Source organism: Dermacentor variabilis, chromosome 2, assembly GCF_050947875.1.
Source record: "Dermacentor variabilis isolate Ectoservices chromosome 2, ASM5094787v1, whole genome shotgun sequence".
In the NCBI taxonomy this organism is placed as follows: domain Eukaryota; kingdom Metazoa; phylum Arthropoda; class Arachnida; order Ixodida; family Ixodidae; genus Dermacentor; species Dermacentor variabilis.
This window is the reverse complement of record NC_134569.1, coordinates 80,901,701-81,478,416: the sequence shown is the minus strand read 5'-3', so window position 1 is coordinate 81,478,416 and position 576,716 is coordinate 80,901,701. Positions and strand designations below refer to the sequence as shown.

General features: G+C 45.2%; 5 protein-coding genes and 16 non-coding genes across 33 annotated transcripts in view; 19 read left to right on the top strand and 2 right to left on the bottom strand.

Moving 5' to 3' along the window:
* The first annotated feature begins 66,446 nt into the window (after positions 1-66,446).
* LOC142573417 (U2 spliceosomal RNA) lies at positions 66,447-66,637 on the top strand. Its single transcript, XR_012826313.1, has one exon. It is a non-coding gene; the product is annotated as a U2 spliceosomal RNA (small nuclear RNA).
* A 79,327-nt stretch (positions 66,638-145,964) lies between these two features.
* LOC142572159 (pregnancy zone protein-like) lies at positions 145,965-300,323 on the top strand. 12 transcript variants are annotated; one of them, XM_075681074.1, is made up of 36 exons: positions 145,965-146,187; positions 216,585-216,648; positions 245,579-245,669; positions 247,391-247,554; positions 256,635-256,814; positions 257,405-257,460; positions 257,650-257,719; positions 258,447-258,560; positions 258,871-258,955; positions 264,846-264,951; positions 265,723-265,953; positions 267,090-267,293; positions 267,884-268,099; positions 269,632-269,919; positions 270,450-270,599; positions 271,178-271,259; positions 272,080-272,171; positions 272,393-272,492; positions 272,723-272,761; positions 274,375-274,422; positions 275,295-275,324; positions 277,520-277,655; positions 278,843-279,071; positions 280,671-280,907; positions 284,645-284,696; positions 285,684-285,776; positions 289,111-289,287; positions 289,964-290,202; positions 291,602-291,833; positions 292,369-292,556; positions 293,674-293,886; positions 294,593-294,708; positions 294,895-294,982; positions 298,455-298,529; positions 298,996-299,098; positions 299,686-300,323. In XM_075681074.1, exons 3-36 carry the CDS (start codon positions 245,611-245,613, stop codon positions 299,727-299,729), a joined length of 4,536 nt encoding a protein of 1,511 aa, XP_075537189.1. In that variant the 5' UTR covers positions 145,965-146,187; positions 216,585-216,648; positions 245,579-245,610; the 3' UTR covers positions 299,730-300,323. The 12 variants fall into 12 exon arrangements, with proteins under 12 accessions (XP_075537189.1, XP_075537186.1, XP_075537187.1 ...); XM_075681071.1 differs by having other exon boundaries at positions 277,442-277,655; XM_075681072.1 differs by lacking the exon at positions 272,723-272,761 and having other exon boundaries at positions 277,442-277,655.
* Positions 300,324-300,518: 195 nt separating this feature from the next.
* LOC142572161 (uncharacterized) lies at positions 300,519-318,812 on the bottom strand. Its single transcript, XM_075681083.1, has 7 exons — positions 318,734-318,812; positions 309,400-309,576; positions 308,420-308,656; positions 307,799-307,984; positions 306,250-306,386; positions 303,941-304,096; positions 300,519-301,474 (listed from the first exon to the last, which is right to left on the bottom strand). Exons 1-7 carry the CDS (start codon positions 318,755-318,757, stop codon positions 301,372-301,374), a joined length of 1,020 nt encoding a protein of 339 aa, XP_075537198.1. The 5' UTR covers positions 318,758-318,812; the 3' UTR covers positions 300,519-301,371.
* Positions 316,447-385,624, top strand: MnM (myomesin and myosin binding protein). 2 transcript variants are annotated; one of them, XM_075681069.1, is made up of 21 exons: positions 316,447-316,540; positions 330,736-330,966; positions 332,056-332,364; positions 340,596-340,762; positions 341,444-341,594; positions 350,110-350,264; positions 352,081-352,243; positions 353,874-354,161; positions 356,874-356,991; positions 357,681-357,853; positions 358,390-358,686; positions 359,342-359,472; positions 359,585-361,663; positions 362,136-362,259; positions 368,356-368,482; positions 370,160-370,341; positions 371,740-371,808; positions 377,734-377,821; positions 380,534-380,616; positions 381,163-381,367; positions 385,200-385,624. In XM_075681069.1, the coding sequence occupies exons 2-21, from the start codon at positions 330,816-330,818 to the stop codon at positions 385,297-385,299; spliced, it is 5,160 nt and encodes a 1,719-aa protein (XP_075537184.1). In that variant the 5' UTR covers positions 316,447-316,540; positions 330,736-330,815; the 3' UTR covers positions 385,300-385,624. The 2 variants fall into 2 exon arrangements, with proteins under 2 accessions (XP_075537184.1, XP_075537185.1); XM_075681070.1 differs by lacking the exons at positions 316,447-316,540; positions 330,736-330,966; positions 332,056-332,364; positions 341,444-341,594 and having other exon boundaries at positions 340,602-340,762.
* Positions 385,625-393,011: 7,387 nt separating this feature from the next.
* Positions 393,012-412,209, top strand: LOC142572157 (uncharacterized). Its single transcript, XM_075681068.1, has 3 exons — positions 393,012-393,248; positions 408,175-408,447; positions 409,308-412,209. The coding sequence occupies exons 2-3, from the start codon at positions 408,182-408,184 to the stop codon at positions 410,554-410,556; spliced, it is 1,515 nt and encodes a 504-aa protein (XP_075537183.1). The 5' UTR covers positions 393,012-393,248; positions 408,175-408,181; the 3' UTR covers positions 410,557-412,209.
* Positions 412,210-424,499: 12,290 nt separating this feature from the next.
* Positions 424,500-424,571, top strand: TRNAP-UGG (transfer RNA proline (anticodon UGG)). Its single transcript has one exon. It is a non-coding gene; the product is annotated as a tRNA-Pro (tRNA).
* Positions 424,572-425,556: 985 nt separating this feature from the next.
* Positions 425,557-425,628, top strand: TRNAP-UGG (transfer RNA proline (anticodon UGG)). The gene has a single exon. It is a non-coding gene; the product is annotated as a tRNA-Pro (tRNA).
* Positions 425,629-432,891: 7,263 nt separating this feature from the next.
* Positions 432,892-432,963, top strand: TRNAP-UGG (transfer RNA proline (anticodon UGG)). The gene has a single exon. It is a non-coding gene; the product is annotated as a tRNA-Pro (tRNA).
* A 2,460-nt stretch (positions 432,964-435,423) lies between these two features.
* On the top strand, positions 435,424-435,495 carry TRNAP-UGG (transfer RNA proline (anticodon UGG)). Its single transcript has one exon. It is a non-coding gene; the product is annotated as a tRNA-Pro (tRNA).
* Positions 435,496-443,210: 7,715 nt separating this feature from the next.
* Positions 443,211-443,282, top strand: TRNAP-UGG (transfer RNA proline (anticodon UGG)). Its single transcript has one exon. It is a non-coding gene; the product is annotated as a tRNA-Pro (tRNA).
* A 6,016-nt stretch (positions 443,283-449,298) lies between these two features.
* On the top strand, positions 449,299-449,370 carry TRNAP-UGG (transfer RNA proline (anticodon UGG)). The gene has a single exon. It is a non-coding gene; the product is annotated as a tRNA-Pro (tRNA).
* Positions 449,371-451,790: 2,420 nt separating this feature from the next.
* TRNAP-UGG (transfer RNA proline (anticodon UGG)) lies at positions 451,791-451,862 on the top strand. The gene has a single exon. It is a non-coding gene; the product is annotated as a tRNA-Pro (tRNA).
* An 8,430-nt stretch (positions 451,863-460,292) lies between these two features.
* Positions 460,293-460,364, top strand: TRNAP-UGG (transfer RNA proline (anticodon UGG)). The gene has a single exon. It is a non-coding gene; the product is annotated as a tRNA-Pro (tRNA).
* Positions 460,365-464,006: 3,642 nt separating this feature from the next.
* Positions 464,007-464,078, top strand: TRNAP-UGG (transfer RNA proline (anticodon UGG)). The gene has a single exon. It is a non-coding gene; the product is annotated as a tRNA-Pro (tRNA).
* A 6,465-nt stretch (positions 464,079-470,543) lies between these two features.
* TRNAP-UGG (transfer RNA proline (anticodon UGG)) lies at positions 470,544-470,615 on the top strand. The gene has a single exon. It is a non-coding gene; the product is annotated as a tRNA-Pro (tRNA).
* Positions 470,616-487,308: 16,693 nt separating this feature from the next.
* Positions 487,309-487,380, top strand: TRNAP-UGG (transfer RNA proline (anticodon UGG)). The gene has a single exon. It is a non-coding gene; the product is annotated as a tRNA-Pro (tRNA).
* Positions 487,381-492,479: 5,099 nt separating this feature from the next.
* Positions 492,480-492,551, top strand: TRNAP-UGG (transfer RNA proline (anticodon UGG)). The gene has a single exon. It is a non-coding gene; the product is annotated as a tRNA-Pro (tRNA).
* Positions 492,552-498,226: 5,675 nt separating this feature from the next.
* On the top strand, positions 498,227-498,298 carry TRNAP-UGG (transfer RNA proline (anticodon UGG)). The gene has a single exon. It is a non-coding gene; the product is annotated as a tRNA-Pro (tRNA).
* A 3,647-nt stretch (positions 498,299-501,945) lies between these two features.
* On the bottom strand, positions 501,946-502,017 carry TRNAP-UGG (transfer RNA proline (anticodon UGG)). Its single transcript has one exon. It is a non-coding gene; the product is annotated as a tRNA-Pro (tRNA).
* Positions 502,018-504,374: 2,357 nt separating this feature from the next.
* TRNAP-UGG (transfer RNA proline (anticodon UGG)) lies at positions 504,375-504,446 on the top strand. Its single transcript has one exon. It is a non-coding gene; the product is annotated as a tRNA-Pro (tRNA).
* Positions 504,447-547,614: 43,168 nt separating this feature from the next.
* LOC142572156 (neuronal acetylcholine receptor subunit alpha-10-like) overlaps positions 547,615-576,716 on the top strand; it is a 185,071-nt gene continuing 155,969 nt past the window's right edge. Inside the window, exon 1 of the mRNA XM_075681067.1 lies at positions 547,615-548,732. Coding sequence (XP_075537182.1) covers positions 548,654-548,732 — 79 coding nt within the window. The 5' untranslated portion in view covers positions 547,615-548,653. The remainder of the gene's footprint in view (positions 548,733-576,716) is intronic.

Here is a 576,716-nt window from a genome sequence, read left to right as displayed (position 1 = left end):
CCACCTGCGATGCGAGTGCGTGCGGCGAAAACACGTGCCATTATTTCGTCGTCTTTTCCTCCAATACGCCGTTGTCGTGTTGAAGGGGCGCATGAACCTGCGCGCGTTGTTTAAATGTTTCTGCCTTGTATCAATATCGATGATCGCGATTTGTATGCAAATTTATATATAAATGTGTGTCAGGAATAGCAGGGGAGAGCTATTGGTAGAGTTTGCAGAACGGAATAATTGGCGGATAATGAATACATTCTTCCGCAAGCGGGATAACCGAAAGTGGACGTGGAGGAGCCCGAATGGCGAGACTAGGAGCCCTATAACGTAAAACTATTGCAATATGTTTCTATTCCAATCTCCTGACGTCAAATTTGCGTAACCACCAACGCAAGCACCGGGCGGTCACCCGCAGTGTTGTCGAACAGACCTATCAAACGCTCTCCTCGTTCATAGGAGATAACTTTTGTTTGCTTGAAAAACGAATAACATTGCCTACACTGAGCGGCTTGTCGTATCTAATTGGCTGACATGAGGCGAGGAGAACGCTCAAGTGGAGAGGGATTCGATGGGGCCGAGCCACTGCACTGAAAGTCGATAACTGAATGAAGAGGGTGGTGCCGGCGTCTACGATTGGTCGGCTTTGCCTTACTTAGCTTGCGGTGGCTGGTCGAAAATCACCGCGGCATGCAACGGAACTTCAAGAATGACGCTAAAACTGACCCTCAGCAAAGAAGAGTTGGCAGAATGAGGGGGTAAACGTGCCGAAAGTGCTCGAAAACGTTACACGGCCACGCAAGAAGTTTTATTATTCGCAAATACACCCATGCTCTCCGGCAGGTGCGAGTAGCCAGGGTCTGAGCGATCGGTGGTAGCCATCTTCTATTCCTTTCGGAACGGGGCATCCTGCGGCTATTCCGAAGAAAATTCAGTTTTGTTCGGCATATTAATGCATCTTTATCGCGTACACGTCACTTTGACGCGGTGAGTTCTTGCGGTTTTGTGACGTCGCGTGACAGGCAGGTGAAGTGGGTGCAGCCCGAAAACTTTTTACCAATAGCCGAGGGCTAATGGCGAGAAGGGGTCGAATCAGAAATAACTGTTTTTCTTTTTTTCTGTGAAATCATGCATAATCAGTGTGTACACATCATATCAGATGGGGAGGTATCGCGGTTTTCGTGACGTCGCGTGACAGACATGTGAAGGGGGGGTGGTTGAAAAAAGTTTTTGACCAATCGTGGAGGGCTTATAGCAGAATTGGAATAGAAAAGTTTGGAATAGTTTTACGTTATAGCGCCCTAGAAATGAAATAGACTTCATACTCTGCGCTGACCCTGGCATCATACAAGATGTGGACGTGCTTGGCAAGGTGCGTTGCAGTGGCCATAGGATGGTAAGATCTCGAATTAGCCTAGGCTTGAGGAGGGAATGGAAGAAACTGGTGCATAAGAAGCCGGTGTATGAGTTACCGGTAAGAGGGAAAATAGAGGAATTCCTGTCAAGCTACAGAACAGGTATTCGGCTTTAACTCAGGAAGAGGACCTTAGTGTTGGATCAATGAACGACAATCTTATGGGCATCATTAAGAAGTGTGCAATAGAAGTCGGTGGTAACTTTGTTAGAAAGGATACCGGTAAGCTATCGCAGGATACGACAGATCCGATCAAGAAACGCCAATGTATGAAAGCCTTTAACCCTACAGCTAGAATAGAACTGGCAGAACTTTCCAAATTAATCAACAAGCGTAAGGTAGCTGACATAAGGAAGTATAATATGGATAGAATTGAACATGCTCTCAGGAACGGAGGAAGCCTAAAAGCAGTTAAGAAGAAACTAGGAATAGGCAAGAATCAGGCGTATGCGTTAAGAGATAAAGCCGTTAATATTATTACAAATATGGACAAGATAGTTCAAGTGGCTGAGGAGTTCTACAGACATATATATAGTACCAGTGGCACCAACGACGATAACGGAAGAGGGAATAGTCTAGAGGAATTTGACATCCCACAAGTAACGCCGGAAGAAGTAAAGAAAGCCTTTGGAGCTATGCAAATGGGGAAGGCAGCTGGGGAGGATCAGGTAACAGCAGATTTGTTGAAGGATGGTGGGCAGATTGTTCGAGAAAAACTGGCCCCCCTGTATACGACGTGCCTCGTGATTTCGAGCGTACCGGAATCTTGAAAAAACGCCAACATAATCTTAATCCATAAGAAATGGGATGCCAAAGACTTGAAAAATTATAGACCGATCAGCTTCTGTCAACAAAAGGACCATACAGGATTTCGTAAAGGCTACTCTACAATAGACCATATTCACGCTCTCAATCAGGGGATAGAGAAATGTGCGGAATATAACCAACCCTTATATACAGCTTTCATTGATTACGAGAAAGCGTTTGATTTAGTCGAAACCTCAGCAGTCATGTAGGCATTACGGAATCATGGTGTAGACGAGCCGTATCTAAAAGTACTGAAAGATATCTATAGCGGCTCCACAGCCACCGTAGTCCTCCATAAAGAAAGCAACAAAATCCCAATAAAGAAAGGCGTCAGGCAGGGAGATACGATCTCTCCAATGCTATTCACTGCGTGTTTACAGGAGGTATTCAGAGACCTGGATTGGGAAGAATTGGGGATAAATGTTAATGGAGAATGCCTTAGTAACTTGCGATTCGCTGATTATATTGCCTTGCTTAGTAACTCAGGGTACCAATTGCAATGCATGCTCACTGACCTGGACCGGCAAAGCAGAAAGGTGGGTCTAAAAATTAATCTGCAGAAAACTAAAGTAATGTTTAACAGTCTCGGAAAGAGAACAGCAGTTTACGATGGGTAGCGAGGCACTGGAAGTTGTAAGCGAATACATGTACTTAAGGCAGGTAGTGATCGCGCATCCGTATCATGAGACTGAAATAATCAGATGAATAAGAATGGGCTGGGGTGCGTTTGGCAGGCATTCTCAGATGATGAACATCAGGTTGCCACTACGCCTCAAGAGAAAAATGTATAACAGCTGTGCCTTACCAGTACTCACCTACGGGGCAGAAACCTGGAGGCTTGCGAAAAGGGCTCTACTTAAATTGAGCACGACGCAACGAGCCATGGAAAGAAGAATGATGGGTGTAACGTTAAGGGACAAGAAGAGAGCAGATTGGGTGAGGGAACAAACGCGAGTTAATGACATCTTAGTTGAAATCAAGAAAAAACAAAATGGGCATGGGCAGGGTTACGGACTGGATTCCAAGAGAAGGGGAGCGTAGCAGGGGGCAGCAGAAAGTTAGGTAGACGGATGAGGTGAAGAAGTTTGCAGGGACAACATGGCCACAATTATAACATGACCGGGGTAGTTGGAGAAGTATGGGAGAGGCCTTTGCCCTGCAGTGGGCTTAGCCAGGCTGATGATTATGAGGAAGTGTGTCGCGAGTAGGTTCTCTGTGAGAATGGCTTGCCTCCGAGATTCACGTGCCATACAACACTAAGTTCTGATTACTAAAGCTTTGCGCGTATATTCGCATATCCTGGCGCTCATGCAGCGTTGACTGGTTGCAGATAACGCACTGTAATAAAAAGACGCAGTAGCTTTCGCGACACCGCATGACATATTATGACAGGCACGGGAAGATTACCTATGACAGACCAGTTACAATGGCTGCTGCAAGGTCCAGCGCACCAATAGAGAGAACTATCTGTTGTCATGGAGGTAAACAGAAGTATAGCTCTCCCTCAAGACTGCAATTGTAATGAAACATTTTAATGGTGTCCCAGTGCTGTATAATCATAGAACAAAGGACGATAGGGAGGTCTTTCAGAAACGATATTCCTTCCTCTTATTGCTCTCTCCTCGCCCTTTAGTCTACCCGCCACCCCTTTTATTTCTTCTCCTCCGCAGTAAATAATAAATATGTATATATAGCTCCAATAATTTCTCGGGAGACAGTGCTTTGGTGCGGAAGTAACAATGTTATAATAAAACACTGTTTAACAGATGACTGCGCCCTGTAAATCATTACCGAGAAGTGTCAAGAGGCATTTTAACGAGGTTTTTAGAAGATTCCGTGATGCCGCACAGTAAAGCACCTGTTATAGGAGAGTAGTCCGTTCCCTATTTTCCGTATACAGAGAACTCTACCAATATCGGCTCCTAAAACCCTTACACTCGCTTGATATAATTGCCCTAAGAAATGCTCCAAAGCTTCAAGCTGGAACTGTGTCTCCATTGCGGAGACTTCTTGGCGAGGCCTTTATATTTGTTTCTTCAAATAGCCGGCAAGGACAGGGCCTTTATTCAGGATAAGCTCTTACACTAGATATGTTCGTAAGAGCATATTTCAGGCAATCTTGATAAAATTTCAGGCAACCTTGATGCTGGACATATGATTGCTAAAGGAGGCCAACCAATGAAAAAGTTTACCTAAGAACGAAAAGCTTTGTAAACTCCACCCCGGTCTGTACCACAGCTTAATTGCGTTGTGGTACTGTGGCACTGCTATTTACCCGGATTCCTCTATTATAAGTGTACTTCGTCGAAGGCATTTTCTGTGAAGAGTGGAAGTGTGTAAGTACAAGAGATCGGGCGGCAAATCACACGCATGCGAATGAATCCACTTTATCCTGTTAATCGCATTTTTCATACCGCCTCGTGCACCAATTCAATACTTGGCTAAGTCATCCGTGAGCCGACAGTAGACTGTGGTAGGAACTGTAACTTTCAAGTGCTGGAGAACGCATCTGCGAAGCACATCTTCGCCCTGGATGCTGTCCATCCTTGAACGTACCAGTATATTCAACCGAATGCTGATTAGCCTTGGCTGCACCATTATATATGTATGTATATATCTACAGCTCCAGGGATCGTATTAAAGCGAGGATTTTTTAGCATTGCCCACCCCGGTTTCGCTCCCCTTTTTCAATTGGCATCACGGGGGATATATAAATATCCTGAGAGAAACTATTTGTACAGATGTGCTGCAAACATTTATGTCCATATATTTGTGTAAACGTTATATGTAAACGATAGCCAGAATGTGGCTATCGTAAAAAAATTGTATATTATATTTACTCTCCCCCCTCACACAATGCCTCTAGGGGCCTGTAAGGTATATTTAAATAAATAAATAAATAATGAAAATCGAAGAGTTCTAAGTACGGCCCCAGCACATTTGTCTAAACATCGAGTGCGTTCCGTGTCCTGCAGAGTAATGACAGTGTATACATAGCGCAGTTGATGAGTTAACATCGCCTGAGGATAAAATAGATTCGCCAAAGTACATCTTGACCTATACGTGCATCCTCTGTCATAGCTGTTTGTAGCACGGAAGGGGTGCGCCTTGGTGCGAGTACACGCGCTTGACCGGAGGCACGACTGCTTCGACAGCAACTTTGTTTCTTAGCCGCGTTGCCTGACTGGCAACCCACTGTTACGCGCATTTTTCGCCTCAGAGATCACCACCAGAGCGCTGAAAAACTGGTCATACATTAAGCTGCTTGGTAATAGGGAAGCGTTACTATGTGCGTATAGGATTGGCGATGACATAAGCTGGAGTTACTCAAAACAATCAAAAGCAAGAAGCACGTGTAGCGGTCACCTGTAGCTTGCCTTTGCATGCTGAGAAATGGTAAACAGTACCGTTAGACGGCGCAGCACCTTACCGCATTGCGGTACTCCCGTGTTCTATACGCCTCCCGCAAAGGGAATGTAGTACAACCACTGGAAATATGTAGGTTTATTGGAACGTTTTGAGCATGGCCACATGTCGGTTGCCTGCAACGCACCGAGCATGGACTCTGCGCAAGTGACCTGGAACTGTTCAGGTAGTACGTGCTTGTATTTCACTGCGACCCTCATTCTTGGCCCGCGATGTTGGTTTGCGAAGCACGATGCGCATAGCAGTCCACTAAATGAATGCCCTCCGCTATTTGTGAAAACCAATATATATATATATATATATATATATATATATATATATATATATATATATATATGTGTGTGTGTGTGTGTGTGTGTGTGTGTGTGTGTGTGTGTGTGTGTGTGTGTGTGTGTGTGTGTGTGTGCGTGCGTGCGTGCGTGTGTGTGTGTGTGTGTGTGTGTGTGTGCAGGGTGTCCCAGCTGACTTCAGTCAGAATTTCAAAATGTGCCGATACACTCTAAGCCGATGCGCACACTATATTTCGTGTTCTGCTCAATTACATAATTACTCAAGATTAATTAAGCAACGAGGTTAGGCAAAAAATTCCAGCGAGAAAGTGGTCTATCGCTTTGTAAAACGTACAATTAAACAATCTAACCCGCCGTGGTTGCTCAGTGGCTATGGTGTTGAGCTGCTGAGCACGAGGTCGCGAGATCGAATCCCGGCCACGGCGGCCACATATCGATGGGGGCGAAATGCGAAAACACCCGTGGTACCTAGATTTAGGCGCACGTTAAAGAACCCCAGGTGGTCGAAATTTCCGGAGTCCTCCACTACGGCATGCCTCATAAAAAGAAAGTGGTTTTCGCACGTAAAACCCCATAATTTAAACGATTTATAACTTTCTGTCAATTAGGTATCCGTACTTTTCCGCTTATTGCAGATGCCCACGAAATACAAGAGGATACCACGTGACATGCCCGCTTGCGCGTCGTGCTTTCAGCGCTCTGAAGCGTTTCTCGTACTAACGAACATAGCATCTAGCAGGGTGTGCTACCGCTTAAAAGGCTACAGGGCAGTGACGCAAGCGTTGGCTGTGCGATTTACGCCATCGATGTGCTTCCCTCGCGGCGGTTTATGGAAGTGATAAGCAGTCGCAGCGGCAGCACGCCCGGCCAAATGCTATGTTCGTTTGTACGCGGAGCGTTTGGCAGCGCTGCAATCACGGTGCGCAAGCGGACATGTCACGTGCAACTTTTTTTTTTGTATTTAGCGGTCATCTGCAGTATGCGTGAAAACACTAATGAGTAATAGATAGAAAGTTAGAAAATGTTTAATCGGACGTTTTGCGAAGCACTCTGCAACTTTCTAATTGAATTGTCTTGCCTAATTTCGTTGCTACCGAAGTTCGTTAATTAATCTTGACTAACTATACAACTAAGCGGAATAAAAAAAATTGTGTGGCTTACTCCATAGAACAGTCAGCAACGCGCATTTGGTCGCGTCGTCTCAGAGTGTATCGGCATATCTTTAAGCTCTGGCTAAAGTCAGCTGGGACATCCTGTATATAGATGGCATAAACAAATGTTGCATAGTTAGTTAAGCCTCCCGGAATAAATCCCCCTTCTTCCAGTTCCACAGAGGGAGCCAGTGCCTTAAACTGCTGCCCACCGACTGATGTGATGAGGCTCCGTGAAGTCCGCACCACCACCAGACGGTGCACGAAAGGGGGCTTTGTGCGCGAGTGTGGCGAGGCTTTAAATAGCGCCTATTGAGACGATGTCACACCGCCGAATCGGGGCGCCGGGCAACGAAAGCCTTCCTTTTAGTTGCACGCCATTGGAGTCCAGATAGCGGCAACGCTTCGACGACGCCTTTCAGAGCGTTGAATCCACATCGCACTGCGCAACCCGGGGCATTGTATACCACGCTGTGTATACGAAGCACAAAGCGGCGTCGTCTTTATGCGCCATGCCCCGGCCTGTTGCGCTGCGAAAGTCAGCTCCTCCGGTGTCCTCCATTTCCTTTCTGCTTTCACACTCTGTGCTATGCTGGGAAGTTCTGAAGATTGAATCTCGCTGAGCTGAAAGCGCGCAGGCTATTTGTCTAGAGTTGGTCTTCACAGACAATATAACTCGCTCTTCTTGCCTTTGGTACAAGTGTTCCCTTTCTTCTCGCCTCCCCCCTGTACAGAATGCAGCACGAATACTTAGTGGCGCTTACCCGAATAATGTACATCTGCAGCGGATAACGAGCAACTGAAGGCGGATAAAGTTTCAAACTACGTTGGGATTAATGCTCTAGGCGTACTTGAGGGGAGCCAGCGTCACGTGTGTCCACGTGGGTGTGCGTATTGTTCCGCGTCTGCGCGGTCTTGCTTCATATTACAGCCATGAGCTCAAATATAGTATAGGACAAATATAGGGCAATGACCGTAACAGAAATCTCCCTCGTCCCGCCCCTTCTAGGCCAGTTTCGCCTCCACCCGAAGAGGCCCACTGCCTGGAAATGGTTGAGCAGGCACTAAATGTGACAAGTTGAAGCCACACCTCCACCATAGTAGGCTGCAGGTGTCTCGTGAATCGCCTTACGTTGCTGTTTTTAACAGGTCATTCAATTCGTCGCTGTTATGACTGGTGGTCGTCGTCCTCTGAGCAGTCGTGCAGTCCGTTTAACCATCGCTATTCTTCGTAGCGCTTGAGGCTTAGAAATACAGAAATGTGACCGCATTGGTAAGGATTTACGGCTTGGAAGTTAGGTTAGGTTAGGTTAGGTGTTGTAGATTAAGTACTTTTGCTTTCATTGCATCCGTGTTTGCGTTGTTCTGTGCCTAATTTTGCGAAGCATGAAAACTGTTCCTTTGAGAGGGTTTTCACTAAGAGGAACTTTATATCCACAGATATATTGTCTTTTTAGTGCAACGCTTATATTAGAACTGTCTCTTCGGAAGATCGACGCCACTTCGTGCTGAAAATTTTTCACCCAATTGCAGCGCTCCGCTTCACAGCATCGTCTTAACAGCACAACAGTAATCCTTGACTGGTTCGCTGTATTCCTAGATCAAAACAACGCATATCACAGGGAAAAACTGAAAAAAAAAACAAATGTGCAGCTCTTGAGCTTGTGAGTGAATATGAAATTTATGTCATGATAACTGCAAAAACAATTATGGTGTGTTTTTGCGCTCACGTGACGGTCGAATTAGCGATAGTCGACTGTGGTCTACTTGTAAAATCATGGTACTGGCCATACGTTACAATGCTTGCCTCATTAAACGAAACCCACGAGTGTAATACTGTACTCTCAACAAGCAATACGGCAAGCCTAAAATGTCTTAATGTGCGTTTTTGACATTGCAACCTTTTAATCTGGCAATCTTGCTACACTGCAACTTTCTCCGGCGTATCGAACTAGCCCTGCACTCCGTATGGCGCGACAGCGTTTAGAACCCCCAGGCCTGTATTTGGAAAAAAAAAGTACTCCGTTAGAACTTTTTTTAAGAGCGCATTCCATCCAATCGTAATGATAGACAGGACATTATAAAGAGCTGGCCAATGACAAACATGATTTTACGGACCAAAACCTTTGTGAACTCGGCTGGTGGAATTCGCAGAGCTTTTTATTTGTGCCGCCTTCACTAATACAATGAACTCTCATTTGAGTGAACTCCAAGGGACCCAAGGAAATAGTTCATTTAACTGAAAGATCACTAAAGCTGAATATTCACTAGAACATGGAACAGAATAGGGCACTAAAGACATCGAGTCAGAAGTGTGAAATGCAATTTATGGCGTTATTTACATCAATATATATGAAGTGTGTAACAGTTACGTTGCTGCCTATCTGATTTTGAAAAAAAAATAATAATTCTCAGATGCACTGGGGATCCTAAAGTGCAAGAAGTAACAAATCTGTCCAGATAGTCCATGTTTTTGTGCATTTCCTCTGGCACAGCTTGCTGCTCAGAAACGAAGTCTCGCAACTTTCCAAGGCATACTACAGCCTCGGCTAGAGTTACAGGCTTTGAATCTGCGTCTGACATTGCATCTTCCTCGTCGCATTCTTCTTCTTCGGGGCGAACACTGGAAACAAATTTCCAGAACGTATAGTTCAGCACAGGTAACGAACTCCCTGTCACATTGCACATAGCCGTAGCTGGAGGGGCTGTTTGGGGGCGGCGGGCATCGACTACCCCAGCGCTGCAGAGCGCGAAACTTCGTTGAATTGATTTCAAGAATGAGCCTGAGTCCACTGATCAAATTCGTTGTACTATCGCTATTCATAAATTCGTTCAACTGAAAGATTTTTGAATTGGATGCATAGGAAAACCACCGGGGATTTTCTAAAAGTTCATTATTCTGATATATTCGTTAAACCGACGTTCGTACAACTGAGAGTTTACTGTCATATTCCGTCATTACGATCTGCTTCAATTTACCCTCAGTATGAACAATTCTAACGGAACTAGTTCTTATTTATTTTTTAATGAGGTTTTAGGGGTCGATAATTCATTTTCGTTCGTATGTATACGAAGTTGCTTTGCAAGAGGTATTTTACAGCAACACACTCACGCTCAGCTGTGTCTTAGCAACTATGGTGTTGCGCTGCCAAGCACGAGGTCGCGAGTTCAATGTCAGCCGCGGCGACTGCATTTCGATGGGGGTGAAATGCAAAAACGTCCCCGTCCCGCGCTGTGGGGGCGCGCGAAAGATCCCCTGATGGTCAAAATTACCCCTGAGTCCCTCGCTATCGCAATAATAAAATAAAATAATATCGCGGTTTTGACACTTAAAACATCAGAATTTAAGCATCACGCTTAGCCGCAAGCTCTGCGGCCCTCAGATGTTGCCATATGGGATAGCTTGAATGTGACTCTACTTAGCATAGCCGAAATAACAATGGCACCTGTGCAGCTGGTAGACGAGACTAACCTATCAGTCTATAGATGTGAATGCGGTGCCCATATGTCTCACTCAGTAACAGCAGCTTTATCTGTTTAAACGGCATTTTGGGTGATCGACATTCTTCGTTGCAACCTGAATGTTTAGGCGTACCTGGGGTTGTTGGAGACAACACAAGGGAAATGAAGGTCTCGCTGCTGGTGTGTTTTCTGATGGAAGACAACAGTGATGGATGACGATAACCTCCGAAATGTGCCACGAGATTTCTGCGCTGGCGAGAGAGCCAAGTGGTGATCGGTGACGCGGTAAAGATAACGAATGTGCGCTCTGGGACGATCCAGAGTGACGTATGCCTGGATCGGATGAGTTGAGGTGGAGCACGATTGTTGCAGATGGTGACTCACAGCGAAGTCCTAAACACGCGTGCAATGCTTAACCCTGAAGCTGTCTAATGAGCGAACATATTTCGTGAATCTAAGGCAGCACTTCAGAGTTTGCATTTTACACTATATCACAGGACTCGTGAACAGCTGGCATATGGGATAAGAGAAGACCACCATCAAGCTCATGATAAAAGGCATGAAATTATCTTTCAGTGGCTGCCATGACACATCAGAATTCGTGGTAACGACCTCGCCAACGAGGCCGCGCGGTGCTCCCGGTATGTCCACGCAGGAGCCCGAAAAGTTCCGCTCGGCTTATCCAGAGCCAATGCTACGAGGAAATTGATTTTGTGGCTGAAGCTGTGACACAGAAATAATGGTTTTCTCCCAACCTCTCGAAATGTCATCTAGGTGCATGTGATCCGTCCCTGGAGCTCCAAGTATCATTAGAAGTTTCCCGCTCTGCGGCCACATTGTAGTGCCGCCTGTGTCTCAGGGTGGCACTTACAAAGTCTTATTCGTTACACATCCGAATGGGTGACGCCGCCATATGTGACTCTTGCGGAGGCTCTGAAAATATTGAACACATTTTGCGTCGTTGTCCGCAGCACGGGGTCGAGCGTGAACTTCTGCAAGCTGGTTGGTCCCAAGACCGTTTTCGGCAACGAAGATTTTCGGACCATGTCCGTTCAGGTCGATTGCACGGAAAGCAACGAGAGCTTCACTGCAGTATCTCAAGTCGACAGATCTCTCCGACCGTTTAAGAGCTAATCCGCACTTTTGAATGTGCGCGAAGCACTATACTCTCTTTCCTTCTCTATTTTCGACCTTATACATCCCCCTTCCTCAGTGCAGCGTCGTAAACCGGACGTGCATCTAGGTAACCTCCCTACCTTTCCTCTCTTCTATTTCTCGCTCTCTCCCTCTTCCTGTTTCGTTTGAAAGTGAATATCCGGTACTCACAAAAACTTCGTACGCCATAGAGAGAGAGAGAGAGAGAGAGAGAGAGAGAGAGAGAGAGAGAGAGAGAGAGCAAGAGGACGGGAAAGGCACGGAGGTCAACCAGACGAGCGCCCGGTTTGTTGCTACCCTACACTGTAGGTAGGCAGCTTAGACACCTGGCACGCAGTCTCACAGTGACCGAGTGGAACTCGCCAAACTTACGACTTACGCGACTGCATCGACTAAACCCCTCCCTGCAACTCCGACCTCCACTCGGACTTCCTCGACGTGAAGCTGCGCTTCTCTGCCGCCTTTGGTTAGGAGTGGCCTTCACAAAGGCATACTCTACATTAATTGGAATGACTGACAGCGCAGCATGCGAGGTCTGTGGCACCGAAGAAAACATTGACCACCTGCTGTGGCACTGTCCAAGATATGCCCCAGAGAGACAAGAACTTGTCAAAGCTTTTCAAAAACTGGACAATCGGCCACTTTCTGTGCAAGTGCTGCTGGAGCACCGCCCCCATCACCCGTCGGCCCATAAAGCGGTGAAGGCCCTTTTGTGTTTCTTAAGGACGACGGGTTTGTGCGACCATCTGTGGCTTTTAATGCAATTTCTGTAAGACCTCACGCGTCAGTGAACTCGCCGCAATTTCCTTCTTTCCTTCCCTCCTCTCTCTCCCTGTGATCTTTGTTCTTCCCTTTCCCATTCCCCCGGTGTAGGGTAGCCAACCGGACGTTATTCTGGTTAACGTCCCTGCCTTCTACTTTTCTCTTTCCTCCTACACTGTAGGTAAGAGAAAGGGGAATAGAAAGCGAAAAAGAGAGAGAGAGCAATGCGTGCACGTGGGAGGATGCACAGGGACACTATAAGCGGTCTCTTGAGCCGGTGCACTTTAAGTAAGCCATAGAACTTACTGTTTTATTCAGTGAGGGCGAAAATTCCTCATTTCGTTTTAGTAAAGAAAACATGTATCAAGCCTGCGTTCTTTAAGGTACTAAGCGTCTTGCAAAAAGAAAGTAGTGGCTGGTACTGTTCATGGCTTCCCCTGTTACTATGCCCCACTAACGCTTTCTTGTTTTCTTCTAAGAGGGTATTATTAACGAATGCGGCCGGTCCATTCCAATAATCACTTACCAACGAAAAGCTTTGCGAATTTGTCCGCATATTTTCTAAAATTTTTTTTAGGCCGGCGAGAGATCTTTAAGGTATTCCTGTACACTGAAGCAGCAGCGGCCTTAAGCCACGCTCACACGCGTGCTCGGGCAATTTCCCCTAGACGACGGGCAGGCGCGTTTCCGAAAGCAGGTCAGCTGTGCGTAACGCTACTGTCCATTTCAAGCCTTCGAGTGACGTGTTTTATTTATTTTTTTCATGCCTTCTCTGATTGCTTGCTTCGAAGTTCCCGAAGAACCAATACGGCTTTCTTGTCGTGCCATGGGTGGACTGGCTCGTCTTGACTCGGAGAAAGTACTTGAGAATCGTTGATTCGCTTCCGTGAGCGCCATCATTCCTGGATTTAAATCCGGGAAAGAAACCCATTCGCAAGCGCGAAGCTCGATGGCTCATGTCTCCAGTCGTCGCAGAATGACTAGTGAGCGTCGTTCACATTTCGAGCGCACGGAAATTTCTCCCAGGACAAGTGTACATCGTTTACGGGTCGTTACTCAGCGCGGAATCATAACGATCCAGCAACGTCGATTGTAACTTTGCAGGAAGAACTCAGCAGCGGATGCGACAATACAAGACAAGGGGATATTCCTTGACAGTCAACTTCGAAATATTTATATTCTTTATGAGCGATGAATCCCAGTGAAGACGTAAAGATGGCAGTTCATAAATGCTTGGCTGATTTAATGTGAAGATTCATTTCGCTCGATTCTTTTCCTTTACATGATTCCCCTCTTACGAAAGGCCCGTCCTGGTGGTGACGTAGGCTATGCCTCGCTCGGACCACTGAAGATCGGCGGAAAGTGAAGTAGCTGGAATATAATCGTTACATTGTCCTTGTCCTGGCTTCAGTCTTATCTAAGCAACAGTTTAGTTCTCAGTAGCGCTTTGACATTTCGCTTAAAATTTTAGATGTACAGCAATGTGGAATGAATGAATTAATGCGCTTCACACTAGACCACTTTAAGCATCCTGGCACAAAACAGTGGGAATTTGGGCAGTAGGAAAGAGGGGGGAGGGGGGGGGGTGAGGTGTCCTCTATAAGAAATTCTGTTCTTTACGGCAAGTACAATCAGAAAAAACAAACCATGCCTCATTTTACACTGTCTCACTTTCAATCTTCATTGGCACGCAACAATCATTTTCTGCACCGCAATATTGAAGGTTTACAAAACAACATTCTCAAAAATCCCGATCACCTAGTCACGTTAACGCACTTAGGCGTTAGCTAGCGGCCTGGCTGGCGCAATTTAGTCGATGTCTATTTTTCCTTCGTATCTCCCTTTTAAACCACCATCGGCCTCCCACCCTACGTCATCTAAACTAATTGATTGATTCATTCATTTCGTCCAGTTTACTAGAGGATAAACTTGTAAAAAAAGGATTTAGGAAAAAGGTGGCAATGTATGCTAGTGTGCCCCTCATTCTTAATCACTGTTTGCATTAAATGAAGAACTGTGGTACGAACTTCCTGCCCTCTTGTCTGCTGTGATGCCCGCAGCAGTGAGTTTCATATTTAGTGAAAGACAGGCCTAAGACATCGGGGCCAGTAAATGGAGAATAGGTCGCTAGTATGCTACCAACAATGACATCTAGCAATTCTGTAAGTGGCGGCGTAGTAAATGTTACCTCTTCGCCCTAAGCTTTTCCAGCTGTAGCACTTTCCCAGAGTAGTTTTCGTTTGTTTAACGTAGCTTGCTAATAATCATTCTGAATAAATATGGAAGATCCTTTCAGTTTCCTTATATTACTGAATATTTATTTTTTTTTCATTTAAATCATGCAGATAACGATTACAGGTGGTTTACCACACTGCCTACCGAGTCTAACTATGCGTCCTTTCAACGCACAGCTAACGCTCCGTGTATCTTTAAAAATACCAGAAACAACTCTTTCCTTTAGATCAGTTTCTGACGTGCTAACAAGATGTGCTTATATTGCTGTGAAATATATTTCTCATACAGCCCCTTTACAGCAAATGTGCCGAAAGCAAAACGCAACTCAGCATTCACTCGAGAATTAAATAACCGCTTCACAGGGATAAGTGAATCTTTGAAGAAGAAAATTTTCTCAAAAGAAAGCCTCTCGACTGCATCGTAAGGGCAGAATCTGCATATATCCCTGCGCGGTTACTGAAGACGGGACGCAGCGGTTTCCCGCTAAGTACTTCGTGCATTGGGGCAGGAGACACTTTCTGCGGTCGTTCACAAGCTATACCGTGGTGGAAGGGACGCTCTTCTTGAGAAACTGGCGGATGACTTCCCGCAACGCCTTGTGCTCCCAGAAGGATTCAAAAGCCCGCAAGGGGTTTCACACCTTCTTCACAGAAGCCTGGAAGGAAGCTTCACGCCTTCTTACATCTCTAACAGACTCTGATCTGTTCGGCAAGTGGTAAATACCCCAGTGACAGTAAAAGAGACGCCCAGGAGGAGCGATCACCGTCCCTGATCCTCAGGCTATACCCGCCTGCGTCTACAAGACACCGCCGCCGCCGCCGCCACCACCACTACAGCTCAGCAGCCGTGGTCGGGGAATGCCCCTGCAAGGGGTGATACATCGAGGCAGTCAATTATCTGGTTCACACACGAAGTACCACGAACACCATGGGGTGCATAAATCACGTTTTAATTATTTTCTTAAACCAGTCTTTGCTGCATGGATAACATCTTAAAAAGAGAGGCCAATGGGGGGTCTGACGTCGTACAGCTGCTCAAGCGTGACATAAACTTTTCGAAACGCGAAATACGACGCGAAATACGGTTGGTCACAGTGCAGGTGGTCAGCAGTAAACTCTGGACATCAAAAAATTTCTATTTGGTGAATGATTACTCAGTGAGCTGTAAGAATCTTCGTTTTTGAAGCGAATGATCCAAATACACTGGCGATAGCAGATGGGCACTGATGCTTCCGCTAACAACCGCGTTTTTGCCCAACCTCTACAATATGCGTTTACGTCATCTACAACGCTTTATAGCTATATTACGAGAGACTGCTCATTAAATGACATTCCCCCTGGCAAGTCTATCACTCTTATTCTTCATCAGGCAAGGAATCTCGCTGCACAAACAAAGAATTTGCCTTTCCAAAGCAGAGTGCAACATTTTAATTCTTGCAACGCCAGACTTAAAAGTTATCCGCTATGCATGCACAAAATGTAACGTTTCTGCGAAACCTCCTTTTCACTGTAACGTAAACAGTTGCCATGCTTACAACTCCTGGCTGTGGTCCTCATCGAAGCACGCGCAATCTTCAGTGTCTCATTGCTCTGACACATGTTCGTCAAGAAGCATAATTTTGCATCCCTACAGCGTAACAATCGCGATGCGGTCGTTCGAACACCTTGCTCGTTGTGATGTGTGTGGTGCGCGACATGGTGCGGTGGTCGGGACGGACAGAAGCAGACAAGGAGTGCGCGCGCCGAGGCGAATTCCGACGACGCGGAACGACGACGCGGAAGAGCGTCCGGCACGTGAACGCGCGGCGCAAGAAAAGGAACTAAAAGAAGAAAAGCCAACCAATTAGGAAAGACCACGGGGCGTCAGGCAGCCAATCGGAAAATCTAATCGGCCAGAGCGGAAGAAAAGGCGAGGCGCGCTGGCAGAAGGGGGGAGACGCAGGGGGAGACGCCGGGAGAGTTCCAGGAAGCGACGCCAGGAGAAGGTCGGCCACCGGACCGGGAGTTGAAGACGGGCCGTCGGGTTCCGGACCCGAGCCACCAGGACTTCGCCCGACCGGGGCCTCCTGCCAACCCGTTCTTGCGCGTCGCCAGTCTACACGAGCGTGCCGCCAGCTGCTCAAAGCCGGCGAGCTTCTGTGCCCGTGGGCAGGACGACAGCAGTCGGGCCACGGGCCCGAGTTCTACGCCAGCTGCCCGGCCAGAATGCCGCCCCCGTCTGTCGTGCCGCCTGCTGCCCGAGGCCGGCGTTCAAGCTTCTGTGCCCGTGGGCAGGACGAGAGCAGTCGGGCTACGGGCCCGAGCTCTACGCCCAGCTGCCCGTCCAGAACGCCGCCGCCGCCGTCTGCTCGTGCCGCCAAGCCGCCTGTCTTACCTCTCCAAGCCAGAGCTAGCGCGCTCCGGTCGCCCAGTCAACCATCCCATACTCCGACCTTTGGTGAGACCGGCGCGACTCCTTTCATCAACTTGTCGCCGCGTCTCCGCGTCTCCGCGTCGAGACTGCTATGCGTCCCTGACGTTTTATGTTTTCTATTTTCTTCTATTTATTTTAAGCCTCTTTTTTGTTCCATTAAATGTTTGTGTGTGTTTTCGAAACCAACGGCTTTGTCCTCAATTGGGTTCTCGGAGGCTCCGCCTAGGAGAACCGTCAGAACCTTTAAGTACACGAACCTTTGTCCCCAATTTGGCATCACACTCTTAAATGATTAAACATCAGTTAGAACCCCCTCTGGGGACAACATCTTTTTATAAAAATTCAAACTTGCAATGGCAAACCCCGAGGCAGGAACATCCATTGATGACCTGCATGATGGACAACGAAATTAAACAGTACTCGCAGATCCCGCACACTAATGTGGTATCGGTGTAAGCGATGCTTTGGTGAACCGACAAAACCACAAAGGAAGCACAGCGCACTTCGCCATTGTGCAATATACGGCACTATATATACGGGCGCCTCCCCCGTCATCCACTTGGACGAATAAGCGCGACACAGCTACACCACCGACCACGGCACGCTCGGGCAACCCAAAACACGTGCTTGTGGAAACTGGCGCGCGCTTGTGCTCTCGCGCGCACCTCTTGCGAGACGTTGCGCACGCTAGTCATCTCAAGTAGCTACAATCGGTGTTGACAATGGAGAAATATCAGTGCGGTGAATATCTTTGCTGATACCTTTGGAAAGAGGGCACTCGAACATTGTTTCTATACCAGTAGAAGGCACAGGGACCATACTATGTCACCTCGTAAGGGCCCTACACGACTCCGCGTTTTGTAGAAAACATGGATGCAGGCTCAAAACGTCGATGAAAGCGTGAGATCTCTATGCGAGAGAACTTCGTAAAACGTGTGGCGCAACTTTGGAGAAGTGTTTAGAACCAAATTTGAACCACCGCATTGGGTGACTACCCTTGAAGTACTGAAAGGCTTGAACGAGAAGAAATAGGATTATAACCGAGGCGTCCGATTTTTATTAATCATATAAGACGCCAACAAACAAGCACACCAAGGACACGTGCGATGCTCGCACATGTAATGCGAAGACGTGGTATCGTTCCCCACTTGGGACAAGTTGTTTTTTCATCCACTTTCATTGCCATTAATTTATTTCTTCTTGAATTCAATTAATAAGTACAAGTAATTTTCCCTATCTTGTCCTTGGTGTCCTTCTTTGTTGGCTTCTTGTGATATGAAAGGCTGGAAGAAATTCGAAACATGTTTGCACCAGAGCGCGAATGCATCACATGCGTAGCTCATGGAGGTTTTTTCAATGTAGGACGAGGCGATAAAAAAATGGTTGTGGCCTAGCGGTTAAAGCACCGGCTTTTGTGCAGGAAGACAAAGGCTCGATCTCCCCTTTGGACACGTATTTCATTTCGTGTGCGTGTGTGCGTGCATGTGCGCGTGTGCGTGCGTGTGTGCGTGCGCGTGTATGCGTGTGCGTGTGTGCATGCATGTGCGTGCATGCATGTGCATGTGCTTGTGTGTGCGCGCATGTGTGTGTGCGTGCGTGTGTGTGTGTGTGTGTGTGTGTGTGTGTGTGTGTGTGTGTGTGTGTGTGTGTGTGTGTGTGTGTGTGTGTGTGTGTGTGTGTGTGTCTGTGTCTGTGTGTGTGTGAGTGTGTGTGTGTTGTGCGTGTGTGTTCGCGCGTGTGTGCGCGTGTGTGCGCGCGTGTGTGCGCGCGCGTGTGTGTACGCATGTGCTTGCGCGTGTGATTGCGTGCCTGTGCGTGTGTGTGTGCGTGTATGTGTGGGCGTGTGCGTGCGTGTGCTTGCGTGTTTGTGCACGTGTGTGCGTGTGCGTGAGCTATTCAGCTTTAAAGCTTTGATTTAAATGCCAAGTGCAACAAAATTTGTCTCTAAATTAGCATTATATAATACTCAAGTAATCTTGGAAGAGCAGCAGGGTTGGCATTGGTATAGTTTTCTTATTAGCAGTATCTAAACAGCACCTAAGTAGACGATGCGTGCCGCAGGTGGTTAGCGACAATGAATCAAGTCGAAGTGCGTCGCCTTCGAGGTTTGCCTTCGCGTCACGTGTAGTAAGTTTCATGTGCCATTCAATCTCTAAGGTCACGTACATGAGCCGTGCGTCCTAGTTCATGCGTCACTTCAAGCGCATGGTAATGTCGGCGTATTTTTCAGTTTTGGTATCATAAACGACCATTCATGCGAGCTTTTTCGTCAAGCTTTCATTCGTATATTTCTAATGCAAAGGTCTTCACCGAGGCTTAAACTGGCCTTTTTTAAGTTTTGGTTGGCCTGTAAAGGATGTGGAGGTCTGCCTGCACAGCTACGTCGGCCTCGTTTCGTTCATTGATGGCAGCCTCTTTAATGCTTCCGCCCAGCGCCAATATTCGGAAGTCTTGTGCTCTCGATGCAAGCTTGCGCTAAAGAACCCAATCTTTGGCGTCCTCACTTCGCGCACCAGATGTCACTACTATAATTATACGGTTTATTTCTAAGGGCATTCTTTGATGTCCTTGCGCTGGCAGGTGGGCGACCAAGTTGAAAGCGTCATGTTCACGCGAGATCTACTCAGAAAGTCTGATATGTAGGCGTGCAAAGGTCCTTCTGCAGAAGGATGAAACAATAGTTAAAAAGTATAGTTGATCAAGGCAATTCGATATTTCATAGCTTAAGTGCTATCATTTTGTTAATATCGCTTGTGTTTAGTATTCACAAAAGTTATACACTCGTATTTTATTTCGGCTTCGTAATATGCTACCATTTATATTGTTATACCGGATGCATATTGTAGTGTCCAGTGATCTTGTCATATCGAAGACAATGTCAAGGAGATCATGAAACATACATTGTTGGTGCAATGAAAATAAAATAAAAAAAATACAGTTCCCTGCGCTTAGTGCTGGCGGTGACCCGAACTGTGTTTTCGCTATGTTATCGCTAGAATCCGCCAGTCGTGAGCGGAGTACGAACAGAAAAGGATAAAAGCGAGCAAAAAGGATTTTGAGAATTTACCGGCCCATATATTTCCCAAGTCAAATCGCTATGCCCACGTGCTTAAAGAGGACAAAAAAGACGCTAACAGAGCGCAGCGTATCGGCTTTTATGTCGACCCGGATGCTTCAGTGCTCGCGAATGCGTTTTCCCGTCGTATTCCATCAGCCTATAGGCGTGCAGCAAACTGCATCGCCATCCGGAAGCTTGCACGGTTATGTCTCGTTCGTTAAGATGTCCGTGCGCGCGCACGCGCGACTCGGCTCGGCTCGGTGTGTCTGCTTCGCGCACGAACCTTCCACGTCCACACGCACAAGCAGTCCCTGAGGTGTCCACCGGTGATCGATCGCTTAATGCGGCGGATAAGAAGGCTCGCAGCGAAGTCGAAAATATACAAGCAGAGAAATAGGGGGGAAAACATTAATAAGATAGCGACCTCGTCATCGGGGAAGAGGTAGAGGCACAGAAAGGAAAGGAAATCAAAAGGGGAAGAAAAGGGAGAGGGGAGAAAGAGAAAGAAAAAAACGGAAGGAGAAAAACGACATGCGCGACGGCGGAGCGCCAGGCTGTCGACTCGGGCGTTTAGTTGCTCCTAGATGCTTGGTACTTCTCTGTTTGTTATTGTTATCTTATTATTCCGTGTTTCTTCTCTCGCACCGCTGCGTCTCCTTGAGCCTGGCGATGCATCGCCAGAAGGCAGAGGCATGATCCATAGCTGAGAGGTCAGGCGTGCATTTGTCAGCCGCTGTGTCTCTTTCAGGTCGGTGTAGAGCCGAAAGCAAGAAGAAACGCGGAACTGAAGTGATGAACAGAAGGAGAGGGATGAAGAAGCAGAAAGAGGGGGTAAGAGAGAGGGAGAGGGAGTGACAGCGCGATTCGAGACGGCCTTTGTCACCTTCTAGCGCGGAAGAATGCAGTGCGCCGAAAATTGAGATTGGGGCCTTCAATAATTGAAAGAAAAAGAAACGGTAGCGTGGGTGCGAAAATTATGGTAAATAGAATGGCGGTAAATATGAGAATATATACGTATGTGTATGAAAGGTTTGAAAGCTAGGTACGTAAAAAATGTAGAAATGTTTTAAGAACTCCAAAGTGGATGACGTGGGAGAAGATTTTTGAGAACGCGAACGGAATGAATTGAATCACCGAAGCACGGTGCGGCAGTGACTTCGAGGATATATATATATATATATATATATATATATATATATATATATATATATATATATATATATCCTCGAAGCGTTCATGTCGGCTCACCGTTTAGGGAACGAAGGTCTTTGAACCCTTTGAAATCTTCAGTGACAGCAGTGCATGACAAAGTATGGCGGCGCAATTACTTCGTGAAAAAAATTATTATGAAACGCAGTACAGCTGGCGCTTTGTGAAATTTGAGTGCCGCTTTATGTAACTGTGGCTTAATGAAAATATTGCTTTCCCTACAAGCACGATAATCGAGGTGTAGTTACTGCTATTCTTGAAATCAACTAGTTCAGATGCATTAGATTTTAATTATGAAGGCGAAAGCCTTAAGTAGCTCATAGCTCTAAAAGTCGGTTTTCCGGGATTATCGAAGAAATTGACCATCCGGCGTGATGGCACCAAAATTCAATAGCACCAAAGTTAATGGTATCGCCCATGACCTTGGTAGGAGTCAAACTCATGACCTTTGATGTTAAGGCAATTTAATTACGGCACTCGAACTCACGAACTTTGCTGGGTGTCGAGCCCTCAACCTTTTGTGGCACCAAATTCTATAGCACCAAAACGGATGGTGTCACCATTGATGCTCGAAAGCACCACCTTCGGTGTTAATTAAGGCCAACTTAATTAAGGTACTCGGACCCTCGACCTTTCGTGGTAATAAAACCCAATAGCAGCAGAAGTAATGGTGCCACCATTGATTATCGAACCCACGACCGTTGGTTAATTAAGGTGAATTAAGACAGAATTGAAATATAGTTAATTAAGGAGCATGAACCCACATCTTTTCGTGGGAGAAAACAAGTGGTAGGAATTAACAATGCATTCGAATGCGAATGTAAAGCAATTCAATGAATGTCTCGTTAGCGCGCACGCTTTCGCCTTCAAACTCTTCAATGTATGCCAAAGTGACTGTCAACATCTTTTATGCAATTTCAGGTTAGTCCCTTGATTTGCGCTTTGACTTTCCCAATAGAGGAGGAGGAGGAGGAGGAGGAGGAGTAAATAAAGAGAGAAGGCAGGGATGTTAATCAGAAATGCACTTGGTTGGCTACCCTACCTTGGGGGACGGGAAAGAGGGAATAGAAAGATAAGATAGATGGTGTATATTGACCAAATGTAAACGATTGCATGCGAATAATGGGCTCGATCCACTAGCTCACGTATATCAAGTATCGGCAGGGGAGCCTCTTCAAATCGACGCTTTTATCTATTAGAAACTGCTCTAGTCTTCCGAAAACACTTGCCTTAACCGACCTTACACAACTGCACAAACTTTCAGCAAGCTGAACGCCTTAGACAGCGAATAGCATCTTCCCGAATTGTTGCCATTATTTCTTGGTTTGTTACTATTTTTTTTTTTAATTTGTAAAAGTCATCGCTAAAATTGTGGCCAGGACTGGGAACTGCGGCTTGGGCGCCTTTCTGCTCGGCCGTCTTCAGCGTAAAAGAGAAACGGAGTCGCATCTAGCGAATGCTGCACGATTCACGTCAAAGCTGAGAGGAGCTTCCGAAGACTTGCGCCACAGGTGCCGCACCGGAAGCATGTGAAGCGATGCGACAGCTCGCAATATTACTCTTCATGCTCCGTTATAAAGGTTGCGAGATTGTGCTCACTAGCGAAGAAAAGGCTAGATCAACCGCATAGTCCAGTGCTCAATCGTCATCCACACGGCTTACCCAGGCAATCACTACTCTTTTCATCCCCCCCCCCACCGTGCAGCGCGGTTGAGTTGTCCTCTATGAGAGACAGTTACTGCGCTGCACTTTACCCCACTTTCACCTCCTTCCTTTAAGAAACTCCTTTACCCAGGTTGAATTCACGGAAATGGTGACCTTATTTTTTCAGTATGATGGAACCGTGTCATTAGGGAGGTCCCTTCATTCTAAGAAAACTGGCAAATTCGCATACGCATTTGGTTTCCTGTAAAATGTATCTTCGAAAAAATAAATCATGAAATTTTACGTGCCGGAACCACGACCTGATTACGAGACACACCTTAGTGGAAAACTCCGGAACAATTTAAACTACCTGGGCTTCCTTAACGTGCGCCTAAATCTAAGTATATGAGCGGTTTAGGATTTATCCGCCGTGGTTTCTCAGTGACTATGGTGTTGGGCTGCTGAGAATGAAGTCGCGGAATCGAATCCCGGCCACGGCGGCCGCATTTCAATCGGGGCGAAATACGAAAACACCTGTGGTACTTAGATTTAGGGGCGCGTTAAAGAACCCCACGTAGTCGAAGTTTCCCTAGTTCTCCCCTACGGCGTGCCTCATAATCATAAAGTGGTTTTGGCACGTAAAACCCCATATTTCTTTTATTTCTTCGCCATTGAAATACGGCCGCTGTGGCCGCAATTCGATCCGATGCGCTCTTTCCCAGCATCCAAACGCCATAGCCACTAAGCAACTATGACAAGTAAAAAAAAAGGAAAGAACAAAATTATATAAGGAAGTGAGTGTGAGGCGAAGGCCTGTAACTGTCTCGATAACATAGGAAATGGCTATACCGTAGACGCCTGAGCTAGTCAGTGGCAGCAATGGCGTCACAAGCAATAATATTTTCCACCATGGTTTTGCGGCGCCACCACGCAGTGGGTGCGACCAATGCACTCGCAGAACGATCTTCTCAACTCATTCATCGAATAAGACCATGCTACGCGGTCACGTGACAGTTATGCACACACCTCATCCTCTGTGGGTCCGCGCTCCTCCTCACACCTTGACGTATTTATTTCTTTGCTTCCGTAGACCTCTCCATCTTTCCCAGTTTTGTTTTGTTTCTCTCTCTTTCGATGATATCTCACAAAACGGTGTTGTAGCACATGTAGAGAAAGGTAGACTGGGTTAAAGTAGTGGCGATGGTACAAAGTATAGATGGCCTATTTTTATTGCAGCTGCAATCATATATGGACACTGAAGGAGCTTCCACACCATCGGTGCCGCCGTCGTGGTGTTCTGGTATTGAAGGCGCTTGTGCGGCCCGCGTGTGAAGGGTTAAAAGGTTCCTCAGGACGCGTCGTACGCTTGGCGGCAAAAACGACGGAGCAAAGTGGATGTAACTCATGTACTCCACGTAAGGCTCCATGTAATCGGTTCCGCAGCGAAACCAGATCAGCGTCCTGGCTTCCGTTACTGGCACGAGCGTTGTACGCACACAAAATAGCGTATACCCACTGAAATGCTGTGTCCGCAGCACACCGCGATCCATGCACTCCTCCGAGCAGCGGAGAACAGCCACTAGACGCTCAGCCAAATCCATCTAGTCCGCTCATCGGGGCGCTGACAAATTAACAACGACGGTTCTCATTCGGCCGCCAATCGTGCACGATTGATATACGACGCCGGTAACGACGCTGCCGGTGTTCCTTACCGCGCCCCCACCGCGCCCCACCTGGTTTCTGCCGGGGCGATGTTCCTCCTGGACAGCGGCCGTCTTCTCGCGTGCCGCACCGCGCCATGTAAGCCCCGGGTATACCTTTAGAACATTCGTCTGACGAGCTCAAATGCAACGATATACCGTGACACTGTTGCTTTTTTCCCGCACCTAGCCTTCTGGTGAAACTGTCAATGTATCATGCCTTGATGAAACAATATCCGACGACAGCATCCCATGGTGTTATTTGAAGAGGTATTTCTTCCTTTTTCATCCTCGCAGCTCCCTCGTGAATTAGGTTTCTGTAACAAATGTCATGCATGCAAGACAATAGGCTGCTGCTCACAGTAAGTTCCTCTTCAGTCTTGCATCGTTGAAATGTTAAGTTGAGATCCACCCATGCAAGCCCGTTCACGGAAAATTCTAAAGCGCAGTTTATAGCCCGGAGCATTTTTATCGGCGGCGTGGGTAAAAAAGGAATCAAAAGAAAACGCGCCCAAACTAATCCTCGCTCACGTGCGCTGCGAGTTTGGGACCGCACGCACAAGAACCGCGCCATTTACTCATTGCAGACGCAGCGAGGCAGTTCCCCGCAGTGGAGAGCGGCACCAAAGTTTTCAATAAGGTGCCAAGTGATGATAGCCAGCGCATCGTCGTGTAATGAGATGACGTGGCACGACATTAAAGGCGGAAGCACAATGAATGTAGCCGAGCGGTGCAGCGTTTAGCATACAGGGGACGCTGCTGTTGCTGTTTGGGAGAACAGCGGGATGAAAGGCAAAGAACGAGTCGAGAAAGAAAGGATGTTGAGTGGACGGGGATTTGTGTGGCTGACGAAGGTGTGGGCGCGAGGAAGGACAGGTACTCAGGCTAATGGCGTTGGGTCCCCTTTGTGTATCTTGCCAGCGCTCGGAAAGGGAAAGAAATGGAGGTGAACAAGCAAAAAAGAAAGAAGAAAAAAAAAGAACCCGGGATGGAGAAATGCGGGATCTTCGGCCCAGAATGCTGATAATGACATTCGGCGCAAACACAAAGCACCGACTGATGATTAGGGACGGCCATCCATGTTCCCCACGCAGCGAAGCACGTATAGCTGCAAGCAGTCATGCCCTGAGCTCTGTCCGGAGAAAAGCCGAAAAAGGAAGAAGACGCATTGACGAGTAAAAAAATAAATAAGAGTGCATTAGGTAATAAAAAAAGGGAGAGCACGAAAGGCCTTTCAAATCACTAGTGCAACGTACAATTATCTGTCCTTCCTTTTTCTATTCGCGTGTTTAAAGCCAGTGCCTTTAGCGGATACACGAACTCGTTCTCCATCCCTTGATCACTTGAACGCTGTTATGGAATTTCGATGAAATAAGCCTGCCATATAGAAAGGCAACGATGAAAAAAAAATGCAGAGGCTTGAAATTATAGTAGGGTTGCATTGTATGTTTTTTTTTCTTTCTTATATTGTGATATGGGGGTATTAGTTCTCGTCGTCAAATCGAGACGACTCATTCCAGCGCTTTCGATAGGTGCACGGTGTGTTCAGTGAAACTTGAAGCTTTAGAGAGCCGCATCATTTCTCTTTTATCATCCCCGCCTTACTCGGCGAACGGTCGACGTGTTTTGGAAATTGTGCTCTCACTTAGGAACTTTTTCTTTTGCCGTTCTTTCTCCAGGATAAATGTTGGCGAGAAGAGCTTTTACGCCATAAAATTGTCCGTAAGAGCAAATCCCAGCCACTAGTAATGATGGACTAAAAAATGTGCTGGGGAATTCGGCCGCTGATTTTTGAACAATCAGCAACCACAGGTCAAATTTTCAGTGCCTTACCGTGCCACCAATTTAGAGCTTCACTATATTCGAGTTCAATAACAATAAATATTGATAATAGCAAGTTCTATTCATGCGCAAACAGACCATGGAATACCCTTCTATATCCATTTGGATACCATTTATCAGAAATAACCAGCCATATTGCTACCAAATTTAGAGAAATAATAAAGCCCTTATTACGGGTAGGCTAACGAGAAGATTTATTGTACGCCTTTTTACATTTGATTGACTGTTGTTGGAACGGCGTAATTAGTTCTTTATCTTCTTTTTTATTTTATTTTCATAATTGCCATTGTTATCGTACGGTTCAATACCTTGCTACCGTGTGACATGCTAAAACCTTGTTATTCATGGTAATCGATTTCGTAGGTAGGTTTGCCCCTTCTCTTTATTTGACTGTACTACTTTGCCACCCTGCTACTGTTGCCCTGCCTTGACTATCATAATATTTTTTACAGGAGGTGCTGATACAGACTTTGACTACAGCAGCTCCTTTTCAATACCACATACATCGTACTTTATTGATAGTCATAATAAAACCTTCATTGTATTATTATTCTTGTTATAGTTGTTGTTTTGTCAGACAGTGCCATTCAAACTGCGGTTGAGCAAGTGGCTGTAGCTTGTTTACAAGACGGTTCCCACCTTTAACCTACCATGCAGTTGCCGATACTGCCGACCAACTTATTGCCCAATGTGAATAACCCCTTGGTGAAGTTCGCTCGCTTAGGACACTCCGACGCTCGGCGTCGAAGACAAAACAAACAAACAAACCACTTGTGTCAATCGAAAAAGTCAGACGCTTGCCGCCAAAGCCGCTTTCCTGTCTGACCAATGAGCACTTTACTGCCCAAGCGCTGGCGACCAGAGAAGGCGATGGCCGTACTGTAGAGCTTAGGCGTGGAACAATCAAGACGCGCTCTCGGCCAGTCAATTAAGCACTGGACGACTAGGCTGTGTTCTGTGCTATTCGCCCTACTTCCTTCCTGTCTTCCCATTCTACCGCAGCTGCTGTGAATGGGGAAGGCGACTGCCGCGATGTGTCGCTGGAGCACGAGCGATCCGCGCGTCTGCTCGCCTGTGCCCGGTGGCCTCGCGAGAGCCTGTCGGCGACGCTCAATTAGGTGCTTGATTAATCCGAATGGAGTGCTTCTAGGCCTTCCCAAGCTTCCAGTTCTCACAGCTCTGAAGAGACGATGTCACCCGTTGCATGAATTTGCGTGAAATAAAGGGGGAACGCTTCCCGCAATTTTTTTTTTCTTTTTTTACGTTGCTGGATAGAAGTGCGCTCAAATGCCGCATTCCTTTTTTCCATAACACGCCTCAGTCTAGCAAGTTGGCTAACTGATGTTACACTGATAAAGGCTGCAGAAATAATCTTCTGCCATCTAGTAGATTACTCGCTAAACAAACCCAAGCAGAGAGAGCTCTTCCGCGAGCCATCTGAATCTCATTTTACAGAACCACCAGAACATGTAGTACAAGCTGGCCATTAACTATGTTCGAGCGTTAAGATAAGGTACAAGTAGAACTTTTTTTCCCGTTCTCTTTACGAAAACCCTTACAACCGATTGTTCGTGGTTTAGCAGGTCCGTTCCTTCTCTAATAGTTAACCGGTTGGGTGAAATCGATTCTCCATTAAGCCCAGAGTACATAGCGCTCATTCGATAGGGAAGACCATTACGATTACTGGGACGGAAAAAGAAAAGAACACATAGTTAATACAATACGTCGAGTTGAAAAATCTGCCGTGAGTATTCGCAATCTTCTTTAATTCTTGCGTCAGCAATTATTTCTGCGATGCCGAGAATGTGAAGGTGTACTTTACAAACCGAATTACGGGTCTGATTACAGCGAAAGGAAACCGTCCCGGGACCAAGTTACTGGGAAAAAAGAATACTAGTAGAAAGGGCGAGAAAAAAGAAACATCTTCTTTCTTGTAGGCATTTATACCGTTGTTTGGTGGTTTCAGAAGACGTTACGCTTTGTTGGAATCAGAGCTGTATTCTGAACGCAGAGCGTACTCGCTTCGTATGCTTGTTCATCTATATATACTTATGTGGTCCGACTTTGATGGCAGCTCTGTTTTGGATTATTTAAGAGTACCTACATAAAGCTTTAATGTTCTGACCATTCAAGGTTGCCGCTTACTGCGGCGAAACTTTATGAAGCAACACAATTTGATGACGTGGCAAAGTCATATCACTGGTAGACAGACGATGCATTTTTGTGTGCTTCGGAGTATAATTACAAAGTTATCATGCCACCAAGACTCCCTTTCATCGACTACGTTTGCATTTGGTTTAGATGCATTTCTTCTTGCACAGAATCAAGAAGAGGTCTTCCACTACTTGCATTCAATGTTAGATTCTGTGTGCACCTGTGTTGGGTCTGCTCATCAAGAACTCTACGCAGACGCTTGAACGTGTTGTATAGGCTACCGCTATCCAAAAGATATATCCGATAGCAGTGCTATCACCATCGTCTTAAAAGACTTGACTACCGAATTTCGGTTGCCTTTCGGCACTTCCATCATGCGTAGACCTGAGACGCGTCGGTGTAGCAACGCAGTGTCGGATGCCAATGGAATATCTCATGGCCCTATCAGCCCCGATATCTTTGAGTGGCACCCTCTCGCTTGTGACGTAAGAGGGGGGGCACCGCTGCCGCGCCGTGCGCACGCCCGCTACGTGAAGGCAACTTGGCGTTGTCGGCCGACCTGCTCTGCTCGAGTTTTTGAAATGGGAGTCCGCACGTTTGTAGAACAGCATGTATGGAATGTTACAAGACACTATTTTGTGCGAAATCGAGCGGACACGCTTAGTGTCGATTGCTCCTGGAGTCGTCCGCTATAATCATCAGTGTGTACACATGCGTGTACGACGTTGGTTACTCGTCATTGCTGTGCAGTTGTCGCGGCGCACTCATAATGACATGTAGGCCCTTTTTAGACGATGAACTGCAGCATTTGGGCTTCGGCTATGGCACCTGCGTTGTAACACTGCGCTTGTCTGTGCCAGCGCGTGCTGCGTGTTCGGTTGCATGCTCCGTTGGCAACACATTTCAATTTGCTTGCTGCCCAGCCCTTTAAGCAAATCATGAAAGATGTTTCGCACTATTCTATGAAAACGAGGTGTTCGCTGCGGTGCGTTAATGCAGGCACTCCTTTTAACTGCATTGACCAGAAATGTGCCTGGAACGTCTGATAGAAGGACGGACAAAATTAATAGGCAAAGCAAATTTACGTAGTCTTGTGCTGCTCTGCTGAAATTCGCAAGATAATTTTCAACTTAATTACTTCCGTCGTGACACAGCTCTCCTCTGCAAGTCAGTCTACTCAGCGTAACCCTTCCTTTCTTTGCTCCTGCCATGGGTAGAGAGAACATTTTCCCGGCGAGGTTTTACGTGCCAAAACCACCATCTGATTATCGGGAACGCCGTAATGGAGGACTCTGGGTTCATTTGACCACCTGTGGTTCTTTAACGTGCACCTAGGTTTAAGTATTTCACCCTCATCGAAATGCGGCCGCCGCGGCGGTGGTCTAATAGGCGACCTCGAGCTTAAGAGCGCAGCGCCATAGCCAGTGGGCTACCAACTGGAGTAGCTTGTGAGGCGAACAGCCACGCTAACATCTCCAGAATATCATTAAAGCGTGTACCTCTCTCTCTCTCTCTCGGGCGGAGATATAGCAGATACATTAACTGTACAACGTTTGTTGTCTTTCTAATGCTGTCATTTGTATAAATAAAACTAGGAAAAAAATACAAACAGTAAGTGGAGGGCGCCGTGCCACGCGAGACGCCGCCAGAGCGCGAGAAAACGCATGAAAAGTGACGCGATTCTGAAGCCGGAGCGTAGCGGACTGCGAAGGCGGGTCTCCCAACTGACGTCACCGGAGCACTGTTCGCAGCACCTCCATCGGTTGCGGACGAGCCTAATAAAGTCAAACTATTTCAATATATTTTATTCCAATCTCATTACGTAATCTTTACGCAATCACCGATGCCAGTATCCAGCGCTGGCCCGCAACGTTGTTTAATAGCCCAGTCAAACGCTCTTCTCGTTTATGGGATGTCAATTGTGTTCGAAGTCAAAGCGAACAGCATTCCCTACCCTGGCTGATTTTTCTTACCTAATCGGCTGACATGAGCCGAGGAGCACACAGAGGTGGAGAAGGATTCAGTGTGGCTGAGCTATTTAATGAAAGTGGATAACCGGAGGAGGAGGGTGACGCCGGCGTATGCCGACTCTTCCGCTTCCCCTTGCTTGTAGCTTGCAGTGGCTAGTCGAAAATAGCGACGCTCTGCAACGGAAAGTTAAAAATGGCGCTAAAACGAATCCTCAGCGAATGTGGCTTGCCATAGGGATGTCGTTTACGTGGCCGAAAGGACTCTGCAACATTATGCTGCTACGTGAAAATATTTATTATAGGCAAATAAATCCAATTCTCCCTGGTAGCTTCGAGTAGCCGTTGCCAGAGCAATCCACGGGTAGCCATCGTCTTTTCATTTCGAAAAGGTGCATTCTTCGGCTATTACAAAATAAAATGTTTTGTTCTGTATATTAATGCATCTTTAATGAGTGAGTATACGTCACTTTGACGTGGAGAGTTGTCGCGTTTTTGTGAGGTCGCGTGACCGCAAGGCGAAGTGGATGCTGCCGGAAAAAAGTTTGACCAGTTGCTGTGGGCTAATGGTGAACAAGGCGTAGAACTGGAAATTATTATTGTCTATTGTTAGGTATAAGCATGCATATTGAGTGTGGTCCCGTCGTATCAGGCGGGAAGTTTTAGCGGTTTTCGTAATTTCGAGTGAAAGACAGGTGAAGTAGGCATGGCCCTATAAACTTTTGGCCAAGTTAGAGCGTTGACTGCCGAAATAGAACAGAAGCACTTTGAAATAGTTTTCCGTCATAGTTTTCTGATCTTGACATGGTGCCATGTCAACGTAAAGTTGTTTTTTAGGTTGTGCCCCCGTACGTTAGGCTAAATCTTTTTCAAATCACGTGCATCCCGAGGCCCCGCTAAGTTATTTCATTTATAGTAATCATCATCATCATCATCGATTATGTTGTTCAGCCAAGCAATGCTTAACTTATTCTGCGTGCCCAGGGAAAAGAAAGAATAAGAAACAAGCAAAGAAAAACTGCCAGGGTATATAATTAGAAGAACACAACAAATAAAAAGAGTAATTGTAGAAAGAAGCGTTAACACACAAGAAATTGGAAGGTGAATAAGAAGCGCAGGAGAAAGACAGTTGAACAATGTGTGAAACTACAACATAACATAAAACATGATAGAACTAAGGAGTTCGTGAAGGAGTTTGAAAAGAAAGAGAAAGTATGCGCGATATGTTGGCAGCAAAGTAAAGTCGATGATAATAATCTTACAGTGCTTGAACAAGGTACAGCGTCTGTGGAAGCAAAATGGTGATGGTATATGCTCAAGAAATGTTTCTGGACCAGTTATACAGGGTTTCTCAGCTAACATTAGCCAGAGTTAAAAATATGCGAATGTCACATTGGACAGAACCAATTAAGGTAGTGTTGTTCGCCATCACTTGGAGATACTCAAATCAGTTTTTCATTGCGTCTAATTAGATAGTATAAATAATCAATGAACTTCTCAAAAATTAGAGATATATGAAAAGTATCAATGATAAAATTGTAGAGCGACATGAAAAACTCCCTATACAGCTTTCTGTTGCTCAATATGTGCTACATAAAAATGGCCGGAGGCTAACAATATAAAAGCCGATAAAAGTGAACGGCGGCCGCCTTGCTGCACAAAGATGACGCGCGCTGTACATGCTCAGCGAGGCGCAGTAGTCCCGACTGTCGATCAAAATGAAATATTCTGCTCTAGTGTCCCTAAGCATCGCTAAGTTCTGGACAAGCATCAGGAATGCGAAAAAAGTCGCAGTTTCGCACGAAAGGCAAAGGATCAATTGCGTTAGCAAATTTGTAGATAGCTATACGACGTAAGGGTAGCAGTTTTATCGGCCGTATAAACTTGTAAACATTCGCTTACTAATTAAATTAACAAGCACGGTGTAATGCGCGTATAGGTAAGCATGAACACAACCCGCTCGATGACTGCGGAAACTCGCTGTCAAAACGCTGGAGTTAGGAATCGCGGCAGCAGCAACGAGCGATCTGACCTTCGTGCATCTCTCGCTTCAACGAGAACGCAACGTCGAAAGCACAGCGTATACGAAGCTAGCGGCCCTACGTGCACTCTGCAACAATCGCAGATCGCTTTGAAATGAGGCCCGCGCGGGCGCGCACTTTGGACACGTCGCCGATTTATTTCAAGATACGGTGGTCGCACGGCCGCGCCGTAAGCAACAGCAGCCGCAGAACGCCTCCCCCCCCCCCCCCGCCTCGCCCCCTTGCCTAACCCGTGACAGAAGAGGGGGCCACTTTATTCTATGAGGACGCGCTTGCGCCGCGCCGTCCTCGCTCGCGCACGCGTGTTTGAGGGGCGTTCATCGGCTCACCCTCGCAAGATTTCACTCGCACATACAGCATACGACGCGCGGCGACAATTTTATCGCCCTTGGACTTCATACGGAACCTCACGGCGACTGCGACGCCGACGGTAGAAATGCGCCTGGGGTGTCCATCTAATAGCTATCCCAATAAAAACAGGGCTGGAAATCCAATGTTTCCCCAGCTGTCTGAGCTTGCTTTGTCCCTACTTGCGCCGCCTCTTTCGAAAGCCGCTGTCGAAAGCATGTTGTTCAACCAGGTTTCACTGCTAAAGAATGATCTGAGAAACCGTATGTCGAATGAGACACTGCTTTACGCTTGGTCTGGCAGAGAGTGGGGACTGCTGCAAAGGTTTTCAGCTACATTAACAGCTTCTGTGACGTTTCGACTCATCAGTTCTATATGGTCCATGTTGCAGTCGGAGTTAACTCAAATGGGGATAGATTGATTTTAATCAATTTCCGTGTATCCCCAGTGTGACAAGTATCAACTGGGTTCTACGCAATGTCTTTTTTTCGTTATTTGTTTTAATGAAGCAGCCTTTCAAGCAAAAGTTGCAAAAGTCGTGGTACTTTTCGACCGTTGCATATTATTACAATGATAAGCTCTATAGATATATGGAGAGGATGTTCGTCCACAGTGGAGATGGCACGGCAATTGCTCGCCAAAGGTCGCGGAGTGATAGACTTGCCAACGTCAGGATAACTCACGGATTTTCATGCAGTACTTCTGCGACAATTTATTTCCCTTTAAACTATGTGCATACGAGTAATTGCGATTATGGCTTACATACTATATGCAGGTACTTTATTACCATTGAAATTCCTCTTTGTTCGTCTTACCATTTATTGCATTGTACTTTTCTCACGCGTATTTTCGAGGTGTGAGAGAAAAAATAAACTTTCATTCTGAGCAAGCACAGTGTGTGCCCTAGGTCGGTGGCCTCCTTATTCCAGGTAGCCGCAGGCCATGGCCATCACCCGTACCCGTTCGATCAGGCTGCGCTGTTTCTTCGGGTCTGTGTTTGTTAGCTGGGCCTCCCACTGCTCCTCAGTTAGTTTGGATGTCTACTGTGCCATGTTTTCTCACACATCCCATACGACATAGGGTGTCTGGGACATCACAGTACTTGCAGGCGTATGAGTGCACAGATGGTGAAATTCGGTGCTATAAGATATATACCGTGGGTGTAGGCATTGGTTTGCAATTGCCTAAGTGTTAGTGCTTCTTCCCTAGTTAGGCTGGGGTGAGGTGGCGGGTAAGTTCTTCTGTCTAGCCTGTATTGTTGCAAAATATCGGTGTATTTTTTCGGGACTTCATCCTTCCTCTATTAAAGTTTGTCCAATCCAAATCCAAAATTCATCCTTCTTCCTTAGCGCGTCCTGTGAGAAAGACCAGTGAACGTGAGCTCGGGAGGCGTCGGCTGCCTCCTTCCCCAGCAGAGACTCGTGGCCCGGAGTACAAACGATGTATGTATCCGGTAGGTACTTATTTGCTTATGCCTTAAGGTAAGGCCATGTACAATCCACCGCTTCTTGAAGTGCATCCGGTTGAGTTCCTAGGGATCCGCCTGTCGTCCAGATGGTAATGTCTGCATAGAAGGCATGTCTTATCCCCTGTATGCCTTTCAATATATTTGGGAGTTTCAGCATGGCTATATTAAAAAGAAGAGGAGAGATGACAGGACCTTGCGGAGTTCCTCTTTTTTGCCATTTCAAACTTCTCCGATTTCAGGCTGCCCAGAGCAACTGTAGCTGTTCTGCTGGTGAGGAAATATTGCATGTGATGTATGTATGTATGTATGTATGTATGTATGTATGTATGTATGTATGTATGTATGTATGTATGTATGTATGTATGTATGTATGTATGTATGTATGTATGTATGTATGTATGTATGTATGTATGTATGTATTATGCAATGTATGTATGTATGTATGTATGTATGTATGTATGTATGTATGTATGTATGTATGTATGTATGTATGTATGTATGTATGTACGTGATGAAAAAAATCTACGTTACATATACATAATAGGTGTTTTACATACTGTTACGTCCATTTTTTATTGATTTTCCGCACATCGCAGTGGTGCTTGGGCAAAGAGTTCTCGCCATTTTGCAACGGTATGTATACTGTTCTACTAACTTCCTATTCTGACATATGATACTTGAATTTGTACTGTACTTCATGACAGCCGTGCGCAAACCATAAAATAGATTCTGTGTGTTCCCTAGTGGAATTAAATTTCTTTACCTTTTTTTCTAAAGTACACTCAAAGTAAGGTACACAGTCCCCCTCCGAAATTTGGCAACAGACGCATTCGTTCCTGCTTTCACAGAAACTTACGTTCACGTTTTCATATTGCACGACTCTTGCCAGCGAATCCCTGTTTGAATATTGCGCAGTTCAATTCTTTTCGATACTTATACCACTTGGATTACTGCCAACGCCGTAATCCAGGTGGCAAGTAAAACTATAAACTTCAATTCACCTCTTCATCATGGGCCAGCAGGTCGTTCTTTTTATTCCCACTCAAAGGCGAATTCCAGTCAAAACTGCCATTTCTTCGCACGAGGGAAATGCGAGAATGTATCAAGTTTTCCCCAAAGTCCAGTGTGCCTATAACTAAGCAGTATCATTTGCTAACTCAGCCTCGAGCTGCTTTCGAGTAAATTGAGAAAGAAAGAGAGAGATAGAGAGAGAGAGAGAGTGCGAGAGAAATAACGAGCCGTATAACATCAAAGTATTCCAATATGTTTTTATTCCAATCTCGCGACGTCAAATTTGGCTAATCGCAGACGCAAGCATCGGGCAGCCACCCGCGGCGTTGTCTGAACAAACCAATCAAATGCTGTCCTCGTTGATAGGAGGTCACTTTTGTTTGCTTGAAAAACGAATCACATTGCCTGCACTGAATGGCTTGTCTTATCTAATTGGCTCACAAGAGGCGAGGAGCATGCTCAAGTGGAGAGGAATTCGATGGGGCCGAGCCACTGCACTGAATAACGATAACCGGATGAAGAGGGTGGTGCCGGCGTCTGCGATTGGTCCGCTTTCTCTAACTTAGCTTGCAGTGGCTCGCCGACAGTTGTGGCGGCATGCAACGGAAGCTTAAAAATGACGCTAAAACGGATCCTCAGCAAAGAAGAGTTCGCAGAATTAGGTCGTAAACGTGCCGAAAGTTCTCGGAAACGTTACACGGCCACGCAAAGAAGCTTTATTACACGTAAATAAGCCCATGCTCTCCGGCAGGGGCGAATAGCCAGTGCTGGAGCGATCGGAGGCAGCCATCTTTTATTCCTTTCGGAACAGAGCAGCCTGCGGCTCTTCAGAAGAAACTTCAGTTTTGTTCAGCATATTATTGTATCTTTAACGTGTATGCTTGACTTTGACGCGGTAAGTTCTTTGCGGTTTTGTGACGTTGCATGACAGGCAGGTGAAGTGGGTGCAGCCCGAAAACTTTTGACCAATAGTCGAGGGCTAATGGCGAAGAGGCGTCGAATCAGAAATAACTATATTTCTTTTGTTCGCTCAAATCATGCATAATCTGTGTGTACGCGTTATATCAGATGGGAAGCTATCGCGGTTTTCGTGACGTCGCGTGACAGACAGGTCAAATGGGGGTAGTCCAAAAAAGTTTTTGACCACTCGCAGAGGGCTGATTGCAGATTTGGAATAGAAAAGTTTGGAATACTTTTTACGTTATAGCGCCCAACATGATGGTTTTGTAAATCAAGCGTATAGGAAAGGCATCCGTACTTTGATGCCTTGAGTTCGGGCCGCCTCTTGGGCACTTGGTCGTGACCAGCAGTATCTCATCCTCGAGGTTGGAGCTGGCAATATTATGCCCGACTCTTACAGAAAAATGCTTCGGTTAAACCGAGGCGTCAACTAAAGTTAGCTCAGAACATGTCTCAGTAAATGCAAATAACGTCATGGAAAAGAATCGACTATGTTTTTAGCTACTTTTCGCTCAAGGAAAATTTCGGTCCCGCTATTGTTGGGTTACATTTTGAGATCATTTGGCTATGTTTTGTTGGGACCCTCTGACAAACAAGCACGCACGCACACACACGCACGCACGCACACACACAGACGCACGCACGCACGCACGCACGCACGCACGCACTCATCAAAGACGGTAAAAATTCAGCTATTCTTCGTGTGACCTGAACAACGTCAACAAAATGCCGAACAATTTTATCAAACTGAAGTAATCCCTATAAACTCTTTTAGATTACGCTTAGGGGCTAGGTGAAAGAGTCTTCTTTGTGGATTGTTCAAAAAGCACCGAACGCAGTAATCGCGCGTTCTTTGACCACATTTGGTCGATATGCAAGGAATGCAGTAGCGTACATTGTTCCGGTCGGAGGCAGCTGTCAATAATATGTAGAATATAGTAAGGGCGATGCCAAAAATGCTTAAGAACAATGGTTTCAATAATAAGCTTATGACGACAGGAAGATATGGCGTTTTATGCTCGTCGCTTTTTCTGGGAATTAGGTGGTACTCGATAGTGTTTAAAAGAGAGCGAAAAAGTGAATTAACTGCGTTTTGCTTGTTGACCGAACAGTGCGCATAACTGCAATTTGCTGCTGAAGCAAGCTATGTCAACGCATGAACAAACGCTTAATGCACTGACACTTAGATATGGTAGCGGATTCTGTAGAGGACACAAGAGATGAGTCGACGTTTCCGTAAAACGTATTAAAAATGCGAGGTCCAAGTGAGGGCTGCTACGAAGCACATTATAGCATACTTGATTGAGAATATGTAAGGAATAAGGTTGCATGTGCGAGGAGAGCAGCCGGACGTGTGTATAAGGCTAACCGTTGGCCTAAATGCACTTCAACGGATTATGAAAACATATGAACTGCGTTTTTTATGTGTTTTTCATGCGATGGGGCTACCTACGAAGCAATGCATAGCGCTTGCACGGCCCAACTTGCAGGAAAGAGATTCATGTGAACAGTTAGTGGCTCGGGCTAAAAGAAGGATGTCATCAGCGTACAGAAAAATAGTGATTGGTGCCGTGGCTGAAAAGGTTATTAATATGCATGTTAAATAAATATGGGCTTAATATTCATCCTTACGGAACTCCAAACTTAATTTTCGAAAGGGCCTTTCGAAACTGTCCTAAAAAAACATATTGACATCTGTCTTTTAAGAAATCCTTGAGAAGGCGCAGGAAGGAACCACGGAATTCTAGCAAAGAAAGTTTGTCAAATATACTGTCAAATGCACTGTTAAATGCCTTGCGGGCATCGGAAGACAATGCACAGGCAACGATGTTGTGTACCAGAAGAGTTCAGGTGGAGGAGGGGGAGGAGGAGAAAAGAGAGGAAGGAAAGTCAGAGCGGTCAGCCAGACGCGCGTTGCGTTTACTACCCTACGCAGGGGAAAGAGCGGTTAATGGGTGAAAAGAAAGAACCGAGAGAGAGGAAGCAAAGTGATAGCAATGCCAATGTTTGCGGTTGTCCATCACGCCTGCAATCGCTCATTGAGGCCAGTCCAGCTCGTAAATCGTAACATACCGGCGTCGTTCTGTATGATGGCGACGCGCCGGGCCATAATCCAAAGTTCAGCTGAAAACGGTCTTTTATCTAGTCAATTTTAATTTAACAAGTCTCGTACGCTATTCTAAAATTGTCTGTTGAGCAAAAGTGATCCGTTTTAATTCGAAAGCATTATATGCCCCACTACGCGGAAATCCGTCGGCGAAGTTGGCGCAACCGAAAGATAGTACCAAAAAGTTGCTGACGGCACAAAGTAAAACACGTCATAAGAAGCTCGGACTGGCGTCAGGTTTCTCACAGAAGCTCCTGTAAACAACGTAAATAAATGGGTTTCAAAAGAAAATTGGTAATTTTCGGTCTGGGTGGGAAACGAACCCGGGCCTCTGGGGAGCGAGATGAGCACGCTTTCCCGACTCCGCGGTTATCGTCGACTAAAGGTGCGCCTTTTGCGTGCGTCATTGCATACGGGATGGCACAGGCAATGGGAAGGAGGTGGCGCCACGCCATGACTGTATGAAATGGTAGTATCAAGTGAAAAGCATTTGTGTCCAATTGAAAGGTGTGAGATGTCCTTCGAGTTTTGAACTCATCGCGGACAAGCGAGCGCCTTTTGATTTGTCGTTACCCAGGCGCACTTAGAACGTTGGCTTGCGCGGACAAGCAACGTGCGGAAAAGAACACATCACCAAAGGGACTATAATGCTTTTTTCACATTCGCACACGTAAGCAGTCGTAAGTGCCTCCGCCGAATTTTTTACCTGTTTTTCATTCTCCTTACAATAATAATTATATTACTGCCAAAACAGTTACATCAAAACATTTTATTTTAAATAGGCACGGAGGCTGTTGTGCTGTATGACGGAACTGTGCGATTCTGTAAGAGCGCCTCTTAACTAATGTCTTACTGTTTAATAATGTTCCATTTGTAGGCATCTATTATGAATAGTGTGTATATCTCAAATTTGCAACTTTTCGTAATTAAGGATACCTTGCTGAATTATTCTTATCTTAATAAATTCAGTGCATGAAGCTTGTAGATAATTACATTTTTCAATGCGTAGAGCCACTTGCGAAATCAAGTGTCGGAGGTGTGCATACGCTATCTTGAAATGTTTAGAAACCACGCAACTAAAAACGAAACGAAAATAAACCAGAAAGAAGGAATTTCCAATATGTTCTGCATAAGCTTAGAATAAGAATATATCAGCTTAAACAAGAACCCTTTTAATACAATGTATGTAAGGCGATGCTGCCGCATCCTAGAGACGCGGGATACTCCCGCTGTCTGACACGTGATGCGAAACAAAAAGAAACACACAGAAGAGAACGCTTTCATAAGTATAAAGCAATAGGAGCATGCATAAGCACTTATGGTACAGTTTGTGAGAAGAGTTCACGAGAGATGACGAAGCTATCCAGTCTGTAATAGGTTAGACGCAATACAGAAAAGAGAGAAAAATAAACGCAAGGAGGCCAACTAGACGCGTGTCTGGTTTGCTGCCCAAAGCGTTGAGATGGGGGTTAAGGACGAAAGGGAAGAAAAATTGTGCGTAAACTCAGCCACTGTCTTCATAAAGTGGTTCGCCTCGAGTTTGTGGGCCGATTGGTTAAACATTCTTTTGAGCTGCAGCGCAACATAAATACAAGACACACGAACACAAGAACACAAACAGCGGGAGCAATGGCGCCTGTGTTTTGGTGTTTTTCTGTTCTGCTGTCCGTTTGTCTTGCACTGCAGCCTGCAATAATATTCAGGAAACACGAACAAGGCTGGGATATTTAGCCCTGACATACATAACTGTGCCGAAGAATCAAAATAAAGAAACGAAGGAAAGACGGAAGGAGCCACGTGCGCTGAACAGCCTCGAAAGTTAGGCGCTTCATCTGAATATTCAACGAAACAGTATAACACACGCATGCACGCCCTCACGCAAACGAGCAACGCTAGCGAATAAGGACGCTTCGGATAGTAACACGCACAATGTGCCGCGAACGAAGTACTATAAGGAGAGTGAAAGTGCCTTGTTGCTTATTTTTATCATTGCGCTTTCGGCGCTTCTCACACGTAGTGCGTATTACAACCAAGTGCCGGCTTGCTAGAGCCTTTGCGTTGTAACTGCTCGCACGGGGTTCACCTTGGCGCGGGTCAGGGCGCCTCATCAGTCAACCAATAGCCTCCCACTCCCGGGGATTTATGGCCCACGCTGTACATCTCTTTTATCCCCTGCTTAAGATCCTCTGTCCTTCACCGTCAGGCATGTTTGCTTTTTTGAAGCTCGTAAATGGCGGCCGGTTTTCCTGGGGTATTGCACGTTTATCAGTTCCTACAACCTTTGCTCATTTGCGAATCCTCTTACCTTCCTTTGTTCGTTTTTTCTTCTTGGTTCTTTTCATTTCCCTTCATAATCACGCGCATCGCGTCAATCTTCCTTTGCAGGCCATGACGATTAGGCGCTAGCCGGACCCTTAAAGAGCAGAGTTTCTTCTAATGGTTTCCGAAAAAATGAAAGAAAAATATAATTTTGCTCTTGTTTTTGGCCGGCACGTTACAGCATTTCTTTGTCATAATGTTGGGAGTCCTAGTTTTCTGACTGAGTAATTTCATCTCTAATGACCCAGCTGGGAAACGCATTTTTTGCAAGCCAAGTGTTCTCAAATAAAGACGTGCCTTGGGCCTTCTGTCACTATTATTTTATTTTTTATTTTATTATTTTTTTTAGTTTGTTGCGTACCTTATGTACGCACTGTGATAATCCTTGCTAGAAAGCACAACTTTGTCACAATCTACGCAGGCTCTTCCGATTAAGACCGACCTTTTTCATCCCAGAGACGATATAACCAGGAGCATACAAACTGTGTGTATTGGTCCAATAAAACATTAAAATTGTTTGATATCTCCGGATTGATAGGTCTCGCTCTTTAATGGCATGTATACGCCTTAAGTGGCACGTGTCACTAGGTTAATTTTTCGAACAAGATTGAAATTCAGAGAAAGATGCAGGCTTGAAGTGGTCAACAGTGGTCGAACAAGGGACGTCGCTGGAGACAGCGTTTCGTTAAAGGGCAGCGACCGACGAATACAGGTTCCTTTATCGAAATGTTGGGTTTTTCGACCAATGTTGGGTTCTGTTATGCAGGCGTTGGTTGGTTGGTTGAAAAACTTTATTGGGGTCCTGCAAGGTTGCTGTGGAGAAACTTGATCACCACATAAGCATTTGTTTCTTCGCCGTATGGGTGTTCGCAAGAACGATAAAGAAGGAAGTCAGCGAAGTCCTTGTTTTAGGTTAAATTGGTAATTTCATGCAGTTTGTTGCGTACCTTATGTAAGGAAGTTACACCAGTTAGCAGTCATCACCGGCGTGACGGCATTCGAGATGTCACGTAATTTAAGTATACTAGCGCTTACTTTTTAGCATCACCTCCGTGCAGCAGTATCGCAGTTGATTCATACCTTATCTCATTATTCTGAAGAAATCTTTCCTACCACTTACCACCGATGTGCTTTTGCTGTTCTTTTAGGACATCTCTATTCTTTCCTGAGTGACTTGTGGGGACACCGTGTTTCTTCATTCTGTTCTTTCATTTGGTGGCACTGCTTATGGCAGAAAGCTACATCACCCTGGCAAACCACTTCTGCGACAGTCCGCCAGGTGAAGGAAGTTTCATAAAAGGGAAACAGGCCGCTGTAAGGTAGAAAGACGGGCGAGTTCAAACGCATGCATAGTTATTAATCAGCTCGAAAATAATGGAAGACACGGAGTTAGAAGACCACAAGACCAGCGATGTCTAACAATGTTTTTCTCAGCAGAGAAGCTTAACAGTTTAAAGGTCCTGGTCAGGGTATTGAATACGACACCAACGCCTTTCCATCGGGTCACTCCACCACGTGACTGGGGGTCAAAAGACTGCAGAGGGAAGCCGAACTAATGGACAACTCGACGCATGGGTGCACTGAGTGCGTCAAATCAGTTCTGTGGCGATACGCAAGGTGATGAAAGTTTCATAAAAGGAAAAATTGTCATTCACTCGAAAGATAGCAAGAAACTACAAAGAATACCCATACGGGTTTCCCTGAAAAGAAGCTACGTCATTGAAGAAAAATTTGGTCTGGTACAGATTCTCTGGCCAGGGCAAATTTTTGTTTCTGAGGAAACCGTATGGGTCTCTTTTGTCGCTTCGTGCTATTTACGGGTTGATGATAATGTTCCAGGTATTAAATTCGATACCCACGCCTTTCCATGGGGTCATCCCATGAGCTAACTAGGATGCTAAAAGACTGTAGAGGGAAGCGGAACTAATCGACAACTCGACGCACCGGTGCATTGAATATGTCAAATCAGTTCTGTGGGGATACGCAAGGTGATGACTGTTCATAAAATGAAAAATTATCACTCATTCGAAAGATAGCAAGAAGCTACAAAGAATACTCATACGGGTTTCTCAGAAAAGAAACTTCGCGATTGAAGAAAAATTTGGTCGGGTACGGATTCTCTGGCCAGGACAATCTTTTGTTTCTGAGGAAAGCGTGTGGGTCTCCTTTGTGGCTTCGTGCTATTTACGGGTTGATGATAATGTTCCCTTTCACCATATGAAACTGTTGCCGAAACCCATAAGCTCATGTATACGGACTTTCACCCATACGGGTTTCTGAGATTGGAAGCTTTGCCGTTGAAGAAAAGTTTGGCCTGGTATGGATTCTTTGGTCAGGATAAAATTTTCTTTCTGAGGAGACCGTGTGGGTCTCCTTTGCAGCTTCGTGCTATCGACGGGTTGATGATAATGCTCTCTTTCACCATATGAAACTGTTGCTGAAAGCCCGTATGCTCGTGCTTAAGATTTACTCGTCGTGTCTAAAGGAGATGAGCAATGAAGGCAGGGAATCACAGCTGTTTTTAAGCCCAAAACACACAAACAGATAGAACAAGGTGTGGAGTACAAAGTATGAAGTCAGACACATCTTTTCGATGGATGCAAAGACTCACTTACTTGAATGAATTTGCGCCAGTGCGCTGGCATCAAATATAAAGAAAACCCGATGAATGGAGATCACCTGCCCAACTTGGAGGAAAGCAAACAGGTTGTTGAGGTGGCATAGCAGCATATGGCTTAATTTTCGACAGCTAAATAAACCAAACGTATGTGTATTATGAGTTTCAGAGCCAATCAGACTTCGGTCAAGCTTCTAGTGCGATAGATACTCCACTTAACGTTCAGCACTGTTTGATTATTTTAGTTATATAGTTTCCCTCTACCACTATAATAAAAAGGTTCATAATCTTTTCCCGCGTCCAGGATCACAAACGGGCTGTTTCATAATGCCCATTAGTCGTGGAATGAGATCTTTGCGTACCTTTCCTCAACTTATTTTTGCGTTTTCTCCTCCTTTAAGGCACTCTCGACCTCTTACGGCCAGATATTTAAGTTGTAAAATGCCTGAAGGGTTCGACATCTCAAGTAGGCGTTTCAACACTTCTAAAGCTCTATGATCATTTCTGGGTAAGAATATAACTGATGAACGTAGGTCCCAGTGCCACATTTTAACATTTCTCAGTCTAAGACTCCAGTACTTCCGGGGTAATAACAGAATAATGGCTTGCCTTTTTTCTCACTAAGTTTAGTATAATATTTATCGCGGAGGAGCTTGAAAACATCTCCAGGTAGACGAAAATTTTGAGCAGGAAAATTTACTCCAAGTAGGAATAAGTTTCATAATACTCAGTTACACAGGGGATCATGTCTAGCGGCGCAATAAGATTTTGTGCATCCTTGATAAAGCGCAAGAGCTTTCCCACGAGCTTTTTTTGCGTCTCCTAGTAAATCACATTTTAAGGAAGCTAGACTATATAAAACATGCATGATGACTAGTCTCCGCACTTATTCTCTTAGCAAGACATAATGGCTGGTCTCTTGGCATCTTTGTTCATATAAGAAAGTTAAATCTGTGATGTTAAATTCGGTGAATCGTCAGCAGAGCTGGTCCTCCCTGTAGTTTTCTCGGGGTGATGGACCACGCTCTTACGATACCAGCAAATGGTGCGTCTGGTGTGAAGAAGTGTTTCGAGGCAGGTGCACGAAGCATCATTAAATGAAGGCCGACCAGTGAAAGGCAGGGTTGGAAGGGTGGCATGCAAGAAAAAAAAAAGTGAATGCTCGGAGCGCTGCACAGAATGGCAAAGAGGCGACAATGACGCTCTTTCTCAACTCTGTAAAGGAACCAGTGTCACAGCGTCGGGAAGTTGGTGAAGAAGAAAGAAGCGATTAAGAGGAGACAAAGTTGACGCAAAGAGAGTCAACTCTCCAAGGAATGCATGGTAATAGACTAGCTCCCCAGAACCGCGACCCCGTATGAATTTCTATGAGGCTTTGTAAGCACATTTTCTTCAGCTTTTATGAAAGTTAGAGTTTCTTTCAGGGAAATACCTTAGCCAGTGCTTAATACCCTTCGGTGCACATGCCATCTCAGTTCATAGGCTCTTTTATCTCTTAGGCCATAGATGAGGCAACGAACCAGCATTACCCTGAATTGCCTTTTGGACGATACAAGCCAAATCACTTCGTCTTCTGACTCGCCTTTTCACTCAATACGTGAAAGCTTTTAAATTGAAAGCATGAAAAAAAAGAAGCATGAAAATGATATAAATTTGTAGGGAATCTATTAGAAGGGGACCAACGTACGGGACCATCAAGCGGCATGCACAAGTTCCCCAGACCATTAGCTCGTGTCGAACCCTTCCGTACCTTCAATATCCAGTAAGCTCAGTGTAATGGGGTCAGCGCGAGCACGGCAATACGGCCGCAAATGCGACGGGCAAGATCACACCGCTGCTGGAGCCCCGACCTCGAAATCCGAGCCGATTCTATCAGGCGTGCTCTCTTTTTCCAAGGGTTATCTAGTCAACATTTGTTTGCTTGCAGTTTGTTTCAAAGAAGAGCGTATGATTGTGGCTGGCATGCGCCTTCACGGCGTCAGCGGCTTCGCTCCGCATGTAATGGGCCACCAGAGTTGTAACGATCAGACTTCGTACGTGCGCCTTCGTTTTGCTCGAAGACGCAAGCCGAAGATTTAGTCACGCATCATGCGCCCTCATGCCAATTAACTGATAAGAAAGATCGAGTACTGCTTCATTTTTTTTAGGAAAATGCCACTACTGTTGGGGTAAGTTGAGATACGCCACTGATGACATCGAAATATGTTCCCTTTGAGCCGCTGCATTTTGTACGTATCCTACTTTTCATTTCGTTCACTTTAATCAATGCCATATATTCAATGACCTGGAAAGTTATGTGCGGATTGGTACATTCCTTTTATTGCTATTTAATATATGCAAATTACGCTAGCGCCCCTCAGTAGAGAGGCCGGCTATTCGTCGGCTCCGACTTGTGATGGAAAGAAAAGAAACACTCATCGTAGAATAAAGAAAAAAAGCTAGGAGAATGAGTTCAAAGGAGCTCATTGGAGCACTCCATGAACCTTCGTGTTCCTGAGATCCTGCATTTTTGGCTCCGTATAACACAAGTTCAACGACTGTGGTAAAAGAAAAAATTAGATAAAGCAGCATAGAAGCATTAGGGCTTCATAAGGGGCCGTTTACCTTTGCGAATAGTAAGTAAAAGAATATGTAAGGAAGTAGGTACACTGTCGGTGCACCGCCAGGCCCACTCGCCTTGAGGCTGGTACTATGGAATTCCATCGCTTGCGAAGCGTTATTCGACAATGCCGATATATGACTGCCGCATGCGCATGAGGGCTCAGCTCGGTTTTATAATTATTTATTTTATTTAGTGATACTGCAATCCCAGGAAGGGATTTTCGCAGGGTGGGCGTACAGATACAAGCACTGGTCAAATATTTACAAAAGAAGCCAGAAAAAGAAAACAAAGTCCGCAAATGATTAGCGAACAAACAAAAAAGGATCAGCATTTGAGAGAACAAAGTTCGATGATCACATTGCGACATAGGAGTAAACATAGCAGCACTGTAAGGTTTATGGCATATCGTAATTACTCAGGAACATAATACTGTAGTACAAAATGTAAGGCGCATAAAGTTGATAACAATAATAAAGTGGTAACTATATGGGCAGCAAGGAATGAATACAACAGAAAATAAATGTTAATGGACACTGAGGCTTCCGGTGAATGACGTCAGAGATTGCTGTAGTACTTGATCGTTACTAAGTTGATTCCATTCCATTACTGTTCTTGGAAAAAATTAATATTTAAAGCAGTTATTACGCTGAAGAAAAGGGGTGATTGGGAGATTATCACGTTGTCTTGTAGTGTAATCTGAAGAGAAGGATACTAGTCCGTCAATATTAATCTTAAAATGGCCTTTGATTAATTGGTATAAGAACTTAAGTCGGGAAACGCGAAATCTTTCGGATACAGATATCAAACCAGCCCTATTTAACAGATCAGTTACTGATGTGCGTCCATAGTTGTTTTAAACAAAACTAACTGCTTTCGTTTGTACTTTTTTCAATTTTATTAATGTTCGTTTTACTCAATGGATCCCAAATTATCGCAGCATATATCTAACATTGGAAGGACAACCGATTTGTAAGCTAGGAGCCGGACTCTGGGTGTGGAGAGTTTTAGCGCTCGCCTAAGAAAAAAAAAAGTTTACGGTTAGCGTTGCTTATAACCTGATGAATGTGTTTAGTCCAGTCAAAGTCGTTAGTAATCCATAATCCTAAATATTTGTATTGTGCAACTTCGGAAAGGATATTGTTAGCAAAAGTATATTGGAATATGAGGGGATTTTTCTTGCGGGTTATTCTCATGTAAACGGTTTTTTGACAATTTATCGGCATCTGCCAAGCATCACACCATTTAGTAATATTTTGGAAGGCCTCGTTCAGTGTTGTTTGATCTTCTATGGTTTTAATTTCTGAGGAGAGCACACAATCATCAGCGTATAATCTTATATGAACTGGAATGTCTTTTATGATGTCGTTTATATAAACGATGAATAGAAGTGGCCCAAGCACCGAACCCTGAGGGACGCCAGAGTCAACAGAAAGAGACTGAGGTGAATGATCACGAAAAACGACATATTGTTGACGGTTACTCAAGTATGCTGAAATCCAATTAGTAATCATGTTATTTTCTATTGTGCTATTAATTCTGGAAAGCAGCTTCTTGTGAGAAACTTTATCAAATGCTTTTGCGAAATCCATAGATAAGGCATCTGTTTGGTTCCCATTATTAATAGAGTTAGCAAAGTCGTGTACAGTTTGGACTAATTGAGTGCAAGTAGAATAACCTTTCCGGAATCCGTGCTGAAAATTTGTAATAAAATCATGTTTTTCAAGAAAATTAGAGATGTGGGTATGTTTATGTGCTCCATAATTTAGCCAGCTACCCGCCGTGGTTGCTCAGTGGTTATGGTGTTGGGCTGCTGAGCACGAGGTCGCGGGATCGAATCCCGGCCACGGCGGCCGCATTCCGATGGGGGCAAAATGCGAAAACACCCGTGTGCTTAGATTTAGGTGCACGTTAAAGAATCCCCAGATGGTCAAAATTTCCAGACTCCTCCATTACGGCGTGCCTCATACTCAGAAAGTGGTTTTGGCACGTAATACCCCACAATTTATTTTTTTAATTTAGCAAGTTGGTCGATGTTAGTGAGATTGGTCTATAATTATTGATGCACTCTTTTTTACCGTTTTTATGTACTGGTTGAACTCTGGCCGTCCTCCAGTCATTCGGAACCTGTCCTTCATTTAGAGACCTCGAAAATAATATAAACAAGTGCTTGGCTACCCATTCTGCATACCTAGTTAGGAATGCATTTAATATGTAATCGGGCCCGGGGGACTTGGTATCGAGATTCAAAAGCATTTTAATAATACTTTGCTCGCTGATGACAAGATCCGGCATCGGAGGTAAACATGTTTCGGAAGCGGGCAGTATGCTATTATCATTAGTGAAAACAGATTTGAAGTATTCATTAAAAACAGTTGATATTTCTTTTTCGTCATGGGTTGGAGTTTTCTTAACTTCAAACGCATGAGAATCTCTGGATACCGGACAGATTGTGCGCCAGAATTTCTCTGGTGAAGTTGAAATGAAGTTAGGCAACAAGTTGCCAAAATAATTTTCTTTATCAAGTGCTATCTGACTTTTATATTGATCAATAATAACGGTATATTTTCTTGCAGACACCTAGGATGGTTAACTGCTTGCTTTCTCTTTTTTAATCGTTTTAATTTTCTGCGCATTTGTATTGAAGTACGAGAAATCCAGGGATTGTCACGTTTTACCTTTTTAATAATGCTTGGCACAAAACGTTCAACACACATCAATATGAGATCCTTGAAGGAAATCCACAAACTTTTTACATTTGCCGTTGACTTTGAAAAACTATCAAAATGAAAGGATAAGACATCGATTATCGATGTGTTATCTGCACGTGAGAAGTTAGCAAAACAAGAGTGTTTCGATTTCTGTCGATAGCAGTGTCAGATAAGGTAAGGAGTACGGCCTGGTGATCGAAGATTCCCTTGACAATTTCGCATTTTGATTTAGTACTAATAGATCCGCTCACGAAGAAAAGGTCTAGTATAGATTTAGAACTGTCGTGTATCCTAATGTACTCGCCAACAACTTGAGATAGATCAAAAGCAAATGCTATATCCAACATAGCATCACCTGTTTTGTCGTTACGGTTTACGAGGGACATTGTGGACCAGTCAATATTAGGTAGGTTGAAATCGCCAGCAAGAATTATCCGATCGCCAGGTTTTATATACGCGTTCATGTAAGCTTTTAAATCATCCAAAAGTGACAGGGAAGAGGAAGGGGGCCTGTACCTCACGGCTATGATGTACCTGATTCGATCACAAGTTTTACTAAAAATGCACTCAACATTTGATACATCAGGCATCCTGAAAACTCATGATTTTTTGTAGATAATACAGACGCCACCACCTCTACCAATGTGGTCTTTCCGGAGTGCATTGTACCCAGTAGGCAAGAATTTGCTGTCGAAAATTTCATCATGTGAGCAAGTTTCAGTCAGCGCAGCAATGTCAGCATTGTTAGAAAGAAGAAGCCCTTCAAGCTCGGTTGCCTTATTAATTACACTTCTGCAGTTAACGTTCAGGACTACCAAGGACGTAGTACCATATTGTTTCTGTCACTTATTTTTTCTTTTGGTCAATCTGATATGCTCTCTTTTTTTCTTTGTCCCAGGCATACAGAACACCATCTGTGCTTATTTTATCGAAGACCAGCTTTACCTTAGCGCCGTTTGCTTTTTCTTCCGTTGCATTGTCCCACAAAAGCTCACACACCTCACGAACGCGCTTTGAAAAGTCTTCGGACAATGACAACGACGAGCCTTTTAATCTGTGGGATGCATATAAAATCCACGTCTTTCCCGATAGTCAAGAAATTTTATCATAACTGGCCTAGATTTTCCATTAGATTTACGGCCAAGCCTATGAAGTTTTTCAATACCTGTAGGCGTTATACCTATCTTCTTTGTTATTAGGTCGTCCTTTATCTTCTTCTCAAGTTCCTCAAAGGTCCCATTTCCCGACTTTTCAAGTCCATAAACAATTAGGTTATTGCAACGGCTCCGGTTTTCTAATTCATCCACCATATTTGTGAGAAATGATAGTGGACTGTCAAACTCTGTATTTGTTTATTTTATTTCACTTACTTGTTTCGGCAGTGAGGCCAAACTGGATCATTTTTATTCAATATCATCTATTCTATTGCTTAATGTCGAGATTTGCACTTTGATTTCATTCTGTGTAACGACAATTCCTTCAATAGTTTCTTGGACCGAGTAGTTTTGATAGCAGCTCCTTTTCAGAAGATCCTGGGTTTGTCTCAATGTCGCCCGAAAGAAATAGGTTAGTAGGCAGTAACGCAATATTTGTCAAAATACATTTGATACACTGTGGGCAGGGCAGCAGCAACAGAAACCGGTCATCTCTACGGTAACAGTACATAATAATGTTTTTACTAACCTGTAGAGCAAAGCAGAAGCGATTGCTGAACATGTTGCCGATACTGCTGCTGGCCTGCCCACTGACGAAAGACGATGTTGCTCGGTCTTTTAAAGGCACTCGGCGAGCCACGAGATGTGACGTCACAGTTGTCGAGAAAGAGCAATACGCTCTTACTTGTGGAAAGTAGGGCACCATAAACACCGGACATCTGGCATGTGCCAGAGTTTCTGCAGTCCGTTCATTGAAAACATCCACGTCGATTGTCGTTGCTGCGCAGTCGCAGGGCCACCGATGATTCCCGTGATGCATAGGCTCGTAGGTCTGGTCCACGCACATAGCCGCTGAGTCGCATCCATGCAGTGGAAGCGGTCCGCTCAGAAGGGCCGCCAAAACCTTGCATGCTCATCGTACGAAGCACTCGCCCATGACGCAACCATTGACCAGCGCCCATTGACAGTATGTCAAGGAGAAATTGGTCGGACTTGGCGTGGGCGCAAAATTGGACCTTAAGACCACCAATTTTCACCAGAAGGCGCACCCCCGTGGCTGATGACCGCTGTGAGGCACGTTCAAAGCCGAAATTCGCTGCGCGTTTCTTATCGTGACGCTTCGCTGTGTCTTGCCGGCTCAAAAAGCTTCACTTTGACTAATTCCAAACACTGCGTGAGATTTGAATTTTTTTTGTGCTTTTTTACTCTGTTAGTTTGTTCGCGATAAAGACACGTGCTTTAGTCGGATTACGCGGCCTATGTCTAGTACCCATAAGCGAGGTGCACAGAAGAACCTTCTCGCCTCCTGTGCTTCGGCAACGCAAGTGATCAGGCATAATGTGTGTGACCAGCAAAGTGGACTCGCAATTATTCACAGAGGTTCGGCCACTTAGCTAAGAACTGCAAACGTCGTTGCAAGATATCCGTCAAAGACTATCACCCCAAGGATTGCAAACTGGTGGTACAGCGAAAATGTACTGACAGCAATGGGTTTCCTACTATCTCACACAGCAGCTTTATGAATATGGTCAAAGCAACGCATCAGCACGAAGGCATCCGCATAACGTAATCTTCAAGAGCATCCAGCACCATTAACCTGAGTGAAACACGAATGACGTATGCCCACCGCAGCTGACGACCATACGGGATAAAAGTGGACAATCTGAGTGAGCGAAAAGCTAGACGATGAGACCAACTATTACCTACGCGAACCTTACAAGAGGACAACGAAAACGTCACAGTAATGTGTCCAGGTTGCAGGTATTTACATTCTTTAGCAGTACCGTGATAATCGCCTTGAAAGTCGGTTCAAATTACTAACCGGTATGTTACGGACATGGAAAGTAATTGTTTTTAATTTTATATTTAACGACACTGTTAGATACCAGAAGCAGGAAATCCAAGTACGTGGACAAGGTAAGCATTTCCTCACGTTTGATATCGTAACAACTACTTGTACATGCATAATTAAAGAGATCAGAAAAGAACCGACATCTTGTGGTGGATTGCCATGTTTTCGCTGTATCCTGGATTGTTATGCCACTTGGTGGTGCTCGAAAAATACGCCATGGTTGGTTCTAGTCTTCTGCGACCACATCCCATCATCTCTTTTACATATACATATATATATATATATATATATATATATATATATATATATATATATATATATATATATATATATATATATATATATATATATATATATATATATATCTGCGACGACACACCAGTCAATGTCCAATTAATGACAATTTTCTCGAAAGCTGGTGACAAGAATATAACTGAACCACTTGCATATACTTCCGCAGACGTCTCACTTCTCGCTCGATATAAATATTTTCCTAATAAAATTAAGTTATTGGGTTTTACGTGCCAAAACTGCTTTCTGATTATGAGGCACGCTGTATTGGGGAACTCCCGAAATTTGGACCATCTGGGGTTCCTTAACGTGCACCTAAATCTAAGTATACGGTTGTTTTCGCATTTCGTCCCCATCGAAATGCGGCCGCCGTGGGCGGGGTTCATAGCATAGCAGTCCAACACCATAGTCACTAAAGAACCACGGCGGGTAAATATTTAACTATGAAGACGATTCAAATGAATGTGCACTATATTCTTGAATGGAAGGGATATGCGCGGTTAGCGCACATATGGACCACCAAGGGTCGCGCGCAGTTTAAACCCGTGTACATTACACTACACACCTTCAGGATAGCGCGAGGAAAACTTCATCACTGAGTCACGTGATAACTGCAGGAATACCGCAACGTCGTCATGCCACGTCGTCACATTTATCATGGACTTTCGCTTTGACTTCGATGGCAACGCGAAGTGCTCTCATTACGGTACTTATGCAAGTGCGCAAAAAACCGAACTCACACGCAAGGGCGCTAACTAAATGCGGTGCTAACAGTGGCGAATAACGCTGAATAGGTTTCCGAACCGTACAGCTCAAACACAGAAAATGTCCCTTGGTGACTACACGTCCCAAAGACTTTTGCCGCGTCAATAAACTTGATGTGCGTTTGGAACCATCTCAGTCGTTTCAAATGACTTTATATTGAGCACGTGCGATCACGACCTAATTTGAATGCACGAAGATATTGCGCCAATTCTGCTTTTCAATACATCCTATGGAAGGATAGCTAGTTTCACATAATTTCTATGTCGAATCTTTATGTCAGCCCTATGTATAAGTTTTTTTTTCTACGTTTCATCCAAGCAGCAGAATACCGTGAGAAAAATATTAATCACAGTGTCCAAAATACCAGCACTGGCTCCTGTGCCCTGATCGTACAGCACTCCTTAATTATTACAACCGTCTTCTTGTATTCTATGCTGTTTTATGCGGCGTTCTTGCAATTGCTGCAGCAAGTTCAGGATTCGTTCCATTCGTTTCTTTTAATGCGCTACTAGCGATAACACAGGGTAAAGCTAAGCGGCGTACGCAGATTTGTCATGGTAAAATATTTTAAACGGAATTCTAGACGTGATGAAGTATCCACAAGTTAAAAATTATCAAGTCGGAAAAAGTTGTAAAGAAAGGCAAGAACTGCCACTAACAATTTTTTTTTCGTTCGGGCTAATATTCCTCAGCGTTCCTTAATTTAGTCAGGTTTGCAATTTCCTATACATAGCCTGCGTAAGCGACATGTAATTTTTACACCGAGGTTTTATTAAAACAGTATTTTGTGATTTGCACGTAGTATAGGAAGCCGTGCAAGTAGGTGCCTTTGACTTCTTTAGTCGACTTATTCTGTAGCGCTCTATGTAATTCTCGCCGCCATTACTTTAAAGATTCAAGATCTAGTTAAAAACTCGGTTTAGAAGTTTCGCGTTTTCTTTTCCTTTATGATGATTGCATTCCCCACGTAATATTAAACCACTTGCGGTGCAGAAGCACCACTCAGTAAATTTTGCCCCGAAGCTTCCTGTAAGCACTGGCGAAGAGTATAAGAATGAGACTCGTAGAAGCTTTACCGGAACTTTAATTACGTCTGGCGTAGTTGGCGCATGTTGCAGACGATCGTCTAAAACCAGACTAACGAGCTTAACGCGTTTCACATCCTCATTCAAGCATTTAGGGAAGCGTTCACTGCCGCATTTGCTCTTATCGCCTCGCGAGCTTCTAATTTATTTAGTTTTTTTTTTAATTCTCACGAAACGGGCGACAACTTCATACTGAGGCACTATACACTGCAATGCTTGTGAGCCAAGTAATCATGTAAGAAGCTACTAGAGGCGGAAGGCCTCATAAGCTGTGATTTGAACAGTTTGTTCAGGGCCACTCCCTCCTCTTCGGCAGAACATACTGACTGCCTAACTTTATACACACAAATAACGACAATGCATATTCGACGCATGCGTTGGAATCTATGTGAAGCTAAGCCTTAGTAAAGCGGTTAATTGAGCGCTTTACAGCTAATGGTCATGTGTACGATCTTTTTTTTTTGCTTTCATCCTATGCTAAGTGTAATCTCATGGAATGCTTATTTTTATCCGCCATAAAGTCATAACCTAATTTTCATGCAAATTTTAGGTTTATGCGTTTCATCATTCACACACTATGCCGAATGCAAATCGGGCTTATGCACAGTGTGATTCGTATGCGCAGCGATGTCGCAAGGACGAGGACGATCGATGTGTGCTGCTTGCCGAGGGAATAAAAGTGAGGACAGGTCTACGGCACGGAAGAGTGCGACACGTATCAAGCAACATTTAGGGATTCTGTGCCTTTTGTGGGAAACACACCCATTCTTTAGGATTGCGCAAGAATGGGCCCATGCCTACACATACACTACACCACGGCACATACTAAATCACTAAATCAGAGTACATATAGAAAATCAAGGAGTCCTGGAAATGTAATTCATCGTTACATTAAAATATTTTATCCATTTTTATTTATTATTTATTTAGTACTGATAGCACAAGTTAGCCCCCAATTAAACCCCACTCCTGTAATTGCCCCCAGAGGGGCGATAACACGAGTGAGTTCAGTAAGAAAAAAATTTGGAGCACGCTTAAGCTTCGCCTTTAAGAGTGAAGCGTGATAGCATTCAAAGATTCCCGAGTGCCTTCTCACCCTTCCCGGCAACTGCAGCCTATATAACCCTAACGTTCGCCGGGAAACGCTGGCGGCGAACGCTATGCACCAAAACAAGCTTTGTGGTTCTTTTTTTCTTTTCTTTTTTTCTTTTTTTTGCTGGTTTGCAAGGAACCGAATGGGCAGCGCTGCTCCTGCTACAGACCGCAAACGGCAGCTGGAAAACGCTGTCGCCTTAAAAAGGTTTTGTGTTCGAGTTTCCGCGTAACCGAATTATGTTTTCTCGAATATTCAAATTTCAGTCCGATGCTATCATGTCTGTAGGTTCTGTGTAAGTCTTATTTTAAGATTTTTCTGCGTATTTCATCTTGAGAAATTCAGTTAGTTCAGTAATTTCCTTGCGCCACATGGAGGGCCTGCATCGTTGCGTATGCGTGGTTCCGCATTTTCTGCGACACGGAGTCCTTAACGCTATCGCGTTAAAACAAACAAAGAGAATAGCGATTGGCAGCAGCAAAAGCAACTTTGATGGAAGCAGCAGCAGAAGCAGCTATGCGTGATGTCAATTCAAACGTAAAAATCACCTGGGTGTGCCTTAGAGATAACTGTGAGGTTGCATTATATTGTCAACAATATATTCAGGTTCAATGTAGAGTAGTAGTGGGACATGCCGATTCTGAAGGATTGGCAATGAACAGGTGCACATATAGTGGCACGTACTCATTTTCTCAATGAAAAAAAAAATAAAGTAAATCAATGAACCTGCCAAATATATTTGAGCATTCTATTAACATATAGTTGTGCTATAGGAATGTCTGTGAGGCGACATTACATGTTTAGCTTTTATATAGGAAGATTATCTTTCTTACGTAGATTTGTGGGGTGCCTATCCGGCGAGCATACAAAGGTTATATAAGCTGCTTGGTGGGAACTTTCGTATAATATTTGCATATATATCCAACAATATACCCTTCGAGATAGCGGTCAATCCGACAGCAGCCGCGCAGCCACGCTAAACCTGCGAAAATAAGAAAAGAAAACTTCGCTTTTAAAAAAGGTATACAAAAATTAAAAAAATATTGCAGATCCTATGCGTATGGAGAGGTCGGTGTTGGGAGAGGCTTTCTTTGCTATTTACAAAATGTTAAGGAATCATAACGCTATTTCCAGAAATTTCCGTGTTTCTATACTGACATTCGCACTCGGCTGCTTCTGTTCCCCGCTTCAATTCTCAGTTGCCGACTTCACCTCTTGCATCCGGTTGCACCATGCCGCAAGATGGTGAAATCTGCGGCAGCATAGTAGCGCCATCTATGTTGCCCAAGCATCACATAGAGGCAAGACCGATGGGTACTTGGCATTGGCCTAGTGCGCAGTGTGGAAGTGTGTAGCAAGTAATGGGCATGTGCCTACTAAGTAGGACAACCGCCAACAGCAGCCAGAATGCACAAAGTGGGGTTTAGAGCCAAGGACAATTCGCTTTAGAAACCCGGTAGACTACAGCATTTCCTCCGGCTCGGAATCCAGTTACTGCGGCATCGTTAAACTTCCACAGCGGACACCGGCATCTTCTGAAAAATAGCTTCTTCTTTGCGATGCACAAAACGTCGTCTTCATACGTGGCAGTATTGCCTTCGGTGTCATACCCAAACAAACTTTTGCTTTCCTTTGCCACATGGTACATTCGACTTGTCGCTTTCCAGCGCTCAGGAGCGCTCTTGAGTTACCGTTTCCATTTCGGCTGGTTGAAATCGAGCACTCGGAATACATTCGCCTGGTCTGTTCAGAGTGCTATTCTATAGCGCAGAGCGTTCAGAGGTGCTCTCACTTTCAAGTCTGGGAGCGCGATGGTGATCGTGCAGAATCTCAATCACACTCCGATTGCTGTGGAGAGAGATGGACGTTCAGCTAGGTCAGGCTTTATCCGGTTTTATTCTCCGTAAGGATCCGCATCTCCGCAAACCGAGCTGGAGCGTCATAGGAACCAAGAGAGTGTGCCATTATACTTTCGAGTAGTTTGGACTAGTTGGCTGGACGTTGTTTGGATCGCACCGCTGGTACGATCGGTTGTTGGGAACTCGGCGCTGACGCCCGTGGTTGTACCTGGGTCGCAAGCCCCAAGGGTAGCGTTGGCCTGGCGGCCTGGGGTACAACTGGAAGCATCCGAAGGTCCCGGCAAAGCATGAGTCGACTGGTAACAACAAAACAACTTGTTTATTTTAACATCGCAAAGAGTTGGCGGTCAGGTTGACCGAAGTAGAGAGACGGGAGAGCACTTTACTCAACAGAAGAAATCGGAGCCCTCCTTTTGGCGTCCGGGGGCAGCTGTTTTTATACTCTCGCAGTTGAGGGCAAGAAGGAACCCCTCAATAGACGAGCACGTGAATGTACAATGGGCTAATGGTGACGCACACTGTCGTAGCGCTGCCGGTCGGGCACAATGACTGGAATGAGAGGGTGATCCCTGCTTTCGCATCGCCTGGTTCAGGCACAATGACTGGAATGAGAGGGTGATCCCTGCTTTCGCATCGCCTGGTTCAGGCACAATGGCACATACACTCACACACGCACATGAAGACACGTGGCATCGGAACATGCCTGGACACGCCTGGAAACACCTGGCGGGGAGCGTTGCGGCGACGACGAACGGGCCAAAATGTCTGCCGCCCCGCCGCAGTCGCGCCGGCAAAACCGCGTGTCGCAGGCGAAACGCAACAGACCGCCCCGCCGGGGGAAGGAGATCCCGATGGACAGGGGACTGCATCCGCTGTCCGGAGGGATGTCGCTCGATGATGCTCATAACCGAAGTCGGGCGTCCCTCGACGTTTCTTGAGCGCAGCGCACAGAGAAGGCCTCGTTCTCTCGTTCAGGTTCGCACGGGACACTGCAAAGTGACTTCGCGAGAGTTCACATTTTTGCTCTCGTTCCCGGCAAGCGTTAGAACTACGCTGAAACTCAACCGCTCAGTCAGCAAGCACGGCACAACCCTCACTAAGCCCTGCCAGGCTCTTTCCCCTTTTTATACCACTGCCTAGTTCCTTACAGTAGTCTAGCATCACTCAGAACGCGTCTACAAATTGAAAAATTGCACTAGAAAGCATATCATCACTTTGAAACACTAAACAAAAGCAATATGTAAAAAAAAAAAAATCCTGCCTCAGGAAGAAAAACATCAGTAACAAACAATTTTTAGGCTGATTCCTACGTTAGGGGCTTCGACTTAAGCCATCGGCGTTACCGTTGAGACTCCCCTTTTTGTAACGCACCTCGAAGGAATATTGTTGTAAAGCGAGGCTCCAGCGCAGGAGGCGGCCATTTTTGGGAGAGATGGTCTGCAGCCATTGGAGAGGGCAGTGATCCGTCTCAATGATAAACCTCGAGCCGGCTAGATAGCATGACAATTTCTGAACGGCCCACACGAGACACGCACACTCTTTCTCGGTGGCGCTATACGCCTGCTCACGACTGGTCAGCTTACGACTAGCATACAGGACGAGGTGTTCTACTTCTCCCTTTTCCCGTTGGCACAGTACAACGCCCATGCCTCGCTCACTAGCATCGCACTGAACAATGAACCCTTTTGTATAGTCTGGCGATCGTAGCACAGGCTGGTTTGTTAGGGCACTCTTTAGGGCGCTAAAAGCTCTTTCCTTTGTCTCGTCCCAGACGACTGTTTGAGGCTCTGTCTTTCTTAGAGCATCCGTCAGGGGAGCCGCGATATCAGAGTACCTAGGGATGTACCTCTGATAGTAGCCGGCGACACCCAAGAACGACCGAATATCGGTCTTGGTGCGCGGTTGCGGAAAGTCTCGCACAGCGGCCACTTTTATTTCAGAGGGGCGGCGACGACCCTGACCAATCACGTGACCGAGGTAGACAACCTCGGCCTGTGCTAACTGGCACTTAGGAGCCTTTACTGTCAAGCCCGCTTCGCGCAGGCGGGTTAGCACTGCCCGCAAGTGTGTCATATGCTCAGACCAGGATGCGGAGAATATCGCTACGTCGTCTAGATACGGTAAAGCGAATTCTTGCTGTCCCCGCAACACTTTATCCATGAGGCTTGAAAAACAGTATGGCGCGTTCTTCAAATCAAAACTCAACACTTTAGGACGGAATGTTCCCATTGGTGAAATGAACGCCGCATACCTACTAGCCTCTTCTGTAAGTGGAACCTGCCAATAACCCCTGACAAGATCTAGGGTGGAAATAAACTGAGCGCTACTAACTTTCTCAAGGCGCTCCTCGATGTTAGGGATCGGATAAATTTGATCCTTAGTGATGGAATTAAGCCTGCGGTAGTCGACGCAAGGACGAGGTTCCTTGCCCGGTACCTCAACTAAAATCAAAGGGGAGGTATAATCACTCTCACCTGCCTCAATAACACCGAGCTGTAGCATTTTCTTTACCTCAGCCTCCATAATATCGCTCTGGCGGGGTGACACCCGATACGCCTTGGATCGTACTGGCTCTGGGGAGGTAAGTTCTATATCATGAGTAAGTACAGAAGTCCTACCAGGCCTCTCAGAGAACAGACCTTGAAACTATTGTAATAGCTGGTGTAGTTCGGTTTTCTGCTCAGGCGACAGCGGTGCTTTACTGATAAGGTCACTAATGACTTGACCGGTGTCTTCCCTGTTCGTCACTGAGCCTAGTCCCGGAAGCTCGACCGGAAGCTCTTCAGGAACGTTTACCATCATGCACACCACTGCTTCCCTTTGTCTATAAGGTTTGAGCAGATTACAGTGGTAAACTTGCTGTGCTTTCCGCTTTCCTGGCAGACTTACCACGTAGTTAACGTCCGACAGTTTCTGAACAATTCGTGCTGGGCCCTCCCACTGCACGTCTAGTTTGTTGTTTAGCGATGTGCGCAATATCATGACCTCATCGCCCACCTCAAAACTACGGGCCCTGGCTGTCCGATCATAATAAACCTTGGCCCTCTGCTGGGCCTTTGTCATTGCTTCACCTGACAACTCCTGTGCCCTTCTTAAGCGTTCGAGGAGCTTAAGTACGTACTCCACCACGACTGGGTCGTCGCCCCTACCTTCCCACGATTCTCGAAGCATGCGAAGCGGAGATCGAAGCGAGCGACCGTACACCAGTTCAGCTGGCGAAAACCCCGTAGCCGCATGCGGCGCGGTTCTTAACGCAAACATCACCCCAGGCAGACACAGCTCCCAGTCAGTTTGATGTTCAAAACACAAGGCTCTCAACACGCGCTTCATGACGGAGTGGAGCTTCTCAACGGAATTCGACTGTGGGTGGCACACTGAGCTGTGTAGCAGCTTTACCCCACACCTTTCGAGAAAAGTTGTCGTCAAAGCGCTAGTAAACACTGTGCCCTGATCTGATTGGATTTCTGCAGGAAAACCAACTCGCGCAAATATGGACAGTAGTGCATTGACTATCTCAACTGAGCTGAGTTCTTTAAGCGGCACTGCTTCAGGGAACTTTGTCGCTGGGCAGATCACAGTCAAAATGTGTCTGTACCCCGTGGCTGTTACCGGCAGAGGTCCCACTGTATCAATAACGAGCCGTCTAAAAGGCTCCGTTATGATAGGTACCAATTTCAACGGCGCCCTTGATTTGTCCCCTGGTTTGCCCACCCGCTGACAAGTGTCACATGTCCTCACGAAATGGTCTGCGTCCCGAAAACACCCTGGCCAATAGTACTCTTGCAAGAGACGGTCCTTAGTTTTCTTAACTCCTAGGTGTCCGGACCACGAACCCCCGTGTGACAAGCGCAACAGATCCTGACGATAGCATTGAGGCACGATCAGCTGATCGAACTCCACTCTTCGGCGGTCTAGATACTTCCGGTACAGGACTCCACCTCTTTCCACAAAACGCGCAGTTTTCCTGGCGATACCTTCTTTGACATTGCAGCGTATGTTTTCTAGGCTACCATCCTTCTTTTGCTCGGCTATCAAAGCCGACCGGCTGACTTTTAGCAACCTATCCAGTCCGTCGGACGTAGGCGCGATGAGCAAATCAGTAGATAGCTCTTCTAAATTTCCCGTGTCGGGCGTTTCCTCTCCAGTATCTGGCGCCTTTAACGTTACAGACTCAAGTTTATTCAGTTCGGGCGTGCTCTGAATATCAGCTTGCTGCGCCTCTGACCCTTTTTCGTTGTTTGATAACGTCGGCCCCGCAACAACCGCCTTTGCAGCGAGCTCCCGAACCTTCGATCTGGTTAAGGCCTGAACACTAGCTTCACCAAACAAAAGCCCCTTCTCGCGCAGGAGGTGATCGGACCTGTTTGAAAATAGGTACGGGTACTGGGGTGGCAGCATAGATGACACTGCCGCCTCTGTCTCAAGCGCTCCGAAAGGTCCTTCAATAAGCACCTTTGCTACTGGCAGACACACGCTATGAGCTTCCACGGCTTGCTTGATCCACGCGCACTCGCCCGTGAACATATGGGGTTCTACATAAGACGGGTGAACTACATCCATCGTAGCTGCGGAATCGCGAAGCACTCGGCACTCTTTCCCGTTCACGAGGAGGTCTCGCATGTAAGGCTCGAGAAGCTTCATGTTCTCGTCAGTGCTGCCTATTGAAAAAAACACAACTTTTGGTGTTGTTTCCGGACACTGCGCCGAAAAGTGACCCGGCTTCTGGCACGTATAACAAACGCGCGCTCGCCTCATCTCGAACCGCTTTCTGCGTTTGGCTGCCGCCGTCTCCTTACGTTCTGTCGGACTGCTTTCACTCGCATCCGCACTACGCGTGTCCCCCTTTACTCTCATGGGTGTGAACTTCGGCCTCTCAAACTTCGAGCCAAATTCACCCTTTTGACCGTCCTTAGCTCCGCGAGCCCGACGCGTCACAAACTCCTCGGCTAGCTCAGCGGCTTTAGCCACCGTACAAACGTCTGGCCTATCCAAGACCCAGTATCGCACGTTCTCCGGTAACCGACTATAAAACTGTTCTAGCCCGAAGCACTGCAGAACTTTATCGTGGTCACCAAACGCTTTCTCTTCTTTGAGCCACTCCTGCATGTTCGACATAAGCCTATACGCAAACTCTGTATATGACTCACTTTTGCCTTTCTCATTTTCCCGAAACTTCCGACGGAACGCCTACGCAGACAGCCGGTACTTTTTTAGAAGACTCGATTTCACTGTGTCGAAATCCTATGCCTCCTCTCTATCCAAGCGAGCGACTACGTCGGCCGCCTCGCCGGGTAACAAAGTGAGCAAGCGCCGTGGCCACGTTTCCCGAGAGAACCCCTGCTTCTCGCACGTTCGCTCAAAGTTAACCAGGAACAAACCAATGTCCTCTCCAAGCTTAAACGGCCGCATCAGGTCAGTCATTTTGAACAATACGCGTTCTCCTGCACCGTGTGCCTCACTTCCATTACGAGCGCGTTCCATCTCTACCTCAAGACGCTTCATTTCCAAAGCGTGTTGACGGTCACGCTCTTGTTGCTCTCGCTCTTTCTGTTCTTTACGTTCACGCTCTTCTTTTTCTTTCTGTTCTTTACGTTCACGCTCTTCTTTTTCTTTCTGTTCTTTACGTTCACGCTCTTCTTTTTCTTTTTGCTCTTTAAGTTCGCGCTCCTGTCTTTTTGCAGTCTCCCTCTCCTCAATGGTCTCAAGGCATTCCGACAGCTCGTCATCCTCAGCCTCTAACTCAAGAATAGCCTTTAGCAGTTCAGGTTTTCTTAGTTTGTCTGAGACATCCAGACCCAACTCTCTTGCAAGCTCCAACAATTTCGGTTTGCGCAACGACTTCAAATCCATGGCTGCTCTGAATGCTGCTTTCTCTACTGCTTACTATTGTCTTGCCGCAAACTAACCCGGCAGCAACGACAACCACAATTACCAGCTCTGTTTCTGACACTAACAAAAGCCTGGCAAAGCTCAGAAGAAGAAAGTCCCGCACTCACCAAACCTCGCAGCCAAGAGTCCAGCGCAGTCGTTCCGCTGCAGGCAACCAGTCATCACACAGGGCTCGTTGCACTGCTCCCGGATCGTCGTTGAGCTGCTCAGCATACAGTCAACTGCATCTCTTCGCTGCTGGCCTCCGTTGTCGCGATCTCACCGCTGGCAGACAGTTGTTTGAAGTCGGAGGCGATCTCACCGCTGCCAACCACATGTTTGGATCGCACCGCTGGTACGATCGGTTGTTGGGAACTCGGCGCTGACGCCCGTGGTTGTACCTGGGTCGCAAGCCCCAAGGGTAGCGTTGGCCTGGCGGCCTGGGGTACAACTGGAAGCATCCGAAGGTCCCGGCAAAGCATGAGTCGACTGGTAACAACAAAACAACTTGTTTATTTTAACATCGCAAAGAGTTGGCGGTCAGGTTGACCGAAGTAGAGAGACGGGAGAGCACTTTACTCAACAGAAGAAATCGGAGCCCTCCTTTTGGCGTCCGGGGGCAGCTGTTTTTATACTCTCGCAGTTGAGGGCAAGAAGGAACCCCTCAATAGACGAGCACGTGAATGTACAATGGGCTAATGGTGACGCACACTGTCGTAGCGCTGCCGGTCGGGCACAATGACTGGAATGAGAGGGTGATCCCTGCTTTCGCATCGCCTGGTTCAGGCACAATGACTGGAATGAGAGGGTGATCCCTGCTTTCGCATCGCCTGGTTCAGGCACAATGGCACATACACTCACACACGCACATGAAGACACGTGGCATCGGAACATGCCTGGAAACGCCTGGAAACACCTGGCGGGGAGCGTTGCGGCGACGACGAACGGGCCAAAATGTCTGCCGCCCCGCCGCAGTCGCGCCGGCAAAACCGCGTGTCGCAGGCGAAACGCAACAACGTATTTAAGCAGGGTGAAAGGAATGACACGAGGGAAGAAAAGGGACGAACCACTTTCGTACCTTCTCTTTTCTGGTGTCCAAGTTTTACAGTCGCGCTCTTAGTATAGATATATTTTGAAACTTTTAGATTCTGTTGCTTAAAAATATGGTTTCTTCACTTACCTGCGCCATAATGTTGCGCATTATCCAGATTTTTTTTAAAACGCTTTCAGCAAGTATAAAAAATAAAAATTTGTGACTGTTCACGTAAGTGGCAGCGACCTTTTTCTTGTCCGTTGTTTAGTAATTCTATTGTCAGCGAAAAAAGAACTGCTTTATCCTATCATTTCTTCGGTGATACCCGCTCTCCTTAACATCCAAGCCCCTGATCTTTAAACTTTAGATACACCTCGGCTCGTTTCAAACGGAACAAGGAAAACTAATGAGCGGGCCGCTTATTGGCAGTGACTGAAATGCGTCACAGCTGTAAAACAGAAAATCATGTTAGACAAACGTCGCACGCTAGTGCCCTTTCTCTGGTAGCGGATATGAGAGTCAGACAGGACCGCTTAATAAGATTTTAGAATCATAACGAAAAGAGAAAAGAGCACGGAAGAATGAATTAAGGAGATTTGACAGTATCCCAGGCACGATCGAGGGCAGGGAAGACCAGGAGACGCAAAAAGAAAAGCAAACTCCGTAGAACAACCTATAATCATGGTACGACACGGAACTTGTTATACCTCTTTAGTATATAATTCGCGGAAGTGGGTCACACCGGAGGCAAAGCATTAAAACGCACGTCGCTGCTTACACTATAAGCGTTGTGAGCCTCCAATTTGCTCGAAGGCCCCGTTATACCCAGCCACGGCCGAAGTCGAACCTGAAGCCTTGTCACCGCCGCTCCGGGAGGGCCTTATTGGACGAAACTGTCACACAGCCCGTGCCCATCGCTTCGCTCGCGACGGTTTTGTTCGTCTTTCCCTCTGCCGCGTCCGTGCTATAGCTGGCATACTTCTCTGTACGAGCACCGCCTCACCACCCTTCGCCGTAGCACCGGCAGCCGTTCCTGCTTTCATTGTCTCGCTCCTGAAGGGCTCCTGGATTGCTGGCTGGCTTTGACGGTGGCAGGTATAGGATTTGCGCTAGAGCTTGAAGGGCCCACTGAGCCCCACTGTGCGATCGAGAGGTCACAGCCTGCATGGCTGCTTCGCTAACAAGAAGGTTCTGCCGCTTGATTGCTCTTCCTCCTTGCCGACAGTGCACCATCCCGGTCGCCTTCGTCCTCTCCATCCTCGGCCTATCGTGGCTCAAGCGCATTTTGCTCTGATGTCCGTGGCGGCTGCTTCTATACAGCGCCCGCTTCGAGTGCTCTCGCTCGTGCTGATGTCCACTTTCTGTCCACTAACCAGAAGAGGGCGACCCCTTCGAAATAAGTCAGCGCAGGTGCCGGCAATGAGCCAGCGCTGCTGATGAAGTCGCCGGTCCGTCATAGGGCTGCAGGTGATCTTGGTCTATATTGGTCGGCTTCGGCTTTAAGAATTGATTACGGCTGATTTTAATGAAAGTGCCGGCTTAACCCCTTTCATTTTCGTTTATGGATGATAAACTGTCATGCATGCAGCACATAAAGGGCTCCTGTTGCAATAACAGAAATGTACAGTACATGGATTCCCTACGGGGGCAAATTAGAAATTTTCGGAGCACGATAATTCCACTATTACTCGCGTTGCTAAATTGACAGACGTCTGTGATTGTGTGCAAAGGAACACTGTTACGTTCAATTATAATGATGCTGTCACCGTTTGGAAACTCATAAAGTTAACAGGCCATGGAAATTGTACGACGGCCACTCGAAAGCGTATTCCACACATTGGCAAGGTTTGAGAAATATTCTCTTATATTATGGCATGTGTTGCCCTGAGTACACGTGCGCAACATTGATGCCTTCAGGTAGCACGTGTGGGTTTATTGACCAGTTAGTTGCCTTCACCCAAAAAAAATCACGTACTCGTGACCCCTGCGGCAGAAAGGATGTTCCACATCCATCGCCAAGGTTTGTGAGTGGTGGCGCTGACTAACTCTCCCAGGGTTAGTTCTAGTAGTAACACATAAATACCCCGGAAAGCTGGTGGGAGGACGGCGCCGCGGTAGCTCAATCGGTAGAGCATCGCACGCGTAATGCGAAGTCGGGATCGTTCCCCACCTGCGGCAAGTTGTTTTTTCATCCACTTGGATTTTTATTAACTTATCATTTGTTTAATTCAATTAATAAGTACAAGTAATTTCACCTGTGTTGTCCTTGGTGTCTTTGTTTGCTGGCTTCTTATGCTATGATTAATAAATATCGGGCCCCTCGGTTAACCTCCTTTCTTTTCGTTCACAACACATACAGGCCCTACAAAATTGGTTCCCTACAAGCTCCCTCTGAATCCTGGCCGTCTCCCCGGTGATACGTTCCAAGTTTGCGGAATCGGAGCGGCATGGATGGCTCGCATTTCTTTCCGCCTCACGGTCCTGGCGGGCAGCACTCTTACGGGACCGCAACCACAGGAGAGCGGAAGGGAAGGAAAGGAGATTTGCGAGCGCTTGCAACAGCGACAAAGAGAGGACGGCGCGAAAGTACACATGACCGACGCGGGTCAACGCGTAGTGCCTGTTCTTATCAGTTACCTGATACCTGATACGGGTTGTATTTGGACCTATAGGATATTAAACTTATTTTTGCAAGTTTGTAGAGTGGGCTTAAAGCCTGCCTCACCACCGCCGCGGGTTGGCCCGGTATTGCACGTTCTTCGGGATCGGCCCACGTAGGGGGAGAAATTCTCGATCGACCCGGCTCTTGCTCACGGACACATTTTTCATAGGAACCTAGCCATATACAGCTTAGGTGTAAAAATTGTAGATTGAATCGTAGATGAACCTTGCTGAAGTTGGACGGGGACCGTTTGCGCAGATTCAACTAACTCAACTCGAGGTTCTTCAACTCGAGGCGTGTTTGTGAACCCGAAAGAAAGTTACCATAGCAATGAAAAGAAAATTAAAGCTGAAATGTGCATTCCAAGAAGAGAAGGTATGGGTACAACGAACGCAACTAAATAAATAAATAATCAATTTAGAAGCAGCTTGAAAAAGTATTAATTGAATACTTTCGGCAATGGCCATTTCCGAATCGGCGTTCGCATGACGTCGCACATAATCTAACCTTGAAAACCCTGAAAACTCTCCGGAACCGTGGCAGTTTGGGCGAGTTGGTATGCCATGACTTTTTAGACTTGTAGCGCAACCCAGAAAGAGCAAAAAGGAAGGTGGAAGGGGTAATGAAAGGGAACGGAAAACAGAGTGAGCGCTCACTCTGTTTTCTGTTCCCTTTCATTACCCCTTCCACCTTCCTTTAAGCTCTTTCTGAGCTGCGCTACAAGCCTAAAAAGTCTCCGGAACCCCCCTGCTCTGGTCAGAGAGAGAGGCTCGGTGCAGAACAAGAAAGAAAAGCACTGCTCTCATTGACGTTCGCCTTAAGAAGGTGTTTTTTCTGAATACTACATGTACATGAGAAGGCCCAACTCTTGGCTATAGATATGATTTGTTCACGGAAGAAAACCAAGCTACTTGATTAAGTATAGGGCGTGTAACGCCTTACTAGGGTAACGTAGCAAAACTGGATTCACGCAAAAGAATCACTGTATGCTGCGTGTACTGACAAATCATGCTTTGAAGAATGGAATATTTTGCCACAAAAGAGATATTAGACCACTGCGGACGTGAAATTCAGAAGTCTAGGCTACGCAATACACGGCTTCACCAACTCCTGTGACTATGCATACGTGCCTCGATCGAGACTTTCCTGTTTAATACGTTTGAACTGACAGATATATAGATTAAATTTTGTAGTTTAAACTTTCTAAGCAGCCTTATGCCAAGGCCATGCTTTCATCGATGCATTCTCACCTTCCTTTTCTATCAATTTTTCGATTTTGCCCGTTTTGAGATATTCATTTATTTATGCCTTATATGCCTTAGCGCATAATATGCTAAGGAGAATGACTAGCCATTGAGTTTGTTCTTCAAATACTGGTCCTTTCGCTTGTTATGCTGTGAACATGACATGTGTCACAGCTCTCTCTCTCTCTCTCTCTCTCTCTCTCTCTCTCTCTCTCTCTCTCTCTCTCTCTCTCTCTCTCTCTCTTTTCATGCCGTCTGCCTGCATCCTACACTTGCGTCTCAATCCGGCCAGCTACATAACTCCACCAGCACTGGCTTTCTATTTTAACGCCTGGGGCAATCCGGAAAGCAATTTGTTTCTCGGAAGCCGTATTTCTTTGACGTCGTTTCACAGAAGAATCATGCTTCTACACAAGGTTTGCATTGCAAAGCACGTTCATAAATCCACTCTGTAAGTATCGCGAGCGTCGTTTTTCTTTTTCTTGCGCTGTAACACGATACACTGTATATGCTTCCATTGAAACAGCGACGATATATTGGCCTTACAGTTTCGCTGTAGGTGGTGGTGTTGCCTCGGGCACATTTCTTGCTGTAGAGCAAGATTGACTCTTGTTCGTACTTCTTTTGTTTTCTTTCTTTCTTCGGGGTACAACCTAATTTGGTTTGTCACGTGACCTAAATATGTCTTCTTAAGCTTTGTGTGCCTAACCTTCGTCTGCTTAACTTTGCGTCTGGACATCGTCCGTTTCGAGCGCAGGGCAAAGCACACCCCGGTGGTAAAGGACCCTGTCGCCTTTCTTTTCCTTATTTACTTACACTATACGAGGGAGAGTTCTTGTGTGAACTGCTTCTGGTTTATCTCTCGTCTTGCATTGTTTTCTCCATTCACGAGGCTACGCTGCCCTCGCGATAGATGGGCGATACAGGCCTCAGGCGTCTTTCTTGGTCCTAACGTGATAAGGGGAAACGATCGGGGATCCACAATGGTCGCCGAAGCCGGCCCCGCCATACGAATAGCCAATGGGTGAGGCAGATCAGGCAGAAGCCATGCGGCACAACGACCCACACAGCGTAGCTATACTGGCGGCAATGCGGTGGGTGGCCATGTGGAAAGACTCGGCTCCCCTCTGCTGTCTTCTTGGCTTCCCTCCACATCGACACGGCATGGAAACGGACGTGCCTAGAGGGGGACTGTGAGGCGCGCCAGGGGGCTTATCGCGGCGCCGTCGTCAATGCATTGTGGGCGGCGAGCGCGTGGCATCTGTCTTGGAGATTACGGGGGGTTCCTTGCGATTATTTTTGCTTTCCTTTCTTCTTTTCACCGCCCTTCTTGATCCCCTGAATGCGCTTTTGTTCCCGTGGATATCTGTTTTGTCTCCCTGTTAACTATACGAAAGGAGGCAGAAGTAGCGGAAGCAAGTAAATGCCTAGATTTGCAAGCGGAAACTAATGTATTAACGTCCTGTAAAGCCTTGTATTTAAATGATATACCTGTAGTAGTGAATGCACAGCGCCTAGTGATGGTGTAGAGGCCGCATAACTAAATATTTCATAAAACGTATACAGTGATTCTGCAGCTACAAATATTAATTTACAAGAAACGCTTAAAAATACTTTCTACGAAAAGTGTAACGCCAGGAAACACAATATCTTCAGTGTACTAAAAACTTGAAAGAACTATTGAGCATGTTGGCTCTAAAGTCAATTCTGGAGTTTTATGGGCGAAAATCATTATTTGATTACGAGGCACGCCGTGTTGGGGGATTCCGAATTAATTTTGACCACCAGGCGATCTTTAACGTGCCCCCAATCCACGGGACACGAACATTTTTGTCTGTCGGCCCCATCGAAATGCGGCCTCTGTGGCCGGGATTTGATCCCGCGACGTCCCGCTTAGCAGCGCTATGCTGACTCTGGAAGATCCAATTATCTGTGAGGATAAAATGGAAATATCTCAGCGAGATGACATTTCCCAGTTCAGCAACGCTAAAAAGGACTTGCAAGAAATCACAACGCCTTAACCGGCAAAGGCTAATGGCAGGTTTCAGTAGTATTATGCAAAACACTAAGAGAGAGGAACAAGCTTCAATGATATAGCTAGAGACGTGTGCCTGGCTATTCGCCTGGCATGCTACTCCAGGCGCTGGGTGATGATTATGGTATATACAGTTAAAAACGCTTAACCACACATACAGTAACAAAAAACAGACACATGTATATACACTCTACATATATTTACAAGGTTTCGTTAAAGCTCGTAGCCCGCAAGAACGTCAGCAGCGCTGTCGCGGCGCGTAACGCACAGGTGGTGCTTTGCCATCTGCGGAGAATGTGTTGTATAGTGCCAAGCTCGAGTCCCGTTAAAGGTGCAGTGCCGCCTTCAAAGACTTTCTCTCTGACGCGTAGCGGCAGCGGTCGCACAGAACAGGTTGCAGACTAAGCTAATGTGTTATAGTATGCCAGATCAACAAGACTCCGTGCTAGGCATAGTGATCCTTATGAAGTTTTGGAAGAACCCATTTGTCTAAGACAAGTATACTTAGTCATTTGGGACACAGGTTATGAGACATAGATATCCGTGCACACGAATAAGAAAGGGTTGGAGTGCGCATACGGAATATATTAAAAGGTCCTGACCGGCGGCTTACCATTGTCGTTAAAAAGCGTAGAATCAATGCGTTCTCTGAAGACGCGTCCACACGAGTATATCCAGAAACTATTGACACGGAAAGCGATCTTCCGCATTGTAGCACCACGCGGAGCACAGTGAGCGACGACATTTCAAACTTCTACGATGACTCAAGAACTGACCTATATGGTACCATGCGTTGCCAATACCTCAACTGAACACATTAACGGCTAAAGACAAAAATATGCCGTCTAATAAGCCCTCTTATGAGCGTTTCATTTCCGTTCGTCGAAACCTTGCAGTAAGCTTTATAACGGAGCTATAAACAACACGGATCAGAAGGATAGGACAGGCGCCATAGAGTTTCCTAAAAAATTTGATTGCCACAGGTGACGTTTGCGCTGCGATGGCTCGAGCTACAATGGACAGTACAGATATTTGTCGAATGTTTCTGTTTGTAGCTTAAGACGTTTTTGCGTGTATAATTATTAGGCTTTATCTTTCTAAATTTCTATGCAATCGCACTTTCTTTTTCCACATGAAAGCATGAAACTTCAGCTGACTTGCATACTCATTGAGAACTGTTGCATGTAAAGGGCTATACTTTCTTTAAAATGACAAAATTTCAGCCGGACAGTCGTTTCAAGCGACAAGGACGAAGTTCGGGTAAGTCAATCCCGTCATTGCCGTGCTGGCTGAACCGCCATATGCCTGCTGCTCCCTTAGACACTACAGCGCTATTGTTCTCTCTAGTGATTTTAGTAGAAGGAGGAATAAACATTTATTGATTATGAAAAATAGAGGGGGGATGGAATGGTAGGAAACTCAGGTCGCTGAGACCACTCGGGCACAGCCTGAATATGTACGGCAGCTACAGTCAATAGGCGTATATCTATTACCTTGCTCGATCCGCTATGAAGGGGCAGCTGCGTTACTTAAAAGGCACTGGACTTGGTGACAAATTGTGACTGTATACACTATGTGGCGTAGGATTAGACGGTGATACTGCGTAACACTAGGAATGCCTTCGCAGACTGCGTGACAGTGTCCACATAAACCGTCCTGTATCGTGTGTATGTGTATGTGTGTGTATGGTCTTCTTTAAATTCTTTTTCTCTCTCTGACTTATAGCATTCCTTCGCCCCTCCCCCAGTACAGGGTAGCCAACTGGAGGTAATCTCTGGTTAACCTCCTTGTCTTTCCTTTGCTTTTTTCTCTCTCTCTCTCTAACTTTGCGTTGAACTATTTCTCTGCTTTGTGAAGACAGCAATTTCGAAAGAACATTGCAGGTTGTTTGGAGACATGTTGTTCCAAGTAGCTGGAAGCGCAGTCTCAGATGTTTCGACCGACACAAATATTTCTGCGTAAACAGTTTTTGTCAGCCAAGAAATACCTCCCAATATAAGCGTTTAAACGCTTTCCACGCGCTCGCGTATTTCAGACGGCGTACTCAATATGGAAAGAGCTTTGGATAAAAAAAGAAAGAAAGAAAATAAGCATCTGCATGTGTGGCTATACATGCAGAATCTATTTCCGCCGGTTATGTTTGAATGTCTCCTGCGACTAGTAATTCTACGAAAATGGCACTTTCTCAAGGTAACCGCGCCTGTTTCCAGGTTGCGGCCGCAATGTTTGCTGATGTCCCCAATTTTAGCACTTGCCCATATCATGTACGTGAGACTTTATAAACTCAACCTGACTTCTTGAACACTTCCCCATGAGCCTTAGGTTTTCGTTATTTTTTTGCACGTACATTCGTATCTCACGAGTTGTTATACTCATTTAGCTACAACGCCACTTTGCTTTCTTTTCAGAGCGATACACCGACAAAAAGAGTGGTTCAACAAGCCCGACAGCTTCTATTGCCGCCTAAACTGACAAATACAAGTTACCTACAACCGCCAGCTTCATCTAAAGCCATAGCACTCATATCGGTTCTTGTCTTTTATTGTTCTTTTTTTTTCTGCAGCTCTTGCATCAAAAAACTCAAGGCACGTCGGGAGAAACAATGTCGTCGAATCCGCACCCTCTCCGTTGCCTTCGATTTGTGCTGCCAATTTCCGGCTGAGAAAAACTTTCGATGTAAATAAATAAAATGAAGAACCATCCTGACGAGCAGTATTCACGCGATAACTACAAAGCCAACACAAAGGTAGTCGAAGTCAACTCATGATGGGAGAAGTCGATGTGTGCTGCCGCGAGAAACGAGACCAGTCAAGGTGGACAGACGGAAAGCAAACGTACCGGGTGCATTCAGGCACAGCACTGAAGGCACATGACATCTGCTTCGGTACACAAGGGGCACGAGTCGGGCCAGTAAGGTAAGCGCTGCCGTGCGATAGAACGAAAGAACCACACTCGAGGCATCAAACCGACCAGTGGCGAGGGAAAAGTGGTGATCCCACGTACGCACCTTATTCACATAGCTTTTTACCACTCTCCCGAACACCCTCTCTCTGTCTTTTTCTCTCTCTCTTTCTCCGCTGAAATTACCCTGGACAGGAAGCAATTCTTCTGCAGGTATAGCTGTGAAGGAAAATCGAAGTCGAAAGGAACCGGGCTTAGTATGTACCATAGTGCACGAAGTTCTCCCTGCGCGCTAGTAGTTCCCTTTTGCGCAGAAGTAAACAAATAAGCTTGCTCCGGAAGTCCAGCAACTGAAATCTTAGACAGGCTTGCTGGAGCTCCACAGAAGTAATCACAGAACGCAGAGATTTCGGGGATGCCGTGTTGCTAGGAATGATCCTCGGCGAGTTGCTATCCCCAAGGTACAGAGTCATATACAACTCCATATATTCGAACCGAGAAATGAAAACAGAGGTTTTCTTCTTTCTTTTTTTTTCTCTCTCTCTGTCTTTGAGTACAAGGGGCAGCTCGACCAAGCTCGATTTCGCAGTATAGATCAAAAGGACCGAGGGAACGCCGACATACTCTGTCCGGAAGGCAATCGGCATTTACAAATAAATGAGCAGTCGTGTAGCAGCGGGAGCTTATAGACAGCGATAAGGATAGCACAGAGAGGCTCACGAGTGTGTACGAACGAGTCTTCACATGAAATGTAATCTTTCAGACAAAGAAGAAACGACTTTACTTTGTAAATTTGGTTGAGTGGGCGGTGGCTACCAGGCAATACCTTACAGCTACCTCCGCAGCTCTTTCGACGCCTCGAAGTTAAACCTCCAGGCCCGGGCCCCGGAGTATTGCTTCCCACGCTTCAGGCGAGGGAACGACCAGGAGATCTGGTCGTTCCCTCGCCTGGTGGGGGGGGGGAGGGAATAGGGGGAGGGGTCTTCTCTGCAGTCCCAGAGAATATGATTTAAAGAGGCTATGGGCCCGCATAGTGAGCAATGTGGGTCTATCAAGTCAAGGTAAAAGTGCGTGCATATATGTGGGTTTGGAAAGCAGCCTTAGGGACGCTCAAATGGCAGTAAGTTAATGCGACGCCGCCTGTCGGAGACTAGCATGTTCAGTTTCCCTTTGGTACCTCTGAGCTAAGTGCAGCATATCACTGTGCTCTTCTTCTTCGTGTTGGTAGAGAACTGCGAGACGGAAGAGCACAGCCACCTCTGGAATGCTTTGGGCAACTTTTAAAGAGGTACAAATACATAAAGGAACACATTTAAAATGAATTTGTGTAAATGAATAAACGTGGTCATTGGCAATGAATTCTTATGCGCGCTGTAACATCTTCTGGCTAGTATGGTACGTACGTTTATTTGTCTGATGTTCCGTCTTCAGCACGCTCTCTGACGCTTACGAGTTAATCAGAAGGAGTAACATTCTCGCCTTGATTGAATCGGTTGCCTTGGGAAACTGCTGTTGCAGTGCAGGCTTGGCGATCAAGAGCGTCTCATGTTGCAAGGTATATTCTGGGCACGCCAAGAAAAGGCGTTCGATGCACCGTACCTCGTTGCATAAGGAGCAAAGTGATGGAACGGAACACCCCTTCTCAAGTAACCAGCTTGGTGTGTGTGAAGATCCACCCTTATTCGATGCAGTAACGAGGCTCTTTCTCGAAGCAAACGTTTGGTAACGCATGGCTTAGGTGACAGGACCAAAAGCGATCGAAAGTGGGTACGGATGTCTTTCTTCATAATTGCTATCTGTCACTTGGACATTGATTGCTGACACTTATTAAGCCGCTGGTGCTAGGAATCTAACCCGCACAACAACAGAACGGAGCAGAACTTCTGCGTGCTTCAAGTGCGCAGCACAAATTCGATTTTTCACGTACACCAACTAGCCCCGATACAACACCTCGATACAAGCATTTGGACGCTTCTTACCATTGATTGGCAGGCAATATTACGTCAAAATATATCCGTCGATGGCCTCTCCACGTTATGTTTCGCCTGAATAGAGCGCTGGTGGAGGGATAGTGTGTTGGGTGATGGCGAAGGAGGAAACAAATAAAGAAAATCTAAAAAAAGCACTGAGCTCTTGTTTGTTTCCCTGGCATTTCGTTGTACGCCGCTGGGTCAAAGAGGTCCTTTTTTCCTGCTCTCTTTAGGCTCATTTAAGCGCTAATCATACTCAAATAGCGAAGTTTATTTTTTCTGCGTCATTTTTCTTCGCATGTTTTATTACTGTGGAAATTGCCATGAGCTGGTAGAAAGCATTCACATAAAAATACCTCTACTGCATATTTCCCTCCAGCACTTCTGATTACCGAGAAATCCTCTAAGTTCCGTGTTTGCACTGCCAAATACAGCTCCTACATACAACCAAAAACGTTCGCTTCCATTGCTTGTGAGCGTGAACGGTCTTCTAGTTTGAAATTCACTTTGACATGAACAGGCTAAAAAAAAAATTATGAGCGCGCGCCTCTCATGCGAAACAGAACTGCATGAAAACTAGAGATACACAGGCAGGAACTGGGCTCGAATCGTAGCGCATACAACGGACCCACTACAGACAAGTTTGACGAGCGCGGATAGCATGTCGACCTCGGCGACAGCTCGAAGGCTGTCTCGAAAGCCGGTCTCTCTCTTCGCAAGTTCTGTGGAGCGACGTTGGTATGGGTCTCGACAAGTGCATGCGTCGGAAAGACGACGCTGAGTTAACGGCTCGATGTTTCGGAAGCGGGGGACGACAGCAGCGTTTGATTTATTTAGGTTTCAAGCGTCAAACACATTAGGAGAAACGCCGTCCGTTGGACTTACGCTTTAAAGGAGTCTGAAGGATTCCTCGCCATCTATTCAATTTATTGTTGATAACTCTCCCGCTCTGCAAGAATGCTGAATAAGACGGACGCTAGTCTGTTAACGTATTTGCAAAGCCGTCCATATTATACATTTATAGTAACCACGCTGCGGTAGCCATCTTCTGTTTTTAAAACGCATTTATGTGGCGGGGTCAGCATGGCAATGCCTTCTTGTTCGTATAGTTAGCGACTGAAAACTTTATTGAAGATGTCCGCTGATTTGGGCGGGGTGGCGCCATCAGCACCCCAGCCCACGTGACGGCCTCAAATCCTTGGACACGGGCGGCTACAAACAAACAAACAAACAAACAAACAAACAAACAAACAAACAAACATTTAAATGCGCTTTGCGACTAGCCGACCACGTTCACTAATGCGTTGAACATCACGATTCCCTGGCAGCTGCTATTACAGTGCTCATACTTGTCATGCTTTGTGCTAGAGATGGGGTTATGTTTTCTGTTATATATACATTGCATTAGATAGATTTACGTGTCATAGTGATGCCGCGCGAAACCTGGTGCTTAGAGGGTATGCGTTAGTGTGCTTCTAATGGTCTCTCAGCGAGTTTCAACAGCGCCAGTCAAGAACACAGAAACCGAAACGTTAAAACGTGTCATCATGTATGTTGTACGGCGATTTCTTCGCATTAACGTAGAGAGAGAGAGAGAATGAAGAGGAAAGGCAGGGAGGTTAACCAGATATGAGTCTCCGGTTTGCTACCCTACACTGGGGATGGGGGATAGGGGTTAGAAAGCTGACAGAGAGGAAAACGCAAAAAAAAATGAATAAACGCACGCGCACACATGGAGACACACGCACAAAAGGCGTTCCAGTTAAAGTCGTTCACACAGGCCGGTAGATCGCAAAAAGCGCAAAAGCACTTGCACGGCCTTCTTCTGTGACGGTAGGTCCTTTCGATGTTGCAGAATTCTTTTTTCGGATAGTGGTTGGTCGTCCAGTTGGTCAAGTTCGTGGCTAAGGCATGCCCTCTGTGGACTGTACTGCGGGCAGGCGCACAAAATATGGCCAATTGATTCTTCATGGCCGCAGTGGTCACAGGTTGGGGTGTCGGTCATCCCTATGCGGAAGGCATAGGCTTTAGTAAGGGCAACGCCCAACCAAAGTCGATATAAAAGTGTGGCGTCTCTACGGCGAAGCTGTGATGGCGCTCGAAGACTTAATGTTGGATCAAGTGAGTACAGTCGCGGATTTCTTAAATGTGGCTCATTCCATTGCGACGCGGTGCACTGCCGAGCAAGTAGGCGGAGCTTCCGTGCCGCGTCAGTTCTAGAAAGAGGAATTGGGACGTGGCGCTCCTCAACGTAGATTCTCACAACGGGTGGGATCTGCCAAATTTTTTTGTGAAAACTGTTATGGGCTACTTCGTGTAAGAATAAAATAATTTGTTGGTCACCTTTGTGTATTATATTATTTGAGCCGAGGTTAACTATCCATCTGGTATTCCCTGTTCGTGCCAGGTCACCGTTCTCAGCACGTGGCGCTCGCATCGCTCCAAGCGAGCTCTGGCAGTTCCCATGTCTTGAACCCAGTGACTGCTCAACACTACTGTGAGCAGTGCCGATGGCACCACGTCTGTAAAATCACAAAACAATTGCTGCACAGGGTCTAGTCTAACAGCACCTCGTAGGAGCTTGCCATGAGCAACCTGTGAAGGAGTTATCAGGTAACAAAGCAAATGAATGCGAAGCGAATAAAACATTTTAGCCTTTTAATTTTGCCCCTGAGATCTCCACTGTGAACGAACCGCTGTACCGATTGGGTAGAGAGACATTAGCTGTGATGTGGCTGCGAAACATGCGGTATTGTCAGGGGCAGTGTTAGTCTCGATATGAATGATAGCATAGGCCGCAATGAAAAGCGTTGGGGCTTGCAGGCGTCACAAAGTTTCATTAAACCGGCACGTTTGGTTCTCCACAACACTTAATCAACTTCGGCGACTTCAGGAATAATGGCTGACGGTGAAACCGAGAGCAAGAAACCTTGTCTAAAGGACAGCAAGTACCATGATACAACATCGAATTAAGAGTTAAGTGGTGGAGAAGAGATTGGTATGGTATGGTATGAATAACTTTATTTATAAGAAAAGATGAGCAGAAGGCATCCCGGTTGTCTTTCGCCAAACAAGCGAAGGTACTAGTTCTTGGCAAGCGAATCCAAACCGAGTGTCTGCCGAAATAGTTTTCGCTGCCAAAGAAAAAGTAGTCTTTCAGGACGACCAGAGATGGAAGTTTCAGTGTCAGCGCTGCTTCCTTAGCATCCGCAAAACGCCTTCCGATGCTCTCAAGTGTAGGTGGCCTAGAAGTCAAGTCCTTCATCCAAGAGTCATGCACGCCAAACATTGGGAAACCAAGACATGTGCCTCTGCAGTCTACAGACGAGCAACTCCTAGACTTCTTCAAAGATGCAGGAGTTATATCGGCACACAGAGAGATAAAGTATTACGGCCAGGAAGATGGAGCAGTAAAGTCGCATCCACTTCACACATTAATTCTGATTTTGAAGGATGATCGCCGTATTCCAGGAAGAACTTACTTAGGTTTCACCAGTCATATTGTCGCGGAATATCTAGGACCATCACTTCGCAGCTATAATTGCCAGCGATTTGGGGACATGCCGAAAAATTGCCGCAGCACACGTCGATAGAAAATCTGTCAAGGATATCATAACCCCAAGGAGTGCAAGTCACTCCTTCAGCCTAAATGTGTGAAGCGTGCGGGGAACCATGCCTCGTCCTACTCAGGCTGCCCTCAAAACAAGGCAACGGCACAAATTCGCCATCATGAACTTATCCATGAAAGACAACCGCGACGCAATCAATCCTCCGCAAACCTTGAGATAGTTCATCCAGTGCAAGGTCACCTACCTCAGCGGGCACTGAAAACATTACAGCCAAGAAAACAAACAAGTTATTTCTCCTCAAGAAAACAACCAAGAATGCAATCAAGAGACCATTCAGGAGGATCAGAGTCAAGCGCCCAGTCTTATGTGTCAATGCCACGGAAACTCACACGACAACAGGCAGGAAGTAATACCCCAGAAAGCTCCAATATTCGCACACATTATTCTCAGCGGCCTTATGCACCTCCTGCAGAAGTAACGCCAGCTAATAGCGAACATACCACCGCATCCGTGACACAACTGATTTTGCCAATGCTTTTCGCAGCTCTTAAGGCAATCCTATCTGCCCTACCGGAAGCAAACAACCTACCAGAAGCGAAAGCCTTGTTGCCTCCGGAAGCACTATTATGTCAACAATCCGGGCCAAGGGTGCTATAACGTAAAACTAGTCTAAACTTTTCTATTTCAATTCTGCAATCAGCCCTCCACGATTGAAAAAAAAAACTTTTTGGACCACCCCCACTTCACCTGTCTGTCACGCGACATCACGAAAATCACGATAGCTCCCCATCTGATATGACGTGTACACACTGATTAGGCATGATTTGACCGAACAAAAGAAAAATAGTTAGTTCTGATTCGACGCCGTTTCGCCGTTAGCCCTCGGCTATTGGTCAAATGTTTTCGGGCTGCACCCATTTCATTTGTCTGTCACTCGACATCACAATACCGCAAGAACTCACCCCATCAGACGCCGATCCGAAGGGTTCTACCGACGGAGCAGAAGTTTAGAAGCATAAAAAAACGCTCAGAAAATTCACAATGTATGCGCAAACGCATGGAAAATTTAGTCAAACGGCACTCGCACGATTTATTCGGCATGCTGTCTTCCCACATACCTATCCCGCGATTTTTTTCAAGTGATTCGTTCTTTAAGCGGACCTGTAACACAGAGCTTCTCATTTCGTGCTCTTGCTGTAACTATGGACACGTATAAAATAATAGTTGCAGATGAATTTGTCGAGCTTATTTCCAGACCTGCATTTTCATCACAATGTGCAGAATTTCATAATTCAGTAGTGTTAGCTAAGCAAAAAATTACTGCTTGCTATTGGGTACAACATTTTCAATTAGTTCTTGCTTTCACATTAAGCGAGCTTCAATGTGCAATTGGATTATGTCGCCAAAAGTCTGTTGCCCGGCCGGACGGCCTTACGTATACAGTATGCTAAGAAACCTCGGGCTGACCGGTACAAATGCTCTCTTAGACATCTATAATAATCTAGGGATAGAAAAAACTGTACCTGACTCTTGGAAGATCGATCGAATTATCCCAATTTTAAAACCGGGTAATACGCCCTTGTGCTTTGAATCCTTCCGCTCAGTTAATTCGACAAGTTGTTTATGCAAAGTAATGGAGAAAATGACTGACGTGCGACTTCAATGGTGGTGTAGTGAAACGGATGTATTGTCCAACTACTTAGCATGCTTTAGAAAAAAGATCCGCAATGGATCTAATACTGAATATAGTAACCTGTGTGGAACACGAACGTGCACGTACATTGAAACTTGACGATAGCGGTATTCCTAGACATCAAGAGAGCATTTGACACTGTTAGTCACGTTCATGTTCTGCTAAGTATGTTAGAACTCGGCATGTCTGGCAGGCCCTTGCGATGGATTTCTGAATTTCTATCAGGTCGCAAAATATTTGTTCAGACGGGTGAAGGAAATAGCGCTGAACTTGTTGTCAAACAGGGAGTACCACAGGGAAGCGTACTCAGCCTTTCTCTTTTTAACTGCGCCATGGCTGATTTAACAAGACCACTGCCATCACAGTTCAGATTTTCACTGTATGCAGATGATGTGTGTATTTGGACATATGGATCTAATGTTCAATTATTTCAGATGACATTGCAAGTTGGCACAAATACCATTAAACAATTTTTGAGATATAGAGGAATGGTTCTATCACACGCAGAGACAGCTGTATTGCCCTTCACTCAGAGGTAGTTAAAAAATTTCGCTCTTAATCTGGAAGGCCACCTTCCAATGATTGTCACACAGCATCGCTTTCTTGGCATAATACTTGATAGGCAGCTATCCTGGGCACCCCACATAAAAATCTCGAAAACGAGGTCAGTGCGATAGTGACTGCACTTCGCAGACTTGCAGGCACATCGTGGGGCGGATCAGTATCGTCCACGCTGACTCTTTACAATGCATTAATACGACAAAAGATTGCGTATTCCATGCCTATCTTACATGGACTTTCCCACACGCCAGAAGAGCGACTTCAAAGACTTTTAGCTAGAGGACTACGGATATGTCTAGGAGTTCCACGAGCGACTTCTGGCTGTCTTGTAATAGCTGAGGCTCGCCAATCACCATTTCTAGTTATGAGAACTACAGAAACATGCCGACATTATTTCCGTCTTCAAACACAGCATAAAAGCCACGCATTGGCTCTAAACGCAATGAAACGAGATATCAGTGATGTTCATAAAAAAGTTTGAGAAAAGTTTCATATATTGCCAAGAAATGAATTTTGAAATTTAGGCGCCAAATATCCTCCATGGCTGCTTACACTTCAGAAAATCTGATTGTCAGTAGACGGGGCATTCAGAAAAAGACACATGCTCCTTCAACGTGCTCAACAACTAGCACTTTACCAGGCATGTATGCAGTGTTCAGGATACAGACGCGTTTATACAGATCGCTTCAGTACAGTAACCTCTTCAACTTCAGCATTCATAATACCACACCTGAATAAACAAGAACCTTTTAAGTTATCTTGTGCGACTCCGTCCACAACGGCTGAACTATTTGCAATACTATGTGCCATAAAATTTAGAACTTCAGTTAGAGATGCGCAAAAATTGGTTATATTGAGTGATTCACAGGCTGCACTTACATCACTCTGCAGCATAAAATGAAAAGCAGTCAGTGATAGTATAATATACGGAACATTTAAAGACCTCACAAAGGCAAGCCAAGCGAAACATGAAATAGCATTCCAGTGGATACCAGGGCATTGTAACGTTCCTGGCAACATAGCAGCCCATGAAGCAGCACGACAAGCACACCTCAAAGATGATGTGGTTCCGCTCCAAATATCAAAGAGTGAGTTACGCTGCATTATGAGAACAAGATCTTTCAAAATGTGTAGAAATATGTGGTTTGACCAGAAGTCTAAGAGCTGGGACTTGTGTCATATTGATCCGTTTATTGAATTCAAATTTTCATTGTCATTAGACAGAAATATGGAAACACTTAGTCATCAATTAAGGCTAGGCAGTGCCTACACCAAACATTTCTTACATAAAATTGGCCGTGCGGAAACCCCCGACTGTGGTTGTGGATTTCTAGATGAAAATATACATCACCTCCTTCTAGACTGCCCACATCACTACACACCAAGACGGCGACTTAAATCAACCTTCATTACATTAGACCGCAAACCTCTCAGTTTAAAGATACTTTTGGGTCCTTGGCCAACAATGGCCTTGCAGAATAGCGCTTTGAAAGCATTAAAACTTTTCTCGTAGGCAGCGGCATTGTTAGCCATTAATAACGCTTTTAATATTCCTTTCACTTTAATGTTGCTGTTTATGTGTATGTGTTTGTGGATTCTGTTATGTTGACTGTTCTGTTGCGAATGTTATAATGCATTTACACGATGTATTACTAGAGACTGTATTATTATGCGACAGTATCGTTTGTATTTTTGAGACTTTCTTCTACAGAACTGTGGAGTCAGTCAACTTGCATATTGTATGTACCATGTATCGCTTAAGTCATAGTGTTACTGCAAAAACGTTGCTTGACAATTTCTGGTGTTCGTATGAAAAGGTTATCTGGTATGCCATCTTGAACCATGTATGTTGTAGGCCAGACCCATTCAAGAGCTAAGGAGTAGCCGGCGCCTTAAATTGTGCGTCAACATGTCCTTATACTGTATCAATAAAAAAAATATACAATGTAAATAAAAGGGAAATCAAAGACAGAATGACGATTCTAGCGCTGTATTTGAAGCACCTTGATCGCCTTCCACATCTTCTTTTATTTTGGAAGGCTGGTACTACTGCGTTATACATTTTTTTATCTTACTTACGATTGGCTGTCTACTTATATTTGTTTATCTTTTCATCCACGTAATGCCACCCCCTCCGTGGCACAGTGCATTTGCGTCATTTTTTGTGGGGAACACGACGCTATATAATCCCGCGATATAGGGCGCTATAACGTAAAACTATTCCAAAATTTTCTATTCCAATCTGTAATCAGCCCTCCGCGATTGGTCAAAAACTTTTCTGGACCACCCCCACTTCACCTGTCTGTCATGCGACGTCACGAAAACCGCGACAGCTCCCCACCTGATATGACGTGTACAGAATCATTATGCATGATTTCCCCGAAAAAAAGAAAAATAGTTATTTCTGATTCGATGCCTTTTCGCCATTAGCGCCCGGCTATTGGTCAAAAGTTTTCGGGCTGCAGTCACTTCACCTGCCTGTCACGTGACGTCACAAAACCGCAAGTACTCACCGCGTCAAAGTGACGTGTACGCATTAAAGATGCTATAATATTCCGAACAAAACTGAATTTTCTCCTGAATAGCTGCAGGCTGCCCCGTTCCGAAAGGAGTATAAGATGGCTGCCGCCGATCGCTCAGGCACTGGCTACTAGCACGAACCGGAGAGCATGGGTTTGTTGGCGCATAATAAATCTTTTTGCGTGGCCGTGTAACGTTTTCGAGCACTTTCGGCACGTTTACGACCTCATTCTGCCAACTCTTCTTTGCTGAGGATCCGTTTTAGCGTCATTCTTAAGCTTCCGTTGCATGCCGCCGCGATTTCCGACCTGCCACCGCAAGCTAAGTAAGGGAAAGCGGAGCAATCGCAGACGCCGGCACCACCTTCTTCATCCGGTTATTGACTTTCAGTGCAGTTACTCGGCCCCATCGAATCCCTCTCCCCTTGAGCGTGTCCCTCGCCTCTTGTCAGTGAATTAAATCAGACAAGCCGCTCACTGTAGACAATATCATTCGTTTTCCAAGCAAACAAAAGTGACCTCCTATGAACGAGGAGAGCGTTTGATTGGTCTGTTCAGACAACCCTGCAGGTGACTTCCCGGTGCTTGCGTCGGCGGTTGCGCAAATTTGACGTCACAAGATTGGAATAAAAACATATTGGAATAGCTTTACGTTATAGGGGACAGTGTATCTCCGCAGTGCCATGCACCAACGCTTTGTTTCCTGTCCAGCGGTTGTGATTCCTCAGAACACTGGAGTTTGGTAGAATGGACTGATCTTAAACGTATACTGTTCGTATCGCGCGGATCGCTTTTCTTCGCAGATGCGTAACAGCCCGGTTAATGTTCTCTATTGTTCTCGTTTTATGTGTGCCGCCTGCAGAAATTCCAATATTAATATATGAGCGGAAACTCTTAATGTACGCCTTCTCTAGCTTGAACTTGAACTACACCATATGGTGTCCTTGTTTTCCTTCGCCGCTATCAGGGCCACACACTCCATCTCCCTGCTTTTTTTTAATACTACTGTAAATCTGCATGATGGAACGGCATCTACAGTACAGGACGAGAGATAAAAACGAAGGACAGCCAATGATCGTTTTAAAAATGCGACAGTGAAGTGAAATCGACAAAAAAGACCGAAACATCCGCGATATACCGAAAACACCGAATTTCAGCGGCAATGGTGTAGTACGCAGTTAACCTTCACAGTCGCTTGCTGGCCACATCAGAAAGTGAAACCACGAGTCGTTTTTTTTACTTTTTTTAATAGGTGTTGGCGCGTTTTTACGGGACTGCACACAGACCATGCATTATTCCTCTCTCTCTCCCTTTTTGCCAGGTGCTGTCATAAGAGAGAGAGAGAGAGAAATAGAAATGAACTTGATAGCACAAACAGCTCATCATCCAAACTATCGTCACTGGTAACAAATAGAGCAGAGAGGCCGCACATTGTGTATATTGCTGCGCAGTTTGGTCCATACTTAGCTCTTCTGCTAACCCGACATGTTTTGTATAATTATTTCAGCCAACATATATTTCAAAGAGACGGGGGCTCACCGAGAGATAAGTTATGATCACGCAACCTTTCTATGCAGTGTAGAATTTTTCCAGATAATATGCAAAGAATATAAAACCTGCTCCATTTTCTTTTCTATTTCGATTTCCATTAGCAACTTGAAGGGTAATGTTAAACGCCGATATACCTAAGACAAAGAAAAAAGAAGATATGGTTTCTGTTCACCGGCCATTTTCACGTTCAATATCCCGCTCTCTTCGCCACCGCAGGCAGCCGACTGATCCTCTCCGTTTCGCAAGCATCGAAAAAAAGCTCAAGATGGTCCGGACAAACCCGTTGTTTCAGCGAACACAGCACTTTCAGGCATCCGAGGTGAACAAATTGAAGAGCTAACCCACAGACAGCCGGCGAAAGATGGGATGCTAAACGCTCAGAAAAATCTAAATACAATCTAGTGGCATTAAACAGCAACGGGCAAGGAGGGGGGCAATGCGGGGGAAGGTTGATGGGAAGGGCGCCGACCGCCGCGGTCCTCGTAAAATTGATAACCAAACCAGACCCAGATAGGCGCAATATAAATTCGCCAGCTTACGGGTATGTATCTAAGCGGGGCGGGATCGGAAAAGCGAAACCTCTCAAGTCGAGATACGCGTAAACGGTCCTCAAAGACAGGAAAGTGGGGCCAGCGCTATAGAAACTACAGGCATCCTATGCCGAAGTAGAAGAGAGGCAAACACAGAGGAAAAAAAGGGGCCTAACTGGAGCCATAAAGCCGAAGGAAACGGCGCCACATCGGAAACAGGGAAAAAAGCCATTATTTCGGCGCTCGACGAGGCAACCCAGGACTGCCTGAGGGAGACAAGAAAAGAAAAAAAAAAGAAAAAAAGACCGGGCCTGGCGCGCGCCTGAGTGCAAGGGCAACGGCGCGGAAGGCAAACCAAACGACGAGCCAACGGGAAAAAAATAAAAATTGCAGATGCTTTTGTCTATGGTCCCAATGGGGATATTGAAGGTGTTCCGAGCTAGAAGGATCCTTTCGGTAACCACATCTTAAACATTTCAACTGCAGCACGCTTTCTTTGGCACTTAATGCTCATGCAGATCTGAGCACGCCTCAAGGTCCTCGTGCCAAACGTCTGTAGAACTCAAATTTAAATATTTGACTGTCAGCCCGAGTCGAGGAAAATAAGGAGAAGCATGGGTATCGATTTTTTGTTGTACTTACAACCTCATGAAGCCAACAGACAAAGAAGGAATGAAAGCTTAAACGAAATTGACTGTTAGCTGTTAAGCAGTTACAAGTGTTTCATGAAAGTTGCGCGACCTTTCCTGGTGTTAGAGGTCACCAGGAATTATAAATCTTAAGAAGTCTGTGGCCACGGCTTCATTCAATTATCTTTACTTGGTATCGATATGGGTATAGGCCCCAGCAGAAATCCAGGAATTTAACGTGAAAAATCCCTGCCTCCCCCTCCCCTTTCCTACACAAGTCGTGCCTTCATCATCGTCCCTGCGGGTGTTCTCGTTATCCTCCATGTCACCGTGGCGCTGTCTACGTCGAGCCAACTAACGATACTATGGGTGGCATTGAAACGCGTTCCTCTTCCCTCTCAGCACCCAGCGTGTAAGTAACAAACCGGGTTTCCGGTTCTAGCTGCCCTATCTGCCTTTCTCTTTTTCTTTGCTCTCTTTTCCTCCGAAGTATACCTCTGCATTTCGTTTCCTTCGTTGATGAGGCCCAGCATTAACAATAAAAGAAGTCCCCAAGCACTAATAGTAACAGTCCGTGTGTCTCTCGGCGACTTTCTGAATAATATTTAAACAAGTGGACTCGCGATATAATTATGATTTTTACCGACAGATCTTCGCGGCATCAGCGGACATCGGAATTTTGGCGATTATCGCCATTGCCAATATTATTTCACAATATTTCACCAATCGAGTTTTTCAATAAGTTTTGGGTGTACGTTGTATTGTATGAAAATTTCCTAGAATCTCACTAGTTTCCAGAAATAAGCACTCAAGATGTGTAGCAAGATGCATTGCTTTTCTATTTATAATGTGTCACAACCTGGGCAAACGCATCACGAAGAAATGTTAAGTGGAACAGCAACGCATTTCAAGGCACTTTCTTTTTTTTCGAATTTCTCGAAACTGGTTTTTAAAAGAATAGCAAGTGTATCGAAAGGTTGCGCTCAAAACTAGCTGCTTTTAATTTTGCAGTAACAATTTCTCATTTTTCAATATATAGCATCCTAATCAGCAAGCTACTTCAATTGCAATTAATTAGTGGAAATTATGGAGAAGGTCGAAATGTTTTCCGTTGCCTTTTCAGTACAAAAGTAAATAAATAAATAAATAAATAAATAAATAAATAAATGAAGAATACTTTACCTGCAATCATGGTGATAATAAAGAGTCGTCGCAGGAGTACACGGTACGGAATTATTTAATTTTTAGGTTATGTCGCTCAGTGTAGCTACCGAAAGATGCGCCCTCACACAATTTATTCAGTGTATTTTGTGATGTCAGCAAGCGTACCTCGCGCTAATTATGGAAAGCAATGCCACGTGAACTGATTAAAACAGTACTGCGCAAGCAGACATTATTGCGTTCACGGCGTCCCTCGGGGTGCCGATCATGTCAGCCAGAAGAGATGGTGAAATATGATACGGGTGGGTCATAAGTTAGTGGCACAGAGTCACTACCACCTCACAAGAGCACTTTTATCGCTTGTGTTTTGTTTGCTACCGATTCGGGGAAATGCACCGCCTTTTTCCTGGTTTCATCGTGAGAAACCAGGATTAAATTGTTGTTTTTGTTGATACTGTTGTTGTTATTTGTTTTGAAAGCATACATGCAAATGAGAGGAAAGGAAGAGTGAGGAGCAGGCAGGCCAGTGCAGCCGGAAGGGGCACAAAGCCTGCCTACACTCTTCATAAAGAAGGAGGAGACAGAAACGTAGAAATGGAAGATGTGAAAAAGGAAAGGAAAGTTGACAGAAAAAAAAACAGGATGTGCCTCATGCAAGATGCACAAGCGCCAGGAAAAATGCATGCAGGAAAAAATTTTAATGGTCATTTCACCGATATATATATATATATATATATATATATATATATATATATATATATATATATATATATATTGTTAAACCGGGGGTCTTCATTCACTTTTTCTTGATATTAGAGGGATGAGTTGAATTGATAACCCATATTAGTAACTGTAGCTGAAACGAAGGCCGATGCTCCGTCCCGGCCGATACTTTTCCACGACTGCAATTATGAACACAAACTATTCAGAGAGAGAGGAGAGGCAGGGAGGTTAACGAGAGGCGAGTTTCAGGTTTGCTACCGTGCACTGGGGTGGGGGACAGGGGCGTAGCCAGTTGGGGGGGGGGGAGGCTTATGAGGCTACAGCCCCCCGCCCCCTCACCCGAAATTTTTTCGGGCAGTGATGCACCGTCAATCAAAACAACCTACGGCGCCGGAAATCATTCTGGATTTTCTTTACAATGCATTTTTGGCGCCCGAAAAGACATTTCGGCGCGAAGATTGTGAACTCCGGCTCGATTTCGTGGCGACGGCCATGCACCTGGAGTCACATAACGCTAAGATCCCCACCCGAGCACAAAGTTTCAAGGGCGCTTTGATGGCGAGCGGGCCCACCGCGGCATCTTGCAGAGGCCGCAGGATCTACGGAGCGCATGAATTTCAGTTAAGAAACTTTAGAGGTATAAAGATCACATAATGTTTCGATCCGAAAGGTGCATTGAGATTTCCAAAGTCGTGCTTTACATTTTCAATTCCGGATCTTTGTGGGTTTAATGTTCTTATTAACATTTGATGCCAAAGCTGCATTTACTTTTCTAAGGTCGTACATCGGACCATACAACGAAAGAAGCCAAATCAATACACTATCAGACAAATTGGCAAAGCACGCAGCGAGGTCCGATGAGACGAAGCGTTCTGATGGTTCATATTTGACATCATGTCACAGAAAACAATATCAACATCTTTTTCACCTGCGCCAAAGCATCCATGTCAAGTCACTAAAGCCAGCAAAGGTAACTGCGTTCTTATTTATTTTTTCTACTTCGAATTTTATTCGCGAGGACACATTAAGCCTCTCCAATTTTTTTTCTCGCTACCCGCAGGCTACCAGAGCCAGCCAGAGGTTATGCGTTTCATGTGTTGCCCTGACAACTGCGCGGCGCACTGCGGTGCGCGTTCGTTTTTCTCTGGCCGAGCGGATTTTGGCCTCGGAGAGTTTTGGACGCTTTCTGGCTAGTTGACGAGAAAAAGAAGCAATGGTCGCTCGCCGTCACCATTGTGGGGACTCGACAGATTGCAACGCGTTCGCTTGAGGGCATCACCATCGTTTCGATGTTATCGCAACGTTCACGGAAAGTCTTATCTCGCCAGTGTAGGATAACGAGCGGCATGCATATGCTTCTCTGTGGACCAAGCGTCTCACGTTTTCTTGGATATCAGCATGCGTATGCTTCTCTGTGGACCAAGCGTTTCACGTTTTCTTGGATATTCCTTAGGTAGCTATATTAGGTGCCCCAAGTAGGCATTCGAGTGTGGCCAAATTGCTTTCCTCTGCGTTTCTTTATTTCGCTGCCCCCCCCCCCCACGCACACACTAAAGACATTATTGCCGCGCAGCGAATTGTCGCATGCTGAAAGTTCGATTTTGTTACTACTTTTGCGAAAAGTTATGGGGCATAGCACACTTCACTTGCCGGATACCTTTACTATATTATAGCGATATATATTAGGTCTACACTCAAGGCGCATTCCTGCCGTCGTTGTCATGTTCCGTATGAAGTCCAAGGGCGATAACACCGTCAGCGCGCGCCGCATGCTGTATGTGCGAGTGAAAGCCTAGCGGGAGGGGGGGGGGGGGTGAAGGAGGAAGCCGACGATGGTGGGTCAGTCTTGTGTACGCCACTGAGAAAAGCGGGAAGGAAGCGCGCCGCCTTCCGTCGCGCGCGCTGCATCGGCGGAGAGGAGGGAGGGGGGATGCAGGCGTTAGGATTCCGTGGTCTGTGAATCTGTGATTGCGCAACATGTTTAATTGCCTTGTTTGACGCATTATAAAGGGTGTTTTAGCTAACTTTAGCCAGTTTAAAAATATGCCGATGCACTCTAAGACGATGCGACCAAATGCATGTATCTCACTTTTGTATGCACTGTGTAGCTATTTCTGTATTTTGTTTGACTAGAAAATGAGTCAAGATTGCTTACTAACTTCTGAAGCAACGAAGCTAGGAAAAAAATTACAGTCAGAAAGTTTCAGAGCTCTTTGCAAAGCGTTCGAATAAACAGTTTCTGTCTTTCTATCTATTAAATAGTGTTTTTCAGCTCACTGCGGATTCCCGCGAAATACACAAAACACAACGTGACATGCCCGTCGTGATTGCACTGCTCCCAAGCTTTCCGCGCACAAACAGCCATAGGTGCACTAGCTGCCACTTAAAAAGCGACAGGGCAGCGACTCAAGCGTTGTCTATTCGATTTAAGCTAGCAACCGTTATCTACTGTGCTGTGTACAGCAACTAATGGACGTGGTTGTAGTGGTAGGTGGTAATTCTAGACAGCGGTAAATAGACTATCGTGCATCGGCCACTAAAGCGCGAGCAATTTCATGATGTCTTTTTCCAACGAGGAAAAAGCAAACATGATCCTTGCCCTAGTAGCTGCAAGCAGACAAAGACGGCAGGCTGCAAGAATATTTCGAAGCTGGCACCCGAGTACGCGACTGAGCCCGATGACAATATTCAACACCTATGAGTTGCTGAAGCAAACCGGCAGCTTCACAAGAAAGAGGCAGACAGTTTCATTTATGAATAATGAGGTTCGCTCCAACGTTTTGTCTTTCACGGCGGCTAATCCACACGCTAGCACGCGTCGCGTGGAGCACATGCTCGGTGTGTCCAACTCAACTGCCTGGATGATTTTGAAAACAGCTGGACTGCACCCTTATCACCTGCAGTGGCATCAATGCCTGGAGTCAAGGGATCTTCAAAAGAGACTCAACTTTGAGAATTGGATTTTGATTCTGGAGGAGTTGGATTCTGACTTTCTCACCGAGGTATCCGGACTGACGAGATTAACTTTTCCTGAAATTGCCAAGTAAATATCCACAACACCCACTATAGAAGTGAGCAAAATGCCCACTGGCTAGGAATATCCCGCCACCAATATCAGTGGTCTTTTAACGTTTGGTGCGGAATATATGACAGCACAGTCATTGGCCCATTTTTTTTTAACAACACTCTGACCGGCAAGAGGCATGTCAGTTCCTCAAAGGGCAGGTTGAAGACTTCTGCTGCAACATGCCACTAGCCCAGCTTGACTCAATGTAGTGTCAGCACAGAACACCTATACAAACTTAGAGAAGGGAAACTGTACCTTCCACAGTGCTACGGAAATAAGCGTAGCGGTGGCGTCGTGAACTAAAGTATGTGACCACAAGTGGCGCTGTACAACAGGAAGCGGAAACGGGGTTTTGCACAGTATGGTCGCTTTATCTACTGGGTTCTGGCTGCTGCGCATCGATCGTGCTCCCGCCAGTTAGGTTGCTGTGTGGCAAACGTAGCGCCTACAGATGTATCTAGGCGCTACGTTTGCCACACAGCAACCAAACTGGCGCGAGCACGATCAAGGCGCAGCAGAATATATGTAGCGCTGAGTCATATCGAGTTAAGGCACACTCTCAACTGACTTTTAAGGGCATCCCGAGCGGTTTTTCGTTTATTACGCCGCCGTTACCCCGAGTTGTGCCGCCGCGCTCCAGCTGTTGCATTTCGTGTAGGGCTACTGACAGAATGCGGTTTCCAGGTGGCACGGTGGCCTCGACTGGAATAAACGCGCACGACACCAAAGATTGAGTAAGCTTGAAAATATTTTATTTGCATTTTACAAGTACAACAAAAAGCACACGTCTACGCATCCACACAAACGCGGTTATATATATAGTCAAGAACATAGTCAAGAAATGGCTCATTAAGGGTAGCACAAACGCACAAGAAAGAAGACCTAAGCTACAAAACGTACAGTCGGCTGCTAAACATAATAATTTCCCTGTCACCGCGTGTCACTTTTATACAGCATCTTTAGAGCACTACCAGGCCGGGTAATTTGGCGGAAAGAACGCAACAGCTTACGGCCTTCAGCTGCCTCTTCCTTAGGGGTGTCATAATTATCCTAATCTCCGCATCAACGTCGTGCAAGTCCGCATACAGGTATCGGTATCTGAACCATATGTGCCAGCTTAATACATGTGTAGTGAAATTATGATAACCACGGCGTCTTATCAAACGTATTGGTTTTGCAAATGCGTATTACAGCTGACGGAACGACATACTGTAAGTGAAGCACAAGAGAACAAGGACAAAAGGAGAATGCAACGCTTGAAGAAGAAGTGAAGAATTAGTAGGCGTACAGCAAACAAGCGATGACGGAGAACACACAACGATGCATCGGGTGTTCTGTGACATCGGTTTGCGTACTTACGGTGTTATGGAGATCAACGGCATAAAAACATACCTTCAAGCGTATTCCGTCAACATCCGCCGCATTCATTATGATAATCAACGCCTAAGCAAAATGAGGCACTATTTTTTGCCAAGAGTAGACCTCTTTACAGCAAGTCTGTGTAATGACTCGCAGACGAAACCAGCATGCTTTCGAAAATGTTTTACCGCCGTTGTATTCGAACGCCAACGGCCAGGAAACACATCGATACCAATAGGCTGTCGGTGGGTAATCAAGTACAAAAACCTTGAAGCTATGACTAAAAAGCAGCTTCAACAATCAAATTTTAAAAAAATATCAACTGCCTATTTGCCTGCGGTAAAAAACATCCTTAGACACCTCGATTGTTCATGTCAATGGTTTGTGTAAATTAAAAAGTTCAGCATGTTCAGCGCCCCTAGCAGAGAAAGCACAAATTAAAGTATTCGACCAAATTACAGTAGCTCCACTTGCGCGCTTACGCTGAAACGCGCCTCGGTTGATTTTTCGCCCTCTGTGGCCATTTGTTGAACTTGAGAGTGTGCGGGGCCTGGTGTCAGCACGACGGGGCCAGTCAAGCACGACAGTCAAGCTCGAGCAAGCCTTGATGTTACTTTTCCAGGGCAATTGATAGGGAGAAACGGGCCTGTGCTGTGGCTGGCAATGTCATCCGAACTCAACCCTCTTGACTTCTTCTCCTGGGGCTATATTAAGGATCACGTATACATGACGGAAACGACGACTCCAGAAGCCTTACAGGAGAAGATAATTGCAGTCTGCCACAGCATTTCACCGACGGTGCTCAAGGCAGCGACAGCAAGCGTTCTCAGAAGGTCCCAGTGTTGTATCGCTGCAGAAGGTAACCTCTTCGAGCGCTTGCTGTGCAAGCGCATAGAAAGTAAACGTAAATTCAGTGAAAGACTGCGTCTGGTCACTAATGATACTCTTATTCTACCATTCTCAGCCTTCTGAAAGCTTCGTCTGCTTTTTTATTTAAGGATGTTCAATTTGCTTACAGCTATCGCGAAATGACGGACCTGTTGCTTCCGGCAGCACAAGCGATAACCGCTGCGTCTGCTTATCGCTATAACGAACTTTCGCGAGGGGAGCACATCGCTGGCGTAAACGGCACAACCGATGCCTACGTGGTTGCCCTGTCGCCTTTTAAGTGGCAGCGCGCCTATCGCTGTTTGTGCGCGGAACGTTGGGGAGCAGTGCAATCACGACGCGCAGGCGGGCATTGCTAAGAACGGCCCAGCTGAGGTGCAAGTGTTGCCAGCCAGTTGCGACGACGGCGGCGTCAACTTTCAAGGAACGACACCGTTACGCTCTAGCCTCGTCGCCGTTGTGACTGAATGAGTTCGACGAAGCAGGCTTTGTGCCGCAACACGACACCGCCAACCGGGTCGGCCGCGCGCGGGGGAGTTGCCGCGGGAACGTCGTCGGGGGCCCCTTCCCACGCGCCGACCAAGACGCAGGACAATGGCTACCAGGGCGCGCCGCGAGGGTCAGCTCCGAAATCTACGAAATTCGTGTGATGTCGGTTTCGTACCGTGAACCTGTGTGTGTGTGGGTGTGTGTGTGTGTTAGCCGTCCCGGAGAGAGGGAGCGTGTTTACAATGACTGGACGAATGTTTCCGTCTCCTTGGAATCAAGGAGGGACCGAGTGTTTATAAACCGCTGTTGTGCGGATGCTCGACAGACTTTCTTAAGCAGTCATGTTAGACTGAGACACTCTCTCAAGCAGTCGTGTTAGACTGACGTACTTTCTCTCGCAGTCATGCTAGACTGATGAACTGCATGTAAATACTGTAAATAAATCCATATTCCTCGTTCTCGATGAGAAGCAGTCCTTCCCTTCATCGACGTCCTCAGCGAGGATAAGTTGGACGACGGCATCGGCCAGCTACCTTCGAATTCATGCCGGACTCCAATCTTGACAACGGGTTACGAGCGATGGGATTGAGCCCCCAATCATAACAGCATGTCACTAGTTTTGTAGTTCGCGGGCATCATCAGTAAGCTGAAATATACTAACACCTAATATATATATAGAAAGAGAGAAACTGTTTATTCGGACGCTTTGCAAACCGCCCTGCAATTTCCTAAATGGAATTTTTTTTCCTAACCTCGGTACTTCAGAAGTTGGTTTATTAATCTTGACTAAAAAGCTAATTAAGCAAAATACAAGATGTAGCGTGACACACTACGTACAAAAGTTAGAAACATGCACTCGGTCGCATCGTCTTAGAGTGCATCGGCATATTTTTAAACTCTGGCTAAAATTAGCTGAAACACCCTGTATAAAGTGACTTTTGCTTAGATACGTAGTTTTATTGATTACTTAAACGTATATTTAAATATCTTGTTGCGAGGTTTTGTGGATACATGGAATGAACTTTGTTTCCTGAGACACTTTCTTGCTTTTTATCAATATTTATCTTGGCATTTGTGTATTCCATTGTACTTCGAATTTCTAATGTATATTTTGCAAAACTGCTGCTACAGCTGCCCCTGCGCAGTACATTGGAATGAAGGACAGCGCCACTGAGATTTTTCCTTGGCCGTTGCATATGTACAAAAAAGTAAACAAGGCTGTCGAATGACAAAGTATAGTTAACATATTTGTCCTCAACTTGTTCATTTCATGGCCTTTACATTTATCATATCAGCGGCATGCACTCTTTTGCATGTTTCGCATTGATATAGTTCTAAAGTTCCTGTGATATTTTCTTTCTGAATAAATAGACAAACAACATGCATGGAAGCATTGAGATCAGTTATTTTTGGCACAATTTTTAGGACATAAGAGTGCAGTATTTTATGAAAAAATACATATTGTACTTGTCTTGACAGTGTGTAGCGTCCAAGAATTTGATTGCAGCATCTTTGGCAATTGCAATGCAGTTATTATTAAGTATTTGATCCCTCGACAAATTATGTGAGGTGGCCGAGCTCCAACGTGAGCCCCCCCCCCCCCCCCCCCCGCCCTCCCCGTACGAAATTTCTGGCTACGCCACTGGTGGGGGATATAGGGGTTGTAAAGACGACAAAGAGAAAGAAAAAATACAAGAAAAGGGAAAAAAGATAACAAAGAATATAGAAACAGGTAACAGAAAAGGCGCTCCAATCACAGGCGTTCACACAGGCTGGTCGATCTCAAGAAGCCCAGTAGTCCTTACACGGCCTTCTCATGCGATGTTAAGTCGCGTCAATGTTGCAAAATTCTTTTTACGAGAGAGGCTGGCCGTCGAACTTGGCTCAGCACGAATACGGAATTTATTGCTGTTTCATTTAATCTACTAAATGCTAGAACTACTACTACTGAGGAAGGCGAAAGCATTAACAACGACGGTGGCAGTAACGATGATGACGATGAGAAGGATGATGATGTCAGTGGCATTAATCTTCATGCAGACTACGCGTGTGGTCTCTGTGGCTAACAAGTACCAGAGTGTCCGTATACGCCAGAGCGCTTAAGGGAATAAACCTCTGAAATTTAACGATCCGTAGACTTCCGGTCGATTTCACAACTGAAAAAGAGATTTGAACACCCTTGGGAGAGTTCTTTCGTTTTACCAGCCGGCACACTGTACTGCGTCAGTGAACGAAAAAAATATACACGAATGCAAGCTGGCCTGCAAAGACATCGATTCGGTCCACGCCACCTGTGTAAATTCTTTCCGTTTCCTGTAAAGTTCGGCTAGTTTCCCTTTGTCTTCCCTTGAGTTTCTTCCTTTCTGAGAACAAAAAGCGCGGCTTCTATTTCTCTCTGCTTTATTTTTAATAGCTGCCCCTTCTGACAGTAAAAACTGAGGGCTGGGGCGAAAAGGAAGAAAGGCCCCGTATAACGTATTAGGGCGAATTGCCTTATCTCGGCGAATGTGTGGCGGGCTTCGATGACTATAAACGCCGATGCCTCGGTGGGCACAAGTCGGAGAACGACCGTAACGGGCCGGGAGACCTCAGTCGAACGAGCGAGGGCAAAAAAGAAAAGGGATAGAGGTAGGAGCGATGAAACAAATGTGCAAGACGAAACCTAATACCGGCTATCAAATGGACAAATATATATAACAATGGATAGCGCCGAGACGATAAAAGGGAAGAACGAAAGCAGGACACGGGACTGATCTGAGCTGCGGACAAACCTCCGCGCATTCTAGCCGACTAAAAGGAAGGGCCGCACTTCGCAGCCGATCGGAGCTCCGCCTGTATGAAGGGGGCGGCATTTGGCGGCAATGCCGAGCTCGACGATTGGAACGAAGGCTTTCTGTTCTCGTGCGCTTGCGTGAGAGTTGTCTCCGTTTTTCGCTTTGTTTCGGTTGTTGTCCGCGTTGATTGCGGCGAGGGGCCTGGTGGCTTTGACGTTCATGCGCCGTATACGAGCATTCTCTTGCCGCGCTGCGCTCTTATATATAGCTGCGCGATTGGCCGCAGGCAGGCGCTGCGCGCCCGCCAATTGGTTTTACGTTCCTGTCAGAACGAGGCGCGTTCTCGTCCATTTTCACTTTTGGCTGTAGGCTTAGCTTGCCTTTGCCCGGCTAGGACGACGTTCGTGCGGCGGGTTCTCGGAAGCTGTCGTGAGGCCGACAGACAACGCGACGGAGGCGGAGAACGTGGTGCTTGCCGCGGATGGCGACAGGCAGAGGGCCAAGATTAAACGAAGGAAGTAATCTTCTTTTAAATCACTATATATATATATATATATATATATATATATATATATATATATATATATATATATTCTAAATAATCCACTATTATTTGGCGTGCGCTTGGAGTTTTTTTACACGCTTGCTGATCACGCCTACCAGGAGTGATCAGCTCTGCACGCTCAGCAGGTGTGATAGGTGCCCCTGCTCACACGCTGATTATGGCGTGACCGTTATCCACGCTTACAGACGGCGCCCGAGGGGGGAAGGGGGATGGGGCGAGGAAATTCCCCAGCCCCGCCCTCGCCTCTGCTCTGCATGCAGGCAACGAAGAAGCACCAGATCTTGACGGCTTCGGTCGCTTTTCCGAATTAAGCGAGCTTTGCTCACCAAGCTCTTCGCGGTCCTCCTCTTTAAGTTCTGCTTCGCCGGCGCAGAGTGTGACGGACCAAGACACTATGGCAGTGGAAGCAGGCCGGCTAAGTAGCAGCTGAACATGCCGCAGAGAGATTGCGCAAGACGGTCCCGCCGGGGACACTGAAACTAATCCACTAAAAAGGGGCTTTAAGCCCTGGCATATTTCAACGACGCCAAGAAATGTAAAACGTAAACAAGCCCCACCGGTATCCTTGCACAAAACCGCGAATGCCGTTTCAACCGCGCTCTGAGGCGCCGCGCGTTAGAAGGTTGCGACCCCTGTGCGAGATAGGGACGTCAGGACAGCCTTCTCGTATTAAAATTTTCACGTTATTGCACTCTTTTTCCGTTTGTTGTCCCAAAATACCTGATCAAATTATTTCCGCTGGCTTCTTTCTCGAAGAAAGACGAATATACTAAGCAGCGAAGCAAATATGGCACATATTTCTTCCTGAGGTAAAACATTTATTCAGAGCATTAATTCCTAGAAGATGGGACACAATAATACGTTGATGTTTTAAAGTGAGTGAGATTTTTAAAGATGTTTAAAGTTGATGTTTAAAGTGATGTTTAAAGTGAGTCTGCAACAGGTAGAATATTCACGTTCATTAGACACAGTTACAGTTCCACTTTTTAAAGTCCAAAATGTAAAATATGCGAAGTTAGACATAGACATCGTAATTCAGAATGCAATTGAGATTGCAAATTAAGAAGCGCGTATGCTTGCAACCTCGCATGCAGCGCTTCTGAGATGCAGGTAACGGTCAGTCGACGAATGGCTGACAAAACGGTGAATTTTCGTTTTATCAGCAGTCGTATACTATGAGTGGCATACGTGACAACTTGACCGATCAGTGGACTCACAGGCAGCGGAGAGACGTCAGCGACGTGCAGCGGAGAACCACCTCACTCGTGCAACTTGCAGAAAATCCCCCACCGGCCAGCGTGTGGTTCGCCGGGAAGCTTGCAGTGTTTTTGTACCTTAATTTCCGCTAACGCGTTGTAATGCAGCCATCGGTATGTTTCTGTAAATTACGCTAAAACATTTATGGCCCCTCTTTGTAACGATTAATGACTTAGTGACTATTTAATTTCGCATAATTTTCTGTTGACCTCTCGTGGTTAACAACACACGATATTAGTTGTATCTGATGTCGCTTCTCGCGCCATATCTGCCCGAAGCCCACGTTCACCAGAGCAAGTACCAGACAGGATAGACCAGTAGTTATGAAGTTATTTAGTTCGATAAATAGCTTTTCTGACCAGCAATATGACTGCCATGCATATACGTACACCATGCGGAGCGCAAGCGATGTTGAGCATATATAGGCGCTAAATACTACCACAGTCACATCGGTACAACATACAAGACTTCGGTTCTCTCACTGACCAATGCATATGGTAATCATAAGTGTACGGAGAGAACGTAGGCCCTAAGAGTGTTTCTGACTGACGCGTGAAATAATCTTTATCGCTATCACTGGCTGTAAAACCACGGGAAAGTTTTTTTTGTTGTTGATTGTTAAGCCCGCGTACCGTATTTCCACGTAAATAACGCAACCACAAATATAATATGAAGGAGGACTGTTGAATTATGAGGAAAAAAATATATACTACGCTTATAACTCGAGCTTCTGCACCAGACAACAGGAAATGCGGATTAAAAGCGGATGCCCGCGGTGCTTCATTCGTCGTTGCTGCGAGCTATCGTCGCAAAATGAAGTGAAAGGACCAGAGCTGAGGCCTGTAGCTGTCACTGTCAGTGAGAATACTGCCAGACACCCAACAACATTATTGCGTAAACCTCATTCGGAAGGGTCCGCGGTGCAATAGAACGCGGCAAAGCCTTTCACGGATTGCGTGATGGTCCGCTCGCTTGCCGCGCCTGCACGACAGCGCCGATCATCTTGCTCAAAGTTGCGACTGATACGCAGTAACCACATCGATGTGCCAATAACAGCGTTCAAAGTCATGAGAAGAAACACGGTGCAAAATGCACAGTGGCAACTTCCAGCTCGACACCCTTGCCCAAGGCGAAGTGCTAACAGACACGGAGAAAACGGTGAGCTGGCAAATATTTAAAAAAAAGACGGATACGTTACATTGGCGTCACGGGCCAGAATATAACGCGAGGCGCGTCCCGATTTCACAAGCTTCTAAAATGACCCCGCCTTAAAATTGTGGGGATTTGGTACTTGGGCACAATAAACAGAACGACTCAAAGTAATTCAACAGCCCAACGCTAAAGTGTGTTAAAGTATCAGTAGGCTGACTACTTTTTATTTCGATCAAAGCTACTGCTCGCGTAGAAGGTTCTCGCTTTCCACTAAAATGCACCATTAAGGCAAATTTTGCGACATACATGCAGACACCGGAAATTATGACAGATATCCAGTTTGCCGCCCTTTAGTAAGAACGAATCATGACTTATGTTCTTGCCTATATATTTCAGTCGTCTATAAGTGGCAGGCGAGGGACCACAATGCATGCGCCATCCAAATGTAAATGCTGTTCCTGAGGCGTCAGAACTCGGTGGATATCCTCTAGTAAACTGGGCACAGTTGCACTCTCTATGCATGCACCATGCGCGTTGTAGGTAATGATTGTCTGTAGAATTGAACATGGCGATGCACACCAACTCAGACAATTAAACCGCGAGCTCTTTGCTACAATGAACGAACGCCGCGACTTTCTGCCAGAGAAACCACACCCAAAATGGCCGAGAGCAGTCTTCGAAACACCACAGTCTTCATCAGCTCTTCAAGTAAAGTTTCGAATTCTCCGCATGGTGGTGAGAAGGCGCAGAAAATTGTTCTCCCTCGCACACGCTCCGTGAAGATCATGTCATATATAACGGTTCCCCTGTCCAGATCTTTATAAGCGTGATTGACAGTTCCCGTGCGAGTGCTCTGCGGGATGTTAAGCGTGTGATTTGCGTTTCTTACGCGTACGCAGCCCGCTCACGCTCGCACAAGTCCGAGCCATGGCACGCAGACTTGTCCTCACGCTTACATGAAGGAATGTCACGCTTATTTTCGGTCACGCGGGGCTCGAAACGTCATCCACGCCTCATTTACATGCGCGTCACGCTCAATCTTATAGCTTAGCGTGAGATTAAGCAATAATTTTTTTAAAGTGTAGGGCCTCGGAGGAGCGATTACACCAGCGGCCGTCTTCCATTAGCGCCTTTCTTGCTTGTGTTTTGCCCCAGAGTGTACAACAGAATACTTTGCCTAAACGTTAACTGAAGCGCTTGCTTAGTCCTTCTCATGAAAGATCATTCGTCCACATTACAACGTCCGGCGTAGCAGAACATAGCCAGATGAGAAGTTTAGAGGTGCATGATATGATGAAACGCATTCTGGTATGTTCAAATCCCTGCTTACTGATACCAGTGGTTTTAGTTTGGCGCCATTCTGGCATTGAAAACGTCGTTGTAAATCTGTTTTTGCTCCAAGAGAGTGCTATAGCTGGAACTCTTCCTATGGTAGTACTCGAAATAGTCTCGAAAGTATAGGACACTTCAGAAAAGAGATGTACAAACAAGAGGAAACGACTCTTTTGAGATCGTCAGATAAGGTATACGGTGTTTTCTTCTTCTTTCGACCATCTGGAGGCAGAAATGGCGGCATATGGAAGTGATGCTCATCGCGGGTCCATATCGCTATTTGTTTCTAATTTGAAAAGCCTTTGTTTACTTCTGTAACCATCGCTTATCGGCGAGCGGAGACCCCCACGTATGAATTGTTGACACAATCCAAAGTAAACCTTCCAAAAGAAGTGTATATCAGTAAGCTATTGGCAAATATATGCTTTGCAGATGTAGGGGAGTGAGCAAAAGTTTGGACACGAATTGAGTCACCAAATTTTTTTTTTTCTCAGAGTGGGTATGCCGGCTAAAATAAAGGGTATATCATTGGAAATCAATTGTATACGCCTGTTCTACCAATACAGTGTATTCCTCATGGCATAGGGGCGTGAGGAACTCACAGTTTTTTGTTCGCATCATTAGATACGATGTGAAAAAAGAAAACGCTAATGTTTCGGCTACCTTACATCGCTCCTCCTCCAAGTTCAAGAGTCCAGACGACAGCGTGTTGCACAGCCGCTGTCGATTGGTCATAAATAACGGACGAATAACTCGTTTACTAAGAGCTCTCCTACATGCCTTCCAACAAGAATAACACCTGAAGTCCATGAAAGTGGCAACAGAGACACGTTTTCAATCAATCGCTGACTCTGTGGCATCGATGGATAGCCAAAACAGATCGCACGGTGCGCTGCAGCACGAAAGCGTCCGGCATAGACACGCAGTTTCGACACCATACAGACGTGCGCGAAAGCGTCAGCACCGATGCTGCGTACGCGTGCGTGTTTCGTGCAACAGCCTGAATCGGCAGAACTCGTAAAAGAAACATTCAGTTACAAATAGCCAGAAAGGAAGCTTTTTGGCCAGGCAGTGCGAGAGAACGGAAAGCGAAGAGGGAGAGACGACTTAACTTTCGCATTGTGTGCCAACGCGCTGCAGCATCCGGAGAAATAGGCAACGTGTCCAGAGCAGGTGACTGGCCTCATCGACTCACGCAGGACGCAACGGGTCATTCATGGGAGCCGAGAAGCCGCCAGCGCCACCACTGATGGCGCAAAGCGTGAGCGCATGCGGCGAATGTATTTGATCGAAAGGCCTCCCTTTGCCATCAACGGCGCGCTATTCAACGAGCGTTTCGTGTTCGAGCAACGTCTGTTACCTCGAGCGCGCTCCGGAGCGCTGTGCGTGCCGTCAGAGACGAAAGGCGGTCATTTCCAACACGTGCACGTGAATGTTTGCTCACACGCGTGGCGTGAGCCATTTGCGAGAAGCGGTTATGTTCTTGCAATGACGGCGTGGAAGCATAAAACGCTGTCACAACGGAAGTAATCGAGCAGGAACGAGCAGGGGAATTCTACTGCGCAAGAACTACAAGTTGAGGAACGTTTATTCGCTGAAAGAGATCCGCGCGAGCTCTGAAATCCCGCCTGATTGAAGTACATGCAATAAGTAATTAAGAATAACTAAAATAACAATAACTGCAATGCCTGTTAACCATAAAAGACGTTTGTAGAATTTTGCATGCCGTCTTTTTCTTCACTACAGAATATGATGAACTAAAGCAGAGTCGTCGGGCTGCCGAATGGTAAACACAGAGGATGTGGACAAGACTCGGTGTCTCTGTAAACTATTCCGACTTAGTTATGAGGTCATTATATTAGTATAGTTATCTGTCAGAACGGAAAGTGCAGTGGTGAATGAATGTATGCTTCGTGTTGGTGCGACCACGATGGGCAGCACGTTTATCGGCGTACCGATGATCGGCATGCCGCTATGCCACCTACTCTAAAGAGCAATGGTTTCACCATGCGCAGTTGACACATTTCGTACTGGACGGGCAGCAGCAGAGGAAACACAGCTCCTCTATTTCTGGTGTTCTAGCACAGAATATCGCAGGCCTTGGTCCAGTATATATATATTTTTTGGCGATATGTCCGCGAGTGACACGGGCACTCAACGCACAAGCGACTTCAGCCCAGAACTGCTGCCCAGCACCGAGAATTTAACCAAAACGTACAAGTCTTGCGCGCTGCCTACGTTAACCTTTATCAGTGTCGACGAGGTTGTGTCAGCATAGGCACTACTTGGTTTCAAGGCCCATCTGAGACCACGATCGAGCGCGCTGGACACCGAAAAAGATGAGAGATGTCACCTTCCCCGTAGAGCAATACATCGCGAACTCTAGCGCAGTCAACATCAGCGAGAAGATAGTTGACGTGATAGTGAGAATCTTGTACTACGGTTACATCAACAATGCCTATCGGCAATCCCTCAGCCAGCCATTTGAACAAATAGCTCAATGTTACACAGGACAGAGGACACCAATTGTGAAGAACCATTTCACTGCTCAGAAAATTCACCGAAAAAAAAAGGGGCAACATTAACCCACATAGTCTTTGAAACCGAGGCGGAATACGGGCCAACAAAGAATTGCATGATGAAAAAGCAGCGAATCGGACGAAGAGATTGAGATAGACAAAAGAAAGCAGGAAGGCAGGGAGATAAACCAGAACAAAAATATCCTGCTTGATACCCAATACCCTTAGGGGCGGGGGTGCCGAACGATAAGGAACAATAAGAGTACACACACATGATCACAGCCGTTCACAGCCCATAATAACAGTTAACACTAGCCAGATCTCAAGCCTCTTGTGTATAAGTGAGCTTGCTCAAGAATGTTATAACAACATTTATAGTCCTCTCTTGCGTCGGCTTGTGAGGTAATAATACTTTAATATTACTTATTCTGAAAATTTTCTGTCGGAAAACGACAACAAAGTAACTCGAACTTGCAAGACGATCGCGGATACCTGAGCTTACATGATTAACATTACAACACATGACGGTATTTCCGAGGAAATTGTGCTGGGCCTAACTGAGGATTACAGAAAAAAAATGTTAGCCGCTAAAAGGACCAAGCACAGCGAGCAACAAAAGCTTCTTTCAGAACGTGAATTCTTCAATCATGAACGCAGATTATCAGTGTCGTTGTTGCAGAAACATATATTGCATAGCGGCAGCCTTAGTAAGAGAGAGACAGTGAAAAGGAATAATGAAAACGCAGAGAGAAAGAGGGGAGAGAGAGAGAGAGAGAGAGAAAGAGAGCAGAGTTTCGCACATGTTTGGAGGTGCGCACTGGGCATATATAAACGGTCACCAGGGCCTGTCAATTTGAGATACAGCAATAACTCATTCATGGCTTTTTGTGCCATCGACGTATAGCGACCTATTTCTCTGTGTAGGCTGCACCGCACAGTTAAATATCCACTTGCTTTATTGAACGGTCACTAAAGGAAAATATTAAGTCAAGGTAGACTGTTAAATACCATTCCAGAAGCCGCGCAGCGCTTGTTTCGTGCAGGAATAGACTTAAGAGAAAATCGTGCCTGAAGGGTGCGGATGCCCTTAGCGCATTTCAACTCGCTCGCCCCCAAGCGGGAACGTGGTGAAGTTACATACGCTATTCCTGCCCTTTATATCCGTCTGTGAGTAAAACGGCGCCCGACAAACTACGCTACGGTTTTTTTTTTTTTTCGCAAAACAGGGAGAAGCCGAGCTTAGGCGGAGCGTTGGATTCGCCGCTGAAGCTGCTTTTGCTTAAGTGGCGTGGACCGTCTGGGGATCCCACATCACGTAAACGTGTAAATCTCTGCCACTTGCATTTTGTGTGAATTTCACGATCCAGCAGAACCAGCGCAGCACTAAGCTATAACAAAACTACTGAGACGCGAAGGAGCTGGTGGGGCAGAGTCGAGCGAAAGCAAAATCTTTCGACCGCCCACGTCGTTGTCAAGGGCAACGTCAATGAGTTCTTCTTTCTAAAAATCGAATAAAGCTGGACAAGTAGCATTTTCTTCCGTCTTATAATGCAATGTAATTATCTTTTTTTTATTATGAGAAGTTGAGTACTAGCGAAAGAAATAAAATGAGTGCCTTCGTCATCGTGCTAGTACTTCAATGCCCCTCGTGAGTCGCAAATCGTGACGTGCACTTACCTCGATTTCTCGATTACTAAAACTTTGTTGGCAATAATATTCGACGCCTTCGGCGCCTTCGAGCATTGATCTATCACTTTAGTTTCACTTAATATTTGCCTTTAGCGTCTAGGCGGTGGGGACCCAGGTCTCAATTATGAAGGTCCACGCTGTTGTAGTTGTCGTTGCTGCCACCATGCCAAAACATCGTTCATACCCGGAGGGCCATTCGCCAGATATAATGATATGAACATGGCACATAATAATGACAAATGACAACACCATAAAAAGGGTCGTCGTCCTCTTTTACGCATCGAACAGCGCCTGCACTTTCTGCATGTCCCTGTCAGGTGTACGTAAAACTAGAAGAAAACGCGCGTGCATTTTATTCCAAATTTCAGTTTAATGCCAGAAAAAAAGAAGAAGAAGAAAAGGGAGAGAAAGACAAAGAAAAAGGAGGTCCTAGATTCGTAAAATAATGGAATAAATAAAATAGTTCCTTATGTGTGACTACACACGTCAGGCTTAAAAATAATAATAAATGTCCTATTAGCTAGGTGAAAGGTTTTATTCTATGTAAATTTAATTAAAACACGATTTGACATCATTACCTGTCCTTTGCATCTGGGATGTATGCGCTTAATTTGGCTCAACTTCGCTTAACATACGCTGTTTCTCTCAGAACAGCTGGGACAAAGCTTTGATTCACCGTTCAATAAATTATGATTTGACACCATGAGTTGTCTATACTGACATTATACATTTTACGCTTATTTTCGCTTGACGCGATACGAGACAGCCCCTAACTTCCAGTAGAAAGAATGTACCTTGTGTAACTACCTGTCCATCTTTGGTTTCAACACCCTCCCCCCACCTTTTAACCTCTGCCTTTCACCATGTACATACAGCACATCGCGAAAACTCACCTGCGCGCTTCCTGCGGCCGTTATTACGTTCCCATGGCAACAGCTTTCTCGTGTTTCCCCGATGGGGTCATATTTCGCAAAAAGCCCCGGCCAGCTTCTTATTTCACGTTTCCGGCGTATTCATAGCAGCACGCGGGGTGAAAAAGAAGGCACGTGCATAATGCGAGAGGGCGCGCGGTTTAATTCATCGCTGCCAGTGCCACTAACCCCGATGGAAAAATGAGCGCTTGAAATTCCCAACGTGTTTTCACGTCAGACGCGCATAAGTTGGTGCAACAGTTGCAACTCATTACAAAAGAAAGCGCGGTGTTCATTGTCGCCATAGGCAAATTAGTTGGGTGCTATAAACGACCTCGTCTAAAGGCTCAGGTAGGATAATAAACCCCAAGTCCCAAGGAGGCGTTTGACGTTTTGCCATAGCTTAAATTTGCGGCACCATCCAAGTTACTATCTGCTTTCGGTAGAGACATGCCAGTGGAATTCATATTGTTATTTATTTTTATACTTCGCTCCTTTGTACGTAGGTTAAACATAACAATGAACATAAATACAGACAAACTTGCTCGTCTCCAATGAGCGCCACGTGTGCCTCTGTACACCGTGGTTTTACGAATATGAGATAGGCAGTTCCATGATGACGGACTTCAGTTAATACGCATGTCGCTGCTACATAACTGGAGACACTATTAATACTATTGTTTACTGTGCCTAAGTGCCTGAAAGGCACCACATGAACTTCTACCGCCGTTTTTTTTTTCTCATCGGCGGAGAGGGAGACAGTACTGTCTGAGGAAAAGCAGACTGGTCAGCCTGTGTTAACATTGCTCTTTCCCGCTGTATATACTTGTCTCGGAAGGAAGGGTGAGAGGAGAGAAATATCTGATAATTTGACTTGTGTCCAATGAAACTAAGCGCGGAGCGGGCTGTCTGGTTGCTGTGTTTTCCTGTGTACAAATTTCGCCAGCATTATCACACGCTGTCATGCCTGCCAACTTTCAGAATTTACCCTGTTGGGATACCGTCAGCTTCGTAGTCATACTTCTGCCAGCGTAGGGTAGCCAACCGGACTCCTGACTGGTTAACATCCCCGCCTTCCTTATACATATCGATATATGCATATTGCATGTTTCTTGTGGACGATGCACGTGGGCACCCCGACGAAGACGACGAACGCTCTATGGCTCTCGAGCCGTCGGCTGAACTGGCCAGCGCTGCCGTTATCCTTTGTAAATACGTATACTTTGTAAATAGTCTCGAGTTCCTAATCCTTCGTTCCCGCAGCATTTTGGGGGAAGGTGCCGTTCCTCGTCCTCGCCACTGAGCTCCGCAGCGGTCGCACCGTCCCGCTTTCCGCCATGGCTCCCGGTGACGACACCTCGTCTGCTTCTACTCCTGCGACCCCGAAAACAAAGTACGTTACGGTTACCAATCCCCGCGATCCTGGAATTTTCTCCGGCCAAGATAATGTCGACGTTGAGGACGGGCTCAGCCTGTATGAGCATGTTAGCCCAAACAACTACTGGGACCATACCATTATGCTAGCCAATGTCCTCTTCTACTTGGGCGGAACTCTTCGTGTCTGGTTCCGGAAAAACGAGGACGAGATCTCTAGGTGGGGTGCATTCAAGGAGAAGCTCAGCGAACTCTTTGGAAATCCCATCCATCGGCAGCTGGCTGCTAGAAAAGAGCTTGCTGTCCGAGTTCAGTCTTCTACTGAATCGTATGTCTCGTACATACAAAACCTGCTTGCTCCTTGCCGCAAAGTCGACGAGAAAATGGCTGAGGTTGACAAAGTCGGCCACGTGTTCAAAGGGATCGCGGAAGACGTGTTCAACTTGTTGGTCTTCAACAATGTGTCCACCATCGACGTCATTGTGAAGGAATGTCGCTGCTTTGAGCTCGCCAAAAGCTGCCACGTCATTTCACAGTTCTCCCGGCTCCCTAACACGGCTGCGACGTCGTCTTGCGTCCACCTTACCGCTTCACCGCCCTTAAATGAGCACCTCACACGTATCGTTCGCCGCGAGCTCGAGGCTACAAGTCCTGCGCCGTCCTATCCACGCCAACTTGACCCCACCATTGACCAACCAGCCCCAGCGATATCTCGCATTCAGGCAGTTGTGCAGCAAGAATTTGCAACCCTCGGTTTTCCTGCTGGCTACTCCGTCTCCCGACTTGACGCCCGACTGGTGCCGACAGCTGCGCCTCACAGCTATCTGTATTCCCAGATACCGTAACCCTACCGAGTGGAGAACTCCGGACGACAAGCCCATTTGCTTCCGTTGCCTCCGCATTGGCCACGTTGCTCGCCACTAACGGACTTCCTGGACGTCACAATATTCGAGCTCCTTTTCCCCGTCCCCTCGCCCGTATGCCGGCCCACACCATTACTCGCCTCGCCGTATGCCTGCCACCTCTGACGTATCCGTCGATGACCGTCGTCCTGTTCGCTCGCCGTCTCCTCAGCGCCGTCGGTCCCCGTCGCAACAAACACGCCGCTATTTGTCGCCGACCAATTATGGGCCCTCAAGAACGGAAACTAGTCCATGCAGCTCCGAGGGGTAGTGCTGCATTATCTTCGTCGTGTCGAAATTCTCCATTGACGCGCCCAACGAACCAGAACTTACTTGAGGTTAACGTCGACGGTGTCCCTTTGACGGCGTTAACAGATACTGGAGCCCAGGTACCTATAATGAGTTGTAACCACCGTCGTCGACTGAGGAAGGTTCTCACGGCTTCTACTACACGAACCGTACGCGTGGCCGATGGCAGTACTGTTGCCATCACTGGAATGTGTACTTCCCGTATAAGTATCGGTGACCGCCACGTCGCCGTTCTTTTTGCAGTGTTGGCCAATTGTCCCCATGACCTAATCCTCGGACTCGACTTTCGTACTGCGCATTCAGCTTTTATCGACTGTTCTACCGGTACCCTTTGCCTCGAACTTCCTCTACTCGCGCATATACGTGCCGAACTGCCGAACAACTTTAGTACGAGCTCCTTCGTCCGTCTGCAGCCTGAAGCCTTGACTTTCGTCGATTTTCTATCATCTTTTCCTGTGCCCGATGGTGATTACGTCGCCACACCTGTTCCTGATGTCCTTTTGATGCGCAATATCACTGTGCCCCACTCCGTCATCACCGTCGTCGATGACTGGACGTGCCTCCCCGTCGTCAATATTGGCCTGACAAAGGAAGTTCTACCCCAAGGCATAGCGGTTGCAACGCTGTGTTCCATAGGAGATGACCAGGTCACGACGTTTTTAGTATACATCTGCTCAGATTCTTCACCGTCACCTCAGGATGCTATTTTCCCTGACGCATTTTGTTCCATGATTGCTGCGGACGTATTCCCTGAACAAGCAGCTGCTCTATGTCGCCTTTGGTTTCCTACCACGACATCGACCTCAACAATCGGCAATTTGGCCAGACTTAAATTGTTAAGCATCGCATAAACTGGCGATACCAGTCCTATTCATCGCCAGCCATATCGAGTTTCTGCTTCAGAGCGTAAGCTTAGTCAAGATTAAATGAACCAGATACTTGCTAAAGGCATTGTTGAACCTTCGCCGAGCCCTTGGGCGTCGCCCGCGGCGCTTGTTAAAAAGAAAGATGGCACATGGCGTTTCTTCGTAGATTATCGTGATCTAAACCGCATTACCAAGAAAGACGTCTACCCCTTGCCTCGCATTGCTGACGCCCTCTCCACGGTGCCAACGACTTTTCATCAATAGACCTTCGGTCTGGTTATTGGCAAATTTCTGTGGATGAAAAAGGCCAAGAGAAGGCCCCGTTCGTCAACCCCGATGGTCTATATCAATTCAAACTCATTCCATTCTGTCTGTGCAACACCCTAGCAACGTTCGAACGTATGATGGACTATTTGCTTCAAGGGTTCAAATGGTCAACATGCCTCTGCTACCTAGACGACGTTCTTGTATTTTCGCCTACATTTGAGACACACCTTGAGCGCTTATCAGCTGTTCAAGTCTTCCGCGAGGCTGGGCTCCAACTAAATTAATCGAAGTGTCACTTTGGGCGTCAGCAGATTCCAGGCGGCCAAGGATCATCCGTTCCACTATCTTTCCTACACAGCTGGCCAGCGCTATTGGGCGGTAAGAGGTGAGTTCTAATGGGGATTTGCCCTGCTTTAAGAGTGGTGCCAGGCGGCTAACTTTTCATTCGTCAGGAACATTTCCCTCCTGCCATGAGGAGTTGTAAAGGCTCAACAATTCTATCCGTGCGGACTCTCCGAGATAGCACAAGGCCAGAATAGCACATAGCACAGAATGAAGCACGCTGTAATGGCCGTCATGTATTGCAGAGGTTTTCCTACCAAGTCTCAGCGAGCAAAAATATTAGTCGACGTCTCGAAGTCTGGCGGGACGTGTGGAGAACTTGCGTTGTAGTGGGATGCTCACTTTGTCATAGGCACCGAAAAAATCTTCGTAACCGTACGACACACTCTGTTGAGCCTAGGCGATATGGCGACCGAACCTAACATCTCGCCTGCATGGAATGTCAAGAGAGGAACTAAATTACAGCTCTGCGGGCGTGCATGCCTCGCTTGGGCATAGGCCCGGAGACAAAAGAAGACAAGAGGCAGACACGTGGTCCCTTCGCGTGTTATCCGGTTGGACTTTGAGGGATGCCTCCAGAAAACGGTGGAAACACTCATTGGGGATGTGGTGGAATGCCGCTGTGCGAATAGGCGACGTGCCGAACAGCATCTCGACGTTGGGAAAAAGCTACGGCTCGAACTGACTGCCACACTCGCTTGTGGTGGTCCAAGGGACAAATACCGGAATACCCATCCTGCAACGAAATCATGATCGATGGTCTTCGACGTTTTTTGTGCGTATGACCGGGTGAAGAACTCATCGATCGTATTCGCAAGGGAATATCGCATAAGCGTTTATTATAGTCAGATTCTGTGGCCAAATAAGTTATGTTCGGGGACAGATTGATGATACTCGAGAAACTGATCCCGTGATTCATCGCATGGTGAGCGAACAGAATACCATGCCACGCGTTGCAACACGAAAACTACTGCAGCGAGGTCTCACATATCTATGAAAAAGAAGGAAGAAAATAAAAGGAAAACTTGAAAAATAAATAAAGAAAGAAAGCGCTGACTGGCTAGTCTGTAAGCCTTTCAGCGGCCTCCATCTCCTTGAACGACGACGCCGAACCCGAGTCACAAAGGTGACGCGAGAGGGTCCGATTAGAAAACGTAGCCATGAGGAACACGACGAGCAAGCGAGACCGAGGCGCTTTCCGAGCACCCGGTGACCGACCATGCCACACGCGGTGCGGCCCGCTAGTGCAGCCGAGTAGTAAGACGGCGGCACGCTGACGTGTGTGCGTGTAGTACGTCCTCGGCCCATCGGTAACCCGATGCGATCGTTATCCCCTGTGGACGGTGCGATTAACTGCCCGCGAGAAGAAGAAAAAAAAGCAAGAACTCTTTTGCGAGAGAGACACGCTGACTGTACAGGGTGCTTGCGTGATGGCCTGCCTCGAGTGGAATTTCAGTGTCTAGACGAGCCGTACGGACAGCGACTACAGGGAAACGTGGTGACTGAGTTTCTGCATCAGCACGGCGGGGATCTAATCATATGCTGGAGTAGCGGAGTCAGCAAGGTTATCTAACCGTGCCTAGCTGTGAAATATTTGGGAGCGTTCTTTCTCCCACGACATTTTTTTTTTTCGTTGCGTGTGAAATATAGACTTCCTTACGTCAGCTGCTTCGGGGAAGCACACATACGTTCCACTTTGTTCGTTAGGGTGCTGTTGCGAAATAGAGCCCTCAAGATACCGAAGCCATAGTGCGCACGACATAATACTTGAAGTGCGCAGGCAAGATATCAATCTTTGGCGAAGGCCTTTGTGCAATGCATCGAGTATGAAGCGCACACGCGACGCGTATTTTGTGCCTACAATGCCGTGTTCGCAATCCTTGGTAAAATTTGGCGTTCCAAATAAAAACTGCTTTTCGAAATCAGATCCCGCATTAAACAAAGTGTCTTACGCTAGAATTGTTCGTAAGATAAGAGTTCAGCCAATCCTGATGTTTGACATATCATTAGCGAAGCCGACTGGCTAATTGCAAAGAGCACTTACGAAGGAAAAGCTTTGTGAATTCAGCCCTAGGTTCTTGGTGCTTATGTCAGAAAATTCGTTTATGTAAATGCCACTGTGGAACCAGCGTGGATCGTTCTTTTTGCTTTTCCAACAGTAAATACACAACACAGCGCTCTGACGCATGGGTGGCGTGGGGACCAATTCGATTTCCCTGAGGATAAACAAACATAGAGGGTCTACCAGAACATGATCTGGACAGGAAAAAAACGAACCAATGAGCACGTGGAAGATGAAACAATTGAGTAAATGAACAGGAAAATGGAAAGCAGTGTTCATGCATGTACTGTATTTTCCTTTCTTTTCTCATTCTTATTTTTCGTTTAGGCTTGACTACAGAACACCAAGTTCTGCGTTAATAGTCTCCATTTTCAGTACATGAGACAACACAGAAAGTATGTCAGGCACCAAGCACAGGTTAATATGGAGTAAATATATATGATATCCTAAGTTGTATTCTGTTCGAGGTTTAACACTCTATGCACCAGTAATAGATGAAACACGACTAGGCCCTGCAAGAAGAAGCTGCAAACACCAGCAGCTCGAAGTGCTCTGGAAACTCTGGATGCACTAAATCCAGTGCTTGCTAGCATCGTTTCAGCACCATGGCTCGACCAACAGTCCCCTTCCGCCATCATCTAGATGACTGAAGCATCTAGATGACTAAAGTACCACATGTATTCCCGCATAATAATGTCATGCATGACAGCTTCTTCTTCAAGTGTGTGAACAAGACCTCGATTTCGAGAGGAGGTACTTCTATGACCATGCTCACGAATCCATGGGCCTTGAGATAGATGACTTTGCGACGAATACACGTCGTATACATCACGGGCTTGTAGGCAAACGCTATCAGCGTGACCTTTTCTGGTGAGGCAAGTAGGCCTTGTGCGCTGCCATAGGGTGACGTCAACGTTGCTGTCCACTGAATTCGCTCATGCTATTGAAAACCAGTTACACCGGAGGCATAAGAATAAATATCACGTCATTTTTCGTATTTTCTTTTTTTTTTTTGACAGCTTGGTCGGTGGCATAAAACTGGTGTTGGTTTATATGGAAAGCTAAACTGTGTAATGTAATGACTCAGCAAGTCCGATGAAAGCATGTATGAGAGTAGAAGTCGGCACGTAACCTTGCATAACGCCACCAGAGGTGCAGTGGAGGGTAGTTGCTCCATCATCAATTTGCACAAAAAATATGCGCTCGGTCAAATACTCCTGCATCCGTTTGACCATTGAACAATCGTCCGCCAATTCCAAAGGTTCTAGGGGTTTAGGGGACTAAGAGTCGCTTGTTGGATGACACTGACGTAAACGCCTTGGAAAAGTGGCACTGCTAAGCGCTTGTCTGCCTCCTGCTTTACCATAATGACAACAACAATAAAGCCGTCGATAGAAGAGTGGCCTCTTCCAAAACACGCCGCGGCGGTAGTCCAAATGTCATAGCGCGGCTTGTACCACTCTAAACATGCCAGTAACACCTGTTCCATGACCTTGTCAACGCAACCCGCCAGTGCGTTTGTGCGATACCATGTCAGTTCAAGCGGGCGTTATTCTGGTTTAACTGCATAGACCAACCTACTTGACTTGCATTTTCGGGAGGCGCTACCGTCATTCCATGATGGGCTGTCAGCTAGACCGAAGCTTTATCCAGGCCTCCTATTCCACATGGTTTATAGTTGCGTGTGTAATACTCTTCAGAAACATATAATGACAAACCATTCTTTCATGGAAAATTGAATGTCCGTTTTTGAGACCCGAGCGGTAGGCATGCCGCTCGCAGCAACATTGTTGCTGGTGGCAATCTTGCCTGCATTCTTAAAGGGGCCCTGAACCACCTTTCTCTGAAGCCTCAGAAGCACCTTCGGATGAGTTTTGTGCCTCCCAGGAAGATATAACCGAAATAATTTTTTAAGAAGACCTAGCAGGAGCGTGGATATCACGAGAGGAACATTTATCTCTCTCATTCCTCCTCAACATCCTCCGTTCCGACGGAGGGAGGCGGAACCTATGGTGATGCCCCACCCAGGGCATTACGTCACCAGGCTTCAATGTTGTGCTTCTTCTTTCGCTTCTATTTTTCGCGCAAATTAACGGGTGCTGGGTGCTGTTGGCAACATGGTATTTCCGGTCACCTGCTTCCGAGTGCGCGCGGCTGTGCATGTTCCTCCAAACCACTGTTCGTAACGTCGTCTGTGCGCGGCCTGTTTCAAAAGTGTGCGTAGTTACATCGGTAGCGCTCCTAAGAGCTCGCCGATGGATCCCGCGCTCAATGCTGGCATATTATACCAGCACGGGATTTGCGGCGTTGGAAGTAAGCAGCAGTGCCGCATTATAAGATTCGTAAGGTTTGAGACCACTTCTGGCGTTCAAAACCACTCGAAACAAACGAGGCACGAAAGCGGCGATGACGAAAAGGCAGTGCGGTCAAAAATAGTTCCAACGCACGCGGGCGCGCTGACTCGGGGCGCCGCTTAGCCATGGCTGAGCGTCAGCAGACGACAGTTGGTTTCGTCCGGAAGTGCGTGAAAATTTACGGCGAAGTTTTTGCTTACTTCAGCTATACTTCAGCCCGTTTAGTTAGTTAACTGTTCCTACTGTTACCATGGATATTAACTGACACAGTTGTGTCAGTTACTATCCACGGTAGCAGTAGGAAGAAGTGCGCCGATCCAAACACCCTTCTTGATTGATGTCAGCGATCAGCCAATAGCAGCCGTCTAATGGCATGTGCTTTATGACGAAATAAAGCACACAAAAGAAAGAGAAAAGTGCTTCTTTTGAAACGAGAGCGTTTGAGAAAAAGGTGACCTCGCTCTCCCTTTGTGAGTCCCACGCGTCGCGCATGAGCGCAAAATTTGGCTAGATGTTCACAGCAGCATGTACTTACGATCCGCTGCAGTGTGTTCTTTCGCAAAGCCCAAAGGGTGGTTCAGGGCCCCTTTAATGTATACACCATCTGCCATATAAAACCACCTACAGTCTTGTTAAAGGGTCATGGCTGCGAAGGGAAATATCGAAGATCTCGCATCATTCTTCATCTGCGCGACAAAGGTTTGCACAAACGCAGCGACTTCTAGAACGATTTCGAGCGCTTGGTTTGAAGGTTGACTATGCACTCACCATGCTTCTTCTCTTGTATAATTGATTTGACGCTTCTGAGCAGTTTTTTAGGCACGCCATCAATTTACGTAAATTATCTCATTCTCGGTATCGAAGTCCATTCAGTTTTACGTCATCAGTGTCACGTTGCTCATGAATACTTTTGATGCGTCTGCAATCGCGATCTGCATCCGTTTTGGCTGACGTTTGGCAAAAACTATAAGAAATATTCTCTTGTGTTCAATTAATAATGTCGTTACAATTCATTGTTTGATACGCGAAATTTTTCAAATCCCTTGAAACAGAAAGCATGCACAAAACGTGCCTTATGATAGATTTATACGGACCTTTCTGCGAACTGCTCCTCTGTGCAGGTAATTCGGATTCGATGAGCGTGATAATGAGGACTGCGATGTTGACTGCTCCGCGAGCATAACGACCAAAAAGCTCAAAAAAAAATTGCTATTAAGGACGAACAAGAAGAGCAATGTATTGTAAACACGAGTCTGCCGCGGCTAATTTCCTCACAGAGCGTCCTTGAAGGTTGTGTTAAGGTGACCTTAGCCTCTATCAACAAGACATCCTCGGCCCGTCTGGTACCGCTCAAGTTCCATTATGTACATATCTCTCTCTCTCTCTCTCTCTCTCTCTCTCTCTACTTTTGAAACGCTATCTTTTTCATACTCTAGATGACTTATAGTAAGAGCAGCAACGTATCTCCTGCAAATGTTGTCCTTCAGAAAATATTCAGTCGACGCGCACGTCGAGTGTAATTAGCAGTTATGGGTATGCATAGGCGTACTCGCCTTGCAGTTGAGTTAAGATGGCGATGGTGATAACGATCAGATGGAACATCATCTGCATACCTTTAGTAATTACAATAGGCACGCAGCCCAAGTCATAGCTCGCTATCACTTCTTTTCTTGCCTGATTTGTCGCTGTAATGAGGATGGAAACTAAGTAGCCGAGCTGTGCGAAGTCCTAATTTGATCTGAGCGCACGACGTGAAAAACTCGCAAAAAGGGCAAGTAATCTGAAAAGAGCCACAACTAGCCGTTCTCAGTCCGTCTTTTTGCGAACGCGTTAGGTTTCAAGCTGAGAAGAGATTTCGAACAAATCACAGCTTACAGACGGCCGAGTAAATTGGAGTGCGCTGCTCACAACAAAACAGACTCTGTCCCAACACTTAAAGTAATGGCGACGCCTGAAATAGAAGCCGCATGAGGATTTTGAGTGACTAGTGAACGGCGAGCTTAAGGACGGCCACGTGTGTGACCCCATTTTGTTTGTCCTCGTGGAAGCCGTGACCTCGCATTTGTATAGTGGTGCCACTGGTAACGAGCATCTGCGCTCGCTAACCATTAACTGACGAATGCCTCACCAGGGAAGCAGCGCGTGAAGACCGCGGATGATGATACTGTTTACAGAAGGCGTATTCTTCCACTGGTGCCAGGCGCCGGCTCGCACGGGCTCTCTTGTGGCAGACGAAATAAACGAATCCTAAAGCCACAGCACTCGAAGCCTGTCTCAGACAAGAGGAAGCGCGTACAGCCAAGGGCAAGGTCGTTACGAGCAGGAAGTCAAACAGAGAAAAACAAATGGAAAGAGAAAGGCAGAACAAAGAAAGGCGAGGGCAAGAGAGATTGCTCGCGTGAGTGCAAGAGAGGCAACTCATTGACTTTTGCCTGCTAGGAGCTCGTTTGTACGGATCCCACGCGGTCGGAAGATAGCGCGACGCTGCCGCGCTATTTGCCGCCGCCGTTTTTAATCATAGTAATCGAGGCGGCAGAAATGGGAGAGGGGGTGGCTTCGCTGTTTGAGCGTCGTTCACATAAATAGCGGCCCGTCAGTTAGCTGCCAAGACTGGCAAGCGCCCCATTCAAAGGCTCAACAGCCATCAGTCATCCCTCTCTTGTGCTATAGCGATTTTAGTGGCCACTTTTTGACAGAATAGAAATGTCAGCGGGTGACGCCGAGGGTTAATGAATAGAAAAAAAAGAAAGTCCTACCTGGCGAGCAGCTCTCGGAGAAAAAAAAAAGCTTCGCGTTCATCGTATTAAAGAAGCGCCTCGCTGAGAAGAAGACACAAGCTTTTCCGTGTTGTTATCCTTGGAAATCCACATATTGGCACATATAACTGCACTGTGGCCTCATATTCGCATTTTATCGTCGTGGTAGAAGACTAGGAATAGAAGTTTCTAAACCCGATCTGATCTTGCAATCATATTGCCGACGGCAGCTTGCTGGAATGTATTTGGTGCTTGTTACACGCTACACGTTGACCGCGGCCGCACGTGGATGATCGGCTCACGCATCCACTGCATTTCGCTGTACAGGAAAATCGCAGTCGATTCCGGGGGCGCTATGAAGGAGTGCAGGGAAAAGGCACGAAGTAAATCACCAGATTTGGCGCGGCATACCTTTATTGTCTTGTGAATGGCATATCGCTCTTCGCCTCAGAACAGAGTTGCCTTGCTGTAATGATAGACACTCCGCTGACGTTACCACAAACTTATTTCACTACCAGACTACCATTTCGGTAACTGTATTCACAAAGCAGTTCATTCAGGCGCTGCGCCCACAACTGTGCACGCCAATAAGGTGCATGAAAAGCAAAAGTGATGATGAAAGTATTGGCATTTAAAACGTACTGTATGCATATGGAAACTCTTCTTATTTGATAAGTGCTGCAAGATTGAAATATATGTGTAAAACGTTTCAACAAAATTATTTGGAAGCCAGACGGTGGTATGGCTGCTTACGCCATCAGCATGCCGCCATGTAGCGGGTTGATTTCGTTCATTGTTTTTCGCAATGTTAAATCATCAGGCATATATTTTTTTCAGGCAGCAGTATTAGTTCATTCTAAGTATGCTAGAAATTAACTAGCTAAGGCTCTTATATCTGACGTTTCTACAGAGTTCTTTCATGCAGCTCGCCTCTGTAAACACGACAAAGCTTACTCTGTAGAATTCAAAATACAGAAGTCGTTCTACAGCTCTTTGTTTTTTCATGATTCTGATGATGCAAGAAATATGATGAAAGTAAATTTGAAATGGACAGAATAGATTAGTGCCTGCAGGGATCAAACTATACATGTTCGACAGAATAGGGGCCTGCCAGTCACGATAGACCACAATAATTAAAGAAAGCAGCGGTCTTGTGATAAATATTTCTTACGAACTAATAGTTGCGTAGATTCGGCTCCAGATCTGCAGTAAATGAAATAGCGCGGACTCCAGCACCTTACTCAAACAAGCATGTCGGTGTTCTGACGTCTGTTTAAGTGTGCCACTTACAAGCCCGTTAGTGGCACATACGCGCACATTCGAAGTCTGCCTACGCGGATTGCCAAGCCACATGCAGATGGTTCATCACACGTTTTTAAACCACCGTGTGCTAGTACCCCACAACGATTAGGTTTACAGACTCCCAAGCATTAATAATTCAATTACGGATATCGCTTCTCAGGGGCATCTGCACTGAGCAACGTCCGAGCTCTCACTCTACTGCATATCTGCGCGGGTAAGCCCGAGACCTGACAGAAATGAGATTTGCATAGCAGCGTGCAGCACACAAAGAGAGTTTTGGCGCGACCTACCGCAAATATCAGTGCTTTTTCTCGTCTTCTACACTGGTTTACGCCGATTAAACATATCAAAGGGCGAGGTAGTTCCCAGATTTTGGAATGGACTTCTAAGCTATCGTTGAGTGCGAGCCTGTTTTGTAAGCCCCCATTATAGGAGAGGAACAGGTTCATTCTAACAAACACTTACGAGAGCAAACGCACTGTTTAACGCGCAAGAGCAGATCTTGCGCAGACAAACAATGCAAGCACAAAGAAAACAGCACAAGCTTGAATTGCTAGCGAAAAGATGTTCTTCTGTTGTTCACACTACCTACAGTGTCAATGTCAGCTTCACGTTGTCAATTACCTATAGTACCAATGGCTGTAGCATATCGCAGGATTTGCAGGGAATATTTAATTTCATGTTACATGGTTGTGAAGGTAAGTTGGCGCCTGCGTGCCCGCGTAATGAGAGGAACAGGAGTACGTGAACGGAATGCCATGATTAGCACAGTGTTCACCCATACCGAGCACGAGTTGATGGGCTAGTCGGTTCGACATACTAAGGCAGCGCAGGAAAGACAGACTACGCTAGCAACGGGAAGCTTCATCATGCGTGGCACCAGTATTACTTCTCCTGTGCCCTTTGTCTCGATTGCGCCCGTTGCCTTAATAAGTTCACATATGCGCACACACATATGTACACGTAAGCCGACACAGCTGTACCATCAATAAGTGAATTATTCAGTGAAATGATACTGCCTGCTAGAGACATGCCTCTAAATTTTTATCAGCGAATAATTCTTTTTATGTCTACGACTTCCTACGAGCTGGAAAAAGAGAAGTCGATTATGTTATGGTCCTTAACTCACTAACGCTAACCATCCAGCGTGCGGCGGGTGTGTTTTATAGAGTGTAAACTAATCACGCTGGATCGTCAGTGTAGTTATCACGACATATATAGTTCTCGTTCTCTTCTTCCTTCAGTGCATGGTTGACCCCACGGAACCAATTCCGAAGGTACAGCGGGTTCACATGGAACGTGTTTCGCTCAGACCTCTCCACTTTCTGCGTATATGCTGCGCAGTCCCTGTATACAACCGCATACAAAAGCAGTCCCAGAGGAGCAGCCCGGCGTCCAAACGACCTTTCTCTTCTCGACTGGCGCTCTGAGTGTTTCCAACAGCGCATCCTCGTGGAGCCGAGGGCTGAGGCTGCGTTTTTCCTGCCCGACGGAGGAAATGCTGGCGTGATCGGCGTGGTTCGTAAACGACCGGCAGCCGGCCGACAGCCGACTTCCTCGCCGGCAGTATAGTACACGCCGTTTTCGCCTCGACCGGAAAGCGCTAAGCTCATTAGACGAACCGCAGACAGAGCCGGGCGTCGCGCGATTCCCGTACAGGCGTGAACCATCGATAGGGTGTTTTTTTTTGTGTGTTTTTTTAGAGCTTTCCACTTCCTTCGGGGTTGCGTGGATTTGACTCGCGCGCAAAGCCATTAGACGAGTTGGATACTGGCGTGCTCTTGCAGCCGCTTCCGTGCGCTCTTCCTATGTGCGAACTTGACCACAAGATTGCCCCCGTAGTTCAAGGCAGATTTTATGCTTTGCGTTTGTTTATATATTTGTCGTCTGCGAGTCTACGCCTCGCGGAAAGTTTACACTGGTCTCGTAGCCAAATACTTCTGTTTTCTCGCACTGCTAGTGCAGCCAGCCAAAGTGGAACGCAAATGCTTGGACCTGCCGTAACTACTTATACGATAACGGGCATCCATGAACGCGACGTTGCGACGTGATGTTACCACGTAAGTTGCTTAACCACATGTAATGGGTGTTAGCAAGACTTGTTGATGCAACTTGATACTCCTTTATTATTGCCCCGGCGCTATAGAAGTGGCGTAGACAATTTGACTTCTACTTTTTTTCTTTTGCTCTTGACTAACCACACTAATAATGATAGAGTAGAGCGAAGACCGCTTTCAATCTCCCCCTCTCTCGCTTGCTTGATTGCATTGCATTACGTGTGCAGATATTTGCAACCAGTTCTGTATTAATGATCTGCTGACAATAAATTCGTTTTCCGATCTTGCAGAAGCTCTCGTGGAGAGAATTCTTGCCTTGGTTTAAACCCGCGTTTTGAAAGTATCCACGAGCGATAAGCGTTTTGAAGTTAAACAGTGCGTTATCGGACCATCTGGCTATGATGGAGCAGTAAATAAAGTTTCTGCGGCCACCAACTCACTGCAACGTTATCAGCAGCGAGCACATTGAGGAAGCACGTATACAATGAATATGAACTTTATGTGCTTGCAAGCCATTGCGAAGTCTTTGTATGGAACATGCATGTCTACGTAACTTAGGAAACACCATGCCGCACTAATAACTCCGGAGGGCTATAATTGGGATCGTTATTTGGAATATAGGCGTTTTGCACGTCGGAATGTCCGACAGCGTTGCCTGCTACCACTGTATACGGTAGCGGAGGAATCATCGATCATACTTCATGTCACTGTCTTCTTCTTTATAAAGCTCAAAAACAATTATTTCTTTTCTTTACACACTAGGTGATTTGAACGATCGGAGGCTGCCGGAACAGATCAAGCACAAGTATGACCGATCATCACGTCAGAATGCATTTCAGGATGCAGAGCGCTTCCTCAATTTATCCGGACAGCCTGTGGGGCCGCGTTTTCTTCTGCGACACCGCGTTTATTCTACGACAACTTGTTTTAGTAGCCTTTCAAGCGCTTTTAATATTTCTTCCGCGCAACCCATGTTGACCTTTCGCTCCCCCTTTATCTCCCTCTTCGATTGTTTTATCACGCCAGCTCCATGCATCGATGTACCGCAGTTCTTAAAACTCACTTAGCTTCAGGCTAAACAAACCTGAGGCCTGCGGTGTTTGCCCGTGAAAAACCATCTGTGGCATAAGTACTTTGCCACTTACTTAATTAGCGATTTTGAGAGCTCTTACGATCATAACATATTCAGGACCTGCTAAGAACTTCTCAGAGACTTTAGCGTAAGAATCCTGATCGTGTTGTTGTTTCGCTCACATCCCTAGTCCATATCGCTTGGTCGTATACTTGTTGCAATGGAATTCTTGTAACTATCGCTGCTTGCCTTGGAATTCCCAAGCTTAATTTCCATCGCGTTGCGCCAACAGGCTGTGCACTAATGGCAGGGTCATTGCAAGGCACAGAGTGCCTGACTTTAGCCTTTTTATCCTGGGCTGTATGCTCGAAACAAGTCGAATTACGTAAGGGCTTGATAGCATTCGTCAAACTGCCCTGTTGACCATATATATATATATATATATATATATATATATATATATATATATATATATATATATATATATATATATATATATGTGAGTGTGTGTGTGTGTGTGTGTGTGTGCTCTTTTTTCCGCTGCTGTTTGGCGCCTTCATTTGTCTGAGACACTTTAGCGGAGCAGACACTACCCTGGTTTGCTGAGCTCAACCTGCTTACCGCTGTCACGCTCACCACCTGCTCATTTCTTCTTACCACCATGGCGCAGTGGCACGAACAGAGACGTCTTCTTATGATTGCATCGCTACACTGACGCCTTCGCAAGAGGTCGGAGGATGCAGTGTGCTAATATTTCTTTAGTTTTCTTTTAGCCTACTGAGCGGAAATACACCTTTTGTCTGCAATTATCGTCAGATTGATTTCTAAAGGCCGCAGTTTCGCCTGAAAGGCGAAGCATCGATTGCCATTGCAAATTAGTGGTCAGCTAGCTATACGAAGTAAGGATAGTAGTTTTATCGTCCGTATTAACTTGTAAACATAGGCATACTGACTAAATTAACAAGCATGCATGGTGTCAAACACGCACAAGCAAACGTGAACACATCTCATTCGATGACCGCGGAAACTCTCTGTCAAAACGTTGGACTGAGGAAGCACGGCAGCAGCAGCGAGCGAATTGACTTTCGTGCTGCGTCTCGCATCAACGCGAGCTAGGCCCCGCGAAAACAGCGCGTGGCTGTGCCCTGTCCCTGTCGCAGATGGCTTTCATGATAGAGTTGCCTGGCTGGACGCGCGCAGCCGCCCGGGCCGCCCGGAGTCGTGCGCACCCTACCCCGTCCCTACCCTCCCCCCGGAATGGTGCGCGCGACGGAGGACAGCGCGCTTCCTCCCCCCTTCCCTCGCTTGCGTGCGCGAGATTAAGCAGTGATCCCCGGCTCACCCTCGCACGTTTTCACTCGCATGCGACGCGCGGCGACGATTTTATCGCCCTTGGATTTTATACGTAACCTCACGGCGACGGCAACGGTGATGCGTTTCTCTGCCACCTGCGCTGTCGACTGCAGAGCGCGTTCGTTGCCAAAGTCCGCTGCGCGTTGCTTGTCGAGGTGCGCCATTTTGTCTTGCCGGCTGACCACAGCTTCGCTGAGAACGTTTCGCACAATGAGTGGGATCTGCATGATTTTGGAGTAACTGGTCATATGAGTACGACATGCCGCCATCGTCGCTCCATCATCATTTCCACAGTCGTCACTCCATCGTCGCCGAGCCGTCGAGCCATGTTCGTCGCGTTCTCATGCTATCTGCTACACATAGCGGAGGCAATTTGTGCCCCCATCATTAGGTACCGTTATCGACGTCGGCAGTACACTTCGTAAATATTGCTAGTGTATTGATGTGATTTCCGCGGTCCTAACATAAGCTATTCGCATACTTTGACAAATATAATCGATAGTTTCTTCAACAATCTCTAAACTACTGAGCATGTTAACACACAATTTCTAAGAACGCAGACACGGTGATTTAAATAGAATATGAAAATAGAGACTTTTATATGTAGAGTCTTTGTCAAAAGAAATGAATACATTACACCATACGGTAGTAGCTCACTCAAGGGTATCTACACGGACTCCTCTTTTTTCTTTTTTATGTTTTCCCCAGAAGCTATGCAGAAGGCAGCGAACTTTTACCGTCCCGTTTAACAACTACTTCGAGCCGAGAGCTTCGTGGGCGCAGTATGACGCATGTGGCACTCCGAAATATTACGCTCCTATAGAGGTTTTGTTTCTTTTGACAAAAGCCGCAAGTTTAAATCAAAATAGAGCTTGCAAGTGGGCACTTTTCTTAATGCTCGAACCCTTCACGTGTCGGCACATCCTACGTATGTTTAATGTAAGGAGATTTCCGAAAAGCATTTCTTTTGGTATTTGGAAACAGAACTAAATAAATTAACGGGAACTGCTCCGAAAGTAAACACCACCTTATCAATTCGTGCCAACATTACTTCGTGTCTGCTTGCCCAAGGCCTGCGATCAAGTGGGAGCTTGGTTTAAGGGGGTTATGTCAAGAACGTACTTTCTTCTTATTTCGACGTGGCCGCGGAAGTACGAAAGCATGGTGTACTAGTTAATATCGAAGCCCCAAACTATATACTGTATCAGAATATTGCAACCCATCATCATTGGATTTCTACCAGACAGGTCTTTGCGAGCGTTGCTACAGCGAGTAGCTGACGAAGCTTTGTTGGAGTGGGCGCGAAGGTTTCTAGCTCTCTTTTATTGATCCGCGAATACATGCAAAATTGCCGCGCGACTGGCCGCTCAAGGCAGTTTGCGTGTATTCGCGGGCTTCTTTCACGCTCGGAAAAACACTTTTGTGTAGTATGTATTGAGCAACACAAATCTCTATCATGGTGTTTTTTATGTTAATCTACAATTTTCTCATTGACACGTTTCATCTAAATATCATATTTGAGAAGTTGATTAATTATTTAAGGCTAATTATGTAATTACGCACAATGCGAAAAGAAATAATCCGAGTATCTCCAAGCGACGGCAAACAACATTACCTTGTTTATGTTCAGCTAGGTTGCATTTGCATATTTTTTAATCTCAGTGCATGATTGTTGCGACGCCCTATATATAGGGTGTCCCAGCTAAGGTTAGCCAGGCTATTGTCAAAGAAAAATGAAGCAAAAAAATGCGGTGCAAGATACAGTTATAAGATATACGGTGGCTCGCTCATGTTCCCTTGTGAAGAACGAAGATCTCGGGAATTATTATCGCATCTTTCACGGTGTCTTTTTCTTCATTTCTTTCTTTTAACAGCTTGCGAAAGTTAGCTGGCACACACTGATGTATGATGAAAGGACGACGAGAACCAAACCTCAGAAAAAAGCCAAAATCAGTTTCGCTTTGCTAAAAGAATATAATGTGGCTCTCTATCCTTCCCACGCACGCCTCTCACATGTACTCCCTCTCTCCTTATCTCTCTCTCTCTCTCTCACGCACACACACAGACGCGCACACAAACACACACACACACACACACACACACACACACTTTTTCAATGCAAGAAAATAAAAAGAAACTGTATTCTGGGGTGTTAGCCAAACCCACGATCTGATTATCGGGCACACCGCAGTCGGGGACTCCGGATTAACTTTGACCACGCGGGGTACATTAATGGGCACCCACTGCACGATACAGGAGGGTTACTTACCTTTCGCCCCCATCGAAATGCGGCCGCCGCGGTCAGGAATGGTACCCCAACCTCGCGCTTAACAGCATAGCGCCGCAGCCACTAAGCCACCAAAGTGGGCTTTTTCAGCTGAATATAACTTAACGAATCTAGGCGGAACGTCAAAAAAAATTCCTGAAAATTTAGGTAGGCTATTTCACCAGACTGTGTTACTTCGTTAAACTGGCTTGGTTTCTATACCAATGACATTCTGATAGTTTTGTTTCAGCCAGCGTAAGGTTTTGGGGAAGAGAAATGAGACAGCCTGTCACATTATTATAATTATTTTTTATCACTCAGACCAGTATCTCTAAATATGAAAAGGCTTTGTTTGCAGCGAGGCAGGAAATACCTTAGAGGTGCTGTTTCTCTGTCTCGATTATATCTGCTTTTACTGCCTCTAGGACGTCAGTATGCAAATGTGGGCGCGTTGTGTTGCATGTTTGTTCGAGGCGTTGATCATCAGCCAGTCTCTTGGCAATCCGGCACAGCAACAGGTCGCCGAGGTTCTTACGCACGCAAGCGGCGACGGGATCGTGGATTGCACTCGAGGCGCACGTGCGAAGAAAGCGTCCTTCTAAAATAAGACAGTGGGAAGTTCGCCAACTACCCGACGTCGAGGCCATCGAGTGGCGTGTCTTGTGGTTTGCAGGTCAGGGGTGGCCGTGTGTAAGGCGCGCGCCTTGGCAAGCTTGTTTCGCCTACGGAGAATGAACGTACGTGTTACCGAGGTTGGCGACGCAACGCAAAAGCAAAGGTTGTATGGTAATCACCCTGCAAGGAATTTTATACTAAGCATTGCCATTGCTAAACTTTACTTCAGCTCAAAAAATCTGCTTGAGCACCTCATGCATGAAAGCCTTATGTGCGGGTCGGCAAAGTGTGCGGATGTGGCAACTTTTCACATGTTGGCACTGTAGAATATTTGTCCCCAAATTGAAATCGCTGGCCAAGAGAGGGTTATCCAGGCTCCACATTAACGCAGCCGTGTGTCAATACGTGTTTTCAGGTAATGCTAGCCATCCTACTAATGCCAAGACGAGCCAATTCATGAGCCTCTTATACAGTGTTACTACCGTAACGGTGCTGTTACATCCCATGTTAAGCGGTACCCGCACACGCATGCCTCAGTCATCATGGGTGGCAAAATAGATAGATGATCAAAGGATTCTTTCTCTGGAAAGCCTCCCCTTATGCACTCCGTGGTCCCAAGTTAGGACGAACGCGTACTTTTTCGTCAAGAGTGTTCAAGAGAGGCGATCCAAGCGGCTTAGTTTCTTGTTAGCGACAACCATACGAAGCCAGAGACAATGTAGCCAGAAAGAGCAAAAAAAGAAATTAAATTTTAAGTTTAAAGAGTTCGCAGTTCCACCCGAAAGGCGAAGCACCGATTGCGATAGCAAATTAGTAGATGGCTGTACAAAGTAAGGATAGTAGTTTTATCGGCCGTATAAACTTGTAAACATTCGCTAACTAAATTGCTGGGGCCCGTGCAGGCGCGCACTTTAGCCCCGTCGCAGATCGCTTTCAAGACCCACGAGTAGCGGCAACGCGTCCATACGGCATCCGCCAAAGCGTCTATTACGACGTCTGCGATTCGCATGGCCAACGCCGTAGAGACGCTGCGGTTGTCTCCACTCTGTAAAGAGCGGAGAGCAAGGATGACAACAAGGCACCGTAGCAGCCACCGGAGAAGAACGCCCCTCCTCCCTCGTGTCACCCCCTGCCTCACGCGCCACAGGAGAGGGCACGCATCTGGACCGCGTTTCTCGCTTGCGCACGTGAGATTGAACCGTGTCCGCCGGCTCACCCTCACACGCTTTCGCTCATGCGGAACCTCACGACGACGGCGACGGCAGAAATGCGCCTGGAGCGTTCACATAATTGCTATCGCAATAAAAAAATGAAGAAATGAACATTGGGCAGTGTTGCCTTTTGGCGAAGCAGTGAAAACTATAGCGGGGTTTAGCGTTGCGCTGAAGGCGTCTGAGATAGTTGGTGTGTTCAGCACCGGCCGTGAATGGCGCTGCAGGTGTCACACCTCGAAGGATTACAAAATGAGAAGACCGCAGAGGAAGCATCGGCGTTCATCAGCGCCTAGAAAAAGGAATATATATATATATATATATATATATATATATATATATATATATATATATATATATATATATATATATATATATATATATAATTTACCATGACTGTCCTTTCCGCTCAAGCCATACAGTGTAAGCGCAACGGTGTGATTTTCAGCAAGGACGATGTGTGTGAGCACAGCGCTCAAGCCAGCAGCGGAAGGCGGAACGCTACCCTGGTTATGGCAAAGGCTGCTTGAGGGCTGTGTAGCGGTGAGTTGCTGTCGGTTGGTCGCTTTTGCGGGTAAACGCACCCCGCGTCTCTGAAAGCCATGTAACCCTCCGCGCGCTAGCAGCGCATGCATCACGGTGTAAGAATATTATATTCTTACTTATATTATATTATATTATAATATTATATTATATTATATTATATTATATTATATTATATTATATTATATATTATTCTGTTATATTATTCTATATATTCTGTCCAAGACGGTGTAAGAATATTATATTCTTACACCGTCTTGGACAGGCGGCTGTAGCCTGAACAGATGTTGATAGTGCGGCAAGTGTCACTGTGCTGTGCGATGACAGTATTCGGTGCCAGTGACCGATTGTGATTGTGTGTCTACGCTCCTTCCTTTCCTTATCTCTACTTTGTTACCACTTTACCTCCCCCTCCCCTCTCTCCCCAGTGTAGGGTAGCCAACCGGATCTTTTTCTCTGGTTAACCTCCCTGCCTTTCCCCTTTCCTCTCTCTCTCTCTACACCGTGGCCAGTGGCGTAGCCAGAAATGTTTTAGGGCGGGTGGGGGGGGGGGAGGGGCTCATGTTGCTGCTATGCCTCCTCCTTAAGAAGAAGCTTTAGCTCGGGTGCTGCTGTTTAAATACATGTAGAAGGGCAATTCGTTTTTCCCCGCAACAACTGCACCGAAGTTGACGATGTTCGTTGCATTTGAAAGAAAAACTTCCATTCTAGTGACTGTTGGTTTCAAATATTTCATTTGGGTGGTCAATTCTTTATCAAAAATTGTCCAAAATCGCAAATTTTCAGGAAACGGAACTATCAAGTTTAAAGCTCAGTAACTCAACAATGAAAAATGATATCACAATTCTGTGAATTGCATTTAATAGTACATCAATAGCGGACAAAATAGATATGTTATACATGAATCTAAAAAAAAATTGGCATTATGGAAATTTCGCTTTTGCAGAACCCTTGTACACAACATAACCAATTCAGGCAAGATACAAATTGACACACCAAATTTGTCCGCTTTGACTTTTTTAATAGTTGCCGTTTACAGAACCGAGATATCTGTTCTTGGTGCATAGCTATTATTTTGTAAACGTCGTGCTTCTATTTTTTCGAAATTTCACATTTTTCTAAATATTTTGTACAAAATTCAGGCCGTAAATCGAAATTCTGTTTCCAATAGACAGTATAATTTACCTTCTCGCTCAAATGCAACAAATTTCATTAAAAGTGATTAGCAGGATTGTCTCAGAAAAGCGTGTCTGCGTTTGACATGTACTTGAATAGGCCGAGTCGGACAGGGCCCGAGCTAAAGCTTCCTCTTAAACAATTTGTCGAGGGATCAAATACATGAATAATAACTGCATTACCATTGCCAATGATGCTGCAAACGAATTCTTCAACGCTACGCACTGTCCAAACAAGTTAAATGTCTATTTTTTCATAAAAGAATATTCTCGTATGTGCCAAAAATTGTGCCCGAAGTAACTGATATCAATGCTTCCATGTTTTTGTCTATTTAATAAGTAAAGAAAATATCACACGAACTTTAGAACTATATCAGTTCGAAACCAGGAAAGCAGCGCATGCCGCTGATATTAAAAATGAAAAGGCCATGAAATGAACAAGTTGACAAATATGTTAATGAAACTTAGTCATTCAAGAGCCGTGTTTACATTCTTGTGTATATGCAATGGCAAGTGAAAAATCTCCATGACGCTGTCATTTGTTCCAATGTATTACGCTGGAGCAGCTGTCACCGGTCGTGAATCATGAGTACTTGCACCGAAATTGTAGTCGCAACAGAGAGCCCGTATAAAAAGCACGAGTTCTGCAAGCTATACGAGGGCGAGTCAAATCAGTGTGGTATATGACAAACGGGGTATTTTATTTAAAAGTAGTCTTCATGAAAATTTAGACATTTGTCCCATTGAATAACGAGTCGCGTGATTCCCGGCTCATGAAACTCCTTATTGCTGCTTCAAAAAGTCTGAAACTGACTCTTTCACGTCATCGCCTGGCACGAATCTGGTTCCGTTGAGCTGTTTTTCGGTTGCTCCAAAATGTGGAAGTCGCAAGAAGACAGGTCTGAGCTGTATGGCGGATGTTGCAGCGTTTCCCACTTGAACTTTGCCAGTTTTGTATTAACCACATCAGCGACGTGGGGACGGGCATTGTCGTGGAACAAGATGACCCAATTCGTCAATTTTCCACGTAGTTTGTTCTTGATTGCGACACGCAGCGGTTCCGGCGTTTCACAATATCGGAAACAATTTATAGTCTCTCAACATTGAGCAAATTCTATCAGAAATGGCCTTCACGATAGAAAGAAAGTCAACAACACCTTTCCAGCGAAAATGACGGCCTTTGCGGTCTTTGGCCGTTGTAAATTCGAATGTTTCCACTGTAAGCTTTGCCGTCGGGTTTCAGGCTCGTAGTAGTGGCACCATGGTTCGCCCCCGATCACAATAGCAAACAAAAAGTCGTCATCCTCATTGTGATACCGGATCAGATTAGTCAAAGCAGCGCCAAACTTCTCCGTCTTCCGGCGCTGGATCAAAATCTTGGGCATCCCATTGCGCACACAAGAGCCGATAACCGAGGTGCTCATAAAATATGGCATGAGCCGAGCCGTGACTCCGTTCACCGATCCTCCATTCCTTATCCGCTTATCCTCCATTCTTGTCTCATCAGCTCATCAACCTTTGAAATTGTGTGGGGTGTGGTTGCACGATGGCTTTGGCCCGGTCTTGGAATGTCTTTGCAACTTTCCCATCCTTCTTTGAACCGTTTGCTCCAACGCTTCACCGTGGCCAATGAAATGCAATGTTGAACGTACACGGCAGCCATACGGCGATTAATTTCTTTTTGGGAAACACCTTCAGCTGTCAACAACTTCGCGACATCATGCTGTTCAGCTTTTGGGGTGTCCGTTATGTCACGCAACCATGTTCAAGCCAGCGTATGAGAGCATTAAAGAACATTTATCCTCACACATGCGTACCACTTTTGCAAATGAGAGATGCCGCTCTGTTACGCGCATGCCTCACAGATAATGAACCAAACCATTATTGCACGCGGTGGGTAGGCTTACTTTCATTTGACTCGCACTCGTACATTAGAAATGCGAAGATACAACGGGATATACAAATGCGAAGAGTCAGCTTGATAAAGGGCAAAAAGTGTCGCTGGAATCAAAGTTCACTGCACGTATACATGAAACCTCGCCACAAGATATTTAAATATACGTATAAGTCTCCAATAAATCTACGTATCTAAGAAAAAGTCGGTTTATGTAATGCGTCAAACAAGGCAAATAAACATGTTGCGCAATCGCAGACTCACAGAATCCTAGATTCCGCCCCAATTCTCTTCACTCCCCCCGATGTATCGCGCGCGACGGAAGGCGGCGCGCATACTCCCCGCTTTTCTCCTTTGCGCGCACACGACTGAGCCACCATCGTCGGCTCACCCATTCCACCCCCCTCCCCTTACGCTTTCACTCGCACATACAGCATGCGGTGCGCGGTCACAATGTTATCAGCCTTGGACTTTATACGAAACATGAGGGTGACGGCGACGGCAGAAATGCGCCTGGAGTGTCCATATAATTGCTATGGCAATAATATAATAAGAGTATCCGGCGACTGAAGCGTCCCGTGGCTCATTACTTTCCACAAAAGAACAAGCTGCAAAATCGAACTTTCACCATGCGACAATTCGCTGCGCCGCAACAAAGTTTTTTTTCTTCTGTGGGGCGGGGGCACCGAAATGAAAAAACACATATGAAAGTATGTTGGCCACAATCGAATGCCTACTTTGGGCACCTAATGTGGCTACGGAAGGCATATCCAAGAAAACATGAGATGCTTGCTCCACTGAGAACCAACCATACGCATACTGCTCGGTATCCTACACCGGCGAGACAAGACTTTCCGGAGAGGTTCTGCTCAAGCAAACGCGATGCAATCCGTCGAGTCCCCACAGTGATGGTGGCGAACGACCATTGTTTCTTTTTCTTGTCTGCTAGCCAGAAAGTGTCCAAAACTCTGCGAGGCCAAAATCCACTCGGCCAGAGAAAATCGAACGCGCACTGAAATACGCCGCGCGGTGGTCGGGGCCACGCGAGAAAAACGTATGCGCTCTGGCTGGCTCTGGCCGCCCGAGGGTATGGCAGCGAGAACAAAAAAAAAAAAAAAAGAAAAGAAAAAATTTGAAGAGGCTCAATGTGTCCTCGCGAATAAAAGTCAAAGTAGAAAAAATAAATAAACACGTAGTTCCCTTGGCTGACTTTAGTGTCTTGACAGGGATGTTTTGGCGTAGGTTAAAAAAAATGTTGATATTTCGTTATGTGATATATGGCGGCACAAATGAACCACCACAACGCTTCATCTCAGTGAACCTCGCGGCGTGCTTTGTCAACTTGTCTGCTAGTGTCTTGATTTGACTTGTCTCGTTGTATGTTCCGATGCAAGACTTTAGAAAAGTCAATGGACCTTTGGCGTCATATGTTTATAACAACATTAAACCCACAAAGTTCCGCAATTGAAAATGTAAAGCAAAACTTTGGAAATGTCAATGCACCTTTCAAATCAAGAGTTTGAGATTTATATCCATAAATTTTCGGAATTTACGTCCATGTGCTCCATCGGCGAGATGTGGCGGCGAGCACGCTCACCATCAAAACGCCCTTGAAACTTTGTGGTCGGATGGGGCTGCTTGGCGTTATGTGACTCTCGGTGCATGGGCGCTGCCGTGAAATCCAGCCCGAGTTCGCTATCTTCGCGGTTAAATGTCTTTTCGAGCGTCGAAAAGACATTCTGGACAAAATCCAGAATGATTTACGGCGCCGGGAATGGCTTTCGTCGGCGGTGCACGGACAGCACAAAAGAACTTCGGGGGGGGGGGGGGGGGGTGATGAAGCCCCATAAGCCCCCCCCCCGCCCCTGGCTGCGCCCCTTACCGTGGCATGCATACGCCGGCGACGTCGCTAAGGCGCCTCAAATGTTCGTGTAATTGTTATCGTAATAAGCAGCGTTCCGCCCGAAGTGGCAAAGCATTGAAAGTGATAGCAGGTTTTAGTGTTGCACTGCAGCTACTCTAGAAGCATTAATTTTTGAGGTTGCATTGCTGACGAGAAAAATTACCGCAAAGATAACACGGGAAGAAGAAATAAGCGCTACACTCCCAAATGTTAAACAGTGGGAAGGTTTTCACATACATATCACGTTGTCACACGTGCGCACAATCAAAATTCAGAAAAATCGCAGGTGGAACACGTGTAGATCAAAGGGCGTTGCGCAAGAAGTCGAACTCGGCGTTGACAAGTGCAATAGACGACACACTTATACAGGTATCTCTCTCCTTTTTGGTAAAAAGAGCTTCCAATAAAAGTATAGAAAAAGTGGGAGCACTCCTGCCTAGAATCGAAGTCTCCGCAAAGCGAGCCTCGCAACCACACGCAGTAACTTGGGGCACCGTATGTGGGCCCTTGTGCTCTTTCGTGCTAACATTTTACGCATGCTTCCTTATGCGACCGTTCACGCAAGGTTCGGTTTCGTCGATATACATTTTACCTAAAGACATCGGGATCTCATAAACCGCACTTCTGGAACATTAAACGAACGGCTTCTCATGTCTAGTACGGGAACTTCGTCTGCTTTCACAGTCGAGGTTACCAAGCGACTAAATGGCGTACCATTAAGCCCGATGCGATGGTTGTAGACCATGCAACGACCATGTCTCTGAAAGTTGCTATATTTCTCATTCATTTTGTAATACGGGGGTTATTGTGCTATAAACACACACACAACAGAAGTAGAAGTGGACAAGACGAGTGCGTCTTGTCCACTTTTACTTCTGTTGCCCGTGTGCCGCAGCCTTCCTTTATTTTAACCTGCTTCTTCAGGTCAGAGCACACACACATCCGCTCAGCGGGAAGGCTAGAGCGTCTATGGCGTGCGTGCTCACACTCTTTATGCCAGCAGCGAATGGCAAACGCTGCCCCTGCGACTGAGCGTAGCCTTGGCAATGACCAATGCAATATATTGGTCACTTTTGCAGCCAAACGCACTCCACGCCTGTGGAGGCCGTCTAACCTGCCGCCGTCAGCGGGGCCACTTGACAACGCCAGCGGCATGAGTGCGCGCCTATGGTCGGTGTAACTGTTTTCGCAATATTAATGTAAAGCGTAATAAAAGCGGGTGAAACGAGAATTTTCCTTCCGTAGAACAGAGAATAAAGAAGACAAAAGAAATGAAGGGAGGGGGAGGGGTGCAGGCTGACACAAAACTCTCTTTTTGGCTGAGGCGAAAGTTCCTAAACAGGAAACATCATCTTTATTCCCACGAAGGAAGGTAGGAAACACGTAGAATTTCCACGTGTCATATATATATATATATATCCTTCCTGGGCACACGCTTGTGCCGCGGGCTAGTCGCGCCAGGCTGAACTATATACACGGTGGGCCTGTCTTGCCTGACTGACGGTTATTGCAAAACGGGCTTTCTCGTGTTCTGTATTGCCAAAGAAACTATGAGCGGTTAATTTTTAAGGACACAACGCAGATGCCGAGGTTATAGTTAAATTAAGCACTAAATTGCCCGAGAACATGTCCTCCTACAGAGCGGTTTAGCTTGACGTGTAGGCTTATGCTTAATTGTTCAGAGTTTCACAACCGGCTTGAACCTCTCAAGAATAATTATACGGTTCGTGCGACGAGAACGGAAGACAACGACGTGAAAAGGAGACAAGGCAGACTCACTGTTTTGGCAAGCTCACTTGTTTTTGGCGAGACGGAAGGGACGATTGCACTCAAGCGTAGTAGTTCTTATGGGGCGTTACCCCTCAGCCAGCATATTATGAAACTAAGAATTCAGCAAAAATCCTTCCTGCAGACATTGCAGTCAAAATAGATTAAGGTTTACGATAAATGTCCCCCCCCCCAAACACACAGAAATAACATAGTGAACTATCATCATGCAAAGCTCTTACTAGGAGCACCAAACATCAAATCTAACCGGATGATTAATATATGTTAACCAATCCATGCCTATCTTGATGCAGAAAGTTCTTACCAATTTCTGTTAAATACATTGTATAAAGCTTTGGTAGCGAACGGTTCCATTTCTGCAAATCTGGTCATTTTGATCCTTTTCTTCTTTACGGCAAGTGCAAATTACAACAATCTCCTCGTAGAAGTTTCCTAGATGAGGAAAGAATTTCAGTAGGCTTCAACGATTAATGCTGCAAAGCAGCCAATTACTGCCGTAGCTGATATCGCCGGCTTCTGAAGAAAACTCAATGCCCTTCCACTCTGTGAACAAGGATGACCAGTGAAGCTGTGTATTTGGGCCCCTTAATGGCGAACTGCACCTCCGCCGCTGGTCGGCTCGGCATTACACTAGCTTCGTGATCTTCCTACGTATGGGGAGTTCTTAATGCCTTTTAATGCCTGCTTCACCTCCGCCACGGGTCGGCCCGGCATTGCACTATTTTCGGGAGCGGCCCACGTATGGGGAGTCTTTTGCTTATGGCACGAGAATTTCCTTGAACGGTAGAGGTATACAGCCTCCCTGCAAAAAAACAAACAAACAAGAAAAACCAACTTTTTTTTGTGACGAGGTTTATTGTAGTCGTCAAGCGACAACCAGGAGGGACACAGCGGCAACAATAACGATAGCTCAGCTGGACGGTCGAATTGGCCGCGCGACAAGCGATGGCGACGGCGATTTCTGGTGTGCCAATCTTTTTCTGGTACCCGGACACGCTTGCCTGTTTGCTTGCTCCTCACTTGTGCGTTTAACCACTGCGGCGGATTGACCAAGAAGCCGGCGGGTAAAGGAAGGGGAGAGAGAACAACCTAAGCGGAAAAGTAAATCAGGGTGAAGTATAACGTTCATGATAATTACGAAATAGATTGACTTGGAAGATACAGGAGTAAAATATTTGTAATCATACATAAGCAACAAATTGTGTGTGTGTGTGTGTGTGTGTGTGTGTGTGTGTGTGTGTGTGTGTGTGTGTGTGTGTGTGTGTGTGTGTGTGTGTGTGTGTGTGTGTGTGTGTGTGTGTGTGTGTGTGTGTGTGTGTGTGTGTGTGTGTGTGTGTGTGTGTGTGTGTGTGTGTGTGTGTGTGTGTGTGTGTGTGTGTGTGTGTGTGTGTGTGTGTGTAAGTATTGGCTGCGCGATTTACGGTAGCACGGTAGCTTCCCTCGCGGCGGTTCACGGTAGCGATAAGCAGACGCAGCGGCAGCACACCCGGCTAAATGCTACGCTCGTTTGAGCGCGGAACGCTTGGGAGTATTGCAATCACGACGCCAAGCGGGCATATAATGTGGTGTTCTTGTATTTCGCGCGCATCCGCAAAGCTGAAAAACACTAATACCTAATAGATAGAAAGACAGAAACTGTTTATTCGGATGATTTGCACACCGCACTGCAACTTTCTAACTGGAATTTTATTCCTAGCTGTGTTGCTTAAGAAGGTAATTAACTTTGACTAATTAACTAATTAAGCAAAATACAAAAGAATGCATGACACACTACATACAAAAGTGAGCAACATGCATTTGGTCGTGTCGTCCTTGAGTGCACTTTTAAACTCTGGCTAAATTTAGCTGAAACACCCTGTATATATTTGTAGAACAGAGTTGCATTCACTGACCGTTCTTTCTGACTCTAAATGCCGTGCTCTGTTGGCCTATTTGCTATGGCTTTCATCGTCTGCAGTGTGAGACTTGCAGTTGCGGCAGTAAGCAATGTTTTTTTTTTATTTCTTAGCCCTATATCCATGTTAAAGCTGAGGATGAAGATCTGGCTTGACAAGGGCGCCATAACGGTGACAACATGGGGACAACCACGGCCGCCATTGCCGTCGGTGTATAGGAAAAGGACGGCCAGACGAAGAGACTATACCCCCTTTGGAGCGTATGACTGCTGTCGTGAGTAATAGACAGTTTTGGAACGGCGTTTGCAAGAAAACTTCAACGCATTACGTGCGCAGAATAATAGCAGTGTCCTTAGTGAGCAGGCTCCGTACATTATCACGTCTTTGTGCGTACGCGGTGTTAACGTATTCGCTATTTGACGAGTTTCCCGTACGTATACGTGCGCGAAGTAAGCAGCGTTGTCAAAGATGGCGGCACCTATGGTTTCCATGCACTTGAGCGTGAGTTGTGGTGGCTACGCTCTCGCTCTCGTTGATCTTCAGGTTGAAAATCGCTTTCGCTTCCTCTAAACTCACCTGAAACACTAGTTTTGAGCGCATAGCCTATCTCCTTTCTGAGATCGTTAGGCGATTCTGTCGTACATAGGCCCAACGAGATGCGGCGTCATATAAATCACGGGATGGTTGCTCATGATTGGTGAATTGCCTGGTTACATGTTTTTCACGAGGCACCCGGTGGTGCCCTGTCCTTTAACTTTTCCGTTGCGCTTGTGCTCCTATTAATATTATTTTTTTAAAGAAATCACCGTAAAAATTTCTAGCGTTGTCGGCGGTGACCCAGGCATGACATGATTAAACTGTCACCATCGATGGAAAAGTTAACAATGGAATGGTTCGTCCAGCTGCCTCTTATATTGTGGCTCGTATACAGGAATGTGCATGAGCAGTATAAGAAACGAGTTTATGATTCGCGACCTGCACATGTTCCTTTAACGCCGGGTCTGGTAATACAAGATATGGCATGAAATATAAACAGCTGTAGACGTCGATGCCCCCTAAAGAAAGCGCAGAAACTCCAAGCCATGTACGGTGTAAACTGAGACAAGACTGAAGCCGTCATGTCGGAGTGAGCAGGTAAGCAAGAATGCATTTGGAAGATGACTCATCGTTACCGAGACCCAGCAAGTATAATTAACAGAATACAGGATAATTTCACCGAAGTGCTTTATATAGCCATATGTTATAAGTCGAAGTACGTCTAAATGCATCTTAGTATCCCAACGCAATGTGGGTTTGTACCTATCTTGAAACATCTATTTTTTATTTGCTACATTGCCCTATGAATTCGACCACACGGTGTCCAAGCATTGTTTCGGTATAATTTGTTCGAACCAATGCTCTTCCAGGCCACTACTACATCTGTAGACGTGTTTGAGGAATAATAAGGATCCAATAAGCCGCTCCAGTAACGTGCGATCCAGCAACAACGCAACTTGAACTACGCAGATGGAGGCATATGTAGCACATTAAAATTTCAGCAAAGCCTAGTCTCCTCTGAACGGAAGTGCTCAAACCTGGGAGAACTCATAACACGTGGTAAACGCGTCATGTTTCTTAATTGCACCGTATTACTGCGCAAAAAGCTACACTTGCACCTTGCAACCCCCTGATGGCTGCAAGAACGTCCAAAACCATGTCATACATGAAGGCAACATTACAAGCACAAAATTAGGGTCAATCTTAAAGTGGTCGTAAGAAGACCAAGCCAAGCCAGAAACGTTGCAGCTGTTCCATGAATGCTGTCAAGCAAACATCTCATTTTCTCATAACTTCCGGCTGACAATGGTTGCCAGTCACATCAACTTCATTTACGAAAATGAGAGGCTATCCTTCCAGACGCCACGTCAGCTGTCACTAAAGAAATGAAATATCAGGACGGGGTATTGGAACGCTCGGTAACTGCGCCATTCAATCTTTCAGCGCTGAATATGCGTCATATGTGTTCGTCACCTGCGACAATGTGAAGAAACAAATACCGGTTTGCTGGCCATGGCTGGTGGCCTTCGCAGCTGAGTCAGATGTGTTATAATCGACTGCCATGTCCATAGCGGCAGTGAAAAAGCACCTCGCCCCCTCCCCCTCCCCCGCAATAAATTTGTTTTGATTAAGTTGACAGTCACTTCAGCATACGCCAAAGAGGGTGAACGTGAAAGCGTGGGCGCTCAAGTGAGATTCATTACATTGCTTGACATTCTCATTTGAATCCATTGTTACTGCTTATCACTTATTTTCCTTCACCAAAGGTAGTGCGTTCGAGTGCTTTAACAGAAGCTATCTCCATTAACTGTGCCTAATTCAACTTTGCCCTAATTAATCCAAGCCGTCGTGGGTTCGAGTGCCTTAATTAACTCTGTGTTAATTAACTGTGCCTTAAATACCTTCGCCTTAACTCCGAAGCTCGTGGGTTCGAGTGCCTGAATTAACTCTATCCTAATTAACTTCACCTTATTTTGGCATGATTAGCGGCATCTGAACCAGCTATGGAAGAAGACTACGAACGCACGAGCAGTGGCACCAGCGCGTGTCTGCGCGAGCCGAGCTCACATGACTTTCTGTACCGCACGCCGAATTTTCCAGAAAATCGGGGGTACGAGCCACTTAAGGCTTTCGCCTTAATAAATGCACTGGTGGAGGCGGACACTGAGCAGCGGCCTCACAAGATTGGCCGCGTGCATAGTTAATTTTATTGTTTGAAATCTGTTAAAAGAGCATTGCCAATTTTTCGTTTTCTGTCGTATTTTGCTTTTACAATATTTCCCACGATTCCATTCATTTTCTTGAGATAGTTGTGCTTTGTTTCGCGAAGTTGAACTTTGTGAGGCATAATAGTGAGCTAATCAAGGGCAGCGCACGTGGTTGCCCGCAGTGTAGTGGGTAACAACCGCACAGAGGGCGAAGTTGAAGAACTCCAACGCAGAGCTGAGTCTTTGTCAAAACAGTATAGAGCCAAATATATAGTGTCTTTTATTTAGTTTCAACAGTAGCTGCACCTACTTCATTAAAAGAAAAAGAAGCGGGAAAAAGAAAGAAAGATATCAAATATCGCAAGCATTGAATGAATGAAACGTGAAATGTTAAATTCAAGCCGCTTGAAAGATTCCCTCGGACCATAGTAGTAGATAGAGTGTCCTGCCAGCGTAACCGGAGGCTGTGCCCTTCTTTTAATCATTTTACGCGTGAGCTGCAATGCGGTTGCCAACTAAACGGTTGCGGAACCTATAGTCACGTTTACATGAATGCGACAACTGGCGCGTCGCATCGCATCACATCAACTATAGCGCATCGCATCCATGTAAACGGAGCTAACGCGCTAGGAAAGCGCATCGCATTAATGCGCCAGACAGAGGTGCATTGAGACGCGTAAGTCGACTCTCGCAGTGCATGTAAACGCGATCGCATCATATTAAGAATTATGGGAATTGGAATTCGCTACGGATCAGCTGCGCTCGGAGAGTTGCAGCGTGGCATGGCGCCGGAAGCGTCTGGAAGCGCTGCTTTGCCTTCAATGCGCGAAGCCGTGTGCGTGACCGTCGCACCAGGGGTGACGCGCGACATGTAAACGCTGGCGCATCGCATGACTCGTGATGCGCTAGAAAATGTTATGCACTGCTGTCGAATTCTGTCGTATTCATGTAAACGCGGCTTATGGAAGCGTAGCGCATCTATCGTAGAGCAGGTAAGGGTGCGGGTCACTATGGCCTTGATGCTTCTTACGTGAGGCTTACGTTATTTCAAGCTGACAGCCCGCTAAATTTATCCCATACGGGCTGCTATTTGGGCAAGAAGAGCAGAAGGCAGCTTTCGTTAGAGGTGAGCAAGCAAGGAGCTTCGTCCGCGGGTACACATCCGGAAGCCCTTGCTCAAGCGGATGGGTAGGCCGACTACATTGATCGCTATACGTACTGACTTCAACAAGTGAAGTCAAGATGACTAACATTGTAGAGCCTTACTAGGCTTCCTGCACGATGCGATGCTACATTCGTATTTATAATGTTTTTCCTATGTCTGAAAGCAGTCCTCCTCGAAAAATATATACTAATGACGAAGGTGAGAAGACCGCCCCGCGAACGCATCTTTCTAGAACATATTTCACCCTTAAAGAAGCCCCGCCATGCATTTCCGCAGAAGATCTGTCGCCTGGCAAGGAGGAAACAAGAGCGCCTAAACAAGTTGCTCTCATTTAGTGCAACTGCAGGCCAACAATGGTGTACGCTGATCAGTACCAGCAAATGCGTCAGTACTCGCGTATCAGAAGGTGGCGTCGTCGCCGACTGACACCACTTTTCATCTCGCTGCGGCCGCATGTTTTCTATTCTATACCGTTCCCGCGTTGCACCGCGACCGTTACGCTGATGAAGTCAGTCCTCAGCGGGCGAGAACGCAATCGCATCCGGCGACTCCGCCCCTTTCGCGTAGATTTGGAACGTCGCAAACTCTTTTGAGGGCACCCTTGGCGCAAGCGCGTGACGTTTCCCACCGGACCGGCTTCGCGGAGCAGTCTGTTGCATCCCAAAGCGAGGGACGATCAAAAAACCAGACGCGGCGCGTAGCAAAACACGTGACGTAGGTCATCTCAACGTCGCTGACGCTCACGCCACGCCGGTCGTTCCGGGTAGCCCTCTCAACCCTCTACGCGTTCTCACTTCGTCGCCCTCTCGCACCGGCTGATTTCACGAGCGGCGCGTCACACTCCCCTCGGGGCGGGAGGGTTCCGCTTCACTGGCGCTCAGCAAAAAACCATATGATGTCCCTGAACTCGGCCGCGCGTCGCAGGAATACTCGTCTGTCGTTGCGCGACAGTGTTGTGCGCGCAACAGTGTAACGTCGCCGTGTGTTTTTTCCCGAATAGCGAAAGCGCTGCGTATAGACGACAGGCAAGCAGGTAAATCGTCTTCACAGAAAACTTGGCTTAGCACAGTGCGCATAGGAAACGGCTGTAGAAGCGCAGATTGCGTTGGTGTCCTCTTGATTGTGTATTAAGTGTTTCTTTTCTGACATCGTCGGCGACGAGCGCAATGGTATTGGATGCGCAAATTGTACGATAAATAAAGGTAAAATTGTAGGAAGTGCTTTCCATTTTAAAAAATGCTGCGACGGAGTGGGGCGCAGCGGGCCTCGAAATGTCTCGGAAATCGTGGGTAGTGTAGTGTAGTGCTTGCAGCGTCGGAGATGACGAAGGCGGTCTGCTCGAGATGGCCCAAGAAAACTTGGCTTTAAGAGGCACGCGCCTCTTAAAGGGCGCCTCACAAAGCACAATTGGAAATTTGGTTATACACTGAATATTATAGAATAGAATTTATTGATAGAAAAGACAGAGAGGCCGACCTGGAGCTAGTGCACTGAAACTTGTAAGGCAAAGTCTAGGGAGAATTTTACCGAAATAATTTCGCAAATTGCATGGTGCATCGTTAGAGGAGATAGAAAGCAAATGCAGCAAATCCAACGAGTTGGTATCTACGAACACAGAGTGAAGCTTTGTGTGGGTGCATAACGAGTGGAAAGGAGAGCACACAACACGCACGCGAAAGCCCGGGCGCACACAAATTATACCGAGCCTTTTGTTAAGCGGAGTTGCTCACGACAAGCGAGTACGACGGACGCCTCAAAAACAACGTGGTTTCAAAGGCAGCGTGCACATACGTACGTAGCGCAATTCGAATCTATTCTATCGGCAGGAAGCGATTACTTCCTTTCTACCATGGAGCCGCGGATGCGCGAAGGAGAGCTTTCTGGCTCTTCATATTTTTTTTTCATAAAGGTGTCCACACCTTTAAAGAAATGGCCGCCTATCATTACCGTGAATCGAGTCGAATATATCCGTCACCGCACGTGACACTGATAAGAATACAGGTCACTAACCCCAGGAGAGTACAGACTGGATCTGTACTTAGTCCAAGAAGACTGACTGCAATGACCGGTAGTGAATATCCACCAAACTGCAAACATTTTAACTTCCCCATGGAATATCAAAATCCCATCCTATGGCCATACCAAAGGAACCCTCCCCCGAAGGAACTCTTTAGGCGAGCTCCTTCACCAGAAGAGTGGGAGATGAAGACAAAAATGATGATGACGGTGGTGAAATGATGATGATGGTGAAAAAAAGATGAAAGACGAAAACGAAGATCGATTTATTGATTGAAAAACCGACAACCCGTTAGACCAGATACGGTTGGCGGAGTGGGCTGACAGCGCCGCGGCGACACAGACGCCATGCTAGCCCACTCCGCTGGGCAAGAAGACTCCACTAAAGCTCGATAATAAAAGTTTATTTTCCGTCTCTCTCTCTCTCCCCCTCTTTCCCTCTGTCCCCCGCCGCGGTGATGATGACTGATGACTATTTATTGGCATCCCCTTCGAAACAAGGCAGGTCAAATCGTCATCTAGACTGTTCCAGTTACTCAGGTATGCAATCAATGCTTTTCCTTCTAGCGTTCTTCTATAAATATCTTTGACATACTCTCTATCTACATTGTACTGCTTCCGATGCGTGGAGGCGAGCGCCATCTGTTGGTGCTGCAAGAAACCCAGCGGCGCGCGCGGCTCGCGTAGTCCGCTGTGATTGGATGGCCTATTCGGCGAGAGAACAGCCAGGCCACAGAGCCCATGGGGGTCCCGAAACCCAGCGAGGTTTGCAAAATTCAGCTTCGGTTTTAAAATTGAAATGGCGCCTCGCCATACTGCCAGGAGGCGAGAGTCACTACAAACAGAGACACATGCCCTCTCTCTCTGCCTCGTCTAGTGTCTGCAAGCAGCATTCCTTCGCTGCTGCCTTCTCCCATACTAGACGCGTGGGAGCACGTCAAGTTCACGTCACAAGACCCGCCTTCTGTTATTTTTTCTTCTCTTCTTTATTTTTTTTTACACCCGGCGCATTACCAATGGGACACTACCATAGCGCGTTACACGGTGCAAGCAGTGCGTTTTGAGTCGCGGCATTTGTGCGAGTGACGTTGACTGTCTGCATTGGTGGTAGTGCGGCAACCTCGAGAGCAAGGGCACTCGGTCTTCTGTTTGAAACTTCAGCTGTTTCGATGATTTCAGCGTACCTACGAACCGCGCATGTATGTTTGCGATGTCCAGAAATGGTCAGGGGTGCTTTAAATTTGGCATAAGTTGTAAAACCTACTTTCCTCCAACTTTGTTCGCATCCTTGGTGCCTCCAGTTGAACTACCCCGGCGATACGGGGACGCCGGCTGCCTGCACACCAACAATGAAGGGCAAAAGGCATGGGAAATAAAAAGAACCATAGCAAGATACGGCCGCATTTTTCATTATTAGCGTTGAGGTTACAAGTCAGAAGATGTGCCTGAAGACTCTATCTTGTCAATATTTAGTTTACGCAACAGCATTAAGGAAGTGAAAACTGCTGCATTACGATTAGCAACACTAACGGCCAATGCATTGCTCGCATTGAACAGTAATGCACTGGTGCGTCAACAGCGCTATGGAAATGAGGACGAAGCGTGTAACTAAACAAGGCCTCTATCTCCTAAATTGTATGAACTCGTTCGTTCTGGCTCCAAGTTGTTTTGCATTGTTCTCGTTATAACTAGAAGTTCTACTTTAGTCTTTAGATTTGTCCTGTTGCGGTGTTCTACTTTAGTCTTCAGATTTGTCCTGTTGCTCTTCCTTTTCTCTTTCTTTTTTTCCTCCCCTCCTTCCTATCTTCCATTTGTGTGTTGCTGTCACTTCCCTTCAGAAGAGTAGGCAGGCATTGTGCCCCTTTCGGTGGCAGTTGCCAGCCTGCTCCTCGCTTTCCCTTTCCTGTTAACTGTGTATCTGTGTCCAAAACAAATAATAATAATAATCCACGGTAGAGTTATGTATGAATATATATATATGCTACTATAGTAATTGTTTCGTGAATTGATTCTATCACTTTGCTCTAAGAAAGAATAAAGGAGCGTGACATTAGTTAATTATGTCGCATTTCTCTGGGAAAAAAAGATCTTGAGTGAATTTTTATAAGGTACATTTAAGTATGTAATTTCTTGATGAATGACAGATCTCATTACTTAAAATTTCGCCCTTATAGAACGACTTGCTCACAATCACATGTATGAAAGTACATGGCTAACATATATGAAGAATCATTGTCAATGACTGGTTACGTCAATCAGGACTATCGTAAGGGCGTCTAACTACCAGCGGCAAATTGTTTTTTGCCTCTACATTCATCTCCCTTTTCCTTATGATTTTTATACTTTAGTTAAAGCCACATGAAGTTTTCTCTATAGATTCCTTGGCTTCCCTGCGTGTTAGCTGTGTGGGGTTGTGCCTGCCAAAGTTGAGCCTCTGGTCGATTATCATGCAATTGTTTAGTTTTTTTTTTCTCCGTTTTTGACTACGAACTGTCGTGTTTTTCACAGCTGCGTGTAATTGCATAGTGCAGCAACAATCTTCTCTTAACATTCGGGATCTCGCGGCCCGCTGTTTTAACCATGCCGTCAGATAACCACAAGATTTTAAGCCGCGGTCATGTTTTACGTGATAAATACTGCAATATTTTGTGTATTTTGATTTATGTATTTTAAGTGTCGCTACGGTGGAGCAATTGCCAGCAGCAACTACAAGGCTAATCCCACCAGTAGCCTACAACCACTCAACTCAACTCAACTCAACTCTGAGCTACGTTCTTAACGACGACGTTTCAAAAGTAATGCAAGCTAAATCGTTCTCCTAAAATACTGTTGATGAGCACTTATTGACAGAGATTTATGTGATAATACTAACGAGCAGTTCATTCTCTGCCAGACCTATGGAGACGCCCTTCCCGTAGCATCTCCCCATCAAATAACAACTTGCATTCGTAAGTTCTGCCTGCGCTACTGAACACGGGGTCGCGTTTTCGTTACCGGCCGCCGCTGCCACATCCCGGTCTGGGCTGCATGTGGAAACGCTTGGGTATCGTGCATTGGATGCACGTGAAAGAACCCCAGGTGGTCAAAGATAATCTGGAGTTCTCCACTATGGCGTGCCTTATGATCAGGTCGTCATTCTGGCACGTAAAACCCCAGAAGTTCATTAATGAGGTTTTATGGATGTAAGAACACTTCACTGCCGAGAACTTCCCCTGAAGCTTCCCGAAGTAAAAACTACTGAATGACGAAACGCAATGCGTGACTAATGGAGTAACGAATAGCTATGTTACGTTGCGCATGTCAATTTCGCACCTAAATCTCTTCCGCAAATCTTTCGTTAAAGATAAACGTCTACCCGAATTTTTTATAGGCTTGTTGCATAAATAAAAAAATAAAAGTACGCCAGGGGAATCCAAGTGACAGGTCTGCCTGTGCAATCACACAGTGACAAGCTGCGATGCACCACTATCGTAGTTTTCCTATTGACCGTTGATACGCATTCATAACTGTCGTTTGCAGTTATCTTTAAGATCTTGGAATGCTTGGCGAATGTCTGTTTGGAAAGAATACATTATTAATAATTTTTTTAAGAAGACGATGCCATTTGCGCATGTGCTTCTAACAACGAGAATAATGAGTAAAGGCGACTCCGTGAAAGCGGCGTACCAACAGACCTGAAGCCGGTATTGAAACAAGGGAACTAAACTTCTCAATAAATGAAAAGGGAGAAGGGAGATCTTGCGCACAAGTTTCTACAATTTCTCCAACCAGTTCACGAAGTGAAATGAAAGTTTCGAGCCGATAACGTCACCCTCAGCTTGTACTGCCTCCTTGGCGGCGTACCGTCTCTACTTCTCCGATATAGTTGCACGCCAAAGTAGGCAAGAGTCGCCCCCCCCCCCCCCCTCCGCAAAGTGTCTTGGCTTTTCAATTTTTTTACCCTTTCTTGGCTTCACAAACGCCCGCCACTATACTCTACCGCCACCGACGACGACGACGGTCGGCGTGACGTCAGCGGTCGATTGCAGGACGGCCGCCATTGGTGCCGCCGGAGGGGGTCACGTGACTATTCGTCCCCACCTTCTCAACTCTCTCTCGCATCCGGCCCTGCTTGGTATTACAGTCAACCGGCGAGCAGACGCCGGATCAGTGCGGGCCTGGGCTGTTCACGGGACCTGACGGAGAAAACCCCCGCCGTAGACACGTCGGAGGACTTTTTTCGCAAGCGTCGCCAGCGCCACCGAGAGCACGCGCGTGTTGTGTGTGTTTCTTCTTCGCCGGCGCGTGCTGCGGGACCTTCGGAGAGAAAAGAACCTTTCCGGGCCACACAACGGCCAAGAATCGAGCCGTAAGTGTTGTCGTTCTGAAAGCCTTTCTTTCGAAACTCTACGTGGCCGTGACTGGTCCCCGCAAGCTTCTCGAGAAGGTGTTGTTTCCGCGGCCCAGCGCCGGTGAGAGGAGTGGGGGAGCGTGGGCGCTGCTTTGCGTTCGCGCGCGTGGCCGGCCGGGCTGCAATCAAAATATGCGCGCACGTGGTCGTCTTCGCGTTAAAGGCTGCGCCGGTGGAGGCGTTATTCCGCGCGGTCGCCTACGCTGGCAGGGGATCTTCGACAAGGTTCTCGACGTGCCGCTGGATGCGCGCCCCTTAACTGCTGGTCGCGTTCATGTGGGAAGGAACCGGAGATTGACAGCTGTGAGGCATTCGGGCTGTTGACGACTGTCCACACTTGTGTAGCCTCGAGGCACTTGACAGCAATATAGACTGACGCATCTTTTTAGGGGATTGTCAAGAGATGTTGGCACTTGCAACAGGCGCTTACTATACTCCTTTTGAGTAAAACTGATACATTAGGAAAAAAAGAAATCGCGGATGCAGTTTCCCAATGAAGTTATTTTTCGTGTGCGCAGAGCTCACGGGAGCCCTAGCACCAAGCGGCAGAGAAAAAAATAAAGGCTGTAGACAGACGCGTCAGCACGCATACAGCTTAGTGCAATAGCTTTTCGTTTTGTTAAAGTCTTTTGTTGCAGCCTTTATTTTTCAGTTATATCTCTTGGGTTTTCTTTCGAGGAAGACCATTAACCTTTCCTTTTGTTGTTGTTGCTTTCACCCCTTTGAGGCCATTCGTGTTTCGGAAAGTGTCACGAGTGCCAAAGGCGCTCCGGAAAGGAGCAGTGGAATAAGTTGCCGGGTGCAAGTCAGCTACTTTATGGACTACAAGAAGCAACCACTGTGAATAACTTTAAGAGATAAATTTGATTCAAGGAAAATTTTCCAAATACTTATACTGCTCAAATGTTTGAAACTCTGCAACCAACTTACACGAAGAGCCCCGATAGTCAAACTTGTACTTTGAATTGATGACTGAAACATCACATTCAGCTAGACACCTGCTTAACCTCGCTCACATAATATTTTTACATGAAGACTCCCGCGCTTTTACCTTGTGAACCTCTCGAGCAAAAGAACAGAAAGATACCCGCAAATCCGCGTCGTCCAATGCGTTTAGTTTATATGTCGTCTGCTTTGAAAAGATTATCAGATCAACATTCAAGGAATATGCAAAATGCAATAAACTTTTTTCTTCAACAAACTAACAGGCTGAGTTTTCTTGAAGCATGATAAGCAAAGCGTTGTGCTTGGCAGCGCCTGCAGGGTTGTCACAAGAACGCGGCGTGAAACAATCACTAACAGCGTGCTAGTGCTGTTTAGTTATGATAATGCATGTACATGTAAATCTCTTCAAGTACAGCACAGGTTATCTTACTCTCTGGAAGAGTTCTCATACTTTCTCACTGCAAACGACTACTATCCGTTATCGTCGCCGTATATTAAGCTTCCCCACAGAACTGGGTGCGTACTTAGGTGAAGCCTGCCTGCCAGGACAGTACAGCTCGTCGTTTTCCACTTTTCAATATGGGATGAAACCGCCTAACAATGTCCGAATTACAATACTGCGTTAGTTAGAATCGTTATTATAAGCAAAGGGTGGACAGTTTTGCAGATGTGTGCTTTGAAGTACCCCATCAGTCCAGTATCTAGCGACCACGCCACTTTTTCAATCAATTATGCGCAAAGCTAATAGCATCCACTCAATTAAAAAGACTCCGCCTGCGTTCGTAATCCTCCCGCAATTGGCCGCTTCACGGCTATAATAAAAAGTAATTGGCACGTAAAATTAAAATAATTGAGCTCAAGCTAACAGGTGACCAGTTCTCACTTAAGTAAGCATTGGCTTGCTTGTTTTTAAATTTCGGTTAGTTTCATGGTTGTGTAAAGTTGGGGTACGATAAATATAATACCGTTGCAGTCGCATATTTTTTCCATGACACTGATAGTTCGCGCAGGCCCTTTTGCATATTTCGTCGACTTATGGCTACCGATATACGTTAGTACTGCACCACGTTGCGAACCGCATGCCCACTCCCCCTCTAAAATAAGAAAGAAAGAAAAAAAGATTACTACGACATCCCAGATCCATCAGCATTGGGTCCCAACACATATCCTTGCGTGTTGCATTCTCTTTGTCCCAGGACCTCCATTTGCAGAGAACTGTCCGTTCGTTTGAAGTTTAGAGCACGACGTCTTTCAAGAAATCCTTCTTTTTTTTCTGCTTCCCTGTTTCCTGAAGGTTTCTTCCTTGCGAATCACCTTCGTTGCATACACGGTCGCACCGAACGCTTTGCGAGTCAGGGTTATGCGTGCGCTGAGGATGAGAAAAGCAAGCATCAATCGTCCTCGCCCCCGTGTCTTTCCTTAGTTCACTTTCAAGAAATGCTCTGTCTTCTTTTTTTCTGTTCAACCAAAAACACATTTCGCGGCAACGTCTTCTCACGCAAGGGGCACTTCAAGACCGAGACTTGGAACGAGAAAAAGAGTAGAAGGAAAAGGGCCGCCGAAAAACAGGCCGGATCTATCGTCGTGCGGGCTCCTATCGCTTTCGCAAAGGCGGGTTGCAGAGGAAGGAAGAGAGAGGCCCACGGTAAACCCCCGGAGTGCTGCAGTGCAGCCCGTCATCCCTTCGCATCGCACGAGGCGTCTTCTCTCCTCCTCCTTCTTCCTCTCGGGCGATAGGAGACGCGCAGCGCAGCCTCGAAGGCCGCCGCCGACGCTGGCCCCGATCCCTGGGGTAACGTACCTCGCTCCCTCCTCCTCCGAGTCGCCAAGGCGCTTCCATTGATAGAGGTTACACGATGCTCTCGTCTTGGTGGCCCCCTATATCAACGACGTACTAGTGTTGCGTTTCCTAAGCGCCCGTCTGCTTGCCTCTCAATCTTTCTCTTTTGCTTGAAGCCAGTTCTCCGCTTCTTCTCTCTCTCTCTCTCTCTCTGTTGTCTTTCTTTTTTACGTGCAAAGTTAACTTTTTGTTGCTTCAATGCCAGAACACGTTGCACGCTTAGTCGATGCACTTGCTTATTTATCTTTGTCTCAGGTAGCTTGTTCTCGAGGGACCAGTTTTGGCCACCCTGTATATAACCTGCGCTGGGCTTCTTTTAACCGTCGGCGCCCGATAAGGGGGTGGCATTGAGCATCGGCTGTCCGGTTTCTTGCGGTCAAGCTTGAAGCCAGCTCCTCCATCGTAGCCGAGCATCTTGCACGCTCCTCGCCTTCATGTCCGAGAGCATCTCTGCGGAATGCGTGCGGTCGCCGTTCGTTCACCTGCGCCAGCTTTGGGATAGCAGCCGCCACGAGGACAGGAAGCTCTTATGCGGACGGGTTAAAGACACAGGCTAAGTATTCAAGAAGATAGATGCGTTCCGCACGTACGGCACTCCAAATTATTGGTGCGATAGCTTATCTCGCCTGTGGCATCTGATTAAGGCGAAGCACCAGCTAAGTTAGATCAAATCAAACAGCCGCGTTATTCTATGCTCTTAGCATACAACGATGTTCCGATTGCAGCTAGGACCAGCTAGCGTCCATCTAACCAGCGATAACTGCTTTACTTCAAATTGATGCTGCTTGCTTCGTGCAGCATCGGCATTTGCGTTTCGAGAACGGTCGGCGCAGAATGAAATACAACTAAGTTTGAGATCTCGGCGTTTATTCTGTGGGGGGATGAAGACTTGAGTTTGGTTGTCGGGTAGCTAGCTGCTCCACCTCAGATTCGCACTTTTGACGTGGCTGCTGGGTCTCAGTAATGAAGCAGAACTAAGTAAACGAATCGCGCCGCATTCATCACTTACTTGCCCATTGTAATAAGTTGCTTCTTAAAATTACAGTGTCCGAAATGTTCCATTATCCCATCAGAACACGGGTCGCAGCGGCCGTGAACAATTATATTTCCATAGCGTTCAGCAGCAAACTGCGCAGTCACTGAAGCAGTCTAGTTTATTCAGGGACGCTGGTCCCTGAAGCTTTATATCTACGTCTCTCATTCCTTCAAGACGTTGTCTATCTGGAGTAACTGCTTAGCCATGCCTCAAAGTGAATCTCTCATGAATTCATTATATATATATATATATATATATATATATATATTCGCTATCTTAATTGACAAGCTCTAGCCTATTTACATCAACACCATCACATTTTACTCACCTACTACAACGTTCATATATTTTCATGCATTTTACCTTGCTTTTCCCGCTCTCTTCCTTGTATGGCCTTTCTGTTCGCTATACCCTTTCGAGAGTAGCACGAAGCGGTCACTACATTTCATTGAAAGTATTTTATTCTCCTTCATTCGCTATTCCGTATTCTAGGTCTTACCATATCACTTTTTTGGTTAAATATCGCTAGGTATTTTGGCCCTTGAAACGTCATGTTCAATGGAGCCTCACGGGAGAAAAAGTGCGAAAGATTTCACGCGCACAATCATAAAGCATGCGAGCGAAGATTCCGCACAGGTTCGAGTCCCGGCGCCTATATTTGGCTTCACGAAGGCCACTTTGATAACAGCTACCACTCGTCGTACGTATATAGATACACATGCGTCGCTCGTTGACTGCGCCGTTACTCGCCATCATGTCATTACGCGCGCCGCACACTTACTCCGTAACAGCCGCTGCGTGATCTTCCTAATTTTGGGCTCTCAGACGAGGACGGCCGCTGAATTATCGATATCGTTGTTTCCCTAAGGCACCTAATCTCGCCGTGCAAACAGTATTCCCAGGCACTCTGCAGTGGCCTGCATCGATACTGCGGGAAGCTTCTATATCGATTCATATCTTTTCTTCCACGAATACAGTTTGCGCATATTGTAAACAGACCATATGCGTTCCGCTGGATGAGCACGCCGCGTTTCAAACTTAGCGCTATTAGCGAGGACGTGTTCTCATTGATGAACACAGTCATTTTAAGTCACAGCGTTTGTATACATAGCCTCGCCGCAACGCGTTGTTCAACTATTTTGCTGCTTGAAGACGTGCTCTTGCGGCGCACTTTGTTGCACAGCGCTCTATAGAACTAGTTCTGACGTTTAGGAGATCGAGATGGCAGCGCTAAGTAATAAAATTAATATCGCTTATGTACAGGTGGCTTGTTATTACGTCACTTTTCTGGTGCCCACGCTCTGGCACGGGACCTTTAGGACGGCGTGATTCTTTCTTTTCCGTGTTCAAAGAAACCAGAGAAATGGAGATAGCGCACTTGGTACCCCATTGCGGTGGCTCGTGTTCTATCATTTTTATTTATTACAAAGGGTAAGTATCACTTGGTGAAAGAAAGAAGAGGCAGCGTGCGCACAAGGAAGGCAGGCCTTCGCATCCTCGACGCGAACTTTGATCTTTCGCATGGCTGTTTCGTGAAGTGGATTCGTACCGTAAAGCAAGAGGGAAACAGGGAGCGAAAGAATTCAAAAGGCGGCACCGACCTAGAACTCGCACAAAAGGCGCGCAGGGCTGGCAGCGCAGTGAAAAAAAGACATACGTGTGGTATATACCAATTAGTTAGACAGTATAGAACACCACTCTTCTAAAGAAAGTGGGGAACTAGACCCGGGGGGATCGGCGCGCCGGTAACAGAAAGGCGCAGGATCAAGAGCCGGCCCGAATTTCGAGTCTTGCGCGAACGCTCTCCTGCCGTTCGGTTTGCCTTCCAGCCAACTGCAGCGCGGTATTGCGCAGCTAGCGGCGGTGGCGGCGGCAGCTCTCTTGTCTATTATTCTGGCGCTGGCTTTTCGATTCCATTCCGCTTGAGCCACGGGACGTGGTTGCGTCGGCTCGCGGGATTTCCCGCGAATCCCTCGGATCCCATTAGCTGGACGAGCCTTCGAGTTTCCACATGTGACACGAGCGCGTGCCTCGGCCGCTTTGCTTGCATTTCCGCCGTCTGACGCTCCCGTATCGCGCGGGCTGGAGAATCGGTTGCACAATATGGGCCACGTCGGCGTTGCTTCTCTCCGCAGCCTCGGCCGAAGTCGTCCCTGACAGCGCAGCTTTCCTTTCATCCTTTCCTTTCTTTAATGTAATTTTTACTTTCCTCCCTTCATGGGTGCAGCCTTTCTTCGGCACTTGCCTCATCAAGGTTTCTGCCCTCTTAGGAGATTAACTTGGCTAAGGCAGAATCCAACGAGACCCCACATTGCGCGGGAGGATTAGTTGCGACTATCGGATGATTATTGCGATACCAAATTAGCGAGCAATGCGCCGTGACCATGAGCAGCGGTCAGCCGGACGGCCCGAAAGCTTTCGATTGGGCCGCCAAATCCGGTACATTGCTTGCGACTATGTGTCCTTATTACAGAAGGCGCATGTCTTATTATAGACGCATGTTTGAGCTAGAGAGAGGACACGCAACTTTACAAATCGTATAGATTGTCGTTATCTCTCTCTCTCTCTCTGTTTCTGTCTTCCTCTCAAACGCCGGTAATGGACCAAGGACGTCTATATAACTCGGTGCTGTGACAACGAGATTTGTGCCAGAAGTCGCTCGGTCCCCTTGCCTGGGAATGTGTGTAGTTTCGCATTCTCTGCCCCATTCGTGTTGGACAGACGTGCATGTTGCTGAGAAGAGGGATCAATGTACGCGAAGCATGTGCATCAATAAACACCGAATACACGTAAAATTATCATGAATGACTCAGGCAGAAAACATGTTAAAAGTAATGCCGCTGTCCTGTGTCATTCTCTCTCTCGTGATCGTCTTAGTTGGCCCTGTTCCTTCCTAGTTCAAGTAATGCCGCATTAGCGGAGACATGATGGCTCATCAAGCAAATTTTACGAGCCCTTCTTTTGCGGACAGAAATTTTAATTGAAAAGACAGCAGTTTCTTTTTTCAGCATAACAGCCTCCCAAGGCAATTTGCATAAAGTGTCTTGAATGAATGAATGAATGAATGAATGAATGAATGAATGAATGAATGAATGAATGAATGAATGAATGAATGAATGAATGATATATTTATATCTTACATTTACCGCAATCGCACAAAGAATTATTTACGCGATTTATGGTGTCCTCAGTATCTTTTCTTATCGTTAGTTGTTGCCAATCAAATGTTAGTGCCTGTTAGATGGCGCTGGCTACGCTTCTTCTCCTAATTCATAAGTTTTCTCGAAAAGAAATAGCAAAGTATGTAGAAATTGTTTTTACACGTGTCAGTAACAAAGACTCTCCAGTGCTTTTCCTGGCACGGCAGACAATAATGTGAAGTGGCTGTTCATATAACCCTCTCGGCACGTTTTATTTCGTAAAACTCCAATTTCCCTTACTTTTCGAGGTGCATTGGGTAGGCACTTTATTTTCGACGTAAACACACGCTTCCATAAAAATCTAACGCATCTACCTTATGGAGGAGCATTTCTATCACTCGCAGCTGCGGTAATAATGTAATTAACAGGTGTATAACTTTATACGTATTCTCGTTGGCCTAGTCTCCATTAATAGACACAATATGAAGTATGGAAAGACTCATCGACCGAAGTTTTTCCTGGAGCACAACATGAAGACCAACGCTGTCGTCGATTGCCAATGTGCCGAGATTCATGTGCGGGAAAACATGGGGCATATCAGTACGTTTCACGCTTCAATTGGACAGAGCTCTATTTCTAAAGCTTTTTCACAAATAAGCAGCAAAGCTGCCGGTTTATGTTGTTGTGCAACACCTGGAACGTATGGCTCGAAGAGAAAAGACTGAAAGCAGCTACACTTTCTGTCAGGATTATCTTTTGATACGAAAGCATCAAATATGGCCCGTTGAGCAAGAAAGCCGGCGTTTGTAGCAGCGAAACGACGCTTAAATTCCCATTGGCTGCGGCGCTACATCACGTGCGCCTGAATAGAGCATAGTGGGCGAAAGGAAACAGCTGCTGCCGCGCCAGATGTTGCGTGAAGGGAGGAGGCATCACCGCGACGCCACGTCACCCTTGCAAGCCTCGTCTGCGCGCGCTCGCCTGCGTTCTAGCTTCGCCTCGGTAATCAGTATAAAGAAATCAATGTACAAGAAACAGACTAAATTCGAGAGGAAAAACGTTGGCGGTAGGATAATTTCGAACCCATGGCCCCACCCTCAGAAGCCGAGCGTCTTACCCACTGAGCTAAAGCAGCGCCTCATAGATGGCAGGCCTGTGCGCTCTGCTTTATGACATCATGCTACTTGGACCGAAATTTTCATTTCCAAGCCCGGCGGGACGAAAGCGGTGGCTTCAAAATCACTGCATCTTACTCAGCAGCGTCCCGATTAGATACTATGGAAGTCGAGCACGGTAGTATGACGTCACGGATTGAAATGCGCCAGCCTTGCGATATCAAGGAGGCGATCACCACGCGGCTCAACGCGCTCGCTTACCCCGCAAAGTGTTCATAACTCGAAGGGACGCTCAGTGGTGTTCAAGTGGACATTAATGCTTTCGCATTCACAACTCACAATTCACAAGTGCTTAAGTTTCCTCGGATTTCCTTTTTTGTTTTGTTCCAGCGGCAATAACGAATGGGGAAAAAAATAACTTGGTATGTAGATAGCGTTACAAGATCAAGCTGCAGTGGGCATCGTGTACAGAGGCAAATAGCACAGCGGACCGCCAGCAAGTGTGAGCGATGAATTTAAAGAGAGAGAGAAACGAAAAAGGAAAGGAAGGGAGGTTAACCAAGGACGTGCCCGGTTGGCTATCCTACACTTGGAGAGGCGCTTCTTTCAATTCCCGGTATAGGCATTATTTTGTCAGCTTGGCTTTGACAGAGCGAATGTTCGCCGAAAAAAGATAGCACAACAAAATATTTTACATTCATGAAGAAAGCGTTCATTTTGTTGATGAATTACATTGCCTGCATGCTCCACAGACGCTGAGGGAACGCGTCCATGTCATTACGAATCCGTCTCCTCTTTTTCTCCTATTGACAAGCGTATTAAAGACGATGGTGGCACACATAAGTGCCTACACCTTTGACATTCTCTTCGCAGTGTGACAATTAGTCGTAAAAGAAAGAAGAAACGAAATCACTCACATGACAACGGATTCGGGCGTAATTCATGCTGAGTAAGTTTTTTTTTGTTATTTTTTTTTCAACTTGGAGGGTTTGTTTTGATTTTTAGCACGCCTAGATTGTCGAGTTTTCACGTTTGGCAGACGCGCGTAGGTCTATAAGAACCTTCACGTGCAGTACAATCTATTCTACACGTCATCTCCAGGCAAGTCAAGTTTATTTCGGAAAAGATAGGGCTGCGCATAACACAAGTTTCTAAAGTTAGATTGTACCCGGTTGAGGCACCCATTTGGACATCATGAAATCGAGTCTTAAGAGCATGAACCTACATGAACCTTACAGCATGAACCTATATGCAAAGTTATCTTGGACAGCCCTGCAGAGCCTCTACCGCATTCCGGGGCCAGTGCTGTGCCTCTGCAAGTTTGCTCTTTCCATATTCAGTTCAATCAGTAGACAGAGGGGGGAAAAATAAACTAGGGGACCGCGTTCAACTCAAGATAGCGCGGTTTCTCCATTTCCCGAACCAGAGTCATTCTCCAAAAGTTTAGAGAACAGCCGCGGCACGCTTCACGCCGAGGTACGCGAGGAGCGTAAAACAAAAGACCAAGGAGCCTAGTGCCAGACAACCACCACCGCTTTTCGTTAGGCCTAATTATATGAGCTGTCGCGCTAGCGCTGCCTCCTTTCTAGTCCCGCATATAATGCTCCGGCGCGACGCCGCGCCGTGTACACTCCCTGCCATGGACGCGCGTCCTATTAGCGCGGAGCAGACGACGCAGCCAACCGACTGGCTGACTTCACGCTGCGCACGACCTGCCGCAACCTAAAGTATTAAAAACGAAGGGAGGACTCGAAAGGAAGAACGGCTGCTTCGCTGCCTTTTCTACTGGAATGGCATGGCAGAAAGAAAAAGAAAAACGAAAGAGCAAATTCTTCCCTACGCGTTCCTAATATACCGCTCTATAGTACTTGCCTTCCTTCCCCTTCCGTCCCTTGGCAGCTCTAAGTTCAGTAAAGTCTGCCTTTTTATTTTTCCTGCTATTTCTTGTCTTTTTTCTTTGAAGCGCTCCAAAACTTTCCAAACGACGCGTCCCTTCTTCCGCTACGTCTCCTGCCGCCCGCCTGAGAGGAAGAGTGGTCAGCTGGGACAGGCACGAAACTCTACAACTAAGTTCTGCGGTCAACTCTATAGCTTCAACTTTGTTTTTTTTTTCTTTTTTGTGTGTGTGTGTGTGTCACGAAGGATACTAGCCAGTCTCACTGGTACTTCTTTGTTCTTTCTTTTTTTGCCATATCGAAGCACGATGGTAGCACTTCTGCGCAGCTTTAAGTCAAATCTCCCTAAAAAAGGCCGGGTTCAGGCGCGCTCGCGTCTCGCGTCTTTGTTGTATACAAGTGACGCTTTGCGGCGAGTCAAGAATTTCTCGTCTCTTGCTTCTCGTGGTAGGAAGCTGTCTCTCTGACTCGAGGTGAGAGACACACTGTTTCTAACAATGGGTGCCACCCTTAAGAGAGATTTAGAAGCGCCTTGTTCGTCGGAATGAAACGAGAAAGTGAGCTAGGCTTTAATGATACTTGGAGTCGTGGTTCTATCCATGCACGTTATATGCTGCTGCAGGCGTATAGCACAGATAGAGATGTGAAAAAAAAAAACGAGGGTTTGAGGTTAAAAGAAAAAAAAAAGAAAAGACAGGAAGAGATTCACAAGCGCATAAACACGAGAACAAAGTTACGCCGACCAAACGAACGCGGATATGCAAGCTGAAATAGCTTTGCAGTGGCCGTTACGAAGGCAAGATTTGATATAATTGCTGCTAGCAATGGTTTTCTTGTATATGATCAATGCTGCCCACAGTATACAGGGAGCCAGTGTTATGGCGTCCACCAGTTGTTAAGGGGATGGGGTTTTGACGGCCTTCAACAGCGTATGTTTCAAGCTCAAACCAGTTCGGAAGGGAAGACGAGGTGAGGCAAAAATAATAACAGAACTTTAATACATCGTTATGGGTGAGCGGTGCGCTCTGAGACAAAAAGAACAGAAACGTCCAGCGTGCGTGCTCCTGCACGCAAGGGCAGAGATGATGTGTATCCAGGCCTTCTCGCTGGCCTCCTTGTATACCTTCCACCAGCCGGGCAACCTCATTCTCTCTTGCCCCCTGGTATCGGGCGTTCTCAGGACATGTCGGTTCAACCCCCACAGAGGAACACTGAGACAAACCGCTCTTTGGCGTAGAAAGGTAGAACCTAGGTCGCGTCGGGTCAACCCACACAAAGGAACACGGAGAGAAACCACTCTTTGGCGTAGAAAGGTTGAACGTAGGCCACGTCTGGTCAACCTTATTTACAGAAGTCAACCCACTTCTGTAAATGGCCTATTCTCTAGTCTATTTAAGGCACACTGGAGAGTCTGACGTTGATTATCGAAGCGAGATTATTTGCACAGAAGATGATTGATAGTCTCTTTATTCTTGCACTTAACGCAAATCGGTGAGCATGCCATTCCCATACGATAGTTGTAGGAGTTAGTGAATGCTACTCCTACCCACAGCTGACACAGCAGTGTTGGTCGTGAAAGGTTTGCTGGTAATTTCAGTTTTAGTGATGGGTTGAGGCTGTATAATCGATAGTTAGAGTTCTGCTGTGTATGTCAGTAACTCAACGGGATGGTACGCGTCAGAGGTCGAAGCTCTCTTGCAGCGACTACTCTCGGTAAAGGTATAAGTAGTGTCGGTGCTCCAGCCTGGGCACTTCGGGCAGCGTCATCGGCAAGATGATTACCAACGATGCCACAATGTCCCAGAAGCCACTGAAAGACTATATCATGTCCTGTTTCAGAAGCGCAATGGCAAATTTCGTTCCTATGGGACACCAGCTGGTCGTAATTACCACGTCATAAACCGCACAAGCTTTGGAGGGCTGCTTTAGCATCACAAAGTATTGCCCATTTGCTGGGCGGTTCTTTTTAAATGTATTCCACGGCAGCGCGAAGAGCGGCAAGTTCGGTGCTTGTAGATATGTTGTGACGTGTCAAGTCTTAAACTTGATGACGACCAATTGAGATGGTATAACAATGGCAACCGTCGAACTTTCCGAGACCGAACCGTCCGTGTAAACATGGGTTCGGTTAGCGTGCGAACAATGCGAAAGTGCTTATGTGATCTGCTTGAGAGCCGCGGCAGTCAGGCTATCCTTCATCGCAATCCTTCATCGCAATTCCCGGAACAGCAAGGTACACAGGAGGCTTTTTCAAGCCCCGCAGAGGGGATGGCGTTCTCGTTGTGGGCGAGTATCCCAAGGACAAAAAGTGCAGGTATGCCGAAACTGATCCCTAAAATGCTTCCTTGGGTCTAAGGCAAGTGAGCGAGAGGATGGTCAGAAACTCGGGATATATGCCGAACATGCGGCCGGAGTGCGTCGATAGCTATTGAGCCTTTTCGCGGCGATCCCGTGGGAGCTGCCATGTTTTATCATGTCGTGACGCGTCCACTGCTTGCCTCAACTGCCTCCGTAGCCTCCGCGTTTGCAATGAGCATGGCTGACGCCTGTGCGGCTTAGGAAGCCTCTGTTTCGGGAGATATTGTACACGGTGACTGGGTGGACGACACGAAGCTTTGGCCACAGCTTCAGAGAAGATGCAAAAGCGCTTTGGAAGCTGATTAAGCTATGTCCAAACAGCGCGATCAGTGTACATGGTGCTTGTTTTAAAAGCGAGGCTGAATATGTATTCAGAGCTATCCAAATTTCCCGCTCATGAATTGATTCGGGATTAGTGTGTTTTGTACTAGTTTCGTTCTTTATTTGGCAAACATTTTGAAGCAGCGGCTTGTCACATTTCTGACTCAGTAAATTCCCTTGGTGCCGTCACTATTTGATTATTCCTGCCTAGGGTGTACTTAGTTCCGATATATTTGTTCTTGCCGCGCGCAAGGCTTGAAACGAGGCCGTTTTGTACATTGTAATACCTTGTAACAAAAATGTATTATCGCTTGTAACTCGATTACTCTTGTGGACCGTCACTAAACATTCAGCTTCGACCATTCGTGCGCTATCCGTGTAATCCGTCACTTATTGTAAGTATATGGTGTGCATGTATTCAAGTGTGCGCCCATTCACTTATTGACACGTAGGTGATAGAGTGGGCGTAAGATTCCGTGCCAGTTGGGTGTAGATACTGTGCGTGAAACATACAGTGACATGAAGCGGCGCTACTACTTTTGTCATTGTTTAACCGGCCGTACTCACTCTTGCCGACGTTCCGGGACTGAAGCATTTTTCTTTAAAGGTTAACCATATAACGCTGGCGGATGAGCAAATTTCTGTATCCTCGAAGAACGTCGTACATTTCGAAGTGCCGGTGACACGTACGGAGAGTTGCAGCAATGGTCCGCAAACTTGGCTACACAGATTCATTCCATTCCTTAATATGCCAATCACTATTCTTGCAGCCAACTACTGCACATGTCTTCAATCTACATGATTCAGTCCAGCATGATTGGAGCATAGTACGTTAGCGAAAACTAAGTTGCATTTCCGACAGCTGATCGCACAGAAGCAAGGTGGAAGCAGTGATTGATTCGAAGCAGTGTCGCAAGGCAAGAAGCAAGGTGGAAGCAGTGTCGCCTCAGCGACAGCGCGCGTCGCGCGCTGTCGCTGAGGCGACGCGCGGTGCGCCGCCGAAAGCGCCATCTCGTTTCTCTAGCACAAACTTCTCGGCGAAAAGGGTCAATATAAGTCGTTTTTGGTCGACTCTCGCGGGGTCAATTGTTGCTGAGATCGAAGCACATTCAGGTAGCCCTAGATATGCATGTTGAAGGGCTTGGCCTTGAATTCTCTCTAGGACACGGATGTTAGTTTTGTTAGCATTGCACAGCACTGGTGTGCTATGTCCCAAGTGTCCTAAGGAGATCGTCCTGTATAATTGAAGCAGAGATGCTACGGATGTGCCCCACGTTTTACCGGCAAGAAATCTTAGTATATAGGCGATAGAGGTAAGCCTCTTCTTCATGTATGAAATGTCCTCCATGAAAGGGGGCTCCTCTCTGTCAATAATAACGCCTAGGAATCGGTGAGATTTCGTGCATGAAATTGTTTGATGGTCCATAGAAATTGGGCACCAGGTCATGGGCTAGTGGGTAAAAGCGACTAAGACGGACATCTGGGTATAGGTAAAGCTTCATGTACACGGCCCCCGCATTCCTTATGGAGACACAAAAGAGAGAGAGAGACAAAAAGAAGACACGAGTGACGCAGTGACTGATTTGGCGGCGCAATTATGCTCCCACGCGCTGTACGGACTCTGTCTCGCGTGTGATGCCGTTCCAAACTCAATTAAACTGAAGACACTGCTACTCAACAGGGGAAGAACAGATGAAGTCGAGCGACGACAAAGAGTGTCAGACGAAAGAAAGCAATTAAAATAACACACACACACACACAGATAACTCACGCGCCCTGCAGAGCAGCACTCCACAGTCATTCCGAAGGGGAACTGTAGGCGTCAGGCGGGCGAGACGGGATGTGCTTCAACTCCCATTTTTCTTTCCATGCATCCCGCTCGCTCAGTGTATCAACACGCGCTCGGGGCGCTGTTCCCCATTAACTGTCAGCGCTGCGCACGAAAAGAGAAGGGCAGTGGCATGCTTACCCGTTGCTCGGGGCATCTGTTCAGCTGTGCTGGCACTAGTGTACATTCCGTTCGCTCTTGAAACGGTCTTTCTCTGCGACCCCTGTACTCCTCTTGAAAGCCTTCCTGTGCATTTTATGTGCATTTGCTATACGCGCCGCCCTCTGCTTCGTGACCTTTCTTGAAAAATCGCTCACCGCCTCCGCAATTACACGGGAAGCACCACCGACGCCTCACTCATCCCTTCCACTTTCCCAGCGCCCCAAATTAAATTTACCACCAGCAGCAGCAGTAGCTTTCGTCTAGACGACACACAAAGCGCTTCCAACGCCGGCGCAGTACGCTGCCTCTCCAGGGGACAGCGCGACAGAAGCGGGTGTCGCGCGCACTGCTTGGAGCCGTACAACGTGCTCGCTCTTACACGGCACTTCCTTTCTTCGCTGAAGCGTGTAATTTAGCCGGCTCGGTGTTTGTGCGTTGCAGACACGCTTGCGCACACGTCCCTCGGTACCCACGGGAAGACTCGCACAAGCTCGTCTATTTGCCATTCTCCTCTCTCTCTCTCTTTCTCTCTCTCTTTCTCTCTCTCTCTCCATGTCGTTCCTGTGGCGTGCGCCTCCGTATACCAACGCGAGCCCAGGACGACGCTCCGCCGTGGCATCTTTCCTCATCTACTGGTTCCCTTCGCCGTTCTTGTAACCCTCCTCTTCTCTCTGGCGAGAGTCAAAACACGCGCTTATATGGACTGCACCGGGTGCAGCTCCATGGCCCTGGCGGCCTTTAATCAAAGAAGCTTGGCGGCGAGCCGCTGCGGATATGGCGACAGCTGGCTGCTCTTTCGGCCTTGCGGTGTCGGCAGCTAGGAAGCACCCGACGTCGGCTTAGTTGTTCTCTCGCTCTTTCCCCCTCTCTTCTCTATGTCGGCCCTCGGAAGAAAGGGCCTCGCGTGGCACGCGTTAGGGGAGCTGCGCGGGGGCTTGATTATCATCGCGTTGGTTGTGTGCAGTACGCGGCAGAGGCAGCTTATTGACGATCCCCTGGAGCCGACCGCAACGCGTAGGGTTCGCATACCGTGCCACTGCTTTGTCTCTGCTCACCGCATGTTCTGTCTCTCGGAGCTCCCATTTGTGCGTGTTTGCGCTTGAGAAGAACAACTGTATGGATGTTGATGTTAGTTCAGAGCTCCTGCTACAAAAGTGCCCCGCTAGATTTCAGTCTTTCGCAGTGCTGTTGCCGACGCTGATCAGAGTAAACGACACAGCATTTAGCTTTTAATAGATGTGGTGGATGAGCGCTTCCACCCTCGGATACCGCTGTGGCGATCATTACTTGGCTGCGCTCATTACAGCCCACCTAAAGTGCGAACACAAGGATCGAGTCAGTCCTTCTCTCTCTCTCTCTTTTTTTTGAAGCTGTTTACTGCACTTGTTTCTTTAAATAGGCAGGAAAGCACTCTTAAACTGCCCGAATGCCATACTTCAGGCTCACAAATTTGAAGCTTCGCTTCTTCTATACCAGCTCTTTAGGATGGCAGCATAATTTATGAGATTTCGCCATGTCAGCAGACATGCCGTGAAAAAGAAAACGCGAATGCGAGGTCAAAACGTTCTTGCATTTTTCGCTCAAAAGAGAGAGAGAACGAGTATCAGAAAGAGAAGTGGAAGGCGTGCTAGCTGAGCTAGTTTAAGATTTTTGTGATATGCCTTCAAATTCCTCCGTCGGCAGCAAATTATGTGAAAGTAGCTTTAGATCTCCCCGCCACACAAACTGTTTTGAGTGGAAAAATTTTTCTTTAGGGTGAAATGTTTGAAAAGTAATTCGTCAGCAGGAAGAGAACTATAGTGCACCACAGTTTGATTTGAATCGTCTCTACGGATGGAACGGAATGTTCGGGCAGCTTAGGGAAAACAGTGTTTCACGAGATCATATAAATTACCGTCAGACCGATGTACGCCTGCTAGTAGCCCAGCGTGGCTAACGAGAGTGGTGCTTGCAACACTGGCCTTTTTCTGACCATTTCCTTGTGTACTGCGCTTAGCCAGCGTTGGCTGGCGTATTGAGGAGCAATTTTATTGAAAGCCGTATATCTGGACAAAGGAGAAAGGAGAGAGAAGTGACTGTGGTGCAGAGACTTTGGCTTCGCACCGTCCTTTTGTGTCCTGGTCACAGTGACAATGCCACGAAGAAAACTACGCAAGCGCAAGCAAGATCAACACTTCCTGCATAAGGAATGGCTGGCAGGTTTTCAGCAACGGTATCATGTGTGAAAGCACAGAGTGCACAGAAAACCGTGGTTCAGATGAGGAGATATTTACGAGGTTGAATGTGAACGTCTCTTTATTAAAATATACGTAACATCACGGCATGTAACATCCGGCTTCGTAAATATATGGATTAAAACACTCAGGCCTGCTACTTACGACCTCTAGGCTAAAAAGGAAGATCTATATAGAAGGGGAGAGAACAAACAAGTGCAAGGATTATTGCAGGGAACCTTTGCTTTGCACCTTTCGTTTTGAAAACGGGGCGCCTCTTGCGCATATATGCAAGCATGCTATAAGAAACTATGCTTCAGTATTCACTTAGACCTGGTGAAGCAAGAGCGGCTGCAATCACAGCCTAACCGGAATGGTCCAGCCTACAGTCACCATGAAGGCGGAATGTAAACTGCAGGACTTGCATGTACTTTTAGATTAACTGCTTGCGTAGTTTCGCTATCCTCGTAGAGATCCAACCAGCACATTACTGGAATGTCAAGGAGTACAGATAAAGCACCGTCAGTATCAAAATAATGTCCAAAGGCGGAGAAGCGTATTAACTGAATATGTAAGACACTATGATTTGAAATTCTATTCGTACGGCGCAATTTATGACGGCCATTATTTCCTTGAGTCAGTTCCCCAAGAAAGAAAGAAGGAAGGAAGGAAAGAAAAACAATATGTAGCGCAGCTAGTTTATAGTTATGATTAGAGAAATTATTGCAAATAATTAGTCAAGCAGCATGACTATGGGCACGAGGCATGCAGAGATTGTTAAGAGTGCTTTTTTTGTCTCGTTTATTATTTGCTTTACAATATGTAGCGTCGCCTTATCGTTTCTGCATTCTAATCTGAGCCGCCGCGAGCTTTCTGAATCGATTGTCATCTTCGGGCGTTTTAACCTGATACATTGACCGCGACAATTCCCGAGGACGGCCATTCATTTGGTTAGTCACTTGACCGGCCCTTGTCACGGTCGGCGGCTGGTACGCCTGATTACACGCTCGGTTTTGTGTACGCGGACACTTTCGTGTTCCTGGGCATTGTTCTTATTTCATTTTCAATTTTTTTTATCTCTTAACAAGGAGGGCAACGCCATTTTTCTTTTTCCGGGGTCTGGATCCACTGTGTCTTTCTTTCCGGAGTCCTTAAGTTCCGCACTAATCTTTGTCCTTTGTCTCAGAGGCATTGTTCCTTTTTTTTTTACGGAACGAACCGAGCCGTGTGCAGACGGCTCGCGCCGATTCGTGTTTTCATCAGATTTACCTTTCTTTTTTTCTACGTTCACCGTTCTCTGTGTTAAAATTGACGCGATCCTCCCTAACAGTACGTTTAGTTCTTATCCTTGTTTTTTTATTTCTTAATCTTCCTCAATTCTGTCTACACAGCCAGCAACGTCTCTTTTCTCGAATGCTTTAGCGGACGTCCTTTATACGCGCAGTCTTCTTTTCCCACCAAGCTACTTAAAAGCACTTAATGAACAAGTCGTTGTTCACATCTCTTTCTCCAACGTTTTCCTTATAGGCTTCGTTTTTATTTCTTTATTTTTACTTGACGCTGGACGCCCTCAAAGGCTCATTTTTCTTTCATCTGTAGTTCGATAAAGGTTTCCTTTTATTTTTATTTTTTTTTTGTGTGTGTGTATCTGTCTGTCCGTTTGCGGGTGCGTGCGTGAAAGGCGTGATTTCTTGTAATTTCATCTTTACTTCTTTTTATCGTAAATTTCTTTGTCTTCGTTAACTTCGTTTTCTGTAGGACCGGCGCCTTCCCTCTCTCTCTCCCATAGCCCCTCTTTCCTTGCAAACGACGCTGTAATGTCGTTCTCCGGCCGGCCGGTCGCTTTTGCGCGGCGCGGCACGGCGGGCGTAGACGGCGCGGGGTGCTTTGCGGTTTCCGCCTCGCTTTGTCGCTGCCACTGCAGGAGCTCCCTCTTTGTGCCGGCGCCCATGAAAGATGCAGGCCTTCGCGCCGCGAATGCCTCCTTAATGAAGGCGAAACTAGAGAAAGCGCGGCGATGGCTCGCGCTCTTCGCTGCGGCCACACAATACCGAGGCGGCGAAGGTTGTCCACGCGATGACGGCGGCCGCACGCTTTTTGAACCGCCGCCTGCGCTTCTGGGTCGGCGGGGGAATGCTATGAATCGTCGAGGGCACTGCGAGGTATTGCGGTGTAATGCTTATACGCCCCGCTTTCCACTGCGCTCATATCGGCACACGCGTCCCTGTACACGAGGGCTTGGAACGTGCGCAAGCCTCGCATTGCAGGCACAAACGTAGAATTTTGCGAAGCCCTATTGAAGTGTCCTAGAAAAGACTGTCCTTTTCATGGTCTATGTCCTACGTTATTACTGTTTTTTTTTTCCTCGAAAGCGAAAGGAACGAGGCTGCCAACTTTTTTCAGGCTAATTAAGAGATGGAAGACCGGATTACTTCGATATAATTAGTGCTGATTCGTTAACAGCGCTGCGCTAATTGTTTACACCGCCAAGTGTTTGTAGCGTTGAAGAACTTGGGTGATCGAGCATTCCTTATGAACGCCGTGTTCATCATACGTAGTGTCTGTTTTGTTATTCATCCTGAACAAGAAAGACACGAAAAGTTAGCGAGTGACTTTGCATTTGTGGAGCAAGGATAAATATCGGTGACCCTCTTTGAAGATACTTCAATTGGAAAAGCCGGACAGGGCAGCGCACCCGTAGTATTCTCCTTGCTGAACCATGATTTGCACGCGGATATCGCTCTCTCTGACACTCTGCTAATGCACCGTGTCGTTACTCGTCGCGAGAAGGCCATTCTACATGTTCTGTATGACTGCATGTGCTCATTACAGCGTACTGAGGCGTTCACTCGCAACCGTGTTAGCTCTCTTTGATCACAGACCATCATCATACTAAACAATTTTGGAATAGCGACGCCGTAAGAAATTGCATGCAAAGGGTGACGAACGCACTGCGACAGTCTTTTTAGGACTACAGGCCTGCACAAACGGCTTTAACCTGAACTGGTGTTCGCTGTGCTGCGTGTGATCTTGTGCTGTGATAGTCTGCGGCGATCGTAATTGACTTGATCGCTTGCCTTTGCTCTCCTCTTGCCCCTCCCCCAGTACAGGGTAGCCAACCGGAGATAATCTCTGGTTAACCTCCCAGTCTTTCCTTTGCCTTTCTCTCTCTGTCTATCTGTGTTCTCATCTCTTCCTTGCTTTCTTCTTATCTAATTTCCCCACTCCCGTTAATGCAAGCCAGATTCTTCGTTTTGCATGACCGCGCTGCCCTTCTGTTTTATTTCGTCTCTCTTTGTCTCTCTCGCTCTCTTTCTCTCTCTCTCGCCCTGGTGCTGTGCTTCTTTATGGAAACTGCAGATGTCGGAGCCTGGTTATGGGCCTATCGCAAGCGAGTCTGTATCTAAAGCTATATACGCGAACACACACACCCTGTCGCCAAAAAACAAAGAACTGTGAAGAACAAACACATACACCTTAATACTAGTGGCGGGTTTTGCATCCAGTGTCCCCCTCTCTCCTCCCTCTTTCCCCCAGAACAAGGAAAATCAACGAGTAGCGCATTTATTGCAAGCAGCACGCAGGTGGTGTTCCTCCTCGGGCTGAGAACGCTTCACAGCTCGAGGCAAATTTTGGTTGTGAGCCTACGGAATACTGAATTTTCTGGCACCGACAAATAACCAGAGAGGTAAGGTATGCTCCTGCAGTTTCGGTACTTCACTCAGGATAGCTTGACGTTGGGCTGGTTGGTGGAACACCTTAACGCATTTGTTGCGCTGAAACGATTTATTTCGTTTGTTTTGTTTTATCCCGCCTTCCTTGGTCTCTGGAGTTAATTTTTAATGTTTGGGATAGCCTACCTTTCGGTGGCCTATTTTCCTACGGTACTAACGTCATCTAACGTACAACAATTGAGACCGTGATGAATCGGCGCTTACAAACGCAACCTAGTATGCGTCGTCTTGTTGGGTGGTGTATACTGTTCGACTCCTTGCGTCTAGCGCTTGGCGCAGTCGCACTAAAGGTACATTGTCGAAATGGCGCGCGATCTTCGCATGTGGCGACGGTCATCCGTCCACTCCGCGGTGGCATTTCCCACATTCACATTCGACGCACGAGGATGCCTAACTGCTGCTCAGGGTGAGATGGGGGGAGGGGGAGGGGATACAGGGGAGGGGGGAGTGGAGGTGGGGGGGGAGGCTGGAACCCGGTAGCGCGTCGTCCCCCAATGCGGGCTAGCGGCTTTCACTGCACAGCAGGCTTGTTGTGCGGTTGCCAAGCTCTTCGTCCTCCCGCACCGCGTTGTTTGCAGGATTCTTTCCGAGTGGGGGCTCGCAATTAAACTATCCCGCGGCCGTGGAAAGCACGCCATTCAAGCTCCCTTTCCCTGCTCTCTTATAACCATTCTCCCCTAAAGGCTCGCCCTCCTCCTTCACTGTGCCACAGATTGCTTCCCGCTTTCCTCGCGCTGCACCCGCCGTATGCGCTCAAATTCATTTGGAGGGAAATTCCTTTCCTCGCTCAAAAGCGAGCTCGTCTCCCGACGCGCCTTGACGATGCGCCGCGCACGAGCGTGCGCGCCATTATGATGTTTTGCGGGAGATGGCTTCACCAGTCTCTCGTTTGCGTTACGTTGTTTTACCCTGTATTCTCTTATCAGATGAGGAGAAAGAGATGCCAGCTGCTTTCTTTCATCGATGCTGCTTCTTAACTGTTGCTATCTCCGGCCTGTTCACTCGGTGGTCGCTGTTCTCCCGTTAAAGTGGGCGGGTTGGAATGGAGCGTGCGCTGTGAAGGATGAAATACTCTACAGTGCAGGCTCAGCAGGCAAATCAGCTTCGAATAACTGCATCGTCAGCTGTTTCCACGTTTTATTATGCAAGCGCTAACACGCGCGCCGACCCACTGATGCACCGAGGCAAGAGAATCTTTTCTTTTTATGTGCAGCAAAAGTCGAATTCATACTCAGAGTTCGTTTCAAACGGTGGCGCATTTGTTCATATATGAAAAGCTCTTGTAGACTATATGAAAGAAAAATACAGATGACAAAAATAACTTCAAAAAGTGAAGCTCCAGATCGTGTCGTACGCTTTATTGCTGACTCAAAAACGAAAGGAATACACTGACAATGCAAAACAGCTGACATTTTATGGCATTTCGGCAGTGCGCTCCGGAGTTCGCAATTCATGATGAGTTTCCACGGCACTCAATTATGTGCCTGTTTGAGGCATTAAAATGAACTTTCTTTTTTTTTCCTTTTTTTTATAACTACAAACTTGTTTTGTTTAACTATGCCATCAAGCACGCTCGATGGAGTGGATCTTAATTGCCGTCAAACTTTCTCAGGAGTTACCTAAGCGCAGATATTGCAATGAGAGATCATTTCTGCATTTCGCCCTCATCAAGATGGGGCAGTCGCTGCGGGAAGCATAAATTAAGTTCCTCACAGAAGGCGACCTAATGACCTGCTATATTTAGAACCTTTATTAGTTCTGTATGAGTCAATGCGAAAAGATTTTCCTTTCTTCCTTTTTTTCATGAGCACGGTTTAGCAGTATTGATTAAAGCTTCGTTGCATTCATCCGCGTATGTAAAACTGAAATCGCAAGAAATGTTCTTGTGCTTTTTGCCTTTGTCTATTTGTTGTCTCGTTTATTTATTTTTATTATTTTACAGATACTGTCATCTTTGCACAGGCTGTTACGGGAAGTGGGATGTAAAGTGAACACAGAAGCACAGATGGCACACATATTTGTATAACTCAACAACAACAAACAACATGTATAATAAATAAATCAGTAAGCTACAGTAACTGAACAATGAACGTCAAATTGTGACAAGATACAGGCGCTTACTATCATGCTTACTAAACATTCAAGTAAAGCAGTACATATCACTATTCTTACTATGGGAGGAAGTAAGATTCTGCTTTAGCCACGAAGTTGTCTGCAGAATCCCTTTCGAGAACTTCCCGCGGCAATGCGTTCCGTATATCTGTGGATCTCCGAGAAAAGAGAGAGAGAAAGAGAAATCAATAGGGAAAGGTAGGGAGGTTAACCAGTGTCGTGCCCGGTTGGCTACCCTGCAATTCGGGAGGGGGAAGGGAAAGCATGATAAATAGAGAAACGAAAAACAATTGTCAGTCATTCAGAGTCAGTCGCAGAGGAAATTGGCTGTCACAGGTGTTCGTACAGTCGAGTATCCTTCACGAAGTGCACAAGGGCTTTTCTGGCTTTCTGCATGCAAGAATGCATAGGCCACGGTCCAAGGATCTTCTCTTCCTAGAGTGTTCTATTATCTAGCAGCTTGAGTTCACCTTGTAGAATACGTCGTTGAGAGTCAAAGGATGAGCAGTGATGCAGAAGGTGTTCTAGAGTCTCATCGCAGCCGCACAGGTTGCAGGCCACACTGCTGGCCATCCCTATTAGGAAGAAATCGGCATTGGAAAATGCGACGCCCAACCACATGCGACACAGTAATGTAGTCTCGTGGTGGGAGACTCCAGGTGGCTGGCGAAGTCGCAAGTTAGGGCCGAGAAAGTGCAAGCGTGAGTCGGTGAAACATGCTGAATTCTATCGTAGAAGCGTGATGTGGCAATGTGGCAAGCAAGTGATTGAAGCTGCCGCACAGCATCAGTTCTTGACTGTGGTACAGGAAACCGCTGATGTTTTTGATGGGCCGAATGCGCAGCTTCATCTGCGCTGTCATTGCTAACAATTCCACAATGGCTCGGCAACCACTGAAATATAATGTCGTGGCCTTTCTCAAACGCGTGATGACGAGCGTGCCTTATTTCATGCACTCTAGCTGCTCGTGTAACACATGACGCAAATCAAACAGCAGTGTTTGTAGGGCTGCTTTAGGATCGCAGAACATGGCCTAATGATTTATGGATGCTGGACTCCTTCATCGAGTGTACCTTGAAGAGCCGCAAGTTCTGCTGCTGTAGATCTGCTGCTAAACTAAAACTCTCTAATAGAGAGTTTTAGTTTAGGGGACGCAAGCGGCTTGCGTACGCAAAAACTAGGGGCGACGGTACTGCGCATGCGCACACCGCTACGTCTACTTGCGTCCTTGGGTTGTTTGGCCGGCCGAAAACATCGCTGCCCCTAAGTGGTCACGTTATCCACGTGACTCTCGCGGTGTAGGAGAACTTACGAGTAGCTAGCGGGTAGATAATCAAATAAATATTTTGCCAAGTGTCGACAGGCGTCCTTTTTACATATATTACAGAGGTTTAACGTGTCCAGTTATCGGATAAACGCAGTATGGGCGTTGAGGCGGAGCCATAAACGGGAGCGTCCTGCATGGTGCATCCATCTGGCGGCACAAAGCTCAAACGGACAAAAGCAGCTAATATTGCTGTAACCAAGTCTATTCTACTTCGCTGCTGGTGTAAATTTTCGGCACCGGCGTAATTGTGATGCTGCCAAAAATTTAAACCCGTAGCAAAGTAAAATACAATTGGATACTGCAATATTAGCTGTTTTTGTCTGTTTGAGCTTCGCGCCACCAGGTGGCTGCACCATGCAGGCCGCTCCCATTCATGGCTCCACCCCAAAGCCACAGCCTGTGTTTACCCGAATACCGGACACTCTAAACCTCTCTATTACCTGCTTTTAATAAGAATAGTTTTATGTGCTTTACTTCATATGCTTGATTTCATGTTTTAAAAAATGATAACGCAGCAAAGATCAGACGTTGATGGCGCTGCGAGCGCATGCGACCTCACTGCGGCTTGCGTTTGGGGCCGCTAACCTATAACGTGTTTCTGCTTGCGTACGCAAACGCAAACGCACCCAAGCGCTAGGGGCCCCAACGCCTTGCGTCCCCTAAACTAAAGCTCTCTATTGTGCCTATTTTAAATTGCAAAGGGACGTTGCCCGATGCAATAACTACTGCTCCCGTAGAGCTGTTTGAATTGGTGGAACCATCCGCGTAAATGTGTATGTAGTCAAGATAAGACTCGTTGGCGAGAAGCAGAGACAACTGCTTCTGGGATAGCAGTGACAAGTCTGCCTTCTTAGCAATCCCTGGAATTGAGTGGCACACGTGAATTTGCCGGAGACACCACCATGCCAATGTTTGACATTTCGCAGACTTGAAGCCAGATGGTATCGAGTCATGGTGTCTCGCCACAATACCACCGAATGTAGCATGTGGTCTTCGCACTGGCAAATCGGCTAAATGGTGGGATGATAACCGTGAAAGGTGTGGAATGTGCGTTCTTAGCGTCTCACCGACGATATGAGTAGTGATCGGGTGCTCCTCTGCAATGATAATTGTTGCAGTTGTCGAAGAACATTTCGAGAGCCCAAGACATCTCCGAAGTCCTTGGGTTTGTATGCTCTGTAGCGCAAGGAAATTAGTCTTGTACAGTATCGCAAAAATCCGAGAAAAAGTGCCGTGCATAGCTGCAACATGGAGCTAACGGACGTTACCCACGATTTTCCAACTACGAATATGAATACATTCGCAATACAAATGAGTTTTTTCTTCATGTATGAGTCATGGGGATTCCAGGTGAGGTCACAATTCACAATAACACCTAAGAACGTATGAGCTTTCTTGCACGCAATTGACCGGCCCTCAATGCACACAGGGTAGAAATGCATCGTTTTTTGTGTAAATGCCACTATTGCACATTTTTTGTAGAAATCGTCAGGCCTTGTCGGCGAAGGTATGTCGCTGTGAGGGTTGCCGCTTTTTGTATTCTATCGCGCACTTGTGGCCTTGACACGCCCGACGTCCAGATGCAAGCATTGTCAGCGTATAGCGAGATATTAGCAGTCTGTGGCAGGGTTTTGGCGAGTCCCACTAGAACGAGATTGAAAAGAGGGGCTCAACACCCCGCCTTGTGTGAGACCACAGCTGGAGATATGTCTATCTGTTGGGCATTCTTCTATAAGGACAAACACAGCTACATCCTAATTCACCTAAAGAAGTGGCCTCCGAGTTCTGCAGCTTCAAGAGCTTGAAGAATGGCTTGATGGGTTACGTTGTCGTAGGCACCTTTTACGTCTAAGAAGAGCGCCACAGAGAGGCGCTTCATAACTTTTTGTTTCTGCGCGGATGTCACGAGATCAATGACGCTATCAATTGAAGACCGTCCACGCCGAAAACCAGCCATAGCCTAACGGTATACATTATAGTACTCGAGGCACCATTTGTAGCAACAACATCTCAGCAACATCCTCTCCATCCCCTTACCGATGCAACTCGCAAATGCAGTCGGCCGGTACCATGTAAGGTCCAGCGGAGACTTCCCGGAAAACAAAACAAAATGCGAAAGAGAATTTCAATGTGTTGCAGCGTTTGACGTATGGCCTCAGTTGGTTACCATGGTAGTTTCTACTGGAATGATGATGGGCTGGTTTCAGGTGCTCGTGTTTATCTGTGTTGACCTAGCCGTGATGAAGCATAAAAATTAATTTTATTGCAACCTCACGTCGTTGACAAAGCAAGTGTAGGTATTCCTGCTGCATTCCGAAGAACACTCACGCTATCTTGGTGAGAATACTTAGAATAAACTAATCGTAGTGCTTTATTTTGGATGCTATCCAAAAACCTATCTGCAAGGTGTACTTGATGAGGGTTCCAAGCTAAATTACATTTCTCAAGGATTGGTCGCACTAATGTTTTGTAGGCTGTTAGCTTGACAGAAAAAGGCGCCGCGCAGCAAACTTGCTTCGCAAAACCCGAATGTTATCAAAGCTTTTGCGCACATATTTTCAATGTGAACGTCCCGATTTGGCGTATGTGTAATAGTTGTACCTAAATATCTTATAGCAGCTGTTCGATTTGTATCAGAATACACCAAGGTATAATCAAATGTAATCAAAGAATTGTTATGGCTTAGCTCACGTAATTTGTTTTAGTGATGTTAATTTCCGTACCCCACATTTCGCGCCATCAAGCGATTTTATCTAGTGAGGAGTTTAGTTGGGGGGGGGGGGGGGGGGGGGGGGGGGGGGGGCTCTGGTCATCTGCACCGCGCGCACAGGTGCAGAACACGATATCGCAGGCAAATCGCCGCACTATTACGCCATACTCAACGCTAGCAACATCGTTGACACATATCAGAAACACAACGGCGCTGTACCGACCTCTGTGGTACACCTGAGTACACGTCAAGCAAACCTGATTTAATGTTATTATTGGTGAGCGAAGGCATATGATTCGACAGATACGCACTCATCCATGTTATTACTTTCCTTTCTAGACAAATGGACCCAAGCTTCTCAATTAGCTTGGGATGTTCGACGCGATAATATGCCTTCGAGAAAAGTTGGGTTGCTGCCGAAAGTCCTTTTCTAAAGCAGTGTTGCATTGAATATAACAGGTTATTTCGTTCTGAATAAGTAGTGAATGCTTTGCTAATGATGTGCCCCATCAGTTTGCAACAGTAACTTGTTATTGGCATGGGCCGGCTTCCTTCCTTCTTTATGAATGGGGGTCACTTTTGCGCATAACCGATCGGTAGGAAGTGTAGCTGTTCTAAGTGGCTCAGTAAATATACTGTGCAAAAAGGAGTTAAGTGTTGCATTTTACGCACTTATCAAAGGACAATTTCTCACTAGCCTGGACAAAGATGACAATAATTACAATCGAGAACTGACGGGAAAATAACGAGCTTTTTTGGGGGGGAAGACAATGAAAACAAAAAGCATAAACTTTTACGAATGCTTTACATGTGCATTTCTACCGGTCGCACAGGATAACAATCCGCACAATAGATTCCTTGCTATACAACACCGTGAAGTGCAAGAGAGCACTAATGTACAAGCAAGGGCGTGAGAGCCCCCCGCTTGATTGAAAGTGATGTCGCAGCATTCTTGTTTTGCACCTGTGCACAGCTAGACGCATACAAGCCACAAAAACAAGGGTACCATAAAAGAAGCAGGACGCGCTGTCCGGAAAGAGGGTTCCAGGCCGCATACTTGGGGCAGTCACAGGTGATATTTTTGGCACCGTGTCTTCTGTGGACTGGAAGAAACACACCACGGTCAAACCACGGCAGAGAATTGGGTTTGGTGCGTCGCTAGGGTTCGGCGAGTCTGGCTTTTGTCGCTTCCTTTCGCAAAAGCTTGTCTCAGCTTTCTGTATAGAAGTTATCGTGCAATGTACGTTTTATTAGAGGTCATGGATATCGCCTGAATTCGAGGATGTAAAGTTCGCGGGTGCAGCCTGTCTTCATAGAAATTAGTGTGGCAGTTAAAAAATATGGAAAGAAAGTGATGATACGAGTGTTCTTGAGCAACCTGTTATGTTGCAACCAGTTATGGTAGAGATGGATTAGCAGAAGTTCATTTTATATCAAAGCCGGCCTCAAACCATATTTATTTGTTTATTTATTTATTTATTTATTTATTTATTTATTTATTTATTTATTTATTTATTTATCACTATCACGCAGTACTTGGTCTCAAAGAATGCGCCGTTGTTGGTGAGACCTGAGACAGACGTGATAAAATATTTCTTGCATGGCCACCTACATGTATATTGTCTACTATTACACATGCAAACCAATCGAACCTTCTATTCTCTTTTTATTTTGCTCGAAGGAACACGCACGTGAGTGTCTGAAAGTAGGCAAGCCAGCTTACCAGCAATTTCACCAGTAAATAAAAATGCTTTCGTGATAACAAGGATTCATTTTTCGAAATGTCAGGGCGTTTGCAATTTCCGTATTCCTGCCTGCCTAATCAGAAGAAAGGGGACCGCGGAGATGCTTATTTCAGGTGTCTATATTAGATCCGTCTCCAATTCCACGTTGAAACAATAGTGAATAAAGCTTTAAAAAGCTTTTGTTACGTTGGCAAGGGTAATTTCATTGGCGCATTTGGCCATTTCCTTCAGAAAGATGTTTTTAGTTCGCAGTCACACGGGCTTACTCATGAGTATGCGGCACTCTTTAAAACGCCTACTATTTCAGCAGAGAGGCGTCCTACACATTTAGATTTATTTGTTATACCTATCCACTTCTTTTTCCACACAACTATACCGTAGTGCAATTTCTCCACATTGTACCCATGCTACTTGCTGTCTATGTGTGTTGCATATAAGTACCGCGCATATATGCCTATCCATTTACTTTATGCATGATTCCGAGTGCATCCAATATTCACTCCCAGACGATCCACGGCGCTTCTGCACCTCTCTAGCGTAACTTAGCTTTGTGCTTCGAGCGAAGAAAGAGGAAAGGCAATTTCCTCACTTGAGACAAAGCTAACTTCTAGCGGCGAAAACAAAGGCGCTTTTTCTCGTTATGCCGGTCCCACAGCGCGCGAGAGAAAGCACGCCTTCCGGGAGCTAGCGGGTCTCGAAAACGCGCAAGGTCGTTAGCGCTGCGGCATCAGCTCATCTCGCGCATACCCGGTTGTATATAAATATCTACTACGCGCCGGCGCAACATACATCTCGCCTGCTCGGGCCCTTGGGGGCTTTGTGGATACGAGGCGTCTATGCAGGGACTCTACGGTATATCCCGAGTATTACGCTGCTCACCACGCAGGCGAGCGAAAGCAGCGATGAAGACGGGAGTTCCCGCGAATCTTTGCGCCATGGTTTCAGTTACGAGTGATCTCCTACCCCCCCCCCCCCCTCACTCCTTTTTTTAATATTGATATGTTAAAGGGCAGGAGCGTGCCTTTATTGGTACCGGGTACTTCTCTTAGCAGGACTAGCAGAACTAAAGGCACGCACAACACCTGCGAACACTGCATGCATGGAACACTATAGTATAGGTGCTACAGAAAGGGCGCGGGGATCGTGGCCAGACCAGATAGTAGCGGGTAAAACAATTTTGGCGCGAACGGTACGGGAATCGGTAAGCGTTGTTACGGAAATTGGCAAGCGGGACAATCGTCAACAGTTGTGTAAGATTAGTGACCGACAAACCCGACAAACCGCATAAGCTGCACTCACTTCCCATGTACGAGGCCTGTCTGCTCGCAAGACGCGTCGCCAGTACATATATAGGACAATGCTCCCGTCTCCTTCGGTAAGGCTGACAACCGGACATCGCTGCAGCGCAGCAACTTTTTCTTTACGTTTCGTCGCCTCTTCGTATACGACAGCTCTCGCACACATGCTTGCTCTCTCTCTCTCTCTCTTAGAGACGCACATACACGTCCTCTAAGCCTTTAGGCAACCTGTAACGGATGAGGAAGGCATTCATCGTTTCTCTCCGTCAGTTAGAGGCAAGGCCGGCAGGCTGTCTTCGCCCAGTTGAGCTTGCTCGGCGCCCGCCCGCTGCCTTCTCAGAGTGGTCGTTTTGTTTCCATTGCCCACTCGGGCCATTTCGGAAACTCGGCACGCACGTACGGGTACAGAGTGGGGATAGAAGAGCAAGGGCATAAAGAGGGTTGCGAGCTCCTAATGCACTTTCCTCTCGCGTGTCAATCATTCATTTGTCTTTCGCGCCCGGTGTCCCGTTGCGGCTGATGCCAGGAGCCACCGTTCCATTAGAAAAAAGCCGAGAGGGCGACGTTTGCGACACGCAGGGAACTCGAGTGAGCAACGGCGTCGGTCTTTCTGTCGTGCAGCTTTTGCCGTGTACACAAGGCTTCGTCTGTTGGTCTTTCTTTCTTTCTTTCTTTCTTTCTTTCTTTCTTTCTTTCTTTTCACATGGCAACTGGAAACGAGGTTAGGGCTAGAGACTCGCGGGCGGTCTGCGCTGGCCAATGGGAACGACAGGTGCAAGATCGGTATATAGTAAATAGAAGGAGGAAGTGAAGAATTGTCGAGCAGTTTCATATCTGAGTGATGGAGTGAAATGTTGACAATTATAGGAGAGCGAATTAAAGCGGCACGCTGTAATCTAGAATTTTCATGGCAGAGGTCGGTCATTGCGAGAAGCAATATAGAGATAAAAAGCAGAAAGGAAAGCCGAAATATGTATTCAAAGGTGATGTCACATACGTTTGGTGAACGCGGTGTCACAGCTCAATTATGAAGAAAGGAGCAAGTCAAGAATTAAAATTTCCATGCACAAGTTTATCACGGTTTGCCACTCAATGTCTCTCAACAAACAGCTATTCCTCGCTGTTCTATAGTAGGATACTTTCTTAAATATTCGTTTGCATTTATATCAGAGTTCACCTTAAGCTTTGGGAGCTGCACTTAGGGTTGTTATTAGGCCTTCTGAAGTTGGCGCTAGGCGTTCTTCGGAAATTTGGCGCCACAAAACAACATTGTACCTCGTTGGTTACGTGAAATTTCGAGACATAAACTTAAGTTACTCATCCTTGACAGCGTTCTCGGGCTTTGTACAGTCACCAACGTTTCCTTTATGAACTGATAATGTCAGTGCTGCTGTCAGAGGGGTCACAGTTGTAGGCCTGAACATAAAACTTCGTATTTAGACCTGGATGTGTCGTGGTTCCCTTCGTTCGCCGTCAAATTTTAATTTCGCTGATTGTCACGCTCCGGTTTACCAAACGAAAACACAGTGAGGAGTGGAGATCGAACCGACTTAGGTTGCTTTTACGCAGGAGCGCTGATATGTTGACCCAAGGAAAACAGATGAAGAAAATGAGCCTGCTTCAGCAAGCAACATATTCATGCGTCTTCCCTACAAAACTCTCTAGTGCTGCGTAGATGTCTGAATTGTATGAGAAGAAGGCTGGAGTGGCGATACGAAGCAAATCGGAGAGATGTCAGGGCTCGAGTGGGCGTAAAACTAATAAAACCGCGCGCTCGCACGATTAACAACTGCGCCTGCTGAGTCAGTGAGTAGGTATTGAAGCGAGGGAAACGTGTGGCCTCGTGGTTCATCGCGCCGTTTCGTAGCCCTAACGCCTGGTTTTAGCCGCAGTCTGTAAAAATTTTACGTGGCGTTATAAGAGTCGTAAAACCAATAGCGACTCATGCGGTTCATAAACGCGTCCGGTGGATTTTGTTTGCTTGTAAATTAGATTCGTGGGCAACGGCTTTGGCAATTCGAGAAGCGTTCAGTGTTGCAGCGGTGACGCTGGGTACCGACTGCGCAGACGTTCTTTTTTTTTTTTTTAGCTCGAGATTTTCTCTGTTTTTACCGATTGGTTGCCTTAAAGTGACTGAGGCAGAAAATATTTCAACTAGTTCATTTCTCTGCTTTTTACAGCAAGAAAAAAGAAATAAACGAAATTAAGAGTATGGATGAATTTCATAAATGAAGTTGGACATTAATATACGACAAATTATTATTATTATTATTATTATTATTATTATTATTATTATTATTATTATTATTATTATTATTATTATTATTATTATTATTATTATTATTATTATTATTATTATTATTATTATTATGTATGAGTTGAAGGCAGTTCCCGACATATTTATAGGAGCTGACTTCAGGTTTGAGTGTGTTATTATGTAATATTTTCGCAGCTGTACCCTTCAATTGAATGCATTTCTATGTAAAAAAGAGCAGCCGGCGTCAATATATATATATATATATATATATATATATATATATATATATATATATATATATATATATATATATATATATATATATATATATATATATATATACAAGGAGCTGAAACTAACTCGGGATAAGAACACGGCCTTCAGATTAGTACTTGCAGTTTTAAGGAACTAAACACTGCTTACAGTCTATTCTAACGATCGTATAAACATGAACGGCCACGCACTGTAACGATTATATACCGCGGCAGCTTGAGTCGCATGCGTCGCATGTACTAAAAGGCATGCAGTTCTTCTATAACACGCCGAATTAACAGGCCTACATTCGAGCACGCCACCTTTACTTGCTTTAGTCAATTGCGAAAGGGCATCGAAATCCCTAAATATGTGCTCCGCATCCAGAGCCACGGTAGGTAGATTGCCGCTCAACCTGCCTATCCGCTGTATACCAAGCGCGCATCAGCAAGTTGGCGGGCAAAAGTTTGACGCAAACATATTATCGACGCATGGTTGGGCGTGTGTGATCAAGCCACATGAAAGGTTTGATTTTACCGTCGGCAGCGATGATAACCAAACGCCAGGACGGGGCAAGGACATCGTTTTTGGAGTTAAATTTTGTTAGCCCATTCCAACCCCTTTTTTCGGGCCTCGTTCCGTTATCATGCCACGTCAAACCGGAAAGTGCAGTTGCTTTTATTCGTGCACACTGTGGCGGGCGCCAAAGGATTTAGCTTTGGGGAAAGGGGTTAATTTGCATTTAGAAACCAAATCGCGCAGAAATGAGTCTCTTAATTTGGTGTTTCACGGAAGAGCGAGCGTTTTCTTTCTTTCTATTTTTTTTTTTTTTGGTTGCGTCATTTACTTTCGTCGCCTCTTCTCGTCCCTGCCCGAGATGCCGCGGTCTCGGTATAACAGTCACTCTGTCGTAGAACGCAATATTGCGGTTCTCGTCACCAGGCGGTACACCCGGATTCCCAATAGAGCTACATGCGTGCATGTGGCCTCTCTTGAAGTTTCTTGAAGGGCCGCACGACCGAAATAATGAGGAGCTTTCGTGCTGTAACCAGCTAGAAGCCAGGTCGCAGCTGTAACCTTGGATGTTAAAATGAAGCATTTCTTCCGTTGCTTTTTTTTTCTCCTTACGCGTTGCTGTTTGACATTACAAAAAGTTTCCATCCGTTGCTCGTAGAAATGAAAAAAAAGTTTCTTATGTTTGTTGTTAGCTGCTCATTTCCTTTGCGTGCCTTTCAGGTGGTGCAGTGTAGGTGCAACTAGTTCGCAAGTTTGTACTCCTTAAACAACTATAATCTCCCCAAAGCGACGCACTTCTGTTCAGAATAGAACAAAATAAAAGAAAGAAAATTAGGTAAAGCCTTAGTGATCACCAGATTGCTTTTGCCGGACGCCGTGTCCTCAGATCGATGTCGGATGACGCGTTCACGCCCTTCTGCTGCTCGCGTCATATATGGGCAGCGGTCGACGCTGTAGAGCCTGTTTTCACGCTCGACAATGGAAACGAGAGTTGGGCATCGGAGCTGCAGACAAAACAGGCTGCCAAACAGATGGGGAAATAGCCGGTTAGCTGTTTAGGCCTGTATAGCAATGTGGGCGCCCAGCTCAGATAACCCGAATTTGCGAAACATCATGACGCCGTCTTCGTATGCAACGTGGAATGCTGCGTGTATCTGGGTGTTCTTTAAATATAATTTCAGTTCCGTAAAGCTGTGCGCAGCATACGAAACGAGAAATTAACAATGAGACGAAAGTGGTGAACTACTTCTTCAAGGACAAGGAGGTAAAAAGATGGAAAGACAGGTAGTTGAGCCATTGTAATATAATGTGGCTACCCAGTACAGAAGTAAAGGTGTAAAAAATAAACATGACAGAATCAGGCCAGAAATTAAATAACAAAAGAAGGCCAGAGAGGCTCTTTAATTAAATCTGGAGCTGTTTCATTCGTGGTACGCCTAGCGTGCTGCTCCCTGTGAATGCGACAATGAATAAAATTATTCGCAATGGAACTAACACAGACACATAACACACACAAAACACCCGACACACAGAATTAAGCAACAGTCTCTGGCTGAAAAGCTAAATCACCTTTGTAGCTCGGGACGCACAGGAGGCGTTAGTCCACGATCCATGCCACTACGATCAGCGCTAAGAGAGAGAGAGGGGGGTGGGGGAGAGAAGAAAGTAGTGTTTTGTAACATTTAGCGAAAATTTTAAATACAGAAATCGCAGATCGGGGCATATACACGTCACCTGCTTACACGCATTTACACCTACAGTAATATTTTGGACGTTGCTTCTTAGATCCAATATGACAACTGTAACCGAGCTATTAACAGCGAATATGTTTTTTCAACGTACCACGTATCTTGATAGTTATTTTGTGTAAGCGTTCGAAACTAAAAAAAGCTCTGAAATCACACATAAAAGACGTTTTCTTTTTTTTTTTACAGTAGCAGGTATTGATAAAAAATTACAGAACAAGCTTCAGGCTTTCGCTAGAGATATGCTAGAGGTAGAAGGTTCTAGCGAGAAGCAAAACTACATGCTGGATGTAGAAGAGGGCAACAATGCGCATTTGGCAAGAAACAAGGGGTTCGTTGTACCATTATTTGAAAAACTACACAACTATAGGCTGTTCGTAATTTTGGTCGCAAATTTTGTGTTTTTCTTTAATTTATTCTTAAGCAAGGGTTGTTACAGAGCTCAAAATACATAAATTCATGCACGTAGGCAATTTTTTGTGCAGAAACAGCAGAACTTTTTAAAGGAATCTATTGTCCACATTTAGAAAGCCAGCCTCTGAGTATTGGTCCAGCTCCATGCCCTTTCTTTAGTGTGGCAATTGTCCCTGGACACTGTCCCTGTACATGCCAGAAAGTGAGCTAAATGACCGGACTTTGTATTTTTGTGATTTGGAGTTGTCTTTGAGTTATTGTTTGACATTAGTGTACTTATGTTACCGGAATTTGTGTTATGCTTTCAATGTTTTTGTTATGATTGATTCTTCTTTGTTGAATCCATGTGTGAAAAGGAGTAGCGTGGCGTCAATTAAAGCCGCCAATGTATATATATATATATATATATATATATATATATATATATATATATATATATATATATATATATATATATATATATATATATATTCCTTTACCCTTTCGTTTACAAAAACAAGGAACCCTAAGTAGGTTAACGAATTCAAACCTAGCGAGAATTAAAAGCGTGGTTCTTACCTTGTGCTACGAATATGGCCTGAGAAACTTTCTTCAATATGTATGCAGTTTCATGCGTTTTTCATTGATCTGAACCAGCGCTCAACATATATTAACACTATTGATCGCGCTGAACGATAGAACATTAACAATGTCGACGCGTTCCTAGCGCAGTTCATTCCTCAAGAAACTTTAGCTTTGAAGAAGGAGCAGGAAGCCTTAACAACCATGCATAAACGCAGTATTATGAGCTGAATATAAACCGCGTTTCTGAATGAACGCAGTAAATGCGCCTTTCTTCCGATGGTATTTTCCAGTTTATCTAAGAGTCACATCCTTGCGTACTTTCCCGCTTACAGTTGCACGTTTTGTGGAAGAAGTCATCAGTGTGATCCAGCTATTTAGCTTTTCTTTTCTTTTCTTGTTCATCCTTAAGTGATGTGGTTACATTGACGGAGGCAAAGTCATTTGAATATCTCGAGCTATTTTCACAACTACAGCTATAGGCGAACGAGGACACATCGTGCAACGCATGTTAAGTGACCTGTTCACCCGTGCTCTCCCTCAAAGCTGTTTGCAAATTTGCAGACACGGCTCAACACTTCTCGAGCTTGACTAAAGCAAAGAAAGAAGTTAAGCAAGGGGCCGGAAAAAGCTTATCCTGTTAGCAGAACAACGAACAAATTGTCCTCAATAGTTAATCACTGCGCAGTTTCTTCTTTTTATTTGTCGACATTGCATGTTGTTCAAATTGCCAATTGTCGGCGTGGTGATTTCGTGCGAAAATTCAAGTCGGTAGCAATACAGAAGCCGGGGCGGGGAACAGATGCCTAAAAGGGAGAGATTGCGTGCATGCGTGCGTGCGCGCGTGCTCGGTGTGTGCGTATGTGTGCGTCTATCGTTAGCGTTTGCGCGTACTTCTGGATAGAAAGAAGGACTTGGATTCCGGGAACGGGGGGGGGGGGGGGGGGTGTTGCGTTGGGGGAGTTGGCGTCTGAGTGTTTGCCAAGGTAAGCCCGACGAATTTGCATAGAACGTGCCTGGAAAACGCGTGGTCTCTCGCTGCTAGCTCCTCCTCCCACGGCCGTTCGCACGCAGGCCGGTACTTCCCCGCAAGCTGCACGGGTCGAAAGTCCGGCGCCCCGGCCGAGACTATACCGACCGTGTTGCACGTCGTCGTCGTCGCGCATATAGCGTTCGGTGAACTCGTCGAGACGCGAGGAGAGGAGTTTTGAGCAGAGCGTGGCAGCTTCGTGTCCCCCGCCAGCGGCCATCGACGCGCGTTCACGTATTCTGGTCGCGCCCCCAGAGCCGACGCTTCCTATAACTGGGAGGCCCGCGATCACGCAGTGCGCGCTGTTGGAAACGTATTCGTGCGCGGTGGGAATGGCATAGACGGACCGAGCAAAAACGGCAGGAAATAAGGTGAAGCTCGCGCGAAGTAAAGATGACTCAAAACCCGTGCACGGCGAAATTGCAGCAGCTATGACCGTGAAGAGGGCGCGAGGGCCGACGAGACCAGAAGGAAGCGTTGAGGTTTGTCGGGGGGATTGTTGTTGCCGCAATATGCGGGGTGAATTTGGCGCTCCTCTTTTTTTTTTTGCTCATCTTCTTGCCATCCTCTTCCCTATGTCTTATCCCCCACCCAAAATCTTTCTTTGCTTTATTTTTCAAGACAGCAGCCACTTGCTTTGTATAGGCAAGGGAAACGAATGAAAGGGTCATAGAACTAAAGGGTCGTGCGTGCGCAGGGTCACCTTTGCCATCCCTGTATGCGCTGACCAGACGCTTCTCTTTCTCTGCAAAACTCGCCATGACTGCAAAGTTATTGAGAACGATTCAGTTTCCTTTTTCTTTTATTTTCATCTTGAGCATTCAAGTGGCGCTTTAGCGTTCAGTCGTTGATGCGGTGATATATGCAGATGCGTGTCGGCCGTGGGGGCAACCTACTGACGCTGTACTTTTTCATGTCAAGACTAAAGACGAGTAACTTCCCTAGAGTATTGACCTGTTATTGGAGTAAGGGCTGAAAGGCTACGTCACAATTTCGCGTTTGTGTGACTGTTTTTCGATGCGCAAAACTACTTTCCCTCACTTGCACTGTTATTTTTGGTCAGAAACAAACATAACGAAGCCAAACAAGGAAATCAAACCAGATAAACTTACTTCAAATAAAAACATGACTAGCTCGTAGCATGACCATTTAAAGGGAAACTAAAGAGAAACACGAGATCATTTTAATGTGTTTAAGTTTTCTTTCAAAAATTTATTCTCGTTCATTTCTCGGTATTATCTCAATTATTAAAAGAGCCTGACAATGAAAGCATAGCATCACATTGTTCACTATCGCGCCGAAACCTCAGCGACAATAAGAGAGGAATTTCCAAGTGTTCATAAAGCTTTCCTATAGCTCAATGTTTGGCTCTTTTAGAATGCAATGCAGTCCATCTTTAGCGCTGAAGGATGAACTGGGCCAGATTACACGCTGTTAAAGTTCATCACGTCATAACGAGCTGGTGCAGGAACTTTGAAGCGTCTTCGACACTCGTCTTTCGTTCTCCCGTTTCTTTTTTTTTTTCTGGCTTGTCAATCGAAGCAAATGGCTAGAGCGACTTCTTTCTTTTGTGTGTATGTGGGGGGGGGGGGGCGAGGGGAAGGGGAACGGGGGTTGGGGGTGATGGTTGAGTATTGAAGAAACGCAACTATCAAATGCAGCTCAAGATAATTCGCTCATAATGGTCCCTCTAGAGTTTAAGAAAGCTTTGTGAATACATTCATTGCGAACTTGCGTAATTGTGGGTGCATGTGCTGCTTAGAGAGAGAGAGACAAAAGGGAAGGAAAGACGGGGAGGTTAGCCAGTGTAAATACTAGCTGGCTACCCTGTGCTGGGGAAAGGGGTAAAGGGAATAAAAGGAGAAAGAAGAGAAAAAAAAATGAAAATTAACACAGTAACGCGATGTTACGCGCAACAATAGTCAAAGGTGGTCGCAGAACTGACAGGCCCTTGAAAACTTCAGCAAGGCCCTTAAGGCCTTGAGTGCCGAAACCCGTCTGGACCAGTGTCCTAGAACTTTCTGTTCTGTGAAAAGACGATTGTCCAGTTTTTCAAGCGCGGTCACGAGCACTTTTCTTGGCACATTGTAAAGTGGAAAGTCACAGAGGAGGGGCGCGATCGTCTCCTCGCAGCCGCAGGTGTTGCAAGCAGGGTTGTCGGCCATTCCAATGCGGAAGGAATAGGAGTTCGTGAATGCCACGCCGAGCCATAGGCGGCACAGAAGTGTTGCTTCCGCTGGTGGCAACCCTGGCGGGAGACGGAGTTGCAAACTTGGATCCAATCTGTGAAGACGTGCGTTCGTGAATTCACTGGTGTTTTACAGATCTTGCGTAAGCTCGCGTGCGAGGGAGCGAAGTCTTGTGGTTGCATCTGTTCTTGATAGTGGCATGGGTATAATCTGGGCACCATCGTGGGCCGACCGGCAGCGTCATCCGCACTGTGATTTCTCGAAATTCCGCAGTGACCCGGTATCCACTGGTAGATGATGTTGTGCCCCTTGTCGATTGCGTAATGGTGGAGTAGTCGGATGTCTGCGACTAATTGCACATTAGGTCCGTGGTTGAAAGGGGACAGCAGACACTGGAGAGCTGCCTTTGAATCACAAAAGATGGACCCTAAATGTGGGGATTTGGGACCAATAAAGTCCAGAGCAGCATGGATAGCTGCGAGTTCTCCAGCCGTCGATGATGTAACGTGAGACGTCTTGAATTTGATGGTGACAGATTGAGCGGGAAGTACCACTGCTCCAGCTGAACTTTTAAAGGAGACAGAACCGTCCGTGTAAACGTGGGTGCGTTCGTTGTATTTGTCATGTAGGAATGAAAGCACGGTTTGTGCGAAAGATGATATCTCCGTTTTCTTTTTGATGCCGGGAGTGAAAAGAAGAGCCTGGAGTGGATGCAGGCATCGCAGCGGTAGAGATGGTCGTGCTGCAGGTGTGAAGTTTGTCGGTAAACTTCCATGGTTGGCGGCAATAATTCTGCTAAACGATGAACGAGGTCGAGCAGCAGGAAGGGAGGCGAGATGATGCGATGGAAGTCGGGCGAAGTGCCTGATGTGCATGTTTAAAGAGTCGACATGAATATACGTATTGATGGGGTGGCCATGCGCGATGGCTATTGTTGCTGCCGTTGATGCACCCCTCGGAAGGCCTAGACAAGTTCGCAGGGCTTGAGATTGTACAGACTGGAGGGCTCGGAGGTTGGTCTTACCAGTTCAACCTAGTACAGGTGAGAGAGAGAGAGAGAGAGAGAGACAGAGGAAAGCGGAAAGGCAGGGAGATTAACCAGAGGGGAAGATCCGGTTTGCTACCCTACGCTGGAGAAAGAAGTGGAGGGGGAGGTAAAGTGATAACAAAGTAGAGATAAAGAAAGAAAGGAGCATAGACATGCATTCACAATTGGTCACTGTCGCCGCATACTGTCCCCGCACAGCACAGTAGCACTTGCAGCACTATGAACATCTGTTCATGCTACAGCCGCTTGTCCAATTCTGTTGCCCTTAAAAACTGCAACAGTGCCCTCGTCGCCCTTTGCTGCGATTACAGGTAAGCTGTAGCGTAGGAGACCCAGGAACAGTGCGTTACAGAGTTGGAGCACATGTGCTGCTTAGGTGACTAATGTGTATATATGCTGTAATTTTTACCAAGCACCTGGAGTAACATGTTATGGCTAACACCTTCAGTTTCTTTTTAAAGCCAGCATCTCTCTCTATTTAAGCCTGTAACGTCGGAAGGAAACAACGGGAATCGCACGATTGTGCCATAGTTCTGATAAGCAGCCAAGGCGACCATCAAATGAAAAGAAGAAAGCTTTCGTGGCTAACAGAGCAGAACAGAAGTAAATTTGTCAGGCGATATATTCTTGCACTTCTCTCCCCTGACACTTAGTTCGCACGGCAATTACTAACGCCACCGTATTTCTTCTGCACGCCTATATTCCAAGAAGCAGAGACATTGACGGGTCAAGGCGTCGTCTATGCAGCGACCGCATTACAGACACTCTGGTCCGGAAAAGTCCACTCGCCACTTCCGGCCTTGCAGGCGGAAGTCGTTGGTGCTCGTGTGTGATAAACGGCCGTTACGACTGGCACCTCTTCGCCACGGAGAAGTGAGATACGCAGAAAAGTGGAACCATGGTCGCTAAGCCGAGGGTCCGCATGAAACACCAAGACAAATAAGCGAGCTGCTTATACGATCTATAGCTGCTTCTGATATTTTCTGATTTTCTCTCCCTCTGTCTGCCTCCCCACAGGGGAAAAGAGAAAGAAAGAAAAAAGGAGAGAACGTTTCTTTGACGCAGTTAATGGAGATTTATTCCATCTTACTTCTTGATGGGTAAATGGCGCCTTTGGAACCATAAGCTGCGCAATAACACCGAGGCGACGTTTTGAGAGAAACGCGAATAACAGCTTCACTGGAAGAAGTCAAATGCACGAGACTTTACATTCCACCAAAACAGCACTGAAAGTTGGTGACGTGCGAGCTGCTTATGTACAGTACAGGAAATGCGCTTCGTAAAAATCACGGCAAGCGCCGCAGAGGACATGGCAAGAAATCGGCTAACCAAAAAGCGCATTCGTGGCTAGAAAAACGACTCAGCTATAATTATGTTATTTCTCCGGTTTCGTGTTCCCGGCAGAGTGAACTTATGTGAAAAAAAAAGATAATTTAAGTAAGGAGAATTGAGATAAAATTGTCAGACTTCTTGGCAACAGCCTTGTAAAATGTTCAACACTTTTCTTTTAATTGCGTGGGTGAATTAATATTGTGACTCTTGCCATGCATCCTGATTAAACGGCCGTACCAGCAATATGTTTAAGTTTACGTTTGTGGGCAGCACATTGAGCGCGCGCACTGTATATGGTCTCGCGCCAGACCTTGTAACTGATCATGAAGTAGTGTGCAAAGCCGTGCGAATTTGAGAGCGGGAAAGTGCATCCGCTACAGCCATTGTGTGCGCTTAATTGCAAGGCGCAGCACGTGCTTTGAACTTGTTTTCGTATACTGCTACATTTTTTTCTCTTCGTCCCGTTTCGTTATAAGCACAACTTTTCGAGACGCAGCGGCAACCATCGTTCACGCCAGACGCTTCTCACTATTTGCGAACCGTGATGTGTGTACGTGTGCGGCTACTTGGACCAGCCGCGAGTGTCGAAGCTGCGCGCATTTGCTAAGATCGTTCTGAGTCTAGTGAAAACCCAGCTTCGAGCTCCGAAACGCAATTTTCATGCGCCGAAAATGCAGGCCACGCTTAAGAACAAGCCACATGACACAGGTAGGCAAGAGAGTTTATGGACATTTTTCGACAACTGGCAAATATTTACACAGGCCGATCTGATGCAGAATGCGTGCGTTATTAGTTCACGTGCGGGATTACATTGCAGGAAGGTATTTTGGACATCATTTTGAAAGAGTGGTTGGCGATTGTAGCTGGAACGGGAAACACGTTGCACGGGAAACAAACTGAAACCGCAAAATATAGAGCCATATCATAGGAAGCCGACAAACACTTACACCAAGGACAACATAGGGGAAATTACTTGTGCTTAATGAATGAAATAAAGAAACTATAAATTAATGGAAATGAAAGTGGATGAAAAAACAACTCGCCGCAGGTGGGGAGCGATCCCACCACCTTTGCTCTCCACCTGCGGTTTCCCACCTGCGTTCCCCACACGCGGCGAGTTGTCTTTTCATCCACTTTCATTTCCATTGATTTATCTTTTCTTTATTTCATTTATTAAGCACAAGTAACTTCCCCTATGCTGTCCTTGGTGTCAGTGTTCGTCGGCTGCTTATGATATGGCTAACAAAATCGGGCCCCTCGGTTAGCCCCCCTTCTTATCGAAAATTATAGAGCAATACTTAAAACAGTCAAAAAGCATAAAGACGTATAAAAAATTACGCACACGAGTACAAGAAGCCGTGGTCGATGGGACAGGAATATTGCCCAGTTTAATAAATAAACAAATAAATAAACAAATAAATGTTAAGCACTCAGAGAGCTGATCAAGCAAGGTGTGAGAGATAGATAAATGAGGTACGAAAGTCAGGGAGGTTAACCGGAAGATAGATAGTCAGGTTAATTTTCTGAAATGACAGGAGATCTGTTTCGACAGCATGCTCAATTCACGATGAAAAAGGGAGATTCAATATTTCTCCATTATTTCGCGTCCACACCGCAGCTTGCTCCGCGGTAGTACTTCAGGAAGTGCCGGCATGCGGCGTTCGGCATTGTAGCTGGCGGGCCCAGCATGCTCGAATAATTTTGTAGGCATGACTGATGTGCATTCCGGTCACTGTCTCCGCGCAACAATTCTCTCTCTATTGACGACGAAAATTTTCTCAGAAGGTGCAGACCATTAGAGAGTTTAGGACAACGAGAAAGCATGCAGGCAGCACGACGAGCGCGCGTGCGTTTCTTCATAGTTTCGCTGCTTTCTAGCGGCAGTAATCGTGCCTGTAATCAACTGCACATAAGACACCCTGACCACAGGGCAAAACCAGAAACTTTTATTCACGGAAACGATGACACAGCTACATACACTTTCCTGCTCTGCGAATTTTCCAGCGAATTTCATCCACTTGGTTTGTTTGTTGGCTGTCTTTAACCCAACCACTGTCTGACATTTCTTGTTCCAACCTTTTCGAATTGGCACTAGGTTAGCGAAGACTGTTTGGTTTTACAACATAACGTGCATGTGTGAGCTCAAATCCAGATTCGCCCTATATAAATAATCGTAGCGCATATTAAGGCGTCATATTTGCTTATTGTAAGCGCTGTTGAAGCCAGGGCACGATCTCTCAGCTTACGAGGTCAACTGGTTAGAACCGACGCGATCCGCGTTTACCTATCAGAGCAAATCTTGCCAGCTTCTCAAAGGCTTCCGAATGGCGACAGACCTGGACGAATCGATCAAAAAAAAAGTTTTCCTATTGACGACATAAAATTCTAATGCCTCCCGACCAGAAGGGCGAAAATTCATTGCAGTGTGTAAATTCAGCGCAGGTAAGCACGTACAGTATGCCGTGTTATAGCACCACGTTTGCCAAACGGCTGAGGCAATACTGCGACAAAGACAAGCTAATGCCTAGAGTCATCGGCTAGCTCAACCGTCACCGTGCATCAACTTTTGAAACCTCATTAAATTCTACGCCCGCTTCGCGCGACCCGGCGGCTAATCGGAAGCCATTAGCATCTGGCGGGACGCGCCTTGCCATCACCGCCGCCGCGGAGTTGGCGGCAAGGCGATCCACTCACGTCATGCTCTCGCTATGCGGTGTTCACGGCCCGTGTTCCCGGCGTGAAGATAATTAATGCTATCAGCATTCAATTCCTGAAGGCGACGTTGCACTGGCGCAGCCCCGGTATGCCCGCGTTTTCTGGGACGAATGACCTGGCGGAGTACCCTGATGAATATATGGTGCTTCTTTTTTGAGGAAAGCGGGACTTCCTTGAAAAGTGCTTTATTGGATTAAAGTAGGCGTGCTAGAGAGAGGAAGAGAAATAGAAGAGAGGAAAGGGCAGGGAGGTTAACCAGACGCACATCCAGTTTGCTACCCTGCACTAGGGGAAGGGGTAAGGAGATGAAGAGAGAGAGAGAAGATGGAGAGAGCACAAATTCGGGAAGTTCTTACTTAAAGGCCCACGGTAGCATGCAGCACAGATCAGAGCCGAATGAAATGAGGAACAAGAAACTCCGGGTTCCTTGCGACACTAATATGCTGCATAAACAAGGAACAAACTGCGCTCATTTTAGGGTTTTAGGCTTCCAGCGTTCACTGTAAGTTGTAAAACCGTATAGACGAGCATTATAAGCGCACCTACGTCGCAACGTTATGGAGAGATTCCCTTACGTCTCTGTAACATTATGTACCATGTTATGCAGCGATAAGCCCATACGGGCGTTACATATTCATGCTACTCAGGTGACATATACTATGAAGGATGCATGAGAGCGAGCATGTATACGAAATAAAAGAAAAGAAAGGCACCCACAGCATGAAAGCAAATCAATGACACTAGCATGGAATTATAAAGTACGAGTATTTTAGCGAGTCTCTTTTAAGGCATCCGGCCAGGAAGATGGTTAAAGCGCCGGCTAAAAACGCATACTGCAAGAACGAAACGCAGTGGTATATGAAAGACAAGTTTTGCGACCCTCGAAATTAATCTCAGAATTGAGACGCTTCACTTCAAAGGCATATCTCAAACGAGGTTTGCCATCAGTGTATTCGCAATCTTTCACTATTTTCCTATACATTTCGAATGAGAGGCACACATGGAGACAGAAAGAAATCAACAATAATAAAAAAAATAAACATGCCCTGTGCGTAAAAATAAAGTATGGAGCCTCGTGCAAAGGCCCATAATCTATCGAGATTCAACGTAAAAATAAAAGGCACGTGAAGCCCTGGAAAGGCAATACGGTTTTTGTTGCTGCGCAGGAGCTTTCGGCATGAAATGGGATATCAAACCCAGCAACACCAGCAATAAGAAAGAAAGAAAGAAAGAAAGAAAGAAAGAAAGAAAGAAAGAAAGAAAGAAAACGAACCTAACGATCTGTTTGCATTCCCCGAATCAAGTGCATGTTTGCCAAAAGAAAGTGTATAGTGGGAAAGAGAGGGTGGGCGTTATTTCCAAAATTCGTCTCTTTTTCTTTAAACGCCTGTCGTTGCGCCTTGATCGAGGACGCTGTCTGTAGGTGCTCTTGCCCCGCCTGCGCGTCGCATGCAGCATAGCAGCAGAGTGCCCTGCCTGCTAGGCTGGGCGTCATCAACGTGATCTTTTTTCTTTTTTGCGACGAGGGTCGCGCGGGCTCAGAGGCAATGGCGCAAAGTTGATAACTCGTTTATCCTATTCCCCGCTTCCTGTAAAGAGAAAATGCGCGCTTTTTCTTTTGTTGTGTCGCTTTTTCTCAAAAATTTGCCGCAATTTTCACTTGCATTTTTCGTACTGTGCTTGTTCTGCTGCGTTTGCTTCATGGAACTTACAGAGGCGGAAGGAGATATGAGCGAGTAATCAGGACTCACTTTGATTTGGGAGTGCTCTAAACTATGCGAGCTTTGTATGCTTTTGGGAGACCGTTTCTTTAGGTGGTTTATTTTTTACCTGTTACTTATGATGCAAGGGTGCGCGACCGTTCACAGGACCATAAAAACTAAAATTACGAGTATATTACACGAGATGAAGAGGAAAATCTTGATCGTTGGGTTCTAAATTCGAAACTTCGAGTAACCGAAACGAGCACATTTACTGGAGGTTGCCATCGACACTTTCTAAATGATTCTTTTTTTTTTCACTTAGGTTTTTAATTCAAAAGTGTGATTGGTAGTTCTCATAATTATCTCAATGCTTATAATGTGGCGCAGCTGCCAATGCGGTATATGCGTTCATTCACAAATTAACGGAACTTATTATTATTATTATTATTATTATTATTATTATTATTATTATTATTATTATTATTATATTGGGTCTCTGTTCCAAAACCGCGATCTGATTATGAGGCACGCTGTAGTGTCTGAGTCCGCATTAATTTCGACCACCTGGCGTTCTTTAACGTGCACCCTATGCACGGCACACTCGCGTTTCTTGCTTTTCCCCCATCGGAATGCTGCTGCCGCGGCCGGGATTCCATCCCGCAACCTCACGCTTAGCAGCACAATGCCAAAGCCACTAAGCAACCACGGCGGATCAAATTAACGGAGCTGTTATGTTGCAAAGTGTAATTATTTCTTATTATTATTGACTTACTTGAAATCGCGTGTTAGTTGCACCGACTGCTCATTTTCTGTGATATTGATAGATATGTACAAAACGCTGCAAAAGGCACAATAATAAAAGTAGAAACTATGATGCTGATATCAGTTTCAAGGGAGAGAGAGAGAGCAAATGATAAATGAAAGGTAGGGAGGTTAACCAGAACTGAGCCCGGTTGGCTACCCTACACTGGGGAAAGGGAAAGGGGGACGGAAAGATTAAAAGAAGAAGAAAAAGTCCACTGGGGATATCATTCGGTCACTCAGTCAGGATCACAGACGCTGACTCAATCCGGTAGCTTTCAAATATCGCAGCACCGCTTTAGTGGCCTTTTGTTCACAAAATATGAGTGTCCTTGATCAGATGTCAACTCAGTCTGACATGAGTGTCGCATACACACCTCCATCTGACACTGCGTATAACAACGTGGCGCCTTGATGGGGCAGTAGTGTGGGACAGTGCCCACATTGATACTCGTAAGCTGCTCACTCTTAGATTCTTCGCTTTCTTTCTTTCTTTCTTTCTTTCTTTCTTTCTCATTCCTTTTTTTTTTCTTATTTCCACAGCACAAAGTAGCCAACGAGAGATGTTCTCTTGCTAGCCTACCTGTCTTTTTTTACTTTCATTTCTCGCTCTCTGAAAAGACACGTTCGCTAACATAAAAACACGTGCCTGTGTTCGCCAAACATCTCTCGTGCAATCGCCTTTCCTCATCGCATTCGGCTTCTCTGTCGTAGGAACTCTTTTTCGTTACACGGCGCTTTCACTGTCACACCCGGTGCCAGATCAGGTCGTGTTGCTGATGAGTTGTACCAACAGGTGGGTTTAGCCTGGCGATCAAGGCCGGCAATTGCTCCGGCTGGAGCGTCTCTTATAGTATCACTGTGGTGTTTTGCGCGCTGTTCTTGCGTTTGTGAGTAGTCCGAGCTCTCAAAGATGCCCAAAGTCGTTTCCGCGAAAGATCTGCTACCAACAACTGGCACTTTCCCGGCGTAATGATAGCGTTAGATAAATGTCAGAATTCGCTGAAAAATTACAAACACATCTTGCGATTTATTTTAGGAATGCGGTGCTAGAAAAGTATACGGAGTATTCACATGGCGTCATGCACGTCATTTTCTAGTTCTAGGGCGCTATACACTAAGACTATTCCAATCTGTTTCTATTCTATTTATGTCACTATAGCCCTCCACGACTGGTCAAAAAGTTTCTGGCCATCCACACTACGCCTGTCTGTAGCGCGGCGTCATGAAAACCGAGAAAACTCCTCATCTAATATGACGCATACACACTGATTATGAACTGTTAGGCCGAACAAAATGTAAAAAAAAAAATTCCTTACGATTCCGCGCCTTTTTCAGCATGACTCCTACCCTAATGTTTAGAAGTTTGTGGACTGTGCCCAGTTCGCCTGTCTGTCACGCGAAGCCACAAACGTGTTGCAGCAACGATTTATTAATATGCCTAACAAAACTGACGTTTTTCCGGAACAGATAGACTGCCCCGTTCCGAAAAGGAACAGAAAATGGATACCCATCGATCGCTCTGGCACTAGCTGCCCGGAGCTGCCGTGGAGAATTGATTTCTCGGCTATAATAAATGCTATAATAAATCATTTTCGGTGCCATTGTAACGTTGTCGAGCTCTTCAGGCAGATGTACGATATCGCTATGCCAACTCCTCTTAGCTGAGGATCCGTGTTAGTGGTATATTTTTAACCTTCCGTTCCACGCCGCCGTGATTTCACAACTACCGCTAGCCAAGCAAGGAGAGACAGACCAATCGCAGAAGCCAGCACGGCACTCCTCGAGCAATTATCTACTTTCGCAGAGCACTAACTTGGACCCACCGAAACCCCCTTCACTTGTGCGCGCTCCTCACCTTTCATAAACCAACTGGATAAGAAAAACCTGTCACGGTAGGCGATGCTATTTACTTTCAAAGCAAGCAAAAGCGACCACATATAAACGAGGAGAGCCTTTTGTTGGACGGTTTAAACGACGCTGCGGGTCACTGCCCGATGCCAAATTTGAAATCAAGAGGCTGGAATAAACTCAGAATGGAACAGTTTTATGTTATTCGTCCCCTATTGACAGCTTCCATTCCACTGTGCTGCTGGAGATAAGAGATATAGACAAGGCACAGCTTTTTACCGTGCTGCCTGATCTGAAATATGGAGACCTCAATGACGTCAGTGCATAACCACTATAGTCAGTGAAAGTTTCATCGCACCTAAGCGCTGACTGAGTTTTTGTGCGAGCATTAGTTTTATACGACATTCAGCCTGCGAATGTATCAACTGTGCGCCGCTAGTAACTTCAAACCTCGAAGTTCGCGCACCAGTCGGATAGATTTAGCTGATAGTCGTACAAAAAAAGCAACAACGAAAAAAAAAAGGAGGCTGTCATATTCTTTCTTTGAGGAAACGCGTCCCTTCCCCATTGTCCGCTTTACCATGGAAACGGCTCGCTGCCGATGCATTCGAACAAAGCAGTCGCGTCGGATCTGGGCAGGAGTGCGCGTACGCGAGATATGCCGCCGCATAGCTGTCAACGGAAGGCGCGGCCCGTCACCAGCGAAACAATGCTGTCGCTGAGGCACACGCTTGCTCGTAATATTCCCGCTTTCTTGCGCGCTATTTTCGTCCATTTTGGCTTTCTTTTTCTCTCTCTTCCGTCGCCGACAGACACGCGGTCTCTTTTGTCTGGAGTCTGGGAACTGTAGAGCCCGACTGGGAGCATCGTTCGGCGCTTGCATGCCTGTGGGGTTATGACTGAAAGGAGAACAGGAGATCTTTCTCTATCGCTGTACGAATGACGTCCGTCCTTTCGTTTCTTGTCTCGTCAAGTAAAATACTGTGCGCGAAAAATGAGCGCTGACAGATAAAGCTGCATCACTTGAAAACGCAGTGCGTCACATCACACCTACACGAAACGCTTTGCCTTTGTTTCCTATATTTATTTGTGACAAGCATCCTAAGATTTTAAAGACAGTGAACTTATGATGGACCGGAAACTGGCGAAAGAAGTTATATATGAAATGGTCGCGGATGAGTTTCTATGCAAATGCTATCGTGGTTATGCGAAGCATTTTGTGCGTCGCTGACTACCCAGCATTGTTTGTGGTCCTGCAAGGCCTTACCAGATTGACGAACAAGTTTGTTAACATTATCGTGCACATATTCCAACTGGCCCAATTCTCACTACGTGTTTGTGTAAGGCTAACGGGTGTGTGTGTGGCCGCAGCAGTGGCCTAGTCGTAGAGCACCTACCTCGGCTGCGGGATGTTGTGGTTCCCACCGCCGCAGGGCAAATGGCAGAAGTGTACCCCGGCCTGGCGTTCGGCTTTCTTAACGGACGATACGCTTTGGAAAAGAGCCTGCGCCCTAAATTCCCGTCGAAATCCTCGTGAGCACAAGAAAAAAAGGTTTGGGGCGCTGGATCCCATGGCGGCAATTTCCAATGTGGCGCCCCAAATGCACATGTAGAGGCGGGAACGCCTTCGGGTTGGGGACAAACATCCCTTTCCAAGCTTTGAGGTCCCGTAATGGCAAAGCACCAGATCGGGAGCGCGTGTGTACCTATTTTACCAGGAGGTTCCTGTAAGCAGTACTTGCCTCTCACAGACGCGATCACTGAATCTCTTCAACAAGGACGGGTGTGCGAGCGTGTGGGGGGGGGGGGGGGGGGAGTTGCCTGTGTATGCGTGTGTGTATGTGTGCGCGCGTGTGTGTGCATCAAGGTGACGACGATAGTATGACGGCACGAAACCCGATTTGTTGTACGTCAGCAGTCCATTATGTTGCACTCACTCTTTTAAAGAATTGAGCCGCATAGCTCACAACGTTATTCTGATGCTTATGCCAGGAAGGAGCAAGGAAATGGTAAAGTGAAGGAAAAGCAGCGCACAACAAGCAATCCTTTACAACGGTGCAGAGCCCACAAAAAAAAAAAGAAAAATAAAGGAGGAGGAGAACTTGCTGAAAGTTCGCGATATCAATGCATACCTTTGGATTTCAATGCAAGAGCGCCAACGCAGATCATATACACATGATTGCGTAGAAGTGCTCACAATGACACCTTATAACCCGTATATAATTTTTTTCAGCGACGTATCGTTCCCTGCCTTTGCGTTTTAATTCTTTTCTTTCTTTTTGTCTTTTGAAAGCAGTATCATTCCTTTCTGTTTGGACACCGTTTATGTTTCTTGGCAAACGATCGCGGTGCCTTCTCGCGTTCCTTCAAACTTTCCACTTTCCGCGAGAGAAATTCCTCCGTTCGTTGCAACCAGCTCCCGCGCCGCATACTCGGCGCAGCCGAATAGTGCAACTTAGAGAGGCTGCAAAATAAAGCGAGAAAGTCCACCAGCCTTCGAAGAGCAAACAAGTCTGCGACGCTTTTCTGGTCCCCTTTTCTCGGCCTACAAATCCATCATAGTCAAACTTTCTTCAGGGCTTGTGACTCCGAATGAAAGAGTAACTTGAGACGCGAGGGAGTGAAAGTTTGTTCGATCACACTTCGGCGAATCGCGGGAATGCCTCAGAAAAAAAAAAGGGGGGCCAAGAATGATCAAACGCAAGGAGTGTTGCGGAGACCTTTAGGACCTAAGAAGCGCCAAGTATCGTGCAAGCCATGGCGCATAGGATCCAGCAATCTATTTCCCTCTGTCGCGGCGGCGGCGCCATGGCGTTTGGCAGCCCTGCTTTGCCGATTTCTCTGAAAGGAAAAAAACAAAACAAAACAAAAAACAAATAGAAACGGTTATCACAAACGGTCGGCGCTGCAGCGACTGAATGGGACCGAGGGGAGCACGCGGTTTTTGCGCTGCGCAATTTTGGAAACGCTTGAACTCTGGCATCGTTTCCCTGCGCCGTCGTCCCATCGTCGTCGTCGTTCTGAAGTGATTCGGCTTGTCGTCGCTTTTATTTCGGGCCGAAGCCTGCGACAGCCGCGAATTGGTGTCTCTCTGACGTGCTCGGCTCAGTCTGCCGAAGCTTCCTCATGCTGCTGCTGATGGTGCAGTAGGCTTTCGTATTTCTTTGTTTAGAGATACATGGAGATCCATCAAGGACGCATGCCGTTTGCGAAAGGATTTGAAAGCGTGAATACTAACCAGTGAACAGAGCGGCAGCAGACCCTCGTATTCAGTGAGCGATACCCTTCTTACCAGGTGTCCAAGCAGTGGTTGTACTATAGAAACAAAGGGAGAAACTCAAGAGCTTATATTCGTAGAACTAACCTTTAGATATGGTGTGAGGTTGAACTGAGTTGAAATTACGTCTGTTGTCCCAACAAGAACCCAGAGAAGCTGTCAGATATATTGATCCGTTATAAACCGATCCACTTGCGACATGTGGTGTTTTCTTGTGACATATGTTCGATACGCCTAACGGCAAATTGTGGGAGCACCTGCCCCTTTAGTTTCTTTCGCCTCTATGGACAAATAGCAGCTGGATCCTAGAAGGTTTTCGTGGTCACTGGAGGCGTAACGACAGGTAGCTTGTACGGAAAATCCATTTCATCAGTGAAATACATACGCATGCTGCAATCATTAAATACTTCACTTGTTTTCCTTACTTCACTCCGTCTTTGAAAGATCTTGGGGTCCTACACTCCGTCATTTTCGAAGATATAAACAAGGCTGCGCGAGCAGGTAACACGACGTAGCTTGACGAAGCGATAGGATAGCTGGGAGGTTCTTGAAGGAGATAAGTAGAGGGAACCGTGCAAAAAATGAGCGGAAGTAAAATATAATAAAAAAAACGTGCGGGAATGAAGTCATGCACTGCCGGGATCGCCGTGAGAACCGGTCGACTCCGCAGAAGGCGGCACCAGCAGCGGCGGCGGCAGGGAAAGAAACGCAAGTACACGATCTGTCCGGCTTTTGTTTTCTCTTTCTCGCCGGCACGGACCGTCGGGCGTCGGCGTGCGTTTTCCCTGACTCTTCCACGCAAGGCAGTTTTTATTGTCGGTCTTACTGCTGTCTCTTTTCTCCCCCCCCTCTCCTTCCACGGCGCTCATTCTATATCGGCGCAGTGCCGTACGTTGCGAAGGATTCCTCCATCCCTCTCAGTACCTTATTCGTTGTTTCTTTTATTCTTCGTTCTGCAGCAGAAACAACACGTACAGAAACTCACGCACGCCAGGACAAGCGCGCAGACAATACCAACATCACCCACCCGCCGGTCAGCTTGGCCGCCAGACGGCGGGGGCAGCACCAACTCGCGCCCACACACACACAGACCGTGCGGGCATGGCTGCCTCGAAGCGAGATCTGCAACTGCGGCCATCGGCGCGCTGCACGCCCTGTACTGCACCGTCGTTCGGTTGTTTGCCTTGCGCGCCGCCTGCGTGCCGGCTCTGTCCGTAGCCGCGCACGCACAGATTGATTGAGGCAATCGGAAAAAGAGAGGCAGCGGCAGCCGGCGTCGCCTCGTTCTTGTTTCTGCTCGAGCTGCTGACCAAGAATTGTTCTTACGGCCAGTTTGCTTCTGGTACCTTCTAGCATCGCCCGCTTCCCAAGCGCCCTCCTCCACTGGTTTCCAATGCCCCGCTCGCACGCCCTGGCCCCCTTTTTTTGCGTTTCTTTCTCGCAAGCACACGCTTTGCGGACGCTGCACTCCGCATTCCTAATACCGTGCAGTACTGCGCAAGCCGGTCCTTCTTCAACCAATCCAGAATCGAATGATGCACAAGTGCTCTCAATTCTTAGCGCTTAGTTACTGGGAAGCGCCTTATGTTTACGTATCCTTCGCGGTCGTGAACGACTAGTCCACTGGCATTGACGAATACGGCGGTGCTACAACTCGGACAAGCTCTCCAAATTAGGCCTTCGGATGGCTCAAAGCTCGCTCCAGCTTCCAGCTCATCGCACGGTTTTGCGAGACGCGGCGTTATATAGCTACATCGCTAGCGCGCTCGCAGGTTCGCTTTCCTTGCTCCTCATTCTCTGTTGTATTTTTCTATCGTGTGCGCTGTTGGCCCGCATCTGCGGAGCCGAGAGGCCGATGCTGCGCCTCGGCGCCGTGCCGTTATCGTCCTCAGGGAACACACCGGCGAGCGAGATGCATTTCCATCAAAGTGCGGTCACGGCAAGCTTTTGGCGATGGCTAACTTCGATCGCGCTGCCAGTTGTAGCACGGTAAGCCTTCCTCGGCGCACCGTCTCGAATGGGCAATGTGCGGATCGGAGCGAACAAGCGTGGCATGGGGAGCAAATGGCTTTCGATTTGTGTGCGGTGACTCGGGCGCGAAACGCGCCAGGCTTCTCGAGGTTTAGCGAGCTCTTCGGAACACCCGAAGTGCTTCTGTCGGTTACGCACAGTTGACTGACTGGTGTGGACCAAAGCACACGCGTGCGCGACTATTATGTAATGCGAGCAAAAATATACGCACTTCAAAGCTTTGCAGGAGTTTAAGTAACACCGCTGCTGATGAATGAAAAAAAAAATCGATTCTGGAGACATTAGAGAACAAAGGATTTGAGATGAACGACACTTGAGGAGGAAAACGAATCAGTAAGAGGAACCCCACAGTTGATTACTTCGGACGCATACGCTTTTGAACTGCAAGGGTGTTTCTTCTAAGGGTATTCCTACAGTACATTCAAATTTATTTATTCTATGAGACGAAATAAGACAAGAGGGGAGCGCGGCTTGACAAGGGTCTCGGCACCTTATGCCGATGCAGCAAGAGCAGAAACACAGTAATTTCTTATTGGATACAGAAATTAGCCTAATAATTAGTGCAGTCAATATATTAACGACACAAGTGCAACACAATGAAGCAGGCACAAATGATAGATAAGTAAATTACGCAGGACAATTCTTGTTCAGAGTCGATTCTGATAAAGAAGCTAGACGGCAAGTAATGTCAAAGTTGACTTCAGTCAATTACCAATGACGGTAATGTGTAAGGTGTATCATGAGTGGTTCGCGGTGTTGGAACATTTCTTTTTTTTATCTGTGGGTGTTTTGATGAATTTAGCCACCGAAAGTAGAAGGTATATCTTAAACCCGAACATGCCTTACAGATCCTTTTCTTTTCTCCTGCGGAGGTTGCTAGATATTTGTGGTAAGGGTGGCTTCAATGCGCTATAGCTTCAGGTGTCTCTCTACTAAAGCATTAAATATTTGCTCCTCGCAGCCTATACGTCTGCTAAAGTTAAGCGGTTATATAGACGTGTGTTTGTTGTTCTGGCTAAGCGCAATGGTGACTGTAATGGTGCGTGTAGAAGCTTCAAATTACCTTCTACAGCTATACGCATAGCGAACCGGAGTCGTGGTGTGCGCTACCTTATGGCTATATAAATAACACTTGTGGCCTGTTACCTGCCTCTGTATAGCTTAATGGATGTGGCGTAGCACCGGTAAGCTCGGCGTCGCAGGTTCGAGCTCGGCTGCGGCAGCCGCATTTTGATTGGGTCAAGAAACGCTCGTGTATTGATAATTAGATAATTAGGTGCACGTTAAAGAACCCCCTTCCGGAGCTCCCCACTACGTCATTGCTGATAACCCTGTGTGGCGCTTCAGGACGTTAAAGCGAAAATTCCAGTTTTTTTAGTTATAAAATGGCACAGCTGAAGTACGCAGTACCTCACAGCTAGCACGTCATAATGCAGCAAAACGCAAAGCAATCGAAGCCACTTTACGTTGGAAGCCGGGACACAGATCTCGCATACATGACAGCTCGACCGATCTATGTAGTACTCACTCGAACGAAGAAGAATTTGTAAACTTAAGCTTCCAAGTATATTGAGCAATGCGAAGGCTGAAACGCGAGAATGCAAGATCAATATTAGAAGGTGCGCATTCCTGGTGTACCGCGTCCTCTCGCTGCGAGTCTCGCCGAACACGGCGCAAAAAACAAGATTTGCGCCGAGCTAGAGAAGGAATTTCGAGAATGACGTTGTCGGCAATGTGTCTGTTTTTGCTGGCGTGCTCTGCGAAAGATTTTTTTTTTCTAGATGACAGCCTTAAGCGATTCCCGTGGCTGAAAACGCATTTAGTGGGACCAGCAGCAGGCTCTCTACAGCAGACTATAATCCCAAAAACAACTTCTTTGTGATGCTTTGCATCGAGTTTGTCCGGTGCGGTATTGCCTGATGCGGCCTCCGGGAAGTAAGTGCTAATATGTCACTACTCGTACAGACTGTGCGATGTACAGGAAATAAGCGCAAATTGCCAAGTGCCGAAGCATCACGACAGCGCCGTGGCTATAGCACACCTGGCGTAGAAGTCGACCAACCATAGAGCACGGACTAACATAGCAAAGCCAATTTTAAGCGTTTACCTGACGTCGCAGTAAAATGACACGTAAAACCTGAACTACCCATGTCTATATTCGCGTTATGTAGAGACAAAGCGAAAATAAGCGTGACTTAAGGCGACAACAAGAATATATCTTGTGGCTCCGTATAAAGTTTCTTCTATCTTTCTCTCTGTTTCTCATGGAGTGTGAATAACACTTGCTTATGGAGTCTATAGAGTTATAGAGTTTATAGAGTTCTTGTGCGGCAGGCTGCCGACTACGCCAGCACTTGTGCCATGTCCACCCCATTTTTTTCGTGCTGTGTTTCTTTTTTTTTTTCGCTCAATAATTATGTCAAGCACACAGGCGTCGCCTTTAGTGGTATACCTGCTGGCATATCGAGATTCGTTGATTACGAACCCAAGGAGAGCACATGCGTGCATGGCCATGTCGCGGCGTCGGCTTGCCCTTTTTCTCGCGAGTGATGTTGACTAAATCGACTGGCTTGACGGCTCTAGATAAGTTTAATTTACATTGTAGGACGCACTTGAAGTGGTCGCGGCGTGTGTAGCTTCTAGAAGGAACAGATTTAATCTCGTTGATCTCGAGTTCTGCCGGCGAAGAATGTGCTATACGCGCATCCTAGGTGGTCTTTACGCATTGGACAGATTTGGGCGTGATGATGATATGGGCACATGGGGAAGCTGGAAGTCGTATTTTGCCTAGAGTAAATTTATTAATAATAATAATAATTCCCCCTCGCGGCGGAAGCGGCCGCCTTCACGAAAGTGGACGAAAGGCAGAAAGGTAGAATGCAACAGACTGCATAATAAAGCGAGACGTTGACTTCTAAAAATTCCTTAGTGAGTCAGAGCCTACACGGAAAGAAAAAAAAATGTGGGAAAAGAAACGAGTAAGTTGACATTTGTGTCGTTTGAAAAAAGGGAAGTTAGGAAAGACTGCATTGTATACAGCTAACACACACGCAAAAAAAGTTACTCCTCGTCTGGGACGAACGGGCAGAGCAGAGCTCGGGCTATAAACGGGCGATGAAATGTCCCTTTTCTCAGGTTAAAATATTGAGGGTCATTGAAGACAGAAACTCCCGTTGGCATGTGGGCCAACAGCCTAAGGCGGTCTCTGCGGGAAAGCGTCCATCTACAGAACGGAGCACGATGCGTCATCTATAGCGGACGAGTATCGTGGCTTCGTCGAGCTTTTTTCCCGACTTGTAGTGTCTTCATTCCCATCGCTTGCAAACGGTTCGCGTTCTACACCAAGGAGATCTGGAATACGGAGGCTTAGAGGAAGCGAAGACTCCATTAGTAGTTGCCTCGTTTCGTGTCGGCTCGCTTTGTGGCAAAGTAGAGCACTGGTATATATCAAAACTGAGAGGCCTCAGCTGGACAGGGTTCGTAAATATCCCTCGCAAACATGGATGTAAACGGAGGCTTTACATATGTATACTGAGCGGCATCGTCGAATGACCTTCTGTGTGTTGTCGCCGAGTACAAGTGAAGCGCGCCGCTGTCTTACTTCTTACATTAGAGCATAACATGAACCACCAGCCAACGCATCAATCTGAAATACTGGCCGTGTCTTCTGTAAGGACTACAACATTTCGCTTTCGAGAGTTCTGTCGCCACTATCCACTCATGGTATTATTGCCCTAAAGCTCAGCGTTGGCTTCACGTATAATTTCCCTGAATGAGGCAGTTTTCTCAGATTGCGTTCGCCCGAATCCTGGTTTAATTTCATTGTGAGGAAGACCCACAGGACATGACGAGCATGTGCATTAGAATTACACCCTTAAGGATAAGGATAGGCATGAAACAACACTCACGTTCTTAAGGACGCCATGGTGATCTGGTTTGTCAAATGTGACTAGCACCCTCATTCACAGGTGTGTAATATTTCTAATTCCAGGTATTTTTATTCCGACTATTCACAGTCATCTAACGTTCTAGTAATTGAAAAAAGAGGTAAACAAATCGTACTGAATATATATTTAAAAGTAAAAAGCATTTCTTTATGAACTTAGCAGCGCTCGCAATCTTATTGCGTGGTCTTAATTCTCGAGCTTATATTTCTCCTCGTCTCTCCCGTCGTAAAGTAGCACTAGCCACTGTAAGATTAAACGCTCCCTGGCCTTACTTAATATGTCTATAAATATGCAAGCGCCATAATACGCGTGCAGAGCTACCGCTCATTTGAAACGTCTCCAGGGAACACGGTGTCATCCTGCCGTTAACCGTACCTATTCTGTCAACTGACAATAATCCCACTTTAAAACTTTCTTGAAACTACCAACGTCCCAGGACACGGGCGCCACGGTTAGCGCGAGCCGTGGGCCTATATTCTTTCAATATCCAGGTAGTGCGGCCACCACTTCCCTTCAGTGGGCTGATTAACGACTAATCCTATATATAGCCCAAATATGTATGCTCTATAGTGTCGATTCACAACCGTCCCAGCGCGCGCTGTTTATTGCATGCCTATACCCGATCGATGGAGGCCTTATTATAGCAGATCCTTCACGCCGTAGTCCCTCAGCTGAAGTGTTCTCTTCTACCGAGCCATATTGCCGCATTCGCTTCCTATACCAAGCGCACGGTCGGTTCCTTGACTTCGCTGTGTACACACTATATAACGAAAGGAAAACACTAAACGCTGGGGAACGCCCACTGCCACAGGAAGCACGTCGATGCGCTTCCGTTTGTTTACACGCCCACCGCTCGCATTATTCATTTCGTCTCGGGGGCCGTTGCTACAGCGAACGGGCCCAAATATGGCCCGTGCGTCCAGCGTGTAGGCGTGCAGATCGAGCCAGTACTTATTCGGCAGCGCGCGCATAGAGGGCGTATAAATAGAGCGCCATTTATACCACTCTACATTCAGTATAGCGCCGGCCGTCGGGGACAAACGGTCTCTGCTGGCTCGGTCCGAGGCGGTAAATAAATCGTCGCCACCATGCGGGTGAGGGAGAAGACAAGAAAAAAAAAATAATAAAGGCCAATTCTTTAGGGCTTTGTTTTGGTGCTGCCGGGATCCATCGGGATACGGCGGCGGAGATTATTCAATTTGCGAAGCTCTTTCTCTTCGCTAAGTGCGCGGGTGCGCGCGGGAAATGAATTATGCGCCGCTCCCTCTCGCCTCAGTCAGTCACCCCGAATGTCGCCCGCCAGGACGGTGTGCTCTTAAATGCCGTACTGCTGCTATCCGCTTAATGTCCGCGCGGGGCGGGCCACTCAGCGACGCACCGACAAAGATTTCTGGTGCGCGGCGCTCTGCTTCTCGCGGGAACGGCCGAAATGAGGACAGTTCCGGCCCTTTCCGATCGTGTACTTTAGGATCGCTTCTGCAGATCACGGGGTGCTTCAATCGCCTCTGCCATCTATACACTCGCCCGCGTATATGCCATCCGGGGGCTGCTTCAATCACTTTCTGCGGTCTATGCTTTCTTTTTAATGATTATTATTGTTCTTTATGGCTTGTGACCACAGGGGGGCTTGCTACGCTGGCTCCATTTTTATTGTTTTCAGTGCGTGCGACAGCTTGTGGGTGCAATATTAAACCACAGTACATGTGTAAGCTTCACATACTAGAATACAGACAAGCGCATACGCACGTTCACAAATAATGAAGCAACAAAGCTGGCGGTACCCTTTTTTCCTCTTCATTATTACCGGAATGTCTCCACGGTAATTCAGCAGTTCTGTCCAACCGTGACTGCACTCTCACTAACAGCAGGTGCATGCTAACAGCAGGTGCATCTGTAGCAGGTGCATGCGGGCTTGAGAACAAATAAAAAAGTCGAGGCTATTCTCATGCGCCTTCTGCGTTTACTTTCACCGTCTGCGCGGAGTCATGTCTATAGTCACATCGTTTACCTTTATTTGTGTTATATAGCTGGTACAGACCAGTTACTTTGTGTCTCTGATTGGTCCGTCGTGTTAATAAGCTGTTCCTGTTATCTCCAGTGCAGTTTAAGAAGCTTCGAAAGGCCTTACCAAATATATGTGTAGTTAAAGAACACCTGACTGAGCATTATCTTAACAAACTGCTCAGTTCAACAAGCTTCGTCTTTCATCCCCCGCTGCGCTCCGCGTTCGCTCTTTCATCCTTCCCCCTGCTCGTTCGCTCGCTTACGAGGACGCCTATAGGGACAACGCCGACGCCGACGCCGACGCTTGCGGCAGAAACTGACGCCTAAAAGCTGGGCTCTAAATTATATATAGGCCTGAGACATTTCCTTAATATACTTCGTGCATCCAAAGCACACTTATTGACTTATTCGTATTTCCAGTACCCGAGAGCAATATTGCAGGAAGGTTGTTCGGTTACGTCATCACTGTGTTCATCGTAACCATCACGAAAAACTCACGTAACGACTAAACGCGGGGCAAAGAGCGCACTTACTGAACAAAGAAGAAAGCGGCAAAAGTAATAAGTGCGTTCATCCTCGTAATTACGTCATTGATCTCTTGGATGAAAATCTGGAGCGCCATTATAGACAAATAGAGACGGTATTTCGAGCGCCTACGTGATTTCGCGTTCAGCTTTCATGAAAGCGAAATACAGAGGACTTCATTATCGGAGTTCGTGTATGTGAAAACAAAAATAAAGAAAACATAGCCAGGTATGCGGTTTATGAATAAAGCAAACGGGCCCATGAGAGCTATCTCATCTTGCAAGCAGCCAGGTGGGGGGAAAAGTAAAGAAATTTATAGGAGGTGGTATAGGGCTGCCAAACAGCGTTCGCTGTGCTGGGGAGGTGGGAAATAGAAATATTGACCGCGGAACCGGTGCCATTTCTCTTTCTGCAGATGGACTTCCGTCACAGGCGCGTTTTCTGTTATTGGCGTTTCATCTCCGCACCCGCTTCCTCGAATCGAATCAATACACTGCCTCTATTTGATGCTCCTTTTTTTCCCCTTTTCTATCTATATATCTTACTTTGTGCCTGTTTACCTTTTGCGAGAAATCTGCGCGCTGACGCGAAAGCCAGTCCAATAGCTATAACAGTTCAGGCACAGTAGAGATTATAGGTTCGCGCAGAACGCACCGAAAAGCAAAAGTCGTCGCTGGAGCGGCTCAGATAGGGAGAGAAAAGGGGCGCGGTATTGTGGCATTGGCTGCAATCCTGAGGAAGGCACGAAGTGGTGGGCTGTGATGAGGAAGGCGTGGGGAGAGCTCTGCTTATATAGGTAACAGAGGAATCACGACGACTGCTCCGCTTCCTGCAAACTCAGCAGAGAAAACAGATAAAGAAAACTTTCACGCAGCTAGCTTGCAAAACTGTGTTTCTATCTCTATTTCTCGGCAGTCTAGGGCCCCGTATATATATATATATATATATATATATATATATATATATATATATATATATATATATATATATATATATATATAGAGAGAGAGAGAGAGAGAGAGAGAGAGAGAGAGAGAGAGAGAGAGAGAGAGAGTGAGATTCGCGCGAACACTGCTTTGACCGAGGACGCGAGGGGTGATGGGCGTGGCGACGATGCGCGCGGTAAAGTGATAACCGTGGCGCATCGGACCTGCTTATGTGCGCACTATGGCTTTTTGTGCGCGTTGTTGGTATCTGTCACTATTCCGGACTGTTTATACTTGCTTCCTCCTTCTCCCATTCTGGCATTGTTGTACTCGAATTTCCCCTTTTCAATTGGAGCTTGCGTGAGCTCGACGCATCGAATGTGCGGAAGAATTGGCAGGAGATGGATTTCGCATTGCCATATAGACGTGTCGTTATACAATGACGTCTGGTCTGGTCCTTCAAACTGACTGTCTGGTCTTCTGGCTGCAGGCACGATAAAAATACAGCTAAGCAATGCGGTGTGCATGGTTTTTGGTGGGGTGGAGGTTGTGGTCGGGTTCTAGTAGCTTCGTATGTCCCATTGCTCCATGTCCTGAGGTGCCGCCAGACGCGGGACGAAAAGTCTACTGCATTCTTGTTTCCCTTTGCCAACGAGCCTTGAAGCTCTTTTTGAGTGAGTGCTTCGTCGTCTAGGGTGTCATGTGAATAACGACATCCAGAGTCAGTTTTGCTGCTTTATTTATTAAGACAGTTTCAACAACTAGAGTTTTAGAACAGGTCATGTGATGTTATATGGCTCCTCTGAGGGTAGCAGCCCTAGCTTTAAGAGCCGCGCATTTGTCTCTCCATGCTCAGCAGTTTCGTCTGCAGCGACGTTTCCCTGCGTTTTCATAAGTGGCGTGAGGTAATCCGTATGCGCCTGGAAAAAAAATGGCGACGTGCTTGCGGAAAGCAATTCTTGTATTATATAGCTGCCGCTATAATTGTTATAGCTGCGACCAAGCTTCATGTAGACGCCTTATATAAGCGGCTATTTATACGAGATTGTTGTTTTTGTTGTTGTTGCGACATGATTCAATATACAGTCTCCTTCCTTTGCTCCCTTAGTATCTATGTGATTTAAATACAAGCAAAAAAGGCAAGGGGAGAGATTTTGTGCCAGTCACATTAATAAATTCAAAGACGTACTTAGGCAGCACATTACATACATATTTGACATTATTTCAATCAATTATTAAGTTCCTGGACTTTAACTTCCAAAACAGCAGTCTCAGTGTGAGTCACGCTGCAGTAGGGGACTCCAGATTAATTTCGACCACTTGGGATTCCTTAGCGTACACCCATTACACGGTACACTAACGTTCTTGCATTACGACCTTATGGGTGTATGGGTGCGGCGGCAAGGATCGAACCCGTGACCTCGAGCTTATTTAATTCCTATATGATTCTCGTACAAGATAACAAATCACCACTAACTATTGTAATGCTTGCGACATTGCGCGCATGGGCCATAGTATAGGCGTACACGAGTGCGCCTAGAACCGGGCCGAAGAAAAGCAGCGCAGGAAAACATGTTGCGCTTTCTTTTTTTTTTTTTTTTTTGCGCCGGCTAACGAGCGTTGCTGGCGTGCCTGTACTCGGGTTGGCTTCGGGGCGGCAGATCTGACCGCTCTACGCAATTTCCTTCGCACGCTCCGATTGCCCGGCAGGCGGCTATTTCTTCGTCATGAATCACTGGCGGATCCATCGGTTCCAGCTGCGCTGGCGGACGCGATGCGAGGAAGACGCCGGACGTGATCCCGGGGCAGTTCCGCCGGCCCGGGCGTCGCAACGCTGCCCGAAGGAGTCGTTAGCGCTTCCTAATGCGTCGCTATCGGCGTGTCTGGCAGCGGCGTACGGTAGAGGCTTGAAGTGAGAACAATAGCCTTGTTAGGGCGACACTGTATACTGTCCCGTTTGTTTCAAGGCGAAGGATTTCGTTGTCGTCTCGCGCACGGCTCAAGGACTCCGTTTCGGCTGTATATAATTTCTCCCCGTGTTCCCTGCGTCCTCTAACTGACTGCGTTTACCACAAACGTGTCATGCGCGTCGCGCAAACGAAAGTATGGACTGTGCACGCACAGTGTATACACTGCAAGACCGGACCGCGTGAGTCCGCGAAAGCGTTAAATTCAGTCGCCGGATAGCGAGACAACTTGAAATTCAAGTGAGCAATGCGGCGTTTGTATAGGCGTGTGCTTAGCCACTGAGCTATAGTGCGGAGGGTTCCCGAACCTTTCTCGTGCATGATGTCGCACGAGGCTCAATGTCGTCGCTTGCATGAGCTGCAGCCTGCATCGCGTATAGCGCCCGTGGTGTCCGGTCTGTTCTTTGTGTTCATATTTAGTTGCGATACATTGGCTTCATCCAGTATCAACCAACTAGGCCAATAACAAGTTATCGCGTTGATTTGTTTTCTTATAGAAGCCCGTGGGTACTCGGCGCTTCGAATGACTGCGCACGCTTTCTCATCGGCGCTCTCCTCACGGTGGGCTGCGGTAATACCCGACCCCACAATAGGCGAGAGAATCGAATCTTTAGAGCGCGTGACATTCAGAGCACGTTGGCCATAAAGGTGCCGGCCGTGTTCTGAATATATCACTATCACTGGTACAAAGCTCGGAAGGCCATTTCGTGCTTCCTGTGGCGTTAAGTGTGCAGTATAGACATGTCATGCCCCGTGCTGTGTGCATAATGCATGCGCACATATCTATATATATATGGCAGTCGGGTTCGGATTCGGTTTTCGGGTTCGGTTTTATGTAGAGAGAGAGAGAGAGAGAGAGAAGGAAAGAAGAAAAAAGACAGGTAGGAATTCGGGCTTAAATCACCGCTCTACGGCATGTGTAATGTCTGTCTGGGACAACCGTATTACTAGGAGCTGGAAGGCATAATGCATGATTCTTTTATTTGCTTTCTTTTCGAAAGCTGTTTGAGCCCGGGCAGAACGAGGAAAAATGTAGGCCTCAGATTTCTAGAAAAGGAATGACGACTTGGTGACGACAGGTGTTATGCTATATGCATAGTGCTGCAAAGTGCAATAGTATGTTGCTGCTCTGCTATATACATGCTGTGTATCAAATGCGTGAACAATAACCAGAATATATGGTCAGCTTGTGCATATATTGTGTGCGTGGATGTGTGTGTGTGTGTGTGTGTGTGTGTGTGTGTGTGTGTGTGTGTGTGTGTGTGTGTGTGTGTGTGTGTGTGTGTGTGTGTGTGTGTGTGTGTGTGTGTGTGTGTGTGTGTGTGTGTGTGTGGCAAAACGTGATACCTGTTTTTCTTTAACCCCGTTGAAAAATGAAAGACGCCGTCATGGTTAGTATTGTCCGTATTTCTGTCAGTATTGTTTTGGTTCCACTATGAAAAAGAAAACGCGAATATGCGCGTCTTATTCGTCATTGCTTTTTTATTAAAGTACGCTAAAGGCACATACGGGCATTGCATAGGGACGTTACAATAAATCAGTGATAGTTACAGTACAAACATTTAAACAAATAATGCATGTTAAAATGAAAACAACGACATAAGCGGACAAACAAGGAAGCAACAATAAACCGTAACAGCGCTACAACGACACATCCTAAATGTTGAAGGTACCTATCATTAAAATCGGTGTTACACAAAATCAACGTTACTTGGTTACTTCAAACAAGGAAGAAGCTTGCTAATATAGGTACACATGCTAGTAAATACTCCATGTAACAATGAAAGAACACAGCCAGAGAAAATTTCATGCAGTACAAGGAACTCAGTGCTAACCTAAACAAAGCCATTTGTGGAAGAATCATCAAAATATGGTGAGGAAAGAAAAGTCAAATCAGAAAAAAAAGCAAAAGAACACAGTGATGCTTACAACGAACGAGCAAGAGAATACAACGTGAGTACGTTAAAACAGAGCTTTAGTTTTGCTAGGAAATCATCATGACTTATACGATTTCATTTGGTAGCACACTCCAGTGATATATCACGAGAAAGGCGGACGAGCGACTCAAGAAATTAGTGCGCGCCAGAACGGGCTGCCCTTTAAACGGATGACCAAGGCGCGGGAAGATACGGTCGACGGGCCTGATGCGGCATGCGCTGAAAGACGACCTGCAGTCACAAAGCTTTGTGAAAATGGGAAAGAAGTCCTATCAATCATTCTCGCAGCCTGATCGTCTTATGTGACGCGTAACTAATTTTAAGCGATTGTTCCTTTCTTAACGACGAATTGGTTGTATGTAAGTTTCAAGAATCAATATTCGTCCCCACAACCAGTTTCGTCAAGAGGTCGGGCGCTACCGTTCTCGAGTGGTGCTGAGGGCAAAAAGAAAAGAAAAAAAAAGAAAGGAAAAGACTGAAAAAAAAATGAATCTACTGAAAGATAAGCAGGGTAATATCATCAGTGATTTCGAAGATATAGTAGAAGCAGCGGAAGAATTCTGCACTGTCCTGTACGATACCCAGAGCAGCCACAATGCCTCCATTGGAAGTAGTAATGAACAGGTTACGGAGGCTCCTTCTATAACTAGCGACGAGGTTAGAAGGGCCTTGCAAGACATGAAACGAGGAAAAGTGACAGGATAGGCTGGAATAACAGTCGATGTAATGTCGACATAATGTTTGAAAAATTGGCGGCTCTCTACACGAACTGTCTATCGACTTCAAGGGTCCCAGAGAACTGGAAGAATACAAACAGCATACTAATCCACGAAAAGGGAGACGTTCAAGAAATGAAAAATTATAGGCCCATTAGCGTATACTCCCAGTATTATATAAAATATTCACCAAGATAACTTTCAATAGAACGAGGGCAACACTGGACTTAAGTCAATCAAGGGAACGGGCTTGACTTCAGGAAGGCGTACTCTACAATGGATCACGTCCATGTCATTAATCAGGTAATCGAAAAATCCGTAGAATACAATCAGCCTCTCTATATCGCTTTCATACATTACGAAAAGAAATTTGATTCAGTACAGATACCAGCAGTCATAGAGGCATTACGCAATCAAGGAGTACAGGCCGCTTACGTAGATATCTTGGAAAATATCTACAGAGATTCCACAGTTACTTTAATTCTACACAAGAAAAGTAGGAAGATACCTATAAAGAAAAGGGTCATACAAGGAGATACAGTATCTTCAATGTTAATCACTGCGTGTTTCGGAAAAGCATTCAAGCTATTAAACTGGGAAGGCTTAACAGTAAAGATAAACGGCGAATATCTCAGCAACCTTAAGTTTGCAGATGACATTGTCCTGTACTGCAACACTGGAGACGAGTTACCACAAATGATTGATGACCTTAATAGAAAGAGTGTAAGAGTGGGTTGAAGATTCATATGCAGAAGACAAAGATAACGAAGAATAGCCGGACAAGGGAACGAGAGTTCAGGATCGTCAGTCAGCCTCTAGATTCTGTGAAAGAGTACGTTTACCTAAGTCAATTACTCACAAGGAACCCTGATCATGAGAAGAAAATTTACAGAAGAATAAAATGGATTGGAGAGCTTTCGGCAGACATTGGCAACTCTTGACTGGAAGCTTATCATTATCATTGAAAAGAAAGGTGCACAATCAAGGCATTTTACCGGTACTGACATATGGGGTAGAAACTGTGAGACTGACAAAGAGACTTGAGAACAATATAAGGACCGCGCAAAGAGCGATGAAATGAAGCAGGCAAGCATAACGGCAAGAGACAGAAAGAGAGCGGTTTGGATCAGAGAGAAAATGGGTATAGCCGATATTCTAATTGACATTAAGAGAAAAAAATGGAGCTGGGCAGGTCATGTAATGCGCAGGTTAGATAACGGTAGGACCATTAGGGTTATAGAATGGCCGTCAAGAGAAGGAAAGCGTAGTCGCGAATGGCAGAAGTCTAGGTGGGGCGATGAAATTAGGAAATTTTCGGGCGCTAGCTGGAATCGGTTGACGCAGGATCGGGGTAATTGCAGATCGGAGGGAGAGGTCTTCGTCCTGCAGCGGACATAAAATGGGCTGATGATGATGATGATGATGACGACGACGACGACGACGACGACGACGACGATGATGATGATGATGATGATGATGATGATGATGATGGAAAACATTTCTCATGAGCAAAAAATTAAGGAGCCTGACACAGCATTAAAATAGACTTGTTCATCGTTTGCTCCATCGCAAAATCTCCTGAAGTGTACGTTCGCCAGACAAATAAAAAGTCGCCGTATCGCCCGAAAGACGATGGATCGATTGCCAGTGCAAATTAGTAGACAGCTACACGAAGTAAGGATATTAGTTTTAGCAGCCGTATAAACTTGGAAACATTCGCTTGCTAACTGAATGAACGAACATGGTGTCAGCGCGCACAAGCAAACATGAACACATCACATTCGATGAGCACGGACACTTGATGTCAAATCGCTGGTGTAAGCAAGCGCGGTAGCAGCAGGGAGCGAACTGACCTTCATGCGTTCTATCGCTTCAACGCAAGAGTGGCGAGAACAAAGCGCGCACAAAGGTGTGTGCCGTCGGCAGAAACCTTTCAAGATACGGCGCGGGCGACCGAGTGCGACGGGGCAAAGGACGCGCTGATTGGCGAAGTCGACGCCACCCCCCCCCCCTTCCCCCGCGCTGCCTCCCTGCTCTCATCCATGTATAGTGCGCGAGATTGAGCCGCGGTCGTCAGTTCCCGTTGCGCTCGGTCGCGAAATGCTCACTTTCTGCCGGAGCACAATGCGGGCCCCCCTCCCTCCCTCCTATGCCCCCACGGCCTGCCTTTCGCGCGACGCAAGACGGCGCGTTTGCTCTTCGTTTTCTGCTTTCGCGCGTGCCAGATGGAGCCACGATCGTGGACTTCCCTCGCGTGCTTTGACTCGCACATACAGCATACGACGCGCGGCGACGGTGTTATTGCCGTTGGACTTTATACAGAACATCACGGCGACGGCAAAATGTGCCTGGAGTGTCCATATATATGCTATCGCAAAAGGCAAAATTAACGAAAAAGATAGATTCAGAAAGCTGCGATTTCGAGGAATCTTGAAATAAGCAGAACGAGAGAGAAACTCCAACGTGCCTTAGTCTGTACGGCCGAACCTTCCCAACTAATATTTCCAGCAAGCTGCGCGTGAAAGCTCATACGCGTGTACGTCTACCTTGTGCGTGCCTGGTGCGAAACAATCAAGAACGAGGAAACCTGATGACAGGCTGCGCTTCTTGATGGCATAAAAGAAATCCCCCCCCCCTTGTCTTTTTCTCCGTTCTTTCTCCCTCTCTCAAACCCACACAGTTGGGTGGTGCGCTGCCGTCAAAAGCGACAGATACTTCAGCGTGCATGTTGTTCTTTTTTCCAGGATTTTGTTTCCTCGGTAGATTTCTCTCCGTATACATCGGATGTACTGCCGTGTGCAAAAGTAACGCACACCCCCAGAATTTTTCGAACCGCGCCTGGGAATCATTCGACGTAATTCGTACTTAAGATTCAGTCGTACGCCCCGAGCACTAACAACGACGACGTCTTTGTTAGCTTACGCATATACCGAGGTCAAAGCCAGAGACGGCAGGGGATGGGGAACCCTTATACCTTTGCATAGAAGGGTGCATGTGTGTAGACACGTAATCCTGTCTGTCTGTCAATCTGCCCAAAACCTCTAGCAGCGTGCTGACCAGTTCTTAGCTGCCAGCAAGTGTCTGATCTTGCACTTTAATTTCGGATAACCTGCCTTTAAATTATAATAACGGGTAGAATTTGTTTGCTACCACGACTGACTGTATACGGCATCGGTTCTTACAAAGCGCTCTTGGTATGAACGGTCTTCCCAATGCTAGTCCACAGTTTTAGGAAAATTAACGCGTCATTATGTGTGCGAGTGTGTATTGCGCGAAATCAGGTCTCCATGACGCGCGCGCCTCCTCGGGGGCACGATATTTTTCAGTTCGTATATATATTTTTTCTATTTCTACAACGCTGAAATTTTGTTCATCTTTCTGTTACTTTGTGCGGTTGCTGATGTTTCATTCTTTATTATTATAAACGGTTTCTTTCCGTCATACTTTGAACACTGTAGAGATAAGAGTTAAACGGCTGCATCTTGCAGACAAAGAGCTGGTTCCTTGTAAATTTCTTCGTTTTACAATTACGTGCCACTGATTACGTGCCAGGCAACGTTGTAATGTAGCTAACTTTCTCTTCCGATATTGCTCGGCTGCTTGCTAATTTACCGTGATCTATGCTGTGATCATCATCACGTGGTGTACCTTTTAATACGTCATTCTAGCGGCTGATCTTTGTGACTATGCACAAAATTTAGAATTTCATTCACATCTTGTTTGACGTCCTGTCCTGGCAACGGCCACACATCTTTCTCTAAATAAAAGCAAGAGGTGAAGAAGAAACCCGTAGACGCTGCTCCTAATGCCTCGAGAGGAAGTCCATTTCCCGGGAAAATTTCGACGATGATTACAAAGCTTACAAATGCACTGACAACCACACCGAAGAGGAACTCTTCGCCGTCGCCTTCGCTCTCTGACTCCGTTCTTGTGCGCGTGTAAATATTATTTCCGTGTTAGGAAGCGAAAGGGGTTGTTCTGTGTCCTTCCCCTCTTGTTTCCGGCAAGAGGCGCAAACACTTGTTCTGTTTGCTCAACACTACAAGCGTCGTTCTCTGTGTGCGCGTTCCTTTGTGTTTTTTCACATCCGCATCGACTATGTACGTTCAGCGTCCCGGTATTTTGCTCTCGTCGAGCTTGTTTGTCTTTGTCTCGTGTTAACACAGCAGTGTGCTTGAGACGTTCACGCTTTACTTCTCGGCATTGGCGCCTGGTGTTGCCCATGCGGAAAAAAAGAAAACTTATTGTCATCACTTAGCCGCATTAGAAAATTTTCGCGTTTCAGCGCGCAAAAGAAAAGTCCTCAGAACCCCGCTCGAGAAGACTGACAAGCCTGTCTTTAGGAGAACCAAAATTTTCGGACCCTGGTCCCAGGCAACGTCGGATCGAATTGCTTTAAAAGCGCTAGTGTGTAAACACAAGACTGGTCTTTCTGATTTTTGTTAAAACTAAAACCAACTCTAAAATTTACTTGTAAGGCATCTCATAATCCTGACTTACTATTAGTCCAGTAGTGTTAAAGGGACACTACATTCCCTTTCGCTTACTATGGTGTGAATTCATAGTGCTATTGTCTGAGGTTCCTCTGCGAAAGGTTCTTTGCGAAGCGAGGCATAATATTTATTAGACTTTTGACGCCTCAATAATATTCTTCGTGGAAAGCATCTTCTTTACGCGAGTGTCAAACGTATCCGTAAGGTCATGGGCAAATGGTAGTATAAGAAATGTTTCCTCATTATTTATGCGGTTTCCACATCCTATATTTTTACGCAATGCTTCCAGTATGATGTCCCTATTTTCTAATCCTAACCATGATTATGTTCTTTCAACAGGTCCTGCCAAGTCCTGTGTAACCCGTGCAAGACTGGCTTGCGCAGCAGTACAGTAGCACCAAAGGTAACTTGCGCCGATTTCCAGTCCATTGGTTTTTAATAGCTAGCGATTTATTAATTGTACGATTATTGCGCGCATATATATATATATATATATATATATATGTATATATATATATATATATATATATATATATATATATATATATATATATATATATATATGATAGTTTCCAGGGAATGACTGGACCTTCTTATCGAAGTGAGCTCGATTACAGATATACTGTAATGAATCGCAGGAGACGCTCATATAGGAAAACTACTTCCAACTTCAGAATTCTTTCTAAGTGAATATGCCTCGCGAACGCAACGGTTCCAATTCGTACATTGCAACCAACATCTTGAAGTAATTAGTTCTCAAATTAATAAGTAACATTTTGCTGATTAGTCACTTATGCGTTTAGAATTAAGTGCAAGTAAATGTGCCCTCTTCGAGTAATCCAGGCGTAATCCAGGGCTCGAGTAAACCAGGGCGTCACAGGCACGTTTTAAGAATTCTGCTAAGTTTTGTTAATATATTTTTTCTAAATATGAAGTGATTTACTTACAAAGCTATCGTATGTTACTTCGAAATGTAAAAACCTAAAAATGAACATTAATGGCTGGGCATTGTTTTTTTTTTTTTTTTGCCGCTTTATTCGTCCTTTTCACAAGTTGCAACTGTTGTCTACCGGTGTACACCAAGCGTTTCTATAAGCTTCTGAAAGACTTTGTCGACACATTTCAAACCTGCATGGTTTGTAATTTTTCATTGGCATCTCACTCGATTTTTCTCACAACACTGCAAAGAAAACTCTCCCGCTATATATTCTCCACGACATGCTCCGTTTATAAACATGACTGAATAGTTAGAGCGCAAGAGAAATGAGACAAAAATGCGACGCAATGGATTATAGTGAGCGCCCAGTAGAAGTGAGGGTTATGGTTTCCATTCCTTCCGCCCCACTGGATCGTTTTGTTAAGGCGTGCAGAAGGAAAGTAGACGATAAATCAGTGACAACACGCAGCTGGCGTCGGTGGAAGAACGCGGCTTTGCAATTAACTCTTTTCTTCGGTCCTTTAGTGTTGCACTCCCCTCCAGAAAACTTTTCGTTCCCGTCGGACGCACACCTTTTCATCGTTTTTCATTTCATTAAAATATTATTTGCTTGCTAATGCCTGCTCCGTCCCTCATTTGCGTCTAGTTCTCTAGAGTTTGTTTCCTTTTTTTGAAGATTATCATCTGAGGCGCCGAGTGAAATGCTCATTAGGTAACTCCGCTTTCTTTTTTTTTTTTTTTTTGGCATTGCAAATCGGATCATTCCTCTTCGCTCACTCGGTTACAGTCCGCAGCCTGCTACAGTCCGCAGTCCGCAACCAAAAGCAAAGGGTAAACATTGTTAGCAAGCCCTATTGACTTATTTAGAAAGCGCAAAACATTCGTCGTGCGATCATGTATTGCTCAGCAGCACTACGAAGCTTTGCCTGATTAGAGATAGCAACTACTCTTATCTGGTAGCTGGTTCCACAGCCGTATTAACGTCGAAAGTAGCGAGTTCGTATGCAACACCGATCTTGCCACCGGAAGAAAAACTGTGCAAGGCTTGTCCCTTCTGGCACATAAATATGTGGATGACAAACAGTACAAACACTTGTGGTCGGTCACGCTGCCACACATCTAAGGGCGAAAGTTGCCGGCGGTCACCCAGAACCACTTTCTGGGTTTTACGCGCCGCCGGTTGTTTCACAGTGCGAGAGTGCAGGCACTGCGTTATTCGACAGACATAGAAGACGGCGCGCGATTGGTGTGTGATCCCACTACGGGGCTCGCAGCTAATTAGGACGCGAGCGCGCAAAGGCGAGATTGCGGCTATGAATAAAACAGTGAGGAATGCACGAACGACTTCCCGTCTCCGGCGGTCGTTAGGCATTCATTCGTGAGGGAGCGCTATATGGCCTGCGCCTCCCATACTATACCGCCTACCGAAATTATGGCAGCCAATGCGAAAAACCTTTAATGGTGGTCCATACCGGAACGAGCACGTGCTTCCTGGCGTATCGGATCTCGTTGGTAGCACGATGCATGGAGGTGTCTTGCATAGTTTGTCCCTAGTAACGATTGCTCGCTTCGCGTCTGTTGGCCGTGTCGCGCTCGCATATATTCTGACTTTATGTAAACAAGGTGCGAGAGCCAACAAGTATAAGTGAAATTGGCCGCCTATTTCAAGTAGAGGAGCTTTATCATGCCATGTGCTGCGTAAGTATTGGAGCGTCGCTTCCTATGTCATCGTTACGGTGTTGACGCTCCTAATAATCATCAGCAAGGAAGAAGTGCGCGCCGCGCTTGCTTCAGCTGTCTCATCTTCACTTGGAGTGCGGCATGTGTTAGGCAACAAACGAAGTTTTCCTGTAGCACAATCAATTAACAGCCCCATCTCATTCTTCTATTTTACTTGAACACGAGCCTAGCGGGAAGTCTAACAAAAAGAAAAAAAAAGAAAGAAAACAGAAAACGTCATTAAAGAGCTTTGATTTAAAGACGGCGAAGTGGAGACTTTGAGGTGTCTAACTTTATTAATTCGTCTCAGGCATCTAGCCCTTCACAGAGGATGGTATCAACGTGTGCTGAGACCGAGACCCACTGGTCTTAGACAGTGACATCATCATTGAGGTATTCGACGTAAGTGTAACACTTGTAACATATTTGTAAGTGTAACATGACCCAGGCATGCCTGCCAGAATGCACGCGGTATTTCCTTTTCTTAAAGAAAAAGATATATGGCCGCGAACAAATTATAGAATGCAAGTTGTTTTTTTCGACGGCGACGAAGTTGAGACTGTAACGAATGTTGCAGCCATATCTGTGTTCACTGCTGTCCACAAAAGTTCATCACTTTCAATGCTGCTAGAATAATTGCATCAACGCACCTGGTTTTCATGTGGTAATCTCTGCGCCATGCTATGTCCCGTGAAAAATTACATCAACTGTTTTGGTCTTGGCTTTGCGTCCAGTCTGCACCGCCGTTCGGTAACGAAAGGAGCACTTCTGTCTGATGAGAATGTCAAGAGCAGTATGCTTAAGTTATTTTACTTCACAACCAACCGTTTAAAGCTTTTCTTGAGCTTTAATTCGGTAGCTTGATATTTCTGTTTATCGTCTCAAATAGGAATCGAGCGCGGAACTCACTGCCAACAAACTTACTACGTTGCCTCCGTTGCCGGTTGACAATGTCTTCCTGGTAAGAACTGTTACATTCCGAGCCAACAGAAGAGGCGTCGTCCGAGTCCTGCAACTCCCGCAGGTATGCTTAAAGGGTCATGAAATTTTTAAAAATAAAGTAATGCATTTCGTACGTCGCGAGCGTGTGTGTACGGCTGAAAAAAAGAAATAAGTGAATCCTAGGTTTCCTTGTGCCAAAGGTAGGATCTGAATATGAGGCACACTGTACAGTGGGAGATGGCTCTGGTTTAGATTTGACCACTTGGGGATATTTAGCGTGCGCATAAGCCTAAGTACACGAGAGTTCTTGCATTTCTCATCCATCTAAATGCGGCCGTGCATGCGCGTGTAAACGTTCAATTGGTGCATGGAAAGGTAATATAGGCTTATGCGCAAGAATGTCACCGTACCTAAAGAACGACCGCAACGGAGCTAACGCTCAGAAACGGGAAAGAAATGGGCATTGTTACTGAATATAGCAGGACTTCAGAAACTGCCTCTTACACAAAGAGTTAATTGAACATCCTGCATAAGTTTAAAGGGCACAACACCGCCTTTGCAAAAATGCATTGGCCGCGCCTTTCTTTCATTGATTCTGTGCATCTATTTCTATACTTTGTGCTACTATTGAAGCTCAGAATGATAAAACAAGTTCATTTTGATCACTGGTCCTTTCGCATTGTTTTGTTTTGAGCGGCAAGCTTTTGTAGGTGCTTGTCTCAGCGTAACGTTGTGGCACCGTGTCCTTATCAGCGTCATGATAAACTAAAAGTGAAACATATCTTCTTGCTGGCACAGCACCGCATGCATCAGTACAGATATATGACGTAAATTGACAAAGCTGCTTCGTATTGAATGTAGGAGGAATCATTATGACGAATTTGCCTGTAAGCAGCCACGCCGAAGGGAAGCGTAGCGCTTCTATACGCAATTGGGCCAAGTCGAGAAATCGTAGCAATGCGAGCGAAATATATATATATATTTTTTTGTCGAGCATTCCGATTTTGTAAAAGACAAAGGAACACAGAAGAAAGAAATAGCGTCGGTAGGTTGCGCACTGCGAAGTCCGGATCTCTTGTATTCTTATTTTTTTTTATCATATCCGGATATGTTATGCCGTGGTGAAGTAAACTCATGGATTTGCGTACTGGCTTAAAATATTCAAGAATGACAGTCAACAGAGGAGAGAAAGCGTGACCTATTTCTTAGATGGACTCTTTCTTTTTTGTTTGTATGCTCTGTCTTGGAGTCCACTCGTACTTTTTATTTTATTTTGCTTTTCCCTTCAGGCAAAATGTCAAAGGAAATGTCAGTTCGCATTTGCATTTACACATCTTCGTGCTGGTTGAGACCGACTGCATACAAACTCCTATTTTGCATATCCTCGTGAAATGTGTCTGGGTGCGCACGAGAGCAGGAAAAAAGAAAGGTAACTCATGGTCAGAAACGGGCACTGTCCGCTGGAGTGGAGGCCTACTTTCGATGCGCGCTTAAGTCTCACTGAAGAGTTCACTTCGTGCTTTACGTGTGCTAAATGACTTCTTGTTTTTATTGTGTTATCATCATGTTATAATGACAGCAAACAAACGTCCTTCAATACTGTCAAATAAAGGTCCACACGAAAGAGGAAAAAAGCAAGGCACTGGCGCTGCATTGGGAAGTGGAAATTTCGAAAATTGTCTTATGTTTCTGAGAAGAGAACTTTTTTACACACAGCCTAGTTGATTTTCACATCGTTTTTTCACGACAGTGCAATATTCCCTTGATATTGTCGCGGGGAGGAATCGTACGGCCCAAATGTATATAGAAAGTATTTACGTGTAAAGGTGCAGTTGCAGATGTGCAAGATGACACGAAAGCCGCTCTAGAAAAATGGTGTGTCACTTCTTCATCATTTTCCCGCACACGGTTGCGTTTTACGAATGGTTCCGGAACAATATGATCAGTTTGATTTGGTTACTAACGTTGGTTCGGCCTCAATAAAGAATAAACTGCAGGTAGCGACAAAACTGTTGACTGAATGCAACATTAAAACCAGCTATACCAGCCTCTCCTAATAACAGAAGTGTTACATGCTGAAAATTAGTGAACACGAGAGAGAGAGAGGGCGAGGAAAGCAAAGGCAAGAAGATGAGCCAGACGAGCGTCCGGTTTGCTACCCTGCACGGGGGGTAGGCGAAAGGGGAGTAAAAAGAGGAAAAGAGAGGCAGAAAGAGACAATGAACACTGCACGCACACAGCAGCACACAAAGCAGGGCACACCGTAGTACTACAATTGGTTATTGAGGACGATGTTTCTCAAAGCTGCAGTCGCGCTACCGAACACGAATGTTTGCGAAGAGACGCCTGTAAGTATCCTAAGTACGTTTAATTCAAAATACTAGTTCATCCGGATAATTGAAGCTTTCTATGGAAGTAAAACCGGACGTGTAAGAGCACAGAGTGCTGTATCGTGCTCCGGAAGCACGACGATCGACTTTGCGCCACGTTCGCGGCCCTCGGCGAAAACAGCCGCTAGCGTTTCGGTAATCGATTGTTACCTTAATGGGGCCATAAATTGCTGTATAGAGAAATTGTTGGCCTCAAAAAACAATAGCTTTTTCTTTCTCTTTATTAGATCCGAAGTGCGCCGGCCTTTCGTTTATAGCACTTGCCCGCGTCTTTCTTCCGCGAAGTGTAGGAAGGATTTTTTCCTTCGTGTTTCTGGCGTTTCCTTCAAAATCGTACCCTTAGCTCATCTTTCTGAAGATATTGTACGAAACATTTTATACATCTAACAGCCTCTGACTTCTCTCGATCTACCGGAGCGCTTTAAGAAGGCCGCTCGATTAAGGCTTAAGCCATGTAACGTTTATGTATTGCTTCTGCGAAAACATACATTTTGCCTAGTGAAACGTGCGACTTGTTCAGAAGGGGCATAAGAAAGCTACTGCCCGATTCGTTTTCTTTTTCTTTAATACTCTGTATGGCTTTGCTACGTTATCTGAGCGTGACGCAATTACCTCGTTAACAGTCAAGCGGCAGGAGTTGCCCGCGTGTCGCCGACTTCGGCTGCTTCATATGGGGAGTGGATAGTCGGGCATGACAACCCTCGTAATTGCTCTCGTCCTGAAAGCGAAACGGGCTCTTCTTTCTTATCTCCTCCCACAATTCATGAGTGGGACGGGCTTTCTTATCTTTCGTTATCGTAATCACTACCTTACGTAATACCACAGAATTCAGTGCCTGCACTGCGAGCATACTGGTGCCGCGAGGTGTGGAGGACGTGTCCGAGCACGCGCAGGCAGTGCTGAGATCGTGGCTCCATAAGGGAGGGCACCAGGCTCGAACTGGAAGGGTGCGGTGTTACATTTTCGGTTGCATCATTAGTGCAAAATTTTGCTGTGCCTAGCTTTATAACAATGAAGAGTGACAGACTGTGCCTGGCAAGACTTAGTGAGGACTGCAACAGCTGGGATGTAACCTATATACCTCAACTCCTGAAAGCGAACTCCAAGCGGCAGTAAGCAGAGGTTTGTGCGATTTGCATGCAAGATACCTTCTTCGCCGCTACCACCTTGTGCTCCAAGGAAGAGCAAACAAAAGCGCAAGTGTAACCACGCCTAGTCAAAGTCGCGTGCAAAGGTGAGCTTCTAAAACGGAACAATCCACTGTTATGATGACGGCACAGAAGTTGAAAGCGCCAGCCAAACCACTCATTGAGGAATTCTCAGAAAGCTACCTTTCAATTTCGCTGCGGTGACCGGGTGCATAAAAAAATTGCGTGGAATATACACTAGAAAAGAAACTTGGGCGAGTTTGCGGTGATTCATGTTCCGGAAATTAACAGCGCAAAACAGAGACGGATGAAGGAAAAGAAGAACATGACACTCACAACTGAAGATTATACTGAGGAAAGCCACATTCGTATACACAGGCCAGCATGTCAACTAAACGATTGTGCATGAACATTAGCAGCCATCTTGTGGACTTGTCGAAACACACGTGGAAAAGATCAGTGCGTCATTGCGTGGATAAAACAAGTGCGTCAAAACATAAAAAACCATAAACCCATGTCCATGTCTGTTTCGTGGCGTTAATTTGCGAAACATGGAATATGCAATTTTTGGACTACTCAGACTTCTTGAAACGCAGTAACTATCTCCCAGGGTGCAAGAGAAACAAGCAGAAAAAAGAATGTATCCTTGAGAATTACTAACCGTGTCTATAGTTTTTATTTGTGGCACATTGCTTTAACTAGAGTTTATACAAACGCCTATTTTTCTTTTGCATATGATAAAATGTCGCTTTCCACCACTATAGAAAAGTAGCAGTGCATGCGCCAGCATCAGGCGGGACTAACGTGCGAAACTCAGCTGCTTCTAAACGGCTATCAATAACTGAAATCTGATATGGAAAGCATTCGTTTGTACCTCATTGTCTAATGATGCCTGATTGAAAGAACGTGACGTTTTATAGTTCCAGACAGTTGGCCCTCGCCAGCATTACGACTAGGCAATAAAGCCTACAGTAAATACTAGCAGTCTTGAGAAAGCTTATTATGAGACAGTAATGATAAAATTAGGGACATTCAAAGAAAAAAAGACACACACACACAAGAAAGATGCCCGTGGTGTAGGACACTGCTGGTTCTATGGACCAACGTCAACAAAGTTACAATGGTTTATTCTCGTAGGATGCATGCTCATCAAAGGATCCATCTCAGTTGTCTTTGTTGTGATAGTAATTATATGGACACTCCAGGCGCATTTCTGCCGTCGCCGTTGCCGTGACGTTACATATGGGCGACAGCATGTGAGGGCGAGCCGGCGAACGTGGTTAAATCTCGCGTGCGCGAGCGAAGAATGCGGCCCAGAGGCGTGTCCTCTCCTGTGGCACATGATGCAGATGGGTTCAGGCGAGAGAGGAAAGGCGTTCTTCTCCGGCGGCGGCCAGGGTGCCTCGATGTCCTCCTCGCCTGCGGCTCTGTACAGAGTGGAGACAACCGCGGCATCTACTACGGTGTTGGCCACGCTAATCGCGGACGCCTCAGTAGACGCCTTTGGCGGATGCCGTAGGGACTCGTTGCCGGCGCTCGTGGGTCTTGAAAGCAATCTGCGACATGCCAAAAGTGCGCGCCCCAGCCGGCCCTCATCTTCAAAGCGATCTGCGTTGTTTCCAGAGCGCGCGTAGTGCCGGTAGCTTCGTATGTGCTGTGCTTTCGACGTTTCGTTCGCGTTGAAGCGACAGATGCACGGACGTCAATTGGCTAGAAGCTGCTGCCGTGATTCCTAACTCAAGCGTTTTCACAGACAGTTTCCGCTGTCATCGAGCGAGATTTGTTCATGTTTACCTGTGCGCGCGGGTCACCGTGCTGGTTCATTTAGTCAGAACACGTTGACAGGCTAGTTGGTTTGAATCCATGATAGAATGTGTAAGTGCGACTGAACAAGGGCGTAGGAGAGAAGCTGACACGCAAAAACAGCGCTGTCTCTGTGTGTATGTTTCTTTCTACGTCCTCGTTGAGTCGCGCTTACACATTCTATCATTGTTAATTTAGTTAGTAGGCAACTGTTTACAAGTTTATACGGCCGAGAAAACTATTATCCTTACTTCGTACAGCTGTCCACTAATTTGCTATCGCAATCTGTGCTTCGCCTCTCGCGCGGAACTACCATTTTTTTTTTTTTTCACTCAGACGCTACAGGCAGCATCGTCGACGACAAACAATTATATGTTCGTTCAAATAGACTTCTCGGAGGCTGGTTGGTTCCAGCAAGGGCTTTTAATTCTTCGCATATCGAGGACACAGTAGAATATCCGCACTCTGAAGACATCGTAAAAAACCTTATCTTGTGCACCTCGCGTTTTGCTTCGTTCGAGTCGACCATATTTTCTCCTGCAGCCAAAATATGAAAGGTTTGCGCATCAAGTTTTCTTTCTTGCTGTAAAAGGAATGGCTTGTGATTAGCTTCTCTGTCCTTTCTTCTTTCAGTGTATATATATATTGTGACGACCACGTATAGAATAATTAGAGTTCTTTAAACAACTTCTGCTCTAGCGTTGTTTTGCGTTTCTCCTTTTGCGCCTCATCGCAGGGGGAAATCACTCGCGTTCAGATCTAAATGCGGCTAAGACGCACGTATACGGTTATGATCATGTGGAAGCTTGCGGATAATGCAGTGGATTTTTATCAAAATTCTGATCTCGAACCATCCCTCCACTCCCTCTTTTTCTTCCTTTAATTCCGCGGCGTTCTACAATGCCATTATTAGCTATGCTGCATTGAGAAGCGATTCAGAACACGTGACGCGCTCCTGCGCTCTCTTCTCCTCATTTCTTTCCTTTGCGGCATGCACGACCGAAGCGCGAATTTTAAATGTTCCGGGGTGTATAATATGAGCTCTCGGTTGTATTCGCGCGTGCGTTTTAAAGTCCTATGCGCATCGAAGTGGTCCCTGAACCAGATAAAAGAATAACGTAACATAGGTTCTAGAGCGTAGAGAGAAAAAGCGCGAGGCACATGTGCATCACATGGACACTTTTTCTCCTTGCTCGAAGCTGTAAAGACCACTTAAGTGGATTCTTTGGTGCAGGGAGCAAGCAATAAAGAAGCGAAGCAAGACGTATAGAGCGATGTTCGAGTGTCTTTCGAACGAACGGGCACAGCGCGAGACGGCAGCCTGGACATTTCGGGAAAGGAAAAAAAAAAAGAAAAGAAAAGTGGACGTTAGCGTTCTTGGGGATTCGACTTGGCGCTTGTTCCATTCTCCTTCTTTATACCGCACTAGTTCTTCACCATTGGCTATTCTCGTGGTTTCGCGAAAGGCTGCCGCATCGTGGAGGTCGTTGGGGACAGAATAGAAAAAGGTACGAAAAAACGGACAAAATAAATGCGAAAGAGGTGCGTTATTCCAGTCTTTTTTTTTTTTTTCGTGGTGTACGTAAAAGACCGGTGACTGAGCCTAGTGCTTGCTTGCCATTTTCTTTTCTGCTTTTATTCTGAAATACCAGCAGGCAGGTGCCGCAAGCAATTCGATGGCCACAAAGCAAGTTTTGCCGGCGTTCGCTGAATGGAGATAGTGTATAGAACCGGCTTGTATACTGCTGCCGTGTTTCAACCACCCGCAACGGATGAGCTGTAGTTGGTTTGTTGGTATATGGCTTAACTTGACGAGGTTCAGAGAACGATGATCCTATAAGACTAGCCTTGAAACCTGTTTAAGGAAGACATCTTAAGTAATCAGTTTCTGGTTCTTTCTCTTCTTCGGCACACTTATGGAGTGCAGGTAAATATCGCTGCGCAGATCGCAGCGGTGCTTGTTTGTGTCGGTAGCTATTCCCTGCTCCTTCCATTCTAGTTTGAGTGAGTGAGTGAGTGAGTGAGTGAGTGAGTGAGTGAGTGAGTGAGTGAGTGAGTGAGTGAGTGAGTGAGTGAGTGAGTGAGTGAGTGAGTGAGTGAGTGAGTGAGTGAGTGAGTGAGTGAGTGAGTGAGTGAGTGAGTGAGTGAGTGAGTGAGTGAGTGAGTGAGTGAGTGAGTGAGCGAGCGGACCATAATATGACCATAATCTGCGGACCATAATATGACGAAACATTCCTGCAATAAAGCACATTTTCTAAACGTACCCAAACACGCAGTATCCAACAATGTGTGACAAAACGTCACATTATGCACGCACTTTCTGCAACTGAACACCGATTAATAAAACAACTAAATGGAATAATACAAAATAAATAAACAAACAAACACACAAGTACATACTAAGTGTTAATACAGATACAATATAACTTTCAGTAAAGAAGGTTATTAAAACCTTCAGAGCTGATGGTTCTAATCCGCCTCTTTCATTTTCCTGTGCTGCCCTCTGCCGCACGCCGCTGAAAACATTTTGGAAGGGTCCCGGGGCTTTCGCCGGTTGATTTGTGTACCTGCGCCCACGTTGAGTGAGCGTCGGTTGTGCGCTTCGTGGATCGCGAATCATTATTAATGGCTTCTTCGGGACAGCATGTCGTTCCTGAAGCCATGTAGCACTCAATGACTACTGGGTGAGCAGGCCTGAGTACGCTGTTCTGCAAACAGTGCGGCGGATAAAGGCACACTGAGTTCCCTTTGGCGGCACGGCTGCCTTGGGATTTGTCACTGATTTCTGCACTTGGACATCACTTTTTGTATTCTTTTTACAGATTATTTAGATGTTTCGCATATTCAAAAAGTCTTCGAGCGCCACCTTCTACGTCGGATTTATTAAAGCGGTGCACTTGTTTAGATCGATATCTACAGCGGCATGTAGTTGTCATCGTCAAATATTGCGGAAAAGGTCCATCGCTGATATGAAACAGTGTCAAAATGTAGCAAAACATGCATATCTGCGCATATGTGCCATGTTGTTACACCATGAGACGAGTCAATATGAGCGGCGGAACCACTTAAACAACGGCAACTGTGATACAGATACATATATTACGGGATGTTAACTCCTTCTCGCTTTTCTTTAACTCCATCATACTTAGAGTTTTAACGTGCCATAGGAGCATTATTAGAGAAAACAGTGCTCGCATAAGTGCTCATCCGTAGGCCATGTTGTTCTCTCACGAAAACGCGCGGATGCAATCGCTCACACGGCGTTGGTATAAATGAGCGAGGCGGTTGTTTATGCTGCTGTATACCGAATACACCGTCCCTTGTTTGCCACTTGACGCAGAGGCAAACAGTGCATCTCTGAAATTGAGAAATGTGTCGGCAAAGCAACACGTGCAGGCCCACCCATATACGTAGCGAATGCGGCCAACAGCCTACAGGTACGGTGACGTACAGATGTTGGCACAGCGCTGTGTCGCCGCTTACCGCTTATTGTGTACGTGCCGTGCGAAGTGAAGTGCAGCTGATTTCAAATCGTTAAGGCCAGAATTGAACTATAAAAGCAGTTTCGTTCGACCTAACTGCTCACATTTCAGTTCAGGTCCGCCGGTAGCGAGTGCACGAACTCGACGGCACCAGGTTAACCTTCGCTGAACAGGATGGACATTAGCTCAACCTTCGTGGGCACGGCTTGAGAGGGTTAAAGCTTGTGCATTTAAACTTGGCAGGCGTGCTTGACTCCATTTTGAGCACGATTAATTATATATACAAGTGAAGACGCTGTTTCTATTGTGTTGTCGGTTCGACGGCCGATCGCGCGGGGTTCGGGCGAACGATGGTCGGCACGCTGATTTTGCCGGTGCCTTCGACAAGAACGCCTGTCGCAGTACAAACCGCGCTCGTCGGTTGCGTCGTTGTCGACCTGATAAAAGGTTTCAGTGACGCACAATAGTCGGTCAATCATTGGAGTGACCGTCTTGTCGGTCTTGTATCGACCCATCAGTGTTGCGGGCCTTACAAGTACGTACAGTATGGAACGCGCTGCCACCACCAGCAAGTCAGGACCCATGCTGCAAGAAGACTTCGTCAGCAACGTGATGTACTTAAGTGTCGCCCAAGTGTAACGCATGGTTTTTTCGTTAAATTAGCGAGTCATTCATGAAAGGCGGCAACTACCTGGCTCACGGTGCAGTCCCAACAACTCGAACGATGCCCTGGCCGGTTTCTCTTTTAAAGTGGAGTTGCGGTCTTACGCTACGCACGTTTTCGGCGCCGTACCGATGTCGAGCTACCAGTAGAGTTTGAACGCGGTACACGGCACGAGTGTCTGTAGCAGCGCGCGTCCGAGCGCTTTTTTTTTTTTTCGGGGTACTTCCCGGCTCGCTGCCACGTGCGCGACCCTTCCAAAACGTTTTCGACTAATCCGCTAGGGCAGGGCGCATGCGCCGTCGCGCCATGAAAGAGGCGGATTCTAGCCACTGTGCAGAGATTCGACTTACTGCTATTATGATATTGAAATCTGACATTGTTCTTATAGCTTTAACGGACGATGTATAAAGGTAGTATATACTGAAACAACGTTGTAGAACGCAAACGAAAGAAAACTCGTGCATCATAATTTCAGGAACGGTGCACAATGTCCTGCTTCCTGTGCGCAATGTGAAGTTTTTGACCACTGACATAAACAGGGTATTGAAATAAATTCTGAAGTATTAGGTCAATATTCTCCAACTTGTGTAAACTACTGTCCGGCCTTGTCGTTATAGATGGTGAGCACGCGGGATGCAGCTTTTATGAATTTGTTTACTTCGCAGGAATCTCACAAGTAATCTTTCAAAGAAGACGCAAATGCTAATCACATAAAGGCAGAAAGCCAAGGGCTTACCAAAGTTGTTGGATATAGAGGTTGTAGGAAGATGTTATTGAGAATGGTTAAAAGTTGAGAAAAGGAAGTCAAGGCACATTGTTTGCACAAATTGTGGGCGATCTTCCCACGACAAGTTTCCAAAGACTGGCGAATACACAAAAAGCTCGCATACGAACGACTCGTGTATTGTTTCTGAAGTGTGACTATGCATACCACGGACAAACCACTAATGGGACCAGTGGGACCAGAATGACCGCACGAGCGTAATCTTGTGCAACGATAGCTCCTTACGAGGAAATCGCGCGTCATTTATGTATGTTTTTTTTTTTACAAATGCCTCAGATGCGTTGTTGCGCATGACCCAAGCCTCCGGCCAGTGTCGTCCGTGATCCGCGAACAATTGTATTTCAATGACGCCTAGACGCACCGATGGCGCACGGTCCGCTAGTGCCGTTTTATATAGCAGTGACTTCGCTAGGACACGTTGCCGTACAGACAAAACGAACGGCAAAAGCAACGAAAGCACTTTACCAGGGCTTGTTGCGGCGACCAGGAACGATAGAGGTTCTGGCGACTTATCATTCGGTCGCCACGCTCGGTATTGAGAAAGGACGCTACGCAGAGAACACATGCTTCGCCGGTGTTTGGATATTTGTCCCCACGCTTTCGGTCGTCTTCTCCGCCCCTGCACACAAGACGAGAAAGAACAGCAAGAAGATGGACACAGCCGCAGGAGAGACGCAGTTATACTCGAAATCTCATCCTGTCCAGTGAGTTTGTCCTGCACCATGACGTGAGTTTGGCGAGCTCAAAAAAAGACAAAAGACTGCCGGGACGTTAGAGCGAAACGTACACGCCTCGCTTCTTTCTCTTCCCCCCGAAATTGGACCGATGTTCTGGGATTACATCCTCCCCTTGTAGGTCATCTTCCTATTGGCGAGACCCGGGGTATACGCCCGCCTTTGGTTTGCTTTCTGCGTTTTACTCCCTCATATCAGCGCGCGCCGCGCTTTCGAAACAACAAATCAGCTTTGACAGCGGCTGTGCGTCCAGTTTTTCTCGCTGCTCGGTGGTTTCGGCTTCTTCCGGAACAAAAATATTTTCCGGAGCTCCGAGTCGAGAGTGGGCAGATTGGACTCTGCGGCGGCGAGAGCGCTCGGTCGCTTTATTCGCAGTTTCGCGTAACGTTGTGCCGTTTCTGGACCGGCTTGCGGATAACATTGAGAGCCTGTGCTGCGTTTCATACTTAGCAAGCAACGCTGAGCAAGCAGTTGGGTCGTGGAAGTCTTGCTTAGTGCATTTCGAAACGACTTGCTTGTTCTTCTAATTTTTTTTCTCTTTCTATATCTGCGAAGCTTCCACGGGATAACGACGTCATATATTACAACTACAACTTGTGGACGTAATATTAGGTCAAATAACACGTAATATTTGTGCATCTTTGTGCGTTTGGTATGCGACGTTTGCTATGTTTTGGCCGCGGCCGCCTGTGGTATATGCCGTGGGCGCTAGTCGCAGGAACGTGCCACCCCGGTCGTTCCCTGGCAAGTATAGATTCAAATACACGACGCCTTCCATCTAATAGATACGTCATATATTCCAACCTAATAGTGTGAGACAGAAATAGTGAGACATTGATTTATATGATGCAGACCCATGCCTGATGCACGCCCATAACTGCATAAGTTCGTACGCTTATTGTTATCACCGTCATGGAGTCCATGATGAACATTACGGCTGACCGGTGGTAAAAAGAAAGCGTGAAAGCTTACTTTAATACCATTCCTGTATCGAAGTAATGCATTCCGTTCTAACGGTACCGTGTCAAAACATCTGGCCACCGAAGTCACGGCCCTAGCGTTATTTTGACGAGGCTGCACGCCGCCCCTATGCACGGAACAACGGACTCAGCAGTCGCTAGACTTCTCACGTACGAGATGGCGCTAAGGGCGGCCTAGTTGGTCCGCCATCGAGGAATTTGCACACAGGCAGGCGTGGGTTAACGGTAACTACAATGCCGCGGGACCCTTTGGGTGCCGCTGCGTAACAATTGTATATTTCGACGGGCCAAAAAATCCCCTGCTTGATTTTCCGAACTTCCTAATTTAACGAGCGACGACAAGTAGTTCTCCATATTCAACGTGGCAATTTTTGCTGTCCCACTGTTCCGTCTGACTTCTTCCAATTTAGTGCTGTTTCTGAGCAGGTGCATCTGATAGGTGGATGGATGGATGGACGGACGGACGGACGGACTGACGGACGGACGGACGGACGGACGGATGGATGGATGGATGGATGGATGCTATGCTATGCTATGCTATGCTATGCTATGCTATGAGCGTGACCTTTAAAGCGCGGTGGTGGGTTGCGCCACCGAGCTTTTGTTATTATATTGTCTAATGTCCTACCTATGTGTAAAAAAAAAGAAAATCGCCCCTTACTCATCTCTAGTGTGGACATGTTTAATTTCCTCCAGCTCTCACTGAACCCAAGGGCTCCAAGGAGGCCACAGGTACCTAAATCGACGGCTGGGTAGATATCTTCACATTCTAATAAAACATGCTCCATCGTTTCCCTAGCTTTACCACAGCAAGCACATGCTTCTTCTCCCTTGCTGTATCTCGCTTTATAAGTTGGCATTCTAGTGCATCTTGATCTTGCTTCCCTTTGAGTTATCATAAATTGTTTCTTTCCTGATTTTTTTCCCTATTAAGTAGTTACTCATAGCCGGTCTCTTTTCCATTGCCGCCAACCATGAGATTATCTCAGTCTGTCTGATTTTCCGCTTGATCGACGTTCTTTGTCTTCTTTGTGGAAAGTCTCCACTGCTCCGCGCGTCTACGTATGGCGTGATGCGGCCCCGTTGAGCAAACGACAACCAAAAAGCCCACACGCTACCCTTTGCCGTGAATAGCTGGCGTCCCGCTGCTTTTCCCACGTCATCCTTCTTTTGTCTTAATTTCTTTCTTTTTTTTCTACTGCGCACTCTGTCCTGGCTTTCAAGCCGCCGATGGCGGCATTTGTGACCTAGTTTGGATTTCTACGTTATTCTCTCGCAACACGCGCGCAACTGGCCTTCATGGCGGGCGAAAGCTCTCAGGCGTGCATGGATGAAAATATTTCAATCGAAGAAAGACTTCCCACATTTCAGAAAACGTGCGGATTCCTTCTTCGCCCAGGGCGCTCGCCTCAAGGCAGCACGCAACATTCGAGCAAACATAGCTTACAGAACGCTCAACCTGGCTCTGCGTTAACGGCTTCGCTGAAGACATTTTTTTCCCATTTACTTTTCCTTTGTTTACACTACCCAAATACCTTTCGCGTGCGCAGCGTCGAGTTTTCAAGGTGTGAGGGAAGGGAATAAAATTGCTAACGCGTACACTTGGGGATCTCAGGTAATTTCACCGCATTAGTTTTCTCGCGACGGAAAATAAAACGTTTTGATCTTTCTTTTTTTCGGAAGGCACCAAAATTTTAGTATGAATGCACCTTCCTTCGCTGCGTTTAAGCGTTCGAGGGATCGTGGCGGCGGTGTTCAACGAGGACTGCGAAGTGTGCGCCCTGTAATTTACCTAGTGACTTTAAATGTAAACAATGACTGTAGTTGCACCAAGTCATTTTCTTCGTCTTACGATTAAAAAAAGAAGAGCTGGAGGCACGAAAGCAGCTCTTCTTTCAGCGGTAAAGTTTAGCGAGACCGATGCTCCTTATTATCCATCGTGTTCTGCGAGTACGCGACTGCTGTTGCAGTGGAGGCCATTAATGAGCATCAGATAATTTCTATAGTCCGAAGGTCCGTTATCTGCACTCGCACTCGTTCGCTCGCTTGTCAGTTGAAGATTCGAGAACCGCTGCACCAGCGGCGGCCTCCTTTCCGTTTCGCCCGGCTGTCACTTGCATTCGCACGAGCGATTGTACTTTGCGTAATTAATTGTTACTGCTGGCGTCGTCGCGTGCGTTTTGGCCGGCACGGTCTTATTAAATCAAATTCGTGCCATTGTTAAGTGGGCCACAGTCAAATTAAAATCGCAGTCGCTTCATTGTTGCGAGGCACGTGTACTCGAGGGACGGAGGCTCGTTTATGAAAAAGAAAAAAAAACAAAGAAAGATTATAACGAAAATTTCTTTTTGCGCTGTCTTTCTCGCAGAATACGAATGCGGGTTGCAAAAAGATAAGTAAACGTACATACTTTGCATTAAAATCGAAGGTGCAAAGTGCTCTCTTCTCGCGCAATCTGATCCCGGGGGCGTATCTCCAGGGGATCCGAAATAACAAAGGGAACGCTCTTCTGAATGAACTCTGGCAAGAGACAATGCGCGGGAGCCACCCGGACAAAAATCAGTGGTGCGAGAGGTTGCAGCGTACTTGCCTGTCGAGACAAGAGAGACAGAAACGAAGAGGGTACAAAAAAAAATAAAGAAAAGCGGTCGTGAGGTTGATACGCACGCGGGGAAAAAAAAAAGAAATAGGGGGATATGTAGCGCACGGGTTTTGAGAACAATACAATATCGCTACGTGCATGCTAATTGACATTCATTTAGAAACTGCCTGCTAAGAGATTGAACTCGAGTGAGATAAGAAAATAAGAAAAAATAAAAGATTGGCGTCGATATTAGCACTCAGTTCCGGCTCCAACAAAGTACTATCGTACTAGTGAACAGCCATTGCGTTAGGGGCTTATCAAAAACAATTCAGGACGGCAGGCATCGGCGCGCCACAAAGCGGTTAGGAAAGCGCAAGAGAGCGCAAAATTGAACATACACTGGAAGAAAAAAAATATTGCATAAGGAACCATCTATAGGCTATAGTTTTATTTACCTGAATGCTTCTGTAGTTAAACGCATCGTCGTTAGGACACGACCACGGGTCTCTAGTGCTGAAGTTACGAATCGAGTGTGTTAATGACGCACATCACCTCGAAAGACACGAAGGTGCGCCGAGCCCTTCATACCTGTCTTGTGGACGCCACAGCGAGACGCTTAAGCTCTTGCTGTTGGAATGTCCCACTTCCCACAGTTGCAGCTGTGTGCTGCCGAGGAAGTTCCAACAGCGTAAATTGGCCCGAACAGCGCTTAATTATATAGTTTTTCCGAAAGGCCGTGCGTCAACTTTGTATGAGGCTCGCATAGCTGTGCTGGGATCTTTGTCAACTACGGGGCTAGATACTCGTCTCTAGTGCTCCTTCTCTGCGTTTCAGTGTGTGAGTGTGTGATGCGCTGTTCCTTCCTATCTGTTATTTGCTTGTTTTATCAACTTCTTCGTTCTCTCTTCCTTTTTTAAGCCCTCTAAAAGCGACTGTTTGGGGTGCCGCTTTTAGGAGACAACTGATAGCCCACTTTTCCTTCTCTCTGTGGTGTTAACTTACGTAATTAATACTAATAGTATTAGTTATTTCCGAGTCGTTCTTAAGCCATATAACTGTGCTGTATTGTCTTGTGCCTGCGTTATGCTAGCATACGATGTTACGCCCGTTGCAATGAGGAACACTAATAAATAAATAAATAAATAAATAAATAAATAAATAAATAAATAAATAAATAAATAAATAAATAAATATAATGCAGCGCAGCTAGCTACATTGTCGCATTACTGAAGATAACGACGGGTTAGCGCGACGATTTCGTGTTCGTCATTTGGGAAGCTTTTCGTTCTGTTCGCGACCTAAGATATGCTATTTAAATAGGCTGCAGGACTTTTCCATCACCCATTTTTTTCGCGAATCTCAGTTATTTATCAAAGCGCGTTATCTCTAGGGGTAAAAAAGTATAATTTCTCTCTTTCTCGGTGGTGCCACATCCGGGTGTTATAAGAGACACTAGGGCGGAGCGACTGCTGGCTTTGATCGCCAGGCTAAACCTGCCTGTTCGTACAACCTACAGCCACCACACCAGGCGCAAGGAGAAAGCAGCTTGCGCCACTGACTGTGTGCAAATGGGGAAGTGCCAGTAGGTAGGGGCCCGGATATACTATCAGAACAAGGGACAAGAAGTGAAGAATTTAGCTGCAGAGAAGTGAGAAAGTCGGCATCAAAAGCAGCCACGTGCGAAGGAAAAAGTGTATTGAACAGAATAAAACGATAGCGTGCATTAAGCGAGGCGCGTTGGCTACACAGAAGTGAAGAATATGGCAATAGGGTGTGTCCCTACATTGCTTCAATACTAATTGCATTAACGTCGGCATTCATCGTGAGGTGGGTACCGCCGTAGCTTCTTCTTTTCTTTTTTTTTTCGTGCATCTCTGTTCTCTCGCTGCGCGGGTTTTCGGGAAAAAAAATAACTGTTTGCCTTCGGCGCATTTGGGTTTCAAGGGTGTGAATATTGAACGATCTAAATATTCCCACGCACGCGTTTTAATCGCCTTATACGTCTAAGTATGAACTAGGTCAAACAAGCGCGTTCTTCCTGTTCATAAGCCTTCCTTGTCACATAAAGCTACTGCATGTGCGCGCGTCGAAGCTCAGCCACTTCTATCTTCCTTTTAATTTTTACTTCATTACGACGCAGAGGGCGCGTCTGTCACAACGAATACTTAATCGTTTCAGCAGATGGCGTTTAGAATTTAAAAAACGCGGTAAAAGAAACATAATGCATTGCATAACACATGTAAGTTTAATCATCGGTGTTGCGATCGTTTGGTATTAAATAACACCGAAGAGTGTGTTGCAGGCGAAATGTTGCAACTTTAGTCGTGGGGATAGCACTGTGCTAGGACGCATTTCCCCGCGGTTTTTCTTAGGAGCATTTGGAAACCACGCCACAACCTCACCCACTTGCTTGTGGGGTGGAAGTGGGTGTGAAAATGTCTTATATTTTACATACGCAATTGCTCCATCCTCTATCGGTAGTTTCATCTCCATCTAGGGGGAGGGGAATGGGAATGGGAATGAGTTTGTAATTAGGAGGTGCGTTAAGAAGCGCACTAGAAGCTGTAATTGATATATTCTACGAGGGAATGTCTGATTCGTTTCCTGTCTTGTCTGCTGGGTGGTTAAAAGAGAAAGACGAATAAATGAAGGAAAAATTTTTGTTCCGCATGGTTAGCCTGTATTCGTAGCAATACAGATTGCCCCGTGCCTTTCCCTCCCTCTCTCTCTCACTTTGACGGGAATCGTCCAGATTGCCATGTAAGTGCATTTACTGCCCTAATACAGTGTTCTTTTGCGACCATTGGACGAAAGAGAATCCGTTACGTGCGCAGATGCTTCGAATATTCAATATCGCTGAGGTACGGGAGGTTCCCGACGTAGAATGAATAATACCAACTAGCAAAAGAAGGAAAAGAAAGGAAGCAAAAAAAAAGATGAAAAATGAAGTGTGCTTCCGCACTTCCTACCATAGCTGTCGTTGTTGCGGAAGGAAATTGAGGAAACGGCAGCAACGTCGAGCTGCTAGCTAGCGCTTGAAAGGGCACACGCACTCTGCATAACAAGAGGGCCCACTCCAGTGATACGCCGTCTGGCGGTGCCTTCAGAGACGAACTTTGATTCGCGCTAGCGGTAGTTTCACGATGGTTTCGTTTTGTCTTCTCTCGTATACCGGAATTATTGTTACCGCGTGTAGTGTGTTTACTGTTCAATCTGACAAAGACAACAAAAAATATGGAAACAAAAAGGGGGGGAAAAGACGTCGTTAGGCAACATCAAAGGGGTAGGTTCGCTAGACCTGCCCGCGGGGAGGATGACCGGGTTGTGTAAGAAAGGGAAATCTTTGAAATAGGGGAAGGGGGGGGCATTGTGAAGCGTCTTGCAAAGACTTCTAGACTTGCCTGCTCCATAATGAAAGAAGCGAAGAGGGGCTAATGGCGTGTACGACGAGTTCGCTGAAAAACAGTGATAAGTGCGGGAGTAACCGAGGCACATTAAAGGCCATGGTTAAGACACTCGTACCACATCACTCCGGATGAAGAAAAAGGAAAGCACGCTCTTTATCCTTCTGCACCAGTCCGCTGTCCTCTGGGGCGTACGCCTCTCGCGTGTTGGCTTAGCTGTTTCCAAGCCAGCACAGAATGCATGGGATCGTGGGTGCGCTGCTTTGGTGATATAATGCGTACGCGTTCGGTATATTTCCGCCCATAGAAAGCAAGGCGTTTCGCCTCTCACGGGCTTTCAAAAAAAAAAACGAGCACCTCTCAGTGCATGCCGGTGATTGTATGCACATAGTATGTAGGGGGACGTGCACTTCAGGGAACCCTACTTCTCCCTTTGAAGAGGCAGGTAGAAATATTCATCTCGCCTTGCTTTTGCTTTCAGTTTTTCCTTGGATAAGTGGGCGCCACTTCCCTGCGAAGCCCTAGCTCGTAATTGCGTTGGAGGGCAAATAGCATAAGAACGCGAGCTGAGGGCTAGCTCGACATGCCACCTTGCATCTCCTGCTAATTGGGTTTGCTATGCAGTGTTGCGCTTGCCCCTTTGCGCTAGTGTAATGTGTCCAGGCGCCTACAGCAGTTCGTTTTGAAGATAGCACTATGGGGAAAAGGACGATGTGATCATTTTCTTTTGTATATTCTTTTGCGTTCGCTGTCCGCTCTACTGTTTCCGGTTCTTTCTTTGCTTGTACATATTGTACACAAATATTATTTTTTAGTTTCCTCTTGTTTCCTGACAGGGAAGCTCTTAGGTCACTTTTCGGTAATGACATACAGAAAATGTCCGAGCCGAGAGTGGCGGTCGTCAGGAGGCCTTCGTAGGTATTATTTTCTATGCATGGGCCAACATTTTGCTTAAACTTTGGGCCAATGAGGTTGGCAGGAACGAGGTGTTCTGTTTCTGCAAGATTGCTCCTGGCAGCAAGAATATCTTGGGAATCAGCATAGGTGTCCACTTCTGAAGAAGCGCGCAAATGTGTTTTTATGTTTGTAATATTCAAATGAGAGGCCTGCGCCAAAGCCAGTGTTTATATGTCTTCACCCTTACCTTTTTTCTTTTTTTTTGTCTCCTTTTCATCGTCCTTTCGTAGGCATTTTTTAATTCTAGTCGCTCTTAGTCGTTCACGGAGTGTCAGCACCTTCGCTTTCACGTTTTGGCATGCACTGACCGCGGTATTGTGTTGGGTTCTTGTTCGAGTGTGTAGGGGAAATGGCGTTATGGCGGGCAACTTCTTCCATCTTTTCCACCAGCTAGCCTTAATATTAGCACGAAAATAAGCATTTATAAACCGTGTGCCACATCCGCGCAAGAGGCAAAGCTTTCCCGCTTTACACCACAATAAATATCAGCCACAAAGGAACTCGGCCATGCTTCACAGATGGAGCTTTATTACTAGTACCTCTAGAATACAATTTATGCCTATGAGACATGGGTGCGGAAACCGCTCCTCCCCCCCCCCCCCTTTTTTTTTTTTGCCAATAGACATCCCGAGTATTTCATATTTCAGGATCTGCGTTCTCCACTAACCGCGGTGGCTCATGCGACAGTAGTGTTCAGAACCCGAGCACGAGGTCGCGGGTTGGGTTCCCGACCTCGGCGACAGCATTTCGATGGAGGCGATATATAACATTTGTCTACGTAGATTCGGGGTCCTTTAATGAACTCTAGGTGATCAAATTCAACCCTTAGCTTTGCACTGCAGCGTCTCCTATTGCACCAGAATTGATTTGGGAAGTTAAAGCCCGCTCACATATTGTATAGTCACTCCTATTTTGTATTGTTATTCTTGCTGAACAATGAACAACCGACATACCGTTGAAGAGAGCGTGTTGGAATGGCCAGAGGCTGTTTGAAAGCATGGTCTATTTTGTCGCCATATGAATATTTATAACAATACAGTTAAAAAATATCGCACCGCAAAACATGTTTTATTTTGAAAACTTCGAAAGGAACTCCAGCTTAATTTCTGCCCAACACACAACGTTCCCGTTCCGCGCTATGGTTCTTTTTTCCCTAAACCCCCAGTTCAGCACCTGTCGCCCCAAGGCCTTGCGAATAGGAAAACTGACTCCTCCCTACCTCAAAGGAGAGGGAAAAAAAGAACTCTCGGGCGGAGCTGGTCGTGCCAGTAAGCGATAAGCAAACAAATCGTCGAGCGCTCGAGAACCACGAAATCTACCTTTGAAGCTTTGACACACATATTTTGTTTTTTCCCCTACCCGTTCCCGGCTTCCTGCCTTCTCTGCTCGTCAACTCATGCATGCATGAACGAAAGTGCCTCTCCCTCACCCGCCCTCTTTCTGCACTGCGGTGCGGTTTCTACTTCCGAAAGGCTGATGGGCGAGTTAGGGACCCATCGCATCGCCGCAGGCCGGAACGGAAATGTTGCAGGATCGCCACGAAGAGACGTGCATAATTAAGGGCTCGGTCGCCCTTTACTCCGACACATCGCTTTCCTCCTCTTACTTGGCTGATTTGCTCTCTTCTTTAGCGGGTCTTTTGCCGCACAGCCGGCGGGTAGCATGGAGTCGCGCCCGCTCTGTATACAGGAAATGTGGGCCCGCAGCTGCGCCGAATCGCGCGAATGCACGAATCGTTAGAGGCCTGCGGGACATAGGTCGACGCTGGGCGATTCCTTTGTTTTTGTGCGTAGACGTCGAGACTCTCGATTGTACTCGTTGGACGGCCTTCTATTGGAGGCACGGTTTCCATGGCGACCGGCCGACGCGATCAAAAAACGATCCTACTGTGTCCGGAAAGGATGGGAAGTGGTTTCTTGCATCCATAAACAGGTGAGAAACTTTCCCGTAATGAGAAAAAAAAAGCCGGCCGAGGGCTTTGCCGGTGCGGAAAAACAGGACAAGAACACTAACAGGCACGAACAAAAGTGTTTCTATGCCGCGAAATATGCTTTTTTATTTTTAATTCTGCCTTTATTTTTTGTCCTATCTGTAATTCGACACCGCGTGATGTCACGTCATTGTTAGTGTTCCTCGCATGGAAGATGCGCATGCGCCTACTTTTGTAAAAATATAACGTTTTTTTCGCTCAAAATAAACCATTCGGCGTTTGTTCGCGTTCTGCCTTTGCTTTTGTCCACTTTCTACGCGCCGTCTGTTCCATGGAATCTGAGCCCTAACTCGCCCAACAACAAGCTTTGCTGCAAAAAAAAAAATGCAGTTTTAGCGTCAGTGGGTAGCCGTGAGTCTTTCCTGACAAATCATTCAGAAAATTATGTCTACCTTTTTCCCATTTTTCCTCACTTGGTTCGCAGTTATTTTTCAGCCTGTATTGGCAGGCGTCCACTTGGCAATATGTATTCGCACTGAATCTTTAACCTGCTCTCCTCGAAGAGATCTGAGAGTTAATCAATCTTTTGTACAGCAGATCGCCCTCTTTGCTCAGTATTGAAATATATAATCTGTCTGGCCAGTTCGGGACTTATGTATATAAGTGGGCTCTGCGAGGCTGACTGATGGCATCAGTGAATAAAGTTTTACAGCAAAAGCTGTATATGACTAACTTTCCGTAGTTTTTTCGGCGTCTGGCAGCAGGAAAACACTTAACGATTTCTAACAAACCCATACACAATGGGTTTCATTGTTTGCTTTGTGTATGATCCCGTACGGGTGCAGTGCGGCGGCACAGATCTCGAAATGAAGTAGAGATTAGAACACACGCCGTCGTAAATAGCGCGTTGTCAAGGTCACCGCAGTATATAAGCACGAGAGGTATTGGCATTGATGGGGCGGACACGTATAGTTCGTACATCCAAAGAACAACATGCGTACGAGGAGCGCTGGAGGGAACAGCAACGACAATGTAAACGACGTCGGCGCGAAACGACCACCAACGAAGAACGTTCCCGCGATGCTGAACGAACAAATGAAAACCATTCCGCTCTGTGAAGATGGAATGGCAGTGAAGGCATTTTGCTTTTCGTTTGAGAGCTCTGATTGTTGTCAGCTTGCGCTGCCATTTCATGTTGACAGAGTGGAATGGTTGTAATTTTCTTATTCTTAAGTTTCGAGTTAACTAAGCTTTTTGCATGAGAACGTGTTAGTTTTTCGTATAAGAGCTGAAACACCATTCAAGAAACGAGCTTTACCGCAATTAAAGCTTGAGTTGAATAGATGACTGCACTATAGCTGGCTGGGAAATTGTTGCCGCGGGCTGTTTGACACGTAGCAAACACGCCTTCACTGTGCTAAACGAAACATGCCGACAATACAAAAAGTTGCTGTCTGCGAGAGGCCGCAAGTTTTTTTAATGACATGGTGTAATAGTAGTGGATGGTGCCTTTATGACGCCGGTTGCTCCTCGTCGTTTGCCAAACAAGATGCTGCCACAAAATGTGTCGAAATGCAGCCAGACATTATTTTTACAAGGTTCTGCAGTTGAGTCCATGAATCCATAGAATATAACTATATACCCCTCTACCTCCCCCTCCATCCCTCTCATCCCCCCATCCCCACAGGTCAGTTACGTAAGTGAATAAAAATACTTAAAATTATCGGAAATTCCCAGCTTCGAAGACGACTGGACGATACAAAAGTACGCATACATAGCGTATACTACACAACCACTGGCGAAATATAACAAGCTTAGAATTACATGACAGATATATCTGTCAGAGAACAGTGAAATGTAATATAAACCTGAGGTATTGATATTTTCGAAGAAATATCTTCATTCGTAGTATTAATAGGCTGCATGAACTAAAGGCTAACCTTCCATTGTATGCATGCGAACTAGTCACCCGAGTTTTAGCACTATTCACTCAAGCCAAATAGAGAGAGAGGGGGGGGGAGATATGCAAGGAAACTCAAAGCAACGAATCGAAGAACAGGGATGTAAAACTGAGTGTTAAAGGCATGTTCAGCACCCGTCAGACCTTATTGCATTGACAGATTCGGAATTCTATTCAGAATCCCGGCCACGGCGGCCGCATTTCGGTGGGGGCGAAATGCGAAAACACCCGTGTACTTAGATTTAGGTGCACGTTAAAGAACCCCAGGTGGTCGAAATTTCCGGAGTCCTCCACTACGGCGTACCTCATAATCAGAAAGTGTTTTTGGCACGAAAAACCCCATAATTTAATTTTTTTTAAATCTATTCAAGCTGACCGCTTCCTTGTTTGCACCTTCCGCCCATTACAGTGTCGTCACATTGTAGCGTATATACACGCAAACAACGCGACCAGCCATTATCACAGGGGCGTCGATGATCAATACAGTCGGGCACGTGGCCATACAGAACAAGGCGGGCCATTAGTGACCTGCGCCGAGCAAGGATGGCTCGCTAATGCAACCACCCTTCGCGTCATGTTTTCTTTTTCTTCCGGCCACAGCTTTACGCTGTCATGCAGGTACAGCAATGTAATTAGGCCAGGCGCATATGGGGCCATGTTGAATGAGGGACGATGGTACGGTCTATAGCAGCCGCTTCCAATGCTCTTCGAAAAACGTGTAGATACGCAATGAACAACGGCGCCGATACTTCCTGCCACCTTTGTTTTTGTCACGGCTGGTTTCATCCTCTGTCCAGGCGCCACAAAGGAGGCTCCTACAGTGCTTCTTTAGCCGCAGCAGCTACCCATTGCTTTCCAGGGGTTTACAAGGGCTTTGTCACCCGAGCGCAATACGGAAACAGGATTTGACGCCGAGGTGCCCGGCAACCGCACCTACACACGCCGCGACAGAGCGTTATAAATTAGGTTTCTAAGTCCGCTCGCCACCGCTGGTGCGAAGTGCCTTTGAGGTTATAGCCAGTTCCTTCTGCTTTTTTCTTTTCTTCTTTTTTCATTTTTTGGTATTGAAGAGCCTGCAAATCGTTGAGCGAAAAATTTTTTGCGCATGGGTTCGCACGTCCAGGACGAACATGAGTCCTATTTTCTGACCCTGATTATGTGGGTATTTCCCACTGTAACCTTCATTATTAGTGTATAAAATCGCTGAGTGATTTCAAATAGACCACTTCGCGTTGTCTGTGAAAAGTAGTATTTTCCCCTTTCCGTTAATGCCGTCCCAAAAGTGTAAGCGTATTATCTTAAAAGTACACAGAACTTAACCTAATTGTCCGCAGAACAAGCGCCTTTATTCAACATAATACTGCTACGTAGTATTCGATGATGATGATGTGGACAGTTAGATTTAATGGGACGTAGCCATAAGGGGCCTCTGGCTGATCTGAGGAGCCCGACGTACCTTGCTTCACGCTGGCTTCTGCCAGTGCTTGCTACCCTTGTAAATACACCATGCAAATAGTTTACCTACTTTGCTTCTACGTAACATTTATTTGGTGAATGTGCTGGGCACTTCCAATGACAGAGCTTCACAGCGGACTCCACCTCGAATCTACCACCATGCCGCCGGGTGATGACACGTCGCCGGCAGCTACGTCTGCGACCTTCACCCAGTTTATCGCCCTCTCACAGCCCCGCGACGCCGCGACCTTTTAATGGGCAAACAGCCTTGACGTGGATGAGTGGCTCAGCATGTACAAACGTGTCAGCAAACAGAATAGTTGGGATCCAACTATAATGCTGGCCAACGTCATATTTTACCTAGGCGGAACCCCTCGCGTCTGGTTTCGGACCCACGAGGACTATATCACCTGCTAGGACACATTCAAGCAGCAGCCCCGCGACCTTTTCGGCAACCCGTTTGGTCGACAGCTTGCCGCCAAGAAACAACTGGCGATACGTGCCCAGACGTCCACCCACTGAGCCTTACTTGTCGTACATGCAGGATATGCTGGCCTGCAGGTGTCTGCGACCTGACCAGAGATATCCGACGCTGACAAGGTCGTCCACATTTTGAAGGGTATTTCAGACGACGCGTTCAATCTGCTCGTCTTCGCCAACGTGACTACCGTTGACAGTGTAATCAAAACGTGCTGTGGCCTAGAGCACGCGAAATGCCGGCGCACCTCGTCTCAGTTCAAGCGTCTACCGATACCGCTGCAACTTCGTCCTGCGAGGCAATTTCTCGTCAACCATCCACATCAGACAACGTGAAGGGCATCGTCCGCCGAGAGATCGAGGCAGCCTATCCAGCTTCGTATAAACCCACGGTATCCGACACCTCGACGCAGGCTGTTTCCTTGGTCCAGCTTGTTGTTCGCCAGGGATTTACGTACCTTAGCCTCCTCTCTACTATCTGCGCCATGAACACTCTTGACGACCCCCTAGCCTCCGCGGACAGGCCTCGTCGCGGGCCGTACGCCTTTCATCGTTCCAGAAACCTGTCGGAATGGAGAGCAGCCGACGATAAGCCCATCTGTTTCCGCTGCAGCCGCGCTGGACACATTGCTCGCTATTGCCGCAGCCAGTGGCCCTCTCAGGCCCATAGACCATTTCCCACTTCAATGTTAAGAAAACCGCGTATCGACTAACAATGTTGACCCCGTCGATAAAAGAGCAACTAACCCATACGCCGTTGCTGTCCGCGACCGAGTTGGACAAATGTAGGAATAAAATACTGCCTTGATTAGGAGTGTTACAGAAACTGAGCTATAGCGCTCGAGTTGCTCGTTGGTGCCTTTCAGCGGGCAAGTACAAGTGGGTAGCACATACTTCAGTACGTGCTACCTAATGGCCGAGTATATGTGCGATGTTACTGCACTAAGCGCAACAATAACTCCTTCTCTTCTTCATCTTCGCAGGTGACGGCAGCTGAAGGACTCCAAAGCCAGAAATGCAGTGGGGCGCCTTGGTTTTATTCCTCGGTGCTGTTGCATCGCATGTTGCTGATGGGTAAGCACCACGATAAACTTCACGAGGAGCTCTGTTACGCATCGAACAAACAAGCTCACTACTACTATATTACCTGACGCTTGTGATTATTTAATCGGTATGTGGCACCCATCATACGCGAAACAAAATGAAGTCTTTTTCTGTGAAGTACCTAAACATTGTTGGGCTCACTGAATGGAATATATACTCACCCGTTTCATAATGGAGAAGTAACAAACTGAAGGAGTCGGCACTCCTTTCACAGTAAGCTGCGGTACGAAGAGCAAATAGGCACTGTGTGAATCCGTAGCTCACTTGGTGCTCAGAGGCAACGATGGCGCTCTGTCTTTGGGAGCGCGATTTTCTCTTCTTTCTTTGTAGGAATAGTGAGAAATATAGAGTGGCATTCTTTTAGCATTCGTACGTTCCTACGTGCCTTTGTGTATGCAGGGAGGGAGGGGGAGGATACGTTCCACATAACATATTTCTCCGAAGCCGTGACGTGGACCACATAGATGTTAAATCAGGAGAAACATCATTGGCATTGCACTTTTTTTACAAAGACGTACCCATCAGCAAAATAACTTCATTTAATTTCTTGTTGAAGTAAGCACCTCGCGCCGTGTTATGTAGATATGTGTGAACGTTGCTTGTCAATGGAAACTGCATTTTGTGAAAGAAATGACAGTGAAGTGAATGTAGAATCATGCACTGTGGCGATAAATAAGGTACTGGGCTATTATAAATGATTCATTCGTTTTGAAAAGGCTATATTGTCAAAAGTATTACACGTGCACACTTGAAAGATATATGAAAAGAACCACAAGCCCACCAAGTTTATACACCCTCTACAAATGTTCCGTATTTGGCCCTTTAGTAACATTACAGACGTCCAGACGATAATCGTGCTCATTCCATACATCTTGTAGCATATAGTCCTGTCAATTGTCTGCACTGCAACACTGATTGCTGCAGTGGGGGAACGTAAGGATTGCAGTAGTGGGGGCACGTAAACAAGGTCCTTAACGTTCCTCTTTCCTCCTTTTACAATTTTTGAATGAGCCGAATTGTAACTAAGTAATGGATTTTTTCGAGCGAGGTCGGTATTGCCAGCAAAATTGATCGTTTAATACAATATGCAGATCCAGAAACTGCAAGCGACCCTTACTTGCCATCTGAAATGTGAATTTGAGATTTCCACCACAAGTCTCAAACATGTGAAGCGTATTATTTGTTGCTCTAACGCCCCCTTCCCCCTCCTTTGTGGCACGTTTTTTTAGTAAAACAAAGTAATTATCAACGTATCTAAATATCTTTGCAAGCTTAGCAGTGTCGAGAGATGATGCAATATGCTTGTCAATATAGGCTAAAAATATATCGCTTAAGATCGGTGCGTTACAACCAATGCAAACACATTATTTTTGCACAAAGCTGCCATTGCATAAGATCGCCACTGAAGATGAAAGATAAAGAAGCAGAAATACAGTAACTCAATGTCTCGACGCAAAAACAATAGGATTGGTCCAGACTCAACTATCAAATATACGCCCAAAACTGACCTCGTACATGCATAAGTGCACGTACAATGTAGCTTGTAATAATAAAATATCTATTATGTGTCAATGTAATGCGAAAGGTTACTAAACCTGCTTTGTACGTGTCATCTTCTTTTGATTAGCTGCATGAACCGCTTTGTTTCTTTTTTTTTTTCATTCTCTCTCTTTCTTTTCTTCCTTACACAGCGGCTACATCTTCACGGCGCCGAAAATATTGCGTAGTGAAACGGACGCCCTGTTTCGACTAACGCTCACCGACGTCAAAGAAGATGGCAAGGTCACCGTCCGGCTCCTCAAGTACAATAACGACAGCGTAGTCTTGGCGGAACAAGAGTACGACATCAAGAACGGTGCGCTCGATTACCCCTTCCATCACAGTGCTATGCCATGCTTGTCTTATTCTTGCTAGTGCAGTCTCTTCTACTTTCCTCTCGGGGGTCCACGTCTATAAAAAGTAGAGTGTCGAAGAAAAAAAAAAGGACGTTCCAAGGGTTTGGCACAAATGCATCTACAAAGTAGCTTGTAACAAGAAAACCTATTTGTTTCATCTGGCGTAATTACGGCCGTAGCTTTTTCACAGGCACTGCAGTCCCTGAACATCCAGCCACTCTTGTCGCTTTATAATATCGAAATTCTAAAGTTTCTGCACTCGCCATTAGCTGCGTTTCTGTCTTTTGCGATTGCAGTCATATCATACTTGTTAAAGAAAGAAGTACTCGCAGTTTTCATCCTATGAACCTGATGCTCTTTTTTTTTTCATACGAACTGGTTGAAAAATATTTTCTGTTTCCATTTTTTTCCCGCGCACGATAGAACACTGTACTTCAGTGTCGTGTACTCTTCGTTCATGTGATCGCTTGCCTGTATCAACTGAGCTTCAATTATTTTTTTGTATTTGCCTTCTTTATGCTAAATCACGGTCCTCTACTTCTTTCTCACTCCTGTTACAGCGCTATAACAGGGCTTCAGAATAAATAAATAAATAAATAAATAAATTAATTAATTAATTAGTTAATTAATTAATAAGTAAATAAATAAACCAAAAAACAGCTCATCCCCGTACTCCTACTCCACCTCTCTGCAGTAGAAGTTATACGCGTTTCATTTGAGATTTATATCATTTAAAGGGAACCTATTCGAAGTCATAACATTACCACAAGTATTTTTTTTAATTGTTTATTTTTTTTATTATCTTCTGCAAAATTAACCCTATATTACTTGAATTACCATCGGCGCTCGCCCCGTCAAAGTTATCACTTCATGTCCAGAAATCTTGGACGTTGCCCATGCAACCATTGTTCAAACTTCACCACAATGCATTAGCGCATCACTTTTAAAAATGATATTTCAAGAAGCCACCATAATTCAGCAACGTTTAGTTGGCAACATTGAGAGAGTACGCCTTTTTAATAATATGCGTATTTACAGCACTTATCCTTAACTTTTCTGCTGTGTTATGGCAGTGGTTTAATCCTGACCAAAATTCTGCTCTAACATAGCAAAGAAGTTACGGCAAAGTGCCGAAAATACGCATCTTAATAAAAAGGTGCGCCTTTTCGCCGTTGCAAAGTGAAAGTTCTTGAAATTTGGCCCAGCCGTCAGAAATTTAATTTCTTGAAAATGTTGCCCATTGGGTTACGCTGGTGCAATACAGTGGAGTTTGACGGATAGCCGAAGACGCAATGTCCAAAATTCGTGGACCTGTACTGTGACTGGTATTTGAGCCTGAGATTTCAGATTTCGCGCTAATCAAAATGTTTCGCAGCATTGTGTATTCAGCAGTTTATTGAACAGCACCTTTCCTGTAATCTCTCGTTACGTTCTAAGTAAAATGTAAGCCTACTTGACTGGATTTACCATTTTCTCACACTAATGAAGGTTATGACTCGGCTGGAACGTTAGTTACGCCTACATTTATTATATGTGTCCTTTTCCACGGGCTGCATATTGCACCAGATTCATTCAGAGAGAAAAAGCGATATATATATATATATATATATATATATATATATATATATATATATATATATATATATATATATATATATACATATATATATATATATATATATATATAGTAGGCAAAGAGGAATTCTTCAGGCTACCTTTCAAACGTAAAGAACTTGAGTGGTGCTACAAGGTAAACAGAACAAGTATTTACTTTCAACAGTTTCTATCGGTGGACCGATCTTCATCAGGGTTTACAAAAAAATGGCAGTTTGGCCCTGGTAGTGAAGACACCATACCGGGTGTCCGGTCGTTCTCACATGCATCAAACCGAGAGGGACAGTTGGGACACTTGTGACAGTAAATACTTGTCCTGTTTACCTTGTAGCACCACTCAAGTTCTATATATAAATATATATGGCGAAGTTACTGTTTCCTGTCTAAAACGACACAGACAAAGACATTGATATATATATATATATATATATATATATATATATGGTGAAGTTACTGTTTCCTGTCTAATAAGACACAGACATTGCTTCTTCGTTTGTTTTACAAAGTGCACTACGGATAAACGAAACTCGTTTTAATAAGAAACAAGAAGACCACATAAACAGGACAAAAGTGCCAAATTTGGTTGGCCACCCATAGGAGCAATCTTATTACACTTCCTTTAAATGATACACTTCTTTTTGTGAACTCCCCTTAAACCTCTAGACCCATAATTGCAGCTACCTCATCGGCCGTCACAGGTCATATCGCACACGCGTAGATGTACAAACATGTCAAATCGTGATGCCAAATAGCCAATGAAATCTAACCCATCAGCTAGTTGCCATGTCGCTGCATTGGTGGCTTCTCTGCGGCGTTCACGTTGCCTAGATTTCGCGTTCTTTGTGCGTCTAGATGGCGATATTCAAAAAGCGAGATTGTATGAACAAATACCGCGTGAGAAACAAGCTGTGATATTATGCGTTGCATATTGCAATCACTCAGTTCAGCCCTTCTTTAAGCAGAATACAATAAAGACTTTTTTTTTTGCCGTAGTGACATTAAAACACTCGACGCTTTCGAAACAATATGGTTTTTCCTTATTTTTTGGGTCCTTCGCGTAAGCTATGTTTCCGATAAACGGAACTCTACTTTCGGTCCTTTCGGTTTCCCTTTAAGCGGAGTATATCGCATAATACGATGCTTTGTCCGGATATGTCTGTGGCACAGAGTGCATTTGCGCTCCAGATTGAAGCGATGTTGCGTTTTCGGAAAGACCTGGATCTCGTTTCATTGCTTCTTTTTTTTTTGCTTTCTTTCATTCTGTCTTAGAGTTGAGCAAGAAGTAGTAGTCAGGCGTGTGTGTTTGCGACGGCAATGTAGCGTGGCATCGAGACAAGCGGCAAGTAAGAGACGTCCTTGTGACCTATGTGCCTCGAATAACGGGAATTCCTCCGAGAGCGTGAGAGAACGATCGGTTTTCAGTTCGGAGAGTTAGCTATAGGTTTACCAGACCGCATACGCCTGTTCACGTTCGCTTTGCAGAGCAGAAGTCGCTGTGCGAGGTACGCTGTAACAATCAGTTGCGTGTGTTACAAGAAGGCTCAAGAAATGGCGCCACGTGACATAACGAAAGAGCGTGTTCACTAGATGGCGAGTTGTGTGCGGGGTCTGATTACATTGAATTAAGCCCATAAGCCCATTCGCGCGCACGAAAAAGGCAAACAAACAACAAATGCGAAGACAACGCTCAGAAAACGGCGGGCTGGCGGAATTCTTTGCGTCCCGCACTGCCTCAGTCCTGACAAGTTCGCTTTGCTCCGCTTTGCTCCGCTTCCTGATTACCGAGAAGCTTCCTCTGAAGTGGTTCTACTTTGCGGAACGCAACGATGAACTCGAGTGCCGTCCTTGTGTGATTCTCCAGCGTTTACCTTCCCTCTCCAAACAGCCCCTCCTTGCCTTGATATTGTTTCTTTTTCTTCTGTTGTTTTTCTTCGGAGCACTCAAAATGCTGCTTGCTTGGCACCTGTTACGCCTCTTCGGTCCACTACAAACGCGGAGATGATAGGATTAATGTGTATCATGTCTTTCCTTTCTGTCTTTAATTTTTTTCAATTTATGGAAGCGCTATAAGCGCCTTTGTTGTCAGGTGTCGGACTTTGGTACCACTCTCCTCGCCCTCTCCCTCCCCCCCCCCCCATTTCCTTTAAAAGCTACTTTTTTTTAAAGAAATAATACAACAGCAAATAAAGAAGGCTGGTTGGACAAGCACTGAGCGCGTAAGCAGTGTTTGATAAAAGCGTGGTCAGCTTTTTCCTCGACGAAGTCGGATCTTGTGCTACGTCTTTTTGTGGAATAACTAGAAGGTTTCGGGAACATTTACACAAGATGGCTTTGGGCCAACTCCCAAGAATTGCTTCACTGCGCAGACTGTCGTCGCGAATAACTCGTCAACAACACAACGCAAAAAGTCTTGTACGTGATTGATCAATGTGAAATGAAGCAATTTGAGTTCTAGGCCACTGTAGATAAAATGGTGTAACTGCTTTCTTCTTAAAATGAAATTAAAAAGGCCACGTACTACTTTCTTGCACGCGACAAGTACTTAGCACGCCACGAATATTCAACTCGGATTCCTGTTCGGTTTGCAGTAATTGTTTGTTTGAAAGTTGACTACTTTTTATCTTTCACATTTGCGCCCCCAGTATAACATAGTTGCCGCTTAGATCTCAATGACACTATCTCAGTATTGTCTAAAAAAATACATTAGTGCTGCAAACTAAAAGCGGAGGTGGTTTCAAAAACAGGACTGAACGCAATCGTCAACTGTGCCTTAAAAAAAAAAATGCTTATAACACCAAGATACTCCAACTACCGAATTTTTCGAATTATAGGGCGCGGTATATCTACCGGAGCAGACTACACCTCAGTATTTGTTTTTTTTTTCAATATCGCTAGCTATACAGTGTGAGAAAACCTGGACTTTCAAAATTTTCTTTTTACCCACCACGAAAGAAAATTTCCTTTTGCGTAGTACGTAAGATGCGCAGAAGAAATGCAATAGGAAGACGAATATTTTTCTTTTCCGGCCTCAATTGCCTACTGTGGACAGTAGTGCGGAAATTACGGTATAATATATCCGGTTATCCTCTAAATCATGTCGACGAACAGGTTTGCCGAAAGAACACGGACGCCGCTTTGCACATCGGAGGAAACATTGGACACCTCGAGCGTACACGTTTGCGGGCACTCTCTGCTTCCCGCACGGAGACCGATGCAGGAATCGCCTTGATGTTCTCAAAGCACAACGGGCTTTTCCCAGCTTCCTACTCTGGTCCAACTGTGTGCGGGGCCCTTTGTGTTTTCCCTTAATTTTTCATCTTGAACATATGCGACGCTGATGTGTATTAGAGAGGTTTTTTCCTTCTTTTTTTTTTCTTTTTTTTAAGCGTGCTCTACTATAGAAGCTTGGTTTTAAAAAGCTGCAGCTGCTTCTGTACTGTCCACATCTGTGCGCATCGCGCAATATTTCATTTGTAATATCTTAGGGAACCCTTAATGTCGCAAGTTATCGGTTAACTAGACATTCTAACCAGCGGAATGTTGTGCAGAAGATCCCGTAAACTTGGAGACGAATAGCCGGATAGAAACGAGATTTTGTCACACAATATATTACGTATACGACGGCGCTACATGTTGCAACCTGTACAGCGAGCCGACACTTTCTCCCATGCGACCTCGCCTACATCTCAATTACGCCATAGAAGCTTACCCCGAAATATATTAAGCGCCTGAACTACGGCAGCAGTTTTAATAAACGATGATCCTACTCCGAAGCACGAGAGTAAACTTACGTATGGTTCAGGACGGAAAGAGAGAGACAGGGAAGCTGGGCTTTCGGAGCTACAAGGCTGGCGTGGGCGATATTTCACCTACTGCATAAACTATGGCTGGCACAAGGAAGCCCGTCTCTTTATTATCTTTAGATGTTGGGAGTTTTCTTTTTACAAGATTTAATCTGGCTCGTCGGAACGCCCATATATCGCCGAGGCACTCAGGGCTTAGTGCTCGTTTTAGCGGGCCTTTGTAAGAGATTAAAAATACATTCCGCAGTAATAGAAAAGAAGCTCAGAAAAAGGCTTACTGCCGGTGCGCACAGCAATATGCAAATAAATTTTATAATGAGTAAGAGGGTGTTTTTACGACATGCCCCTTTTTGTGTAGTCGTGTCTCTTGTCTTTCTTTCTTGCTTGTTGACTGGCTCGTCTGACGTTTGGCATTCATTAGGTTCGGAAGCATTATGTTAAGAAGTGTTAGTATGTCAGAAATTATTTTATTGGGTACTCACCTTACTCATCCTTTCTTTTCTTTTTTCACAAAACGCTGTTGTTAATGCCGACTGCTTAAGCGAAATTTCGTGAATGTATTAGTGTCAGCGTCAGCAGAATGCCCACATTGATCCCTCTCTTTCTGATAGCTCGTTTGATGTACGGTACACCTGCTTTTATTCACGCCGATATGAAGCGAGGCTTCAGGAAGTATTCACTATGCAGGCATTAATCTCTCAGGATTCTCTGGTGACCGGACGTTCCGCTGGCATGGCAAAAAAGCAAAAGCATAGTAGTCGGCACTTATAGAAACATAGAACTAAGCCGGGAATATTCCTAAGTTTGTCATGCACGCTGCGATGGACGCTATGTACTCGATGTGTTTTTTTTTTAGGTAATCAATAATGTTCTACAATATTGTCTTTCTACAGCTGATAACACATGCAGAATTGCAGGCTGCTTTCGCTGTCATCTACATCTATTCCATACGTGCACGTGGTAACAGATCTTTCACAACTCTTAGTTGTTGCTGTCTATTCCTTACAGGAAGGGTGCATTAATATAGGTATGTGCACATCCACCACATTAATGCAATGAATCATTGAGAACCTTTACACAATGAGCAGTAAAATTGACCAACACAGTCCACAACCTCGCCGGAAACGTTTTGTCGGCGGCACTGTCCCACCAAAAGACAAACTGTGGTTGCGAGAAAAGTATCGACGATTTATTGGCCAACAGTTCGAACAACATTATGTCGCCCTAAAGAACATGGTGGATGCAACTCGAAGCGGCAGCTGATCGCATTGATCCAATTGCACTTTTTGTCGCTAAGGCCCTCTACAATCGCAAAGCATTAGAGTGACACTAAAGGCAAATATTAAGTCAAGCTAAAATGATAGCTTAGTGCTCGAGAAAACCTACGGAGTCAATATCATCGTGGCCAGAGCCTTTGTAATTGAGAAATTGAGGCAAATGCAGGGTACGAATAGAGAATGCCTAGGGACATTCAAGTACTAGCCGGTAACGAAGACACTCCTTATTATATTTCCTTAACTAGTACTCTAACCCTCCTAATATAAAGATAATTGTATTGCATTATAAGACGAAAGAAAGTGCTACTTGTCCAGTTCTATTTCAATAAAAAAAAAGAACTCATTGACTTTACTCTTGACAACGACGCGGGCGGTCTTGAGGTTTTGTTTTCTCCTCTCTGCGTCGCCCGTCCTCTCGCGTTTCCATAGTTTCGTTATCGCACGATGTTGAACTGGTTTTGCTGGTTCGCGAAACTCGCACAGACAGGAAGTAAAGAGAATGCCACGTCCATGTGACGTCGCGAGATTCCTGAATGGTCCACGCCACTCCACATAGAGCAGCTGCGGCGGCGAATCGGACCGTTGGTCTTGGCCCGGTTTCGCAGTGGCGTGTTGCGCAAAAAAAAAAGAAAAAAAAAAAAAGAAAAGATCGTAGTGCCGTCTGTCGGGAACCGTTTCACTCACCGACGGGAGTAAAGGGCGATGATGGCGTATGCGACATCACCACTCGCCGTTCGGGGGCAGGATATTTGAATTGCGCTAAAGGCAGGCGGACCCTTCAGACGGAATTTTTCCCTTAAACTGAATCTATCCTTGACACAAAACAAGCACTGCGATGTTTCTGTAATGGTATTTGAACAATGCAACTCGACTTAGCACTTGCGTTTAGAGTCCCTCTAATGACGCAAGCGATTGAATGACAGACGTCTTCGCTGGTCACGGGGTGATGCGTGAGGCAATAGGGTAGATGCGGCTTCACCGGGGATAGACGTAAAATTCGTTAGTAGCACCAATGCGCGGTACAATATAGAGACACGCCTGCCGCATGTTTTAGACGCACAATTCAGAATTTCCTCATGTTAGAAGCTGTTGTAGAGAATCCGGTTAAATGCACGCGGTGTCCCCTTTTTCAATCGCTTCGCGAGCTCGTCAGTGAAAGGTAATGAGCGGCCAGAAGTCGTGCGAGCTGACATGCTGTGCCAATTTTGCTTGTCTCTGTATTGAAACAGAGAAACAGAACCGGCGGATTACTTCATAGCACGCATTCGAACACGTGCATTGCAAAAAAGAAAGAAAAAAAGTAAAAAGAAGGAATTCAACGACAGGAAAGCTCGGCTAAACTTGTCGCCAACACACTGTCGATTGTTCTTGTAGCTACAGCCAGTCACAGTCAGCAACGTCTTTCTTTTTTTTTGTTTCTAACTGCGTATGTTGACCAATATGATGACTAATGTGTTGGCAAGTATTTTGGTCAATTGGAAAAAGGTTTTCGCAGCGCGAGCAGGCACTTGTGGAAGTCATCCGCGCATTCTTTGATTGGCCTTTGTCATCTCCGGCTGGCTTTGGCTGGTTTTTGAGACTGCTGTCAGGCGGCATTTCTGTGCGCTTTATTAATGTATTAAAAAGAAAAAGACGAAGGCAATATGCTTTCACCCGCAGCAAGCTGATGCAATAAAATTTTCGGTTTGTCGCAAAGTGGCAACGTCAACGAATAAATGGAAATAATGCTCAGAAATAACTGTCAGTTTCAGCGGCGAGTGCTGCTTACGCTGTCAACTATTCCTTATGATAAGGTGAATACACTATCAGAACATGGAATTCCGACTTTTCGAGCGTTTTTAGGGAATGCTTTACACCGAAATTTCTTAAATGCATAATGTTAGTGCGGGTATCTCACATTCCCAGGAGGATTTTTATTATGAAGGCCTAAAGGCAAACCTGTGCATTAATATACTCTTAAAGCTAAGTAACCAGTACTTTCCAGGCATAGCTACATGACTTACATTCATGACTGTGATGTTTCTCTGGAATATTTAGCCGGTTTACTCACAGGCTACAGATGTCGCCTATAAGCCATGGCGCGCCGCAGCGACTGATTCGATATTTCCTGTCCCTCTGAATATCCCACACGTGATTTCCATTCCCGAAAAGTGCTTTCCTGCGTCGAGACCTTTCACGGCGGCGTGCCTGGTGCACGATTTTCTCCGTCTACATTATAGGTGTACTACAAGGGAACACGGTAGCGCCATATAGCACGTCAAAGATGTATATGCTGTTTTCACACTGACACCCTCACCCACGACAACACCGTTTGAAACATGCTCCGCAAAACCTTGTTGTGTGCAGGTGAAAGTGCCTTTCTACCGTTCCGAGTGCCCGAGCATCTCGACAGTCAAGCAAAGATCGAAGTAAATGGAACTTTCGGAAGCTATGTCTTCGGCGACCGGAAGGAGATCGACTTCCAGAAGTCCAAAAACACTGTTCTTGTCCAGTCGGATAAGGCACTATACAAGCCGGGGCAGAGAGGTAAGAGCAGTGTTTTCTTCCTATGTGCCTGTCTTTTTTGTTAGTGTGTTCATTTTTAGTTCTGGCCATAGTGTCTTATATAAGGGCACTCGGCTTGGTTCCTATGCCTAGCTGCTGAGCTGGTGTCATTCTACAGATAGTAAAGTTTTTGTGTTCACTAAGCACGTTCTCATAAAGGCGCGGCATAACGCAATGTGATGTTAAACCCCTACTCAGTTTTCTTATAAGCTGGTTGGGCTTAAAGTTGCGCCTCGGTATACACAGTTAAAGAGCTTCCGTATAAATGCTAAATGGTGGCTGTACCCGCATCTCCACTATCATCATCATCATCAGCAGCAGCAGCAGCAGAAGCAGCAGCCTGTTTACGCCCACTGCAGGGCAAATGCCTCTCCCATACTTTTCCAACTACCCCGGTCTCCACTATAAATGTATTCAAAAGAAAATTATGCCATTTTGGCGTACGATATTACACACCCATCTATTACAGGGTGATGTGCAAACCACGCGTGTGGAGATTGATTAATGTCGAGCTGTCCTGGCGCGTGGAGAAAAAACACTAACATAATCTAACGATGAAATTTGCCTTTCAGTTCAATTCCGCGTCCTGCCTATCAATAACGAGCTGAAGCCTGTCACGGATGTCAAGGTAAGCGCTAGGATATTATAATTCATGCACCGCTATATGGAACGCTTTCTTTAAGCTAGCGGTAGCAATTTCTTGTCTATGGCGTAATTCTTCAGGAAGGACTTTTTTTTCCCCTAATTCCGCACTTTGGTGAAAACAGACGAAAAGGAAAACGCTCAGTCGTGTATTCTGCTTTGTTTCTCCCTTTAGGCCACCATTTATGTCACGAGCCCCAGCGACGTTAGGATAGCTCAGTGGAACGATGTCTCTTTTGAAAAAGGTAAGCGGAACTGATGTTGTTGAGATCCTGGTACACCTTAATCTTTTTTGGGGAGTTGATGTGACGATAGCAGCATCAAGACAAAAGAAGGAAAAACATGCACACTAGAGAAAACACGCATATCATTTGACCATTCAGATTTCAACAACCAACAACCAAAACCTTTGATGATGTGTATGAAGACGATACACAATATCTGTGTCAAATAAGGCTACATCCTCCTGCATTGTTGGGAAACAGTGCTTTCCACGTGATCAGTAAAATTCTATGTGAATCATCCACGTTACTTTGCGCAATTCTTGTGATTCGACCATTTTTTTGTGTGTGTTGCAGAAACAGTCAGAAAGTGCTTTCTTCCTTTGTTGGCACTAAAGTTTCTGCCAGTATCATGATCGTCTTAATTATTATCGCGCAATACATTGTCAGTAGTACTAAAAGACAAAAGCGGTATTAAACAACAGCGACAGCAGCAAGAACAACACCAACAGCAACAAAAACAACTGAAAGCTATGTTTTTCACTGCGGTAATTGAACGTGCACTATTATTTATGCGTTTTTGTTCCCACCATTCTATTGCTCTTATTTTATCTTTCTTTCTCTCTTTGTCAAAATATACCTTTCGCGTTTCATGCGTTCTCTTTCAAGTCATGTTTGCTACGTCGTGCTAATCCAAAGCTCAATACCGGTTAGAGACCATTGCAACGTATGATATTTCTTTTTTACATAGGCATCGTTCAGCGAGATTTCCAGCTCACAGAAGAGCCTGAGCTGGGTCTGTGGCAGATCGTCGTCGAACTTCCCACACAAACTGTGAGACAGCACTTCGAAGTTAACGAATACGGTGAGTCCTAGTACATGTTGACCACTTACGTAACAGTATGCCCTTTTCCGGTGATAGGCATTTCATTCATTTACACACTATATATATATATATATATATATATATATATATATATATATATATATATATATATATATATATATATATATATATATATTGATTTGTGTGTGTGTGTGTGTGTGTGTGTGGGGGGGGGATTGTTGCGCGCTTCTGCCCACCATAAAGCGTTTCGTTTTCTTCTATGTTTAACTGTTGCTAATTAGAGAATGGTTAAACTAAACGTAATCTATACTATTCAATTTTATTGCAGTGTTGCCAAAGTTCGAGGTCACCATAAAGCCGCCGTCCTACGTTCTCGCTGATGCCAAGGAAATCACGTGGAAGATTTGCGCCCAGTGAGTCCGCTTATTATGTCCTTCCTTTTGCGTTCTCAGTACGGCAGGTTTAGAATGGATGCCGCACTGTTACGATTATTATTATTTTTTGTGTCGTTCGAAGTAATATACAGACGTGTATTTTTTATCAATTACACCGAAAGTGTACTCGCCCAGCAGAGGTTCTTCTCTTTAGTGACACTGAGGGTGGACTTAGATTATCTAAGAAGGCGATAGGAGCAGCGTGGTCAGACGTAATAGTTGATAAAACAGAAGACCGCAGACATGTGATTTTCTCACTTAAATTGACGCATCAAGTATTCCACGGCAAAGTCGAATCGGCAGTGCTTGACATTGCCGGTTACTGCATATACTTCCCAAGGTATGACCTACACTATTCTTAACTTCTGAGCTGCGACGAAAAGCGACGTGCTGATTATTACATTCATATTAATGCATATTATTATGCATTACTCTATGCATGTATTAGAGAAGCACGTTAGAACTTGGGGTGCTAGTTTTATTTTCGCGAGCAAATAATATGTCAGTCAAGCTGTTCTCAGAGAGAGAGAGAGAGAGACATATAAGAAAGTCAGGGATGTCAACCAGTCAATATTCCGGTTGGCTGCCCTACGCTGGGAGAAGGGAGAAGGGGAACAGAAGTAGAGAGAGGGTGGATATAAAGACGTCAACGAACAGTACTCCAGAGTCAAAGGCGCTCGTACAAACCACGGGTTCTTAGAAGGCACAAAAGTGCCTTCACTGCTTTCTGAGCCGATGATCGGTTGGGACGGTAAGATGCTCAGAGTTTCCGCTGCAACCTATACGATCAGCTTAGTCGCCTGGAAAATTCTGAAGCTTGGGTTTTGCATTTCCAGTGCTATAAGCGGAACGTCACGTTCAGAGTGGTTATTGCGGCGATGAATGGTGGAATTAGTAAACATAATAAACTTCAACTTACATGATGGGGCAGGCGATGAGGTCATTAATATGACATTATTCTGATCAGAAGAAATGCTTACCTTTTTTTCTTTTTTTCTTTTCTTCTGAAGTTGCCAAACGCGTCTTTCGAGCGACGAAAGTGGGACCCGGAATATTCTTCGTTATACTGGTCATTTCCTTATAAGGATCGCGTCGATTACACGAAATAAGGCGAAATAAAGCTGTCGATACATGCTGTAGCGATTGTTTCTAAAATAGAAATCAGTTTCATTTTTTTTTTTAGAACGCCAACCTGATATTGTCGAAGGTGGAATTGTGCTCAGTTTTAACTCCAGACAATGGCGCAAACAGCTGAAGGAGGTTGAATGCCGCAAAAGCACCTCGAGTCGCGATCACTCATTCTTTACAAAGCAATTATTGTCGTTATTCTTCGAATCACTGAGTAGCTGTATATAGACTTGCATGTCAGTCAGAATATATAGCGCTAAGTTGCAACAAGAGTTCGTGCGGGTGCGTTGGAGTAAACTTCGCTCTAAAGGACCAAAATTTATCCAGGTACGAGCAGATAATTTCGTTGAACAGGCAACATTCTTCATTGTATACTGGCGGCCACAGAGCTGGCCAGGCCCATGTTGTCTCAATTCATTCTACAAATCATTTAGTCAGTAGTAAACGCGTTTGTTGTAACGGCGTTCGGCTTGTAGTAAGTCGTCACTCGCAGCATGAGTTTTATTACGCTCCCAATGACCTGATTTTTTTTTGCAGTTTAAAGAACGCACTTTACATTTGATATGCCAGATTTCGAAAAGAGAGAGAGAGAGAGAATGAAGAGGAAAGGCAGGGAGGTTAACCAGATATGAGTCTCCGGTTTGCTACCCTACACTGGGGATGGGGGATAGGGGTTAGAAAGATGACGGAGAGGAAAACGAAAAAAAAATCGAAATATTTATAAAGCACTAAGCACCTGACTAAACCGCTTTGTTTGGTTGAAGAAATGTAGATCCAGCCCTTCGGGTGCATCTTTAATGCGGCGTGCCATGGCCATCTCTCGAGAAATAATGCAGGCGCACAAAACAGTTATTTATGCTTGCAGATAGATGGCGCTGACAGTGTCACGGGAATTTTGGGTGACGACTTGCGGTTTCTTCCAATTACCTCATGCGAAGGCTGAATGTGGCGTTCACGACTCTTTAATTTAATATATGACCAAATTGCAAGCGCTGCCACATTATTCGACACGTTTAATGGACACCATGTAAACAGTGCACTTCTATTTCGGAGATTACAATTAAATTATATTATGGGGTTTTACGTGCCAAAACCACTTTCTGATTATGAGGCACGCCGTAGTGGGGGACTCGAGAAATTTGGACCACCAGGTACACCAATATCTAAGTACACGGGTGTTTTCGCATTTCGCCCCCATCGAAATGCGGCCGCCGTAGCCGGGATTCGATCCCGCGACCTCGTGCTCAGCAGCCCAACACTAGCCACTGAGCAACCACGGCGGGTTAATTCGGAGATTTAACAGCACATACCGAAGTAATTCGCATCTAATATTTTAAAGTCAGCAACCTTGGAATAACGCACTGTGTGAAATTCCTCACAGAAGCGAGGACCTGTAATTAATTTATTTTGTTGCGGCTTGATTGAAATAAACTCCTGAGTAATGCAGTTGTTCATAATTAATAAAGAAGCATCGTCGCTCACGCTTTTCTTTAAATTCATATTCAATTATCTACGTTGTTCCAGTAGCGGAGTTTGCAGAATCCACCTTTCTCGTTGTACCCGTGGAACCGAGTAAAATAGGGAAAAATTGCTGGTTCTGCAAACGCACTAAGAAATTCGTTATTCTGACTTACGACTTCGTATCCTATACAAACGAAATACCGAAACGTAGGCGACGAAGAATGTAGAAACTGTAAAAAAAATGCAGCAACAGGAAGTAAGCGCAAGCGAAAGAAGATTCATGGTAGCTTGAACATGCAAATTATTGCCGGATACGCACAATGCACGCAGACAATAAGTATTCGCACAAGGCAAGGTCTTGTAGCGCGGCCACCCACGAATTGCATTCGCTTCGTTCGCGGCATTCAATTTCTATGCAAATTCTGGAACAACACGGGCCGCTAAGGCTCACTGGCGAACTGCGCCGCGCTCGTAAAAAGTGAAAGTCTAATGGGAAAAGGCAAGCTGCTGCGTAAGCAGCCGCGTTAGTACACAACAGTTTCGTCATTGGTTTTTCAGACTTCAGTGAAAAAGCTCGTTATCTCGCAGGTTTTTCTTTTCTCTTCTTTTGCTTTCCCCTAAAGCGGTTATATTCCAGAAACTATATATGCTTTCGCATTCCCAAAAACATTGCTTTATAATATGTGAATCTCCACGTCATTTCGTGAGCCGGTAAAGCTACGCAACAGTATCTCCACAACCTCGTATAGAGCTCGGCTGTTATCACCAGATAGCGCGGAAAATGATTCTTTGACTCTCGAGTTTTCATGATGCCTTCACAGGAACAATATTTGTGAAAGTTTGATACCTTAGGTTGGCCTTCTATAAAACTGTGAATCGACATTCTGATGGAAGTAACACCATAATAGTGCATGGAACAAGAACCAAAGGTATCCACATTTGACTTGTCACTTTGATGATGCTGACGTACTTATAGGAAAGGCAACAAAAATTTGGGAGGTATCGGACAGGGGGGGGGGGGGGGCGAAATGTTTATGAACTGCTCGAGCTTTTTTATTCGCTTTGGTTTTACTCGTTCTTTTCCTTTGGACATCTGGACTATTTACACTTTGAACGAAAGTTAGAGCTGAATAAGAAAGGCATTGAAAACGAGTGAAGTTTGAGGGGACATTTGGCAAAACTCTTGTATGCGTTCTGCAATTCCGAGTGTCCTTTGCTGCAGTACAAAACTGCATAACGGCGATGCAGTTAGAACAAATTGTGTTTCATGGTGAAGCATAATAAATGTAGCCAATAAAAATTGAATAAAAAAATGTAGCATAACCCTTTAACGGGAAGCTCAAGAGTTTTCCAGAAAAAATAAGTGAAGCGCTGTACGTAATAGTTTTCAACCCTCCGAATCCGAATATCGCATCGAAATTGAGCGAAAGAAAGCGTAAACAGGTTTTATTTCGACGAAAAGTGCAGCATCATGACTCGGGCAGCTCGCGCGCCTCGTTTCCGCCTGTGATTGGTCGGGCGCCTCGTGACGTCAACATTGGTGTTCGCCCGGACCGGCCGCTGCCGCCACACATGAAGCACGGTGCAAGGTGGTTTGGCGCTGTGGTTTGGTGAGACGGTAATGGTAAATTTCGAGAGCTTGCGTTTCTCTGAGGAGTTCGGCGTTGCTCCCTACATGTATACGTAGCCGGCCTCTCCAAGAAGCAAAAGATGCTGGTAGCAAGCAGTACTTTCGACGCGAACGAAAGCGAAGTGATCTCTTCGTGTTAGAAACGTTGTTTGGTGAGTATGTTTCTTGCAAAGCTGTATTCAGCGATCTAGTCAGTTCGTTTCCGGGCAAACAACTGTACTGTTATGTTCCTGCATGCCTCCTCGTGGAACGTAAGGAGGCTTGCGATCGTCGGCATTTGTGCGCTGCCCCAAAGCTGTCGGCAATCTACACAGACGGTTTACATGCGGGAAAAGTTTTCCGGCTCTTGTAGCACGTGTAGTGGCCTTCATCAGCGCGCCATCCGCACGTTAATCGTAACTGGAGCCGTAAAGGCGGCGAATTCCGTCGGCTACGTGAGACAGCCGCTTTCTCTCGATGCGCGAGGGAGAGCGCAGCGTCCTGGCGTGCGCCGGCTTTCAAACACATGAAAACTTTACACTTGCACTGCATTATGGTAGCTGCATATTGGATGTTTCACAACACGGGTGCGAATAGAAAGTTGACGTTGGTTTGCGAACAAAGCTGCGTCAAGGGCGGCAGGTGAACATGTACCTTCTGTTCAGCCTGCTAACACGAAGGAGCTAGCAATAAATAAAAATCCAGGTTTGGACGAGTTCGTGTTTTCATAAGGTCTTCCAAAACCAGTTACCATCCGTCCGTCCGCGTCCGTCCTGCGTTTGTGCGTTCGTTGCCCCGACCTTCTCGCGCTGCGTTTAGAAAGCCTGCTAGCAGAAAGTCGTACTCTCACTCATTCACGCCTTACTGATAAACTCTGGTAGTAATCATCGTCACGGAAGTGGTTAGAGCACAGCACTGTTGTTTTTGAGTGCTTGAAATTATTTCGGTTCACAGCAGCCTCCCACTTAGCTGCAAGCTTCTTGTCTTGCGGGGAGTAATGGAACATCGTAGCGGCCGCCGGTGTTCGTGCAACCATAGGCTGCACAGAACGCCGGCATGATTGGCCCACCACTTCAATTGATGCTGCGCACGTCAACTACCACTCTACATACACACAAACGAAGAAATGTAGGCTCGAGCGAGACAGATTATGACGGCACGCACGCAGAAATAAGCGCGGTCATGCACGGTCGCGGAGACTGCGAAGGAGCGGAACACCAGTGCTGACGTCACTACGGCGCGGTTTCCGGTGTCCGCTCGCATCGTCAGCGTCAGCAGCAGCGCGCGGCGCTCGACGGGGGGCGGAGCGACAGCGCAATTTTGATCGGCGAATACGTCGTTCCTAAGTGAATAATCCCGCCCAAAATTTTACATGCATGGTTTATAAGGTTCCCGCATCCGTATATGGGCGTCGTATTGAATTCGACAGACTCTTCAGCTTCCCTTTAATAAAGCATACTAATACTCTAATATTCTAATACTATTACTAATAGTAATAGATCATACTAGTACTAATTAGCGTGCTAATAGCGACAAGGAAAACAGCAACTTTTGTACTGCGGGAAAGCATACTCAGAGCGGCAATGGTGAACCTGACACATATCGTTACACTATTGCGTTCATTAGATCATTACTTTTAATTAATTGCGCACGTTTTTTTTTATCTCACAGCTACACCTTTGGCCAGCCTGTCGATGGAACGTTGACAGTGAACGTGACGTATGAGCGCTACAGCTGGGAGAAGGACGATTACCCCAAGATCAACCACACGGGACCCGTAAGTTGCTTCAGTGCTTTGAGCTAGCCAGGTAGAAACGAAATAGTAGGAGTGAGTCGAATCTGCTCTGTGAAAACTGATTCACACTGTACCGAAATTGAGAATCAAGTAGATTCGACACCGCCATCTTGTTGATTTACGCTCGAGTCTGTTTTAGTAGGTAAGGTTACTCACAATGCATGCCTACGGTTGCTTGAACGTATATAGACCATTTTCCAAGACAGTGCATAGTGGAGAGGGTAGAGCCTACGCATGCAAGCACTACTGATAGCACATGACTCGAGGTGCTCTCATAATGCGTGCACCTGGTTGCGTTACGAATACGCACGCAAACTTAAATGAAAGATGAGTGTTACCTTTATTCTAAACCTTCGCTGGGATGGCGAGTGAGGCAAGTAGGTAGCCAGGTAGCCAGCTGTTGTCCACAGTGTCGTCAACATGTACCTGCCCACACGATGCCGTAGAATACGAACGCTGTCTAACCTTTCGATAGATGTTAAGCAAATCGAACACTCTGCTGATGAGCCTGGCGTCATCCAATAAATCTTTAAAGAAGATGGTGACGTGTGGAACATGGGAGAAATGCTCTCTGAGTTCGTCGTGTTCACGTCCCCGCCTGATTGTAAGCGGCCAAGCGCATTATAAGAATGGCCGCGTAATTGCTTCCTAACTGCGATATACGGTTGTGTTTATTTATTTATTTATTTATTTATTTATTTATTTATTTATTTATTTATTTATCTATTTATTTATTTTTGCCACGTGTTGCAGATCAACGGCTGCTACGACATGACGGTTAACACGACGCTGCTTCGGTTCAACGAGAACTACGAGATCTACAAGCGCATCTCGCTCGTGGCACAAGTAAATGAGACCGGAACTGGTGTGACGATGAACAAGACGAACTTCATCAGTCGCAGTTTCAATCCGCTCGAGCTCAACTTTTTGGAAGGAGAACACGGAAAGAATTACTTCAAGCCTACAATGCCCTTCTACGGCAGGGTGAGTACCTCAGTCGGATGTCTTAAAGTGAACTGATAGGCAAACTGTCGAGTGATATCATGCTCATCATATAGGTTCAAATTCTTAAGCATATAAGCCACGTGCAAGACATTCGTCTCAGGGTCTAATGGACGTCGTTAGTTGCAGAGTGCTTCAGTTACACTTAGTTATTGGTGGGAACGCTTGTACCTTCTTCCGAAAGTCGAACAATTACCGTCGTTCTGTCCAAGTTTTCTTGGTAAGGGTCGCGTCGTTCCTCTGCCAGACTTGCGTGCGTCGGTGCACTTGCTGTGGCGTCTTGCAATGTGGCTGAGTGATGCTGTAACCTTGACATTCTTCGCTAAATCTACGCGCATTTGTAAAACACGAAGCGAGCGATTGAAATATCTGGCGATAAATAATGCCTGTCTGCCGCCGATTTACGAGCACAAGATATAAATAAGAAATGGGGTGTTTTCATGTGCTCTACCATCTAACGTCATTTGAGGTGAAATAATCTAGAACGTATAGAGAGAGAGAGGTGGATGTGTACATATTAGCGAGTAATAAATGATGGAAAGCGAAGGAAAGACAAACTCTTGTGTATACAAGTCTGTCAGAACCAATGGGATACGAAAATGAAAGGAAAGTTGTGCTCAGTGCAGACTGAGTGCCCCACCTCTCCCTTTTTTTACTTAATTGTTCATTGATTCACCTAATTTTTTCATGATTCACATTACCTTCCGAGCACGCGGAGTGCTTATTTGGTGCTCTTTAGTTTTATTTTCGACATGACAAGGAGATGCGAATACGCTGTATTCATTTTATTCGCTGTATTCATTGTAAGCATTGTATACTCATATGCCTTGATGCACACAAAATGTGGGGGGAAGATGAATTGGTTGCAATGGAAGCACACTTTCCTTCATCTTGCCTATCACGAAAGTGGGCTCGGAACCTCATGCGTTGCCGTTATAGTGCATTCTTGCAGTCAATTATCACGGCTAGAGTTTGTTGTGCTGTCCGAAATATTTCCTGCCGTACTGTTCGCGTTTATTTTCTTGACCATCTTGGAAACACTGTCTGCAGTCATCCCCCGCAGAGTGCTCGGGGACCGTCTTGCATCAATGTAACCATTTCGCTTCCTGTGTTCGCAGCTTCTAGTGAAGAAGCCCGACGGCGTTCCTGTGGGCGGAGAGCTCGTGCAGCTTTGTTTACTGTCACAATCTGAGGAGATTAAGCCGCGCTGGTGGCGCACGGACCGCCGACTCAGCTGCAAGAACTACACCTCGGACGAATCCGGCATCATCAAGTTCACCATTCCGCCGCTCAAGGCCAGCGTCGTCACCATCAGCGTCGAGGTCGGTTGCCAACCGTCCCCCCTATATTTGTTATCTGATTAGATTATCAACCAGCTTGCCATAAGCCATAAAACGGTATGTGGCGCCAGAAACAAAGCGTGAGCTTCACAGCTGCGTCGTGATGTCTCATATTCATATGAGTGTATGTCTTCTGAGATATTGCGACAGATATCATAAACCCTTTTGTTCTGACATCCCGAACACCAAGAAGTGCTAGTTGCATTGATCGTTTTGATATGTTGAGAAGTTCGTGGCGATGATTCACTTTATTAACAGGGCATCCTGCTTGTTGCCTTATATAGGAGCACTAGGCTTTTCGGAACCTACAGTATAGTAGGTTTTCGCAAGCTACGGTCTGCAGACACTCATGTAATCACAAGACAGTTCAAAGAGATTATCGGCTGGGGGCCACACTATATATATATATATATATATATATGACAGGTATTTGAATGGGTAACCCACTTCTCTTGCGATGAGCGACCTACGTGCCCAACGCTCGCACACGAGGTTTTCGTGTCACCGCATTATTATCTTCATGCCACGTACACTTCTCCCCACCTTTAACTTCTCTTCATTACTTCGCGCAGGCGGTGGCGATGAACTACGAGACTGTGAAGTACGACACGTACGGCGTGAAGATCAACCAGCCCAAGAGCACGCTCTACCTCCAGGCCTGGTACTCGGCGAGCAACAACTTCATCCAGGTCGAGCCGTCCAAGGGCCCCATTCCCTGCGCGGGAAAATACTCCGTGCGCCTGCGATACACGGGCGAACCCGACACCCAGAAGCAGTTCCACTTCCAGGTGAGGCAATAGACCCTTTCGAGCAGGTAGAAGCGCAATAGCAATGCGCGCTACGTGCTTCGTACCCCGAAAACTCTGTGCGATGGGAGCCGTGACTTTCAAGGACATAAAGAAAGAAACAAAATGAGTGGAGGCTTGACGGCAGCACGTCTTCGTCGGAAATTAATGTTTTTCTGGGACTTTGAGCCAGTGCTCAAGCTCTACAACTCTGATATCGGAGACCTGTCTTCTTCTTCTCTGTGTTTGCGTCGTTTTTAGTTATTTTCTCTCTCTTTGCTTGCTTTCTATCTTTCTTTCTGACATTTTATTTTCTTGTTTGCTGTTGCCACGATATGTTATATGTTTGATTTATCTCAATTTTTCTTCTTTTGGAGATGCCTGGCTGTCGAGACGGCCTCTCTTGCTCTCCTTAGCCGACGATCTTCGCGTCAGAGTGCTCACCCTCGTGTTTATGAAATGTGAAGTGTTTGTATTATCGCAGAACTGCGTGTTCGGGTTGTGTGAATTCAGGCTGGGATGAAGCAAGAATATATTGCAAAGTGCCAAATTCTCCTCAGTGCTTCCTTAGGGCTTACAGTTACAATAACCCCGTTGAGTGCAAGTGTGACTGTGTGTGATTGTATGATTGTGCAAGTTGCAGCTTAAACGCTAACACAGTTCACACTTGAACCACCGGGGGCAAAACAGGTATAAGTAAAACGAGAACGCAATGGCGTTGTGTAGGTGGGTGTTGCCGGAGTCGTGAGTATTCCTCATGCCTTGTGGTGTCTGAGCGGTGCCAAGGAGTAAGACGTATGCCTTCCAAGCGTTAACAGCGCAGTATCTTTACTTGTGGAAGCTTATTTCTTTTTAAAGCTAAGTTTTATTGGCGAACCCTCCCGGAGCCTTCTGACCGCAGCTAGTTGCTGCTGCCCTGCCGAATAGTTTGCACGCAAAATACTACTACAATCTGTACAACCATTTCAAGTGTCCTTTCTAGGGAATTACTCAGTTATAAAACAAATGATAACTAAATATCCTCATTGCAACAAGTATACGTCATCAAGCGCACAATTCTTTTATCAAAGCAAACGTTCGGGTGCTTATTTTCTTCGGGTTCGGGTTTTCGCGCGTCAGCTTCGTTGGGCTTTCGCCTAGTAAAGCGCAGTTTACTGTTGCACTGTCTCCACGATCGGTCCGCTCTAGCCAGCGCACCGACCCTATATGCAGAGTCATGGCAAGGGGGGGGAGGGTGGGCAATCTCGGAGACAGTATAATACGCGTTCACGTGGGTAACGTGGTGGGCGTTCTACGCGTCTTGTCGTCTTCATTGGCAGGCAGGTAATCGCTATGGTGCAAACGTCGTGCAGAATAAGATCAGTTGATTGGGGCATTTGTTTAACCGCTTCACGAAAGCTTTGCTTCTCAGATTCCGCCATGCGGATTAGATCTGCGTCATATCTTTTTTTAATCACATTTCTTGAATGGGCTGAACGCAACTGATCCTTGGCGCGACCACAGGACTTGATGCGAGACTGCTTCTTGTGCCGCAGGTCATGGCTCGCGGCAAGATACTCAAGGACAAGGTCGAGGATGTCGCCTTCAAGCCCGACGAGGCGGTTCCAGTTGACGCCAGCTTCTTGGTGGAGGAAGACTTGAACGAGACCCTTCCCAGCAATATGGCAGAGGGCTCCGTCTCAACTGGCAGCTTCGAGTTTGAACTCGAACCGGATTTCAGCTACGTACCACGAGTTAAAGTGCTGGCTTTCTACATTCGTCCCGACGGTGAAGTCATCGCGGACGCCGAGCAGTTCGAAGTTGAAAAGTGCCTCCAGAACAACGTTAGTCTCCGTGAAGGCTTTTTTTATACCGGACATATAGTCAGTGGTAAAACTAAGTAATATAGTGAGGCTCTTAGCACCAAGCTTCTATTCGCCAAAGCGAGCTTCATCCTCAAAGCAGACGCATAACGTTATGACGTTCTAGAATCACTTCCATTTAGTTGCTCATGCAACAAAATCAACTTAGGCATTCATAATAATATTGATGAAGTTGTAATAATAGCCTATATTTTCTCTAGATTATTTTATTATTCTTTCTTTTATGTTGTTACTCCTTTTCATGTCATTCGTTTTCGTGCTAAACTCGGTTTTCCTTCCTTTTTCACTTGTAACTTAACTATATGCCTGCGCATGGCATTTAATGTTCTTTTTTTCTGCAATCTTTTCTTTACTGTAACAAATCCAACCTCCGGACAAAGCACAGAAGCTTCGCTTAAATACATATGACCATAAACAACTTTTCTTACCCAACTGTAGGGGTTCTATGTGGGGCAAGTTTCGCGACTGGTCGATGTTATCTTTCCCGACAGGTGACTATGAGATTCGGCTCAGACACAGTCCAACCAGCGACTTCTGCCGCGATCCACGTGAATGGCTCTCCCCGTTCTTACTGCGGTGTGGGCGTCGTAGACAAGAGTGTTCACCTTCTGAAGCAGGATAATCAGCTGACCAAGGACAAAGTGAGTAATCATTCGGGAACACCAGCAGTTTGAACCTGGTTGACTCCAGTCTCTATTCATTCTTTTCTTGTTCGTCATTTCACAAGTTTTGGGAGGGTCTTTACTGCAATAAGCAGTAACCCTACATAAAAAAAGCCACTGCTAATGCCTTTCATCTATCGCTACCGTAATCTTGCAAAGTATGAATGTTGCTTACAATGTGCGTATTTTTCATTTACTATTTACTAGTAAAGTGCAGGAGGCTTTCTGAAAAAGAACGAAAAAAATAAACCGGCTGCTAGCTGTAACATGCACACTAAGCATATTCTGCAGAGACTTCTTCCTGATGCATTTGCAAAATATCCAAAAGTACAACTGAAGGCGTGGCTTCAAAGTGCGTGTCACAACTACATGCCACAAGGTCAATCACACCAAGTTACGGGCGCTCTGGTGTATTCTCTGGACCCCATTTAACTAAGGGTGCATACGGAATGGCAATAAAATGTATGCTCGGCGTAATCTGTCTTGCTAAAGTGCCACACTGCGCCGCTTGACGTGGCAAGGCGTATAACTAGTGAATATTTCCCACATGTACCTAGGTATACGACATCTTGAAGCGTTTGGACATCACCCGATACACGTGGCCTAAGCAGGCGTCCTACGACTATTGCCGAAAGCAACGTAAGTCGTGATACACAATGCTATTGAGAATTTAACACCAACTAAATTAGTACCATTACTAAACCATGCTTCACCTTGTCTTTATTCTTGTCGTTAATCTGTCCCTTGCTACGTCTTTAAGCAGCGCATTTAGCCATGATAAATAAGAAGTCTGACCTGCAGCGCGCATTTTCTTCAAGCTCAAGGTGTCTTCGTTAGAAAATATACTATAGACTGAAAGAAAGAGGTATCTTGTTTTAGACGAAGAAATTAATAAAGACAGGAAAACTGATTTCACTATTTTTAGAACATGGGCGGAGCGCTAAAAAAAAAAAACGTCGCAGGAAACACATAAAACGTTTCGTCACGTGCGTACTGTCCACTATGACACCAATTAACAACAGTAAATACGTTCGCGTTGAGGTCTGCGGGTTAGTTTACACATGAGTAATTTGATGCAGTGTGAATTTATCAGGACCAGTGGCACATTCCGCAGCTATGCAGTTTACTATTTCACGCTATGATTTATGTATTGAATCAATGAATTCTTGGGTTTTACGTGCCAAAACGATGATCAGGAATCCCCCACTACGGCACGCCGTAGCGGGGAATACCGGGTTAATTTTGACCGCCTGGGGATCTTTAATCTGCCACAAATAACAGGACACGGGCGTTTTTGCATTTCGCCCCCATCGAAATGCGGTCGCCGCGGCCGGGATTCGATCCCACGACCTCGTGTTTAGCAGCGCAACACCGAAGCCGTTAAGCCACGATGTCGGGTGACTTATGTATTGTAAACAACTGAATTAAAAAATCTGTCATTGTTTCTTTTGTTATTCAGTGGCGAAGAACCCACAGCAATACAAGCGGAACATCTGGAACGGACCGAGGTCTTCGAATGTTGAATACGTCGATTCCATCACAGCTTTTGACGTAAGTCTAATTAGCGCGCTAACGCATGAAGCGAAATTGCACAACTCTTGGTAGCGCGTTCTTAGTCGCTTCTGCAAGGATTGAAGTTCTATATGCTGTTATGTTCTTGCGTCAATGTGCGATGTCAAGTGACTTGAAAACAGACAGCGCAAACCTTTTGCGAGCATTACTTGCCAGACTTCTACAGTGAGAATTATTTTGTCGCGTCTCTTGCATTCCAGGAATCTGGAGTGGTGGTCATGTCAGATCTGACACTCGAAACAAGGCCGTGCAGAAAGAACATCTACGACAGACCACCATATGCCCTCGCAGCGCCAGCGAGTAGGTCCCTTTCCGATTACTTTCGCTTTACTAGCAAGCACGCTTTTTCCCCTGGAGCAGCACGTGATCACCAATTTCACTTTCCTCCTGTTTTAGTAACCTATTTCTTTTTCTCAGCTGCCTTACAGCGTTCACAACCCTCAGTCACTGACAACATCTTTTTCTTTTTTTTTTCTTGCATGTCTTCCCGTAATCCCTTCCTTATCGTTTCCTGGTGTTGGTTCATTTAGTGCGGGTCTCCTACCATTCCTACGAAGCTGCCTACTCTGGTTAGTAGCACACCTTTTTTTTCTCTCTTTTATGCCCATCATCTTCTGAGAGTCTCGAGGAAACTTGCCGGAAACAACAACAATCCACGTATGTTGCAACTGGACGCCAGTCCACGTGGGGCAGGCTCACTTAACTCCCGATGCGGTCGAAAAATTGTGCCCCTGTTGATTCGGACCACTCGTTGTTTCAAGCAGGTTCTTCTCATCAAGCCTATCTTTCTTTGGTTCCTTTCTGCTCTTTCACCTATCTGTCCCCGTCATCTCCTCTGCAGCCAATCCTTGTCGCAAACCTGCTTTTCCTCTTGAGAGCTTCGTCTGCTCGTGAACCGCTGCTCATTCTCTTCAACCGGAGTAAGCATGAGAACACGCATGGAACGGACGCTTGTGGGTGTCCCGTTATCTATGCGTTGTGCGCTTCGCGCTGTTGAGAAGAGCGTACAGTAAACCGCAGCAACTTACCCGCCCACAAGTCTTTTTTAACATCTGCTCGTCAGCTCCACGGTAGCATCTAGACCCCCCTCCCTGACGCGTTTTTTACAGCTTACGGTAGCGTTTGGGCATATTTCTACCGAACACTTTCCCATGCGTAACTGTTTGCCGTCTCCCTTGACTATAAGAATTAGCGACCGTCCGTAAACAGTCCACATCGAACTTTCGTCTTGTTTTTTTTTTTTTCTAGAAACTGGAGGTGTACTACATTACTTTAAGCATGAAATGCTTATGTGCGCGCTCGATAGGCACGACATTGACTATTGGCAGAATGATATTCGGAATCATTTTTAGAAAAGCGTTACATCCTGGACACACACACGCACAAGAAAGAAAAATCGGCAGTACCTGTCTCACAATGAATGTCGAGGTTAATGCGATTAGCGCTGAAGGAAGGTAGTGACACAAGGTGTTGCCACCGCTGGAACGCGTCATTGATGAAGAGTGTGTGCAGCCGGGCTCCGTAGCGCATCCCTTCGGACACGCTGCGTCTTCTAGCGGCACCGCCGTAAAATGCGGCGAGTGGCGCGTTTCTAAATGTACAAGATTATCTAAACACACACGACGCGGATTTGCTTCTGCCCAGCAGCAGAGAAAGTTCAAAGAACTTTTTTCTTTTGTCATTGAAAAGCACCACATACCGAGTGTAACATACTCCAGGACCCATTGGACCATGGACGAATCAGTGACCCAAGCTGACTGCGAAACGGTTACAGACAATGATCCCAGAAAATGCGTCAAGTATCCGAATAATGCTAACCGCATTACAATAAAAAAAGAGATGAGAAAGTGAAAGAGAAAGAGAGAGAAATCGAGAGAAATAAGAAATCTGCACCACTGAAAAGGATTTGAACCCACTAGTGCTCGAAACCCACACGTGCTCTTAGCCGAAGGAGCGTTATTGTCCTGTTTCTAATACTTAATGTCCATGACATCAAGTACTCGGGAGAAGTGAATGACGTTGCCGAAACGCATGATGCAAGCTACTGCTGCGTGCCAGCTACTGCTTCGATAGAAAATAATACGCGTAGACGCTGTACTGCTGGATGGCTGAAGTTAGCGGCTTCTAGAGCTTTCGCCTTACATTTGTAGCAAATATGTAAATCGTAGCAACTTTCCTATAGGTGTCCAGGATGCCGAGGAGTACGACGATGAGCAGCTAGACATAGCAGGTGAGGAGTGATGACAGGTCAATGACCCGACAGCTCAAACATCAGCATCCGGACGCTTCCTTATTCATTTCAGTCATGAGTTATGACCGACGACTCTTGATGCCTTAAAGGTTTTATATATATATTTTTTGCGAAATACCACTGTTTCGCATCATTCATTCTTTAAGCGACTTTTGATGTCGCTTATGTTAAACAGAAGGCTCAGATTATTTTTATATGACGATGAGATTTTCATCTTGTCGTCACTAATCGGAACGCAGGAAATATTGCACTTAAACATGATGTGTGTGACGGGACGGCGCTTATAGTTGTCAAATAAGCAGCAGTGAGAAAAATCGTGATCATAAAGACTCCTCAGTTACAGCTGAAATTATTATTGAGCCAGCAAGCCAAACAAATGTAGCGTAAACAAGACAAGAAAATATATAAGCCTACAATATTGTCGTTGAGGTTGGCGACTAAGTCGTCATGCACATCTAAGCATTTCACGCCTAATCTGATTTGTTTTCATTTTTACAGCCCTGTCCTTCCATTTTCAATGAACAAGGTTTTACTTTATATACCTACTATTCTTCCTTCTCTAAATCTCGAGTTGGGCTCATTTTTTGAAATACCGATTCCGAGATTGAGGTGCCAAATGTGGACGGATACGCAAAAAGTTGATAGCTCTGCATTTATTTTTTATATACATCTTTAGAGAATTCTAAACTGCAGCGCAAAGAAAAAAAGTGTCAGGGAAAGTGCCTTTCTAACCGTGGCGACAAATATTAGTGCGCAAGGCTATTTGTTGTGATGCGCTACGAGCATTCGTAAAGCGTTTCAGTCAACAATTTGTTCTTCTACTTTTTTTCTCCTCTTTGCAATATCATCAGTCCTGCGGAGTAGCGGAGCCCGCCATAGAGGTGACAAAAGATTGTCCTTGCAATACACTGGAATACTAAAACAGCTAAACTCCGCTGAGCTTTGCTTAGCTTACGCAAGAGCGGGAGCAAAAGGCTTCGCTTAACATGCATACCATATTTACACAATACGCAGTTTGAAGCACTGCGGACAATGTCATTACATGTAGGTTCCTGTAGCGCCCTCAGTATTATGTTCATTAAAAAAAAAGAAAATAAATTCATAGCTACTGACAAACCCTCCAGTAAAGCTAATACGAAATTAGTTACGTAGCAAGTAAACATTGGTTTGTGTGGAAACTGCGGTAGCTTAACGGTAGGCGTACGTTCACACTACCTCTCTTTTTCTTCAAGCAATGGCGACAAGCACTCCCTGGCCTCTAACGACCACAGGTGAAAGCTTTGAATTTAATACACAGGTGGAGACGGTGGTGGTGGTTATTTTTTTTTTTTTTTGCCCGTGCTTGTCAAACACTTGTATTCACGTCTGCAACTTCTTTAAAAGCTAAGCAAGAAAAAAAATTAAGATAACGAATTTAGTTCTCGTCCTTTGTTTTTTCTTGCTTCTCCCTTCACCCGTGGCAACGACCTCTAGTGCCGACAGCTGTCCCATTCAGGGCTACGCAGAAAGGTGAATGATCACAAGCACATATATACTAAACAACCGTGTAACTGCCCGTATACACACGTCGCGGCCTTGCCTGCTGTTTGCACTGCTGGCCTTGCCTAACACCCGTTATCGTGGGACCTCGTTACGTGGGTCGCGGCCAGTATGCCGGCGTCTCCCTCGCCACGCATTCTAAAAAAAAAAAAAAGGGTGGCGACGTAGCATTCGTCGCGCCATCTTTTCTGGTCTGTCTTCTCCTGTCCTCAGGTGGCTGGTACCGCAGGTCCCCCCGGTTCCCGCGGCTAACACGCAAGCATTTGAGTGGATACACGATTCTGTAGAGCGCCGCGCGACGCGTGGCTTCGTTTAGGGAGGTGCTCTCGCATAGAAACCCAGGGCCGATCAGGCTGTTAAGTGTTTCAAGCGGTGTTTGCCTTCCAGTTTTCCTGGCGGCACCTGCTCTGTCCGAGTCACGCTAACACGCGTGAACCGACTTAGCGAAAGAAAGAGGGTGCTGCGAAGAGAAGTAAACGTTAATGCACAAACTATATATCTAACAACCACAGCCTAAGTAGAGAAATTTAGTGTGAACAAAACAGAAATGAAGTTCGATCGCGTGGGTGTGAAAAAAAAAACAAAGAAAGTGAGCGCACAGGATTGAAAAAAAGAAAAGAACGAACAAGTCCTAATGCTCAATGAGGAAGAGCTGTGACATTTTCTTTAAAAAATGGCAGCTGATTTTTGCAAACTAAGTAAGCGAAAGCTCCATTACTGGCCAGCGTACTCTAGGTCGACTAAATTTGTTAGGCCATAGTTTTTAAACACAATTCATAAAGCGTAAGCACTGCTATAGCTAGTTCGATCGTAGGCCTACTTGCGGTTAAACTTCGCTAATAATTTGCAGCAAATGCTCATGTTAAATATATTTTTTTGTAGTAACTGCGCTGCCTAAGCTCGAGTTAGTAGTTAGTGCTGTAATTTACTTTTCTTACAGCTCACATCATCTAATCAAATATTCAAAGAGACATTGGACTGGAGAGAAGGTGATAACATTTGCGAGTTAGCTGCAACATTAGCTGCATCGCAGAATGTCGGATGCTTGAACACGGAAAAGCAATGAATTAGTTAACTACATAGCAATTTAACGAAAACTAAGGAAAGAAGCACGACGCGTAACTCAGAACAAGGACCTCGAATATCGAAGATCTTCCATTCCGTTTTAAATGTTTTCTGGAAAGCCCTCCCAAGGGCACAAATGCTCGTAAGATTGCAGTCGACGTCACAACGCTTAGGCCTAAATTGCTGAGCGGTGTGCTTTGGCTGTAATGAATAGAACCGAGCACCTCCCCGAGTGTCTGTCTGGGCGTCGCGCGGCCATTGGCTGGCTGTGCTGACTGGGTTCTCGTTTTGTTCTCTTTTGTTTCCTCCCCCCCCCTTCCGTTTCTTCCTTTCTCTCTCTCTGTGTGTCCCTCGTCGAAACGGGGGCTGCGCGTACTCGTTGCCCGTCGCGTAGTACCGGCGCCGAGGCCGCTTGCATTTGCGGCGGGTCCTCCGCCTCCATCCGCGGTCGGCTTTTCCAATCGCGTTGTAGGTGGCTTGCCCGGTGTTCCCGTCGCCTTGGACTCCGTGGCGCAGAGTGCTCCGTCGGCCAACATCCCGGCAAAGTCGGCAGTCGAGGTGCGCACCTACTTCCCGGAGACTTGGCTGTGGGAACTCAAGGAACTCGAGTGAGTCCCCGCCTATTTACCCTCCCCACTGTTATTTCTTAATTTTTTTTCATTAAAATAGAAATAAAACAATTGGATGTGGTGACCGATACTGGTGATGGCTAGTCCTTTTCAGGTAGCAGCAATAATATTTAAAAAAAATCTACGTACATATGTGTGGCAATTTGGGCAACTCATACATCAAAGATAACGACGCTGCGGGCGAGTTTTCTTACTGCCGTGAATTCGCAGTAAATTGGCCTATGCACCAGGCTAAATTATTTGTACCCGCGACCTCGAGGTCAGCCGCACAACGCCCGGTTGCCACTGGGCTCATACGCGGCGGGTTCACTCAAATCTGGTCGTTTTGTGTAGGTGGCCGTAGACGACGGCAGGGAAATGCATATATCCTGTATCTATTCTGTTCTGTGGGCTTGTGATAATAAGAGTACATCTTGCATTGGCTGCGAAAATGTTGGTATGTATGGAATATCACAGGTATGTGCGCAGGTTGGCGCATATGACAACGCAAACACTCTTGACGCAAATACTAATTAACGAAAGAAAACAAAGATTTGCTTCGCTTTGTTTTATTTTGTTGTACTAATGAGTGTGCCTGTGCGAAAAAAAAAGTAATCTATCTTCTTCAAGCGCTGTGTCCACAAATGCACACGCCAATATAGTGCATCAAAAGCAATAGCTCTAATTAATATGATCACGTTTAAAATATGTCGCAAGCTCGACTATTATGTGCGAACTGTTCTAGTGAAACGAGTTTCAAAGTAGCGGCTGGGGGGCCTTCTCTCGATGACAGCATGTTGGAATGTCGTGGGTTTATATTTTTTCGTTGTTTGTCCCAATTTTTTGCATCAGACATATTTGTCAAGTGGCTAGATAGATGCTTTCCAATTACGCTATACACGAAATATGTAACGTTCTCATGTCTGACATGCCTGTAAAGACTTTTCTTGTGACGCCCAGATTCCGTAAACTTAATTAAACTCGCTGAACAACCTGAAAATTATTAATCCCTTCCCCATCTGTATGTTTCTCGTGATTCTGAAGATGCAGTGGACGTCAATTTCCTTGTGGACATAGTTAATTGCGCTTGAAGAGGCTGTACTAGGCATTGGCGTACTTATTTTGCGCACAGACCTACACTGTCGTCCTCTACCGCTGTGTTCAAGAAACTTGTTGCACTTTTGCAGCGAGCACGGCGAACTGAGCTTCAAGGAGAAGATTCCACACACCATCACCGAGTGGGTGGGAAGCACCGTGTGCATAAACTCTGAGGATGGCATCGGCGTTTCGGATCCGGCAAAGATCAAGGCGTTCCAGCCTTTCTTCGCTTCCTTCAACCTGCCATATTCAGTGGTGCGCGGGGAGCTTGTGCCCGTCAAGGTGTCCGTGTTCAACTACCTCGAAAAGTGCCTACCGGTGAGTGCAGCTGGCATGTATCGAAAGCCACCTCACTGTAGGGAGTATCGAGAACAACTATTTGTCTACGTACGCATTGGCAATCAAACATACACGCACCCCTTGCGTCTGCGCGTGACACTTATGCGTCCATTCTCATTCATTGTTCGCGAAGCACGTCGCTTGCCGAGAATGTGTCTGCACGTCATCGCGCAATTTGCATTCCCGCTATAGTAGGCTCCAGAAGAGGTGACCGAGTTATTTAATTGTTTCGATCCTATTAAACGGACCTTCCTGAGCCGGTATTAGGCGTGCAACAAAGTAATGCCGCATGTAATTAGCCATGTTATAACAGCTGTCGTCTTAATGCAAATGACCTCGCGTGCAGCATCCCTAAGCGGCGTTCTGGACAATCCCGGCAGTCCAGAATTCTACCTCACACCTATACTACGGCTGCGGAGAATATTGACCCTGGAGAGCGAGGTCGCGCCAGCAGCTGCCGTGGTTGGCTAACGCCTGCTCTACTTCTGTGCAGTGGATATAGCAGGATTGCGATTGTGTAGCGATGCCTTTTCCGGTGCTATTCCTTGTCGCACTTTTCGCCTTTCGTCAGTGGTCAAAGCGACACTCTGCCCGCATTATCGATAGGATCGGCCAGCCGTGAACTGTGGATGATGAGTGGCATAGAATAGAGCGCAAGGCATCGTTACAAAATCGCGTTCTTGTCATCTGCTTCTTCGTGTGCTATAGCACCGCACCTTCCCAGTTGTGGAAGCGGTCCTAAGTGAAGTTTTCTTCTTTATTTAACGACAAATTGAGCACGTCTGCTTCGTCTTCATTAGTCATCTTCTAGCACTCGGCTTGTTCTCACGCTTACTGAATGGCGCAGACGTCGTCTTCTTTTACTCAAGGATAGCGTGATAACTTTCACAAGGGAATACCATTCAAATTTCTTTTACTTCTTGAAATGACATTGCTCGCTCGCACGTGCACATGTTCACTCCAACACTGCACGAAACAGTGTAAGGCTTACTGCGCATTATGTATCGCCTGCTATAGCGTCAATCCCTTGCATTATGGGCAGAACTGCATTTGTTTTTTTTGTTCTTTTTTACATTCGTGACAGAATAGGCTCTTTCTTGAATAGGCAATGTGAATATGCTGTTCGTGAGTGCCTCTGTATCGCTCACATCTTTAAGGCCAACTTATAATATATATCTACAATTGTGTGCTTTTGCGGTGCTTGACTGATGCCTACGCGAAGAAATTAAAAATATCTCTGGGTGGTGTTCTCTAAGCACCCCTGGACATGAGCTTTAAAGAACATATCGTGCAGAACCTCAACACCGACACAGGCGCACAGCAAATAACGCTAGACATTTTCACGAGCATTTCGGCACCGATAAATGTTTCTTAGCAGGCACCAATGCAACAGCTTCTAAAGTTGCCGGAACTGGTATTTAAACTTGGTTTACATACGCTGTAATAGACTGAATTAACGCCGCAGTAAAAAGCTACGTTGTCAATGAATATAATGAAGCAACAGGCTTATCAATGTTAACAAGACACTGATGGCTACATTACTAGCCTCACGTGACGCTTGCTCCATCTCCTCGGTAGGTTGACCTGAAGTTGGCCGAGTCCGCGGACTACCATATCGAGGGCGAGTCGGAAACAACCCTCTGCGTGTGCGGCAGCAAGAGCCAGGTGCACAAGTTCCAGATCAGGCCGCAGACCATCGGAGAGGTGAACCTGACCGTGTCGGCGGCCGGATCGAACAGCGACACCGCCTGCGGAGAGCAGCCCACGGAGAAGGTGGTGGCCAGGGATGCCGTCACCAGGCCGCTCATCATTGAGGCGAGTGCCGGTCGCTTCTCAGCCTGCGGGTTGGCGAAGCTGGAAAGAGTCCATTGCGAGGACATGAAACGGATATAACGTAAACACCGATGACGAGTAACAGTCAACAAGAGTGAGATACCATAATAAACCCGAAGAATACGCGTGGAAGATGTGTTTCGCATCAAAAGTACCCCCTTGTCGCCTCTGTATTTGTTTGTTGTTTTTCTCTTTGCCCACTACCTCGAGCAATTCAAAAGGAATTGGTGTGTCGGTGAAATTACGATATCGCCGTTTCTTACGGCTACCTTGGCCTCAGGTATTGTTCCCTGTGGCTATGTGCTTGGTTGTGATTGTGTTATATAACGATAACTGCGACTGTTATAATGAAATATATTTATACATGAAAAAATGGCCCGCTGATTTTACTCAGGTATACAAATACCATGCGTATAAAATATTTTCATAAAAATATCCATCGAAAGAGAGAGTAGGGGCTTTCAGTTTCAGTTTCAGTTTGTTATTTGTTGATACAACTAGGTACAAGAAATTATGTACAGACAAAGGTCCCACAGGGAGACACTGTACTGGGCCCCTAGATTAATTGGCATATAAGAAAACGGGTTACAAAGCAGGGAAACAAGAAAGTGAATAAGCAAAAAAGAATAAGCGAGAAACTGAATGAGGACACATAAAAAAGCAGTTCAATAGGAGACACACAATCATAGCTAATTACACAGCTACAGATTAGCAAAATAACATTATACAAAGTTAATCAGACAGCCAATAATTCTTATGTTGGTACATATATGAGTACAAGTTAGATGACAATTTAATGGCATATGGTAACCTGTACCAAAGTTTAAGTGCGCAAAAAGAGGAAGCCATCTTTCCGTAATTAGTATTAGATAAAGGTAACAGGAAACTTCCTTGTGCTGCAAACGTTGTGTTATTAGGATTAAGAAGTAGATCAGTACTAATGAAGCTGTAGGAAACTTGTTTAGTTAGTAATTTGAAATATAATATCGCTAATGATAGTTTAACAAGTCTGAGATTTACTTCCCTGCTCTCTCTCCCTGTCATCTTTATTTCCCCCTTTCCCATTCCCGCGGTGTAGGGTAGCCAACCGGACGTTATTTTGGTTAACCTCCCTGCCTTCTGCTTCTCTCTTTCCTCCCTCCCTCCTCCCCCCTGTTAGTTTTGAGGAGGCTGTAAATCACTTCGAGTTATAATGCGAATAGCCTGATATTGAAGGTGCTGAATGGAGGAAAGATGTCAATGATAAGTATGACCCCATGAAGCGATACCATAAATGATATGACTTTGAATGAAAGCAAAGTATAATGATAATAGTGCATCTTTGGAAAAACAATGCACAGGATTTCAGTAGTGCTCTGATGCCAAATGTTCTTGGTTTCATGTGCGCAATGTGGTTAGCAAACTTAAGATGGAGATCTAATTTAATGCCAAAGAAGGAGGCACAAGTGGAGACAGGAATATCATTCCCACTGAGGTTTATGGTCGGAGAGCAAGATAAAATGTCTCTGCGATGACTTAAATCTCATGAATTGCGTTTTCGTAGTGTTTATAATTAGGAAATTGGCGTTACACCAACCTGTAATTTTAGACAGGTAACTGTTTAGTTTCAAAGTCAATGAAATGATTTATCTAAGATGGCGACAGTCGTATCGCCTGCGTGCTTATAGGTAGTGTTTAATTAGGGCATTCGCGTAAATCATTCTTATAAGTGCAAAATAATAATGGACCTAAAATGGAGCGCATTGTTAATAATTTTGCTTCCAGAGAGAACCCCGCCTGCGTGAACTGTTAATTCACGATTAAATAGATAGCTTTTTAAACATATTAGGTGCTTGTCCAGAAATTTAAATAAACTGCAGTTTAGTAAACGAAACATTATCGTTCATTGTATCAAAAGCTTTAGTAAAGTCTATAATGACCGAGCCAACAATGTACCCGAGATCTAGTGAAGGTTTAGTGTAATCAGTTAACCTTAGCAAAGCCAAGTTAATCGTGCTTCCTGATTGAAAACCGAACTGACAAGATTTCAGTAAGCTAAATTTGTTAAGGTAGCTTTTAATACGGTTAAGTAATAACTTTTCAACAACTTTGCCAATTGAAGGTAAAATACATATAGGAGGATAGTTTCACGCGAGAATAACGTTAGCTAAAGAAAGTTAAATAAATAAAGGGTATAATATGTGAGGTGCGTATCGGCCATTACTACGACCAAAATGCTGCTTAATTGCTTTTTTTCGCTGTTTCTTTCTTTCTTTCTTTTTCTTTCTTTCTTGACTTGAGGTACCAAGCTGAGCGCGGCGCCACTGCTATATATTTACAGAGTTAGTGTTTAATAACCGACAACGGTCTTTACTGTCGTTGTATCTGTTCACTCAAGTTTGTTGAATCGGTCCGTCCTGTTTGTCTTGCACATACATGCTTAATTTATTTATATTCGTGCTAGAGTTCTGCTAGATGAGCTCAAGCTCTTAATAATGCTGGGACTTGTCCTGAAGTTGACTTGAGCTTCGCTAAAATTTTGAAGTTATTAGTCTGAACATCGTCCTCGCTGAATTGCCATGACATATATTGTAGATGAGTTACTAAAGCGCTGATGTGAGATGTAGAGAACTTAAATAACTGATTCTTATGGTGACCACTTATATGGTGATTCGTCAATGTAGCGTCTTTATTGCTACTCGCGACGGACACACCATCAGCTGTGCGACGGTAAACACATCTTCCATTGTGGAGGCGGAAGAGGCCGCCATCGCCATGGGCACCTCAATCCCGGGCATCAAGATTATTATATCCGATTCGAAAACAGCAATTCGTAACTACACCTCGGGTTTCATTTCCCCTCGAGTATTCAGAGCCATCAACGAAGAACTCAATCAATTGAAGTTGGTGTGCGTACCCGCTAATACTGGCAACCCTGATAATTTTGCCGCCCGAGCAGCAAGTAACCGGGATGTGGGCTTGCCCGACGGGGTTAACCGACACAAAGGCATCCACACCTTTAACGAAATGACCGTTTATTACCGCGAATCGAGGCGAATATATCCATCCCCGCACGAGACACTGACAAGAATACAGGCCACTAACCTCAGGAGAGTACAGACTAAGTCTGTACTTAGTCCAAAAAGACTAGCTGCAATGACCGGTGGTGAATATCCTCCATACTGCAAACACTGTAACTGCCCCCTGGCGGACCAAGATCACATCTTGTGGGGATGCCAAAAGAACCCTCCCCCGAGAGAACTCTTTAGGCGAGCTCCCCTCGCACGAAGAGTGGGAGATGAAGACGAAAGCTTCCAACCCGGAAGACTAGATACGGTTGGCGGAATGGGCTGATAGCGTCGCGGCGAAGCAGACGCCACGCTAGCCCACACCGCTGGGAAACAAAACTCCACTCAACCTTGACGACAAAAGCTTTTCTTTCTCTCTCTCTCTCTAGACACTTATATCTGGATATCTGGCATCGGGCGACTGTTGCTAAAGACTGGCTTACATAATGCGCTTGATTGGAATCGGAACCTAGGCAATATTGGCAAAGAATGTAAATTTCGCCTTTATAGCACTTAGTTACTTATACACATCTATTATTAGTGAGAGCTTGACACGGAAACGAGCACGAAAACTGTTTGTCCGTTGCCTCCAGGGTACGCCATTCTTGTGCTTCTTGTATATGTTACAGTCGACATTGAGAATAATTATAAAGCTTTCTTTCTCTTCTGTAGGCTGAAGGTTTCGAGAAGGAAGAGACTCAGAGTGTCTTCGTATGCCCTAAAGGTGAGGCTTCTTTTTCTTTCATTTTGCTTATATATTAAAAGGTTTCTGCAAGACCTTTATTGAAACGTGTTGATTCTGTATGATAATAAATAGTACCTCCTCACGAATCTCTTTCAAGAAAATGTATTTAATGCGTCTTGTATGAATGATGTCATCGGCAATCGATTGCTGCTGTTGCTACGCTTGTTGGCGAGAGAGGAGTTACCATTTATTATCATACACAATCAACACCAGGTCTGACCAGGATAGGCCGCTGAGCGTACAAGTGGAAGGCTTATCTTGAGATCGGTGGCCGAGCCGAGAAGTTTGCGTTGTTGCCTGCCTTGCCTCCGCTGCCGTAGGGTGTATGGTGCAGCTGCTGCACTTTTAGTCGTATACTGCATTGCAATGTTGTGCCTACTCACAACGACGGGCACCAAGCTGTGTTAATAACCGCGCTGAGCTGGTAAAGCGTTGGTATCGGCATGACTTCGAGACTAGGTGGTGTGGTGCAAACAGGAAATCGGAGTCCATGGTACTGTTTTTCGCCACCATGCAAGTGCTCGCATGCAGGCTCCCAATCAAAGAATGAAAATATTTTTCTGTGTTTTGAGGTACCGCTCAGTCATGAAGCATAAAGAAATCGAGCCAACAGCGTTCGTTCTTATAAGGGCTTAATAACAGACACGCAAAGTGACTGGTATTCAAGAAGTCAAGCGCGTTGTTTCAAACAAAACTACACTGACGGCCACTTGATAAAACGCTCAGTCGTGTGTTTTAATGGAGCGCTCCTGCTACAACCTTCCCGACGCGAGTACACTGACAATATTTGGACTAGATGTCCGGGCTAGAGATGTCCATTGACCGAGAATGTAATGTGTCATGTTTGAAAACTATTGGAGGAACCCTGTGCCTTCAATGCTGATTTTGTGAAGGCGCATGAAAGAACGAAGTAGAACGTTACGGTGCATTAGCTTTAATTCTACATTGCGATTCTTTCTTGTGCAGATGCTGGAGAAGAAGGCGCGAAGAACGAGTTTGACTTGGCTCTTCCTGAAGATTTAGTGGAGGGATCGGCCCGCGCCTACGTTTCTGTGACAGGTGAGGAAAGGAAGCTCTGATATGTTCTCAATGTATCGTGTGCTGCGACTGATCGTCTGCGGAAAAGCTAAAAAAGCTAATCTGAATGGGCTGTACGTCACGGTGCCGCGAGATTGTTTTACCTCACATAAATTACCGAAAACCATTGCTCGTATTGGTGGCATTGTGGGTAGAAGGAGCTATTCCCCGCTTAATCTCACAAGTGCTTCACCTATAAGGCATAATACTGCTTTTCTGTCTGGGTTCCATGTAAAAAAAATTCAGTCTTCCAATGAGCCCTTCTTTGTTTTATTTGCAATTTATTCTTCTTGGTATGCAGAGCTAATGGTCCATACCACTGCGCAAATGTCGTCCTAGCTCAAACAGGAACGCTATAACGTAAAGCTATTGCAAACTGTTTTTATTCCATTTATGCAATCAACCCTACCTAAGTGGTCAAATATGTTTTCGGCTAACCCCGCTTTGTCTGCCTGTAATAGAGCATTGCTCGGGTCTGGGTCGTCCGAAGCGTTTTTCGGCGGGCCAGTGCCGGCCTCGAGCTTGAAGCCACGGGCCCAGACTGGGCTCAGGCACGCTCATCAAAGGGTCTTAGTTGTGCCTTCGAGCACACGCGAAAATTATGCATTGCATGATCTAAGGCATTCAGTGCCAAGCTGAAGTCACACGCTCTTGTATACCTTAGCAAAGAAAATATAAAAACATATGAAGCTCCAATTTATTTATTCTCCACAAACTCAAGAGTGTTCCGGCTGCGCCCACTTCTCCTTTCTGTCACTCAACATCACAAAATGACGAAAACTCACCACGTCAAAGCGACGTGAACGCATTAAGATGCATTAATATGCAGAACAAAACTGAACTTCTTTAGGAATGGCCGAAGACTGCCCCGTTCCGAAAGGAATCATCTGCTTACTGATCGCTTTGACACTGGCTGCTTGGAGCTGCTGGGAAAAACGAATTTATTTGTGTACAATACAATTTTTGTACGTGGCAATATAACGTTGTCGAATCCTTCAGGCACGTATACGACATTACTCTGTCTACTCCTCTTCGCTGAGGATCATTTTAGAGGCATTGTTTTCGACCAGACACTGCAAGCCAAGCAAGCGGAAGCAGGCCAATCGCGGACGCGAGCACCACGCTCCTCATTCGGTTATCTGCTTTCACTGCGGTCGCTCGACCCCACCGAAATGCTCTCCATTTGTGCGAGCTCCTCGCCTCTTGTCAGCCAATTAGATAAAAAGCATCTGTGAAGGTAGGCAACGCTATTCGCTTTGAAATAAAACAAAGGTGACCTCCTACGAACGAGGAGAGTGTTTGATTGGGTGGTTCAAAAAGCGTTGCCGGTTACCGCCCAATGCTTGCGTCGGCGGTTACGTAAATTTGATGTCAGGAGAGTTTAATGAAGACAGATTTGAATAATTTTATGTTACATGACTTCACGCGCCAGTATTCTGCATCTATCACTTTCGGGCATATTGCTTTCCGTGTATTGGCTAAGCCAGTAGGCAGCATGTCCGTCACTCCGATGAAACGTAGCCTCCAGATGTAGCGTTACTCCAAAAGCGGAAGTCTTAATAAAATTGGTCAACTGAGACTACGGCCGCAGCTTATATATAGTGTCTTGGCTAACTGTATAGTCACTATTCTAGAGTATTTATGCGCACTATGGAAGCACGCGACTAAAGCTATGTTCATGACGACTATATGGAGCAAGTCATACTATTTTTGTGTTGTTTTTCATCGCCCAATTAGTAAAGAGTAGTTAATCGTTTTAGCAACACTTAAATATAGAGAAAACTACCAAATAAATTTGTAGAGCATCGTAGAAAAAGTTCGATTCAACAATTTCTAAATTTCCTTCTTACGTAATAATTGTTTCGATGTTCTTCACTAAGCCAACAAAATATGGGGAAACATACACATAATATCCGTTTGCACTCGGTGACTGCAGTGCTCTGAAACGCGCCGCGTATGACCGAAAATCCGTTTTAACGTATTACACAACGTCTAAGAAACTTACAGTGCAGCAAGTGACGCGATGGCTGTAAATTTTGCGCCAGCGACTAGCCTCGCTTGCTGCACTGTGCTGCACTGTTGATGCCCTGCGTAAGTCATCATCATCAACAGCCTAGTTACGCCCACTGCAGGGCAAAGGCCTCTCCCATACTTCTCCAACAACCCCGGTCATGTACTAATTGTGGCCATGCCATGCCTGCAAACTTCTTAATCTCATCCGCCCACCTAACATTCTGCCGCCCCCTGCTACGCTTCCCTTCCCTTGGGATCCAGTCCGTAACCCTTAATGACGATCGATTATCTTCCCTCCTCATTACATGTCCTGCCCATGTCCATTTCCTTTTCTTGATTTCAACTAAGATGTCATTAACTCGCGTTTGTTCCCTCACCCAATCTGCTCTTTTCTTATCCCTTAACGTTACACCTATCATTCTTCTTTCCATAGCTCGTTGCGTCGTCCTCAATTTGAGTAGAACCCTTTTCGTAAGCCTCCAGGTTTCTGCGCCGTAGGTGAGTACTGGTAAGACACAGCTATCATATACTTTTCTCTTGAGGGATAATGGCAACCTGCTGTTCATGATCTGAGAATGCCTGCCAAACGCACCCCAGCCCATTCTTATTCTTCTGATTATTTCCGTCTCATGAACCGCATCCGCCGTCACTACCTGCCCTAAGTAGATGTATTCCCTTACGACTTCCAGTGCCTCGCTGCCTATTGTAAATTGCTGTTCTCTTCCGAGACTGTTAAGCATTACTTTAGTTTTCTGCAGATTAATTTTTAGACCCACTCTTCTGCTTTGCCTCTCCAGGTCAGTGAGCATGCATTGCAATTGGTCCCCTGAGTTTCTAAGCAAAGCAATATCATCAGCGAATCGCAAGTTACTAAGGTATTCTCCATTAACTTTTATCCCCAATTCTTCCCAATCCAAGTCTCTGAATACCTCCTGTACACACGCTGTGAATAGCATTGGAGATATGGTATCTCCCTGCCTGACGCCTTTCTTTATTGGGATTTTGTTGCTTGCTTTATGGAGGACTACGGTGGCTGTGGAGCCGCTATAGATATCTTTCAGTATCTTTACATACGGCTCGTCTACACCCTCATTCCGCAATGCCTCCATCACTGCTGAGGTTTCGACCTAGTAGATGGGTAAGTAGATGGGTCTAAAGCAGTTGGCGAACGTTTACAAACACAAAACTTCAAATCTTCCTCTATCCTAAATGCTAGTTCTCCAAGAGACACACATTACTCCATGTGCTGAAAATCAACATATCCACACTCCTAATGCTCACTACTTCCTTCTCGAAACGGCAGGAGACATTATGGGTCCCGCCATTAAGAACCTGGACTCGCTGGTGCAAGTGCCCACAGGATGCGGAGAGCAGAACATGGTGAAGTTCACGCCCAACGTCTACGTGCTCGACTATCTGAAGGCTACCGGAAAGAACCAGAAAGAGATCGAGAGGAAAGCCGTGAACAACCTAAAGACAGGTGATAAGATCTTTTTAACGTATTGTACTTTTATTACTTAACTGATACGTTTTTAGCGTATGGAGCTACACTCGATCCTTCACGAGATTAAATATGCTATGAACTGTAAACTGAATGGTATTTCCGTATTAGAGATATATTTACTTTAGCAGCATGGCCGTGTCTGTGACGTCCGTAGCACTAGGGGTAAAAGGAAAACTGCTTTACTGCAAAGCTTGAGTGGTTCATGCTAATATTTTAATATTTTGCTCGAGGTACATTAAGATGAGATGGCATTCGTAATAGCGGAGTGTTGGTTAGTTTTATAGCAAAGACTGGCAAAATACTACCTTGAGTAATTCACAAGGAAGGCATGTTTGATTAGGATTTTTGCAAAAACCTTTGTTTAAACTGTCGCCTCAATTAGATTCAGAGCAGTGTTTGATTAGTCGAAGGTGATTTGTAGTCATGGTGACGTGGGTTCAGGCCTGGCAAGCTTGGTCGCTACATATTCTGCCTTGTGACTCGGCTGAAAGTTATGACTCGGCAGTTTATACAAATATATGTCATCGTTTAGGCTTAGATGGCAGTGTGGTGTATTATGGGAGGTTCTAGTCCACCTGCGGTATTTTCGCCGAATATGAATTTAGCTGACACCACCTACCGCACCCAGCGAATGAGAATTCTCTTTCTTCAGGTTATCAACGCCAGCAGAAATACAAGCATTATGACGGCTCGTACAGTGCCTTTGGAAACAGCGATTCATCGGGCAGCATGTTCCTTACGGCGTTCGTGGTGAAATCATTCAAGCAGGCCGAGAACTACATACCTATTGACGCCGGAAACCTCAACGAGAGCATTAAGTGGATTATCACTAAACAGAAGACCAACGGCTGCTTCCAGAACGTCGGCACTGTTCTCAGCTCTGGCCTCAAGGTAAGATCGATGCGACTCTCCACACATACTCAGATGTCTTGTGAAATTTGTTGTTCCCAAATAGAGAAGATCTGCTGTGCTTTTCGGAGCAGTGACGTCAACTTAGCGGCGTTTCTGTTCCTTCAATATATACAAGAGCGACGTATCGTCCCGTTAGCACCCCAGCTTTCCTTGCGTAGGCATATGACAGAACGGAACAGCTGCATCCGCATCGTCTGTTTCCGCACACGGCTACACTAAGTATCGTCTCGCCAGCACTCCAGATTTTCTTGCGTAGGCATTATGACAGAACGGAAAAGCTGCATCCGCATCGTCTGTTTCCGCACACGTCTACACTGAACGCAGTATGCTTATACATATTGATAAACTACGTCTCTTATATACGGCTGATGATCCGCCGCCTAGCTTACCAAGAGCAATACCATCGGCGTCTACTTTGGTTTTCTATTCTGTGCTTCTGTATTTGCCTTACTTCTTTCATTGCCATTCACCACTCGCAGAGAGGTTTGTTGACTTTAGACAGGCGGGCTTGGTTAGCATCTTCCGCAGCGAGAATAGCCCAGCACGTAGTGATGGTAGAAGGTAGGGGGAGGCGGGAGAGGAGCAGCAGCCTGCATGATAGATAGTCAAATGAGAACACGACAGCTTGTTATGAGAACAACATTACGAAGGCATTCGAGACAGTGAAATTTGATACTGCCGGCAACGCGAAATGAAAAAGGCTTAGCTAAGAAAGGCTTAGCTAAGGCAGGTGTGCCATCTTATGATTTACGTCGAACGAATTCGAATGGTAAAACACGAGATCATGGTGAAGTGCCGCATGAGGCTCGTCGTAGATGTCATGACCATCATAAATATCGCTGTATTTAGTGCCCCCTTCGAAACTGTCATCAAACACAGCACGATAAATGAAAATAGATAGACTAAAAAACGGTGTCGCAAAATGATATTCACATCGCCAAAGAAAGAAAAAGAAAGGACATTCCTTAACATCAAAGTTTACCCTTTCACATCTTTTTTTACTCTAGCCTGAAAGGCCTCGTAGTTCTTGAGTGATAGCTACTAACAGTGCAAGACTGCTAAAACACCAAACCGCAATTGACACCTCTACTTCTTAAGGGTGCTTCCTTTCTTTAATGAACTAACGGTTCAGCTATATCGCGCCAAACACCGAGTTACTCAAGCTTCAGTTTTCCTCAGGCGTACTCAAATGTGTAAACTATGAAGTCACCTGTAACAATCTTTTTTCGCCCGTCAGCGTATGGAACAGGAAACAAAAAAAAAAAACGAGGGGGGGGCGGTACTTGCGAATTCTATTAAACTTTGTGAGAACTGATTTCATGTGCGAAAGAGGTGCACCCGTAACGTTTTTCTATCGTTTTCCACACTTCTGGCGCAGGGCAAGGTGAACTCGACTGCTCCAGGTGCACTTACGGCGTACGTATTGACAGCTCTGCTAGAGGGCGGCCTTGCCGACGCACAGGTCGTGGAGTCTGCGCTTCGCTGCATCAGCGCTCAACGTGACCCGAGCGCCCATAACCTGGCGCTCTCTGCCTACGCCGCTGCTCTGGCGGGACACGAGTCTGCCAAGGAGTACCTTGAAAAGCTGGAATCCATTGCTGTTCATAAGGGTGAGTTCGCGTTCAAAGATTAACTTTGAGCTGAACAAACAATTGGGAAGGCAAGCGTTTTGCCAGCTTTTAACTTTCATTGTATTTCTGACTCAAAGCATGAGCAGTCAGTGAGCCTAGGGACTCAGGCGAGTATCGTCATTCTCTTCCCTTCATATTTCACTTTTTTTTCTACTGATCAAATAATCTGGTATCATAAAAGATAACGCGTGGAATTTCATGCATTTACACTTATCAAGGTTGCAAGTTGGATTTAAAACACCGCACACAGTTTACGTGTGTCACTAATAGCGTTGATGAAACAGGGTACATATCAATCAAATGCACGCCTCCTTTTACAGAATTGGCTTTATAAATTAATTACCTGAAATATATGTTCCATGTGTCTTCTACTGCGCGGATTCTAAAAGTAATCTGTGCCGTATTGGACCACTTAGGTCAGTGTTACGTGCAGCTCTCTAATTACGTAGCGGGTCTTTGTTGCTGTGACGTATCACACGTCACACGTGTGATTCACACGTCTTTCGTTACGCAGGTGGTCTCACATACTGGAGCAACGCCGGCAAGAAGGGCCCTTCAGTATCGGCCGATGTGGAGACGGCGGCGTACGCGGTGCTCGCGTACCTCAAGCTCAACCCTCAGGAGAACCTCAACAAGGCGCAGCCGATTGTTCGCTGGATGGCAACCAAGAGAAACAGCCGCGGAGGCTTCCCGTCTACACAGGTATCCGCCTTTCGCCTCTGGTATATGCACGCTCCTGGTCACTCTGCTATCGATTTGTTTCGTTTCATGTGAAACTACAGGAAGCGCGAAACGAAGAGGATTGAAAGCTGTAATTGGGGGTGTCTGCTCCGCTGACTCGCGCTGAATGTTCTCTTCAAGGCTGGAATAAAGGGGCGAGTGGAGCTCACGAAAAATATTGCAAGAACGTTTCGGCGCACATACGTCGGTGGTAAAACCAAGATTTGCAACCACCTCGATTTTAAGAACAAAGGAGACATACCGTAGTGGCTGGCATGCAAAATTTACATTCCACAGCGCTTCGAGCTCTGCCTTGGGTATATTGATGGAAATGCATGGTATTCTTGCTCCTGCGGACTTTCGCGTAAGGTCCAATGTACCTTCACGAGATGGGTTCTTCTTAGGACTGAGATACATAGAGTCGCGATATTGCCGAGTGTTGCTGTTCGTGTTCAATCAAAGAGAGTGCTACGGTTCTGGGAGCGACTATCGATGAACCTACAACATGCCATTGCAGCTCGGCGCCGAGCTCACCAACTGTGTGCAAGGGCTGGCTGTCTTCGAGACCACTCCAATATGAATTGGCTTTACGTAAAATTTGCAGTTATTGTTCGAAAGGGCTTGTCGCTGGGCATGTTGGTGATGTTTGGCATACATCTTTTGCGGCGGCGCGGAAAGAGACTGCATATGGAAGGCACAACACTATTGTGTGTTGTCGTGTTTTACGTGTTGTTTCTCCGTACTTTGTAATCTATAATTTTCAAATATAGTTGAGTAACTTTATCGTAATATTTATCATTTTTACGACAGCATCTATTTCTACAGCCGAATGGCATCAGAATTAAGAACGTCGTTTAACGCAAGAGCATGAGAGCTGATTACATGTCACTTCACGTTAGTTACTCTCTATCCCTTTGGGCTGCGCTCAACATGTATAGGTGATTTAAGTATCCATCTTCGTCTTATATCCTAGTCGTAGTGCGTTCGTATTTAACTTCACATGATATCGCGTGCTCGTTGCCGCACTTATTGTCTGTGGTGTATATCAGCGTCTTACAGTGGGAGCAAGTTTTCATCATGGACGTTTTGGGTATTTCAGGACACGGTCCTCGGTCTCCAGGCTCTCTCTGCGTTCGCCACTTTTGTCAGCAAGGACCCCGTGGACATCGCAGTTAAAGTCGATGGCAATGACGTTAGTGAGTCCTACAACCTGAAGGAGGACACCAAGCTCGTTGTACAGGAGAAGAAGGTCGTGAACTTGCCCAACAAGCTTACTTCCGAAGCGACAGGCCCCGGATGCGCTTTGGTGTCGGTAAGTCAGATCATCATTCTATGCCTGTCCGCCTAAGTGCTTTGTTACATTACGGAGCCTTTTGAGTTGCACAGTAAAATGCGCAGTAAAATCAAAACAATGTGGTACGTTTCGAGACCACGTTTTATTAACAATATTGCTTGACAGAATAGCTGGGCATGAACAGTTACAGTATAGTTAGAGTAAAGTTCACTTGCTTACGAAAAATTACGAGAACAAAATATTGCAAGTCTGCCGAAGAACTGGTCTAGTGCAGAGGCCCATAAAATGTGCACGAAAGGCTATAATAACAGGTTTGACAAGACGGACAATTTGTCCGTCTTTTGTTCTTTTATGTTTGTATGTCGGTGTCGAAAAAGCAGCGCGTCATTATCAGTACATATGAACTCATCCACATGCGTTCGTAATAGTTGTGGATAACTTTAGTGATCGACGTTATTCAGCAAGCATAGGTCGCTGACTGCTGGTACACCAACGAAAATGCATAACTCACTTTCTTTCAAAAGTACCCGAGTAGCGAAAAACGCAAACAGCTAGCGATGACAGTAGTAGTAGTCAAATCGTTATTGCGAAACAAAGAATATAAGTTTGTTTTGCAGTTGTAGATTAGATTAAGCTCTGTAAAACTGCCAGCTTTTAAGAGCTAACTTCAATGCTACATGGTCTAACGCACTTACATTTTCTTTTGGCTTTTGCCCCTTTCCAGACTACACTGAAGTACAACGTCCACACTCCACCCAAGAGCGAAGGCTTTGAACTTACTGCCACTCCGTCCCAGGAGGCATCAGACTGCAACGACCACAAACTCAAAATTTGCCTCAGGTATACGATTACTGCCACTACATGGACTTTCCAGTTAAAGGATAAAAATAAAAAAAGTTTTAGTTGTCAATAGCTACTCGTATTCACATTTATTCATTTTCTTCTCTTGTCCGCTCAATGAAAAAGCTTCCGCGAAAACATGGCAATTTTACTTCATGAACCTTTTATATTTCTTTTTTTTTTCAGGTACGATGGCGAGCAGCCCTCTAACATGGCAGTACTGGAGCTCAAGCTTGTGTCCGGCTACATCCCTGACGAGGACCACATTTACAGCGTAAGTATTTGCACTTGCTTAATGTACCTTGAACGTGCAGCAGTGATGGAGACAGCTTTGGCGAATTCGTGTTGGCCTCTGGGACGGGATACTGTGACGATTTTATTCCAATTACTTTCCCTTTCGCGCTTGTTCAGTGGGCCGAATGGCCTTCTGCATGCGTTATCACCCAAATCGCCCGGCCATGAACGGTATAATGGAATGAACAGTGCAACGGCAGAACGGAATAGAATCAAGCGAGAGAATTACCACTTTATACCGGACCAGATGTGCGGAGCAATGCCAGATAAGCGCGGTGAAAGATTTAAGACTACCGCAGGCCAGTTCTCCCGAAAACACAGGGAGTGCTTTTGTCGTCGCTGTTCTGTTCAGACCCCAATATCAGCGGCACCAATGACCTAGCGTTCGTCCTATGGTCGGGGAAATCAGCAGAAGGAGGCTTCGATGAATGAGAGACGCAGGATTGACAAAAAGTTTGGGCAAATTTGTGTACCGACAAAGAGCACACTGGCGCGGTAAGAGCGGTAAAGCAAGGACCTCTTAGTTATTCGTTTGTACTCTTTCATAATCAAATACATTTGTATACCAGACATGGTGTTAGCTTACGCTAGAACTGTCAGTAAGAACAGATGCTAGCCGATCGTCATATTCGACATATATACGAAGGCGGCCTAGCAATAGGCTAAAAGAATTTACGAAAAAACCAAGCCTCTGCCGATCCGGCGCCTGATGTTCCTGATTCTGCCACATGTACGCGCAGCCAATGCTTTTCTGCTTCTTCCGTTTACAGTGGCAACTGTTAAGGTTTTATTCCAGCACTTTCTATCTATTTGGGCAGCGTAAAATAAGCGTCAAGTCGAACAAAGTTTGCCTTGTTTATCACAAGAAGACGAAAGTAATTAAATACTAGGTTGCAAGTTGTACATATTGAAGAAAAGCATGCACACAGCATCCTGTAAATCATAAACATTTCATGCGTACATTACAACCGTCATTGTAAAAAACAAAATAAAAAAATTGGTACTTCATCGAGTTTCGCTCTTGAAAACCAATTGTGGTGCGTATAGCACGCCGTGATGATCGTTTCTGCAAAGTTGTGCACCAACGTGCCCCACGAGAACAGTTTACAAAACAAAGGCACGCACGCTCTTCTCCTAGAAGGATACACACAGGCTAGGATTGAGATGACACCACAGGTGGGGGCGGGTGGTTCCCCGTCAGACGCACTTCTCCTGCAGTGAACAAATAGCTAGCAGCAGCAATAACAATGTATGCTCCCCCCCCCCCCCGCTCTCTGAACTAAACTACAGTTGCTGGTAACTTCGCCACTCGCGCACGTCATAGGAGCTTGGCTGGTGGCCGTCGTGCAATTTCGCTTCAAGAGCGACAAAACAAATACACGTGACGTCGCTTCGTTGTAGCATGCTTTAAGATAAAGCATATTTGTAAAGCGAACAGTGATCTAAAAAAGATACAACACTAACTTAATTTATTGGCCGTTTAGGAATATCGGGTTGAAATAATTATTGACGGCGTGCACAATATTCCAAGAAAGAAATTGAAAGCGCCATATGGACGTCATTGCGCATTTATAATGTATCCCAAAGGTACAGTGAGAGAGCATGGTGTTCGCTTAACTTTTTATTACAGGTGTTCGAATAGAGACTTTTTTTATCGAATCGAATACTAATATTTTAGAGAAACGATCTGCGAATATTGAGTCGAATACCGGTATTTGTAATTTCTAAACAACCTTAAATACGAACGTTCCGTGTAGTGTCTTGGGCGACAAAGGACTTATTTACGCGAAGCTTTTTCAGCGAACCCTTCCAGACTTTCCTGAGCGTGGCTGCTCTCTTGCCGAATAGGTACGTGCCTCACGTGGTGTAGCACGTACGCACAAGACCTCGTTCGCGCTAGAGCATGGCTGCGCGTGCCAGCTTCCTTTAGGCCATGAAGTGGATGCAGGAATAAAACGGGAAAGGTAGTGGTCGACCTTATCCCAGTCTTTCGCGTCGTAATTCTTTTATACATTTGTCCTCACCATTCTTCCATCGAAAAAGGTCACCTTGGTCCTAGTGACATCAAGACGTCGACAGCTCAGAGTATGCATTTGCATAAACTGCTGTTTGCGTCTCGGCCTATCTTGTGAACGGTGTAGCACATGAATATAAACGTTGCACGAGGTTTCAGTTGAGGCCTGTATGGTGCATAAACGTAAACCACGCGTATTATTTACACTTTGCATCGATTACAATAGAGGCAAACTGTAAGGATCACATTTAGCTTTGTAGCATTTAAGTAACCGCTCTACAGGTGCTTCGCCTCACAAATATTCTAACATTTGCGATTGATCTGCGTAACTTTACGTTATTTGGTACATCTAATGCACTCATCTGCTGTATTACAGCTCAACTGATAAACTTGTAAATGAGAAACAAAGGAAAGGTGGCGGTATCTGGTGCACCATGATAATGACACTAATAACAAAAGCGACACGCCATCATACGCATGTAAAATAATTCGTTCGTTAAATATGTTCGTTAATGAAGCTATGTGCAATACTACCGCACGCACCGCACTATAGAACGCAGACGTGACCAGGCCTACCAAGTTATTTGTGTTAATAAATTCTGGGGTTTTACGTGCCAAAACGACGACCTTATTATGAGGCACGCTGTAGCAGGCCACTCGGGAAATTTCGAGCAGCTGGAGATCTTTAACGTGCACCCGGTGCACGGCACATTTCGCTTATCGGCATGCGGCCACCGCGGCCAAGGTTTCATCCCGCGACCTCGTGTTTAGAAACCCAACGCTACAGCCGCCAAAACAATTTGGCGCCAACCAAATGATCAATTTGTTTGCCCAAATCGGCAAAGGAAATGTGTAGCTGCTTAAGGCCAGACATGCTTATTTACCGACTGACCAGAATTGCCTATAAGTCGTCTTTTCCGTGCGTCTGCTGAGAAACTGGCTTGTCTCCGAAATAACCGTGGATTTCCGGCAGCAGCCTTTCTCCTTGTAGACTACAAATGCTTTTGTTTTCTCTTGAGTATTCGAACGGAACGGACATTGGACACTTTCGAGATGTGAATTATCGAATGGAATATGAATCAAATAGCGAAGAATGTTCCATTCGTATGTGAAAATTCAGACATTCGCACACTCCAAGTTCTTAGTATTGAAATAAGAGTTATAAGGATCATTTATGCTTCATGTGTCAATGTTACAGCTACAACACCGCCCACGGCCTTCGGCGAGAGAAAAAGAAAAGGGGCCTACTTTGAACAGCTCCTTATTCTCCTCCGACATTTGAACAAATTCTTGAGAAGGCTGCAATTTGCAATAGTTCTATGGCCCTGTAGTTATTTCGGCGCCCCACCTGACGCAATAACGCTGCTTAGTGTTCAGAGTTCTTTGGATTACTTTCAGAGCAGCGATACGCGCTAACGTGATATGGTTTTCTCTGCAGCTATACCGCGAGAAAGACGTCAAGCTGAAGAGGCACGAAGTTGAGAAGAATCAAGTGAACTTCTACTTTGAAGAAGTAAGTTCTATACTTTAGATAGACTATATGTAAGTAAAAAAATGCGTCGGCAACATTTCTTGGCTTAGTAGCATTTTGGGGAAAAAAAAAAAAGCAGTAAGGAGGCTTACCTATTGTACGCCATTAAAAAAAGAAAAAATGTCGACGTATTACAAAAGAAGACGCTCTTCACATAAACTAGCATAACTATATTACGATAACGGTTTATATATCGATGATTACTTTCTATCGCATATTACACATAAAACATAATGAATACTTAGGACGTATGGTTATGTTAATCTCAGTAGCTTTCCAGTTTTCTCATATACATTTAATCGGCTACATGGAATAAGGCGACAGCCCACCGTGACATCCCATAATGTAGCCTTCGCCATGCTCAATTAAGTCAGGAATGACCGTACCACTTAAACTAAACCCTTGAATGCAAAAGAATGTTTTTGAGAAATGACATCATTTCTTTCAGATAACGTCAGAAAACAAGTGCTTCGACGTACGCCTTCATCGCGAGTTTGCCATTGAAGACGCCAAGCCCGCTACAATTAAAGTCTACGACTATTATGAGCAAGGTAAGTGCGCTAAACCAAATTTATGAGGCATATACGTATGTCATATGCAAACAACTCACGTAGTAAAGTGGCGCGCAATGTTTTCCTTTAACATTTTTTTCATTTTCTATCTTATTTTTCTGCTATTACAAGACATAGAACTTATATTGGAATCCGAATCCGATGTTGCGCTATCCTGAGTATACTTATTATTTGCAGTGTCTAAATGCAGGCTTGCTATTGCAGAAAGGCTTCACATACTCGTGTAACTTGTAATTATCACACTAATCGTGATGTGGTGCAGCAAAGCGTTTCAAGGTGTAAGGCAAAAGTGCCACAGACTATTGACTTTGTGATAAACAGTAACAAAATGAAAACACTGAAAGGTAGCACCATACACGTGCTAAGGCAATTAGCTTTCATGCTGACTAAAAGTTGATTCACTGTGAAAATGTGGATTCACTGTGCCTCTTCATTTATTGCCAATGGAAGCAAAGTTGAGCATTGTATAACCACCAGGAACAGTAGTATAGCGTGTGTGCTTTAACTTTAAAGTGTTTACCTTACCCTACTGACATTTGCTGTACTTTTCCTTTCTTACTTCACAGAAAACAGCAACTCTGTGCCCTACTCCCTCGTGGCGTCCTGCTAGTGAACATCAACCATCAATTTTCACCTTTCTTTTTTCTTTTACTCGCGCTCTTTTGTTCGAACAAACGCGACAAGACAATACGAGTCACAAACACACCATTATGTCAAACACGTATTTACCTTCTCGCTAGTTTTCTTTCTTTTTCACCAGAATCATGCTTTTTCGCTTCGTCTATAGTGTTCACCACCAAAGGCTTTTTTATACCGGTCACACTTTTTTAGACGAACGTACGAGTACTTATACGTGCCATGTTGCGAACCAAGACGGGGGAAAGAAAAAAAGGAAATAATGGCTTCCACCGCGCGCACCACGAAGCAAGACAACGGCCAACACGATGCTTAATTCTCATCTCTGGGTAGGGGCGGAGGACTAAAGATGCGCCGCTACTGTGTGCGTGTGTATGTGTGTGCGTGAACAAAGTCGTGCATTTGTGACGTCGCCGTGTTGAGTTTTCCGTAGAGCGTTTTAGTGAGCCGAGTGGAAGAGTAGCTTTATATATTTTGTACTTGCGAGACGATAAGCACGTTGTCATCTGCGAGACTTCACTGTTACAAATAGTGTCATGAAGAGCAAATAAAGCTAAATTTTTCCACACCTGTGTCGTCTTGTGTCGGCATGCCACCGCCGTCCCAAGTCGAGCTCTTCAGGGGCTCCGTATGGGGCGCCCTGTATGCAGATGGATTTCACCACAAGCATTTCGTCAGAAGAAGATCGACTTTATCTCATTAGCGGTGCCCATGAACTGCGCACAGCGCCAACACGAGAGAGAGAGAGAGAGAGAGAGAGAGAGAGAGAGAATAAACTTTATTATTTGACCAGACTTGTTTGACTTGAGCCCAAGGAACAATGAAAAGGCAAATGGTAAGCGAAACTTTAAGGGGCATAGAAGAGAGACATGCTGAATTGCAAAGAAAACGCTTAAATTGAGAAAAGCAAATGGAGAATAACAAATAGACTGAGAATAGACCAAGAGTAGGAAATCGGTGTTCGTTATTTTAGGAAAACGGAAATACAAGAAGGGGTTATAAAAGAAATGTATTGATGAAATCGGCAAATGTTCAGGGAGGTAGGCGACAACGGAGATGGCGCGAAAGGATTTTGTGCAGTACAGGCACGGTTGGAGTTCTTTAATCATTTTGTTCTTCAGTTAACCAAGCTACAGAAATAATGACTTGCAATGACGCATGGAACTTTCGCGATTCTGTTCCACAATACTTCAAGTGAAAGCTTGCAACGTCTTCGAATTTTCTCTAGAATTTACCGATTCTCACAGTCGTGGATTCATGGCAAATCACCTATCCGGCAACGTGCTCTTAAATCATGTGTTGAGCTAAACAGCCCTCACATTATTACGCGTAATACTCCTTAGTGAAGGGTGAGCGAACTCACCACTGCTATCGATGTGGCTACGCTGAGCGCCACCGCGCGAAACGAGTTCTACTTGTGCAACCAAAACAATCGGTTCAAGTTTGCGGTTGGGCTCAGCTGCAAAACACGCGCCACCTAGACACTCAGCTCGCGTTAAAATAAACGAAGATTAAAGTATAAAATCAACAGACTCGGCAGTCAAAGTTCGTTCAATATGCTCAAAGCTTTAGCGCGCAAAAAAAGTTTATCAGTGAAGTCGGACGTAGCAAGAACGTCACGCCGGCAGGCATGCTTTTTGGCAGTCCTCCTTGGTTTCGAACCGATTAGGTCCCGTCAGGCACTTCGGCTCCGAGTGGTCCGTCTGGACGCAGGTGAGCCTGCAGGTATGAATTAACATTACACGCGCTGTAATGCAAGCTGACATCTTGGATCCGCGTACTTCAAACAGGGCTCACCTCTCGTAACTCCAATCTAGCTATGAACGTCAAGCCCACAGAATTATACAGCCGTGCTACCAAATGGCGCTGAGCAAGGCTTTAGGGGTCGAATTCACGAATCTAGAAGTAACGAATTTTGTGTTCTAGAAACTATTCGCAAACAGAATTCGTTCACGGGCTAGTCGGCAGATTGTTCCTGGAAACTGTGTAAATATTAGCGGTAAAGAAATCCAGTTTCTGAATGGCCATCCCCGATGTGGATAACATGTCTGCATGTTTAAAAGCTGGTTCGACGATACCAAAATAAAATAGTTGTGCTAAGTTATGTCTTGATACTTTCACTGCACAAACTCAGTTTCAAAGTTATGAACAAACTAGTGTTCTGGAGAACATGCATCGGTCAATTGCAGCAGATAACGTAACATAAACGAAAGCAGCTTCACGAACAGAAACCAGGCGCTTTGTGAATTTACCGCCTGTTTTCCACATGTCGTATCGGAAAGCAGTCCTGAAACATTAATTCTTCTCACAGAAGGCAACTCTGCCAACACGAAAATAGTCAGCTTCCTTGCTACAGGTGGTGCTACCAATGGTGCTAACTGCAACTTGATAGGTGTAAATCACATAAATATGTGATTTCCACGTGTTTATGGGCATTGGTGACGTTTTCGTAGCGTTCTATAAAATCGTGAAATCGCCGTTGTAAGAACATGCAATATAGACTAGACCAGCCTAAGACATGCGTTTGTAAGACACATGCATCAGTACGTAGCCTGAGTTTTCTTGCCTGAGTATTTAGCCTGAGTAAACTTAAAGCCAGCATTTGTGAATGTGCCGCGTCGAATACCACATCTTAATATACTTAAACTATCCCCGCTCACATACACCTACATAATACTATCTTTATATTTAGTCAATGGAGTCATTACTTAACAATAAACGTTCCACCCGCTTCATTTAAGAAAACCTAAAACTCGCGCTTGTGTGCAGGCTGCATGGCAACGTTTAGCATTGCCCTGCCAAGCCCGAGAGCATGAAATCAAATCCCGACCATGGCGGCCGCATTTCGATGGGAGCTAAATGCGGAAACGCCCGTGTACCGTGCATTGGCTGCGCGGTAAAAAATCCCAGGTTGTCAAAATTAATCCAGAGTCCCCCACTGTACGGCGTGCCTCGTAATCATATGGCGTTTTGGCTCTTCCACCGGAAAATCCATCTAAAAAATTTGAATGATTACAAAACGCACGCGAAAAAGTGACTTAGTTGCGACACAAACAACGCACTCTGCGTGGTAAGTGTGCTCATGCAGCAGAAAGCCTTATTGACTTCACAAACATGGAGCAAATCTATCTGAGGAAATTGAACAGCAATACCATACATGCAGCATCTAACAGCAGTTCTCGTCATGAGCTCGTACATATTGTACGAAGCATTTTTCAAGTATTTACAATATCGAAGATGTCCGCGGGCGAAAAGAATCAAATGATTTAAAAGAAAAGCACTTGCCTGTAACCATTCTGATAAAACAAATCGGGGCAAAATCCCACTACAAAGAGGCGAGGCGAAAATCTCGTACTGACAATAAATGAACTGATGTAGCTTTGCATCGGTGGGACTAAACAAGCCATAGCGAAGTGGGCGAGCAAACGTTGCTTGTCTTCCTCAACTTTCAGCAGCACCGTGGCCGGTGCCTTCAGTACACAACAACTGTTTTGCATACGGCAACTAGCAACATTGCAACATGCGCGAAGCCACGCATACCACCGAGCACCTGCACTGGGTGACAGTTGGTGCGACGATTTAACGGGTTGCATAAAACCAACAAAACCGGTGCTTGCAAACCTCAGCACCTTCAACACACAACGCAGCAAAGAAGCGAAAAACGGTAGAAGCGGCAAGTTGTATTCGGGACATGTAAGTGAAATGCCTTTAACCTGGATGATGCGCGGCGGAACCAAAACATGGGTGCACCGCAATAAAACTTTGTCGCTTACCCATGTAAACATCATCGAGTGCAACTAACACAGTGGCGTCAGAAAGAAAGCGTGTGGGAACAAGAAGTTTCCCGCCGATCGGCGGCGATCCATTGCTGCCATCGCTCCCGCACATAAGGCCTTGCGGGGAATGAGTAAAAGCGTGTCACCGGCGAGTCCTTGCAAGTGTTTGCGCGCCCCATCACACAATTTTATTTTTTCGACGTGCCTTGAGGGCTCGGCCGCCCCGCACATATGACAGGTGCTGCTTATTTCACTCCGATAGCGTGGATCAGAGACACACGAGCAGCGACGCATGACTTTACGGTGGATGGCAGCCTCCTCCTCGAGCGCACTCAGCAAGGCCGACACCAGTGGCACGTACGTCGGAACGCTCTGCGCGTGTACAAATGGTACGAGAGAGGCTCCAAACCTTTTGTGGGCGGACCTAGCCAGCACCGGGTAGACCATATGGAGCGCGGTGCAAACGTGCTGCACGGGCGTCTCACTGCAGGACGGGTGTCGAGCGACGGGCTTGCCCGCTACGCACAGGTTGTGGCAGTCCTCCTGGCGCTCGAACAGTGCCAGCCTGCCGAAATGGAATGGAGAGATTACAGCGCTATCAGGCAGGTGCGCGGCTAGCTCATTATCTCCCGTTTGGGTTGCCGCGCGAATACGGTGCCGCGCGCTTCAACAAGTTCTTCGCAAGCGTGGAAAAGAGGTAACGAGATAGTTAAACGGTGACACAGTATTGATGGCACACATTAGGGAACGGATAAACGAAAATTTTTGTTCACGAGTGCTTGTTTAGCATTCGCTGGTCAGCTCTGTCGCCGGACACCACGAGTGAGTAAACTCTACTGGCCTAAGTGCAGTTCGTAAGAACTTTCTTTGTGACTACAGGCCTAGATAATCTGAAATTTAAGTGCTGGGGTATTATGCGCCGGAACAATGGTCTGAGTATGAGGCAGCCGTAGTGGCGGACTCCGGATTAATTTTGACTACCTGGGATTCTTTAACGTGGACTTAAATCTAAGTACGCGCGCGCTTTTTTAATTTCGCTCGGCCCCCCCCCCTCCCTCTCCTCCCCTGTTATGCGGCTGCCTTGGCCGGGATCAAAACACCGGCCTCAAACTCCGCGGTGCAATGCCATGGTTACTAAGCTAGCATGGTGGATTGTCCATATTTTGCTGTAACAATTAGGTATTCCACTGGAATGCCCTCCAACTCTTTTACGTTATTTACAGTATAAGGCAATGGCTGTTACTGTACAATTGACTTCGTTTAGTATATTGAACTCTCTGCCTTGTGATAATCTCGGGACACCTGCTATGTGAACATGTATTCAGCACAAACTGTGTTTAATTCCACAATCGCAACATATGCCGTAACGTAATTAAAATATTTTAGTGAATTTTGGTTGAGTACGAATTATCGCATAGTATAGTATATTGTGTCGCACAGCAAGCATTATGTCACCACCAAAGCAATTTCTTTACCTGTATTGCACTCTTAGTTGAAATAGTCACTAGAGCATTCGGGACACACACTCAATATATCGTTCGAAGTCATCTCAATGAAGGCTGCACGGTGCATACTGTGAGCATGGGTACGACGCCTAAACAGCCAACTGCAGAAGAATCGTACATAAAGTGGCCTTACTAAAGCTTCGGCCTCTATACCTGATGCACTATGAAATGAGAAATAGTAAAAAAAAAAGAGCTAATTGTAAACCAAGCGGAACGCAATAACGACATTATCGCCTACTGAAACGACAAAAAAAATGCCCGTTTTTTCCTACTGGCTATCTTCAAGCTGCGAAAACAGAGGCATCACGTTGGAAATGTTACACAATGCGAATCATTAGCCGCTAGCTGGTGAGGCATGGTGTCTTTTTTTTTTTTTTAGTAGCATTGCAATCAAATGTAAAATGTGAGAGACGTTACCGTAAATCAAGCATACAAAATCCTAACATTTGTGATCGTATCAGTTCGCGCGGTGTTATTGGTATTCACATTTATGTGACATTAATACTTTATTACGTGACCCGCCGTGGTGGCCTACTGGCTTTGGTTTTGCGCTACTAAGCCTGAGGGCGCGGGTTTGAATCCCGGCGTGGCAATGACGTTTCGAGGGGGCGAAGTGCAATAAAGGCTCTAGTATACCTTGCATTGCGTGCAAGCTAAGCCCAGCTGTTCAAAATTAATCCAGAGTCCCGCACTACGGCGCGCCTCATAATCATATCGGAGTTTTGCCCCGCTGAACGCCAGAATTTATTTTTATTATTTTAAACGCCGTGTTACGAAAGCCATTACCTTATACTCTATAAGAAATGAACTAAAAAGCGGACGAGAGCTAATAGCGTAGAGAGCAGGGCCAGTTGGCCCATGTTAAAAAAAACTGAGAAAAGCGGCGAACATGATAAACAAAGGGTAAATATTCAGCTTTGTTCTGTCTTTTTATTTTCCCTTGTATACTGTGTTCACCACTGTTTACTTTAGTTTTTTTATCGAGAGGTAATAAGCGTGTCTGACGCTCAATATCATTAGGAAATGCAATCTGTGATCATGGCACAAGAAGCGGCTACATGCGCACCGACAGCAAAACAGCCTTTCTGAAGAAATAACACCACCGAAAACGCGAGTGAATGTGAGATGGAAGATCCCATTGGAAGATTCTATTATTTCGCGTCATTCGTGTCGTTCGTCTCAGCGCGATAGTATACGTGCGTGCTCGTCATACCTGGGCGACACGCAGTTGGAATTCGGGAACTTCCACGAATGACACCGCCCATCCTTGAGGTACCACCACTGCCGCGCGATGTCCTCTGCGGTGCACCTCTTATACACCGGCTCAGCGGCGCACTTTTGTTCTGGTACCTGAAATATAAACACATTCTTGAACTTTCTGCGATTTTTGTGCTGGATTTTTTGGATGGAGGCCAAATTCCACTACACAATGTGGCTGCCTAGTGGAAGCTTTAGGCTTATGTCACTAATATGGAGCAGTCTGTGCTGTGAGCTAACATAAGTTGTATGCGAGAATAGCGTACAGAGGTTGAAGTAGGCCTGTGCATGTCTACGGGACAGTTTAGCGCCATAAAGCTTCCTTAAGGCTATAGTAAACGGAGGGCCACGTAAAATATTTCAGTAGATATTACATCTAGTAGCTCGCTTCTTATCATGTGCACCTGTTTACACGCAGAAGATTATGGAAACGAACGCAGCAGAGTACGTCAGTTGGGTTTCCATAAGAAGTATATGGAAGATGTAGAAACAAGGTAGAATTTTCTTTTCTTCGTTTTTTTTTTTTTGGTCAAGTGAACATGTTTGTCATGTGAACATTTTTTTTATTCTTTATTGTCGTATAGGAGTTCCCGTTGGATTCCTTGCTTTGTTTTCTTTTGGTCAATTGAACATGTTTGTAGTTATTATACATTCTTAATTAGATTGATTTGAATGTACAATGTATGTATATTGCTGTATATGAATTGTTGTAGTCTTCCTTCAAAAAAAAATTATACTTCGTAACTTACCATGTCGAAACTGTGCCTGCGTGAATTCACGTGGCTAGGGCCTAGTCAGGTGACTACGTGTGTCACCTTTAGCCCTCTTCACCCGGACAACTGTATATTGTCTAAGTTTCAATAAAGTCAAAGTCAAGTCAAGAAAGTAGAGCGCAGGGAAAATGTTTCGTTGCACCAGGAAACAAAAACAATGATGATCTCTTGCTAATACCTAGTGGGGACGGCACGAATCTTTTCTAGATTTTCATTATTTGCTTGACCGATAGACTCGGGGCGATATTATTTCCTTTTTTTTTTTGTTTTGATGCGAGAGGTCAGACACTAATACATGAACGCAATACATTTTCTAAGACGCAGATTACAGCTGTTCGTGAATATGGGTTACGCTGCGCGCAAGGCATTTTGTTGGTTTCCGTAGCTCTAAACCGCGTAAAACAGCAGACTCAACAAATTCCTGTTAGGCTTCCCTTTAACAAAAACAAACATTCCCGCCGTCGGAGTACGTGTTGTGGTGCCATCGTACTACAGCACATAGACGGTGGTGAAAATTGCAACTGCAACAGACGTGATAGTCAAACGCTAGGAAGAATACCCAGCGTCCTCTTCCTATGCACATTCACTTCCTGCAAGTAAAAATGTCTATTTTCACTAACGTCCTCGTGGGAAAAATAAATGTTTTCTCTCCCTCGCCATGAGGATGATGAAGGGCTATGAATCGGCTGCAACGATGATAAAAAATGGCAAAGCCCGCGGATGAGTCCGCACCTGGTCCAGGCAAGCGAGCCTGCAGTCTCGGAAGGTCTTGAACCGGTTCTGACCAGCAAGGCAAGAGGGAGGCAGCTGCCGGGCTTTGGAACGGCACTTTCGCTTCTCGGTGTCAAAGAAAAATTCGTGGTGGTTCTCATTCGTGCACAAGCCGAACTGGGCCTTTTCCGTGCAGGGGCCACGCGGCTGCAAAAGGAAACGATTGCCAACGTACATTTTCTAGCGGAAACCCGTGTGTATACGTTCTCCTTACATAAATCGGTCTTACTATCACGCAGTCGCAAACTCACTTCGATTAAGAGTTACGCTTAATTAAGATAGGGCTTCTCTTGTTGGGCCAGTGTTGATCCCTTCGTCTGCTTTTCCTATAGCTTTCATGTCCTGTTTCAGTCAAGAATAGTTGTCCTATGGTTACATGCGCTAGTTCAGTGATTCCTTTTTGCCCTGCAAGTTTTATACAAGAAAAAGAAATGCATTCCAGCAAACAATTAATGGGCTGCAACTCCTACGTTGACATCTAACGTGATTGTTTGAATGCGAAAAAAGTGCAGTCCATTCAAAACAAATGACAAGAAACTCGAAGTTGTACTAGTGTCTCCACGTGAGAGAAACGCGGCCCACCTCCGCCTGGATGATAATCTGTGGTGCATCCATCCGCTCCGTTGCATTATCGGTCACGCTGACGTCGCTGCTGGTTTCGGATTCCGCGGCCTCGATGGTGGAAATGCGCCTGGTCGATGCCGGCCGCTCGTCTCTGGCTGGCGGAAGACTACGTATCGCAGGCCGCAACTTCACGCTGCCCCTGTCCTTGCTGACTGCTTCGTCGTCCTCGTCCATCAGCGTGGCTATCGCGCGATCCTGCGAATGGGCGTGCTGCTACGATGCAGGCTGAATTGCAAAGTGCCTAGGACGTTACGAGAACGCTGTAGCCGGCAATGCCGCGCAGCCTGCCTGCGGAAATGTCTAGTGAGTGCGTGACAGTGAGTGAGAGTGCGTGACAGTGAGTGAGTGAGTGAGTGAGTGAGTGAGTGAGTGAGTGAGTGAGTGAGTGAGTGAGTGAGTGAGTGAGTGAGTGAGTGAGTGAGTGAGTGAGTGAGTGAGTGAGTGAGTGAGTGAGTGAGTGAGTGAGCGAGCGAGCGAGCGAGCATGTGGGTTAGCGAATGAATTATCGGCGGAGCAAGGTAGTATCAAAGAACTTGTGGGGATTTAAAGATATGAGTTCACAAACACGAGGGACAGCAAACCGAAAGGGAACTCTTGATAGCACGGTATAACTCCATCGGAAGGCCCCGCCTGAAAGACACCGCACTTAGAGGCTCTCTAGTTAATTCTAGGGCAGCATTTTGCGAAGTAAGAACATCAATATACTTATATACATAAAAAATGCTAAACCATCAGCAATAAAGAACTATTTCCCAACTTGCTCGTATAATTAGGTGCAGTTTCACTGAACTCGAAGCTGGGCGAAAACGCGCTTTAGTGTTGATAGGTGTGCAAGTGGAAGTGCTGGCAAACTGCAACTCAGGTTACTTTGTCCGTTAGTGCACAAATCCCTTTTTCCTTCATTTAACACTAGCTCGCAGACAACTCGGAACACTTACCTGCCTATGTGAAGGTGGCATTGTGACCAAATACAGCGCCACAGTCATTACTGTTAGGACTAACAGCAGGCAGCTGATCTTGACAGAGCCGAGCTGTATCCTCGAAGCATCGGTCCTCGCGGGAGCCTCCTTCGCCGCGGCACAGGCGTGTTTCTTCACGGAGCTCGAGCTGACCTTCTGCGACGAAGACATTGTGCGCGTATCTGGACGCTGTAATGCTCGACGCAAGCAAGGCTCGGCAAAACGAATGCGCACGTCCTGCTTGAGCTGCGCGAGCACCGAACAGGCGTGCGGCGCGTGATCACGAGGGCCTCGAGCTTGATTCTTTTTCCTCCGATGAGCATACTAACGTGATAGCGTTAGTATATTCATCGTTCGCCAGCCAATTATATTTCCTACATAGCCCACTATCGAGAAAATAAATGCAGGGCATAAGAAATGCAGTCAAAGATGGAAGAAGATTAGGCAGGACAAGTCTCCTTTAATACCATCGTAATCAATTTCCGTTTCACTTGATAATTTCTGCGGACGCCACACAAAGTTTAGAGAAGGCCGATGTTAGCATATTTTATAACCCACTTAAATTCTGGTCGTTTGCTCTCCGTCTCACTGATTACAATCCAATGTTCCTTGCTGAATTGATGGCAATTATTCTGCCATACGAAAATCGGGCCCACAGAAATTTAAAGAAATAATGGTTAGAGGTGCTTTTTCGGTCTGTACGCATTTAACTTCTGATAATCGGTCACACCTGCTGAGTATAATGCCACGGTGTCACGAGAGGGACAAAGACGACGATCACCAACGAGACGAAAGAGACGACGTAGTGGGGCGAACCTTACGTTCGGGTTGTACCGGCCATATATTCTGCAGAGTAAACACGGTGCCATTTATCCTTATATCTCCGCCCGTTTGAATATTTTCGACCAGACAATTTGTCTAAAGTGCGCTTTGTCTGGGTACCCGGGCATATTGTAATCTTCTTAATTGAATTAGTTGACTCCCTCGCATCGTCATCGCTAAATGGTCCGCTCTTAAATGTTCTTCACATTGTAACTGCCCCCTGGCAGACCAAGATCACATCTTGTGGGGATGCCAAAAGAACCCTCCCCCGAGAGAACTCTTTAGGCGAGCTCCTTCACACGACGAGTGGGAGTTGAAGACGAAAACTTGCAACCCGGATGACCAGATACGGTTGGCGGAATGGGCTGATAGCGTCGCGGCGAAGCAGACGTCACCCTATCCCACACTGCTGGGAAAAAAAAAAACTCGACTCAACCTTGACAATAAAATTTTCTCTCTCTCTCTCTCTCTTACCTGATTTCTCTTTTATAACAGGGGCTACGTTTAAACGCCTTTTATTCTTGAATTGTAACGAATCACACATACTTTCCGCAGATTATTTTCGACATCTAAAATTTCGGTGGAACACGAGCGAATGCCTTTCATGCCAATGCGAGGTGACGTTATCAAGATTGCGCTGTAGAGTTCCCCGTGTAAATTTTTACCGTCATAGATCTGGTTTACCCTTAACTGACCTCTGCTGCAATGAACCAGAAACTATTGACCATTTCTTTTTTTCTCTTGCCGCCGCTTCTCCTCCCTCAGCAGAATGTTCCTCATATTTCCAACTAGTAAACTGGGTTTAGCACTTACAACACCACACATTTTGTCTTTCGGTGCCTGCCAAATAGGCACATGCCATGGTTCGATGATTAGTACTCTGCACAAGTTCATGCAAGCATCCGGAAAGTCACTCTGCTATGGTACCGACTCTGGGACACTTTGTATTGTTATTATTATTATTTCTTAGTTTTTGATTTTAAATAAACATAAAACAAAAATAGTTAATGTATAGGTAATTTCAAAGTCTGTGTTACCTGTTAATTGACAAATGCTTCGTTCTGAGTGTTCGCCTTTTCCCTTTTTAGTATGTTGTTCGGTGTACGTTTCGTTCCATCCAGTGCGGCCAATCCCCATCGTGGGTGCAAGCCATGTTTTGAGGCAACAACAGCAACAAGCTCAGGCCGATTTGAACTGAATTTCACATAAAATAGACTGATGCTGAGTCAGTCACGCGGTAAAGTGGTTTTAGTCCCCAGGGGCCAAGGAAAAGATTGACAGTAGAGAATCCTGGAAGGCCTTGCTCCAGAGCGAGGCTGAAGACGACCAGCGTCGAGCAATCCTTCTTGCCGTTGAAGCTGCGATAACTCACCGTCCTTCGTCCTCCCCACTACCTGCGCGTCGGGTAGGAGGCGGGCACCCCAGCTCGGCGGAATAATAAAGTTTTCAGTCAATCAATCAATTCAGTCTTCACTGTATGCGGAAAAGGTGGGGCTGTATGCATGATCATCATCAGCACCATCATCTTTAAGAGCCATCCCAGAACACGGCAAACACTGCGAGACGGAAGTCCAAAGATTGACGAAATCATGCTCGGTGAGTGGACCTTCTTCCTCGTGTCCGAAGACCTGGATGGCATCGTGCCGTCGTTCAGTCGTCGTGGCGCCATCGGCATGACGCTGTTTTGCTTCCTCTTCATCATTGGGGCGATGTTCGAAGTGCGTCGCGTCTCGGCGGAACTCGACGCCACGACCCATCGACCTGAGGCGGCAGCTGTTGCGGCACTTGCCGCGCGCAACGCCTCCCAGAAGGCTGACCCCCGGTTGCTCGTCGCTGTTCCGACCGACGCCGGCTCCTTGGAGCGCAGCGGCCGCGGCAGCGACTTTCTCGAGCCTGCGGACGTTGCCGAGGACGCCGAAGAGTACGTGGACAGGCCGCGACTCCCGCGGGTGCCTCGACGTCCGTTCGAGGCCCGTAGAGCGCGCGTCAAGAAATAGTGCGTCCGAACACCTGTGCCGATGTAATAAGCCCCATCTCCACGTCGAGCCAAGGTCTTCACTATTCGCTCTTCTCGCTAAGAACTGATTTACAGATGTTAATTCCTCTGCCAGACAAAACTAGTCATCAAGTAGTGCTTGTATGGTCAGTTGGCTTGGTTCTTAGCCGCTGTCACAAAGAACTGGTGTTCTGCATGTGTTTTGCTCATTTAAAGTGCGTGCATTTGACCAAATCAGTGCAAGAAGTCTGTCTCCTAACCACTCATTTTAAGTAGAAACGTGCAGCTTGTCATGGCTATTTGACTATTGCGCATTTAGGAGGTGTAGTCGCTGCATTTGATCACAGTGTGTAAGCACTGTACATTTAGCACGATGCAACGAGCGGGTCAAATGTAGTTACGTTCAGAAACACTAGCTTTAGCAGACATCGTAACCTGTTATTCCCAAAGCGCTTGTATGATCGCTGCCTGTTTGCCTGCCATACTATCGGCGTTCACAAGCTAGCTATAGCTACAATTGCGATATTCGAAGTTCTCCGTTTTGAGGTAAGCATTCCAAAATGAGACCTTCTGACAATGGTGTGTCATCAATGCAAGCTAGCGCATCTGCGAGCAATCGCCTCTGTACACTGTACCGAGGAGAATGGCACAAAACGGGCTCAAATGTCTCCACGTGACCGCATCCATCAAAATCAGCCTTGTTTTATCCATTCCAACTGAGGGGTTCGAAAGTATTCTTACAATTCTTAGGACCAACAAACTTGCACAAGCGATTTTAGCAATTACCAGTGTTAATTGTTATCCTGTGCTGTGATCGTTTTCAAGTGCTTGGTATATTTATTGTTTATTTATTTCACAATACTGCCGCTCTCAGCCGAGCGCCTAGCAGACGGGCATGAACACTTTTTTTTCCCGACATAAATACATGTGTGAGCTACACAAAGAATGAAAAAGCAACAATATTCAACAAAATACAAAGGATTAGGTAGATAAGCTATACAACAGAACACTAAACAAAGCAGAATAAATGAACAACAACCGGGGCATATCATAATAAAAGCAAAAACGTGAAGTATTTGGAAACAAACAAGTGTATACATTTTTTTTTCCAAGCACTGTTAGTTTAACATAAAGAGAACAGGGAACAAACATGAGAAATCGTTAATAATCTCTTGTGATGAGCTCCAGTAGTGAGACGAACAGGGATAAAGAATTTGTCGCTGTTAATGACGAGTTAAATTCATTCCATTCTCTGATTACTCGAGGAAAGAATGAGTACCTGAATGCGTCATTAGAAAATGAATACTCGGTTAGCGTATGTTCGTGTTGATGCCGTGTTATTCTAGATAGCGAATATGAAATGTACCGGGTGATATCAATTTTATACTGACGGTGCAGCATCTGAAACAGATTTTAGTCGACCTTGTTTCGCTCTCGTCGATAATGTGTTGAGGCCTAAGGAAGCTAAGAGACGTGAAGGTGAGTCAGTGGAACGATATTTGCTATGAATGAACCTTGCGGCTTTTCTTTGTACAGCTTCAAGTTTAGCTATGTTAGTTGCTGTGTAAGGAAACCAAATTGTGTTAGCGTTTTCTAAAATAGGTCTCACAAATGTTTTGTAGGCCAGAAGCTTAACGTTCGTTGGAGCGATCTTTAGGCGTCTTTTTAGATAAAATAGCTTTCGTAGTGCAGTAGTTGTAATATTAGTTATGTGTGTTTCCCAATTGAGGTTTGATGTCAGCGTTATCCCTAAATATTTCTGTTGCTCAACCATGGAAAGAGGCGTGCCATTAACAATATAGGTGAAATGAGAGGGTTGCTTTTTTCTTGTTATTGTCATTGCCACTGATTTATTGACGTTACTAGACATTTGCCACTGGGAACACCACTCGGCTAGCGTGTTAAGGGAATCAGAAAGATCGAGATGGTCGTTATGGCTGTTAATTTCTTTATATATCACGCAGTCATCCGCGAAGAGTTTGATTTTGCACCCTATATTATTGGTTATATCGTTAATAAAGATCAGAAATAACAGCGGCCCGAGTACCGAGCCTTGTGGTACTCCAGATGTGACAGGAACGACATCAGATGGCATGTGGTCATACATAACAAATTGTGAGCGGTGTGTTAGAAAAGCTGTTATCCAAGCAGAAACTTCTCCTTTCCCGATGGCATGCTCCACTTTTGCAATTAGCTTAGTGTGACTCACGCAATCAAAAGCTTTAGATAAGTCAAGTAAAATCATGTCAATTTGAGAACGATTATTAATACTAAGAGCAAGGTCATGAACTACCTCTGTTAGTTGAGTGATGGTTGATAAGCCAGATCGAAAACCATGCTGGTGAGGCGATAGGATATTTTCACGTTCTAGAAATACTGTCATGTGTTTTAGAATGATGTGTTGTAGTATTTTGCATGCAGTGCTGGTGAGAGATATGGGTCTGAAATTGGCAACATTATTTTTGTCTCCTTTCTTGTGGATCGGTATTATTTTAGCCTTTTTCCAGTCATGTGGTAGATTAGAAGTTGCTAGTGATTTACGAAAAATGTGTCCCAGATATCTACTGCACCACTCAGCATATTTCTTTAGGAATTCGTTTGGAATTTCGTCAGGCCTGATTGATTTCTTAGGGTCAATGTTGAGGAGAAGATTGTGGATTCCGGCGTCCGTTATTATTAACCGATCAAGCACTGACGTACAGGATGGTGGAAGAGGGGGGAGTGTACCATTGTCTTCCGTGAAGACTGATTTGAAAAAATTGTTATATTTGTTTGCCGTTGCACTTTTTCTTCTTCAGTTAGTTTGGTTGTTGTCTGCTCGGTACTGCGCAGATGTTTCCAGAATCGTTGTGGGTTTGCGTAGGTGTGCGTAGGTGTGTCTATATTCTTAGCTTCCTGGCTTCTCATTCCCCCAGTGTAGGGACGCAAACCGGATTTCTTGTTCTGCTCAACCTCTTTCTTCCATTTATTTATTTATTTATTTATTTATTTATTTATTTATTTATTTATTTATTTATTTATTTTGTTCCCCGATAGCTGTGGCATAATTAAAATGTGTCAGTCCGGGTTTGTCGCATCTTGTGCTTTGCTCTTCTTATTTACATTCCTTGCTTTTCGTGGTGTCTTGAACCCTGGTTTGTGGCAGGCCTGTAGCAGTGACCGAGCACATTCAGCTCCCCTATACCTTATTCCGCGATATTCGAGCGCAGTCTGTTGGCTAGAATCCGGCCGTATTCGCTCGCTGCGGTGATCATTAAGTCTTTCTAATGGCATTGAAGGTCGCCATTCACCAGCGAGGTCGCGAACTGGGCAAACAGAACCAAAGGCTCAGAAGTTTCAGGTAGTACTACGTTAGCGGCTCGAAGTACACAATTTCCGTGCTTTTTTTTTTGCTTTAATTTACCCTTTGGCCACCCTTCTCTTGATCTACTCTGGAAAGACGTTGAGCACTTGGGAGCCTGAACGACGTAAAACGGCTTAAAGGAATCACTGCCTGTAAGGAAACAGCACCACAGTGGCATTACGTTTAAGCTTCCTTTGATGCTAAGCATTCCAAAGTGCTGCTAAATTTGTTTCTTTGAGTATCTTTCGTTGTTTTATTCTTTGAGGCAGTGCTTGCGATCTTAAATCCTCTGCAACGGCTCAAGTTTCATCGGTTGTCCCGAGTGGCACGGAAGTACTTCCCAGGTTAAGTTCCCGTTTGGTGCTCTACGGCACGTCTGGCCTAAACCTTGAGAGACGGGCCTTGACTTTGTCCATCGCTTCGTCCTTAAGTCGATGCGCTTGCGTAAAAGTCTTGCTCGAGCTATACGAGTGGGCGTCATTCCATTCAGCTGGAAGGCTGTACGCGACTGAGCGAGGGCGAAATACAATGGCTGCGCCAGTGGCGAACAGCTCGTCGCGACCCGGAATGGGGTCGAGGACGGACTCTGGCCGGCGCCCAAAATACATCCAGCTCCCGGAGGAGCGATGCTTCCTTGCCGACTTTCGCTTTTTTCACCCGCGACTTGTCGACTCTGCAGCCGCGTCGACGAGCAGCCAAGCTCCTCGGGGTCCAAGCTCGGTTGCCTCCTGCCTGCCTCGCCGCGTCTCTCAAAATCCGAGACCCGGCTTGTTTTCAAAAATAGAAACCCTCCCTGCGGTCGAGAAAGGGGGCGGTCACGTGACCGTTACGTCGCTAGCGTTTGGGACCCATGTGACTCTGAGCGTCACAGTCCACGCCCCAAACACATGGTCCCCGACTCGGCCTGGCGAATTGCTTCTTTTTTTTATGTGACCCGGAGACGCCGGCTTAACCGCGGGGTAAGTCACCTTTTGCTCTGCTGTCTTTTCCTTATGAAGGCCTCTGAGGAGCACTTCAGCACTTCTGGGCAAACAAAAGTTTTTTTTTCAGCATATGCGAGTAGCTTTTACTCTATCAATAACCGTGAGAGAAATTCCTCACAAGTATTCCGCAGGCATACAGAAAGCGGAAGGCAGTTATGGCTCAGCTCGGTAGTTTATATAATCGTTTCCCGAAAATACCAACGCATAAGTTAACTCCTACATAATATAACCCGATATTACACGCCGCTAATAGATGCTGTAGTCAGCCGCAGTTGCAGAAGGATCGGAAGTTTGTTGCAGCCTCCATACCGAAATGCTGTTGTAATTTTTTCAAAAACACCAAAGGAACATGTGTGACGGTGTGCAGCCCGTAACTTGATGACAGCCGACTTTTGTAGGTAACGGCAGCATACAGTAAAAGCTTCTCGCACGCGCATCTAATTTACATTCGTTCCCTGGCGAAAAAAAGTCCATGCATAATCCGTGCACTGTGACTTGACAGTCGAGTTCAAGTAGAGTGCTTTCACTAAAATTGGATTTCTTGACGTTGGGATGTCACAGTATTCCACATCTTCAATGTGCCTTCTGAAAGCGCCAAGTGTCAAACGATGCCTAGCGCTACTGATGCAAACGAATGAGGGCACGGCTTTTCGAGCATTATCCCGGAAGTCGCGCGGTTATATTTGATTCTAGGTCGCCTCCAGGACAACTTCAGTCAAAAGAAATCGCGGAAAGACTTCCGTTCTGCGCGCTGTAGGTGTTTAAGCTTAAGCCTGCGATAAAGTAACAAAATTTGCTCTCCAAATCGTCCATTTATTGCTTCGAATTCTTATTTTGGAGGGTGCAGCTTTTGCTTATCTTTTCGTATTATAATATAGAATTGAAATGCGATTTCTTCATACACTACAAGAATTTCTTTAATGCAGCTTTTAACAACAAATTTCCTGCACCATAACTTAGCAGAGAAAGAAAGAGAAATATTTATTTTGGTCCAGGTTCGGAATCTAGATATTAGTGGAGTCTTCCTGGTGAAGAAGGCTCCACTATAATAGTCGTGAGCTTGCGTGCAGAGCGATCTATTTGCTCAAGGCGTGGAGTCGGACTCGGAAGGCAGTATATATGTCCTGTAGTGGGTGATGAGTGTAGGAACAAGGCCACACTCTTTTTTTTTTATTTGGGGTTTTACGTGCCAAAACCACTTTCTGATTATGAGGCACGCCGTAGTGGAAGACTCCGGAAATTTTGACCACCTGGGGTTCTTTAACGTGCACCTAAATCTAAGCACACGGGTGTTTTCGCATTTCGCCCCCATCGAAATGCGGCCGCCGTGGCCGAGGCCACACTCATCACCCACTACAGGACATATACATATATATATATATATATATATATATATATATATATATATATATATATATATATATATATATGTATTAGGGTAGCCCTGGCAATGTGAGCAGTGGGGACTTGGAGCAACGTTTCATAAAGTGTGCATAATGTCGGTAGCGTGAAGATAGTTTGCGCTTTCCGAATAGGTGTGACGTCTGCTCCGGTGAAAAAATGTAGGATGGGGGAATTTAAAGAAAATGTTCTATCATCCCAAAGCAAGGTTAGGTGGTACGAGACGTCCTAGTAAGAGCCTGCATTCTAATTTCAAGAACTTAGACACCGTTGTTTGACATGCATCCAAAGCAGTGTACACGAGCGTTTTTGTACCCCGCCGATGTTTAAACGCGGTAGTCGTGGCCGGAAATCGAATGCGCTACCTCGTGTTTAACAGGAAAACTCGACAACCATGGAGCAATAGCAGTAGATGGATCAGCCTTAGAGGGATGGTTCGCTTTTCGAACAGTAATGCATGCTCAGAGAAAGTATTTTTTGGGCTCCGGGGTTTTCGTTTCGTCATTTATATGCTATGAAAGAAAAAAAGTCATCCACCAGACTGTAGCACCAAGCTGGGATGAAAACCCACACGGGTTTCTCAGAAAAATAATTTCCCTCCACATTGCGGCTTTCCGCAGAACAGATATGCCATTTGCTAAGGCAGCAGCATAAACTGAAATTGCGTACTCAAGGCGCAATCAAAATCTAAAAAAAAAAGAAAGCATCGGCCATTTTTTTCTAAATTGAAGCTTTCTTGCCGAGTTGCAGGCAATGTTTCATACGTACCTGGCGTCCAACGCCGAATCCCATGGACTACACCGTACCATGGACGCATGCTTCGACAGGAGGCGTAGTAAGCCAGCTTTGCAAGCCAGCACGTTGAGACGCTTGGCGCGTTTCGATCAGCAGTTGCACTGGATGAAACTGATGCATCAGAAACATCACGAGTGCTGCACGACACTATAAATCACCGTTGAAGATTTTGCCAAATGATATATGTATGATGCACCACATGTAAATAAGTGGATATAGTATTCAGCCTGTTTACAGTTCACATCAAATAAAATCATTTCTACGCATAACATGCTGCTCTTTAATACTAATATTTATACACCGAAAACCACTCTTGCCATGTGCACATACGTGATTGATGAGCCAATCACACCAACAATGCTTCGCGTTAGGCAGATGTCAACTGGAGTTGAGTCCGCCTGTTTTTTATTGGTGGTTAGTGTACTTAGATTAGCGAGAGTGCCAGAATTGAGCGGCTGTTGCGTTTCGCCTGCGACACGTGGTTTTGCCGGCGCGACTGCGGCGGGGCGGCAGACATTTTGGCCCGATCGTCGTCGCCGCAACACTCATCGGCAGGTGTTTCCAGGCGCGACTGCGGCGATGCGACCGCAAAGGATCACCCTCTCATTCCAGTCATTGTGCCCGAAACAGGCGATGCCAAAGCAGGGATCATCCTCTCATTCCAGTCATTGTGCCCGAAACAGGCGATGCCAAAGCAGGGATCATCCTCTCATTCCAGTCATTGTGCCCGAAACAGGCGATGCCAAAGCAGGGATCATCCTCTCATTCCAGTCATTGTGCCCGAAACAGGCGATGCCAAAGCAGGGATCATCCTCTCATTACAGTCATGGTGCTACGGCAGCGCTACAACAGGGTGCTACGAGATCGTGCTCGACGGGGTGCTACGAGATCGTGCTCAACATGGTGCTACGGCAGCGCTACGACAGTGTGCGTCACCATTAGCCCATTGTACATTCACATGCTCGTCTTTTGAGGGGTTCCTTCTTGCCCTCAACTGCGAGAGTATAAAAACAGCTGCCCCCGGACGCCAAAAGGAGGGCTCCGATTTCTTCTGTTGAGTGAAGTGCTCTCCCGTCTCTCTACTTCGGTCAAACCTGACCGCCAACTCTTTGCGATGTTAAAATAAACAAGTTGTTTCGTTGTTACCAGTCGACTCATGCTTTGCCGGGACCTTCGGATGCTTCCAGTTGTACCCCAGGCCGCCAGGCCAACGCTACCCTTGGGGCTTGCGACCCAGGTACAACCACGGGCGTCAGCGCCGAGTTCCCAACAGATCGTACCAGCAGTCCGATCCAAACATCTGGTTGCCAGCGGTGAGATCGCCTCCGACTTCAAACAACTGTCTGCCAGCGGTGAGATCGCGACAACGGAGGCCAGCAGCGAAGAGATGCAGTTGACTGTATGCTGAGCAGCTCATCGACGATCCGGGAGCAGTGCAACGAGCCCTGTGTGATGACTGGTTGCCTGCAGCGGAACGACTGCGCTGGACTCTTGGCTGCGAGGTTTGGTGAGTGCGGGACTTTCTTCTTCTGAGCTTTGCCAGGCTTTTTGTTAGTGTCAGAAACAGAGCTGGTAATTGTGGTTGTCGTTGCTGCCGGGTTAGTTTGCGGCAAGACAATAGTAAGCAGTAGAGAAAGCAGCATTCAGAGCAGCCATGGATTTGAAGTCGTTGCGCAAACCGAAATTGTTGGAGCTTGCAAGAGAGTTGGGTCTGGATGTCTCAGACAAACTAAGAAAACCTGAACTGCTAAAGGCTATTCTTGAGTTAGAGGCTGAGGATGACGAGCTGTCGGAATGCCTTGAGACCATGGAGGAGAGGGAGACTGCAAAAAGACAGGAGCGCGAACTTAAAGAGCAAAAAGAAAAAGAAGAGCGTGAACTTAAAGAACAGAAAGAAAAAGAAGAGCGTGAACGTAAAGAACAGAAAGAGCGAGAGCAACAAGAGCGTGACCGTCAACACGCTTTGGAAATGAAGCGTCTTGAGGTAGAGATGGAACGCGCTCGTAATGGAAGTCAGGCACACGGTGCAGGAGAACGAGTATTGTTCAAAATGACTGACCTGATGCGGCCGTTTAAGCTTGGAGAGGACATTGGTTTGTTCCTGGTTAACTTTGAGCGAACGTGCGAGAAGCAGGGGTTCTCTCGGGAAACGTGGCCACAGCGCTTGCTCACTTTGTTACCCGGCGAGGCGGCCGACGTAGTCGCTCGCTTGGATAGAGAGGAAGCAGAGGATTTCGACAAAGTAAAATCGAGTCTGCTAAAAAAGTACCGGCTGTCTGCGGAGGCGTTCCGTCGGAAGTTTCGGGAAAATGAGAAAGGCAGAAGTGAGTCATATACAGAGTTTGCGTATAGGCTTATGTCGAACATGCAGGAGTGGCTCAAAGAAGAGAAAGCGTTTGGTGACCACGATAAAGTTCTGCAGTGTTTCGGGCTAGAACAGTTTTATAGTCGGTTACCGGAGAACGTGCGATACTGGGTCTTGGATAGGCCAGACGTTTGTACGGTGGCTAGAGCCGCTGAGCTAGCCGAGGAGTTTGTGACGCGTCGAGCTCGCGGAGCTAAGGACGGTCAAAAGGGTGAATTTGGCTCGAAGTTTGAGAGGCCGAAGTTCACACCCATGAGAGCAAAGGGGAACACGCGTAGTGCGGATGCGAGTGGAAGCAGTGCGACCGAACCTAAGGAGACGGCGGCAGCCGAAGCCGAACGCAGAAAGCGGTTCGAGATGAGGCAAGCGCGCGTTTGTTATACGTGCCAGAAGCCGGGTCACTTTTCGGCGCAGTGTCCGGAAACAACACCAAAAGTTGTGTTTTTTTCAATAGGCAGCACTGACGAGAACATGAAGCTTCTCGAGCCTTACATGCGAGACCTCCTCGTGAACGGGAAAGAGTGCCGAGTGCTTCGCGATTCCGCAGCTACGATGGATGTAGTTCACCCGTCTTACGTAGAACCCCATATGTTCACGGGCGAGTGCGCATGGATCAAGCAAGCCGTGGAAGCTCATAGCGTGTGTCTGCCAGTAGCAAAGGTGCTTATTGAAGGACCTTTCGGAGCGCTTGAGACGGAGGCGGCAGTGTCATCTATGCTGCCCCCCCAGTACCCGTACCTATTTTCAAACAGGTCCGATCACCTCCTGCGCGAGAAGGGGCTTTTGTTTGGTGAAGCTAGTGTTCAGGCCTTAACCAGATCGAAGGTTCGGGAGCTCGCTGCAAAGGCGGTAGTTGCGGGGCCGACGTTATCAAACAACGAAAAAGGGTCAGAGGCGCAGCAAGCTGATATTCCGAGCACGCCCGAACTGAATAAACTTGAGTCTGTAACGTTAAAGGCGCCAGATACTGGAGAGGAAACGCCCGACGCGGGAAAGTTAGAAGAGCTATCTACTGATTTGCTCATCGCGCCTACGTCAGACGGACTTGATAGGTTGCTAAAAGTCAGCCGGTCGGCTTTGATAGCCGAGCAAAAAAAGGATGGCAGCCTGGAAAACATTCGCTGCAATGTCAAGGAAGGTATCGCCAGGAAAACTGCGCGTTTTGTGGAAAGGGGTGGAGTCCTGTACCGGAAGTATCTAGACCGCAGAGGAGTGGAGTTCGATCAGCTGGTCGTGCCTCAATGCTATCGTCAGGATCTGTTGCGCTTGTCACACGGGGGTTCGTGGTCCGGACACCTAGGAGTTAAGAAAACTAAGGACCGTCTCTTGCAAGAGTACTATTGGACAGGGTGTTTTCGGGACGCAGACCATTTCGTGAGGACATGTGACACTTGTCAGCGGGTGGGCAAACCAGGGGACAAATCGAGGGCGCCGTTGAAATTGGTACCTATCATTACGGAGCCTTTTAGACGGCTCGTTATTGATACTGTGGGACCTCTGCCGGTAACAGCCACGGGGTACAGACACATTTTGACTGTGATCTGCCCAGCGACAAAGTTCCCTGAAGCAGTGCCGCTTAAAGAACTCAGCTCAGTTGAGATAGTTAATGCACTACTGTCCATATTTGCGCGAGTTGGTTTCCCTGCGGAAATCCAATCAGATCAGGGCACAGTGTTTACTAGCGCTTTGACGACAACTTTTCTCGAAAGGTGTGGGGTAAAGCTGCTACACAGCTCAGTGTACCACCCACAGTCGAATTCCGTTGAGAAGCTCCACTCCGTCATGAAGCGCGTGTTGAGAGCGTTGTGTTTTGAACATCGAACTGACTGGGAGCTGTGTCTGCCTGGGGTGATGTTTGCTTTAAGGACCGCGCCGCATGCGGCTACGGGGTTTTCGCCAGCTGAACTGGTGTACGGTCGCTCGCTTCGATCTCCGCTTCGCATGCTTCGAGAATCATGGGAAGGTAGGGGCGACGACCCAGTCGTGGTGGAGTACGTGCTTAAGCTCCTCGAACGCTTAAGAAGGGCACAGGAGTTGTCAGGTGAAGCAATGACAAAGGCCCAGCAGAGGGCCAAGGTTTATTATGATCGGACAGCCAGGGCCCGTCGTTTTGAGGTTGGCGATGAGGTCATGATATTGCGCACATCGCTAAACAACAAACTAGACGTGCAGTGGGAGGGCCCAGCACGAATTGTTCAGAAACTGTCGGACGTTAACTACGTGGTAAGTCTGCCAGGAAAGCGGAAAGCACAGCAAGTTTACCACTGTAATCTGCTCAAACCTTATAGACAAAGGGAAGCAGTGGTGTGCATGATGGTAAACGTTCCTGAAGAGCTTCCGGTCGAGCTTCCAGGACTAGGCTCAGTGACGAACAGGGAAGACACCGGTCAAGTCATTAGTGACCTTATCAGTAAAGCACCGCTGTCGCCCGAGCAGAAAACCGAACTACACCAGCTATTACAAGAGTTTCAAGGTCTGTTCTCTGAGAGGCCTGGTAGGACTTCTGTACTTACTCATGATATAGAACTTACCTCCACAGAGCCAGTACGATCCAAGGCGTATCGGGTGTCACCCCGCCAGAGCGATATTATGGAGGCTGAGGTAAAGAAAATGCTACAGCTCGGTGTTATTGAGGCAGGTGAGAGTGATTATACCTCCCCTTTGATTTTAGTTGAGGTACCGGGCAAGGAACCTCGTCCTTGCGTCGACTACCGCAGGCTTAATTCCATCACTAAGGATCAAATTTATCCGATCCCTAACATCGAGGAGCGCCTTGAGAAAGTTAGTAGCGCTCAGTTTATTTCCACCCTAGATCTTGTCAGGGGTTATTGGCAGGTTCCACTTACAGAAGAGGCTAGTAGGTATGCGGCGTTCATTTCACCAATGGGAACATTCCGTCCTAAAGTGTTGAGTTTTGGTTTGAAGAACGCGCCATACTGTTTTTCAAGTCTCATGGATAAAGTGCTGCGGGGACAGCAAGAATTCGCTTTACCGTATCTAGACGACGTAGCGATATTCTCCGCATCCTGGTCTGAGCATATGACACACTTGCGGGCAGTGCTAACCCGCCTGCGCGAAGCGGGCTTGACAGTCAAGGCTCCTAAGTGCCAGTTAGCACAGGCCGAGGTTGTCTACCTCGGTCACGTGATTGGTCAGGGTCGTCGCCGCCCCTCTGAAATAAAAGTGGCCGCTGTGCGAGACTTTCCGCAACCGCGCACCAAGACCGATATTCGGTCGTTCTTGGGTGTCGCCGGCTACTATCAGAGGTACATCCCTAGGTACTCTGATATCGCGGCTCCCCTGACGGATGCTCTAAGAAAGACAGAGCCTCAAACAGTCGTCTGGGACGAGACAAAGGAAAGAGCTTTTAGCGCCCTAAAGAGTGCCCTAACAAGCCAGCCTGTGCTACGATCGCCAGACTATACAAAAGGGTTCATTGTTCAGTGCGATGCTAGTGAGCGAGGCATGGGCGTTGTACTGTGCCAACGGGAAAATGGAGAAGTAGAACACCCCGTCCTGTATGCTAGTCGTAAGCTGTCCAGTCGTGAGCAGGCGTATAGCGCCACCGAGAAAGAGTGTGCGTGTCTCGTGTGGGCCGTTCAGAAATTGTCATGCTATCTAGCCGGCTCGAGGTTTATCATTGAGACGGATCACTGCCCTCTCCAATGGCTGCAGACCATCTCTCCCAAAAATGGCCGCCTCCTGCGCTGGAGCCTCGCTTTACAACAATATTCCTTTGAGGTGCGTTACAAAAAGGGGAGTCTCAACGGTAACGCCGATGGCTTAAGTCGAAGCTCCTAACGTAGGAATCAGCCTCAAAATTGTTTGTTACTGATGTTTTTCTTCCTGAGGCAGGATTTTTTTTAACATATTGCTTTTGTTTAGTGTTTCAAAGTGATGATATGCTTTCTAGTGCAATTTTTCAATTTGTGGACGCGTTCTGAGTGATGCTAGACTTCTGTAAGGAACTAGGCAGTGGTATAAAAAGGGGAAAGAGCCTGGCAGGGCTTAGTGAGGGTTGTGCCGTGCTTGCTGACTGAGCGGTTGAGTTTCAGCGTAGTTCTAACGCTTGCCGGGAACGAGAACAAAAATGTGAACTCTCCCGAAGTCACTTTGCAGTGTCCCGTGCGAACCTGAACGAGAGAACGAGGCCTTCTCTGTGCGCTGCGCTCAAGAAACGTCGAGGGACGCCCGACTTCGGTTATGAGCATCATCGAGCGACATCCCTCCGGACAGCGGATGCAGTCCCCTGTCCATCGGGATCTCCTTCCCCCGGCGGGGCGGTCTGTTGCGTTTCGCCTGCGACACGTGGTTTTGCCGGCGCGACTGCGGCGGGGCGGCAGACATTTTGGCCCGATCGTCGTCGCCGCAACACTCATCGGCAGGTGTTTCCAGGCGCGACTGCGGCGATGCGACCGCAAAGGATCACCCTCTCATTCCAGTCATTGTGCCCGAAACAGGCGATGCCAAAGCAGGGATCATCCTCTCATTCCAGTCATTGTGCCCGAAACAGGCGATGCCAAAGCAGGGATCATCCTCTCATTCCAGTCATTGTGCCCGAAACAGGCGATGCCAAAGCAGGGATCATCCTCTCATTCCAGTCATTGTGCCCGAAACAGGCGATGCCAAAGCAGGGATCATCCTCTCATTACAGTCATGGTGCTACGGCAGCGCTACAACAGGGTGCTACGAGATCGTGCTCGACGGGGTGCTACGAGATCGTGCTCAACATGGTGCTACGGCAGCGCTACGACAGTGTGCGTCACCATTAGCCCATTGTACATTCACATGCTCGTCTTTTGAGGGGTTCCTTCTTGCCCTCAACTGCGAGAGTATAAAAACAGCTGCCCCCGGACGCCAAAAGGAGGGCTCCGATTTCTTCTGTTGAGTGAAGTGCTCTCCCGTCTCTCTACTTCGGTCAAACCTGACCGCCAACTCTTTGCGATGTTAAAATAAACAAGTTGTTTCGTTGTTACGAGTCGACTCATGCTTTGCCGGGACCTTCGGATGCTTCCAGTTGTACCCCAGGCCGCCAGGCCAACGCTACCCTTGGGGCTTGCGACCCAGGTACAACCACGGGCGTCAGCGCCGAGTTCCCAACAGATCGTACCAGCAGTCCGATCCAAACACGGCGCTGAACTATCCTAGCGTATTCACTCTTGAAGTGCTGCCACATATGTATGCCAAATGTCCTATAGCGTTAATTAGTTGTACTAAAATTGTTGAGTCGCGCTTACGTTTATTTCCAACTTATAGCAAGGCCAATGAGGCCCACTGGAATAAATAAATGAATTCGCCACACAAAAGGAGAGAGAGAGCAAGGATAGGAAAGGCAGGGAGGTCAACAAGATGAGCGTCTGGATTCCTACCCTACACTGTATGTCAGAAAAAGAGGGAGAGAGTGCACGTGGGAGAATGCACTGGACTAGTGGTCACTCAGGACGGTGCACTTCATTCATGAATAATGTCGCTAGAAGCCTCAGTACAAGCATAACCGATAGAACATAATACCATAATGAATAAAATTAAGTTTTTAGCATCCTTATGGTACTTCAATCACTTTACGGGGATCGCTGTTCGAGGAACTCCTTGACGCCGACTTGGAGCAGTGGGTATCGGTCAGTGCTGGTGTTCCCTGAACCTCTTTGATGCAACCTTGGGTTACTAGGTATACACGACACTGCAAACGCATGTGCCGCCTCTACAATGACGAACAAGATCTTTTAAATTTATCCGATGTTGAGTGAAATCGAACCCACGTTCCAAGGGTTCCTCAAGGACAGAAGCTCGACGCATTAGCAGGCTGCGCTACAAATGCACGGGATATGGGCTGGTTTTCAATGAACGCCTTTCACGTCAACGATTTAGCGAGCTGCGCCATGACCGCACTGGGTATGCGCTGCTCTTCATGAACGTCTCGCCAAGTTGTGTCACTGAATCTGCGCCACTGACTGTACGGCAAGCGACAGTACAATTCTCAGCGCTGGAAGGCAGCGGCGCAGCACGCTTCTCGTCTTGGAGGCCACGTGGCTTTCTCGGCAGCCTCACTAGATGGTAACATATTTAACAGGGATAAGCGGCCTAGTTGGTGGTCGTTATTGGAATGCATCATGTAACCGCACAAAAACAAGGGACAAAGAAGAAACACACAGGACAGGTGCGGATCCGCACCTGTCCTGTGTGTTCCTTCTTTGTCCCTTGTTTTTGTGCGGTTACATGATGCATTTCCCTAGATGGCGCAGCGTGTTCAGAAATGAGCGCTAAAGAGGAGTAGCACTGCAATACAGACCTCATACATAACTCGTACTCCTTTCGACGACGGCCCTATGTTGTATGGCTATATTGATTCAGTGCGAGCGCATTACCATCGACAGCGGACGGGAGAGTAGTTCTGACGACTTTTTATTCTCCAGCTTCTGTTAGGCCGTAATGTTATAGGTACAGAAATGAATGTGCTTGTGGAATGTGCGAGTAGATTCTTACACATGTGAACGCTTCAAATCGTATTAACCATGTGTTGTTTGTACAATATCTTGAGTAGCGATGCATTGCGAAAAAGTGACGAGGAATTTTTCATGATCTACGTTTGTGGAAGTCATCCGCGCCATGCAGTTTGTAGAATTAAGTGAAAAGCATAACTACGTATATGCCGATGATTTCTTTTTTGCGATCCCCATTTATTGTCTGAAAGTATTAAGCACAACCAATCAAACAGATCACTAGTTTCTTTTTTCTTTTACGTCTGGGAGGGAGGGGGGAGTGGAGATAACACTTCATTTTGTTCAGGAACATTTTCTGCCTGGGAAATAATGAATTGAATGTGGGCCTTTGAAGCCCGTTAAATTTGGTTTATTGGCTTGCCTCATCGGAGGAGCTGTAAGTAGCACTTTAGTAAGCAATACCTTAGTCATAACAAACAGCAATAGTAAGGCGAAGGAGAGATAAGGTACTGATTATTCGAAATTTTCACTGATTTTTTCCTGCAACCCATGGCATGTACATCCTAGTTACCTGAGAGTGTTCCCTCGTACGTTTCCTACAATGTTTTCTAAGTAAAGCCCTTTGAGCACATGGAGTCATCATCATCATCATCATCAGCCTAGTTACGCCCACTGCAGGGCAAAGGCCTCTCCCATACTTCTCCAACTACCCCGGTCATGTACTAATTGTGGCCACGTTGTCCCTGCAAACGTCTTAATGTCATCCGCCCACCTAACTTTCTGCCGCCCCCTGCTACGCATCCCTTCCCTTGGAATCCAGTCCGTAACCCTTAGTGACCATCGGTTATCTTCCCTCCTCATTACGCCGGCCCATGCCCATTTCTTTTTCTTGATTTCAACTAAGATGTCGTTTACCCGCGTTTGTTGCCTCACCCAATCTGCTCTTTTCTTATCCCTTAACGTCACACCCATCATTCTTCTTTCCATAGCTCGTTGCGTCGTCCTCAATTTCAGCAGAACCCTTTTCGTAAGTCTCCAGGTTTCTGCCCCATATGTGAGTACTGGTAACACACAGCTGTTATACACTTTCCTTTTGAGGGATAGTGGCAACCTGCTGTTCATGATTTGAGAATGCCTGCCAAACGCACCCCAGCCCATTCTTATTCTTCTGGTTATTTCAGTCTCATGATCCGGATCCGTGGTCACTACCTGCCCTAAGTAGATGTAGTCCCTTACCCCTTCCAGTGCTTCGCTACCTATCGTAAACTGCTGTTCTCTTCCGAGCCTGTTAAACATTACTTTAGTTTTCTGCAGATTAATTTTCAGACCCACCATGCTGCTTTGCCTCTCCAGGTCAGTGAGCATGCATTGCAATTGGTCTCCTGAGTTACTAAGCAAGGCAATATCATCAGCGAATCGCAAGTTGCTAAGGTATTCTCGATCAACTTTTATCCCCAATTCTTCCCACTCCAGGCCTCTGAATACCTCCTGTAAACATGCTGTGAATAGCATTGGAGATATCGTATCTCCCTGTCTGACGCCTTTCTTTATAGGGATTTTGTTGCTTTCTTTGTGGAGGACTACAGTGGCTGCGGAGCCGCTATAGATATCTTCCAGTATCTTTACATATGGCTCATCTACCCCCTGATTCCGTAATGCCTCCATGACTGCTGAGGTTTCGACTGAATCAAACGCTTTCTCGTAATCAATGAAAGCTATATATAACGGTTGGTTATATTCTGCACATTTCTCTATCACTTGATTGATAGTGTGAATATGGTCTATTGTTGAGTAGCCTTTACGGAATCCTGCCTGGTCCTTTGGTAGACAGAATTCTAAGGTGTTCCTCATTCTATTTGCGATTACCTTAGTAAATACTTTGTAGGCAACGGACAGTAAGCTGATCGGTCTATAATTTTTCAAGTCTTTGGCGTCCCCTTTCTTATGGATTAGGATTATGTTAGCGTTCTTCCAAGATTCCGGTACGCTCGAGGTTATGAGGCATTGCGTATACAGGGTGGCCAGTTTCTCTAGAACAATCTGACCACCATCCTTCAACAAATCTGCTGTTACCTGATCCTCCCCAGCTGCCTTCCCCCTTTGCATAGCTCCTAAGGCTTTCTTTACTTCTTCTGGCGTTACCTGTGGGATTTCGAATTCCTCTAGGCTATTCTCTCTTCCACTATCGTCGTGGGTGCCACTGGTACTGTATAAATCTCTATAGAACTCCTCAGCCACTTGAACTATCTCATCCATATTAGTAACGATATTGCCGGCTTTGTCTCTTAACGCACACATCTGATTCTTGCCTATTCCTAGTTTCTTCTTCACTGTTTTTAGGCTTCCTCCGTTCCTGAGAGCCTGTTCAATTCTATCCATATTATAGTTCCTGATGTCCGCTGTCTTACGCTTGTTGATTAACTTAGAAAGTTCTGCCAGTTCTATTCTAGCTGTAGGGTTAGAGGCTTTCATACATTGGCGTTTCTTGATCAGATCTTTCGTCTCCTGCGATAGCTTACTGGTTTCCTGTCTAACGGAGTTACCACCGACTTCTATTGCGCACTCCTTAATGGTTCCCATGAGATAGTCGTTCATTGCTTCAACACTAAGGTCCTCTTCCTGAGTTAAAGCCGAATACCTGTTCTGTAGCTTGATCCGGAATTCCTCTAGTTTCCCTCTTACCGCTAACTCATTGATTGGCTTCTTGTGTACCAGTTTCTTCCGTTCCCTCCTCAAGTCTAGGCTAATTCGAGTTCTTACCATCCTATGGTCACTGCAGCGTACCTTATTTGCAACATAAGATTGCTTTCGGTAAATGAGACCATGGTACCCGAAACTACAACTCACTTACTGCATAATTTATCCTCAAAACAGTGCCATAGCTAAGTTTACAAGCCATTGACACGCTAGCGGATTTAAGATCCATTTGTATCGAGCATGTCATGTGCTTTAGAAGAGAACTGCTGGGCTAGTTGGTTATCTGAAATAATAAATGACTTTTGCGCCAAAACTTGTTTATTGTCCGTGTTGTCTCCTTTCTTGTGCGTGTGGCTTTGGCGCAAAAATCATTTATCATGCCATGTGGCACGCCAGGGGCATTTCTCCGCACATTTATAAACGCCTCTGTGGATGTGACTGTGCTGAAATGAATTGATTTTTTTTTCGTATAGGACCAAAGTAGAGAACTCAGTTGAAAGCATGCGCGGAGCCACGACGTCGGAGTGCTGATGTGGCTTCCGGTGGCCGCCGGATGGGCATCTGGGCTTCGAGGGCACGAGACGACAACATGCAACTGACAAAGAACGGTCCCGTCGATGTAGCCTCCTCCGACGGGAGCATAGAAGACGAAAAATCAGACATGGCGGATCATTCTGAGCCATCCTCATCGGCTGACTTGCACGGTAAGGAGAGAGATGGAAGAACCACCAAATGCTCTTCTCAGCAGCGTGTTCGCTGGCGATTGTTCCTGAAAATATATGCAAGAAGAGTGAGGATGGGGCGATTTCAAAATTTGACCACAGCTGAGCTGAGGAGGCGCTACAATTATCGAGGTGTAGGGAAACGAAGTAAGTTCCAAGGCAGCTTTTGCACAATGTGTTAACGTATGGCAGGCAGAGCAGAATGATGTCTTTCTCTCTGCAAGCGATAGGCGTTGGCAAAAGAAAAAAAAACATATTTAATTTTTCATTTGCACTCGGCGTATATCCATGCTGTAAACGCGAATAGTATTAGTGTGCAAGAATGCTGGTTTAAAAACGTGGTAGCATGTTTCGGTTTCCAGTATGCCTCATTTGAGCATCCTGATATCTTTTTAATGTGTTTAGCATTCATTCGAAACTAACCGCGATTTCTTGGGACTATAGAACGTTTTCTTGTGGCTCGATTTCGAAGATAGTGCACTTTAACACAACGGTATAAACCGCACGGTGGTACGGTACCATTGTGAGGTGGTATCGGTAATAATGGTAGCATCGTTAGTAACGGCGCCGGTCTGATGCGCTGGCACGGGTACTGTTAGGATGCGGTGGTACCATGCGGTACCGCAGGTTGGTAGGGTGAAAATGAGAGCGTTCTGGTATTCACCTCTCGTGACAGCTAGCGTTTTGAGACGCTCTCGTTGAGACACTGCGCCTCTGGTCGACGACACGGACGATGCCGTTTGAGACGCTGCACAGGGGTTGCGAACTGGTATTTGAGTAATCGGCGCTCTAAGTACTAGTTGGCTCCCGCGTACGGGTAAGAAACGATGTTGCGGAGAGCACCACTGATAACACATAGTGCAAAATATTGCTACAAATAACCGCCTTTCAAAGCACACTTAAGGCATTCTTGGATAGCGATGGGCATTGGTCCTTCCTAATGTTTTCTTTTTTTGCGAGATCCAGAACAGCTAGCGTTGATTAATATTGTGATGCTCAGATCTAGAGGAAAAGGGGGCAGGAATTCACAGGAAATTATGGTATACGACTCCTCTCCTATGACCCTTGCAGACTCTGGGATAACCGATACCGACGACGAACCTTGGGGCATCAACGTGATACCACCGGATACTGTAACACTACACTGGGGACCACCGGCAAGGGGCGCAATCCGGGCGCTGTCGTACATCGTCGAGAAGAGAGACCCTTCCGACCAGGACTGGGTGCCTGTTGTCATTCTGGATGCCGACATCACCAGCTACGTCATCCGTGATCTGGACTTGCGTTCCGAGCATTGCTTTCGAGTGCTGGCCAGGAGCTCCATGGGGCTCACCACCGTCCTCGAGACGGATCGCCCTGTGCAGCTGCGAGAAGACGAATGTAAGCAAGGAGGCGTTGTCGACGAAATAATAGTTGTGACGGGCCAGGGTGCAGCGAGCATGGAAAATTCATCAATCACCTATTGGTTCTCTTCTGCAAGACTTTAACTGTCTCGATATTTTTGTTTTCCTCGTCTACGGGTCAATGCGTTTTGGAAAAGGAAGACGTTAAACTCTATGGTGCTAAACGTAAATAAACATTTGTAGCCGGAATAAGTTAGGCGTACGTCATAAGTACGCCTAAACTAGTATAAGAAGATTAAGAGCAAATCAACCTTTACCTAGGTTGACACACCATAAAATAAACGGTGCATACATCAAAACAAGCAGGGAAGGACACAGAGTCAGTGTTGAACCCCCATTGTGTGACTGCGATTCCTCGAATTCAGACGTCTCTGTGACTGCCTATATGCACCGTGCGCCCGTCCAGCAAGCGCCACCGGTGGCGCAAACTTTGCCCGTGGCATGTAAATCTGCAGTTTCTAGGAGAAATTTATCGCGCAATGTGTGATCAGTGTCCTTCAGTGATTTAGTAAATTTACACTCCATAAATCACTTTTTCAGCTTTGAAAGGGCCCTGGAGCACGTTTTATGGAAGTCAAGAAATGCACTTGAAGTTGAACTGAACTATTTCAGCAATACTTTGCAGCAAAAAGTATTTCTCTGCGTTCAGCAGGAGCGGAGTTTTTGGCAATGAAGGAAAAATCGCCTCTGGTCCATTTTACGGTGCTCCCGCTTCTTCTTCAGTGCCTTGCACTGCGAAGACTTCGGTATAGGGGGGCGTTCCCGCAGCGCTCTGCTTACTGAACGTCACCATGGCTGGCATGTCAAATTTGATTTTGGATGCTCATGTAGATGCCACTATTTTCTTTTGGCACCTACGATGCGCCAAACGTGGTTGTCCTCAGGGAGCCGCTTGCGCTTTGGGAGCGGGCTCGACACGGCACCGTGTGGCGGCTGCGGTATCTATGCTACGTAGCAAACCGCAGCTACATGCATCTGCAGTGTGTACTGTGTATATGCTCAGCGTTTACTTTTTGCACCACATGGCTGCAACACTCCCGCGCATAGTGCAGGCAACGTGGTACGGACAGCTTTTGTCCTGCACCAGCATGACCGACGGATAGTATAGTCACATCCAATTTACGCAATTTGAAGCGCTGTGAATAGCTGAATACGAAGTGATGTCTACCAAGGCGTTTGGCCAGGAGCGGCCAGGAGTGAGCGTGAGCTGGCAAGCGTACGTGTGGTCTGAACTAAAACTTCGTGTGGTTCGAGGCTAGCCGAGTGTTTAAAACTAATCGAAATTAGCGAGACCCAACGGCTACCGCACCGATAAGTGGTGGCCAAAGTTTAATGCCTAAGCGGGCGGCCATGACGGAGCGTGAGCAGATTATTGTCGGCCTTTGCCGGAAATATGCAATTGTTATCAAAATTGAAAAGCAAATTTTCGCTTATTTGAGCCTGTTTATGAAACTACGTCAGTGAAGATGCACATTAAGTGTAGGAAGGAGCAGACTGTTCAAAAATCCTTCGTGATTGATGTCAGCTATATATACGCCAATAGCATCCGTCTATAGGAATCTTGCATCTGACGACGTGTGCAAGCCGCCGGCCGCTTAGAAGCGAATGAGGAGGACGCCTCGTTTGAAAAGAGAGTCTTTTATAGAAAGGTGACTTCTCACACTGCTTGCGAGCTCCACGCGCCGCGCACAACTGCAAATTTGGCTGAGATGTTAACAACAGCCCATGCTATTCGCGGCCTGCGTGTTCTTCCTATGCCCGAGGGATACGTTTAGGACGCCTTTAAACATCACAAATACTGGCTCACGCATAACACATTACGTATGTGCGAGAACAACGTGATTCAATAATATTAAGTCTACATATATTGGCCATTCAAAGCACAAAGAAATGCCACACACGCGATGAAAAGCATTTGGCGAGTGTGACATGACTGCATCTTGCTATTTTCGCGTATATTCTTTGGGATATAGATTTTCGCGCAAATTGCGAACGGTGATATCAAAACCCCGAGACCATAACCATGGACTCCTATTCACTTTTGTTATTTTTCATTAATTGTTGTCATTCGCATGCACATCCCACAATGATGGTCGTAAAACAAGCAGCAAAGGCCGGTCTGAACGACAACAAATATTGCTTCAAATTGCTGATGATAGCAAGACAACAAAAGCTACGTCGAATAACCCACCACAGTGGAGGGAACATCAGATATAACAGGTGGCCTAAATTCAATGTTTGATCCCATCGTCAATGGCCTTGCACTGCTGCTTGCAGGAGCTCGGTGAACAGTGAAACTTGTGATGTAAAAAACGCGATGGGCGCCTTTCTCCTCCTCAGAAGATAAGACTATCAGAATTCTCAAACGTGCGTTTTCCAGCCAAGCAACAGCTATCCAAGGTTTTCAATGGTCGAGTCACTATGGTATTGAGTGACTGAAATCGCCGTGATTGCGATTTGTCTTCTATCTTTCGCTATTTTTGTAGCTGTCTGTGAATCCCACAACACAAAAAATTTGTGCGAACTTCATATGCCTATCAACAGGCTATGATATACGAGATAAGCGCCAAGACCAACCATCACAGCGCAACTTCAGTGTGACAAGCCTGAGATTTGCTGGAAACCACGAGGTGGTCACATGTTTCTGTCCGCGGAGGCACCGAAAAAAGGCGCTGGCACTCCCAATAACATGCATATATGCCATTTTGCTCAGATGTTGACGTATCCTCTGAGTTTTCTTTTGGCAATGTCTCTTTCAGGCTCGTTATCTCGTAAGCACGAAATTCGTTATGCAAGTAGTGTCATTTTTATTCTTCAAATTAACAACGAAGTTGTTTGCGAAATGTATACTGTCTAATGGAGCCTCTCAAGCCGCTCATCAGTCAATTGGTTGGTTGGTCTGCCGCTATATATGGTTGATACCTACCACGAAGGATTGACCAGGAATCGGATAGAATTTGTCGTCAGAAAAAGCTCTAATGAAATATTTCGATAGGATTAAATGATCAGTAAAATAGCATAATGTTTTAATAATTTAGCAAACAAATGGTCATGAATAAAATAAAAATTTCTCAATGACTGTGTAAACGAGAACAAAGGGGGTTAAGCGAGGAGCCCGATTTTTATTAGTCATATAATAAGAAGCCAACAAACACTGACACCAAGGACAACATAGGGGAAATTACTTGTGCTTAATAAATGAAATAAAGAAACGATAAATTAATGGAAATGAAAGGGAATGAAAAAAACAACTTGCCGCAGCTGGGGAACGATCCCACAACCTTCGGATTTCGCGTGCGACGCTCTACCAATTGAGCTACCGCGGCGCCGCTTCCCCATCCACTTTCTTGGGTATTTATGTTTCCTAGTAGAAACCTTGGCGGCGGATGTGAAACATCCTTTCTGCCGCAGACGTCACGAGACCGTGATCTTTTTGGGTGAAAGCAACCGGTCAATAAACCCACACATGCTACCTGAAGGCATCAGTGTTGCCGGATCCTAGACCCTCGTTATGCAATAAACGGTGGTGTAAGTGCTTGTTGCCTTCTTATGATATGATCAATGACTGTGTGGACATTCCTATGACAATATCCTTCAGAGAAGGATCCCAAAGATAGAATTTTAGGAACGGAAAGCTTTTATCCAATACGGCGAAATAGTCCTTCTAAAATAGTTTTCTTTAATGACGAGAAACGATGGTATAATTCGAAGAAATTATCTCAGTGCACCAATCACTTCCTGCTGCTCCTCGGGAGCGCCGCCTCCTTCACATACCGTGTGCGAGCTTAAAGGTGTAGGTCGCGCCGTTATGCAAGCTCTCATGCTCTAACCGACAGGCTTTCTTTATTTTGATCCCTTTAGCTTCCTGCCTCAGCACAGCATATACAGCAGTTCAGCCGCAAGTCTGGTTAGCCTCCCTTCATTTCCTTCTTTTTTTATCCCTCTTTGGTGAAAATTTTTTTAATATGTAGTAGGATCAATTGAATTTGTGATTACGTGAAGGTTAACGGAAGCAGAAAAAATTGAAAGATTTACAACTAGCTGAATCAGAAACCTCGTCAAAGTTAAATTTACCGCACTATGTCGAACATTGACCTGTCACTTACTTCTAATTTATCGTTGTTATTCTTATGAACTGAAATGTTCTGCTATACTGAGAGCAAGACACTGAACGTACTGTTAGAAATCCTGTACTGACGTAGGAGGATTACGCAATTGTCTACGACATAACCACGTTGAGCGTGTCCATTGCAAAAGCAACGCAGACTTCATCACTTCGAATATAAACATCCTTACCACGGGAAAATATTAAATATCTTGAGCGTTCGAAGGGCTGCGAGAAGACAGCGGCAGCCTTAACCGGCAATGGGATGGGCGTTATAAGCGTCCCCTTTCGAACGGGGCGGTCGGTTGCGCCACCAAGCTATTGTTATTTTATTGCCTAATGTCCTACTTATGTTAAGAAATAAAAAAAAAACTAAGACATGATAAATTCCCATAAGCAAAGTTTCTGAACCCCTATTGTGAACTTTGTTTTTGTACGCCTCCGTTGTTTTTGTCGTTTCCCTACTTTTCTTCCACCACTCTTCCAATCGCCTCTTACTAATCTCTATGACGGACATCTTTACTTTCCCCGTGCTCTCGCTGAACCTAAGGGCTTCAAGGAGGTCAGTGGTACCTAAATCGACCACTGGGCAGATGTCTTCACATTCTAATAAAACATGTTCCATCGTTTCCCTAGATTTACCGCAGCAAGCACATGCTTCTCCTTCCTTCTTATATCTCGATTTATAGATGCGTGCTCTAAGGCATCCCGATCTCGTTTCAAAAAGTAATGAGCTTCCCTATGAGTTATCGTAACTTGTTTCTTTCCTGATTTCGTTTTTTCCTCTTAAGTATTTGCTCATGGAAGGTTTCTTTGCCATTGCCGCCAACCATGATATTACCTCAGCCTCTCTGACTTTCCGCTTGACATTCTTCGTTGCTGTGTTGCTCACCATCAGTCACGTACCCACGGGGGGGGGGGGAGCTCGGGAAGAGGCCCCCCCCCCCGTAACTAAACGGCCTACCCAGCCCCTCCCCCCACCCCCCACCCCACCCGCGCCACCACTTTTCACACACATTCTTAAAGCGCCGCCAAATCAATTTTGAGACTTGACAGCTATTCGGCGGTCCACATTTTGCTGCCTCTTCCACTCCTTTTGGATGGCGGTAGTTATCGGCTTCTCCTTAGGTGTGAAGGACAGTTTTCTCATCGATTCGGTGCCGGCGCGATTAACTCGAGATGCGTTCAGTTGTCACCATATATTGCAACGGTCACGCGCATCGATGTTACACTGTTAGTTGAATCTTCTTTGTCTAGACTGATGCAGCGACCAGGAAAGGGATTCAGTTCGCAGTCAGCTGGTCTGTATGCTCGTGGAATGAGCTGCAGCCGGAGACAATGCCAGTTGCGTTTAACTTTTCCTTTTGCTTCATTATTTCCTCGAGTGACGGCTCGTCGCGACGCTGGCAGATCCTTGAAACCATATACCCGTGATATAGGTTAGGTAAGGTGGAAAATAAAATCATGCGAAACAGCGTCCATGATCAAACTCTGCAAAAACCGTTAAACCCATAAGCAACATCAATGCCACTCGTTACTTTGTCTGGTTTTTCCTTAATTGTGCAGCATTTTTCATGCAAAATTTGCAGCTGGACACAAGAGACGCAAGGAGTTGAGAAATTAAGCGAGCTAAGGAACAGAGCCGAGGCAACAGCATAATAGGAAGGAAAAACGAAAATTATCAAATGTAACCGTTACTTGTGAAACTATTTATGGATCGACATCTTTTTATATGAAAAGGAAATAGAGAAAACACCGCCGGAAGTGGAGAAGGATTCCGTGTGTTTTGAATGATGCTTCTACCGTTATCAGTCTAGTCGCCTGTCGTAGTCACTTCTGTGCTATGCTTCTGTGGGTCTTTTTCTAACCTTCCGCGGTGGGCTCAACATGTCTAGAACCACACCGTCCTGCGCTCTACGCGGTTGTACCGGACTGGCCGCCACGCTTCGTTACGCAACTTCCCAGATAACAATACGAGTTGGTTTTGGCACTTATAACTTGGTAGAGCAGTAAACGAGGGATCCAAAAGAACTGTGATTGTTCCGCAAATATATATTTATGTGTATTTCTTCCAGAGTTAACTTTAAAACAAAGCGCTACTGCAAATATTTATTTTGCACTTTCGCTTGTTTACTTGTTCTTGGCAGTGTCCTTCCTGCGCTTCTTTCCTGTGCTAGTCCATTAGATGTGGTTCCTTGTTTGTCAAGCAAAGGAGCTAGAGGTCTATCTCACAGACGTACACCTGTGAGATAGACCCTATTTTATTTCTCTTTTGCGGGTTTACGCGGTTTTATAACGAACGGTTGGCATTATTCTCATTTACAGTAGTAAAGGTACCCGCCCCGCTCATTTGCACAGTCAGGTTACCTTGGGTTGGGCCCTCCCCGAAAAAAAATCCTGGGTACGTGCCTGCTCACCATACAGGCCGCATGCTTGCTGGTAAGCTTCCTAGTTCTTTTCCTCCACTTTGAATCAATGTTATTCCTGTACAAATACCTGAACACTCTCCCAGCCCATTTACTTTCTTCCTATTCCTCAGTCGTTCTTCATAATTAATTTTACTGTGAGCTTCCCTCCCTTCAAAACTTGTCCAGCCCATATCACCCTGCACAACTTCAATTGTAGTCTTCCCGTTAGCGCCGAAAGCGAGGCCTCCCACTGATATTTGGTTGCCATCGAGTCCTGATTGTACCCCTGATTTCAAGCAAGCATCCGCGTTTCCAAATGTAAGTCCTGATACCATTCCGCATAGCCCGGAGCACCTCGTACTTATTGTATCCCCATAGCGCTCTGTTTTTCATTATACCCGCATTTCTCTTCCCCTTCACTGTTATTGTTTTTTCCTGTGTTTCCAGATATCTATTGCCTTAGTTTACCCATATACGAAGGTGTTTATATTTTTTTACGCGAGGTATTTCCTGGCATTTACTAGCGTACAAAGAAGTCCGCACGTGCGCCCTCTTTCAGAAGCGGCCATTACTAACTGTCGGCAGCAAGTCTTCAGGCCTCAGACATGGTGCTGCCATCAAGCGGAATTGACGCAAACTAGCATTCAGCGTCGGCGCGATATACGATCTTCCCGTAGGTGCACTTCCCCCTCCGCGTTCGCTGTTTTCCATTTCCGTAAATGGCACTTATATGCAACCGAAATGAGCGACGCACGGGAACAGCTACGAATTATAATCAGTAGTTAAGACAAAATTAGTGAGTACTTGACGTACATATTGCCACTCAGTGGCTCGTCAAATATTTCACACAATCACCTGGCTCCAATACGAGAAGAAGCAATAGCAGGCGTGAAAATTGATTGTGGAATACTAAAAGTGTTGTCACTGAGTTACGTGCAAGTATATTTATTTACTTCAACTTCGACTGACATGCAATAGCGCAATTTTCCTCATATCAACAACAATTGCTCTCTCCCTCCTCGGAGACGGCTACTGAGCCTTAATTTAAGTGCAAAAGCAAGTCCCCATGCAATTAACGGCGGCGCCATAAAACATATGAGCCCGTATTCTGGAACTCCTTATGTTATTGCGTAGCATTTTTGCAAGATGACGTCACACACGTATTCGCTAAAGAGTTCACATTTACTTTGCACGGTACAATATGATAGGTGAGAGAATTAAGTGCTTTGGAAAGAACAAAAAAAAAGAAGATAGTGACTAAAAGACAAAATATATGGAAATGGAAAAGTATATAAGTACTTGTGGAAATGTACGATTCTTAATTCAATAAATTAGCAAGGAAGAAGTTTTCACATTCAAAAATTCAAGCTCTTTCTTAAGAAAGAGCTTGAGTTTTTGGCATAGTAGTCACATGACTCCTTTTCCTTGTCTTCTTTATCTTCAATGTGTCTGTTGCAGTGACTTCTGAGTGACTATATATATATATATATATATATATATATATATATATATATATATATGCTTACTAGCTGCAATAAGTCAATTGTTGAAAGTTAGCGCTCGTCCCGTGTTCCTGCTTCGTCCTTGTGTCGTTCTTGCGGTATGTATCCCAGCTTACGATCAATAAATTAGAGCGCTGCGGCCCTCGATAAAATTGCTGCGTGTGAAATGTAATCAGCGCTCATTCATTTCCAGCCCTAGCAGCCGAGCGACCCGATCCGCCTTCGACTCCCCTGCTCGTGGTTGTAACGGGACCATTCTCCATGGACGTAAAATGGACGGCACCTTTGTACGACGGCGGTCGTCCGGTGCTCGGATACGTGGTCGCAGTGAAGGAGCCGCGGAGGACACTTTGGATGGAGGTGATTAGTCTCTATTTTGCTGGCAATCGTGTAGCTCACAATAAGTTGCCTCGAAAACCAAACGCATAGATATGTGGGCAGACAAACCTGAGCATCCGGCTGCTCATGGCACGCAGAGCAACCCCGCATAATAAAAACCAATAATAAACTTCTATGTGAGACAACAGTGGAAGGTAAAAAAAAAAGAGAGTTTGAAGATATCACGCTTTCATGAAACAAACAGACAAGAACCGTGCATCTCCTTGCATTATTCAAATAACCTTAAAGAGCCAAGCGTTATGTTTTCACTTAGTGTGCATTTACCAAATTCGAGGCCGCATGAAGCACGCAAATGCTTAGCACCTCAGCTTAATCCATGTTGATGTGAAGTGACAGCTTACTTAACTGACTCTGGAAATAGTGGTCTTGCATCCATCAAGGGAGCTCTTTTCTTATCTAACCAATACAGGCTGCGCATTTCGGGGTTCTATCTGGCCAGCAACTTCCCACTATTTCGGATGTTGTTACGTGTGAAACAACGCTCCCACTGTAGCTAATTTCAGCGCAATAAAAAAAATGGAATGATGATACTTATATCCACATAAAATTAAAAAAAAAAAGCTCAGGGACTTAGAACAGTTCCGAGACCACGTGCTCTAGTTCTGATACGCAACCACTCAAGCACAACACACACTGCTGCAGGTTAGCCAAGTGAACGCCCCGAACGTGAAGACGCAGATACAGGACTTGGAAGAAGGGCACGAGTACCTGGTTCGTATCTACGCCTGGAATGAAGTTGGTGTGAGCGAGCCGCTTGAGACGCCCGAGGGCACCAAGATTGTTCGACCACCCGGTGAGCGACCAATTCAAACACGGAGGTGGTGACAAAACAGCGCCATCGCATGCCTTGACGATTCAAGGAGAAGGAAATTTTCATGGTACACGCTTGCATCTGCTACGTGCCGGATGCTCAATATCAGCTGCACCCGCGATTCAACAGGTCTTGACACTTAATTCTCCAACATGGCAGTGTTGCACGAACCTTTTCAATCCATACACCGTGTTCTCGGGAGCAATTGTTGCATATTATTTTTCCGCAACTAGCGCAGAGCCTATACGATACTGCTCTGAAATCAGTAGTACTTTTCTTGCTGTCGGAAACATCGACTTCCTGTGGCTTACGTTAATGCATACCGAGGAATATTAGACATTGCCCCTCCGGAAACCTGCTGACCTTCACCGCAATGCTACACCAATGATGTTTGATATTTGATATTTGAAATTATATTTCTAGTAACTTGCTCATTTACAGTACTTATAGATAACTTTCCTGCTGCGTTATAGCAGTGTTTTAATTTTGACCAAAACTGTGCTATAACGCAGCAAAGACGTTACGAGTATATATACGTGGAATAAATGCGGGTGCTAATAAAAGGGTGTACCCTCTCGACCTTGTTAATTGAATACTGTGGAAATATTGGCGGCGTTTTGCAATATTGTTATTTCAAAGCACTATTCATTCAGCCACGCTGATGCAGTGTCGTGAAGTTCGGCAGGCAGCCGAATGGGCAATGTCCAAAATTCCTGAAAATAGCACTGAGGATGCGAATGAGAGGAAGCTTATTGTTTACGCAGGTAAGCTTAGTATCAAGTGAGTACTTCACAATCTTGAGCTGTTTGTGGTGTCTTTATTTGTATGTACTAAGTTACACGTCAAAACAGACTGGACGTAATAATCTTTTTTTGTTATTCTAAATTCATCCCTTCATTTATCGCAAATGTTTGCCTCAGTGGTGCATCAGCGGATTATTTTACCAAATTAAACAAAATGAAGTATTATTCATTTGCAGAACAGAAACTAAGTTACGACATCGTCCTCAATACGACTCCGCCCCCCTACAAGAGCTCAGCAATCTGACGTACTCCAAAGTTGACCAGCATATATATATATATATATATATATATATATATATATATATATATATATATATATATATATATATATATATATATATATATATATATATATAGAGCAATGTCATTACCAGCTTGCTTTTATGTTAACTACAAGACGAGTCACCCCTGTCTTGCGCTAGCTGATTCCGCCTTGCACCTACAAACTTCCTAATTTCATCACCCTACCTAGTTTTCGGCAGTCCTAGGCTGCGTTTCCCTTCCCTGAGCACCCAACTCTAATGGTCCACAGGTTATCTACCCTAGGCATTACATTTCCTGCCTAACTCCATTTTTTTTCTCCTAACGTCAACTAGAAATACAGGGCCACGTAATACGAACAAAAAGCACATTATGGCATAAAAACACAAAATATTGTGTACAACAATCTTATACAGTTATTGCTCTGTTTTGTTAACGTTTGTCACGTTCAACCAGCTTCAGTATTCTTATTATATTTGATTTTATATTGCAATCAACTAAGGGGAACAATGTTTTTCTTTCATTAGTACTCTGCCATTTCGGTAATGATATATCCATCGCTACGATTGGCTAGAATTGCCTCTTACGAAAAGTTCAGCGTTAGAACGTTTTTATGAATACGGGGCCCTATTGCAATAAAACATACATAACAGTGCAACACTGATGCTCAGATGACAAAAAATATATTATTGCTGTCACTTGCAAGTGAAGATGTAAAATAATGTTTCGTTCCCCTTAGCGTTTCTTAAGTTAGGTAATTACCAGGGAACACGTAGTACAATTTTTTTAACAAGTTTTCTTTCTCTCTTTCTCTCTCACTTTTTTCATTACGACTTGTTCAGTACACGCTATAGTTACAGCAAAAATGAAAATAAGAAATAAAAGGCCCAAGTTTAACGCAATCCTTCTCGCATAAGCTTTTAAGCGACCGAGCTGCTCTATTTTCTTTTTCATTACTTTTCTTTTTGCGAACTCTGAACTTTTCAAAACGACGTTGTGTGGATAGAACTTTGTATACGAGTGTTTTGAATAAATAAAATTTCACAGCTCTCTCACCTGCTAGCGGGGCTGGCCGAGAACTTTTGAGCACCTCTTCGCAGATTTGCATCTTTCGTGCACCCACTAACACCCATGCCGTATGTCTGCGTATAGCTAAAGACTGAGATTTATAACGCAAATATTAGAAGGACGCCACAAAGCAGCAGCTCTTGGCGTCATTGCTGAGCACGAGGTCGCGGGATCGAATCCCGGCCACGGCGGCCGCATTTCGATGGGGGCGAAATGCGAAAACACCCGTGTGCTTAGATTTAGGTGCACGTTAAAGAACCCCAGGTGGTCAAAATTTCCGGAGTCCTCCACTACGGCGTGCCTCATAATCAGAAAGTGGTTTTGGCACGTAAAACCCCAAATATTGAATTATCTTGGCGTCATAAAGGAGTATCTCGCCGCTTTCTTCCTACCTGTTAACTTTCGCGTATAATTTTGACATCTGCTTTACTGACAGTCCGGCATGGCACGTATAGGCAGGCCAGGCCGCGTGCTCCCGCATCGCCTTCATCTTTTTGTCGCGCCTGTAATGTGGCCACTACACCGTCACTTACAGGCTGTCATAGATTTGATCTTCAAAATGGTTTAATATCGCGATACATATCGCTTCCGTTTAGCTTCCGTTTAGTTTGGCCTGACGCCACGGTTGACAGGATGGTGCGATAGACAGCGTGGCGCGCACGTACAGGCGTTCCCGACCATTTCAATTTATTCGTGGCAACGTGATTCACCCGGTATCTTTCGGCTTTCCTTGTTTGCAACCCGCGAAAAGAAAATGGGCCGCGACTAGGACTGTAGAGGCGTCTGCACCCGGTGACGCTCCCCAACAACATTGCGAGATGCGGGCCAAGAACGCCACCGTTATTTTTGACGTGTGACGGAAAGCATCCCACAGACCGATGACATGACCGTGTTACGCCGCGGCTGCCCTGAATGAGTCATCAGGGCCTCAATTTAGGTGACTCGCGACTTTTAAGTGTTTACATGTATCGCGAGAGAACGCTAATTGTGCGCGATGAACCGGCGCACACATTTCCTCCGTATAATGCGATAGTGTGCGGGAGCTCTTTAGGTAGAAACTATTCCACGCTAAAAGAAAGATCAGTGGAATGAATTTCATGGGAGAATAAATTCTCCTTGAGGCGAAGATAACACGGGAGCGTTCCCCCTTAGGGTCACTTGATGATTTGCAACGTTAGCATGAACGGTTAAATTGAACTTTCAACGTCAGTAATCGCATTCTCGGTAAGCTCGCCGTACAGAAATTGAGCTGCCGACATACTCTGGACATGAGTGGCCAAGGAAGCAAAAGTTGTGAGAGAGCATCGGATGAATAGTGAGCAGGGACGACCCCCTCTTCACTCCACTTGGCCAACTCCGCAGTGTTCAGAGACCGTCTGCGCACGCAGATATTCTGATGTGCTGAAGACACAGCGTATTTGGAGAGAAGGAACCATCCGAATTCCTTCTACAGTTTTCATGCATTCGAAATTTCATCTTCTTGTGTTTTTAATTAAGTTAGTGCAGAGGAATAGTTGGCAGATAAAAGGGCCGTCAGGTAGCTAATATCATTACAGGAAGTAGAAGTAAACAAGCCCCTATATCTATATATATATATATATATATATATATATATATATATATATGAGCAAGGTTTCGATCTGAACATTAGTAGTTCATGCGACGTGAGAAATAAACGTCTAAATAGACATACTGAGCGACGCAGCTACCTCGCGATCTGTCAATTGGAGACGTTTAGCTGCTCGTGCTCACGACCGGGAAGATGTCAAGAACGGTACCAAAGCGTTTAATTCATACATGCGAACAAAATTACCAACACTCTATTACGTCACTCAGAAATTATTTCCGGTCCAGCCTCATGGCATTTTTGGTTCGTGGCAAGCTATAATATATATATATATATATATATATATAATATATATATATATATATATATATATATATATATATATATATATATATATATATATATATATAAACTCAAAGATAGAATCCGATGTTTGTTTTTGTTCACTGGAGTGGAATTCAATAAAACTGCCACTTTCATTGGAAACAAAGCCAGAACTCACAATACGAGACGTCTAAGCTTATTTAAGCCTGCCGAGAACGCTTCGAGTAATCTCGACGATCAAGAAAAGATAGTGTGGGGCGTGGGGGGAGAGAACCATCAAAGCGCTGTTTTTTATTTTATTTTCCCCTACGAATCTCCGTAGACTTCACAGCCGCCGACGCCGTGCACGGCCGCAGCGCACGCCGGCGGCGCGTCGGTGCTCGCTGATCCGCGACAGGTCTGCGACGGCTCGAGTCGTCAACGCCGCGCCCGAGCGCGCAACGCACGAGCGAGACGCGCCGACTCAGCGCGATCTAAATGAGTGGAGAATGCTCTCCCGGGCTCGCGACGTGAAGAGGCCCAACAGGACCTCTCCGTTGCTTCGCTGTGGGCGGCCGGGCGATCTGCCGGGGGAGGGAGACGGAAAACACTGACTGCGAAGCACGGAGCTTCCTCAGACCCCCGCGTTTCAGCCGCGGCCCGTTTTCCCCCTGAATCAGGGTTTATTTCTGGAGCGCCAGGGATCCGACCATCTCTCTCTCTCTTCTCCTACCGTCGGCCGCCACTGCCACGCGCTGCCAAGCCCTTCCCCCTCCGCCGCGCACTTTCTCCAAAGCCTTCTTCTCTACTCTGTTGCGAGCCGCATATCCCTGCCCTCGGCCGGAGCCGGATAGATAGTTGCGTCTGAGAACACCGTGTTCGTGTTGTGTTTGCTCTCCGTTCTTCGCGGGAAGTGTTTGCGTGCGTGCGTCTGTGTGTGTTTGTGTGTATTGTCGACGTCCCCGCGTTTCCTGCGGGACGCGCCTTTGCCGCACGAAAGGCGCGCACGGTGTTCGGGCTACTATCGACACGAGTACCGAGGAGGGAGGCTTACGCGCCGAGCGCAGTGTGCGTCCCGTCGGAGGCGCCCAGCGTCAAGGTTCCCTCGCATCGGCGACCGCAAGAGCCCACCTAGACCTTGTGAGCAGAAAACCGTGTCGCTTCGCGACGTCCTCCCTCCCTGCTTTCCTTGCCGGCGCCTTCGCATGCAGCGTCAAGTCCCGCGGCGTCGGGACGCAAGAGAAATGCTTGCACGACCCGGCAGCTTTGCTTTGTCTTGTTCATGGCAGTGCTCTGCTTCGGTTGCCTCCGCGCACTTTGAGACGGTTATAGCTTTGAGCTGAAGTGGCGCATAAGTGCAGTAAAAGAAGACAAAGAATGAACAGAAGGTGTCAAGCTTGAGTCGTCTACCTCGGCAACCAGAAGACAGGCAGCTTGAAAGCGCTCGTATCTTTAATTGCTTCGAGCCGCAAGCAGTTCCCTAGTGAAGGTCGATGCGTTTTCTGCGGTGGCCCGAGGCTTCTTTTCAAGCGGCGACTGTGAGGGCTTGGGACATGCTTTATATATTGAACATTACTCGGTCAGAATTGAAAATAATAGTCTCCGGTGGAAATGAATGGCCCTTTGTAAATTGCAAATGTCGTAGACGTCAGGTTTCGAACTAGCGCATTGCACTATAAACTCAACAAATGCAGTATTAAGAATTATAAAAAGCAACAAAAAAAAGGGTAGCATTCATTTAAGTGATAGCTGGTTTTGTTCGCGACAGCAATGGCTGTTTATACCAGAGAGAAACGCCTGATGTCGGAGATACTACGCGAACAAAAAAAAGAAAAGAAAAAAGGAAACGAAGACGAAAAGAAAGAAAGAGGGTGGAATAAAGCCCAATGCAACGGAATGCATGAAAAGTGAAACTTTATTGTATTGTGGAAGAGCTGCTTTTAATGATGAACGAAAAGTCCTATTTCGCGAAGCAAGCAGCTCATGCGAAAGGGGTCAGTGAGAGTCGGCTATTAAACTTTCCGAAACTCTGAAAACTCAACGTAGCATTTTTACGACCTTAGCTCCGCGTTCAGAAAAGCCGTTATCAAAAAAGTTGGACTTTTAGGCGGAGCGACAACACACGGAAAAGCTACGCCTTGTTTCATGGTCTGAGCAGCGCACTTAAACTATACGTTCGAAAAATTGGACAGAAAGTTCCGCCGTGTCATGCTATACTACGCTTTTCCCCGCTGAACGAAAGTTTACGAAGAAGCAGAAGAGCGGACGCCAACGCAATTTAAGAAGTAATGCAGAGAGCATGGAAACCGTGCTGTAATCTCCTGTAATACATTCAGATAAGGCCAAATTATCGCGCCGAGAGAAGTTAGGGAGCTCAATGCAGCTAAAAGTCTATTTTTCATCGGAACGATTGTAACGTTTGCTTTTTCCCCATACAGAAAGCTTTACTTATTAAAGTTCCCGTCAAAGAGCTCCAATAATTTTTATCTATTTCTATTGTTATCCTAAGTTGCTGAGGCAAGTTATATGAAAACTGCAGCGCGAAGTCCTTGCTTCTTCGACTAAATTTTCACATTGTGCGCCAAATTCGTTTTCTCCTGACCGCAATGGCACGAAAGGCTCGAGCATTTGCGATGCGCTTTGGCTCTATAAGATCCTGTCCGAGCGGGTATACAACAGACGGCAGATTATATCGCTTTTTGGGTGGCGTAAATCTGGTTAAAAGAAAAGAAAATAATCAGCAGGCTTCACAAATTTCTCCGGCTTTAGACTGACTTACTGACCGCACGTACTCCCACCAATGGCACCAAATTTGTGCAAAAATCCTGCTAATTTCTATAATGTTTCCAAACTATGCAGTGACGACAACAGGAGTATACCATAGCGCGGCAACGGCGGCGAGTGCATCTCGCACTATATAGTTATTTGTTAGTTATAGTTATAGTTACAGATATAGTTAGTTATGTTGGCTGGGTGTATTTGTTTCTGTTGCCTCCGACAGGCATGCACAGACGTAGCCACCCTCCGCGTCTGGGTCGCGCAGGCTACAATCCCCACACAAATGGTTGAATGCGGAAAATGCACCAGAACTATATAGTTACTGGCGCGTGCGGTTCCTAACTGCATACCGTATAGCAGGGTCATGATTTCGGTTGGAAGCGGTAGTTGGAGGCAATGACTTGTCTTCCTTCAACATATGGTGAACCTGAGGTAGAGGAAGTTGGTTGACACCGACGGCATGGTGACGGTGACGTAACAGAAAGAACGGATAGGCAGGTAGACGGACACAATATACCGAGTTTCGAGCTATGGAAAGCTGTCGATGGAAAACAAAAGAAGGCAAGAGAAAGAAATAGATGTCGTGTACCAGCTAGCCGAACGAGAAACAGTCAATGCAAAACGTGGTGCATATACATTAGTGAAAGGGCACACATATATTTAAGTTAACTAATTCACCCTTTCAGAGTATCCTTAAAAGCCGTCAGCAGCGAACCAACCTGGGACATAGAAAACCAACGGTGTGGATCTGTGTTTGCTATATAGGGGGGAGGGGAGTGATTGGATAAATGTATGTTAGTTCTAGAATACTAAATAAGCTTAACTGGAGGGACAGGAGTACTGGTTGAGGCACTTGCTTACTGCTACTTTGTTTCACTTCTATTAAGAATAAGACTCTATTAGCGATGGGAACTATATTGACAAAGTAAAGAGAAGTATACTGCCACAAGTGAAAAATAAAAACCTGTGAAAGCAAACAGTGAGTGAAAATCTTTTACACTTCAAACGAAAAAAAAAAAAGAAATAAGCAAGAAAGCTCCACATAATTTCTGTTATGCGAAGTCTGGAGAGGGTCACGGTCCGAGCATAGCCATGCGACCGATCACCGAGAGTTCGAAGCTTGACGTAGAGTTGTTGCCTCTGCCAGGCATACAAAAAAAGTTAACAGCACAGACAAAGAACCCTCAAAAATTTTGAATAGAAGAATAATCCATGACCTAACAAATACTTTGTGGTTTCTGTGTGCATATTATTCTTTCTCAAAGAGGCTCATTTCAAATATTCAAAGAAAGAGAATAATGAATGAAGAAAGATAAAAATAAATCCTGTTCTTTCAAACTTGATGCCGATTCCTAGTGACTACGCTTGATCAAAATTATGTATTTCATATCTTGTGACATTTGATATGATCGTTCTTTTTAAGGAACCACGTAGCCAGTAATTTATTTATGTACTTTATGTAATTCATAAATGATATTTGGTAAAGTAAACCAGCTGCACAACCAGCTGAAAAGCTATACAAGCAACGGCTTCCCTGTACTCTGTTTTCACAAAACGTTGGTTTTTTGTCTAGTCGCCAGAAATGACCGCGAAGGTCAGAAACGTATTTCTCAAGGTACAATACTGCTTTCCTGTGCGCTGTAAACTAGGCATACACACGTCGTTGTTCGGAACGCGTTCGGTGAAATGTCTAGCATGCGGGTATTGTTTTATGCAGGAGTGGTTGTGCCCCCGTCTGCTCCCCTGGGACCATTGGTGATCGAAGAAGTCACCGAGAACTCCATTAGGCTATCGTGGAAGCCACCACACAGCGACGGCGGTGACGCCGTCACCAACTACATCGTCGAATATCGAGATGTATCTGCAGCTGAGGTAAGAACTTGCTGTACTTTGAACTGATATGGTGCACCTTCTTGCGTTGGTTGAAATATTTCACAGAAGACAGAAAGGAGAAGAACAAGTTCTTGAGCATAGAGAGTAAACGAAAGACGAATGAATTTGTAACAATGCCGAGCCGTGCTACGGGCACTGTGATGGTAAAAAACACTTTGTTCCGGGCTATTTATTCCCATTTATTCGAACTGTGGGAATACCCATTTTGTGGGAACTGTGGGAATACCCATTTATTCGAACTGTGGCAAATATGCTGTGCGTGCGCGCGCGCGTGTGTGTGCGTGTGCGTGTGCGTGTGTGCGTGTGTGTGTGCGTGTGTGTGCGTGTGTGTGCGTGTGCGTGTGCGTGTGCGTGCGTGCGTGCGTGCGTGCGTGCGTGCGTGTGTGCGTGCGTGTGTGACGTTATTTTCGCGATTGAACTGTTTAAACCTAACCTAACCCAGCCAAACTGGCACCTTGTGTTGGGAATGCCGGTGATTCTTCTGCGCTGATGTCTGAAAAAGGCACTAATAATGTAAAGGTTAAACCATTCTGGCAGAAATGAAATATTAGAGTAGAGATCAAGTTCAGTGTATATAAAAGTTTTTGAGACGATCGGACCATTTTATTCAATCTGCTTCACAGCTGTACCTTATGCTGTAGTACAATTTATTCTACCACAGTCCTAGAAAAACAAGGCATTGTAGCTTTGATCCATTACTCCATTTCACAAAGGAAGGGGCTTGGAGACACACTATAGTTACAAAGAATATCTTTACTTGTCACTCTTAAGACTTCCAGGGACAATAATGTTAAAATACCAAAAAACTTCAATCGCTGCAAATAGCAACATAATGTCAAGACTTCCCATTTTCACTCTGGAAATTGAAATTCGAACGATGCTATATGGTTTGGCTTTAATATGCACTTCAAAAACTCAGAGCCCGCATTCACAAAACTTTCTTAATCACAACTGCTCGTAAGAGCAGGTGCCAGTTTATCGTAATCTTAGAAAAATTATTAGTCAGAGTGGCCGGCAAATCGCAAACGACTCTTAACAAAGGAAAATCTGAATGCAGCCCCAGAAATCTAAGTATCAGGGCCGATATTCACAGATATAGTCCTATGCCATTAACAACGGCGTAGAGGCTGTGGTGCTGTGTTCTGAACCACGAGGTCGCGGGATCAAATCCCGGCCGCGGCGGCCGCATTTCAATGGTGGCTAATATGCAAAAACGCCCGTGTCCTGTGCGCTGTTGCACGCTCAGGTGGACAAAGTTCTCCCCACTCCACTGTATCCTCCCAGTGCAAGTCATTCAAGAAGCAACGGGAACACAGCGCAGGCAGTGTTTTATTGTGAATAACTCCGCTTCTGCTGAACGCATTTAAGTACTTTTTGCGGCAAAGTATTTCTGAAAATAGCCTTGACTTCAAATGCCTCTCTCCAGTTCTATGAAAACTGGTTCAGGACCCTTTTAAACAGCGGCCGACAGTCCTTCCAACGAAAAAAAAAAAACCTAATTTGACCGCAGACATTAAGTGAGTGTTGTGTGTGTGTGTGTGGGGGGGGGGGTTAGAGAGGGTAAGTAGTGTTTGCTTTCACCCCTAAAAAATTGCACTGAGCAATGCATCGGCGTTTGAAAATAAGACATAAGATCTTGATAAAGAACCCAATCAAGGTCTCGTGCCTATACAGGAACCTTTCTTGCGCAACCGCATGGCATGCCTTGTGTGTAGTACTGCCAGTGCAGGCTTACTTGGCTTTCGCCCCAGACTGGTCGCATGAAGGCGCCCGTTCGTTTCTGCCTCCGGTACAGATTGCCAAGTTCTCTCTGAGGACGCCCGACGCAGGAACACGTTTCACCGTTGAGGATCTCAAGTGCCGCCATTTCTACGTCTTTCGAGTCAGCGCCGAGAACCAAGCCGGAGACGGTGACGCGCTCGTAGACAAGAAACCCGTCCGAGTACAAGCAGCACCCAGTGAGTATGACAGAAACTACTATCTGTGCCTTACTGGGGATAAATCGCCCTGAAGTGCTGTAAATCTAGAAGGAAGTGAAGGTGAAGATCGGAGGAATGCTTTGGTGCTCAGTGTATCATTGTCCCAGAAAGAATTCCTTTTGTTCTGCAAGAGACTAGTGGGTGGAACAATAATGTGTGTGTGCGTGGGGTGGCGGGGGAGGAGGGGGAGGAGGAGGTTTGTAGAATGGCGCGACGAATATTTCTCAAAATATAGTAAGTCTCAGAATGCTTCTTGTGTGGATGTGTGGATATGCCTTCAGGAATGACGGGCTTTTTCCAAATATTTAGCAGTGTTCCGCCCCATATGAGAAACTACTGCAATGTATTTCAGTCAAGGAAACCACAATAGCCATCAGGCGTCAGTAATTGGTTTTGTAAAAAAAGATACTGCGGGTAGTGTGAATGTCGCTAAACGCCCTTTCAGGACAGTATTTTACTTATTTAAAAAATTAAATTATGGGGTTTTACGTGCCAAAAAAAAAAAAGAACGATCTGGTTATGAGGAACGACGTAGTGGGGAATTTTGACCACCTGGGGTTCTTTAACGTGCACCTAAATGCGGCCGCCGTGGCCGGGATTTGATCCCGCGACCTCATGCTTAACAGCGCAATACCAGAGCCACTAAGTAACATCGGCGGTTGTTTTTTATTTATATATAAGTACCTTCGAGAGCTCTCTTGGAACATTGTGTAAGGGGACGCAGTGCAGTAAGCATGTACATACAGATTAAAATACAATAACACCTTAACAAACTAAAAATTGTATTAGTGCAGAAACATACGGATGAACCCAAGAACTTAACAAAACACACTATAAATGTGACGGTGTAACAATAGCAATTAAAGTTGAAAAAATAAACATGAAAACGCAAAAACGAACAAAAAAGCAATTTTAACTCAACAGCAACACTGCTACAGAGAATAAAGATAACTGACAAAAGATCGTTCCCACCTAAAAAAAGAAAGAAAATACGGACATATCGGCAGCAGTACTATAGGCAATATCTCAATACTCGTGTTTATCTCAGCACTTCTTGTAAATGAACATGCTTTGGGCACTGACCAAAATCAGTTCACGGCAACTTGCGCATTAATGTAGTCGCCTAGGAAGTAAAACAAATGAAATGCACTGAATAAGTATACTAGTAAATCCTCATGACGCAATTCTATACATCCGCTACAGAAAATACTCGGCAACTACAGCAACATACTTTTTTAATATCTACAGCAGTGTTTTCTAGAAAAACTATCAGCTGCCCCTCATAGACCACAATAATATGTCGACAGTATGCGCTTTTGATAAAGCTACGCACGCACAGGTCTAACTGCTATCAGGGATGGATCCAGAGTAGCCTCCATCCAATGGTGCGTTCTCATCCAAAAAAGAGCGGAAAGGGTGGAAAGGGAGAGGAGGAGGTTCCTTAGTGATTGCTACGAAAATCTACACAGATGATTGCCGCACAACTATCGGGAGACATATTACGAAGACAACGTTCGGTTGAGAATAGCCGCCGGACACAAGTGATGGTTCATCGACGGTTCCTGTTATTTCACCATGTATCTACCACTGCTTCGGCGTGGTGTTGCAGAGAAGCCTCCCGCTCCGGATCCCCCCGCGGTTGTCGTGCACCCGACCATGCCGGACGCGTGCATCGTGACATGGGCGCCCCCGTGCGATGGGGTGACCCTGTACGTGCTCGAGCGTTGTGACCTCGTGGGCGACGTGTGGATCGTGGTGAGCCAGCAGCGCGAGGCCGAGTTCGTGGCGCAGAACCTGGTGCCCGGCATCGAGTACTCATTCCGCGTCAGCGCCGAGAATGAGTGCGGCATGGGCAAGTGGTCCAAGCCATCCGAACCCATTGTCATCACGAGGAAAGGTGAGCGCGCCAGCTGGATTTCTTTTTTTTCTGCTATACGTGGCATCTTTTTCATTCCTACAGATTGCTTGAAGGAAGCATTTGAGGGCAGCCTTCAGGGCTGCTAGCGTTGCCGTATATATATATATATATATATATATATATATATATATATATATATATAACAACCAAATGCACCGTACTAAACTCGATTCGTGTGCATGATAACTTTTGACGGATGCGTTCGATATTTCGTGACCCTCTTAGTTCGACGTCACTGCGCACAAAGCTCAGACATTGTTCGTGTCAGCTCAAGATGGCGGCGCGGATGAGGGGAAAACAAATCGGCTATAACACAGCCTAAAGCATTAATGAATTAATTAATTAATTAATTAATGATTAATTTTTATTAGTTAATTAATTAATTAATTAATTTATTTATTTATAAGTACTACAATCCCTGGTCGGGATTTTAGTAGGGTGGAAAATGAGCGATACATGATCTGATACAATATTGGTGGACTAGTGAGAAAGAGAAAAAACAAGAAAAAAGAAAAAAAAAGAAAAAGAAATATGTATACAATGCAATACATATACTCATAGATATGCACATATATACAGATATATACCGATATGACATATCCATAAACACATACGCACGCACATACATACGGTATTCACGCCCTCGGTTCATATAAAAACAATAAATTTACAAAGCAGGTTAGCGAAGCACAAGAACAAAATATATATAAATAACGAGATTTATAGGCACAAGCTTCAGAGAAACTCGGCCAGGGAGAGCTGTAACGCTCGGTCGTTTCTTAATAAATTCCAATCACAAATCAATCTTGGGAAAAATAAATATTTAAAATAAATATTATGTGTTTCGTACGGTGTTAATATTCGATCATGCCGCTGTCTGGTGTTATAACGTGACGAAAATCGAATAACTGTAGATGCATCAACCTTAGAATTTCCCGCTAGTAGTTGATACAGAAATTTTAAACGTGAATGATGGTTTCTCGTGGCTAGAGGTTTTAGATAAGCTCTGGTTAACAAGTCTGTTACAGATGTGCGGTCATAACGATTGTATATAAAGCGAACTGCTCTTTTCTTAATCATTTTCATCTTTTCAATATTTGTTTTTTGATTGGATCCCAGATAACAACGGCGTAATCTAACCTAGGCAGAATGACAGATTTATACGCAAGAAGACGGACTGTAGGAGTGGACAATTTCAGAGCCCTGCGAAGGAAAAATAGTTTGCGTTGTGTGTTTGCTGTGACTTGATCGATGTGTTTATTCCACCTAAGATCACGTGTTATGAGGAAACCTAAGTATTTATATTCTGTAACTTCGGTAAGAAAATCGTTATTGATGCCGTATTGATAAGTGAGTGGTATTTTTTTTGTGAGTAATTGCCATTACTACTGTCTTTTTCAAGATTTAGGGACATTTGCCAATTTTCACACCATGACGCAACCCTTTGAAAGGCTTGATTTAAGAGTAGCTGGTCAGATGTGCTTTTAATCTCGGAGTACAAACACAGTCATCTGCGTATAGCTTAATTTTAAATGGGATGTTGTCAACAGTGTCGTCTATAAAGATGAGAAAAAGGAGGGGTCCCAGCACCGAGCCCTGTGGGACACCGGACGACACTGAAACTTTACCTGAGCAATGCTGGTCAAAATATTTAGGTGGCACAGCACCATATTTGATGTTAGAAAATGCGTTTCATGTTTTACGAAGCACGTTCCGTACGGTTGTTGTCTTGACGCAATGAAGTCCACTTGTCCACAGCTCTGTCAGCCAATGTGCCTTATCTCTACGCCTGAACAGCTGGACACTGGACTTTTGTCAAGTGCGGTTCTACTCTGTCAGTTTACGCACGCTTGGTACGTGGGTAAGCTCGGCCGTGCCACACGGTGCGTGGACGTGCTGAGAGAAAGCACGCTTTGTCCCAGTCTCCTTTGACGCAGCAAACACGAGGAACATAACTCCGAGGTATTAATAGTTCGGTGTTGGTGCTTGCAATTTACGCCAGCTTATTGTGTTGCTGTAACCGGTCCTGTATTTGGTTTGTTTCTGTTGCACTTAATGTGGCAACCATTACTGACCTATAGCGGCTATTATTGCAAAATTCGTATTACACGCTGAAAGGCATGACAATCATTTGAGTAATTTCGTCAAAGCTTTTTCCACTTGTCTGGTTTGCGCTTACGGGGCACAAGGCCGTTCCAACAAAGTTAAACAAGAAGGCCCTTCTGCGTTATCGACCAAGTTCTGAAGATTTTGTGGTTTGCACGCCTTTATGGCTTAACTATATTCGTACACTGTAAACCGATTTACCCCCTGGCGGGTCCTTAAGGGTGCAAATAGGTCGATCACACAAAAACTTACACCCGTAAAGGGGGTAACGGTAGAATTTAGAGAAAGAAAGCAGCCTCAAGGGTGCCAAGTTGGTTTGCAGTGAATCTGCTCCTCTACTCAAACTTTGACAGAGTAGCTGCTCTCAGGACATTATGGTTTAACCCGTGGCATGCATGCAAATAGGGTACGTGTGTGCGTGTATAAGGGTGAGGTTCTAGAGTATTTTCACGATGGTTGCTATATAGCGGAAGAATATCACGGGGGTGGGGGCAGGAGGGGAAGAAACGTAAAACCTCACCTTACGTGAGCGTCGGCAGTACCTAAATTGTGCTGTGTTGAATACTTAATTTACTTTTCTTTCAGTTGCGTCGATGACAGCGCCGGAGTTCACCAAGTTACTCACCGACGTCAACGTTCTCGTTAACGAAGACGCCTGCTTCACCTGCCAGTTTACAGGAAAGCCTACGCCAGAGATCACATGGTAAAAGGATGATTTATATACGTGATAGAAAAAGATGTTGACGCACAAATAGGGCGCCGACCAAATGAGTAACACCGACGCGAAATAACTAATAAATGCAATGTAGGGTTACGTTACAACATAGAGTTGCGTTATTACCTGCACATGAAAACAGCCTCACAACATTATGAAGGAACTCTCAAAGCAATGATGCGAAAAACAGTGCCACTTAACAAAGTGATATTAGAAAGACGCACACAGACAACAATGCGAACCAAAGTAATATCACATACACACAGCCACTGTAAAAACGAAGGGAGCTTGCCTAAGCGATTTCTTTTTACATGTGCTAATATTTCTAGTTTTTCTCAATTGGCCGCTTACATCTCACACCAGCGTGTGTGTCAAGCTCGAAAACACCAAGAATCACCCAAGCCTTACGTGACAAATCACGAGCGGAACATGCAGGTAAACTTACTGCTTGCTGTGGAGGGTGAATGCACTGATAGGCTTCTAGACTATCTCAAGTGTTGGCTTTTGTCCAACGAGCGCACAGTGTTATTTCACTTTGGGTGGCTACTGCAGGTCTCTTGCAATATCTAAAAGCTATGGAACGTTTATTGGGACAAAAGAAGAACTGCGTGGGGATGCCTGGACGACTGCACTGCTGTCATCGGCGCGCTTTTTTTTCCTTTTTTTTTTGTCTCCAGGTACAAGGGAGGTCAAGAAATTTTCGAGTCCCCACGTGCGGACATTGAGACTTCGCTAGCCAGCTCAACACTCAACCTGAAACAAGTGCGGCTCGAAGACAAGGGCAAGATTGAATGCCAGGCTCTCAACAACGCCGGTTTGAAAACGACATCGGCAAAGCTCACAGTATTAGGTAATTAAGTTACGTCTCATGTCCGCCACATTACATGGACAGTTAAAAAAATATGTGTAGGCATTGGCTGTGACTGTCATTGCCATAGTTTCTGTGTCTGCGGGAGGTAGTGAGATCTTTATTATTTTTCACGCTAGACAAGAATTGAAGCTTAATGTGCCTTTAAACTTCAAATACCATTTTCATGCTCTCGCGGAATCTCGCAATTAGGTGGTAAAGAGGATAAGAATAGACGTTGTTGTTACATTCGGTTGCGTGCACTTGGAGTATGGAGACACGAGACTGGTGCACGGTCCCACTCTTTCCCCTTCTTTCTGTCGTTACACTCTTAATGATAGTGTTCACTGAGCTTATGAATTTTGTCATGCGAATGATGTAAGCCTTGATGTCTTTGTTCTTTACCCTTTTAATCACCTTCCTAAATTTCTTGCAGCTGTATATCTCTAAAAATGTGTCACTGTGACACTCCATGTGATTTTCGTTATCGCAATTCTTGTTTTGTGGGCACGCCTTCTTAACAATTTTCTTCTTCACAGCGCCACCAAAGTTGATCAGCTCGCCGGCATACAAAGACGGCCTTATGTTCGATTCTGGAGAGACATTGCGAGTCAAGCTGTCCTACACAGGCCACCCACCTCCAACATTCGTGTGGAAACGAAATGGGGAGCCACTGGCTTTTGACGATCCGAACTGTTCGGTTACCATCGACAGCGAAGATCAGACGATACTCTTCAAGATTGTGGACGCGGATTGCAACCACCGTGGAATTTATTCTTTGGAAGCCATTAACGAGCACGGTAGTGACGTGTTCTCTGTCGACGTTATGGTAACAGGTGTGTTTCTTATTTATTCATGGAAGCTTTCTTTGACTGGTGGTTTTAGTTATGAAGCCGCATATGCAGGCTTTACAATTTCAGCCTATTTTACATTACGTGATGTGTAAATAAGATAACATGACACGTTGAATGAACTTCTACAGCTTTAGTTAGACTTTCTTGAGCTATGATGTTGATTTTGAGCGCTGGCAGTCAGCCAGATATACCGCGCGTACTTCAGCTACTAAGCAATGTCTCTCTTTGTACGCTTAAGAGGAATGAATTGAAGAGTTCTCGGTAGGGCGTCAACAAATCACACTTATGCCCACTACACAGCACCAACAGCTCTCATAATAGCATTCTAGAAGAAGAATCTGCCTGTGTTGACCGAAGATATATTCTTAAACATTTCTTTTTAGTCACACAGAGTGGCAAAACACTTGGGAAGTGCTCTGCTTCCTATTGCAATGTAAAAGCTTGTAGCAACAGGCTCACCAAGGAAATTATAGTAAGAGTTAATGCAGAAACTAACCTGTTAATATTATTTATCCAGACTATTTTTAATGTTTTGTTCTCAACACATTTTCAGGTATTATATTTTTAGTCGCAGCATTTATTTTCACGTTGAAAGCAAGTTTCTTATTGGTTAACTTGTGCGTTCAACGATATATAGGCGAACCAGACCCTCCCAGTTTGCCACCAGAAGTCACATCTGTGGACTGGACCTCATGCACGTTGGCCTGGAAGCCAACGGATAACGATGGTGGCAGTCCCGTCAGTAGCTACGTCGTCGAAAAGCGCCTCGTAAGCGAAGCATTTTTCTCTGTGTGAAATCACGTTTACCATTGCTGCCTACAGCAACAATAACTTGGGACTAATAATGGCTTCCCTTGCATTTCTTTCTTTTTTCTTTCAGATGGACAACGAACTTTGGCTGAAAGCAACAACAACTCATCACGAACACTGCACAGTGTACGGCTTAGAAGAAGGCGCCAAGTACGCCTTTAGGCTGCGAGCAGTAACCGTTTATGGCACTAGCAAACCAGGCCCCAGCACAGAGCCCGTTAGTCTCCCACGACTCGACTCAACAGCAGATACGCTAGCGACAGAAGTCGAATCGACAGAACAAACCGAAGCTATCGCCACGGAGCAAGAGTTGGGTTCCACAGAAGAAGACGTCACACTCACTGTCACCAAGTACGACAGCGACGACCAACGTTCGTCTCTAGATGTTGACGAATTCCTCAACGAAGACGCCGCTGTTTCGGAGGCGGTTTCGCAGTTTACTGCTCCATTCGTGCCGAGCGAACTTAGTGACTATGAAACGCTAGTGCCAAGTTCCACTGTCAAGGTAGAATCTGGCGAGGTGTCCGAGATCGACTACGACACACTGGCGAAACGTGCCAGTCTCGAAACCAGCGACGTTGCTGTGCCCAGGGTGGTATCCGTTGTGGAAGCCATCGTCCCAGAGACTAAAAAAGAAGAGCCACCGCAGGAGGCACCGTTGTTGCCGCAACGCAAGGAAGCTGTTGCGCTTCCAATTAGAGAACATTCGTATGAAGTTATTCCCTATGCAGCGGACGACATTTTCGACCTTTCACTCGAAGAGCAAAAATACGAACAAGCTAATCAAGGATACATTCCTCTAACCGTCAGCTGCACAGTCACAGTCTTAGCGTGGCAAAATGCTGACGATACACCCACTGTCAAGGAGCGCGTGGACACTGAGAAGCCTCCTGGCATTCACCTCGTGCCTCATACATTTCACCTCGTCGTCTTTTCGCCCCCTCTTCTTCTCGACCAAACCCATGAAGTGTCAGCCCCGCATCCTCCGGAGGGAATCACAGTCAGAGTGGTCACACTAGCTCAATGGAACATGTACAGGAACTTGCTTCCGGACTCATCTTTCCTCATCATCGACGTCTTGCAACCTCTTCTTGTCCTCGCACCTCCTCTGGCCCTCGAGTCCGCAGGTGCCTTCGTAGACCCAGAGAGGAGATTGCCAATAGTGTGCCGTTTCACTCTCAGTGAGCGACTTCCACTTCCAGTTAACTACATCATCGACACCTTGCTGTCCGAATCTAACCTCCGCAGGTCCCAGCACCCGTCTCGTGCATGCTGTTCAGTCGAGTTCATTGAAACACTGCCCAGTCCCATGGCGATCATAACGACCGTCACGCCAAACGAACCCCTTCCAAGAATCATCACGCCACAGGCATCGCCTGAGCTTTTGCTCGAACACACAACTTATGAAAAGCGACGTGAACTGCTCTCTGCTTCGCCAGCCGACTCCGGTGTGGACACGAGCTTCGGCTACCCGCGACCACACTTCAGGAGCAGGCAGCGACAAGCCGAGGAATACGACGGAGAATTCTACTTGCACGATGCGTGGTACTATAAGAAGGCAGCAAGGGTGAAAGAATTCGACGTACGGACAAGGAGGTCGTATACCCGCAGGATCACGACACTTTCCAGGAGCATCGAGCGCGACTACAGCGCAAAGAGAACAAATATCGACAGGCTGGAGAGCCGCATTTCCTCAGAAATGTCCAGCCTGGAACACGATCTCGAGCTGCTGCGATCAATGCAGAGCATGCTGCGTCAAAAACTGAGCACACGGGAGCGACCATCCGGTGATCAGAACGGCGGCAAGGAAACCACCAACGGCAGGAAGACCGAGGGCAGTTCGGACTCATCGGCGACGTCGCGGGTCAGACCGTATCCGGACTCAGGATCCCGTATGTACCTGTCTAGGCGACTATCGAGAAGCGACTCGTCCGAGTCGGAAGAGCCGCAGCCCGTAAAGCCGCGCGTGAAGCAACAGACGAAGGGGGAGGCGCCCTGTTTTGTGACTCGCCTTGATAACCGCATTGCACCCAGTGGCTACCGAATCAAGCTCCACTGCACTGTGATGGGCGATCCGATGCCGCAAATTACGTGGCTAAAGAACGGCATCAAGGTGGCGCCCGACAACAGGCACATAGAGATTGCTCTTGTAAGTACCGCTATATCTGCGCTATAGTTTTTACTAAATGCGAATAACATCCGTACATGGGACTCAGGAATGCTACACAATCTGAATTGTGTTTTAGGCACATCACGAAATGAGCTGTATGAATACTTTAGCGTCCCGTAACTTCCGTGTTTCAAGCTGATGTAAGCTTTCCCTGCTGCTCAGCTCACGTGGAAAGCGGAAGTATTTCTCGGTGCGTAAAGATGGTATTTAATATGCTAGCAAGGAAGCTGTTGCAATTATTGCAAGAAGCGCGTGTGCGTTTCCTGTACGTATTTGTGTTCGTTTGTTTGAGTCTACTTATGCCTTTTGTTCTTTTTTTAAAACTTTATTGATCAAGTGCAACAATACGTTGGAGAAGCCGTGATAAAGATATAATAGCAGATATGCTTGCCTGTGTCGATGTATTACTGTGAACTCCTTTGTACAAACGGCTTCTTTTTTTACAATGCAGACAGAGTTTGGGATGTGCAGCCTTGAGATCTACAACGTGAAGCCAGATGACACTGCTGAATACACATGTCACGCTGTTAACGCCTACGGAGACGCTACCACCAGTGCCTACCTCCGAGTCACAGGTAAGGCGCCAAGAAAAACGTGCATCTGACGCACCTTCAGGAAGAGGCTGAAATGAGTGGTGTCATGACTTGTCCTTGTTTTTGGCAGCAACACGACTACGTCGGTTGAAAATTTACACGAGCAGCAAAGTAAAATACACTTGATAACTGCAATGTTAGCTTTGTCTGATTGAGCACGGTGCCACAGGTGGCTGCAGCGCGCACGCCGTTCACATACTGATGTAGATAGAAACTAATGAACACACACACACACGCACGCACGCGCGCACACACATGCACACATTATATATATATATATATATATATATATATATATATATATATATATATATATATATATATATATATATATATATATATATATATATTGTCGCGAAGCACTTTGAACAGTAAGCGTTCGCGACTAGAACGTTGGAGCAGCGAGAGGTAGTGTAGCCGACCGAGCACCGAAACAAGGTTGTTCCTTCTCGTCGTCGTTGTCTCTCTCCTAGCCACAGCCCCACTGCTCCCTATTTTACAGTACAGTTATCTCCCCCGCGGAAAAGGAAGCCGTCCCGGTGACCTACGGGTAGGACAGCACAGGCGGATCATAGTAGGGCTGGAGACGCTGGGCATGCACAATTTCGCGGCCATGACGGCGATGATCCAAAGGTAGCTCGAGGGGTTCCACAATATAGTTGACTGGAGACGTTTGTTTGATCACGCGGTATGGGCCTTGGTACTTCGACGCGAGTTTCGGTGACAGTCCAGTGGTAGAGGCTGGAACCCAAAGCCACACTAGCGAGCCAGGAGCATAGGATACAGGAGCATTGGAACTTTCTCGATGGTGCTTCTGGCGTTGCTGATCTTCTGATGTAAATATACGGGAAAGCTTGCGACACTCTTCTGCGTGTGCAGCAGCTTCGGATAGAGTAGTTGTTTCCGTGGAGTCAGGGCGGTACGGAAGGATAGTATCCATTGTGGAAAAAGGTTCGCGTCCGTACAGGAGAAAGAAGGGCGAAAATCCCGTGGTAGTCTGCGTGGCGGTGTTGTAAGCGTAGGTCAGAAAAGGTAGAACATGGTCCCATTTGGTTTGGTCGGATGCAACGTACATGGCCAGCATGTCACCAAGAGTGCGATTAAAGCGCTCGGTCATGCCATTAGTCTGCGGATGATACGCAGTAGTGGTGCGATGAATGATGCGGCATTCTTTGAGGAGAGCCTCGATGACGTCGGACAGGAAGACGCGGCCTCTGTCACTGAGTAATTCCCTGGGAGCTCCGTGGCGAAGGATGATGTGGCGCAGGAGAAACCAGGCGACGTCACGTGCAGAAGCGCTGGACAAAGGCGAAGTTTCCGCATAGCGCGTAAGATGGTCGATGGCCACGATTACCCAGCACCTCCACCAAATGTCGCGAAGCACTTTGAACAGTAAGCGTTCGCGACTAGAACGTTGGAGCAGCGAGAGGTAGTGTAGCCGACCGAGCACCGAAACAAGGTTGTTCTTTCTCGTCGTCGTTGTCTCTCTCCTAGCCACAGCCCCACTGCTCCCTATTTTACAGTACAATATATATATATATATATATATATATATATATATATATATATATATATATATATATATTCGCGCGCGACTGGCCGCTCCAGGAACTTTGCGTGTATTTGCGGGCTTCTTGCACGCTCGGAAAAACAATTTTATGTAGCACGTATTGAGCAACGCAAGGCTGTGTCGTGAGTTTTTCATGTCGCTCTGCAATTTTCTCATCGACTCTTTTCATCAAACTATAATATTCGACAAGTTGATTAATTATTTACGACTAATTATCTAATCACGCGATATGAAAAAATAATTTGAGTATCTCCTAGCGACGGCAAACAACATTGCCTTAGTTCTGTCCAGCAACGTGGCATTCGCATATATTTAAACACCGGTTAAAGTTAGCTGGGACACCATGTATGTATGTATGTATGTATGTATGTACGCATGTACGCATGTACGCATGTACGCATGTATGTATGTATGTATGTATGTATGTATGTATGTATGTATGTATGTATGTATGTATGTATGTATGTATGTATGTATGTATGTATGTATGTATGTATGTATGTATGTATGTATGTATGTATGTATGTATGTATGTATGTATGTATGTATGTATGTATGTATGTATGTATGTATGTATGTATGTATGTATGTATGTATGTATGTATGTATGTATGTATGTATGTATGTATGTATGTATGTATGTATGTATGTATGTATGTATGTATGTATGTATGTATGTACGTACGTATGTACGTATGTATGTATGTATGTATGTACGTACGTACGTACGTACGTACGTACGTACGTACGTACGTACGTACGTACGTACGTACGTACGTACGTACGTATGTATGTATGTATGTATGTATGTATGTATGTATGTATGTATGTATGTATGTATGTATGTATGTATGTATGTATGTATGTATGTACGTACGTACGTACGTACGTATGTATGTATGTATGTATGTATGTATGTATGTATGTATGTATGTATGTATGTATGTATGTAGTTGCTAGTGCAAAACACGAGCCAATAGCATCAGAATTTCTAAAAATGAAAAGCAAGTAACAGAGATCGCAAAAAAAAACAGAGCAAAATGAAGCACACATACACACACAGCAGCCTGGGAATATGAGGAACTGGTAGACGCAATGCAAGAGGAAATACTACATATGGCTAACAGCGCAAAAAGCGACCACAAGAAGGGAGACACGCACACATTCCCTTCTTTCGGTCGTCTCTTTGCGCTGTTACCCACACGTTTCAAGAGGAACCAACTCGCCCCAAAAGAAGCATTCACGAAAGAGAAAATAAGACATACACGGCAAAAAAAAAAAAAGCGAAATTGTTGGATTGGAAATAGGAAACCACGTAGGTGGTGAAACAAGAAATAAAGCGAGTTATAGAAGATCGGAAGCAGGCATCTAGGGATCATCTAGAAGCCAAGAAGCAGAGGTTACACGAAGAGGTGCTCCTTAGATGGAACAAATACCGAGAAAGTAAAAAGGTGGGGAGTGAACTCGCGCAAGAGAAAATTAAATGTGCACGTAACGTTGGGTGCATACCATTCGCAAAAGAGACAAACGCGCACCAAAAACATTCTGGAACCATATAAGAGCACTCAGAGCTCTAACTAAGAATTCGCCAATGGCTATAAAGGACGAAGGCGGTAACATCTACGAAGGAGACGATACGCTGCGGTACATCACAGACGTTATTATAGAGATGACTTCGGTATAAAAGAAAGCGTAGTTCAGACTCAATCGGATCCAGCAACAACACAGAAGCGTGATAGATCAAATTTACAATAGATAGGCTTTAGTGGAAAAAAAAACAGAAGAACATGTACTTTGTAACACGGCAGCAGAACACGATGATATCTCAATACAACTAATCAAGAACCTCGGACAAAAGAGCAAGGCAATACTGACTAATGCCATAGAGGAAGTCATTAGAACGAAGGAAATTCCAGTTGGATCGCGTGAAAGCAAGATGAACCTCATCCACAAAGGCAAAGGTGATAAGAATAAGACGAGCTCATACAGGCCGGTTACAGTAATGCCGGCGATATATAGAACGGCAATGTAAGTCATAAAATTGGAACTGTCAATTTTGGTGGAGAAAAATGATGTACTGGGGGAACGGCAGAATCGTTTCAGGCCAGGCAGGCACTTAGGGTATAATATGTTTGTACTAACTCAGTGCACAAAGGTTTCAGTAGCTCAGAATATATCTTTATTGATAGCATTTCTAGATATTAAAGGAGACTATGACAACGTAGACGGGGAATCGTTATGGGATGTTCTTAAGCACGAAGGCACAGAGGACGATTTGGTGGAGATGCTGAGGAATATATATAGAAACAACCGAGTACAAGCTAAGACATAATCCAAGACATAGTGCTTGGAAACGGGGCGGCTCTTTATACGAAGTGCCTATCGACTGCAAGGGTCCCAGAAAACTGGAAGAATGCAAACATCATACTAATCTACAAAAAAGGAGACGTTAAGGAATTTAAAAATTATAGGCCCATTAGCTTACTCCCAGTATTATATAAAATATACCAAAATAATCTCCAATATATAGAATAAGGGCAACACTAGACTTTAGTCAGCCAAGGGAAGAGGCTGGCTTCGGGAAGGGATACTCTACAATGGATCACATTCATGTCATTAATCAGGTTATAGAGAAATCCGCAGAGTGCAATAAGCAGTGCAATAATTGCACCCGCAGAGTGCAATAAGCCTCTCTCTATGGCTTTCATAGATAACGAAAAGGCATTTGTTTCAGTAGAGACACCAGCAGTCATAGAGGAATTACGTAATCAAGGAGTAGAGATCACTTACGTAAATACCTTGGAAAATATTTACAGAGGTTCCACAGCTACCTTAATTCTGCACAAGAAAAGCAGGAAGACACCTAAAAAGAAAGGGTTAAGACAGGGAGACACAATCTCTCCAATGGTATTCACTGCATGCTTGAAAGAAGTATTCAAGATATTAAACTGGGAAGGCTTAGGAGTAAGGTTCGACAATGAAGATCTCAGAAACCTTCGGTTTGCCGACGACATTGTTGTATTCAGAATCAATGCAGTCGAATTACAACAAATGATTGGGGACCTTAACAGAGAGAGTGTGAGAGTGGGGTTGAAGATTAATATGCAGAAGACAAAGCTAATGATGAATAGCCGGGCAAGAGAACAAGAGTTCAAGATCGCCAGTCAACCTCTAGAGTCTGTGAAGGAGTACGCTTACCCAGGTCAATTACTCACAGGGAGCCCTGATCATGAGAAGGAAATTTACAGAAGAATAAAAAGGGTTGGAACGCATTCGGCAGACATTGTCAGCTCTTGACTGTAAGCTTATCATTGTCATTGGAAAAAAAGATGTACAATCAGTGCATTTTACCAGTGCTGACTTATGGGGCAAAAACTGGGAGACTGACAAAGAAGCTCGAGAACAAGTTAAGGCACGCGCAAAGAGCGATTGAAAGAAGATTGCTAGGCATAACGTCAGTACTGACAGTACCGCTAAATGTGGAATGCGAAGGGATTCACCTAGTGAGAAAAGTAGGTAGCGTGCACGTTCCAGAAGCGCTTTGGTTTAAAGTGGACGGAAGCGTCAACCGGTCAGTAGTCGAGATAAGCAAGAGACGTTTAGAGTATTGGTGGGGAAAAAAAGCAGGGGCGAGAGTGATGCGAGATTGATACGTATCTTACAATCATAGCTAGTGGTGCAAGGTAGATCTTCAAGGGGAAAAGAAATTAGGATGTAAACAAAAATGCTGGTTTAAAAAACATGTATAGCATACCTGTATAAATAAAGCAAGCTAGGTGACTATTTGCCACCGCCCCGTTTCAATGCGCAGGGCACTAAATCATCATCATCATCATCATCATCATCATCATCATCATCATCGTCGTCGTCGTCGTCGTCGTCGTCGTCGTCGTCGTCGTCATCGTTATCGTCGTCATCGTCGTCGTTCTTGTTTGCGCCTCCGCTCATACTGTAAAATGCCCAGTCCGTTTGCGTTCACCAGATTAGCGGACGCGAGAGAACTCTCTAGTAAAGGAAGAAAAATAAAATCTTTTTTTTCTTTTACTGGATTTATTCATGGAATAATTTATTATGGATTGGAAATACTTGCAACAAGCACAATATGTCATCTGATTCTCCACAGAGGTAAACTGTTAAATAAATGAAGGGTGATGATTGGCGTACTGAAATGTTCAAGCTGTTTAACAGTTCGCAACCAAACTTTTGCAGTAATCCCTTACGCTGAAGAAAGAAGGCTAAAAATAATACATGCTATATTCCTTATAGACGTATAATCTGTAGAAAACAGTCTTCTAGTATCCACAGGCATTTCACAAGTACTTCACAGATAGTCACTCGTGAAAAAGAAAATAGAAGAGAAAGAAAGGAAGATTTAGTTTTCCAACGGCTTCGCAATGTCACGCGAAAAGCAATTAGAGACGTCATGAAAATCAAATACTCATGCAAACGGTAAATCGCATTCCAGTAATCTTACACTTTCTCTAAAATCTCGAAACTTCGCTTTTCAGGCGAAAGGGAAGAGACGCCCGAGGAGCCGAAATTCGAGTCCTGTGCCCCCGACCTGACCGTAAGGCCAGGCGGGAGGGCTGTCTTCTCTTGGAGGGCAACCGGATCCCCTACGCCTACGCTCAAAATGTAAGCGCAGCCTTTCTTTAGGCGCAATCAGCCCAGCAGATACACTCCTAAGCAAAAAGAAAAAGAAAGCAAGTTCCACGGACAAAGTCAGCCCACGCGTGAGGCTATGAGGCAATGGCGCAAACAGGGTGAATTGCTTGTATAGCAAGCAAGCTTGGACGCCTTCTAGTCAAGTGCAAAGAGGATATTTAATGAGACGAGCCACCTATTCCCGGTTGAGAGTTAATAACTCGTCACTTTTAATTTTGTCCGCTTCTTTTTCGCCACCAAGTCTTCTGTTGGTCGTTCATTAAACAGCCAATCTTCCTTTCTAACAGAACTAAGAACATCTTGCCCCAGCTTTGAAGCAACTTAAAACCGATGTATGTTTCCTTGGTAGCAATTATATGAAGGGCCTTGCTGCTGGCTTTGACGCTATTCTAGAACAATGGCTAGCAGAGTCGAAATGACCGACAATGGGCCGTTTATAAGCGCGTATCATTCACAGCACTCTGTGATCATGCATGTTTTAGAGGCGCTGTCAGTGGCTTGGGCATCTGCATTGTTCGGTATTTTTGTGCAACGTATTTCGGCGCAAATTGCAGTACGTTCGTTGCACAACGTGAAATAAAATGCGTAAACGCCGGGCAACCGCGCCCAGCAGAAAATACACCGGAAATGCGCTCCATCTGTAGTTGCTTCTTCATGCAACTGAAGTAGCCACACTAGGGGATAAGGCTAATGAGAATTCGTAATCGCTTCAATTTGTGCACCGCCAAAATTTTTTCTCGGTCCTTTCACTCATACGAAAGCAACGTATACCATTACCTCTTGCCTTAAAGTTCGTTATAGTACTAAGCTCCTCCGAAACAGGGTACCGTGCGGATCAAGCTCCTTCGTTTAATCTTTAACAGCCGTTAGTAATTTATGAAAACGATGTGTTGTCCTTATATCTGCTTTGAGTTGGCCGACCTTTCTTAACGACGGTGCTATGGAGATTCAGGCCTGCGAGAGACCGATTAGCATGACCGGCGCTCCTCCCCTTAGCTTCACGCAGTCGTGGGGGGAAAGACAACAGTGTCGTGCTGCAAGGGCATGCCGAGCTACGCTTCGCTCCGCAGACGTGAGCCGTCCACCGCGCGCAGCTGTCGCGGCGAAAATTTACATGTGTGCACCGAAGGCACGCGAAAGCAATCGAATATGTGAAAGCCAATATCCTCTCACAAGAAGTGAGGCACGGTCGTTATGAAAGCTATAAATACGAGAAGAGCCTTCAAGAGGCATTTAACTATCTTTTTTGTGTTCTGTTCTGCGTTTATGTGTCTGCAAAAACAAAACAAAAAAAGAAAAAAACTAATCAGATGCGTGGCCACATTACAGCGCACGCTTACACCTCAGCTCGCTTGCAATTCTCACTTCCTTTCTTTTTTTTTCCTTAATGGGGTCTTCAAAAACCAATTTGGCGTCATATCGTTGTTGTTTTTTATCCCTTCCCGTGCGCGCACTATATCAGAAGCTAGTTCCCCGAATATAGCACGTATAAAAAGCGCTTGTGAAATGCTTCGCTCTAACCTATCTGGTGCGTGGGCCCACGCACAGGTATTGCGAAATGTACACTCAGTTTCAACGAGTTGAGGCACTCATTTTGCGATAACACCTGGTGTCTTTCCTTCTCGCCTTCCTCCGGATCCCGCGCAGCATGAAGGACTCGAAGCCTTTGCGCACCAACCTGACGACAGACGTGATCGTCTCAAAGGACGGCGTGTGCCGGGTTTGCATCGCCAAGGTCTCTCCCGAGGACGCTGGAGTTTTCACGTGCACCGCGGAGAACGACTCCGGAACGGCTGTTTCCACCAGCATCCTAAGGATCGCTGGCCAAGGTACATAAGACGCGTTCACACAAATCCAGGCGTAGCCCGTAGACATTCCTAAAGCATCGTCTTGATGCGATTTGCCGCAGCTTTCATGTTGCGCAATCAATCTTGTGAGACGGCGGTGGAGAATGCAAACACATGCCTGCCCGAGGCGCGCCCTCGTGCTGCTTGTTTTTAGCCAACAATCTGCAGCCGTCAGTAGCTGACAGCACTCTCCAGTGTATTTTCGCTTTTGCTTTTCTTTAGATGTGACACGCTAGCCATTTAGAGTAATTCGCTCAGGTTATTTCAACTCTCCTGATCTGTACCCTCGCGGGGCATAGCGTTGAAACAAATGTGATATTCGTTGCTGTCATATTTAAGGAAGTGTGAATACGAACGGCTCAGTGAGACACACATTTAGTAAGCGGAATGGAAGGGTTTGAGGGGTGGGGGTACATGTCAGGCGTTTCAGCCCAGCTCCATCGATTCTATGCAAGGATTTCCTATAGCTCCTTACTATGCACGTGGCCGATTGTCTGATATTAGGGAAGTTAGGTCATATGGTGGGCATCCTGTGAAAAGAGAGAGCAGCGTGACATGCTCGACATACGTAGAAAAATAACGATACGACTTGATGAAGACCATGCGATTTACGTAGGAGCGCGAAGGGCGACAGCCGGCTAATGTGGCGCGGCTACGTGGTCTCGTAGGCTTATGCTACCCAGTAAGCACCTTTGTTTCATGTAATTTTGGGAATGTTCAATAAAGACAAATATAGCGTCTAATGCCTATTCTCTGCACTTGTTATTAGAGTTATAAACAGAATTCTACCCGCAATTCAGTGTTCATCCAATCAAATCATTCTTCTTTGGGCTCACATAGACATATGGAATAATTTGGCGTTAGATTCAACACTCTCTGACAATTTCGGATTTCGTCCTGGTGTCACAGCAACAAAAGGCTAAAGAAAAAAGAGAGTGAGAGTTACTGTGGAAAACTGAACCTACTTTTCTTTTTTCCACAAACATCGGCATTGTCGATGTCAGCAGAATACTACCAAAGCAGCAATACTCTCGTGGAGGTCTACACACCAGAATGTAATTTCTTTTTTTTTTTTTTGCTTTCTGAAGCAGGCGTCAATTTTTGATCTAAGAAGCTTTACTCAACTCATTTAAGCCCGTGTTATCTAATAGCAGCAGTCTCTAAGTGACCAAAGTCCAGCCAGCGCAACCCTTTGTTCCTATTTCACCCTGAAAATTATTCTGAAGCCCTTTCATATTGAAAAGCGATATAATAAAAATGGGGCCTGGTTGTTTTCTATTGTTATTGATTGTATCGTTATTTTTTCACGTGCACATCCATGAGACAATGAAATTTCAAGAAGTTGACCAAGAGTTTCTTTGCCGACTTCCTTGCTTACAGAGGAAAGCAGTGACGAGTTCCAGGAGGAACGACGTCGCCTCGAAGAGATGCATGTGGAAGGCAAACGACGTAAGTTCATCTTCAAAGACTAATTCACATTTACAAATATTTATTACCGCTCTGACCCTGCCTGGGGCGTTACCTTACGGCCCATTTCGAAACCACCACCAGGTTACTATATTATAAACGACTAGGCCCGTATTCACGAAAAGCTCATACGTTAGGATTGTTCGCAATAGGAAATTTCAGCCAACTTTGATGTCGGACACATCCTTAGCGAAGGCGGCTTGCCAATGACAAAATTAACTTCAGAGTTAAAATATTTGTGAATATTTGCCCAGGTTTTTATGAAGATAGCATGCACATAAATAATATTGCGACTATAGCAGCCAAAAACGACTAAAAACAAAATTCTCAGGTAGCAAAGTAAGCTTCCGCCGAGACACCTAAAACAACACTGTTTGTTTCCACATTCCTTAAAATATCCTGTCGTTGTTTTCCTTCTAATAATTTGCGGAACTTTGTTTAGCAGACAGAGAACAATAATAATATGGTATCAGTCGGTTGTTGCAAAATGTTTGGTTAGCTTCAAATATTCGAAAGTACTGAGTAGTTCCTTTTCGGATAGGAATACGAATAGTTACAGCGTCATATTCGATTGGTATTCGAAACTTTCAAAATTCGCCTACCACTAATTCGGGTGCCACCTGAATGATTAACGCCCGTAAATGCCGTCGGGCAAGCGCAAATATAGTCCACCCTTACGATGACGCAGGCGATGCCGCTCGCAAGTGTAGTTGTTTATGCGAACCCTTTTAGGAAACGGAAGTAATACCGAAAAAAAAAAACACAGTAGAGTTATGACGTGTTCAAACTGCCCCGAAGCACTTCATGACTCGGAAATGACAGCGCAAGGTTATGACGCGAACGGGAGTAAAGGGACGTACAAGGACAAGCGTTGTGGGTTATGGTAGACACGAAGTGCGGTGTGCGAGAAGTATGGTTTAACAAGGTGGTAGTTTCGGTGAGCTGGCACTGCATAATTTTCCTTCCTTCCTTCCTTCCTTCCCTTCCTTCCCTTCCTTCCCTTCCTTCCTTCTTTCTTTCGTTACGTCAAGTTACAATTACAATTTACAAAATGTATCGCTAGAAAACGGCTGGGTTAACAACTCGCAGCTAGTGACGGCCCATTTGGATATCTTGTGCAGACACCGTACAGCTGTAGTGGTGCTCAAGTACATGTGCATCCACTATAACTGCAGAAAGAGCTGTACTGTGAGCAGTATATTTTGGAAAAAGCCGACGCAGACATATAAGTGGACAATACCGAAAGAAAGAGAAACGAACAATAACGCAGACACGTAAATACCTAGCGCTTGTTCTTTTCCTGTTCCATAGTTTCAGTTTCTTGGCGTAACTGTCGCAATTAAGATCTGCCGCCAATCCAGATCATCTTATCGCGGCATGCTGCAGTTACCTTGTTAAGTAGGAGAAAGGTAGGCGCCCTTTTACAGCACTTTGCAGTCATATGCAGGGTGCTTCTTCGAAGGCTTATAGGAAGCTTTAAATATAGCCTGTGGCAGACAGCACAATTCTAATCCGTGAGCTGGTCTACTCGAATAGGCGCACATTTACTTGTACAAAAAATTATAATGTATATTCAACTAATTAACGAAAATTGCATATATGCTTTATGCTAATGACGTTATGGCACATATTGCAATTTACAAGTTCTAGCGGGTGAGACTGGAAGGCATATCCACTTGAATAAAATTGTGTGGTCGACACTATTTACGAGATAGGAGCCGTCAAACTTGCGGTAAATATGCACTGTCGTTCAGGGGCGTATAGCCGGGGTGGGGCGGGGGGCGTGTTTATGGGGCTACAGCCCGCCCCCCCCCCCCCCCTCCGAAATGTTTTCGTGCTGTCATGCACCGCCGACCAAAACAGACCCCGGCACCGGAAATCATGCTGGATTTTGCCTAGAATGTCCTTTTCACGCTCGAAAAGGCATTTCAGCGTGAACACTGCGAAATAAAGCTGAATTTTGCGGCAACGCCCATTCAGCGGGAGTCATATGTCGTAACGCAAGGAGCTCCATCCGAGCACAAAGTTTCAAAGGCGCTTTGATGGCGAGCGGATTCGTCGCGGGCGGCATCTCGCGGAGGCCGCGGTACCTACGGAGCGCATGCATTTTAATTCTGAAACTTTATAGGTATACAGTTCTCATAAACTTTGATGCGAAAGGTGCATTGACATTTCCAAAGTCGTGCTTCCATTTCGTAACTTCCATTTTTGTAACTTCTTTTGCGGAAAGTAATGGGCCACGGGATGCTTCAGTTGCTGGATACTCTTATTATATTATCGCGATAGCAATTATATGGACAATACAGTGGTATTCCTGCAGTCGCCGTCGCCATCATGTTACGTATATAGTCCAAGGGCGATAACATCGTGACCGCGTGCCAGATGCTGTATGTGCGAGTGAAAGCGTAAGGGGGGGGGGGCATGGGTGAGCCGACGAAGGCGGCTAAGTCTTGCGTGCGCAAGGGAGAAAAGCGGGGACGAAGCATGCTGCTTCTGTCGTGAGCGATACATCAGGGGGAGGGAGGGGGTGCTGTGATCTGTGAACCTGTGGTGCGCAACATGTTTATCTGCCTTGTTTGACGCATTATTTGCAATGACTTTTTCTTAGATATGTAGATTTATTGGGGACTTATACCTATATTTAAATATCTTGTTGCGATGTTTTGGCTATACAGGCAGTGAACTTTGTTTCCAGTGACACTTTTTTGCCCTTTATCACGCTGTATCTTCGCTTTGCATATTCTATTGTATCTTCGCATTTCTAATGTACAAGGGCGAGTCAAATGAAATTGAGCCAAACCACCCCGCGCAAAAATGGTTCGGTTCATTATCTGCGAGGCTTACGCGTAGCACACGGGCATCTCTCATATACAAAAGTGACACGCAAGTGTCAGGATAAAGGTTCTTGGACGCTCTCATACACTGGCTTGAACAAGGTTGCGTGACATAATGGACACTCCAAAAGTTGAACAGCGTGGTGTCGTCAGGTTTTTGACAGCTGAAGATGCTTCCCAAAATGAAATTAGTCGCTGTATGGCTGCGGTGTACGTTGAACATTTCATTTCATTGGTCACTATGAAGCGTTGGAGCAAACGGTTCAAAGAAGGACGTGGAATTTGCAAAGACGATGCAAGACCGGGGCAAAGCCGCCGTGCAATCACCCCCAACACAAATGTAAAGGCTGATTAGACAAGAACGGAAGATAGGCACCGATGAATTGACAGGGCGTGTGAGCATCAGTCACGGTTCGGGTGACGCCATAATTCATTACCATCTCGGTTATCGGCTCTTGTGAGCTCAATGGATGCCCAACGTTTGGAGCCACCGCCAGAACACGGAGATATTCGACGCTGCCTTATTTAATCCGGTGTCACAATGAGGGTGACTACTTCTTATCTGCAATTGTCACCGGGGACGGATCGTGGTGCCACTACTACAAGCCTGAAACACGACGGCAGAGCTTACAGTGGAAACATTTGAATTCACAGCCCCCAAGGAAAGCAAAGGCCTTCATTTCTGCCGGACAGGCGCTGACTTTATTTTTTTTCGATCGTCAGGGGCCATAATTGACCGAATTTGCTAAACCTGGAGAGGCTATCAACAGTTTCCGATATTGTGAAACGTCGGATCGGCTGCGTGCCGCAATCAGGAACAAACGACGTAGAAAATTTAGGAACGGGGTAATCTTGCTCCACGACGATGCCCGTCCTCACGTCGCAGATGTGGTTAATACAATATTGGCAAAGTTCAAGTGGGAAACGCTGCAACATCCGCCATACAGTCCAGACTTGTCTCCTTGCGACTTTCGCATTTTGGAGCATTTGAAGAAACAGCTCAAGGGAACCAGATTCGTGTCGGACGATGACGCGAAAGAGTCAGTTACATACTTTTTGAAGCAGCAACCCAAGGAGTTTTATGAGACGGGAATCATGCGACTCGTTAGTCAGATGGGACAAATGTCTAAATGCTCATAAAGTACCCCGTTTGTCATATTTTCGCATTGGCTCACTTTCATTTGACTCCCCCTCGTATATCTTGCAGAACTCCTGCTTTCTATATGTGCTCTCTGTTGCGACTATAGTTTCGGCGCAATTACTCCCAATACGCGACTGGTGACAGCTGCTCCTGCGCAATAAATTCTACCAAAGGATAGCGTCATTGCGAATTTTCCCTGCTCGTTGCATATGTACAAAAATGTAAAGAAGATTCTTGAACGACAGTGAGAGAGAGATGCAAATGAGAAAAAGGCAGGAAGGTTAACAAGGTTTTATTAAAATATATGTCCTCAACTTGTTCATTTTACGGCCTTTACATTTTTCATATCAGCGATATGCAGTGCTTTGCTGGTTTCAAACTGATATAGTTCTAAAGTTGGTGTGATATTTTCTTTACCTATTAAATAGACAGAAAACATGGACGCGTTGATATCAGGTATTTCGGGCACAATTTTTGAGACATACGAGTACATTCTTTTATGAAAAAAAATACATATTTTAGTTGTCTTGACAGTGCGTAGCGTTTTTCGCTTGCAGCATCTCTGGCAATGGCAATGCAGTTATTATTAATGCATTGGATTCCTCGACAAATTTTATAAGGAGAAGGCCATGCTTCAAAGTGAGCCCCCCCCCCCCCCCCCCCACCCGGACTAAATTTCTGGCTACGCCACTGCTGTCGTTCCATTTACTTTCTCAACAAAACGTCGTTTTATGCGTTGAAGCACAAAAGTAACTGGAATGCCAATGCATTTCTCCGGAAAGTTCGGGAATTAATATCTTGAAACTGATTTCATCCTGAGAATTCGTTCCAAGTGTATCCTCTTTGCTAACGGCCCGGCTAGAATTTGTAAATTGATATATGTGCCATAAGGTAATTCGTTAAAACGTAATTAGTGTATTTTTGTTAATTACTTGATTGTGCCTTTCAATTTTTTGTTCGAGCAATGTCCGCCTCTTTGACTAGACCCGCTCATGGACTAGTATAGTGCTATCTGCCACAGGCAATTTTTAAAAAAATTCTGAAACTGTTCGCTGAAACGTCCGATATATAGACTATGGTGCAGCAAGAGGAAAGACTGAAAAAAAAATGGACGTCATGTCGCATGCGCATTGCCTTACACAACATCGCCGCGGGGTTCACGGGATCCTGTAAACAAATGTCGAGTAGGGGAAGTAGTGCGCCACCATCCGCAAACATGTAGGATTCACGAGCTCATCGACATAGCGGCTGTCAGATTAAAAACAAAAAGCGTGGTTAGGTTTGGTCTCTGCTAGATCAATATTCTACATCAGGTTCCACTGTCATGCAGGAAATCTTAGATTATTTGACTGGCAGCCACGTACATTGTACAGCCGTGTACACAAAAATAACATAAACTTGCGCTGCCAGCGTGATAACATCGATATTTCGAGCAAACATGAAGCAATCAGTACTTGTCGGCACTTTCGACGAATGTGCTTGCGCAAATGTTACTGACACGGGGACACGTACTCCTGTTTCTGTAAAGTTCTTTTTTTTTTCAATAAATAGAAAGCCTTGTAAATTGACTTGGGCAACGCTTCTCGCTTTTCTTCTCGACTTCGGTGTGAATGGCATGCAAGAAAAGAAGGGGTGGGGGGTGGGGGTGAAATGGAGGAGTCTTCGATGACAGGTCTGGTCACTCGCAGGGTGTCTTCACAACCTTTTACAGAAATAACGCACGGCTAGCGACGTATGCGCGTATTGAAACATTCATATGATTTGCTTACAGATTATATCCGCAGTTGAAGTGACTGAATCAGCGCGAAAAACGTAATTCAAGCCCTTGAGCCACCAGACCAAAGCGTCCCCATATTTCCCGTCAAATGATATTTCTTGACATTTATCTTTCAACGTATTCATGTTTCCTGATTTCTTTTTTTTTTACACCAGAGTCAGAAGCAGCCGCTGATCAAGCATCGACGATTTCTAGGCGCCAGTACGAGCTACCACCTGAGGAAGACAAGGAAGAGTACTACAAGTAAGCGAACTGCAAACGTACCTTCTTTAATTTGCAAAGTTTCATAGTTCTAATTTAAAAAAAAAAGACGCCTGAAATTCTTGCTCGCCCAGCTCGATTATTGACCGACTCCCAAAGAAGGTACGCGCTACAGTTCTATGGATCACCCTGCAATCTTTTTGGGAATTACAGATGGGTGTGGGGGGCTTAATGACAGCTTTTAGAGCACAGCTCTTATTGGCCCGTTCCTCCGGCGAGCGTAGGCTGCGTCGGCGGCGTAACCGAGCGAATGAGTGCAACAGCGAAAGATGAAAGAGTGAACGCGGAGCGGTAGATGAAAGACGCGAGCCGCGAGTGGTGGAGACCAATGAGAGCAGCCCCCTCAGTGATGTGCGTGGGAAATTGGTTTCATGCGGACCCGTCCGACCGCTCGATGCGTACTTGTATCTGATCTCAGCCGGACTGCTCGTTTCGTACTATCGTCTGCTCGCGTCAGCTCTCACTCGCGCTTGTTTGATTGGCTTAGTTCGGCCTCATTCGCACTTGTTTGAATTGTCATGTTTTTCGATCGTTTTGTAATCTGATTGTATGCCCGACGCGAATGGTGTGGTACTTTCTGGAAGCCAAACGGCACCAGTGATTACACTGGACCTTCGACCAGTCATGTATAAAAGCCAACGCGCTTGACCCGCCGATCAGATTTTCGACGATTGCCGACTTTGCTACATGTCCCTCTCAAATTCTTTGCCTCAGTATATCACGAAATTAAAACGCGTATATAGCTGCGCTCAAATTTCGCATTTTGAAGTATCGTAACCTTTGGTGAATTTCCTTTGTGAAGGCTTCTCAAAGTCCGTGGAAACTGTCTGTCACAATTGTATTACAGCTCGGGGCACAATTTGCTGAAAGTTGCGAATAAGATAAAAAGATAGGCCTTGCTTATCTATAGCAATACCCTAGTCGCAACTCTACATACGGGATCATAACTGCGAGTCGGCCTTGTTGGAACAGATTCATCTTAAAACTTTTTGTGCGCAAACAAACAGGGAACCGCTCGTCCTTGTGTTGCTCCTATTCTTCGTCTCTGTTCGTTTGCGCACAAAAAGTTCTACTTACGGGATGATCGTTTTTAAGTTTTCCAGAATTCTTAAAAACTGCATCTGACCGATAACATAATTATTGTCCTCGAGCTGGTTTATTCAAAGAAGTTAACATTACTGGCACGAGAAATCGAAGCACATATCTGACTAATTAACAAAAATTCAGTAATGAGCGTATTAATTAATTAGTTTACGGCACGTATTGCAGTTTGCGAATTGTAGCCGGTGAGTTTGCAAGACGTATCCATCTGAAATTAATCTCAAGGAAGACACCAGTTTCGAAATAATAATTCCCAAAGTGTGGGATGAAATGCATGGACGTTCCAGTTACTTTTGCGCTTCAATGGATAACACAGCGTTTTGTTAAAGAAGTAAACGAAACAACAGTGCATTTTTACGGCGAGTTTCATTTCGCGTATCTTCAAACTGGTCTCATTCTGGAAATAAATTTCAAGCGGATACGCACTGCAAGCTCACTGCTGCATTTCGTAAATTGCAAGATGTGCCGTAAATTAATTAATCAAGAACACAATTAGAGCTTTTTCTTTAAAATAGAGGAATATGTGTTTCGATTCCTAGTGCAAGTAATCTCCGCCTCTGAATAATCCAGCTCGAGAACTAGGATTATGTCATCTGCAACAGGCAATTTTAAAAAAAACTTTAAGAAGACCTAGAAATGATCACCCCGTATGACGAATATATGCATAAATTTTTATACCTTTCCCCTGGCCATTTCTGAAGTTTACAGCATTTACGCCGTTGCCTCTGCCGCACAAATATTTATTCCTGCAATTTAGTGTTTCTCTTTTCGTACACTGGTCTCAAAAATCACGCGTTGCCTTCAGACCCGATCAAAAGAATTCACGCCTCCTCAGCTTTCACATTAAAACTCAGCTTTCCTTGTTTCTATGCCTGTATCATTTTTTCGTCATAAAGAGTTTCCGGGTGCATGTCTCCGCCAAAGCAAAAATTGCAGCGTCGACTTGCGGGTGAATAGGACACTGCTTCTTGCTAACTAAATGTTAGAAAAAAGTGCGCTCATACGTAATGCGGGAGATTTGACACGGTGAGACACCGCAGGGACCTATGCAGATTTCGTATGTGATGAGTGCGTCTTGCCGCATCACGAGCGACAGGCTGCTAAACGACAAAGAAACCAAGTTGGCGCGTTCTCCGCAGCCTGCATGAGTGCTGTGCGAAAGCGCACTATAGCAATCCCGCTATGGGACTTTGTAAAAATTGCTAGCATATGCCGGTATGAGCGGAGAAGACGGTAAACGTATAGCTAAAAGTCTCTAATTCTGAATGTTTGCACGCACATACTGGAGAATGTGTCTGCCCCTATACCATTCTTTGCGTGATATGGGAGCAATGTGCGGCTTTTTCTTTCCAAGCTTCGCAGATCTCTCTCGCTTTACCTGTGTGTAGTATGTATCGTATTTGTCTAGTGGATTGGAGGTTAGTTACACTAACACGACTAAACATCCCTTCTTCAACAAAACATCGAGATCATATTTCATGCAACTGGGGTGCTTGAAACATGAACGTACTTTATGCGCTAATAATATGAAATTTCTTTGTGCGCGACAAGTATATCATAAAGAGCTCTCAAATCTGCGTCGCTTTCCCTCAGGCCGAGACGCCACTTCAAGACGTATGGAATGCTGGGTCTCAATTACTTAGAAGACGTCCCACGCACAACTCGCGAGCCATTTTGTAAGTATGCATGTACGAGGCGTTAAACTTACGGTCTTCAATACCAGACGGCTGCTGACCGATGAATGGCGTTTACCTGTCGGCAATTCTGTTAGATGCTATAATGTGAATGCCTGTTCCGCTAAAAAGTAAAGAAAAAATAAATCAACATTTCTTTGTGTTCACGTGTAATGCAGTTGCGCATGCACAGAAGCGTAATGCTCGTTCAATAGTGGTGGAACAAGGAATGCCGTTGGGAGCAAATATTTCGAAAAGTGGAGTTGTCTTCGGAAGGGCAGCAGCTGCTTCAAAACATCAAGGTAGCAAAAAGTTGCTGCCTTGACGAAAACAAGTTCCCTTGCCGAAATTTTGGCTCCAGCGACATTGCTTTCTCCGTCACTGTTGATACATCCAAGCCTCCGTTGTCCGGTGAACGTCTATCACGTGTAGAACACAATTTTTATATACGTTTCCGCAACGTTGTTCGAGCAGTTCAATCTAGGTGTTGTCGTAGTAAGCAACCCCCGGATAGGGTCGGCATTGCACGTAATACTTTCGTTACGACAGCCGTTCCTGGGCCTCCCTTGGACCCCGTGGTGACAGAGACCGGGCCGACGTCAGTGACACTGGTGTGGACGAAGCCGATCTACAACGGCGGCTCGCCCATCACAGGGTACCGCATCCAGTGCCGTGAGGTGCCCTCCAAGCAGTGGCGTGACAAAACCACGTCGCGAATATGCCTCTGCGATATCTTCGGACTCAAGCCACAAACGTGAGTTCAGCTTCAAGGGCTAAGCGGCGACTGTTTCCCCGTGACTCGAGTTAGTGTAGAAGTGCCCCAGCGTGTACACACACACACACACACACACACACACACACACACACACACACACACACACACACACACACACATTATATATATATATATATATATATATATATATATATATATATATACACCAGAACACAAGCCGTAAATTAATCCATTGTGGACAATGAATCCTTAGCCTGATGAACTTCAAGAGAGTTCTACTGATGACGCTAGCGCGTAGTGGAGACGCCCACTATGCGCTGAAGTGCGTCCTGCCGGACCTTTATTAAAGTTTGTCCAGTCGAATTCTACTGATGGTGAAAGCGAATCGTGCCGCAAATGGCTGTGTTCCTACGTTTCGCTTCTATGATAATTAACGTAAAAAAAATCCGCCGTAGTTGTCATGACTACAAAAAAAGGTCATTCTAACTTCGCTTCTGCATTTAATGGCACCGTGCTGACTAAAGTTAACAAACATAAATATTTAGGTGTGACACTTACCGCAGATCTTAAGTGGATCCCGCATATCGATAACATTACCGCAGCAGCACTACGTAAGCTATTTTTTCTTAAAAGGTGCCTAAATCCAGCGCCTACTCCAATTAAACTGCTCGCCTATAAGACATTCATAGGGCCGATTTCAGAATATGCCAACGTAGTTTGGTTTCCGCATACAATGACTAACTTAAGAAAACTGGAGGAAGTGCAAGGAAAAAGCCATAAGAATTGTACATAACAGGTACAGGTGCATAGATTCACCCTCTAGCCTCCTTACCGCATCTAATATAAGAACGCTAGCAGATACAGCGAAAGAAGCCCTACTCAAATTTTTATTCCAGATACTTCACAACAGTCTCAAGATAGACGCATCCAAATACACTTCGTTTTCCGACACTCAACCTACACGTCAAGGCCATGCAAACAAACTAATTGAATATTCCTACAGTAATGAAACATTTAAACATTATTTCTTTCCGTTTACCATAAGAAAATGGAACCAACTGCACCCATCTATCACAAACATCAAATCGTTCTCGGAATTCGCTAATAAAATTGAAGGCAACAAAAACAAAATTTTTTTGAAACTGTTAGTTTATGATATCAATATTGTTAAACTTTAGTAACACTACAGTGATGTTCATTGTCTATATTTATGTAACCACTATGTATTGTTGTAATGCATTACTGTAACCTCTTATTTCCTACATTTGTTTATATATTTGATTGTTTTGTAAACGTTTCACATATTGTATTGCCCTCCTGCTATGCTCTCAGCTGAGAGCAGCAGTATTGAAAATAAATAAATAAATAAATAAATAAATCAAGTGATATCAATCAAGTGATATCAATCAATCAAGTGATAGAGAAATGTGCAGAATATAAGCAACCGTTATATATAGCTTTCATTGATTACGAGAAAGCGTTTGATTCAGTCGAAACCTCAGCAGTCATGGAGGCATTACGGAATCAGGGTGTAGATGAGCCATATGTAAAAATACTGGAAGATATCTATAGCGGCTCCACAGCCACCGTAGTCCTCCATAAAGCAAGCAACAAAATCCCAATAAAGAAAGGCGTCAGGCAGGGAGATACGATATCTCCAATGCTATTCACAGCGTGTTTACAGGAGGTATTCAGAGACCTGGATTGGGAAGAATTGGGGATAAAAGTTAATGGAGAATACCTCAGTAACTTGCGATTCGCTGATGATATTGCCTTGCTTAGCAACTCAGGGGACCAATTGCAATGCATGCTCACTGACCTAGAGAGGCAAAGCAGAAGAGTGGGTCTAAAAATTAATATGCAGAAAACTAAAGTAATGCTTAACAGTCTCGGGAGAGAACAGCAATTTACAATAGGCAGCGAGGCACTGGAAGTCGTAAGGGAATACATCTACTTAGGGCAGGTAGTGACGGCGGATCCGGATCATGAGACGGAAATAATCAGAAGAATAAGAATGGGCTGGAGTGCGTTTGGCAGGCATTCCCAAATCATGAACAGGAGGTTGCCGTTATCTCTCAAGAGAAAAGTATATAATAGCTGTGTCTTACCAGTACTCACCTACGGGGCAGAAACCTGGAGGCTTACGAAAAGGGTTCTGCTCAAATTGAGGACGACACAACGAGCTATGGAAAGAAGAATGATAGGTGTAACGTTAAGGGATAAGAAAAGGGCAGATTGGGTGAGGGAACAAACGCGAGTTAATGACATCTTAGTTGAAATCAAGAAAAAGAAATGGGCATGGGCAGGACATGTAATGAGGAGGGAAGATAACCGATGGTCATTAAGGGTTACGGACTGGATCCCAAGGGAAGGGAAGCGTAGCAGGGGGCGGCAGAAAGTTAGGTGGGCGGATGAGATTAAGAAGTTTGCAGGGACGGCATGGCCACAATTAGTACATGACCGGGGTTGTTGGAGAAGTATGGGAGAGGCCTTTGCCCTGCAGTGGGCGTAACCAGGCTGATGATGATGATGAAATAAATAAATAAATAAATAAATATCTTTCGAGCTCTCTAGGGGGTACCAAAATAAGCTTAGTGCATTATTAACGCGTCGCCTTCATTTCCGTCTTCCTCTTTTCTTTTTGTAATCTTTCCTGGCACATGCGTAACTCTTGGGGATTTGAATATCACGACGTTCTCAGAACCGTGACATAAAACATCTCCGAAAATTGAAGCGGCGACAACGCTATGCAGGAAAGTGACTTAGTACAACAAGACAGAAAGTTGGGCGAGTTGGTACGGTAACATGATCTTAGATTGTAGCGCTCGTCCTGTCTGCTCCTTTCTGTGTCCGTGTTCACTTCGCGCTACAATCCAAGATCATGTTAAGCGACGTAGTAATTACGAAAGCTATGAGGCAGCGCAGGAAGACTGCCACAGGCTCAGCCGAGCAGTACACAGGTGCTTGGGCGCGCTGTTGGGAACCTTATTGCACCGTCTAGAACGTCTCTTAGCTATAAATTGCACAGTAATAAGCTCTCTATATATTTATGTCAACTGTCTTTCCGCATTCTTGCAGCCTAAATACAATGGAGTACTGGCAATATCTCTATACGAAACGAACTGCTTCTCCCAAATTTACCTCATTTTTTGGGAGTTACTAACTCTGGAAGCAACCTAACTATGCTTCCACCCAACGGGAGTTAACCTACTTCATCGGGGAGTACGAGATTTCTTCTAACTTCCAGTTAACCACGAGACGAAAAAATAATCGTAGGCCTGCAAAAAGAATTCCCTACCACTTGGTTTGCTTTAAGAAATGTAGTTTCCATGCATGGCCGTTACGTCCGCCTGAAAACAAACGAAGAGGCAGATGGTGGCTCAATAGCCATAACTATGGCGCATGCGTGCGCCAGGGTGGAAGGATTCTTGTCTTTACACCAAATTTTGTAGGTGGCTGCGTCTGCCGACAAACGCGAGGATGACTGACACAATTAGACGAAACTCTACAACGATGGCAAAATTAGTTGTTACGAATGCTGCCACCGCGTTCGGTTCTTTCTTTTTTTTTATTGAAATCAATATTAGGAGAGGTTGGCGCGTTTATGGCGGCACCGGCTACTCCTTGTCACTTAGCAAAGGAAACAAATATGCTCGAAAAGTGAGAATAATGCCACAAAATATGGGACTCAGTAGAGCACCATATGAATAGGAAGTATACAGTTTTACGGTAAATGAATCGCAAAGGTTTGTGCATGAGTTCGGTACACATTCGCATATATAAAGAGAGACATTTTGAATAGCCAAAACACACAATACATGTAACTACACTGTTATTTATTCCACTGCAGAGAGTACGTGTTCCAAGTTAGCGCTGGCAACAAGAACGGGTGGGGACAGCCTACCATTGCCGTGCCCGAACTGAAGAACTGGCGTTGGCGTCAGCAGTGACGACCCGGAGCAACGAACTGTCGTCGAGAAACAAGAGTGGCTGCCTCACCGACGGACTGCAGTGCCGTGCAATGGTGGAACTATATAGCACGCCCCCAGTTCTGCCGCGCGCTCGTTTCACTTTCTGATCGACGGAATTGTGAACCGACGCAGCCCTGCGCGCATAATTACTACTGCCAGCAGTGTTGTTTTCCCTTTCGTGTTTCGCTGCCCGCTCCTCCATGCTCAAGTCGGTGACATGCACCATGCTGATAATTAAAGGAGGGCAAAGTATGAAGCTTTGCTCCGTGTTGTGGCGTATGCCTCAGATAAAGATATGAATTTATTTCTGCCTGACGGTTCCTTGTAAAAGAAACAAAAGAACTGAGTATACCGAGGTGTGAGAGAAGTTACTTTTACTCACCCGATTCCCCAATAATGCAGAACAATCGCTTCGAAGTGGACACATGTGTGTTAAAGGGACACATAAAAATACTTTGTAAGATTTAAACTCATAAAATATATTTAAATGGTGTTTTTGTTTAATTTGACGTAGGAGGTTGAATAATGGAAAAGAAAAAGAAGTATAAGCTTCCAGTTCATGAATTTCGCTGGAGAGCCCCAGCAACGAAACGTTAGTGTGGTGTCACCAATTTCAAAGTATCTATTCTTATTGGGGCCCTCATTCTGCTGTAGCAATATCTTGCGAATCTTCCGAAGTGTCGAACGTTAGGTTCGTCTTCCGCAACTTAGGACGGCAAGCCGCCATTAACTTTCATGCATACAAATGACTGAATACCGGCAATAAGTGGTGTTGAAGTCTGCACCCCAGCGACGATTCCCTCTGAGTGACAAACACAAACCTAGAAGGTGGTCCTTTTGAGGTCTGTATATGCCGGAAGTGACCGCGGATCCGAAAACACGTCGTGGCTGCCATATTTTGCTTAAGCGTCATTTGCGTAAGCACAATGAGAATAGAGAACTACAATGCATTGGACGTTTTCCTAGTCGGGGCCGCATTAGTACTTTGAAAGATGCCACCGCATGAATTTATCCGGTCCATTAATATCAAGTAAAAAAAGATAAAAGAAACAAGGAACAGCGTGCTTCCTGAACAAGACAAAGATTATACGGAAAGCTTTTCACGAAATAGCACTGACTCAGTTTACTAAGCTATAAACGCAAACACTATTGTATTTTCTTTTTCAAGGAGCAAGTTGATGAGAACGCTTCCGCACCAACTATTTAAGGTGTTAAGTGCTTAGGAAAGATTGTGAGTTGTATCCTCAGATATACACAAATAAAAGATATTGTTATATATAAATATACTTAGATCGGCCGTCACAGTTGCTTTTGGTGGGGCGTTCTTTCGCCGATCAAAAGGCTTCATAACAGAAACCCAACCACAGCCAACGCATTTCCTTAGAAGTCGGGAAAAAACTTCCATGTGATTCAGTTGAGGTTCCACGTTAAAACAATTGTATAGTTAGTACAAATTGTCATAAGTGCTCCACAGCAGCGCCCCTAAGCCTACATCAACGTTTACTGTACATGTGAAATAAAAACAATTATTTCCTATTTTACTTAAGGTCACCGATATGACAAAAAAATTGGGCCCGTCTGGCATTTTAGCCTGGGAATTTGCACCCAAAACGAGAATCATACTCCTAGACCAACGGGCCGTTACGCTGCGCCAGCTCTCAATATAATGATGAAAGTTATCTACGAGGGACATTCCGAAAGTAAATATCGTCCTTTTTTTTAAAGAGAAGATGGTACACCGGGTGAGACAAACAATCGACATAACAATGCACGCCCGCTGCTGGTTCAACGACGGAAGGAGCGTCAGGGGAGGAGGAATGACGCATGCGCAGACCGCCGAAGAAGAGAGAGTAGCAGCGGACCGGCGTGCCCGAGGTTATTCTAGTACAAATCACGATGCCAGACAGACGTTTGCTGACAATCGCCAATGGAAGTGTGTGCTGTTATCCGGTATGAAAGGACACGTGGGACTATAGTGTATCTGTCATCCACGAGCGCCTACAGACTGTGTATGGTGAAGAGGTTGTGCCTTAGGTCACAGGGCACCGAGTTTTACCAGAGTGGTTTCTTCAAGCTAATTGCGCTCTACGACAATTGTCTCGACGTCAGTGGCGATTATGTGAAAAAATATTACAAGGTGTATAGTTCACAATGCCATGGTGTATTTGCTTGGCAATATAGTTTGCATGTGAAACTAAATGATGAAACTTACTTTCGGTACGTCCCTCGTACATCTGCAACAAGTGCACAAAAGGCTACGCGAGAGGGGATTAGTGAGCTAAGCCAACGCCATCTAGAAAAAAATGGCTAAGCACGCAAGTTTTCTGTGTTACCGCGAATTTGTGACACAGGCAGCTATATATATACCGGCCAGATTGCCAAAGTTTTCTTTTGCGCATACTTTTTTCTTTATGTGCGTGTGCGTGGAGGTGAGCAATACTGAAAGTCGAGCTAGGGTATCTCATTACGAGTGTGTTAGGAATACTATCGTCCAGTGTTGCGTAACACTCGGCAAGTTTCATGTAAAGTTGTGCGACTTAGGAAGTTTCCAGAGCAGTGATTTCAAGTGTCTTCGGCTGATGGTGCGACAAGTAAGGCGCCATAAGCGAGTCATGGCACTCCCTAAAGAGGCCTGCCTCAGGCTGGTAAAAATGCACCGTGAGGGATTTGGATTTTGTTTTATGTGTTGTCAGTCAAAGAAAAGTTGAACGCTGAAGATAGAATGAATGGTGATGGATTTAACCATTCACTCGAATAATGTTAGATATTACCCTATTGGAGTAAGACGTATGACTGCACTGTGCTCTGTGGAGGCAAACCAGGCACAACGAAGTGTCGATCTGCAACATTGATGTGTAAAAACAGGGAGAAAAATAGCATGCAACCTTACGCCTTCTCAAGTGTCGCGGAATGAAACGCAATTTAAGCTTAAATTTAAACTGCGAAGTCGGGAACACAAGCCGCGTGAATCAAATTCATGTTGTAGCATCTGTATTGCAAGCCTCGTTTTAACACATGAAATACACGATGAACTTGTATTCGCTGCTAACGCATTTGCTATCATGCCAAATGGTGCTTAAGTAGTTGCTGTCACTGGTCGGACATTGGTGTAAAGCGTGTTGTGTCTAACCTCAACTCATTCTACTTTTCCTGGATGCGATTTCTCTCCCATGAGCCGCGGGGGCACTTATTTTGCTTAATTGTGCTGTCTATATTCTAGCAGTTAATTGTCCAATTACAATACACAGCCAAGGTTTAAGGCCACGCTAGGGTTGCCTTACAAAGCAAAGCAAATACCACAAATGATTTTTGAAGTGCGGTCAATAAAACAACTGAAGAGCATCTCGTTTCACGTACGGTTGCGTAATGACCTGACGAAATACAGTTTCTTTGGTGCGGATCATCGCTTCCAGACGACCTCACCATTCTGCGTACCAACATCATAGCCTATTAAACATAGCAGCAACCGCATGGCAGGATGTTTGTATGGTCGACTGCCAAAGAAAACGTACCCCAACCTATGGCGTAAATAACAGAAGCAATTGAAAACGTTTCATGTAACATACTGCTCTTAACAGCGCAAAATGTAGACGAGAGACGAGACAAGAAGACACCACAAGCGCCGACTTTCACCACCGTTTATTTTGAAAGAAGCACGGCTTCTTATACCATTGCCCACACGTGTCACCGTCACGTGATCGCACATCATGTGAAACATGCACTTTTTCTTTTTTGCACTCAAGATAGTGGTTGCACGTGCAAAAGCTCAAGTTCTTTTTTGTCAGTAACAAGGACGGCGTGCTAACGCATCGGTCACGAAGTCTGGTAATCTCGGCTGCCTCAATTATCTCCCGGGCCAGCTGGTCATTGTGTTTCTTCAGCACTTCACAGCGTCTGAATTCTGCGGCGCAAGCTTTTGAGGGGCAATCCCTGACATGGATGCCTAGATTCCTGTTAGCCTGCTCGACACTCAGTTTATGTTCCTTTAGTCACTCATTTGTTCATCTCGAAGTTCGCCCTATATACCTTTTTCCACATTTCAAAGGTATTGAATACACCACGGCTTCTGTGCACTCCACAAAATGATTCTGGTGATTTATGGTGCACCCTTGCTGGTTTATCGGCTCTTCAGCATTGACGTAGTAACATAGTTTCGCGTTGACTATGACGAAAAAAAAAAAAAGACGAAGAAACTGAAAATATACTTTCCAACAGCGACTTCCCGCAACCACATTCCTTACGACTCAGCGCGACAGTCCCGCGGCCCTCACTGAACCTTCACGCTGTACCCCTGTTTCGAGAGGCACGTCTAATGACAGAGCATGCAAAAGCTTGACCCACCCCCTTCTGTCGTACCTCAGGAAAAGCGACGATGCCGAGGTGCACGACAGTTCTCAGCGCTCTCTTCATGAGCGAGGCGGCTGGAGCAAAGCTTGCAGGTGATGCGTGTCTTCTTCTTGTTTGCTTGACGCCCAGATTTCGGGCATGTACGAGTTCGCTCCGAGCGGGATAAAAAATGCGCATACCAGAGTGGTCCGTCTGTCGGCCCGCGCTTGGGGCGGGAATAAGAATCTTTACTCGACCGAATCGGGGGCCAAGGTTGGGCGCGAGAAAAAAAAATTTCTTGAAACGCGGTGACGTATTAAACGCAGTTCGCATGAAGTGTAGTGCATGCGCGTCTGGGGAAAGAATTATGGGGCATTCGTTACATAGGCAGGGGGGGGGGGGGGGGGGGCTCGCGTGTCGGGCGCGGCTGCCCGCTGAGCGATGATGCGGGAAGCTGCTTCGCATGCAAAAATTATCGAGTGTTTCGCGGCGTCACATTGAGTGCGGGTGCCGTGCGCTAACCTGTTACAATAAATGTCGCTGCAAAAGAGCACCGTAACGCAGAACATCGGAATATTACTGTTAAAGACTAAGCTGGCTGTCTTAGCAATTGTTACACAGAAAAAGTTGCTTGACGCGTAATTCTTCAATTTTCTTTTGCCCAACTCTTGTTCACATGTGCACATTGCCCAGCATGTTGACGAGCCTGCGATCTTCGCAGGAAAACAAGACTCGCTTCAGCCGTTAAGAATGCCCTGAACAGTGAGCTTCGAACTATTACTCTTCAAACAGCGGCTATAACGGCTGTATCGCCACCCCTTGGCATGAAAGTATGGATTTACCAACCACAGTAAATATGTTCTGTTTCAGGGGACACGAAGCAGAAAGCGAAAAAGTGTTCTGTTTATTTTTGCAAAACATCCCATAGACGGCTTACCGTTTGAACATCTAAAAGAATCTAATTCTGTGCCCATAACACCAAGGATTATATCATGCACTGTCCAAGTTAGCTGCATTTACAGACATAAGGTGCGAAAGGATGGACGAACGAAACAGGAAGTTCATAACACAGAGTCTGTATGGTACACATAAAGCCCTTTTTGGTGACATATACTGTATCTTCATCATCGTTCATTCGCGCCTTTTATCACAGGTGCTATATCAACCTGCTCAAGTTTCCATCTTAGCTGCAATTCGCACTGTAATGCAAACTCGTGATATCGCACTATGACGTTGTGCTAAGGCGCTTGTTAAACTCTCTACGTGTCTGTGAGACTCCTTTCACCCTCGCACGATAGCCTTTCATTGAGCAGTTTGAGAAATTACTGTATTAACAAGGCGTGACCGATTAATTTTATAGACATGCTCTTTTAAAACGTTAGGGAGTTCATGAAAGACGTCTTTCAATTCAATCTGTAAATAAGCACACGTCGATTGAAAGAAGCTCTCCAGCAGTTAGTTTCGTTCACGTCTGACTAAAACTACGTGGTAAATCGCTATAATGCAAACGAGCGGTCTGTTTTGTTAGTCACAATTTAGTGAGTCAGAATTCTGAGTCAGAAGCCAGGATGCAAAATTTCATAAAATTTTAAGTGGAAGGAAAAGATCAGGCTGTTTTCTTGTTTTATTTCTGTACATATTGGACGTTTCAAGATCAACTGAAATTTCTGGAAAAAGAAGCTTATACTCATTGTTCCGGCAATAAAAAATAATTATCCTGAAAACATGCGCTACTTGTGCAGTAAATGCGAAGACAATGCAATGAACGCCTTGTTCTCTTCTGCGAGAGATTTCTGAACTGACAACTGAAAAAGGTGACCCACTGTTCGAGTCACTCTCGCTGGACACACTCGCATTAGAATCGATCGCGCCTGATTCGACATTCAAATCTTATTGTACGTGGACGAGTTTCCTAACATATTTACTTGTGAGCCTTTTGCGAAGCTTGATATAAACATTTCAAACAAGGACCTGCTTCGTTCCCAAGTGGCAGATGGCAAAGGTATCTGCAGCAAGCCAGAAGGTACAGGTGGCAGCGATTGACTAATTCAAAGGCATGAGTTTGACAATTTCATGTGTTTCGCGGAATCCCAGACGCCACTCCTGGACCAAAACCCAGAGGGCGTCCTGTATTCGGCTACGTTTGAAAGCTACGCTACGTTTTCAAAACGGAGCTGAACGCAAATAATGAAGATACTTGAAAACTGTGTTGCCGTTTTCTTGCCGTGGTCGTCGCTTCTAAAACCTTATGATTGCGCAGTGGAGAATGGCATGCACTATAACTAAGTGGGACCTGAATGGTCTTTTTCTACTTTCCGGGTGGTGAAAGAAAAGTAACGTATTTTTTTCTCAATCTTTCCGGGTTTTTTCCTGGCCCTTACATCTCTAGCCAGAATTAGAGATTTGGAAAGTTTGGATGCGCTTTGTAGACAATCACAAGGAAGAAGACGGGACAGGCGCAGAATCTTCCTTGTGATTGTCTACCAAGCGCATCCAAACTTTCCAAATACAATGAACCAACTTGCCCAACAACGCATCCTGCTAGAATCAGAGATGCACCATTCACAGCGACAGTTGTTGCATTTAGACCAACAGAACCCACAGTCTGTTAATACCATCTGGCACTGCAACAAAGTTGCAAAAGAACGAAAAGACAAAACTTGCATATAGCGGAAGGCAAATTTCTCAGCCTTTCTTTATGTACTGAAGCCGGCTGATCAACTCAAAGAGAAGTTAGTAGCGATCTGTGACGATAAAGCCAGAAAGTGCAGGTGAGGGGGCAAACAAATTGATGACTGTTCTACGTGCACCCTCGAGACCAGGATGAGACTGAAATATTTAAAAATGAAATCTCAGAAAGAACAGAGGTGGGGGGGGGCATAAATCGTAACGGGGCACACTAGCCCTCACGCAAGATGATTGATTGATTGATTGATTGATTGATTGATTGATTGATTCATTGATTGATTGATTGATTGATTGATTGATTGATTGGTAGTAGCTGTTAGGGCCGCAGTATCCGGACGTTTCAATTTAATTCACCTCATCAGGAATGTTTAGCAGGCACTCAGTTTTTCGTGCATAAATTCTTGCGACTCGGCTCGTTTATGAACGTGACCACCGTGGCCGGCAATCAAACCCCCGACCTCCCACTGAACTGCGCAAGGCCATGACCGCTCAGCCGTACAGGAATGCAACACATCGTTATGGATCTCGGAGAGGGAGAGCTCTTGGAACAACGCTCAGAACAAAGTTGAAGGAGAATGAGCGAAAAGTTCTGAGACTGGGAGTCTCGTAATGGGCGAGGCTGTTGGCTGCCTCCCGCTCTCGAGGCATTTGGCGTATGTGGGCTAGGTGCGCTGCTCTTCTTCCTTGGCAGGTCTCGAGGAGGAACTGCGTCTCGGTCGTGTGGCCAAGGCCTCCTCTCCTCCTCGATGCTCCTCCCAGCCGAGAGGTTTTAAAAGCCATGTTCTTCAAGTGTGCCGTGTTTAGTTCCTATTTTCATATTTGGCTCGCGGTGCGGTTTTCGGCGCGCACTCAAGACTGGCGACAACGTGCTGACATCGTCCCGCTCCGGAGGATACCTTTCGAGGACGCGGCAGGTGGGTTAGTGCGAAGCGATGCTACCTAGACGTCGTGTTTGCATGTTATGTCAGAAGCTTCCCCGCTTACCTGAAAAAGCGTCGGTTACGAGTGCGATCCCCGAAGGAAGTGAAGGTGACGTTTTCTATTACCTAATGTTTTCGTTTACGTGTTGTGCAAGACGGATACCGCTAGCGTAGATTGGTGATAGTTCGAAAATGCATTCCTAATTGACAGAAGCGAAACCTGTTCTACAGCAGTAGGAATATTAATTGCAAGTCACAGATACGGAGCAGTTGGAAGACGACAGCGTAGCTGTGGAATATACAATCATCAGGTGGGTTTACATGAAAGACAGATAATGTCTAATCGTTTTAGAAGCTTTGCCTTCTAAATATTTCTCCTTGTGTGCTACTGTTGCAGCATGATTTGAACGAGTGTATAGGGATTGTGAAACGACACTTTTCAATTTTATTTGCTCCAGAAAGAAACCTAATTCCCTAAGTTTGATCTACCCGATATTGGATTTAAGTTAGCCAACGCTAATATTCCAGCTTACATGGCTCGTAGCAATAACAAGGTCTCTACGGTTTAGACGAAGGCACAGCTTTCAATGATAACTAAAAGTTTTGCACCATGCCTGTAGACCGGACGAGCGAGGGGATGCCTGCTCTAATCACTCTAAATGGAACAAACGGGTGCTTAGGGACATTTCGAATTATTCATGCGAGGCGCGAGCATTGAAGAGACAGGTTTTTTGCAAAACGGCACCCGCATTATTCTTTAGGAGTCTGAAAATATATCGGTTTGTAAGCTATGAGCCTACAGCAGCGATGAAAGCAGTGGACGTTTCGAGAGATATGTCACTGCTGACTGATCGCTCTTGACTGTCGATTCCGCTAGCCGCTTCCAATATCAATTTTTGCGGTGAAAGCTTTGTAGTAACCCCGACAAATCGAATAACTCTTGTCAAACAGTGGCGCTTACGGAGCACTGACCGAAAACTCGCACTCCCTTCTTGAAACGGTTCGGGGATAAATTTGCTCCTTGCCGCGAGCAGACAAGCGGCTGCGACGTAATCTTGACAGGCATCGGCCGGGGAACTCCCGTACTATGGTCCAGTGATTTTCTTCACGCTTGGAAGGTCGCGACAAACCACTTTCTCGAGATGTGGGGACGTGAACAACAATCCAGTGGGCGGGTTTCCTCGTTTCCAAGAGCCTAACTTTTTGATTGTATCTTGGAAAAGGGAATTAATTAGAAGAGAAACGCAAAATCACTGTTTTTGGAGAGAAAACGAAAGCTCGTTGTTTTTCCTGACGGTAACGTATTCTACTGCGACAACTTAGAAATGTTCCCACGGTGCTTTAGGGGATCTCATACTGAGTTTACGAAATGCACCCTCGTCTTTTAGATAACACAATAGCGATAATGCGAAAAAAACACTATTTTAGCCCTTAACCAACCTATGCCTCACAACTAGCGAGTCTGCGATGTATGTATGTGCGTATGTATGTATGTATGTATGTATGTATGTGCGTATGTATGTATGTATGTATGTATGTATGTATGTATGTATGTATGTATGTATGTATGTATGTATGTATGTATGTATGTATGTATGTATGTATGTATGTATGTATGTGTGTGTGTATGTATGTATGTGTGTGTGTATGTATGTATGTGCGTATGTATGTGCGTATGTATGTATGTATGTATGTATGTATGTATGTATGTATGTATGTATGTATGTATGTATGTATGTATGTATGTATGTATGTATGTATGTATGTATGTTAATACGGCAATATTAAAACAAGTTGCACCTGTCCAGCACATTGACACATCACTGACACATAGTTGGATGATGGCCAGTGAACTACCATGTTTTGTGTGAACTGACTAATATAAATGCACAATTATTTTAAACCTAGAAGCTAACTAGGGCACACGTCCATAGGCTTACAAGTTTTCATAAGAAGAGGATGGCTTGAAGAGATCAAGATAATGGAGCACAACAACCACTTAAATACCAAGCTTGCACGTCCTTGTCACCAAATGCCCTACCAAGTAGGCTGCCGCCCTAAAGGTGTCGGGAAAATGAGGTCTGCAGTAGCGTATTTGCAGGGCCATAACGCGCACTTCTTGTAAAATAAAAGGCGCGTTCAAATTTGCATCTGCGTTACAATCGTAACTAATTCAACTCACAACCAAAGTTAAACCGAACCTTACTAAATAGAAAAAGAAAAAAGAGGAAAAGCTCAATGCGAGGTAGCTAGCCACACTGCCACCGAATGAGCCGTCTGAAGACAGCGACGCTCGGCCACATCGTTAGGTGGGTCCATGGCGCGTGGATCGACCTGCCGCTGACGATGGTTGCGCGAGCCTCCAGAAGTGTAGCATTTCTAATGCATTAAATGTAACTGAAGATAACTTTCTGTGGTCGGTAGACAGTGAAAAGGAGGGGTCACTGGACTCCGATAGCCACTAGCCGCTAAGATTCAGCTGTGTGCGTGTCTGTGTGCGTTTGTATGTTCCATAATATTGTTTCAACATGGTACGCGTCGACTCAGGTTTCCTTACTCTATGCGCGCGGTAGAATAGGCACCAAGTTATTTTGCTGGATATTTGGGCAGTAATATAACTACGCGTTACAATCGGTGGCGCGGTAGAATTGTGGAAATACGGTATTCGTCTATCAGTGTGGGCTCACCTTTCCCATCCTTAATGGAGAAACAAAACTTTGCGAAACATAGCCGCAGCTGGTTGGATAAAATCGCGTTTTCAATGCATGTTGGAATGGTGGTGTATTATTAATCATTAATAAATGATAAGCATAAATGAACACTAAAAACAATCACGTACAGCTCCCATAGTCACAAAAACTCACCGCACCTCTTCCATTACGAATCTGTTCGCTGTACTGGAATGAATAGCGACAACAGAGCCCTTCTTACTAGTATGCACATACAATAATGTACTGCCGTTTAAGAAGTCACAACATAGAAATTGAACAGACGAAGTGAATCCTCATTTCTTTATATATATATACAAAGGTAACGCGTAAAGATTCTATAAACAGAAAAGGATTATGTTCAGTCCCATAATATACGAATAATGCAGCGGGTAAGGGAGACAGGCCAAGAAACAGGAAAACGTCGCAATAAACAAAACGTGAAGAAGTTACAGAAAAAGGCGTTGACTTCCGACAAAATTTTTATTCTTGAAGGCAGTTCACCTTAAGAAAAAAAAAATAGGTGAGAAAAATAAAGAAGCGGACGCCCACGCGGGGGGGGGGGGGGGGTGGACCCGCTGGAATGGTATGATTTACACAGGAACGACATTTCCTTTGGACGCAGTAAAATATATGAAAAATTTACGCATGCGTCGCCACACTTATCGATCCTGAAGCCTTACGATATCAAATATTCACGTTCATTACCTGCCGAGGTGACTGAGTGGTCATGGCGTTCTGTCATTAAGCGCAAGCTCGCTGGTGAGATTGCCAGCCGAGGTGGTCACTTTCCGATGGGGCAAATCGCAATAATGCTGGTGCAGATTGTATTTATGTGCATGCGCGTTAAAGAACCCCAGCTGGTCATAATTTACACCTGAGCTCCCCACTATACAACATCTCTGGTAGGCCCAGTTTCTTTTTTAGTATTGAGCCCAATAACTAACTAACTAAATAAATAAATAAATAAAACAATCAATGAAATAATGTTCGTTTTGGTCATTTGATACAATGGATCACTGTTTAAGCAGTCTTTCATAGCCACGTTCAGTGCAATGCCAGGGCAGGTGGCTATCTCTTGCTTGCTTACAGACGTTATTGAGTGTTCACGTATGCGGTCCTTCTAGTCCTGCGCATTGCGTCGTTTGCATGTTCAATCATAGATCATCCCGCCCAAATACGTATGCTTCTACGGAATAAAATTATAGGGGTGATTGAGGTGGCAGAAGAGAGGTGAGGGCCACGCCGTTGTGGTCACCCTCATCACCGCCCCTAGTCTTGGCAGCAACGCTTGCGCGGCCCGTGCGGGTGGAAGGTTAGAAGGTTTTAATTGAAGCGAGCAACCGGCGCTGGATTGGGCGGCGGAAATTCAGTGGCGACTTGGAGAAATGCTAGAGAAATCTGTCAGACTTTACGTCGCACCTGTTTGAACTCCCGGATCCATGATTTAAGCCGGGTTAAGCACATTGCAGAGTGTTGTTCAGGCGTTCACTCGACACCTGTCTTGCCCCTTTTCGAGGAATGAAGGGCGACTGACGGTGGTCCAGAGCAGACCACCACTGTCAGTTGTACTAATATATCATAAGAAGCCAACAAACATTGACACCAAGCACAACATAGGGAAAGTTACTTCTACTTACTTACTAAGTGAATTAAAGAAATAAATTAATGGAACTGAAAGTGGATTGGTAGAGCATCGCACGAGTAATGCCAAGACGTGGGATTGTTCCCCATCTGCGGGAAGCTGTTCTTTCATCCACTTTCATTTCCATTATTTACTACTTCTTGAATTCATTTAGTAAGTACAAGTAATTTCCCCTATGTTGTCCTCGGTGTCAATGTTTGTTGGCTTCATACGACATGTTTAATAAATACCGGACCCCTCGGTTAACACCCTTTCTTCTCGTTTATATATATATATATATATATATATATATATATATATATATATATATATATATATATATATATGTATGTGTATGTGTATATATTCAGTCACACTTCATTCAGTCTTTTTTAGTTTGACACTCCTAATGCTAACGCACTAAAACGATGGCACTACGAAACCAAATGGACGGTCCGCTCATTCGGCTCTACAAATGAGCCGGCAGCATTCTGCCTTTCGGTGCTGGCGTGAGCGTATATAGTGTGTACGCACACTAGTGTTCCTGTTCAGTTGCCGTAAGAAACCAAGTTCGGGTCGGTAGGTTAAAAAGGGAGGAAGACATAGCAGTCTAGTTCGCATGCAGGCACGCGAGATGAATGTGGGCCAGAAGGGTCTGCATGGGGCGTCGACTGCTCTGAGCAGCTCGCCAACCACTCTTACAATTTTGCTGATCCGTCGGAGGCAGAAACGTAAGCAACACTGTCCTGCATGGCATCGTGGCTTCTGCTGTCGTGTAAATCGATTTCGTTCATGACATCTTGTTGTTGCTCACATGTTGACGTCTCTTGATTAGACTGGAATAAATTTTACTGCAATATTTAGGGTGCAATAAATTCATACTGCGGTTGCTGATGTGGATAGGGTGTAAACGACTATGTCTTGGGAAGATTGAGTGGCGTCCTCCCGCCAGCGACAGCATGCTGGGACACCGCGTGAAAGTTAACGGCAAAGAAAGAGAAATGAATCTCGGCACACCTGTAACCATGTCGTTCGTTGGGACGCTGTAATAGCGACGAGCGTTCGCTCACTGGATGAGGGCATTCTTTACAGCGAATCTACTAGTGCGACTACAGATGCGCCCGAAAACGTTACGTGCGTGCTTTCAAGGTGTCGTCAAAGAACCAGGGCCCGTATTCACAAGAAGTTCTTGCGCTAAAAGTGTTCCTGTCAGTCAATAGGGATGTAGGACATATTAGTGAAGGCGATCAGCCAGTGAAAAACAGCACTTACGAACGAAATGCTTTGTGAATTTGGCCCCAGATTATTCACCAAGCTTATAGCTAATGAAAATATTAAAACGTTAGGGGTGGCTAGCGCAGGTAAATTGTGAATATTGGGGATTGATAAGAAGCTAAATAGAAATTGCTAAGCGTTTGTTTACTGTAGAATAGTAAGCTGTTGGGCTAGCTGGGTCCGATACACCTCGTTTACTGCCTCTTTGAAGTCGTCGAATGAAACCCATACAAGGGTCTCCCCTGCCCTGGGAGAACAAGAAGCTGCAGCAGTTTTATTTCTATAAAGAACGAAAGCCATGTTATGCGAGATGCGTACCGATAGTTGAGAGTGGGTAAGTAACGCGGTGTTTAGGTTCTTGGTCCTTTGTTCTTAACGCGAGTCATGTCTTATGGAGATGACGACGTCTTTAATTGTATGATCGCAATCATGTTGGTGTGCTTTGTAGTGCTGCGGTGTCACCAACCTTTCAAGTCTAGGAGAATGAGATACTAAGCGTCATCGCATCCTTGTAAATATTCAGGGCCCGTCTTGTCATATAGAAATGGATATGGCGCCCTGTCACCAGAACCTTCCTATCAGGGCGTCTTGGTTTAGATTCATCATCATAAAAAACAATCCCAAACCACGATAATCGAAACAAGCTGAAACGAGACCAAACCAAGCAAATCAAACAAGCACGAGTGAGAGCTGACGCGAGAGGGTTCGGCTGAGTCTACATACGAGTACGCATTGAGCGATCGGGCGGGTTCGCATGACACCAGTTACCAAAGCGCACGTCACTGAACGGGCTGTCTCATTCGTCTCCGCTGTTCGCGTCCTTTCATCTCTCGCTCCGCATTCCCTTTCATCTTTCGCTGTGCTCGTTCACTCGGTTACGCTTTCGAAGCCGACGCTCGCCGCAGGAACAGGCGCCTAAGAGCGGAGCTCGAAAGTAGTACCTAAGTATTTAGTTCATGGAATAATCTTCAATGGTAGACTTAAATGTGGATCCATTAACAAAGCTGACGACAGAGGTGGAAGATTCCATTCTTTGGTTTTATTCGGAATAAAGAAATCAGACGACCAATTAAAGGGACAAAAATGGACGTCAACATTATTGTGGTTGTTAGTACCACATGGCACATAAGTCGTCTAAGAAGTTCATTTTTCAGGTGTGTAATTACGAAATGTGTTGTGAAACAAAGGTAACTGGACATTTTCCCGCGTAAAGAAAGTTTTTTTTTTTTGCTTGCAAAACCACCATTCGAGGGTCACGCACGCCGTAGTGGGAGACTTCGGATCACTTTGGACCACCTGGGTTTTTAACATGCATACAATGCATGGTATGCGGGCGTTTATGCATTTTGCCCCCGTCGAAATGGGGCCGCCGTGGCCGGAATCTGATCCCGCGACCTCGTGCTTAGCAGCGCAACCACTAAGCAGCGCAAACACTAAGCCACAACGATGGATGAAGAGAGGTTGGGAAGCTGCAAAGTCAGTTTCATTATTACAAACGCGAAAAAAATTTCACTGACGATTACGGTACTCCCTAATGCGAATTTCGAGCACGGCTGTTTAGGTGTTTTGAATCCTCGATATATTAATGCAAATAATTTGATTCTGAAGCACATGGTGCTCTCGGCGGTGGCGCTGAGTCTCTGCTCGGGCAGCTCGTTTAGCTGCAGCGGTAGACTAAGCATTCCCCCCGTTTGCGTCGCTCATTGTTCACAAAAGAAAGCCGAATTGACTGTAGCGCTGCAAGCCACCGGAATTAATGCCTGAACCACACTTCCGTTTCGAGTTTAGGCGTGCGCGTTTTGAACGCTAGCTGACACGCGTTGTGCCGGCTGCGCTCATCGGCGCGGCATTTTCTTGCTTCCACTGCTCAACAGTGCGCGGTCTTGGTGGGAAATTGTTTTACTTGGTAAAAATGACTGCGAACGATCTTTATAAACCTCCATCAAATATGTTCCACGTGCAATTTCATAACGTAGACGCAAAGCGCCTTGTGAAATGAGGAAATGTTTATTTTGCTCTATATAAACGTTCGTTCCGGGTTTATGCCGCATTCATCCAACATTGTGGCACCAGGTAAGCAGTAGTAGTTCCCGTACGAGGCTCCACTGGACGACGTTAGCTTAAAAAAGTAAATTACAAGCATGTGTCATTTTCGTATTCACACCTTATAGGAATAATGCGTGTAGAGGCGAAACGTGCAAGAGGGGTGAATGGGCGGCACTGCAAGCAAAAGCAATTCGCATTACATGAACGGCATGGAATATACCCGACTCATGCCATACAATATTGTACATGACATATGGTGAAAACATCGATTTCCAAGCATTTCCCTATTCCCGAGCCTTATTTCCTGCAATTTAAGAGCACAAATACACGGGTGACTGCGCATTTCCAAAAGAGCGTTGCTTCAACCGATGACATAGTACGCTACGTATACACAGAGGAGGCCACAACATGCACCGGCTCTAAACCAGACCAAGCTAGGCGCTCGCAGGATTCCTTCTACTCCCACTCAAGACAAATAAGTGGCTGCAAAGCCTGTTTTCAGTCGTTCGGAAGTCAGAATTGTCGAGTTACAAGTTCCTGGTGTTTGAGCTCCCTGGCGTTATCTTTCTCGCGTTCTGCCGGCGCAAGCAACCCACTCCCCTGTGATCACTCGTCGCGCTTTCGACGAGCCTGAGTACCGAAAGACGGTATATGTTGTTGCGGGGCCATAGAAAGCGTCACAAGCTTGTCCCACTAGGATACAGTGTACGCCAGACAAACTTTGTCACCACGGCCGAACTGGTTTTCGCTGCGTCACGACAGGTGCCGCGAGCGTGCCTCAAAATTTTCCCAAAATGTTACGAAACTAATATAACGCTTGGGGTCAGAGAAAGCGTCACGAACTTGTCCAAGTAAGATTCAGTACGCGCGAAAAGACTGCGCAACACGACCGAGCTGTTTTTCTCTAACTGCGCCACAACGCCAGGTGCGGATAGCGTGCCTCGAAAGTACCCCAAAAAGTAATGAACTACAATAATGCTCGGGGTCACAGAAAGCGTCACAAACCTTTCCCAGTAAGAATCAGTAGACGCGAAACTGCGTCACACGGCAGAGCTGCTTTTCGCTAACTGGGTCACAATGCGAGTCGCGGCGAGCGTGCCTAAAGTCTCCCGAAAAGTAACGGAATTATTTACATTAATGCTCTGGGTCAGAGAAAGCATCACGAACTTGTCCCAGTAAGGTTCTGTACACGCGAAACTAACTGCGTCACAGGGCCAAACTGCTTTGCGCTAACTGCGTAAACGCCAGGCGCGGAGAGGGCGCTCAAAGACTAACGAAATTAGAATAATGTAGGATTCACAGAAAGCGCCGCAAACATCTCCCAGTACGAGTCATTAACACAAATCAACTGCCCCAGGACGGCTGAGCTGTTTTTCGCTAACTGCGTCGCAAGTCTAGGGTTCCGTGCCGTAAGCCTAATTGCTTGAAAGGCGTCGCAGACTGTTAAACAAACTTTCTCACCTTGCCGTAGTCCAATAGTGCAGTGGCGCCGTGTCGAAGTACAGAAAGAATGCGAAAATACGCCCAGAGCCCAACAAACCAGGCTAAAATCCCGTCCCCCTCCCCCCCCCCCCCAAAAAAAAACAAGAGAAACAGGCCGACGGGTCGTCGAACAAACCAACGCTCACATGCGCAACCAGCCTCGCTCGTTTCAGCGGCGTGTCTGACGAATGACGCATGCATCTGGCGCGTCACTAGCCTGCCAAGGTATGCGTAAACTGGTAGCGAAGCTTACATAGAAGCCCACATGTCGAGAAAATGGGGCCAGTTGTAACTGTCGCCATTTAAGTATTGTGGGGACATCCATATGGGACAACTAACCACAAGCGAAAAAAAAAAGTTACGTCTCAAACGGAAATGGCAGTGACGTCAAGAGCTTCCGCTACCTGGCGCGAATGTTTGAATTTCTTTAGCGTCCGGCATTAGGGCCGCTATGACAGCAGTTATTTTTCTTTTGAGGCTGATCGAGGCACGCTCCCGACTCACCTCGGCTGAAACGCCAGCGTGTCCTTTAGCAATTAGGAGTGGCTTACGTCTTAATGTTGACGTAATTATGGTGTTATCGACGGCTATTGCACCAGTAGCTTCCTTAGGATGGTGAGCGAAGAGGATGGAAATAAATGACACTGCCAAAGAGCTTTCAAAATAAATGTCACTTTTATTCGTCTTGAATGATGCAACCAATATATAACTGACCGAACAAAACATGTTTCAGCGATGAAAAGTACTATGGCCAGCACACAGTCGTAAGGCATAGCAACATATCCAAATCCTTTTCAGAAAATCATTCGTAATTCCTTGTGGCACCATGTATTCATATCGAACAATTATGAGACAGCATTGCCCCACATTATAATTGAGAGAACATCCCACTTACTAACTTTGCTGCCCGTCCGACACTCAGAGTCTGTGCTCACACCTTTCGCCTGCAATGCAGTGCGCTCGGTCACGCAAAATTTGAAGTGAAGCGTATGCCACACTTTTGAAGTGTGGCGTACGCCCCCCCCCCCCCCCCCCTCATCTAGTCGCACTTCAATCGTGCACCACTGACTGATATCCATTGCGATAGGTTTTCGCAGGCTTTTCGTTCCAAGCTTCGCGACCTATTTAGACGGACCTTGGGCCTGTTACTAGGTAACGCAAGAAAAGCAAGTCGCGAAGTTTGACTTAATTAATGCGCAGATATATTCTTTTGTCGGGAAAGAATAAAACAATGTCTGGTAACTTCATTTCACATTCTCTTTTTTTTTGATGGTCGTGGCAGCAAACGGTCGGCAATAATACTATCGTGACATAATTCCTGTTGGCAGTTTTCGCCGAGTGTCCCCTCTTGTTGAATTTCTTTCTCTATGAAGAAAGCGTGAACATGAGAACGCGTGGCTGGCGCGGAGCGCTTTCTCTAGCGGCGGCGGCGCCGCAGGCAAACTAAGGCATGCGCAGTGGGTCTCAAGCCCACGGCAGCGCTTTGTTTCCGCGCTGGCCACATGCCTGGCCTTGCTGGCACCTCGCTTTCGTCCTCACCCTTTTCTATTGCCATGCGCTATTTCGTTTTCCGCCTCCTGGTTGCTCTGCACGCTCCTCTCCGCTTTCCTCCTCGCGTCTTTCCTCCTCCCCCTCCTCCCAAGCGGCGCTCCGCGTTCGCTTTCATCTTTCGCTGTGCCCGTTAGACCGGTTACGCCGACGCTCGCCCCAGGAACGGGCGCCTTAAGGCCGCCCCACATTCAGCGTTTTCCCGGCGTTTTCTGGCGTTTTGTCACCCGGCGTCGCTCGGCGTCGACGCTGAGGCTGGCGCCAAGCCAAAACGTCGTGCTCAAGGGACACCAGATCTCGCCGCCACCGTCGGAAGCGGCTCGACAGCGCCGACCAATCAGCGCGTGGCAGGGCGTGGCCGCGCTGCTGGCAACTCTTGCAAGAAACTTCCGCAGATTCGCAGTTCGCGCCGCCATTGCTGTTTGTTTGGTTGCTTCAATCATGCTACCGGCGAACATCGATAACGAGCTTCTTATAGCCATTGTAGAAGCAAGGCCGATATTGTGGCAGACCAAACAAAAGGAACACAAGAATCGTGTTAAAAAAAACGTTTTGTGGATTGAAGTCGCCGCCATCGTCCTGCCGGGTGTACCAAATGAGAAGCAGGAGCTTCTTTTTTAGCAGCAAAAGCTGCTGCCTTCTTTCCATGATGTGGCGTATGGCGTCTAGCAATAAAAAGCACCTACTTCCCCCTCTATCATAGAATAAAGAACCCTCGATGCTCAGCTTCGCACGCCAACGCGCCGACCGCTCGTGATGTTCACGCCGATATTGCTGCCAGTTTTCTGAAGCTTAGCCTTGTGTAATTTTTCTACACAGCCCTGAATATTTTATTTAGCGTAAAACTATGCAAAAGGCATAAGTATTGCATTGAAGAATACTTATGACAGCTCTTTTCATTGATATTACACAATTAGCTTAGGAGGTATCTGGTAAAATAAATCTGGTCACATTGTGCGACGCTGCGCTGGCGCTGGTCCGCGTGCCGCTCGTGTGGCTGGACGCCCTCTCTGGCGCCGTTCATGCGACCACGCCTGGAGACGCAACGCCAAAAAACGCCGGTAGAAACGCTGAATGTGGGGCGGCCTTTAGAGCTGTGTCCCAAAAGCATTTCTTTAGATACCCATGTAAAATGCTGAAGCCGGCATCTGCATGTACAGTAGCGTGCAATAAGAGCCGCAACGTGGTGCACGTGCTGAAAAGAGCCTCAAGACTGAACGGCGGCACCTACGCATACGTAAACTTGGGGTACTAAATACCAGTAATTGTAAGAGTGTTTATTCCTCCAGTTATTCGTACGTTGGCGCCGCCGTACGGTCATGGTGTCCTTTTGAACATGGACAACTTGTTGCAGCTCATATTGCACGCGACTGTACGTGGGGAAAGTAGCAGGCTTCCCATGTACCCTGCTACAAAGAGCGTTCTTCTTAGAGTAAATATAGAAGTGCAGCTGTAACATTGCGTGGTACGCTGGCATGCTGATGCTGTATGCTGAATTTTATGTTCAACTCGCGGTATTCTAAACGTGCCTCAGTGATGCGTTTCACCAGTTGTGACGACGCATTGGTGCAGATCAAAGCATCGCAAATTTTTCTTGAAAGCTGACGGGGTAATGTGACTAAACCACTTCCATACACGAAAACATTGACGAGTAGCGCAAAAAAGATGGGCCAAGAAAGACACAAGTACACAGGACGGGCGCAAAAGAAGTCCTACTCGCCAAGCTTTTCAGCTATAAACCAACTGACCCAAACAAAAGTTTCATTGCACTACCCCACAGTTCGGCACGCATCTGACTTGATATACAGGATGAATACCTGACGTTATAACTTGTGAGATAACTTGAAAAAGATTAAAGGCAATGCGGAAGTTAAATGTAGAAGGAGTCTTAGGACGATGTGGCTTGTTTTGAAGGCAATGTCTTTTTTTTATTATTATATAGTATTTAGGAGATGTTGTCGCCTTTAATTGGCGCCTGCTACACCTTTTCACATAAGGATTTAAAAAGAAGAATAAATCCTAACAAAAATAGTGAAATTATAACAACACAAATTCCGGTAGCATAAGTGCACTAATGCCGCACGATAACTGAAGGACAACTCCAAATCACGAGAACACAAAGTCCAGTCCCGCAAGTAGACTAAGAAAAAGTCAACTAAGAAACACAGCAACACAAAATCCAGCCACATATGTGCACTAAAGTAAACACATAGTTCGGTCCCTTAGCTAGACTGAAATAAGTGCACATGAGAATTATCACTGATTACATTCTCACGAAGTTACAGAAGAACCAGACATCGGATTGGCCAAAGTCGGGTAAAAGAATAAGATAGAATGCGCTTATCCCATTCAAACACTCTACTCAGTACTTTCCGAGATCTTCTTTGGCGACTTCACACGGATTTGAAGTACGTAGGATCCGGGGATTTGTCTGACCTTTTGGTCAAGAAACGACCCTTTGCTTCTGCAGCGTCGCAGCGAGCCGCAAAAGATATCAAAATTTAGCTCTCAACGAGACAAGAAGTGGTACTTGTCGCAAAGTAGGTGAAATAATGGTGCGGCATAATTAGCGCCAATATAATAGGAAAGTGGTCGCCTTGCATAATAGACTGCACTATCTCCGTGATCAGCGCACCTGGCCTTTTGTCGGCGCGAAAGAAGACAAAACGTCGACGCAAGGGCGCGTAAAAAGATGTAAAGGAAAAACTTGACATAGTAACATAATGGAAAGTCCGAAAAAACTGTAAGGTGCGACAGTGAAACGAAGAAAATAATGTAAATAATGCGCAAACGTATCATGCAATTCTGCAACATCGCATCATGTTTAATGCACCCCACCCCTCCCCCCAATTTCAGTGCATATAAATGTATATACCATCTACAGTACGTCGGCCTTCTCTTCGTTCGTGTCGACTTTCGTCAGCATGTCTATTTCCCTACTGAATAAGATTATCGCTATGTATAAAAATATTTTAAAAATTATTTGCCATAGGAATCTATAGAAGTATGGGCCTTATGCAAGAGTCTATAAGCTTGAGAGTTAATCAGCACAATGGAAATTAAGTTTTGCAATATTTGGAAACCGTTATTGCACAGTGGAAAATTTCTAGTACCAGTGCTAAGGAGCTACGATTTGTATGTGCATTGTTGAACTTTCGCTGCTGCATGAATGACATGTTTCATTTCAGTCGCTCATCAATAACAGTAAATGATTTCACTAATTAATTGAAATGTTGACCTCGCATGAAAAAAATATATCGAGCACGCTGAGATATAGAACATATGTAGCGCTACAGTATACTGCACATAATTTTTCTATTGCTAACATTATGGACACCTGTTCAGAATCTTAGTTCAGAAAGCGGCACCGGAAAAAGATATTACATGGTTCTTAATGAAATTAATTGGCTCCCTGAATCCCGAAGGACATTTATGCCTAATGTAAGCAAATATTTAGTCTGTAATTAGGCATTCGTGTTGATTGCCTTTTCCCGGACATCTTAGCAAGGAATACCCCTCTCACAGTGGCCTTTCCTGCTTGATTATCCTTATTGCACAAAGTAAAATATCGCAAAGCAGTGCGAATGTGGATCAGTAAAGCCTCGGACGAAGACCGAACCTATATTGCATCTAGGACTTTTCATTACCAAGATCTCAGCACAGTGATGCGAATCCGTTTTCCATATCAATGAATTCACGAAGATATCCACGAAACCAGCGAGCACTTCAGTCGAGACATAACCCCTCACAACATGGAGGGTCGATCAGCGAATCCGTTGGATTATTCAATCGACACACTGCGCGGCATGCTTTCTTATTTCCCATTACTAATTCAATGCAGACCAGAGAGGACGCTAAAGTACGGATCTCACAGTCAGGAGAAGGCAAAGCACATTGGCCGCCCTTGAAAAGCGGCCTTCATTTCAGTCATTCTAATCTTTCCTTGCCCAAGAAATAAAGAATAAAGTGTTCATATAGTTTAGGAAAATTAGTAGGCCTCATGCTAGTGTTCGTAGATGCGATGTCGACGGAAGCAAGCATGTGCGCTTGATATCGCTCTTTTATTCTGTTGCGTCTGCACGCAATAAGAGCTTGCTATGTGCACATCTCTATGCTCCTATACGTGTGCGCACTAATCCACAGGGACACAGAAATCGGCCGGCTATTCCTGGCTCCGCATCGGAAGGAAAATTGGTAAGCGAGGCTCTGATGGAGCTTCGTTCTCTTGCTTTCGCAGTTACGGGATGCTTCGAGCGAGGAGTCGCCGACAGCACGTGGTGCTGTCCCTGCTGATCCTCGCCTTAGTGGCGGGAAACGTACACGGCTGGGCCACGCTGAAGAAGATTCTGATGGCGCGATTACTTAGCGGGCCTCGAGTGATTGCCGTACCTATTCCCGTGCCCACGGGTCACCACCACCCACCTCCGAGGCCACCGCCGCACTATCACCACCACCACTTGCCGCCGCCACCACCGCCGCCAGCCCCACCAATGCTCCCAGTAGCCTTGCCGTAAGTGCTGGAGACCATGAGCATAAAATTTATTTATTGCCACAAGGTTCACCCAAACCATGACGGGAAGTAAGTTTGTTAAACGTGCTGAAATGTCCAAATTGTAAAACCAAAAAATCAGATCAGTATGCGCAGTAAGGCTGCGCTAAAGTGCTAGCTGACATTTCTAACGGCAAGGTGTCAGTGAACAAGTAAGCACTGCCCTTAAGACGCCAATACTTTACAGAAAATGTTGAACACACACCGAAAAGTTAGGCAGCACATAGCGCTCGAATGACACTACGTGTGCTGATAATTTATCCCAAGTGCAAGTAGGGATACGATTATCGAGTGTGCGCGGACTGGTGGAAAATGACCGTGTGCTAACGGCTCGGTTAAAAGGTACCGCTGTTGTAACACTTTCTATAGAACTATGATTTCAAGATTACAGCACATATATAACCGCATGATAGAAAAACATATCACAGATAAAGACATCGTGATATCTCACCATTCATCTTTATTATTATTTTGAAGTCATGACACCAGAAGACGTAGCGGTCATTGAGAATTATTGTTAAATTCGTCTCTTCAGTGTTAGGACAGTTAAGAGGAAGAGTTCTGCAAAAACCTCCCCAAAGTATCACCGACAGAGGTTTAACATTTAGCAAGAAGTACAATTTGTCTGAGGTTTAAATTTCTCCTTATTTGCAGAAATGATTGTGGTTTCCCTGATTAGCGTAATACGTATCCCCACAAGAACAGTGTCAAGAAAGTCAAAATCAATGACAATAGGGGCTATTGAAAGTGTGCCGGGATTCATTACGCCTAACAGTGAAAATGCTATGAACAGATTTCTTTTTTTCTTCGTTACATTACAGCATTCACCATTACCACTACCCACCGACGAACGTATGGGACACGCCCATTCCCAAGTCTCCAGGCGTCACCGAAATCACCGATCTCTCCCACCTGCACGCCCTGTTCGACGCACCCGCAGAGCCACCGGCAAAGCTGTCCCAAGAGCACGCGAGCGGTGTCGACCTCGTAGACTTCAGTGCTGCCGCCGAAGCCTTAGCTTCGGCCAGTGCCGACAAGTCTTCCAAGGCGTCGTCGACTCAGAGTTTGCCGACATATTCGGAGCGCGTGGCGACCAAGCGTCCGACCTATAACCCTTACAGAAGCACGGCCTACTACTCGGCTGAGACTCCCAACAAGTACTACACTTCCTCCGCTTCTTCTCCTTACGCGAGCAAGTCCTACGCGACCATTGACTACGATAGTTACGCTACCAAAGCGCTGTCCAAATCTACTCGTCAGCCTTACGGACCGAGATACCTGGATGAGGCCGACTTCCCTGCTAACATGGCCGCGTTGAGACAATTCATGAAGGACCATCACATAAAGTCCCTAGAGCCCACGTGGAGTCGACAACCAACGTCTTACGCTCAGACAGAGTCCTCAAAGTGGCCCTCCGTGGAGGCTTCGTCAGTGAGTAAACCAGCAGCCGACTACACCGCATCTCCACACAGGGGCTACGGCTGGATGCCGTACCCGACGCATTCCTACAACAAAGCCTATCCTACGCATTCGTACGACAAAATGTATCCAACGCATTATTATGACAAGTCATATCCTACGCTTTCCTACGACAAATCATATCCTACACACTCGTATGAGAGAGCCTATCCTACGCACTCTAACGATAAAGCAGACCCTACGCATTCCTACGAGAAAGCCTATCCTACGCATTCCTACGGCAAGAAAGGGGAGGACAAAAACAGCGCGACAAAACAGTACGAATCCACCGACCCTTTCGACTGGGCTCAGTACGTTGCTTCGGCGTACAAAGCCGCGAGCGAGAAGGCATCGAGCCAGTCTTCTGCTGCGGCTAGGTACGACGCGGCGTCTCAGAGCAGTGACAATTACGCAGAGACCTCGTCGACGACCACAACTGAGTCATCGCTGGGGTCTCCGAAATATCAAGGAAATGAGAAGCAAGAAAGTTCTTCTACGTTGGCGTCGGTGACTTCGACGACTTCGAAGACTCCACCCGAGCTACAAGCGCCAGACCCTCCTGCAACTACAACTTTGTCTTCGGGAAGCCCGAGATCAATTAAGAAAAATTAATGTATACCAAAAGACTATGGAAGGAGTGAAATGAGTAAAGAATAATGCTACCGCGAAGCAGCCACGATGTGTCCAGGTGCAGTTCGAAAGAATTTACTGTTTGGAATGTCTTCTTTGATGAAGGGCTCAGACTGCGCCGATGGAAGAGTGCGGGGTTCGTTTGTGACTTTCAGGGACCATGCGCAATTACTGACGGGTCAGATACGCGCCGACGAGTGCATGGTGTGAAGGCACAGGTTGCAAATATTGCGACTTTAAAGTCTCACAGTACGTCTGAATGAACCAAAGCCGCGAGCGGCAGCTCCTTTGTTATTTTATAAACCATTATATTTTATGACGCGTAAGTTATACCCGTATGTCTTCTCAATAGAAGTTTCAAGACTATGTTCGTGCACACTGTTATTTCGCAGCTGGCCCGACGCATATTTTGTTTTTCTTATGGGTGCTGTGTCTTTTTTTCTTTATTTGAGCGTTTTCCATGCGCCGCTTTGACACTTGAACACAGTAATTTAGGCTCTCCTGCAAGCACATCTGTAATATAAACGCTCCAAGAAACCACGCATTTACATTGTGATCGAACCACACACGCTTTAGAAAATTTTGCCCATTCCGTTTTGTTATCTCCAAAATAGGGTGCGTAAGTCAAAGTGTATCAACCTGCGTAACAGACACACTCGTGCAATACCACGAAATATTGGAACAAAAAATAATAAAAACATGTATTTAAATGTTACCTGGTACTAGGTCCAATGTGCCCATCCAAAAAATATGACGAATGTTGTCTTCCCCGGAAACGGGCAACAGAATGTCGGCCTATGCGGTCGCAACATCAGAAGCCAGCCAAGTCGCTGTTCAACTTCTTACGTTCGAGAGGCCTGTTAAACTTCGGTACTTCCAGGCGTTCCCCACTTTCTCCTTTTCTTTTTTTTTCATGCATTTACTTTCTTGCTTCCTTATTCTTTCCGTTCTCCTTTCACCATTTTCCACTAGCGTAGGGCAGCTAACCAGATGCTTCTCTTCAGCTATACCTCCGTGCCCTTCCCATATCATTTATCTCTCTCCCTCTCTCATCTTGGCAGTGTCTAGCCGTACCCGTTGTCATATGTAGGGACCTCTTGCATACTTGCCAGAACGTTTCATACGACTCCAGTCAGCGCAAAACACTTTAAAGAGTAATAGATCGCAGAAGCAATACGTGGGATGGGCGTGTGTTGTAGTTTGAAGCAGGAAACACCGAAGGCAAAGGGGTCAGGCCTTCGTCTCTTACTTTTTTCGCTTCCTTACCGTATTGTCTGCTGTTGTCTTGGATATACAATACAAATAAGAGGTGAAGTTCAGTTGGTAGAGCACGTATGCTTGGCCCCTCTCTGTTTGATCCTGCCCTTTCAGCTCCAGGCCACACATCGTTCAGCACAGCTTCTTGCGCAATATCTTCGCAGCCAGGTCACAGCCATTAGACGAGTGTATGCGCGGTGCATAGGTGTGCAATGACTCGTGCGGACGTATACCTATTTTTTGTTATCGCCCAAGCACCTTTTTGAACCAGTCCAAGTTCTGTAATCACGCGGTATAAATTAATGATCTGTTTATCATTATTTCTTTCCAGGATTCGTTTTTATATCAATTTCGTCTCAATAAACACTCGTGTGTCGTGCGGAAGGTGCTGTGCTGTCTTTATTTCAAGCGAGATATGCTGGAATGTTCTCTCTGTCGAAGAGGTAAAATCTAGGGCCAGTCCCTAAGCAAATAATTGCATTCGTTGGTTCAAATTTCGAACCAATGGATGCCTTTGATCAGTGACGATACTTGAAAAGGGACGCGAAATAAAACATGTAGTGGAAGGTATGCTTAGTACACAAAAAAAGAAACAAAAGAAGAACTAACGAGCGGAATCAACAAGCTACCCTGGTGTAGCTTTTTTCTGCAACCCCTCCATCTGTACTGTAAGATGGGAAAATAAATTGAAATTGAAATTGAAATTGAAAACATGAAACGAGTTACTTCTATACAGGTACCACACGGCTTCACACAATTTCAGAAATATTGGAAAGCTGGCTGTCATCTACACGGCTTTCTGCGTTCCCGTAAGGCTGTCCAGTTTGAGCGAACATGTAGGCGTGATTCCTTGAGGGCAACGTGCGAACAGAGAAAAGCCACAGCTGGTTTTTCGCCTGTGCTGAGAGTGCCGTTTACTCGATCTCTGTTTCGTGGTAGAAAATAACTGGGGATAGCGACGCTAACCACTATTTAACAAGTACAAAAATCGTACAAAAGAACGCAGATGGATCCACACCGCTGATTGCGAAAGCCAGAAAGGTTCCGACATTCGGAAACACGTGTCACCAAACCAGCCGTCGCCCACTTCGAAAATGAATGGCAGTTGTTTGAAAAGCACAATAACTCTCTTTATGTTGGCGCGATGTCTGTTAATGCAATCGATGTTACTGTATATATGTAATGTACTGTATTGTGATACAGCGGTCACTTTATGCTTATGGGCATTGTTCATGCTTGTCAGGAGTTTCTATCGCAAAAATAATTTATATATATTTAATTAGGTAATCCTTAAATAACCTACCTAATCTATAAGGCGTCACTGCAGACGTTCTGTAGGATGTCAAGAAATGATCCATAACAGCGGTAAAGCAACCTATATCTCGTGCAGTACTTTTCTCCGAAAAAAATCCAGGAAGTCGTTTTTTTCTTTTCAATACCGCGTAACAATGCGTCTGCGTGCCAGAGATTGCAGCGCTTTGAAATGTAAACCATAGTAAAAGGATTGAACAAGAGCGGACACTCCCATAGAGCCCAGCGGCCCAATTGACTGCAGTGCACCAAGCCGTCGGCGTTAATACCTGAACAACACTTCCGGTTTCGGTTTTGTGCGCACGAGTTTTGAATGCTAGCCGGTACGCTTCACGCCGGCTGCACTTGTTTTTTTACTTGTACGGCTCGACCGAGCGCGGTATTCGTGCCAAATAGTTTATTAAGTAAAATTGATTGCGAACGATCTTTACAAGCCTCCATCGAATATGTGTCACATGCACATTCATAAAGACGCAAGACGCCTTGTGAAAGGAGGAAATGTTTATTTTGTTCAATATAAATGCTCGTTGCGGGCTTTTTGTGCATTCATCCAACGTTGTGGCACCAGGTAAGCAGCAGTAGTTCTCGTAGGAAGCTCCACCAGACAACGTCAGCTGAGAAAAACAAATTACAAGCGTCATTTTGGTATTAACGTGTCAGAATAATGCGTGTAGAGGCGAAGAGTGATAAAGTGGTGAATGGGTGGCATTACAAACAAAAGCAGTTCGCTGTTACTTACATGGCGTAGAAAATACCCGACTCATCCCAAACAATAGGGTACATCTTGGGTACTAGGCGCGAACACACAAGACACAAGGACGGAGACGGGACAGAGCGCAATATGTACATATATATATATATATATATATATATATATATATATATATATATATATATATATATGGTACATGCCACGACAACATTATATCCAAGCATTCCTCTCTTGACGGGCCTTATTTCGTGCACTTTAACAGCATGAATACACTGGCTACTGTGAGTTTCCAGGACTTGGCTTCAACCGACGCGACAGTACGCTACGTATACACAATGGTGGCCACAACACAGGCTCTCAACTAGACCATGCTGGACGCTCGCAAAGTCTGCCTTCACTCGTTCAAAAGGCAGAATTTTCGAGTTACAAGTTCCTGGCGTTTGAGCTCCTTGGCGTTATCTTTTGCGCGTTCTGCCGGCGCAAGCAACACGCTCCCGTGTTATCACTCTTGGCAATTGCTCGTCGCGTTTTCGACAAGCGTGAGTACCGAAACAAGACAAATTGTTGCGGGGCCATAAAAATTGTCACAAGCTTGTCGCAGTAAGATTCAGTACACGCCAAACTAACTCACCACGGCCGAGCTGCTCTTCGTCGCGTCACGACAAGCGTGGCGAGCGTGCCTCGCAAGTAACAAAAGAAGTACCGAAAATAATGTTCATCAATGTTGGGCGTCAGAGAAAGCGCCATGAACTTGTCGGTGCATTAAATCGCGAAACTAAACTGCGCACCACGGCCGAGCTGCTTTTCGCTAACCGCGTCACAGCGCCAGGCGCACACAGTGCCCTTGAAAAGTACCCCAAAATAGTAAAGAAATTAGTTACAATAATGTTGGGGTTCAGAGAAAGTAACAAAACTTGGCGCAGTAAGATTCAGTACACGCGAAACTGCGTCACCGCAACCTGTGCGACTACAGTGCCCAAAAACTACTGAAATTAGTTAACATGATTTGAGGCTCATAGAAAGTGTCGCAAACATCTCCCAGTACGAGTCATTAATTCAAATTAACCGCGCCACGACGGCCACGCTGTTTTTCGTTAACTGCGTCACAAGTCTAGCCTAATTGCCGTGCCGTAAGCCTAATTGCTTGAAATGCGTCACAGACTGCCGAACAAAGTTTCCCACCTTGCCATAGTCCAACAGTGCAGTGGTGCCACGTCGAAGTTCAGAAGGAACGCGCGAATTCGCCGGGATCCCACCAAACCAGGCTAAATCCAAAAATAGAAAAACAAGCAGACGGGTGACCGAACAGGCCAATGCTCAGATGAGCGGCCGATCTCTCTCGCTTCGGCGGTGTATCTGACGAATGACGCAAGCATGTGGCTCGTCATTTGTCGATTCGCCTGTCGCTAGGCAACGGAAGTAAGCCGCAAAGTTTAATTTATATGCAGATATGTTTACTTTTGCCGGGAAAGAATAAAAAATAAAACAATTTCTGTTAATCTAATTTCAGATTCTTTTCCTTTTCTTTTTTGCGCGGCAGCAAACGGTCGGAGTTAATACTATAGCGGCACGTATTTCCTGTTGCCAATTTTCGTCGAGTGCCCACTCTTGTTATATATTTTTTTCTCTATGTGTAAACCTCGTGAAATACCTGCCTTGCTTATCGCAGTGGGGACGAGTGGCCACGTTCTTTCACCGACCCGTCCGGAGCATCGCGCTTATCTTCGGTTCTTATCAAACGCGAAGCTCTGTCTTTCAATGTGCTTAAGAAGCACAGAGCATAGGGTATTAATGACGACGCGGACGCGTTGTGCGTTTTTTTTTTTTCGTGGGAAAATATAACCAGATAAAGCGTACGGTGCTTTCAGTTATCGTTCATTTCTCAACAACATGCCCAGCTTTTGCATAAGTGGTTTACCAATTGGAAGGTAAATAAAGCTAGATAACTAAAAACAATGAACAATTAAACATTTTTCATGACTAGCATATTAGAGGTTGCCAATTCCAGCTTTCGTTTGTATTTAGTTATTATCTGTGATGTGACTGGCGACACAGTTTGCCTTGTGAAGTCTTTCGGGACACGTGAAGCTATACTCATGTAGCTTTTCGCCCAGAATACCATCTAGCATGAATTATATAAAATAAAATTGCATTAATTTGACTTGATTTGAACAACACATATCAACATACAACGATCGCCTTTCGCGTAAAACACTCCATTATTTTATTAAATTCTTAGTGATGTTTAGCTGGGACCGCCGGTACAATAGGCGTGATGTTCTTAGTCAGGGCTCGTGTGTCGATATGTCTTCATTACTCTGCATGCCTTTCGGGCTGCTGTGTCCTCGCTAAACAAATAGAAACATAAGTCAGACTCATGCTAGCCGTATTGTTTCTTTTTTCTTTAATCGCACAGTATTTACGGACACTAAAAACAGATCTCTATCAATGGATGAGTGTTTGAGCTACAACGACACAATGTTCTTTTTTTTCATAGAAGATTAACAACTTTGCAAGTGGTGCGAATAAAATTCTCTAAATTGGCAAAAACTTAAATGCGATGTACGCGTATCTGAATCAACCACTATTTCATGGGTGTCCGGGAGCCAAAGAAGCGCTGTGATCGGCCGTGTGAATTACTGTTATTCGCGTGACGTCAAACGCCCCTAGGAAAGCGAAATCCTTTTCCGCCGTTCATTTCCTACATTCAAGTACTGATGTTTCCGTTGCGTGTTACAGCGCTAAGGCCTGCTACTGCACCGCGGGAACTGCACTCCACTCTCCTGGAATTTATATCTCCCATTTCCCGAGATAGTTTTATGGTAAGTAGCTATATACTTCAAGTTTTCCGACATTGCCTAGGACAATTTAATGTCAACTTCCTATAGGAAGCTGGCCTTTTTCTATATTCAATAGAGGAAAATAGTTATAATCGCTTATTGAAAGTTTTCCACTCTTCCCTCGAGGAAAAATTGATTTTTTTTCTAATTTTCGAAGAAAATGCGATTTCTTCTTGAGGATAAGATGTTGAACCCCATGTTAAATTGGACAATATATGTGGAATTTTTCAGAGACTACAACAGCATCGCAATAGTATCAGAAAGAAATTCGTTAATCGCGACATATACTCCCACATTCTCGTTTTATAAAAATGTATCTCTGCCAGACCTGGCCCCAGAATGTCATAAACCAACACCCTTCTGCCGTTTTAAACCTCAAAACTGCTTTTAACAATGTTATTTCGCGCAGCTACAAATAACTATAGATGACCCCGATTAGCATTATCTGTAAAGGCATTCCAAAATTAATTGACAGATTGGAAACGTCAACTGACGAAGGCCTGGAAAATATTACCCCAGAAATTTGTACCCCTGTGGTATCGGGTACAAAACACATTTCCATCGCAACCACAGAAATACTTCTTGCAAGGTCTCTTGAACGCAGCTTCGTGCCAATTTTCAGGTAAATTAACGAAGGCGTATCTCAATTCATGCTTAATTCAGATGTCTACTCTAGTCTGTTTACCTATTCAGGTTTCTCAAAACCTATATCACACGCAAACATTTTGAACACTAACGTACTTACAAATCAGTCTCCAGTCTTGAATTTCATTATGGCTTGCCAGACGAAACTAAATTTTTGAATATACAGTCGATGTAAATATAGACCGGGACTCCTTATTTGAAACCGATTACATCTCCTTAGCATATACAAAAGTTTTCACGATATTTCGCAAAGGCTTTTGCAGAGCCCAATGCACTCACCATTAGCAACTTTTCACATTCAACATAATGTGTCAAACACCTGCCTTGATTAGCTGCTTTCTCAGAGGCTAACGGGTGGAACGTTTTCCTTTTACCGGGGAAGGTGGAGAGGGGGGAGGGGCGTTGGAGGCTGGGCATGACTAAAACCCTTTAAACTTCGTAATGTAGCGACACTCTTCTCCTCCGCCTTCACTCCTCCTCGTTTCTCCTCTCCTTCACGCTCCCTCCTCGACCGTGGCGCCGCCCACACTGCTCGAGCGTAGCAACGGCGCCAACGTGTGCTCCTCGCCACTCCGTAGACGCTTCTCGAGCAAAAATGGCGCTGATGCACGGTGCGAGGGCCCACGTGATGCTCTTATGCCAGTAGCAACGCGGCGTCGGCCTAGGCCAGAACACTCGAGGAGGAGGCGGCTTTTTTCAAAGCGTGGCAGTACTTTAATAAGTTTAAGGGGCTTTAGGCACGACCAGTTTACCGAATCTGTGTGTGTGTGTGTGTGTGTTTGTGTGTGTGTGTGTGTGTGTTTGTGTGTGTGTGTGTGTGTGTGTGTGTGTGTGTGAGAGAGAGAGAGAGAGAGAGAGAGAGAGAGAGAGAGAGAGAGAGAGAGAGAGAGCGCTGTTTCCATCCCTAATGAATGTTGTGAATTATAACAGGTTTCTTGCACGAGTCATTAGGATTGCCTCCTGGAAAGAGAAGCAAGACTGAGACATGTATTATTCGCGAGGAGGAGTGAAGGCGGAGGAGAAGAGTGTCGCTACTTTACGAAGTTTAAGGGTTTTAGTCGTGCCCACACGCAGTTGATAAAATACTGAAGGCCACTGAAGTCCGAAGGCCACTGAAGTCGGCAGGCATAGCTTATTCATACCGTTAGAAATAATTGTTAGTTGGCTACCTTCTTCTCCCTAGAAATAGAATAAACTTCATCCTGTGTGTACATTGAAATGTATTGTGTCTGTGCATGGTGTTCACAGTGGAAAAAAATGAAGTGAATAAGATGCGGATGAAGTAGCAAATCCCGTTGTGAGGATTTGCAGAAGTAAAGCGAATGTATGAATTAAACGCCGTGCACGTCCGCGCCGACAAGTGTTCTGTAAGCTCTTAGCCACAATAAAATCTTAGCTGAAAAGGTAGGGGCAATTCAATGGAAACCTCAAATGATATGGGTTGCAGAATTCTGGTAAACACAATATAGGGGGGGGGGGGGAGTTATTAGGCATCGGCATCGCCGAGAGGGGGTGCTCTTCAGCCCCCTCCCCCCCCACCTGGAAAACATCGGAGGGGGCTCGGGCCCCGGAGGCCCCGTAGTCGGCACCTAAGCGAAAAGGCTACTTACAGTCCAGTGAAGTTGGTGGTGATCATTCGGCCATAACAAAAGTCCGTATATATAGTAGCAACAACTTAATTTGGGCGAGTTGGTTCATCCTGCGCTCGTCTTCTTGTGTTTGTTTTCAATTCCGGTTCTTGTCTTCTTCGCGCTGCTTCAAGTTTTACTCAGCAAAAGTCCACTCCGGCCGTCCAACTGGACCCTCCACTTCCTAAAATTTTCAGAACGAATCTTCACAATGGTATCAATTTTTCTGACGGTTGAGCCATTTCAGTTACGTACAAGATCGGATAAAGCGAGAAAAATGCGTTAGATTGTTTGGAAACAGCTTCGCTTACACTTATTGAAACACAAAACTTTCAACCACGAGTTTATGCGTGTAATGCGCAAGTATTACTCTCATATTTCCCTACTCCCTGAACAAACCAAATAGCAGTAGTAGATCCTTCTCATGACATGGGTTTCGCTACTACAAGTAAACTTGATGTATCTTGGAAACAACGAGAAATCGGAAGCTACTATATATTACCTACATTGATGAGGCGAAATCTTCCTTTAAATTCCTGCGCTCACGTTGTTCTGTCGGCCTACCTAAAAGTAAGCCTGCGAAATTTACATACACTTAAAATCTTCAATATGCCTCCACATCAGCTCAATAAGCCTCCATAAGCTCACATCAGAGTTACTTAAGCCCATTGCAAAGCTTTTGGCAGAGAGAGCCATTGCACAATTTTCCACGCCATGAACCCAAGACAAAGCCTGCATTATATACCGTTCTCTCATTTTAATTTTTTACCCGACGGGAAACTTCTGATACCGCCTACGTGCACAACATACTGAATTTTCAACTCGCGCTATGCACAGCGTTTAGACCGTTCGACGAATAGTTAAAACAAATCTATTTTGCTCTTAATAGCGATTGAAGAATGAAACAGGCTACATGAATTAATTGTTAACGAACATAACCCCCATAAGTTTTAGAAGCTATTGACTGTTCATTTAATCAACGAATATTCAATATATGGGTACCTATTACGTTCGTCTCATTCATTTACAAGTGTGTTATTAAATTTCTAGCAGATATAAGCTTGCACGCAACCTTGATCTAGTGCATTTTTGCTCCCAATGTTCCCTAACACTAATTCCCTGATCTGGAGCCGTATTGTGTAACGCTTCGGTTTTCGAAGAATTGGTCTTGAGGGCAGCGATTCGTCGCCGCCAGGATGACGCCATCACCTCGGGGCGCGCACGCATATTATGTTGACCACGCGCACATGTAAATTATGCGGAAACTGAATCCGTCGTCGGCTACGAAGCGAAGTGGCGCGAGGTGCTTCGGTGTGATCTGGAGGAGCCATGTTGCGTGCGCAGAGATCGGGAGAGATCGGCGTTGGTGACGACGGTGATCTCTGTGGCGCCTCTGTTGGCGCGTTTAGCGAGCCTCCGTGAGAGGCGGGGACGACCTCGACATCGAGAAGACGCGTTTGAGTTGGGAGACAAAGAACTCAGTAGGAAATTCAGGTTCTCCAAAGATACAGTGCGCCGCCTGTGTGAGGCGCTCGAGGTTTTGGGGCCGCAATGCACCAGCGGCGTTGATACTGTCGCCAAAGTGATGTGCCTATCGCGATTTTTCGCGACTGGAAGTTTCCGGCAGTGCCTGGCCAAACGAGGAAACTCTCGCTCTCTCTCAGTCGTCAGTCAGCCGCATTTCTTTTTCTGTTGCGGAAGCCATAACAAGCGCCGGCGAAGAAAAAGGGGGGCGCGGACGAAATCTCCGAACACGACGAATGAAATGGCGGCGGTGAAGCAAAGGTTCTTTGAACGTGGCACGCCAAGTTAGCGTATGAGGTCCCGCCTAGAGGCATCAATGGACCAACAGTAGTAAACAAAATATACGCTAAATCAGTCACCGCCAGCATGTCACACACACGTTTCACAATGAAGGACATAAGCCTCATCAGTAACATCAACAAACAATTTTTTGTTTTTAGGAAAGCGTTCCTAGTTTGCTATATTTGTCTTTGTTTTGTGGCGTTCATTACCAGAAAAAAAAAAACCTGCCCACCTATTGGCCTCTCTCCTTCCTCTCGTTCTCATTAGGTCAGCGGACCGCCAAATGTAACGTCACCGTCAAACTAAATTCTTTGGAAACCAAATCTTTACAGGATATTGTCACGTGGTGGTGAGGTTGAAGAACACAGTAGCAATACTGTGAAAGACAAAACGAACTTTTATTGGGCGAATCTGTGCCCATGAAAACAGGCTACACTTGTAGCTCAACGATAGCGGCGACACGGTCGGCGATCGTCGAAAATCTGACCAGCGGGTCAAGCGCGTCGGCTTTTATACATCAGTCGTCGAATGTTCCAGACTAATCGTTGAGATCCGTGTGCCTTCTACAAAGTACTACACCATTCGCGTCACGCGATGAAATCAGATAACCCAAGGTTCGGCGTCAACAGACAGCGGATAGAAGCATTAATAACATTCCAGAAACTTCGGATACATGTAGGCACGTCCCGCGCTGTGCGATAACATTTGTTAGGCGGCGAAACGTGGTCAACCAATAAAGATAAGTACACGTGTCAATATGTCTGCTGATACGCAGAAACGAGTCATTAGGGGTTACATAAATTAATTCATATGACGACGTTGATAAGTCTCGTATCCCGGAAATGTTCGCATTCCTATTCAGGAGGGTCGCTCTCTGAGATCGCGGCGACAAAGCTATGGAAAGTTCTTCGAAAATTTGCATAAGCTTGCTAAAATGGCTATTAATATGCTCCACGCATACGTGTTTGTTCTCGGCACTAAAATGATGACTCCGTCGTGGGAAAGAACCTGAAGAAAAGCTCCTATAATTTCTTTTATTTTCTCATTAAACCACAGCACATCCGCCCTACCTGTCATCATCTTGCGCAACTTGTCCTCCGGTGGATCGTGCACATATTCAAGTGGTACATAAAAAAAAGCGATTCAAATTTTTTTGAAGACAAGTGACTACAGAGAAGGCCACACGCTCACACTCTAAAGATGATTATTTATTGCCTGTGTTTATATCCCGATATTATATAGTTCGTCCTTCACAAAGCTTCAAAAATTCCACTCAGCCTGTGCTGGCGTAACTGTCCAAACATATCGAAATTGGTACATCAACGTTTATATATATAAAAGCACACCGTTTCAATCATTGCACCTTAGGGTTTGCTGGTGACAGCAGCCGGACATAGGAACATTATATTTAAAGACACATTGAAAAGCAGTACCCTGCTCGAAACATATGTCTATAGTCAGTAAGGTTCTAGCAGCTTTCGCAGCGCGTATCGGTGTTGTTTGCCTATTTCACGACGCACAGCTTCAGTTCTCGCGAAAGCATATGTAGACTCGGTGTACATTGGGCATTTCCGACCGACACTGTCCTCAAAGTTCATGTCAATCAAAGTCCATCCAAATATGGCTTCGCTCTCCTTCGGCATATCCTTGAGCACATTCTTGATCTGCGAAAGAAATGTGATGGGATGTGAAAAAATTTGGGGCAATTTAGCTCGTATGAATTATGCGTGTAAATTGCACATGTTTACGTGTGCAATCAGTGGCATAACTTGTTGCCCACACCGCAAAAGCAGGGGAAATGGAACTTATTTCTTGCCATGAACACAAATAGGGAAGAGAAACTTTCCTGTAAGATAGCATACAAACATGGGCAACTGTTTTTAACGAACTCCGCTGTGAGAGATCTCGGCCCGCGTTCACAAAATGCTATCATGATGTAACTGTTCTCAAGAGCAAATTCCAGCCACTCATGATGCTGGACATTGTATAGTCTACCAATGCACAGAACACTTACGAACTAAAAGCTTTCTGAAATCGGCGCCTATTCTTCTAGTGGTGTCATTCTTCCTTGGGAGTGAGGAGTGCCCGACTTAAACCACATCTGATCTATATTTCTCTTTCTTGAATGCCACGAATTCTTTAACATGCTAGCCTCACGCGAGCGTCACTGGCGGTACAGAACGCATCATCAACTGACGAGGCACAGTTTAGCTTCTGCGCCACGGCTTACGAGCGCTAAAAGGTCCTCGCTCGCTTATTGGCGTCTTGGAGTTTCATTCAAAGTGTTGCGTTTGCTGAAGAATCATTCCTGCTAAGGAGTGCCCAGCTTAGATATTTTTGGTAGCCCGGCTGCTTGAGTTTTATTTAAAAGGGACGTTTTAAAGCGCTAGCTTTTATATGATGCAGCGGAAACAGCCCCACGCACCAATGAAACACTATAGCAGGTGTCTCGGAGTTCGTTTTAGTTAATGCATTCGTTTGTTACATGGCTGACAAGTCAGTGGCGCTCTCGAAGCCCAAGCAATAATGTAGCGTCATGTGGCTTTTACTTTTCAAAAGTAGGTTGTTCATCAATATTTTGGGCAAATCATTGAGTCAGAAAGCACGAACAAAACGTGTTGATAGTGTTCTATGCCGCAGTCAATACTAAAAGGTGGGTGACAGTTGCACCATAAACATGAAATACATGAAATGTAGATACGTCCTATATGAATTCTTTAGAATAACTCGTATACCTTGACTAGAGGCACCATGTTTCTTTCTACATACAGGCAACATCGTTGAGCCGGCGTGGCAAGTTTACAGCAACCGAGGCATTGGTGCCATTTTGCTGCGCTATGTGGCACCGGCAAACCAAAACGCACTCTTGCAGGTCAGCGAATATGAAGGCGACAACGGAAAAAAAGATATTGCCCGAACAGCGATAAGGCTCCGTGTGGATGACTGCCCTCCTGTAAGTTAAGCTGGCTTCGCGTAAGGTAACTGATAAAGTGGAACTACGCGAAGGCGTTGAGTTCGTACAGTGGTGAGTCCAACGCTTCGCAGCACATGCTCAGAAGTGGTAAGAAAGTATTGTTCCGAGCCTGCTGCCTCCCGCGTGAAATGTGCTGTTGAAAATAGCAACGCACCGCTCCGGCCTTCTTGACATGTGCTCTCTGGGCTACACACAATACAAAAGTATATGAGGCAAAGCGTACGGGGGGTATCAAAAGCTTTTCTACACAATTATCAATGTACGAAAACATCTGTTGTTCATATTTGAGAAATCCTCGCTCGCCAACTAGAATGCCTCATGGCGATGTGGGTATGCGTTAAGAAGCTTGCGCGTTTCATTTAGCAGTGTACAGTACCGTACGATGCGCTGTCTTATTTCTCTATTTTAATCTTTCTCTGTTTGCCTGTCCACGCGCCTATTCGCGTAACACAATTTGTTTCCTGAATTAGGAAAACTGTTTGCGCACTAAGGGGTTTAGGTTCCACACAAGTGTAACCGGCACCGTATGCAGAATTCTTTTTCTTTTACACACTGCTCCGCGATAAGATTGATGCCGCACGGAGCAAGTCCTTTATACCTAGCTCGACTTCCAATTCTTCTCTATAGCCGCGCCGCACGAAGCCGGCGCGTTGCGAACGGCGGCTACCGGATTTTCTTGCGAAAGCTGCGCGTACGCTATCTGTAACACAAAGATAGGAAGTGCTGTGCTTGCTCCGTTGCCTGCGCACGACGGCCCGTTGGTCTAGGGGTATGATTCTCGCTTTGGGTGCGAGAGGTCCCGGGTTCAAATCCCGGACGGGCCCGATGAGAATTTTTTTTCTTTTTACAAAAGTTACAGTCAAGCGCCGAACAGTGCCGACAAAAAACAAAACTTATGTGATAGCAGAAACGTTCCTCCCATGAAATAGTGCGTGTGTTTATTTAATTTCTTTAATATATGAGTGAACTTTAAATGGGCGTGGCTGTTCAAGTTGTTAGCTATCCTTTTGTAGCGCCAGACCAGTAACTTTTCATACACATTTAATTACGATGTTAAGAAATACACAGCGTGACAATGCAGCATGCAACAGTCAACATTCAATTCTCATGTGCAGTGCGTGTGTTCCTATATGAGAGCAAAAACTGTAGTCCTTAGAGAGAAGCATGCTAAACAGATTACCGAGATGCAGTTATTTGGGACAATGTGCTCAACATTCCAGTCGTTAAAGGTTTGTAGTGCGTACCTGTTTGAGCTGACAGAGGCTTAATTTTTCGAAGATCAGTCACTTTTACCGACGCGATAATGAGATAGTTGATGGTGATTAGGAAATGAAAATTCAATGCTGTAAAGTTCTTTCTAACAACTAGTTATAGAAACTAAGCGCAGAATGTGTGCCGCCCATTAAGCCCTCGAATTAGCTTTTGTAATATTCGACTTAGTTATTACTAAAAAAATTATTACGCTTTCTTTTACGCTCTCAATATTTTCCCAATACTTTCAGAACCTTAAGTACTTAAGGTACTTGAAGGCTTCTGAGGTCTGACTGAGAAATCCTACATAAAGGTCAACCGTCCTTAATAGGGAGGTTGTGAGGTTCACTTCTTTCCCACCGCGTTTGAGATATATAAATAGAGATTTGGCAAAAGGAACCTTTAAGCCAGAGCAACACTGAGAATATCAAAAAGCATTCTTGCTTCACGCTGTGCCCTATTGAATAACAATAACCTCTGCGTGTAGATAAAAAAGGGAAACCGGCTCTCTTTATTGAAGTTTTGTTTGTACTGCTAAAAGATGCGACTGAGGCAATAGGCCCGTTGGTCTAGGGGTATGATTCTCGCTTTGGGTGCGAGAGGTCCCGGGTTGAAATCCCGGACGGGCCCAACCAGTCTTTTAAAACGCACCACTTTTTTAAAGTGTCGTTAAACCACCTTATTCTTTTTTTTTTCAAAGAGCAATCGTGCGTTTCTCTCTATACTCGCACGCAAGTTTCTCTGGCTATGAAGGGAAAACTACGAAGGCAAAGCTCGCACAAGTGAGAGCGCTTCTGAAACGAGTCCCATGTTTTAATCCACGGTCCGTAAAGCTGAGGAAAAGAAAACATAAACACCTTATTAGCAACCGTTAAATAAGACAGAACACACCCCTGAGTATAAAAGTTTACTTATTTTCCGGCTTTTCCGTTACGCGTCGGACACACGCGAAACCGTAGCACGTGGAAGCTGCGTAGGTTCAGCGTCTGTTCCGAGCAACCAAAAACACCTGTCGCGCATAGTGGAGTCTATTAGGACACATCCTCCCTCTTTCTCTATCATCCTTCAGTTCCCACTCCCTCTCCCCTGACGACGCTTCGCCCTGCTCCCTCACGGTACTGCGCTGCACTTTACCCCAACCTTTCCTTCCCATCATCAAGAATCTCCTCTCTCTCTCACGGGTTGCAGAATCACGCGTCCTTCCTCTCTTTAGATCACTATCATCAAAAGCACTGTCAATGGTGCCGGAGTACTTGGCGGGGTAACACATGTGCAGCAGCCACGCGCCCGTAGCTTTCCCTTAATAGCCACAGAAAGTTGTCCGCTGCATAGGCGTTTTCGATCTTTTCTTCGCACGCCGTGACGCCATCAAGGTCACGCACGTGATGTCACCTGGGTAAAAGCTGCCGATTGGTCCATATACGAGAAACAGCAGCTGCCTGCAACTGCAGTCGGTCTCCTAGCATGCATTGAAGGCCGTGCAGTCACGCGCCCACGCTTACTCGTCGTCTCGCTTTCTAGTTGTGCGCGTTCAATTAATTTCACGTCGCGTAGCGCGTCGTGTAGCGCAGTCAAACCGCATGTAGTTGAAATAAAGGGCGATGTCCTCATAAGCGAAAGTTCATGGTGTAATAGAACAAAAAGGAGTGCTTTCGCTACTAACGGCAGTGCCCACGTGTATCCGTAAGAAGTACGCGGCAAAAAGAGAGAGCTATACTGAGAATGGCAACGAAGGCGGGAGTAGAGAAACCTCTTGCTTGCCTTCTAACTCCCGAATGCCTTAAGAGCCCATTAAAGTAACCAATGAATACGTACGCTCGTTGTTAAAGAATGACTTTTAAATAAACACGTGAATGCTTGACCTGACATAAACACGTGAAACACGGACGTGACGTCACCTGAATTAATCCATATAGGAGGAACAGCAACTGCAGTCGGTCTCCTAGTATGCCTTCATGGCCGTGTAGTCCCACGCCCGCGCTTTCACGTCATCTCGCTTTCTAGTTGTGCGCGTTCAATTAATTTCAAGTCGTGTAGCGTGTTCTGTACTGCGCGTACGCAGGTAAACAGCATGTAGTTGAAATAAAGCACGAAGTCTTCATTAGCGAAAGCTCCTGGTGTAATAGAACAAAAAGGAGTGCCTTCGGTACTAACGGCAGTGCACACGTGTATCAATAAGAAGTACGCGTCAAAAAGAGACAACTACTGAAAATGGTAGCGAAGGCGAGAGTAGAGAAATCTCTTGCTTGCCTTCTAACTCCCGAGTGCCTTAGGAGCCCTTTAAAGTACACCCTTGTTTGGAGTCCACTAAAGAGTATCTAACCGTAGCAGCCAATGAATACGTACCTCGTTGTTAAAGAATGATTTTTCGAAAAAGACATGAATACTTGCACGCATGAAGTGGCGACGTCATGCGCGCATACTAACAGCAGATACGTTTCATGATCCAAGCAACTTAGCGCGATAATTATTTCTTCTAAAATGTTGGTTTATTCAGAAGCATAGGCTTGCCACATAGACGTCAGAGCCTAAACGGTGAAGGTATCCTGTTAAATCAAAAGTGTTTACAGCAAGTAACGACGCTAGCGTTTTTTAAGCGTCCGCGTTAGATAGTAAAAAAATTGGCCGCTAATAAAGGTCTTGAGCTCATTACTTCAGAAACCCATATTTAAAAGGCAACCTTATTACACCTCAGACCCTCCCCACTCCAAAAGAAAAAAAAATTATATACATAGAATGAAAGGAAGGATTTCGCGGGAAGGCCTGTATAGTTCATCAGAAAGCTTCATTACCGCATATCCCACTGCGCACTGCCACATTTTAAGCGCTAATCATACATTGATATCAGTTATTTCGTAGACACAATAGTTGTTTGTTATAACTATTTAATCACCACAAAGAAATACATATATTCTAGGAATATATTATCGGTTATACTTGCACTTTCGCATCTAAAGCTATGCATGTATTTAGTATCAAATGGGATCAGCTGCATTCAAGAAGTGGTAACAATAAACCATACTTGCACCTGCTAAAGAAGAAATTTAATGATTACAAATAAGATTACCTTGGAAGATTTATTAGGATACAGTTACCAATTACAGCCACACGAAAGTAATTGAACAACTAATAAAAATGTAATGAGTCAAACCGAAACTTCCTTTTTGTTCCCGTTTTCGTACGAGTCCTGCGAAAACAGTTCAGTTCAGTTCAATTGCGATTCAACTCCGGAGAGAAATAGTAGCAGTTCAAACCGGTTCGAGCCACTTGAAGTTTATTTGCATAACCAAAGAATACCTACCTAAGAAAAAGCATACAATTATTTTGTAAAAAGCTCGACTCTGCAGATACAAAGCAGCAAGGAAAAATTACGCGTGCTATTATTAATGCTATCGTAGTTAGCAGTTAAAGAGAACTAAGTAGATCCAACATCAGTGGTGGAATCAATAAAAACTGAAGCTTTAGTTATATAGCCAAGAATTTATTGAGGAAACGCAGAGAGTCCTCTAACCAGCTACCTTTCTGTGCAGAGGGAAGGCAAACAAGATAAAACATGACTCAGAAGGGTTTGGATGCGAGCTAGTTGGTACGGATCATTCATATTTAAAACAGCGCCAAAAAAAAAAAAAACACGGACAAGGGAGGACACAGGACGAGCGCTGGAAGGGTTTGGGTGCGCTTAGTAGCAAGAGCCCCTGTCAGGCCATATGGCCTTTAGCTCTTAATTTTGTTTCCTCTTTCTGTAATGAAGAAAGAAATAAACTTCAACTTCAACTTCAAAGCTAGTTGGTACGGATCATTCATTCGTCGGACGATTCAGCGCTAGTCCTGTGTCCTCTCTTGTCCGTGTTTTTTTGGTGTTGTTTTAAATATGAAAGATAAAAAAGCTGGCGGTGTGAGAAGCGAGGATGAGGATACGCAGTAGAATGAGACTACATACGCGTTCTTGTCCAAATGCACGGCACGTTCACAGCCTTGAATCTATAAGCCGGTGTTAACCAAAATTCTGAGAGAGACTTGTTTCGCGAAAACTTCCTATGCTATTATTGTTGGCAATGGAAAACTTCAGCCGATCCAATAGCAGCAAAAGAAAGCTTCGATTTATTTAAAGTTGAGAAAGGCCATGTCAGAAGCAGCCTCATAGTCATTGCACCTACTTCAAATTGTGCGAATGAAAGCCATTGTCCAGCTAGGAAGTGCTTACTTAATTCAATGGTTATATACTATAGGTTTCCAACTAACGGAAAGCTATTTGTCGATCATCAATTTCAAACGCTTACTAGTATGCTGTTAACATGTCAGCCCCCGACGTAATACGTAGAAAACCGTACTAATGGTGTGGCTACTTCTAAAATCAGGGGAAGATGGTGCGCACTTACATATGCACAACTCGACTACGCGCAAGCATTGTTGAGCCACAAGTGCACAGAATTCATGGTTTAAAAGCTCTAGAAAAAGCAGCCAGCTTGAATCGAAAACCGTTATTTTTGCATTTCGGGTTCCCTCCATTGTGAAAAAAATGGTGGTGTTCCTGTTCAGTTCCCGTTCCAGCAAAAATAACGGATTTCCCCTTTTCTGCTTTCGATTAAGTTACGGTTCGATACCTCGCTAAAAAACAATCGATTGCTTTAGCGTTACTGTCCTGCCTGAAATTATTATCACTTTAAACATGCAGCAGCAAATATAACAAGCTGGCCTGGGCCTTTCAATGGGTCCTCCGCAGTCCTTCGCACGTTGTTTATCCCCAATAAAGCTTTCAAATATTGCTTTTTGATTTTTCCTAGTTTTCTTTGGAACACTTATGAAGCGTCACTGAAAACTAGCTCGATTTGGGCGCTGCAACCAAGAGCTGCGTAATAAGGTACAAATACTTAAACAATTTTCGTTACTTAATGCCGCGATGCTCGGGTCTGGGTACACTATGAAGCGTAGCGCTTTATTCTTATTCGGGCAAGGTGAAGGCACTCCTGACAGGGCCAGCGAAAAACTGAAAAAAAAGAAATCATACATAAGTGATTCCCTGGCGTGAATTTCTAAAGTGGCCTTCGCTATCGAGCCGTAGAAACGCCGTTTCAAATTGTCGGCCAACATCCGGTGGGTCCCCAGCTGGCGTCCTCTACTCGTTAGCAATTTAGACAAAAACGAATAATTGGAACGAACTCCAGCGAACGTTCACCTTCCTTGAAGATATTGGATGACCAAATACGTGATATAATTTATTATCAAGCTGCAAGTTATTAGCCTTAATAGTCCTGGTATGCATTAAAATTGCAAATAAGGTCTATATGAATCCCTTGTATGTAAAACACATAGAAACATATGCACTTAACTGCCCCAGAAAGTCTGTCTTCAACAGAGAAGTCAAAGAGTACACTAAGCGGAGAAGAATTAGGCAGCAGCTCTCAGCCCCTATATATGAAGGCCGTTTAAAAGCGCTTCCAGTAGAGAGAGAGAGAGAGAGAGAGAGAGAGAGAGAGAGAGAGAGAGTTATTCATTGCACCAAGCTGAGGAGGGTGGAGCTAAGAAGTCCGACTTCCCAAGAGAGGTGTGCAAATCTGCAAGCTTGTCGTCTTCAGGTGAATCAAGCACAGATGAAGGACGTTGATTTGTAAGAAGCAGGTAACTCATGGGCATGTTTCCATCCCTTTGGATGCTCCAATTACAGCCAAATTTAAGTACTCAATGCTGTATTTCCTGTTATAGCTTGTTTCGCTCAAAAATGTGATTGGTTGCTTGTAATTGGTTACTCTAAAAAATGTACTTGAATTACAGTGAGCGTTACTGCGTAAACAATTTTATCGGCAAATTTAAGATTATACGATAGAACACATATACACATAACCCATTACAATTAAGTCATTACATGTCATTCGTTATGTGCAAGTCTAATGCAAACCAGTTAAGTCACTTCAGGGTAAACTGCTTGCATAAGCAGGTAAGTAGCAGCCAGAATGCAAGGTATATCAGCCATGAAGTAGTGAAGGCAAGGCGCAGAAGACCAGGACTCAAGAAGAAGAACCCAAACGACAGGACCGGCTCCAATCTCAACGAAGTCTATTTCCGCAACAAGCCTGCCTTATGGAGGGTATTCACGCCGAGTCACGCACGAAACTTTAGAAGTAAAAATCAGCAATCTATCGACCCCACAGGACTCATATCTGGCACATAATATCGCATGAGCAAACAAGAACCAGACGTGGATCAGCACGGGAGGCAGTTGATCTAGTATAGTCTTTTCCAAGCCAACGGGGACAAAAACCATACATAAAAAGTACCGTCTACGCTTCACTATCAAACTATCTACAACATAACACACTTCAAACGCCTAAGGCCCAGTCAGTGATAAAACCCGCACGACTATGGGAATAATGACCAACGAATAACACAGAAAAAACATGTAAAAGGCGTCTAAGTACAGCGTCTGCGTCAAAACTAAAATCTCTAATAGTCACTCACCTAAAGAATTGATAAAACATGTGACCGCGCAAAAAATGAACCACGTGACAAACAATGAAATGGACAGAAGAGCTGAACGATAAAGGTCTAAAGAACAGCGTCTGCGTCAAAAAATAAAAATGCAACAAAAGCTTAAGAGCAACTAGAAAATCGTCAAGAAAATAAAAACTAGTTAAATAAAAGGAATACAGACGGAAAAACCAAATGAAATCAATCTAACTTGAGGCCTAAATGAAACCTAAAAAAGTCGTCTCCTTGTCACTAAGCACGATGGACGGCCTGCTGACGCATGCGTTTCCCTCTTTCTTGATGAAATAGGCTTCCACAATTTTCCGCGCGAACCTCTCTTTTGCAATCTTGCGAAGCGTAGACGGCACTTTTTATGTATGGTTTTTCTCCCCGTTGGCTTGGAAAAGACTATACTAGATCATTTGCCTCCCGTACTGATCCACGTGTGGTTCTTTGCTCATTCGATACTATGTGCCAGATACGTGTCCTGTGTGGTCGATAGAGTGCTGTTTTTTACTTCTAAAGTTTCGTGCGTGACTCGGCGTGAATAACCTACATAAGGCAGGCTTGTTGCGGAAATAAACTAAGGTGTGAGTGGCGCCGGTCCTGTCATTGGTGTTCTTCTTCTTGAGTCCTGATCTTCTGCGCCTTGCCTTCACTACTTCAAGCACGAACCAACTAGCCCAAGCAAGAGTTTTATTTCAGAACATCAGCCATCACAGTGCGCAAGTGCATGAATGAAGACAGATGCTCTACTTCAAACGTGACTTCATTAGACATTATTCAGAATATATCTGTCCGAGATACGCATAGATAGTAATCTTTTTGTAGCGGACACGTGTTTTTAAATACCTATCGCCGCGAGCTACAGTCAGTAATGTCCATATCCCTGAGCTGCTGAACATCAAAGTACATAAATGTTCTAGTAATTGAGATAATATAAATGAAAGATGTTTTCTTGGAGGATTGAAAATAATATTCCAGTATGCAGGTTCTACGTCAAAAGAGAGTTCCCTATATCTAGTGTTTCAGCACAGCGAAGCAAACCGGGCCGCGTAATATTGTCCCTTGGAACAATCCTCGATTCTCGCTTCCACAATATTTCTTCTCAAACTGCTACAAGAATTTATCGCACTCAGCAGAGCTGCAGCTGAACGCTGCATGAGCTTGTAAAATTTGCAAACTGTGCCATTCCTGCAGACATGCTGTAACGCCTGCTTCGATGTTATCCCGCAGGTTTTTGTAAGGCGCACGAACACCGTGATACGAGCTCTCAGGCCGAGACGCTTTCTGAATGCCAACGGTCTGGGTGCCGCGCTACAAACACACACAGCTGTTGAATAACAATTAGCAGGCCAGAAACGATAAAGCCGTTCTTCTAATGTAGGTGTTCCTTCGACTGTAAAGACATGCGAGGGGTCGTTAAGCGGCCCGTTGGTCTAGGGGTATGATTCTCGCTTTGGGTGCGAGAGGTCCCGGGTTCAAATCCCGGACGGGCCCGATGTGTACCTTCTTTTTTGAAATTTTGACAAAAGTTGCAGTCAAGCTAACAAAATCCTTTCTAACATGAAAGAGTGCAGACGAAAAACAGAAGATATGTGATAACATAAACGTTTCTCCCGAGTAAGAGTGCGTGCGTTTATCTTATTTTTTAATTAAATGAGTGAACTTTACATGGGCGTAGCTGTTCCTCAAGTTGTTAGCTATGCTTTCGTAGGGCCGGAAAAGTAAATTGCCATAATCACAAATTCTATTTGCAAACCAATACTACACAATATGGAAATTTGCACTCTTCAGGGTGTTTTTCTGGCGTCTTTAAGCTCAGCCCCTTTACAACAATAGAAAACGCTGTTTGGGGGAACCAATATACCAATTTGAATTGGTGATTTATTAGAATAGCACCATTTCCTAACATGTGGGCTTTGCTGAAACGTATACTTCGTTTTATTTCTACAGTGATATTTGTTTTAAATTTTATCCCTACCCTATATATTCTTTTGAACATCCGCCAAAGTAGTAATCCCGAAGTGGTTTCCCAGACGTTTATAAATAAACAAATCGAACAAAAGAAAACCGCGTAGTTGGAGATTTAAACTGCGTACCTTACAGGATGCCAGCCAGAAGCATTAGTTTTCGACCAATCCACTGACACATCTCCAAGAAACAATACAGTACCTTATTAATGCGGTAGTGCCTCTAGCTCTTCTGATGGGCTGACGTTACGCTCTTCAGTGTTTCAGCCTATCTATAAATCAGCACCAAGGTGAAAGAATTCAAGTGATTGCTAGCGCTAAGATGTGAAAGGCAACAAGGAGAGAAGAGGACGAACTAAGTCTGTTTCCACTTTACGACCGGGGGGCGCAACCTGCACAGTAAATGCTGAGTTCTTATTGGTAGAAGATCGCTCCACACCGCACCTTTGAATGTTTATTTCAACCAATACTGCATGAAACAGCACTAGACTTACTGCGAATAATATTGCACCGGCCCAAATGACACCCCCGAAAGAACAAACGCCTGAAGATATAAGATTGGCTGATGCGCTATGATTCGCTAACGATTGACAGCTGATCTATAAAGAAACACCGAGCTGAAACAACTTCAACGAAGCCAGTGTTAGAAAGCGAAAGGCAGCATGGGAAATAAATGAGAAAACTGTGCCCTTCCACTTCACCAGCGGAGACGCCAAGTAGCAGGTTGCCATCTATAGCCCACTGTGATCATATGACGAGCTCGAACAATGACTTGGCGCAAAATGCTGGGAAATAGGCACGTACTTATGGCGTTTTACTCAATTGCTTTAAATGTTGTAGTTACTCAGCGCCATTAAATGCTGCAAATTGAATGTTTTACACAAAACACCCTTTCGGCCCCCGTAAATTATTGAATGCACTAAGGGTGTACTGCGAACAAATGCACCAGTTTTCGAAATGTTCAGAGAAAGTAAGGACGCCAAAAGGGTCTTTTCGCATCCAATGCACCCTTGAGAGCAATTTTTCTTTGTGCGCATAGTGACAAGCCTCCAAATACAAGGTTGTGGTCTTAGTACTGAAGCAAATAAATAATGTGCTCTCGACAAGACGCATGCGGCTGCTTTGCAATTATATATTTATAAAGGATGGTCTCCTGCAAACGTTAAGCAATCAAAAAAGGAAAACTCAAGCTCAATAGCCACTTTTTCACACGCTAATACACATTTAATTACGATGTTAAGAAGTACAGAACGTAACATTGCAGCATGCAACATTCAATTCTCATGTGAAGTGCGTGTGTTTTCCTATACGAGAGCAAAAATTGTAGTCCTTTGAGAGAAGCATGCTAAACGGATTACCGAGATGCAGTTATTTGGGACAATGTGCTTAATATACCAGTCGTTAAAGGTTTGTAGTGCGTACCATTTTGAGCTGACAGAGGCTTACTTTTTCGAAGATCAGTCACTTTTATCGACGCGATAATGAGATAGCTGATGGTGATTAGGAAATGAAAATTCAATGCTGTAAAGTTCTTTCTAACAACTAGTTATAGAACCTAAGCGCAGAATGTGTGCGCCCATTAAGCCCTCGAATTAGCTTGTGTAATATTCGACTTCGTTATTACTCAAAAAAATTATTGCGCGTTTCTTCCCGCTGCCGAAATTTTCCCAATACTTTAAGAACCTTAAGTGATTAAGGTAGTTGAAGGCTTTTGAGGTCTGACTGAGAAGCCATACATAAAGGTCAACCGTCCTAAACAGGGCGGTTGCAACGTTCGCTTCTTTCCTACCGCGCTTGAGATATATAAATGAAGAACTGACAAAAGGAACCTTTAAGTCGGAGCGTCGCTGAGAATACCAAAAGGCAGTCTTCCTTCGCGCTGCGCCCTATTGAATAACAATAACCTCTGCGTTTAGATAAAAGAGAGAAACCAGCTCTCTTTATTAAAGTGTTGCTTGTACTGCTAAAAGATGCGAGTGAGGCAACAGGCCCGTTGGTCTAGGGGTATGATTCTCGCTTTGGGTGCGAGAGGTCCCGGGTTCAAATCCCGGACGGGCCCAACTAGTCTTTTGAAACGCGCCGCTTTTTAAAGTGTCGTTAAACCACCCTATTTTTTTATTCAAAGAACAATCGTGCGCTTCTATTTATACTCACGGACAGCTTTCTGTGGCTATGAAGGGAAAGCTACGGAGGCGATGCTCGCACAAGTGATAGCGCTTCTGAAAAAAGTCCCACGTTTTAATCTACGTTAGGTTAAGCAGAGGAAGAGAAAACATAAACACCTTATTAGGACCAGTTGAATAAGACAGAACACACCGCTGAGTACAAACGTTTACTTATTTTCCGGCTTTCCCGTTACGCGTCGGGGCAAACGCGAAACCGTAGTATGTGGAAACTGCGTCGGTTCAGCGTCTGTTCCGAGCAACCAAAAGCACTGTCAATGGTGCCGGACTACTCGGCGGGGTAACACATGTGCAGCAGCCACGCGCCCGTAGCTTTCCCTTAATGGCCCCAAGAAGTTGTCCGCGAGTACAGGCTTTTCCGATCTTTTCTTCGCTCGTCGTGAAACTATCAAGGTCACGCACGTGACGTCACCTGGATAAATGCTGTCGATTAATACACATACGAGAAACAGCAGCTGCAGTTAATCTCCTAGTATGCCTTGATGGCCGTGCAGTCCCACGCCCGCGCTTTCACGTCATCTCGCTTTCTAGTTGTGCGCGTTCAATTAATTTCAAGTCGTGTAGCGTGTTCTGTACTGCGCGTACGCAGGCAAACAGCATGTAGTTGAAATAAAGCGCGAAGTCTTCATTAGCGAAAGGTCCTGGTGTAATAGAACAAAAAGGGTTGCCTTCGGTACTGACGGCAGTGCACGCGTGTATCCATAAGAAGTACGCGGCAAAAAGAGACAACTACTGAAAATGGCAGCGAAGGCGAGAGTAGAGAAATCTCTTGCTTGCCTTTTAGCCCTTTTAGCCTTTAGAAGCCCTTTAAAGTACATTTGTTTGGAGTCGACTAGAAAGTATCTAAACGTAGCAGCCAATGAATACGTGCCCTCGTTGTTAAAGAATGATTTTTAGATAAACACGTGAATACTTGCACGCATGAAGTGGCGACGTAATGCGCTCATACTAACAGCAGCTGCGTTTCATTATCAAAGCAACTTAGCGCGATAATTATTCCTTCTAAAATGCGAGTTTGATTTGAAGCATAGGCTTGCCATATTGGCGTGAAAGCCTAAACGATAAAGGCATCCTGTTAAATCGTAAGTGCTTACAGCAAATAACGACGCAAGCGTTATTTAGGTGTCCACTTTAGCCACTTGAATTACTGGTCAGTAGTAAAGTTATTAAACCCATTGCTTCGAAAACACATAATTAAAGGGCTACCTCATTGCACATCACACCCTTCCTACTCCAAACGATAAAAAAGAAACATTCAGATAGAAAGAGCCAAAGAAAAAGTTTCGCAGGAAGCCTAGTTCATAAGAAAGCTTCATTTCCGCATATCCCAGTGCGCACTGCCACATTTTAGACGCTTATCATACATTCATATTAGTTATTTCGTAGACACAATATTTGTTTGTTATAACTATTTAAGCATACCGAAGAAATACATATATTCTACGAATCTATAAAGAGTTATGCTTGCACTTTCGCATCTAATGCTGTGTACGTATTTAGCATCGAGTTAGAGCACCTGCATTCAAAAAGCGGTAACAATAAATCAGACTTGCACATTTTAAAGAAGAAAGCAACTGATTACAATAACAAATACCTTAAAAGATTTATTAGGATAGAGTTACCAATTACGGCCACACGAAAGTAATTGAACAATTACTAAATAAGCAGCGCGTCAAACCGAAATTTTCTTTTTGTTCCCGTTTCTATTGCGGTCCTGTGAAAATAGTTCGATTGCGTTTCCGTAGAGAAATAATAGCAGTTCAAACTGGTTCAAGCCAGTTGAAGTTTATTTCATAACAAATGAATAATTACGTAAGAAAAACATACAATTATTTTGTAAAAAACTCGACTCCGCAGATACCAAGTTTCACGGTAAGATTACGCATGCTATTCTTCATGTTATCGTAGTTAGTAGTTAAAAAGAAATAAGTAGATCCGACACCAGTGATGTTATCTTTATAAAGTGAAGCTTTCGTGAGATTTATTGAGGAAAGCAGAGAGTCCCCTAACCAGCTACTTTTCTCTGTAGAGTGAAGTGAAACAGGATAAAAGAGCTAGCGGTGTGAGGAGCGAGGATGAGGATATACACAGTAGAGTGAGGCGACAAACGCGTTCTTGTCCAAATGGCACGTTCACAGCCTTGAACCTAAGCCGGTGTTAACTCCGAATTCCCAGAGAGACTTGTTTCGCGAAACCTCCTGATGGTATAATTGTCGGTAAAGGGAAATTTCAGCCGATCCAATAATACGAAAACAAAGCTTCGAATTATATAAAGTTGAGGAAGCACATGTCAAAAGTAGTGTCAGTTCCATTTCACGCACTCCAAATTGTGCGATTGAAAGCCATTGTCCAGCTAGGAACTGCTTCCGTATTTCAACGGTGATATACTATACGTTTCCAACTAACGAAAAACTATTTGACCATCATCAATTTCCAACGCTTACTAGTATAGGCTACTAACATGTCTGCCCCCCGACGCGGTACGTAGAAAACCGTACTAATGGTGTGGCTACTTCTAAAGTAAGGAGAAAGTGGTGCGCACTTACGTATGCAGAACTCAACTATGCACAACCATAGTTGAGCCACAAGTGCAGATAATGCATGGTTTAAGTGCCCTGGAAAAAGCAGGCAGCCTGCATCGAAAACCATTATTTTTGCTTTTCGGTTTCACTCCGAAGTGAAAGAAAAGGTGGTAGTCCGGTTCGGTTCCGTTTCCAGCATAAATAACGGTTTTTCCCCTTTTCGGATTTCGATTCTGTTCCGGTTCGATACCCCGCTAAAAAACAATCGTATCTTTAGTGTTACTGTCCGCCCTATAATTATTATCATTTTACACATGCAGCAGCAAATAGAACGAGCTGGCCTGGGCCGTTCGATGCGTCCTCTGAATTCCTTCGCACGTTGTTTATCACCACCAAAAACTTATTTGGAAAATTTGTTTTTCTTTTTCCTAGTTTTCTTGGGAACCATTTGAAGCAACACTGAAAACTCGCTCCACGCGTGCTGCAGCCAAGGGCTGCGTAATAACGTACGAATACTTAAACAATTTTCGTTACTTTGCCACGATTATCGGGTCGGGCGGTACACTACGAAGCGTAGCGCTTTATTGCTATTCGGGCAAGGTTAAGGCACTCCTGACAGGGCCAGTGAAAAACTGAAAAAATTATACGTAGGTGATTCCCTGGCGTGAATGTCCAAAGTGGCCTTCGCTTTCGAGCGGTAGGATCGTCGTTTCAAATTGTCGGCCAACGTCTGATGGGACCCCAACTGGCGTCCTCCACTCGTTAGCAATTTAGACCTGAACGAATAATCGGAACGAACTCCAGCGAACATTCACGTTCCTTCGAGATATGGGATGGCCAAATATGTTATATAATTTATTATAAAGCTGCAAATTATTAGCCCTAATAGCACTTTTATGTATTAAAATAGCAAAAGAAGGCTATATGAATCACTTGCATATAAAACATGTAGAAACATATGCACTTAAGTACCCCAAAAAGCCTGTCTTCATTAGAAAATTCACAGAGTACACTAAGCGGAGAAAAATTAAGCAGGAGCTCTCAGCGCCTGTGAAGGCCGTTTAAAAGCGCTCCTAGAAGAGAGACGGGGAGAAATACGTTTATTAGAGAAAGCTGAGGAGGGGGATGGGAGCAAAGAAGTTGGACTTCCCAAGAGAGGTGTACAAATCTGCAGGCCTGTGGTCTTCAGGTGATTCAAACAGAGATGAAGGACGTTGATTTGTAAGAAAGAGGTAACTCAGGCGCATGTTTTCATCACTTTGGATGCTCAATTTCAGCCAATTTTAAGTACTCAAGGCTGTATGTTCTGTTATAACTTGTTTCGCTCAAAGATGTAATTGGTTGCTTGGAAATAGTTACTCCAAAAAAATGTACTTGTATTACAGTGAGCGTTACTGTGTAAACAAAGTAGTCGGTAAATGGAAGAAAATACGATAGAACACATATACACATAAATAATTACATAGAATTTATTACCTGCAATTCGTTACGTACAAGTCTGATATAAAACACTTCAGTCACTTCAGGGTAAACTGCTTGCATAAGTATAGGTAAGTAGCAGCTAGAATCCACGGTATAAGCCATCACAGTGCGGAGACAGATGCTCCTCCTCAGACTTGACTTAATTAGACATGATTCAGGCGATATCTGTCCGAGACATGCCTATATTGTAATCTTTTTGTTGTGGGCGCGTGTTTTGAAATAAATATCGCGGAGGGTTACCGACAGTAATGCCCCTTTCCCTGAGGTGTTGAACATTAATGTATATAAATGTTCTAGTATTTGTGATAACTGAAATGAAAATCGTTTCCTTGGGGGATTGAAAATGAAATTTAAGCATGTAGGTTCTACTTCAAAAGAGAGTTCCCTATTTAGTGATTGAGCACAGCGAAGCAATGCGGGCAGCGTAATATTTTCCCTCGAAGCAATCCTCAATTCCTGCTCCCTCAATTTTTCTTCTCAAACTGCTACAAGAATTTATCGCACTCAGCAGAGCTGCAGCCTAACGCTGCATGAACTTGTAAATTTTGCAAACAGTTATTCCTGCAGAAATGCTGTAACGCCTGCTTCGATGTTACCATGAAGCTTCTGTAAAACGCGCATACTCCGTTATACGAGCGCTCAGGCCGAGACGCATTCTGAATGCCAACACTCTGCACGCCGCGCCACACACACACACAGCTGTTGAATAACAACAAGCAAGCCAAAAACGATAAATCTGTTCTCCTAATGAAGGTGTTCCTTCTACTGTAAAGACATGCTAACAGTCATTCATCGGCTCGTTGGTCTAGGGGTATGATTCTCGCTTTGGGTGCGAGAGGTCCCGGGTTCAAATTATGGACGGGCCCGATGTGCAATTTCATTTTTAAATTTCGACGAAGTTATAGTCAAGCTAACAAAATCCTTTCTAGTAAGAAAGAGTGCACACCAGAAACAACTCATGTGAGATAACAGAAACGTTTCTCCCAAGTAAGAGTGCGTGTATTTATTCATTTTTTAAATATATGAGTGAACTTTACATAGGCGTAGCTGTTCAAGTTTTTAGCTATGCTTTCGCAGTGCCAGACCAGTAATTTGTCATAATCCCTAATTCTATTTGCAAATCAATACTACAAACTACACTCTTAAAACGGTTGCACCCTTTGGGGTGTATATTTGTCCCACAACAATAATCGTCGTCTGCCTAGCTTGCGTTTCCTTTCTTGCAAAACCGGCGCTCGCTACTTTCCTGTGGAGAATGTTGCGTCACACTGATAACGCGCGTGCCGTTCGTGACTGGGAAGTACCGGGCTCGCAGCGTTAAAGAAAGGAAACGCGGGCAAGACAGATGACGATTATTGCTGTGGGACAAAATAAGCCCCAAAGGGTGTAAATTTTTCTAAGAGTGCATGGAAATTTGCACCCTTAAGGGTGTTTTGCTCGCGTCAGTAAACTCAGCCCCTTTACAGCCATAGAAAACGCTGTTTAAGCGAACTAATACACCAATTTGAAAGGGTGATTTATTGGAATAGCACCATTTTACCACATGTGTGCTTTGTCGATATATGTACTTCGTTTCATTTTTACTGCGATATTCTTTATTTAATTTTATCCCCACCCTTGTCTTTCAAAGGTCCGCCGAAGTAGTAATCCTGAAGTGTTCTCCGAGGCGTTTATAAATAAACAAAGCGAACAAAAGAAAACCGCGATCCTAGATTTAGACTGCGTACCCTACAGTTTGCCAGCTGGAAGTGCTATAGGTTTCGAGCAATCCACTGACACATCTCCAAGAAATATAGCACAGCACTTTATTAATGCGGTAGCGCCTCTAGCTCCTCAGATGGCCTGACGTCACGCTCTTCAGTGTTTCAGCCTATTTATGAATCTGCACCAAGGTTAAAGAATTCAAGCGGTTGCTAGCGCTAAGATGTGAAAGGCAGCAAGGAGAGAAGAGGACGAACTAAGTCTGTTTCCACTTTACGACCGGGGGGCGCAACCTGCACAGTAAATGCTGAGTTCTTATTGGTAGAAGATCGCTCCACACCGCACCTGTGAATGTTTATTTCAGCCAATACTGCATGAAACAGCACTAGACTTACTGCGCATAATATTACACCGGCCCCAATAACACACCAGAAAGAACATGCGCCTGAAGAACTATATATGATAGACTGGCGCGCTATCATTCGCTAACGATTGGCAGCTGAGCTATAAAACAACATCGAGCTGAAGCAACTTAAATTAAGCCAGTGGTAGAAAGCGAAAGGCAACATGGGAAATAAATGAGAAAGCTGTGCCTTTCCACATCACCAGCGGAGACGCGAAGTAGCAGGTTGCCATCTATAGCCCACTGTGATCATATGACGAGCTCGAACAATGATTTGGCGCCAACTGCTGGGAAATAGGCAGGTACTTATTGCGTTTTACTTGCTTTAAACGTTGAAGTTACCTAGCGCCATTAAATACTACAAATTGAATGTGTTACACAAAATACCCTTCTGGCACCCATAAATAACTGAAAGCACTAAGGGTGTACTACTAACAAATGCACGCGTTTTCGAAATGTTCAGAGAAAGTAAGGACACAAAAAGGGTGTTTTCACATCCAATGCACTCTCGAGAGTAATTTGTCTTAGTGTGCATAGTGACAAGCCTCCAAATACAAGGTTGTGCTGTTAGCACTGAAGCAAATAAATAATGTGCTCTCGACAAGAGGCATCCGGCTGCTTTGCAATTATATATCGTTAAAGGATGGTCTCCTGCAAGCGTTAAGCAATCAAAAAAGGAAAACGCCAGCTTAACAGCAACTTCTTCGCACGCTGATACACATTTAATTACGATTTTAAGAAATACACAGCGTGACAATGCATCATGCAACATTCAATTCTCACCTGCAATGCGTGTGTTCCTACGAGAGCAAAAGCTGTAGTCATTCGAGAGAAGCATGCTAAACAGATTACCGAGAAGCAGTTATTTGGGACAATGTGCTAAATATGCCAGTCGTTAGAGGTTTGTAGTGCGTATCTTTTTGAGCTGCCAGAGGCTTACTTCTTCGAAGATCACAGTCACTTTTATCGACGCGATAATCAGATAGCTGATGGTGATTAGGAAATGGAAATTCAATGCTGTAATTTCTTTCTAACAACTAGTTATAGAACCTAAGCGCAGAATGTGTGCCGCCCATTAAGCCCTCAAATTAGCTTTTGTAATATTCGACTTCGTTATTACTCAAAAAAATTAGTACGCTTTCTTTTCCGCTCTCGATATTTTGCCAATACATTAAGAACCTTAAGTACTTGAGGTACTTGAAGGCTTTTCACGTCTGAGTGAGAAGTCATACGTAAAGGTCAACCGTCCTGAACAGGGCGGTTGTAACGTTCGCTTCTTTCCCACCGCGTTTGAGACATATAAATGAAGAATCGGCAAAACGAACCGTTAAGTCGGAGCATCACTGAGAATACCAAAAGGCAGTCTTGCTTCACGCTGCGCCCTATTAAATAACAATAACCTCTGCCTTTAGATAAAAAAGAGAATCCTGCTCTCGTTATTGAAGTGTTGCTTGTACTGCTATAAGACGCGATTGAAGCAACAGGCCCGTTGGTCTAGGGGTATGATTCTCGCTTTGGGTGCGAGAGGTCCCGGGTTCAAATCCCGGACGGGCCCAACTAGTCTTTTGAAACGCACCTCCTTTTGAAGTGTTGTTAAAACACCTTTTTTTAAATTCAAATAACAATCGGGCGCTTCTATTTATACTTGCGGACAACAAGTGGCGAGAGCAAAGGAAAAGACTAACGCGTGGCAGGGGCGACAGCTGTCAATGTTGTTGCGCGCCACGGTCTGTAACCTATTTCTTACATCCAAGATATGGTATAACATGAATGTGCTGTGTGCTTCGCGGGTAAACATCCAGAAAATCCACCGTATCTTCGCCGTTTTCATATGGGCATCGACTTGGGAAAGGACCAGCCGCACAAACTTGTTCTTGCCAGTAAAGAAAGGGGGCCTTGGGTTGGCACATTTATTTGTGCGACAAGTTGTGTCGCGCTTTATGTACCTTCGCGATCAGAATGATGTGTTCCTTCGCACAGTCATCCAAGTGCTTTTATGTCGTCACCTTCCAGGATTTGTTGTATGCTCGTGTGAAGCAATGCATGGTGCCGTTAAAGGTTACCTGCGAGAAGTCGTGCTTGCGTACAGAATGTTGCATGTGCGGTTCTCTGTGCAGTATCTCGCCAATATTACTAGGAAAAAACTGTATAAAGGCCTAATTGACACTATGCTCCCTGTACCGATTTACCGTATGTCAAACCGTGGACGCCCAGGAGGTGTCCTCAAAAGGGTTAAAAGAATGCCAGTACCCCCTTCGGTAAAAACTTTTTTCTTTAAACTACACACTAACACCTTATCAGTTAAAACATGGATGCATAACAGGGGTATTTTTGTCCCGTGGTCCATTAACTGCTTCTTATGCAGGAAACCTGAAACGATAGAGCATGCGTTTCTAGATTGCTGGGATCCCATCTTTTTCTAGGATGTGCTACAAAGGACTTTAAAGAAAGAGTTACCTTTAGATCCACATGGAATAAGATTCTTACCGGTAGAAACGGAGGCTTTTCCGTATGACGCTATAATGCTCCTGGGCCTCCACAGTTTGTGGAAAGCTAGAACGCAGTTCAACAATGCTGATGTCAATTCGCGACCTACACGTGATCACTTCATTGAATCTGTAGTACGGTTCAGGGATGTCCATCGGGCACTCCCTGAACAACCAACATGGATTGACAGGCTAGATAAACTTGTAGCATTGAAAAAATTTTGATATGTCGTGCCAGCAAAATCCTTGCGGACATGTGTTTCCTTTTTCTGTATTGTTTGTGTATGTCAAAGCCGGCAATAAAAAAAAAAACTACGGAGGCGAAGCTCGCACAAGTGATGGCGCTTCTGAAAAGAGTCCCGCGTTTTAATCCACGTTAGGTTAAGCTGAGGAAGAGAAAACGCAAACACCTTATTAGCAACAGTTAAATAATACAGACCACATCACTGATCATAAAAGTTCACTTATATTACTGCTTTTCGTTACGCGTCGGGGCAAACGCGAAACCGCAGCATGTGGAAGCTGCGTCGGTTCAGCGTCTGTTCCGAGCAACCAAAAGCACTGTCAATGGTCCCGGACTACTTGGCGGGGTAACACATGTGCAGCAGCCACGCCCCCATATCTTTCCCTTAATAGGCAAAGTAAGTTGTCCGCGAGCATAGCCTTTTTCGATCTATTCCTCGCACGTCGTGAAACCACCAAGGTTGGGCACGTGACGTCACCTGAATTAATCCATATACGAGGAACAGCAACTGCAGTCGGTCTCCTAGTATGCCTTGATGGCCGTGCAGTCCCACGCCCGCGCTTACTCTGTGCGCGTTCAATTAATTTCACGTCGTGTAGTGCGTTCTGTACTGCGCGCACGCAGGCAAACCGCATGTAGTTGAAATGAAGCGCGAAGTCCTCATAAGCGAAACTTCATGGTGTAATAGAACAAAAAGGAGTGCTTTCGGTACTAACGGCAGGGCCCACGTGCCTACATAAGAAGTACGCGGCAAGAAGAGAGAGCTAAACTGATAATGGTAGCGAAGACGGGAGTAGAGAAACCTCTTGCTTGCCTTCTAACTCGCGAATGCCTTAAGAGCCCTTTAATGCAGCAGCCAATGAATGAATCGTAGCAACCAATGAATACGTACGCTCGTTGTTAAAAAATGACTTTTAAATAAACACGTGAATGCTTGCACGCATGAAGTGGCGACGACATGCGCGCATACTAACAGCAGATACGTTTCAAGATCCAAGCAACTTAGCGCGATAATCAGTTCTTCTAAAATAATGGTTTATTTCGAAGCATAGGCTTGCCATATTGACGTCACAGCCTAAACTGTGAAGGCATCCTGTTAAATCGGAAGTGTTTACAGCAAGTTATGACGCAAGTGTTATTTAAGTGTCCACTTTAGTCAGTTGAATTATTGGTCAGTAATAAAGTTTTTAAGCTCACTGCTTCGGAAACACATATTAAAAGGGCAACATCACACCGTTCCTACTCCAAACGAAAAAGAAAACATTCTGATAGAAAGAGCCAAAGAAAAGGTTTCGCAGGAAGCCTAGTTTATCAGAAAGCTTCATTTCCGCATATTCAAATGGGCACTGCCACATTTTAGACGCTAACCATACATTGATATTAGTTATTTCGTAGAAACAATGATTGTTTGTTATATCTATTTAAGCATACCGAAGAAATACATATATTCTATGAATCTATAAAGAGTTATACTTGCACTTTCGCATCTAAAGCTGTGTACGTATTTAGCATCAAGTTAGACCGCCTGCATTCAAAAAATGGTAACAATAAATCAGACTTGCACATGTTAAAGAAGAAAGCAACTGATTACAATAACAAATACCTTGAAAGATTTATTAGGGCACAGTTACCAATTACGGCCACACGAAAGTAATTGAACAATTACTAAAAAAGCAGCGCGTCAAACCGAAACATTCTTTTTGTTCCCGTTTTTGTTGCGGTCCTGTGAAAACAGTTCGATTGCGTTTCCGGAGAGAAATAATAGCAGTTCAAACTGGCTCAAGCCAGCTGAAGTTTATTTTCATAACAAATGAATAATAACGTAAGAAAAACATACAATTATTTTGTAAAAAACTGGACTCTGCAGATACCATGCTGCACGGAAAGATTACGCATGCTATTCTTCATGTTATCGTAGTTGGTAGTTAAAGAGAATTAAGTAGATCCGACACCAGTGATGTAATCTTTATAAAGTGAAGCTTTAGTCTGATATATTGAGGAAGCGCAGAGAGTCCCCTAACCAGCTACTCTTCCCTGTAGAGTGAAGGGAAACAGGAAAAAAGAGCTAGCGGTGTGAGGAGCGAGGATGAGGATATACAAAGTTGAGTGAGACTACATACGCGTTCTTGTCCAAATGGCACGTTCACAGCCTTGAACCTAAGCCGGTGTTAACTCCGAATTCTCAGAGAGATTTGTTTCGCGAAACCTTCTGATGGTATAATTGTCGGTAAAGGAAAATTTCAGCCGATCCAATAGTAGGAAAAAAAACCTTCGAATTATATAAAGTTGAGGAAGCATATGTCAAAAGTAGTGTCAGTTCCATTTCACGCACTTCAAATTGTGCGATTGAAAGCCATTGTCCAGCTAGGAACTGCTTCCGTATTCCAACGGTGATATACTATAGGTTTCCAACTAACGGAAAACAATTTGACCATCATCAATTTCCAACGCTTACTAGTATAGGCTACTAACATGTCTGCCCCCCGTCGCGGTACGTAGAAAACCGTACTAATAGTGTGGCTACATCTAAAATCAGGAGAAATTATTCGCACTTTCGTATGCAGAACTCAACTATGCACAACCATAGTTGAGCCACAAGTGCAGATAATGCATGGTTTAAGAGCCTAGAAAAAGTAGGCAGCCTGAATCGAAAACCATTATTTTTCCTTTTCGGTTTCACTCCGTAGTGAAAAAAAAACCGTGTTGGTCCGGTTCGGTTCCGTTTCCAGCATAAATAACGGGTTTTCCCCCTTTTCAGCGTTCGATTCAGTTCCTGTTCGTTACCTAGCTAAAAAACAATCGATTCTTCAGTGTTACTGTCCGCCCTATAATTATTATCATTTTACAGATGCAGCAGCAAATAGAACGAGCTGGCCGGGGCCGTTCGATGCGTCCTCTGCAGTCCTTCGCAATTTGTTTATCAGCACTAAAAATTTATTTGCAAAATTTTATTTTCTTTTTTCAAGTTTTCTTGGGAACCATTTGAAGCAACACTGAAAACTCGCTCCACGCGTGCTGCAGCCAAGGGCTGCGTAATAACGTACGAATACTTAAACAATTTTCGTTACTTAATGCCCCGATTATCGGGTCGGGTGGTACACTACGAAGCGTAGCGCTTTATAGCTATTCGGGCAAGGTTAAGGCACTCCTGACAGGGCCAGTGAAAAACTGAAAAAATTATACGTAGGTGATTCCCTGGCGTGAATGTCCAAAGTGGCCTTCGCTTTCGAGCGGTAGAATCGTCGTTTCAAATTGTCGGCCAACATCTGACGGGACCCCAACTGGCGTCCTCCACTCGTTAGCAATTTAGACCTGAATGAATAATCGGAATGAACTCCAGGGAACGTTTACGTTCCTTGAAGATATGGGATGGCCAAATATGTTATATAATTTATTACAAAGCTGCAGATTATTTGCCCTAATAGTACTTTTATGTATTAAAATAGGAAAAGAATGCTATATGAATCACTTGCATATAAAACATATAGAAACATATGCACTTAAGTGCCCCAAAAAGCCTGTCTTCATTAGAAAATTCACACAGTACACTAAGCGGAGAAAAATGAAGCAGGAGCTCTCAGCACCTATGAAGGGCGTTTAAAAGCGCTCGCAGAAGAGAGAGGGGAAGAAATTTGTTTATTAGAGAAAGCTGAGGATGGGGGCGGGAGCTAAGAAGTCGGACTTCCCAAGAGAGGTGTGCAAATCTGCAGGCCTGTCGTCTTCAGGTGATTCAAGCACAGATGAAGGACGTTCATTTGTAAGAAGGAGGTAACTCATGCGCATGTTTTCGTCCCTTTGGATGCTCAATTTCAGCCAAATTAAGTACTCAAGGCTGTATTTTCTGTTATAGATTGTTTCGCTCAAAGATGTGATTGGTTGCTTGGAAATAGTTACTCTAAAAAATAATGTACCTGAATTACAGCGAGCCTTACTGTGAAAACAAAGTACTCGGTAAATGGAAGAAAATACGATAGAACACATATACTCGTAGTTAACTACAAAGAAGTTACTACATGCAATTCGTTACGTAAAAGTCCACTTCAGTCACTTCATTATATTAACCACTTCAGTCACTTCAGGGTTAACTGCTTGCACAAGTAGGTAAGTAGGAGCTAGAATACTTGGTATAAGCCATCACAGTGCGGAAGTGCATGAATGAAGACAGATGCTCCACTTCAAACGTGACTTCATTAGACATGATTAAGAGATATCTGTCCGAGATACGCATAGATGGTGATCTTTTTGTAGTGGGTGCGTGTTTTGAAACCCCTATCGCGGATAGTTACCGTCAGTAATGCCCCTTTCCCTGAGCTGTTGAACATTAAAGTATATAAATGTTCTAGTATTTGTGATAACTTAAATGAAAATCGTTTCCTTGGGGGATTGAAAATGAAATTTTAGCGTGCAGGTTCTACTTCAAAAGTGAGTTCCCTATTTAGTGATTGAGCACAGCGAAGCAATGCGGGCAGCGTAATATTTTCCCTCGAAGCAATCCCCAATTCCCGCTCCCTCAATTTTTCTTCTCGAACTGCTACAAGAATTTATCGCATTCAGTAGAGCTGCAGCCTAACCCTGCATGAACTTGTAAATTCTGCAAACAGTTATTCCTGCAGACACACTGTAATGCCTGCTTCGACGTTACCCTGAAGCTCTTTGTAAGGCGCACGTACTCCGTGATACGAGCGCTCAGGCCGAGACGCATTCTGAATGCCAATCGTCTGAGCGCCGCGCGACACACAGACACAGCTGTTGAATAACAATAAGCACGCCAGAAATGTTAAAGCCATTCTCCTAATGCAGGTGTTCCTTCTACTGCAAAGACATGCGCTGCGGAATTCAACGGCCCGTTGGTCTAGGGGTATGATTCTCGCTTTGGGTGCGAGAGGTCCCGGGTTCAAATCCCGGACGGGCCCAATGTGCCATTTCTTTTTAAATTTCGACGAAAGTTTTAGTCAAGCTGACAAAACCTTTTCTAGTATGAAGGAGTGCAGACGAGTAACAATTCATATGTGATAACAGAAACGTTTCTCTCAAGTAAGAGTGCATGTGTTTATTTTTTTTTTTAATGTATGAGTGAACTTTACATGGGCGCAGCTGTTCTTCAAATTTTTAGCTATGCTTTCGCAGTGCCAGACCAGTAACTTGTCATAATCACCAATTCTATTTACAAACCAATACTACACACTATGGAAATTTGCACCCTTAAGGGTGTTTTTCTCGCGTCAGTAAACTCAGCCCCTTTAGAGCCATAGAAAACACTGTTTAGGCGAACTAATAGACCAATTTGAAGGGGTGATTTAATGGAATAGCACCATTTCACCACATGTGTGCTTTGCGGATATGTGTACTTGGTTTCATTTTTACTGCGATATATTTTCTTTTTTTAATTTTATCCCCACCCTTGTGTTTCGAACGTCCGCCGAAGTAGTAATCCTGAAGTGTTCTCCGAGGCGTTTATAAATAAACAAAGCGAACAAAAGAAAACCGCGATCCTAGATTTAAACTGCGTACCCTACAGTTTGCCAGCTGGAAGTGCTATAGGCTTCGAGAAATCCACTGACACGTCTCCAAGAAATATAGCACAGCACTTTATTAATGCGGTAGCGTCTCTAGCTCCTCTGATGGGCTGACGTCACGCTCTTCAGTGTTTCAGCCTATTTATGAATCTGCACCAAGGTTAAAGAATTCAAGTGGAGCTAGCGCTTAGATGTGAAAGGCAGCAAGTATAGAAACGCTAACGAACTAGTGTATTTCCACTTTACGACCTGGACGCGCAAACTGCGCAGTAAATGCTGCGTTCCTATTGGTAGATCGCTCCGCGCGCGCTTGCGAATGTTTATTTCAACCAATACTGCACGAAATTGCGCGTGACTTACTGCGCATAATATTGCACCGGCCCCAATGACACAACAGAAAGAACATGCGCCTGAAGAACTATATACGATTGGCTGACGCGCTATGATTCGCTAACGATTGGTAGCTGAGCTATAAATCAAAATCGAGCTGAACCAACTTAAATTAAGCCAGTGGTAGAAAACGAAAGGCAACATGGGGAATAAATGAGAAAGCTGTGCCTTTCCACTTCACGAGCGGAGACGCGAAGTAGCAGGTTGCCATCTATAGCCCACTGTGACCATATGACGAGCTCGAACAATGATTAGGCGCCAACTGCTAGTCATTATAGGCACGTACTTATGGCGTTTTACTTGCTTAATATGTTAAAGTTACCGAGCGCCATTTAATGCTGCAAATTGAATGTTTTACACAAAATACCCTTCTGGCACCCATAAATAATTGAAAGCACTACAGGTGTACTACTAACAAATGCACCGAAAAAAGGGTGTTTTCACATCCAACGCACTCTCGAGAGTAATTTGTCTTAGTGTGCATAGTGACAAGCATCCAAATACAAGATTGTGCTGTTAGTACTGAAGCAAATAAATAATGGGCTCTCGACAAGAGGCATGCGGCTCCTGTGCAATTATATATTCTTAAAGGATGGTCTCCTGCAAGCGTTAAGCAATCAAAAAAGGAAAACCTAAGCTCAACAGCAACTTTTTCGTACTCTGATACACATTTAATTACGATGTTAAGAAATACAGAGCGTGATAATGCAGCATGCAACATTCAATTCTCATGTGGAATGCGTGTGTTCCTACGAGAGCAAAAGCTGTAGTCCTTCGAGAGAAGCATGCTCAACAGATTACCGAGATGCAGTTATTTGGGACAATGTGCTCAATGTACCAGTCATTAAAGGTTTGTAGTGCGTACCTTTTTGAACTGACAGAGGCTTACTTTTTCGAAGATCAGTCACTTTTATCGACGCGATAATGAGATAGCTGATGGTGATTAGGAAATGAAAATTCAATGCTGTAATGTTCTTTCTAACAACTAGTTATAGATCCTAAGCGCAGAATGTGTGCCGCTCATTAAGCCCTCGAATTAGCTTTTGTAATATTCCACTTTGTTATTACTCAAACAAATTATTACGCTTTTCCGCTCTCGATATTTTGCCGATACATTAAGAACCTTAAGTACTTAAGGTACTCGAAGGCTTTTCACGTCTGAGTGAGAAGTCATGCATAAAGGTCAACCGTCCTGAACAGGGCGGTTGTAACGTTCGCTTCTTTCCCACCGCGTTTGGCGCATATAAATGAAGAATCGGCAAAAGGAACCTTTAAGCCGGAGCAACACTGAGAATACCAAAAGGCAGTCTTGCTTCACGCTGCGCCCTATTGAATAACAATAACCTCTGCCTTTAGATAAAAAAGAGAATCCTGCTCTCTTTATTGAAGTGTTGCTTGTACTGCTATAAGACGCGATCGAAGCAACAGGCCCGTTGGTCTAGGGGTATGATTCTCGCTTTGGGTGCGAGAGGTCCCGGGTTCAAATCCCGGACGGGCCCAACTAGTCTTTTGAAACGCACCTCCTTTTCAAGTGTTGTTAAACCACCTTTTTTTTAATTCAAAGAGCAATCGCGCGCTTCCCTCTACACTCGCGGGCGACTTTGTGTGGCTGTCAAGGGAAAGCTACGGAGGCAAAGCTCGCACAAGGGAGAGCGCTTCTGAAAGGAGTCCCGCGTTTTAATCCGCGTTGGGTTAAGCTGAGGAAGAGAAAACGCAAACACCTTATTAGCAACAGTTAAATAATACAGAGCACATCACTGATCATAAAAGTTTACTTATTTTTCTGTTTTCCGTTACGCGTCGGGGCAAACGCGAAACCGTAGCACGTGGAAGCTGCGCCTATTCAGTTTCTGTTCCGAGCAACCAAAAGCACTGTCAGTGGTGCCGGGCTACTTGGCGTGGTAACATATGTGCAGCAGACGCGCGCCCGTAGCTTTCCCTTCATAGCCACAGAAAGTTGTCGGCGAGTACAGGCTTTTCCGATCTTTTCTTCGCTCGTCGTGAAACCATCAAGGTCACGCACGTGACGTCACCTGGATAAATGCTGTCGATTAATACACATACGAGAAACAGCAGCTGCAGTTAATCTCCTAGCATGCCTTGATGGCCGTGCAGTCACGCGCCCGCGCTTTCTCGTCGTCTCGCTTTCTAGTTGTGCGCGTTCAGTTAATTTCACGTCGTGTAGCGTGTTCTGTACTGCGCGTATGCAGGCAAACCGCATGTAGTTGAAATAAAGCGCGAAGTCTTCATTAGCGAAAGCTCCCGGTGTAATAGAACAAAAAGGAGTGCCTTCAGTACTGACGGCAGCGCATGCGTGCCTACATAAGAAGTAGGCGGCGAAAAGCGAGAGCTATACTGAGAATGGTATTGAAGGCGAGAGTAGAAAAACCTCTTCCGTGCCTTCTAACTGCCGAGTGCCTTAGGAGCCCTTTAAAGTACACCCTTGTTTGGAGTCCACTAAAGAGTATCTAACCGTAGCAGCCAATGAATACGCACCCTCGTTGTTAAAGAATGACTTTTAGAAAAAGACATGACTACTTTCACGCATGAAGTGGCGACGTCATGCGCTCATACTAACAGCAGCTGCGTTTCATTATCAAAGCAACTTAGCGCGATAATCATTCCTTCTAAAATGCGAGTTTCATTTGAAGCGTAGGCTTGCTATGTTGACGTCAAAGCCCAAACGGTAACGGTATCCTGTTAAATCGGAAGTGTTTACAGCAAATATACGACGCAAGGATTATTTATGCATCCTCTTTAGCCAGTTGAAATATTGGTCAGTAATCAAGTTTTTGAGCTCATTGCTTCGGAAATACATATTAAAAGTGCAACATTATTGCAGATCACACCCTCCCCAAACGGAACGAAAAAAATATTTAGAAAGAATGAAATAAGCGATTTCGCGGGAAGCCTAGTTCATCAGAAAGCTTCATTTCCGCACATCCAAGTGCGCACTGCCACGTTCTAGACGCTAATCATACATTGATATTAGTTATTTCGTAGACACAATATTTGCTTGCTATAACTTATTAAGCTCAGCGAAGAAATACGTATCTTCTATGTATCTATAATCGGTCATACATGCACTTTCGCATCTAAAGCTGTGTACGTATTTAGCATCAAGTGGAACTACCTGCATTCAAGAAGTGGTAACAATAAATCAGACTTGAACATGTTAAAGAAGAAAGTAACTGATTACAATAACAAACACTTGAAAGATTTATTGGATGCAGGTACCAATTACGGCCACACGAAAGAAATTGAACAATTACTATAAAAGCAGCGCGTCAAACCGAAACTCCGGTCCTGCGAAAACAGTTCAACTCCGGAGAGAAATAATAGCGGTTCAAACAGACTTGAACTAGTTCAAGTTTATTCGCATAACCAATGTATAATTAGATAAGAAAAAGCATACAGTTATTTTACAAAAAGGCACGACTCTGCAGATAGCAAGCTGCACAGAAAGATTACACATGCTATTATTCATGCTATCGTAGTTAGTAGTTAAAGAGAATTAAGTAGGTCCTACACCAGTTGTGGAATCTATATAAAGTGAAGCTTAGGTGAGATAGCCAAGAATTTATTGAGGAAACTAAGTGTCCTCTAACCAGCTACTCTTCTCTGCAGAAGGAGGGGAAACAGGATAAAACAGCTAGCGGTGTGAGGAGCGAGGATGAGGATACACAGTAGAGTGAGATTACATACGTGTTCTTGTCCAAATGGCACGTTCACAGCCTTGAATCTAAGCCAGTGTTACCTCCGAATTCTGAGAGAGACTTGTTTCGCGAAACCTTTTTACGCTATAATTGTCGGTAAAGGAAAATTTCAGCCAATATAATAGTACGACAAGAAAGCTTCGATTTAATTAAAGTTTAGGAAGCACATGTCAAAAGCAGTGGCATTTCCTTTGCAGGTACTTCAAATTGTGTGATTCAAAGGCATTGTTCAGCTAGGAAGTGCTTACTTATTTCAACGGTCATATACTATGGTTTTCCCACTAGCGGAAAACTATTTGTCGATCATCAATTTCAAACGCTTACTAGTACGCTATTACCATGTCAGCTCCCGACGTAATACGTAGAAAAACCGTACTAATGGTGTTGCTACTTCTAAAATCAGGGGAAGATGGTGAGCTTTTACATATGGACAACTTGACTATGGACAAGCATAGCTGAGCCACAAGTGCAGAGAATGCATGGTTTAAAAGCTCTGAAATAAGCAGCCAGCCTGAATCGAAAAGCGTTATTTCTGCTTTTCGGTTTCACTCCTTAGTGGTGGTCCGGTTCGGTTCCGGTTACAGCAAAAATAACGGTTTCTCCCCTTTTCGGCTTTCTCTTCAGTTCCGGTTCAATACCTCGCTAAAAAACAATCGATTACTTTAGTGTTACTGTCCGCCCTATAATTATTATCATTTTACACATGCAGCAGCAAATAGAACGAGCTGGCCAGGGCCTTTCGATACGTCCTCTGCAGTCCTTCGCACGTTGTTTATCGCCACTAAAATTGATTTTCAAAATTTTCTTTTTTATTTTTCCTAGTTTTCTTGGGAAACACCTGAAGCAACACTGAAAACTCGCTGGATGTGCGCTGCAGCCAAGGGCTGCGTAATAACGTACGAATACTTAAACAATTTTCGTTACTTAATGCCGCGATGCTCAGGTCTGGGTACACTACGAAGCGTAGCGCTTTATTCTTATTCGGGCATGGGGAAGGCACTCCTGACAGGGCCAGTGAAATCATACATAGGTGATTCCCTGGCGTGAATGTCCAAAGTGGCCTTCGCTATCGAGCTGTAGAAACGCCGTTTCAAATTGTCGGCCAACATCTGGTGGGTCCCCAACTTGCGTCGTCTCATCATCATCATCATCATCATCAAGCTCGTTACGCCCACTGCAGGGCAAAGGCCCCACCCATACTTCACCAACTGCCCCGGTCATGTACTAATTGTGGCCATGTTGTCCCTGCAAACTTCTTAATGTCATCCGCCCACCTAACTTTGTTCCGCCCCCTGCTACGCTTCCCTTTCCTTGCAATCCAGTCCGTAACCCTTAATGACCATCGGTTATCTTCCCTCCTCATTACATTTCCTGCCCATGCCCCCCGATTTCTTTTTCTTGATTTCAACTAAGATGTCATTAACCCGCGTTCATTCCCTCACCTAATCTGCTCTTTTCTTATCCCTTAACTTTACACCTATCATTCTTTTTTCCATAGCTCGTTGCGTCGTCCTCAGTTAAAGCAGAACCCTTTTCGTCAGCCTCCACCTTTTTGCCGCATACGTGAGTACTGGTAAGACACAGCTGTTATACACTTTTCTCTTGAGGGATAGTGGCAACCTGCTGTTGATGATTTCAGAATGCCTGCCAAACGCACACCAGCCCATTCTTATTTTTCTGGTTATTTCAGTCTCATGATCCTGATCCGTGGTCACTACCTCCCCTAAGTAGATGTATTCCCTTACCACTTCCAGTGCCTTGTTGCCTATCGTAAACTGCGGTTCTCTTCCCAGACTGTTAAACATTACTTTAGCTTTCTGCAGATTAATTTTCAGACCCACCCTTCTGCTTTGCCTCTCCAGGTCAGTGAGCATGCATTGCAATTGGTCTCCTGAGTTACTAAGCAAGGCAATATCATCAGCGAATTGCAAGTTGCTAAGGTATTCTCCATTAATTCTTATCCCCAATGCTCTCCCCCCCCCCCCCCACTCCAGGTCCCTGAATACCCTAAACACGCTGTGAATAGCATTGGAGAGATCGTATCTCCCTGCCTGACGCCTTTCTTCATTGGAATTTTGTTGCTTTCCTCATGCTGGACTACGGTGGCTGTGGAGTCGCTATAGATATCTTTCAGTATTTTTACATATGGCTCGTCTACCCCCCGATTCCGTAATATCTCCATGAATGCTGAGGTTTCGACTGCATCAAACGCTTTTTCGTAATCAATGAAAGCTATATATAAGGGTTGGTTATATTCCTCACATTTCTCTATCACCTGATTGATAGTGTGAATATGGTATATTGTTGAGTAGCCTTTACGGAATCCTGCCTGGTCCTTTGGTTGAGAGAGGCCCAAGGTGTTCCTGATGCTATTTGCGATTACCTTAGTAAATACTTTGTAGGCAACGGACAGTATGCTGATCGGTCTATAATTTTCCAAGTCTTTGGCGTCCCCTTTCTTATGGATTAGGATTATGTTAACGTTCTTCCAAGATTCCGGTGCGCTCGAGGTCATGAGGCATTGTGTATATAGGGTGGCCAGTCTTTCTAGAACAATGTTCCCACCATCCTTCAACATATCTGCTGTTACCTGATGCTCCCCAGCTGCCTTTCCCCTTTGAAAAGCTCCCAAGGCGTTCTTTACTTCTTCCGGCGTTACTTATGGGATTTCAAATTCCTCTAGACAATTCTCACTCACATCATCGTCATGGGTGCAACTGGTACTGTATAAATCTCTACAGAATTCCTCAGCCACTTGAACTATCTCATCCATATTAGTAACGATATTGCCGGCTTTGTCTCTTAACGGATACATCTCATTTTTGCCTATTCCTTGTTTCTTCTTCACTGCATTTAGGCTTCCTCCGTTCGTGAGAGCATGTTCAATTCTATCCATATTATAGTTCCTTATGTCAGCTGTCTTACGCCTGTTGATAAACTTAGAAAGTTCTGCCAGTTCTATTCTAGCTGCAGGGTTAGAGGCTTTCATACATTGGCGTTTCTTGATCAGATCTTTCGTCTCCTACGATAGCTTACTGGTATCCTGTCTAACGGAGTTACCACCTACTTCTATTGCACACTCCTTAACGATGCCCCTAAGATTGTCGTTCATTGCTTCAACACTAAGGTCTTCTTCCTGAGTTAAAGCCGAATACCTGTTCTGTAGCTTGATCCGGAATTCCTCTATTTTCCCTCTTACCGCTAACTTATTGACCGGCTTCTTATGTACCAGTTTCTTCCATTCCCTCCTGAAGTCTAGGCTCATTCGAGTTCTTACCATCCTATGGTCACTGCAGCGCACCTTGCCGAGCACGTCCACATCTTGTATGATGCCAGGGTTAGCGCAGAGTATGAAGTCTATTTCATTTCTAGTCTCGCCGTTCGGGCTCCTCCACGTCCACTTTCGACTATCCCGCTTGCGGAAGAAGGTATTCATTATCCTCATATTATTCTGTTCCGCAAACTCTACTAATAACTCTCCCCTGATATTCCTAATGCCTATGCCATATTCCCCCACTGCCTTGTCTCCAGCCTGCTTCTTGCCTACCTTGGCAATAAAGTCGCCCATTAGTATAGTGTATTCAGTTTTCACTCTACCCATCGCCGATTCCACGTCTTCATAAAAGCTTTCGACTTCTTGGTCATCATGACTGGATGTACGTGCGTAGACCTGTACTACCTTCAATTTGTACCTCTTATTAAGTTTCACAACAAGACCTGCCGCCCTCTCGTTAATGCTATAGAATTCCTGTATTTTACGAGCTATATCCTTATTAATCAGGAATCCGACTCCTACTTCTCGTCTCTCCGCTAAGCCCCGGTAGCACAGTACGTGCCCGCTTTTTAGCACTGTATATGCTTCTTTTGTCCTCCTAACCTCACTGAGCCCTATTATATCCCATTTACTACCCTCTAATCCTTCCGATAACACTGCTAGACTCGCCTCACTAGATAACGTTCTAATGTTAAACGTTGCCAGGTTCAGATTCCAATGGCGGCCTGTCCGGAGCCAGGCATTCTTGGCACCGTCTGCTGCGTCACAGATCTGACCGCCGCCGTGGTCAGTTGCTTCGCGGCTGTTGGGGACTTAGGGCTGGGGTTGGATTGTTGTATTCATATAGCAGGTGTTGGCCAAATACTGCACCAGGGTGGCCAATCCTGTTCTGCTGAGAGGGTGTGTTACCGGTTCTGGTCAAAGGGATCAGGCCGCACTCCAGGCCTGTTTATGCAATTTTCTCAACGGATGGTCTTTTTTTTCGGTGGTAAATTGCACGGCACAGGGATTCGAGCCACGGTCCTTTTGCACGCGAGGCGGATACTCTACCGCCACTGCAGGAGTTGTTCGCCTCATTTAACCTAGAGTGGTGCCTGCTTTGATCAGTCAAGGTGGACCAATCTGAGCTCGGTTAAACCGCACAGATGGCACTCAACTGGAGAAACCTGGTATTTATGACCGGCAAATGTGTGGCCATACATAATAAAGGATATATATTCTGAGGGTCCCCGTACAGTGATAAACTAAAGGAAAAGAAATATTAAAAAGGGGGAAGAAAGAAAGAAGGAAAACAACAACAAAAAAAAGGAAAAGAACAGGGGATTTGAACTCGTGACCCTCGGATATTGCTTGGAGAGATAGCTCACTCGGTTGGTCCGTCAGGCCCCAGGTTACATCAAAGTGCCATAGCTCCTAGGCGTCCTCTACTCGTTAGCAATTTAGACCTAAACGAATAATCGAAACGAACTGCAGCGAACGTCCACGTTCCTTGAAAATATGGGATGACCAAGTATGTGATATAATTTATTATAAAGCTGCAAGTCATTAGCCCTAATAGTGCTGTTATGTATTAAAATAGCAAAAGAAGTCTATATGAATCACTTGTATATAAAACATATAGGACCATATGCCCTTAACCGCCCCAAAAAGTATGTCTTCGTCAGAGAAGTCATAGAGTACACTAAGCGGAGAAAAATTAAGCAGCAGCTCTCAGCGCCTACGAAGGCCGTTCAAAAGCGCCCCCAGAAGAGAGAGGGGGAGAAATTTATTTATAAGAGAAAACTGAGGAGGCGGGCTGGAGCTAAGAAGTCGGACTTCCCAAGAGAGGTGTGCTAATCTGCAGGCCTGTCGTCTTCAGGTGATTCAAGCACAGATGAAGGACGTTGGTTTGTAAGAAGGAGGTAACTCATGCGCATGTTTTCATCCCCTTCGATGCTCTAAATACAGCCAAATTTAAGTACTCAAGGGTTTATTTCCTGTTATAGCTTGTTTCGCTCAAAAATGTAATTGGTTGCTTGGAAATAGTTACTCCAAAAATTCACTTGAGTGAAAGTGACCGTTACTATGTAAACAAAGTAATCGATAAATTGAAGAAAATACGATAGAACACATATACACATAATTCATTACAAATAATTTATTACATGTATTTCGATGTACAAGGCTGATATAAACCAGTTCAGTCACTTCAGAATAAAGTGCTTGCATAAGTAGGTAAGTAGCAGCCAGAATGCACGGTATCTGCCATAACAGTGCGCAAGTGCATGAATGAAGACAGACGACTTCATCAGACATAATTGAGGCGATATCTGTCCGAGACATGCCTATATTGTAATCTTTTTGTAGTGGGCGCGTGTTTTGAAATACCTATCGCGGAGGGTTACCGTCAGTAATGCCCATTTCCCTGAGCTGTTGAACATTAAAGTATATAAATGTTCTAGTATTTGTGATAAATTAAATGAAAGTCGTTTCCTTGGGGGATGGAAAAGAAAATTTCATCATGCAGGTTCTACGTTAAAAGAGATTTCCCTATTTTGTGTTTGAGCACAGCGAAGCAATGCGGGCAGCGTAATATTTTCCCTCGAAGGAATCCCCAATTCCCGCTCCCTCAATTTTTCTTCTCAAAGTGCTACAAGAATTTATCGCATTCAGTAGAGCTGCAGCCTAACCCTGCATGAACTTGTAAATTCTGCAAACAGTTATTCCTGCAGACACGCTGTAATGCCTGCTTCGACGTTACCCTGAAGCTCTTTGTAAGGCGCACGTACTCCGTGATACGAGCGCTCAGGCCGAGACGCATTCTGAATGCCAACCGTCTGAGCGCCGCGCGACACACAGACACAGCTGTTGAATAACAATAAGCACGCCAGAAATGTTAAAGCCATTCTCCTAATGCAGGTGTTCCTTCTACTGCAAAGACATGCGCTACGGAATTCAACGGCCCGTTGGTCTAGGGGTATGATTCTCGCTTTGGGTGCGAGAGGTCCCGGGTCCAAATCCCGGACGGGCCCAGCGCTGCTTTATTTGTATTTCCTGTCTTCGCTTTTTAGTGAAGTTTTTCTATATTCTACAGTTTTGTGCGCGCTACAAGGCATCAAACTTTAGCAGCTGTACTTGAGTATATATACTTATTCGTAACGAAGCACTCGTAGTATGAGTTGGTTACAAAGTTTTGGGGGAAAAATGCAAATGAGCGCGCCAGGCAGACATTCGCGGGAGTAAGAATTTAATTTTCGTCTTTTACGTGCCAAAAGCACGATTTGGTTACAAAGCACGCCATAGTGGGGGATTCCGGATGAGCTTTGTCACCAGGGGATCTCTAACGGTCTTCCAAAGCACGGGACACCGACACTTTTGCATTTCGCCTCCGTCGAAATGCGGCCGCCGCGGCCAGGATTTGATCCCGCGACCTCGTACTTAGCGCAACACCTGAGCCGCTAAGCCACGTCGGCGGGTGAGGATATGTCGGCGCGTTCATATTCACACGTATTCAATCTTTGCATGTTCGACAGGGCTTGCAAGATAGGTTGGGAAGCGATAAACAAGACATACTTTACTAAGCGCTCTCCAACAATGCGACGAAAGACAGCGTCTGTATCAGGTCCAACATAGCCTCGAAGACTTCGGTGCACATATTCTTGGAGGCTAGGATTTTGGCGTACTGTGGTGCCACCACTCGTCCTCAGACAAGCTGCATGTGCGACTCGGAGGCATGGAGAAAGTGGAGTCCATTATAGTGAACTGGATTTATGAGCGTCAAACATGTGTCAAGAGCCCAGCCAGACCCGCCATGGTTGCCCAGTGGCTGTGGTGTTGGTCTGCTAAGCACGAGGTCGCGGTATCGAATCCCGGCCACGGCCGCCGCATTTCGATCGGGGCGTAATGCGAAAACACCCGTGTACACAGATGCACGTTAAAGAACCCTAGATGATCCAAATTTCCGGAGTTTCCCACGTACTAGGGCGCGCCTCCTAATCAGATTGTGGTTTTGGCACGTATAACTCCACTTTTTTTGGAAGTGTAGACTGTTGGGCGAGTTGGTGCATCATGTAGTGTCATTGAGCCGGAATACGGGCGTCTGTCCTGCACACTTTCTTTTGAAGAGCCTACTCAGAACATCCATTCCTATTAACTTAAATTATTAATTATTAAATTACGTGCCAAAACCACTTTCTGATTATGAGGCACGCCGTAATGGGGCGCTCCGGAAATTTAGACGACCTGGGTGCACCTTAATCTAAGTACCACGGGTGTTTTCGCATTTCGCCGCCATGGGAATGTGGTCGCCGTGACCCGGATTCGATCCTGCGACCTCGTGCTCATCATCCAATCCTATAGCTTACCAGGACGCTGATACAAGACAGAGTGTGCCAAAAATATGGGTAATGGATTGACACTCGTCTTTGAGGCACCGCTATCGATTGAAGCACCTTTCGACGTTACACTCCTAATGAGGCACGGGTTAATGATTCGGCAAAATAAGCGCTACGCTATATATAAGGGTCGTCTCAGAAGCGCTCTATTTGTCCTGCTACCCAATTTAATCCGTTAAGGCACAACACAAATCAACCTGGCACATTTATTCTATCTCCTGTATTTTTGTACCACCCACCCCTTATGTAATACCCCGCAAGGGGTCTTTGAAGTAATAAAATAGAATGAAATGAAATCTGTTTTTTTTTTTTAGTTTTGCAACACAATGTTCCCTTCACGCCACATAATGATTGTGGAAGTTACGAAAATTGTCTTTTATACCTTCAGACGTTACAATTATCTACCTAATAAAGCAGGCAGGGCAGAACCTCCCCATTTCCTGGAAGGCGCGCAAAGTCTTCGAAGTACTTTAAACAAAATGCCGAAATCAGGCGTTAAAAAAAGAAAAAAAAAACATCAACTGGGAAACTTCACTTACTGCGATGAAAATGGGCACCTCTGCAGCAATTACTCTTTCGTTAGGGCGACATTGTTTCTCTCCTAGTATACATGGTACGACCAAGCAAAGCACCTGTGGAAGGCTTTATTATTGTTGGTTACTCGGAAGCACACTGTACTCATGTTTTAACTTGCGCTCCAAGTGAAAACACAGTGTCTCAGGAGGAATGCAGGCGAAAGGACTAAATTTTCGCACACTGGCGCATCGTTGGCTTGGTGAGCTTAAAACTTAAATTCGTGGGTGTTACGTGCAAGAACCACGGTATGATTATGAGGCACGCCGTAGTGGGGGACAACGGATTACTTTCGACCACCCGGGGTTCGTCAACGTGCACCCAATGCACGGTGCACACACACCTGTGCGTTTCGCCTCATCGAAATGAGGCGAAATGCAAAAAAAAAAAGTCAGATTTCTGTTGGCAATTTCTAGCTTGTGCGGAGATGGAGACCACGTCTAGATGTGATATTGCAGCTTACGTAATGGTTATGAAATCGTTGATCTTACGTATTATACGTTCTCTATATTTATTGCCTCTTTCTGTGTATTTCTGTCGCACATTTGAATAAAACAGGACACACATTATGTCTATTTGTTCTCTTCTTCTAAGTAACCTTTAACATTACAAATGCCTTTCGGATCGCCAGTAACATTTTTCGTTGTAAGAGCGATTGCAATGAAAAGAGCATCGTTATCTAGGGCTGCAAGGTAGAAAGCGGGATGACTAATAATAATAATGACAATTTGGCGTTCCCCCTCTTCAAAATATCAACCACCGCTTGCCTGTAAATCCTTTTGTAGCGGGGAAAGTTCATCGCATGTGTTCTGAGAAAAAGCAAGCTTATTTAGCCTACAGGAAAGTATAGCATACTTTATTAATTACATCTGCATGCATTGTTGTGTATTGCTACCAAACAACAAATCTTAAACAATGTGTTTTACTCGTCATAAACCGCCTTACTTTCTAGGTCTTACAACCGAAAATAATCATTTTAAAGCAACAATTTTGCATGATGAAGAAAAAGAGGCGTGCACATCTGTGCTTGCACGCTCATTTCTACTTTAACCTTCAGTTACAAATGCATGAGACACTTTATACCTGATATTGTTCGCAAGAGAATTCGTAGCGAAATGCCGTATTAATCAGAAAAAATATTTTTATTTGTTTGAGGGTATGTGGAAATTAAAGAATTTGTGTGAGCTTATCAGTGCCCCGAGGCTTCATAGTCACTTGTTACACCAGCAGTTACTTCACTGATTACCCCAGGCGGCCCCAAAACCTTAAACCTGAGCAATTGTCCTCATATGTACACTGTACCGAGTAAAAGGTTGCCTACAGCTACACAACGGCGGCGGTGGGATTAAGTACGTGAAAAGTATCGGAAATATATTCTCCAGCTGGGATAAACTTCATTGCAATCGTAAGAGCAGAACCTAAATAGCAGCGTCGCCAGGCGTGTTTCAACTTTTCCAAGCATTAGAGAAGCAGCGACGACGTGGAGTTTATCCTTAAAGTCGTTTTTCGCCACACTTGTACAGTCTTATTGAAGCTCTTAAAAAACCCAGCGATGAAACCTGAGCGCGCTATGAATACCAAAAGGCCGCCTTTCGCAGCGATCTTAGCGCGTCAAAATAACAATGGAGCTCAAAAAAGAAAAAAGAAAGAGAAAAGAGTGCCAGGCAGATGTTTCCTATGCTTATAAGAGACACCTCTGTGCGTGTCGGCCCGTTGGTCTAGGGGTATGATTCTCGCTTTGGGTGCGAGAGGTCCCGGGTTCAAATCCCGGACGGGCCCGAAATTTTTCTTAGATTGGTAAGCAATTCTCTCGTATTTTTTTTTCCTTTCTGTCTTATATTATGTTTATTGGAGAGCTGCATTAAAGTACGTTCTCTAGCACCTATCTCGCAGTAGGTATAGGCTCTCCGGAAAAGCGCATTCAGTGTGGGCCGCGTAAATGGTGTAGCGCTCAGATTAGAAAGGTTGCGAGAGAGAACACTCAAAACGATGGGAAGCTGTACGCACGCACATTCTTTGCAGTTTTATTTTGCCTGGTTCGGCGCGATGCGGTATGCAACATAAATGGCCTCACAAAATTTCCGACCCTCAAGCCAATCTATTAGCTGTCGCCAGCTTTGACGCTCATGCGGCTTGTATGCGGACGCTGTCGAGTACTGGGTCTCCTCCCTCTCCGTGTTGCTCATCAGCTCGACAAAGGGGACTCGGCACTACTACTTTCGGGGCTTTCATGCTTCTTAACGATCTCTGTGCCTCATTAGCGGCCCCCCGACTAGGGCACAATGGTGTGACTATCAGCGCTGAAAGGAGAAGCGCTGCGCGGGGGTTGAAAGGAACGGAGAAGGAAGCAGGCGGTATGCACAAGTCGTGGCACCATTGTTAGGGTGAGGTTACTCAGAGTGCCAATTTTGGGACGAGGTACGCAGCTTAATCTTGTTTAGGGCCAATTCTGAAGCCTAACGCATAAGCAGTGTTCGTTTTGCGGCTTTCTAACCACTTTGAATATACGGCGAACTTGCAGCCCGTGTCTGTAAACCGTCCGGTTTGGTCCGCGAGGTGCGTTTTTCTAGACTGCACAGAATTTTTTTAAATATTTCCTGTGACACTTAGCGTAATTATAGCCATTGAGCTGGATTGCTCAAAGAACCAGGCATAAGGTGCAATAGAATTCGAAGACGCATAATTGACTGATTAAAAGAAATTCACTCAATAATTTTAAAATAATTACTTCACGACATATATTGCACTTTGCGGACTGTAGCTAGTGGGTTTGGAAGGCATATCCCCTTTCAACGAATTCTGAGGATGGCACTGGTTTCGAGATAGGGGTCATCAAACCTGCGGTAAAACTACATCGCTGTTCCACTTAATTTTTTAGCAGGACGCTGTCTTATGCATTGAAGCACAATAAATAACTTGGACACCCGTTAATTTCGTCGCTCGCAACAATCTTGTTTTTTTTTTTTTTTTTTTTGCTTTTTTAAGTAGCACGAACATCGAGTGACACTCTTGGTTTTTGCGCAGCAATTGCGCTTCACCTCCTGACACGACCGGGGAGGAAATTCAAAATAAATCAGAAAAAAAATAGAAAACGATAGTGCAGTAGAAAATTCATGTTTTATTAGAGACATGATATCAGAGCATAAGGTTAGCCAAAAGTTGAGTTACTGAAGCGTCTGAACTAATTGTAGTTAACTAAAAATAACTTATTACGGCACACCAATGCACTGAATCGTACATTTTAGAGATCCACCACGTGAGCACGACTTCGGCAAAATTCCTGGAAACCCGGAAGTAGAAAGTGGAAGTAATGACGTCACTAAAGACTCACACACAAGAAGGTGACATGATATTTAACCAGCTAATTAATAGAAAACAGCTGCCTCCACATTCGGTTTGTGCGTTGCGTTGGCCTAAAGTTAACCTAAAGAACACCAACGCCGAGGCGCGAGTGCCACTAAGAGACACCTAAGTCAAAGATTAAGGTCACCTACTATTTTTTTTTTCATTTGCGGCGTCTTTAAGCACGCTTATCCTCGAGATCATTTCTTCTTCGTGAAGCCCGAAGGCTGTTGGGTGCATGAAGCATTGCTGAAATCACGAGGGTCATTACCTGAGATCGCCATCGTTCTTAACTTTGTTTTTACTGATAACGTGATTAGGGTATTCCCCCATCATTATCTTGCACTTGATTTCTTTGTTTTTAAGAAATATGTTAGGATTTAATGAACCGGTCGATCACACCATTTTACCTTGCCATACAGAGAATACAAAAGAGGTCGCTTGATAAAAGCCTGTCGATCGTTAAGTACGCCTTATACTTCTTACTACGCCACGGAGCCGAAAAACCCAGCGTTGCAAGAACAAAACTTTATGGGTCATGTACAATGTTTCAATTCTTCATTGTTCTTTCTCGTTCTGTTGTGCGGAGCCGCCTTCTACAGTGTGCGGCAAAACTGAATACGGAAACTATGTCTCACAGAATAAAAAGTTGACCTAAACCTTATTACTCTGAGGTACGATGCCGTTTAGCTGGTTTCATTAGGCTCATTTTATTAGCATTTAGCAGATCATTACGCATGACTTTTTTTTCTACTCTTTATTTGTTTTAATCGTGCCCTGCACTAAATACTAATACCGAGTAAAAGGTGACTTCTAACCTAAGGACAAGCCAAACAAAAAACGATACAAAGGCTTCGTCAAGGATGTGAGAAGGTTTAGTTCAAGCCAAACGCTACAGTTAAATGTGCCTCAAGTTTAACAATATTTTCACACCTCTTCATAGCGATTTATGAGGCAGCCTAGCTGGGGAAAACAATGGCAGGGAAACGATGTGCAACGACAATTAAAGTAGTGAATAGTATTAATTCGCGTCGCAGGGTAAGGGAAAGGGCTTACCGTGTGTATGATCGTCGATTGAGTCTCGTACGTACGTATAATGGTCATGTTCTGCGCGCTGGTGTGGGTGTCGTAACGGGCACCATTTGGCTCCTCCTTACCAGCGCCACTTTCCTCCCATCCAGTGAGGTTGCACAGCTTTTTGATAAGGAAACCAACATTGAGCAATGAAAGCAAGACCGAATGAGAATCTAAGTCAATAGTCTAAATCAATCAAAATTTTAGTTAGAACACGATAGCTCGGCGTCATGCTGGCACAAAGCGGCCAGAGGTAAAGTGAGTGTTCCTGAGTGCCCGTATACACAAGGTAGCATACATATACACGGCGTGCAGCACACAACGTAAGCATAGACGGCACGTGATAATAGATGCATGGTAGAAGATACTTGGTATCTTATCTACATGAATTATTTACAAGGCATGTCACGGTATACAATGTGAGATATATGGTATATTATCCGTATTATATACATAGTACGAGATACACGGGTATCTTATCCTAGATATAGGCTAAATAATAATATTATGGTACACCATTTAAGATATAACTATGTATCCTTATCTACATGGCGTACAGGGTGCGGGGTAAATTGTAAAAATACATTGGTGCAATTCCGCGTGTGACCCGCCGTGCGACCTGTCCTTCCAACAGTAATGCCCTATTCAGCAGCTTACAACTGGTGTCTACAGGTTCCGCCATACGGATCAGCAACCTTTCAGAAGCGTCGCACATCGTATCAGACACACTGTCGGGCCACGTGTCTCCTGCATTTTGATACCGCCAAACAGCAAGGCACAGCTGGTAGCATAGAAGAACTTTCTGATGTCATAGCCATGAGGGCGTTCAACGCGATAGCGTTAAGGGCCCCGTGTCGCAGAAAATCCGGTGTCGGCGACGGCGCCTCGGGCTGGGAAATCTAATTTCGAACAACGGATCCTCATCCACGCAGGCCATACGGGTGGCGCAGAGGTGTTACTTAACTGAATGAATTTTTCAAAGTAAAATGCGTCAGAAAATTCATAAAGTACGACTTACACACAACCTACAGACATGATAGCGTCGGATTGTAATTTCAATATCTGAAAAAACATAACTATATTACGCGGAAACTCATGTAGAAACCCATTTTAACGTGTGAGCGTTTTCCAGCTGCCGTTTAAGGTCTGTCTTAGTTGGAGCGGCGAGGACTGCTTGCGCTCGATTCCTTCATCATCAGCCTGGTTACGCCCACTGCAGGGCAAAGGCCTCTCCCATACTTCTCCAACAACCCCGGTCATGTACTAATTGTGGGCATGCCATGCCTGCAAACTTCTTAATCTCATCCGCCCACCTAACTTTCTGCCGCCCCCTGCTACGCTTCCCTTCCCTTGGGATCCAGTCCGTAACCCTTAATGACCATCGGTTATCTTCCCTCCTCATTACATGTCCTGCCCATGCCCATTTCTTTTTCTTGATTTCAACTAAGATGTCATTAACTCGCGTTTGTTCCCTCACCCGATCTGCTCTTTTCTTATCCCTTAACGTTACACCTATCATTCTTCTTTCCATAGCTCGTTGCGTCGTCCTCAATTTGAGTAGAACCCTTTTCGTAAGCCTCCAGGTTTCTGCCCCGTAGGTGAGTACTGGTAAGACACAGCTATTATATACTTTTCTCTTGAGGAATAATGGCAACCTGCTGTTCATGATCTGAGAAAGCCTGCCAAAGGCACCCCAGCCCATTCTTATTCTTCTGATTATTTCCGTCTCATGATCCGGATCCGCCGTCCCTACCTGCCCTAAGTAGATGTATTCCCTTACGACTTCCAGTGCCTCGCTGCCTATTGTAAATTGCTGTTCTCTTCCGAGACTGTTAAGCATTACTTTAGTTTTCTGCAGATTAATATTTAGACCCACTCTTCTGCTTTGCCTCTCCAGGTCAGTGAGCATGCATTGCAATTGGTGGTCTGAGTTACTGAGCAAGGAAATATCATCAGCGAATCGCAAGTTACTAAGGTATTCTCCATTAACTTTTATGCCCAATTCTTCCCAATGCAGGTCTCTGAATACCTCCTGTAAACACGCTGTGAATAGCATTGGAGAGATCGTATCTCCCTGCCTGACGCCTTTCTTTATTGGGATATTGTTGCTTGCTTTATGGAGGACTACGGTGGCTGTGGAGCCGCTATAGATATCTTCCAGTATATTTACATATGGCTCATCTACACCCTGATTCCGTAATGCCTCCATGACTGCTGAGGTTTCGACTGAATCAAACGCTTTCTCGTAATCAATGAAAGCTATATATAAGGGTTGGTTATATTCTGCACATTTCTCTATCACTTGATTGATAGTGTGAATATGGTCTATTGTTGAGTAGCCTTTACAGAATCCTGCCTGGTCCTTTGCTTGACAGAAGTCTAAGGTGTTCCTGATTCTATTTGCGATTACCTTAGTAAATAGTTTGTAGGCAACGGACAGTAAGCTGATCGGTCTATAATTTTTGAAGTCTTTGGCGTCCCCTTTCTTATGGATTAGGATTATGTTAGCGTTCTTCCAAGATTCCGGTACGCTCGAGGTCATGAGGCATTGCGTATTCCTTGCAACACATAAAAAAAGATAGCCATATAAGTTTGCCTTCGTTCATAGCGTTCGCCGCCAGCGTTTCCAGGAGAACATTATGGCTACATAAGCTGCGGTTGCTGGGAAGCGTGAGAAGCAGTCGGGGATCTTCGAATGCTATCGCGTTCCACCCTTAAATACTAAGCTTAAGCGTCATCCATCTTTTTTGCAAACGATCATGATTCATTAAGGGTCATCAACAATAATTAATTAGGCCTAGAGATCCAAACTCGCACCTGCTAAAAGTGGTCCATTTTATTGCTAACTCAGGAAGAGAGATGAGAGGCAGTGCTGTATGGCTGAGAAAATCATCAGCAAATTATCAATTTATTAACAAGTGATTTTTTTTTGTAACTACGAAAGGTCAACCATGAATAAATAAATGTCGTCCGCGTTGATAATCCTCGAATAGTGCAACGATGTCACTTTCTTCAACATGATTTCCTTCCGGACGTCAATTCCATGTAGAAAGTAGCGTTCAGATATGAAGCAAACATTATCTCAGTGTGGCTCACAGTGTGTGGCGTCCTATAGCGACATTGACAATGAAAGAATAATGGCGCATCTGCGCGCTTGCTGGTGTACAAACATTTCCAGTCTTGCAAAGATTAAGCATGCACAAAGAATCCGGAGAACACAGATTGAAGACATATAACATAAATGTGATAGAATATACATGCAAACTAGCCAATTAAGCAAATGTGCCAACTTTTGTTGGTGACCATGTGAGTGAGGTCAAAGTCTCCTGAGACATATTTTTTTCGGAAACGCAGTTTCCCAGGCAGGGCGCGATATTTTGGATACTTTGGGATTATTCCAGAAGTAGCCTTGGTCTATACCAAGGACAGATGCGTTCACTTCGTAGACAAGATGGCTGTAGCGGAGGTTTACCGCTCTCTGAAGCCTCCTGTACAAATAATAATTTATTAGCAGGTACCATTAGCAGGTACCAAAGCACGTGCGCGCCATGAAGTAACCATAGCGTCATGCTCGTGCAACTTCGTTTACTGACTACATCTTCGGTGAGCGGTTGCCGCATTTGCCCCGAAGTCAGCGTTCGCGGAATCACAAAGCCAGTAATCCTGTCCCGAGACTTGCATTATAGAAAGAATGTACGTACGTCAGCTAGGCACTCCGCCAAGAGAGTTACTGCTGCAGTATCACCTGAGTGAGCCTTGAAAACTGGTTTCTGTGAAACTAGTTCATTTTCACGTGATGTCCGCCGTATATACCGGACACCGCCGCAGGGCCCGTTGGTCTAGGGGTATGATTCTCACTTTGGGTGCAAGAGGTCCCGGGTTCAAATCCCGGACGGGCCCGTGTGAGTGCAAGCACGCATTCATTCTTTTTTCATGTGCGGTCATTCTATCGCAACATTTTTTGCTGTTATATGGGAAGTCACATCAACGTTTGACAGATGTGATTGAAGCTGGACGGCGATGAGACGTCACGCTTTTCCTTAACAGGAAATCGGTCACATTTATTGTGTAATGTCCGACCTATAAGATAATGTAAAAGATACGTGGAACTTGCGCATGCTGGCGAAAACCCACATGCGCGCATAAACGTAAATAAAAAGACGCTTTGAATACCTATTTCAGGCGCTAATTTTTTTTCCGTCTATGAAAAAATTTACTTTTACCACATTTGTAGCATTTTTATAATTATGAAAAGCGTACAGCTGAAGAACAATTTAGGAAATGCGGTTCTTCAATTTTAAGTTTGCGAAGTTTGTAGAATCTGGGCTCCATGCAAGGATTGACCTCAGGAACACACATCAGTAAGATTACACCAGCTATTGTCTAGCAGAGTTGGATCGAAAGCACCTATCACGATGCTTGAAATATATACCTGATGTGAAACACTGTAAAAACAATGTAAGAAGTGAATGTGAAAATCAACAGAGTCTCTAAATACGTTCATATAAAGAGCTGCCTCCTATAGAGTAAAAACGTTTTCTTGTTATTTTAGATAAAAAATAAAATGCAGTTGTGTGGTCTCGCCAGACTTACATGAAAGGCGCCTCACCCGGGGGAAAGGCGCAGGAGCTTTCCACGCAGAGAGTAAAAGAACGAACGTCACCTGTTAAGCGAGACTTCTCTTTGTGTTAGAGCACCTTCAACTGCAGTAGCGCGCTTGGCATGCGATCATCCGAATTTTTCCTGCTTTTGCCTAGCAATGGATTTCTATATAACTGGTAAGCCAAAGAGATAGGGTGAATAGGTCATCATGAGTGACGCCATCGTTGCGTCACAGTATAAATCGTCGGTCTACGTCTAAAGGATCCGTAGCTTGGAACAAAAATCGCCGGCCACGCACTGACAGGACGCCGCCAGCAGGAACGCTGCAGACTGCAAAGGATGCATCTGCTACTTGAGTGGTCTACAGGCGCGCCCTCTAACGAGCGTGCGCTGTAACTACAATACCACCTAAGCGAGCGAGAATAAAAAGCTTTATGGAAAGGTAACTACAAAACGAAATGTCCATTTCCCAACAACAAGCCAAAAAACGTGTATGTGCGCGAGTGTGATATGCTCGTGTCTAAACATGCACACGAGCACGCGTAAGCAAACAAAAACGTATTCGGCATAGTTCTTGAAGTCACACTAGGCATGCAATTGCACTTCGCTGCAGTCCTATAGCGCAACATCCACCGTTCACGTATTAATGTGCGTAAACCATCTTACGAACCTCTGCGATGCACAGCGTCTCAACGGAGCACTCGATGTGTCCGCTCACGTCGTCTTCGTTTGATTTTCCTTCACTCATGTTCCGGGAGTCGTCGATGGGGCGGTTAGCAACGAGGTTGTATACTTTCAGGGCCATGTTCGACGACATGGCCACGATGGTTCTTCTCAAACTGGCCAGATTCTTCAAGATGAGTTTGCTGTGTGTCTAAAAAGAAAAAAAAAGAAAGAAAGGAAATCTTGTCTAGTCTACTTTTCAGGGTTGGTGGAAGAAGGAGAGAAATATCGTGGTATAGATAACTAACAATGAAAGCCTCAAGTAGAGACAGAGGGACGTAAGGTGTAGTCACGCCATTGCTTAAGCGGATATGTATTAGTTCAAACCACATGTGAAGACCCATGATGATACGAAGTTCAAGTGAAGCGCGGGTGATTCGGCAAGCTAATGTACACCACTGCCAGCTCGATACAGAACGTTCATATTTTGCCAGAGACATTTGGAGCTACACTGTGTATGAGGGGGATGATTTCAGGAAGTATAGGATGCAACTCTACCGTGCCAGACCACCGGCGAGTGAGGATTGTCGCTAGATGAATTGGGGAGACGAGACGGGTGGCTTCTTGAAAGCAGGGTAGAGAAACAGCACGACCTCCTCAAGAAAAGTCCAAAACAATGATTTTGTGCAATGAACGTGGTCATTAGGTTGTTGAGAATGAAATAAAGAAGTGCACCTTGTGAATTACTCCTTTAGACACGTAGTTTAGGGTGGCTGGGAGGGGGGAAGAGAAGGGGGCAAACTTTAATTGAACTATGTGGTCAAGACCTGATTACCAATACTAATTACAATGTCGTGTACTTTCGCTAACCGATACAACTAAATTATGGCATTGACTTACGGGTAGCATATCTCGTTTTCGATGAGTGCTACTGATGTAAATTCATGCGATGGGAAAATTTGAATGAGCGAAATTAGTTTATTGATCGACGCCTGAAACTGTTAATCATTACTGCGCGTAATCACTTTCTGTCTGAACAAACAGGTACGCTGCAGATCCACACAATATTAAATATAAGTAGTGATCCTGATCATCGATAGGAAGTTAAAGCAATTAGCAATCTTAGTTCGGAGTCAATATACTGGAATCGAGGAAGATCGCAATGAATCTGAAGGTTATAAATACAATCCAAAGCAATTCCACATATATCAGCAGTTAGTATAAACGATCGGAGGAGTGCCTCATAATGAAGATCATGGAGATACTGGCACTAGTTTCAGTTTCCGCAATAAATTATATTACCGTGTTACCAAGAATGAAGATTAATTGTAATATGACACAAGTCTAACCGCTACATTCGCTGAGAAGGAGTGCAGTTCGTTTTAGAAAACGTGATATTACGACAGAAAAAAAATCTTACAATCGTCGAGGCCATTGCACTGGGATCGCCTCGCACGGGCTGCCACACGCTCAATGGTTGTGGGTCGCAGGCTCCAGTTCCTACGTTATCGCTTCTCACGATGACGAGATTCACATTCCTGCGGAATTCCGAAAAATGGTCCATTCTGCGGGTAAAACTATCCATATGCTCACCAGAATCAACTGCAAAAGGCTCATAACGCTGTATCATAGATGCAATGAGACGCAATCAGACGTGTACACTGGATCTAGCGCAAGTGGCTTGAACTTAATGTACCCTTGGATAGCGGCACAAGCTTGCATGAAACATTTCTCTGAAATGACAAGTTCCTCAAGGCTACCGTGAACGCACGCTCATTCGATGATAAGCGTTTTCCGCTTAAGGCTACACGTTAGAGAGTGTGTATGAGCAAACTGAAGAGTACGGCACACTAGTTATAACATTGCACTCTAACCGTATATGCCTATCTTGTGCGCATGGCACTCGCAAGCTTTGCTGGTGTACAGTCTCTAGCATCCCAATAAGTGAAGAACCCATGACCATTCTTTCTTTTGCGTTTGTCTGGCCTTGTTGTAATTTACCAGATAGGCGATCGACTGTGCGGCACAGTCTGTCTATACTAAATCAAACGTAGTCGTTCTGACAGCCTCGTAACTTTGCTATCATGACGAGAGAATCATAAGCAGCGCGGACGCATGTAGTACTAAAAGGATATATCAAGGTTACCTGCTCTCTGCCAGCCAAGTTTATGCGCAATGTTTTTCCACATGCATGAAGAACACAAGCAAAAACAATAGCTGTAGTAATTTTGCTCCCGTGCGCTAAATTACGTAGTTTGAGGAAGAACCTGGAAACGTCCTTTAATAAATATACAACGAAGTGTATATGTACAATGAAGTCGTCATCTTTGCAATCAGACAACTAAAGGGCAGCGCTTGTAGAATGAACAATCGCAAAGCTGGCGCAAGATACGTTTGCAGAATAATGTGGTTTGGGTCACTCACAAGGTGATGCCCTTGATGACTTCAGCGGTCTTGTCGGCGGGAAAGTGACCCCCCGTGTTCACAAACGTCAGGCCAAAAAACAGGATGAATGAATCCCCCGCCATCAACCTCATTTGAGCGACAAGAGCCTGAAGAAAGAACGTATTAGAATATATGTATTCTCTAGTGCAGAACAGTTATTCATAAAAGACGGCCAAACGCTACACACTGTTTCACTATAATATCGAATTGAATCGGCACAGCTAATCGCATTAAAGGTATTAAACTTGCATTTGGATAATGAGCATAATGCTTGTATTATGCCGAGAACCAAGCAAACGACAAACAAGCACTCTTGATTCCAAATATACATAGCCATAGCATTCCGGTAATGTGGCTTTGCTTGCTCAAGATTATAGTTTAAGGCAGTCATATTGGCAGATTTGAAAGGCATAGCTTTTTTTTTTCGAGGGTACAGTGTCGTAAATTAGTTCTATCAGCAGGTGAATACATTGTTCTATTAACAGTCAGGATGCTTAATAACAATCCTGCCTTTTACATATTCTACATTAAACACCAGCATCCAGTGTTCCAACCTGTCTGAAAATGCGACGTAATTAATCAAAAATCGATGCGGCAGCGACCATTATAAGTGATGCCTTGCGGGATACGCACATAAAATTATCTCTTTAAGCGCTAGTGTAAAGCCATGAATTGGACTTGTATACTGAGTATCAGAAGCATTGCCCTTGCACTTCGCGTGCGCAAGTGGCTTCATCAGAATATAAGCGCTTAGAATTCATCATTTGAGAATGTATCAAGAAATTGCAGGCGTTACAGCAGCGTCAAAAACACACACACAAAAGAAAGGAACACTGACAGACGTGGAAAATCGCTGCAACGGAAGGAAATTGCTGGTTAACACAGAAGGGCCCACTGTAGAAGAAATATACTTCAGTAAAACCAGTTCTTGGGCGAGCTGGTCACTTATTGCAGGCATAACAGCAGCGCCAAAAACACACACTAGAGAAAGCAACACTGTCACACACGGACTGTCCGTGTCTGTGAGTGTTCCTTTCTTTAGTGTGTTTTTTGGCGCTGCTGTTATGCCTGCAATAAGCGACCAACTCGCCCAAGAACTCATTTTACTGAAGTATCAAGAAAGTTGTGCATGCGAGGTTAATTGCAAGAACTCGTTTAGAAAGCACTTCAAGCTCTAACGAGACACAGGCCAAGGCAATTAGGCCTAAGTTCCAAAAAAAGAAAGTGGTCCTAAGGTAATGATAACTGTGTGTGCTACAGTAGAACAGGCAAAATAAATGAGATCGTAAGAGCAGGTAAACTTAACTAACAAACACGTTCTTGTTACCCATTTTACGTGTGCGCTGGAAGCGTACGCCTATAGGGCTGTTCCAGAAGCACTGCAGGTGCCTACTGCAAGTCTTGACTCAACGATTGCCTGTCTCATTAGAGATAACGCCATTACGTGAGCAAAAGTAATTGAATGTGAACGTGTGCTCATTAGCACACCTTTTTTCGAGCACGTGATCAGAGTGATGACTTCTTGCAGCCCCTCCTATACCCTACATGTATTCTGAGCGAAATTTTGACCCTGGCATATGAGTGGACTCTAGAACGACTATATAAGTGAATAAAATATACTTGAAAAAGAACCTAGGCTTCCATTCTTATATATGTTAGCAGTAAAGCGGCAAGGGCATGTTATTGTACTTCTTTCTGTATTTCCTTCTTCGTTTGTCTTTTCTTATTTTTGGTAGCACGTTATCAGCAATGGCAGATGTCAGTCAGTGCCTAAGCTGACACAAACTAATTAGGTAAATGGTAGATTAAAATTATCCAAATATCTTTCGTTTCTATAGCTGTACGGCACATAATGCTACTGCAGAATTCTAGCCTACCTCTTTTCAAGACATGACCACTTAGCATATAATCTTCGAACCAGCAGCAGTTTCAGCATACTGGGCCTCAAAAATGAGGTTTGAACTATAGAAGGCTTGTTCGCCGCAAAAGTCGTCCTTAGGCCCTTGTATACAGTGCTACATGAAGGACTGCTGCGTGTTGGGCGTGTCATACGAGCTTGGACAACGTTTCAGCGCCAGCACCCAAGGGCAAAAAGGGAGACGTAGACACAACGATGCATTAACTTCAACAGTTTATTATCGGAAATATTCACACATTCACACACCGTGCGCAGCCATGCCACTCCTGGTACAAACTTCGTATTGCTCCTTCCAATAAGAGCAGTCGACAACAATATCGACAGACGAATCGCGAGCACGACTTTCATAAACGTTGTTCGTGATTCATAATTGGTTTATGTGGCGATCGCAACTTTTATGCAATATGTATAATTCTGTTCTGTACTTGCAGTGCATTACATGTGTTGTGTGTTATGGCTGTTCTAAATATCTGACTTTATGTATGCGTACGTGGACTGAACTAATGCACAGAACTTTGCGACTCATGTACTGTTGGACTGTATATTTTTTATTCATCCAGTGTTCTACTGAGTGCCATATTTCGTGTCGCTATTCTCCCTTTCTACGCAAATTTATTTCCTTTGCCAAGTTACAAGGAGTAGCCGGTGCCACCATAAAGGCGCCAACCTCTCCTAATATTCACTTCAATAAAAAAAAAACTTTCAACATTCCATCTGATTCCTTGTGCCACTATAATTTCACGCACGTGTAATCCCTGGTCGTATCTCTCTCGTTGTCAAGAGTTCGGCTGCGCACCTTTGTTTAATGATTGTGTGGTTCTTGCCAGACAAAGGGATAAGGACGTGCGTGAAATTATAGAGGCACACGCTATCAGGCGGAATGGTGTAAGCTGTGGTTTCACGGCGTCTGTCGACCTCTTTGATAAAGAGACGGCCTTTTTGGAGGGAGCAGTATGACGTTTGGACCGGAAGTGACGCTATTGCGCATGATCTATGAATGTGTGAATTATCCTAAAAATAATATCAGTGCGTCCTAGTGACTACATCTCTTTTTTCTTTCCTGGTATTAAAATATTATCAAGCTACACGGACGGCAAACATATGTGCTACGCTGTGAGTGATTTGGAATACATAAAAAAGTACATTGTATACGTTGTGTTCATGTAAGCGTTCATACTTAGTGAATATGCTTGTAACGCTGTCTCGTTTTGATTTTACGATGACCACAAGCACAGTAAAGATACAACAACTGTTAATTAATTCGTTCAATATATGCATCAACTAACAGCCTATCAAGCAAGTGGATTAACGATCAATAAACATTAACGTGCTCGAAAACAGGTCAACTAGGGAAGCATTTAAATTATTGTTCCTGAGTTTATCACCCATCTGACCTCATTGCAGCTAAATCATACTGCAAGAGAAAGGAAAATAAAATATTTTAGTCTGCAATTAGTGCACTGCTGTCAAGGTGTTTTTTGTCTATACCTAAGTGGAACGGAAGTATGGGGTTAATCGACGAAGCCATCTGCTGTTCCAAACTGAAATCTACTCAAAGCGCATAGTATTCATAGACGAGCGCCGGTCTTACTGAATGCAACAGAGGCAGTGCATGCCAGTATAGGGCTTCACCCGCCGTGGTGGCATTTTTTGATTACTAATATTGAAATGCATATTAGGAGAGTTTGGCGCCTTTATGGAGGCACCGGCTACTCCTTGTCCCTTGGCAAAGGAAATAAATTTGCGTAAAAAGGGAGAATAGCGACACAATATATGACACTCAGTAGAACACTGGATGAATAAAAAGTATACAGTCCTACAGTACATGGATCACATGAATTCAGTACTCGTGCGCATATATAAAGTCAGATATCTTTAACAGCTAAAACACACATGTAATACACTGCAAGTACAGAACAGAACTATACATATTGCGTAAAAGTTGCGATCACAACATAAACCATTTATGAGCCACGAAAAACATTTATGTTACTCATTTAGCGTATTCGGATAATCTGACAGTTGATATTTTTCCGAAATGTTGGGGTCCTCTAAATACTTTTTGAGAGGAAGAAGGGCTCTTTTCTGAAGGCCCGCAGTTGGCAATGGGCCAAGTATGTTTTTTAAAGTGAATGGTCTTCTGTCTAATATCAACAAATTTGCTTGCAGGACCCTTTATTGTGGATCGTATTTCGTGCACTAGAGGAGAAGATGGTGCACATCTTCGTCTGGATGGCCACAAAAACACTGCGGACTAGAGACACGTTTTATCTTGTACAAGAAGTGTTTCGTAAATGCAATACCAAGGCACAGGTGGTGCATCAATGTTTCAAATTTTCTTTTGTCTTTTAGATTTTCCGGCATTGATAAGTTTATACCTGGGTCTATAAAGTATAACTCAGAGTTTTTAGTTTGCAGATCAAACCAGGTAGTCTTGCTGAGGCGACAGGAAATCTGTCTCAGGATCAGACGGACTTCACTACGCAATAGGGGAAGGTTGGTTGTCTCTGCGTTATTGTGCGCGCGATTCGCCGCTGCGTCCGCTGCAGTATTACCAGGAATATTGCAGTGCCCAGGTATCCACTGAAATGCAATTACATGGTTCATTGCGCTTACTTTTGTAAGTTCTTTGAGCGTCTCATACAATAGCAAAGTGTTCAAAGAATTTTTCTTATTGCTCTGTAGTAACGTGACAGCGGCTTGGAATCGCTAAAGATAAACCATTTTAGCGAATGCTTTTCTGATTTTATGAAACGCAAAGCACACAATATTGTAAACAGTTCTGCCACAGTGGAAGATGTCTCTCGAGATAATTTTCATGTTTTGCTCTAGCGCTAAATGTGGAATGACGAATGCTGAAGTCGAAGAGTTTTTATGACACGAACCATCTGCGTGAACGTGGATGTACTGGGAATATAATGAGTAAATTTGGAAAAGTGCCAGTTGTTGTGCGGCTACTATGAATATGTCTTTCTTAGATATAATCCAGTCAACCGATAATACTATTTTAGGACATGTTAACATCCAGGGAGGGTAACTAACGTCCACTTTGCCTAATTCAAATCTTGGTAATAATGCTTTATGTTCTCGAACAACATCGTTAATTTTTCTTTTGTTGCTTTCGGTAAGCGCGACGTTTCATGGATGCTTGTCTTGTTGGCTTAAGATGCGATAAATATGTCGGTATGTTTCAACAGTTTATATGACTCGAAATGGTGGGTACGAACTTCAGCAATTACTAAAGAACTCGAGGTAGCCTGCGGAACCCCAAGGCACACTCGTAGCCCCCTTGCTAGTAAACGTTGAAGACGTTCCTCAGAAGTTTGCCATAAGCCATGGAGAATATGTGCCGAGTAAGCAATTTTTTGTTTTATGAGTGCGTTATGAACTTGTAGTAGTGAAGAGGCTGATCCCCCCCACGTTGTGCCAGCGAGTCGCCGAAGTATGTTTATTACTGCATTGGTCTGCTTTTCAATTGCGCGTCTATGTGATGCCCATGTTAGCTGGAGGTCAAGAATAACTCCAAGAAATTTATGCTCTTTCAGAAACATCAAAGTTTGCCCATTAAGCGTAAGTTGGAAATTATTCAGCTGTCGTCTAGTCAAAGCAAGAAAGGCTGTCTGTGGATACGAAAGACTGATGCCTCTTTCTCCTAAAAAGGTGTCGATACTATCAAGACCCTCTTGCAGCGTTAATTGAATGTCTTCTATATGAGATCCAGAGGCCAACATGCAGATGTCATCCGCGTACAGAGAATACTGTAGACAAGACGGGAGTTTCTGTGGCAAGGCTGCCATGACACAGTTGAACAAAACGGACTGAGAACACTGCCCTGCGGAACGCCCTGCGTGATGCTGTGATAATTACTCTCTCCTTCGATTGTTCCCATAAATATCTTTCTATCTTTCAAGGAATTTGATACCCATCGCAGTGTTCGACCGTGTAGGCCAAGCTCCAACATACCAGCAAGGACGTAAAGTGACTTACAGTGTCGAATGCTCTTTGAATGTCTAAGAATACTGGTACTGTCACATTTCTACAAATTGGTTCATGTTCGACGCACGTGGCAATGTCTAATAATGCATCCATTGTACACCGATTTTGTCGAAAACCGGTCATGTAGTTGGAAGACATATTTGTGTGGTCACACCACCATTGCAGTCGACTGTCTATCACCTTCTCCATTAGTTTGGAAAAACAGCTTGTGAGACTGAGGGGTCGGTAGGAGTCAAGACAAAGGGAAGTCTTTCCTTGTTTTAGTACTGGTATTACCCGAGCTAATTTCCTTGAATCTGGAAGAGTCTCTCTCATCCAGATATCATTAAATATCTCCAAAAGAGCCATTCTTCCTACTGGACCTAGGTTTTTCAATATCACATACGTAACACCATCTGTGCCTGCGGTCGTCTTTGTACGGCATGACGAAAGAGCACATTTCAATTCATTTAAACTAAACACACGGTCAAGTTGAGGATGTTGTGACATAAAGCACGCACGAACCTTCTGTTCTGCTAGTGTTGTCGAACTTGTAAATTGTAGGCAAGTACACGGAAATACTCGTCTGGATATAAGTTGACAGAATTCGTCAGCAACAGATGTTTCCGGAGTGCTTCGAGCTACGGCAAGGGCTCGGAAGGGATGGCTCTGGGTAACTGGACCACTAAAAGATCAGACAACTGACCATATTCTGGGAACTCGAGTAAACGGAGACAACGACGCGCAGTATTCTGGCCATCTCGTAACTAATTTTTGTAAGCGTCTGTAAGCGTCTGTAAGCGTTTGTAAGCGTCTTGCATTCATCTAGCTTTCCACTGCCGCGGTAAGCCCGTTCAGCGCATCTTCTAATTGCGCTTAATTCGCATCTTCTAATTGCTTCTAATTCCCCGTCGACGGCAGCGTATTCATTTGGAACAACGACTTGCTTTGTGCAGATCTTGTAAGACTCACGCAATACATATGGAAACCTTTGTAAATTCGGATTTTCGGCCAATGAGTTACTCAAATGGTGACGAAAACTATGCCAATTAGTATATTTTGAGTAGCGCGGGTCCGTTCACTCCGTATGAGACGATGTTTTACCAGGATCGGAAAATGACCACTACCGTGCGTTTCTATGTCCGTTGACCATTCAAAGCCATCAAGAAAGTCTTGTGAGCAGAGCGCAACATCTATACAGCTTAAGTAACGAAACCCCCGCAAGAACGTTAGAGAGCTGTCGTTTAACACAATCAGATCACTTTTTCTGGGGCAGGCTCTATAATGCTTCCGCCGGAGTCGTTATATTCACTGCCCCAGATGACGTTATGTGCATTGAAGTCCCCATAAACCAGCACATGTGAGTTGGCGATACCGAACACATTCACCAAGCTCTCTGCTGATATTTTGCTAGAACATTGTAGATAAAGACTGGTCACTGTGACACTTGTATTTCTAAAAGAAATCTTGCTTGCTACGAACTCCGGTATATCTAAATTGCCCGACTGTATTAAGTAGGACGGCAGGTCTTTTCTCACGCATAAGATCGCTCTGTTACTTCCAGCAATGCGCGATGATATATATATAACATAGTTTGAAGGACGAAAGTCATCTCTTACGCCTGCCTCCTGAATACATAAAACAGGAAAGTTATGTTGAGCTAGTAGTTTGCGAAAATGAGCTGACTTATCTGGAAGGCTATTAGCACTCCACTGAAATATGAAACATTGTTGTAAAGATTATTCATTGTAAGCCTGCCGTGGAGCTTTTGGTGGTTGTGGAAACCCCAACGATTCCATAGAAAGCAGTGCTTTTACCTCTGGTAGGTTGTTTGCGTGTGGAATGGCACTGACAGTTGCACGCAGAGCTGTGAATAGCATGGGCAGGAAAATCTGTGCCACGCATGAAGACGCGTAATCACCAAACGACGCTGAAGCTCCATCTGCGCTCGCAGCAGGTCGCTGAAGAATTGACAGATGGTCGCTGGCATGACTGGCGTGGTTGAGGCGAATGCTGAGGTAGTCGCTGAGATGTTAGATGAGGTCGCTGTGTCAATGGCAGAGGGCGTTGCTGAGAAGGTCGGCGAATTTCACTCGAAGCCTGGGCAAGATGAGTAGTATTATCTGAAGGTGGATCATGTAGCTCACTGTCAGAATGTTGTCGACCTGAGTACTTTAGAGCTGCAGAGTAGTTCACATTGACCCCTCGCTCTTTTTCTTTGTTGGGAGTTGGAGGCGCGCATCTTACAGCATCAAGGTTGGATGTGGGCGCATTACGAGGATGCAGCCTTCCGTATTTCAACTCATATCTGCGTAACCTTGAGGCAGCTCTGCTCTGAGGGCCCCCGGAATAGGAAACTGTGTGATTTCCGCCACAGTTGGCACACTTTGGCTGACACACAGACTTACACTCTGAATGGTTGTGGTCTTCTGAGCATATCTTCCAGCAACGTGGACTGCGGCAGTTCTTCGACAGATGTCCAAATCTCTGGCAGTTGTAGCATCTCAGAGCAGAGCCATGATATTCTTCTACGGGATGACTCGTGAAACCTAAATGCACTCGTTGCGGCATTGGTGTGTCTTCTCTGAAATGGAAAATGACAGTTCTCAGAGGGCGTGATTCAACCGCTCCATCTTCTTGGCGATTGTAGCGCGCTTGACGACGGGCAGATGTCATATCAAAATCCATCAGGAAGTCAACCAGTTGTTCTTCCGTATACTCAACTAGCAGATTGCGTATCTTGCCAACATTCCTGGTATAAGATGCCGGAATAAATGGCTTGACCCCCAAACCAGCCACTTCGCTCATCGTCAGTAGATGCCTTGCAGATGAGACTGAAGTAACGTTGACAGAGAAGCTTCCATCTCTATTCACGCGGAATGAATGCACCCTTTCCTTTGCCGCTGAAAAAATTTCCGATGCAGCGCAGTTTGTATTCACGTGCCAGAAGTTGCGCCCTTCCTCTGAGGGTCAAAATACAACTGGAATTTCCTCAGGCCCCTTCTTTTTATAGGTTACGAAGGAGAATGGCGTTTCATCGCAGTCTATGTCTTCATCTTCACTTAGCTCAAACGTAGATGTCCTGTCGCCATCAACCCGTGGTTTCTTGGCTTCACTCTCGCTTGACTAAGCCATATTCACTGAAGGTGAGCTGGAAGGTAGAGAAGCGTTGAAAACTAGCGTCACCGGCTTGATGACATTAGGCGCATGTTGTGACACTTCCGAGTGCGGCGCCGATTCTGCGGCACTCATGCGCCTAGGAACGCGCTGTCGGACGTATGGCTTGTGCCGGCGTTCTTTGCTGCCTACCGCCGTGGTAGGCGCAGATGCGCTGCGGAGTGCAGCACAACCACGCGATATTGTGCGTGATCTTTTGCACATAGGTGTCCCACAGGATGTCTCTTCTCTCTGGACAACAACGAAGTATCAACACAGCACTGATCCTTCGAAGAAAACACAAAGTAATATTTCACTGAAGAAGCAGCGGACGCTCGAAGGGACTTCTTCTTTTGGTGGCTTAATGGCTATGGTGTTGCGCTGCTAAGCACGAGGCCACGGGATCAAACCGCAGCTGGGGGCCACAATTCGATGCGGGAAAAATGCAATAACGCTCGTGTCTGTTCATTGGGGCCCGTTAAAGATCCCCTGGTGGTCAAAATGCGCGCCTCATAATAACGACGTAGTTTTGGCAAGTAAAACCCCAGAATTCAAAGTCAATTTAGTGCTTGTTCTCAATTATACTGAATTTTGGCTCTCTTGGACCTTAGTCATGGATAGCGCCGAGCCGCACCACTGTTTTCTTTGGGATCAGCTACTCGACCTGACGGATAAGAAATCAATAGAAATATTCATAAAATACGTTCTCAGGAACACAAGCCTATATATATCGGGTTCAGGTAATCAAATTTAGCCGCCTTTCGAATAAACTTACGGGGAAGTTTGCCTCACAATTGTACAACAATGAAAAAGTTAACACGACCTGCTGTATCGTGCGAACGCGTCTCACATTAGCTGGGTTGACACCGCTAGTGTGACGTAAAGTTTGTTCCCGAAGTTGCGCGTTCGTGGAGGGGTTGATAGAGCCCTACGCAGTACATGTTTGTGCAGTAACCGAAATAATACAATCGAATGCCATGGCAAAGCTAAATTGATTTGCGCCAGTTGACGCTTCAACCGTACGGCGTGTTTCTTCTTGCGTATCTCTGTCGTTCTCCCCGTTTCGCGCTAAAAATGTGAAACTCATATGCTGTTGGACAGCCACGTGTTGTCTCTGAAGATATCTTATTTATTTATATATTTATTTTTTTATTTATTTATTTATTTACATGATACTACAGGCCGTGTGGCCCAAGCAGGAGGGGCAATGTAGCAAATAAAAAATACGCGTACAAAAGGCAGAATTGCAAAATATAAAACTTATAAAATGAAACAATACAGAACAAAGCCAATTTCACTTAGGAAATAATAATAATATGAGTCTGGATTGATTCAGGGGAGTTCAGATGATGGAAAGGGATGAGGTTCTATTCTTCTATAGTTCGAGGAAAGAAAGAAAATTTTAAGAGGTTTGTCCTGGCAATGTAAGGGGAGAGAGCGAGGGGGTGGGACTGACGGGTTTTCCTGGATGCAGAAAGAGTTATGTATAGCCTAGGATCTAAAGAAATTTTATGGTTTATGAAGGAGTAAAGGAACTTCAGGCGTATTATCTTTCGCCTCGTTTGAAGGATGTGAAAACCATTTGTCCGCAGTAACTCAGTTATAGACTCTTCTAGGCCGTATTTGGAAAAAAATAAAAGGTATGGTTCTTCTCTGTATCCTTTCAAGGGCGTTAATTTTGATTTCGGTAAGCGGGTCCCAAGTACCGCACGAGTATTCCAATTTGGGTCGAATAAAAGTGGTATAGGCTAATGATTTTACTTGATGGGATGCATGTTTGAGCTTATGATGAAGTAGACGTAGCTTTCTGAAAGCAGAAGAGGCGGTAGCAGCAATGTGGCTATTCCAATTTAGGTTGTTAGTAATTGTAATTCCAAGATATTTGAACTCACTCACTTCGGAATAAGGGTCTTGGCCAATAGAATAAGAAAACTTCAGGGGTAGTTTTTTGTTTGCTATATGTAGAAGCACATATTTATCTGAGTTAAATTTCATTCCCCACTTGTTGCTCCACTCAAGAATGTTGTTTAAGGCTAAATGAAGAGATAGTTGATCATTAATTGTATTAATATCGTTAAAATGATACAGTCGTCTGCGAAGAGACGAATATTGACAGGGGCCTCTATTACAACAACTACGTCGTTGCAATAGATAAGAAATAGAAGTGGGTCAAGCACGCTGCCTTGAGGTAGGCCAGAGGTTACCGAAAGAGAATCGGACTGCTGCCCATCAATCACTACGTACTGTTTTCGACGCGTTAAGTTAGCAGAAACACAGGACAGGATAAAGCCAGGAAGACGAAGGAATTCTAATTTACGAATTAATTTGTCATGAGGAACTACATCAAATGATTTTTGAAAATCCAAAAATATCACATCTACTTGGCCAGCCTTGTCAAGGACAGAAGCAAACGAGTTAATGACTGTGCTTAATTGGGTGACTGTCGAGAGCGCCTTCCTGAAGCCATGTTGCAAAGGAGATAAAATGTTACGCTCGTTTAAGAAATCGTTCATGTAGTCAGCAACAACGTGTTCAATTAATTTACGAGAAGAGGATAATATGGAAATCGGTCGGCAATTCAAGACAGAGCTTGGATCACCTTTCTTTAATATAGGGACAACACGTGCTACTTTCCAATCGAGCGTAAGTACCGCGGAATAGAGAGGCCTGAAAGATTACTACAAGGAATTTACTTAAATGTTCCGCATAACGCCTAAGGAAGGTGTTGGGAATGCAGTCTGGATCAACGTATGATTTTACTTGTAACCGGAGGAGCATGTTAAGTACACCTCGATGAGAAATGTTAACGTCAGAAGAGCAGGACGGTTAAGTTTGGAAAGAGGGTTCAGGGAGACTCATATGTATAAATCACCTGGTGGTCTTGAGAGATGCATCTCTTTATATCCGCTGATTTGCTAAATAAGGGGCTTTCATTCTTCGCTTTACAATCTTATAAGTACTGTATATTTGCCATTTATTGAGCTTCGTAGACAGCAGAAACACTCACTGAGCTAGAGCAGCTGTCCACGACATAAAGTTAGAAGCGCGTGTACTATGTCAAGGCTGTTCAGATTTGAAGAGCAGATGCTTTTGCTATGCCTGTGTCGCATGTGAGATGCAATGTACAATAATTTTTTTACGTGCTAACAAGTTTGCTTTCTTTTTGTGTAAAACCCACATCTTTCTGTCATAAAATTATCCGTCATACACCCCACTGATAAATCGCGCGAACCTCAAAGCTCCCCCTTTTGGCAAGACCAGCCCCCCGTCATAGTTATTCGATTTTTTTTTCGCTTTCCTCATACTAGCTGCGAGTGACTGTGTTTATTTGTGAACAAGTCAGTTCCACCGGCAATTCGTCTGCTATAGAGTTATACAAATAGCGCCACCTTCAGACTCCCTTATTTCAGCGCACGTACTCCAAACACAAGGTTTTTGACCTAGAAGTATTAAAAATTGCGCAGGTGCGTGCCGCGGTGTTCACGAAGTGGATTCGTATGCAGAGAGTCTGTGCCCTCGCATAAGAGTGCAAAGTGTGGGCTCGCGGTATTGCGATAGCTGGCCTTTATGTTTTTTTTTTCTACGAGGTTCAAGCAGAACTATAACATAGCGCGGCGTCACGGTCTCTTTTATTTTCTAAGCCGCCTCGACCTTTCCTTCGACATCTGCATGCGGGCGAGTGTGGCCTTAAGCACTCTGAGCGGTGAAGCCGGTGCGCTGCATGAATACAAAAGGCGTCCCGCTGTGCGGCAGCTTCAGGGAGGCGCTATAGAAGGCAAGGGCCTTCTGTGTGCGTCTTTTCTCGGCTGCAGCTATAAGGCGCGTTACGTGCTCGGCCCGTTGGTCTAGGGGTATGATTCTCGCTTTGGGTGCGAGAGGTCCCGGGTTCAAATCCCGGACGGGCCCTCGTTTTCTTTCTTTTTCCCCCGGTGCCCAAAAACAAAAGGTCAATGCCTTCCTGCGGTGCTCGCGAAAGGAACCTGTAATCGAGTTCCCAGCATATGTTGAGCAAAAGGTGTGCTACACATTCACTTTTATTTTTGGGTGCACTATATACTAAAGGGATTTTTGCCCAGGGCACGTGTGATACCCTTATTATTTCTTATGAAAACTTCCAACCCACGTGTGCAGACCTGCTTTTCCGGCTAGTTCCCCGCTTGAATGGCTGGATTTTCTTTCGTAAAGCCTTTCATTATACATGCCTTAATGAACGTGTAGTCGCGTGCCGAGGTAGAAGCGGAATGGGCTCCTATTCTAGGCTTTAAAGGGCCCCTGAAACGGTTCGGACAAATTTTGTAGACGCGTGGGGTACAGCTTAAGTAGAACATTCGCACCACAATTTGAGTGAAGCGTTACGTATTAATGGAGCTACAAGCGATTAGAAGTTACCCTCCTCCCCATCCACGCTTTTCCTCCTCAACTCGTTCGCCGAGCGAGCGGGGCTACGCTCCGCCTTCACTGGTCCTGCGTCACGATGCGACGTCACATCGTCCACTTCCGTTTGTTTTGGAGCCCGCCCCCGCCCGCGCGAGACCTCTCCGCTAGCCGCTTGGCTGTCGACCCCAAGCGAGAGCTATCGAAGCAGCGTGCGTTGCGAGCATTCTGTCGTAGCGCCGAACGTGTCTGGTATTCCGTTAACCACAGGCAAGCTGGTCATTTCGGCAAATCATTGGAGGCATAAACTCAAGCTGATGAAGGAACTTTGGCGTAGACGTACGTGAGCGGCCTGATCGGTCTACACGGTCCAGACACTTGTTGGCGCAGCGCTTAACCAGCCAAACAAAGCGCTAATATTGCTCTAACCAAGTGTAAAACATTTTAAACATTTATAAAAACAACGTGTCGATGATTACACTCCTGCGAAAAATACGCACCAGCAGCAAAGAAGAATACGCTTCGTTGCTGCTACTGTGTATGGTTGCGCTCTATGCCACCAGGTGGCTGCACCGTGCAGACCATTCACATTTGCCCTTCTGCTCATCTCGGCTCATCCCGTTACGGCACAGTCAAGCGGCCAGACCCTGTCCCCTTGCGCTTACGTTTGCCCTAATACGGGACTCGCGAAACGCTGTTGCGTTAGTAATCTTCCGGTGTAAAGTGACGGCCACAAACGCGCAAATCCTGGCGCCGATCGGATAGCGGTAGTCCGATGCGCAGCAGCCAGTTCGCTCGTACGCTGCCTTGCAGAGGGACACGATGTCGCAGCTTAACATATTGCCAGTCGCTACGTTTGCAGTCCACAAGGCAACAAAGTCGAATCATAGTGCTCGCGAAAAGACTCAGACCAACTGTGACCGCGGAGCTCTCGTCGAAATGGAGTACGTTGTAACACAAGCAGACGACACTTGCTGTGTGCCGGAAGTGCTTAATGTACTGAAAAATTGTTCTTGTGCATTCTCTTTATGTTACTTTCTTTTCATAAAAACAAATTAACTAACATTCCAACTATTACGAAGATCATTTGTTTACCATAAAGTTGGAAAAATTATCGATCACGCGCCCTTGTCAGCCAATCGGATAGCTCGCCCCACTGACGTCGTATGGGTGATTTCGGTCATATGGGTAGGGGCGGCTTAAAATTCCGCCGAGCAGTGCGCTGCGATCGGCAGCGATGTGCATTTTTAAAACCTTATAATAAATTACACGCTTCACGCAGAGCACTTAGATGTGTCAATTAATGATCAGAAGGACCTACTCTAACGACTCAGTACGTTTGTAGAAAATCGTCAAAAGCGTTTCAGGGTCCCTTTAAAAGAGTAGCTGCCGCTTTCGTCCTAATGGTAAGCACGTGTCAATGTCGCTTCTACCGTGCCAGTGTGGTTCGATGGCGTAAGGCTTTTGATCAGAGGAAGGCTGATTTAGTGGCCGTGCTTAGGTCGTGGCCTGCGCAGGTTGGTTAACATACGGTGGTAAATGTTCCGAGACAGATCACGCCACGTGAGCATTTCATGCAAGTGTACCTCAATGACGCAAGAAAAACTTCAATATTAAAGGGACCCTGAAACGCTTTTGACGATTTTCTACAAACGTACTGAGTCGTTAGAGTAGGTCCTTCTGATCATTAATTGACACATCTAAGTGCTCTGCGTAAAGCGTGTAATTTATTATAAGGTTTTAAAAATGCACATCGCTGCCGATCGCAGCGCACTGCTCGGCGGAATTTTAAGCCGCCCCTACCCATATGACCGAAATCACCCATACGACGTCAGTGGGGCGAGCTATCCGATTGGCTGACAAGGGCGCGTGATCGATAATTTTTCCAACTTTATGGTAAACAAATGATCTTCGTAATAGTTGGAATGTTAGTTAATTTGTTTTTATGAAAAGAAAGTAACATAAAGAGAATGCACAAGAACAATTTTTCAGTACATTAAGCACTTCCGGCACACAGCAAGTGTCGTCTGCTTGTGTTACAACGTACTCCATTTCGACGAGAGCTCCGCGGTCACAGTTGGTCTGAGTCTTTTCGCGAGCACTATGATTCGACTTTGTTGCCTTGTGGACTGCAAACGTAGCGACTGGCAATATGTTAAGCTGCGACATCGTGTCCCTCTGCAAGGCAGCGTACGAGCGAACTGGCTGCTGCGCATCGGACTACCGCTATCCGATCGGCGCCAGGATTTGCGCGTTTGTGGCCGTCACTTTACACCGGAAGATTACTAACGCAACAGCGTTTCGCGAGTCCCGTATTAGGGCAAACGTAAGCGCAAGGGGACAGGGTCTGGCCGCTTGACTGTGCCGTAACGGGATGAGCCGAGATGAGCAGAAGGGCAAATGTGAATGGTCTGCACGGTGCAGCCACCTGGTGGCATAGAGCGCAACCATACACAGTAGCAGCAACGAAGCGTATTCTTCTTTGCTGCTGGTGCGTATTTTTCGCAGGAGTGTAATCATCGACACGTTGTTTTTATAAATGTTTAAAATGTTTTACACTTGGTTAGAGCAATATTAGCGCTTTGTTTGGCTGGTTAAGCGCTGCGCCAACAAGTGTCTGGACCGTGTAGACCGATCAGGCCGCTCACGTACGTCTACGCCAAAGTTCCTTCATCAGCTTGAGTTTATGCCTCCAATGATTTGCCGAAATGACCAGCTTGCCTGTGGTTAACGGAATACCAGACACGTTCGGCGCTACGACAGAATGCTCGCAACGCACGCTGCTTCGATAGCTCTCGCTTGGGGTCGACAGCCAAGCGGCTAGCGGAGAGGTCTCGCGCGGGCGGGGGCGGGCTCCAAAACAAACGGAAGTGGACGATGTGACGTCGCATCGTGACGCAGGACCAGTGAAGGCGGAGCGTAGCCCCGCTCGCTCGGCGAACGAGTTGAGGAGGAAAAGCGTGGATGGGGAGGAGGGTAACTTCTAATCGCTTGTAGCTCCATTAATACGTAACGCTTCACTCAAATTGTGGTGCGAATGTTCTACTTAAGCTGTACCCCACGCGTCTACAAAATTTGTCCGAACCGTTTCAGGGGCCCTTTAAAGTTTGCGAGAGACAAGAGAGGCTCTCACTTGAACCAGAGTGCTTAAAACCGGCAGTTATGAAGAATACAAATAAGGTTGTTCGTGATATCAAAGCAATAAACTGGAGTAATCGATACGAGCTGCAAAGGTGACTTAGGATAGGAAGAAAAGGGAAAATATCAGGGTATACCTGCAAGCTTTTAAAGCAATGAAATTGCATTTAAAGAGTGGATCAAGGTAATTGGCTACGACAACAGCATGCATGCTTAATGGATTGTTTTCGACAAGGAATGGTATCTAAAAAAAAATAATAAACAAGCTGCCCATTTTTAGCTGGTTTCGGCTGCATCGCTAGGCTGCAAATCGAGTCAGATGCATTTTAACTATTAAGACTGTTATATAATATGTGATCACGTGCGCGATATCTAAATTTCTTATTAAAAATAACGCGATCTGAAATAAAAATTGAGAAGTAAATCAACTTGGCATATTGTTGAAACCAGAACGACATCTACAGAAAGCCCCGATGTGCGAGGTGTCAAGAAGGCTGACGAGTGCGAAAATCTCTGTTTGGTCCTGTGTCTGGTTACGGTTGACGACCTTGAAATGCATGGTGTCCCACAACGTTCCCGTCGACCAAGGTGACCCTGAAGTGTAGCGGTGTTGCAACAAGTGGTTTCGAGTGCTCTGTTGCCAATGCTATACGGAGGGTATGAAATCAACCGCCAATATGCGCAGTGCGCAGCAAAGTGCGAGTATCCTGTTCAAGTACTCGAATCCTCGCTTAGTGAAACCATTCGCTTAGTGAAATTTGACCATTTCATTGCATCGTAGGACCGAATTACAGGAAATCGTGAACGGCAACTTTCAGTCAGACGAACAAAGAGCAACGAATAAGGCTCAAGAAGGATTTCATTCACTGGCTTTGCTACATACATCGGGAACTCAGAATTAGGACTACAAGCGATCTTCACCTAGAGTAATTTATATAATTATTTATTCATTTCGTTCTTCGAACCAAGAGGAGACAATATTCGCCGTTGCTTAACGCCACTACTCAGTAAGAGCGGTGTCAAACTCGTCTCCGATTTGGTGGATGGGTGAGTTAACTTCGTTCTCCTGCTTCAGCTGACGTGGCCACTAATCCCATCTCACGCAGCTACGGTGGAGTAAAGAAATCACTAAGCCCGGTTTGGTTTGCCGCTGGACTAACTCGTCGGCAAAGCCGTGAGGCGTAGTTTTCGCACCAAAATTAAACATTTCGAACAACAGGCAACTCTAAATACGTGGCCCACAGAAATATTTTGCACGATGACCGTACAATGGCTGCTTTATTTCTTCTAAATCGATGCACGTGTAGTAAGGCTACTCATGAAGATGTTATTCAATAAGCTTTACGTTAATATTTATTGACCGCTCTTTTTATTTATTCTTACGCTGAATATCAACGTGACACATATTAGTGATCGATAAGTTGATTCCGTGTAGAGCTACGGAATGATAAGCTATAGAACGACATGGCGAGCGCAACACCTACGCAGTGTACGGCCCGTTGGTCTAGGGGTATGATTCTCGCTTTGGGTGCGAGAGGTCCCGGGTTCAAATCCCGGACGGGCCCACTATTCATTTTTTTCCTTTACATTTCTTCCTTCTATAATGCCAAAAGTCATCGTCGGAAGAGATTGCGGTTGAACAGTGCTGCTGAGGAAAACTGGAGTAAGCAAAAGCTCTTGAACGGAACACAACTTTTACTGTTTGCGTACAGGCTATGATGAGCACGCTCCTGAACCCCCACCGAAGTCGACCATGTCTCTATATAACCGTGTATTATATTATAGGGTTATATTATTATAGAGTTATTATTCTATTACGGCTCCATATATTATAGGGAAAGCGATAGCAGTGCATAAATGGCATCCAGTAGGTGAGTAATTTGTTAGCCCCCCTTGCTTTATCCTTAACCCTGCTCGCATGTACGTCGTGCCTCAGAATGCCAGCAAGACAAAGTTATTTAATAGGTTAGGTTTCTATAGTCAAATATTATTCAGTCATTCCGCATGGTTACGAAGTATGAACACATTTTATTTATTTGTTCCTCCAGTTCTTTGTTCTGGGCGATACTGCAGCGAGATTTTCTCAATATACAAAAGCAGACAGGGTATGTTTTGCTTCCCATGGCACTGACTTGTCTTGCTTTTTGATTTAACTATAAATTATTGTGGTGTTTCCCTAAGAAGCATAATTATTATTCTCGCAATCCACAAGGAGTCTGCCTAGGATTTTCCCTACGACCGCATTCCCTGTATGAACACTTTCGGTTGTCATTAACAACTTTCCCGTTTGACGTAGGCTGGATTCAATAATCCTGCACTCACGTGCCGGATTATTCAACTCTGCCCACGAGGAGCGGAATTGTTGGTAATGGATGGTATTGACAAGCGGAAATTGCTAGCAGGACTGCTGTTCATGGGCACGATTAATTAATTCTGCTTATGAAATGTGCAAATGCTGGTAATGGGCAGGATTTAAAATAATAATAAAGTGCCGAATGGTGGCAATGTTGGTTACATTATAGTTACGGCCAGTATTATGTAAAATCCTCCTCGTGATCAACACGAACGAGTCAAAGACAGTGCGCATTATTTTTCTTGCATAATTTCGGTGCTAAATAATGTACAGGTTCGAACAAGGGGAGGACGCGACATGTCTCCTGTTTGGGCTAAGCAAGCCACTTAGTAGGTCCGTGTAGATTTGGTATATGATCCGAGTTTCTCGTACCAGAGGCGTCAAGTTCAAATCCAGAATGAAACCGCATGAGTTTAGTATCCCAATTCACCCGCTTAGTTTTTTTTTTTCTGTCGGTCACTCTTTCTTCTTTTGTTTTATATTTCGGTAGGAAGCACTAGAAGCCGCTCAACTCTGCTGCATGCGTTGTTTAGAGTGACTACTGGTAACGTCCTGGTGACGGCGTCTTGGTTCACAAAGAATGCAGCCGCGTTGTCACTGTCGCAGTGTAAAGGGAGAAAAAAGAAGTTTCTAAAGGTCTCCTACCAGCCATCATTGACAATATATGCAGCATACGTACGACAAGCCGGCCGCCCCGAGAGCTGACAGTGAATTTAAATACGACGTCCCATATTTCGTGCAACGGGCAGCCTTTCCAATGATATGATCTTGCACAAAAGGCGAACACTACAGTCAATAAATATAGAGCTATAGGTTCGAGCACGTGTGGCGTATATTCTATCAGCGGAGAGCACACATCCATGCGAAGGTCGACTATTTGCGGAAATAGTACAAAAAAGAGGAAAACATATTCATAAAATATTGCTCTGTCATGACCAGACGATAGCCAGACATTTCACGTATTCCTGGCAGCCCTGCTCACACACCATCCAATAAGTAGGCATTAATCTGGCGGCCCGTGTTGTTCTCCTCCACTGTTCCACGAAAGAGCACCTGCTGAAAATCTCCACGGCGTCGTCGGTGGTCCGCATCGTGTATACTACTGAGATGTACGTTATACAGTGAACGCTTGTTAATTAGAGCGCCGATAATTTAGAAAATTATGTTGAAACACGCCATGTAGCCTCGGTGGACGTAGGCCTCATTCAATAGTATCAAATTCTCGCTAATTCGGAAGCGTTTGATCGTGTCCCGGTTCCCGGTCACCGAAGGGAAGTCTCACATTGCTGACAGTGCTTCAGATGAGCTTCGCAAAGCATACTGCAACCGAAAGTGTACTGCTACAGTCATGAGAGTGGCAATGTCGGTTGGCTGTGCGTCTTTAAACGAGCGAGTTCTAGCGCAGACAAGACATAAGGCCGCGAAAACTGTTGAAATTTTACTGCTTTTTGAAACTGTGGAAATTTTACTTCTGCTTTCATCCAATAAGACAATAGTACATTCCTACAAAAGGCAAGAAGGAGTCAGGGGTGGAGGTTGACATTGGCTCCTGCTAGGCTTCTGTGTTGGACAATTTATTTTTGGTTAAGCCAGAAAGAGCCTTGTCGGAGCATCTCGAGAGATCGAATGCACAAAGACGTTTCGGATACGTGGATGATTGTATAGTACTTATTGACTGCGCGGTAGAATGTTTCCGAAAGAAGAGCGTTGAAGTTTTAAATATGCATTGTGATTGTCTACATTCCCTTGTATTGACTATTGAATGGCCATTAGATGACATTACCAGATTCCTTGACGTGAGTTTCGTCTGTACCGAGCATTGGTAGTGCAAGTACTATATCCTTCCTGATGAACAAGCACTTCTTCCGTTTCACTCCAGCCATTCTAAACTAGTAAATAATAGCATAATGAATGCGATTCGACGGTACATTAGAGAAAATGCACTCGAGAGTAGTAAATACGAAATAAGAAATTTAAGCGAGTGTATAGTTCTAAGCATGAGATCGCTGCCAGAAAAGAAGATTGGTTGGAAATTATACTAGCAACAAACTTAAAATGGGTGTATTGCATATTCGCAATGGCATCATACTGTGCCCTGGTCCATATGGACGCTGCACAGCTTGAAGAAGAAAACCAGCTGAAGGCTGCACGACAGGCAGCGAAAGACGCCAGGGAGACATAGTGCGCTGCCCATCTAGAAGGAGAAAAGCGCCTGAAGGAACTGCGTGGTGCCATCTTTCGTGGGAATGCAAAAATTGCGCTGCGGAATTCAGGGACCGCTGGCGTTCAGAGGAGCCCCGACAATCCAGCCTAATGGTCAAAAGATGAGAGTGAAGTGTAGGGTGCCCTGTAACGTTCTTTTGAACGTCCGCTATTAGAAATGACAAATAAAACTTCAGCGTACTAGAAGTTACAGCTTGATTGATACTGCGAACAAACATTAGGAAGAACTCGGAAGCAATATTTTTGTATCTTGTTTGGGCGGTAACTAGCGCATATAATGCGGTCTTCTACAATGGGTTGGGGGCCAGGAATTGCGTTTTCTTAAGTTTTGACGAGTTTCCCGGATAATCTCGTTTTGTTCTCGCTTATGCTGCAGAGTACAGGCAACTTGCTTCCGACGGCGGTAACGCCAGCACCGCAGTATGCGGCGGCTGCGCGCTTGCAAAGCCAGCTTGTACAACTAAGAATTACAAAGTGGCGTGCGACACCAGTTTCCAGGCTTTGTGAAATGTTGTGTGAGACAGCTGTACCTCCACGGACAGCTACTACACAAACATGGACAGCCGTGCTTTCACCTGATTTGCCCTCTCAAGTGAAGGACTTTCATTGGCAATATCAGTAGGACATTCTACCTACAAGAGACAGGCTTGAACGCTGGCATATAGTAACGAATGATAAATGCATTTATTGCGCACAAACAGAGACCGACGCGCATGTAGTAAAGGACTGCGTTGTAGCACGCACCTTGTGGAAGTTAGTTGCAAGAATGTTTGGAATATCCATCGTGCGGCCACCACAGCACTGAGATTGGTTTGCGAGTCCCGTCTAGTACAGCGCTAGCTACGTTTTGTGGTGCTTCCGCAACATCGCAGAACGATCTCGGCAGTCAAATAGACCAATGTACCACAGAATGCGAAAACTGCGGGTGATAGTATGGGGTCATCTTGAAGAACAGTTGTTCCAAATCGGTGCAGCCGAGTTTCTTCGCCGCTGGTCTACGCGGTACATAACCGTCTCCCGAGGCAAAGTCTTTCTACAGCCAGAATAATGCTCAATTATGTTGCCTGAGTTGAGACTGTATCTGTATGTGCCCCGGGTACCTTTCATAAATTCGAGGCCGACAATAACGCTTTTGCGTGGACGCTGTAATGAGTTTTGTTGTTGTTGTGTGTGGCAAAGCCAGTGACAAGCAGACACCATTTATTATTTCATTTGCTAATCTGTGTTGTTTACATGAAGTATGATGTATTACATGTGCTGTACCTTATATTGTACTTTTCGTACATACCACAGTTGCAAGCGTGCCTACGGGTGAATAAATTTCCTTGTCAGCAACAATGCCTGAATAACGGCTCTTTCTCTTGGCTTAAGGTGCCTTGAAGGTCGCCGACAGCGGCAGCTAGAAGCATTTCGGGCTTAAATGCTCACGATTTCTGATAAGAAAAACGCTACTACATAAATGAACTCTCAAACTCCTTTAGTAGCACTTCATGATAACATAAGGGTTGCCTTCTCAGTGCTCAACGAGGTAGGAAGCCTTTGTAAGAACACAGATCCGGCAATATTAGTAAGCACTGAGAGTGCAAAAAAAAGGGAAAGATAAAGTTCGTAGACTGCAGGACATATGTAATCTACTGTGTTTCACTGTCAGCGCAAGCACTATGTTGGTCCGACCAGCAAATGTATGAACAAAAGGCTAAGGGAACACAACAACAACGTGAAGAAGTCGCCACTTGACGAATTTATGGCACTTTGTTCTCATATATGTAGCTGCCGCCTCATGTTTAATAATACTGTTCTTTGAAGAATATATAAACAAGAAGTTACCCGATTAATCGTAAAGTCTGAGCATGTCGACGCAACTGATAAATCGGGCATAAGGAAGCCATTCATAGTCTCTTATACTGAAAGCTAGATTGCCTGTGCAACCGGTGATGGACCTTTACGAAGCAGTTGTGTTTAGTAATTAAGGCTGCTTTCTGACAAAACTTTTCCTTTTTGTTCCTCTTTTCAACAGAACAGGCGGCTTCCACGTAATCTGTATCGCGGTGTCCGAAAAGTCTATAGCACATAGTATGGCGTGGTTTTGAAAATAAAGGCTGTTGTTGCAAATAACACACGTGTGTGTAATATATATGTGCCTTCTTGTGTACTCATGCCTTTTCTGCGCTACAACTCCCTCGCTACAGTCCTGACTCAAAAAGATGACAAAATCTATTGAAAGAAGTCACTGTGGGTGCCTAACTTGAAATGCCTTCGCGATTTCCTTTTTTTTTTCTCTTCCCGCCTTGAGCAACGGATCACACCACGCTGGCAGCCCACCTGCAGAATACCGTGGTCGCGACGAGTTATGCCATTGATTCTTCTACTGTGGTAGTGAGGATGGTTGCATCGATTGGCGGTTTCGTTTGAATTCATTGCGGCCGCGAGTCTCGTTTCAGCCCAGAAAGTGAGCTTCCGTGTAGATCGAACCTTTTACACACATAATGTGAGCTTGGAAGCTGTTTAGTAAGCTGACCGGACCACGTTCTCTATATAGGAAGGTATATGAGCGTGACTAGAATAACCGAATGTGGGCAATCATGAAGTTCGACGCGGAATAATAAACCGGTCGACAGCGAGTCAAGTTGAAAAATGTTTCCTTGGTAACCCCGCAAACCAACCGGCCCGTTGGTCTAGGGGTATGATTCTCGCTTTGGGTGCGAGAGGTCCCGGGTTCAAATCCCGGACGGGCCCACTTTGCGTTTTCTTTCTCTTTTATAGTGTCGTACAACATTATGGTGATGAACTGTAATCTGAATAGCTGGAGCCCCGTAGTTCTCGTCACCGCGTTTTGGAATCGCTGTAGATGAAATCGTCCAATACTAACTTTTCTACCGCACGTTTAGTAAGGGATGGGCAGCATTTTAGAAAACTTCTCTGCAAACCACTTAGACACGACAGAATGGCTTTATTCAACATGAAGGTCCTATGCTTGGCTTTACCGTTAACATGGCAAACAGCGCTGACAATGAGACAAGTGAACAGCTGTGCGTTCACAAGTTGTCCCTTTGTCTGCTCCGCTCTTCGCCACGTTGAGTGTTATTCAGCGGGGTTAGGACTCTCCAACGTCTAGCTGGAACTACAGAAGTTCACATGCATTACAGGCCATTTAGAAGCAAGAAGTAAACAGCAAGCAACGTACGGCCGAGCGGTGTTGCAGCTTGTGTGTCATGCCATTCTTCGCAACCACCCATAAATTAAGACGGACACATAGTTATACCCAGCAGTTATAACCATATCCAAGTGCCCTAGTAGAACAGAAATGATCTACTTGAGCACTTGGATATGGTCAATTTTTTTTCATTATATATGTAGAACACGTCCGCACAAGAGAGCGAGAAGCACAGTAGTTTTCTATATCCGAGACACTGAAACTGCAGAAGTTTTACGTAGTCTCCAGTACACCGACTGGCCAAGTGAGAGGTGATTTCACGTTCGCAGTGACTTCAAAACTTTTGACAAATCTCGTTGTTGATCTCGTTTCATATGTCCAGCACGAAAGGTCCCGTAAACGTTTATCTGCAGCTTTATTCTTAGATGTGAAAGGGGCATACGATAACGGATTACATGAGGCCATTCTCGACGCTCTTGTGACGGTTGGCCTTGGTGGTCGAATATTCTTGTGGATTGCAAGTTACCTATCTGCAAGATCATCCTGTGTTTAACTGACGATGGCCCAACTACGCGACGCTATACCAGCAGGGGCGTTCCTCAAGGCGGTGCTCTCAGCCCGACGCTATTCAACCTCGCTCTTATTGGGCTTGCTGAATACTTGCCAACTACCACGAAAATTTCAATATACGCAGACGACATCTGTGTCTGGACTTCGGCAGTCACACGTCCTCAGATACGTGCACGGCTTCAAAGAGCGGCTTCTTTGACAGCGAGCTACTTCTGTGAACAAGGTCTCAGCATATCACCAGAAAAATGCGCCCTAGTGGCATTCACTCGCAAACCAATGACGCCTTATGTCATCTTAATCAATGGGCGGACCATTTCCTATGTCAGAATCCACAGATTTCTTGGCGTAATTATCGACCGAGACCTCTGTTGGAGCACGCACGTGGCCTACATGAAACGGCGCCTGACAACAACTTCCCAGTTGTTTAAGTACTTGACAGGAAAGACGTGGGGGATGTCAGTAGGCGCAATGCTGAGACTCTACAGAGCTCTCTTTCTCGGTTTTTTAAGGTATAGTCCATCTGTACTGAACAACACCTGCAAGACAAATATTCGTGTTCTGCAGGCAGCACAAGCTCAAGCACTCAGAGTTCGCCTTGGTTTGCCCAGATGAACGTCAACAGAGGCAACTACTGCGATTGCTAGGGACCATACAATGCAAACTCACATCACGGTGGAAGCCCTGATAACGCACATCAGACATTTTGCACGTGCCCCCTATCAGCACTTTGCAACACTACCTTCAGAGAGGCACCATGCATCATTCTCTAAAACTCGTCAAGTACAACGACAAACTTCCCTCGGGCTTCACCGCTGCATCTAAACCATCCATACCCCCTTGGTGTCTAGTCAGCCCCACAGTCCATCTCAGCTTACCAGGAATCGGGAAAAAGTCTGAGCTGTTGTCGCCTGTGCTGAAACAACCGTCTCTGCTTCTTCTGCACGAGAGGTACGCGGACAGGGAACATATTTATACTGATGGTTCCACAAACATCTAGTGTTCGTCCGGTGCTGTGGTCGTCCCAGCAAGAGGTATTACCATCAGCTTTAAGACTTACCACCCAACGACATCTACATCTGCGGAACTAGCTGCTCTTCGCGCTGCACTTTGTTTCGTCAATCGGGAACCACCTCGACAATGGTCAATTTTCAGTGACTCAAAGGCAGCCCTGCAATCTGTGCTATCAGCTCTGCGTCGCGGGCCATTGGAACAGCTCGTGCTCGATATTAGATGCCTACTCCATACATCACATGAGAAAGGACATCACGTGACGTTTCATTGGCTGCCAAGTCACTGCGGCGTCATAGGAAATGAAGACGCCGATAAAGCCGCTCGTACAGCTCTTGAAGACACACAGGAAGCGGCCATACTACTTTCATGGTCCGACGCAGCCAGCAGACTTCGAGTGCTTGCACGGGAGATCACGCTCTCTCTATATGGTGCACACCAAGCAGCCAGACCAACCGGGGCAATCGTCAACACGACCTGCCCTCCTTGATGCATCTCTGTATGCCAACTGGACTCCGCCGAAGTGAGGCCACACTGCTTTATCGCTTATGGCTAGGGGTGGCATTCACGAAATCTTACTCGTTTCGCATCGGAATGGCCGACAACGCTCTCTGCGATGCCTGTCTTTGCGAGGAGACGCTGGAACACATTGTGTGCGACTGTCCTGAATATAATGTTCAGAGACAGTCCTTGGCGTCCGTTCTAGCGCACTTCGACAATAGACCATTGTCAGTTGCAACTATTTTCACATATCGCCGACAGACGACATCGCAGCTGAAGGTGACGAAGGGACTACTTCGGTTTATGAAGGAGACGGGCTTGGACAAGCGGCTGTGACAGTGATGTCAATTACCGCGCAAGAGTGACAGACTGTAACTAACGATGTGTGTGCCGTGTTATGTGCTCTCTATCTCTTCTCCCCATATTTCATCCCCCCATCCCGCTCCCATGTGTAAGGTAGCAAACCGGTTAAGCTAATCTGGTTAACCTCCCTGCTTTCCTTCTCCACTTTTTCCTTCCTTCCTTGACAAATACTGTGAATAATGCAGCCATCGTTAGAACGACAGCCTGAAACCATTTTTTCATTCCGGCATTGACGCATATTTATTTATTTATTTATTTATTTATTTATTTATTTATAGCATAGTGGTAATGCGGTGAACGCACACTAGGTCAACAAGTGTTAAGTACCTTTATGGATGCTGATTGTCTCACTAAACACATGGGCCAGTAAATGAACTTCTATTACCATTATTTCAATGCGGACGCCTACCTTCGTCATTTACCTCACATTTATGTAATTGTATCATTCTGTCTACTATCACTATATATCATTGTGTCTTTCCAGCTTTGTCTTTGACGATTCATTTTCGTCAGTATGCCAAAAATACTACTTAAGCTTTTGTCTTTTCCTAACGCAAAGATATCATTGTTTGGGTTGAGACGTATTCAAGCATTATAAACAGAAGTTACAACTTCAGGTGCGGAAATCACCTGGCACCTATGGATATATTAGAAGACAGACAATACTTTTAACTATGACCGGTGCCGTGTTTTTTCTAAAGAATCATGAACGTGCCTGCAATGCGAAATCGTCGCTTCCCCACCCCCTTCTTCAGCCTAGCATTATAAAAAAATATAAAAAATTTCGGGGCCCGTCCGGGATTTGAACCCGGGACCTCTCGCACCCAAAGCGAGAATCATACCCCTAGACCAACGGGCCATCTGTAGCAATGGAATCCCCAGCTGCACATGTGTCGTCTCTTGCGTCTGCCCAACCGGTTTACTATGCCGTCGTGACCTACATAGGCGGAAGGCCACGAACATCGCCGGATTCTTTCACACGCATAGAACACGTCGGTTGCCGATGCCACGCCGGCAGTAACCTCGACGCGTTTCTCGATGCATAGTGTAGAGCAGTTTTAGAGTGAGCTCGCGTATTATTATTCTTAAAATAAACGAACGCAGTGGTCGTGACTGAGACGCCGTTTTTTTCGTGACGACGAAGGCCTTAAGCGGCATGATTACATTCTCTAAACTGATCATCCTGGAGTTAGTATGAGGAAATAACCATGCTCTCATGGCTGAGTCTCTCAGGCAATGTTCAGTCCAAGTGCCATATCGACGACTAGTATTTGATGTGTACTTTCTTGGCTTGGCATGCGCAAATGTGAACTAATAAATTCATTCGTGCACGTATAGTTTTGTCGGGAAAGTAATAAAAATACAGATTGCCACTTACCGGTCATTAAGGCGATAGTAATCACTGTGGCTCTCGAAAATTGCGAACGTTCTTGCACGGCTGAATAGCACTTCTACATTACAATTATTCGTTACGGTGACGTCGTTGTAATAAATTTCATGACCAACATATTTTATATACTGCATGCTTAGCATTGTCATGACAACTATACTGCCGAAAAAAGAAGTGAGCAATGAGGTCGTTTTGCATGCGAGAAGGGTATGCGTATTGATGGTTTATTCGACCTTTATTTCTATTCTTTTAGCTGTAGGACAAGCCGATGTTGAGACAGACGTATTCAGAACAAAAAATATTTTTGCGCTCATGGGAAGTATTTAATTTGCCTTTCTATTAATTCTGAAGCATTCTACATACAAATCTCGGTGTGCACATTTCTTTTATAGAAAGCGATGAGCGTCTTATCACCAAATCACTCTAATTGCCCTTTCTGTGCCCAGTCGTAGAATGGTCTTTCCAATTTCGCAGCTGAGACACCTGATAATTGTACATACTGTCAGTGAAAATTTTCACATTATAACAATTACACAAACGCGCAATATGTCGAACGCCAAATACGACTTTTACCAGAACCTTTCCGCGCAAGAACCTTGTTAATGAACATGGAGTAATAAAGGCGACGTTTCTTAATACATTGCACGAGAAGGCGCACAGATTCAGCTCCGTAACAAGTTATTTTGTTGCCTGCTACCTCCGAAAGCTTATGTAAAGCCTACCGCGCAAATAAAAATAACAAGGCTGACAATGAAAACTTTGTACAACTGATCGACGAGTTTGCATATCGGTTCGGACAGCTACAAGGCCAAGAAAATTTGTCTACTCAAGAAGGGCCGGTTAATTCTCTAGGAAAGCAGCTCCCCATAACTAGTGCCACAATGGGCGCCGGCCAAAGCACGGATGCACTTTACCAATACTTCTATGTGCTGCATACGACGCCCTAGCGGCGGGTAAAAAAATTGATCAGCCATTTTCAGAGCTCCCGACCTTGGCCTAAGGGTTTTATTGACTGTTCTAATTATGGAGCGAACTATTGACGTTTAGCGACGGGGGCATGCCAATCTCCCCGATAATAGAAAGAAGGCCGCAAGCGCAGACCTACAGTTACTTGAAGGGCAAAACGTTTTTGTCTTGTCATTCTGAACCATATATGTTTGCCTATGCTTTCTACCAAGTCTATAAGCAAACAAAGCTTCGTGCAGAAGGGACTTCACAGCCAAATACTAAAACCCAATAATTATTCTGTCCTCTTTCCCCAAATCGTATACCATAAACAGACATATTTCGACACGTTTACAGGAATTGTGAAGGCCATATTGTTATGGTAAAGTACACAAAAGCATATAATATTAATAGTAGAATTTGTTTCCTCTGATTGGGGGCATGCTTTGTGTGGCATTATGCATTTTGTGTGGCAGCATGGAATCATTTCTGTTGTCCCACCTAACTTCCCTTTCAACACATCACTGACTTATGGGTGTTACTCTTGCCTTAAGTTTATTTTTCCAGTACATTTATTGTTAGCTCGGGCTGCGTTACTGACGTTCACCGTTGCAGCATCTGCAGTTATCTCAGTTTTCTTCCTCTCTTCTGCCTCTCTCTCTCTGCCCCCTGCACCAAATGGGCTGGTTTAGCGAAACTCGACACATCGAGTCCCCAAGAGTTCCGCTGAGAGCCTATTCATAGAGGGACGTGTTCGTCGTGTAAACGAACCTGCCTTGGTACGCGACTTCGCGCATCGATGGCTCAGAGATGCTTAAGAAACCGGTCGGCAAATGTGAAATTCGTAAGATGAGCAGCTGAGCAAAGCTCGCCGCCCGAGCGGCCCGTTGGTCTAGGGGTATGATTCTCGCTTTGGGTGCGAGAGGTCCCGGGTTCAAATCCCGGACGGGCCCTCCGTAATTCTTTTTTAATTTCACAGTTTGTTATTGTTGGAACACTTCTGAGTTACAAAGCAGCAAAGCATTACGTGCGGCCGAGAAGTTTTGATTTGGCGATAGAAAACGGCTAACGTTGGGAGTTTCTGATGGAGTCACCAGAAACTAAAGCGCCCGTGGCTTGTGCAACGGCCAATGCGGCATTTTATGGTATTGCAATGTGATATCTCCGGCCTGACTGTGCTAATAATCGCAAGCTTATAATTCAAAAAGGCAAGAGCGGCATTTCTGATTACTTCTTTTAGGAAAACGTGATCATCTGAGGATACCACCGACCCTGACAGTTGATGAAAGCTAACTAATGTAATTACTGCAAAACTGCAACAGCTACTTCACGTACACGTGTTTCATGCGTGTACATACGCTATTACGAGCACGCGGCCCCCCGTTCCTCAAGTTCCTTGGCCGCCTGAGGCCAACAAGCCTCTCATACCAAGCCATTCACGAAACTAATGATTGCGCTAATAAAAAAAATACTGATTGGATATTTCTTCAATATATTCAAAGTAAGGCCTCCAAAAGTTAAAATAAAATAAAGGGTCTGTCCGGGATTTGAACCCGGGACCTCTCGCACCCAAAGCGAGAATCATACCCCTAGACCTACAGGCCAGCGCTTGCTATGTACGTGCCCTGGAAGACGATGCCCACGTTGAAATTTAACTCCCAGAAGCAGCGTCACAAGAAGGCGTATCGGCCTCGTATCTTCAAAGCGACGCATATGCCGTCAAGCTCAGATCCTTACCACTTTTGACAACAGTCTGTGCTTTGAATTAGGTGTGTTCTGGCCTGCTTCGTTCCTCTTATATTACGTGTAAAGGTAGCAAGTCCACCTAACGTTGGGATCTGGTGGACATTTCTTTTTTTCTTGTTAGCCCTTGTGAATTGCTGCCAAGAAGCACGTTCCATGACCACGTAATTCTGCAAGACTCCTGGCGCAGCCACAGCTTTGCCATTATTCTCGCTGCGCTACGGTAGTAAATGGAATAATAATAATAATAATAATAATAATAATAATAATAATAATAATAATAATAATAATAATAATAATAATAATAATAATAATAATAATAATAATAATAATAATAATAATAATAATAATAATAATAATAATAATAATAATAATAATAATAATAAAGAAAAACGTTAATAAGCAGGTAAACAAATAAATAAAGAAACGAAACAAAAAGTGAATGAACAATTGCTCCCGTGCTTAAGCGAATTTCATCTATTCGAAACTTCCGACATTTGTGAGTCGAAGTTATGCCAATTAACAAGAAATTCAACTACCGTTATCATCATGCTAACTTTGTAAGTGTTGTAGTTGCAATTCTCATAAACTGCGAGTGTTTTCTTATTTTCTTTTCAGGAATAAAAAGATAGCTTTGCAAAGAATTCCGTATAACCTTCGCTATTCGCGCATCCTTTTCTGAAATACGTGCAGTTTCGTTTATACGCCTTTGTTTACAAAAATCTCACGTATATCATCATCATGTCTAGAATTACAGCAAGGCGTTATGGGGACATGCAATTCTTTAGCATTTCATTTTAGCAATTCTCGATTGCATCTTCAGGAAATAACTTTGACCAATGTTCACGGAGCTATGTGACGGCTTTTCGTTCATCCACGGGTCTTTCAAGAACGGAACATCCTATTTGCAATTTAAAACACCATTCAAGCCCCGAAGTACTTTGGCGTGTTTAAATATGCACCAGATCTTTTTTTTGAAACAATAGACATAGTTTACAGTGGCCACGTAGAGTCAACGAACGTCTGCTAGCAGTAACTGATATCACAGTTACAACTTCACAATGCACAAATTTGTTTATGATCGTAGTTGCTATTGTACGCCAAGAAACAAGGTGCGAGAAGGGGAATATGTCTGACCATTTGTATGTTTGAGCGTCTGCGTCAAAGAGCCAGCGTCGGCGCTGTTTTTCCCTCATACTGCCGTAATTTTTGCAGGCGCTGTCGTTCAATTATGTGGGTGCACCAAACACGCCCATTTTTCTATACCGAAGTGAAAATGGCTGAAAACTTCACCTTGGAGTAGTATCGAGGGCTCTGAAGATTACATCCATGCTTATAGCAAAACACAAGGCAGAAAGCTCACCAGAAAAAAGAGACGCAGTTTGGGCATAGAAGACTCGAGTTCCACAAGTCTGCTGACCGCGTAGAAGATGCCATGGCCTCTGCAATTGGCCGTGCGACGGAACTGGGCAATGGCTTCAGCGAATCCTTGCGATGCAATCATTTGGGGTTCGTCCACGTATTCCGATGGGAAGCCGGCGAGAAATGCTGTTTTGTGGTATTCTCTCCAAGCTGCGTTATATTCTCCTAGTGTTCCTAGAAAGAAAAAAATTATTGAGCTTAATCCACCGACACAAGGCGTGCAATCTGTCTCAAATGAAGAGAGTTCTGCGCCTTTCACCGATCTTATGAGCACCGAATTCGGGCGGATAATCTTGCTTCCTCACAAGCCACACACGCGTAGAGAATAGCCCTAGTGCTGATCAGCTTGCCTTTTCTAGCCCACAGTGTACCGCAGGTGAGGAGGCAGAGGGTGGCCAGAAATGCCAGCTATGGCCTCAGTGAGAGTCTACAGTGTTAATCTCGTTGAAGTCAGGCCCCAGTTGCAAGTGGAAAAAGTTTGTAAGTAATTTACGCTTACCTAAATGGAACGGTGGTTCAAGAAAACATCAGAAAATATACAAAACGGCGTTCCGTATTTGAGGCTTTTGCATTTAAGTACACGTACGGAAACGATGTGAACTCCGATTCAGTGATATAGCCACTGCTATCTGAAACAGTAGATGTTCCGCCTACGTGTACCTAATATCCGGAACATTGTTCCCCACACCTGTATCTGGAACAATTTATTTTACGTGGTACATCGTCTCACATACACAAACACGGCTCCAAATAATGGCGTCCGGGAAAATTTCACATGAATGGCACAGACATGCGGAACATTATTCCGTATAACAGTGGCTATTTCACTGGACCATAGTTTGCATAGATTTCGCACTATTGTGTGTAACACTATTCCATTCAAGTAAGTAAAGAGAGAGAGAGAGAGAGAGAGAGCACTTTATTTGCACCCGTCAGAGAATATGGGTGATCGGGGTGAGACGCAGCTCCCCCTTTCCCCGTCTACCTCCCTCCTAGACGTCGACCGGAATCAGTTGGCTTCCGGCAGATTCAAGCAAGTCATCCTCACTATGTGTATTTCGTTGATCATGCGCCAACCAAAACTCCCAGTTCTGGCGAATAGCACAGCCTATAGGCCCGTATTTCGATGCCTACACTCTATTCAAGTAAGTAGAAAATATCGACAAAAGTTTTCCATTTATAGCTGGTACTTCTGTGGAATCAGGTTAAGAGTGTAGGCATCGAAATACGGGCCTATAGGCTGTGCTATTCGCCAGAACTGGGAGTTTTGGTTGGCGCATGATCAATCAAATAAACATAGCGAGAATGACGGTACACTGGTGGACATTAAATCCTAACGTCCTGTCCTCTCCTCTGCTTCACCCTGTCTTCACGCCTCTCGCTGGTTGTTCACACTTTTACAGTATTGCTTTACATATTTAACCATCACCTTAGAATATAAGGATAAAATACCATGCCCTCTCCCACACAATGGCTTCCGCTTGTTGTTCATTCATGATAACACTTCCAAAAAAAGATGGTCCCGACAAAGGCAGTGATATCTTAACGCTAATGAATTTGTGCAAATATTATTGAAATAAGAACAAGTGTGTTTTAACGAAGCCCTCATATAGGGACGTTATAGTGTTGTTTGACTTAGGAAGGCCGATGATTCAGGCGATGAAACTTCAGAGGGGCGTTATCGAATAGCTTTGATTCGTTCGGTTAAGTAAAGTTGAGCTTGTCCGAAAGCAACTCGCCTATAGGACGGCGGTTTATCTTACACGACCCAACGTTTCGACCACACAAAACTCCTCCACGTTCGCCAAAATTATATCTTGAAAGGTGGGCTGAGATGTAATTTAAAAGTTTTGGGAAGGAATTATGTCATCCCCTCGTAAATAAAAAGAGAGACGGAGAAATGAAAGAGAGATATCGCCCGCTCGTACTGCGTATGTTCACTCAGTAACCATGGCATTTTTTTTTTTAACAGTGCTATTTTTGGCAGTTCACGTGCGCCTTGCAGGTGCTTATGCGGGCCCCGTTCAGCCCAAAACACATAAAACTAACTTTCTGGTGCTGTTCATCGTATTCATCCCCTACAATATATCTTGTGTTGATTTTACTGACACAGAATTGACACTCAATTGACATTTTCTTGAAAAACTGAAATATCTGCGGTGATTGACCCATATCTATAGAGAATCGATTCCCGTTGTTAAATCAAGCAAGAGGGGCGAGACTTGGACGTGGACATTATTTCCAGTTCCACTCCATTCACCCTCGACTATATTGTCGCAAGAATCAATCTTTTGTGACATAGTAGCGCTAGCAAGACTAACGAAAAAAAAAAGTGGGACAGGACAGAGCACTCCTTTCCACTTTTTTTTTCTGTGACTCTTGCTAGCGCTAGTAACTATCTCACAACAAATGCATCAACAATAACAAGCCCAACTTTCTGCGTTAACAACCTTTTGTCTCGACGCATGACAAATGCGGATTACCGTCGCAGAGAGTTAAGTCAGCTTCTCCCGAAGGCGACACATTTAAAACGATAGCAAGGCTTAGCACGGCGTTCGAGCTGCTCGGACTGCGTTCTTAGAATGCGCGGCGATGACAAGGCACGAGGCAGCATCCAAGACAACTGCCGCCGTGAAGTAGATATATACCAGTGCGCTGGGGCAGATAAGGTGCGTTACAACGTTGGCGCGATGAGGGAAGCCAGCAGCCGCGTTACATGCAAACAGTGGCCCTCGACGGCGCCCAAATGACATCGATGGGAGACCACCGGAGCTTTGTCAGCGCCCAGTCGAAGGATTAGATAGATTTATCTTGGCTTTTGCATACCCGATCTGCTCAAAACAGTGTACGCACCACGGTGTCGCATGTGCAGAGCTGCTCAGCAGGAAAGCTTAGATGTGCGTGCGCAACACTTATACGCTGGTACTGCGGTCCAGAACGTTGTCCTGGCTCAGCAAGAGCCGCTTGAGGGGAGCCGTGACGGTGCGTTCATTTATCTTCTTCGTTTTTGTAGCCAAACACAATGCGCGTTTCTAGAGGCCTTCCAACCTTCCAAGCGCGGGTCACGCGTGCGCTGCTGATATCGTGACAACGCGACGGCGTGAATTTACGCAATAAAAAATAGTTGTATTATGTGAATCCTGCGCTCTTGTGTTACCACTTTTTGTTCTCTAACGGATGGCTTGGCAAGCTTTGCACCGGTGACACAGATGACTGCGCTGAAGACCTTGTCGTCAAGATAACAAAAATTATTCGCAAATCTATGCCAATCTCAGCAAGTTATACAACAAAGACGGTGAAATTGTAACACTGCGTTATCACATTCTTCGGAACAACTAGCGTTTCCTTTTCTGGTTGTCTACAGGAGAAGTTTATTGGATCACGTAACATATTTACGACTCTCGGTGACAGGGGGCTCCCACGCAAGTTGGGGCAAGAAGTCACTAGCTTTCAACCCACATAAACGTGCATACTCCTAGCTGACTTTCAATGTGTAGACGGAAACAAATATTACGAAACAAATATTACGAATTACGGGAAAAAAACTAGAGTAAGCCGATACGTCTGTATACGGCTGTGGAATTCGCCTTATCAACTATATACTCTGTTAATAAAAAGAAGGAAAAGGAAGAACACCGCAACGTCTTCGTGCGTGGCGCGCAAGACGACAGAAGTTTGCTACAAAACTACCCAATATCCCCTTCATTCACGGTGCATACAATTATGTACACGATCTCTTCTCGCAATTTCTGCCAATTATCGAAAAGAAAGAACGAAAAAACATTGTCATTCAGCTGCAGTTCAATTATTCAATTATGCAGTTCAATTAGCTGCTTCAGACTGGACAGTATTGTTCCCCACGACTCCTTTACCAATAGCATTACCATGTCTGACGGGATGATGACATACCATATTTCGTCAGAAATAATTAAACCAGTAGCTTTTCTTTCCTCGTAATCTCTGTGGTCAATAAGTAAATTGTGCAAGTTGACACAGCCGGGGACTTAAACATTTTTATACGACAGCGTTAAGGGCTCCGTGTCGCTGAAAATACGGTATCGGCGTCGGCAAAGTTGCCTGCGAACGAAAGGTTTCCGTATATATTTAGTACACATATATGTCAGGCCTTGCTATATGACTTGTGGCATAAGAAGGTTATATTACTAGACCATTCTATCACTAAAGTTACCAATACTTTGTCTTACATTCTTGATGAAGTTATTCCTCTGAATTTCGAGAATGGTAGCCCCCAAACAAATGTCATAAAATAAAACAAAGACCGCGCATGTCTTCTATGTTAATGCTTCTCAGACCTTAATGATAAACGTTCGAAACAATAGGCCAAACCTGGAAATTACATAATTTTTTGGGCGGCTGTGCACTACCTCCGGGATCGGCCTATGCAAGAGGCTGCATTTCTACCAGAAAGCTCAATTTCGTTCATAGCATTCGCCGCCAGTGTTTCCCAGTAGACATGACACTTACATAAGCTGCAGTTGCCAGAAAGCGTTAGAAGCAGTCAGGAATCTTTGAATGCTATAGCGTCCCGCTCTTAAAGGCGAAGCTTAACTATAAGCACCGTCCAATTTTTTTCTATTTAGAAAAGAAACATGACTGACTGTACACTAAATCAAAATTTAATTATTATGTGATTATCAGAACTCAGTAGAATAAGCAGAAAGGATCCCGCTACCGTCTTGACTTTCTTTCAGTGACTTCTGCAGCACCTTGGTATATATGTATACAAGTCCTACACCTCTTGACTTCATGTATGACCGAAAGGGGTATTTAAGTTTTCTCATTCCTGCGCGCTACAGTGCTCTAGTATGATGATCTTGCAAGCGCTGAACTACACAATAGTTTACCTGTCTGGGAGCTCGCTCATTGTACAATACATTAGGGCACATTTAGAAACATGGATTAATAATAGTCACGATGGAGTCATGCATTCTTCCATGTGCTGAGTAAAGGAAATCCCACAAACCTTTTTCCTGTTCCTCTCCGGAACGTCTCCTTGTTGTGTATTCACCTGCAAATCCGGCATGAAGAATTGCGAAGTAGAAGGATTGTGCATAAAATCAAATCAAATCCGCTAATATAGAAGTTATGATTCAAAAGTATGCGGTTTTGTGGTGGTAGACGTTGTCGTCGTGGTTGTTTCTGTTATTGTTGTTGTTGTTGGTGGTGTTGTAGTGGTTGTGTGGATTGTTATGTGGTGATGCTGATGGCCGTGATGGTATTAACCATTTCTATTCAAAAGTAGCTTCAGGTTCAACTGACTTCAGGATGAGAACTTTCCAATCCACAGAGCAGTACATATCAAGGGTAAAGTACGACAAACTGTTGATAACATACTGGCCTGGTAGAGCCTTATACATCCTTCTACAAGCCATCGCTTAAGGGGTTACCTAATTAACAAATAACCGATAGCAATATAGGCGGAACACCAAACATACGCGAGATTTTTCCATATGTCCTCCCCCATTGTAAGATTTGCTTCACCCGCCGACAGTTATGTCATTCATTTTTTTCATCTTAGCGCAGTTTGGATGGGGCACACCTGTATTTAAGCTTTATTGCTTAGTCATGGGCTAAACTTAGCAAACTCCCGTGCAAAAGTGAACAACAATGGACGTCTGTTTAGTAATTATAGCTGAGTGATGCCTACGAATTATGTGCATCTTCGATTAATAAAGATATGTTGCGTTGACAGATAAACAAAAGTCAAGACTATTTCTAGGCAATGTTTCCACGGAAATATATGAATTATCTAGTTCTTCGAATGGCACCAGTGCCAACTGCATTTGATTATTTACTTATTTGTTTGTTCATTCGTTCGTTCGTATTTTGTTGTTGTTGTTTCTGAAGTTGCAGCTTATGCTGCTATTGAAATGTCCCTGTTATTATTTGAGAAAATAGTCGAAATATTCTCACAAAATTAAATACGACTTGACAATACGTTAAAGAATATAACCATGAACAAAACAGGCAAAACGCACCTTGGACGTAATATATGTACATAAAGATGACGAAATCACACAGCCCCTCCTCGGGGAACGTGATGTGCCCTTCAAAAGTATCGTTGTAGACGCAAATAACTGGGTTTGAATCTGAAAGAGTGAAATATAATAAGTAACAGAAGTTGTCCTGCTAACAGAAGTTGACCTATAACTCCTGTTCTCTTCTATGCTGTCCCGGGCGCATTCACAAAAGCATTGTTCGTAGTGTAAATGCTACCTCCTTACTGCTTCGAGAGGCTTGACTCATACAACATAATGTTACGCACCAATACGCACTCATTAAAAAACTTGATAACAGCTTTGTCCCACAAGAAATTCGAATACAGCTTTACATATATACTTTCATGCGCGGGCGACTTTTTTTCCCACCGCGATTTGTTGATTGAACTAACAGAAGCGCATGGTTTCGTCAGCTCTTACCCAGCGTCATGGTACTTGATGCTGCAAATGAATAACGAGTAATTAATTTAGTACACGAGTACTAAAACCAAGTGATGTTATGGATAGGACATTTTATTTTTAGACATAATGTTTGCTCAGGGCCTCAAAAACTTAGAAACTTACAAACAAATAATGTTTCTAGAGCGATTTAGGTTATGCATTTCTTTTCTTTCCTTTTTTTGTGATACGGCTCAACAAGAGACTCCAGATGTTTTAGAATGCCAGGAGGAATGAAGCCACCTTATAATATATACGGATGAACTGGCTAACGTGAAATGCAACAACTTGGAAACACGAAATATAAATAAATGAACGATTTGCGTCGTTCATGCAATCATGCAATAGTATTTGCACATTTGGTAGCTTGATGTAGTCAAGAAAATAAAATAATTTAATGCACTTACATGGTGGGGAATAGAAGTCATCTGAAAAAAAAAAACGGAGGCTGTGATCAGCATAAGACATATTTTGCACGCTTCGAGAATCATGCAATGTGCACCCCTTTTTATGAGAACCTAATATATTAAGCCACGTGCCACAGCCATTCAACACAGGATTTGACAACATTCAAATAGTTTGTACACCGGTATAAAGACGTGTTCCGCACTATCATGAAATTACTAATTGCAGTTCTAACTGCTGGGTATGTGCCAACTTTCAGAATCGAGTTGAATTCTGAGCTTTTACGTGTCAGAACCATGATTTGATTATGAAGCACGCCGTGTGGGGGGGACTCCGGCATCTTTAACGTGTCCCCGATGCATGGGACGCAGGCGGTATTGCATCTCACCCCCATCGAAATGCGGCTGCCACGGCTGGGATTTGAACCCGCGACCTCGTGCTTAGCAGTGCAACACTATAGCCGCTACACCACTACAGCAGGTCTACTACGTTTCGGTTGGATCAAATAATTGTCAAAGTAAGATATCTGACAATTCCGAAGAATCGCAGACAAATATAAAGAAACATATTTACAGTTTTCCAAGCATATCCATGTATGAGGCATGCATGACGAAAATTGATACATTACATGTTTAACATAAGGGTATTGCGACAAGCAGTTTAACTCAATGTGGCCATGCGCATTGTGGCTGATTACTTTTATAGGTGGTTATTTTAGGAACTGGGAAGAACAGTTTGCTATTAAAAATAAATTAAACCAGCTAGCACTGTTATGACATCAACCGCGTGGTTTTCAATTTACCACTGCACTGAAAACGTCGATAACATAAGAGAGCGATGGCAATCTATAGCGTTTTATCGCGCAAGGGCCAGATATGGCCAAAAAAACATAGGATGGTATAGGACAGTTTGCGTCTTCTGAAGGTGAGCTTCTGAAGCGGCGCAGCTTACTTATTGGTAAGACTAATGTCGAACCGAGCACAGATGCAATCCATATTACGTGCTATTGGCTGAGGCGACAAATCCTTGAGGGGTAATAAGCCTGACTGTCAAAAACTTCCTTAATGCTTTCACCCTATTGTGCCGCGGAAGGCCAGCAGGAATGCGATCCAGTAATCAAGGGCGCTGTTACGATAAGTTTAAAGTGCACATTAGATGACACTTTCGGCACCGTCTAAAAAAGATAATTTTGAAAATTTAGACAAGCGCTGACGCAGCATGCTCGTGCCAGTGTGCTCAAAGAACTGCTGCGCATTTAGATAAATTAGAACCGTCGTTTTATTTGTATTCTTGTCGTGTACGGGTAAAATATCATTGCTACGGAGGCCAGTGAAGAGGACATCAGCGGAAGAATTAATAGTGTCACGTGTACTCCTAACACGCTTTCCTACACGTGCCTGAAGAGATGCCTACAGTGTTACGCACAAGGAACTACGTACAAAACCTAGCCATGTAGAGGCTGAAAGCTGAAGGCGAATACGGAAGGCACTGTTAGCCTCAAGAGATGCTACCATACGGGCTACCTCGGACTTTTACTGAGCTGAAGAAGCAGCGTTTATTAGCACGTGCTCTGGATTCGGGGCTGCAACTCATGGCAAGATTCTTGAAGTGCGTGTGTTCGGCTTTGCAATCCCACGGAAAGCGTCACGTGTCTAATTTGCCCGTGGAGCGCTCCCGAATTTATTTGCGCCTGCGGTACTCAAGTGCCGCAATTGATTCGGTCTTGGTTGAAGCATCGTACACCCGCACGTCAGTGGTCGTTTAAGCTGTCACGTCAATTGCGGGAAATTCCTAGCGGATGAGCGCGACACTTTTTGGCACACACTGAAAAATCCGCAGCGCATGCCAGCCGCTATTTATTTCCTGCGTGCGGATGCTTGTTTTTCGTTGTGCTATTGGTATACAAATTTAGCCACAAGCAAACGAAAACAAAAATGAAAGCGTTCTCTCATTACTTAGCTGTCTTTAGCAGCCAGAGCAAAAGAGATAATTATAGACAAGTACAAGTGCCTACTTTTAACAAAAGGTTTATTAGAGAACATGTTGTTTTATACATATAGAACTCCATCGTACATGCAAAAGACACACCACTCGTACACCGAGAGAAAAATAAACACAACGAGGATAGGTGGGCTGCGCTCTTGGGCAGCCCCGAACTCAACGACCAAACCCTGGCCGTCCAGAGTGCCCGCGATCGGGCCGTCAAGCTCGGCTTGGCGGTCCCTACGTGGGACTAGCCGGGTGGCGCGGGATCTCCCCTGCGTCTTCTCTGGACCAAAATAAAGTTACTTCACTCACTCACTCACTCAACGTAACGACAGCACCACCAACTAACCATTGTGGCTTCTGCGTGCAAAAAAAGAAAAAAGGTCATGAAATACCAACTAGCCCGATCTCTCACACTGTTGTCTTCTGCGCCACAAAATGTAGTGCGCTGTCGGAGGTTGACAACCATCGGCTGTTATTTCGTTGTCCAACATCGTAGTAATGCCATCATTTGTAATGAAGCGATGAGTGATTTGTAAACTTGCGGTTTCTTGTGGCGGGCGTACTGCGCGGTAGCACGCACCGTGAATGCGTGTGGTGATACGTTCCTAAATGAATTCGTCGCTCATTTAGTCGTCGCCCCGAGGAACCCTATCTATTTATCGCCCTGTTTCAGCGGAGAATACAAATACGTGCGTCGTAACTTTGCCATCGCGCCCTTGGTGTTAATTAATGGTCTCTCGTTTCCGAAAGTGACGGAATCTCCATGCCCCAAAGGAAGTGCTGTGTTGCCCTTCGGACAATTCGAACGAGGCGCCACCGCGTGTCGTTGGGTGGGCAACGAAAGTCATTACGCATCATTAGCCGAGCTCTAAACCTTACGTTAACTCTGTGAAGGCATACATCAGTATCAGTAATGACTCTGCATTTACAAACATATTCTTATTGCCTTTTTTTTCTCTGATGTAGAATTGATATCGTGCTTGGAGCTTGAGTTAAACGCGACGTATTTCGTGAGGCAACACCAATGTAGTCAGGACATAGAACAAAGCTCTGTATATTTGAGCGAATGCATTACACATGTCTGCCTCTTCACGCGCACTGGATGGTGGCAGCTTTGCCTGCTTGGTCAATGTAAATATAAAACTTGTGTGGTGTGCCCCTAAATACATATAAAAAATTAGTATTCATGATTCAATGGTCGCCCAGTAGGGCATTGTTGCAGACGGGTTCATTGCAGGTGTGTATACAGGGTGCCCCAGCTAATTTTAGCCAGAGTTTAAAAATATGCGAATGCCACGTAGCTGAACAGAAACGACGTAGTGTTGTTTTCCGTCGCTTGAAGATAGTGAACGTTTTTTTCATATGCCCTAATGAGATAATTAATCTTAATTAATTAATCAATTGCTCAAGTATTATAATTAGGTGGAATGCATCAACGATAATATTGTACAGCAAGATGAAAAACTCCCGATGCAGCTTTATGTTGCTGAATACGTGCTACATAAAAGTATTTTTCCGAGGGTGAAAGAAGCCCGCGAATACACGCAAAGTGCCTCGAGTGGCCAGACGCACGGCAATTTCTTGTGCATTATCTGGCTTCTTTCATGCTCGGGAAAACACTGTTATGTAGCACGTATTGAGCAACATACAACTGTATCGGGAGCTTTTTATGTCGGTTTACAGTGTTCTCATCGACCATATTCATACAATTATAATATTTGAGAAGTTGAATAATTAAGACTAACGTCTGGCCGGCGTTCTTAAATGAAATCTCTTATACAAGACTTTATATGAGCATAGTGCCTAGGAAAAGGTACCATATATAGTCTTACAAGCAAAATATATTTTCGTATACTTCTTTCGGTAGAACTGACTTATTAAGTCTCACGTTCTACGAAAAAAAAAGATAATATATATATGTATATATATATATATATATATATATATATATATATATATATATATATATATATATATATATATATATATATATATATATATATATATGGACAAAATAGTGGTAGATGTACAGTATAATTATAACAACCCAAGAATATTGTTGCGCGCAAAAATATTTCGAAAAGCATGCGTTTTTTTGCATTCTGGTAAAGCCTGAAATTTCTGCCGAGTGGCAGATGCAAAAGTTCTCGGCGTCTGCGATGGATTTCATGCAGTACTGCGCTCTGCGTTCTTCCGGTTAAAATGTGGTCAAATGCTAATTTGAAATGACAACGCAGTATTACAACCTGCTGCCGACAGATCTGACTTATGCGCCTGAAGCAAACACTTACAGAATAACAGTATGTTCGCAGCACGCAACATTATCCACACTAAATTTGCACGTCTCTCATAGAAATGACATTTAACAATATATGGAGCATCTTAAGAATTGTCGTAAGCATTTCTTTATTTTCTAAGCGAAGTTTTCGAGACTTAAGTGAAATCCCCGAACACGACTACCATCGTTGTGTTTTTCATCCTTACGATTGCGAACAGGTCGTTTTCAAAAAGATTGTGGAAACCACTATACATAAACTACGAATCCATAGGAATGCAGGCTGTCTGTACAGGGATGATGCATTTCACTTACAGATGTATTTAAGGGTTTTCAGAGATAGCTAAAATAAATTTTTAGAGGAATGTGCAACTCTATTTATAATATTAGATTTTTGTTCTCTTTCTATATATATCTCTCTTGCAATTTTGAGAGCAAAACATCAGATGAAATCAGTCATATGCCCGACATAAGCCTGTTGGGCCCCACCATGTGTGACCCAATTGAGCCTTGGCCGTCATGCTTGCTAATGCATGATCTCGTGTTCCAGTTCTATTTTTCCTATACTTCATCGGATGAATTCTCCGTATAGGTTAACGTGAAACACTTATCCAAATACAAACCGTATAGCTCGTGCCAGACAAGAAAACAACTAAAACGTTATTTTAGTGTCTACTGCTTACTATAGTTTAGGCTTAGGTTGGTATACCCACGTTGAACAACTTACTGCTAAATCACGGAAAACATTCAGACTCCTCGAACGATGCTTGTTGCTTGCAAACAATGAAACCAGGCTTCAAGCATGTGTATTTAATCAGGCCATCGCTAAAGTACGCATTCATCGTATAACATGCTTACCATGATAACATAACCTATAATATTGACTCAGTACGAATCAAGGTGGCAAAGTTCATCGAATCACGTTACTCGCAAGGAAAGGCTCAAAATTGCGTCACTTGCAGCACGGAGAAAGTGCGCCTGCTTGTCATCGTTTCAGGCCCTGTATCGCAGCAAATGATCATTTGCTAGAACCGGCATTGGAGATGCATCTCATAATCAAATCGCGGTGATCCAAGGCGCAACTGAAATCCGATCTTTACCGGAAGAAACAGGTTACAAAACTACTCCTATTAAGTTTTCAATGTGGCTATGGTGTTGGGCTGCTGAGCACGAGGTCGCGGGATCGAATCCCGGCCGCGGCAGCCGCATTTCTATGGGGGCGAAATGCGAAAACACCCGTGTACTTAGATTTAGGTGCACGTTAAAGAACCCCAGGTGGTCGAAATTTTCGGAGTCCTCCACTACGGCGTGCCTCATAATTAGAAAGTGGTTTTGTCACGTTAAACCCCATGTTTAAATTAAATTTAGTTAAGTTTTCAATAAACGAATTGAATTATTTACCACGGCGTGTGTAAATAACACACAGCGTGTTTTAGCTGCACCAATTTTTTTAAAAGTTGCCTATGGAAGATACCACATTCGATGAGGCGGCCATTACTTCTACGAGAAATAAAAGTGTTCAATTGAATAACTAACGCAATTACGCTAATTGCGTATTTAATTAGTTACTTTACGCCACATATTTCAATCTACGAATCATAGGCGCTGAGTTCATGCACGGCGTCCAATTGGAACAAATTCTCAGGGCCGCATCATCTCGCAGATATTAATATTTAAGGTGTCCGACGAAATGCATTGGTGTTGGAACTGGCTGAAGCGAACACTGATACAGATGCGCGTCCGTTATCGTTGCAAATGCCCTGCCCTTCTTGAAGCCTGTCTATCGGATGGCGCCGACATATTTTAGTTGCACACACATGCTACTTTAACGCCTCCTGGCCAGCGCTGCAGGATCCCCGTGGGACCAGTACGCAATGACAAGATAGCGCTAGACTTCGCGAAGCATTTTTACAAGGAACCACGGCGTGTGTCTTCCCCGAGTGTCTTCCCAATTCTCTTCCCAATTAAACGAAAACCTAATTTGCTTCCGCTATACGCAAACGCTAGGGTGGTATTGTAAGGTGCACTTAGGGAATGCATACCTTTGGTTTTGATGAACACTACGGAGGCCACGATGAGACCGAGGGAAACGAAGATAGCGCACATAATTACGAAGCCTTTGGTAGTGCCGGCTTCAGAACTGCATGCGATAAGGCCAAATATTATGGGTGACTGCAAAACGCATTTTTAACGCTTCAGCTTTAATGCTCACTTTTACGCGTGGCGTTTCTCGCGCCCAACTTTTCAAATCTCTTCTTGCTTTTTACTATAAACCTTGCGTATCTCTACGTCTTGCTGGTATAATTGTTGTCTGTCAATACGTTTCATTAACAACGGAGCACGCACGCCATGGCATGCGTGCGTTTTGGTTAATCCGGTTCACTATTACCCTGTACCGCACTATTCGTGTAATGGGTGCAGAGTTCTATATTTCGCCACTCAAATGTTATTGCACAGTTGTTCTTGTTCAACGACAACTATGTCGGTTTTCCTTCTGTCAGAAAATAAGGTTAATTTAGATTAAGGTTGTTTTCCTATGAGTAAATAAAAGTATCAGGATGGAAACCAGAATAGTGCTATCACATAGACGGAAAGAAAAATTCTTTAGCTGTGAGCAATTTACACGTGAGTGTATCTCTATTGTGGGAGATGGTAACAAAGACAGGTAAGTTTCTTTCTTTCTTATATTTGTTTTTTTTTACGTCAGATCTGCAACATATAGACAGGTCTGTGAGGTTGACCAATGTAAAGTTGCAGAAGGTACGTCACGTATTTATATATTTGCATCCCGTCGTTTTACCCAACACGTGGCATTAGCTTCCAAACAGTTGCGCAGAGATTCCGGAAAAAATTAAAGATTTAAAAGAACTCATTCCAGACTGTGTAAGGTAACTCAAACGAGGGCTGTGACAGGTCAGTACATTACGAAAATGCAGATACATATTCACATAAAGGCTAAGTGCATAAGAAAGCCTGTGGCCTAATAACATAAATTTAACAGCACTTTATTGGTTCAGCCGTACTTACATTCCAGGTCCGGCAACTGTAAGAATGGAAATTTGTTTTTAGATTACAAGTACACTTCATTCGGCCCACAAGGTTAAGGTAAGTGGCAACTGCAGGTAAAGCTATATTGTGTACACGGTTCTAGTAGAACCTCACGCAATATCCATGTTTTATTTGAAGAAGAGCCTTCAGCGCGTCTTTCACTTCCACTTTTTTCGGGAATGTTTTGCGATACTAAAGAGAATGAAAACAACGAGTAATTATTTTTCAGTTTGCTCTAGATGCGTATAAGGCACGTTTTAGTGCATTTCCTTTTTAAGAATGTCGCACAAGCGATAAATCTTTGTTACTATAACTCAAGGCATCTATACAAACCTCAAACAGGAAATTTACGACATGATACGGTAAAACCTGGTTATAAAAAAAGGTTGTGCAGATTCCACGCACTGTCTAAATTTATGTTGTGAGAAACATTTTTGCGGGTACCTGGCTATCCAGCATTGTTCGTGGTTTAACAAAACGATACCATGTTCACCAACGTGTTCCTGTATAGCGAGTAGTTGTGTGTGCGAGTCGCAATCGTACGTCTGTTTGACGACGACAGCACGATGACAACCGACGTTTTGGACGATCGTATAGCGGCAATGGTACGATTTCTACGCCAGACGCTAGATGCGAGCCTTAGAAATTTATTTACAAAATTCCTGCAACGCCATAATGGCATTAAACCAGGAAAGGGGGGGGGGGGGGCGTGCATATACAAAGTCGACATAGTTTAAACACATTTCTAGAAAAGAATATGAAAACAGAATGTAGAACATACCAATAATAGCATACCACCATGCATTTAGTGCAATATTCAAATGATGAGGCGATAACAAGTTATAATACACATGGCACAAGTTACAACGATGAAAAAAAGACACTGTTATCGGTTATGTTTACCACGTCTTCGAGGAGATGGTTCCAATCTCCAATTTTTTGTAAAAGAAGGAATTAGCAAAACTGGTGGTTCTGAAGGAGTATTGTATTTTGGTCATGTGCTGGCAACGCTTTGAACGATACGTTGGTATAAAAATATAATGTTTTCCTGCTTGATTATGATATATACATTAAAAAAATTTTAATCGCAGTTTTCTTTTAGATTGCAGTGTTTCCCAACCCAAGGAGGCCTTTACTTCCGAGATACTTGCAAAGGGATTGTAATAATTGCTGACGATTTGAGCTGCCTGGTTCTGAACCTTTTCTATTCTGTATGCAAGATACGTCTGAGCAAGGTTCCAAATAAGGCAAGCATAGTCAAGTATTGATCTTACATGTGGGAGGCAAAGAGTTTCTTTTACCTCTTTTGTTGCACAGTTAATGTTTCTGCGAATAAAGAACAACATTTTGCTAGCCTTTGATATAATTTGATCTATGTGCTTGTTCCAGTTCAATGATTCCGTTAAACGAATTCCCAGATTACTCATAATGGCAAAGCCTTTAGCGCAATTAAAAAAAATACAGGGACGTGACAGAGACAAAGGGCAGCGCTAACTTTCAACCAATGTTTATTGAAATAGAGATGCAAATATATAGCGAAGCAGGTATGAAGGATACAACAATAGAAAAGAAAAATTACACTCTACGTAAGCGCACGTCATTACCGTCCAGGAACGCGTTTTCCTTGTCAGAAAGATTAACCGATGGTGTACTAACACAGTCTGCTTCCTTTTTTTAAATCAGTAGGGCTTAGATTATTCCACACATTGAACACGTTGGTGTACTAACTGGAATATGTGCTTAAATATCTCGAAGTGCAACCACGTCAGTTTTGCAAAAAACATTAAAAATTTCCAGTCTTAATACAGTATCAGTAGCGTTGCAGTCACAAAAGTACCGGATTGTAAGTATCTGGGAATTCAACAAGGCTGATTCTTGGGCTAGTTGGTACTATCGTTCATAGTTTTTTGCTACCTGCCTTATGCACAGGGACAACATTTGCCGTTTTCAAATCTTTTGGAACCAGACAAGTATCAAGAGGCAATATGTACATAACGAATAGAGGCTGGACAACAATAGTGGGATATTTTTTAAGCACATGAGATGATATCCCATCTGGCGATGTAGCCTTGGAGGTGTCCAGACCCCACAGCAAACCATCCAAATCAGCATAGTAAATTTCAATTTTAGCCATCTCTATAGCAATACTCTCAGGGTTTAGCACCACTGGGTATGCAGTCCTTTTAGTAAACACCTACTGAAAATACATGTTAAATGTTTCTGCTTTTTCCAGGTCACCCGTTGTAATTTTATCCTCAATTATTAGGTATGTAGAACCCAGTGATAGCTGGGTTCTACATACTTAGGGGACGAGCGTAAGCGAGAAACATGAATTGTGGCGTCATCAGCGACTACGTGTTATGTAGTCGTACGTATACGTATGGCTATTTCCCGTGGCATATGTGAAAACGACGATGGCATTTGTACTTCGACGAAAAAATGTTAAAACTTCATTAACTTGGGCGATCATGAAATCTGTACAACAGCGCGCAGTTTCTACGTAGCGTAAGCTGTTACAAAGGAAGCACTGGGCAAAGTAGCCCGGTCCCGGAACCTCGAACACGGAACTTCAAAAAGCGAACTGTCACCAGAAAAGAAGACGATGAATTGGCATGGTGGGCACTCGCCGAGTGTTTCAAAGAGCTGTCTGGCTTAGGAATGAAAGAAGCATACGTGCGATCGTGAGCTGATTGTTAGAGCACTCGGCTGCTTTACTCGGTGGCACAGATTCGATTCCAACATTGATCACACGTTATTTTTTTTTCATAAGGCGAGGTGAGACAAGAACTTACCTACCTACCTACAGCAGAGTGCCAAAAGGAGTCAAGAATACTTCGCATTACAAAGTAATCTGGCGGGAAAACTTGGCTCATCATAAGCGATTGTGGTAGGAGAAGGAAAGAAGGACAGCCAGACTCGCATCCGATTTACCGCCAAATGTAGGTGCAATGGGTTAAGAGATGAGGAGAAATAAAGAAAGGAAATGGAGCCACTCATTAGCAGTGCGAAACCGTTGGGCTGGCCATCTCGCATATAAAGTCGCTCACTACATGAGGCCAGTCGATTTCATAAATTCTAGTAATACCGGCGTTGCTTTGTAAGACCGCGAAGCATGGGGCCATGGTCCAAGAACATTTGTCTCTGAAGATGGTCTTATGATCTAGCTGGTTTTTAACGCATGCCAAAGAATGTCGCATTCGAAGTCATAATGAAGCGATTTAGTTGGGAATGGAGGGGCTGCAAAGGAGTCATACGAGTGCGGCACGTGCATTCCAACCATGCGAAGATTTGTAAACCGTGGGCGCCATGACGTAAAGTCATCATTAACTGTTCCTAATCCAGTTTTGCATTCAGCCCTCCATGACTGGTCAAACAATTTTCGGGCAACCTCCCACTTCGCTTGTCTATCACGCGATGTCACGGAAACAGCAAAACCTATCCATCTGATATGGCGTATACACACTGATTATGTAGGATTAGACCGAGCAAAACAAAAATAATTATTTCTCATTAGTCGCCTTTTTCGCCATTAGCCCTCTGATACAGGCCAAAAGATTTTCGGCCGCGCCCATTTTTACTTGTTTGTCACGCGCCCTCCCAAAAACTAACTCACCGCGCCAAAGTGACCAGTGCGCATTAACGATACATTATTATGACGAAGTAAACAGATTTTTTTTTCTGAACAGCTGGGGACTGCCCCGTTCCGAAAGCAATAGATGATGGCTGCCCGATGATCGCTCTGGCGCTGGCTACTCAGAGCTGCCGAGAAGAATGCATTTATTTGCGCATAATAAAACTTATTGTGTGGCAGTATGACTTTAGGGAGCCCTTTTAGCACGCATACGACATCGCTCTGCCATCTCCTCTTCACTGAGGACCCAATTTTAGCGGTATTTTAACCTTCCGTTGCATGGCGCCACGAGTTTTTACCAGCCATCGCAAGCTAAGTAAGGGGAAACGGACCAGTCGCCGAAAACGGCACCATCTTCTTCACGTGGTTATTTACTTTTACTGCGTTCGCTCGGCTCTAGCGAAACCCTCTCCGCTTTAGCATGCTCCTTGTCTCTGGTTCGCCATTCAGATAAGAAAAACCGTTCAATCTAAGCAATTCTATTGTTATTGAAAGCAAACAAAAGTGACCTCCTATAAACAAAAAAAAAACGTTCGTTTGGCCTTTTCAAACAACACTGTGGGTTGCCGCCCGACGCTTGCACCGATGGTTACGTAAATTTGGAGTCAGGAGATTGCAATAAAAACACATTGAAATGGTTTTACGTTATAAGGGCCCCATATTGTAAAACACATCCACGCTCGAAAGTGTGGACATGAAAAGTTTATGCTGGCGTCCTTTAGCAGCAGCCTCGTCTGTCAGCTACCATCGCGGGATAGTTAAGTCCAAGGAGCTGCCGCCACACCATGATGTTCCCTTCGCAGCGCTTTTTTCGTCTCGAGGATTGTAAAGTGAAACGTATATGTCAACCGTGTATGCCACGTGTGGTTTTTTGCGAATTTGCCGCTTCGCACTTCGTACTAGGGGCAGTCTGGCACTACTGCGCTTCGAATACTCCAGTCTAAAATACGCGCACTCGGGACCCATAAAGAAAATTCGAATAAAACGATGTTTCATATAAAGTGATTCCTTTGTAATGAGGGTATCTGAGCACTGTGCGTTATTGTTTAGGTTGCTGAATTAATCAAGGCTAGTCCAACTTACTTCAGCGAGGTGCCTCAAGAAATTGAAAGACAACGCAATGTTTTCCCTTATCGGGACGACTCGGCATGCGAAGATTCGCCTGCACTATTGAGTAAAATGAACCAATATGCACAGTAATATGTATATCTGTTTCGATACCGCAAAGTTTCCAACAAACGTGCCGCGATTCACTCGTGGCGTTTTACTCAGCGTCTGTGTCCTCGCGCAGCACAATATACACGAGGCTCCAGTAAGGCTTCAGAAAAATGAGTAAGAAAGACCAATTCTTGGTGAATTGCAGATTTAGCACCGTGCTTGGGAAAAGGCAAGAAAAAAAGTGATTGAGAAAGACTTCTGCGAATCATTATTTCAATTAAACGTACGAAAAAGACAGCCCGCACCTCGCATTTTACGCTCTCCTCCACCCACCCCCTACTAATTCCTACTAGTCTGCCTGCAGTGTTTCGAATGAACAAATATTATTTAACAATGGTGCTTCAGCACTCTCACTGTGCTCTCTTTCTTCATAAACACAAATTCAAACGGTCTATAGAGTGCCTGTATACGTTCGACCATTAGGGCTTTTTGCCTCTCTGAATTGTTTCTGTTATTTCTACAAACTATTTCAATAGCTTGCGCTCATAATTGTTTAGAAGTGCAAGCCTATAATTTTTTTTCAGCACACAACAGAAGTACTGATATACTTAAATCCGCAAGACGTAATGGAGTTCACACAGCTTGAGTAAGCTATCTAGGAGCGCCTAGACATACTTGACAAGCAGCAGCGAAGAAAAAGGGATCCTCGCCTTTTTGGCTCTGCTGCTTGTCAAATAGAATCGTCAACCAACTCCCCCAAGTTTCCCCACTATTTCAGTCTATAAACATCACAGCTAAGTATAGACTTCCATATATTGGTTAAATATTTTAGAGGTAGGTATCGGTTCATTCGGCAGTCACAATGTTTTCAAGCACGAAACAGCTTGATAAATATGGGTGAGAAGCCAACTTAATGAACCATAGTTATTACCTCAGAGGTATCTAGGAGGCGTTTTAGGTCTGCAATCGACCGGCTGCCTATCGTCGTCTCCTAATCCCCCCCCCCCCCCATTTCGAAGCTACGCCTTCAAAACAAAACAAAAAAGTGTAAAGAAGTGTTTTTTTTTTTAAGCCGGTCAGCCGGAAAACAGATTTACTGACAGCGACTGCAAAACTTTTCAGATTGAACATCGCCTTACCGTGAGTCTCTGGAGATGGTGCGATGTCGATGCTTACGACTCGCTGCCGTTTCGTCGGCCGTTGCTCGGGGTCTTCAGCGGGCAATTGCAAGAAAATGTTATGAGTAAACGTAAATATTTTCACTCGGGGAGTCATTTCCTATTTCCACCGTTCCTGATAGGTGGGGTCACACACCGCAAGGAAATAAACACATCATCACCGCGCGGGATACAAAGGGCGACATTGAAGGCCGCGGCAAACCGCAAAGCGAAGTAGCGGACAAAGGCGCCCCTGCGCCGATGGCCTGTCCGGGCCGCAACAAACATAAGCGTATAGGCTTACACTAACAGTGTGCCGAAATCCACTTCACTCACCAATAGATGCATGCGAATGGCGTTTGAGAGCGTTTGGCACGCGCTATCTATGTTCAACTAGTGAATTTGTCCCCTAGCGTGGGCGTGGGCGCGGGAACTAATAATAATATTTGGAGTTTTACGTGCCAAAACCACTTTCTGATTATGAGGCACGCCGTAGTGGAGGACTCCGGAAATTTTGACCACCTGGGGTTCTTTAACGTGCACCTAAATCTAAGCACACGGGTGTTTTCGCATTTCGCCCCCATCGAAATGCGGCCGCCGTGGCCGGGATTCGATCCCGCGACCTCGTGCTCAGCAGCCTAACACCATAGCCACTGAGCAACCACGGCGGGTGGCGCGGGAACTAAGCAAGTAAGTAGAAACTTACAATCCCTTGATTTTATTATTTGCGGTGGTTCACCTAACATGAGCAAAGGTTTTGCCGGTGCATTGTAGCATGACGCGACCAATAGCCTGTCGCTTGACAACCTATAGATCAAGTCACACTGTTACCTGTATTCTGATTACATAATTAGTCAAAATTACTTATTAAATTTCGCTAACATCAACCTTAATGAAAACTTTAGGTGGGAACGCCAGACAGCGCTCTAGAATGTGCAAGACTGGAAAAAAAATTTTAATGGAAAGCGAAAAAAAAAGAACGAACGAAAGAACCTGAGGCTCACCGTTATTAAACACATGCTTTGTATTACTTAGATAGTTTGCCAATTTGGGCATTTATTACCCACGCGTACATAGTATTCAGATTTCTGAATATGAAAATATGCTTGTAGCACATTGTACCTCAGTAATTACTTTACCTATGAAGTTTTGATTTGAATAACAAAAAATATCCGCAATTTGACTAACGAAGCAGTTTTGAGTTATTGGCCAGCCTTCGTTATTCAGAAGCTATTGGAGCCGTGACAACGGAAAGTAATGCCGACGCACCAATGCCTGTTTTCCACGTCTGTGGTACTGAATTTATATTCATAGCGCCCATTCATCTCATACTAAACTGCATTCGTATATGCGCAAGTCGGCAACAAAAAGGAATACTAAAAATAAATAGAGGTCATAATTATTCTTTTCCCTCAGAAACGCACAAGTTAAAAACAAGTCAGGCGATTCGTATCGCGAAGTAATGGTCGTGGTTTCGAGAAAATAAAGGAAATTAAAAGAAAGAAAAAGAGGAAAAAGCGATTTCTCGCAGAAGGATTTCAAGAAGACAGCCAGCAATAATGATTATATGCGCATCCAGGAATCACGCGAAGTTGTATCAGTACACACACTTTGATAACAGCCGTCCCCTGCCATCCGATGTTTACGTACTGGTATATTTTTTGCCTCATATCGACAGTTCCGCTTTATTCATGTTCCTGTTTAGTCCACTTTTCTGTAACATTTTTTCTGTGCTCGCTTACCATATTCTTCCGTTTCCTTCCTTTCTCCTTCGAAACAGTTCCTGTTATGCAGCTTTGCCCGTTCACTTTCACTGTTTTTCAGGGCCAGTTTGCTGCGATTCTGTGTGGCGGCACGTAGTTTTTTCCAGGTGGCCTAATTCACCGCATCCGCTGCAGCGACCACTTGCGAACCTTCATACATATAATACAACCTTCGCTGCCCCCTCCTGCTCCTTCTTCAATATTCTTCGCTCTTTAGATCCAGGCTAACGCGACACCTTTTGATCCCTTTCATTTCTTCTGAGCAGCTCTTCAACCCGCGCGTATTTCTTGGCAGGTACGAACTCTGCAGCCGCTCTCTGCCCTTGTAGCAAAGTCTACTAAAGGATTCCCATATGTTGTCACATAGTAGTGACGGGGAAGAACACAGCAGTGAAGCTGTGAATAACTGAACTTTTTATTGGGTGAACCTGGACCAACAAAAGCTAGTTACAATCAAAGCACAACGATAGCGACGAATACAGTCGGCGATCGTCGAAAATCTGATCAGCGGTTCAAGCGCGTCGGCTTTTATGCATCGTAGGTCGTGGGCTCCAGCGTAATCGATGGTTCCCACGTGATTTCCAGAAACTACTACACGATTCGTGTCGTGCATGCAATGTGATAACTCATGGTTCGGCGAGGACATACACAACAGATAGAATGAACGATAACTTTCGGTTAAGTTCCAAATCATGCAGGCGCGTCTTGCGCTGAGCGATAACGTTTAATATTTCTTAGGTGATGAACAGCGGTCGCTGGAGAACGATGAACAAGCACAAGTGTCAATATGATCACAATAAAGTTGTGTCTCCCGTTATGTACATAGGCCTATTTGGAGACTTGGTCACAGAAAACAAATTTACGAGTGGCGCGTACTTCTGACTTTGGATACACGGAACGAATGAGTCTTTTCACATTTAATACACGTTTAAGCCATGATTGAAGCCTACATTCCTCGCACCTGCCGCAAGACTTGTTGTGGGAAAAATATTATTTGAACAGCAAGTTCTAAATTTTTTACCGCAATTGCACGAGCGAAATTTTGTGTCGCCCACGTACGTTACCTCAATTGTACAATTAGAAGCTGATAATTAAGCATCTAGGATTGCTAGTTCTCAAACGATTGATTTAGGAAGCCGCAGCTGTTTCTTGAAGTATCAGAAGAAACATTATACGTATTTCTGATTGCACTTGGTGTATAACGCCGCAAACCCGAATTTCCTAGTCAGCGGCAGCAAAACAAACAAGATAAACCGGAACAGCTCACAATAATTACTTTGACGAATTGCCATTCCGGCAATGACCCAGCGTCTGACGAGTAGAAAAAAAAGCCTCGCTATCTTCAGAGTGATAAATCGCTTCGCACACACTCTATCGAAGTACAATACGCTAAAACACAATATATGCCTGAGTTTGAGCCAGAATTTCCGTCATATTGAAATATGCCTCGCGTGTCCGCGTGCCGACGATGGTCATGACGCACAATTTTTCTTCCACGTTCAACGATATAAATAGCCACGAATCGGGAGACCCGCACCAAGACAGCGGCTGCCGCTTTGTAGCAGCACGTTTTGTAATATGTGCCCACCATTCTCGAAACAGATTAAGTGCTGCGATCTCGAGAAACCCATACTGCTGCACACATTCATATCTCAAGGCAGCGTAAGTAGGAGCTGCCTAAATTGCGGGGTTTGCTTGGCAGGATTTAAATTGTTACAATGGATCGCTTATCACTGACGCTAAATCACACCCTTCTATTTGAGGATACAAATATTCAAAAGCAGGTAGCCTTTTAAATACCGATACAAAAATCTGCCAGGAAAGGTAGTCGGGTATTACGGGAGTCAGTAAATTTACTCAGTGCGTTATTAATTGTAATACGAGGCTACTGTCACTGTTGATTGTAACAGGCACATAACAGACGGGCTACTAAAGACTTAGAGCTACTGTGCTCGATAAGTGCAAATCGATCGCTATAAACTAACTGTTTGAACAATGTGGGTCGTCACGGTAGTTGTAGAAGGCGACAGGGACAGATTGCACTTCCATTTATTACGGCTCGCGGCTGATCCAATTGAATATTTGCTCGGTCTTTTCAATACCATATGCTGACGTAGGAGAAATCGCTCTCCATTGAATATTAATCCGCACAGAAAAGGCAACGTTGCTTCAGGTGGATATAAGAGTAAGTTCCTAAAGCGAACGGCAGAGATTGTGGCGCGAAGTTACGAGAATTATAAAGAAAAATTGTTAAACCATGCCAACAACGAACAGGTAACTAAACGTAGCCACATTCTAGAGTGTAAGAGATGATTTCGAAATGTGTTAAAAGTTTAATCGTCGGAGGGCAATTAGCCAAAGAATGACGGCAATCTATTAAGCATACGAAAAGTGGAAGTCACATATAATATTCTTTACCTTGGGCGGAAAGTAACTCCCGTCTGGTTGCTTCTTTCATGTTAATGGTGCGGCAAAGTTAATTTTTTGTCAAGCAACAACACTAAATGCTAACAAGTTTCCGCATGAACTGGTGAAATTCGCGATTCCTCCGAATAAAAGTTATCATTTTCTTCCGCCTTATGTGGTTACCGAAGAAGAGGCTGACTGGCCTCGCCATCAAATGGTTGACAACATTGCGAAATCGTAGCCTCACATTTGGCCTTCTGATGACTTTAGGGGACGTCACTCCGTGAAGAGAAAAATCGAACACTTTAACCTCCGTTATCAGGCCAGGAGCCAATTCTATGAGACTATGTTCGGCACCAGAAAGTCGTAACGACTTGCTGGTTACATATCTACAGAAACCTATTAGCCTTTTTCATCGCATTGTGTTGGCTCCAAAGTGACGTGGCCCGAAATGCATGTGGCTTCGTTCCCCACTAAAAGTTGCCACCAGCATGACAGTATCACGAAGCTACTAAATAGAAATGCATTGATCCCGGGTTCGATCTACGGACTACGACAAACGTTTCTTCAACTTCAACGCTTCCTTTTTTTTTCAAGAAACCGTATTTGTTTCCATTAAAACTTCTCGCAATCTGCTCTGAGGTGAACGACACTTTCTCGCTTTCATGAAACTCCATCCATCTTGCGGATTTCCCCAGGACTAAAGGTGCCTTACTCATACGTGGCCATTTCGCTGAGGACGCATGATCGGGATCTCTGAACAACAATCGTAATTAGTTGTGACAATCAAAAACATCGGAAATAACGTGACATTACATCACGCTCTTCAAGTACAGCAGGCATTTTATCCATGATTATTGTGCAATGCTTTCATAATATTTCGGGAAAATGTGGCAGCGGACTGAAAGCTGTAGACGGCGTCAACTAACAACCCGCCTGAATACATAAGCTCCAAGCGTAGGCCTGTACACCCTACTTGCTAGAGGGTGCTTTCTGCTAAGCTTCGCAAGCACTCTAGATAGCAAAATCACGTCTCCTACGACGCGAACAAGAGACAGAAGAAACGCGAAGGAAACAAAGCCACAGCGCTGCACTTCTAACTCTATCATTGTGAAATATAGCATATTATCTATGTATTTAGCTTTCTTTTTCTGCCTATACATATTGCAGTATACAGGCGGCACAAAAGGAACCAAGCTTACTTCCTCTTTGTGCACGCTGGTGCTCAAGACTTTCCATTTTGTCCGATTCTCCACGTCCGCCAGAAGAAACGTGTCCTTCTTGCTCCCCAAGTGGACAGTAGTAATGTAGGTGCTGACGCGTCAGATTGCTCAACTTGTCTTCATACGAATGAGCAAAGCTGTGTGATTCGAAGAAACACATTTGCCAAAGGTGAAAACCATGCAACCGGCGATATACAATAGACATCGGGTACTCATAGGTGTAAGTGTAAAAAAAAAAGGAAGAAAAGGAAGGCACTAAAAACTGTCTGAAAGAACATTTTAGTAGTCTTATGGTTCTATTTGTTTTGTATACGCATCGTAACATGGTCCACTTATATAAAATATTTAAATTATATTGAAGCATAGAGGGAAAAAATTATCTTGCTATTTTAGAAACTATTCTGAGAAACCAGTATGCTCATTTTGGCACTGCAAGTTTAGCACCGACTTGCACAGAATTAACCGCACACACACAAAACAAAAATAACCGTTCCTACCTACTTAAGTTCATAGAGCGCAATGTTCCGAAGCCAATGTCTTTTCAATAAAAATGACTCAAAGTTTTAGTCGTTCTTCTCTGTGCATCAAAGACATATATCTCTCTGAATGAACGATCATTAGATCATAGGCGCAGCTGTTGAATAAAACAGATCTTGTGCAAATGCGTGCATAAATGAATGGTGGACCACCAGCTAATAGGTACAAAGATGTCGATTCAGAGAGAGAAATCAGAGACTTGTTGCAACATATAGTTTCTGTCCGCTTCAATAAGGTGACCTATGCGCGAATATTTCATCCGTTACTAAAGTGATTCATTAGGTGGTACACCGTTTTCACACGCAGAAAATATAGCGCAAAATTCAGGCAGAAACAAAGGGAGAGAACAGACCATAAGTGCTTAATCACACCTCCTGTACTTTATCACACCCCGAAAGCGCTCGAGTTGTTTTCACTCCCTTCTTCTTTGTCTGTTTTTACCTCTGTATTTTCTACGTGGATCAATACCGATTTGTTCAGTTGACTCTCCACATTAACACTATTGTCGTAGCTTATAAAACTCTGAATAAGCGTTTGTTAGGAAAGGCACCCGAATCTCTTCTTCTCGTTCGATTTGTCTGCGACGAAAACACGAAGGTCTTTACAGACGTCGGGGAAAAGGATCAGGAAAACGCGGGCTCCGCACTTCGCTTCGCGTTGCTCAACTTTAAGCAGTGAAGTAGTCCTTCAATGAAATAGAGTGCTTAGCCAACGCAGTCGAAGGTGTTTAGATGAAAAAAGCTAGAATGAAATCCAACTCGGTCGTATTAAAAGCACTCGACCTATAGATATCCTCTTGCCTCCCGCATCAACAGAATCATCTCGTCAGCTTATGAAAGGTACTTGTTTACCCTGCTTTCTTTTGAACTCACATCACTGCTCCAGACGCAGTTCAGTTGGCACCGGCTAGAACTGTTTTCACCACGAAGCGCAGCATTACTGAAATATAATGCGATAGGCTGAGCAACTGTAATCCAAGCGGAATGTAGGTGTTCGAAGAAAACGTTGTCAAACAAAAACGAAAACTCTTTTGATGTTATCGACTTGCTTTAGATAACCTCTGCATCAAATTTAGCACTTGGGTGCCTCTTTTATTTTCGGGTACTGAATTAATTTATCTATTCCGAGGTCGACAATGAGGGAAGATGTTATCTATGTTTCATCTGCCTGTCAGCTGGTTGCGTTGATAGCAACCTTCTAAGCATGTCTTTATTCCCAGGTGCATTAGCTCTGGGATACTTGTGCATTTTCACAGAACTCCTATGATGCGGGCGTATCTTTTGTAATACTTCGCACTATAAATTAGTCATCAAATTTCCATTCATTCATTTTTTAACAAACATAACACTAACCCCCGAACAAAACAAATTCACGGCGCTCATGCATTCTTGCACCGAAGTTGACTCTGGTCCTCCCAAAAGCATCATACAAATTTGTTTATTCCAGAAAACAAATAAGGAAACATGCCAGCTAGTGATTTGAAACCCAAACTTCATTCGCCCACGGAGCTAACTATTGTAACTGTCACAAGCGAGAAACCTGTTTCACGAAAACTGTGTCCTGACAAATAGCCATCGTATTGTTTTTATGCGATCCCCTATGTGTATTCCTGCTTCCAAGGGCAAAGAGGCAATGCCGAAGCACAAAGATTAAATGACTCTCCGTGGTTTCTTAGTGGATATGGTGTCGGGCTGCTAAACACGGTGTCGCGGGATCAGATCCTGGCCCTGGCGGCCGCATTTCGACGAAGGCGAAATGTGGTATACAACCGTGTACTTAGCTTTAGGCGCACGGTAAAGAACCCCAGGTGGTCCAAATTAATCCGGAGTCCCCCAATATGGCGTGCCTCATGATCAGATGGTAGTTTTGGCCTGAAGTCGCCTGACAGACAGGCGAAATGGGAGTGGTCCGAAAAAGTTTTCGACCAATGGCGGAAGGCTGATTGCCGAATTGGAACAGAAAAGTTTGGACTAGCTTTACGTTATAGCACCCCTGCTCTGGTCATGTTAGTGTTTTCTATATTTATTTATTTATTGCATAAGGTATTGCACAATTTCTCAACGCTATATTGTTTGTCAGAGTTATTGCTGGCTGTTTCACGTTACTGAGAAGGATGCATGTAAAAATTACAAACGAGTATAGTTTCTTGTCTTTGTACGGGTGGGAAAGAGAGGTAGGGGGGGGGACTTCGTCAGGCAGTTGCATCTGCCTTTAGCCCTTTTATTCTAGACAATGTTTGAATAATAAATAAACAAAGAGAATCCAACATCACTATTGGCTAACATATATGCTCTTACGAACAATTTTTAGCGTGAGAACAATTTTGCGAATGATGACACTGGTTTAAAGGGCATTATCCTTTCTGCCACGTCTAGTTTTGTGCTAGGCGTGGTCGCGAATGTTTTCACTTATTATGTGCTAGGCGGCTCTACCGTTCTGTATTTATCTTCAAAGATTCCATTGCACGATGCCACACCAGCTTGGCGCGGTGTATGTGGGTGCGTTTTTTTTTTCTTCAGAAGTAAACTTGTCCGGCTTTCAAAATTTAAAAAGTCTCATTTCCTACTTAACAAAAGAAGAGATTGACGCTGTTTCGCCATAGTTCTCTTTTCAAGAGACTGCAGCAGTACCACGCACAAAGCCGACCAATGGTTTCGTCGTTTCTAGGTTCGTGCTCAATAGTTTCGTTTCACATTCAGAACCTTTTTGTATTGGTATTCAATATTTCTTAGCCGTCCAACTGCGTGCGTGTGCTTTAGTAACACGGTTTCTCAATTCCTATACGGGCAAGAGATCACTATGCGCTCGTGCTATGGTCACAGATGTGTCCCTTTACATTGGCGCGCCGCTTAACAACCAGATGGAACAGTGTCTAAAGCCATTATGTTCACAAATAAAAGTTGTCCTGCAAGTACAGCGTGCTCCAACTTCCTGTTGTTTATTTTCGCCCATCCTCTGTCGGAAAACAAGATATCTTCATTGGTCCCAAACAAGGATTCGATATTACCCCTTAAACGTGCGGGTGTTCGCCATGGAACAACCAAACACCCTGCACACATCCAAAAGGGCGTAAAAATGTTTTAGTGATATATGAAGACAGTTGTGCAATGCGCTGAAATCTATATATATATATATATATTTTCAGTTCTTCTGTATTCGCGTTCGATACTCTAGCTGAATGCTCGATGTCGCTATGCATTTTGTATTCGCGGCGCGTCTTGCCTCTGCTGGACGGAGCGCATGAATAGGCCCTGTCGCGCCACGCTGCGCCATAATACGTGCATCTCCACGCTGAAGTTGCAAAATTTCACAATTTCAAGTTCCCGTTTTACTATGTAATAACATAATACCTTTGCTGCTTTGCTGAAATGGTTCTAGCACGATAGAGGCACCACACTGCATCGCCCCCAGTACATTTTACGCACGTTGTTTCCCTTTGCTATACAGTGGCTGTCGGCGACGAGTCTATAAATATGTTCCCGTGTGAGTCTAGTCTTTATTCTCATGTTGCAGTACGCGTGCAATCGCGCGTGTCCCGGTTCGCTGATGCGTCCCATTTCATTCACTGACGCGTATAGCAGGTACGTAGTAACACGAACTGTTGCGTGTCAACAAACTGGTCACAAAAGAAATAACTTAGAAAAGAAAAATTAGTTAAGACAAGCGCATCTTCAGTGTCATTGACCTTCGTGCCTTACTTTCTTATATTTCTTATTTCTAATTTATTTTCTTATTTGTTTTAGGCAGGGTCTAACGGAAATTTTTTTGAATCGTCTGTGCACAGATAGCAGCGATCCGCTTTTCCAGGTCTAGTTACGAAACTGGTGGACGTTACTAGCACGACAAACCGCAATTTCCAAGGAGCTAATTAAAGATATTCGCTGATTTATTCACATTATGGCATATGCTCCAAATGTGAAATGGAAGCGAAGCAATAGTTAAATCATGTTTGCTGAACAGCGATACTAAATCTATCATTTTCGAGAAATTCCGCCCTAAAATGTGCTGCGACAACGTGGTCATTCCAGCGAACAGTTTCCCAAAAGTGTGCGTCAACCTGCTCGGGGTGCTTTGAATGTAACACCAATGCATTTTTTTTTTTTTTTTTGCAGATTTTGTAGGTGGATACCTCGCACGTGGCGGCAGTCGTGGGATTTCCGCTAAGCAGACATCATCTCACTACGGTCTGGGTACAATTTCACAATTGGAACATTTGTCTTAAAGCGAATAACTAAAAAATGAACCAGTGAATATTTTTTTACTGGCCACCAGGAAATCGCTACTACTTGCCGCGCAAGTAACGAATGCCTCTTCAGATAATTCAACTCGACATACCTGATTGCGCTATATACGCCTAGTGATTTTTTGTAGAAAATTTCTTCGAACTATGAAAAAAAAAAACAGGTTCAATCCAGTGGATTTACGCGCGAAAACCACGATGTAATCATGAGGAACACTTTATTGCGGGAGGGGGGGGGGGGGAGGGGGTACTCTGGATTAATTTTAACCACCTGGGGTTCTTTAAGCTGCACCCAATGCGTGATACAGGGAAGTTTTTGTATTCCACCCCCATCGAAATACGGCCGTCGAGGCCTGGATTTGATCTCGCGCCCTCGGGATTAGCAGCGCAACGCCATACCAAGTGCGCGACCCAGGCGGGCGCACAACGAAAAAAAAAAAAACATAAAGAAAAGAAACGCGATAATGCATGACTATTTGGCTAATACAGTCTTGAAGTTACCGCCGAGCAAATATATACAGGTGCAAATTTTCGTTCCGAGACCGAAGCCAACGTCGACGTAACCGCACACAGCGATAGGTGTCGCAGCCGGAAAAGCATATATAGGTCAGTGTATATGTTCGCAGTGCCCGCGTCTGCATCGACATGACGCACCTGCTGCTTTCATGGTGATTTACAGACACATGGGGAGTAAAACAGACCACACGTGCGCAACCTCTAAGGCACAGCAAAATATCGCTGGAAACAAATGCCACGTGGTCTGCCCGATGACATGCATTTCCCACACGGAGAAAAGGACGCGTTATGTCATGACTTAAGGTAATATATAGCAATGATATAGGTACAACTGTGAGAGGTAGTATACGTCGCGGGTCCGTACTCCTCAATGATCGTCCGATAGAGGCCGCGTTGTTGGGGCAAGCCGTGTAGTGAACTTACGACCTATTGTTTCATGAAACAATTACATTGCAACTTATTTTTCGCAATGTCGTGAAACCATATCTTTATCGCAGCTTAACGCACTTCTTCACTGCAATCGCAGTTTGGCGCTCTCCCATAACTATAGAATACTTTAGTGACCCATAGAGAAGTGACATTCAGGTTGGTTGCGGTGACGTTGTGAAGTGACAGTAAAGAGTGACAAGGGTGTGAACAGCGAGTCCTGACTGCCACAAATTCTACACTACGCAGTGAAGGCTATAAACTGCGGCAATATTTTTCTAGCTCAAGCAAGCCCAAGAACCCGCGGCGGGCCTTCAAATTCAAGATGAGCCATCCGACGTTTTTAGAACACAGAAGCGACTCTTGACCATCGTGTACACAGGTAGCTAGTGCGCCTTCACATTAAGCATACCGTTTGTCAGTAGTATGGGCACAGAATTTCGTGACGCATGAACTAGTCAACACTGCATCGATCTATTGTGGTGTGAAAGTTTAGCTTTGTGCGAGGATTATGCGTTGCAGACCTCATTCAGCGAGATAAATAAAAGAGGATATCACCTAATAAATAAATGAACAAGGCCCGACACAAACTAATACATTCATTTTATTTCATCTTCCGGCGATAATGCTTAAGAGGCGTCCATCCCTAATGCCCTCTGGTAATTTTAGTCTGCCATCACGAACAGACAAAATGAACAGCCTTGTGTCGCAGCGATCACACTCACTGCCTAAGTGATTTCACGCCTGTCTGCGAACAATTACACTCCGCCCCATTCACACGCACCCTTTGCTGCCGCGGCTACAGCAAGCCTCCTTGTCCTAGTTTCATGTTCCGCGTATTCCATCATGCTGGCGTGCCAACTTTTCCATTACTGCACCTTGCCGAGCATACGACGTTCATATGTTCAACACGAAGATCCATCTTCGTTTGGTCTCCTCTCCCCGTAAGTCAAAGGGGGCGACGGAAGAAAGCTGATTGCACGCTGGCTTGTGAGGACCATTTCAAGTTTAGCACTTCTGAAAGACAGATTGCTCCAGGAGCACAGCTGCCGTGCCCATACAAGCGTTTCTAGCATTGTCAGAATATATGAAGAAACGGTGAATACTCACAGCACGCAGCTCACGAATGAAGGTCATCTTGTTCCTTTTCTATTCGCCGAAGCTTCTTCTTCTTCTTACGCTCTCACATTACGGCGCGTAGCTTTGTCACTTGGATTAAATTTGCAGAAGTGCTTGCAATCTACATGCAAGTAAAAGAGTGACGAAATCAAGATAATATTAGTGGATGAGTACTAAGAAAATAATATAGGGGATGAATGGAAGAATATAGTGAACACATAGGGGCATGTAAGCAAATTCATTGCACATTAGTGTGCAATGTAAACTTTAAACAAGATGGGAAGCACATGCAGAAAGAAAGCCATCAACAGTGGTTGAATTTATGTCGCTGGAGCCATAGGTTCGACGAAGGGACCTCCACCCTCTATCTTCTATCCTTAAACCTCTATCCTCTTGCAATATTCTGTCTTGTACGGAAACATGAGGGAGAGATAAAAAGAAGCACTCTATTTTGATCAGGCGCGGGGAGGTGTAAAATTCCCGTGTTGAATGCAGCCTTCCGACCAGGTTTCCAGAGGCGCTGACATCACTTTCGGCTCAGGTGAACAGTTTTCGCTGAGTTTCCGATTCCGAGCTAGTCAGCACCGTCCCTCACAGCTCGTGCATTGCATTTCGGATGAGGGGATCGTTAGGGACTTTTCGGCAGGCGCACGTGGTGACTGCTACAGGATGGACGTGGTACAGGATGACTCACTCAGTGCAGAAAAGAAAAAGGAGTTGATTAAGAATGGTGTACATCGCGTGGTCACTGCAACCAGAGTTCACTGCCACCAGGCACTGCAACAGACGGCAGAATACGTCAATCCGCAGGCCCACTACACACTTACCACGAAATACTACAACTCTGCTGCCTTTCGAGCAGAACGATGCCGCCACCACACCCATTCCCTTCCAGAGCGGAAGCCACGGCCTGGAGGAAACTCCAGACCAGCACCTATCGTTCACATAAGGTTCCTCCATGCATTATACAGAAAAGAGGAAAGAAACATCGAGCATATGCAGTAGTTTTTTTTTTTTTTTGGTGAGGTAAAGGTGAGGTAAAGTGAATGAAGTTGAAGTGAATGAAGGAAACTGAAGTTGATTAAGGTAGAATACAATGCATTAAAGCGGATTAAGGTGCTTTAAGTTTGGTACACATTAGAGCAAGGAGGATTAAGGTACAGTTCTCAAGGACACGTGACAGTATATGACGTCAGTTCTCAAGGACAGGTGACAGTGTATGACGTCACGTATCATGGACGTAACCAATTAATTACAGAAGTCACAGTGCCTTTGCATTCAAATCACGTAAAAATACTTAAGCAACTGCCAATTTTTTTATTCACGTTTGTTCCTTCGTTTCACTCACTCACTCACTCACTCACTCACTCACTCACTCACTCACTCACTCACTCACTCACTCACTCACTCACTCACTCACTCACTCACTCACTCAGTGATTACAATAAATGATGAGCCAGGTTTTCTATAGGCACCCTGCAATAAAGTTTGGCTGTAGATGTCGCGCCACCTAGCAGCGGCGGTGAGCACCTGCGAGTAGGCCCTCAGCGCCATTTCAACATTGTCCGTACTGCGCTCAGGTCCGCCTGAAAGCCTCCTTTTCCTATTTTTCAATAGATTCACCGTGACCTCTCAGCAGCTCCTTCACGTTAAGGATTGTCACGACCGCGAAGAGGTTGTCGGCATCAAAGTGTACCCTTCCCTTCAAAACCGTGGGAAGCAACCCGGTGGATGAAGTGGATCGTCGCGGTTCGTGTCGTTCGCGCGAATTTCTGTTAACCGAACTAAGACATAAATGCAGAAAAAAAAGGAAAAAAAAAGGAAGAAGAACCAGCAGGCAGCATCCGTAAAAAAGCACAATGAGCCCCATTTCATAAAAACGCGTGAACTGATTCCCGAGGTTGTAAGTTGGTTTAGATATTTGTTTAACTCGTTTCGCTCCAAAAGAGACGCGTATAGTGGTTGGTACGTGTCAAATATAGCCTCGGAAGCGCTCCGCACTGAAGCTTTGTACGCACTGGGCTCTTTGTTGTGCATTAATAAGCCAACGTGCAGCTCTTTCTGCCCCAAGATCAAGACGCGACTACTGGAATCGGGCTCATATATTCATGCCGATGTTCTCTCGCGTTTAGAATAACCGAATCAAGGATTGAGTCCACCGCAGCACACGTCAAGTATTCGTATATTAGCCTTTCTCTCGCGTACGCTAGCGCAAATTTGTTCAGTATGGGCGCTGTTTGGTCTCAGCTTATTGCTCTATATTATGCGAAAGCGGCGATGACCTTCACATTCGAGCTCGAACGACAATACCAGAATATGCTTGAAACACTTTGTCAACGGGGAAAAAAGGACTTGCCTGCCAACCCGCAAATACCTCTACAATCGTGAGGTGCAAGGCACGCTCCAAGTAATGAAGCTACAAATGACAGATGAAAAACGTCTACGGCCATATTTGCTCACTTTAGTGGCATGAAATTACTGATTTGTGAACCTAAATTAAGTTCGACGCCGTAAGCACGCTTGCTTTGCTGTGACAAACGCTTCGCGACCTGCGGTGCTTGTTTAGTGCCTATGGTGTTGAGTTGCTAAGCATGGAGGTCAGGGGATCGAATTCCGGCCAAGACGGTTGCATTTGGATGTGGGCGAAATGCGACAACACCCGTGCACTTAGATTTAGGCGCATGTTAAAGAACCCCCAGGTGGTCCAAATAATTCCGAGTCCCCCAATACGATGTGCCTCTTAATCAGATCGTGGTTCTGGCACGTAAAACCTCATAATTTAATTTCAGCACTTCGCTGGGATGTGCGTGCTGTTTACTTCTTTGACACGATATACATGGTCGTAATCATAAATATGACGTCCTTTCTCAAGCGTCGGTGGTCCGAAATGGGCCTCGATGTCTTCGATTTCCTTAAAACCGTAATTTAGAACTGTTGATGCGTTTGAAACGAGCGCCGCAAAAGCAGGCCTCTGTAGCAGTGGCCGCCTCGGTGTTTCGCGCAACTGACACAGTGGAGCTAACGGCTGAGCCCATCGCTGTGCCGCCTGACCGTTGAAGGTAGCCAATAATGCCTCCGCAGAGAAGCGGGAGTCAACTCACCATCTCAAACACGTTTCCATCGAACAAATAATTGATCGCTGCATCGACAGAAAGAGGTTTGCCAAACAGTACTGTCACATTGGAGTTTTTTTTTTCTTTTTTACTGTAGAGCTTTAGATAAATTTCACTGCTTTCGATACCAATGTTTCCCGCCGGGGCAACAAGCAACGTCAGAAGCAAATTATTGCCAGGACATCGCTGCGCATTGTGCAAACTTCATGTTTCACTACGAGCTAGCTGATCGCGCTCGCTTTAGTGCCAACGGCAAAGCGATCTACGGCGGCGTGTTCTACGTCCTTATTATTGTTATTTTTTTTTTGGCGTGCAATACATTTTTTGTCTCTTTCCTTTCCTCGGTTGCGCGTGACTTCGGAGGAAAGTGATTGTTCCCTGCCTCTTCTACTCTTGGGAAATCTCTCTAGCGGGTAGGGTCCTTTCTCCCTTTCTAGCCCCTTTCTCTTTATTTGGCTATGATTTTGGGAAAATATCGGGCACAGGATTTCACGCCGGGAACGGCAGTTTGACTTTCACTACTGTGCTTTATGTTGCACTGCTCGTTTGTTTGCTTTTTACGCCGCTTTGATGATTGGGTTTATTAACCGATAGATGGATACCGACGCATTGTTGGCTGCCGGGCGGCAGGATTGATTTCTGCTTCTCTTGTTGATTGCCGCATAGTCCCTGTCTATACGTATCAAGGATGGACGAAAGCGCCACATCTAAGCGACAGGTTTTTATGAACCGTCGGCAAACTTACAGCACTCACGGGAAATTACTGTTGTACCACTGCGGAGGCGGTCGATTACACGGTGCCATTTCAGGACTAACAAAATTGCTATTTAGAGAAATCGTAAAAAGTGATGTCCAGTAACCCAAGTTGTTTTGCAATGACTGCAGCTCCTGCTTCTTGCTAAAGGGCCCTGTTGTGGCGCAACATTGTGGTATGAAAAACAAACCTAACTTTGAAGAATCCTTGTTTGCTCGGCTAGGTGGGCTGAACCGCGGATGGGCGTGAGCACATTGAATTCCGACGACTTCTGGATCATTCGAGTATGAAAACAGCAGCAGCTATATTACGAGTTGTTGGTGATGCATTGGCAAGTGGAGAGCAAAAAAAAAGATATGTTTGCTTCCATCACCTCAGACAAAATAAACTTATTTTTCAAACTATTATCCCAGGCTGATACACATTTAAATGAATTGCGAAGAAAAAAGAAACTACAGATGTATTTGTACGTTCATGATGAAGTAATGTGCGCGCAATGCCTTGAACTCAGACTGAAATGTAAAGGCTTGTTAAAAATGTCATAAGAACTTCGAGAAAGCGCCATATACTTTAGTTTTGTTTGTTCCTTTTTTTTTGCGAGTTGCTTTCCGTGCTGAAGGAGCTGTCTCTCCGGTATACTTAGGAAACTTCATTTGCGCTAACGTTGTCACCTTTTCTGCCAAAAAGTTCAGTTCAGTGCAACCATTACCTTATTTACTGATTTATTTTTCTTACAGATCCTTCAAATTGTAATGCTCTATACGTAGGCTAACGCGTTTCCTCGCGCCATTTTTCTGGCCACAAATATCACATTAGATATTCGTCCGCTAAGCTTATAATTAAGCATATGGCTAAGTTGTTTCAGCTCCTAGAGAAATACAGACTTGAGAAATACTACCGAAAGCGTAAACTGTGTGCAAATCGGATTATATAATTGCCTTTCTTTATGCCTTGTGAAGCCCATATTATCGTGCTGCCGCTATCAAAGCAGCAGGCCTCCTTTTCTGTGGTTAAACATTCATATGCACGGAATAATAGGGGTTATCGTATGTACAGGTGGGCATTTTTCGCAATTAAGCAAGCCGGATTAACTGTCGTGCAGATGGCGTGCTTTCGAGTAGCGCAACAAAAGTACTGGCAAAAAGGTCTTAATCAGTAAAGCTGGTATTTCAGTGCCCTTCGGCAATAATCTCATTAAGGACGACAGTAAAACACAAAACTCTGGTTATGTTTCAACATTTTTTTGAGCAAAATGCTGAATATACTTGCCCCTACTGTTTGTTTGTGTGCGGTTTGTATTCCTTGATGCATGGCATAAATCCTCACCAGCTTCATCACTTATTGCACTTGTGGCCTTCAGTAACATTATAGGGCTCTAGGGAGAAACTTCTTAAGCCGTATTCTGGAAAATGGTGTCTATTTGAAGCGAAGCTTTTTTCTTTGTTATGCGTATAGAGTACCTAAATGCATATACATATGCGTCGTACTTCTCTGTTCATTCCGCTCTCTTCCCCATTATCAGCTTGACAAGCCTCACACACCCCCTTAAACCTTATAACATCGCGGCCTCGACGTCTTATAATTCCAGTTCCAGGTTTGTTTTGCGCTTTTCGCAATAACTTAGAATGTTGTAGGACATAAAAATAAACATTGCATGAAGTTGAAAGTTGCATATGAAGAACATAAGCAATTGGGCGCTTGGCATATGGTTTTGTATCATTTATTTACCGGCTTCTGTAAAGCTTTCCTTGACATAGATTTCCGTGTGTGTATGGGGTCTGCATAATTTTTCTTTTTAAGTTTGTATTCTCTGAGCCAAGGCGCGAAAGTCCTGAGAGTTGAGTGAGTTAAGCTGCTGCAACTTCAGTGCATAAAGCAAGCCGAGTTTTTTTGTTTAGAGCTCAGCGTCTGTGCCATGTAAATCTGTGTGCACGACGACGAGAGAAAAACGCGCTACTGCTTCTGAGCAAATCAGAAAATAATGTGCAATCTGAGTATTCAGAATTTCAACGCAATTACTCCAATTGATTTCAAAGATTGAACTATTTTTAAATATTAAATACCTATAGACGTGCTATGAACGTAATTTCTTTGTAACAAAATGCAGTGCACATTCTTTTACGGGTGGTTTACCAAGTTTTAGACTCAACGACAGCGCAGCCTCATCTGTGGCCTCCTGTCCTGAGATAACACGTAACGGCTGCAAAATTATGACGCGTGTGCAACCTTCCCTTTCTGAAGTAAGCTCAGCAGGAGTTCATGCGATTTTATGATGACAGTAGTGTACCACACTTTATGTATATTTCACAGATGCTGTATGAAAAAACGTGAAGCTGTGCATCAGACAGTTCTGTTAAACTTCGAGTTTTGCTGTGGTAAGCGCATAGCACGGAAGGATGACTCCGGGATTTCCAAGTTTAAGGTGGAGAATAAGCAAGTGCACATATTACAAACTGTACCACCTAAAGATAGAACGCCTCAGCGGCTGTAATAAGAAAACCTGTACCACTTCTACAGTATTTGTGCCCCACAGCTAAGCGTTGCATTTTCCCCGCTCGTCTCCAATCATGTCCGTTTCCTGTTCATCCCTCAAAAAAATAAATTCCCCACCTGTTTATACTTATACTTTTATTGAGGGTAAATAAGTGCAGTACAACCCTTGCCACGACGTGTCCGCTATGCACGACCCAGTTGTAAATCAACCACTAACTTAAATAAATAATGTAAGCGATAGTGGTAACTGTTCGCTTTCTCTAATATATACGGAGGCTGACATTTGCGTGCATTTTCATGAGTTTGGTAAAATATACATAAATAAACCACTTGGCCATTCTTTCATCTCTAGCTTCGTAATGACATTTCTTCCATCACGGCACATGACACTTTTCCATAAAATTGAATTTAGCGGTGACTGTTTCGCCAGCATCGAACCTGCAAACACGAAGTCGCGTCAGGCCGGCGGGACGGGCAGTAATGTTATTTTAAATTAGCTTACATTAGCTTACATTAGCTTAGCCGGCTGCCGAAGGAGTAGAAACTTTATTAAGAAACAAACCGAGAGGTCTGTCCGATGCGTTAGGCTCTGGCCTGCAGTTGTATATAGGAAAACGAGATCTGTTTGTCATTAAGAAAAGGGCAACCTGCGGTTAGCTTACCAGGTTAGAAGGAGAAAAATGAGGATTGACAGTGAAAGAGAACATAATGATGCTGCTCGCATTGTCCTGAAACTAAGGTTCTCCACGCCGTTGTTTAGATCCTAAAAGTGTACACAATCTTTTCGATGTTCGCTAATGCTGCCAGCGCCTGCAAGATCAGGATTCCTTTTTTTTTTTTTAGCTGCACCACATCTTTAAACATTGCCAGTGGCAGTTCGCTCAATTCTCACCCTCCATCTAAATTAATCAATGAGGCGGCCATTACTTCTACGAGAAATGAAAATGCTTAATTTTGTAATCAACGTAATCAGGCTAATTAAATGTTGAAATAAATTTTTCACAACACATCTTTCAATTTACGAATTCTAATTGGTGAGTTCGCAAGGCATATACACTCGGGACAAGTTCTCAAGACACCACTAGTTTCGGAATATTAATTTTCAATGTGTCTGATGAAATTCATTAGCGTTCCAATTACTTTTGTGCTCCGTTATATAAAGCAGCTGTTTTCTTAAAATAATAACTAGAACAACAGTGCCTCTTTACCGCCAATTTAAAGACGCATATATTGAAACCAGTGCCATGCTCCGAACTCATTCTAAGTCGATTTGACTTGAAAACTCACTAGCTACAATTGCTAGATGAAAATTTGTGCTTTAAAGTAAGCAGTAATTAAGCGTTCATTAGCATAATTATGTTACATAATAAATTAATGATGCAGATTTGGTACTTTATGTGGAGGATTAGAACTGTGACATTTGCCACAGGCAAATTTTTAAAATTTTGGTGCAGCTAAACAAACACCTAATCTATTGTAAGCGCCATTAGTCATATAACTTGAAATGGCTTAGGATGACTTACTAAGGACCTACAGTTAATGCATACTTCACATTGTGAACACCCACACGCCCACACACTTGAGTCACGAGCCTGAGCGTGGCTGCACAAGGGCAGAAACGTCATCAGCATATCTCCACCAAACGAAGTTAGCCTGCAGCTAACGAAAACTGCAGCTAGTTTTTCCTACGCAGACCCCCGCCGAAATTACCAGCGCGCGTTCCGGTATTCATACGTCGGATTTCGGAAGTGCTGATCGCGCCGCTGCGCCGGCCATACGGACCAAACGCGAGCTGCGACACGCACCGCAGCGAGAAAAAAAACCGAAAAGACAGAGAGCGATGAACAGAATGTTCCCAACCTTCGAACTGACGCCCACAGGTGCCCACGACATTAACGTGCGCATCCGCGTTAATTTAATCATTTCGACGCGAACACCTCCTTTCGTGCGACGCTTCGGTTCCTATACGTACGTCCTGTCCAACATATCACCTTTCCGGAAACGCGGCATATCCCGTTTCGGTCTGCGTTTCATATTTCGCCGTCCCAATAACTCTGTTCCCACTTTGCATCCTCGCCGCCTTCCACCCACCCCTGGGCTTCCCCTTCGGCGCGCTCCCTCTTTCCATACCTTTCCGACGCAGCGCCCTACAGCGGAGCCCGTAGCAATCACGGCCCCGCGTCGCGCGCCGGCTGCGCGGTTTTCGCCGCCCCCCGCGAGCCTCGGCTCAAAGCCCGTCCGTCGCCTCGTCCGCGAGGACACGCTTGCTGCGACGGGCGCCTCCCGATCGCGCACTGTGCTGCCTCTTCCTCCTGCGGAGCCCACGTCACCTCTTCGCCTCCGAGCCTGGAAGAAACAATATGCTTCATCGTTGAGGGACCTCCTACTCGCCTCTCCGCACGCAAGTTTTCTCCTTCGGGTTCCTACTTCCTGATGCACAACTAGCGACAAAATATTCCTGCGCATTTGGCTTCCGCTTTACGCTGTATCCCACCCGTCGAAACTTGAGAGCATAGCTGTTTTTTTTGTTTTTTTGTTTTTTTTTTGACGGGTATAAGCTTCCGGCCCGCGTTGCGGCATTGTTCTTCGTAAGGGTGGCTGAGGCATCTTAAGTTGCTTCCTTTCGACTTCCTGGCTAGCTCAGCGTTTCCTGCACGTAGAGTTATTTGTCCTTAAGTTTAACCGGTCGATATATGGAGGCTTGATTATCAGACCGAGCAAGTAATATTCGTAAATATTTTTTTTAAAGAAAGGCTGCCTTCAGCATCTTGTAGTTTGGAAGCCAAAAAAGGATAGTCCGCACAGGGAACAAAATGTCGCGCCAGTTTGAAGCAAAGATACGTAACCAAAGCTGTGTTATATAAATTGTGGGTTCGGCTTCGACGACGAGACGACGAGTTTACGCTTGGAGATCCAGGGATTTTGCCACGTAGAAAAAGAAGAAAGAAAAGAAAACGCCCAAGTCCTCAAGTTCAAGTCATCGAGAGTGCAGTGATCGTTGGATTGTACGTTTCCGAGCTCGAAAGCGACATCGCAGTGCACTCGGCGATAGAGGAGGAGAAGGAGCACCCGCATTCGACGCAGTGATTGAAAGGGGTACGGACAAGGAGACGTGGCGGCGAAAAGTTCGCGAAGGACAATGTCAAGCAAGTTGTCTTCTTTGTCAGAGGCGGTCGCCTCGCCGCGAGAACCCGTAGTCTGCGTGTTGCAGAGATGGTCGATGTTGGGCGTCGAGACTTAAAAGCAGGAGCTGCCTTTCAACACCCCCCACCACCACCACCACCATGTCCCGATGGGGATTGATTCGAGCAGCCGTCGTATACGTCTGCTTGTGGACCGTCTCCCTGCTCTCCACGAACCTCGGTGAGTGGATACAGCTTTTGTGAGGTCTACTGTGAATAGAAACAGCGTTGCAATGTCTTCGGCGTTGCCGAAACCACCAGTGACGCAAGCAACCTAGTTTTTCACTGCTAACTGCAGCGCGGCGCGGCGTAAGCAAACGGTCGAGAAATTCAGCTTCTTTGTCGCACCACTACAGAAATCTACAACTTCGATGCCGTGATGAGCAATGTTTTGTGAAATAGGTTTCGTTCCATAGATCTACAAGGTACAAAGAGAGATATTGACGCGCTTTCAATTTTCCACACTTATATAATATCCCTACATGCACCCTTCCCTTCAGACTGGGTGGCGCAAGCAGCAAGCGTCTGTTACGAGTGATGTCTAGAAGAAAAATGGCAGACTTCATGACTATTCGCCATATGTAACCCGCCGCGTTGCATCGATGGGTTGACTTTTCAATTTTTATTGAACAGTGCTCAATAAATTAGGGAACAGAGTGCTAGCACTTGGTCACAATTGTATTACATTGTACTCGTAGCCAAAGTGTTGACACAGTGAATACTAAGGATTTATTGCAATTGATACGGGATTTCCTAGGTTCGACAGCTGCGCCTGCGGTCTTGTGGCCAGATTTTCTTCATTTTTTTTCTTTTTTGTCCTTTTATTTTTTATATTTTCTCGGTGCAAATAACCATGATGCCTTTTTTCCTCGATGCGAAAGTCAGTGAACTCATAACAGTGTTTATTTGTCATCAGACGAGTTCACAAGCGCGCATGTTTCGAGGTCCCTGACGCTTGATAAGAGTTGTGTGGGATGTACTTCCAGTGCGATGTGGTGACTGTACCAAACATGTAGACTACGCTTCCGGTGGGGGTGCCTTTGGTGACACTACTTGTGTGCTTGCGACTGTAGCGTGTGTAGTATACGTTGTTACTTTCACATATATATTTTCTTCTTTTTTTTCCTGAGTAACGTTCGAAACTTCGCGGTATAGCCGACCCTAAAAAAGGCCTACATTTTTATTTTTCTTGACTTAAAAATAAAAGAAGATCAGGGGTGCCTAACCTGTACCTTTGCTTGCATTAAACCGAATTCATAGAGTGGAGGTATACGTTTCATTTTTACTCACATTTCCTTCTATTAGACGCGACGTAGAAGAATGCTGACTTTATACTCTATACGCTCCGTTAATCGCGCATTTTTAGAAAGGTGTTATTGCGATTCCCAATTTTTCATTTTCATTAAAGCGGTGTCATTTCCTGATATTGTAAAACGCACTTAGAAGGGCAGTGAGCCCTGGAAGTACATAGCCTGTGAGTGGTATAATCTGATGAAATTAGATTTGTTGGCAACTGTTGTGGCCCACCGGCTTCTCCGCACACATTAAATTGTTCAATGAACAAAGGATGATAATATGAGGTGATATTGAGAACAGAACAAAGAAACGTTCCGGCAATAAAGTCAGAACGGAAATCTTTACATCGCATAATGCTTCAGCGTTTACATGAGAACAAGTGTTCTTATTCTGCTCCTTTGAATTCAACAAATCGGAGTCCCCCTAGTCGTGCTACCTCAGGGCGTTCTGCTTTTAACCTGAATCTGTGTTGTCATGCTTTTCTTCTGTTCTCGTGTTCCCCTCCCTGCCTCAATTTGTTTTTTTTTTCATGAAGTGCTGCCAACGTTTATACTATTAGCCAAGAGCTACAATAATCCAGTGGGAAAATAAAATTGTCTAAAAAACGAAGGGACGTTTTTTTCTAAAATCTTATTTATAAGCTTTCGCATATCCGTTCACGACTAATATAATGCGAGTTCCTGGCAGTTCTTAACTGTGAGTTTATTTTTGCCTGGTTAACTTCCCAATCTTTCCCTTATTACATATCTCTCTATCAGGTAAAAATTAAATTATGGCGTTTTATATGCCAAAACCACGATGGGATTATGAAGCACGCCATAGTGGAGGACTTCGGGCGAATTTTGATTCCCTGGCGTTCTTTAACATGTACCCGATGCCACGTATATGTGTTTTTGCATTTTGCCCCCATCAACATGCGGCCCGCCGCGGACGGGATTCGATCCCGCTACCTCGATCTTAGCAGCGCAACACCAAAGCCACTACGCCACCACGGCGGGTTCATTATTATGCAATAGCGCAGCTCACCTTTGCTCTTATGATATTTCGGGAAGTTCCTTATTTGCTCAAACAAGGCATGAACTAAAGACGGTGAGGTCGCTGTATTGTTATGATCGCGTAAGAAAACGTTCTCAAATCGCTTGCCAGGTTCCTACTCAATTATAGAACAGCTACAAGTTAACGCGGCCAAAGTTTTCAAATGAGCTGGCTTTGATAACATTAGAAATATAAACTAATCAGCGTCTGTTCGGTTCACTTCATTTATTTTCGCGCTTTCATCCGCTCAGCAGTACAACATAAACTGAAAAATGTCGCCCACTACACTATGCTTTACTATTTGAATCTATATAGAAACTTTTCAGCGACCATTCCAAATTTGAACAAAAATTCAGCGACATTCACAAACCTAGCTGTAGGTAATATCTCGCCTTTGAAACACGATTTTTCTCATTACTCTGCGCGCAACAAGGCACAGGTTTGTGAGCGCTACACTGTGCATGTCTGAGCGCGAAAAATGAAAAAAAGGGGGGGTGGGGGAGCTGTTATTGAACTCAAATTTAAGAAGATATGCTGACATTAATGAAAACCTGGGGATACTAGCCAGGCTGATTGCCTAGTATATACTACTCCATGTGCTCGGTGGAAAATAGGGGCCGGGATAACGTAAGGCTATTTCACTTTGATTTCTTCCCAAATCCACCAATATAACTCAATCATTGGTCCATTCCCCCATAGCCCTTCGTGATTGCCATGGTCTTAAACATTTTGAGAAATCACAGGGAGATAACAGCAGTTTTTAAATAAAAATAGAGTGGAGTACTTTTACGTTATCCCGGCCCATGGTTAAGTGGAGCTTCCCCGCGGACGAAGTGTGTTGCGAAGCTCTAAGCTCGAGTTTCAGAGCAAGTGCTGAAAATATAACGGCAACAGTCCCACTTAACATGCGGCAAGTCCAAAGGAAGGTCACACAAAGAACAAATTGGTGAGTATGCCCATTGAATTCCGTGCTAAAAGTAGTTCGCCTTGTTCAAGTTGATTGTGTAGCGATTATAACATGTTTGTTTCTTTCTATAGTGAAGTCGCGCCATAGAAGATTCAAAATACGAGTCACTCTTATATCTGGGACCGCACTGTCATGATTGTGTCACACTTGAGAGACCGCCGAGAATGACCTCAAGCGATGGTAGATAGCAGAGTCAGCTGTACTTTCGAGAAAGCAGTATCTGGTTTTGTGGAACTACATTGCTTCGCGCCGGCAGCGTGGTAAGCCTTAAAGTTGTCTTGTATGGCACAATGAATCGAAAACAGTGCAGCAGAGCACTGTGATGAAGTTTGTAGGTTTTAGTATATACGCAGTTGCATCACTGACAAGTTCTTCCGGCGGGCGTGGAGACATCAGCGACTTCACGGTCGCTCGAGCGTCAGCTAAATTACCAAGGCCAATATTTATGGCTCTAAACATAAAAAAACGCTACTCTCAATGCATCTAGTTCAGTAACTGTAAGTTCAGTGGTGGAGCATGGCACAGATAGTCATACTCGCTGACGGAATCAACATACTAACAGCAGATGATCTGTGTGGAACAGAGCCATCAATTTAAGTGTAATGGTGAGTACTGTAGGAGTTTTTATTAGGCTCAAGAGTGATATACGGCTACGTTGACCCAGAAGTATTTGTGTTGCTCTTGAATCCAGGCACTGACGTGAAAATCAATCAGAAAGTGAGTTGGTCAGAAAGTGAAGGTGGTCCGGTCGGCACTATAAATGAATCTGATAGGTCAAAGGGAGCAAGCTGCGTACTTCCGGATACGCAGCTTGAAAGTGTTGCGTTGCCTGACACTCTGCCAATAATCCACGCACGAGCTCTAATAAACTTCTACTGTGCGTCCAAAGATGTAGGGGTTCCTGTAGTCGAGGTGCCTACGAATCTTCGAGCCTCTGAGCCTACGAATTCGATGAACGTAAACACATGCAATGCCTTTTGATTGTTTGCTTTTAAAGACTTATGTTGAACTGAAAAATGCGCTATAATATATGAAGGCTATCGTAGGAGAACCTCCCGAACTTCCGCATACGTGTGCAGAATAGCATTCGTGGAGCCGCCACCAGTGCTGCTTGAGAGCATCAGAATATATTCACTTATTCTGCAGTTTTATCGCGATAGCGTTAAGGAGCTCGCGTCGCAGAAAAGCCGGTGTCGTCGGCGTCGGTGTCAGCGTCGGCGTCCGCGGCGTTGGCCGTGAGCGATAAATCACGGCAGGCACTACATAAATAAAAAGCAACTTCCAAGATGGGCTGGGTGGGAATCGAACCAGGGTCTCCGGAGTGTGAGACGGAGACGTTACCACTGAGCCACGAGTTCTTTTTTCTTTTTTATTGCCGGAAGTTTCACCAAGCTTACCGATGCTTCAAAGCGGGTACAAAAGCGCCTCTAGTGAACGCGGTGTTGCCTTAGAAACGAGCTGTTTCTAAGGATCAGGCATGCGTCCCTTGCTCAGGCGCACATTTCGTTGTCGCGCCGAACGCTGCGTTGCTCGACGCTCACCGCGTCCGATGCGGGGCGCGTAGTCGCTGCGCCGTAGCCCATTGTCTTACACCCCTTGGCGGGTCGACGGGAACGCTGTCGCGTTCCACTCTTGAAGGCGAAGCTTAAGCGTCCTCCAATTTTTTTTATTTCTTGTTCAAATATCTTTAAGTTAATTCATTCTAATGCCAATTCTAGAACTTGAGCTGTCTGTGTAGTCGGTCCATCAAAAGTCACATCCAGAAACTTTCAACTCCAGGTTACCGTGCAACCCCAGGAGAGCATCACCCATTTAATTATCTGGCTGTTTACCTACAATGCGCAGCATTTCACGGGGAGCATGTGACATTGTTCTTAATAAAGGCCATTGCCGGCGGACAGATGACATCGTTAGACCTCGGGATAGTAGAAAGGCCTCCATTAAGCTTCATAATTTCATAATTTATTTATTTCATAATTTATTTATTAGTAAAAATACAGGTAATTACATTAGCGTAGTATACATAAGGAGGTCCCATAGTCAAAGACTGCATCGAGACCTCTTGTTAAAGACACTTATGATGTTATAGAATGTTTAAAGCAACATTAGTACAGATGAGAGCTAAGAGCAATGTGAAAACATGTTTATAGCATATGAGTAATAAGAACACTTGTTAACAGCATGACAATAAAAAACAGAATAAAATTTAAAAATGTGGACAATATCAGTAAGTATTTATTATGAATGCTTTTAGTTCTCTTTTAAATTGGTATAAATTTTTTGCATTTTTGATTATAGGTGGTAGAGTATTCCAAAGCGATACCGAGGAAAATTCTGCAGTCTGTTTACTATAGTTAGTTCGCACTTTAGGTAGACAGAAATTATTATTAAGTGCAAATCTAGTGTGTCTATGAGCTATCAGGTCATTAGGTGAGAAGCAGATTGATGGTATTTCCATAGTCATATATTTATAGAATAAAATCCCTAGATTATATTTGGTGAGTTCTGAAATGGTTAGGATGTTGTTTTCATGTAGTAAGGATTTTCCATTTGGAAAGCGTGAACTGCTTGTAATAATTCTTATGGATTGGTTCTGGATTACCTGGAGGGATGCCAAGTGAGTATTATAAGTGTTACCCCAGCATATTATGCCGTAGTTATTATGAGAGTGAATGAATGAGTCGTATAGCGAGATTAATGTATTATGTGTAAAGTAGGGACGAGCTTTAATTAGAACGCGATTACCGTACGCTAGTTTCTTTTTGATGTGATAAATGTGATCTTTATATTTCAAGCTGCAGTCAAGAGAAATCCCAAGAAAAGATGGGCATGGACTGGGAGAGATAGAGAGTGTGAGCCAACAGTTAAAAAAGGGGAGGATGCCGAATGTTGTTGATGTGAGGAAAATACAACAAATTTAGTCTTGGTGGCATTAATATATAGATAATAGGTCAGCATTACACCAACTTAAAACATTTTCTAGGTCAGGATTTAGCTTGTTAATAAGAAGTGACATGTTTTTTTTTTATCAGAGGCAAATATGGTAGTATCGTCAGGGTACAGAATGCACTTAGTAGACAACAAACAGTTAGGTAGGTCATTGACATAAATCAAAAACAGTAGTGGTCCTAAGATGGATCCTTGAGGGACGCCAATGTTAGTGGTTTGTTCTCTGGAATAGACATTAGACACATACACTATCTGAACTCTGTTTGATAAGTAACTATTTAATAGTGAGAGCCCAGGACGACGAACACCGATAGCCTCAAGCTTAGCAAAAAGAATAATAAGGTTTAAGCAGCCAAATGACTTTGTTAGATCAATGAAAACTGAACCTGCAAATAAACCATCGTCGATAATTTTTTCTAATTGATCAGTTAATAGGTATCTGTAATCTTGCGAGTGGGATATGATGGTGCTGACCGAATCACCGTATATAGATGCCAAGTTGCGTATAACGGAATTTGTTCTCATGCGTGAATACAAATCTCTAGGTCAATGAGACACATGTTCAATAGAATGAGGCTTGATACACCATTTTGTGCACATGTACGATGTGGGTGAATCCGTTTCACCGTCCGTTGTGTTAATGTACACCGATCCCTCGAGGAAGCAGTCGAACATCTAGGGGTATTTTAGGCCCCTAGAAAAATACAATAAAGTCAAATATTAGGTCAAGCTAAGGTGATAGATGAGTGCTCGCGAACGTCTAAGGTTTGGTGGTGGTGGTGGTAACAACTTTATTGACACTCTGCTCAGTTATGACCTGGCAGGCCCGAGTCCTAGAATGGCCCCTCACGAGGAGCGACCCTTTCGGCCCAGGCAACGAGGGCTTTTTGTACTTTTTCTTCCGGCGTTCTGAGCAGCTCTTCCCACGTCTGTTGTGAGGGAGCTGGCAGGAGCGACCTGGGAGGGGGTAAGCCCTCGCACCCCCAAAGAATGTGATTTTGGGTAGCCAATGTTTGATTTGTGCAATTTTGACATATTGGGTTCCATTGCCCGTTGGTAATTATGGATAGCCAATGTGGGTTGGGGAACGATTTAGTTTGGATTCGACGCAGGATCGAGGCTTGCGCTCGCGTGAGGTTTCAATGTTATCGCCACCAGAGTTTTAGTAATCGAAAAATTGATTTAAATGCAGGACACGGTTAGAGGTTCTACCAGTACATTCAATGAGTATAGCCGGATGACGAAGGCATTCCTAAGTATAACTCAATCGCTAGTACTCAACCACTCGTAATAAAATGATCATTGTGTTGTATTATAAGACGAAAAACATGATACTTGTTCAGTTCTAGTAGTTCCTTTATAAAAAAAAAGTTCATCGAAGATTACGATACCGCCTACTGCGAAATTTGAGTGCAGCTCTATATGTGTACATGTTTTGATATCGCCATGTATTGAGGCATCGCACCGATCACCGCACCGACTGGCAGGGCCGTAATATTTACCGTAAAACGCTTGCGAAGAACGCTATGCGCGAAGGCGAGCTTTCTCGTTCTTTTTTTTTTCCTCCCGCGCGGCCTGCGCCACTGCTGCCCACGGGTGCGCGGACGTGAGCGCCATCCGGTGGTCTACTTCAAGGTGACTTCCTCCACTTTCCTCCTCGCGCTCTCGTTGCTATCACCATCTTTCACCCGCCGCTACGCTCCGCGTTCGCTCTTTCATCGTTCGCTGTGCTCTTTCGCTCGGTTACGCCGACGAAGGACGCGGCATGACGACACTCAACGCCGAAAAGGGCGCTAAAGAGCTGCGCTCTAAAAAAAAGTAATTGACGCTACCCTTGACAACGACGCGGGTGATCGATAGGTTTCGTTTTCTTAACTCTGCACCGGCCAAGGTTTTGCGTTTCAGTAGTTTCGTTATCGTGTATTCCTGCACTGGTTTCGCTATCACGGGAAATTCACGCATGCTGTAATTTGCAGAGAGACGCCCCGTCCATGGGATGTCGCGAGATCGCTGAACGGTCTACGCCACTTGACCAAGCGTAGCTGCAGCGGTGAATCGAATGCTCTGTCTTGGCTCGGTTTCTCCATGGCGCAGCGCATTTGCGTTTCGCGTAGAAAACCACAGCGCCGTTTGTCGGGGGCTGTTTCACTTAGCGATGGCAGTAAAAGGCGGTGATTGCGAGTGCAACATCACCACTGCCCGCTCGCGAACCGGGCGATTTGAATTCCTCTAATGATATGCGAACCAGATATCTTCTCGCAAACTAAATCTTGACACAAAAGAAGCGCTGCGAGGTTTTTGGAATGGTATTTTAACAGTCCACGTCGGCTTACTATTTGCTTTCGCTGTCCCTATAATGCGCACAAGAGCCTCGTAAGTCCCGTTCTCGGACGCTCACTTGATGTCGCGGAGGAGGGCGTTAATTATGGTAAGTGCTGCTTTTATAAGGTTGACGCAGCCCGTAAGGCGAATCACACTTTTCGTGTCTGCCTGAATACAACGCTTGTGCACCGCATTTTCTACCGCATCATCATAATGCAATTATTCAATGTTTAAATGCCGTGCATCAAGCCAGGCGCCCTAGAAAAACTCGCGACTGTTTTAGCAAGCGCGACACGCCTATATGTGAGCCGAAGAGATAAAAGGCCAGGCGTCTCAATTTCGCCCTCTAGCCCTTGATACGATGTGCTAGCAGTTTAATTCAATTCGCTAGACGCTGTCGCATTAATGGAACTTCATTTACATGAACGTAGTGAGCTAAAGAAATGTTGCGATACCTTACTGACGCATTCATATAGACGCGGCTATTGTCAGTATCGACGCTGGCTATGTTATTACCCGACATTATAGCAGTATACAGTCGTGCTCGTCCACACTATGCTAAAACAAGCGCGTCAGAACTTCAACATTTCCAATACAGCTGAACATAGCTACCAGACGATAGGAGCTCTGTCTGATGGAGATTGCCAGTGTTGAAGCAAAGAATTGCACCAACATGATTGCAGCCATTTTCAAGGCAGTCACTTTTTCAATTGGAATAAATATATCGATCATTGTGTAGGTGCTTGCGTGGGATACGGAGGAGGATTTTCGCAAGACACTCTAGAAAGCTAGACAGGAAAGAGACCTTTGACGGAGAAAGAAAGAAAAATGGAAAGAAAGCAATTGCTCTGAACACACGGCAAAGGCTGAAAAGGTCTTTTGCTCTAAACGAAGATATACGTCGCGTTCGCGTAAAGGTGGGTTAAAGTACGGCGTTGTCGTATTTCTTTTGGCAGCTGCGGGGAATTTATGCGAGGTCAGGAACATTTAATAACACCATTCGTCTACACAGATCCTCGCTCAATCCTTGATGTATTGGAGTCTCCTTTCTATAACTTCCAACTTTCAGAAAACACGGTTCTCTCAGTACTGGTTAAAAAACGGCGGCGGTAAGGATAACCTAAGCTTTCGATTTCTACTGTTTCTTTACGTAATGGTTGTGATAGCCAAAGCATAAAATGCCAATTCCTGTTGAGAAGGCCGTCGGTTTCCTAAGCAGGGTGAATGCGGGACGCTAAAGGACAACTTTATGGTTGAGTTATTGCCTCTCTGACCGAGGAAGGGCAACAAAAGATGGCATAGCTATGTCTGTTTGTTTTGTTCGTCCACTCGTTCGTTCGTTCGTTCGTTCGTTCGTTCGTTCGTTCGTTCGTTCGTTCGTTCGTTCGTTCGTTCGTTCGTTCGTTCGTTCGTTCGTTCGTTCGTTCGTTCGTTCGTTCGTTCGTTCGTTCGTTCGTTCGTTCGTTCGTTCGTTCGTTCGTTCGTTCGTTCGTTCGTTCGTTCGTTCGTTCGTTCGTTCGTTCGTTCGTTCGTTCGTTCGTTCGTTCGTTCGTTCGTTCGTTCGTTCGTTCGTTCGTTCGTTCGTTCGTTCGTTCGTTCGTTCGTTCGTTCGTTCGTTCGTTCGTTCGTTCGTTCGTTCGTTCGTTCGTTCGTTCGTTCGTTCGTTCGTTCGTTCGTTCGTTCGTTCGTTCGTTCGTTCGTTCGTTCGTTCGTTCGTTCGTTCGTTCGTTCGTTCGTTCGTTCGTTCGTTCGTTCGTTCGTTCGTTCGTTCGTTCGTTCGTTCGTTCGTTCGTTCGTTCGTTCGTTCGTTCGTTCGTTCGTTCGTTCGTTCGTTCGTTCGTTCGTTCGTTCGTTCGTTCGTTCGTTCGTTCGTTCGTTCGTTCGTTCGTTCGTTCGTTCGTTCGTTCGTTCGTTCGTTCGTTCGTTCGTTCGTTCGTTCGTTCGTTCGTTCGTTCGTTCGTTCGTTCGTTCGTTCGTTCGTTCGTTCGTTCGTTCGTTCGTTCGTTCGTTCGTTCGTTCGTTCGTTCGTTCGTTCGTTCGTTCGTTCGTTCGTTCGTTCGTTCGTTCGTTCGTTCGTTCGTTCGTTCGTTCGTTCGTTCGTTCGTTCGTTCGTTCGTTCGTTCGTTCGTTCGTTCGTTCGTTCGTTCGTTCGTTCGTTCGTTCGTTCGTTCGTTCGTTCGTTCGTTCGTTCGTTCGTTCGTTCGTTCGTTCGTTCGTTCGTTCGTTCGTTCGTTCGTTCGTTCGTTCGTTCGTTCGTTCGTTCGTTCGTTCGTTCGTTCGTTCGTTCGTTCGTTCGTTCGTTCGTTCGTTCGTTCGTTCGTTCGTTCGTTCGTTCGTTCGTTCGTTCGTTCGTTCGTTCGTTCGTTCGTTCGTTCGTTCGTTCGTTCGTTCGTTCGTTCGTTCGTTCGTTCGTTCGTTCGTTCGTTCGTTCGTTCGTTCGTTCGTTCGTTCGTTCGTTCGTTCGTTCGTTCGTTCGTTCGTTCGTTCGTTCGTTCGTTCGTTCGTTCGTTCGTTCGTTCGTTCGTTCGTTCGTTCGTTCGTTCGTTCGTTCGTTCGTTCGTTCGTTCGTTCGTTCGTTCGTTCGTTCGTTCGTTCGTTCGTTCGTTCCTTCCTTCCTTCCTTCCTTCCTTCGTTCGTTCGTTCGTTCGTTCGTTCGTTCGTTCGTTCGTTCGTGCGTGCGTGCGTGCGTGCGTGCGTGCGTACGTGCGTTCATTCGTTCATTCGCTTTTTTTTGAACGTCTGAAAGAAATTACATGCTCCCATGTTGCCGCTCTTCACCTGCCGGATGCTCTGACCTTAAAACATTCGAATACCTGTATGAACGATATTCTTTTGTAATCTCTCACTTTTACGGGCTCCTGGAGGTGTGTGTATGGTGTATTAGGGGCTTTATATGTAATGAATGCTTCATTTGAGGTCACAAGGCGAATTGACTCATTAGCGACATCACCCGACACGGTGGCGTAGTGGCTTTGGTGTTGCGCTGCTAAGCCCGAGGTGGGTGGACCGAATCGCGGCCGCGGTGGCCGCATTTCGATGACGACGAATTGCAAGAATGCTGGCTCTCGCGTAACCGAGAGTAGATGTAAGCATGAAATGGCTACCGGCAAAGCAGATTGGTTGGAGATTATACCATAATCTTGAAATGAATACAGTGTATATTCGCAATGGTATGCCCCACCACATCACACCGCACCAGGCCATACTGCGCACTGGTTCATATGAACGCGATAGATTTCTGTCACAGACAGATCCTCATTGCAAGTCTCGTGTATCCACGGTGTGCCGTACGCTACCAGCTTGGACGCTGCCGGATGCCGGACGCGTCGCGGACCTCAAAGAGCGCTGACGTTGAAAAGAGCACAGGCAACTCTGGCTCAACGCGAAAAGATGACAATCAAGTGTATAATGCCCTGTATTTGCCTTTTGAACGTCGCTATTAGTAAAGACAAATAAAATTCAGCGTACTAGAAGTTACAACTCGAGTGATATTGTCAACAAACAAAATTGGAAGAAGTCGGAAGCAATATTTTTTTGTAACTTGTTTTGGAAGTAACTAGCGTATGTAATGCTGTCTTGACTGGTTGCCCGGATGATCTGGTTTTGTTCTCGGAACTTTCCCGGATGTTCTCGTTTGAATGCCTGGATAACGGCTCTGGCTTTAGGCTCAGGATCATTCGAAGGTCGCCGACAACGGGAGCGAAAAGCATATCATGCTTAAAAACAGCCGTGTAACATGCATTAGGTGCACGTTGTCAAAATTAGCCTTGAGTATCCCACTACGGCGTGCCTCATGGCCATACCGTGGCGTTTCCAGGTAAAACCCTACAAATTTAACTTGAGCCGTTAGGTTCCGTGTGCTACGCATAGCCGCGCATCAGTAACTACATATAATTTCGAAGTTAAGATACCATACAGTGTCTATACAACTATTGTATATAACTATACTGTACATAACTATACAGTAGCCTTCGGTTGTCCCGCCCGATCCGGTTAATAATGAACGATTGTGTGTACACGATTGATTGTGTGCACAGGACAAGTGGGCCATGGCCCCGCCCTGGCGTTCTTAGGGAAGGGGGAGAAATAGGTGCACAGTTGTCAGTTCAACCTCTGATGAGCCCCTTTAGGGGTTACTTTTGCCTGTTATTGAGCACGGCATTGCGCTGTCTACAAGCTTCGCTTACAATAATCAGTATTGCTTAAGATAATAATGGAGATTTCGCTTTAAATTAGGTGAGGACAATGTGTGCAAGTAGCAGAAGCTTTACTCGTATTATCCACATTTTCAGCATCCTAAGTTGATAATGGCTGCAGCTGTGGAAAATGCGCAATGCAAGTTTTACGTAAAGAATATGTTTCATTTCAAGGTAGAGACTACACGCTTTTGCGTAAATAAATAAATAAGCCGCAGGCTAAGCTTTTCAAAAAAAAGAAAGAAAAGAAATAGGAAAACCAAACTTTCTGCATGCTGATAAAGTATTGGAAAACGAACCTACGGATTTATGATTACGCGACAATAAGCACGTTTTGGATTTCGTCGTAAAACAAGGCGTTAATATAATTTTTCGCACCAGATTGTGTTAAAGTTCCTGGTGCACGGCTGAAGGTTGTTTAAAATAGTGTAGGCAAAAAACACATAGATACAATGTAGTCGTGTGATACGCGAGCAATAAATACACAACAAATACTATATGCACTGGGTGCTTTTCGTTTCTCGTTTAATATTCGTGTAATATCTTAGCGCGGACAGCACGCGAAAAAGAAAGTCGACGGAGGAGGTCGCTGCAAGATAGTTCGGCCACCTTGACGAAAAGCCCTGCGTACGCCTGTGAGGCTGTGCCATATTCACAGCAGAAAGTTCGCCACGTTGCGCAGCATCCCTCCCATTGCAACACCGACCTTCCCGCCATTGTTCTGTACTGCCTCCCCAGCAGTTCTAGCTAATTGCTTCCAAGGTTATTGTTGGATGGATACTGTGCGATTATAACAGAATACGCTCTACCCAAATACGCTCGCTGCAGCATGCGAACGCGCTGCCGTATACGCTGCTATCGCGGACGCTGTCTTTTCGGAAGAGCGTGCGCCGAGTGCGGCGGTGGGAGACGCTATAACCTACCGCGACATGGTCACGTGTTGGGCCGGTTTTTTCAAAACGAATAGCTTTCACTGGCTTTGTTTGGGCAGTTTTGTCAGTGGTCATACCTTTCACCGTCGATGCAAAAGCGCCGATCCAGAGGGCATGAGCTATCGCGCGACAGAGTTTCAAGGCGCGTCCAAGGGCTCTGGGGTGTTCGAAGGTTTAGGTCCTGTTTAAACGCTATGCTGAAGCGCTCGCGAAGGACAGCCCTCTTCTTCTTCATCCGCCCTCTCCCCCTATGCTGGCTGCGAGAGAGAAGGATAGCAGTCTCGGATGAGTCTGGAGAGGAGGATGTTTGCCTCTGAAGTGCTCTTGCTGCTGGAGAACAAACACACATGTGGAATCGGCTTGAATGTATTATCACCTACACTATTGCGACAGAGGCGCTGTTTAACGGTCAATTGTCTTCGGAACTAGGCGATTAAGCAAAAACGCTACCTAAATATCTTCACTGCAACAAATGTGTGCTTTCAAGTGCATCATTCTTTTCATAAAGCAATAAAGCTTTCTATAGCAGCAATTGGCGATTCGCTTACATTGACAATCATCGGGGATTGTTACTGCATATATATATATATATATATATATATATATATATATATATATATATATTTGCTTCCATTTTATCCCATGACACTCGCTTTTACTTTACTCCCTCCCTTCATAACGACACTGATCGCATGGGCCAGAGTTCCTCTATATTTCGTTCCATCAGTGTATTGTGTGCCCGGATTTCGGCCATATGTTTTTTAGAGAGCCTATTCTGGTTTTTTCTGGCAAGCATACAAATTTTCACGGAAAGTGCGAAGAAGAACCTGCCAGAAATATACATTGTTTAGACTCCGGTGCACAAGTCCCTGCTGCGGAATGAGGCAACCGGCGCCTCAGCCCGAGGTCATGTTTAGTGGGCCTTCTCACTGCAGGACGGGCGAACGAAAGCGGTTGAAGTCCTGAAAACATACTGTGATATTCTGCAACACTACAGGCTAGATAGAAGACCTTACCCGTCACCTCAGCCCAGCCTAACTAGGGAAGAGGCAGTAACCCTCAGGAAACTGCAAACCAACAGCTACGTCCAAAGTATCCTATTGCACCGAATCTCACCTACTCAGTATTTATACTTCTGCACGTACTGTAATGTTCCAGACACACTATCCCATATGGTACGGGGGCGTGTCGGAATATGCATAGCACCGCAGACACACAGACACTAACCGAAGAGCAGTAGGAGGCATAACTATCAAACGCGGACCCGAAGAGACAGCGCAGCCTCCTCGAACGGGCACGGGAGATGGCCATGGCCCGCAGCTACCTGGTATAAGGAGGCCGCCCACACAGAGCGCAGAGTGTACTTGCTCAGAACAAAAGTGCATCCTCTCTCTCTTCCGTTATGATGGAAACCACGCTAGTGTAATGCATTTTTACGCAGAGATAAACAGTTTAGGAATGAAGTCCGGTGCTAGTTGGAGCGTTTAAAGGGTATTGCTGACTTCTCAGACTCCACCTTCAACTCAGCGCAGCAACCATTCTCGAAAAGGTAAAAGAAGAAAGAAAACAAGAGAGGTCAACGAGAGGCACGATTAATTTGTCTCTCAGTGAAGAAAGGAAGGAAACTTATTGCCGCAGGTACTCACAGGTCGCCAGATTCAGCGACTGTTTAGACATAATTTGCACACCTTCGTTCACTATCTTTTTCCCTCGTGCGTAAGCAACTCCTGTTACCACAAGCAACGAAGCAACTAGCGTAGAGTTTCATGAAATGGGCCATAACTTAACGTGGTCATGAAACACTGGCCACGACGAGCCCACAGTTTTCCGCGTCTGTCTTAGAGCACGCGTCTAGCACAACGGTGTGGCCTTAGACGGTCGTTCTGCAGTTCACGAGTTAGTTCCTTTCCTCTTCTTTTTCTCCTCCTTTTCTTCTTTCAACAGCTTTTTAGGCTGTAAAGAGATCTCAGCACATTCTCTCACGACACTGCTTGCTTTCTTTATTTATTATCTTATTTAGTCGGAACTTCATGTTTTCATTTTCACCCGATAACTTCGTCTCTACTAGTGAGCTAGTCGACCTTGTCAATGTCACCTTTCTTTTCTATTTGTTCTTCAAGATAATTTGTTTAGCCAAATATCTTTTCGTTCTTTTTTATAGCGACTATATAACCTTTCACGATTGATGCTTACAGTTAAATATGTGTATTACAGTGTGAAAATATCCAAGATGATGCATGCAACTCACCTAAAGAGACGTCACCTTTGCTGCATAGCTGTTGTCATCTTAGACGTGACCGTTATCCTAGGACCAAGAACCAAGTGGCTTTTCATCGGAAATACAAGTGAAAAAAAAACTTAACGACGCTTCAGCTTTAAAAAAATTATTAAACAATGTTGTGTCACGTGCCAAAACCGCGATCTGATTATGAGGCACGCTGTAGGACGGGGAGAGGGGGAACCCGAAATAATTAGGACCAGCTGGGTTTAATTACGTGCCCCTAAATCGAAGCACACGGGTGTTCTTGCATTTCGCGCCTATCGAAATGGGGCCACCGCGGCCGCGATTTGTTCCCGCTAGCCCGGGCTTAGCAGCCGAAAAGAGGCTTAAGTGGAACGCGATAACATTCAAAGATTCCTGATTGCTTCTTTCGCTTTCCGGCAACTGCAGCTTATGCAACAGTAATGTTTATCAGGAAACGCTGGTGGTGAACGCTATGCACTAAGGCGAGCTTTCTTGTAAACGCGTCCGCTTGCGTGGGCCAATCCCGGAAGTTGTGCACACCGCGCCAAAAAAAATTACATAATTTTTATATTTCTGTCATTGTTTCGTAGTTCTATATTTAGCTCTGAGAAGATTTAACCAAAAAGGCATGCGCTGTGTGTGTTTTGTTTCATGGCATCTGTTTGTGGGTTGTCATTCTCAAAATTACGAGGAATACCTTTGTCAATAATGCAAGACAAGGCATGAGCAACTTTAGCGATACAATGTAACCCGCGATATACCGCGTGTCATGTAGTAAGGCCTAACCTAAATATATACGTCATTTCCTGCTCATGGACAACTTCGCCAACGCCGACACCGGCACCGGATTTTCTGCAACAAGGGGCCCTTAATGCTATCGCGTTAATAACGGACTCATCGGGTAACTAAACGGACTTCTACGGCATTTATTTTACTCTTCCTTTATTCGTTTTCTTTTTCTGCAGTATCATGCGAAATACAATGTAATGACCTCCTTCAAATGCAAATTGTCCACTTCTTCGGAGATTTCTGTGAATTCCTTAACTGTTGAGATTTTAAGCTTCATTCCCAAAGTTCATGGCCGCCGATATGCAGATGATGTCGTTCCCTATTTTTTTTACCTGTATATTCGTGATAATTTTTCACTAACGCTAAAAGCCCAAGCACTATTTCACATCAAGGAAAATCAGAACTTGTTAACCTTTATTCCTAATCACGAATAGTACATTATACAAAAAACAATACTATGTTTGTGAGTAAGAACTTATATGTATAATGTATATTCATTAAGTAATTAGCTTATTGAACTATACCCCCAATTGAAATCGAATTCCGTGGTACAAAGGAACGCTACTACTGACTTTGCGTAACGTTTACTGCGCAGAAATTATAATTTTAAAATATAACACTCAGCCTATCAAAAACGATACGTTGGACTTAGTAGTTTGTATAACTCGTTGCGGCTTGTTCTTTGTGGGTTTACCCAGAAAACGTGTTGCAGAACAATCGCAACTAGAGTTGGACGCAGTAGTAACATATAGACGTGAAAGATCTGACAGTTTGCTTTAGGTGGAATTTGCTTCCAAGACAAAGTGAATATGACAGAGCACGCAGATTCTGCTACAAGTGTCAGAGATTAATCCGTGTCATAAGTTCGGCATGCGGGTACGAGAATCGTTCTAGCCGTTACTCGTATATCATAGCCCAAGTCACTCTTTAAGGGACCCATCGTAACATACAATACGCTTGTCAAAGCCGTCTCGTGATTGCGCCAAGTGTCGAAACTGTCAGAAAGAGAAAGTAGAACAGCTGTAAAACTGATCTTACAACAGAAAAATTGTCTGTGGAATAAGCAGAGGGTTTCAGTGAGCTTTTGACAAACATGTTCCGTTCGCTGCCAAAAAAGCGGAATTGGGAAAGCGGCAATTCAAAGACGCGTGTGTTTGTTCTTTTTCGTCTTTTTTTTTTGCGTTAGCGAGAAATGCGAAATTCCGTTCTTTTTACTCTATGCCAAAAATGAACAGTAGACCAGTGGCAGCAGCAAAGGTACACAAATGCAGAATGAAAAAAAAAAGGAACGAAAACTAGTAAGAAATTGTTAGTCGCGCGCGAGATACACAGAACGAAGGCGCTGTATTACCAATTCCGGTATATATTCTGTGGACAGATTAAAAATGTAGTGCGAGGATAATTTTTCTGCGTTGTTATTGTTTTACGAGTTGCCGCAAGGTTGGTGCATTCTTCTGCCGACATATTGTAGTCGATTCCGTCTGCAACATTGTCGACCACACAGGCTACGTACTTATTTTCGTGTTGACTCAAGCTCCAAGATGGAATCCGTTATAGAGCGCGGTTTTACTAGAGTAGCAACGAGAGGAAGTACAAAACAAACAAACAGAACAGAAAACCCGGCGAGAGCAGCACGGAGAAGGAAAGACGCAAAGCGGATGTGAGGAACACGGCCGCAGAGGCCACGTCCTCCACGTGGGATTGTCTTTGACGGTCCGTAGGAAAGCCTTCAGGAATGAAACTTAAAACTCAACTTTAAAGAAAAAAAAACAACGACGAAGATCTATGCCCATACTCCTGTCCAGCAGCGGTTTGTCGTCGCTGGAATGAAACTATCCGCGTCACCGCGTTCTTTTCGATTCGGTGACTCAACGTATCAGTGCTTACGACGGACTGGGATTTTCCCGAACCTTCCTCGATATTCTTTTTTTTTCGTGGCTTTCAGTCTTCGGCTTGTCTTGGCGTACAATCTGTTGTACCTATACCTTTTCCAACAAAGTGCTGAAAGTATTACTCGAAGGAATTTGGTGTTTCGCCGAAACGCATTAGTTTTTTTTTTTTTAGGCAAATAACACGGAATGTTTTTCTAACCATGCCTCGTCTTTTCCAGCATGGTGAACTAAAGAATGCGGCGGACTTATGCCGCTAGAAAACGTCTGGAACTACACATCAACGTCGGCGCACATGCCTTCCTTGCAGAGCCGTGTGGAAGCGGCCATCGACGCGTACCCGACGCAAAAACAAAAATAAAAATAAATAAACAAATAAATGCGCGTTGCAGACGCAGCTGCAAGCTTCGAACTGCATTTCATATCGCAGTTACGTTTCAGCTGTCAGTATAGTTGCATTGCCGTTGCTGTTTTGGGAGCCTTTCTAGGAAGGAAGAGAATTCAGGTTTAGCCGGCAAAGAAAGCACAGAACCGCTTTGTTTGATGAGGCGTAAATGCGCTTCGAAATGTTAAGGTAGACGCAGTGATGCGAAAGCTTTTGCTTGAGTTAATTCGTAAGACGCGCTGTTATCGGTTATGTGGCTCCAGAAAGTGAGAATTGATAAAGAGAGTTCTAGCCCTAGCTAGCCTAACTGAAAACACCTTCCCAGAAACACGCGCATATCGGATGATTTCCAAACGTTATCTGTGGCACCATCACAAAAGCCTCGGGGCACTGCGTCGTGAAAACTACGAAGTAACTAAGCCTGTAAAAAAAATACCTAGAAAATAGGTTCATTTCTTTTTAATGTAGAGAATCCTGCGTGTACTTAACAGGCGTTGTTCTGATGCTGTTTGTCTGTTTGTTATCGCATTGTGATCTCTTTTGGAAGTGTGACGGCAATAGAATTTTCTTCAAAGAATAAGCTCTGGTGTAATTTATTCTCGACCTCATGTTCTTCCTCATTATATGTTGTTCCAATCGTTCGCGCTATATATATATATCCAAATGTCCGAGATCACTTCTTGGCATGTCTGTTTAGAAGTGTGTTGGAAACTGAAGTCTATTTTTGAAACAAAGTTCTCTGGTTAGACAAAACGACGTTCATCAAGATATATCAAGTGGAGACCAGAATATGTATATGCCGGACGTATTCTTTATTGCCTCTTTAAACATAAACGCCCGGTGAATTGGCGGAGGCGTCGGCTGACCGCGGTTTCTTTTATTGCTCCTTATTTGCTTATTTTTGTTTCTTCTAGAGCATATTCGACATTAGTCCTTATTTGTTTATCGTACAATTATTTTAAGCCTGCTATAGCTGTGGTGCCGGCCGGAGCGTATTTCTATAGATTCGTTGTACAATACCCGCAGCGTGCGTAGAATCTGTCCCTTCATGCCAGGTGTGCACAGGAAACATTCTAGCATTGACTAACGCACTGTCGCTCCATTTTCTGCTCTGAAGCCTTCCAGATTAACACGTCAAAGCGTGAAGGCTCCGAGCGTATATGGCCAGAAATCGCAGATGTCGACCGCGTAATTCTTTGTAGTTAGGCACGTGCCATGTCGCACCAGAGCAGGTGATGCCATCTGGGCTTTTCAGCAATAGGCACCGACTTGTCAGTTCAATACTTTCAGATCAAACTGAGCCGCGTATACAGAAGCAGCAACGAAGCAAAGAAACATTCCCAGGTTGTTTTAAGCATAGCGCGCACCACTCTCAAACTTAACGCTGAGCAGCATTCAAGTCTTCGCGCATTCTTCCTTTAGGCACAGTTAGGTTTCGAACTTTCTGTTTATCTTCGTATGACGTTGGCTTCCCTGACAAGTTTGAGGAAGTGCCTTTCTTCCCGTCAGAATGACATTTGCATTTAGAGCCATTTCTAGTTTAAATCCCGTGTCCGCTTTCTTGTCTCCCTATATTTTCCCGTTTTAATTCCTTATCGTTTTCCTTTCGCCTTCGTTTGTTCCTTCATTCTCTTTGCCACGTGAGATCTCTTAAGATAATTCTCTTCCATAAACTACTTACCTAGAGAAGATTTGCATGTGTGCGGCAAGACATGCTCAACAGAAGCCTCTCCTCGACTGACAGTATTCCCAATCTCTCTGGCTCACAAAGTGGGTGGCTGCCTTCATTCAGCCTTAGTAGCCTTCTCCGTTGCCTAGTCTAAGAGGAGCAGCTGGATGAGGGGAGAGAAAGAGGAGGATATGCTCGCCTCCCGCACAAACGGGATGTCCTACAGTTGACCCTGCGGTTACGAACCATTGGGGAAAGGACAGAGTCCAACTACGTATCAAAAGCAAATCTAACAAAAACTACCAAACTCAGATGACCCGCTGAAACTGTAGTGTGAATTGAGCGTATCTTACGACTACCAGGTTATATTGCACCAATCTCACGCCAACGCCTCTAGCAGACCGACCTCTCGCTTATGCAGCAAAAGCAAAGCGGGTTATATATTGTCATCACTAACTGTGAAATCTCTGTCTCCTGAGAGACCAGTCGCGAAAATATTTACCTGTGTTCCAGCTTCAACCGGCTAGCACAGGCATGACAGGTGTTGACAACGCATGCAGCTTACAAAGCGGCTGTCATTGCGTTCGTAAAGCACGTACGACACTTCCACAGACATCCAAAGACACTCCCTAGGGATCGCGACACGCAAAAAGTTTTGGGCATACACTTCGCTTCTCATTTGGGACTTACTTCGGCAAACTGAAGGACTGCGGCAGAATGGAATGCGATAAAGACGAGAAGCGTAGCAAAAGGGACGTCTTCCTCTTTTCTCTTCACATCGCTTTCCATCAATAAATGCTGCTGGTTTCCTAACGGTAATGATTGGTCCTTTCATCTTATGAGCCAACAATAACTGTAGTAGGAGTGCTTACAACCCAGCAAAGCCGGCCCAAGTAAATGCAATTCTGCAATATGTCTGCCTGCTTTTAATAACCGCGGAAATATGCGCGTGGAAACGCTCAGCACGGCAGCAAGCATATATATCTTTATACACAAGTCATAAGAGAATAATAAAATAGAAGTATTATAAAGATACGAACTTATGCAGGCATTAGCTCGAAGAGTAACCGAGTGTCTACGCAAGAAGGCGGGAAAAAGGGAAATAAGGGAAAGACAGACCGAGAAAATAACGAAATCGTTTTGTTCGCAGATTTAACAGGGAGTGGCGGGCTAGTGGATGGTCGATATTGGAATGCATTACATTGCCGCGCAAACGACAACGGACAAAAAAAGACAAACGTAGGACAGGCGCGAATCCGCGCCTGTCCTGTGTGTTTCTTTTTTTTTTTTTTCTGTCCGTTGTCGTTTGCGCGGTTATAAGATGCATTCCAATATTGTTCACAGATACCACGCGTGCAAGGACAATGCGAAACACTGAAAGCAGTGTCGCTCGAGATTTGTGATCGAAGAACACACAGTGCACTCGGCGTCTTGTGCAAGGCAGCTCGCAATACCGTGACTCAATTGCACAAAGTGCACACATTCTTCTTGCGGAAGTCGTCTTCACTAAAGAACGTTTGGTCTCTCTCTGCAGTCATTCGTCCTTATCGACGACGTTGACATGTTTGCTATGCTGGTACTTTAGCGTCTTCCCTGGGCCAGTTGCAAGACCTAGTGGCAATGGGAATTTCGTTGCGAGCTACTTATTGTATTAAGCTTGTATTGCTTATTGTATTACTTATCGTCAACCTCTAATGGGACTTGCGAACGTGCGTCTGTAAACCTGCTCAGCTTTATTTAAGGCGCTTGATATGCCAAGAAAGCAGACATAGAGAGATGTAGTGATGCAAGTGTTCATTTTGCTTTGTTCCTCTCCTCCTATGGCATCTTACTGTTAAATTCTTCTAATGTTGCCTTTCTCGAGGCGTAATTATATGTTTATTATAAGACAAATACTGTAATTATTTGCGCACTTGCATGAACGAAATAATTTAGGATACTACTAAAAAATAATCCGAAAATAGTTACCAATTCGAGTGGATGAGGAAAAAAAGAGAACACACAATGCTTTGTCCGCATCGGTTCCCGTTTTTTGGGAAGTTTCTGACCGGATTTTTTGCTTGTGGGTGTCCAATTTCATCGTCGAAGGATCCGTGAGGTTGTTAGCTCCAACTGGATACCAGATTGTTGCCAGTGAGTGGACTTTGCCAGTGAGTGGACGCCAGTGGACCACAAGAGCTCCTGGCGAAAAACCGCTCCCGGCCTTTTGGCCGCTCGGTGAGACCTCTTCTTATGGAATACACTGTGCAAGGGGAGGAACTACTCCCCGACGATTTTCTAGAGGATTCCGGCCGGCAGTTAGCCGGCCAAAAACACCATTTGATGAAATCGTCGAAAGACAGGCCCGGCAATGGAGCCAGGCCTAGCGCGGTGCCCGGGCACAACGATGTCACAGCACCGGATCTGGTGTCAACAGCCGCATTATTCGTCGTGGAAGAATGCCGCAGCTTCCCAGTGAGGACATCAAAATTGTTATCAGAGCTAGGGGTGGCCTGAATATATCCAGGATAGGCCCGACTGGTAGTGGCTGATGAAATATACACCGCTCCTTGCATCGAGGATTCGAAGCCTGAAGCGGACACAATCTGTCCTAACTATCAACAGAATGTCGTCGTGGTCAGTACCCCCGAGGAGGAGAACGCAACCAAGAATGTTAGGATCAAGAATATTTTGGTGGCGGGTCGTCTGCACGAGGTAGCGGCATACCGCACGACACCACATGCTACGTGCAAAGGAGTAATACGAGACGTTGCCCGTTGTGACGGGCCAGAGGTGTTGGTGCGCAAGGTTGTTAATGCAAGAAACCCCTTAGCGCTGGCAGCCAAGAGGATTAGGGACACCAGCACCGTCATAATTGCCTTACGGATACCGAGTACCCAACTACGTCAGGTATAACAATGCAATGGTCAGATGCACTTTATATCGTAAGCAGATCGACATCTTCTACATTTGCGGAAGGCTCTGCCATCGTGCCAACGTATGTCCGACGCCCAGCGAAGCCGTACGCAGAGGATGTGGAGCCTCGAACCCAGACGAGCAGCATCAGTGCATGCCTAAAGGCAAGTTGTGCGGCGAGAGCCATTTCACGGCAGGAAGGGAATGCAGACAACGCTTTAAAATCCCCTATGTCGTTCGACGTCATCGAAGAGAACGAGCCAGAACCGAAAGGAGCCGGATGAGAAGCCCTATCCCGGATTACCGCGGTGCCGAGCTCCTGTTCCCGGAGCTCGACCAGCATCGGCCCCAGCAAACAGCCCGCGAGGAAGGTCACTGTCGCTCTAGATCGCGGTCTAGGGGGTCTAGGGTCTAGGGGCTTCCATGGTTCGCTTCGAGCCCAGAAGCCGATACAAGTCAATATCTAGAGCCAGGGGACATCATCAGCAGCAACAGGTCGTCCACAAGGAGGGCCGCCCCACTTGGACAGATCGGGTCCATGGAGAACCATCGGAGGTGATGTCGAGGTCACTGCCAGAGCATGATGATAATTTGGAAAAAATCACGAGATTAGAGCGCGAGAACACGGCCATGAGAGAGAACACGAATAGGCTAATGGATGATATAGCAGAGATTAAGGGTGCTAGGAACTCGCAATTCACCGCTACAGTCAAAGCGGAAATCTGGTAGCCTTTACTAAAGCCTATGCATTCCGCATAGGGATGACCGACAGCCCAACCTGTGACCACTGCGGCCATGAAGAATCAATTGGCCATATTTTGTGTGCCTGCCCGCAGTACAGTACACAGAGGGCATGCCTTCGCCACGAACTAGACCAACTGGACGACCAACCGCTATCCGAAAAAAGAATTCTACAACATCGAAAGGATCTACCGTCACAGAAGAAGGCCGTGCAAGCGCTATTGCGCTTTTTACGATCTACCGGCCTGTGTGAACGACTTTAACTGGAATGCCTTTTGTGTGTGTGCCTCCATGTGTGCGTGTTTTTTTCATTTTTTTGCGTTTTCCTCTCTGTCATCTTTCTAACCCCTATCCCCCATCCCCAGTGTAGGGTAGCAAACCGGAGACTCATATCTGGTTAACCTCCCTGCCTTACCTCTTCATTCTCTCTCTCTCTCTGGAAGTCCCGATGGCCGAGGGTAGCGACGGGTCACGACCACCTAAGAAGAGGGCTATAGCTTGTGATCAGGAGAACATGTCACGTAAAGCTAAATCAGAGGTGCGAGAGATGTTAACCGCTATCGGTGAAAGTATGAAACAGGTGATAGGATCACTGAGATGCAAAGCAAGATGACGACGTTAGAAGAAAAGACCAACAAGCGGTTGGCCAAAATGGAATGGCCTTTTTCGAGTTTGTTGTGGGCCCGGTAGCGCCACCGAAACCACCGATACGTCTTTCTCACCAAGCAGCTAACAATGTAGCCACGATTCTAGCCCCACCCAGGGCGGGTGTCTAGCTCGTAAGAGATGGCTCCGCCCCTTGAGACATTCCGAATTTGGCAGTGGAACTGTAGGGGCTTCTCTAGGAAGAAGGCTCCCCTACAGCAATATCTACGCAGTTGTGAAAAGATACCCCAGGTTATCTTATTACAGGAAACCCTCTCGCCTGGCATCTCGATGACTGGGTTTTGCTCGGTCGCCGTGCAGTCGGGGGGAGAGGGGTACGTACTCTCGTTAGTAAGAAACTCCCTCATGTGACACATGATCTCTAATTGGCTGGTAGTAATATTGAATATGTCATGGTAGAGATCATACCTGATCTGGTCAACCGAGGCAGCATATATGTTTTTAACATTTACAGTAGTCCCAACGAAAGAAGGCAACGTTTTAAGACTGTGCTCCGCAAGGCCGTAGACCTGGCAGGCTCAAGCCGTCATATTGTCGCAGGGGACTTTAATGCCCCGCTTCGTGTATGGGGTCATAAATATGATACCAATAAGGGTAAGCATCTCTGGCAGAATGCCATGGATCTGAACTTGGCGCTGATCACTGACCCTAACTTTCCAACCCGAATCGGGACATCCACGTGCAGAGACTCTACCCCTGATCTCATCTTTGTCAAGAACGTGACTGAGGCCAAATGGAATAAGTTGGCTGAGAACCTTGGTAGTGACCACTATATTTGTGAGGCCCAGCTTCTTATGGTGGGTAAAAAACAGCGCGAATTCTCGTACACGGACTGGGATAAATTCCGCAAGCTTCGGGAAAAGAGGCCTCCCTCAGATTCCCGACCTACCATAGAGCAATGGATGGTTCAGGTCCAAGAGGACGTTCGGCGTGCAACCTCCAAGGTCTGCACCGACCTTCCTGCTGAGAAAATGGACAGCAGGTTAGACCTTCTGTTAGAGGCCAAACAGTCCATTCTCAACAGATGGAATTGTCAACGACTTAATCGTAGGCTACGCAAAAAGATATCTGAGATTAACGAACACATTAAGGAGCATTGTGTAACCCTCTCTAAACAGCAGTGGGGCGAGGTTTGCAATTCTATAGACAGCCAAATGCGCTATGGTAAAACTTAAGCATCTGCTTAACGAGACCAATACTAAGTCTTATCAGAGGCATGTCATTGGTAGAACCATACATTAGGCCGCACGAATGACCTCTGAGGATGAATTAATCTGCGCGCTTGCTGACAAATATCTTCCAGTTGGCTCAGGGTGGTCTCCTGTACATCTCTATTAGCAGGGCCAAGCCAATTCCTACCTGCATGCGGAGTTCGGCGTTGAGGAGATTCGTAAAGTTCTACATGGACTCAATGGTAGATCCGCACCAAGGCCGGATGGCATCTCCAACAAGGCTTTGCCAAATCTGGATGACAAATCAATCGCATATCTCACAGAGGCAATTATTGAAATTTGGAGGAATGGAACCGTCCCATTACCTTGGAAGACTGCTCTTGCAGCACCCATCCCCAAACCGGGCGAAACACCTAGCGTTGACAACTTGAGGCCCATCTGGCTTACATCTTGTGTGGGTAAGGTAGCGGAGCACGCGGTCCTGAATCGACTCTCCCTGTTCCTGGAGAATAGCGACATTTACCACCATAGTAATAAAGGATTCACACCAGGCCTATCCACACAGGATACCATGGAACTGATTAAGCATCAAATCATAGACGACTCTAGCGGCACTCGGGCCGTTTTGGGACTTGATCTTGAGAAGGACTTCGACAACGTTCTATATTTGCATATCCTAGCCTCGATATGTCGGCTCAATCTGGATGAGAGATTTTACAACTATGTTAGATCGTTCTTCTCGAATAGGAAAGCTACCCTCCGGGTGGCCGATCTCAAATCACAACTGCTGGAACTTGGTGAGAGGGGTACCCCACAGGGGTCAGTCATTTCCCCCTGTTTATTCAATATAGCCACGGTCGACCTAAGCAGAAATCTAGAGATTGAAGAAATCAAACACACTATGTATGCTGACGATATAACTATATGGTTCACAGGAGGCAATGACGGTCAGGTTGAGGGAGCCTTACAGGAGGCCATAGACGCTATCGAAACCTATCTCTAACCCACCGGTCTCAGATGCTCCCCCTTCAAGTCGGAACTCTTACTGTATATTCCCAAGAAACGCGGTCCAAGGTCCAAGGGGTGGACATCGTTAGAATACAGAGACATTAAGCTATATACAAGAAACGGTTGCCGCATACCCAGAGTCGATTCAATCAAGGTCTCGGGAGTAATCGTTGAGTCAGGGTGTACAAATGTCAAGACTATGCGCAAGCTAATTGCTAAAACTGAAAGTGCTGCTCGTTTAGTTTGGAGGGTATCAAATCGGCATCATGGACTCAAGGAGGATAACCTCATTCGACTAATGCATGCCTTCGTTCTGTGCCACTTTACATACGTGGCAGCCATGCATCGATGGAAACGGGCAGAGCGAGATAAATTGAATGCACAGCTTAGGAAGATTACTAAGCGGGTTCTTGGGTTACGCGTATGCAGTTGTACAGAGCGCTTAATGCAGCTTGGCATATATAATACTCTCGAAGAGATTGCAGAGGCCCAGGAGCGCTCACAACATTGTAGCCTCACTGCAATGAAGGCAGGGAGATCCATCTTGAAGGAATTCTGATAAAGAGCTCTTCCACCCCGATAGAGTAGTGGAGGAGTTCTCTGACGTTCCTCCGTCGATTCGTGACTACATTACGGTCGCGCCCATACCTAGGAACATGCACCCCGAACATAATCGGGGTAGAAGGAGGGCAAGGTCGGTCAACCTCCTTAGGCAAATACACAGTGACCTGCGACAGGTCAGCTTTGTGGATGCCGCTTCTTGTAAGGGACGTCGGGCGTTCACCATCGTCACTGTCGATGGTCCGCAAGGAATTACCAATGCTGCCTCAGTTCGGACGAGGGACTCCGAAGTAGCTGAACAAATGGCTATTTCACTAGCCTTGCTGGATAGCTCACGGGATGTCATCTATTGTGATTCAAGATCAGCAGCTGGAGAATTTGAAGAAGGCACCGTTTCCAAAGAAGCCCTCAGACTTTGTGGGGGTAAGGCAATCACGCACCATTTCAT

Excerpts from the sequence above, each read along its gene's own strand:
- LOC142572159 (XM_075681071.1), top strand. The coding sequence starts at position 245,611 with ATGCAGTGGGGCGCCTTGGTTTTATTCCTCGGTGCTGTTGCATCGCAT. Across the intron at positions 269,920-270,449 it reads AAAAGTGCCTCCAGAACAAC|GTGACTATGAGATTCGGCTC; the intron begins GTTAGTCTCCGT and ends CTTTCCCGACAG. Across the intron at positions 294,983-298,454 it reads ACGAGGACCACATTTACAGC|CTATACCGCGAGAAAGACGT; the intron begins GTAAGTATTTGC and ends TTTTCTCTGCAG.
- LOC142572161 (XM_075681083.1), bottom strand. The coding sequence starts at position 318,757 with ATGGGATTCGGCGTTGGACGCCAG. Across the intron at positions 308,657-309,399 it reads TGCCACCTTCACATAGGCAG|GATCGCGCGATAGCCACGCT; the intron begins GTAAGTGTTCCG and ends GCCCATTCGCAG. Across the intron at positions 306,387-307,798 it reads GGCTCGCTTGCCTGGACCAG|GTACCAGAACAAAAGTGCGC; the intron begins GTGCGGACTCAT and ends TTTATATTTCAG.
- MnM (XM_075681069.1), top strand. The coding sequence starts at position 330,816 with ATGGGCATCTGGGCTTCGAGGGCACGAGACGACAACATGCAACTGACA. Across the intron at positions 352,244-353,873 it reads CCGAGTACAAGCAGCACCCA|AGAAGCCTCCCGCTCCGGAT; the intron begins GTGAGTATGACA and ends GTGGTGTTGCAG. Across the intron at positions 370,342-371,739 it reads CCTAAGGATCGCTGGCCAAG|AGGAAAGCAGTGACGAGTTC; the intron begins GTACATAAGACG and ends CCTTGCTTACAG.
- LOC142572157 (XM_075681068.1), top strand. The coding sequence starts at position 408,182 with ATGCTTCGAGCGAGGAGTCGCCGACAGCACGTGGTGCTGTCCCTGCTG. Across the intron at positions 408,448-409,307 it reads ATGCTCCCAGTAGCCTTGCC|CATTCACCATTACCACTACC; the intron begins GTAAGTGCTGGA and ends GTTACATTACAG.